The sequence below is a fragment of the Tubulanus polymorphus genome, chromosome 3 (genome assembly GCF_964204645.1).
Source record: "Tubulanus polymorphus chromosome 3, tnTubPoly1.2, whole genome shotgun sequence".
Taxonomy (NCBI): domain Eukaryota; kingdom Metazoa; phylum Nemertea; class Palaeonemertea; order Tubulaniformes; family Tubulanidae; genus Tubulanus; species Tubulanus polymorphus.
Genome location: NC_134027.1, coordinates 5,927,635 through 6,416,491, shown reverse-complemented (window position 1 = coordinate 6,416,491; position 488,857 = coordinate 5,927,635). Strand labels below are relative to the sequence as shown.

Genomic DNA, 488,857 nt, shown 5'->3' with positions numbered 1-488,857 from the left:
CACGATGATCATCTTCCTATTGGCTATGTCGCTCACTTGATCTACCCTGTGAAACGCGTTCAATTATTCAGGAGATTCAATTATCTGAAGATACACGAGATCAGTCAATATCCAATATACATACACCGATACATACTCAGGAATGTTTGTAGTATAATAAGATACGTAAATGAGCTAATAGAGAGGATATGCTTAAAATGTGAAGTATGGTGCTGATTAGTGCTTCCATAGTTTCTTATTGCTATAAAAAACATCGCTCCACGTTTTTTATTTTGACTTGAATTTAAGACAGTCAAAATTAATGCGCAAACTCAACAGGTAATTTGCCAGAACATCCTGATAAAGTCCGAGCAGATACCACGCCGGTGCATACTCCAAGCAAATCAATCCCATGAAGTTGAAGGTGTAGTGGCTGTAATCCCACGGACATGCGTCGAAAATTCTCAAAACCGAGCCAAAACTGAACTCCCAGCAATACGCGATTAAAACGTAAATGAATGCTCGTACGAAAGCTGGTATTCGATATCTAAACCACAAAAGTAGGTAGAGCTGTTCGGTAAAACAGCTACAACTGCCGTATATGAGAAACGAATACAAGGATGAGTGACCTTTCAGGCTCCAGTCGCCGTTTTGTACAAATTCGAAAATCGATGTAAAGATCACTTCGTCGAGAAATCCGTGCATGCCGTAGAAATAGAATCGAATCCACAACGGCAGCGGGGACAGTTTCGATTGCGTCATACTTGATTGGCCCATCGCGCATCTAGAAATACAGCCGTCCGTCTACCAGGCTTGTTACCACTGACAACTACGATCCAACAAATATGATAATTGTTGCACCCTCTGAAATATATGAAAGATCAATTGTGAAGATGTATATTAATAATAGATCATTTCATCGGAGCGACTGTATGTAATTATTACAGTCTAGATGTACCTGGAAATAAGTGTATTGATTTATTGTCAGTAACGGGCTACATGCTACTTCAATGCGACTGCCTGGTTTCTCATTATGTACAAAACATATTCAGAGTAGCTTCCTATATGACATACCGGATAGTATCTTTGAATGGGTTGTTTTAAAGGGAAGAATAAACGAATTCTCAATTTCACTATGAAGTCTAACTTCTTACAACACTACATTCTAACTGTATTCTTATAGGCCCTATAAAATATTCGGTTTTTTTTCTAAAAACTTATATCATCAAAAGCCAGCATAAATCCTCAGCTCTAGCAAGGTTTAATGCATGCACATATATGTTTTAACCATTTTTGATAAATCCAAGTGCGCAAATAAATTTTGATCATTTTCAATATCCAAATAACAGCAGTCACCATATGTCACACATTATTAAAAATCCTTCCATATAATTATTCCATCTAGGCCTATGTAAAATATCCTGATGGTCTCTGTTCATATCAGTAGAACCCAATTTATAATCATCACAGTCAGTGCAATGCCTTTTTCACTTACAGCAGAGATTTACCCATTAAAATGGCAATTAGAACTAAGACATGCGTGCTGACTAGGCTCATTTAGTGTAATTCCCAAAATACTGATCATAAAATCAATAGGCCATACCTTTTAAAAGAACGCTACCCTTTTGTTAGATTTAACTTACACATATAATTTCTATACAAAATATCACGATGAAGGCTTGTTGAGAGCCTGAGGCTGAAACTCTGATTGGATGAGCTTTCAGTAAAATAAGTTACTATATTCAAACATATGCCTGTGCCTATATGCTGTAGGCCTAAACTGTAAGCATTACCAGGTGAATTAGTCTGAATACCAGTCATTTTTACGGTTCCCTACAACCTGTTTGAGGAACCACGGCTAGGTACTAGACCACAGTTGAATAGGCCTGGCTTAATCAGTCATAAGGGCGAAAATTCAGTTTTTGTAAGTAGTTGACCAGTGGCTGAAACAAACATAGTCGAATGCATTATAGTTAGATCTTATGCATTTCAGTGTCGGTCATGGAGTCACTGACTATTATCACATGGTTCAGGATTTTCTGTCATCTACAGTTAGGACTATTAGCAGTAGTTTTCTAGATGACTAAACTAGGCTAACTTTGATTCATGAAAGGGCCACCTAGGCATATTTTGCCATTACGGCATTATTCTAAAATGCTATACAAATACTGTTATTAACAGTAATTGTAGTATAACTGTAATTGTACACTATCAACCTTAATCAAAACATGTATAACGGCCTAAAACAGTAAATTCAAACTATTACTGATCAGATTTTTACTATAGAATTTCAACTTATTAAAACTATGAACAATTTAATCTTTTAGTTAGATAAAAAAGTACCAATCATTCGTAATGCAATCAATATCAATCTGAGTGCGAGTAGAAACCCTGTCACCTAAACCGATATCAATCTTCAACAAATGAGCTGACCTCTACTAGCAGGCCTCCATACATCCGTGATATAAGTGATGATGATGATTTTGGATCTGAGAGTTAATTCATATGGCAAATCACGAGAATACGTTATCGCTGTTTCCTGGCCTCGCAGAGCAAGGGGAGGAGAGCGCTGGGTTACAAGTACAAGTGCTAATTGATCGCCTATGCTGAAACTGGATTGTCTGTTGTTCGTCCATGTGGTTCCAGTCGAAGATGTGAAATTTCCCACAAAGCCTGGCTGCTGCTGCTCTGTGAGTGTGAGACTGTTTTAGAGTGGTAGTAGTGTTCCTGACAGACCATAAATCATACATACGGTACTTCGGGTATTTTTTTCTTAAGTTTTGTAAATTAATTAACAACGCCAACAACAAAGGGCAGGTTCCAATGAATCAAACGATAAACGGATTAAATGCTACTTGCCTTTTACTATTCACAGATAGCCTATACTTTAGTAGTACTGGCCTTTTGCCGGACGGAGTGCTGTCAAAACCTCTGTCAGGACTCGGAATCTTTTTCAGATTGTGGAGCCTAGTTCTATGGTGGCGCCGCCTATAGGTTGATAAATAGTGGAGGATATTTCACATCGTGTAAAATCTCAATGTGACGTCGAGGTTTTTCGCGAATTATCGACCGGCGACGGAATGACGCACACACAATGACGTCATCGGTCTCCCTTTCTTTACGTAACTTGGGATAGCCGCCGTCGGAGCAGTTCGCGTAGTTGTCGCCCTCGTAACAACCGAATAACAGCGACTAGCGATGAAACTTTGGACGAGTGAACACATTTTTAGGTAAGTTGAAGATTGATCTTTTAGTATATTTCTGTTTTTTTTATCGATTGAGATTAGTTCGCAACTGTGATGTATTCATTCTACTGACATGTTTTTAATCGCATGGCCATGTAGTAGTATAGTCTTACTCTGTGTATCAACTGTTTAGTTTTGAAAAAAAAAACATGAAAACGAATGTCAATGAATCCGTATTTTCTACTAACTTTACAGCCATCCATGGGAAACTGTGGTACAAGCAGCATGGCGAAAGTATCCAAATCCCATGAATCCATCTGTAACTGGCGTAGATGTTTTGGAAAGAAAAATCGATAGTGATGGAACTCTGAAAACTCATCGTCTGATGACCACATTATGGGGCATGCCTGGTTGGGCAAAAGCGGTAAGTATTTGAAAATTTTCTTGTTGTTTTTTCTTCATAGAGCTTATTATCTGAACAAAAACCTATTTAAGGAGTACATAAGAAAGGCTGTATTAATTATTGATGTGACACATAATGATAATTGAATTGGGTAATTAAAACACTAGATAGAATAAAGTTAGTTGACTGTGTAAACCGTTACAATAATGTTTATATACATTGATACCTAGACCTAGTATGTGTTATTTAAAGGGTATTGGTTTCAAACTAACAATTACGATTGTAAATTTTGTTGTGTATTATATAATAATTAGATATATTAAATTATAACTCTTATTTTATTTTTGATAAATAGTAATGATTATTTGTGAGAGGATGTGCACTACAACGTCATCAATATATTGGGGCTCGACTGGTTGCCAGTCAATTCAATTTAATTATTTGTCCGAATCAAGTAGCTCTATTGATCCTTAATATTGTGTAACTTAAATTATATTATTTATCGTCGCCAATATTAAACGATGTGTTATTTTTCTAGGCATCAATTAACTTTTAAGTTTGTTTTCTTGATGAATTTAGATGGTGGTTAGCCATATAAATTTTGATGGCCTTTGAGGCTATGAACCCGGAAAACAGGTGTTATCAATATTTGAATCTTCATTTCTTATCTCTGTAGATAATTGGAGATAATCGAGCCTTTGTAAGTGAACATTCTTCAGTAGATCCCCAGCGAAAAATTTTCTCACTACACTCCAGGAATGTAAGTTTAACAGTTTAATTTCCAGGTCTTTCACATACTTTTTTACTTGGTTGAGACCACACTTGTAATTTAATGAGAATTTTTGGTGTATGAAATGCGTTTCTTTGGTTTGTTTTAGCTGACTGGTAGCAATGTAGTCACTGTACATGAAACATTAACTTACAGTCCTCATCCAGAAGACCGAACTAAGTAAGTTATCATTAATAGAGGAGATATTTCGAAAATCAAATCTGTGCTATAAAATATGATACATGTATTATCTCTGCTTTATAGAACAATACTAAAACAAGAGGCTGAAATCGTAGTAGCCAACATTCCCTTCACATCCTACATGGAAAATCTACTTGCCACTAACATCTCACAGAATGCTGGCAAGGTATGTACTACCACCAAACCTACCTCGCACATGGCTCGGCTGTTTGCTTGGCAGATTGCCCAAATTGCGAATTGCCTGTGTACTTTCACTGACCTCAACCTTATGAAAAATCCAGCACCCTCTGGCTGTTTGCCATGTAATTAGAATTCTAAACAGGTCTCTGTTTTGAGCTCTTAAAAAGACAAATCAGTTTTTTTGGGGAATTATTCAACCCAAAAGTGATTCATCAACACATAATAATGGCATGTGAATAGAGTATGAGTTGAATAATAGAACATTCACTGCTATAATCTGAAAACCACTGGCGTCCTGCGGTCCTTATTATACGTTCATCAGAATACTTACTGTCTGTCTATTCACCAGGGGCGCCAAGGAATGGAATGGGCGATTAGTAAAGTTAAAGAAGAGGCTGCAGATCTCACAAAAATTGCCATCAAAGGAATGGATGCGACTGTTCAAGATATAACGAGTGGCATGGATCAGATGTTCACATCAGCAAAAACGAGCTTATGACGAAACTCTGGATTAGACCAAATTTAAAGACATTTTACAAAATTTAGAAATCTTCGATGTTGTTCTTTTTGTGATCTCGAAAACAAACTTTCAGACTTTACTGGTTGTAAGGTTATATTTAAAAGAGTTTTGTTTTCACCATTTAGTTATGAACTTGCCATCTCACATGTTGGAAACTCTGAACTGTCACCCAACTTATCTGAAGACAAGTCTATGCCGTGGAAATTAGGTAGTGAGAAAAATGTTAGTTACACAAAAAATAAGAAAAGCCTTATAAAAAAAATGGTAAAATCTCATATAACAAAAAATGTAATATGGTCGTCAGTAAGATAGAGTTGTTCAGGGTATTTTACATACGAAATTTTATATGTGGATTATTATTTGGATAGTCTTAAATAGCATATAGATAGTTGCCAGGTTTTAGAATTAATTAATGATATTCCAATAATGCTTATGATTCACCTTTTAATTGAACATTTTTTAACGCATAATATATTAAAAGATTTCAAAAGGATTCAAAATCAATCGTTTGGTCGTTATTGGATTCAACCTTAAACTTAATTTGAAAATCAAATCTTTAGATTTATATGAATTGCACTCTATGCTACTTAATATGCATGCATCATCAAGGTTTTAGTGAATTTATTCCAGCAATTGCAAAAGAATAACATTTGACCTATGCAACTTATTTCTTAACATTATGTTGTTAACCGACCAAATAAAAACACTCTAGAAACTGAACCACTGTTTTGAGTCTATTTATTGTCCTAGGGCCAGGTTCACAAAAATAAAGTTACACATTTAGGAGGACTGACTTAATCGCTTTCATCAAGAATACATGGGGATTAATTTTGATACGTAAGTCATATCGAACTTCGTAGTTAAGTTATACCAGGGCCCTCCGCAGACCTCGGAAGGTTCATATAAATGACTGAACCGGCCCGTGGCGCCACCATCAATAAACAACATGGCGTCGGATTCCAAAAAAGAAGAGGTAAATATTCAACTTGTTACGTGAAAATCGCCGTGAATTCTTATGTTGGAGATTTTACAATGCCATTGCGTAAAGTATACTAATGAGTTTCATTAGAACCACGCTGATATTCATTAGTTTAACGTAGCGATTGAATTTGTAACTTGTTTTCGTTTGTCCACTGTCAGTGTCAGTGTCAGCCAACGACGTCGGTGGCAGTGCCAGTGGCAGTGTCTGAATAATACCAACCAGTCGTTGTTACACCGGTTCCCTACAACCGTTGTTTATGGAACGACGGCTAGGTACTAGACTATCCAGGTCCGTCCTACCAGTCGTTCGTCCTTACTCTACTTCATACGTCTCACGCACAGGGGCTCGCATCAGAGTTGTATTTGTAGATTAATGTAAAAACGACAATTTATCAATCCAGACCAAATGTCTATCATCAGTGTTGTAGATTAATGTAAAAACGATAATCTATCAATCTAATGTCTATACATACTAAGAGACATTGGATTGATAGATTATCGTTTTTACATTAATCTACAACTCTGATAGACATTGGATTGATAGATTATCGTTTTTACATTAATCTACAACTCTAATACGAGCAGGAGCCTATGATCTCACGTCACACACAGTTTGTTTTTCTTTCTGCCTTTTCATCTGTGATTGATGATTGGATTGAAGAATTGACTTAGGCCTTATTATTTTTTCATTATAGAAAATGGAGATGATTAAGGACGCTGAGAGCGTGGGATTACCTCCTCAGGCTGCCCCACTTATACCAGTTATTGCCCCACCAAAACCGAAGCGTGGAAAAGGTTTGTAGGTTTTCGTAAAGGGAAAGGCCCAACTTAATGTTGTATGCTTGAATGATATTTTTTGGTGTATTTCCTTCAGCTCCCGATATTCCAATCTTTGAACGCAGAAATTGGCTCATTCATCTTCACTTCATCCGAAAAGAATATGGCACTTGTAAAAATATAATTGAAGATCAGATTGCTGAAACTCACGGGATGTGTGAATATGCTGTATTTATCAAAGGTAGGCAGGAAAAATCATTATCTAGGAATAGGATACACTGGAGCCAGTTCAATAGAATGTTAAAATCTGTCTGTAAACGGGCCAATACTAAGATGTCTCAATAGAAACTCTCATTGATTTACAGCACTCATCTGTCGACAAGAAGGCAAAATCCAGGAATCTCTCGAGTTGTTCCAAACATGTGCGCTATTGAATCCGAACAGTGCTCAGAATCTAAAACAAGTTGCAAGATCATTGTAAGTGAAGCAGCAGTAGTATCAATGTCAGTGGTTACGTGTATCAATCGATAATTCTAATTGTGGTTATAATTTTACAGGTTTCTTTTAGCGCGACATAAAGCAGCAATAGATGTTTACAATGAGGCTAATAAAATGTCAGAAAAGGATTGGGTAAGTTTCACATACCTTCTGGTATGTGCCAGGTTCTATTATATCTTATTGTAAGTACGGGTAGGCTTTTGTTCGACTTTAGTGGATATATTTATACATTTTCAGGAGATCTCTCACAATCAAGGTGTATGTTTCATGTATTTGAATCAATTAGATAAGGTAACGTTATGAATATTTTTTCTAGATTCTGAGTGATTGCATGTTCTATTTTATGGCACTCAATTTATCACTTTCAGGCTAAAGAATGTCTGACACAAGCGATATCATTTCATCCGCACGATCTTTCTTATATGATGTTAGGGAAGATTTTGCTACATGAAGGTGATATAACCGGTGCGATTGATATCTATAGGCGGGCAGTTGAGTATGTATTCTTCATCGTAAATATATCATTACGCGATTGGATTTCATCCGAGCTGTAACTTATCAATATTTCTTTATTCATAGATATTCTCCCGAAAATCCAGATCTGTTATCAACATTAGGATTGCTCTACATGCAGGTACCAGTAGATATGTTCTTAGATCACTCTTCTATTCACAAACAGCCAACATCTGACATTTACGTTTTCATTTCAAGTATATTTAGGTTTTCGATATCAGTCCAATCATCGAGTGATTTCGTGACAAATCTTTCAGGTTGGTCAGTTTCAAAAAGCATTTGAGAACTTGGGAAACGCTCTCACCTTCGATCCGACTCACGTAAAGGCGATCCTCGCTGCTGGGAGTATGATGCAGAATCACGGAGATTTCGATGTCGCTTTGACTAAATACAGAATAGCTGCGCAGGCTACACCTGAAAGTCCTCCTCTGTGGAACAACATAGGAATGTGCTTCTTCGGTAAAAAGAAATATGTAGCCGTAAGTATTTAGCGGTAACATTGTTGTAGTTTGTTGTATCATGTACTGTGATATTCCTTTTCATTTGAAAATTTAGGCAATAAGCTGTTTAAAAAGGGCCAACTATTTAGCTCCTTTTGACTGGAAGATATTATACAACCTCGGACTATTACATCTCACCATGCAGCAGTACGCATCCGCTTTCCATTTTCTCAGTGCAGCAATCAATCTCCGTCCCAAAATGGCTCAACTTTTCATGTTATTAGCAGGTAATTTCTGACACAATCTCCTCTGTTTCTTACAACTTTATTCTTATTATGTTAATTATATTCGGAATAATATTATGTATCTATTTTTACAGTTGCTTTGACACATCTTGAAGATCCAGAAAATGCCAGACAAGCATATGAGCAAGCTTTAGTATTAGATGAGTAAGTTTACTTGCATATCCCAGTTGTTGCGCAATCTTTTCCTGTATGTTCAACTCTCATGTATAAAATCTTCTCCATGTTCTTTCAGTAAGAAGAACTCAGCTGCTATACATTTGAACTACAGTGTGTTTCTGTACAATCAAGGTGAACGATCTGCAGCTACGAAACAATACGCATTATTTGAACAGAAACTGAAGACTGAAAATAGTAAAGATGTTGATCCTGAGGTATATTCGGTGTCTTGATGATTTTAGAAATATCGCAATGAGATCAATTATTGTAAAAAAATTTTATTCGATATGTTGTTCAGATAATGGAATTGAGTTTTAAACTTGGTCCAGCATTACACGTTGGTGAAAGTTTAGTATGGAAACCTACAGAGGAAGCCTCGGGAAAGAATCTGCCTCCCATTCCTGATGTTCCATCTGACCATGTGATTCATCCACCTCCTGCTGTCCTGCCTCAGCCACCAGGTACCGGTATGTGTTTAAAACCGATGAATAATTTAGTGGATGCAAATGGAAAAAATAGTTGAGACTATTCACAGTCTTGATGAATATGATCATTTAGAGAAACCCACAATATCATTCAAACAACTGTTATTTCGGTTTCTCTTATGTACGGTCAAACCTTTTTACGAAATCTCTCGGGGGATATTTTTGTTAATCACATATTATTATGTTAATGTAGCTGATGTCCAAGAACATCCGAAGCCAGTGATCCCTCCTGAAATGGAACTCCCAGCGGACGAATTAAGTGAAACCCTTCCCACACCGCCGACCCATGATCCATTTGCCGATGGCATTCAACAAGATGAAGCGAGTTCTAGTCATTTGAAAAAGAAACCAAGGGAAATGTTACCCCCATTGTGATCAGACTAATTTCATTTTTGTTTCGATAGTAAACTTCGTCAATCCTGGACCCAGTTCCACAATCTAAGTCAAAGACTAAGTCTGAATTAAATTCGGTTCATTTTATTCTACTCCAAAGTCAAATGTGGAACTGGGTCTTGGCAGTGGAGTGAACACACTTGGTGATACTCCACTTTCGTGCCGACTAGACTGAATGTATTGACACCAACATACTGCTATGTATCTTATGAAGTTTGTTAAACTTTTGTTTGATGTTTTCGGTATCATACGATAAGTGTGTACGTGTGTGATTATATTAATTATTAGAATATTTATAAACTGTAATGAGCTTCTTGTCGATCACTTTATTGTTGGTACATGATTTGTGTATGCGCACGTTACTTTCTTATTCCGTCCCTTGATAGAAATAAAAAGAAATATATTCAATGTTCGTCTTAAGTTTGCTTTTTCTTATGAAAAGAATGGCTTTAAATGTAGGATTCGAACCCATTCATAGAGTAGCCTACTGCGGGATGCGTGATGCTGACCTACATTGTAGTATGACGCCGTTGCAATGGGGATTCCCCGTATTTCCTTCTCGGTTCTCTTACTTCAAGTCAGGCGCCAATTAAACAATGTTTTCGGTAATATCTAGTTAATCATCGCATACTCGGACCCATATCTACAGAAGTGCTTGGGCGAATGCATGCGCTGATTTGTTGGTTTGAGGTGTAGAGTAGTGCTAACCCTCTGAATTTTGACTTTCTTCCCTCCTCTTCCTTCCTTCCTACTCCTACCTACCACTTAGCCCGTGCCGTGGTGGCCTTTTGCCGGCTTTCAGCTACTCTCCAGACATAATCTGAATACGGTCCCCAGCAGCCGTTGTTTTTAGATACTATATTAGATTTAAAGTGAAACTTGATCCATAGAACTGACTTCAGCAGGCCTAGTTTCCGGGTATTGCGTTGCCCGAAATAAGACTTAAAATAAAGGTGACTGGTTTGCCCTAGAACTGCCCTTCAAAATGTCCCGCCTGTAAGTGTTAGGCTATGGCTTAAAGGAGCATTTGACAGCCAAGCTTGGCTGGTTGACACGCATGACCTGTTACAGGTCATAGGCCTAGCTAAAAGTTGGCAACAACACTGACCACTTTTAATGCCATAGAAGGCAAACTTAACCATACCTCGATGACGTGGGGTTAGCACACTGTATTTGAATTTTAAAGTACTGGATCTAATCTTGGAAAAACTAGATTTTTTGCCTGATCACTTTCCAATTATTTTGGATTGTAATGAAGCGCCCCCATTTATTTTGTTCTAGCTTCAATGCCTGCCCTATTTCTCTACAGCAGAAAAGTATTGTACAATTACCTAAGTGACCTGTTCACCATGGATACTAATTGATCATTTATTCATCAAAGATATTTATTTATCTAAAAAAACAGTAATTGAGGTGGTCTAGTCGTCCACGTCCACAGAATCTTCACAAAATGAAGTTTTGCTGCCTTAAAGAAATAAAGGCCATAGGCCTATGTACAGACAGTCTCTTACTTGAGATATTTAGTGTCCTTTGTTATGTAGGTACCGTACTTAAAGTATCTCTCTTAAATAGTTATATATGAGGGTGTCACTATAGAATAAGCCCTACTTTACCATAGGCCCAGCTGACCAACACTGATTTCTGAACCCTTTGCACAAATTGGAAATTCTACAATTGATACATAGGCTAGATACAACAGATGCCCTAGGCTGCTAATACTAGATAGGCTTATAATAGTTATATTTCTTATGTCTTATGAATCTGGCAAACTTAAAAAATGTTCATTGACCTTTTTCTCTTCAACTCATTGTCATAGGGAGATTTCAAGTGATAGCTGGTTATAAGTATTCCAATGATTTAGGAATTTGCTCTCAATATTTTTTTGTCGCAGAAGTGATTGTGCTTTTCTTCATTTGCACATTATGTATATAGCCGAAATAGATATAGAAAGCTCATTAATTAGGTCTACCAGGTAGATAAGATTGCTCAATACTGAGCAAATTGATTGCGAAATCTTCCATCAAAATATATAGCCAGCCTAGCTATCAATGGGAAAAAATGTTTGAACTGAATTATAGCTCATGATAATGATTCATTTATTTACGATGTACCATACTTATTTAACCTGGTATTGTCCACAATGAATGGGCCCTGGTACTGCGAGAAACCTAGTACTGGTTTTCAGGTATTTATTCGAGTGCATGACTTTTCTAATGTGTGCATATGTGTACTATATTCATGTATATGTCTAGACCATGCGAGAAAATATGCCGTACTATAGGCCTATTGTATCGATGAATGAATTGTGAAAACAGCTGATTTATCAGATAGATTTTTAAAAAGAATATATGTATTCATAGATTATCGAACTGCCTCAGTATCTGATCCGAGTTCACTGAAGTGAAGTGATAAGTAAGGAATTGGTAAGTTCATTTTTTTTCTAATGGTTGCAGGGTATCTATTAATCATGAATATAGAAATTTGAAAATAATGTAACCACATTTTACCCTGCCTCCCTGATTTGTTTGGATGCTTTTGAGTAGTTTTTGTTTTGGATTGCATTGTTATCTCACGATAAGGTGCTTTGAATGCAATTTGATGTATAACACAAATTTAATTCTATCTAAGGTTGATGTTGACAAAAATTAACTGATTTGTGCTTTGTAGATGCTCTATATAGAAGTGGACGATTATGTCTTCGTATGAGAAAACTGCGAGTAGCAAATTGAGTTCAGATGATGATAAAGATGATGTGAAACATTCAGTCGACCCTGAATACATTGATGATAAAGGTATTGTTAGATTTTATTTTTTTAAATGTTGATAATGGTTCTGAATGCTGTGGTAGGGAATGCCAATAAAGACAGGGATAATCAGGTTTAAATCCCTGCAGAGAGTAAGTCTGGATCTGGGTATAGTACGCCGACAGTAACCAATTCTGGTGTGTGGTCGGTCGGTAAGAGAGGGTTGCTGTACAGGGTTAGTAACAAAGGAGCCTCACTCGCGAGGCGAGTATGACAGTGTCTTCGAAGTTGTTCCAGTAGCAAAGAACGAGTTCTTATGTGTCTGTTTTTGATGATGGGACTTGGGAGCATTTTGAGTTGTCGCTAATACCGGTATGTACTACTGGCAATGGCATTAGGTAGGGTAAGACGCTGATGAGTATTCTGAAAAAAAAACCATTTATAAGCTGTGGTTTAATAAGAGTTAATCACTAGCTGTAAATCATGTTTTGTTTTTTTTTAGAATTTTAAACCACGATTTTATTGACTAGTCTGGTGTCAGACTGGGTTACTTGCCTGCACTGTATTAATGATAAAAATGGTTTAGTAGTAGTAAAGCTGCACTAATTCAGACTTAAACCTATCCTAGTCCACCTGTTGTGCATTTGCACAGGTGAATCAGCTATCCTACACTCATCGGGGTGTACTGACATTCTTACTGAATGAATGCATTAAAAATTTAGCAAAAATCCATTCGGAAATGAATTTTATTTGAAGTTATCTTTCGTATCGAATGAACTGAGCAGTAAATATTGCAGGCAGTTGATGGTTCCAAATGTGTATCGGGGTAATTTAGTGTAATTAACAGTACGCAGGTAGGAATAGTTTGATGATTGGTGATTGCTATCGGCTGTTTTGAGTGTATCTGCTGTATAATAGTGCTACGTATCGCTACGATACACCGGTTTATAGTACGGTGTCAGACCTCATTTATTCTGTGGATATATATACTACTGGTGCATCCCCAGTCGGATGGATTTTCCTCGGACAATTGCTTCCTTATTAAAAAAGAAAATGTTGAAGTGGACTTTATTTGATAATTTTGGGTTCGTATCTGTGTTATTGCTTCACTTTCAGTAACTTAACCATATTTAGTGTCATCCAGAAACTGCATGTTCTGACCTCTGATGATTGTTCATAATATTCTAAATATATTACATACTCTTTTGTATTATTTTCCTGTGAAATACCAATTTAGTTGGTTGAATTCACGAAGAAATGTGAAAGTTGTTACTGAGGGTCTTACTCTCAATTACTGACTGAACATTTTCTTTCATATTCCATTTAAGAATTTCAACTTATATGTGTGGATAGATCGGTCTATTCCAGAGATTTTGCATAAAATGAAACGAGAAATAATATATTTTGGTTCTTGAGCAAATGATTTGACTAGATGAGTCTACATGTCTTTTTAATCGTACACCGTACATCAGTTTTCTAGGTATTTGTTTTACAGTAGATTATCAAGGGCTATTAGAATCGAGGGTTATTGCACTCAGAATCTGCTGTTTCATTAAGCTGCGCGTATTGTGAAAAAAAACTATACCATTTAATTCAAGTATTTCATTCACGTGTGCGCCTGCCGATTATTTTCCAGGGTAAAAGATTGCGTTGCGTGCGTCGATCGATTTTCAATATTCTACCTAAAATGCTTGATGATTAGGTACGTGAACGTGAAGCGTGCTACGTACCCGATAGTTAGTCGTCTATCTCTCTCACCCACCACGTTTAAATCAGTTATTTCCTGGTTTCAATTCAAACGTCGTTTATCGCATCGTCGTCACTCGCGGAACTCTCGCATAAAAACTCAATCATGGCGACGATCATCTCTATTTTCTATTCGCATTTAGCTAAATGAATATTTGGCGCGCTTGCAGTTTGAGTGGATCAGGCGTCTCTCTTACACGTCAAATTACAATTAAAGCCCGAAAATAAAAACCTGAAACTTGATGATAAATTGGGAGGAAGCTTCTTTCAGTAATTTCACTGAGCATTTACCTTGCGACATTTCCTCTGATACGATCATGTGATTGAAAATTTTTTCTGGTTTGAAAATTCCAAGAAGATTTTTTGTACTAAAAATGTTGAAAATGAGAAAAACGTATCTAACCCCTGCTATTAGTTATGTAATGTAACAAACGGTAGCGCTACCGCTGACACGAGTGGTGAAATCAGGTTAAGCTCCCAGGTGTGTAAAATGCATTACAAATCTATACTCTGGTTGGAAATTACGTAGATTTTTACATACAAACCTCATACATCAACGGATATTATGGTACCCCATGCCTCACGTTTACTACCAAATACTCTATCACCCCTTGGAGCGTTTATAAATTACAATTAATCCACAAAATCTTCCCTCTATCACTAATGAATAAATGATGATGAATCTAAACTTTACTAGCGGTTTGTGGAAGAGTATAGTTAAATAATCTGGATGAATTGAGACCTGATGAAATTCATTCTTTTTTTATAAACCTAGATTTAAAGTCTACATACATACATATCGATTTCCAGATTAGGTTTAAATAGAATATGTGTCCGAAGTTCATTGCAAATATGTATTTTTGAACAATGAAAGAAAGATAAACTGGTAATATTAAAGGGTATTTTAATCGAAGTAAAACTGTGATTGGTTTTGTTGCATTTGCCAGCACGGGGTGATATACTTCTTTATGGGGTGAAGCACCTTTTCGTTTGATACCTGTGAAAAGAACTGCGCTTACCAACTTAGAAGGTGGTAAAGTAAACAGATGCTAGTCACAGGTGGCTAGGCTTTAGGCTATTAAAACCATCTTAGAAAAAATTTTTGAAAATAAGATATTCAGTAACTTCAAGACAAACCCAATATTTTACTAATGAGGAAATGGTTATTTTTAGATTAGGGAAATTGATTCGAAATTTAGCAACGTTATATTAAAATGAGTTAAATTTCGCAAGAATGAAGTTGGAAAGAGCATTGTTTCATATTATTTGAAATTCCCAGTTTATGTAGTTATTTTTGGTATCGGCAGCTTCTTGATGGGATTCTTTTTAATCCATCTCGTGGGTGTACCGTCATTGCCGTAAAATAATACGCCGCCTCGAGAGGTGTGGCCCAGAAACTACAATACAAAAGCTTTGAATCTTGATCGTTGCTTACTAGGCACAACATAGTCGCGGAATTAGTGTTTCTCTTAAAAGAAACGATGATAGAATCTCTCTTTCTTACCGTCGGAAATGATTGTTTTAACGCTGATAATCTGTTTAGTTGATGATCTCGCGTTGTTCCCACGTTTCTCGGCATACACTACTCGCGCGCCGTGCACACCCCACGACTACCTGTAAAATTCCTGAAGCCTGGGAAAATTTGTAAGGTTTTCATACGTAAACATTGTTTGCCCCTGTCGTGTTATTGCACGAATAATATTCATTCATTGCCGCAAGATTTTCCTTACAGTTGCCGTTTCAGTTTTCAGATGCGGATAACTTTACGCAGGTGTAAAATACAGATCGGTTTATTAGATTCTATTATTAAGTATTAATCACAAATTTGTATTCGTTCAAAACGACATCATTATCGTGAAGTATGTATCCTCTCAGAAATCTGCAAATTTATACGCAGGTATATCGAATTGAAAATCGATGTTTTAAATCTAAGAAAAAGTATTGCAATTTTTTGGCTCATAGATCACTTGCTAAAGGTTTGATCTTTTCAGTGATCATCAGTACTAACAATTCTTCATTCACATATAGAAAATACATAAGCTGAAATCATGCGAGTGTTTTTTGGCCTAAGCCAAATTAGGCCTGGAACAACCGTTCACACAGGTGCCAATGGGCCTGTTTGACCAGACCAAAAAAATGGAGCCAAATTTTAGCACTTTGCTTTGTTTGAGCATTGTTAAGTATCGAATGAGCAAGTTTTATTAGGCACGGGTCAAATTTGACTTGGGCCTGATCCGGGCCAAATCGCCTCCGTGTGATCGCGGATATAGTATTTTCGATATGATGTTTTAGAATTGACTCGTAGGTACAGGTGGTATAAACGGTTTGCTATGAGTCCGGGCTCTTATCCTTAGAATAAGCATATATAGACCTGAAGTTGATGAATATATGCTTGTGTTAGTGAGAGAGAGTTGAGGAATCGGGCAAAATATTTCCGCCTTCGATTCTACATGGTTCATTTGGTCAGTTTGATGAAAGAAGAAACTAAAATTAACCGTTACAACAAGTTTTACTTCACCCCATGACATTAGCCGGTTTAATATCCCACTAGGCAGATTCCCATTAGAGTCTAACGTTGAGCCCATTAATTCTTGCGGCTATGAATTATTTCAAGTTATTAGAGTTTTATTTCTCTAAAGAGGTCTCATAACTACTGAATTATTTACCGACGTATTTGCTTGGCTACTGTTTCTTCGAAACCGTTTCACTACAGCGGAGATATTTTGGTCAGTTTTATGAGTGTTATTTCTATTCAGTGTTTATCTGTTGGTTTTCTGCGGCGTTGGAGAGAAGAGAGAGAAATTTATGAGGTAGTAAGAGACTCGATGATTTATTAAAAGCAAATTATGCGATATACTTATGAAATATGACAGCGATGATACGAAATGAAGATATTATGGTTTGTTTCTTTTTGATGGAGTGGGAGGGTGGGTGAATGGGTGCTATGAGATCTTTTGAAGAGAACGTTTTTCTTCTCGGGCTATACCCCCCACATTGTTTCAGGAGTTTATAGATATCTGTCATATTTCTGAATAATCTACATTTTAGAATTCTTTGGCGTGGTAATTGCTAGCTAAATTGTAAATCTATGCCTAATGTCAATTACGCAACTTCAACTATGAACTACACTTTATAAAGTTGTCCCAAAATTTAATCGATTTGGGCTTGAATTATGATGGAATTTTGCTTTTCAAACTAAAACTACAATACAAAGAAGATTTCTTGGCACTAGGGTTCCGTTAAGCCCCTATTGGGCATGTGTCTTGTTGAACTATCGCTCTATGGCATTGGTTGACTGGAGTCAGGTACAGTCTAGAGCTTTGTTAGTATTATGGTACACGATGATATCTTGTTTCTAAATGTTTGATATGTACGTAGGTAAGTGAAGGTAAGTATCTATTATTATTGTAGCGAGAATACACATACTTGATACCAGTGGGGTCATGTGACCTCGGAACTGTTCAGACAGTCTCGGATAAATACGGGGGTTATGATGATGTGCGAGGAGGGGCAGTAAAAATCATCCATGTCGCTGTTTTACGGAAAAAAACTTCGCAAAAAAGAACATATTCATGAATAACTCATTTGGAAAAAGTTGCACAACAATTGCCTGGCAAATTAGGATTCATCGGGTATTAAGTTTTGCAAATTCTCGCATCTGATTGGTGGATATATTTGGAAATTATGTCATCACATTTGAATATGATTTTCATGATGGTGAGGCTGATGTAAATGTTACGCAATATTTTCATAATCTAATTACGTATTCGTAAAAACGATCTACACGAGAATATTTACAATTTGATTGGATACCACTTACTGATTATCATCGAAAACAATTGTAAGTACTGCTTTTTATGTTCTTTTTAACTATCAGTTTATTCATTTTCAATGATTGTTTGATTCAGACATGTATTTGGGTACATATATAGCGTTTTAGAATTTTGTCCGATATTTCGTATCAAAATTTGCAGTCTATAAGATCAGGCCTACAGGGGTTAGGTTCAGACGAAGATAGATTTTTCTTGAAAATAATCTTTGTTGTTCAACATTGTAATAAAAAGTATTACTCACGGCATTATTAGTGAATTTGGGTTTTCTTTTCCTCCATTTGCGCAAGAGAGAGGCCAAACGATATTTTTGCCTAGAATTATTGGAAAACTTCAGCATCCAAGTTCTTTTTTAATCGAAATATCACAATTTGACTCAAGTTTTTTCATATTTGTTCTTGGAAAATATAAAGGTTCTTTTCAATTTAAACTCTAGTCAAATTCGGTCTTGATATTTCGAAGAATTTTTGCTAAAAATTCATTTATCTTCTTTTAACCAAGTCATGATTTATTTCCAACTGAAGAAAGACGAAAATAAACATTTCCTGGAATGAGAGATAATCCCTGGATCATTGTTATTGACACTATCTTAATAAGCAATGCGTATATCACCACTACCGAGAGCTTTTTTATCACTGACAACAACTTGTAATCAAAAAGATGTTTGGCATCAGAAGAAGTATTTTTTATAATGATAGACATTTATCGATATAGTTAGAAATATCATTACACTTGTAACAGGTACTATCAGTGACTGCATTACTCAGTGACTATATCACTGGGCTCAAGAGCGAACTGGCGCGCACCACTTCAAACAGGTTTTACGTACATGTGGCGTCATATTACGTGCCTGCCGGGGCTCTCTTTTTGCTTGTGTATGAATGGCACAAAAATTATATCGTAAATCGTGAATATTTTTTGAAGCATACTTAATCTTGTTCAAAATAGTCGAACATGGGCACGGTACGCATGCGTGCGCTCAATGAACTGCTGAAATTACTAGATGATTGTTTTTATGGTTGATAGGTGGTTGATTTTATTTTTGCCCGTCGAGTTTTGCGAGGGAGTTGAGATCTTGTCTGCGAATGTACTATCAGCGCAGCATTCGTGTAAAACTCGACTTGACCTGTCTGTGCGTGGCTATAAATATGTACCTGGGAAAAGCAAGCAGGTTACTTTCTCACAGTCGAAAACGGTGTAGAACTAGAAATAATCGATAATTGAACGGTTTTTCTTTAATTGATCGGCTTGCACCGATGGACCGCTGCATCATTTATCAACTGCTTATTAGAATCGAGGCTTCTTAAGATGAATCTTCAGATTCGTTCAAAATTCGGATGATTCATTTGATGACTTTGCAACCGTTCATTATCATCGTGAACATGTTAATGACCTTGTTCAGTTAGAAAAGTTTCTAAATATCAACGAAAAAATTTTTATAGACGAGATCATATACTGCATACCGGCACAGAAGCTTATCAAATTTGGTTTGTTGCTTTTAGAAGGTACCAAAAATATTAGTCCTTCAGATCTTGATCGCTGGTCGACATTTTGCACTTAGGCCTCTATTAAACGTTGCAGAGACTGATTGGAACTTGTACTTGATGTTAAGCTCTTCCAATCTTCCGAAATCTGTACGTCGTTCAGCTTTGTCTTTTAGTAGCCTCATTAGTGTTGCAGTTAAGTCATCTTATCAGCTAGTCGTCTGTCTCGTATAATATCTCTCTGAGGACATTTTAAGCACTATCTGTATCAGCCATATTGTACTCGGAATTCACTGCAGAAGTTACCTATCTACTACTGAGTAATATTTCATGGACAAGTCTTCGTCTGTAGAAGGAGTGGTGGACGAAGATATATTTATTCGCTTGAACAACATTTACTTACTACAAACTTACGAATACAAATTACGTTACAAATATATGCATCATAGTAGTTCCAAGACATGCTTCAGACACAGAAAAAATATGAGAGAAAATACACGTTCGTTCATTCAGAAATGCGATTCTGTAGCTCGTATTATTGGCAGGGTCAGGTAGAGAGGTTTACAACAACGTTGTCCTCGATGCTGCAGGTTTTTTAGTCTCGTTTTCAGCGTTTTTAGCGTGGGAAACTGCCGAGATCGTTTCATCGGCAACTTGTTGCTTCACTACAGATCAAGGCAGCTGTGAGCTCTCGGCAATCTCGTTTTGCTATCAGGTGTCTACATTATCTCTTAATTCATGTAAAAACACATAGAAAAATGTTGCGCACTTTCAACCAATTGCGCATGGCTCATTGGGGGCAGACTTTGCCATTTTCTCACGCTGCGTACCCTCATAAATCTTAGCTAGCTTGTCTTTCGTAGGTGAGTTTAATGCGTAAAAAATGGCAGCTGAAGCTTCTCCAATGATATAAATGGTTGAAAACCTGACTTCAGTTTGGTATGCTGATTATTTGTGGTATGGGTTTTACCTCGGAGCCCTTTTTGTCATTGATCGGCAGCTCTGTACGAGGAAACAATGCGATCGTTACCACTTGCACCAATCATAGAAGTATGTTCGGAGTTCATCTCAAAAGTAGCGGAACGATGAGAATGACTTTGAATACTGAATACTGAAGTAAACAATAATTGAGGTTTTTCTTGCACCCTCGAGAGACCTGTACTGTATGTTCTGAGAAGTGAAATATTAATAAGAACATGTTTCCATCCTGCAATTAAGTTATGTTGCCTTCTGGCCTCAATAACATTTGGTCATTAATCTTCATCTCATTGAACTGATCTTTGAGTCGTTCAAAAAAATAGAACGATTGTTTACGTATTAACTGTTACCACTAGATAACGCTTGGTGTGGGAAGCATGGCGCGAATTTGGCAGAGGAAAATTGGATCCATGCCACCATCTTGCACCGCAGAAACAAATTCCATTGCAAGTTCTTCACTAGTGGATCCTTCAGTTTTTCTTGGAACAGTGTTTAGAAAACTCTTGTTGTCAAACAGTATTAAGAACAGAATATATCCTCTGCACCTCATGAACTATCATTGACATTGGATCTTAAATTTATTTTTCAAAATTCGCCAAAATCAATGACATCTTCAAAGTTGCTATCAATGGCACCTTCAAAGTTCGAGTTACAATTACTTTCTCTAGTTTCTCTACTGAAGAAATGAAGGTAGTCTGTATTGTTCATATCTGTAGTTTTTCAGTATTTGGACTTAGCTTAATGTAAAAAGATGTTAGACAGACATTAGAAAATGCAGTATAAATACTGAAGGCTCTTGAGTTTCATGTTTGTTTGTGTATACGTGTATATAGAAAAGACATCTATGAAAGGAAAGAACAACAAAGTAAACAAAGATGAATGTATGAAAGATACCTATACAAGTGAAAGATAATGTATACATGGGAAGAACATGTGAATTTTCTTAGATATTTCTTTAAGGGTGAGGGTACTGAACTACTGCCATATGCAACCCTGTATAGGTTCTAATGCCCAGTAGTTGATACAGTAAACAGTTGTAAGATCTAGGATATAATCTTACAGCTATTGGATGAGAAAATCGTTAGTTCAGATCAAGAAAAATATCTCCGATAACATCTAAGTCAGTAATGTTTACTATATCACTAGTTGTTTCGATGATAACATATTTTTACATTTCCCACGTGGAGATGCGCTTCAGTTTAATACTCATGAGCCGTTTTTCCCATGCCTTCTTCAATGAACTTCTCCGGCATCTTTCGAACACCTTTCTCCGCGAGTAGTTGATAATTTATCGCACAGCTAACCACCTGTTTTGGAGGGAATAAATATTTTTCTTATAAACGTACGGCGGCATCATTGGCATCGTATACCCTACCATATACCACTGCCGGTCATCACGTGAATGATGTGAAAACTGTTCAGTAGTCATGTTATCGCTACTTACGCAAATGGCCAGTGGCTATTCACAGAAACACTGCTATGAAAATTATCACCACGGCTTCCAAGAAGCAGGTAAGGTTTTTTTCGTACTGTTTGATAAAGGTCGAGTATTATCGTATGGCCAATCGATTTGAGTCATTGGACTTCTGTGTCAAGTGATATTTCTTACTCATGAGAAAAAACAAACGCAACCACAATCTCATTCGCGGTATTTGTTGGTTTTTTTTTTATTTATAGAACGACTGATGGTAAATTTACACCTCATACACAATATTCGCTTCTTTTTAAGTGTATTATTACTAGTTACATGAACTACTGTTTAGTTTGATGTTACAGGCTTGTTAGAATGGGTAACTCACGTCTGGTGTACCTGTCCGATGGAGTTACCTTAGTTTATTCAAACTACAAGTAATACTACTACAAATACTACATCCCAACGGCTTCTTACTTAGTTTACACCTTAATTCCCAGGTGTCTGTAAACTTTTGTTTGTACTTTTCTTCTTCATTCAATTCTTTAAACTCTACCCATTACAAGATACTTCTGTCATGTCTGGGTATGCATGTTGATGTAGTTTTTTCCAGCATTTGCTCCAAAGTCATGGAAATTGTTGAAAGAATGATTCATGCTCCCAAAACCAAAATTCTATTTTTTTCTGTAGCTTCAAATAAATGGGTTTTATATTTTCTGGATTTTCCATATAAAGTTTTTAATGGTTGCCGGAATGGCTTGATATACAAATAAATCAAATTTGTGTCCAAATTTTATATTGATTGATGGACTCATTTGATTAACCTTGGAAATTTACAAGAAAATTCCCTAAACATTAATGATAATCGTCCTCCTTTTGTAAACAATCATTGTTGAGATTGTAATTAGCAAACAGCGCTTTATGACATTGAAGGATCGCCATATACGACTCTAAACTAGACATAAAACAGAAGTAAACCTTTGTTAAAATTATGCAGCAAATGTTTCACCTAATTTCTATTCAATTTTTGAGACATCAATATGCAGATATACCGATAATGGTATTATACTGGTTTTTTAATTGCTTTCATTTCTTTTGTCTTATACCGTTGGTGGGTCATCAATTCATTACCTGTGACTGTCGGTGATCTGACCATTTCATGGGAATAAGTATTCTCCATGCCCATCCCAGAATTGATTATGATCATCCGCTTTGGCATGAATGTAGGGCTAGAAGGGTTTTGGTAATGACCAAATCTCCTAGACAGTCATCCATGTATGTGATTTTCCAGATTACAACACTCGACAAAAGATGAACGCATGAGCTAGAGGGGCATGTGAAAGACTGAAATTCATGGGGATCGTAGTATTTCACTGAAGTACTAAAACAGTTGACCTGTGAATTTCTAGATGAACGAACTGTGATGCGTTGCTGATTTGTAGCTGCTGGTGAACTCATGTGTAAAGGTTATGAATGAACTCAGCTAACAAGATTCATGCGTGAGTCTTACGACTAAAAGATGATTACTCACTCTTAATCTCGGGGTGTGAGTACTCTATTTACTATTCACGATCATTCAGAAATAGTTCATGTGTGTCGATGGGGGAGTGTTCTCTTATCTCCCAGGGCTAGGCTGCTCATCGGAACTGAGAAAAGTTTCTATTTTTTATGAAGATGTTATTCTCGGGTATAGATTTTTGGTGATATATCATATTTGTTTTCATGAGGTTATCCGACTCATAGGTACCGAACATCAGGCGTGGGTGGAGGTTATGTAAGTTGATAACCCCAATATTCAGTTTTTGAGACTGAACTGATGGAAATTGAACATGTTACTGAATTTTTGTGGTGTCGTCGTTACTCACGGGAGCCATTCTAGATGTGACTGAATGACTCAAGTGTGAGGCGTGGGTGGATGCTGCGTATAGATAGCTGACTCAAAACCAACAGATCTCAAGGTCTTTTCTTGAATCGTAATCGAGACTAAAACGTCGGTTTCTCTGTCAGTTGTTACTTCTTTCACTGACGAATAATGGTTTTATTAATGGAAATGAATGATATCTACATTCTGTACTGACATTTTCGTTATGTTTGTCATTCCCGTCACAGGTCGGCTTCGTTCTAGTAGCCTTTTCATCAGAATCAATTAGCAACTCAGACAGTGTATCAACACAATTTCTTTCTAATACGCTCCCTGGATTGCTGCTCCTGTCGTCATCAAATTTCTGACATTGACTCTTGAGACAATTTTATTACCGACATGAAATGACGATGATATGGGTTAATTGCCAAGTCTCAACCGGCCATCACGGGGGACACAACCAGCTGATTCTGAGAGTTCGTTTGTGATAACCTACGATGCTTGCTACTGGTTGCTCTGCGCGTCTGTATTTTACGAGGGTCACTGGCCTTGATCTACAAAACGCTATGGTCGTTCAGACAATTTATTGCCTCGTCTTTATATGTGTTTTATAGTGATCTGGATTAGATCAAAGCGATTCTCGCCAATAACTCCCGATCATTCAGCCAGATCGATGATAAAATCGACCATTAATTCTTTGCCAATCTAATAAACATTAAAACATCTCACGACTTGGCTCAATTTGAATTTACTATTTCTGCCTATTGCTAGCAATTGTTGATTCCAGTCTCCATCTCACAAAATGCAATTAAAAAAAGCAGCAACACGAATCAATTCAAAAAGATTTTCATGAATTGAAAATATCTCCTGATTTACCATTTCGTATGAAGGTGATATTGCTCGTGTAGAATGTGGTTTATCGTTCATAGTTTCTGTTCGGTTTGAAAGATGGCTCCCCAGCTTCAGCTGACTACTGTAAACTGGTTGCTTTGAGGATCGAGGATGCTTCTCCAGCATCGTTCTAAACAAAAGATCTCATGAGTCAGTCACATTACACATCATTGTTGTATATCTACTTCTGCAAATTGTATTTCAATTTCTTGCTGGAAGAAGAAAAGCAAATAATATTTCTTATAGGTTTTGATTGCAGAACAATTCATATTTGGCTTTGTGTCTGTTTTTCACAGACTCTTTGGCCTTGTTGTATAACACTGGTTTTAATTGGCTGATAGTTTAATTAATAACCACAGGGGTTGAAACTAGTATTTTAGCAACCACAGGGGTTGAAACTAGTATTTTAGCAGGCTTTTGTGGTAAAAAGGATTAGTTAGCTTTTATTCATGATTTCTGAAGACTAATGTTAACCCATCGATTTATGGAATGGGGTAATGATATAACCTGTGGTAGAGGGTGGCCCTGAGGCAAACCCTGACTGAAAATATCACACAGTTCAAGTAGAATAGAATTGTTTTATCTCTCCTCCATAATTGCATCATGAACTTTGTGCACTAATCAGTGTCATCTGAGATAGCCATTCAGCGATTCATTAAATTTAGTAAAGTGTCATGTGGTTTGTGTGGTGTATTGGCTGACGAATGGACGACTAGTGGCTATTCCTGACTGTCAAGTGTCAATTGTGAGTGCGTTATTGATCAAAAAATCCATAACGATTCAGCGGTCAAGGATTCGGTCAATCGTCACCTGATCTACTCATACTGTGGATGGGCAACCTGTGTTTCTAGCGTCGTGGATCCAGGTATAGTAATCGCAGCAATCGTACAAAATCCGGGAATTGGAACTTCTTATTTGAGAGACAACGGAATGGTCGAAGCTCATGGGATTCAATTTTTGGTAGAACTGATACATTATGGTCCAATATTATAAGACGATATTAGAGTGTTGGTAAAATCATTGCCATTAGCCGGAGTTATATGCCACTAGTTAACTTTAACCTCATATATTTGGATTGTTGCCTCGGTATTGATGAGCCAAGTTGATGTGTTGACCATTGTGCATGAGAATGATGGTTAGATCGGTTAGATAACCATGGCTACTTCAATGATTGAGCACTGTTAGCAGCAGTGGTGGTCAATTCTGGCGATAAAATGAAAACACTGTCCATGAACTTGAGACTCGCTAAAGAAGCTGATTACCTTGAGATCAATTGAAGAGTGGTCCATCAAAATCATAAAGTCATTGTTTTCTTACAATTACTGGTTGAAAGATTCGGGTCACATGGCACGCGATCCAGTATTTCCAACAGGTCTCGTGCGGAGCCCGTAGCGCGATTAACTGTTTCAGTCTGCTACGACCTGACAAGATTATCTCATGTCAGCTCATCTCGCCTTCACTGGATTATCCCATACATCCATCGACACCATTCAAGCCCCCATAAATATCCACATCACGTTGTTGCGAAATAAGACCGGCCTAAAACTCCTCGGCATTCATGTATCTATCTCTTCTCCCATGATATGCGTAGGTTAGGAATATTTTTTCCGACAGTTGGAGTAATGTGACGGTTCAACTTAGAAATGTGGCGATGAAAAATTGGATCCGAAATCATTTTGCTAGTGGCTCCCCTCTCAATTACTGAGCGTGAATCCACACGCGAGTGTCTTGATGTTGTTGATGAACATGTCATCTGAAGCACTTTCATGCATCCATTTTAAAGCCATTAGAATTTGAATCCTCTTAAGGCTTGTTGGACAATTTACAAATAAATTGATTTGAAATTTCACGGCATTTAACCACTTTGACTGACAGGAAGCTGCAGGCGACGCTGTTGATCCATGGATGATGTTCTACTGTAGAGGTGTGATGTGTGTGGACGCTTTCACCTCCAAAATACATGTTGTTGTATAAAGACATCATCGGGTGATTCCAACTGAAAGTTATTATCCAACTGGACTTTCACAGGAGCACGATCAACTAATAGTTCATGAAAAATATGTAATCAAACCATAACTGTTTTTTCTCTATATCTGTTTAAGCCACTTGCTGTCCGCTAGTGGATAATTGATGTTTCTCGATAATTGATATCCTCCAACAAAAATCTTCACAAAAGCCTTTTCCTTTACCAACTCAAATACGTACATGGACGTGTTCTTTGCCAGTAGTTCATATTTCCTGATACAAAATGGACCAACATTTCTTATACTTACCATACCATATTCTTTTACAAAACATGAATTTCTCTTATACGCAGCATTTTCCAATCTACATCTTCAGGTTCTTCGATTGCCCTCAACATTATATATTCTCAGAACACGAGTGTACTTCATTTCATTTTTTCCAAATGACCGGAAACATGAATATTTTGTGCGTTGCGAAGATCGTGATGTTTTAGGCGAATGGCCGCTGTGATTCTTCGACGGCAAACTTTGTCCACGTCGCGGCGTTTTTCTCGTATGTGATTGTCATGAGGTGCGGAATATGACAGAAATCGGAGCTAAGCCGTTTCATTTTGTATGTCGAGCGATAGTTTTTGCGCGGCGTCCGCACACGCGCGTGATCGAGAAAAAAGATGTGGTTTTAAGATATACGTATCATGAATTTATAAATGAGTGTCTTGACAAAAGCGAGTATCCTGTTCGTTTATTAAGTATGTTATGACAAGTGCCGCTATTCTTAGTAGATGTTGAAAGAGAGGAGAACGTATAGAGTAACAGGAATCCTTTATGTATGATGAAAAAAAACTTGTGAATTGTTTCGTCAATCCGCAGTTACATTTTGATATTATGATATATGTTATATTCGTATGTCTTGAATTTCATACTGTAATTTTTCGCTGCATGGGCATCAAAAAACCCAACCTTCAACGATTACAAGTAAGTAGCTGATATCGGAAACGCTGGATTCTTATTGCAGTCAGGGACTTCTAATAGAATCAGTGAGTTATTGGCAATTAGAAGGTACCCTTTATGTGGACCTCGTACAGATATTAGTCAGTGTTATATGAATAATATAGCATCCTTTTTTGCTGGTCTCTTGCACAAAAACGATATACACAGTTTTAAACCTGCTTAATCTGGATCAGTTGATTCCTGATATCTTTCTAATCTGGGGTCAATTGCTCAAAAAGTTGGTTAAAGATAACCAGCAGATAGATACCATAGTAAGCGATGAACTCTTAATCGTCACTATGTCAACTATCCTTTGGTTAACTGTAACTATCATTTGAGCAACTGTAGCCCCATTATTTACAGAATATCTTGACATTGCAGTTCACGAGGTATTGTTTGTAAGTTACCAATTTCTATTTTATTGTGATTCTGTATCATTTTTTCATTCATGGCAATTAATTGTGAGCTTCATTTGTTTTTTTACTCCCGCGTTATCGGTGCACGCACACACTTGCCAAGATTCTGGACGCTTATGAATTAAGAAATGGCATCATCATCGCCGCGATCTGGTGGGTGTCGAAATATGGTGCGTCCATTTCATGATTTCCCAGCTGGACGTCGCCGAGTGTCAACTATAAAACGCATCCATTGTTTTACTGGAATCTAATTAACACAGAGTGTGTTGATAATAGCGGCTGCTGCCTCATATATGAGTCATGTCAACAAAAAATCTCATAAAGATTTCGTGTAAAAATTACCCGACGCCGACTGCGGTCGGTTGAAATCCCCTCGCGGCGCGCGTCGTGATACGCCGAATTTTCTGCCGTTTGCTCAATTACGCGCCGATGGTAATATTTCAATTGTCTCAGGACAAAAGTTTGTTCTACCCTCGAAGAACTAAATAATGGCTGTGGCTCAACGAGTGTCAAATACTGTGCGGCGATGAAATATTTTTACTCGAATGAAATATATGTTTTTCTTTTATTAGCAATTTAGCAATGTGGCAAATAGAAATTGTGACAGATTGTAAATCGGAGTCTCTTCAGCGAGGCTTTTATCAATGATACGTGCTTAGTTCAAGCGATATACTGTCCTAATCGTCGTCCAAATTGTGCAAAGAGGCATTTTCGAAATGGTCATTTATTTGGATGAATAGAGTTGACAGATTGGTCTAGCAGTGGATGTCGACTATGGCTTAGTTTCACCAATTGACAGGATTGACCAGCGCCGCATGTTATTGATAGTTAATTCGTTGTCAACTAATCTGCTTGATCCCATTGTCTTATACGTAGTACTCAAATATTGATTAGTTATGGCCAATTTATCCACATTACCAGTCATTCGAGTATTTAAAAAATATCATAAAACGTTGGGTAATGAATTTTCGCGTACTATTCCAGGGCTCGATCGCGTTTTTTTTCGTAGCTCGAAAGGGTGTATTAAGTGTCGTGATAATGAAAGTGTCTGAGATGTCAATAGTAAATCCTTGTCGCTGACACAACGCATCAATTGAGGTTCGTAGTGACCACACGGGTCGGATTAAACCGGCTTCGTTTCAGACTTCGTTACGGCTCAATGTTGCCATTGTTCGGCGTGGGTAACGGGATCAAGAAGATAAACGACGGACTGGTAACCTAACTCAATTACTGTATGCAAAGTCTTCGTTATTTACTCCGGCTCTCCGCATGCACAATCGGAAGTACGAAAATGGAATTGTTTTCCCGTTAATAACACATCGAGGCCATTCCCGCTCAAGAGTGTTCGACAGCGCGCTATTTTGATACACTCGTGTACAAAGGCATCGGTGATATCTCTTCTAAGGAGATATTTAAAACGGGGGCCCACTTTACAGGTTGGTACAGAAATGAGAGGGAGTATCACGTTAGACGTAAAAAAATGATGAACAGAATATTTCTGCGGTGTTGTCCGTATAAAAAGCAGGTAGAATCAGAGATCTTTTGTGAAATAGAAGTTGATGTTCCGAAGAAGAACTTTGTAAAAACACCACAGGCAACATTTTTCACCTTGGGGGATTATGTGATACTCATTAAATGTTTCTGAAGTAATCAGTAAATGTAGGCGATGAAAAGTTTTCTTCGACCTAATTAAGCACTGAATTATAACGAGTTATCTTTGTTCTAATGAACAGTCCTTGAGCGAGCCTGTGGATAGTTATTATCATCTTCATTGTGAATTGTACTTATCGATGTAACACGCGGAGGCGAATTCATATCGTTGATTCATTTTTCACATACCTTCGAATGAGACATAACTTCGTGTTCATATATTTTTCTATGTTTTCTATCGCATCATTGGAATTTGGCTCGGCGAAGTTGTGAATATTCTTGCCGAGCTGCCGTCAAATTAACAATTTCGAACAAATGGTAGCATTAAAAAACTGCCTAGGCTTAGCCATATTTACTTTGTTTGTTTGGTAGTAAGCCAAACCAGTGATGCAGTTAATTGTAAAAAAATTGCGTAGAATTTTCCTGAAATTCACAAGTGACAAGTTACTAGGCATGAACTAAGTATATAAACTATAGTCTAAAGGGTGTAAGTAACATGTTGCACATATGGTGGAATATGTTTGGCTTCTTATGTTGTACCTTTTCTGTTTGGTGAACTGTAAGCAACTTTGCGTTTGCTAACTTAATGTCCCGAGAAATCACACATCCTGAAGGCAACTTTAGATAACTTGTAAAAACTTTTAAAAAGTTTTACAACAGGTAACGCCAAAAAGTGGAATATCAAACAGAAAGATTTTGACCTAGATTCCTGGGAGTTATGTCTGTCTGTGTACCCAGGCTCCCGATAACTGATGAGAGGCCAATTTGTCCAATAATCATCTTAAGTCTCTGATTGTGTATGAAAGACTGATCCCTGAAATTGAACGTTTTTCTCACGAGTGACACGTCTTTTCAACTGGTAGATTATCGAACAGGGGCCAATGGAGCAAATTGGTTTTTGATTGCTACTCCATAGTATAGAATGATGAATGATGAAAATGCTGTCACACATTTGGCGCTAGAATCTTGTGACTGCACGGAGCACGCTTCATTGCTGACATCCGGCTCGGTTGTTTGAGCCGTTAGTTGCACGTCTGGACAGTGGTGATTGTAAACGCTCATCTTGTTATTCCAACAATGGAACAAACTCGCCACAATGTCCGCGACATTCATCATTGTTGACAGCTACGCATTTTTTGTGCGGATTTGCGCGGCTGTAACTAACGGCGCGCATCTATCATTGCGCCACGCAGTTAGTTAGTCATAAAATCGGTCACTCATATTTGAAACGCTGCGTAGTGGTTTAACAATCGTTTGCGTCATGTCGGGCACGTTGATGTCAAAACCGATATTGATAAATAACGCCGATCGAAAGTGAAACTACGCGATCAATCACATGACTGATGGCCGAATTTTGACAGCGTTCGTTACCGATAGTAACTGCGATTTAACTTGATTGGGAATGACCGGCGTTGTGCACTGACCAGTACATGCCGTATGTGCAGACCCTTCACGACTGTTTGATTATGAATCTGACACTTTTATGTAATGCCGAAATTGTTCAGTAATTATTGTTTATGCATCTCCAGTTGATTGCTAAGAATTGATTGCTGACGTAAATTCAGACTAAGAAACATTCATTCTTATTCAGAAAACGATCTCGGCTCTGGTCCTTTAATTGAAAAGTGAGAAAAACTAGTGCAGATGCTACTCGTCAATAAGTATTGCTGGCATTTCTTCAGATACATTGATCTATTTACTGGTTACTTTGGTCTGGTAAGCCCCATATCAGTAAGTTTTCCAATTTGAAGCCAATTTTGTCGACATATTGGAAAAGCAATTTTATATGGTGTATAATGTTTCAGCAGCATATGATGCGTGAACATGTGAACATGTGGTCAGCGTGGACATTGAATCAATTCTGTCTGCCATCAAGAGAACTTTCCTAACTAATGGTTTTTCGGGTAACATTTGTGTACACACTTGTTGCAGATAATGATTAGTCCTAAGTTTGCCAAATGACGAAGATCCCACAATGTTTATTTCGTACATATAAGTTTTGTGGTGAGATGACCATTAATTTAACTTGGCTCTCATTTCGTCATCAATGCTACATAAGGCGATATGGAATGCATATTTGTTTTAAGAGTTAATACCCAAAAAGAAACAGACTCCATTTTGTATGTCTTAAATCTAGAATACTGATTTCTATTATACTGAACTTTTCCATAGATAGTGTCACATCATTAAAGGTCAACGCAACCACAAGCAGCTGGATTTTGAGCTACTAGTGCAATGGCCAATTAGATGCCCATTGTGATGACCTTAGCATTTCTACCAACCACCAACGACCGTCACTGGTGACCTACAGCTGGTCGCTTGGAGTCGACCTGAGTACCTCTGCAACTGATAATACCCTATAGGCGACTTGAGTGCTCCACGACTAGTCACTCATGGTGCGTTTGTGGTATAGGATGACACGAGTCCGCCCAAACTAAAAATCTAAAAAATGGCTCAACTGATCAAGTGGTTTGTATGTAGACCTATTCAGAACAAGGTTGAAGTCAGAGCTATTGGTAATGATCCACGCGCCAAACCATTCTATCATGATGGTTGTTATGATAGAGTTTAGGGAAGTTAGTCTCATGCGTATAGACGATGGCGTATGTCCATTTGTGGTCGATCATATTTGCGCATGCACAGGCCATTTTCTCCCAAACCCCGTTAAGCTTGACAGCTGGCCATATTTAATAGCCGAGTGGAGTAGCCACCGTTCTTTTTATTGGTCCATCTAGTAAGATAAATCAGAATATCTCGCATACCACCGGTAAATGGTTATTGTCCTGTTGCCATACGATTACCATGTATCGCACATTTTGGGCCGAAGTTCTGCCCAAAACGGATGACCAAAGTATAGAAATACATCAATTAGTGTCCACATGCCCTTCACACTTATAGAGCGAAGTGTCTATACTATGCTGATACCAGATCTCCAAACTCATCATCGTACGCGATGAATGTCTCTTTACGTGCATATTTTGGAACAAGATTGGGCAGTCTTGGAATATGTAACCAATTGATTGGAACTACGACTAGAGAGTTTTGTCATTGATAATGATGTTTTGGTATTAGTGCTGTTTACAATTGATATTGTATTCGTTGTATTAAACATGTATTTGTGTGACAGATATCTCAGTGATAGCGTGCGAGCATCGCCCGAGGTATTCATGACCGGAATACCTATTTCCCCATCCATTATCTTGGAAGAGAGAATTTTTGGTTGCAGTTTTTTACTCCGATGTCCTCATTATCTAAGCCAGTAAATTATGACGTGAGGTATGGTTTTGATGTATTCAATGCATGGTCAGTTGTAATATAGCGTAACGCCGGGTAGATATCTACGGGTCCGGTAATTATGTCCACTGTAACCCAATTTGTTGTCGCTGCAGGTAATCGGGGATAATGTGGATACGATTGTCTATTGTCATTCATCGGTGGCGATAATAAACAAGTACCTGTCATTCGCACGTATTGACTGGTATAGAATCATGACTAGTCTCACCAACTCCCGCCCCTATTCCTCTGTATCGAAACCTGACTACAACTACTATCTAAGAGTAGTCTATACTCTTTAAAAGCTCAACTACTCCAAAAAATATTGAGATATTCTCATAATCAGAATCATTTCTAGTTCATTTTCAATTAGACCACTACTCTCGAAGTCAAATTACTCTGATTTTTTGTGAAAACTACTACAATTTGTGATATGAGGTAGTCTGGTGCGTAATCCCTTGCAATAAATGTGATGAATTCATTACTTCAGAATATGAAATAACATATGTTTCAAGCCTAGATGTTCAAACGCAAATTATTTACCAGTTTGTAACTCATAAATCCGACAGCCCAGTGTCTTCACCAGTTTCACTGTCCCATTGCTGAGGGTACTGATATTGTTGTATACGCGCTATCAAAAATACATAAAGAGGTAATGCATTTTTGATGCATGCAAAGCAAATTCTGACTTCGGCCATGTACATGAACTAAAAGACAAACTCAAGTGAAGTTTAGAAAAGAATTTTTGGCCACAGCATCGTCGAGGAAGAGTATATAACTCCTCGAAGGTTTTGTCGGATTCTTGAAAATGTCGCTGTGTTTCGCAGCTATATTTCACTAGATCAAACGAAACTATGAAATACATTTCGCCTATGGACGTGTGAATCGAGTGCTTCGATGGCTGAAGCCGTGCTCCTGCGTCTACTTACATCTGACTTCCATCGATGTTTACGAGCCGTTAAGAGCATTGTGGGTAATAGATCATTTCGAGCGGGCAGGTTGACTTCTGATGTTCGTTGTTAGTAGCCCTCGTCCATTGAACGGTGCACGGTTGTAAGGGTTCTTCATGGCGTGGTGGCTCGTGGTGTATAGTTTTGTCCACTCGGCTGTCTAGTCAAGCGCACGGTTACAGCGCCGCTTCGAAGCCCGTCCCCGCGGTTTAATGAAGCTTACGAAAATCAGTTTGATGCCGGGCAAAAAAATGATCAAAAGGCTGAACTTGTATTGACAAGGTTTCTTTCGGGTGCGTAGTTTATACGACTGATGTAGCAACGTCAATGTTGTAATGCGTACAATTTTCACGTTGATTTTCGATGTTGATATGTTTGGCTCAGTGAATACTACATTGACTGTTTTAGCTTGAAATAATTGACTTCAAAAAGGGACATATACTCCGGATTTGTAAGGTGAATGGATGGAGAGAAAAAAAATGATTGTATATTTTGGTCAAGTTGTTCAAGCACCTGTATAGAAACTGTCAATTCTTGTTTTATGAAGTGCGATTGATAATGGCCTAGTTCTAGTACAGGAGTAGTTTTTACTCTTATCTGAGATCTCAATCATTTCTCAAAAATATGAAAAATACTTGAAAATTTAAAAAGACTGTTCTAGTTCTTTTTACATTGAACTGATTTTTTCATGTCGTAACATTCATGTTTGGCGTGTCTTTGAATGGAATGTGCCGTTATCAGGCTTTGTTCTTGTCATTTCTATATTTCCGCGATTTATTATTTCTAAGTCATAGTTCATTTTGTCAAATACATATCTGCTCTTTCTTAATTTACCAAGAATCACCAACTTGGTGCTTGTCATAGAATATTACGAAATGTCAGTTCGAGAAAAAGACCAACAAAATGAAATATCCGATGCTGGAAGTAACCAAGATCATCATATAAGTAGCCTTTTGGATTGATATTATTAAATCTCTAGTGAAAATTGTGTCCACGATAATGAAAAATATAGTTATATCGACTTTAAAACCTTTGCCACCAGTTGAATGCATTCTGAAATCGATACGATATTCTTCGTTATATTTCTGAAACAATGAGACTTTTTATGAACTATGGCGTGGATTGTAAACCGAACAATGGACATTTTCTTGGCCTTTGGTCGATGTGTGTATTGCTGCAAGGGATACTTTCCATCAGTTCTTTTGAGTGATTTTGGGAAATTTTGCTTCGTCGCATAATGACAACATACGCGATTCTTCGGACCTTTTGTAAAGTGGAAACGAGAAACATGAGAAACCTTTCTTACTACTGAGGACACTGCTTCGAAAAACAAAGGATTAAAGGATTTCGTCGTGAAAAATGTCAAATTCATCCATTACCGTTCGTTCGTCGTCGATCCCCCGACACGCCCCTAATGAACATCTTCAAAATTTCTCAGCGTAAAAATGCGCGTGGCGTGTTATTTCTGAATGATGGTGGAACATGTTTGAATATTCGATATAATCCTCTCAAACGCAGTTATGAACATGGTCACGGATAAGTCCGGGCACTTTGCCTCTTCGATCGTGCCATTTACTGACGGCAAATCATTAGATTTCCGATCGAAGCCGAAGATCTTACATGATTCGCGTATTACGCTTACGCAAAATACACCTGAAAAATTCATCAGATCTGGTTTTTTCATTATTTGAAAATGAACCCTACACAAGATCCTAATTTATTTCTCCGAAAGATAGCATGTCGACTCTGATAAGTTCATCAGAAATGTAACTCCGCTCCTATTCTGAGCAGTTTGAACTTGCTGTTACATCATAACCAGCAATTTTTGAATTTAAATGGTGTCTAATATGCTATGTAACAAAACGTTTAACACAAAGACATAGAACCGAGCAGCCATATGAGGAAATAGATATTTCATGGAAAAAATGCGTTTTCAAATGCATCTATTTCAATAGTGTCACTTGTCGCTATTCAAGTCTATTACCGCCTTGAGGAACCAGTCTACGTATGGATGCCACAATTACTGACCATAAATGACTGCGATACCGGAACCAGTCCGATTAGACTGAACTACACATTCGTTTAACACGATCTACCATTACTGACCAGAAATGACCATCTTAAACTGGTCAATTAACTACAGACGACCGCGTAGAGATTTCCGTAACTGTTGTAGTACCCAGTGATTTGTTCTTTCCTCGGCGACAGCTTAGTCTGGAAATGGTGACTTGTCTTCGATGATCCATTTGAGTTCGGAACTTTATAAACGATGACCTTCCGAGCATTTCCGATTTGAATAGTGAAATAAACAAAAGCTTCGTTTGACTCCTACCTTTATAAGGCGTCGAGATATAAAACCTATGTTGATGACCTTTTTTGTGTTAAAAAATCATCGCATGTTTTTTTTGCGGAAAGCTCTGGTTAGCTGTGGGGTTGCTACCATTGTAAGCTTCGTTATTAAGAAAAAAGCTACTTTTTACGCTACGTTTACCATGTATAGACTTAAAGGGGAATGATGTCCATTACTTGGGTCATATTTGCTTTACAAATGACGCTCATCATTGCTCGGTTGTATTTTCTTTTACATCAAACGACATCAAGTAATAAAATGAAAATTTCATTAACACAACACTGGGCTGATGTCCGTCGCCTTGCAGGGACGAAACCATCAACTACGTCGACTTAATTAGATTTGAATAAAAATATCCCCGCCGATGACGGAGATTACTTAATGAAATCTGGCCAAGTGGACGGAATAGCTGAGACGTTTATGCGTAGCTGAAGTAATGCCTTTTTTCAGTTTCGTCACCATGAAATACCCTCGTAGGATTGATACCATTGTACTGGAAATTCCGTATCTGGCAAACGCGCAAAATTAGACAGATCGAGAGATGGCCATTTCTGGCTAATTTTGGAAATGATTCTTTTCATTTCTTCTCCAGAGTTTAGATGAATTGTTGATTAGTTGAAGTTTAGATGAATTGCCAGTAATTTACATATCCACGTGGAAAGACATGTAGACAATCACCCAATGGCAGAGATTTTGAAGCCAGGCATTGATTGTCATCGATCTCACCTGGTGCATTCCTTTCATAAGAAATCATCGTACTTCAGTCTAGAGATGTGAGAAGAAGCTTTGAATTTGTTATGCATTGAAAGTTATGCGTTTGTATTTGAAAACTGTCAAGACTTATGAGAAAAGATGAACTCGGAGTAAAGAGTGTTTGTATGATTATTATACTTCGCCGTATGGGAATCTGAAGTGATAGTGCCGTTAATTTGAAAGTTTACGTAAGTTTTACTCGTCCCGGGAGTCCCGCGATCTACGCACATCATTATATCAGTCATGGTTCGGCCCGACGGGAATAATAAGTCGGATTTATGCTTTTGTCACAGTTATACGCGTCTCGTAGGGGACTGGTGACGATCGGTTGTACAAGCAGAATAATCGCGATACAGACACTTTATCTCGTCTCTAGACATTCATTCGAACAGATGTGTACGTACTGGATTTGAGCTCATTTGAGTCACTTTCAGGCGATTTGATTGAAGACCAAATAAGTTGTTGGTCGTTTTCACGGCAAAATAGAAAGTTAATGACCTGCAATAGTCATGTTGCTTATAGTGGAGCCTCTTTCACCATCTCTATTACAAGCCATGTTCATTTGGCAGACTTAGGCAACTGATACTTCAGGTCAGCCCAAAAACTGTCAAAATCATTGGGGAGCTGCCAATACTACTGTGGCAATTGAGTATTCCACTTATGGCAAGTGAGGATCCACCAGGTTCGCTAGTAGTTACTCGGTCTTCCGAGTTCAGTTTCTTCTACATCTCAGTGAAAATTGAACGAACTTTTCTCTTGATAAATCAGTTATAGATAAAAAAATATACCAATTACTAGGTAGAAAAATAAATTCAGTGTGTATTTGGAGTGTTCTGTGATATGGGAGCCTAAAAATTTAGTTCAAAGTTGATTGAAAATGAACTAATTTTGACAACATAAGGCTGAGTGCTGGTCACGCCATCTGGTGGGATAGCTGGTGTTGCAGCTCCCCATTTCTGCTACATTCTGAATCTTTCTTACTCTGCTAGCAGGTTTCTCTGATATGGATGACGCCATATTCAATTGACGGAATTGACAGTTCACTCGGGCATGACTGGGTTTACCTAGTTACCTAACAAGAGTGTTTCTCCCAAACGCACGCAGCTAGAATACACTGAGTTTTAAATGGTCACATTTCATGAAAAAACTAACGCTTAGAGAGTTTTCAGAACTAAATCGGGTTAATGGTATTTAAACCCATCTATAAAATTAAACTGCATCAGACAGCTATAAAAAAAGTCGAGTTATCTTGTAAGTTTTCTCTTTTCGTTTTTTTGAATAATATCAGTGCATCGAATTCAGCCGTGATCGAATATAAATGTGCCGATAATTAGATTGCGCGTCCATTTGCTGACATTCGGCGGGCGACTAAAATTCATCATAAAGCATGAATATTTTACCCATCGAATGCGTGGTGGATGTAGTGTAGATATGTCACATCTACCACGGTAAATTCATTATACATGTACGATATGATATTCAAAACAAAAAATACCATGAATAAAAACGTACATGCTTTATTTGATAATGCGTTTCATTTAGATCAGGCAAGAAGAATGATGAGCCTAAAAGGTTTTCTAACGACTCTAGAGGCTTCAGAAATGGCCATTTCATGTCATCGGCGTGTTTGAACCTTGTTTTTTATTGAAGCGCGTCGAGCGTCCATCAAAACAGATCTATAATACGGGTTGAGGAAGCCTTGCAGCCGGCAACAAGATCATTTCGATACAAATATAGCCTTAAATATGCCTCATCTTGTATTTGTACTTAAGTACGCACTCGTGTGTGTTTGATAGCGTTGTGTCCGGTGGTGTTGTACGTCTTCGGGCTGTGGATATCGCCACCTTAATGCCTCTTACGTTTTCAGCACATCAAAGTGACGGAACGTCACGAACGCTGCAAACTTTGACAGCTCGCGGGCTTGCAAATACACGTCAATTAGTTAAATTAAGTAAATTGTACTTTGCGTGTTGAAGATCTGGTTGGTTTTTTTCTGACGTGTATCACTTTGGCGTGTACGTTTCCCGGCGAAAGTTCAAAAACTAATATTCCTCAGTAGTGCCTCGGTGTTGGATATTAATTCTATTTAGTCGTTGAAGAATCTTACAGTCACAACTCTCATATTTTACGATTAATCCAATGAAACCATTCCTAATATTAGTTTTATAAACAGTAGATAGTGAAGTAATATGTCGAAGTGTTACTTACAGTTAAATGAATGCCTTTATAAATATAAAATGGATAAATTGGATGGTGTTTCCTGTGGACAAGAGTCATTGCAACATCGCCTTTTTGGCTTGAACACCGTTTGAATACATGCAGTAGTATATGGAAAAGCATTTTTCATGTGACACTTTTCATGAGCGTATGAAGAAAGTGCGAGACAGATGAAATTTATTGAAAGCCACGCTGCCGGCATTTCGTGCTAGAAAGCCGCTATCTCAGGCGCCGATAAAAAACACCGAATGTAATTTCACCTGCATAGCCTCCTGCGATAAATACTATCAGTAGCAAAGGACAAATATTTAATTTCTTCAACCCCTAATATGCTGTATAGCGCACGCTTTTAGTCATCTTACAAACCAAGTGTTGAGTTGAGGTAGGTTCATCTTGTTCTTATAACTTAGGTGACGAAATGATACTTCGGTTAGTTCAAGTTTTATAAATACACTGCGAATCGGGACCAACCGTGAAAGCGAAGTATTCTATTTCAAATTCAAGTTTATTAACAGTTTTACATTTAATATGTTACAAAGCTCGGCTTAGTTTTTTTGCGTCTAGTTAAATAGTGCCTAGTTTTTAAATCTCATTGATCTTATTGACAAATATACAATGTACATGGTTTGTTAGACAGACATTCACGGGACAAAACTTTAAAAAGATTATATTTATATAGTCTTTGATGGTGTTTTCCTATTTTAGAAAGACGAAAGTCTTACCTCAACGATATTCTATTGATATATTTGCACTGTCGCGATCTTATTCTAGTGCTGTACTGTGAATCCCATTTCTCAGGTTTTGATCGCCATTTGAAATTCTTCTCGCAGTGAGGCTGATTAAAGCGTTACTCAATTCTCTGGTGGGTTATTTTACCGCGGGGTTTCAATTTCTCAATGACAAATTTGATTAAGACATTTGACTGGTAAGTGGAACTGAGTTTAATGCGAAAATCTACGACGCGGTGAAAGGCATTTGATTTTAATTTGAAAATCATTCTCATTGAGATAATTATGAAACAAACTGCTTTTTAATCGCTGCTGTTGCCTTTAAATGGAAAATGATTTATTAGGAAGGTAACGAGATTGTTTATATCCCATTGGTCCATGCTTAGGATTTTTGTAATAGTGTTATCTCATGACTCCTGTGCGATTTGTAAACATCAAGTTGACGCCAAATGCGCTTTTGCCAAAAACTATTAGATCGGTTATCGAAACCGGGCCAGAGGTTAACTTAGACATAAACCTTTGGCTTAGGCTGATCTAAGCCTTCTCTGCACAATACTGCAGAATCGTAAATACCAATATTGAAACTTAGAAATTTAGTGTCCTTAACAATATGAACAGTACCTTATAAACCTGTGAAGTGTTTATTTGATAAATTATGAGTTTTCCGACTTAAATCTGGTTGAGAATACGCTATGCTGAAAATAAGACTTCCTTTTAAATAAGGTGTTGATTGTCTCGGGATTGTAGAATTATCCAATCTTCCTGTTTTTCGTACTAGTCATACGAAATAAGGAAATTCTCAAGATAAGGGGGATTTGAAATACTGCTATGGATTGTGTAAATTAGTTATTATTGGTCCATTTTATAGAATGGCCTAACATTTAATTTTTGTTAATGACTGACAAAACTGAGTCATTCAGTGAACCAAGCCCTAGGTCTTCTCTGATGTTATATATTCTGCAGTTTATATCTTCGATTCATTACCAGGTAATAAATACATCTCTAAGTCACTCAGAAACGGTAGTTCTGACTGTATGATCTTTTGAATCGCATTTAAGATTTTGCCATCTGTATATGACAGTAACTGTCTGTTAGGCAATAGTAAAGACAACAGGCGTTTTATGTACTGATGATAGTCGTGAAGTCGCACTTCAGCAAACTCTTTCTGTATACAGTGAGGTCATAAAGTCGATGAACAAAGAATAAAGTTTCTCTTTCTGGTCGCAATTCAAGCATCATTTTTCGCAATATTGCCTCTGCATTGTGTTGACAGTGCGTTGCGTCGAGTGTCATGATTCCTACGATTTGTGTTTACAGAAGTATGTGCAAGTGGTCAATTACGCCGGTCATCATCGGTCATCATCGTGTATATATGACGACTTCTTATTCCTTTGATCAATTAGACAAGCCGAGAGACGGAGAGAGAGTTGGCGGTCTTTGTAGTTTTTTGAGGCGTTTTCAGCGACGGTTTCTTTGTTTAGTGACGTCCGGCTGGGTGTTATGCCATCGGCGAATCTCCATTTTCAAGTGGTCAGTCGTGGATTCTCAGCTCGTCCACTTAGAATGTGTAATGACCGAGAATGTGGTTTGTAAACTGACCACTGCGTGTTAGGACTGCGTGATTTGACTTCATAAGCACATACTTAACATAGTTGTGCCACGACATGACATTTTGTCTACGTATATTGTCCACTCAGCATCACTTGTGCTACTCACTGGGTCGCGATTTTCGCTTTTTTCACGCTATTCAAGAATGCTGGAATATTTGCCAGGAAGGAAACCTTAAATTCAGATTTCCAAGGTGCCGAAGATCCTGTCCAAATAAATCATATTCAACTCGCGCTGAAGATGGCCCTCCAATTTGCCGACGTCTTTATCTGGTCTACTTCACCGATGAAGTTGAGAAATCAGATTTTTAGCGAACTAATAACTTTTCTTAGCAATACATGAAATGTTATGATATAATACGTGACATGATATATTAATGCGTTGTGTCAAGTTATCTTTTTTGTGTCTGCGTAGAGAAACCTTCAAGTGCGTACCTACTGCCGAGTTGTATAGTTTTACAGCACTTTCACTAGTTTCGAGTATGCGGTATTGAATATCATGATAGCCACATGAGATTTGTCACCAGCTACGTCTTCACAACTGTCACGGAATCGTATTTCAAATTCGACTTCACGTGATGCGTCGGAACAGGATTTGTTGGATAAACAGGCGATATCCGTTCATATATTGATGAATTTCGTTTGATGTTTCGATTGACGAAATTCTTATGAACTTTACGCACACATTTATTTTTCAGTTCTTGAAAAAATACAAGAAAGTGAAACTCTGTACGCCTGAACAGTAATGCCACGCGGGGAATATTGCGAATGTTTTTTTCATAAGATAAATACCTATTCATATTTTGTGTAGAAGTTAATTAGTGAAGACTTACCCGCGCGGACCTTTGTTATGAGAAGTTTGCTGTTTACAATTAAAGATGCTAAATTTAGAGGTTTTTTACAATAGGGGTATGGTCGATTCTTAGGTATGATGTTTATTACGAATCAGCTGTCAATTGCGTTGCTACGTTCTGCTGTGTTTATGCATATTTCGCTTTGTTTTCGACATTTATAACAAACCGTGCAATCATTTGTAAAGGTTTAGACCCTGCATGAATGAAGCGCAGCATTTGACTGCAGTTGTAGCTGCGGCGCAATTTCAGGCTCTATCTAAATAAATCAACGATTTATCCGTCTGTTGAGGCGAGTTTTTTTTATCCCTCTCATAGAGTTAAGCTACCCTGAAAAGGAGACTTTGTTTACAATAAAGAAACGGGCAAAAATTGCATTTGTTTTGAGTTGTATACAACTGGTAACAACTTATACATGTGTCAGATTTTCAAAAGCTGATCACATTTACTAGGTGAGATGTGAATCTACCATTTGTCTTTGACATCCTTGGCATCTTTGTTTTGTTAAACAAATTTGATGAGTTATGAACTTTTAAATAGTTTCAGTTTATATACGATACAATGTATATATGTAATATATACCTGGTATATGTATATAATCTGTATACGTGTGTATGCTGAACTTTTTAGGAATAATTTCATTAATGAAAATTCGAGAAAATGTCGCAGTCCATGACATTAGGATAACATCATCTGACCTAATAAGTCTGCAATTTTTTCTGTGTTTCAGACTGATGTTGATGAATGTTTGTCCATCCACTTTTCAGTTGTCCATCCACATTTTTGTTACTATTTCATGTATTGGTCCTTGGTTCGGTTTCTTCCTTTTCTATTCACGTCCATGCACGCGTACCATTTGGGAAGCGCTCCATATTTCAGCTCATGAAAGCACGGCTGCTGACATTACACTGATGCTGCATGATAGATTCATCACCGATGGCTCGATGCTGATGATGCTAAATGTTACGTCATTGGCTAGCACGACCGATGCCACCGATCTGCAACACGTGCAGCAATCAATTGATGCAATATAACGACTGATAGCGAAGAGGGAGGGAGGAACGCAGGCCGAGTTTATATGATTCATCATGATGTAATGATTGGGTAGTGGCTGGTAAGGGGCAAGTCACTATGCCAGTTAACTTTTACTAAGCGGGTAAATTATGAGCTGTTACTAGCTACTAATCGACTGAATGCATTATGTAAATGGAATGCCATTCAATCTGAAGCATCAAGTATACATATGATGAGGCTTCCAGTCGGCTACGTTAGCTGTCTTTTAAGATAACTCAGTCTAGTTGGTTGCGTGGAAGATCTTCGTTACAAATCTCTACATGCATGCGCTGAATTGTTGGCATTTAGGGGTGCACCAATATTCACCAGCTGTTTGGCGTTATCGAGCTTGGACATATCGTAAAGGTACGTGGCATTGATCATTACATCATTGTTCGTTAGCCTAAAGTTTTGTTTGTTTATGTGGTGTTAAGCTTGTGTTTGACAACAGGCCACTGTGGACGTTTGACAAGTGGCTCTGTGCTTTATTAAGTCAACTGTCTTATATACCAGAGGCTCGGTGGTCAAGCCCGGTGCATGCTAACTCAAACTTCGATAAAAAATCATGACAATGCTGTTTCATTTTGATACCCGGTATTAATTATCTGAGCCATAACAAATACTAGTACCTTGTGAATACTTTTCTAACTGTTCGTTGAAAGATTTGCAAATATTTCATCTTACAATGTTGCTTTTAGCAAAATTAATGCTCAAGCTGCAATGAGACAATAGTTGACTACACCATGTGCTGCACCATTGAATCCTTGTTGAGAAACATATGCATTTCATAGTCATACAAAATTCATTGGAAACTTGCAGGGCTTTTATTACAACCCCCTAACGCGACATAAGAAATACTTGCTTCCACCAGTAAAGCTTCTGTTTTTCGCTCTCTGTTTTTTAAATGAAATAACACTTTACTGCGCTTTTGAAAAAATCATTGAAATTCGATGCTGTTGTAGGAAACGGAAAAAAACGAGCTGTTCACTTAGATATTAGACACGAAAACTGGAATAAAGATTGAATCGAAAAAATACAAAAACTGTCACATAGTCGTTCCCGTTACTATAAGTGAGAGAAAGGTTTAGAAAAAATATCTTTTCATAGTTCGTACCTTGAGCTTCGGTGTAAGCTACCTGGAATGTAGGCTATACACTTTTTGAACTGCTGAGCTTTTCGTTAAAAACTGAAATGTTTGACAATGCTTGAAACTGAAATTTAAAACACTTTTTACAACCGACGCTTGTAGTTTACTACTGTTTAGTTAGAAAGTAAACAACGAAGTCTGACGTTGTTTGTGGCTACAGACTCATATCCTCAGGGTGACAAACCTTTTCTGTTATTATTTGTATACAACTCGCGAAGAATTTCAGGTATTTTCGAATCCATCTTTTTTTAGAATCCTCACCTCGTTTCTATTGCGATATTCTCGTTTATATCTAACCTAGCATCATTTCCTCCTAAGGGTTCTGGTTTTTTGGGTCCGAGAACCGGTTTCATGAAAAAAGTGTTTGCATAATACATGAGGTAACCAACAACGATTTAACTAACAATTTAAGTCTAACTTTTTCGTGAAACTGAACCCAGGACGCAGTTCCACAACTATAAATTAAATTTCATTAGAGTTATGAATAGAAAATAATCCAAATAGATTTAACTCTAATATTTAAATCAAATCAGTTTATATATGAATCTTAAAATTTTAATTCGTCTATAAAATCGCACCAGAAAATCTCTTTTATACAATGATATCTGGCCCATGGTGAGCTTTTTTTGGGGGGCGGTTTTATTTAAAGAAAAAGGGCACCGTCTAGAGGGGCACTTGACTACTGGAAAAGGATATACATCTTGAATATGTACCTAAATAATTCATTTGAGGATAGATAACTTATCATTTTCCAAAAAGAACATGAAAATTGAATATCACAATTTTTCGCAAAAATCTTTGATCGAATTTGAAAACATTTTGAAGACAGTTTGAAAATTTTAGACGGTTCGTTCACTACCCCCCGGACTCCTTCGGCACGGGCCTGGATATGTATTCACAAATAAAGTTTGGAGATCGAATAAAGAATATTTGTATACATGAATTATTAACAATCTATAAATATGAATGAAAAATACGGCACGGTTGAACGATACCCTGTGGTATTGCATCGTAAATTATACGTGATGAGTAAATTACAGCCGCGCGATCGGAAATGATGCGCCATAGTTTTTCCACTGACAAAAATGACCGAATGTTACGCTTGATGACTAAATGAAGTCATCTGTATGCGGCACGTTTGACCTGCACGTAACGCGAAATATATTTCATAACTGGACATCCGGCTACGAGAGATACAGATGGACATTTTCAGCGTGTAATTCTGATTTACAGCGATTCCGAAGTGACCGTTGTCACATATTTTTTTTCAGTCCAATTTGCTATTGATGTATTTCCGAGCGTAACGAACGATAATTTATTAGCTATCGGACAATTTGTTCGAAGACGATCTGATCTGATGAATTGGTATTACGATATTTCGGCCGTAAAGGAGTGAATAATTCGTTATTTTTACTGGGTAATCGCGGACAACCCAATCGTCAGTTTTAGAAAAATAGCTTAATTACGATTGAATTTTGTTGCTCAGAACTTTCTTACATTCGACAGTTTGAATAAAACATTTAAATCCAATTTATTCATTGAATTATCGCCCGAATCTACACAAATTTGTAATAGAACAATTTCACTTGTTATTATTGTATCAAGTTAAATTATTTTGCCAAACCAACAAAACTGTTTTGTATGTGGTACTTGATGGTATATTTTACTATAACTCAGTCCTATTTGACCGCGATCAAAAAATATATAAATGTACCATGTGTATGTGTGTTATACATTATATATACATGTAAGAAGGTCTGCGGAGGGCTTACACTGATGAAAGCAGTACACGATATTCTTCCTCTTTCTTGTCTCTCTTTTTTCTGTATTTATCGCGTCCATGAACGTTCCTTTGTATGTAGAACGCGACTAGATTACGAGTTTCTTCGCCATGACAGACGCTGACGCCCAAATGGACATGAAGCTTACGCATGTCTGCTTAGAGTTCTTTCTCCTTTCTTGCTCTTGCTTTTAAAACTGACTACTACTCAACCAACTTAGGGACAGTGTCAAAACATCAATGCTTCATTCTATGTGAAGAACCCGCTAGTAATTTATGACCCTCCACCTCGCCAAACAAACCGCATGACAAAAAGGTATTGATTTTGAGCTGTGGTAATATATACCCATGAACCAGTCGAATGTTCATCTGTGGAACAATATGAAATCACATAAACATCTGATTCCTGAAAACTAAAAGATATTTACATCTCATAAAATTGTCAATTTATAGTGGAACCTCGCTCAATGTAGGAACTAGGAAAGACCCTGTGGACCCTACTTCTAAGGAACCCTTTTCCAGTGAACTCTCAGTTATTACAACAGTTTTTATTATTGCTTGTTTGTTTGTTTAGAACGAGGTTCCACTGAATAAAGTTACATAAGTACACCAGGAGAAAGAGATATGTACTGGTTTCTTGTTACCGTCAATATACTAAAAATGTATTTTTGAAAAAGCTTCCATTTTACTATGTCATAATACTCATTCGCCAGCAAGCTTTCACTGCTACTTCACTTAAACCAATTGTAAGCCCAACACCTTAAAGAACGCAAACTTACTCCATTACAGCCGCTTAAATCTGACGCTTTTTCCCAGGTAACTTATTACCGTCATCATTTGACCTTGCTGTGGACAAAAATCTTGTTATGGAGTCTGTATCGGTTGTGTATCTTGGGAGTTTCCTCCACCTGAGCAGACTTACTAATTTACTCATAGTTTAAGCCTACACATCATGTCTGCGATCTCAATCATTCATTACGATGCTTCGTTTCAATCTATTACTAACAGGTTTCAGTTTTTGAAAGAGTTTTTTAACACATTTTAAAAATTTTGAAATCTACTAGGTACCTAAAACTTAAGACGTGATCACACAATCGTTTTTGGGCGAGACCAAAATTTGATTGCGTTCAAACTGGTTCTGTGACTCATTTCACTTTGTTTGAGCCTTATTTAGTTTCAAGTGGGTGATCTGCGTGTGAATGCACCCTCTTCCAGCACGGCCAAATTTGGGACCAAATTTGACCTGGGCCTGATCCGGGCAAAATCGTCTCCGTGTGATTGCAGCTTCAAGATGTTAGTAACAGCTTCAAGTTTCATTGTCCATCCAAACTTTTTTATTGTGAAATTAGACTTATATACAAATGGAATGAAAGTATGCTTTGTAATTCATATGTTACCTGATTTCCAATTACGTAACTATCTTAGTTTAGCATTGTCACTGCTGATCTGGAAAAAAAGTAAACGCATCGAAGTGTGTTCAATCGCTTTTTGAGCATTGATTGCGATCGAACGCACTTCGATGCACAAACGAAAAAATATCTATGAAACTATGATATTTTTCATGCAGTTACTATACTGGACTTGGCTCGAATTTAAAAAACGAATAAATCGCTTCATTTAATGCGTGCCTCGTAAGTTACGAGTCCCCGGGTATAACGGGGCCTGGGTTGTAATGTCTTCATTGGCTGCGTTATCGTTGTAATCGCTGTAACGATATCGCATGCATCGAGGGCACGGGCTCGCATAAAATAATTAATACAACGGCACAATTACGACCGTCTCGTCCCCGCTGACTTGTTGGAATGAATTCAGTGACTATCGTAGTTCCGATAAGAATTAGTCGATCATTAAGTACACGTTATAACCGAATCGGAGACATTCACGATGGCTCTGCACTCGCGTTCGCTTTTTATAATGGACGCATTCGAAAGAAACATGACCGTCTTGGGAATGAACGCCAGATTTCTATCTGACTATTTTCAGCTTTTATCGCTGTGTACAATTCTTGGAAGTGACTTGTATATAAAACTTACAAAAAATCGCACCGCTTACACAACCCGGCTCGGTTTTCTCTTTTCGCGTGCAAATGTAATTTAAATCATTGTTTTGTCAAAAATGAATGATTTAAAAACTTTACGATGACTGAAACATTTCACTCTCCTTGGCATTTTCATTATGTATACAAAAATATCTACTTGTATGGCTGTTATCGACTTCGAAAGACTTCGAAAATGAGAAATGGAGAAAATTGTGAAAAAGTTAGTCGCGATCCTTACATCATCTTTGTAGATGATTCTGTTTACCTCTGATGAATAACTTATACAAGATGTTATTTATTCTAAAAGTTCTGTTGTTTTTGTTTGCGCTTTTTACCACATCTCGATTCCGGTGTAGGCTATCACTCTCTGAGGTGTGAGCCGATTTAGTGACTCGCTAATGTCGATATCGTTGTTATTTGTACAGGACAAACGGGAAAACGTGTGGTAAATGAATCTAGTCCTAATATCTGTTTACATAATTGTGTTTTATGGTCATAGAACTAGAAACGCAAATGTGGCCCGTGCTGCTAGACACATAAAATCAGTGTCCAGCGCAATCATTACCTAGCTAGTGTCGTATAACTGAGTCGACCTGTTTTATTGGACGTCTGGGTATGGGTATGATACGCTAGCGTTTTAATAGCGTTTTAAGCCGTTATCGGCCTCTGGAACATAGTTGTAAAAATGAATGCGGATGAATGTAAGTTGATATATGGTGTTTTTATTCACATCAATTTCACGAATAATTTCAGAACTGTTTATGCGCTTTTGTTGTGTGAAATGGAAACCTTCGATCGGGATCTATAATTTGATGTTGCAAACTAAGCAAATTGATGATTTCTTAACTTGTAGACGATAACCGGACGTTGTACTAGACCTGCTTCATGTGTAAATGCGATGAAAAATATGTTTGACAGTTTGTTGAAGTCTTCATGATAATCAGCCATACTGTTAGTTAATGGTTGAAGTCTCGGTGTAAAACGTAAGTTCATGGTGTACTACCGACTAAGCTGAAGCTGCGGAATTGTCGGAATTGTCGTTGGCGCAATCTCATCTGCTCACGTTTCGCCGTGATTATCGCAAATCAGATAGAAACCACTGCCAGTATTGTCTGGCTCTAGTCCGTTGTCCGGCCTGATAAAGACATGCGAAAAAAACATGAATAGATATCACGCATGCGAGGTTTCATTAATGAAATAAGTTGGATTGTCGTCCGGCCGGGAAACATGGCTGATCCTTTGGACGATATTTGCGGCTTTGTCCACGACGATGTGTGAAGCCCCAGCGCGCTATTGACGGTCAGTATCTGATATAACATATAATGACGAATGTGACCAAGATCTTCTGCCAGTCACTACAACCATTACTCATTCTGGACATGTCTGAATCCCGGGGCAACAGTTCTACAGTTTTGATGCCTGTTTTCTGACTCAGTGCCCTGGATGATGGTACCGCAGTTGCTTGTCAATACAGCGCTGGTTCGTCGAGGTCTTTTCATGAATTTTTTCTCGGGGTCGATGCGTTTGGCAATAGCTCACCCGCTTTGTTTTCAAAAAGGTTGGAAAGTCTCCCGTCAACATCCGTCGAATAATGTAGTTATCAATAACAGTAGAATCACAGCCTCGCAGTAATAAACGAACTTAGACGAGTATTATATGAGTTCATTGAATACCTGATAGACGTCGCTAGTCTCATTGCCCGCAGTTGCTATCTCTCTAGATATTTTTACTGATGATCTCTGGCTTAAAGTATTCGTTTGTCTGAAAGGGGCATTTTAAGCCTCATTGTGCTAAAACATGTAAGTAATCAACATAATTTCTGATTAAGGTAACTTTTCTATGACGACAAATTTTTTCAATGACAACTTCAAGTTATTATTATTTCTGAAGACCACTTTTTTGCTAATCAATTATGTCATATTCACATCGCTTTGTATCTCGGATAATGTTCTATCGCTTTCAACCAAAAAAGTCTCTCTCAGCTTTGGTATCATTCGGTATTTCCTGAGGCAATCTTCGCCCCTATAATGTCTGGTTCACTGATATCTCTAAGTCTTATGTTTCTTAGAAGTTTATTTTTGCAGAAACTTTCGAGACATTTTTTTCCCGTACATACATATCGAAATATATATATATATATATATATATATATATATATATATATATATATGTATATATATATATATATATATATATATATATATATGAAGGTATATACGTAGCTTAGATTTTACACTTTGCAGCACAACTATACAGATAACCCAGACAAAATAAAAAAAGCAAAGCACATTTTTTAGGAGTACCTGTTATGTTTATATATTCATTGGTACATTCATCGTATGAAGCGCACGTATATATCCTGCAAAGTTTGTAAAAAGTTTTAAGAAAGTTTGCCAAAGACTAAACGTTGTTTCACGTTATATATATATATATATATATATATATATATGTATATATATATTTCCTAATGCCAAAAACCTCACCCCTAGATCCCGGGGTTCTAACTTATTTTTGCGAACCTGAATGGTGTGATGGAGATGTAATGTTATTCAAGACAGAGTTTAAAAAATGTTTACTAACTAAAAACGGCTGTTTTATTATACATGTTGGATAATTCCACATCAGATTGCAATGCACAGATTTGTAATTCTCCGTATAGAGATTGGCAGTTAAGTTGAGATTAGATACATATTAATATACAAATATATATTTTGTATGCATTCACTGATAATAACAGTAATGGTTTCAGGCTGTTTCATCATATTCGAAAATAATGCCCGCAATTTCAATATTCTGGAAAGCTCTAACTACCGTGTCAGGTTGACCCTATTGGGTGTGATATGATCTGATCGATAACGCTATTTCCTCCTCAAATACTGTTGGAAACAAACAGTCCTAGGTCCGCTTCTTTGTAATCATGTTATTGTTGTTTTCTTGGGGAGACTCCATCAATCTCATGCTTATAAGATTAGCTTTTGCAGTCAACTTCAGCTTACAATAGCCAAGATCTTTTCAGCCGAATATATATATGTATGAACGTTGTTGTGGTAATATTCAGTCGTGGGTCTCATTTCGTTAAAGACAGGCGAGTACCACCTCAGCCGGTACTATGTGCATATTTTATCATTCAAGAGCGGGCTTCGATTTTGCCATGTACATATTGGGGATAGAGAATAGTGCTTGATGTATAAATGGACAATTAGAGCGCGAGTAATAAGCTTCCCCACCCACGTAAATGTAACGACACCGTTTCATCTCCTCTCGCCGGTCACTCGAAACACCGGGTTTGAATCCGATGTGAACGTGATACTTAGGCCCGATAGACTAGACAGGTTCGAATCCCGTGCGTGGGAGGGTGCTTGAAATATGGAACCTGAAGTATATTCATTCATTCTTCGACAAAGTTATCAACTACTGCTGCAGTTGTTGCCTCGGCGCGACGACCTGATCCGATTTGGCAGAAAATTCTTCCTTTATCTTTTATCGGGGTTCATACTTAAACAATGCAGCTAATCCGTCTCGCTAGCGTTACGAGGTTTCCGTTGTAATCAATCGTTTCTCCTTTTAGTCGAGAATCGTGTAACTGAAATATTTTTGCGCCGTAATTCTCCCTTTCCTCTCTCTCTCTCCGGAGAAAAGAAGTTGGGTCGGAGCCATCACTTTTGCGTGATTATAAATAATGTGTATATATGTATTGAAATGGTATTGTAGTAAATAAGGTATGCTTCCGTAATATGCACAAACCCTGGATATAAGCCGGTATGTGGAGCAACTTTTGTCAGTAATAGATTTTTATATAATGACTATTATGGAGTTTTTGTTGTAGGGTTTTTTCTGCAAAGTATGCAGTTTTTGGTTCGACCTTTGAGATCTTGAAATTATCGCACGCCTATACATGGATGATAGTTGAACTACCATCCATGTATAAAGTGTGCAATTAGGATAAGGATACAGGTAAAGGTAAAGTAGAAGGGTTAGAATTAGGTAGCGTTAGGTATAGCGTAGGTGCAACCTTTTGATCGAGATTCAAGAAGTTTATCTAACCACGCGCATTTGTCTGTTGAGTGTATCCCGACAATTTATTCCATCGTTCGAATTAAATTTGGCTATAACTAAAAATATTAATTGCCAATCCAGCGAACTCTATTCAAATGTAGATAAAACTGTCTCGTCGGAGATTTGAAGGGTGTTTGAGCGGTTAATTCGTCGCCAGTGAACACAAGCTAGCCGGATTGTGTGTGACAGCATTAATGCGCGAGTCCTTCAGCAGCATGCCTCATTTCGGTCCTGTCAACTCGAGTCAGTCGAATTCATGATTGTGGAAAATTTTCAAAGAAGCGCTAATATACAATCTTAAAGGAATGAGGTAAGAATCGTTGTTAATTAACCGGCCATTCTGCGATGACGACGGAATTTCGCCTGCAGATATATATCAATAAGCGTAACTGGAGTTGTGGCAATAAGAAATAGTCGTATTGTTTCCTTTGACAACTATCGGAGTTTGTATGTTGAAGTGGTAGTGCTCATCCGGGTTTTCCTTCGCGACTCATTCACTATTTCTATTTGTCGTATCTCGAGTTTCACTCTCAACATTTATCAGTTAACATTAGTTTTTAACGGGCGACACATTCATTTCAAACATGACACTTTAAATTGAAATTTAAAAAGAAATTGGCAAATTCGCTCTGCTTTTGAGGGGGAGTTTTCCCCGAGTGTGGTAAAAACCTAGAAACCACAATTTCATTCAAGTATCGTTGATAATTGGAGAATTCTTTTATTCTTTTATCGCAAAAATTGAAATACTCTGTACTAGTAGCAAATAATTAGATCTATCAGTGCACAGGTGTGGTAGTCCAGATTTTGATTAATGCCTGACCTTTCGGAAATTAATATTTTTTGACTTTTGCCGGCACGAACTTCGTCGGTTTATCGCCGATTGATATTTGTTTTGTTCTTAATGAGTCTCGTTTTAGCTTCATTTCCTGCGACTTGTTTGCCGTATCATGTTCGACTCCCATAATGCATCGGCGTCACGAGGTGGTGGTGACGTACCGTGCCGGAGATCGTTTCCGGTAAATTCAAAACATTTGCCGAAAGTGCAATTTGTATAATGCACAACATCCGGAATAGTTATGGACTCGCCCTATTGTTGCGTTTATCTTTGCAGTTTCATCAGTTTTTCTGTGCCCGTCGCACATTTATTTCGAACGTGTTCAGAACACCTTTCCAGTTGGTTTGTCGCGTGCTGTGACACGCTGATAGCCCGCGCGGCCATTTATTACACGAAATTTACAAAATTTCCGATTGTAACGAGGATGAATTGTACTCCAGAGAGATACGTCTATGATTCAGACACACCGGACAGGAGAATCGACGAGGGAAATAACCACTTCCCTTACTTAAACTGCTATCATACGTCATTACGTAATAACATTCGTATGGTTACTACCCGTATTAGATCTAAGGTCATAAATGGTCATTTCCGTGGTCATTTATATCGTTTTGTATTCCATAATTTTACCCAATTTTACTCAATGAAAGAGCTGATTTTACAAGATTCATATATACGAATCATTTATCTCAATAGCCAAACGAGAAGAGCTAGACTGTCATAGAAACAGACAATGCTTCGTTTTTCATTGTTTGAATTGTGCAGTTGACTTTTTAAGGTAATCACGCTTTTAGTGTCAGAATTAATTAACCGTGAAGACGACAAGCAGCAACACGTCGCATTCTGAAATGATCTCGAGAATATTCAAATAGAACTCTTTAGATCAAATGTTACATACATAAATCGCGTTGAAATATTTGAGCGTTTTATGTAAAGCATTTCACAAACAACATCTTTCATTTACGAGACGACCGAGGCTGCAAGCAACTTACATATTCTGAAATTCTCAATTTTTTTCTGTCACTGAATATCTTCTAGTCCAGATTCATCAATAAATAGGACAAAGAGACGCGACTACTAATTAATTCCATATCAACTTGACCGATCCTCAAAGCAGTGAACTGGCATTTATAGGAAATTGCCCTTATTGATAGTATGAGACTCACAGAAATCAGAGAATTGATAATTATTTGAAATTACAACCGTAATTCGAGTCTCAAATCGTGATCCTGGGTTTAATGTGTAACAATTAACATCTTCGTCTGTATACTAATGCTCGAAGAGAAATATGTCATCTTAGTACAGATTACAAGTCGCATCAACAGAAATTCGAGTCACTTTGACCACAGATGCTGTCACTAGGTTATTAGTATTCTGTCAAGACTTCGAGACTTTAATCATGATTTGCCGATGTTTCAAAATGTAATATGAGATACAAGTCATGACGAGACGACACCCAAATAGGTATTGTAGGTAGACAGGTCAAAGCAGTTAGCTCAAAGAAATTAGATTTGTCGCAATTTGAATTATCAATGACTAAGAGATGGAAAATGTACACACTTTTGATTAGAATCTCAGAATGAAATCGATTTCTTATATATCTAGGTCGACAATGAGTTGTTTCAACGATTCCCCTCGATGCTGCTATACTTTTTCATATTTCTTCTTGGTTCTATGAGACACATCTGTCAATTTGGAATGATATCATCGACAAATCTACCCAATGGTTATTGTTTAACCTAAAGAATCTCTTAAATCCCACATGGCAGTTACAAGAGCCTTCATCACTGATCCAGAGTCAATCAATGAGAATATAGTTGTGGCAGTAGGAACAAATGGATGTCAAATATCTGTATCTGGCAGAAATCTGAAGTCTAGAATCTTACCTAAGTAACAGATGCGTATCAGCCCTAGTTTTTGCTAACAATATTGTTGATTTCAAATTCACTGACCCTCATTACTTAAATGGCTGTGGTTTTGATCTGCTAGATTTCAACTTATGGCAAGAGACTCTCGGTTATCAACTTAATGCACGGTTGTGTTGCACGGAAGTTTGTGCATTGTTGCTACGTTTCACGATGACTGATGGCTCGTTGAGACGATTTTGTAAATTTTCCGGGGTGAAACTGCCGAGAGTGTGGCAATAACCCGTCGGCCGTCACATCACTTGACGCCGTCATAACCTGAGCACTCTCGTTGACGCTCTTGGTCTCGTTGTCACCCAATCGCAGACGTCGCTTTCAACAGGTCGACGGATGTTGATGTCTTCTTAGGTGATAGTATTAAATTGCGTAGTGGTGACGATGATTAAACAGAGGCTTCGCTTCAACTCGACGTTGATGCTAGAGGTATCACCGTCAACCGGACTAAAACACTAAAACAATACATTAGTTGAGTCTATATAACAACTGTCTTTACCTCCATACAATAGTTCGGAAATGAAAGTATGCTGAAGTGGCGTTATTGTACACTAAAAACCGTGGTGTCATTAGTTCTAAGTAACAAGATTTGTGAAGAACAAAGTGAAGTTCCACACACATCCTTTTGTTTTCATCTTTATGATAACATTATATACGGTCATTTTTTAGATGGCTTGTATTACTACTAATGCGATATTTAAATACTATTGTCTTGTTGAATATTCTTCTGATGAATCTTTGTTCCGAGGTTCTTTGTCTCAATTCTTAGAAAAGCTGATGAGGGAAGGACTGCAAATTCTATTACAATTATACGCAGACCCAGGATATTCGATCCAAGGGCGCGCTTTCCCCAAACAGATTCATTCTTGTCACGGTATATCATTCGAAGACTGTATCTCATTCGAACACAAGTCGAGACGATACTCGATTCATTTAACTGTTATTCTAAAACAGATGGTTAACAAGAATAAGGTCAGGTATTTCATCAGGAATTTCATGTGAAAATATAATTTTTGTGTATATTGATATGATTTTGATTTTTTTGCATTTCGTCAGTTATCTTGTTCATATCTTTTGTTTGTGACACCATGTATATTGTATGATTAGTGAATGAGTTATCCATGGTTGGATGATCATGCACGGTAAGAGTGCAGTGTTAATTAATGGCCACTTGCTCTGGAATTCGGGCAAATACATATCCACTTATTCCAGGTGTATATATGCGATCCTAGGCATGTGCCTGTAAACCTTATAGGTGCTCAGTGCATCAACCGGGTGAAGGAAAAATTCCAGGAAATGGCAAATCTTTCAAGAAGTCTGGGCATGTACTCATATCCGTCCAGAAATTCTACAATTTTAGCCTTTTTCATGTCAATAAACTGTTCTTGGGGCGGTTTTTATTGTGACAGTCACTGTTCAGACTAGAAATGGTTGCTTATGAGCAAAATAGGCTGACCTTTACCATAACAGCAGCGTGTAAAGAGGTCTGGAAGGTCTGGGATGGTAAGACATATTGATCTATTGTCTTGATTGACTGTTGTAATTTGGTCCATTAAGACTGGCCGATTTAATTACATATCAGAATACTCTACTGGTTTAGAGACATAGGTACATCAATAATGCAGGTATGGTGTAGTGTCTTGTGCAGACAGACTCTTCAAAACTGTCATAGTAAGCATGTTTAAAAGTGGGATGAAAATGGGATTGGTTCACTTCTACTTAAAATTGAATGTTCCACATCCATGCCTCCCGGTGTTTCTTTTTTAGGTATATATATAGGTATTGCTTGTTCACAAAGTCTGTTTATCATTTTGAAACTGGCAACAAGGTTGGATTTGTCATTTGTTAGTACTTTTTACTGAACATAACTTTCAAGCAAGGAAACTCAGATTGGTAAATAGGGGTATGGTATTTCGTTATTTTTTTCTGGTTGTCAGATCTTGAGCTGAAAGAGTAGATAATTGTAACAGTAGTATGACAGCAGCTGTATCAAATGTGAGAAATATATATCAGATATATGCAAACAGTATCCTCCCCTGAGGACAACAGTATACCAATATTATACAATATACATATATGGAAATATACTCCGCTGAAACTCTCATCTTTGAAATATCTTTTTTCTCTTGAACTTGTACCAAAGGGCAAGAACTAGCCAACATCAAATAAGTTGGGAAGCTATCACAATGCTGCCACCTCAATTTGTCACTACCATAACTACACCTTCAATATCAGCGCATATACTAATTCGTACATTATTAACCATACACAACTAGTGCTTCACCTATAGTACCATCAGCATTATATATTGCTGATGCCATATCACCTATATACATAACTCTACAAATATACCGATACCCTGCCTATTTAACACTTACGGTAACAACCCTTCTAATTCTGTTGCCAATGCCATGCTTCAGCAGCAGCACCAACAGCGCTACTTGCCCCACAGCCACTTTGATCACCTATAGCATTATGCATTCACTTACTTCGGATGTTATTCATTTGTTTTTCAACTTGAACAGTAACTTAAAACATGGGTGAGTCCATGCTAAAACTGATACCACTCTTCATTCAAATGGCACAAATGCTATCACTATATTCACCTACAGTACCGACTCTACTTCTCATTTCTGATGCCATAATTATATTCATCGCCCTTATACCAAGATCTACCACCGAGCGTGCACAAAAAACTTGCCAACTATTCAGCCACAAACTGGTCAACTTAACTCAAGGTCCTTAATTTTGTGGCCAGTATTTAGTAGAATGATATAGGCTATTAAATGACCATATTGTTAATACTTATTCCTTATTGCTTATCGAGGGTCTAGAGAATGTCTATTTACTAACATCAGACCAATCCCAAAACTATTAACTGATATCACTATTCATACGAATATGACTTGTCTTCATCAACTGGTAGATGTATAAGTCCATATTTGTATATACATCATTACGTAATATGTAGGTGGTGAGAATTGCTTTAGCATTGTCATCTGAAATTTGTTACTTCTTGCACAGTAGCCAAAATCCCAGGTTCTACTATTCAGCCTACATTTTAGACCAAAGGTTCATAGTAAAGATATGATTATCCAATTTATTGCGGAAAATATACAATGAATAACTCACATCTTTCCTTCCATATTCTATCTTTGATTATTAATAAAGATATGAAACTTCAAAACAGTATCATAGATTTTTGAACATTTTCCCTTTAATGAAAAGTTTTTCATTTTAACTTCTATGTATCTCATCAAAATGTTGTTGTCAAATCACTTGGAACGAACTGAACTAAGTATTGATATGAATTCACTGGCATCAGTTCTTTTGATCATTACTTATATGGTAAAAGTGATTAAAACGTGTGCGCGAGTGTATATTTCAGTGTCATCTACGTAGGCGAGATGACCGTGATTAAATCAAGGCCTAATCTAAAGCGTAGGTGATAAAGAATTACATCAGTCATGGGAGACATGTCGTCGGCAGAAAACTGTTTATTACCGATACTAACCCATGCAATACAAAATATACTAAATATATAGAATGAAGTTAGAATATACTCGTCAATGTTTGTTTGTTTCATTTGAGTTAAAAAATTGGGGTTTTGAGATATATCTACTAAATCGCGTGTTAGTGCAGCACTCCTGTCGTTACATCATCGGTAGTGATGTCATTGATCATGGCGGATATTAAAATATTCGATTTTTCAATTGAATTTTCTCCGATACACGTAATGTACTGGAGGAAATTTACTTTTGTGGTCGGAGGATGACAATCATTCGATTCGTGCAGCACGTTTTTTCAGTATTTGACGGAAGTTTTCAATGGTTCATTAATGATTGCGATGCATGTAAAGCGTATTGCTCGTAAATTTAAATATCCGGAACATCCATTATTACCACACCTTTCATTCTACTCATATCCGGACAGCGCACAATCTTGTACCCCATTCATGAATTCATCAAATTATGTTAACATCAGCCTACAACCTCAGGCTTTATCCGGTCTACACATTTATAAGGTAAATTGTAGCCGAGATCTCTGTTGTAGTAGTGGATACGGATCACATCACGATCTCAACATCACCTCAGTTGATGTCTGAAGGTAAAAGAGTTTTTGTCAAAGTTATTGTGTTTTTTTCTCATAGAATTCGCTAAGATTTATTGTTACCGGTGTTATAGAGGTTAAATGCCACACTGATGTAACACGTTAAGAAAGGAATCACTTGAGATGTTGTATCACCATCATAAACCGCGATCACTCAAGTGTTTTTGGCCTGGGCCAAATTTGGCCCAGAACAACTGTTCACAACAGTGCCAATTGGGGCCATGCCTGTATGGAAGCCACATTTTAGCACAGGTCAAATTATTGTGTGTGAATTGTTACAGGTTCTGAAAGTGACTTCGTTTAAAGCATTGTTTAGTATCAAGTAAGTGAATGGTTTATGTGTGAACACGCTCTTGACTCAGGTCTGATCCGAGCCAATTTGGCCCGGGCCAAATCGTCACTTTGTGATCGCGGCTATTGTCTGCAAAAAATCGAAAAATATTTTGGAGTCTAAGTCACGAGTATTACCGATATTCAGTTAACCTGTAGATATAGTACGTTGACTATATGTTTTATGACACTGGGTAAAATGACTCATTAAGCACTAGGGAGACACCCTTTCCACACATAATCCAAAATTGGCTGATATTTTGACAGATAAGTGATTGATGAGTGATCTATGATTACTAGATTCAATTTTACAACATTTTTACATGCATAATTAGTAATGTATCATAGGACATCAGCGATAACCGGTTTTTTCAAATTAGCAGCGTTTACATTTGCTTGAGTGATCACTACCTTTGTCTGATCAGGTACCACCTCCTTGTAGTACTGATTATATTTATGTGTACTAATAATTCATATATGTTGAAAGGTACTTACGAAGTAGTACCCATTAAATGGACATGACCGACCCTTAGTGATATAGTGCTCATCCTTCATAAGGCTAAATACTAATCTATATTCATTTATTGGTAGATTTGTATATTTTGTGAATCTGTATCATGATAGATATCGAAATAAACATTATCATTATCTATATACCCCCTATAATTCATCATAGTTTAATTCATCATAGTTATTTTTTTTCATTATTTTCCCTATTCTTAATTTCATTAGAGATCTGCGTGTCACATAAAATGACTCATATACCTAATGGTGTTTCCTTCTTTATCAAGACTCACTGATTATAACAAATCAAAAAAGAAAATTGATAGGTTTTATGAGTATTTATATTATCAGCTGTGTTTATCGCTATATTATTTGCGTAATGCGTTCAAAACCTAGATTTATGCAGGAAAATAATGAGGAATTGTATTGCATTTAAGTTTTTCAAATAGTTGAAATTTGCATGCGTCTGACACTTCATATTTAAATATGTAGATGGCTCAATATTTGTTTTTCAGTCGTGAATACAATAACTAGTTGTTATTTTTTTCGCTCTATTGAGAATTTGAATCCGAAAAATAGTCTACTTTTTTTCTCAGCAGAAAATCTGCGTACGGTATCATATGTATAATCCGTGCTGTCATTTTATTGTCGACTTCGTTGTTTTCAGGAGACACGGTTATTTATAATGGATATTGCTAGAAAAACCAGCTTCAGGGCAATGTCGCTCGTGGCCATCGTATGACGTTGTTAATTCGTGTTTTCTCTTGAATGACATTTTTTCATCCGGTTGGCCGAGAGATTATTTGTTTGCTTTACGGGGGTAATCTGATCCTAGTCGGGTCCCTCAAGTTACGATGCAATAGGATATTGTAGTAAGATTAGCGAGTGACTGCGGTTTTGTTATTTGTAGAAAAAAGTATTGACCAGCTTCGCGAATATTTAATGAGTACGGCTTACATTTCTCGCCATCTGGAAGTTGAACTTCTTGAAACTGTACCAGTATGATCGGATAATCTTCAAGTCTCAGTTTGAAAGAAATGTTCATCCGATTTCAACGACATTTGATTCATGGCTGGATTTTATTACTGATTGGCAATTTTTTTTTTTACCGACACAATAGAATATCGCTAGCATAGTAATCGCATGATTGAGTTGGTGATTTGGGATCTGAAGTATTCAAAACTATGTTCAAATACAATAGCTCACAGAAACACTTTTTTTTCAACTGGAAAAAGAAAAGTGTTCTTACCACTAAAATATCTAGAGAAAAACTAGCATGTTTAGATGATATTCATTTCGATGGATTAAACTGATGTTAGAATATATGTGATAAAAGATTTGAGCAGTGGTCTTTGGTTGACACAAAGAACTATTTAACGATGGAAGAACTTGTCACTCGCATTAAAAACCCGGAGAAACTACCTTTTCCAGGGTAACTTTTTGACGGCATATTACTAATCCGATGCCTATGCAAGAGTATCAAGATTGTGAAAGAAAGAACTTTTTACCCGTGGCAGTGTTCTATTGTGTCTGTAATCTGCGTAAAGACTGATTTTCCATTGTCGCTTGTACGTATGTGTGTAAATGACATCTATTCATCGTCGTTTGTTGGGCCTCGTGGCATTTTTTGAGATAAAAAGATGTTATAGTTGATTTCACTATGTTATTGAAGAAGAGAATGCGTGGCCGCGAATCAAAGTAATCTCTTATAAAGTAAAGCGTAACTTTCTTCCCGTAGCGGGATTAATTTACTTCCTTTGGGCGTACACGGAGATCAAGTTAGTTCTTAAATAGATGTTTCAGGCGAAATTGTGGCTGTTTCTTTTCTAATGGACCAATAACCGATCGTCTTCTCAGATCAAAAGTTATCGTACAATTTGTCGGTTTTTCCAAAAATGTAATGCGCTGTCTTAGAGATGAAATGGGGATGTTACGATCAAGCATAAAAATTGTCAACTGAGTTTAAATTTATATTATATCACTCAGTGTTCAATTTGACTAATGACCGGGCAGTAGACCTATGGGTTAGATAGAGGTCAAGAGGACTCATGTCCGTGTTCTTTCCTGCCCGCGTAATTATTAGTGATTAGCCACTTCAACTATTTTTTACAATGTTCCATCATATTCGTAGATAATTACTGTCTCTTAGGCAATAAATGAGTCTATCAGGAGATGTTTCGTAGAACCTTTCATTCTGGGGGCCAAATAAGGTTTCTGCTAAACGGAGTTTTGCATGTACGAATTTTGCCTAATGATCTCATACGGACAAATTATTTAATGACTACCGCAGTGGTTTAATTAACACAGAACTGTCTGCATGATGTGTCTGGCCTACATCCCTGAATACCTAATTTGACCAAGGCAGTGCAAGTCCTAATCTGAATGGACATTTGCCTATAGTATAGAGGTCGCTACTAATCGTATCGCAAGACAAAATCCCCTACTGATTGTGGAAAACTGTTCTACATGTTAGGCATATTGATGAAAGGTTATCATTAATTTGATTAAAAAAACATTGGGGATATTAAAGATAGATTTGCCATACATAATTGTCACTTGGAAGCAAATAGAGATTCATAGCCATACAACTGCAAATGAGAAATACAATTTGATTGTCTTACACTTAAACAAGATTATTGCAGCTGGTGAAGTATAAATAAAAGATTATGACCTGATGCGTAAAGCTAAAATCAGCATGAAAAGAATGTGCTCTATAATCCACATACTGCTTAACAGATTTTTACATTCACTCCAGTGCAAATTTCAACGAATTTCATTTCCTTTACTAGGGTCAGAAATATTCAGATTTTCTTCAAATCCTATATAGCAAAAAAACTTAGATAATCCAGATGTAGAGCCGTGAACTCGCCCATTAGAGCACATGCTGACACCATGAAGTTGGGGTTGAATTGTAAAAACAGCCTTTAACCAACATTAGACCAGCATTTCCTATTTCATTGGTCATTCCATATATGCCTAGTAGTTTAGTTTTTAACTAATAAAAGATATCTTCTGTGACCGAAGTATAGTGAAAATTTCATGTTACAGTCACCGACCTACTTATGGAGTCTGTTCTTCAAGGTCAGATATTTATACTCGACCTAATCTTCAGCGTCTTGACTTCAAGGTCAGACATTGGTGCCAAGATAATTAATTAGGAACGTTGTATATCATCCTTACACAGTACATTACCAAAATTAGCTCGTTAATAAACCGAGTCACATAATCAATAGAAAGATCACTATCTGTTACAATTTAATTACGGATTGAGAATAGGTAAAATAACATTACAGAAATGACCACTAAAATGCTATCCTTGTCAGCTATCTCTGTACTTACTCCAATGGGGTCCAATGATTTCAATGATCAATAATCGAATGTTCTTTTTTTACATCTATTTTTAGGTGAGTACAGAAAAGTGATGCAGAATTAACGGTTTGGTAAGATTTTTAATAATAAGTTAGGCCCTATATGTGTTAGGTGTTTAGAAAATGATCTTTTGGAAAGATTTAACAAATATCAGATTGGTTTATTAGAAAGGGATCTGTGGCATGTGAGGCCAGTACTACTCTCCTGGTGTGAACTCGCGCCCTATGGATTGTTGAAGTGTTTTATGAATGTAAATGCTCAGAAACAAATCCATCCCTGCAAACTTTAGGAACTCTGGTAATCCGGCTTCACGCTTCAATATCTATTTTAAACAGATGAGAAGGTGTTCTCAAGGAGTAGCTGAAAATTATTCACTGGCTACTATGCAGAAATAATAAGATTTAACAACTATGACTTTGTAGCTTTGAGAATATGGTTTAGTAAAAATTCCAACTTCGACTTAGGTATCATACTAAATGGTTGCGATTCGATGCCTTTTTATTAGCGGCGTTTACACGATTGGCCCGGGCCAAATTGGCAGAGATCAGGCTCGGGCCAAATTTGGCCCATGCCTAATTAGAGAGCGCGTTCACGCGTAAACCATTCGCTCGATACGAAACAATGCTCAAACAAAGCGAAGTGGATCATTTCCAGTGCCAGTTGCAATTCAAACGCAATCATTTGTCTGGTGCTAAAATTTGGCTCGGGCCTGGTCAGACGTTTTTGGTCGGGCCAAATTTGGCCCAGGTCAAACAGGCTCGAGCCCATTTGGCACCCGTGTGAACAGTTGTTCCGGGCCAAATGCCCGGGCCAAAGATGTTCATGTGATCGCGGCTATTGTCGTGCATTTCATGGGAAAGTTTGTATTGATATTTGTTTGCGGTTTTATTTGTAACTGAGAGTCACTTGGGAATAGTAGCTTATTGTCAAATGATACGACTAATATACGAATACCCCCAACCCCTTTAAATATATGTAAGGCTGGCGACCTTAAATGATCTGGGAAACAATGCATGCGGAGAATGTCTGAAGATGATGGTCTTCGTATTGATTATGACATTCTACCTTTAACGTGAATGTGTAATGATCGGGGAGAAGTCTGCACGATGTGTATTTATTCCCGGCATATTTTCACCGGGTCCGGCGTACAAGACGATGGAAAAAATCCACGAGCGCGCTTCATTAAGTGGAGTAACATCACGTCTGTGACAGACGCATGGCCGCGTGACCTTGTAAATATATTACCTAATTGCCGAGACAAGGAAGGTGGCGGTGTTAGCCAGTCGGAATTCGGAAATAATGATTCGACAAATCTTTCGTTTCGACTTTTCGAACATTTGCTTTCGCTACAAACAATTCATAGATGTTGTTTACCATATCACCGGGTCAAACTGAATTTAATATCTGTCTTTTTTTTAAGGTCGTAGTGTATGAACATATTTTAATTGAAGTTCGTCCGTTTTTGTATATATATGAATTATATATAGCATCGGAAACTGGTAGTTGTAATGAAAAGTATTGGTTAATCGTTACCAAGAGGCCACTCGCGTTATGGACATACAAAACAATGTAGATATTTGATAATAGTTGTGGAAATAGGGATATAAATTAATTTATTGTATCCACATTTTGAATGATAAATGACTACAGTTTGTTTCGGACTTCATGGGTTGGCCGAAGCTGCGCTGGAGATAATCTCATCTTGCTAGCTTAGTTTGAATTGTTTTCTGATGGTATATTAATACGCCGTCGTATTAATGGCTTCGCGAGACAGACGTAGGGGCACGTTTTTATTGGCCCGACGGCGATATTCGGCGAAGCCGAAACGAAGATTTATATGAGCGCAGGGAAATGCGGATTTTTCGTCAATTATGAAATTATAACAGCTAAGCTTAATGATCAGCAATATCGTCAATCGATGCATTTATGTATACATATATATATATATGCATTAGAACGTTATTTATGGCCTTAAAATGAACCCAAACAATAGTCTCTGCTTTGTATTCTTGACAATGACTTTTGATATTTTGCGGCGCTGTCCGTCTGCTGATTTGAGAAACTTTTTTCAATCTCATTTAAAATGTTTCTCGCGAAGTGAATATTTTCCCTCATAAACTATTTAGCCAACTCGAATTTTAGTTTGAAATCCTGATAATGGAGAGGTTTTGCGTATGCGATGCCGATGCCGGGTGGGGAAGAGTTAAAAAAGCGCTTCGCTTCATGAATAATGACGGAATTGCGTAATCATCGATGATTCGTTTGAGATTTGATGTCCCGGATAAAATGCGTCTGTCATCGTGAATGGGCCAGCCTTTAACGTTGTGTAATAATGGAGACACATGATATATTGGGTGGAGCCACGTGGAGAATATGTCGATGATTGGCAGGTGGGAGATAGTGTTTTGTATATGCTCGCTACGAGGAGAGAGGAGCGTGGAGAGATCCACATATACAGCGAATTTTCATTGATCGCTCGCTGTCTCCAAGTGAGGAAGCGAGGAGCTTCTTGTATATAAAAGTTGCTTTCTCCAGACATCGCGCGGGTTGTAGACTTGATGAATAGGTATGAAGAATTCAGGCGGGAAGATTGTATCACTTCATCCGACTAATATATAAACGTTTTGACATTTTCATTTGAAAAGAAATCCGTCTGTCATAGGGCGTTTTTTTTTCATCGTCGCTGTTTCAGTCTTTTCAAATCATATTATTTTTCAATTTATTGTTGTAGTGGCGTGTATTGCCATGATTGTGGATATTGTCTAGTACATTCAGTATGGATCAGTAGATCGAGACTAGAATTTTTAAACAGATGCTACTTTCCGATCCACGCATGTGTAAAATTAACCGTACTTTAATGCTACTTCGTTTGACACGGCATCATTTGTACTTAATTTGACTTAATAGGTGGAAATATCAATTCTTTGTCTTTCGTGACTGCATTGACTAGTGATCATTGTAGGAGATATTGTCCCTATTGACCTCGCGACACTCTAGTGACACATAATAGATATAGGCATATGATTGATATATGTGAGTTACGCAATCATTTATAAACAGAAGGTGTTTGTGAGACAAGTGTAGATTGCCGGCGAAGATATTTCGATTGTGTCGGATAATGAGAAGGTGATTGAAGCTGATCGGATCGCTTGACGCAGCATACGCTGTACAGCGTAACAGTACCGGTACATTTCAAATGGAACAGAGACCCGGTGATACTCGGTGATACTCTCTCGCTGCCGTGTGGAAAAAATATAGCTGCCGGGGAATCGCTGATTGTTGACGCTCGCGTGAATGTGTTCTTAATCGACGTCTGGTTGAATGACAAAGATATATACGGCACACACACACGACAATATATACTTGTAATCTTCAAGAACTCGCATGGACTGGACAATTCGACGTTGGAGGTACAGAGTCAAAGGTAAACATATTGCGCATCGGATGAATATTTTTCGTAAAAGTTTTTATTTATACATGCGCTTTTGTTAGTGTGCACGGGCGGGCGGTAAGTTGAATCTGGATGCGCTTTTGTTGTCGTTATCGTAGACATGAATTTGAAATAGTATTTCATTTTCGATTACGTTTTATTGATAATTCTTCAGAAAACTATAGAGAAATTGTTGTGATGGTTTAAAAAAAATCATTTGCCTAATTTTGTCATTGTTTCGTATTCACAGTGCTGAGATTTTTTTTTTAGAATTATTGGTAGATTTTCTTTTAGTTTTAGATGTTTTTTGAATATTTAACTTTTTATCAAGTGGTATATTCATACTTGAAAAAAAGAAATTGTAGTGATATACAAGGACTTCATTCCGGATAATTGTAAAGTTTGGTTGATCAGTTTATTAAAGTATTTCTATTTATTCATGTTTAAAGTTGATCGATGTTACAAGCGATAAATTCATCTGATGATTATGAAATATATTTTAGCCCCATAAATCTGAATATTATTTATGTTACTATGGTTCTTTAAAAGGAAAGCCATGTTTCCGAAATTTCAAACTGTTTTTTCTTATTCCAAACTGAGACTAATAATTGCCTTATCTGTACTATTAAAGAAACAAACTCCGCTGTTTCTGGGCTAAAAACACCCATGGTTTTTTGCTAGCTATAGTTAACTTGAAAATGTTGGCTAGAATTTTTAATGTTGGAATATATGAAAGCAACCTGCATATCAAATTCATTGATGCCGTTTAATATGAAAAATATTTGGAACTTGAAATATTAAATGAAATATCAGGCATGCTATCTTCTGTAATTATCATCTAATATTTAAGATTTTTTGTCTCGTTTTTAATGAATTTTAAGTTTATTTTCATATCAAGTGAATTCCAATGAATTATTACTGAGACATTCTATTCTATATTTACAAGGTTTTATGTATCTTCTTAATTTTTAGTGAGTTTTAGATTTGAATCAAATTTTAACGAGTACTGTATTCAGAATTAGATAAATCAAATCTTTCTAATAAGAAATGCTTTCTTTTTAGATGTTCTTAATTTTTTAGTGTCTCTTAAATTCATTTTCATTTCCTCTTTTTTTATGAATTGAACTATCTATGCCAAGGCAAACGTTTCAAAAATACTTTGAAAACTTTTTTAGATTTTTAGATCGCCTCACGTCATCATATTCGCTCAATTTAGTCAATTCTTCGATACATGGTTTTTGAATTATCATCTGACAGATTTTGCATGTTTAGCCGTGTTGTCATATAACGGTGATACTAGCAAACGACGAAATAATTACTTGTATGACGAACACGTCGGTGTCTCTTTATTTCATGCCGGATCATTTTTCGCTTCAGCGTATCATCCGGTATACGTTAATCCTCGTTAGGTTCACGACCTGTTAAAATCAATATCCTCATGGCTAGTTTTAATTAATGAACTGAAAATGTCTTAAAATGACTTCTTGATATATCTGTCGATGATGATGATGATGATAATGATGTTAATGCTTACTGGATGTATTTATTATTATTTGGTTGAAAACTTTGAAAAATTAACTGATGAGTGAATTGTTCTGGATGTTATTTACCTGTTAATTTCAGTGCTGTTTATTTAAAATCTATTAAAGAAATACAAAAAGCGTCCGTATATAAGACATTGGAATTTTCGAAAAATTACCTTTTTTCCTTAAGCCGCGTTTAGTAGTATTCCTGATATCGTTTCAGAGAATATTAAAGTTTGTGCTGCTCATGTTTTCAAAATGTGCATCGAAATGAGCAACGTTCGTAGTTTGGCGGCAACTTCCTGTGTGCGACAATGCGATTTGATAGTTGGTGTCTATATAGTTTTTGAAGTATATAAGTGAACAAGGGTGCTAGATAAACATAAAAAAGTGAATGGGCAACTATGAAGGCATTTGCCAATTTTGCACGTGTGCGCTCGAAAGAAATAGAAAACAGAAAAATGCACGTGCAGTTTAAAAACGTGTTTACTTTTTTCACGAGTATCAACTGAATTGAATTCATTGACTGATTGTCATCTCGGGGTAGGAGGGGTAGAATTGAAGTGTTGGCAGGTGGTTTACGCACATTTCTGAACAACCCAGGTGTCCTGTCCAACATTGAAAGTAGAATGAAAGCTTTTTGGCATATTTAATTTTTGTTCTTGCAATCGCTATGATGAGTTTTCTTGTCAAAGCGACTGACACGTCGGTGCCTAGTTTGTCACCAAGTCTTGTATTGCTAGCTGCGAAATGATAGATTTTATACATATATGTAGAACCATCATGAATTGTATAATGTTTCCCTTGGTATGGCGAATAGAAATGTATGTGATGTGTTCATTTGGGCTCTTTAAAGAAAATTGTTAATAAATCAATAAAGCCATATTGTGTGATAAATCACAGCGATTAAGCTTTAAACCGACCACAATCTGCGTTTTTCCTCATTGGAAATCTATGGAAGCATAAGTTTGATATAAGATATTGGGATCTGAAGACATATCTCCCTGTTTGACCCCACTGCATTAACGCAAGCTACGCAGCAATGGATCCATTATTACAATTTAGCATGAGAAAAAGCCATACAATATGTAAATTTGGTCAACTCTCCCGTTATCTGATGAGGAGTTCTGATTCAGATCTTGTCTAAACTGTCTCATTATGTTCGTAATTACTTTTTGCTTGTTGATAACCTTTTTCTGTGATCGGAATTTTTAATTATTCATCCGCCATGAAACGATGAACTTGTCATCGAATTTTTTTTCCAGCAATTATCAAGTCGATGGGTGGACGATGATTTTATGTAATTTGTAACGTGATCTGAATTCTCAAATTACCGACGTTAATACGTTGCTGCTACGAGTTAAAATCAGTGAAATCGTAGTAGCATGTGACGGAAAACCTGGTTAATTTTGCGCCACTATTGACACAATTTGCCGCTAATGTATATCGCGCATCATCAAAAAATATGAATAATAAGCAGAACTTAATTATATATGCATACTTGAAAACTCGCCGATGATAATTGCGTGCTGGTACTTACGCTAGGTATCATTTGCTCGATTGGACCGAACGGTCTCCTCTTAATGAAGTGAATACAAAAAAAACGTACGAAATGAGCGCCGCGATGATTTTGTCTCCGTTTCATGAGGAAAGGCTTCATTGAACTGTTTAAATTGTCGACGTTGCAGCAATCAACGACTCACTAAGGTTGCATATCGGGCGGAAGTAAATTAAGTTTACATCTGAATTGAATTAAGTTCCCTCCATCCAGTAAAAATCAATCAGAATTAGCTTCTAAAGTGTTTTATGGTTTCTGTTTCTGTTAGGGCCGGAAAATATCCGTTACCGCGCTTCGCAGAAATAGTAGGCTTCATCATCGGTGGTCGAGTGGTCAACAGATTGAAATACGAAATATAGATGGTCCCTTCATCACATTTTCCTCTGATTCTCGTCTGTGTTTATTGTGCGCGATAACACCAAATAAATTAGCACGAAGTGTAGTTTGCCTCATTTGGCCATCAAACAGTGCTCAAGGTTGTAGTGCTATGCGTGCCGAAATGGCCCTAATGATGCATAAAACTGCCATGTTGTATAAAGTGATAGCTGTCCATCACACTGGCGTAGGACACTAAAAACAATTGGATAATAAGGATTAAAGATAATCATGTACTTGTATGTCTGGTCAGTCCATTACGTTACCTGTGATGCATTGGCCTCTGAGGGACGGTTTATAGCCTGGCATTCAGCGCTGGAAGCCACCAGTGGTCAGAATTCAATTATGATGGCCTTGTCAGCCAGTTGTACTAATCTAGATGGCACTACTGCATCCATATCTCTACGGGGACCATTTACGAATTCGATTCCAATTAAGGCAGTCGGCCCTGCGATCGTGCTGATGTAGATGGCAGCACTTTACAAACAAGTTGCAGTTGCGATGTTCTTTTGATCAGGTTTTTGCCTGCACCTTTCCACACCAGATCAGTCGATGTCACCCTTTCTTTCATGTGAATGAGCGAATGTATATCGATACTTTGTAAGAAATAACATGGCACTGCGGGCCTGAAGCTTTTCTTTTGTTTCTGTCGACCAGCTGATAATGTATAATGAGTATTGACACTAGTCAAAGTTTTTCATTGGTTCAGGCGGAGATGAGGTTCGTAACTTCTGTCCTTTTTCTGACATCTAGTGATGAATTGGACATTCGTTTAATGATCGATGAAAGACATTTTTACGTTAATTTCAGTTCAAATATTAAGAATCTATTTTTCAGTAGATTTGTTAACGCGGGTGATAAAAGGATTTGCCCATTTTTCAAAACATCGAATTGAACGTTGTGATGAAAGTGGCGTATTCAATGCATGACCTTTTGAGAATATGTGTCTTGTCTATGTAAATATATGGTGGTCCGTCATTACCGGTAATGGGAAAGGTATTAATACATAATTACGAAATATTCCTCATCAAGAAGCTTAGGTCATTTGCCTGCTTTGATGGAAAGATACTTTGAGTGTAGTTTAGAGAGTTGCAGTACGTAAATATTTTAGGTCAACTAAATTGACAAATTTCATGATTGTTCATCACAGATTCTTCATCATCAATGCATTTCTCATTGAAATTCAAAATCAAATCTACAGGTGTAAGAAAGGATTAGTGATATCTTACAGAGTGAGGTCAAAGATAAGGCTCTTTTACTTCATTTATGAAAAATATCCAAGAAATGATTGAAAAAGCCATAAAGCATTTTTCATGGAGAGGGATTTGCTGTGTTTTGGCATGGTGTCTTCCCAATGACTTGGAAAAGTTTCTGGATATCTGATTTTGTATGGATGGCAAGATGACAAGAACCATATTTTCATGCACATCACATATTTGACAGATATAGTAGTATGAGTGTCAACGCTTTGATGTTAGATCGAGTTTGGTAACGTACAACTGACATCATAATTTATGCATGAAACCAATATGTGGGAAGTTGTGTATCGCTTCAGTCTTGTGAGGAGGAGGTGAGTTTTGAGAAGTATTTTCGCTGTTTTCTGGTATAAGTAAGTGTAATGAGAAAATCGTGGAGGGTTTATTACCTAGAAAGCCAAACCGTAAATCTAATCTAATCTATTGTAAATAATATTCGATCTGGGATGAGGGTTTGGTATGCCCAGTATTTTGACTGTAGGTATTAGGAAGCTAACACGTGGATTGATCGCAGAAAGAAACCCATAAGAAAGCCAGGATGATTCTGATTACTTGTAATGGGAAGTGATTATTAAAGGATTTCCACTGTATTCATACATTGATGACGAACGTATTGTTTAACTGTGATAATTCATCGATCGGGTTTCATTGTCGCAAATGTGCTGTGTAAAACGCATACAATGAACTTGTTGCTCACACCCCACGCCACACGCAGTTGTCCAGTGACCGCGATCCCCGGTCAAAGTTCCATGTCTGAAAATTGATTTCGGTAGCGCGCAGAAATGGCGCGTTCGTTGACACTATTATCCAGCGAGGAGACCACGCGGAGATCTATTTCCTGTATATGACTGTTAACGATTAAAATGTCGCCTTCAATCGACTGCTGTGACAACTGTGAGATGTGGCATATAATGCAGTACGGTGGTGGTCAGTACAGGTGAACAGATAACTGCAGACGCTATTCAGCTATGTTGCTACTATTGGCGTAGTTATTATAAACGCCATTATTTTTCTGTCCAAGACGTCTGGCGTCAGTCGACTGGTAAATGTCGATGTTTTTTTCTAAAAATCTATTCGACCGTTCATTTTCTGAGCTAATGGTCAAACTTTATCGACACGTATATCGGTCAAGTAAACTTTCACCTACCGGAGCTTACGTGTAGGTGACATTGTGTCAATACGCGATAAAAACAACTCTTTTTCTACTCGGTTTCTGTCTTTTTAGATGTTATTTGAATCTAATGTAATGTGCCTAATGTTTACAATCACTTGGTGGAGATTTTCATTGAAATTGTTGCTAGTGTACACAGCGTTTCCCATCATGTATATGTGTGAATGACTGAAAAAATCCACTTTCACATTTGTATTTGTGGAGCCATTTGCCTTCTGTCTCCATCAAATCTACTTAACATTCAGACGCACGAGGACGTCTCCGGTCTTGTAAATCAAATCTTGCTGCAACCAGGTCACTGATCATGGATTTACTGTTGTGATGATCGTTACTCACAAAACAAATTCAATTCGCTTGAAACCGAATTAGTTAAATCATTCCACTACCTATGTTTATACCCATACACCTGTCCTGTGTGAAATCATCTTTGATTTTCGTGACATTTACGAAGTGTATTAGATAATATGAATTCTCTCCAAAATATGCTTCTTTTTTCTTTTCGTATTCAGATATATGTGCGTGCGTGCGTGCATCTATATATTCTGACTTGTCTGGAAATGTCATATCGTTTCGTTCTTCTTGTTACAAGTTTCATGTTTTGACATAAGATGGCTTTCGTCCATTTCAAGTTTCATTCTGTCGCTCTTACTATTACGGGTGGAAATACGATTCATGAAAAAGGCTCAAATTTAAGTTCATAATTCATCATACAGTCGATTTTTTGTTGCTTGTTAAAAATATTTCGTCCTTTGTGTCCGTGCTGTCACCGACTGACACCGACATCAAACAGTTTTGCTATAATTGAGGAAAAGGTTTCTTCGAGCTGTGGGCATTGTAGAAGTTCACTCTCAATGATCTCTGGTAGAAAAATGGCTGAAATATCGAAGCGGTACTTTGTATATGCGCCTAAACTGGTCTGTTCTCCAGCCCTTGGGACATGATGACTCACTTCGGATAACACGATTTTCAAACTCGGAGAAATTTCATTTTTATATTCTTCGTCAAAAGACCATAATTAGTGGAAGTTGATGTTACTTTATAAGTGGCCTTTGGTGACAACGCCTAGATAACCTTGTCGTGAGCTAGTCTTCACGCAGACTTCCTCAATGAAGTGAATTTATCAAGCTGTCTCGCTTGTAAACTTTTTCCGCGTGACACTTCAAAATGTGTCTACGACATCAATCGGGGAAAGTCGGTCTTTTGTTGAAGAGTAAATGCTGTATATGATTCGATTTTGACGGGGCACTAGTACACAAGATGAAGCCATTAGACTGAAGAAGTGAGGATTAATTTTTGAATTATTGTAAATCGACTTTTTTATGGCACTTCGTCGATTTCAATTCGCCTTTATTCAATAATCTCATTGATCACTGCATCTTTGTCTGCAGTACATATATGAACTCTTGTTCAGCTTCGTCTGTGAATCATCTCATGCAAATAAGACGTTCGCGTGAATTTAACTGTTCAGTTTTTGACCTCAGAATCATCTCATAACATTTCGTGGACAACTCATTGTGCACTCAATTAGAATGTGCCAATTAAGACTGACAAGTTTCTCATCTTGCAAATAGTTCAATGACCTGGCTTGCTTGAAATTGCTCCATGAATTCGAAAGTCAGCTTGAATTGTCACAAATTTCAGAAGAATCTTTCCTCTCCATTCTTTATGCATGACTTACAACACATATCTTCTAAATTGATGCTCGACTGTATGAACTGATTGTTAACCTAAAGTCAATTGAAAACCATATCATTCTTGGGTGAATCGATAACTCTGTCTAAGCAGCATGTGCAACCTTATCGTCACAACTGTGGTCAAACGTAAAAACATCATATTTCTAGCAGCACAGTTATTCAGTCAAGAGGTTCTCTACAATCCTGACGAGAAGCGAAGTTGGCGGGCTTGGTTTTCATGTTTTCGTTTTGTCGATCGTTTTACAACAAGTTCCTTTTTATTACATCTGGTGTCAATTTGATGTGGCAGGTGACGAACGCGATTCCACTCCATGATGCTTTTCACTGCCAGTGTTCTGTGAACTATGAATATGAAACCAATGATCAAAAGCCACATCAGCTGTGCCACTAGTCAACACATTGTGCGCACTGAATGGAAAAATGAGTTTCCAAATCGAGCGCTCGTTCCAGTTAACCCTCGATCCCGGAGTCGTATGCCGGGATTTCACGTTTTTTTTGTAGCCGCGACAACAGTCGTTATTGTGTACGATGTAAATAGCGATGAGTCGACAAATCGCCGGAAAATGCAAGAGAAAAAGATGCGAACGACCGGCTGAATAGGAAGTGACGGATCGCGCAATGGCATCTACTTTTACGGATCAATAAGCAAAGTAAAAAACAACGTACAGTTATCACGATATACTTTCCCCGATGTCTCGATTGCGAGTTGGACAAATAGTGAAAGTGAATGAGTATGATCATCGTTAACTTCATCCTTGAAGTTGAACTGTGGTATTCTTTCCGTCAAGATTGTACGAATGCCTCGTGTAAGGTGATAAAATGACGTTCCCAGAATAATTTCATTTATCATCTGCATCATCGTCATCATCATCATCATCGTCAAAATCAAAATCAAAATCTATTCGCTTATAGCATTAAACATGTGCAGGAATTCATGCATATTCTCTCTCACATTATGAAATTAGAGATTTTTAGCGAGGCTTATGTAAATGACTTATCATCAAAATGATGAAAGTCTAATTGTGACAAGCAAGCGATCTTGACTTACAAGGTATGGGGGTCATATTTCATATTATTCCATCTGCTCCTTACTGTTGTCAAGGTGATGAATGTTCAGATTAACTGTGGTACCAGACATGAGAATTGATTACCCCTGTTTAAATAGGGGATTATCTTGGGATTAATCTAATCCAACTAATCAATAATGCTTTCTATTCCCTTTTACCCACTTTTTGAAAAGTTAAAGCTTAGATATATATGCGTGCGTGTATGTGTGAAAACATGTAGACGGCTTTCGATGTCAACATCCGTGTCTTGAAACCCACAACACACCTAACTGACCCTCTGTATATCAAGGATGACCCTCTATATTTCTGCGCACGAACAAGTTGCTAATTCGATGAAACTGCTCATAAGTTTTAGTAAAGGAAATGTCGTGTATTGCAGTTTGAAGAAGTGTTAATATATGATAAATTGTCTTTATTTTGATTACTTGTATAATTATCTAAATGCTCAATAACAATTTAAAACCATAGCCCATACTTTTCTTTGTTCAAGTTGAAACATTTGAATCACGATTTGTTGACTTCCTTGAAGCGTTGATCAAAAACGTCAACTTATCTTAACTCAAAATGTGCCAGACCAGATACAGACATTATAGAATACATTCACATAATTTCTGTCGCATATAATCTATAATTCCGCAGGGTTAGAAATTCTCTTAGATGTGTTTTCATTGCTGTCTCTACTTGTACCGAGGTATATTGTTGCCTTCTCGCTCTCGCTCTCTCCCCTCTCTCTCTCTCTCTCTCTCTCTCTCTCTCTCTCCCCCCTCTTTCTCTCTATTTCTCTTTCTCTCTGGCTCAATTGATTCGCCGGTTCGTCCTTGCATCGTGAAATTACTCACAATCAGCCGCTGGGTCCTTCATACCACTCCGTATAGCTACTATACTACCACCTACACCATATGCGTACAGATGACTCTCTGACATAAATTTATCATGTATATCTCTTTAGCGTAGTGTCTGTTTAATAGTTTTGATACGAGACACATTCTTGTTAAATCCAATATATTCATCTGTAATGAATTTTCATCGCGGATATTTTCTCTCGGAGAGATTTGAATTTTTGCGTGTGTGATCGACATTTTTTGGAAGTTCTGATTTGTTTTTTTCTCTTCGTTGATCGGGATATGACTTTCACATTCTTAGACATGTGTCACGGTGGTTCATTCGTCGGAATTGGAATTATACACAATGTGTAAAATGATGAATGCACATTAGCTCAGAGTGTGGAAGTTGTAACACCTTGTTTATTTGATTGATTGGTTTTATTTTTTTAGTCCTATTGAAAACCACACATTTAAATAAGGCCTATTATTCAAACCAGAAGTTTTTAGCCTTTGATGTTTGATGTGAAATAATTACCAAAACCGCTCTTATGATTCAATCAATGAAAATTGAAATTTTTCTTACTCAGTTCCCTAGCTATGTTATTAATTTTGAACGCATTATTATTAGTCGGCATTAGTCATTTGTATTATTTCTTAGAGATTCTTCGCCATGAGAAAAAAGAAATGAAATATCATTGTATACTTATGAATTATTTGTATTTGGTTATTTGAACTATGCGAATCATTTGAAACGAACGAAAAACGCACAACGTTTTCACTACTAATGTTCCAGTTTGTTTGTTCCCGTTCCGATTCCTAGGAAAATGTACGTCGATCTCTATCTGCGCCAAATAAATATTTGATCAGTTTTGTCTTCGCCGATGGTATTACTCAGGAAGGCATTATTTTCCAGGTGTTTTTTCCAGAAGCCACGTTTTGCACGGCGTAATCCGTATTGCAATTTTGTGTCAGAGGATTCAATTCACCGAAGTTCCACGATGAATACCTCGTGTTCAGATAGAATTTGAAGACAGTATTTTTGATCGGTAAATGTAAAAGTGCAGTTTGGCCAGGAATCGTTTGATCTTCAAAAATGAGATACATTGAGAATTGTTAGTAATTATCTAGTACTAATTTGGCATTTTCAGAAATTATTCAGATTAGATGTTATGACATGTGTATTATTGCCATCAGAGACTAGAATTTCGATAGAAATGACAAACACAAACGCAGACAACATGATGAGAATGGTATTCATTTTAATGGGTCACATCAAACTACACTTTATCATATCATTTGGGACTGCTAGTTGGATATTGGGTGGGTTCCAACATTTTTAGATTCAATTTTAGGAATGCAGGCCTGATTCTGAAATTATAGCAAATAATTCCAACCCGATGCAGTGTGGATGCTAAAAAAATTCACATTTTTCGTCTGTCATCAATTCAACTTGAATACTTTTTAGATGGAGTTAAATTGAATCTAGATAAAAAGTCCAACTTTGATTGCCCAGTGCATGCCCGCTAGCGCACCTGGTGGATCCTCACTTGCCACAAGACTGAGTTGGTCTGATTCTGTTTGCGCTATTATTATTTAGGCATTTGAAATAAAGATTGACGAATCTAGCAAAACATGAATATCTTTTTGCCCGTTATTTGAACAGACCATTATTCGTGTTTCTTTTAAAACGGTAGCAAAGTATACAAAACTGAAATGATTCTATTGTCCGAGTATAAATTAATGGATGTCCTTAATATAAACAGATGGAATTTTCAGTTAAGGTTAGAGCGCAAATAATATTATGTATATCTGCAAGGTTCCATATTCGGGAATCATTAATTCTAATTATGAACAGATTATGATTCATGAGTTTCTAAGTAGAAAAATGGTTTTTTCTTGCTAATAATGGCCCGATGTCTCGGCTGCGAACCTTTTGGACCATCACATGAGGGAGTCATTTGTAAAAATGACTCGTTGCTGGCCGTACATCAAAAATTTGATTATTCAAAAATCGCAGGCGTCAACAGAAATTCATTATGAGATTAGATGAGTTATCAGATCAGTCACGGTATTATAATTGTATTTACTGAGGCTAACAGTACAGCCTCCAATCATACTTAATGCGCTGTCAATTGTTTAGAAGTTTTCACTTGTTTAACCCTTTGCTGTTGAATACAATAGAAAATTAAGGCCTATTTACGATGACTATCCCAACTTTGGAAGCCTTAGAAATTCTGCTGCTGTTGATGCGGATGCCATTTGTGTGTGTGGTTTGGCTGTGATTCAGGGTAACAATTGCCAGAAAATGAGAATCACTTGTATATAATTAACTAATAAATGTGAAACTGCTGTGGCATGGGAACATGCGCTTCATGTCAATTATCTATTGTACTATATGCAGACTATTACTATAGACACTATTATCATAGTCAGTGTGATTATTTTTTTTGGAGTATTTTTGTTTACCACAATTATTCGGGTAACCTTGCGGGCTGATCGCAGATTTTATTTGCATAAAAATCTCGAATTCTGATCTATTGCGCAATTGACGAAATGAATATGCAATAATTACGAGCTCACATCATATACATAGGCTATGTAGAATGTTCCAGGGTCGAAAGTATCCATGAAAGGACAGCTAATTTATTCCCATGTGTGTTATTGTTATTCAACCCCATTCTGGATTACGTGTTTCTCATTGGTAATCCCTAATGACATAAAAAAGTTTAAGTTTATATTTTCATTTTAACTCTCAATTGATAAGCTCTTAGTTGTCATCCCAGTGAAATTAAGATGTTAAGTTTCAGTCTCCGCTGACGCAATTATCCAGTCTAACCTTGTCAAAAGTTATTTTTAAATAGTGATAGGGCAATAAGTTCCCAGCGGTTTTTCGAGCAGTCCCGGATAATTAGGTATTTTACCTTCAATGTTGTATAATTGCGTTATGTATCTATCTGTCTGACCTGTGAATCAAAGCTAATTGGACGTTAGCGCTCAAATCGTGATCAAGCCGAGTTTGTTTTTTGATGCAGGTGGGTCAACAAACTAGCTATTTAAATTGGGTTACGGATCACAGAGGTCGTTAGTAATTGAAGGATTTGCTTCAGATATCGTTAATTATTGCTCAATACCTTTGGTAGTTGATTAACACCAGCCGTGTATGTAATTAATCAAAATGTTTGACAATTTGTCTCGCGCATATTTGGCAAATTAACTGTAGATATGTAAAGATTTTCACGGCTGATGGATGATGATTCGCTGAATTGGCGTAATTTGACGAGTTCGATATCTACACTTCGGTAACCTCGATTCGTTTGGATCTCTTGATACATTTATCCCGCGTATCAGAGGCTTCATTTGTATTGCCTAATCAATCGACATAAGGAAAAACCCGGTATAAAAAAGATCGTATTGACTTTTACTGTAATACTATCGACATAAGTTGACTGACTGCACTGCCCTCTTCGTCAGTTTTGTGAACTAAAATCCATTGATTTTTTGTAACTTGCAAGGTCTTCAATTAACTAATTGGAAATTTTTTTTGCATAGTTTCTGACACTTAAGCATACACTGTTTTAATGCGACGTATATGTTTTCGTTAGTTGAAACTTGATGCGTATCCTTTAAATGCTATCGTGTCGATACCTTTAACATGCGCGTGCTGATTTTCCTTTGATGCATTCCCTTCGGGGAAACGTTCAACTTAAATTGATTTAATTCTAATCTAATGTAATTGCAGTTTAAGACGTCGAAGCATCTCGAAATCTATGTGAAGTTGTTAGATTCAAATGCAATTTAAGTCATTCTCGAAGATCTAGGTTTTGATCGCCATAATTGTTTACGATACGGATTATATCATCGAGGAATCTTTGATTTCGGAAGAATCTCTTCGAGGCAGGCTCAGTCGCTCGTGAACCTGGTTTGAACTAGAATATGATTAATGTCACGTCATATTTTAAATAAAAGGAAAGATTTTAAGTAGTAGACATGTATATAATATATCCATCCTCTACGATCAGGGATAACTTGATTGACATGATCGTTAGTATAATGACTAATTAAGAATAATTCATCTTCCAGAGAAGTTAGCATGAAGCAAGCCCTATATACGAGTGCAGCTGCTTATTTCTTGTAGATTTATTTTTTTACTTTATTTTTCCTGGTTACATAAATGCAGTGTAATAGCTACCTTTCGTATATTATACAAATTTGATGGATTGTACTTAATTTGCACTTGTTTCCTCTTTTGACATCAACTGCTCACAGCATTATATACGAATGCATCATTTTCTTAAAAAAATGAAACATCTTCGTAGTATGGCTAGTTGCTATTTGCATATGTCAGGATATACCTATATCTGAGTATAAGAAGTTTGATTGTAAGTTTGAAACAGATCGGCTCGACCTCGCTCAATTAGAATTTTGAAAAACATTTCTTACAGCGAATCCTTTTTTCTCAGATTTTTTTTTCGAAATAAAATGCCCTGAATCGGGTTACTGTTGAACCCCTGAATCGGGTTACTGTTCAGCCTGAATCTTGTTACCGCTTAGCCCCGAATCATTATTATTGTTTAGCCCTGAATCATGTTACTTTTTGAACCCAGAATCATCTTTCTGGTAAACTGTATATCACAGGGATTTTGACAGTAGATAAATGATGATGCTGGTGGTACGCAGGTAGATACAGAGGTAAACCAAATATAAAGTGTGCTGCCCTTCGACCAACCAGGAAACTATGTTATTATTTGCGTTGATAATGCTATATTTGGCTGCATACTCCGGACCAGTTTTACGGTTTGATTCATAAATATTTCTCACAATAGAATGATTTCAGTGTGTAGGGTTTGGATCGGCTGTTGATACTAGATAACAACAATAAAATCAACGGGAAAAAATGATATTTCAATAGTAAAAAAATATAGATATCCTGTTACTTTGTATTTGGAAAATAGATATTTCCTGATAGGGTTCAATGTTCGTGATAATAAAACGTAAATACCATGAACTGATAAATCAACTTCGATTCATCCCTGTTTCGCTTATTTTTGGAAATGTTTTTCTCAGTAAGTAGACCACTGCGTGTTGCTTGAAAGTACGTTTGTGTCGTTCGATAAACCAGGAAAATGAATTCGAAGTATGGTTTTTTCTTTAAATATATCGATGCGTCGTATAATGATTTAAACCGAATTGCGCAGTAACGACAAACAGGAAAAATCACACCGCGAAATAGGATTGGTTCATTCAGCAATTTTTCAAAGTGAACAATTTTTTTTAGTTTTATGAATGAATGCTGACGCGAGAGGTATTGTGTTTTACATGACCAGATAAGGCAATCGTTTCATTCATAAACGAAAAATGCATCGTAAAAATTGATAAGTTGTAAACAAAGTTGAATGAATTGACGTCACGATTCATCGATCGGCGATCGTCTATTTTTACCTTTTCGCTCTTCAAGCGATGACTTTCGTTTTAAAAATCAATATCGATGCCATACTACCGGCGCGCTCGGTGACGTATGACTTTCATCTAGCGTCGAGTTCAGCCCTGAAGATATAACTTAGTACTATACTAGTATCGACTCCTACGCGTAGAAGCCTTCAATCGATTGACGGGCTGCACTAGATTTTTATCAGCAATTGTCTTATGTTTACCCCGAGCCCCACGGCTAGGGTGGAACATTATGGCGGTTGTCGAAGCCGGCGCCGTGTTATGTTTTCGATATTACCTAATAACAGCATCAGCCAATCAGGAACGAATGATTTACGCATGTGCGTTATAGTCGTTGCGTATATGCGGGTTTTTGAGGGTTGATTCGGTTTGAATGAATGTACCCATGCGTAGTAGTCCAATGTACATCATTCGATTTCCAACACTCAGCCGAGGCCTGGTGTCGTCTTGCGGTTGTGCAGTCGGTAAGTCAAATTTTCAGTTTCACTTATCGTTACTGTGTAAGGGTGATAAGGTGTGGTGGCGTGCGTGGTTGCAGACGATGTCATTCTATAGTAGACGGCGTCATCGATGAGGCGTAGGTGTCAGCTACTGAGACTGCTGCACATCTAACGATTAGTTTACTACGAAATTCATTCAGCCGCAATTCAATTTTCTCAGTAATCCTGGGTCTGTAACAGTGTATGTTTATAGTTCGTTATGAGAAAAAAGCCTTTTTATTCAATATTCTTAGTAATCCTGGGTCTGTATTGGTATATAAACTCTATAGTTCGTTTTTAGATATTAAAAAAGCCCTTTTCTGACTCAAAATCTATTCTAATCTATATTTGTGTTATTTCAAACACATTCATTATTTGTCTTAGCTCTTGGATAGAAATGTCTGTATTTTGAAGGAAGTGAATGATTTGAAAATGTTTTGATACGTGTCCAAAAATGTTTGTTAGCATATACAATTTTCATGATATTTATGATCATTCGAGATGTATAATTTATGCTTGATGAAAACTAGCTTGAAGGAGCCTATTTTTGGGTATTGGTTATTTGAACTTTGATTTAAATGCTTGGTTATCATTTGAGCGTGGGATGAAATGAACGAAAGGGCGTGTGATGTCTAAGTTTGATATGTCAAAAGGTTCACTTTCTTTTCGGTAAGTTAGTCTAGTTATTTGAAGTCGTCTAGTTTATAGGGTTCCCCATATTATATAGTGCTTTGATAAGTTTGAGATGTATTCCAAAAAATAAAAAATAAAAAATTCTTTCTTAACTTACCATATTAGATTAAATAAAAAGCTACATGTGGGGTGGGGTTTATATGCTGTAGACTTTTGTCTTTCGTTATTGCTGGAGTCATGGGACATCGGTGTCCCCAGGATTTCTAAAATGACCAAATTCACTAGATTCTTCCACACACTACTGTTAGGACTTATAGCAAAAAGAAAAAAAATCCTAGGGCTAGATTTTTTGGAGCAGACTAATTTATGAGGTAAAAAGATATCTCATTATTTCAAAAAGGGCATTATGGCCCAACTTTCGCACCTTTGAACCCCCCTAAGGGGACGTCTATGTTGGATGATTGAAGTGAAGTCTAAAATCCAAATCGATTTCAACATTGACCACAAATCAGTGTGTATTTCACATTATTGATGGATTATTGACATCGTCTTTGTTTGCTTACAATTCCGATTGGGCATTTACCTGGGGACGACATAGGATTGAACGAAATTCTTGCCTAGTTAGTCACTTTGAGGTTAGGCTTGAAATGTTGCGACTTATTGTGTCTGGACAGGAAGTTCATTAGAGATATCGATGACCAGGTTACATGCACTGTAACTATAGAAATCTTAGACAATCACGAATAATTCAAATCTTATCTCCGGATTTCATGTTCAACTGATGCGCATAACATCGTCATTACGTCCAGGACCGTTTCATGTATCAAACCTTTTAGACCGATATGAAGGCTATAATCGATGTCTTCATTTTATTGTCCTCTAGTGTGGTTTTCATTTTTTGGAATAATGTCATCTAAGGGTTTCTATTAGGAATATTACTAGTCTGAAGATTATATGTCATCTTAAAGTTACTATCATGTAATTATAAGAATATCAAATCAATCATACATCATTGTTGTTATTATCTTCATTGTCTCTTTGATATTTCTGTATTCTCCTCTCCGTGTATTTATATCAATTTTAGTGAATTTTTCTGTAATTGGAAGAGTAAATACGGTACAACTAACTACAAATTAATGGCAAGTTTGATATTAGAATATTCTAGGTGTTAACCGCCAGAGACTAATTTCATTGACAGAGTGGCGTTAAGTAACAAACTGATGATGAATTTTGAATGTTTCCTGGGGGTGAAGATAAGTTCTTATCTGCTGAGAAGATGAAACAAATTATCTATAGATTTCTTAAGAGATTTATTTGCTGACGCATCCGTAATGTTTTTGTACATTTCTAGTGCTAACCGGTCATTGAGAGGAGGTTAAGCCTTTACGTCGTTCATCATCGGGTAGATGAAATTGACAGTAAGTCGTCGGATCAATATGATCATTAATATCTATTGGAAACTAGACTACGGGTTTGATTAGTGTTCGTTCTTTCCACTAGAGACCCGTTGTCCCCTCGTGAACAGACATTCATACTTGAATAACAGGCTCTTCATCTTGGTGCTCATTTAGTTCAATTTACCAACTAGATATGTCCATGATTTTACCAATCATTAAATAGTACAATATTTTCATCTGATTCCAATAGTTTGAAGCTATTTTTGTAGGGTTTGGGAATGGTTTATCTGTCTATCTATAATGGGGGGAATACCCAAGAGACACCGGCTCTTCTAAACTTGATAGAAAAATTGTGACGAAAACGTATGCGCGCAATGATTTGAAAGACTTTTTTGGCAGCGAGACCTATGCAAATGCCTGGTTTGATGATCGAAAGATGTGACATATCATTATAATCATAGTGAATCAATAATAGATGTGTGAATTGGGGAACTGTGAGTACTACAGCATATCCACATATATCATATAGAGTAATTTTTAACCATCTGGCGCAGTCTCTTTACTATTATTATGAATGCATGCTATTCAAATTTTTTTTCATTTATGATTATGGTGTATATGTGTATCGTATGTTCGGTTTGAAATGATCTCTTTCACACGAGCTCACGTGCTGTATTTAGAATGAATCGGGATTTACACAGATTCCTAATGTTCAGGACGCCAGAATCATATCTACCTGTCTTACTTCATTAATCCTTGAGTGTTTCATTCTTGTTAGTGATATTTCCAGGCAGAATTGTGTGGGATATGGGATACTTAATGATATGTGGTGGTGACACCCGTTACCACCGAAGCCATGCCCATCAATAAAAGCTCTACAAACTCTTAACATAAAATACTGCGTTATTCAAATTGCAACTATAGCCATTTTGAATAATACAAGCTTGACAACAACTTTTGAATGATATTCAAATGTTTTCACGCGGTATCGATAATCGATATTAGTTTTAAGATGAGTAGACTGGGGGTTAGTTTACGAGTAGGTAACGAGGCCACTTGTATTCACCTATTTTCAATTTCGTTGGCAGTTTCTGAACATCCGGTTTTGCGAATGTGTATATTTCGCGTAGTACTCAATTTAAATAACCGCGACACTTTCATTGACTAATTTCCGATAAAACGTCGGTGAAAAAACGCGCAATCGATGACAGGATATGTGAATTATTCACCAAAATAAAGTCATTGACTGGATGCATGACATGCATGCTTTTACAACTTTGAATGACCACTTCTCAAAGATAGAGAGGGAGAGAGAGGGGGTATGAGAAATAGTTGAAAAATAGACACTCTGCCGTGTAGTGTTCTGAGGGAAGCTTGATGCACCTTTTAATGCATTTCCTTGCTAAAAATTCGAACTTTTAAATCGAATTTAAAAATGCTTTTAGTCACACCGAATGATTCCCCTCAAACAGTACATTATTCACTGAAATTTAAAATGGCGAGGAAAACCGCTGCTATCTGACCAGTTGTTTTGCCATTACTCAAAGATGGTATCGCATGTTTCCAGAAAGCAGTCTAATCAAATCCCAATCAAGTTTTAGCAAACCAATTTCATAGTAAAATGCAACTAATATGTACCATTTCAGATTTTAATACTTTTGACTTTCGACGAAAATCCATGTTATGAATACTTAACGTTTATCTACGCGTGGTTAATGTTTTTATAAACATCAGTGATCATCCGGGTGATTATTAGAACTTCAGTTTAATGTTTCGCATTGACCGCGCTCTACCCTAGAAGTTAGCATTCTTGTTGATGGATCACCTGACCAAGTCATAAGTTAGTAATAATTCGTATTGAAATGTAGATAATGAATTTATGAAAGCGAAGTACAAAAAATACGGTACACGCTTTTTCACCATCAACTTGTCAAATGTTTTACCTAATGAAATTATGGGAACAGCGATATTTTTAAACATTATTTCTTCGGACCACGTTATATGTTTTATGGTCAACAAACACGGATGAAGTAGACCTTGGCTTTTTTCGCTCATCGTTTCCGAGAATGTATCCGTATATTGAAGTGAAGTCGAATCATTTTTAACGTTCGTTTGAACTTCATGACGATGATTCTGCGAGTTTTTCATGACAAATGAACTTTTGTATTGAATTGATTTCTGATTTTTGGCTTTCACCCAATTATGAAAATGTAGATTTTAAAGTACCGAGACAAACTTCCCTTACGAAATGTCATTCATGTAGAGTGATGAAAAGGTATGCCATAGGGCATAACTGAATATACGCCGAGCATCAATGAATGACACGGATATTTGGAAGAAACTAAGGTCAAAGGGTATTTCCCATCGTTTAACATGACATTTTAAGTTCTTTTGGAGAAAGATCAGGGTTGATTTCGTTCATCTAGGTGTGGTACGCGTGCGTGGGGGCTTACACTTTCGGTGAAATGCCAGTAGAGGAACCTTTGTTTATTGCTTAAAAAATTCACACACCGAGAAAGAGACGACAGACTGTTGAAGGCTGTAATGACCATGTACTAGTGATAACTAACGATACGCGCTGATTCATGACAAAGATAAAGTAGCAGTTAATGGAAATTTCAAATAAATGACCTCTTACACAGAATAATCGAAAGACAACTGCGTAAAGCTGGCCGGCCATTTGAATTACAGCGGCTTAAGTAATGATCGGCGACCATACGAGATATTCGTCTTATAGTTTGGCAGCAGTTAATCTGGCGGCGTTTTGTTTCGTTGGAAAACTTCTCCTCCGTCTGAATCTGTTACATTTATCTTGATCATCGTATGGAAATAGTAGATTACGAGTGGAACTCTTTCTCGCAGCTGTCAGTTGAGTAAACATATGCGAATTCATTGTCAACGCGTTTCGGTCGATTTAGAAAATTCGCCCCGAAAACTGAAATATCATGAATTCGCCGTTTCACTACGTCTTAAGACGGTTTTTATGGATCGATACGCTTTCAAAAATTGTTTATGGGTCGCGCGACCGAGTAATGTCGCCGCTCGTGGAGTTAATCCGCGGAGACGCGGATCGTGCAATAAAATCTTACAAAACTAGGTCTGATTTATGAGCTATGTCGCAACGAGATATTCGTAGCTATCCCGATTTGTAGATACTCCGTTCCGATAAATAACGACATAGTATAGCGACATAATACAGTAACTGCGTCACGAAAAATTGACCGTCAAAGATGGCCGTCGTCGAGCCGTGTTTGCTCTCGGATGACTTCTGGTAGCCGCAAATGCAAATAATTATAGCTTTGTCGCGTGACGAATGCCTATATGAATAATTTTTTTCGAATCGCTCAGACGTTGATGACGTCGAAGCCTACGCGAGAGGAGCTCGTCTAGAAATGTCTCGAAAAACGGCGCAGAAGATTTATCGCTCGATAAAATTCTTGTAAGCGACGACAACACGATAAGTTTTCACATCGCTGTAAAAAGCATCTCGGAATTGAAATTAAGTCGATCTCTCGTGGAATGAAATTACTTTTATGCCATTCAGTCGTTTGATAGAATGTTTTAATGCGTCCAAGTTTTTCCATCCGTAGCTCAGACAATAGATAAGGTTCATACATTACTTTAATTGAAAAAGTCTAACTCGATTATCCCCGGACCCGAGGTAAACGTTAAACACTAACTATTACAATAATGGCCTGAGTATGGACATTTACGACGAGATATCCCTTATTACTACGCAAATACTCTTCAAATGGCTTTCACTATTTCCATTAAAAGACAAAATCCCCGGATTTATAACCTAATAGCTTTCGCCGGTATATATTAGTAATTTAGTACGTTTAATGGCCGCTCTATTCTGAAATGCCAATGGGTCAGTTTTTATTAGCGAACGTGCTTCGTATGATTAAATGTAAGTACGGCAATTGGCGGCTTAAAACGGCAGAATTTTACGGAACAAGTTTGCCCATTAAAAGAGTACATTTATGTCAATCAGTGATAACTTTAGACTCCGTTTGAAAAAACGGCAAAGTCCATTTGAGCAGTTTGGCTGATTATAGTAATTTACTGTATGAAAACTTATCAAATGGATATTTAAAAAAGATTAAAACCATCAAGAAAAAGTGCTTTTGGTTTCAACGAACTAAGTACATTTTCGTAGACCCATAAAATTTCCGCTACTGATTTGATATATGGGACATTTCAAAAACTGTCGCCGGAAAAATTCGCTTTTTAAAAGTGTTTTCAGTCTTGAATCGTTAAAAACAGCTGCCGAATTACAAACTGCCACAACAACTATCACTAACACGCTTGTATTGAAAATATATCGCCGTCAGTGTGCCACTTTCTTGGAAGCGGGCACGAATATTATTCGCACGCGCGACAGAAAAGGATAAATTTGTTAATGGCCTGGAAAAATTGACACCGCGCGCTAATGGAATATACTAGTGTGAATGTTACTCTGTGCCTGTTCATCGAAGTACTGAAAATATAAATTGTCGTCGGTCATGCGTTTAATTGCGTCCACCTTTATGTATGTATATTTTCTTGTTTTTTAAGATACCACAATCAATGAGTAGATATCCGTTTCTTTTCTTCTATCATTTACATTGAAACCATCATCAGCCGCAGTGTGCGCGATTTCAGACAGAATTGAATAGATGAGAATTAGATGAGGCGCTGTCTCCTCTCTCATATGATTATCGGGGGCCGCGTAAAGTACATGAAAATCATTAGTCTTAGGTTCAAAGTTGTCTTACATTTAACTAACCTTGGTCTAAGAATGGGAAGTGCTTATTTCCGTGACAGAGGTTGTTGTCATGTTCCCTATTTATGTCTATGGGATATATAGTATTGTTACCTAATGATGCTGGGTGTCGCCCTGTGCCATAGAAAGTCCATAATATTTAGATTAGCTTCAATCGTCTCAATTGCTCGTATTGTTGCTGAACTATAGCCACAATCACATGGAGATGATTTTGCCTGGGCTAAATTGGATCAGGCCCAAGTCAAATTTGGCCCGTCCCTTATTAGAGCGCTCTCTTGAGCGAAATTTTGAGCTGCGCTAAATTTGGTTCAGGCCTGGTCTGACATTTTTGGTTTCGTCGAAACTCAAAATTACAAGAATTTTTCATTCACACTCAAATATAGATATTTCACCATACCTATCACGTATGGACAGACACTAGTAGGATTACATGGTTGATAACAGGATAAGATTTACATGATTATGATGTTTTCGTTTGTTCGCACATGAAAATGATAACGATCATAATGATAAGAAATAGTCAAATTCAACATTTCTAAGTTATTAGTATGATCATTCCTGGTTCAGGACTTTTTGATGGATGGAATTTTGATGAAGTTGCATAACTGGAATGATATTATCAGTTTTTACAGTTGATGCCTTTATTCAGCGTTTGTGTATGGTAGAAATTCTGAGAACATCATCTTTATAGTTAGAATTCTTTGATGATGGAAGTAGTCTATCGATTTCTCCTGTTTCAAGCACATTTCTCTGGTAGCGATTTAGATTTCAAGCGTTTTTCGTGATTTAAGACTAGAGTACATTTAAAGAAGCGCTTAGGAACATTATACCAAACTATGCTAGTTTGTGTCTATTTCAACGAGGATTCCATGCTAAAGTTCTAACTAATAATAGCACTACATAAAAATAAGATGTATTATTGTGTAATTTTGGTGGTTAGATTAGCATCTGAATCAGCTCAGAAGTTGCTTAAGATTTCTGTCCCTAGTGCTATGTCAAAATTGACTCTAGGGTCAAGATGATGGAAAGGAACTAGCTTACACCAAAGCTCAGTTTACAACTGCAGGAATGGTTCCGGATTTTCAATTTCTTGTGTATAATATAGTGAATGTAGATTTCATAATCTGTCATCTCGTGGATCTTTCTTAAGATCGATATTTGTTTCTGATCGACTGATTCCGTGATAGAATACGTGTCGACCCTATCGAGGGATTCAGACTTGACCTAATTTTCTATAGCCGGTATTTATTCCGAACGTAGTCCCCGCCGTAATTAACGAGAGAGTGTGGCGATGTCTTCTTCCTGCATCTCTCTCGGCATTCATCCATATTAATCCTGCGTTCGGCTCGACGCCGCAGCCACCGCCACCGACTCAGGTTTGTTACGTCTGCTCCTTGTACTAATGAATACTGACGTAAGCCGTGCATAGAGAAGAGATCCTCGCCGCCGCCCGTCACTACACACTACAACCGGGGCCAGACATTCAATGGAATCAATGCGTACGATGATGTCGTTGCAGTACAACAACAACCACAACGATCGCCACTTGAAAGGGGTTAACCAGATATCAGCTGGCTTACTATAGTGTGTTGTGCGCGCGTTGTGTGTGCTATGCTGGCACTGGCAGTCGGAATTTGTCAGACGGCAATGTAGGTCTAGACACGGTGAGATCATGGACATTTTTGGACCTTCATCGAATGACTAAACATCTACTATGGAGGTATGTATGAATGACGTTTAGTATTAATATGACGTTCCACTATCGCTGCTTACTAGCACAATATAATATCTCCGGCGACAGTAGTAATAGTACTATGCTTGTTGCTGCATTGAGACTACGATGAGAGACGACTACGACAACGTACAACTCGCTTCTATTCACAGTAGTGATTCAATCAATTTCTCCTCGTATGACGATTTCCAGTAGACTTTTAATTATTTGAAGCCTTCGTGTTTCTTCATCGTCGAGCCCGATTTCAACTGTGCATTACCTGTATCTGATACCTTAAAAATGATTATAAGTGTATATATTATATAAAATATAAAGCTGTGTATATGTACATATGAATGAATATAAGCTTATATAGTTTAGATATATCCATGAGTCCGTGTCTGTCTCATGTGGCAAGGTGCCATAGGCATAGTTCATTTTGCCAGAAAACTGGCAGACATATTTGTCGCGTCACGGCGTAAGGTAGGTTAAGGTAATCTCGTTGGTAGTTGCTGATGGCGATACGTATAGTTGTGCTACACACAATTTTAGGCATTGATTCTCGGGTACTGATTAGATGAATTGTTCAATACGAGCTAAAGATCTCGATTACCGTTTCTTGAGTGACCGTGTTTTGACCGGTATTGAGCGGATGTACTAATATCTGTTTCGATGCCCTAGTCTGGGTTCACAGCAGCTGGTTTCACTGATGACACCGCTGAAATAATGCTCAACATTTCTTCAGGTTTTCATTATTGCACCATGTTTTGGCCATGACTTTATCGAAAGGGCAACATGATCATAGATCTAACGTAGTGGAGTTCAGATAATTTATCTCATCTTTACTAGCCCCATTTTGGAGATTGATTTTTATATGTAGTCGTCAGCTGTTTGGTTCGGTAAAATTTAGCCAGTTTAATGCATTTTCTGTAGGCCTATTCATTCCCAGCTAGCTAAGAAGACATACCATTTTGAGTATATAGTACAAATATTTCAATACCACCTGTCAAATCGCGGCTGACAGATGAACAGGTGATTCTAATAGAAACCCAGATAGGTAGTGCTGATGATGACATCTATATGGTTGTTCATTGACAATATACATTGTCAAACGACATCTGTGTTCCCGGGGACTTGGGGTAGGATGATTTGGTGATGAAATTTGCACCAGCACTGTTGACAGGGTCAAAGTATTACAGTTATCTTGTTACTCATGTGTAGAACCTATTTTAGTTTTATGCGTAGTTAGCCATAGTTAGCAAAGTTCAAATCACCACCAGGCAGAGGCATCCCTTGATTAAGTATGCTCAGACATAAATAATTGCCTTTAACACTATATGATATGTGTGAATAGGTTGTCACTCTTTTTATATCGTGTATATATATAAGTTCTGCGGCTCTAGTAGTCCTATTGGCTTGTGAATGGAACAGCATTGTTTGCCGAAATCACAACTCCATTGTCGGTGACCTAATCAGGACTACGCAAAGAGCGCAGTACTGGAATTTCTGAATACGTTCATACTGAAATATGTTTACTATAAGTTTTAGACACAATGACTTACGAACCTATCCGAGCGGTTCCATTCATTCTGTGAGAGTGGGTGTCTTCATTATTGTTGTCGCGGAGAAACATTCCATGCTTTAAGAGCTTTTGCAAAAACTGAACTATGCGTTTTAGAATGGTTTTTGTAATGTCTCGTCTTATATGCCCGCCAGATTTCATTGCCTCGCAAATAATACCGGCGTAGTAGTTCAATGAATAGCGCAGAATATAAAGAGGTACATTCGTTCCAGTTAAATTTATTTTGATCGATCCACGCGATCATCGAGAAAAGATATTCTACATTCGAAGCGAGGTGTGATTTATTTTGAAAAGCAATCTCTGAAAACATAACAAATTGATATACGTGCGACGGTTATTTGAACTGGGTGAAATATTCTATTTAGTCGGCAAATATCGGCGCATGTACGGGAAGCGAAGAAAGAACGAGTCCGTCTGCGAAGTATGAGCTACAAATTATGTTTAATACGGACTTAATGACATCAGTAGTCCTAGAAACTTCGTACGTTGCAGCAGACAGAATATGTCTGCTGTCACGAGATGAATGTAGTCGAGTATGACTTGTTTTGGTTATTGTTCTAGCCAACAGGTTGCCGCCGAGCGTGTATAGAATAATGCATCGCTGTATTCATTGAACGGTTTGTGTATAGTACGTTATGTGATAACGTCAGGCCGTAGTCGTCGGTGGCGGCGGCCGGCGTACTGCGCGATGACGACAACGACGATGATGGTGCCATACACGACGACGTCGTCGGTGTGTCGTCGAAATCCCGATATTCCCGCCGGGGGAAAAAGAGAACTTTGAAGTTTATGAATCGATGGATGAATTCGGTTTCAAAATTCGAAATGTAAATCAGTTTTCCGATGGGAAACGACATTCCGTAGTGATCATTAATGATTTAGAAGCGCTAACTGAAGTAAAAACCTATTTGCTTTTTATCGGCATAATAAAGGGGGTGTTGCGATACGCGCGACACGGCCAAATACATCAGTGATAAAAAAATATCGACAGATTTTCACTGCTAATAGCTTCTTAACTCGACACTCGCGCTAATTCAGCCTATAATGATCAGATCGTTAGGTTATTCTAAAATCAGTTCAAACATGTAAAATTTCAAGACCCATTTCCATAGTTATGAGTTGAATTTCAAATATTCCATAATGACTAGTTCATTACTCTCTTCACTCAGAGCTCGAGTTATCTCAGTTAAATCATTGATGATATGCAAGTCATCGTAAAACTAGTTGAATATGATTGTAAAATTTTTAGAATGTATGTATGTAGGCTACATATGTATTTGTTTGCACTGATATGAATTAATTTCCGGAATAATCAGAATATAGCGCTGTCCAGACACCAATCAATAATCATACGATGTTGAGGATACCGGCTATTTGTGCAGTAGTTAGTCTCTGTCTGATGTACTTACAATCAATTGATCTTATTGATTGCATTGATAGATTGATCGGAAATTAATGTGCAGATGGCGTTTTACGTAAAAATACGCGACGAAAACGCGTTTAGGCCGGCGATCTTAATGAATGACGCGTTAAAAACTGTGTCGGGCGACGCGCGAATGAAGGGTCCATCGACGATATGCTCCGGTGCATTGGTGCGATTGTTCTCGAGCTTATCCTGTCGAAAATTTAATAGGGCTCAAAATCGATGCCGGTTATCGGAATTGATGTCGGGTTGTCTTGTTACGAATAATTGAACGCGCGAAATTCTCGCGTCAATGGCGCGAAAGAGAGCGAGAGAGAGATGTATCATATACAGACACGAAGAGATCATTCCACAAAATATCGGCCACTTGATAAATAAAAGGAATTGGTTTTATCGGTGTTTTTCCTATTGACGATTGTCATGTGTAGTACGCATACTGATACGCAGTCTAATCGAATCATTCAGTTTCATAGTAAACAGTTTAAACTTTATGCCTAGATATTGTTGAATTTAAACAACGGGCGGGCGATGTGAAAAATGAATAAACCGTTGAACAGGGCGATTTTTGCTCGGCAATGTGTGCAACAGCGACAGCTTGTACTGGCTTGTGTGCGTAATTCATGAATTTTAGAGCAAATATCCTAAATTCCTGAATTTACCCTAATTCAACTAAATTAGTTACAATGTATTCGAAGTGATCGTACGATATTATGAAAAGTATGAAACGAGAGATTCGTAAAACCGGTCGACCGAGTCTTCGTCTTGTCAGACCGTTGACCCTGAGCTGCCGCTTAAGTGTCATCACTGAAAATGAGAGTTAAATTTGAACTCTTACTAAACGATCAGTGTTGAATTATTGAACGGCATTCGCCTCGTCTCTTGTTATCACACAGACGTCGTTAAAGAATATCTGCTGAGCCGTTTTCAGTAAAGTTTCCAGTTCGTGGCGATGTTGTCTTATTAAAATGCAGCCTATGCGCTTGAGCGCTGGAAATTTGCTGCGAGACATTAAATCGTTGCTGATACATAGTCTATTAAGAAGTATCTGCGGGACTCTCGGGAGAGTCGTTCAGGCAACTCTTACAGTCCCGTACGACCTGATAGCTGTTGATTTAGACAATTCGCGCTTTCATTTTGATTGAGCTGCATGAAAATCGACATGTGAAATTTAATTCACTTTCGCCGAACCCTACCAGAGAAACGTGGAACAGGAATTGATCGATTTCATTAGACACGCTGCGTTAATAGGGCTTCATTAATCTGGAAAAAGTTAGTGTACCTCAATTCTTTCACCGTCGGTTTTGATTACTTAATTATCTACATCAGACGTAGAAATCCACGTAGAGTTTCCTGCGCTCTTTCTTCTCGTCCAATTAAATCCAGTATTTACTGGAGCGGTGGATATGTGTAGCTGGCAAAATTGTTACAAACATTGGGAAAATGATGTAAAATAAATGAATGTCTTTGATGTTTTTTGGGGTTTTTTCCTCAGGACTTGGTCATTGGCAACTTTCTAAGATGGACTTTCGATTAACAGTCAATGAACCTTATTTGTCAATGAACCTTAACTTACCGGTGACTAGTTTTTTTCTGTTGCCGTAAACTCAAACTGTTTGTGACGTATAAGTTTTGTTTCTCTGGGCATTCTCTCATTTTTTTGTTCTTTTGTCACCGCTGATTTGTGGGTTGTAAATCAAATGACAAACGCTACAACTTTTTTCATGGAAAAAGCTGAAAATTGCATTTAATTAATCCAGTAAGGTCTGCATATATGAGGAAACCAGTTACTTCCGGCATAATACTTTTGCGACAGGATTTAAATCCATCCCTCCTGTATTCGGCCAGAAAAATGAGATAAACTTTCTGCTGACAGGTTTCAAAAAGTATGTAAAGTCTAGCCTTAAGGTCGAAACTTCATAAAAAGATCGTAGAAGCAAATTTAATCTGACAGGCTCGTGGGGCCAGTAAGTAGACATAGAAGCGGATTTTAAAGCACCAGTTGTAACTGCTTTTTGCCGTAATATTAGTAGACAGTTTGATTGGTGATAATGTGTAGTACTATTTGAATCAAATTTGATGGCTAGTGGCGTTTATATACCGTGTAAATTTGCCTGAAGTGGCGCAGTGGTGACGGTATTACTAATGTTCCTCAGGGGATCGCGTTCAAACTGTCTTTAATCTGGCACTTTTTTGTCTGGTGCAGAATTATTCCCGTTTCGCTAGCCCTTCATCCCCTTAAATCCACTCTCCATTGTTATAAGACCAGTATCGTTTGGGGTTTATCAATGTCAATCGATTTATATCAGACATCTAAATCTTGATTAGTTACCTGATAAGTAGGTCAATCAATGCCACTACGATGTGATATTAAACGCGATATTCAGCGTTCTTTTTTCAACCATTGAAAAATTATCTTATCGAAAAAAGCACATATGGGACGAAAATAATGTAATATAGGCCGTCGTCGTCATCATAGTAGAGTGGAATTGTTTACGAGCTAATCAATACATCTGTCAATTTATACTCAGACGTAATGGCAGATAAACCATGCCAGCGTTACACATCGGTGATACATTCTCTACCTGTGTTCACATAGAAATGGCGAAATTATAGCTGCGCTAAATTATTTCACTATAATATTGTCATGTTACGTGTGTATGGCTGCATCTACAATCGATAGGATAGGTATATATGGGAACGTAGACGTTGAATGAACTACGAATCAATAGCCTGTTGAATAAAAGAAAGTGAATAGTGATTGCGTGCGTGTGTGTGTGTGTGTGTTCTAGAGTGACCATCACCGGGTCACGGCGTCGTCGCCGTCCGTACTTTTATATCCGACCCGTCACCTGGTCTGTACGGCGTATCGAGTTGACCCGTGTGACCCAGCGCCGATGAATCGCCGCACGATTTAATCAACCCGGATGTATAATATCGGGCCATTGTGAATAGTGATTTTGGAGTATTAATTACGCGCAGTTTGTATCGAATTCTGATGTCATAGCAACTCGGGAGGGCTCGCTTCATTACTATGAACAATTGATATTCCGAACGGTTTCAGACGGAATCGTTCTCAAACACATAACTCACCGACGAAAACTATCGATTTCTCTCTCGGGCGGCAGTTTTGCTCGTCGTATTATTCAGTCCTCTCTCTCTCTCTCTCTCCCTCTCTCCCTCTCTCTCTCTCTCCCTCTCTCCCTCTCTCCCTCTCTCCCTCTCTCAAAAATCTTTAAGAAAATCGAATAAAGAATGGATTGAATTGAACTTCTTTTGCCTTGATTCTTATACGATAGTAGTGCGAAGAGCCCTCCAACGAGTCCAAGTGCATGCATATGTGCTCTTTTGTCGATAGTATGAATTCAGAAGACTAGTGTCAACATCTAAAATTCATGTTGATAGTGTCAGTGTAAATAGGCAAATTGTGCAATATATATATATATATATATATATATATATATATATATATATATATATATATTATATATATATATATATATATATATATATATATATATATATATATATATATATATATATCTATAGCTGTAACGACCAGTGTCGAAATCATACTTTTCCATAATATGATCAGTTGTACAGGAAATGTATGAATAGGAAGGAATGTATTATTTACGGTTGTTCAGTGACGATACACAAAGGTAAACTGTTGAGAAATGGAATATTAGAATAGTTCGTGCCAAATTGAATCGAAAGTCAAAGAAACAAAATTTGCTATTAATCAATCAAGTGCCGTTATATTCATGGTTCAGAATATTAGAATTCATGCGATGAAAGGATTTTATCCGTGTTACGATGATTCAATGTTGGATTGAATATTTTCATATAAGCGCTGTACCCTTTCCCATGGTTTTTGTCAATATTCTCTGAATTCGGATTGATCGGCAAGGATTTTGCTATACCAGCCCCCCGGAAGTGTATTGCACAATTCTTTGAAATGACTATCGCTATAGAACAAGAAAACTAACTCGAAAGTTTATTGACGCCTTGAAAAATAATGGACTGTTTAATACTGCCGATAGTAAATGATATGATACAAATTAAATATAATATTAATGTACAATAAAGTTATTTTAGATTTGAATATATTGATAATTGAATTGAATTGACTGGCAACCAGTCTAGCCCCAATATATTGATGACATAATGTATATCCTCTCAAAAATAATTATGAACATTTATCAAAAATAGAATAAGATTTATGAAATATATTTGATTACGAAATAAATGCTAATATTCACATTTGTGATTGCTATCTTGAAATGCCAATATTGATGATACACAGAACCGCTTAAATAACGCATACTAGGTTTCAATGTATATGAACAGTTTTGTAATCATTTTTATGCCGTCGCAAAAAATACCACTCTTCAGTTCACCTTACAAGACTTCTCACTGGCAAACCTCGCTCAAGTTTTTCAAAAAACTTTCTGTTTTGCTATCAACAATTCATGAAATCTTTGATTCAGATATGCAAGGTGGAACTGGGTCCATTGTAATTGTTTTAAATATAGAAATCGTGAAAGTAGTGTCTCTGCTATCCCACGAGCTCTGAACAAAAGAAAATCAGCTCCAAATCAGGGCTAAGATATTTACAAGTGTTTCAATTCAGTCAGTCATGTTCATAGTACAATCGTGGCCAACTATTTCCGGCTTTAAAAAGAAAATAAAACTTCACTCTAAATGATATTCCCCGAACTATTAATCGAAGTCTGAGTAATTCGTGATAAGACTCTATACTACTATATTACTCGTTCCGTTGAGACCGAAATGCTAAGTATTTGGGATTTACAATGAAAATGCTGATCATCAGTTGCAATGTTCTCTAACCAGTAACATAGAAGAGTAACGTTTTTAAGTATATGTAGTATATCTATTGTAGTCATTTCAATGTTGTAGCGTTCATGATTGTTTTAGAAAGATATGATTGGAATTTTATCAGAAATGCGCTTTTATCTGATGTCGACTGTGCACTTAGTTTTCGGGAAGGTATTCGAAAAGGGCATTCCCCTGAAATATTAATCCGAAAATGATTGTCGTTGTCTGCTGACTCGGTCGACTGAAAGACATCTCGGAGAAAGACGAAGCTGCTTCCGTTAAAATACGGGTCATCGGCGCGATATTTGATACGTGTCCTCCTCGTAATTTGGTACCGTTGAATTCTCGTGTGTATTTTTCGATGTCGTGACAACATATGACAATGATCGGAAGAAAGGATCATGAGGTGATTCTATACAAGAGAGATAGAGCTGAGTTACAAGCACCGTGATCCGGTGTTCGTTCGATAAAGTGAGATGACGATCAGGTTACCGGTTGATTAAAATACGTTATGAAAAGAAATGCTAAGATTTTTAGAAGATAATCAACCGTGCATCATAGCAGTCTTATGAAACATGACAACCAGATTTTTGCCAGGTAATCAAGAACATATAATCATAGTCTATTGGTCGTAACACGTATGGCAGGTATGATTTCCAACTGTCATGTTTATGCTAGGTTCCAGTTCTATTCGACGGAATGTAATTGAATTAGTTTCATTCCTCTGCACGAGATTTTCTATATATTCAGTAGTGGACAATTAGTAACAATTATCTTTCATTTATCCAAGTCGAATTTCATTGCTTCGTCAATTACGCTTGCGTATAAGATAGTTCGAATCACGAGACTGGTTGTCACCTGGGAATCGAAATCATCACCGATCATTAAGATCATCTACGAAAATATACGTGCGCGCGCGCGCGGAATTTTGCGAATTCAAATCTTGTTAAAATTTGAATATCGCCCTATCAAAAGCAAATTGAATACGTTTTTCGACTTCTGACGACGACACCGTTTAGAAAACGCGGGGCGCATTTTGATTCAGAAGTTTTCTAATTTGCGAATTCCGCGCTCGTGAATCAATCATAGCCTACAGCTAGGCGACGTCGCGTTTTCTGTGAAAAATATATTTGTAGGAATTTGATGCTTTTGACGTAAAAAATAGCCGACATATTTCCGATGAATTATCGCCGGTGATAAAAGCCCGGCGAGGAGAATGTAATGATTAAATTGATTAATTTGATTTTTAGTAATTAAGATATAGCGGAACGGCCGTAGATATTAAATTGTCATCTTTCCTGACTGAGGTAGGCAATGCGTTATTTCCCCTGTGGCTTTTACGGTAGGGCGGATATAAATTGCGTACATGACTCTTTGATATATATATGAATTTTGTAGTATTCTAGTATCGAGACCCTAGGGTTTATCACACGTTGGCAAATAACACATCTGAATGATTTTATCATAGCGTCATCGCCGCGCCAGTGGCAGCTCCACTTACCTGCACGTCACCAAATATCGTAGCATTTTTGTGCGGTAAATGATACTTTCGTGTAATTCAACCCCTGTATTCCGAGCTCGGGTAAAGAACTTGATACCGCGCTCTGCTATTTAACCAGGACTTAGAAAACTAACGATATGATAGAAGAAATTTGTTCATATATATTTATCTTTATATATGTATTATTCCATGGGACTTTCGTCAGCAGAATCATTGAAAATATTTCATAAGTGGGTGTCTTATTTTGATAACTTGATGTTTTTGTTACAAGAGACTTAACATGTTACATTTTTGTCATGTGATATATATATATATATATATATATATATATATATATATATATATATATATATATATATATATATATATATATATATATATATATATATATATATATATATATATATATATATATATATATATATATATTATATATATATAAATGTGTAGCGATTTATCTGTTTCAAGTGAACACGCAATTTTCCAAATTGTAAACATATCCGTATTTAAATTAGATTTTATACGAAATCGGAAATTTTTCTTATCCGAATGAAATCTGCAAGTCATCTGTCAAATTGGTGACGTTGGCTGGATTATAAACAGACAGACAGACAGACTTTATACAGATCTAAGATTCTCTCTTGTTTAAAAAGTGAAATCATCCACCACCGCATTTATAGTAGAGACGGCAATCATGAATTTTGGATAACTTATTAGACTCATTCATTTCATAGTAGTCTGGATGTGGTCATTATATTCCCTCTTGTAATTTGATATAACCTTTTCGTTGATTATGTATGAGATACTGTCTGTAACCTTTCTGTAGGGGACAATAACAGATATTATTAATAAGCAAGAGTTTTTTCCAGTTCGTACTCATCCACTCTCTTCATCATCATCGCCATTGCGGACTAAAGTTTGGATACAAGTTTACAGTTATTCAGCCGTGTCCCAATCAAGAATAATTTCTTTGCCTCGACATTAGAAAACATTTGAAAAAACTGAAAATGATAATGTTTTAATTCTGATATACTTTTTTGGTACCATTTGCAATGATATGAAATTTCCAAAACCATTTAATTCGATATTGCAGCAAATAGTTAGCTTGGCAGATACCTGCCGAAATGGTCATGTTGTTCAGCTGGCAAGAATGCTTCGAATCTAAGGCCCTTATTTCCCGTATGAATACAATAGTAACGAAGCTTCTGACAAGACAGCCAGAATCTTAACGTGACATGAATTCTGATCTACAAACGCCAGCTACACTATTAGTATATCATCAATAGGGAGTATGGCATTATGGCCTAGTGTCTGGACTGAAATTTACTGACTGTTTTTTTTAAATCAGATTCCAGTGTATCCGCTTATTAATTAACAGATGATGGGATCTGAAATTTTTAAGCACGTTAAGTTAAAGACCACTTTTGGATACACTACCAGTACATGTGAAAGATGGGCAATGGCTGAGAAGGATGAATAAATCTTGGTTCATGTTTAGGTGTTAATGCGTTCCTTTGTTAGAGAGTTTGAGAACTATGTCTTTATTAGCTTAGCTCAGCACAAATTTTGATATTAAAAAAAGTAACTTTAATTACATGATGTCGAATTATCCTAATTAAACAGAACCTTTGATGTCTAGGTTTAGTACTTGAGTGCTAAGAAACTGTTGGCAGCCACAAAAACTCTCATTTGAAATTGAAATACGAATAGATAAAAATACATGAATGTTTGATTAAAGTATTATAAGTTATGATTCGTAGAAAACAGTTTAACTGCACTAAAACTGCACGGGTTGCGATAAAAAACTTGTATCATAATTTGAGCCATAAGTTAAATCTGGCTTGATGCCAGTAACATCAATGCGTTTCATTCATAAAATATTTTTTGTATAGAACTAAAGATTATTGACATCAATATTGACCTCAGAATCAGCATATAGATTACGATATAGTTGTGACTTCACTATCTTTAATGACGTCATCTCTCTTACTCTGTATCAACTGACACACTTACTTTCCTATTCATATAAACGTTCATAGTGATGTCATAGTCATGTTATGACATCATTTAGTTTAGTAATCAATGCGCCGGAGGCTACCTACGATCAGGTTTCTTTCTATGTACGAATCTATGTCGCACAGACATTTTTCCCATAGCTATCGATCAGCAAGTGTGATGATACTATAGCAAACTGCCGCTCGAGGCGGAATTGTTTTCCATTCTTGGAAGAACATTTAGAAATTGTTTGCCTTCCGTCCCTAGGTGAACAAATATATACGGTTTGGATGTGTGAGTGTGTGCGTACTGCAGCATTTTGTGTAAACTAGCAGTAATTCCGGGGCTTTAATTTAAGGCCTCGTCTCATTGAAATGAATTAAGATCCATTAAGACGTGAGGTGAAATTCAATTCCGATTAAGTCGTCAAGAAAATATCTACTGTCCTTAATGTATCACATTCAGCGTAAATTGCGAATGGTTAAATTGACATCATTTTAATCCGACACGGTGTCGTCGTTCCGCATTGAATTTCGCTAATTAGAAATCGAGATTAAGGCGAAAGTTTACATGCATGTATCACATGTTTCGACGACTGTATGTTTCATATTGCGATAAGTAAGTCCCATTTTAGGTTCGGCCAGGAAATTTAAGATTAATAGAGACGGCAACTAATGAAACAGCTCGTGGGATTTTCAACCTGTATGTTTCGCGAGTCCCGCAGGATAAATGTTGTTAATTAAATTGAGTACTGTATAGATCAGTAAAGGAACGATCAGCAGCCAGTTCTGATGTATTTCAATACAATTTCCCATTATCTGAATGTAATCATGTGAATCAATCCTCGAGGTATAAGAAAGGTCACAAACAGGCTAACTGCTGCCACGCTTTATGTTTTTTGATGTCGCCCCGCCCCGAGGTCCGTTGAAGATTGACCTTCTATGTCGATACTTTGTGAAAAAGGTGACTCAGGTACATAATAGAAAATTTAGGTCAGGAGGTCTCGAAGAGTTATTTTCCAAATAAAGTCGCACAGTGTTCAACATGCTCCCGTAATGATCAAAACATCCAGGATGAATTGCGTTGGCACCAGTACTTTTAATTCAGGTCAGAAACTGTTTCTTTGTATAATTGATTTTGCGAGTCAGTCTTGCATCTTGGCTAAATTGAGAAAAATTGAAATTATTGAACTGTGTTTCCGAGACCTCAACTATAGGGGGTGCGGGTATTGACATCCCTGAACTTTATTTACGGAATCAATTATCTTACATACCAGTGTAGTTCAGAGATTATATTCTCCTTAGAATCATGCGAGTGTAATGTCTATACCAGGATTATTGCACCTACAAAATGAGCACTGAAATCATAGACACTCTATACAAAAATCGATATTATGAAAGTTAGTCAGACATAAGTTTAATTAGTGCACAAAAGTGCTGCGTCTTCATCTTCATGTACAGATTTGAAAAAAAAGATTGTCATTGTAAACTTGATGATGAATACCGTCAGATAGGTTAAGAGAACTTCTGGTGACTGTGAATGGCAAGCATAACACTTATACTATAGTGCGGTATTTCAAGTTTCACAGTGTCGGCCATCTTCGGTCTGAAATAAAGCGATCGTGCTCAGTTGCGCGTGTGGTTCACTTTTTCGGACTGTAGTTAACACTAACGACATTCATTTAGTTCACAAATTGTCTAATAACTCTGATAACTGCAGTTTCCCCAGTCGGCTGGCCAGTTACCCACCTAGTCACCCAGTATACCTTGTTGTATAGTCACCCAGTACATTGGTTAATCTTGGTATCATCCAGTTGCCCTGTCTACAGTCTTCAGATCATATCAAAATGAGGAAACACATCACAACCAATATATGAAAAATCTTCCTACATCAGAATACAATTCCACTTTTACACTTCTGGATCTGATGTTTAGACTCTGCATGTAATACAGCTATCATAGTTATGAATAAGTTATATACGATATCATTCTCAAAATAGTAAAAGCTCCTTCCTCATAATGTGATCAGAGCTGTATGTCTTGGAGTAAAAAAACACAATAGCAAACCTGCTTGGTTGTTGCTAGTTCTTTTCTAACTAAAAGCATTATAAAAAGTCGGTGTCTATGCAAGGAAATAGAAATGTTTTTTCTATGGATAGTGGATGTCAGTGATGTACTCTCTCCATCAATTGTCAGCTGTCTATCTAGATTAGTTTCTCATTGATTTAGTGCACTATCTCCATTGCCCTGACATCTGGTGGAATTAAGTAATCCATGTTCATTGCAAAACTGCCAACTTAACATATCGAAGGATATTCATAATCAGATTTTGTTTATTGTATATTTGCAGGTCCTGACGGGGAGTCATTACGATGTGATCCTATGCCCTCATCTACGTATCCTGATGATCCATGCTCGCCTGAGGACTATGCCTGGAAACGACACAAATCAACATTACTAAAGTTAAACAGTAACCGGGACGGCAGCGCGTTCAAAGACTCCGTACACATCAACAATAACAACACCATCAACAATAACAATAATAACAGCCTGTGTAACAAAACGTGTCTGGGGAAGCCGTGCGATGGACATGTTCCTAGTGTCGTGGCGCCTATGAATACAAATGGCATAGATAGAAAGAAAATGACTGGTAGTTCTCCGACTACTAGCGAGAATTTATCATGGCTTTCTGATGTAGTAGCAAGCCCGGCACAGTCTCAACGACCAGGGATTCTGGCTCATGAACAATCCCATGTACTCTCTGGTAGTTCCGGCAGTATATTTCGTACACCGTCGATAACCGACCCTCCTGCGCAACGCTTGTTTTCGCCGGGACACATCGCACCGGTTTATACATCTGCATCGTCGATTAACCCGTATACACCTAGTATGCACTCACAGTCATCACATTTGGCTACGTTGTCTCCGTACGGTGCCTTCTACCCGCAGTATAGTCACGCGTATGCACCGGGCTCGTTACTTTCCAGTCATTACCCACATATAGAGTCATATTCCCATGTGCTCGCTGCGATGGGAAGCCATGTTCAACATGCTCAAACACAACTACCTCGTACACCGTATTCTTCAGGGCCGTTACCTCAGTATCACGGAACAATGACCTCAACTAATTCCCCAGGTCCAAGTATGCATCGCCAGCTCGGCTCATCAGGGGGCAGGTCTCTGTCCTCGAGCCACATTTCCGAGCATCTCAGGAGAGACAGAGATATGAAATCGCCGAAAATCGAAAAAGAAAGTGAATCTGTACGCCGACATGGACGAACTCTATCGCCGTCAAGTGCTCAGTGTCTAAGTTCATCTCAGGTATCTGGTATAAAATCAGGGCACCATAAAGACTCGTCGTCGCGTGACGCAAGTTCTAAAGACAGTATGTGTATGAGACCGCCGGCATCTGTCGGTCGCGAAGGCAGTCTGAAACAAAGAATATTGGCGCGACCGCCTGATATCCATATAGAAGGCGAACATCGGCACACCGGAGTCAAATTCGAGGAGCCACCTCCAAAACGCCACAAAAGCCACAGTCATCCACCACCATTACAGTCCTCTTCGGCATCATCTTCATCTCACCCTTCATCTCTTCCTCCTCCACCTCCTCTAAATCCTGTCCCATATCCGAACACCCCTCATTACCCACCACATTTCATGAAAGGGTCGATTATCCAGCTGGCCAATGGTGAACTCAAACGAGTGGAAGATTTAAGAACGGACGATTTTGTTAATAGCGCCGATGTTAGTAGTGATCTCAAAATAGACTCTAGTACGGTGGTTCGCATCGAAGAATTGACTGACCGAAGCACAGCATTACTAAGTTTCTCTGTGGGTGAACACAGAGTACAGGTAAGCATTTTCACAAAGATTTACCGATATATGTAGTGTATTTGTATACTTTTCATTACCAATGAAACAGATCCAGCTATCCCGTCAGATAGCCTGGTGAGAGTAGGATATATTTTGATCAAATTATTTCTAGGTTTCCAATCGTTATTATTCTTTCGTCATCCTACTTTACGAATGTGTTTTACTTGAAATTTAGAAGAGGTCCAGTTGATATCCTACTGCACCTGTACTAGCGCACCTGGAGGATCCTCACTTGCCACAAGTGCTAAAGTTGAGGATTCCACTGCATTGCCAGGTCCTCATCATTCATCTCTTACTAAAGTCCATTCATTCATATATATTTCGATTTATACTGAGGCGATCCTGATAAAAAAGAATCCATTTTGTATCGGCACCTTATCAAACAGCTGTAGTGGCTAGCAAAGGTGTCGTGGTGGCTCTTTCTTGTACTACTAGCGATTAGAGGACTCGTACCGCTGGGAGTTTTTACCATCAGCCTAAGGCAAGACATAATTGCATTTCGCCGAGATCCAGGTACATATCGTCTAATTCCATCTGGTGAATTGAGTATGTATATTTCTCCTACCTCTAAATCCCTGACCACTTATGATTTTGCCAATTTTGCCTTGATCTGCATACAACATACGCTAGAAAACCCTTTGCATTAACCAGATTAGGCATCTGTAAAATTCATATGAACAGCTCCTGCAATATTCACGTTCACAACTTGTTGAATACATTTGAGGTACAAAGATGTAAGCCATTTGGTTGCGTAGATGAAAGTGATACTTATTCACTAAACTGATGTCTTGTTGTACACAACTCAACAGAGAAATTCATGGTCTTGTACCTCGTGGGTTAATGCCGCATATGTTTTTATTTCATACCTCAGTAATTTAGCGGAAATGGGAAATTCAATTCATCTCTGTTTTCATTCACTTCAGTGAAGATATTTACCAATGATGATAGATCATGAATGCAGCAACTCTACTAGATCCAGACTTCATGAAAATTCCATGGTCATTTTGGGTTCAGAAGTTTGAATTCAGCTAATTGTTATTCCATTCTTACTACTATGGGCTTATAGATTCATTTTTCACGCATTAAGCTCATTTTCTCCCTTGCAGTTTTCTACTATATCCAGCTCTCCGGAATAGCTGCTAATTTCCATTTGTGAAACTGGATGCAGGGAGGTGGTAAATTCCTGGTTTGACAAAAATGTTCATTTCTATCACATCTTGCTACATGCAGCATGGATCTACAAGTGGCTATAAAGTTTGTGGGTTCCTTGTTTTGTTGAAGTGCTGACTATCTGGAAGTCTTATCTATGAATAAGTTTGTTTATTTATCCCTTCCTAGACTAAGATTATGCTTACACTCGTTTCTTTGGAATCTTCTTTTGCAATATCTCTTTGTTGAAATACTAGACAACATTGGCTCGAATGCCAACGTCGCCGAAACAAATGTAATAAAAGTGGTCCCGTCACAAACTGGTATAATTGATAACGATGCGTTTTCTGCTATCAAATTTAAAACGTGTAATGTAACCAACGATCTTGTGAGGAAAAAGAATGTCAAAGGACCGAAATGTGATGCTGCTGTCAGGACCTATGCAAGGTGAACCTTTTGTGTCAATTTTAGTCGCCGCTGGCCGGGAGTAGGCTCATAGCAGCGCCGTTCTTTTCATTTCCATGCATTCGACACTGTAACAATAGAGTTGTTTTATGTTTCTGCCTAACAATCGGTCGGATTGTTCATAGAGTCCATGGATTGTTCGACTTTCCCAGAAGCCAAAGATAAAACAAACATCAGTACAATAGTTGCTTCAGTCGACCATTTACAGATTTCTTTTTTTACTATCTACAACTCGCTGAGCACCACTCTAAGCATTATAAGCTGGTCGCAGGTTTCTTTTTCCCTATTGATAGGGAAGCAGCCAGGAAGAACCATCGACCAAGAAACCGTTTCAGACCCATGACCTTGTAAAAATGAGACCAGCTCGCGAAAGACTGGCTGTGACTACTGTACCTATCAAGTTACATATGTCCATTGGTATCTATTGTTTGCTTTATCAGTGCAGTAACTCCTTGGAAGTGTTTATGCAGAATAAACCAGTGTGTTGGGTTTTTCATTATCTTGCTACAACCATTATACTTTTGGCACTTTTTTTATATTAACCATGCTGATGGTGGATTGACATTTTCTGCCAGCAAACTAAGTCACGAGAAGAAATGATTTCATGTTCTGCAAGAAATCATAAAGCGTAAGAAACTACGTGTGGCTAGAGGGATAGTACAAATTAATTTACAGAAAGATCAAGTGTGCCTCAAATAGACAGGGCATGCATCTTTTACTATCTTCAACATTTGCCATAGGCTTATCCATATATGTATCAGACACAACTGTATGTGCAATGTGTAATGCACTTAGAGTATTTTCACCGGGTGCTGTATCATAGCATACGAATCTGACGGTTTATCAGTCATCTCAGTAATGGCTAATTACCCACCCTCGCTGTATGTTTATGTCTCTTTTCAACGAATTTGATTCCATCGGAGATATACTTTCCAAAATCAATCCTCTGAATTAACAAGTTCTGGCAAATGTGTATTCGTCGCTCATGTTACACGCTACGATCAATGGACCCTTTCAGATGAATCGTAGCATCCGCACTTGATCTTTAGCCGTTCAGGTTCATATGTTTTGTTTCGATGTTGTCAATTATTCAGCCAGTTTTCCTTTCGTCAATGCACATTTTTGTCGTCGAGGTCATTTAGCGTGCTTCCATGTCATCGTAGCCCGGATCGATATTGTAGGAGATAAGACATATTTACCTGCTGACAATCAATGCGAGTCTTTCTACATGGCCCCACTGCGTGTAATTTCATCTGAATCATGTTCAATATCACTACAGCTCTTCGTAAAAAGAAAAGGTTCTCAAGTTCAAGTTGTTTGTTGTGCACCACGATTGTAAGTCGGAGTATTTTCTGTCCCTCTAGTAATATTCATTTTAATTCTGTATCAGTCATGTTGCCCTGTTTCCCTAGATCTCTGTAAGGATCGCGATTAAAGTTTCAAACATTTCACCCTTCTTGTATCAATGGCCCTTTAAAATCCCCGCAGGTAGGACGATGAGTTTGGTAGCCCCATTGAATTATTTCATGATATCGATATTTGCAATATTGATGTGGATCTGTAACGGCGATGCAGCCATTATCATCTCTGATAAGTCCATTCACCAGTCATCAGTACAATTTATTATAAATAGAACTGCCATCTAGCACTTTACGATTCCGATGAATAGAATATTGCACTGTCTCTATTGTCTAATATTGTCTAGCTAGTCCTGGGATAAATGACCATAATAACACCACGTCTATCATGGATGTAGATTTTGTCGTGTGGCAGAAACCTACTTCAGTAACCTTACACCAGAGATTCTGACAAGAGAACAGCATCAAATTCGCTGCCATATATATGATTCACGAATACTTGATTTGCTAGTCTTTTTCTTGCTTCACTCGTCTAATTGGAATTGTCTTATTGAAGTCTCACTTAAGATTCCTGCTTTGTTAATTGATGATTGTCTAAGGCAGCAAATGTAACATTTTCATATTTTATATCGCACTCGATGATATAAGCTAGGCTGTATCTGAATAGCTGTTTATTGCAGTCTTGATAAAAAATTGTTGGAAACTTTAAATTCTGAATTCAAATTGTGGGACTTCTTTAATTTCTTTTGAGAGCCACACTTTGAAATAACTGGCTGGGAACTTAGCGATAACTTGCCACGGCTAACCCCTTATATGGTTTCTTTGGTCAGGTTTGAAAATAACTCTTCTTTTCATTGAAACCTCCATAATACACTTATGACTCATTTTAAGGTGGTACGCCCAGTGGAAATTGCGTTCAGCCCAATGTACACATGCTATTTCTATCATCAGCAATGAATTATCAGCCAGTATGACAATTGGGCAGCAACCGAATGTAAGAATATATGTTGTTGACATACACCAGCGAGAAATTGAGGATTGACCAACACTTTATTACACATACAGAAGAGCCACCTGCAGGTTTCTGACATTACTGATGATATTGTTTTATTTTTGAGATGGGAGAAATCTTCACCAGCGTGTCGAGGGCTAGTTGTCCCCACTCAACCCTAAATAGGTTATGCCAACAAAAATCAGCCCATGAATGCGTTTTACGCTATGAATGAACTTACGATAGTACTTTAGATTACTGTCTACCATTACTTATTCTATGTTTGTTAATATGAAGACTAAAAATGTGTTTATCATTTGTGGTGGGAGGAGATAGTCGTTACTCTTTATTCGGTTAATTGAACCGCCTTATCCAGGCGCACCTACTCAAGAATTACCCTCGTGATCAGTTGGCGGGACGACTGCACTGATTACATTCCAGGCATGTTCGTCTCAGAGAAAATGTTCTCGTTAATTTCCATACCAATCACACAGGACTATCTAAAGCTAAATAAAATTCAACCAACGTTTATCTTTCGGTATTTGCATAAATGTTTATTTTCGCGGCAAATTCCACGATGGTACATGTGCGTAAGTCTCTCTCGTTAGCATCATTTATTCACAATTGAATTTTTTACCTCTAAAATTTTCCTGAAAGTATTTGACGAAGATAAACACGTTGCTAATTTCTAATTGAGCCGAATTTTGGCAAAGATGATGCTTTTTTCTTCATTTTTAACCTAGGACCCGATAGTCAAGGCCATTGCCCATTGGTTCTATTCCAACAACTTGTAGCCGCGATCACATGGAGACGATTTGACCTGGTCCAAAGTGGCCTGGATCAGGCCGAGTCAAATTTGGCCTGTACCTAATTAGCGAGCGCGTTTTACACGCAAACCACTCACTTGATACTTGCTTAAACAAAGCTAAGTTAGTCACTTCTGTAACCTCTTGACCTGTGCTAAAATTTGGCTTGGGCCTCGTCTGACGTTTTTGGGCAAGCCAAATTAGGCTTAAGATTTATATGGTAGTTTCTGCCCATTGGTTCAATAGGTAATCCAACAACGTATGATCTGAAGTGCAAACTGGGCCCAGCACTGTGACTGCGTGCTCGATGTGCCTGTTTTACATTTAAAATACAGTCAATAGAATAGGAATTAAAAATGAAATGTAGAAATGGATCCTGAATCATCTTATGTGTGCAATTCGGAATTCATTTACGGCAGAGTTTGAGTCATTTTCGTTGTCGTTACAGGAGACGATGTTTTCATCTCAAAGGTATATCGGGTTGACCACTGAACGCGACACTTGTACGCACTTATTGTAAAACTAGATCGTATTGAGAATGTATCTCCGTTACTACATTTTTAGGCGAAACGTCAATCTGATTACGTATTGAATTCATGACTGAATGGCAGTCGAGGGCAGATATTTGTATTGAATGTTGCGAACTCGTCTTCAAAAATGCGTTCTTGTTTGCGCAGTAGTATCATAGAGTGCCCCCTTCACCCAGTTATCGCAAACGTTTAGGGTTTCGGAACGTGTTCGGTAAAATCCTTAACCGCTGTTTATTAGTCACAAGAGGGCTCTTTTGTAGTGTTGCAATGATATACGGGGTTACGAGACGCATCAATATTACAGCGCAGCAATTTTTGATGTCGAAATTTCATACGCTTATGAATATTTCAACGAGCGCATTCGCAGAAATATGTAACACGTCCTGATTTATCGGGCAATTTGCCACTGTAGCTTAGAAAAATTAATTATCTCGCCGAAAATGCGCAGATTATCTCTGTTGTAATTCTTCACGTATTCTAGCCTCCGTGAAAGGGATTTGTTATCCTCGATTGCAATCAGATGGCTGATTTCTGATACGTTAGTCAAATACATATTTGACGCAATTGTCAGCGCTGCCCTGATCACTGTTTAGGTGTCGGTATAGTTTAGCGAAACATTTGAAGTATGAATTAGATATAGGACCGGTATTTTAAAAGGATTAACACTACTTCTGCATTAGAAATTGTTCGTATAGAACATCTAATGCTTCATGAGCCACATCATTTCTCTAACCTCAGAGAGAAAGAGCCTTACGTGTATGAATTTTCAGATATTTCGAAAAAGCAGTCGGAGTTAGAGAACGTGATTTATAGTAAGCAAACTTGATCATTATCCGTAAAATTGATTCTTGATATAATTTCCTCTTACACCGGCGTGCAATACATTAGTATTTCCCATTCTACGATGAAACGTATCATTCCATCGTTACACAAAACTTCAGTTAAAAACCAATAAATTTGCGACGTATTTCATTTCAAGCAGCGCCCGAGTGTAAACCATAGCAGTTTTTCATTGAATTGTCTCATTTGCACATTAATGGAATCTTCGTAATTAAGGGATCATTATGTGTTGGTATAATTCCGTTGTATATCGGGGTTAACCAGGTTAATCTAATAAACTGTCTGATAATGGTAGATCATCGGGTCTGCCAGGTTTATGAATGTCGCAAGCAACCATTACTTCGATAAAGTGAGCTACTTTCATTTAAAGAGTCTACTTGAATCAGTGGCTCCAATTCAAATGATATATTTAAAATATTTGCAAAAGATTCATCGAGTAAGTAATTCATGTAAGTAAGGGCTGGCTTCGGTTGACTATCTCTACAATGATCTTGGCCGGTGGTGTGGCCATGACAAGTCTGTCAGTTGCAAAGCGATCTTAGTGGGAATCTGTCGATAGTAATCAGGGATATAAGTATAACATGTAGCGAATTGACGGCACCATGATGACATGAATCGAACGGTCTTTACCGGTCTCATTATAGTGTAGCCATTTGAAAATCTGACCAATGACCATTTTATGGAATGCTCAATGGAAGGTGGCCATCATTCCGTCGTAAGTGGCTCGGAAACTGGTCTTTATACGAGCGAGGAGTCCGCGATTACCGCACCAGGACACAAACAGACAATTAACACTATATCAATGTCTGCACCGGTTTCTTGAACTTAAATGACTTTATTTAAGAAGCTAATCTCCTTTATTATCACATTTACAGTTATATCTGTATCGTCTCCTCGCACCCAAACTTGAAGCATAGCGCCATCACCGGTGATTGTGCGTCTTTTTATTAGCAAAGGGTGCAAACTAGCTAACCCTTCGTGTCTTATCCATAATTGACACTTTAGTTGATGAGAGTTATAAAGAGAAAATGCAGTGTGCGGTGCACAGAGTGAAAAAGCGTAAAGTCAATGACAAAGTGTTCTGGCAGTTTGCGTTTGTCTTCTCATTTATCTTGTTACGTTGAATGAAATGTCATGCGACTGTCTCGCTGTCTCGACGAAACCTCTCGCTAGGCTCCGCAAACGTTTTTGATTATTTCTACACGGATAAGAGACACACGAGAGAGAGAGAGAGAGAAGAGAAACAAAAATGCAGCGTCTGAAAGAAAAAAGTTTCGTTATAAATCAATTTCATCGCTCAGTGACGACAACTGTATCGGTATTTTGCGCATGGGTTGATAAACGCAAGGTTACAAGACTAATTGAGATATAGCTCGACTTCTGTTGTCGTCATTAAGTTGTGGAATATTTCATAATTCGAACTGTTCATTTCTTTTGTGCGTATGCATCTATGCTTTGGTACTGTTTGGTCAGATTATGATCAGAACTCGACCAAAAAATTAGAATGTAGAAAACCTAATACTGATGACTTGAGGGTGATTACTTGTGTATGGTGACAGCACACACTCACACACACTCACACATACACATACAAACAAAATGTCCCGTGTTCGTCCATTGTGAAGCTTACTTTTGTGCTGTTGCGTATTTACCGTTAAATTCCCATGAGCGTAATCGACGGAAAATTATGCGAATCGATTTTCATATCGACGAAAATTCCTCTTCGCAGAAATACTCCTCGTTTTTAGTCGGGAGCCTGCCTCATAAATCACTGAGATATCCCGATGTAGCACACACACACACACACACACACACACACACACACATATATATATATATATATATATATATATATATATATATATATATATATATATATATATATATATATATATATCCATATATAGGGTGGGTGTTGTGTGGCCTGTAATGACGATTTAATATACTTAAGTCATTGTTAATCTTACCGGAAATTAATGAGCAGACTGTTTTGTCCGTGCTCGATCAGCCAGTCTTGTACGTCATTCATCGGACCAGATGGAAAATAAATGGAAGATGCATATATAAAGATGGTATAGCTGCAGCATCCTGGTTCCATTGCCCATTGTTATCCACTCGTTTCCCAAGGGCAAGAGCTTGATTAGGGATGTATATATTATCAAATGGGACAGATTCATCTTGTATTTCTGACACTGTATTGCCACTTGCAGGGATAAGCGCATCTGCTTTTATTGTTAATTACGTTGGCACGTCGTAAATCATTCAGAGAACCAAATTCCACTAGTGGTTTTTATTTTGTGCGCAAAAATACATAATTTTAATCATTTAAATTAATCACAAATGATTTATCGAGAAATAAAATACAGAAACAGACAGTCTATCGAGATGAATATTTCATCGGTCGTACTAATCCCAACAAGAACTCGCGTCAATAATAGATTATTTTTTCATTCCCATTGAGATTGTCTTGGTTAAAGTTGTATGTCTGAAAGTTGACATATTATGCAGTCAGTCCGAGGCCAGCATTATTTCATCGCACTTTCCTTTTTAAATTGAACAATGGAAAATGCGCAATTGCTCAGCAGTTGTATGATGTGCCGACAATTGGAATGAAAATCGACTGAACACTTGTTGGAAAATTTATCTGATAGTTGAAAGTTGAGCTACGCCCCAACACATTTAAGACGTCACAGACGGTTTCTATAGTAGCAGATGTTGTTGTACTGATTCATGGTCTATGCCGAAGTGTGGTTGTGTTAAAACTTGGTTGCTTACTTTCTCAAATATCTCTACAATGAATTTTAAATTTCCATTCACCCATGCATTAATGTCGTGCTGCGAAACAACTCTTTCATGTCCTGTTATCTTGGAAATTCTCGAAGGTTTTTTGCTTTGTTGCCGATTAATAAAACCTAGAATGCTTCGATGTTTGATTATTAGGTGTTTATCTTATACCCAACAGAGTTTACAGTTTCTGATGTTTCTACAAAAACTTACTCGGACTAAGGAGTATGTGATGAAAAGTCAAGGCACTTCGATTGATATGAGAGCTGGTATAACTGGCGCACCGGTACTTCAAACTTGGCGCAGAGACAAATTTTGAAATGTTGAAAAGCTCTGAACATTTGATAAAAAGCTAACTACTGATAATTTGAACAAAAAACATTCGCTTTCATCCCATCAATGATAATATTCGGGGAAAATCTTGCCAATTATCGCGACAAATCTCACTTTATGTTTTGTGGTGTTGCCCATTTCAAACACCCATCGAATTCTCCATCAAAGTTTCAAAGATCTCTTTACAGACACTGGTAGAATCATTAGCAGATTAAGGGAAATGGGTTTAGCCTATCAAATGCCAAGGTTTCACTCTTTGATGATAAGTATAATTGGTCATACTTTTATGTCGTTTCTAATGCATATAAAAGAATCTTTTTGGCGCGAAGGAAGCTGATCTTTCTCGCGATCTACCAGTCGCCATTCAGCCACGACATGAAAGGCACGACCCCTGTCGCTTTTACCCACTTTAACCATTCAGACCAGATCCTTGTCACTTCAAAAACGAAACCGGTTTTTACAAATCTGTCAAAAATGACAGTACGCACATGAAACTGCTCAGCGAGTTGGGACTTCAAACGCAGTCGTATCTATCGGTCTGACGATGCCAAACGCAAAATTGTACGATCTAAGTCTTTGAAACGACCATCAAAGGATGCTCTTTCATGTTGCACCATCGTCACGGCACCAAATTAATTAAATATCTATTGCGGCAATGTATTTTATGTCATATTTTTACCAGGGCGAGAGAAGTCAAGTGCGAGGCATCAAAAGACGCATTATGCAATGTTAGAATAGGCGACAATAAACAACGGAAATCTAGCTCTACCGCTCAATTGAAGCTGTTGCGATTTAAGCTCGTCGTGTTTGTAAAGAGTTTTTTCTGGGGAAAAAAACGCATAGCGTGTAATGTAAAAAATGATTTCAGTGGAATAAAATGCGATGTGAGTTTTGCCAAAGTGTGCCGCATCCTCACGACATGTTCCGTCATTTTTAATTGAATTCGGCCAAGAATAATGCAACACACAATCATTTTCTGGCCATTATTTGAATTGATTTGGCGGCGCATTTAATGCGTGTTTGCACGCTATGTATTGTGCTGTCTGCAATACGTTTTCATTTGTTAATAATTATCACTATAACTAGAATAATAATACGAATTTATGATGGTGGCTAGGTAATTAGAAAACGTGCTGATGGACAATCCCTGAGAAGTGTGATATTTCAAACCGTTGGTCTTTTATGAGTTGAACTACATGAGTTTAATGTCATAGTTTAGTCACCTACTCGAAGAACGTGAGAAAAACCTTCAAAAACTTTCTAGCGCAGGTTGGCTGCAATTTTTTTGTGGGTCTGAGGTCGGTAATATAATGACAAATTTCCGTAATGCCTCTGCTCATATGAGACTTAAGTCCATGATGGCCATTCATATACTCGTACCCTGGATCAGGTCATTATTTTTCATAATGTACTTAGCTACACTGTGGCGACTTAAGCCAGTCCGGTTAAGAGAGATGATTAATGGCCCCGGTTGCAGCATTGGTTTGTTAGTATATATGTATATATATCGAATAAAAAGGCAAATGGAATATCGAAATGAAATGGTTTATGATGGGCCATTGGACAACACAAAAGCGAGAGTTAAGTAAGATATCAACGGTTAATTAATCTTAATATGTTCAATTATTAAGATGTGATCGGTTGCCAAATGACGATTAATAAAAAAGTAATTTAGAAATTCATGCTTTTGTACGTAGTTGGTTTGGTTGAAAAATGATTAATGGTCGTGTCAGGTCGTGTCAGACATATTTTTATCATTTATTGATTTCGGCTGTGAATCCGCTGGATATCTGCCAGAATAGGATCACCCAGTTTGCCGGTCGGTCGTCTCCGCTTAATGCTAAATTCTCATTACTTATTCGATCAGAAAGTATGTCTTCGCGAATTAACGCAATGTCCATAATGAATTATCATTTAAGACGCTATGTTCGTAGAACTGATGAATTTTGATAATCTTACACGGTGTTCTTCGCGCGCTTCCGCGAACGTTGCTTCCCGTTAGATTTTAAGCTCGGGCATTTATCATTCTGGAGTGTCATTAATTAAAGCGTTCTACCTGCTTTCAATGTTACGCGTTGGATGAAGAGGTCTCGTACTCAACCAGACATCGGCAGACACACAAATCACGAAATTCAGTCCGCTGCCCGTGACATGTCTGATGGTTGCGCTATCGATTATGCATTAATCCTCCCCCTCATAATCAAAAACTGGCATCATCCAACAAAAACTTGGCCGTATTTTGCAACTCACGGCACCATCCGAACTCTTAACTCACTAGTTATTTTACTACTCAGTGTAGATATAGTAAACCGCTTTAAAAATGTCACTGCCTGTATAACTGTATACATATATAAACCATCCATTGCACAAATGCAAACAAATAAATGTCATATTTTATTTATCAATCATGACAAATTATTTCCAATGATGATAATCATCGAAATACATGGATTCTATAGTTGATGAGGCTTTCGGTATGAGGCCATTTGTATGATTCTCCATTTTATTGTTTGAATTGAGTTTTATCACCAGCGACATTTTATGCGAAGTAATGTTATTGATAAAAGTGTATTAACGGAAAGTATATGCTGTCGGTCAATTGATGAGTAATTGCAAACAGAGAAATTTACCGCGATGGACATCGAAACTGAAATAATGGTTGAGAACTAATATTTGAAGTCTATGCTGTAAAGGAGAAAGGATAGGAACTGATCACGTGATACCTGATCAAACCTCCAGTTCATCCATCATCCGACAGAAATCAGTTTTTATATCTGGAAAATTCTCATGCAAATTTCTGCCAAGTTTTTTTTTATAGCCTATTTATGAGTTAACTGCGCAATACCTTATCTAACATTGAAATACATGTGTCTACCCGTCGCATGCATGAAACAACATAAGCCGCTTATGAAAAAGTCTGGACAAGTACATCCTCCGATCCCATGGGTTTCATAGTCGAATTAATTTTCAAATATATATATATATATATATATATGTACGTATATATGAATTTAAAGGGGTTTCGACGCATTATTCTTAATGCCTTATATGGCAATCGTTTCTGGTATCAAAGGTCACGTGTTGAAATGGACACATTTGCTACAGGCCCTAAATTGTTCACCAAAACTGTCATAGCATCTGAATCATGTGTCTCGACTTCAGTCAACGCAACAAGATTCCGAAACAAGATGAAAATTATGTCATTACAGAACCACCTGCGCATTTTTGTATATCCGTAGTAATAAAAAATGGAAGATAGCAGAATACGTAATGACTAAAATATCGGTGAAAAACTGTTCTGATGGTAAACCCGATGACCTTCAGTGTACGACTGTCATGTTGTTAGCACATATGTGTAAATGTTTTAATCATCTAAGGTGATCACGAGGTATTAGCATTTTCGAAAAATTATCTAAGGTGATCGCCGAGCTATTAACATTCGCTAAAACTGTTGTCGTCGTTGCGAATATCGACGGAATACGAATTTTAATCCGTTAAAATACACAGTGAAAAAAGAACGATTCGTGATCAATTTGTGTATCACGTAGCATTTCATCATCCATCAACCGGGAGTACTATTGAAAAAATCTTCTGCAACACTCTTTGATATTCGTCTGCCGGGAATGTCATCAATTTTTGCGAGCGTTTTATTTTGAATTTTCACCCCGCAGTTCGGGGTACAACGAGTAAGACGCTTATTTCCGATGCCGAACTTAATGCGTTATTCGTCTGTTGTTGTAGATAAACGACGTTGATCTATTCATTTCAGGGATCGCGCGCGAAACTATGAAAATATTTTCATTTGTTCCGTCGGCTACGCGTAAAATAATAATAAACTTCGTAAGTCATGTTTCTTAGATGAGACAAGAGTAGACACCAAAGAGAATAAATCGGCGAACATCAATGAGATCGATGCAAACCGTTCTCTTCGTGTATATACGTACCGAGATCTTGTAATGGAAAGTGTATACTATGTCATCATTAGGTTTATGAATCTTGTATTGAAAAAAAGTGTGAGATACGCTTTGTTCCGTATTCCACTGGTAGTACGAGCATCTGCGATTATCTTTTACCTATTTTTAATGGGTTTTTAGGTGGCTCTTTAGCCGCTATTGTTCACGGCTTAATGGCGGTGTATTGAACTGAAGCAGCAGTCCGCGTTATTGGAAAATATCACAATGAAATACTGAAAAGCTGTTTTCCTGATGGTTGTTTTGCAGCCTTCGAAATCTTTTGATGAGATTCATTTTCATTGACGACTCAGTCATGTCAACTTAATGGTTTCATTTGAAAGTATGGTTTTTGTTACAATTTTGGAAAATGATTTTCGAATCATTTTTCAGAAGCTGATATATCTTTATCCATTGAAATGCGCAGATTATGATATAGCGTTCATAGTTAGAAGCCCTTATATATTGTGTTTTGGTAGCTGTGGCTGCCCCCTTGAGCTAGACTTGGAAATCGATATGCATCTTTCACCGATGGAGCGAACGTAAAGGAATCGTGCTATTGATTTCGGGAACAAATATATTCCATAGAAACTTGGTCCATGTAACAATGATCACTTGTTACATGCCCTCTGGCTCTATATCGGTAATCATATAAGTGTCACATTAATGTACTAGTATCTACTTGTTGCTGTATGGTGATTGACCATGCAGGAATATCATCCATCAACGGTTACAGTTTTCAAGTCTCCAAGTTTTCGAACCCATGTGCCGTTATGACTTAGCCAATGTGCCTTGCTTAATCACAGCCATGATCACATAGGGACAATTTGACCTGAGTCATACAGGCCCCGGACACAGTCAAATTTGCCCTGTGCCTATCAAGAGAGCACATTTACAGGTAACTTATTCAATCAAAACAATGCAGTCATTTTCCAGAACCAATTAGCATTCGCGAGGAATAATTTGATCCATGCTAAAATTTGGCCCATGTCGAACAGGCACGAACCCAGTGCGAACAGTGTGTGACATAAGGTCCGGGTCAACACTTGTATGCCTATAGTTTATAGGTTTGCACAAGGTGACCCAGGGGTCTTCGGGATATCCAAATAGAGTGCCTTATGATTCACGTTTATAGTAGATGGAATTTCCATGTTGGCGTTTCGTAGAATTACCGATCTAAAAGTTACTATGCACGTAACAATGTTAAAATATCCTTGACCAAAGAATACGCAAGAGTGATGTCTATTCCTTTGATGATATTTTTATAGCTTATGCTGGGTTTTTGCAGCGTAGGCATCGATCTAGTTGAACATGGAAATCAAATTTGCAGTGCGTCCGTGTAATTTTTTTTATGGGAAGTTTCAACAATTCCTACATTTCCTCGTCCATTTACTTTCACCTGGACAACTAAAGTAACCAAATAAATCTGTTAATCGATAAATCGTGGATCATCTTTTGGCCGTTTCTACTTTTACGACCTTGAAAAAGTATCAATGTTGTTAATCAACGTCGATGATATTTATGTCCTATTTTGGTGCCACGGAATGGATACGAATCGCGCAATACTAATCACAACCGTATCTGAACCAGTCATGCAATACACTCAATTGGTGTGTACATAGCGTTATTTATGGCCGCTCCGACCGACAGTTGACTGTTGCCACCAACGAAAACCCCTTACCGAGAAGTCTCCTATCGGAAAGTTTACGGAGCATGGTCACATATGGCGCGTACATCTCGAGCGCGTGTCTAAATTTAGACGCTTATAAAAATTTAATCAAACTGAAATTTACTCATTGGTGGTCGTTAGAAGATGCTCAACAGTTCACTGCTAGGTGAACTTGTTTAATGTGAATATTGTATTTTCACTTGAGTAATTCAAACTTTTCCCTCATTTTTTCACATAAGAAATCATCTTTTTTTTGGATCCAACACTAATCATTATTCGATCAATTTCCTCATGATAGACTGAATTTGAGGAAAGAATATCCTTTTTAAAGGGTATTTTGGCCTAATTCATTTTCCATCTTCATCAATATATCCATCTTCATGTGTTTATTTATTTGGTCAAACAGCACTTCCATACTGCCAGGCGATGGACTTACTATTGGAGACATACCTCTATATAGCATTCAATTAGATTTTGGAGTATTGTAGTAGCACAGCTGTGGCCGGGAGAGATCGGATCGCATCTCGATTCCCTCGGCATTTTTTGATGGAATTAGTGTCTTTTTCATTCCCTGTCAATTTTTAGTTGTCAAGGAAACCTCAGTTGAACACACATTGAACATACTGCTTTTTTATCGTTTAATTAAGGCATGCAAGTCCTGGTTCGTTGAACGCCCACCTGAATACGAAATTAAAGAATTGAGTTACCTAGCTTAAGACATCAAATAGTGGCAAAATGCAAATCAGCGACTACAAATAGAGACGCATATCTTTCTCATTAAATCAAGCTTTTATGCATACTCCACCTTACAATTTGTCAGAAGTGCATATCGTGGGCCATGACATGATGTCAATGAAGTTTGAATATTAGTTTAACTCGTTGATATCAGATGGCAGCATCGGCAGTGATGTAGAATATTTATTGTCGGTCTATTCTAACTAGAGCGAAGATAGTCTATTCTAACTAGAGCGAAGATAATCTAAAAGCAAATTTCCATCTCTGTTTATTTACAGGTTACTGTCGAGGCAACCCTGGAACATCCATTCTTCGTGTTTGGTCAAGGATGGTCATCGTGTCAGCCACAGCGCACACAGCAACGTTACGGACTCACATGTCATAAACTTTCTGTTGGGGATGTTTGCATATCGCTGACGCATAAAGAAGCGAGCTCGAAAGCAGCCGAGTTGAGTCGCCAGCAACAGCTATCATCGGGTAAAGGGCGAAATGGCGCTTCGAAATCTCAGGTTCTTCGACAACAAAGTTCAGAGGCCGGCGTACGAACGGCGACAAGTCAACAACAACAACAGCAACAACTAGAACCGGGGCAAGTTCGTAAACGACGCTGGTCGGCTCCCGATCAGATCAGCTTGGACACGGCGAAACAGTCACCACCCCCGCAATCGGAGCCTTCACAACAACCGAGTCCTTCTACTTCGACTAAGTCAGATTCGCAAGCTGTGCTTCAGCTACCAACGTCGACGATGACAACATCGATGACGCTGTCACCGGGGTCGATGCGAACAACGCCACCTACCGAGTCAACATCGCCGCGTCCGAGCAGCCGAATGAGCACCGGTGCTTCAGCGTCTGGTGAAAAGACATGACAAAAAATTCAATAAATAACCAATTAAATGGACTTATTAATTTATTATTATTGAATTCTAGCGCATTATTTCAAGTAAATTTCTTGAAACGGTCCTGTAGAACTGTAGAAATATATGTAATATGGCACGGCGGCCATGCCTGCAGTACCAATTCAGATATATGAGGCAGACCAAGATCTGGATCTCATCGTGACTCTCTTGTAAACGAGTATATACAGAAAATATACCGGTATATGTGTACGTAGAAATAAATGGCGAAGTCTTTATTTCTTACATCTAACCCGGACAACGACGACGAAAGTGGATGATTAAGAAAATTAAGAAATCGTCGGCTACAGTTTTGAAAAAATCAACGTTTCCATACGAAAAAATCGCAAGAACTAAGACAGACATCTCAAAACGTATTGAGAAAACAGAGCAACTATATCACATAACAATGATAATGATAGTAAAAACAATATTGCATGGTGATTTATTCTACATTTTTGGTGCCTAGTAATAGTGTGATGTTTTCATGGGATCTTTAGTCATTCGAGCACAAGTGCGTATTATTACCTCATGTTACACTGTGATTCAAGATGGATGCCGCCCGGCCTGGTCGCACCAAGTATTAAAACTGGATGCCAAGGATATGAACACCTGCTGAACAGCGCTTTCTATTGTAACAACAAACAACACCAACATGCATGTATGCATTGAAGAAGTTTTCTTGTTTTTTTTCTGCTTAAACAAGATACCCGGGAGTTGGAAATGCGATAAGCGCATTGTTAATATCAATAATGATAATAATCATAATGATTAAATGATAATAATTGTAATATTTTGCAAAAGATTTTGTGTAAAAACGATTGGTGCGTGTTTATAACATCAAGAAAGGAATGTAACTAGCTAGCACTTAATTATCGTAATGATTTGAATTTTTCTATTGTATATTTTCATCATTGAATATCATTTGTACGTGGAGGTATGGAGAACAATGAATACGTCTTTCATCAAGATCATCTGAAATAATCATTTGTAGTACACCTATTGTTTGTGAATAGAGGGCAACAATTTCGCCAGGGAGTGCTAAGCTCTACCTCTTACCAGAAAATTCTGTGTAACTTAACTGAGAGAATAATTTAGGAACCGAAACAAAAATTTAGATGAACTTTTCAGTATTGGCATAACCTTTCTTTCAGAGATGGTAGAAATTTCACGTAGTTAAGCATACACGACATTGTAAAGAATGGCAAAGGAAATCCTATCTATTTCGCAATAATCATAAGTGACATTCAAGAGGTGTACTGCATCGGAAATTTGAAGTAGTTTGTGTCGACATAATTGGGATAGCTCTCGATCTGTGATAATCGTTAATTGTGGACCACGGTCTTATGGGACCCATAGGTCATAGTGTCTACCTCATTTAGCATGCATTACGTTCGTAAAAGAACAATTTGCAGATATATTGAAAACTTCCCAAACGTAATTCCAAAAATGAAACAATTCTTGAAGTTCTCGTGCATATTTCTCAATGTTTTTAGGCAAATGGAAATTGATTGTTTCACTTAAAATAAAAGATAGAGAAGCTGAGACCATACAACATGAATGTCCACTTCAAATATGACCCTTCAAGAGTATGAAACATGAATCTTCACTTTGAATCTCGGATCATTATTTGCTACTTCCATTTTCCAAATATGTATTTAATCAGAAAATGGGCTCTAAAATTAACTTAAAAGTCCATTTGTACAATACTGGCAATTCAGATATCGTTTCTAAACATGCACTTCTGAGTGGGCTGTTTTAATGTTATGGACAAACCATTTCGAGACTAGTTCATTGAATTGAACCGAGTCATTGCAAAAAAATCAAATATTGAAATGAAAACAAATTCAATCGTATTGGAAGTTTTGTTGAGCTCGATCTCAAGTCATCCCAATTTTGTCGACCAATGTTTATAGACGATTTTACATAAAACTGGGTGTGAAAACCAGAAGCACAAATATCAACTGTAGTGATCATTTTTTCAATGATACATACGCGTGTACATGTATTATTATTATATATTTCGAGTTGGCTTTGGGTATTTCGTGGAGTGAGCTTTTACCTCTCATACAATCGTCATTTTATGCACCTCCCCGCTAAGATGAAAGCTATAAGGATATCAAGGAAACAGTAAATTTCTGATCAGTGAATTTTGAGAAATCTAAGATCACATTTGTTTCTGATAGGACGGTCTACTTTGTGATGTTTTGAGCAAATCTATGTGGTTTGTTTTCCATGGTCATGTAATGTAAATGATGTTTTTTTTATAATCAAGATTCCTCTTTAATCGGACAGGGTGCATTTTAAATGTATGTGTGTGTTCTTATACTATAAAGGAGTCGGATACATATGTATAGTTTTTAATGCATATAGCATCTGTAATTTAGTGATATTTTCGAGAAATAACGTTTAAGGGAAAGGTAGTAAACCTACAGTGAATTCGCGTGTTTGTTTAAAGGTTTTTATTATGAGGGTCGTCAAATGTATGGTTGAATGTTTGAAATGTGGCAAAATCCTTTATCTTCAAAAGAAAAATGATGAAATGAACATCAGCTTTTCCGTCGGTGAAAATACAGACAGAAGTTACTTTTTCTGTTCATCTCGATTTATTTATTTCGTTATTATGTTTGTTTGATTTAAAAAATTCTTTGAATTTGTTTGAAATAGTACTGCATGATGATAAATAAAAACACTGAGTGTGTCCGTCCATGATCAGGCCAGTTGTATATGTATTTTCCAAATCATTTAAGAAGGCCGTTAATCTCAATAAGATATTTTTAAAGAAAAATTACTCCGTATTATGTACAGAGCCTACTGCAGTTACGGTAGTTTGTATCAACTTTTCCTCTCTCTCATAGCAATTTTCGGTCTAAATTCCGGTGTCAATCTACTACTGTCTGTATTTTTGCTGGAGGCAATAGCTTATGTTACTTTTACCTCATATATAGTGGATATGCACTTGGATCTTACCTCGGCTGTGGAGCTTTCTATTTGAGCTTATCGTCCGATCATCGTGTGACCTTAATACCTCATGAGACTGGGATTACCTCAAAGACCGTTTCAATGTGATAAATCAATACAGCTGGTGTCTTAAAGCCTCATCACATTCTCGAGTCGAAATCTATAACCAATTTTAATTTGAAATTGATGGTGTATTGATTTTTGTGCATGAGGCACCGGAACTTTTGTTTTCGTCCATTAGAGATCATTTGGAAGTTTTTCGAGCACAGTTAAGACACCAAGGTATTGACAAAAATGAATTTTGGAAATAAGTCTTGGCCCTTTTACTACAGGGCTGGTTAATAATGTTTCTGATAGTTTAGATATTTAGTGCGATGAATCTTCTTTCAAGGGAAAAGGTCCATACAACAATATCTTTTATAAAAAGACACCCCAGAATATATCAATTTGAAGTGGAATTTTGCGCTTATAAAGGAATTTAGTCGGAGTACTTGTTGATTTAATTTGGACATGATTTTGCTGAATGTTTTATGTCACTGAGCAATTAAAAGGCGTTTGCTCTTTGAATGAAACATTCTCTCAGTTTTAACAACTCAACTTTATCAATGTATCTAAAAAAAAGTCTTAATAAGAACATCTACTATTCTTAGAAGCATTTTGTTAGTCAATACATGGTTAGGCCCTATTTATAAATATACTAGTAAATGCCAGGGCCACTACTTTCGATAGATTATTGCAATACATTATACCGAAGGTGCCAAATTTTCTATTTCTTCTCAAAATAATATATATTGTAGTTTTTATACCATGTATTTTGGGAAGAAAAATTTTCAGTGAGTAGTGGCCTTGGTATTTAAAAATGCGAGTTGACCGCACCACCTGCGTCGATGTGGATCTTTGTGTATAGTATATTTTTGGAGTCTTTGGTCTGCGTCGATTGCAGATGGTTGCGCTGTCATGTACATGAAATCTTTTATACTGCATGTGCCATATTGCGACAAGTTGTGATCAGTAGTACGGGGAAAGAGGGAATCGTAGTTGAAATTGGTGTGCAAATGCAGTCTCAAAATACATTAAATGTGCTAAACAATGCTATGGTGATGAATATATGTCATAATTTTGAATCGTATTATATTATTCGTAAGACGATTTTTGAAGTGAAGTGTTTCTTCGTGTATTGCCGATGATGATATGCAATATTTTTATCGATGATAGTGATTATGATGATGGCTATGTGTGGAATATTGTGAAATTGAGTATATCCGTTCCGCAGTAGATTTTTTGCATGAATATTCTGTCCGAACTGTTTCAAGCACACAACAGAATGATGGCTGGTCGGTACACCTTTATAGTGAAGAATCTTGTAAGCTCTGAAACAGGAGTTGAATGCAGTTTTTGTATATCAATACTTTTTAATAATCTTACATTGAAAATTGTCTTTCAATCTTGTGAAGTATAATGGAGAATGCAAAAGTGATATGAAATAACATTCAAGTATCTTAATTTTTTGGCATCAATGGAATTTCCTAATCAGGTATAGAAAATTTACAGGTTAAAATTAAAGGTCGATGAAAAGCCTAAATCAACTGAAAGTCTTTGATGCATTGTTCCCGTTTATTTAAGTATGTGGAAATATGACGTTGGTAATTGCCCAATATACTGTTTTCCAACAACACGGCGTTCACTTTACCAAGAGGACGAATTGCTTCCTGAATGGGCCTAGTTGAATTATACATATATCACCTTGTGTGAAATTAATTAGTAAATAAATACATGTTCTACTTATAAACACATCATTTTCATCACCATCACCATTATCTCATATATAACGATAGTAATAATAATAATGATAATAAATATGATAAATAATAATGAAAGGTGATAATAATGATTATGATTTATTATTTTCCAAATATAGATTTATAACAACTAGTAATATGAAATACAAGTATGTTAGTTGAAATAAGATATTCGTTCATCAGTCAGTTCAGGTAGTCAAACAATAACATAAGAAAGTTTATCGAGAGATGTTACTGGTATAAGTGTCAGAAATTAGATATTTGAATTAAATTCATAGTTATTCAGTATACACATTTACATTTCTTGTAACTGATGTGATATGTTATGATTTTGAATGAAATTTCCTCAATCGAGCATACTCCCGTTGTAGGAGCCTTTAGGACAAGTAAGAATGAATTAAGCAAAAAGAAAAATTAAAAATCAGGAAAAGTGAATCAATGATTAGCGTTGCATGGCAAGACGTGGTATTTAACTTAAGTACGATTGCACATTAAATCCAGGTGTGAAGCCTAAATTTATATACTATTGTATGCATAGGGGTCTTAAGGTATAAAGTGAAAGACCTATATATTGGACTTAACATATCTCAAAAAAAGGTGTAACCAATATTTAACATAATTTATTCATAAAGATAGAGAGAATGATGATATGAACCAAAGTATTCAGATTCAGATATGATTGGTAAGAACTTCTATTGTTGTGCAGATTGCTGGGAGACTGCGGAGAAAAAGTATGGTTATTCGGTCTTATCAGTATTATTACTATTCCGTTGAATGTATATATATATAACTTGGTGTATTATATACATGTGTAAAGACAAGTTGTGCTGGGATATATATCTATATAAACCAAGAGAAAAAGAAAGTCAATTCATTGTGTAGATTGTTCAAGAAAGTGTCAAATAAACCACCAACCAATTCTTTAGTAAAAAGAATGATATACACGTTTGAATACGGTACTGTATTATTAACTAAAAAAGCTGGCTTCGTTTTGTCTTACTGGTTAAGACCACCCTCAAAAGGAGCTGGGTTTGGCGAGATGGGGAAGACCTTACTCTATAACTACTGCAGATTATCATGAAATGCTACGATTAACTATCAATTAATTTAGAGATGATGACTGTGTTACACCAGCATTCTACCACGTAAAGGTCTTACTGGTACGTAAAATCTTCACTACTGTGATGAAGTACATATTAGGCTGGTACCTGTTTTCTGGTGTGATCAACTGAACTATCAACGCATATTTAATAGAATACCGAATACCATGTATAAAATTGTATGATATAAATTTGTGTTGCTTTATAGTGTTTGTGCATAATTCTGGCCTGATCGTGTTATAATGTATGTACATATACATATATGTATATGTATGTATATATATATATTATATAATATATACTATTTCATATTGGAAGCCTTCATCTACCTCAGAGTCTCCCCATAATATTTTACATAGGATTTAATTAATGAAAGATATCATCAATGTAGATTTCCAATGTAAATTTTAAAAAGTCGTTTATTATAATAATTATAAACTTTGACGATGTTTTTCCCACGATGAAACGCTCTTAGTTGTATCCACGTACTAGAGGTTTGTCAATCGTGTAACCTTAGCGTAGCTACTATACTAAACAATTCCGTCTGTCGAAAAAAGATTTGAGGACTGAAGTTTAAAAAGTTTGTGAAACTTTCTCCTCAATGAAGACGTAAATCTTGTATTCAAGTGAAGTAAGAGCTTCTGTGATGGAAATAGTAGTCTTAGAGTAATTATATAAAAATGTAAAAATTCATTGATAACGATCATTTTCAAAATGACAATGTCAGTGTATCCAATGTAAAGAGCGTTGCATCCGCAGTTCAGTCAAATACCATGCAATAATGTATTATATCGAAAAGTGACTAGGAGAAAGTTTAAATGTATGAATTGACAGTAAATGAAGGGGTATGTAGTGGCTTAATTGGTGATTTTTTGTGTCATCTGAATGTTGTGTGACCAGTACTTGGTACGTCGAAACTGAGGGGGCACAGTGCAGTGTTGTGCTCTTTTTATTTGCGCTCACTGACCCCATCTTCTTAAAGGGCCTTGGAAACAGATTTCATTTAGTTAGCATATGTTTCACTTGAAATTATTAGATTTAATCGAGGAAAATTGCCTATGTTATAATCGGATGATTTCATTGCGCTCTCAGAACCTTCTGTTTCTATTTTTCTTGATGGTTGTAAATTATTATTTGTATTTCTGATACTTACATTTTCTTCAACAGTATTATCTATCTGATTCTAAACACAATTTTAAACTTACACAACTAAGAGTGATCTTGTGTTATTTTCATTTCACTAGGAAGCCAGCACTCTTAATAGATCATAGTAGATATTTGTAAATGAAAGATATTCACATTCAGATATCAGACTTATATTACCATTAGAATTGTGGAATTTAATTGCGGTGTTTTTTATTTCATTCAATTAAATGGTCACACTCCTAAAATACTTTAGAATTTAGACAAATTTCTTCTGCTGATATCTATGCTAACGTTGCTTCAAAAAATATCTAAATTCCCAGAATATCACATAGATTTGTGATCAAGAATAGAACTTAAGTATTTTTTTTAGACAAATTAGCTGTTTATAGTTTATAGATTCATTTCCACTGCATTTCAGAATACTTTTGACCCCTGTGACTACGTCTTTTTATTTATACTGACAATCCCTATGTTTGTAGGAGAGGCTAATCTGCCCGGACATTGGCAATCGGCCCTTACTATTTCATTTGCTTCTGAATATATACCTGTACATAATATTGATTATTCTCACATCTTGCATTAAACCTCTGAGCTTTCATGTGCTAATACAAATTGCTCTACATAGGTTTACAAAAACAAAAACAGATTTCCATTTAATAAGTACATGTATTACCATGACTTTGAAAGTGTTTACAGTGCACATAAACGGAAGTGAAATATTCATGATAGAATTCGATATTACAGGGTACATGGCATGGTATGGCTATCATAATTAGACTGTTAATGTATTTGTTAAATGCCAATCCTATGGCATCAGCGTTTTTATCATAACGCCAATGTTACGACATTTTAGCCTCGGCCAATATTGTCCATTACTGTGATCGTTTTATTTTTTTGTTATTTAGCTTTTATATATTTAGGTCTTGAGAGCTCAACTCCACAGTTTATTCAATGTGCGAATGATGATACTGTGCGAGTTTAAGTGTGCCAAATTTAAGTCTTGTCGAGTCAACCCAGATGCCAAATGCCACTAGTAAACTTCAGCTGGTTTTTAACAGGGGAAAACATGTCACGTTGCGTTGATATTGAAAATGAAGCATTGATCACCTGGCCAAGTGGTTACATCTGGGTTGAACACCAACACTTATGTTAAATATCTCCTACCTATAAAATGGCACAATAGCTCATCATTTACTTGGGACTCTTAAATCGACTGTGATGTAGTTTTAATTTTTTGTCTCTCTTTTTTGGTTCATGGTTCAATTTTATTGCATATCTTATTTAATGATATACAAGCTTTTGGTATGAAATAGCCAGAAGCTATCGATCTATACTTTACAGTCCTGATTTACGCTTGCTTCAGAAGCATTGTTCGGACTTGCTAGGTGTAATCCTTGTGCCCTTTCATTGTATATATTAATATATACATATTATATCATACCTCAGCTTAAGTCTGTGTAATTATCCATTGTTTGGCTTTTCAAAGCATTCCATTGATCTATATGAAACACTTATTTCGCAAGATTTTCTGAAGATTCTTTGCTCTTGAATGCCTCTGTAATGTACTGTAGTATAATACTCGAGTTGGCCTATGTGCTGTAACTTTGGAAAAAGTATGTTTATTACAACATTTTGTAATATATGTACAGCCATGGGTGATGGATGAAGTAAATCTCCGAGTGGATGCTTGGACATTACACAGACTACCCCTGCTTCAGCTTGTGCATTGACTGTGTCAGTCTCGGTCTCTTCCACCAGGTGACATGGCAGGCGCATACAATATTATGCAAATAGGTGGCCATATTTTCACTGAGTGAGCAAGGGACAAACAACTAACTGATGTGTTGTAATCCATTGGTTTTTCTCTATTGTCACCAAATATATTAATAAATATTGACTTGAATTGAAATTTCCTTCTTGTTCTTCATCCTTTTTGAGGATATTCTATTATCAAGCGTCTGAATGACAAAATGTTTGTGTTGCTGTTGGGGCGCCATCTGCTTGAACCGTTTCAAATAGAATTATGGGAGCAGCGAGATTAAAACATACCTCTAAGTACATGCAACTAAATGCAAAGACACCAATGATTCAAATAAAAACAATATCTATTAATTTCATGGCTAAAATTTCCAGAACTGAATGTACCAATACAATACATTTAATTTTGATGATTACACATGATTCAAATGCAATGCTTGAATAAATAAACAATATAGAAACAAACTATCGTTAAAAAAACCCACATTTGCCAATGAATTTCATCAATTCAGCTCATGGCATAAGTAGCTTATGCCAGCATGCACCCTTATTATATACTCAGTCTACATGGCAAGGAATACTAACAACACAGTACAGTGAAACTGATTCAGATTTTAGTCGAGAGAACAGCTCTGGTTCTGCTAGGGTGCTTTACTGGTTGTTATATCACATAAAGGCTATCAGTAAATAAAATCTATTCTATCAAATTATTAAAGGCAGAGAGTGCAACTTCTGTGGTTTTATATTAGGAAGCCCTGTACAGTTTGTGTATAGTAATGTACAGTATGAATATACATAAAGTAAAAGCACTAACAGACATCTAGGAATAAGGTAGGACATGGACGTAATTTATACTATAGGATAGGTATTGTAGATGAATTTTCTACATGCATAGAGAATAGAGAGACTGGCACAAAATCTTGTCGATACTAAGTAATATATCGTAAATGTAGAAAACATTCTCACTGATTGTCGGTTACAACGGTTTATTTATCTTTTTTATCGTTTTTGCTTTGCTTTGTATCATTTTCGACGAACGACTGACCATATTCGTTAACGCGCTTTTTATCGACTGGGTACAACCTGAAACAAGACAATGCCAGGTTGTTAATTCAAATTAAGAAATCTAACATCTATCGGCCTGTGCTCCATCCAACGATAAGAAGCAAATTCTTGGTCATATCAATAATTATTACTTACCAGCGTTGATAAAGATAAATAACAAAGATTATATCATCTCTAAAACAAGCCAGCCGGTGAGCAGTAGGCATGGTGATTATGAATGCAAAGATATCATCAATAAACGTGTTGAATGCCTGGAAATAAAATCATATTTTGATATCATTAATCGACAGGCAACAGAAAAGTCAATGTATCTAATGTAATGTATACAGAATATATTCATCGACTACTTATCAACTAACCTTGTACATGAATGCGCGCCACGGTAGATGGGCAACAGACTTCAACTGAAACATTAATTAGCAAATAGATAGAGGAAATCCGAGTGAAACTGTGGGTACAACTATTCAATTCAGAAATTAAACAAACAAATTACCTTGTAGTTGAGGAATAGCTGGGGCAACATGAACAAGAAACCGAATGCATAAACCCCTAAAATTATTGATTTGAAGATTTTTAGAAAAATGCATGTACTTTTCAAAGGGTTCTTGTTGAATGGAAAATCTGAATCTATTTGAATAGATATTCTTACCATTGACCATGCTATGAAGGCACCAAGAATACCAGCTAAAAACAAGAAAACTTAATTAGACAGATGTGTCCAGGGAAAATGCATAAACTAAATATCAAGACAATCCATTTAAGTGCCTTAAAAGCTATTGATTGTAAAAATTAGATGCTAAATGTAAAAATTAGATGCTAAATGTAAAAATCATCCTTAAATCTCTGAGAGTACCTTTTAAATGGATTATACAGCAGTGAATATATGGCACCACAGATCAGCAATGGATATAATACGTAAGAAAGATACTTCATAGCCTAAAAAATATCAGGAAAAAGAAGTTTATGCTTTAAATGACATAATCAAATACAACAAATCAAATTCAGAAATATGATGGCAGTTTACCTGAGAATCAATTTTTTCTGTTTCAGCCTCTCCTGCAGAAGTGCTTCCTATCTGGAATGATGGCATGAAACCACGGCGAATCACTTTGACTTTAAATGCCTTTGAAACTTTCCACATCTACAATGAAAACCAGGTCTTTTGTATAAGAACTATGGACATAAAATTCCAAAGCACACTCCAGCTCATAGTGAACCGAGGAAAAGAAGACCCAAAGACATTTTTACTGTGGGCTCTTCATAAATCATAAATACAAGAGAACACACCTCAATCAAGGCACCAATACCAGCAGGACCTAATACTAATAAACTTGTATCTTCATCTTTCAGATAGAAGAATATTATAATCATACTCATACATCGCCATATGACCACTCTTGTAGACAAACCAACCATCGAATCTCGATTTCGCCAGAAATTGATGTCGTTTTTGAATGCCAAAAAGTCAAACAGCAACTGAAATGCATATAAGATCATGTACAATCAACTGAAATTAAACGTGAAAATTTCTAGATAATGGATGTATTTTTGATAAGAGGCTAACTTACATGGCAAGCGGAAACAAGGAATGTTAGAAGCAAGAGGTAGATATTTGTGTCGGCAAAAATTCCTTTCACTTCATCGGTATCTTTCTGAGAGAAACCTATGAAGTTGAACATATACATGTGGCAGAAATCATGGATCAGAAAAGGGGCCTGAAGTTAGCATTTGGCATTGTCTACTACAAAAGAACTTAGCATACCGAAAGAATACAACATCTTCATAGATTCTTCCAAACTGCTCCACAACTGCAGGCGTCCCACAGAGGTTGGTGTATAGTGTATGGTGAGAGGCATCTCATAACATGTCTTATTCAACGCCTATAATAAGAACATCCATCCAGATATAGTTTTAAATTATCAATTGGTAAACCCATTAAGTCATCAAATGCATGTAACAATAAAGGTGTGGACTCGGCATGTAATGACGATGCGATTAAGAAACTGGAGAAAAGCTGTCTAGGATACCTGCAAATGTCGATCTCTTTCACTGACAGTGTCCAGATATAGTGGAGGTAAATATTCATTTTCAGGCGATAATCTGTGCGAAAATACCCAGATGTGTTACATTGAATTGTATTCCTCAAAAGGTTGCAAAAACAGTCACTCTTCAGAAATTACTACGCAAATATTGCTGAACTTACCTGACGAATTTATAGAGTAAAGGGGGGACTTGATATCTATCAAGGGATATTAATTCATCCATAACGTTGATGAATATCTCGGTCTTCCAATGTGAAACGGGACGTGAGTCGAATGGTTTACTTTCATTCTGAAATACAAACAATTCGAGAATGCTAAAAAATCATTCATTTTTGACAGAATCTTTTGATATGAGAGTTAGCAAATGAACTTTATTCATTTCAGTCAAAAATACCTTGACTTTTTGTTCTCCCATCAAGTTAAAGGTTTCAGCTTTCTTCACCGAGTAAGTTGTCAAAACACCGCTGGTATAAACTGTGTAACGATTTTTGAAAGACAACTGGTTCAAAGGGTGGAGGAAAATGTGAAGAAATAAAGTTCCGTTGTTCCTAGTTTTCTTCGGTACAGTTACATTCAATGTACTGTGAAAATAAAAGAAACTTCTTGGTATCTAAAGTTTATTAGTGACATTTTTCATGATACAAAAACAGATATTTTACATACTGATCAATGCTCTTAGAAGCAGTGAAGTCCATTATCCTCCATATTAATGTCAAATCATCAATTGAACGAACTTGTTCAGATTTTGATGAATAAATGCTAAGCTGCAATGATAACAATATTGTCATATATAGTTCATAAATATTCATGGTAACATATCTACCAGTAGGATTGTAGACTCATCGACCACCTAAATCTAAAGTCTTATTCCACACATTTTCTGGATGTAGTTATATTACAGAACCCTGACTGGGGACATAAAGTACAGCAACCTGATTTCTAAGTCTTACCTGTAATGGTTTATTTCTGCTGAGATATGGTTTGAGGCAGGTTGATTGAATCTGACACTGTGTTGGATGAAATAAACTATATATCGAGTACATCGAATGCGAGATATATAACAAAAATAGCGTAGATAGTATTGTAGTAAGGGATGGACGCCACATCTTTATATCTGAAAATAAGGAAAGTGATCGAAGCATTTGAAGGAAGCGATTGTGTCTCTTAAGTTATAACGTCAACCCCTTCAAGTCTGTGCTACTGGGAAAAAACCAAATGCACGAGTGCCTGGTGGAGCGACTGCAGTAGGTAGGTGTCCCGTCCCTTCGTTTTACCTAACCATGGTGACCTAGGCTAAACTGCAGTAAGGCCGAAGCTACATTATTGTACTATTGTTTTAAATAAATCAACTTAAATCACAAACGTCAAAACCGCTCCTTAAAATGACAATAATTGGGGTCCAGCGTCAAGGACTTGGCCAAAACTATACAAACCCGGAAGTATACAGGAAGTGGTGTGGAGCCGAGCTGTGTAGCGCCGCTCAATGCAAATTTAAATTCAAATCTTTATTTTGTAAAAAGTGCATCGCGACTGCAGCAGAGAAAAAAAAATGATTTAGATCAACACGATCGCCATCTTACAAACAAGATCAATTAAGAACCTTATTTTTGATTTAAAAAAAAAACAAGAGACATAATAAAATAAACAACATTTTTTAACAAGAAAATACCACGCACGTGGCGGTAAGGACAATAGATTCATATTACTCCCGGTATTAGTAAATTGCAGTATTTTTTGGATTTTCGAATTAACAGCAGTGTAGAATATTTCCATCAAGGCTGTGTTATGCAAACTATATCTACGATCTATGAGCATGTTTGGTCCGGGCCAAATTTGGCAACTGGTTCCGGAAGACTCGCTTCGCTTTGTTTAAGCATTGTTTTATCGAGTGAGTGATTTGCGTGGAACGCGTTCTCTGATAAGGCACGGCAAAATTCACCCTTGAGGGCCTGATCTGGGCTAATCGCCCCAGCTAACTTTCCCGAAGTTCATATAAATCAGAGGTAAAAGGAAGAAGGGTGATCCATCAAGAAATTATAAGGATACCCCCTTGTCTGCAAAATGTAACGTTTTTATGTGTGTCATGCTTTTGCAGTGGGATCATTCATTTATTACGTACGCATAAAATTTGAAATTTCCACCCCCCCCCCCCTCTGCGTACGTAATAAATGAATGACCCCCGTCCACGACACTAAATTAGAACTGTTCAGCAGTCCACGACACAATATAACTGGTTTGTGAATAGTTGAATGGTTAGGTAGCGCTGTACTGCAATATGCTGATATTTGTTGACCACCTGCTTGGCCCGAGCCTGTTATAAATTTTCTCCAATGACCGGAACGAAGCATATGTATATATGGTGTAAAGGGAAACGTGCACGCGGGTGCTGTGAAATTATTCGGAATTGAGTTCGCGTCATATCCTGGTGACAAGATTAATTAATGACTTTCAACGCTCTAAAACGATCGAAAAGATGAGGATAGCTACCGGCGGATTACTGAAATGGGTTTCAAGGCACCCGATGGTCAGATCAAAAACGGTGTTATATTTCATAGCTTTCATTACTGTGACTATTTTCATGCTGGAATTTCGCACTAGTTCTCTTCGTTCTCAATGTGATTTTGACGACCCGAATTTCGTGCGATCGATAAAATCGATCGAATCGGCTACGCAAATACAGAAATCGATGATAATGAAAATAATCATTGAAGCATTTGATATAGTTATCAACAAAGATGGAAATCATACAGACTTTTCGGATACGCGCGAGTTGATATTGGCTGCTAAAGAGAAAGTTCCACGAGAATATAGTCCAAGCAGTGGCAAAAATGTTCGTGAGTTAAAGAAAGGAGAATTTGTGAAGAGTGAGACTAGTAATGCAAATTCTATCAATCAGCTTGAGAATGATAGGGTTGACTGGAACGCTGTTGAACGCGGTACAAACGGGAATAGACGATTCAAAACTTCAAAAGATGAACCAAATACGAAGGATAACAACAGTTGCATTGTGACCACGTTTTATGAAATAGAGACAGAAAATAAAGTATGCGTTTCAATTGTCAAAGATGTGGAGATAGACAAAATATGTCCGCTCAATTTACATTTTATTGCTTACATTCACACGGCAGTTAAAAATTGGGAAAAGCGGCGATACATACGCAATACTTGGGCTCGGGTTGCCGAACAACGTAAATATAGATTTAGAATTGTCTTCTTCATCGGAATGGCTAGTTTGAGTGAGGACGAACAGACAGCATTAACACAGGAGATGACCGATCACGGAGATATCGTACAGGCATCATTTATTGATAATTACCGAAATATGACCGTCAAAGGATTAACGGCAATGAGCTGGATCGAAAAGAATTGTGCCCACATTAAGTACGTAATGAAACTTGACGATGACGTTTTCGCCAATATCCCTAGGATAACCCGAACGTTATCGCAACATTTCGGAAAGTATAGCAGTGAAAATCCGCCTTTCATATGTTACGTAACCGCTAAAAGTACTGTACTTCGTGATAAAAGCTATAAATGGTCTGTTTCCAAAGAGGAATATGAACCCGATTTGTACCCAGATTATTGCTTCGGATGGGCCTACTTATTACACATGAAGACTTTGTTTAAACTGAGGCGCGTTGCGCTAAGTGCAAAATATTTCTGGATTGACGACGCGCAATTTACTGGAATAGTCCGTGAAATTGCAGATATTGGCATCGTTGATATAGCGCCCGCGTATCAGTTCATGAAGCTTGCCACTAAAAAAGTAGCGTACGCAAATTTAGCTGATTTCGAAAAAGAGTTCATATACATTTTCCATTGGAAAACGGAAGTTCTGTATAATAATCACATGATATCATTTTGGAATTAATGGGAATAATGTTTATCGTTTGAAGTGCTTTCAATCGTAAATTGATGATCTGTATCAAATAAAATGGTTATAAAACAATGAATGGGTTATGGTCCTATGCATGCGTTGTCGATAAACTTCACCACCCACTCGTTTAATTGGGAGTCTCCCTAGGCTTTTAGTGATTTGATACATCGCCTCTGAGAGTCTCTATCTGGTAAAGTTGGTTTCCAAGAGTGATTTATCCATAACATTCGGGCTACAAAGACCCGTCGGAGGTAAATGTTAAGTGGTCCAGAACTGTGGCGGTCGAAAGATTATTATATATAATATAGATATATAGTGTTTCTTTTATGTAGGCTACAATACGAACCACTGTAGCGCCCATGATATGCGTGCGTTTTGAAGTTCTAAATGATATTTCTATATTTTTTAGGTAATTATATTCTATTTGTAGCAATCTATTAGTATTCATATACATGATTAATTATTCATTAAATTTTCTGAATCCATTCATACAAAACATTGACAAAACATCCACTTTTTCCTTTTCCATGATATATTTTTGCGAAAAAATCAATGTAGAATACAAACACCTGTCACCCTCTCCCTAAGTAAAATGAAATTAATTGGAAATTAACTCTTTTATAGAAAAATAGCCAGTTAAGCAGTTTCGTGCTGTTTTAAGATTCTGAGAATCTTCTTGGAATCTGGAACGCAAATCAGTAAACAGGTTTTCCAGTTCAACGACTAAGCGGGTATTATGTTGGCTCATGTTTTTCCCGCGATCTTGTAATATATAATAATACCGAATTGTCGTATGCTCCGTCGTTACTGGATGTATCGCCCTGAAAATTTGCCCGGCGGTAGATCTCGACGTCTTAAGAACTGAAATTTTATCGCTTAGGCATGGTTGTCGTTGGAAATGTATCCTGGAATTTATGTGGTTGGCGTTTAGCGTGTTAGCATTTTTGTTTTTAATCTGTTACCCGCCGCACCCATGGGTTCAGATCAGTCTTCAGTACCACATAAAATTCATGCCGGTACTTTTTGTTTCTATCAATAGTTCTGTTACCTTGGGTCTCCATGGTAAGAAGACATTTTCAGTATCCACGGGTACAGGTCAGGTCGGTCCCAAGATCCCATATGGTCTCTACGGGCACGGTTGATCACACCACATAATAGGCCACTTTAAAATACTCCTGAAACGGAAATCACCCTGAGCCCCCATACCCGATCATCAAATCTTTCAATTTTCCCACCTCTCCCGGACTGAATGAAACATTCTCTTGCCAGTGTATGAAGAAAAGTGCTTCGAAAAAAAAATTCCAATACATTTGATAAAAAAGACATCTATAACAAATGATTATTTTATGTATGAGAATTTTCATCGTATGAATCTCCAGTTCTCAAAACCATTTGTGTTGCAAAAGGCGTTTCACTATTTTCGTGACCAAATTCTCTCAACGGGAAAAGAAAATGTAGCAAGAGCATGATGATGTGCCCATCACCAATACCCGTAGATTTCTGCATACTTATTTCTACTTGAGAACATAAAACACCTAGCTTTACCCACATCCCACATCTGCAAAAAAACATAGAATAACCACACATATAATAATGATGATTATTTTGATCTCTGAATTGTTTTTTTCTTTCGAGTGCAATCATTAACGTTCGATTTAACGCTAACGATGTTGACAATATTCGAATTTACTAAAACTCAGTTACTAAATTAGATTGTGCTTTGAAATCGATTGGAATCAGTTCGTCGGCATATCTGGTTTCAGCAGCTGTCAACTTGATTATGATTTGGTTATGAACCGTGACAAGCCAGCATTGATAATAAAACAATCATCAACTGTTCGATCTGGGCATCCTCGGTAATCATGACTATACTAACGTCATCTTAAAATCCCCCTAGGCTATTTTTTCTTCTTTATTAAGTAAACCCACATAGATCGTTCTTAAAATACACACTTTTATATATACTGATTTCTCTTCATAGACATCTGTTATGAATTGATTATGACGCGCGTTGCTCTGCGACATTTGGTGTTCGTATTGTAGCCGGTAAATTAACTTGACACACAGCACTGCAGCGCTTATTATTTACGTATCCTAATCACCTCAACATGGAATTACGATGGATACATTTAAACTACGTGATTTTAATCTTTAATTTGTACGAAATAAGTCACAGTAAGTAAAATTTCAATTCGTGCAAGACATGGCATTCGCGGGTGCGTAGAGGCGAACATACAAGCATCAATGAAATATCTGTGCCATTATAGCTTTACGGTGTCTTGTTCGTCCGTATAATCTTTCTTCTGTTGAACTGAAAATCGGCTAGTCGTGTTTATTAGCGTACATTAAATGATACCTTGCGAGATGTAACATATATATGCACTACATATTTCTAGTAGCAGCTGTATCGATTTCACAGTGTCACATCTGGCATTTTTAAGCTTTTTACTGCTTTTCAGTTACGTCTAACTACCTATCAATGCCAGAACAAGTTCACATTTCATACGGTGACAGTCCTACCGAAATGGTAGTGATGTGGGCAACTCGAGCTGCGCCGGAGTCCGCGTCTATATTGTACTATCGCGAGGGTCAATTATCATCCGGGCAGCAAGCAGTGGGAAAATGGGTCGAGTTTGTAACTGGTAACGAGAACGGTACTCATTTTCACCACAGAGTAAAACTAACGGTAATTTGACTATCCTGTGCTACATTTCATTGAAATCCCCTCACACGAAATGGAAGAAAATGTTTTCCAAACGACGATACCAGCCTGCTGCATTTTCAAACGTCATTTCTAAGAATTGTCCCGAAACTCGCGTAGAATAGTTCAAATCATTCTAACTATTCATATATGTCATATTCTTCATATTTTTTATCGTTACATTGTCGATTTTGAGATTTTACTATTTTGCCATCTGCATTCAAGAATCTTGAACCTGGAGCGAAGTATTTCTATTCGATACAAGTCGACGATTACAGATCCGAAATATTCACATTCATATCAATGAATAACAGAACCGTAAGTCTATCATTTGGTAAATAAAATGGCGAAAATCTAGGTAACCTCAATTCCATGAAGGCAATGTGTCATATGACAGTGCTGAAAATTATCAAATTATTTTGGGGGTCCCTTGTTTATCTAAAACTGTCACTTGGTCTACTTTTGATCCCATGTGAATTCATAATAAAACAAACATCTTCCACCTTTATACATAATACATCTTTAAGGATTGGACACCGAACCTCTTGGTATATGGAGATTTAGGAGAGAAAGCATCCAGTTTTAGTGGACTGGAGAAACTGAAGGATACGCAGTTATTTTCAGCCGTGCTTCATGTAGGTGACTTTGCCTACGACATGGATGAGGAAGGTGGAAAGGTAAGAATCCCAAGGTATCATGTAAGATAAAAAATCTAACTTTTCTAAAATCAAAGGGCCATCTGGATATTTTTCGTTCGAAGTTCAACAAAAATAAACTCATCGTGTTTTCATTCAAGGTTGGTGACGCTTTCATGAGAAGGATCCAACCAATTGCAGCATATTTGCCTTATATGACGTGTCCTGGCAATCATGGTAAACAGAACGATCCGTCGTTAAACGCGTCTGTCAGAGTGAGGATATTCATCCATACGGTTTTATCTACTTTCAGAAAAAAAAGATGATTTCATCCAATACCGAACAAGATTCTCAACGCCATTCACCGATTGGCCGATCCCGCTTCGTAAGATGTGGTACAGTTTCGATATGGGACTCATTCATTTCATAGCGTGAGTATTTTCAGCCAACCATTGGTATCATTTCGTCAAGTTTAAAGCCCAAAGCACACGGCAAAACATTTGTTTCGCCGAAACAGAAAACACGTTTTTCAGAAAAAGTTTTTTGCTCGTGAAAAACGTTTTTCAGTTCGGCGTTTTGTGTTTTGCCTCCCCCGCACACGGCATAACAAAAAACATCGAAAACGTTTTTCGGTGCCATGTTCGTTGGGCTTAAACAACATGAATTTCAATTAATTTCGCTTACAGATTTTCTACAGGAGTTTACTTGAGAGTTGGAAAGTTTGCGGAGGAACAACGTCAATGGGTTATTTCCGATTTGAAGAAAGCAAACGCTTCTAGGGCAACCAGACCGTGGATTGTTGCGTTCGGTCATCGTCCAATGTACTGTTCTAATAAGGAACCGTGGAACTGCGAAGGGAATAACTTCGTGATCCGAAAGGGGTAGGTCCTCTTTTCTACATGGATATCGAAATCAAGCTTTTGATAGAATTGTACTACAATCTTTAGCTGTATCTTCAAATTGAATTTTTGTACAACTCATTAATTTCATTGCATTTACAGACTTGAAGATATATTCTACGAATACGCCGTGGATGTGGTCATCGCCGCACACGAGCACTCGTACGAAAGAACTAAACCCGTTTACAAGGATTATGTTGTGGGGAACCATACGAACCCAGGTGCCCCGATCTATCTGATTACTGGGGCCGCTGGGAATAAGGAGGGTTACTCGAAATTCATAAAAAACGAATGTAAGTTATCAGAAAAAGGGAATATTAGTGTTGTTACATGATTTCGTGATCTATACGGCGTCATTGATAATCGTTTTTGTTTCAGATCAATGGTCGGCTCACCATCTCGGCGAAAAAGCATATATTAGCTACGGAACTTTACAAGCCGTCAATAAGTCACATTTACACTGGACCCAGTTTTCGCTGGAAGATGGCGCATTATTAGACAACGTTTGGATAGTACAAGGCAGTCACGGGCGCTTTCCAGTTCATCTGATTCCCTGGCATATACTACATCGGTCTGACATGTTACTGTACTTCGCTGTCGCATTCGTTACCGTTGTAACTATGATAATGGTGGTGGTTATTTTCTATCGTATCAAACGATCAGGCTGGAGAAGATATGTCATGAATGTTGACGCGGCAGCCGGTCGGAAGGGTACGATTAAACCGTTACTGAATGAAGTAGATGACGACGCTGATGACATCTTCGATACTAATTTCACCTCGATGGAACTTGTTAAGCGTAAACCGAATGGCACAACTATTGATTCCGATGACGAGAACTGATTGGACGATTATAGCTATAATGATGGAACCCCAGTAGTTATTGCACTTATTCATGAATAGCCAAACATGAACAAATTGTGAGTACCCAAGGGCTTACATTGATCGTTTCCGAAACCTTGGTGAAATTATTTATGTACTTAATTCATTACGTCATTCCTTTCGTAGTTTTTTAGTGAAATCCGTGCACAATTAAAAGTATATTGCAACGCTTGATCTTTTCAACGAAAACCATGGTGGAATTTTCTTTGAACAAAAAATAAGTCTATGCCGTCCAGAATTGTTGAATTGATTTCGATAATAAGTTATGAAGATATTCGAATAATGAACAACTAACAAAACTATCAATTTTGTGCCAAATCTTCATACTTATGCAAAATAAGCGCCCGGTTTGCTTACGATCGTCTATACACCATGGGCCTAAACCGGATGACCGTCGTATGATATGAATGATATTGTGGTTTGAGGTAAAAATCTTAATTTTGATTCGCATTAGTGTTCTCAGTAGATTTACTATATAACATATTAGACGCAATCCACATCGATATCCAGTTACAAATATAATAAAATAACATTTCAACAAATATCTCTTCATAATTGAATTTCTATATTTTAGACCGTACGTCATTTCTTTTACAATTTAGTATCGGCGGCGTCACTAGCCATTGACGAATCAAGAGTTTTACACAATGTTTCTATCCGACTGGTAAGAGCGCTAATTTTCTCCCCTTGTTCGCGCATCTCTCTCTGAAATTTTTCCCTGAATGTAACAATCTCGTGATTCGATTCTGAAACGAAAATTATGAAGATTCTCAAACCGTTTCAGGCCCGATCAATCGTTTAATTGTTACAGAATCCCTCGTCTAGCGTGGACGTCATAGTTTACTTGTGCTATGCTATGACAAAAGATAATCAAGGGATGTTGACAAATATCGAGTATGTCCGGTAACTCATTTATTGTGTTTGACCACAGTTTGACCACCGTTAGTGCATAGTCCCGTGAAAAAAGTACAATGCTGCAAGTCCTCTATGTTAATGTATCTTATATCTGTATATACCTGATAAGATTCGGCCATCTTCCTGTACGAGTTGATGATAGTCACTGACAAGGCGATTGATTATTCTGCTTATCACATCCTATTACGATCAAATAATACCAAAAATACACAAAAATGAGGAATTTCACAATTCAAGTATTCAAAATCTTTTCGCCAATATATGAGTAGGCCTACCTGATATGTAATACCAATTGATTCCTCCTGCATCGTAGGACCCTCATCCACCGAATCGATATTCCTAACTCCAGACGATGACGATTCCTGTGACATATCGTCATTGACCTTATCGTTATTTTTTGACGTAGGGGCGTCAAGTCGTTCAGTCATTTCCTAGAAATAATGTTTTCGGCATCTAATTGAAATATGAGTTTAATTTCATCTGAGACCACCAGCAAATGTTTGAACAGTTATATCGTAACTTACGATGTGACGACCGAGACTTCTCTCATTGATGACAACCACAGACTCTTCTAAATGTTTTTGACCTTCACAAATACACCCGCGAAAGCAGTACAACAAGGATTTGATAGATGGAATCAAGTTAAAAGGTACGGACAAAGTTGAACCAGTTCTCATATAAGTCACGAACATTTTCATGCGAGCGAATTTCCACTCGGTATCCGCTTTCTCCTGCGAGTTAAGACAATATTTGATGCATTAGGTTAAACGATTTAGGCAGAAAACGATTCAATAACATTGTTACCTGATACCTACAGATACATTATCATAAGACTTGGCCATCATTGCAATCAACATGTTTAACAGAACAACAATAAGAACAACGTGAAATGCCCCGAATATTAAGTAACCGATCACATGCGTCCATTTGTTTGAGAAATACCCAAGATCGGGATAGTCAGATTCTCCGTAGCCGAATAGAGCGAAAAACAGCGTCTGGAATCCAGAGATGTACCTTTTAAAATAAAGCAAAAATATGGGATTGAGATAAATACTTCAGATGAACGCACGTGCATTACGGCATCGCTTTCTATTGTTCAGCTACTCTTTTTTATTTCTTAAAGAATTTCTTACCCGCTGGCAAAGGTTTTCGCGGGAAATTGTAGATTTTCCGCCTTTACAATAAACAATGACACCTTTTGTAACGTATCGTCGTTGTAAAAATGGTAAAGGTTGATCAACGATACCCAGAACGGAGTAAAAACGATCACAAATATACCGGCAAATTTCAGGATGTCCTGGAGAAGAAGATGCATGTAAACATTAAACATTTGAATTTCCTATTTCTCAAGTGATGAATATTCTGCTCAATTTGTACTAAGAATTCAATGACAACAGTGATGATAGCAAAAATTCGTATTTGATAATAGTAGTACATAAAATACCTACGAAAACAATTCTTCCGACGCTTATATTCAAAGGTCCAACGTACGGACTCAGATCGAGTAGGTAGGATGTCCGACAGAAACTTAATATGGTCGCTATAGCGTATAAACCGTCGAATATATTATCAGGATCATACCACCACATATAATGACGATCTGTAGAGAGAGAGATTTCTACCCTTCATTTACACAAACAAAAGAAGCCCGTCACGTACAAAGAGACCACGTACCAAACATGGACGGTACACAAACTAAATACCAACACACACGACGCGGAGAAACACGTAGACAGAAGTATGTTTGCGAGCGTTTCCCTGTGTCGTGTGCTTAGGGCTTGAGTTGATCTGGCACATAAGATCAAAGTCGAATATTGGAATTTTAAAAAAAGCAGCCGTTAATGATAGAATCCCAGTCGTCCAATGTTAACTAACCTCGTGGCATTTTTCTTACCTGCTACAAGCCAATAGAAATGTACACGAGCTGTCTCGTCATCAGCAGCGATATTTGACCAAGTTTCATTGAAACGACACGCCGTTCGAGCTGCAGTTATCTAAGAAAAACTCTTGTTTTACAGATCGAAGTAGAATAACGTCGACTATCGATTGATTTTACTCCAATTATTTACCTTAAAGGAAGACACTATTTCGATAGTCATTACTGTGATGTAAAGAAGTATCATTAAGAAGTCCATGACGTTGTACCAGTCAGCTGCGTACTGGTGGAAACTAGTCGTATACAATTGCTTTATCTCTTTCCACAATAGACCTATGTGAAAATCGCTATTCTTTAAAATCACTATCTTCTGTTGCTAACAAATAAATAACTATCAAAACTAAACTGCCGTTGGGTTGTTTGCAAATGATAGTCTTTCCACATGATACATTTTATTTTTTGAACAAACCTGCCGTAAAAACAGCCAACAGAATCAACAGCACACCACCCCGATCGCCACTTCTGAATTTCACGTCCGGATTGTAGTCCAGTTTGGTTTGAGCGATGTACTCGCGGTACAACTGGATGAGTGCGGCATCCTCTTCATCTTGATAGTGATGCCGAAGGTAACCGTATGCTAAAACTATCGCCAGGAATGTCAGAAATGACACAACATCAGATATGAAACTCAAAAATGGCGTGCGCATAAATTTCTGAAACTAAGATTTACATCCCTTTCCTATAGACATTTTTTTGTTTTTCAAAAATTATAGTACTGGCAGATGATGGTTAAGATATATTTATACCTGAGTTTTGCACGGGATGAGGATATACAGAATTGCTAGAAGTGGATAGAATAGTATGTACATAAACGTAATGAACCCGAACAATCCGATGTTAGACATTCTTGATGAATTCAACATGCCGTAAAAACGCACCTCCATATAATACTGACAGCCTGGGTGGGAAACAAACTGTAAAATCAAAACTTAAGAATGAATCATAAACATTATTTGGAAAATACTTAGATTCACATCACAAAAACAGTGCATTTTCACTGACCCCGTACTCTTTCTGGTCAACGGCCAGTTGAAGTCTGGCGAGATCGTTCTTCTGGTGTCTGTCCGTCACAGAATCGCCCGTCTCGTTCAGAATGATGTGTAATTCCGTATCATCATAGACACGATCCAATAATTTCACTAAATACCGACCGAGATTATCAGATAATTCTAAATAGGAACTCTGAAACGGGTTCAAATAATTAGATAAATGATTATAACTATTTCGAAACACCGATCTTAAGGTAACAAGAACGGCTTCTACCTTAAAGTGTGGTTCACGTGCAGACAAATCTTTCAGCAGTTTTGAAAATTCCATTGCTTTCAAGATCGGATCAACGCTTTCTAATGTAATATATGCCTCGCTCGAAAGCGCTCTATAAGTTTCGAGTTTTCTCCGCGCGGAGCTGTAAGCGTCTTTTTCAAAAAGTTGTTTGCAACCAGTGCATCGGCACGTGGACTCGTGCGGTGGTAGAATCCGTTCGCCCTTTTCTAATAGCGACTGGACGACTATGAACAAGTTTTCCTGGGCGGCAACTTCTAGCGGACTAAGTTCTAAATTCAAGTCGAACTGTACCGATGTTAAGTCATTGGTTTCTGGTTCGGTGTGCCATTTTAGTTGTTCGTATCTTTGGTGATGGATGATGAACAGTGCAATACCGGACAACATACCACGTAGGGCACATATTAATCCATCGTAGATTTCTCTAAGTGAAACTACATCGATGAGATATTCTACTACCTGTAAAATACCATGACAGTGAATCGCTCGATGTTGTATTGCTAAGTGTTCTCTGTATATTGAGAAACTTAAATTGAGTAGACATAACTTCCATGGACATTGCGTAATTACCTTATTTTGATTATTTACGATAGACAAAATAAACGCAGTTCGTCCAAGACTATCTTGGGCTGCAAGGTTGACGTTACAATTCGTAACGTAATTAGTAACCATCTCGACATCCCCGTATGCCGCCGCACTTAATAGACATTTTTCATCCTAGAGATTCATTGAATTCAGTACAGTACAATCAAAAACAGATGGCATTTTGAAATTCATCACGAACCCATTTGCATACCGGTATATTTGATTAGGCACCATTTATACATGTGTGTATGAAGAAAACATTCTTTGAAATACTTTATTTTACGACTGTTTTAAATGATCGCATTGTCTATACACGCGCAACGTGTCGAATTAACGAACAAAATGTGATATATGACGGTTCTCTCTTACCTGTGAAAGTCTTTGACGGTGATTCTTCCCATGTTGTTGAAATGCAATGGCGCCTATAGCAAATTAAAACGTTAAAACGATATCTTTCAAAAATCTAATACTGTCAAATCAGGATTAAATACCTACATATTTCGATAAATGTGTCATTTCATATAATACTATAAAACTACTATAGATATCGTGTATTCGTACCCTGAAACACAATTCCTAACGGTGGAATCCAATCCGTATCATCTCTTCTCGTTTTAGGGTTTTCTTCAGCCATTATCGTAACATCCAGGTTAACTACCAGTACATGTAAAATGAACTATCCACCTTATTATCCACTTAGACCCCGCATTATACTTGGAGTTTATTTGTCTTTGGTATCTTGATGAGTTAATTTTCAGTTCCTTTACTCCATACTCAACTCTTATGTAAAACGTATATCTCACTCAGTCATCCATACTCATAAGGTGAATACAAATATATGTAACATGAAAATACAAAATGATCGTTATACTAAAAGGCGTATTCCAGAACTACTTTTTTCAAGTACGTGTTGACGGTATAGTTTTTATGCATGATATGAGGTATATTCAGAACGGCTGACGTTTATTGCAAGGAGTAGATTCCATACAGTATTGAAGTGTGGAATTTATAATTGAAAACCAGTACACTTTAGTCGACGTATGTTAGTAAAGCGCAATTCAAATACAAAGTAATTTTGTTTTAATAAAGCGACAGTGTCCGAGACTATGGGGTACAATTGAGTGTTTGTTTTAGAAAAATACCGTAAAAACGAGCTTATAGTGTCTTGAAATTTTTCTCAGAAAAATGCAACCTCAAAACCAGAAATTGAATCTGAGAAAAAGATTATGTTACTTATATAGTTGTTATTGCTGTAATTGATTTTTCATCTCATGTATTTTAACTTGTCTCAGAAACGACTGCGTTTTTTCTTTTCATCACACAATTCACGTCGGGTGACGTCAATACTCCTGTCTACTACAGAACGTATGCATCAAGCTACAAATGAATATCAGGACAGAGATAACCCGTCATGAATTCACGAGAGAGAACACTGTGGACTTATGTATATGATATATACATCTAAATACAGAATATAAATATACATTTAACACGGACTACGTACATAAGATAAAGGTAACAGTAATCAGGTTGCAAGAGATAAGATTTATTTTACATGATGCTATCTGAGATAGTGTAACTACGTCTAACAACTGTTTTATGTGTTCTACGTCCACACGCCATCTTCTGCCACGCATAGTCATTCACTTCAGAGAAAATATCTCGCGTTTCTCTTAAATCGTCCCAACATTCTATTTCGCGCATAACTGCCCTCCTTACAAAAATTTCACAGCCCTGGCTCAATACGTCCGTGATTTCATCCCTAATATGTCGAGCTCGGAGGAGCACGTTCTCCCAGTTTGGCATGGTACCTTTCTGCACGGCAGCAGAAATATGCGTGACGTAAAGTGTTGAAGATACGGGCAGACGAACCGAGAACTCGAATAAACATGCTCGTTCGTTCTTAAAACGACCGAATAAAACGGGAAGTTTCGAACCAACTCCATCTGCTCGCGGTCGAGTGATTTGATCGCTGGGAGATGGAGACAAAGCCATACATCTTTTCCATTTGGACCAGAAAACTAAGGGTAATTTCGATTTTTCGTCTCTGGTGATAACTTTATTGTACGATATAGGTTGACTCCGTCGTCGCATTTGCGAAACAAGCACCTGAAGAAGAATACGGAATCATTGTTAGGAGGTATTAGATGAAATTATTCTAAATTTAAATCACTACCATAAAAGCATGATTTCTCACCTTCTTCGTTTCTAACCGATTCTTTTTCATGTACACCGGCTCTTTTTTGCACTGTCTAGATGAAGGTTTCTTGGTCGTTGTATTGGCCTTAGGAAGTGACGATAAGGGTAGGGGCGATTGATTCTCAGTGGAAGAAGCCGCTGTTCTCAAGTCAGAAAACATTTGGTCCATTTCGGGATGAATTGTACCCCGCCCACGAACCTCATGTTCGTATGCCTGAAAATATGATAAGATATTCTATGATCTCTTGATGAATTCAGTGAAAGTTGTTCGATAATTGATAGAATATGCTTGAAATATTGATACTTAAAATCTCAGATAATTTGAGCTACGAATTCGGATAAAAACGTTACCTACCGTAAACATATCGGGACCATTCTCTCTGTAGCAAATCGCCATAAGCATATCATATACGTTTGAGAAATCACTTAGTTGAATGTAAGCTCCGTCCGTACGTCTAGCCAGGTCGGTGTAGAAGAACTTAGATGTTGATTCCCCCCTGCAGTGGACACTATAAATGTGAACTCCCTGAAAAGTAAATGTATGAAAAAAAGTCAATAAACAAAAAAGTCATTGATATAATATAATGATCAACGAAGGAAAAGGCAAAATTCGATGGAATATATCAACCTAATATAGTGGTTACCTGGCCACTTAATGGCAAAATGATAAGCTACCAGCCTAGTAACGTTTAAGCGCTAAAAACGCGGACTAAAAGAGAGAAATTGATGAAAAGAAAAACATACCATATCATGAAGATTATCAGCCTGTTCGCGCCAGTCAATAGGTTGTGAAGGTACGGTACTTGGACTACGGTTTTTCCACAACTGGTAATACGATGGTTCGTGAGGATTCCGATCACCGATCATCACCAGCGACCGCTGTGATCCTGGTGACCACGACATTTCCGAGACCTCTTTCAAAACCAGTTCGTAACATTCGTCAGGATCTGCCGCCGCGCAAGTTGCACCTACATCTTTAACGAAAGTAACTAAGTCGTCGACGTTGGCCGAAAAATCGTGCATTTTCGTCACGTAACAACATCGATCTTCGTAGTCCCCATGCGCTATAACCGCAATGCGTAACATGGGCATATCTCTGAACAAGCGGCCAATTATTTGTTGAACCTTCGTACGAACTGCAGCCAAGCATCCGCTCATAGATCCTGTCGTATCGAACGAGAAGACAATTTCCATCGGTCCTCCGGGATACGGGGCTGGAGGCTTCGATGTCCGACTTCGTTTGTTAGGGGTGGGGAGAAAAGAATTTGTCGACGGTCGTTTTGGTGCCATTTCGACCTGTAATTAAGAAATCGACCCTAAAATCTCCCCCTAAAACTATAACATAAATGATGAATAATAATTCGATATTCTAATGAAATGCATTTTCTATTCATTTTTTAACATAGCTGTTTCGACATTGGAATTTTTCAACATCCAAAATAAAAGATGTCGTTTTCGGTTTCAAGTAAGACTGGATAGTTCGTTGCGAACCCAATCCTTTCTTACTTAAAATTTCGCCGCTTCACTGCTTCGTGTGTATGGGTGTGAAGTGTGTGTGGTTATGATCAATGTTCGCGTTACTGTACTGTAATTTCTCCAGCGCGCACCGTACTTATAGCCGTTTGCGACAGAGCGCAGCACTGAAACCTGCCTGAACCTGTTCGAGCAGTAATCCTGTCTGAACATGTTGTGGTTGTGCAATGGCCGTGAGTCATCTGGCGGGTAATTCAAAATGTAATTTCATTTGTAAATCCCAAAGTATTTTGATAATCTTTTAATTTTCTTTACCAAACAAAGATAGGTTATTCCGGACTGTTCGTTGGAGGATATCAATTTTTCTAGAGTGGCTTAAACTTTTCCTCTGATCTTTAAGATTATCAATGTTGGTTATTTCTCGGAAAAACTTAAATCACCACCTTTTTTAAAAAGGCAATTGAAATAAAACCGAATTGAAATTAAACCTCCACACAAAGGCTCGGTGTTTTGTTGTTTTATTGGATGAGAGGATATGGAGGCTGTTTTATGCAGGAATCACGAAAAAGGATTCTGTGACCAAAATTGTGAAAATGAACGTCGAAATTAAAAAGACCATAATTTTTTCGCTTTTGCAATGTCTATTTTCTAATGCTTTATTTTCATAATCAATGCATGGGTACTTCATATTACAATGAATGCCTTAGTAGCGATGCCGCACTGGTTGTTTCTGTTTCTGGCTATTTTCATGTAGCCTTCCAATCCCCAAAAGGTTCCATAACTGTAATGAGAAAAATCTCGCATTGAAAAGAAATGGAAATTGTCATTGAAACGCGTTGAGTGGTGCCATGAACGCCGAAGAGGGTTTTGTTCGTTAGGCTTTACGTCGCTTGGATCTTGGTTTCCCAAGACTAACCCTATTGGATTAGTGGTACACATGTTTCCTGAGAAGAATATCCGTGTTGAATTCTGCAGATATCGCAATATAAGCAGCAATATCAATACATGGATAACGCTATGGTATGCGCTGCCAATATATTATTACACAAACGTGATTGCCTCATAAAGTATACAAGTTACCTGTTCTTTATAAGCCAGTAGTCCGCTCCGCTTTCATTGCCGTAACCGACAATAAGTACTGACTGCGTAAGGTGTTTTAGCCCATTTCCACATCTCGATTCGTAGTAAATACCTTTACGGTAGGTAGAGAAAGACGGATGCGATGCATCGATCGATGCGGCTACTGGTCCTATCTTAACAGCGGCCTTCAGCGCATTTTCATCACCCGTTGGAATATAACTAATACCGCTGACTCCACTCGAAGCACCATTATATTCCCTTCTGTAATAGCAATAACCGAGTTCCTGGGAGGAAAAAATCCATAAGTTAGATCAGTGGCAAAACAATCGCTCAATCCTTTGCAAAGATAAACCTCCATTTACTACTTACCCTCTTATAGTACGGGTAGGAGCTTTCTGTGTCGATACCTGTGTTGCTTCGAACGTATTTGAGAGCGTTCCCTGGCCAGCCTCCTCTACATCCATTGTTACCTACATATTATTTATTAATTACCTTCATAGTTATTATCAAAGGGGTCAATTTGAATGGGTTCTATTTGCATTAAAATATAGATTTACATAAGTATGCATAAAGCGTGAACTATAATGGCCTGGCACCATAGCGTGATAGGTTTGTGCTGCTTATTTGCAAGGCATCCGTGGGAAAAACTGATGGTATGTTTGCCCGCATTCCTTACCAAAGCTCTTCGTACAGTCCACTACGTTTTGTTCGGAAAGTTTAACGAGTTTGCCTGTTTTACGAAAAAAGAAACCTTCGAGCGCTCCAGTTGCAGCAAATGCCCACGAAGATCCACATTGACCCTACCACAAATAAAGAAAAATATGGCCAAATAAGGCGAGAAACGAATGAGTGTAAATGAAAAAAGAAATGTCATCTTTTTAATTGTTCATTTTGAAGAACGTACAACACTTTAAAATATTGAGTGATAATGGAAAATCATAAAATCAGAACTAGAAATAGATTAGGACAATAGTTTAAAGTTTTATAGGATAGCGTTGAGTAACTAGCATCAACTTTTTTTCAAAATGAATATTTTGCGGTGGTTTATGACAAAACTGACAACTGAAAGATGATGGCGTATGTAACAGATTGGTAATATACCTGATTCATTACTTCAGTGACGGCGCCTTCGGCTCTCCAGTCGACTTGGGCAATTGATTCAACTGATGAAAACACTGCTAATGTTAGTATAGCCAACCTGATCATTTTTCAACTCAAATCGGACCTCTCTAAATGAAAATTGAGATATGTAAATCTTCATTTTTTGAAGATAGCTCAGCATGGTCAGTAAATATTGAGAAGTAAGTATTTAGCTTCCTGGTGCCTATCACTACGGACCTTAGTCTATGACCTGCAGATACGACATTAAACCAATGGGGTACGGTGGCCAGTAACTACTCGCTTTATTTAACATATAACAACAGGTGTCGTAAAAGTTACACGTGAATTAATTCACTATTAGCCGAATCACTCAAGTCACATATTTGAATTTTCATTCAGAGAATCGTCGTCGTACTGTGTCACTGGCAAAAGTAGTCTTGGTCAAAGCCCTATCCTGCTGTATGAAGTTTCAGGATTGTTCTATAAGAGTAACCAGCGGGGGCGCCGACTCCAGCGACCGGGCTGACCCGCCCGAGACGCGTCTAGGCCTTAGGGCCCGATACATACGATGAAGCTGACTCATGTTACGACGTCTCTTTCCTAGGCTTTAATCCCTGATCCCTGAATAATTTGAGTAGATTTATTTTGTATCATGTATTAAGTTCCATCTGCTAGCGTCAGTTCGGCCGAATAACACCCGCCTAAACTAACGGGCCGAGTACATGTCCGGGTTCCTGTCCGGATTGGGTGTCCGAGTCCTATAGCTAAGAATTAGTGAATACCATAACCCGGAAGAGAATTATTGTTTACAGTTTCCTGGTTACACGTTCATAAATGTTGATTTTTTGTTTCTTATAAAAGAAAGCAAAAGAAAAGCTAAGGAAATGGACCAAACAAAACGCCCGTTGAGAATTCCACCTCAATTTGCCACATATGCCGAGAGCCATGAAATATTTGATATGTGCAAGGTAAAATACCGTTTTGAATGATCACAACAACAATACAAAACAATTCAAATGCAGTCATTAGAATTTTATTGACTCTAAGATTTTACAAATAAAACATTTAAAAGCTTTCTCATAAAGTGTTAACATAATGTTGATCGAACATGAGAAAGAAAAGAAATAAAATTTAGATTTAAGAGTCACTCAACAAGACAAGACTTAGAGAAACCCGGGCTTAGCTAGTTTTTATTTAATTTAGGCCCTCCGCTCCGGCCTCGCCTCAATTTACACCCCGTCCCAGTTTGGGCGGCAGAACAACAAGAACAATCATCAAGACTAAATGAATATATCTATTAGCCTACTACAAACTAATATTAGGCCGGAATAGGCCTCCATGATTGTAAAACATGAACAAATTCTTTAAAAAAAGATTCTTTAATGATGATCATCATTCATTTTACAGCGATTGCTTGAGCAAGTAACAGTTAACAAACCAGAGGATCCGATTGATTTCATGATTGAATTATTGAAAAGAGAAAATGATGACAGTAAGTTTGATGAGTTCCCATAGAAATACGATTAAACTTCATTTCATCATGATATGTGTATTTAATGGTCTTATGTTGGCTTCGTTTCAGTTCCACAAATCATTTTACTTGGTCCACCAGCAGCTGGAAAGTATACTATGGCAAAGCAAATTTGCAGCAAACTGCGTACGGCTCATCTCAACTTGAAAACACTTGTTCAAGATGCGAGTCAAGACATGAAAAGACGTTTGGAAGAATTGGTCAAACAGAAACAGGTTATTCAATCTTTTAAAGCAATTTTCAACTAGCCTTTCTTACCTTACTTCTAATTCTATACAATCATTTTATATCTATAGTTGTAATTGATTCTTTGACCTCTTTGCCATCAATCGCTGTAAATGGTTGCTAGCCCTTCATGGGAAAGTTACATTTTGCAATGGTATGTCGTCTTTGAGAAACTTAGGAAGATTTGGCATAACATTTCAGTCTGTTCCTACATCGGTGTGGGTCGAAATCATAAAAGAACGAATACAACTTTTCGACTGCGTGAAAAAGGGTTGGGTTCTGGAAGGATTCCCACAGAACAGAGAACAAGCTTTGGCCTTAGTCACAGCAGGAATTTATCCAAAACATTGTGGTAGGTTAAGTATTATTGCTACATGTGTTTTGTTACTACATGTATTCTACTTTTGGCAAAAAGACTGCAATGAAACAACAAATTGCTCTTGCCATGTAGTTGACAAGAGTTGAGAGTTGGAACTCTAAAACATTGCACGGACTTTACCTACTTTCCGAGTTGATCAGTGAGATGAAATAGGTATTTCTATCTTTTATTCATCGCAGTTATTTTAGAGGCTCCAGACACAGTTCTTATTGAAAGGGCAGCAGGAAAAAGAGTTGATCCCAAAACTGGTGGTATGTTACAACCCTAAACTTATTTCTATCCTCTTCGGTTTAATTGTTTGCAGTGAGAATTTTAAGTGCTACCAACCAAATCATTATTTCAATATAACGGTAGCAGAAGAATAACTAGTTTGATTTTTCTATTTGCCGGTACTAATTAGATGTGTACCATGTAAGTTTTGATTGGCCAACCAGTGCTGAAGTCGTGGAACGTCTCGAAGAAGAAGTGGGAAACAACGAAGAAGAACTTGTTGAAAAATTGATGGTCTATCACAGACACATCGAGGGAATTGTCGACTGTTTTCAGAAATCAACTAAATTCATCAATGCTGATCAACCAAAATCAGACGTCTTCTCACAAGGTTGATAGAGAATCAGAGACTCCATTCATTACTCAATAAATACCTGGAAATCTCCAATTTTACATCTTATTTGTATTTTAAAGTAAACCTGTTTCTATAGATTTTTTGTTTGATTTTCAGTTATAACTTTCCTTCAAAGTCAACGCAGATCAGCTGCCCCTCATAATCCAAGAGTTGTACTGCTTGGACCGACTGGATGTGGAAAAGCAGGACAGGCAGCTTTACTTGCTAGTAAATATAATATCGTAAATGGTAAGCAAAAGTCTTTGAAATATCACTTGTCTTGGTACCTAGGTAATTTCAATGCTTGTATTTGGTTAAAGTCTATATCACCATTATGAATGATAAATATCCTATTTCAGTGTCTATGGGACAGTTGATAAAGCAGTGTATAGTTGATGAGACTAGTATGGGAACAGCTATTAAGCCTTACATTGAAAAAGAAATGTTGGGTATGTAAACTTACTGGAATTATAATCCAGACACTTTCAATATGATGATAACACTATCAACAGATTCAATATCATACTTATCATATTGTCATATTTATTATTGAAAACATTTTTGGGTGTTCTCCTTTCAGTTCCCGATGCTCTTGTCTTGAATATACTGAAGGATCGACTAAGTCAGTTGGACTGCGTTACACGTGGTTGGGTTCTCCATGGATATCCGCGTACTCGAGAGCAGGCTGAACAACTTACCACTGCTGGATTTATTCCTAACAGGTACCAGTAATATTATCAATGAATTGAATTCTAACTAGCAGTTTAAACAGTCAAATTGAAGCTACTGAATAACATTAATAAGTGTTTTCTTATTTGCCTCAAAAAAGTAGAATTATCACTTGACTTCCAGTAGTTAACTCTCTCTCTATGAGTGAGTGCATTTGAACTTGGCTGTAGTGCATGCTGTATGACGTGCTATGAAACCCATTCAATTAATTAAATCTTAGCATGATTCATGAAATATCATTTCTGTTCAGATTTCTTGATAATTTGGATTAAAAAGTATCCACTAAGAATGCAGACTACTTCTACTTTTTCATCAGCAGGATAGCATTTGTATATTGTAACAATTCTTTTTTTCTTGTTCTGCTCAATGAGCATTGTACTTTGCTGTACGATTAGGAATAAAAAATTTTTTAGAAAAAATAATTCAATCAATTGCACGTGTAGCTTTAATGTACCTATCATTTATTGTAAATTTCTTATCATTTTCAGGGTGTTTTTCATGGATGTACCGAACGATTCAATCATTGAGCGTTTGTCAATGTTAGCGACCGACCCGATCACCGGCGAGCGTTATCACTTATTGTACAACCCACCGCGAACTCAACAGATTAAAAACCGTCTTGTATACCACCCGAAAAACAGCGAAAAGGAGGTGAAAAAACGTCTTACGCAGTACCACGTCTACGTCGAAGAGATCGCCGATTTTTACACCGATGGCCAACATTTAAACGCCGACCAAGATCCGCACACCGTGTTTGAATGTATAGAGAGCATGCTCGTTGAGCCTCTACCGAAAAAACTTTAATCTCAACAAATATATATGATTTCAATATGTCTGTTCAAACGGTTTGTTTTTTGTGAATATCTTAATCCTGAAAACAGGTAGTTGCAACCAATTCAAAAATACAATTGTTCTTTTTTGTGAGGTTTAAAAGATTTTTTTGATATCTTACGTTATTGAGTTTCTAAAAAATAGTAATGAACCGTATTGTTCAATAAAATATATGAAATGATGTAATTGTCTTTTTAAAAAGTTCTGTGTTTATGCACAGTAAGAAATTCCGTCCATTTTAGTTTTCTAAATGTACGTTGAACTGATATGGGAAAAATTGAACTATTGAATAAAACATAACTATCAGTGATCACAGTATACATTGATATGTCGATGTCATTCAGGTAACAACGATATATATGGAAACAAATCTGCGTATTGCAAGTTCATCTGGAGTTAGTAAAATTTTATATCATTATTATTTATTTACAGTTCATGTTAATAAATGAAAATCATTTGAACTTAAGAAAATATACGTTTTATCATATTTTACTGGATTTTGAAGATAAATGATCGGATTCGCTGGAAGGAGTTATACGAGTTGTTTCCCTGCTCCCTTTGAAAAACAAGTATTGCTGGACGTTTCCTAATATTTCTACTTCATCATCACATGGACTCGACACATACAAATTATATTCATACAGACACAGTTCCACAGAGTTTGATTTTTTAATCAAGGTAAAAAATCGACCTCTTTTGACAATATAAGTTGAATCTTACGACTGTGGGGCTGGTTCTGAGTTCATCATTACAGAATTCATGAATGTGTACACGTGAATATCAACTGAAATCATCAATTCAAATACTTAAAAAACATGAATATATTTTGCCCTAGACTTTCGTACACGTCGTATCTTATCGCGCGAAGTACTGATCAGTGCTGAACACAATATCAATTTACTTTTCCTGAGTTATTTTCATATTCTGGATAAGAAGAAACAGGCTAGTACTAGTTCATTATTCGAGGCAACACTTAGCGCTGTAGTAGACTTGCTATCGTGTATTCGGTATACCCGTTTCTTGGCATCTAGGGGCCTCGACGTTCAAGGTAAATATCTAGAATTCTTTTTTGCAGGTTGCTGAAAGGAACATTGAGTTTTGGCATTGATCGATTCAAGTTGGTCGGAGTTTATTCCAATAGATTGATGAGCTGTTTTGAAAACTCTATCGGACGATAAGTGCCTTAGTATTTGTCTTAAAACTGGATGAGCAAAAAGTAACCATTTTAGTTTAATGGCTCTTTATTTTGAACCAAGATTTACATATAAAGACATCGAGAAAATTAGTCACTGAATACACACTTATTTTGACAGTATGAAATATTCTACATACAATGCGTTAAAAGAAGTTGGCAGGAGCATTTAAAGCATCTTCGCTAAGTTGCTTGGAATAATGTCCCTACCTTTTACGTAGAGTTTAACAGGGAAGAGAAGTGAAAAACACAATTCGAAGGAGTATAAAGGAACAAAACGAGATACGCACTACATATTATGAGACCAATTCGCGATATCAATTAATACGATAACGAAATGTATTTATTATCTATCTAACAGCATGGGTTACGTCTTGAACACAATTATCCTGGTACCTTCGGTTCTGGTAGTTTTACTTGCCTATCTGTACTACGAACCACTTCCACAAGATACAGAATCTCCGCATACGGTTCGGATGATGGGTTTAGGTTATAAAATCGCATTTCACTTAGTAAGTATTCTGTTCAAGTATTCAGTCGAGAAGGGTTTCGGTGCAGAAAAATCTATTATGTGAAATTTGTTGATCCGATTGCTGATTATGTTATGAGAAATATTTTGACAATTTTCAATTTCAGGCTGACTTTTCGAGTTTTCTTGGTATATCCACTTTTGGAACCACGTTTCGAATAGTTTTAGATAAATATTCACGGATATTAGCAAAGCTTGAGGCACCCATAGATGATGAAGATAAACTAGAGGTATATATTACAAATTGGTCAAGAGCTAAAATACCAAGCGATAATGATCAGAATGTCGAAATAACAATAACCGATGATTATCAAATGAATAAAGCTCGACTTGTGGAGAACATTTTGAACAATCTAGTTATCTCAAAATCTGCGCTGCGTAAAACAGTCTGATCAACTTTCTCATTAAGGTAACTGACACTGAATTCAATGACGTGAAAGTTCGTCTCTATGATCCAAGAACAACGGGGCAGAATCGTCCTGGCTTGATATTCATGCATGGTGGAGGTTGGTTATCTATGACCGTAGGTAAGTCTTTTGAAATGCAGTAATCGTTATGATTTGATCCCAAAACAGAATTTGAGACAGTTTTCCTCATCATGGCGATTTTTTCCCATAATTTCAGACGATTATGACCGTCCTATTCGGATGCTGTCAGCGAAAACAGGAATATTCATTGTATCTGTTAGGTGAGTACAAACTCGATATCACAGCTTCCAACGATATTCACAGTTCATTCCCTTCATAAGTATGTACTCATTGAATTCTGAAACTTGTCAAAATTGTCATTTTACGAACATATTTCCATAACGATAGAGTTTACTGGGTTCTATCACTTAGTTTTTTTTCCATTTTCAGTTACCGTCTTACCAGCACCGAAAATCCATTCCCAACATCGTTGGACGACTGTAAAGTGGCCAGTACATACTTCTTACAAAATTCTCAGAAATACAGAGTCGATCCAAAACGGATAGCAATTGGAGGTTAGCATATATCGATGTTTGAAGAAAGATCACAATATACCATGGGCATTTGTATTCCATAAACTACGTACCCTGTATACATTAAATTGAAAGGAACATTCATTATTTCAGGAGACAGTGCAGGCGGTAATCTGGCAGCAGCTGTGAATTTACAGTTACTAGAAGTATTAGGTTTAAACAAACCTAAACTGCAGGTGCTAATCTACCCAGCGCTTCAAGCCTTCGATTTAAATACCCCGTCTTACCAGCTTAATGCAAAAGGGACAATAACTAGCAAAAATGCAATGAAGATTTGGTCACATTACGCCGATCCATCGATGAAATATCTAAAACATTTTAATGCCAAAAACCATCACGTGTCCCTGGCTTCGAAAACATCACACAAATATGCCCAGTACGTCAGTCGTTCCCTCTTACCAGATCGACATAATAAGAACACGAAACCGTTTTCCACCGAACCAGGTGACCAGCTCACAGTCAACGCAATAGAGTCGACGATTTTAGATCCGAGCTTTTCTCCGTTATTAGCAGATAATTTGAAAGGATTACCAAATACGTTCATGCTCACGTGTGAACATGATCTATTGAGGGATGATGGATTTATGTACGCAGTGCGTTTGAAAAAAGCCGGTATTCCCGTTGAACACGTTCATATGATGAACGGCATCCATGGGTCTCTTTTCTTTGACCCAAAAGCAGAAGAGGAATTAATCAAGTACCTTAGGAAATATCTTTGAAGTATTGTTAAGATTGTGTCCAACCCCTTTTAGACGTTTATTTGTATAACGCATAGACAAGGTAATTAGGTACCGTACAACGCACGTTGATTGGCTATTTTTAATTCCTGCGTCGCATATACATACGTATATTGTTCTCATGCGAAATCTCTTTTTTTGGGTGATTTAAACAATTTTCATTATGGTACATTATTTGTTTCCTTTATCCCAACCCAACAATCGAATTCAGTTCAACATTTGAAGGCGAAGATTTCAATTCTTAAAAATGAACTAAATTTGATAGGATCGGTGGCTTTGATTTAATTTGTCTGGGTCCAATTTCAAATGAGCTCCTTTGTCGATTTGAGATTAACTGAATTAAATGAACTGAAGAGTTAATCCTTTTGTGAAATTGGGTCCGATATATATGCATGAAAATTTCCACGAATTTTTAACACTTTGATAAATAAAACTAACTGATAATCAATGTATATGTTTCTGATTCTTATTATCTAAGAGAAAACGTACATTGCGATCAGACGTGTCCACTATGACTTGTCGGATATCGGGAGCTGCCTCTCAGAAACAATTCACAGAATGAACTTATATATAACATTTACCTCCGTTGAAAGTCATCGAAATCTCCAAAAAATCTATAATTTCGGACTAGTCGCAAGGTCTAATGGAATTTGACTTTCCCAGTTATCCTTTTATCAGGTTCAAGCCTGGGATAAGCATGATCAACTCCTATTCAGTTTTAGGGCCTCAGAATCAATACCAGTAGGTGGGGCCGTTCTTCTTCTATTCATTGATGTAGTAGGCCTCCAGTCTGTGAATCAATATCAGTACTTCATCATACCGTATCACTCGCGTTAATCTTTATTGATATGAATCTCTAGATTTCCGATAGATGGCACTTGTGAAATATCGTTCATCCATTATCTTTGATATTGTCGATCGCGAAATTCGATAGTTCAGCGGAATTCTAATAGATGGCGAAAACATCGTTATAATTGAGATAAATAAATAAGATGGGAAGAAAAAATCGTTTAGAACCCACATTCAGTCTCCATTTTGGTGTTCGTGTCCTCTTTTCAAAACCTTCTTCCTTTCTTCCTTGCTAAACCAAATCAGCAACTAATACAAAATACACAAATTCTGGGAAAATACGTTTATTGAAACTATTCATTCGGCACAAAATATGTTTTTATCTGTAACGTTTGTTGTACAATCTTGACATATAGATTTATCTTCATCTTAGATTACACCATTTACACACTGTAACACTCCTGGGATTTAATTTAAAACTAAATTAAACAACAACGTTCAAATCAATCAATTTCTTTTGGTTATCTAAAATTCACATTCTTCAATCCACAATAGACTAGATCTGCGATATCACAATTCAATTTACTACACATTGATGAAATGCACATAAATACTAAGTAATATCGAGCTTGCACAGCAAGTTTTATCATACAATCATTATTACACTGTTACATCAATCACACCAATCAAGCAAAAATTGTTTGGATTCAAACCACAGAAAAGAGCCTCGAACTCAGACAGTTGTAAGGCAGAAGGCCTCTGGTGATGCTGTCGGTATCCTTTCTGTGAGTGAATAAAACCGGTGGTATAGAAAATAGGAAGAGTTCATTTTTGTTCAGATATTTAAAAAATATTTTCCAAAAAAGTTTGGAAAAATAAGACAAAGGTGAAAAACTCAAAATGAGGGTCGGTGGTAAATATATCATAAAAATCACTATTGTGAATATTGCTTTCAGGACAGATATCAAATTGAAAACAGAAGCAGCCACTGATTATCATTCAGATTTGAATAAGATAAAACCTACACAAACAAAAGATACACACGTTAAGATTATCCTATGCAGTTGAAAATTGCTTTTATAAGCTGCATATCAAACAACCAGTGTAATATAAATACTAATATTTCACTTAAAATACATTTTAATTATACAGAATTGATCCTGATTACATGTTATTGCTATGGTATTCAAGTAATATCTTAAGGAATGTGGAAAACATCTATAGCTCTGATTATGCTATGCATTATTCGATGTCCTTCTTAATAATTTCATCAAACTAAAAACAGCATTTTAAGCATACTATTTCAAACATAACATTTCTAGAAATAGCACAGAACAGATTAATCATGATACACTTTTCATCCAATACATATTCAGTATTCAAACTTCATTCCACATTCAACATTATTCTTCGAAAATATTGAATCATAATATTCCAAAAAAGCAATGCTGTTTTGAGATTTTATGTATTTCCCAGTCAGAAAACCCATTGAAATATGCAATACTTCCTCGTTCATCATCCAGCAGTACAAAAGGGAAGAGCTCGCAGGTATTTAACAATCAATTAAGTTCTATTATGGTCTCAATAGCTGAAAATAAAGTAAAAAGAACTAATTAATTTCTAATATCTATATGGGAAAAATATGAGATCGACCCAACACATTTTTACACTATCAAACCTACATAGATGTATGTTATGATAATATTATAATAATGATCATTAATAAATGAATATATACAATACATGTGCAGCCGATATAATTTAAAATACTACATGGGTAAATGCGGTATGCAATAATGGGCTACGATATATATCACATAAAGCAATGCAAAAGAGGGAAAAGAGAAGAAATTCTAAAACATCTATCACCTAGACATATATAAATGGTATTTTGCAAGTAACATAAAATGCCGTTATGGGTTAACATAAGGCAATGTTATATTTGTAAATTATCAGTTTTCCGGCATTTGGGGTTTGTAGCATCCAAAAAAATGGATATACCCATCGCTAGTTAAGTCCGGTATAAACATGGTTTCTGTAGGTAAATATATTCTAATACATAAGAAACATAATACAAAAAGTCGAAGGCATACGATTCGCAAAAACTAACGCAAACAAGAATCAAAGCTATTCGAAACATTGACAATTTTCTCCAGTTTTTCTCACTGATGAAAAAAACTGAAATTTCAATCAGAAGTGAAATTTGTGACTTGAAAGATTATCGTAAATGATTGGCATAATTTGAGAAATAGAGAATTAACTACCAGTCATGTAAAAATGCTTCATAATTTGCAATTAATGACTTAATGAATGTAAATAAATCAAATGGAATTGATGGTATAATTTGATTTGTGCTATGAAATAATCTTATTGCAATAAGTGTTTAAAATATCGTTAATCAAAAGAAATTAAACCTGAAAAAGTTCATTCCTGATTTATGTTCTGTTGCATTCTCAAAAAATATCCACATACAAACCTTTCAAAAGTGAGTAATTTCATCATCCTACATGTGATAAGAGGATATAAAAATCAAGGGTTCAAAATTCAAACCATAAAACCAAAACTAAAATCACAGCATTTGTGTAAAACATGGGGAAAATGTGAATTGTAAGCCATTAAAAAATTCAAAAGCACCGGTAAAGGATTAAAAGAGTAGCAATGAGTGTAGATGATATTAAAATGATCTACTGCATGAAGGAGTTAAACATAGGGAAAAACATTCATCACTATATAGGTACAAGAAATCAAGCAAAAAAATGGAATATCTAAGCATGCAATTAAGAAATCAAGAATTTCCCAAATAGTTTTTTTCATATTTGCCCACTTATCAGTGATTTATGGGCAAAAAAAGATGATTGTATAATAATCATTTTTATACCTCTGTGCGGTCTTCTACTTCTTGTTCAATGTTAATTTCGCAGTTTGGATTATTTTGACCGTCATCTTCCGAGGGCATTATTTCCTCTGTTTCCAACAGCGACGGAGAAGGGTGAGCGTCTAACAGAATCTGGAATAGAAATTTCGAAACCGGCACATTTAAAAAGAGCATGAATATCGCAGAGACAAAATATCTTTAAACTTCATAACACACAGCCTGGAAATATCTGTCACTGGTGTTGTAAGGTTCAAATTATTACGAAATGAAAGTTTCTTTGAGTGCTGAAATATTTCCTTGAGCAGAGCTATCTAATTCAGCATTTCCACGACATAATAAACATCATCAGGGGAATACTCCAACATTCAGTATTCTTGAAGATTAGGATGCCGTCAAAATTAGCTCGAGGAAACATTTCAGACTTGTTTTCAATTGTTCAAGAGAGATTTTACATGAATTCCATAGAACGCCGGCAACCGAGATACAGAAATAATTTATAATCAGTTTTCATAGAAACCAGCAGTGATTAATATTTGGTCATGCAAACAACATGCAGTAAAAAAATACATTTGTATTTCAAAGCAGATACTATGCACTATGTTGTAGGCTTCTTAGCCTTTTCATATGTCCTTATTGACTCATTACAGACCAATGTAGTATTTACGGCCTCTTGATGGACAACATTCTGTTTGAGCCATGACCAGTTGAGCCATGATACAGTTTCAAATTCTCTTTTCTACCATGAAAATGTTTAAGTGGTGAAAGGTATGTTAATTCATTTAAGCAGTGTCTATACTAGCATTTTATAGAAGGTGACACTAAAATGTTAACATCAGTTAGAGAAGGAAGTATGGTTAAACTGTATCTGATATGATAGATTTCAACTGAACTCTAAAACCTACTGTACATAGAGGAGACTAGCAAATAGAGAATGCATTTGGTAAGGGTCATCTTTTATGCAAAGGCTCTCCTATTTTAAGTTAAGAGTTTAATATTAGCTACATAAACAGTGGTTATTTGTGTTCAAGGTTGGAAAAATAGCTATTTGCACAGCACACAGCACTGATATAATTGCATAGTGAATGATTATATCAGCTTGAAAGACGATTGTTTTGAAGTTTGCCAGTACCCAGTTTCTGAATACATATATCCCATTCCAATCTAAATAATCAAATAAAAACAGTACACACAGATTGTGTAGTTATACAGCATTTGTGTGCATACAATCTTTTAATATACCTTAGAGAACGGGGAAGTCTTCAACCACTGTAAAATAATAATTGTATTATGTGAAAAACCTGGTTTTTTAGCATTAGAAATATCTATCCAAACATGGTATCAATCGAGCCAACTAAATCGCTAAATAGGTTCCATTCCCAGGGAATTTATGAGCCTCAACCCAAAGCTTACGTGAGAAAATGATGAGGTCTAAAAAGTAAAAGGAATCAATCATTGAACTCGTAGGTGCCAGTAAAATTGATATCATTGAATCTTGATGAGACCTCTTCTCGTGAAACAATTTCATGTAGGCCGCACTGAAATATGTGTTGTTGTTTAACCAGCTCAAAAGACAGAATCCAATGAGAAGGGTAAATCAAATTCCTGAAACAAGATCAACAACATCGAGAGTATGTAATCACAATACCTACCCCGTTCAGTATTTCTGGATCATTCTCGAGAGCTGCCACAACAGCATCATGGATGGACACGTATAAATGCTCCTGTTTATTCTTCTCAAAGAATCCCATTGCATGCAATGTCTCTCGTACGTTACCTGTAATAAAGGAAAAATTCTTCATTGAACAATCCAACATTTTGATAGATTTAGGCCACAATTATACACGGGTGGATGACAGAAACATAAGGATATCTTTTCACGCTTACCTTTGCAATTTGCTAAAAATATTGTAACATCAACATTCCTATATTCATCAATAACCTGCGAAAAATATTTGAAAGGAAATCACGCAACCTCCAAAAATGAAATATGAATCTATCTTTTTGATAATGCACACATACCTGAGTCAATGTTTTTACTCCCACCGCATCCATGAAACCCATCGTTGAGCAATCTAGGATTATATGATGAACATCAAAACAGGGCCAGCCTGGGTATTGCTTAATGTCGCAGTGGTCAGATTTCGGTGCCAGTTCTACCTCTGGTATGTGCATCTCTAATGGTATATTGTCATTGATGACATCAGGAGCCTGGTTGTCAACCATTACGTGTCCATTATTTTGTATCTACGATAGACACAATAAATAATCTTGGTAATCGAATTTACAGAATCCAATCAATCAGGGCGACATGGTTCAGCCCACAATAGAAATTTTCGCTCTGACTGTTTTTGTATTAGTACATGTAGTATAGTGCAGAATCTTATTTGGAATCCTAAACGTTTTTCACTTAAACTTACTGATGACGATGCTAGTTTCTTTTCTTTCTCAAGACAGACTTTTTCAGCTTCTTTGATTTCACGCTTGATGGCCGATTCCATCTTTTTTCGTTTGATGGCCAGTTTTCTGGGATTCATACTAGTTTTCTTGTAAATCTTATCGCGAAAGTTTTCAGCGTTTGCAAAATACAGCGATCCTTCAAATCTGAATATCTTCACATTCTTTACTTCTTCAGCCTGACAGGAAAACAAAAGCCCTCGTTGAAGAAATATCAGCAATGAAAAATCAAAATCTACTACTATTTATTTACTGAAGACTTATACTTACAGCTTTATATGAAGTGACATTGCGATAGATATCAGTACCGGGAATGCGACCAAGAATACAGGAATAGGGATTCTGAGTTCTCACTATAACCGTGAGCAATGAAAACCCCAGGGCAGTCGCAAGCCCCAGATCTACATCCAGAAAAGTAGTAGCCAGAAATGAGACAATCCAAATGGCCTAAAAATGAAAGTTTCAAAATGTGATAACCAGTTTCAAAAAGTATTGACAGACAGATTTGAGCACTTACAAAATCGAATTTCGATATTCGCCACAGTCGTTTAAGTTGATTGAACTGTAAAAACATTCCTTTCAGATTCACGATAATGATTGCTGCTAGGACACACTGGAAAAAATTTGATGACGATAGATGTGAATTCACAGGGTTTTCCTATCGTAGCTTTGATGCAATCAGGTTTAAAACCGTGAGAAGGCCTGTATTAAATGTAAAGGGTATCGTTCTTACATTTGGTAGAGAATAGAACAGCGGCCCGATGAGTAATAAAACGATGATCATTAAACCGGATGAAACGATGCCAGCGATCTGAGTTTTGCCACCCATCGAATCTTGAATGAGACTCCGCGACAGTGAAGCAGATGATACAAAACAGTTGAATAAACTGCCAAGAATATTCACACCTCCGTGAGCGAGTAATTCCTGTATAGATATCGAAATAGTTTCAAATATAATCAATTGATATATTCACACAAATGAAGTAAATGCCAGAATTTCTAAAGGACAGTTTAGTTGTACCCACCTGATTAGAATCTACTTCATATCCGTGCTTGGCCGCAAATATTTTTGACATTGACATTGAAACGGCGTATGAAACAATCGCTATAATCGCTGCATCGATCCACACATTCTTTATATAGTTTGATTTGGGTATCCGAGGTACAGGAATCCTGAAAAATCATCGACAATATGGATTAATGCTGAGGAACAGAGACTGCATTACGGCGAATTGCTTAAAAAATGTCAACTAACCCAGTTGGTATATCTCCTACGACATCCATTTCATATGTTGCTTCGAATTTTGCAAAATGTGAAATGATCGTCGCCACAACAACCTAAATATCAAAATCAACATCACAAACAAACATAATTGATTATGATTTTAGCTGTGTATAGCATTCATTGTTTATCAATGAAAAAGTATAAAGAATGAGTCTCCTTTCAATGCTGTTAAAACTCACCACAATAATCTCAGCTGGAACAGGCATTTTCATCTTATTTTGGAAACGTGCATTGATGCATTGTTTAACGAGGATGAGAATAATTATACACACACACGACATGACTAACGCCGCAAGATTTGTCTCCAATATCTTAGCAAATAAATCAATATATGTCTGAAAATAGCAAATGAACAATTCAAGTTTTTACAGTAACTATGGGGTCCAGGGACACCATGGCCAGTTGAATGAAAAGTGAACACAATAGCCAAAGACAAACCCAACAGAATAGGTATTACGGTAAGAACTGAGATAGGAAATGGAATTCTGAAATGTGCTTACATATATCAAGCGTAAAGCTCCACTGTATTTCTCAACTTTGATTCCAAAGATATGTGACACTTGACTTGTAAATACATGCATTGCAGCTCCTGTTGTGAAACCACTAACTAATGGATCTGATAGATAAATAGTGAGAAATCCCAACTGCAAGAAACCCATTGCTAACTGAAAAAGATTTTGAAAGTATTACATTTATATCAGATCAAACCTAAAATAGCTCAAGTAAATGAATTCAAATAATCGAGTATGGTAAGAACTTCAAGTTACCTGGACACATCCTGTTATCAAGGAAAGCTGCATCGCGATTGATGCTTTTTCTTCGATAAGTAACTGTTCATATTCAGCTTTTCTCGCAATATCTGTAACATTGTCATCACTATTTGTGGAGTTGAATAGAGGAGGCTGAAAGTCATGAGTTAACCGATCAACTGAACTACCAATCATCAAACATACTACAGCAAATGTACCTGAAAACACACATCATATTACTATACATTAAAACAACCTATTTTCCTTACTTCATCCCCATTAAATCTGAAAACATTTTCACAGTTGAATAAACAGATAAACTGACAAACTTACCAATTGAAATATGCCTAGATGTACCGAAGAAGAAGTAAAATATCACAGGAAAGAACGATACATATAAACCATACACTGGAGGTAATGAAGCCAACAATGAATACGCCATTCCTAAATGAAAGAAAAATACCGGTGCAAAAACTTCTGAATTTTAAGTTAATAATGTTCATCAATTTGTAGCCTACACATTCACACTATTTATTCCACTCTTTTATATTTTGAATCCTTATATCAAATGGCTTTAAAAAATCAAGCCTCAACAACCTGTTGACATGATTTTGCTCTAGGTATACTTCTTTTCATTTATCACTACCCTGTCACTATTAGATACAAGGAAAGGATATCATCACAATAAATTTCAGTACTGATGGAGTACTGAGGCTTTGCCATCTTTACTCTAGCCCAGAGTGTTCCAACTGACTCATAATTTGCTATCGATCTATATGAATATTGAAGGATTCTAATAAGTAGAAGAGAAGTATGAGGTGGCATTTTTGGTACCACCCTGTATATAGGACTGTAGTATGATAAACATAAATACATGTTCTTGATCATGTTTTGATTGATTTTTTACCTTCACAAAACATTGGTCTACCTACCTTGTGGTATATGCATGATAGCTACAGTTATTCCGGCTATAATGTCGCCGGCAATAAAGTCTTTGGAATACTTCTTTAAGATTCCGATAAATGGAAAACGTAGCAAGAAGAATCGTCGTAGCGCATCTTTCGAGCAGGTCAATTTATTACGAGCGCTCGAAAGTCTTTCTCGAAATGTTTTCTCTTGCCATATCGTGATTTCGTATCCTTCGTCAAATTTCGGTTGATTATAGACCGGTCTGTGAACTAATACTCGCTGATGCAGCGAACTCGAAGACGGCGCACGGCTTATATTCGTAGATGGAGCGTAACACTGATTTTCCATATTTCACTTTTCCAATGTTTAGTATTATACACAATTCGCACGTTCTGCTACGACGCGAGCATTTCAGACAAGTCTGAAAAATAAGGGCAGAACAATTGACACACAATAATAATATTGAAAACCTTTATCGAGGCTAGATAACACGAAGGTCAGTTGATAACCCATACAACAACCTGATCTGTTCATGCTAATGAATACTATTTGATTGTAGTCAAAACTTTCAATATTAAATAAAATGCTGAAGAAGATAATTTCATACACAGTGCTTCATACCGCGTGACAATGAATCATTGGAACATTCTAGAAAGCAGGCCTGTCAGCCACATTTTACACATGAAACTACAGTTCATCAGAAATACATTATTCATTTGTAATTTTACCTTCAGGCATTTACCAGTGAGTGTTTAATAACAGTCATATGACTAATTCAAGCGAATTATTACCCCCAATGCCGAAGTCATGAAAAAAGTTGACTTTTTAAATAGTGATTAATATAAGGTCTATAAGATTTCAAATTTGACTAGTACATGTAGGCTATGAACGGCCATCTGATCTTCTGTAGGAGGATGATTTATTTTTTCATGAAATTTCGGAAAAGACACATTTTAAATCAATCTCTATAAAAGTGAAGATTACGCTTGTTTTATTCTTGTGATAGTTCTTAGGGAATTTCTCCAATCAGTTCTCAGAGCCAAAAGTTAACTAAAAACTCGTAAGCTACATTCTGAAATAATGATGACATTGTACAAAAATAAAACATGTATACCAGCACAGATGAGGAATATTATTGTCAGCTATGTGACTGCAGTAATATGAATGTTATCTATAGCTAGCTAGACAATTGATATCTGTATGAAAATAAAAACATGTACTGTAGGCCTATAAAACAGCATATAGATGAGGAATATTATTGTCAGCTATGTGACTATGGTGATATGAATGCTACCTATAGTTAGCTATAGACAATTGATATCTCTGTTGGGATAGAACGCATTTCAGTACATTGAACAGCTGTTTAAAGAATAAATTCAGCGATCATGTTAAGCCTTTATTAATGACGTTTGGACTTTGGTTTGACATTAGGCCTATTTGATTTGTGGTTTTTAAAATTTACTATTTCACACTTATCGACAATCAAAATACGCTCCTACTAAAGACTACTTTCTTACATCGTTTACAAGTGAATACTCTGAAATGACATGTGATGTGAAATGGGGTAGGTTTGGGTCATCCTTCTTCACTGATTCACAAGAAGTTGGTTTCACTGCTTCTTTCTGCATTCACGAACGACAACTTAAAAATACCATATGGTGGCAATACATAACTTTTATGCAATAACATAGGTTCACATTAGATTACCTACCTGTTAATTCTCTGGAGTAAAGTAATTAATGACAAGTCACAAGGAAGTTGGATTCCTTAATTTATTCGCCGAACATCGATGGTTTTTCGGGAGTACCTCACTCAATCAATTTCCAATTTATTTGATTTCCGGGTGGGTATTAGATAAATCACGGAATAGGAATAGAAATAGTCCGTCTTCTATTCCGAGTCCGATTCCGTGATTTCTCTTTTGTAGTCTATGGCCAATTCAATACAATAAAACTTTATTGTATACACTTAAAATATTTGTTCTCATATAAAAATGAATGTAAGTATGATGCTGAGTGGTGATCAGTTATATCTATAGCTGGTCTAACTGCAGTTTGGGTCACCTTTCCATTGTGTGTTAGCCAGACCGGCGAACAGGCTCCAATTGGCCTCAACAAACGTAGTCAGTAACCTGTGTCTGTGGTTTAGTTTCACATGTTTCACGATCGGATATTTTCACAAACCACATAGTTGGTATAAGCCCATCCGATTATAAAAAGCTTACCACCAACGATTAGGTAACTAACTACCTCAAACGCTGAACAGTCATGAGTCAAGTCAAGTTAGTCATGTCAAGTCAAGTGTGGCGCTACAGTACAGTGTTATTTAAAGGATAGTGTTATGGTTAGGTTAGGTACATAACCATTAGTAGGGACACCTTAAAGTGTAGTCGCTCCTCATTATCAACCATCGACAGTCTCAACAAGTCAAGACTTACTCTGGTCTCTTACTGTCAAAATGCTTGTAGCCCAACAACAAAGTTTTCACTACACTACATGTCTACAGTATATAAAACATGACTAATAATAGTATGCAGGATGAAATATTTTGCCACTCAAAGTCGTTTCATAGCAAAGTAATTCTAAACAATTTTCGAATATTTTCAAAATTTTCAGCGATGAATGTTGTTGGCGATGTCTTCCATAAATGACCTACAAGTGTTGAAAGAGGAAGAAAAGAGTTTACTGGCAATTGCTACACAACTACAAGATCAACTTAACAGACTTAAGGTAGTTACACAATATTTATTCCTGTTCCTTCCAGGAAAATGCTTTATCAATGGTAAAAATATTTTAGGTAGAGGAGCTGGCACTGATTAACCAGATTCGCGAAGAACATGAACAAGGTGAAGAAGAATCATCTGTGATTTCAGATTACATCAGAGAAGAGGTACATTTGATATAAGATTAGAGTTGATTTTTCTCAAGAAACTTCTTCCAGCAGTTCATAAGTGCTTGTATGTTTCATCTTATAGCAAAATTATTCATGGCCACCCAGTGTAGCTAGCTTGACTGAGGAGAGTGTTGAAGAACTGGATCTCAGTGTTGGCAATATGAGGAGAGAAGAAGGTAAGAATATCGGATCAAAGATGAGGAGAGAATCCCACAATGATAATAAAAAGTCCGAAAATGAAACTTCGAGATAGTAGTTTATTTCAACGTTTCGACTATATCCTAATAGTCATCTTCAGGAATAATGAAGATGACTATTAGGATATAGTCGAAACGTTGAAATAAACTACTATCTCGAAGTTTCATTTTCAGACTTTTTATTATCATTGTGGGATTCTCTCCTCATCGCGTCAACACGGATATAGTGTTCTACGAATCGTGATCGGATCAAACTCTCAATATTGGCTTTGATATATATGGGTAAGCAGTCTTTAAATGAATTGCCTTTCATTTCAATTTCTATAGAAATGGATCCAGATATGGACGAAGAAGAGGAAGATGATGATGATGGAGAGGACAGGAATGATTTGACAGCCTTAATCCAACAATTGCATGAAAACAATCAAACTCTTGGACAATATTGACACAACTAGTGATAGGCTTGCATTTTGTACATATGTATTATACTCTGTATAGCTACCATGTTTTCAAAAACCTTAGAAAATAAAATCTAATGCAATACGATAAGAACCTTTGAAACTTCCTAATTCCTCTATTGTTCATTGTTTTCAATGGGAACCTTGTTACGAGGAGCTGCCACACCATGGTTCATTCAATCCCTATTCGATTGGGCAATATAGATGAAATTGTGAAAGTTCCAGTACTGAGTGTTCTCCGACCATTGAAAGGTACATTTTGGCCACTTGTCGACAAGGATAGTAAGTACACTAATGGTCAATAACTCGAGAAAAGAAAGATCTTCCAAAAAAGTAAAATTGTTTTATTTGAAACGTGTTATATCATGGTTTAAAACATAAGATATTGAATTATTTCAACGAATTCAAATGGAGACACAGTAAATATTTTCGAATACACAAAAACGATCAATTGAAGGAATGCATCATGGTTGGCTTATTATCAGATATTACACAAACCATACAATAATGCAATCGCACATTTTTTATCAATCGTCATTAATTACAATGAAAGCTAATATACATGAACTACAACATATCTCACGTTAAATGCCACTTGTACTTATACATTTACGAAAATATTTTTACAACAATACACAGCTATATATATATTGTTAAAATATACGAGGGCTTTCAGTGTGTGAATACATGTACATGCACATGTACTTTTTATATATATTCCATCTTTCTTCTTTTTATTTTTCTACAAAAACCCGAGCTGCTAGCTCATTCCCGAACACTCGGCATAAATCTATGAGTGACATATATCAATTTTCAGCACAAAAACATTCCCTTATTTGGTGAACACCAGACAGCTTGGCTGTAAAATCAATCTCTGCTTGAAAATTCAGATAAATGCTGCATGGCTTTGAAGAGCAATTACCGGTATACAACCAAGTAGCCTAATTATAACATACAAAATCTTTTTGAGAAGAACAATATACGATTTTCTGAAATAGAAATATTAACCGGGTAATATACCTAACTCGAAATTTATTTCTTGGTAAGGCTAGCCTTCTTTCAACACTGCCAATAGCATAATATTAAATGTTATATATATATATACTTAACAGGGTGCAAATAGAACTATCTATAATAACAATTATTGCTTCAATAGGAAGTAGTGTTCTTTTGAAATAGACCCTTTATATAAATATCTATGATTTATGTACAATAATACGTATCATATTTATATCATTCATGAAGTTCCGAAGGAAATATAATCCATTAGAGTGGCATACTACAAGTAAATGATTTATGTACAGATGAGAAATATGAAAGGATGTTGTTGCTACCATTACATAAAACATACACAAATAATAAATATTACAGAGGAATTCTATTTGTGTCCACTTAAACAAATTTAAATGGCTGCCAAAATGTATTCATTACCAGTATGCAATGTAGAACATGCAAATTAGATGCATCAAGAACATTACAAACTTAATTTTGATTATTTCAAAGAAAACAAATTTTCAAAATACAGTTACAACAATTCTGGAAATCATTACCTTAGGCAGTTTGTTGGGTTAGTGGCTCGGTATTTCAAGCCAGCAATTTTGTTTGTTCCTATATACACACATTATCAACATTAAGTCTCACCAAAAAACTGTTGATAATTCCACTGTAAACTCAAAATATCATATATGAAGTATGGCACATTTTCAGCATTCATTAAAAATCTACCCTAATATGTTGACAAAATGTTCGTGAACTATTTTTCATGGAACTCATTGAATTTTTCTTGTTTCTCTTAAGATGTCGCGATTGATTACATACAATATGTATCTGCGACACCCGTCACACCACATGTCAGTACCATTAAGTCTAAAGTTTGAAATTCATAACAATCGTTATTGAGTATCGAGGAACCATCGGGCATTCAGTGGCAGGTATTAATCTATGCAATAAAATCTTGTGATTTTCTTCTCATCAAACATTCGAGCACAAAATACAACTGGCAGGAACATTGCACATTTAAATGATATCAGGTCAGGTGCACTCATCTTCATGAATCTTCATCAGGTTTGATTCTCTTTGCAATTGATGGACTTCCAACCAGCACTGGTTTTCTAAAACAAATTATATTCCTCAATTTATTTCTAGTTCTATTTGTATATGATGTTCACAGACAACATCAATGAGAAGTAAATAGAACTATTGAACTGATGGCAGTGAATAATTCCTTACCCATCGGCATTTATAGGTCTTTTTATGGCAACTTTAGCAGCTGGACTTGCAGCATCTACAATGAATTACAAATAAGGCCAAATTTAAAGAATTATATTTAATGAATTTTAGAATTATAAGTAAGAATATTTTCAATTTTGTCTTTTGATAGAAAGCCCAAAAAAGTTTTCTTACCTTGCAACCACCTGACTTGTGTAGCAGGACCATAGCCTTTCTCATTCCGGGCGGCAATACGGAATATTATGGCTGGTTTAGTTGTATAATCCAAGTGAGCTGAAGCCAAACTGCTATTACTGACAATACAAGAGGGACTCGGTCCACAATAAACACGTACAAATGCCAGCTGTGCCGGTGTTCCTGGCATTTGTTCAACTGCTGCAGAGTTTCGAACAGCCAGATACACTGAATACTCTGTTATACGACCAGCTGTGTTCTGTGGTGGTTCCCAAGACAGACAGGCACCTTCAGGACTCTAAAACAACAGATCAAAATGAAACTTTTTGAATTACCGAGTAATTTTACGCACAAATTTATCACAGAACCATACATACCTTGCTAATTTTGATAGCAGATGGAGCTCCAGGGAATCCTGGAAGGCAAGTCTTAAAGGCAGACACCTCACTGAAGGCGCCACGACCACAAGCATTAATTCCTGCAACTCTAAACTTATAGGCTGTTCCCGGAAGCAGTTCTTGGCGTTTCAATATGTTGTGGTCTGGTACACTGACCACATCGATATCCTAAAACAAATAAATATGGAAAACAAATAGAAATTTACCAGTAAAGTGATTCAGCGAATACTTCACTCCTAATGCAACTTACATCTCCATTTCCCTGGCTGGCTTCTGATGGAAGATGATACTGCGAGACAATACATGAGGTTCCCTTAATAATACCGACATCATACCACTGATTACCAGTTTCCTTCTTGACAGTTACCATCTTAGCTGGTGACTCCCCTTCAGGCTTGATTTCCTGAAAAACATACAAAGGTTTGCTTAGATACACCTTAAATTCGAATCATTCAAATTTGTCAGCTATCGAAATAATATACAGTATTTAAGAACCATAATGTGGTCCACGACCAGCTATGTCTAGAACTGGCCTCATAAGATGCTTACCGTTTTTATTCCATTCTCTGACTTAAATTTATTCTCTGACATTATTGGAATATTCATAGTTGTAGTCATATTAGTGGCAGCTGCTGCAGCTGTTGCTAGGGTCGAAAGAGGATCTAAAAATGAGGATATAAAAGCTGTTTAATGGAATATACCAATTCCGCAAAACACACACAAGGCATTTGCCCCACAGGTGATAGTCCTCGAACATTCTTCTACATACCAGAAGCCTCAGAAGAAGAAGCTGTTGTTAATGAAGTATCCATTGCTTCCTCTTTTGGCTCTTCTTTAGGCTCAACAGTAGGTTCTGCTAGTTTCATTTCAGCTGATTCAGCATTCACATCGAATACGGCGGACGTGTCCATTGCTTCCGGTTCATCCAACTTCGTCTGAGATTCATCCATTTTTGAAGTGCTGGCCACAGCTGCATCAGGGTTTACTGTTTGAGATTCATCAGGCTTCTCCACTGAAACACCAGTGTCTGCCTGTTTATTTTCTTTTTCATCTTTTCCTTCATTATTTTCGCCAGCAGATTTTTCAGCAGATGTTTCTTCTCCTTCACCACAATGTTTTCCATCGGTGCATTCTTTTTTATCTTCTTCACCACAATGAACACCATCAGTGCATTCCTTTTCCTCACCACAATGGAGGCCATCGGTGCAATCTTTGCCCTCACCACAATGTTTCCCATCTGTACAATTATTCTTCTCTTCCCCACAATGCTTTCCATCAGTGCATTCTTGTTTGTCTTCACCACAATGCTTTCCATCAGTGCATTCTTTTTCTTCACCACAATGAATGCCATCAGTGCACTCGGCCTTCTCTTCCCCGCAATGCTTACCATCAGTGCATTCTTTTTTGTCTTCCCCACAATGCTTTCCATCAGTGCATTCTTTTTCTTCACCACAATGAATGCCATCCGTGCACTCAGCCTTCTCTTCCCCACAATGCTTTCCATCAGTACATTCTTGTTTATCTTCCCCACAATGTTTTCCATCAGTGCACTCTTTTTCTTCACCACAATGGATGCCATCAGTGCACTCAGTCTTCTCTTCCCCACAATGAATGCCATCAGTACATTCACCCTTTTCTTCCCCACAATGAATGCCATCAGTACACTCGGCCTTTTCTTCCCCACAATGGATGCCATCAGAGCACTCACCAGACACAAGCGGCTGTGCTTGTGTTGCTGAAATGACGGATGTTACAGCCGGAGTAACTTTAGTCGCAGCAGCCAGCACATCAGCCCTTTGTGTCAGAGCCGTAGGCAATGCAGTTGTAGACACTACAATGGGAGTAATAGTCGGTTGACTAACAGTGACAATATTCGGAGATGAAGCTGTACTAACTAACGATGACAGTGGTTTTGTTATCATAACAGTCTTCTGACCGACTGAAAATAGAAAAAACACATTTCATATATAAAATCGTGAATGAAGAAAATAGCTCAAAGAAAAAAGATTGAACGGTTACTTTAACTTACTTTGACCTTTTCCATTTCCAGATATAATGCTTACAACTGGTTTAGTTCCAGTTTGTGATCCGACTAGCTGACTTAATGTCCCAGCAGTACCAGCTCCAGATAATGATGTACCAGCTAATGCTAAAAAGAGAACATATGCATGATAATGCCAAAATACACAAGCCACTTCATGACTATATATATTTATATGAGTTATGCGTCAGTTCTTACATGAAGCGGAAACAGTTTTAACAGTAACACCACCGGGAGTTCCACCAGCCTGCGTATTGACGACGATGAACTGAGTTTGTCCAGTTGATGAACCGCCGAGTTTAGGCATTGTCGTAATAATCTTCGCCGGAGTGATTCCGTGACCAGTCGATCCTTTTGGCGCAGCGATGACAATCGTCTGTTTACCGCCGATATTAGCAGTCGTTGTAGTTCCCGACGCGAGGCCAGCTTTAGCCATTGCGATCATTGATGTCGGGATAGTTTTAATCATTGCTTTTCCAGCTTGCGTATTCTGTAAAAATCCCAAGAATTCAACAACAGATGCATATAACGCAAACAAAGAATCCGACAAAAACCAATGTTTCATACTTTCATACTTTTTGTACCTTTATATGAGGCTGAACACTACTGATGCCTAGAATAGTAGATGGTGTTGAACCACCTCCCTGATTAGATAAAATCGCTGTGGGTTTAGCTCCGGCTTGCGATGTAACCAGTTTGACAATTGTAGCGCCCTGGGGAATGCCAGACTTTGTCTGAAAAATAACAATTTCAAAGGTGCTATGACGAATCCAATTTGTACCATTGGTTAATCTCAATCATAATCATGCAAATAGTTTGATGACTCACTGTAGCTACAGTCATTCCCTGTGTCGTCTTTACGAGAGTTACAATCTGAGGCTGAGACGTTACCGCTCCAGTCTTATGTACGGTTATGATCTGTTTGCCTTGCCCGGAAGGATGCGCTTTCAGAATTGTCGCGCCTGGTGTGTTCAAGCGGACAGCTTGTCCGGTCTGCGAACCTTGCACCGGTGCTACTTTGATACCGGATGGTGTAACAATCGTAGGCGTGACGACTTTAATACCGCTTGACAGACTCGTTAAAGTAGATGTTGGAGTTGTGCTGGCGTTAGTTGTAATTTTCTGCGTAGCCGCTGCCGCTGCAGCAAGTGCTGCTATTCCACTCATTCCACTTCCAGATGACTGAAATTATAGTTCAACGTCGTGACTTGCAGAAATACATCATTCTGAATATCATCGCTAATAGGAATACTACACAAGTAAGTGAATGATATCTAGGCTCACCGGTGTTCCTGAACCAAATGAGATTGGTTTCGCAAGACTGATCAGTTGCGATCCACCACTCTGCGATGCGCTGAGTACTTTCACCGCAGTGCCTGTAGATGGCGTAACTGTAATGGGTGATTTTCGTGGTGCACGTATCGAATGAGGTGGAGTTCCAGCAAGTTGTGCAAGTGTCGAGGAGGGTCGCACACCAGCCACACCTAAATCAATCACCAAATAATAACGTCAATAGGTAGGTACCTTAATAATATTTTAATTGAAAAATTGTGTAAAAATCCAATTAAATATTTTAAAGAATGGGTTTTATTTACGAACCTGGTAATCTGATAGTAGCAGATGTCGGGGTTGTTGGGTGAAGGTTTGCCTTCGCGAGCGGATTACCAGCATTTTGTGGTATACCAGGAGGTGTAGCCGCCTGTGAAGGTGGCATGTCATATTTTTGAAGTTGTAGTAAGTAAGCATCGGCTGTTGGCACAGCACCCCAGGTTACTTCTAACGTTGTGGTGCTCGCTCGTACCAGTTGTACCTTTGATGGAGGTGGAGGCTTCTCTGAAATCAAATAAACTATAATGTTGAATAGTTCCAACTTCAAGCAATTCATCTGTACATGAACATCAATGCGAAACAAATCTCTCCAATCTCTTAAATTCACTCAAAAATTTTAAAATCAATGAAATATAGTTTTAAAATCGCTTACCTGTCTCCAAAAACCACAAGTCTTTGAAACAAACCTACACAAAAGAAAGGGCTTCACATGATGAAATTATAAAATCAATAGGAACAGATTGTCCCATTCCCTCTAGTACATCAATATGAGGAGTTGCAATGAAAACTTAGTCAAATGCAATAAATGATTCAAGGGCTGATAGAAAAAATACCTGATTATTCCAGGCTTTTCGGTAACCATCTCGACCACTCCATATATACAAACGAGAATGAATAGCTACAGCACAGTGTCCAGCACGAGCACGGGGCAATGCGTCTTCAAATACTTCCATCGCTAGTGGCTCCCATGTCATTGTTTCTGAAAAAATATCAATGTGATTGAATACAAACATAACTCTCTCAAATGCAAAGAGAGCTTCGTATAGTTTATTATGTTCAAGTCAGGCAGATCTTTATGCCAAATGAGAACTCTTACCGAGATTAAGTGATGCTAGTGTATTGGTACATTTCCATTCTTTTTCATGAGTTGCAACTTTGACATCATCCATAACCAGCGGAACCCAACCACCGAACACGAACATTCGACAGCCAATTACAGTCGCTGAATGTAAACTACGCGGAAGAGGTGCGATCCCCTGCACAACAGGTTTAGTCCACTGATATGTCTCTGAAAAAACAGGCAGATATTCGACATAGTAGTTTAACACTGCAGGGCTGATAGCGATACTCATTTATCATAAAATAGACAGAGAACATTGAACCATACCTCCATCCAATATCCACAGATCCCCGAGACGACATCCACTCATTCCGCCATAAATGATAAGTTGGGATTTCTTCCCATCTTTGCCCGAGTAAGCAGCAGCAGAATGAGATTCTCGTGGAGGAGGCGCTGTACCGATACACTGTGGGAAATCCCATGACATCACGCTCGAATTTGGTCTCAATTCAAGAGTGTACACATCATTTAGATATCTCGGTATGTTGTTTTTTGGATCTTCTGAATCATTGGCCAGACCGCCAAATAAATAACACTTCTGTCCCAGTAGTGTGAAACTATGTCCTATTAAGAATCATAAATGAAATAGTACTGTAAATATGAGGAAGGTCTCTAGGCTTGCAGGCCTTATTTATATCAACATTACTTGCCGGTTACCTACCAAGGCGAGGGCAAGGTGGTGGTGATTGACTCTTTGGAGGCTTTGCCTTCACTTTTTTCCATTCCCAACGACTAGCTTGTAGTTCATAAAGGTCACTTGAGTATTTACCGTACTCTATCATGCCACCAAATACTAAAATTCGCGTGCCATCACAAACAAAGCCATACGCTGCACAACCAGGAGGTATATCTCCTCTGACAGCTGGGACAAACCACTGACCAGTAGCTGCAATTAATAGAACTATATCTTACTCCATTCAATGTTTCTATTAGATATGCCAGAAGTTCAGAAAATCATTTGGATATTACTCTCCAAAAAGTTCAGCTGCTGACATAATTCATATAAGATAGACCAGAGTTTTATATGCCGATCAAATCAATGAATACAAAATGATTGCTGGCTAAATAAATTATAATTTTCATTAAATGCAAGATCCCACAATTGTTGAAACTTGTTGAAATCTTACAATACTAGAAATAATTCAACCATCCTCCTTCCTTCTAATATAACTAGCATTTTAAATAGACCTTTGAAAGTCTTTGAACAATATTGTGGGATGAATCAGTGGATCAGAATATCTGTGAAAATCCCACAATAATCGAATGACAAGACAATAGAAATAGAAATATTTAGATAATAGGTGGCAACGACCCGAAAAACTACTATATCCTAAAATTAATAAACTTAATAATTAGTTGTCATTCAATTATTGCAGGAATCTACTGATCTATCATTTCAATTTCTGTTCTATTTGTGTTTGTTAAATCATTCTAAATATTTCTATTTCTATTATCTTGAACTTGATTTCATTGATTGCTTTAAATAGTTTTACAGGAGATACATGCAATAAAATATTAACATCAATACAGGACAAAACATACAGATCAAATATCCTTTTTCTATATTTAAATATTATCATCTATATAAATCATCTATTTCTATATCCAGGTTTCGAAACTACTGACTATTATCAAAACAAACAATCATCGGACTGAATACAAAACATAACAGAAGCACGTGGGTTTGTTTACATTTGATGGAGGATTGTGGGAGAAAATTTATGTTAATTATGTGTAGATATTGTTCATTCCTTTTTTCGAGCAGTGGTGTAGAGCATACAAGCAAACATGTAATATAAGTTAATTCGAATGCGATCACGTTTCACGTTAATTTAAAATCAGATAACATCTAAATGTCGTTCAATGCGACCAAACATGACAGCAATATGTAAATAAAAACACGGGTTACAGGCTCGCGGCGGCGATTGATGATGGGCGCCGCCATTTTGAAATTTTGAAAGTTGACGAAAAAAACTGATCGCTAGACAATGAACCTATCAAAAACGCTTGCTAAATCATTGATAGATCAACAACATTCGGCGACTAACAAAATTTACTATTTTTTTCTGTTTTCATCTTTATTTAAAGCGCAATTCTGAGCGCCAGTCCGAAACAACGACAATTAACAACAAAGCCGCCATCTTGGATTTTTAAACGCTAGAAAAAATGACTATTTTCTTACCTGTATTGAAAACATGCAACTCATCGACTATCCCTTCGTTGCCACCACCAAAAACTACCATCAAATCTCTAATTGCCACCGCCCGATGTCCATGCCGAGGCCTAGGACACGGCCCAGCGGTATTTGTAACCCGCTTCCACTTCAGGATGGGTGCCGCCATGTTGTTTATTACCCAGAAAGCGTCAAGAGAGTCCCGGATGATGATTACTCCTCGACTGCCAGTGTTGGCTTCGTACCTTTGCGGTTGGCTCCATTTGCGCGGGTAGAGGTACATTCGACCCCGAGAAATTCTATGGAACTCCAAAATGAGAAAATAATTTTGTTAACTCTCTGCAGCAGTGGTTGTTTCTGCGTGATCTCGATCTTGAGTGTACCGAAACACCCAGTCTGTGGTACATGAGACACTAAGGTTCTTGGTGAACCCAATGCATGATATGATTGTGATGTCCCATAAATTTAGATTGAAGATAAAACGAAGACAGCCTTAAAGTTTTATAAGATTCTTTTATTGAAGATAAAAAATGATGTGCACTAATACAAAATAGGAGTGTTTATCTATATACATAAAGATAATTACAGTAAAAACTATTTATAATTTCAAATAGTTTTACAATATCTATCACAAAATACATATCTTTTACTTCATACAAGTTGATTGAACAAATGATGGATGGACCATTGAAATATTTTCAGCCAGCTGAATCATGATTTTCTAAAACATACACCATGCTTACATATATATACACAATCTAGAATTGAGAATGATTTCTAAATAGCAATTTCCTATCAAACTGGAATGTTTCTAGAAATTGGAATGCTAGGGGTACAAAGATATGCACATTTGAAACTTTAATTATCATAGTAACCTAATGATCTCATATTCATCTAATAAAATCAATCACTAATCAATGAATAAAATATGATTATCTAATAATTAATTTGCAAATACTGAAGCTGTTCATGATCTAACGTTTTCATCAAATCATTACAATCTATTCGTTATTACACATAATTTCTAAAATAACTAGGTACTGAAAATCAATTGTCATAATCAATTATAGGCCGTCACTTCATAACTGATAAAACCATATTAACCCATTCAGTGTATCTACACCATAGTGAAGTGTATAAATCTGTAATGGACTTAGCTACCACAGCGAATTGCGGTGCATTGATGCTATTTGTTATTGGTATTCATCTAATGAAACATGACTGCACCTGTCAAACATAGTGAAATATCAATAGCCAACGATACACCGCACCACGGTGTAGATGCACTAACGCAGTATGCCTGTTTTTCAAAACACTGGGGTGGTATTTCTTAAAATTTTCAAATTGTCTCCAGCACTCTGGGTATTAATTAGTCAGCACTGCAAGGGTAAAACTTTCTGGTACTGTCTTTATAGAGACATGACCTAGCAATTGTATGATTTGTCATCTCCCGACCTCTGTGATTAGGTAGTTATATACATTAGATTATAGATATGCATAATCAACTTAGTATTGAATTAAATCCACCAAAATTGTTCCTAAAAGAATAAACAGAACAGACATAAGGATTTCCTCCTTGTAAAACAGTTCTTTTACAGTTTTCCGTCGTTTTTGCATCATACGGTAGAACTCGAACATTACGACCATCACCGAAATCAAATCGGGAATCATTAACCCCCAGTTGCGATAGATCTGGAAATTTGCGCCCTTTTTCAAAATGACATGTTCGATGAACTGATCGAAGCCACTCGCGAGAACATGTACGGTGTTAATGTTGAAAATAACGAGCAATTTCAGCGTAGTTTTTTCAACCTTACGATCGAGCAAGTGCAGTGCCATGACGGACGTAACAACCTCGGTCAACGAGAAGAACATATCGTGATACCAGTGCCAGTAGTATTCCTCGTTCAAATAGCTGAAATACGACCACCAGCTGTAATAATGAGGATAAATCGATGCCAGGACGATTATGAGCATCGAATATGACATTCGACTGTAACGATAGATGAGGAAGATGTGACGCACGCACTCATACGCCAGGATTATGAATACGACAGATAATGCAAAGATTTTCAACGTTATATTTGTAGCGTTGAAATACACATGTTTGTAACCACTGATAGGGTATTCATAGGCACCTGAAATATCAAAGAAATAATTAATTCCAAAATTGCCTTTGATTGAAATTTCTTTAATTGAGACTTCCAAAGTTACAACGTAGCACTCACCACGAAATACTGTATCAAAACAGGAACACGAACAATTGTTGCGGTCTATGTGTCCCTTATCTGGTGTCCACATTCTATATACAACACCTGCAATTAAATCAATCAGATTAATGCAATCCCTCATCATAATGATAAACAACATTTCTCCAATGTTTCCTTGAGTTAGCATTTCGACTTATTCTATAGTCGGAGATTAGGAGTATAGGAATATAGTCAAAGCTTTCAATAAACTGGTGCTAGCTCAAGGAAATTGTTATGTCACAACCAGTTATTCTCAACGGTTATCTGTCATCATACCAGAGGAAATTTGAAAACTTACCAATATGAAGGTATGGCACAAGGACTAGAAATCCGAGTGCTATCCCGACGGGTAGCATCGTATCTGTCCATTTCAACCCGCGAGCTGATCTATCAAGTCGATTTAACTTGTCTTCCATATAACCTTGAAACATTGCTTTAGATGTGCAGTTTTGACTTGTTCGTAAGATCTCCCTTTATTCACGTGTATTCTTATTTCACCTCTATGAGCACCTGTAAAAAGATAGATGTTAGATAAGTCAAGGGACAGGTTTCTTTTGGTAATTAGCGCAACTCTAACAGTCTTTCAACAACTCAAGTTTATATTTCACCACCTCCTCATTGATTCACCTACAACTTCTAGAATAGAAAGTAGGGAGCGACTGTACAACCTTTCCACGATCTTAAGAATCATATTCATGAAAGATTAAGTACTGACAAAATAAATCAAATTACCTTTTAGCCCTCAGCCTAATATACAAAAATCACCGTACACTAGCGCCACCATTATAGTGAAAAAAAGGTAAAAAGGTTGGCTCCGAGTAATATGCTCGGCGTCGACTTCCGCGTTTTCCTTTTTCTCGAATTGTTGAATAAAGGCAAATAAAATATATTCGTTAGATATACCATCTAAATTATAGGCACTAAAATCACTAAATGTATGTTGGTGTTGTGTTGTCCCAAAATGATGAATATTTATGTCTATGACTGACGAGATGATATTCATTTGTCTTTGATAATGGCTCTTTTCAACTAATATTCGTCGTAAGTTTGAAATATCGTTTTATTTATTATTATTGTCAGTCATTAACAATGACTTTCTGCCAGAGTGCAGGTCTAAGATTCAGTACCTACAGGTCGAAATTCCTCGGGTCTGATTTCTTCAGGCACCATTATTATTTATATCTCGTTTGGTATGTTTCAGATTTTAGCAGAAATAAGTCGAATGATTGGCTGTTGTTGATCTCGAATAGCATTTGTTGTCGGTGTTAGATCTCGTGGTAGTCCTCACTTTCCGAAAATAATGACGTCTAAAGAGGCTAACTACGCAGCATCTCGTCGTCATGTCCTCAAAAGTTGTGTCGCTGCACTATGCAGCGAAATCGGATTCAATTCAATTGAGCCTGCCGCGTGTGAAACATTGGTCGAAATCATGCAAAGCTTCATGATCCAGCTCGCAACGAGCGGACATAACTTCTGCGAACACGCTGGTCGAACTAAGCCATTATTGGGGGATGTTGTATTGTCTTTAATCGAAATGGGATTTTCTGTGGAATCGCTACCGGCTTACGCGAAACGAACGAATAAAATGATGCTGTTGCCACCGGCAATGAAATCCGACACGGGGCAGCACCGCATTTTACAAACCGGTCAACGTAAATCGCACCCGTCGCATATACCGGATTATTTACCGGAATTCCCCGATCCGCATACTTACATCAAAACTCCGACGCATAAACAGCCGCTAAACGAATATCAGGTGATTCGTGAGAAGATCGCCTCGCAAAAACGCGACGTCGAAAAAGGATTGACGCGTTTCATCGCGAAAACTGGAGAGACGCATTGTCTGTTCGACGAGGATAATTCGTTTCCGTTGATCGCTAATAAACCGCTGGCGATACCGTATTTACACGCGCTGTTACCAAGGGATCAGAATCAGAACGAAACCGATTCCACGGACGAATCCGCCGCGGACAGGGATGAAAAAGAGCAGCAGCAAAAACAATCGACAGCAGCTGCAGCTTCCGAGATGCGTTCGGATGCGGACACTAGTAAATCATTCATTGACGCTGAAAATGCTGATGCCGATTTGATGGATAATCCTTACCTGCGTCCGGTGCAATTACCACGCACTAGAGCAACTGTTAAACGAAAATATCCAATGACATCTATCATCTGAATAGTTAACTCTTCTCAGTTAGGCCTAATAACTTTAACTATCTATCTCACAGAATACATGTGATTCAAATCTATGTATACCAAGAGCTCAGGGGCCAGTTCCATAGTCATGACTTAAGACTTAAGACTCTTTTAGTTATATAGCTAATCTAACAGCTTAAGACCAGTCTAAAGATTTAATTAAGACCTCTTTTGGACTTAAGTCTCAACTATGAAACCGGCCCCAGGGGCTGGTTTTATAGACTGGCGGGGGCTAACTCTATTCATTTTCTCATGGTTTATTGTTGATATCTGTCTATAAAACCGGCCCCAGGATTTTATGGCAATTGAGAAGGTGATCTTTATCCTCAACAGTGCTCAGTTTCATAGATGTGGGGACATAAAAGAATTATGAAATCAAAAAAATATCAACTTCAATTCTGATATTTGTTCATTTATTGCTGTGTATGTTATGAGGAAGGTTTCAGTGGTTCCTCCAATCTCACTGTCTTTTGTCTCATCAGAAGAATTGTCGCGGCTCGGAATCCACTTTAAGATACATACATGTACTACACTAACAAAAACATGTACATCAATAATCCTCTATCTCTTGTCACACCGAGGAAGGGATAAGTCGCACCTTTTATCCGGTGTTATATCAAGCCAGCCATGATAGGAAGGAGAGTAAATCACCAATGGGCAAAGTAGTTTACCTTCAAAGTGGAGCTTGTTTGGCAAGGCATTGCCTATGAAAAATCTTTTTAATTCTTTAGTTGAAAGTTCTATTTCATATTGTATTTTATCTTTTTCAAAGAATAATTTTGTGGCCAAAAATATACATTTCAAAATTTGGTAGGTATTGGGGAAACTATTTTACATTTTGAAAAAATATTTTTCATATAGTGAAAATATTTTATTTGTTAGATTAAAAATTCATATGATATCACCAATCAGAGGGTGGGGCTGAATATTGAATCTTGGCAACTTCTTCCGATGTAGGGCCGTTACCGGAACTGTTGAATATCGGCTTATGTAAGTGGATTTTACCACTAAAATATTTACCTCAACTTATACGCTGAGCAAAACAATAGTTTGCTGCTTAGTATTTTTAAACCAACAAAAATTAAGCCTTAAAAACGCACCACACAATATGAAGCCGTAGAAATACAGCAAACCAAAGAAGAACATATCTTAAGGGATCACTTCACATTATTCTTTAATTGTCAACAAGTCGATAATAACAACTGCTTATTGTTATAATTATGTTCTTCACTCACAACAAACAATAAATATACTGGTATTGATAATAATGAATTATAAATTTCATAGTATGTATGTGGTAACATTACACGTGTATAACCAGAATAGAATTACAAAATAATGTAATATGTACATATCATTAATACCAGGTAGGTATATAACCGGTACGTAATTGATTTGATTTGTTTTACTGACATGGTTATAATGACATAAAAATACATATGTAAAATAAATAATTAACAATTAGATTAAATATATCATTTATGTATAAAGATCTATTTCTATCTCGATGAATCTTCAATATTTACGTAACTTTCTCATTTCCATAAGAATGACATGAAGTTTACAAAACTGCTGCTCTATGGGCTCTTAATGATGGGCTCATGAAAATATCTCCTTCTTACACAGTTTTTGTTCATGTAATTGTACATGACATTTTCATCATCAAAAAATAAATTTTGCATTAAAACATTTCTTCAGGCCCCTGTGTTGGTCCATACATAGACATTCAGATACCTAATCCTACATATTATATAGATATATGTACTTAAATCCCAGATGGCAAATTCCAGTTTTAATATTTTTCAAGTTATACACATTCCATTTATTGTTATGATTGAAAAAGTAGAGACTTTCTGAATCGCCAGTTTGAAAACTGGCCTTTAAGATATCCTAATTACAGTATAATAGCGATTATACGAGAAAGGATTATAACACATTCAATTACATTTTTTAACAGAAACCAGAGAATCAAGAGATATATTTCAATAAAATATCAATTCATTTAAGCAGAAGCTTAGTCTCGTTCTTTATGTATTAATTGGAAGCATATATCTCCTGATATTGCTGAGCTTTCACAACATCACATAGAACTTTTAAATCACTAAAACGTGATACAAAGCATAACACAACTATTTTACTATAGTGAAACTAATTATGGTATACAGCTCAACAAGTACAACATGCATTTAGATAATATTCCTACCACATATAGTACTACGGCAGACTATGAAGGGTTTGCAAAAGCACCATGAAAATTAATGGGAAAATTTCGTAGTATCACAGTACAGCCCAGAACTTAAACAAGTTTACTAGTAAATTGATAGATACTGGTAATAGACACTTGCAATCCAATTTTCACTAGATGACGACTTAAAAAACAAGTTGGGAACAAGCCATGAAAAATGGATAAATAAATCCGTTTCAGTGATTAGGAAAATATATAAACATACATACAGACATTTAAATATATAAGATAATGTGAGGTATTTTAGCAAATTACAAATGCATCAAAGATCACCATGATATCTACCTTCGATGGATATGCATTGGCAAGAAATTGATGACATGGTTGAGTTGACACATTTGTCTTAAGCAGAGTCTAAAGTACAATTTCATTAGATCGTTAAAATTTTAGCTTTGAAAAATTATAGAACAGCAGATATCATATTCATGGGAAAACACATGTACAAATATGTAGGAAACACATTGCAGGGAACTTATTCTAATCAGTCGAATTTCTGTATCAATGAAGAAGTTTATCATAAATTTTGTTCTCATTTCTTAATCTATTTGACTTGGTTGCCACATTGCAAGTTTTTCAAATTTTTAGAAAATATTGGCTATTATTTGACTATCATGTTACTAATGGAAATCTAATTTCTTACCCAAATTCTTTTATTTATACTGATACACCGGAGCACCTTGCATATGTGACTCCAACAATTTTAGATTTGATTAAGCTTCCACTTCAGGATTCGTGAAACTGAATCCTTTGAAAATCATTTGATTCATTGTTTTCATAAGTTCCCTATCAGGTGGGGTTAAATTGGCGCGTTCCATCGTGAAATCTGAATCAAAATTACTGACGTCAGCTGCAGATTTCTGAAAAATAACAAGAAATAAGACTTAACATCAAAAATCTATCAAATCAGTTACTTAGTGTGAAATCATTTTAGAAATCTACTTACGACGACTGGGATGAATGGAGGTCGTACTTCACGTTTCTCTAGTTTATCCCAATTAATCGTACAGAAATAGACCTGGTCCTGAATGGCACCGGCTGGACTATCAGGCATGCCTAAACGATCTGCTGGATCACGTTCAAATAACTGAAAACGATCATAACCAAAACTTGAAGAGTGAAAATTCTCAATTTGTAGTGAACATGACTAAGTATGGAAGTGATCTCGCCACATGGTACCTGATTCAACATGAATGTGGCATCGGAACTGATCCAGCGAGGAAAGTGAGGTACATCGTGACAGATTGAAAAGAACAGATCATCTTCATCCTCTCCGTGGAACGGCGACTGACCGATTAACATTTCATACAGTAGCACTCCAAATGACCACCAATCCACTGAGCAATTATATTTACGGCCTTGCAAAATCTACAAATGAAAATTAAGGATATATTGTTTAGACAAGAGTTGTTTCATGAATATGATTAATGCTTCTTTATTGTTTATATGGGTCACAAGGTTCATTGCTTACTTCTGGAGCTATATAATCAGGAGTTCCACAGAAAGTCGATGCTTTATTGTCGCCAGTTATATTTTCTTTACACATGCCAAAGTCGGCTATTTTGATATGTCCTTCATGATCTAATAGAATGTTGTCCAGTTTGAGATCCCTAAAAAGATTGAAAAAAAGTATAAACTTGAAAAATCCTATACTCCAAGCCTAAGGTTAAGTACTTTCTTATGCTGGTTTCTTATACTTATTGCATCATTTATCCACTTTTCGTATTCAATTCAAACTCTACCTGTATATTATGCCTTTACGATGAAGAAATTGCAATCCTAACACAATTTCTGCTGCGTAGAAACGAGCTCGCTCAGAGTCAAAACGACCCGTTGCTCCTTTTTGTATATGAAACATGAGATCCCCGCCATTCAAATATTCCATTACAAAAAATAGATGGCTCTGAAAAAGAGAATAGATGAATTTTAGATTACACGTTAGCTTATTATTTATAGATCAGAAAATGTTTAGCCATCTAAAAAGGTACCTTATTTTGAAATGTACATAATAAATGTGTGAGATATGGGTGATAGTATCCTAGTGCTAGAACTCGTCGTTCAATCATAGTACATTCTACGTCATCATCCTCTAGAACTACATCCTTCCGCAACGCTTTCACAGCATAATATTTACCAGTACCATTTAACTCGGCTAGCATAACCTACCGTGTAAAAAGAATTATGTAAAACATAGTTAGCCTATGCAGCATATTTAGTAAGAGTGTAGCATTTTGGCGCTCCTTCTCTTTCCCAAACTTAAAACCTAAAAACTTACCTTGCCAAAACTGCCTTTTCCTAAAACTTTGATCATCGTAAAATCATTGATGTTATATTTACGTCCGGAGCTGACTTCGCTGACCAGAGGTTCCTCTTTTCCTCCACTGCCTTTCATTTCCCACAATGCCTCATAAGCATCGCTGTCAGAGTCACTCTCACTTTTCGATGGTTGTACAGTCTACGAAAAAATAGCTTTGAATAAATGGTCGAATTTCGAAAGGCTGGCATTATTCAATAGGCTTGGGAAAAGGTAAACTACGCACTGAGTCTTCAGATTTCTGAGTTTTGACTTTTGTTCCAGTTGCAGCTGATGGTTTCTTAATCTGTTTCAATATTTCAGACATCATTTTCTGGTTAACGCCACACAAATTCGGCATGTTAGCCGCGCATTTTTTGTGACAGTTGATATTGCACTCTGTAATTGAAGCATACATGCACAAATTTATTTCGCATTATGTGCTAAGTTTAATCATACCCGCGAGATTTTCTTCCGTGAAGAAAAACTTTGACCCTCATGTTAGAATTCAATTAACAATGGATCGCTAGAGGTTGAAAATTCCATCACCGGGAATTAGCAACAACGCTTGAACGATTCTGTAATTGCATCGAAACGATGCGTCTATGCGTGATGAATGAAGATGAAACAGGGTTCAAATTCCCCGCACACGATGAAATTAAGACAAAATGATTTTATAATCAAGTTCTTGATGAATGTCATCACCGATAGCTTTAACAGAATCTGGTATTTGTTGTTCGTTAGGTAATATCCCATGAGGTGGAAGAAAATTCTAAATCATATTACTCAAACCAAACTATTGGTTAATATAATCTCAATTTGGTGATGCGTCTTTGGTACAGAAGGCCTGAAAATTCAGGGACTATTTTGATTTACTTACGTTGACATTTCAAACCTTGTTTGAACAGTCCATACAGAAGAGAACCGCAATGATCACAGAATGTTGGTGTTAGATAGTTGTTTATCCGGAATCTATGTGGCACATTGATATTAAATCTTTCGGTGAGAGCCTAAAGTATGGATAGAAATGATAGACTCCACCAGTGTAACTGCACGTAACAAGTTATGACACAACACAATTTCAAGCCAGTCAACAAATGAATATCTTACCTTTGTTTCTCGGCTTTCATGTGGACTACCAGGACACCTTGCAAGGATCTGGTCATGGCATCTCTTATGGACGGCACACTCGCACGCTGCAAAAAAGCACGTCTTATTTCATTTCTTCGCTTCTCGATGATAAATTTGTAGACATTGCACAACTTACCTTTACATTGGTAGCCCTGTTTGTTTAAACCCCTGAAATGAAAGATGAATAACTTTCATGTAGCTCTAAAATCACAGCTGAATTATCTGCCAGTTCATGCAACAACCTGGCGTATCCTACTCTTAAAATACGTAAATTAAAAGACAAGTTAATCAAAATTAACAAAGATTAGAAATTACAGGCATGCAAAATCTAACCTCTACAGCTTATTTAACCTATGGCAGCATAAATCTGCTTGAAAACAAACTACCCAAAAGAAAATATTGATTTAAACTGAGAAGTGATAATCTCTGCAACATAATACTGTTGAACACTGGATGCCAGTAAAGACCTTTTGACTTTTGATCATTTTCTTCCTTTGACATTGTTTTTCAATTAAGTGTTTCCGGGGAAACTCGTCACACAGGTTCGCTCAAGGCAATGTTAATATATCTACTGAATAGGATTCGCATTAGCCGGAGTAAAATTCATTACTAAGAATTAGATTGTAGCAATCCGAAACTGAATAACAGTCAATCCTAATACAATCACAATGTAATACAAGGCAATCAGACTTCCGCAATATCCTACAATCAGCTAACAACATAACATAGTGCTAATTGTGTGCGCAACAACCTCATTCGAAGTAATAATGGATAAACTAACAAAGGAAATTAATCCATAAACATAGGTACATAATCACTTAACATTTAAAATTTCACATTGTATTTTCCAATCTGGAATTTTATATTATTAGAATTTATTATCAATATACCTACCATAAGAATTCTCCACAGAAAGAACAGTACGTCGGTTGTCGGAAAAACTTTGCGATGAACTTGTGCCCTTTGACTTCATGTATTTTCAGTTGTTTGATAGCTCCACGGCGCCTTGTGATACCTCCAGTCTGTGGTTTCTCAGGATCCAGAGCTGGTACCCGTTGTTCTGAGGAAAATCAAATGACATCAGTCAATCAATTTGCAATGCAATGAGATTAGAAAATGCTATTATGATATTAGATTTTGGTCCAATATGAAATTGAAAATCATCCATTTCAACTAAAGTAATCTCTCTCAGTATCAAGATTACATCTAAATAGAAATATATCAGATGATATTTCATAAAATAAACGCATACTTAACTATAAATGAAAATCATCAATCAATTTTATTTTTTGAAAGTACTTCTGTTTAAAATTCTATATGGATATGTTTTTATCGAGTTCAAGGCTCCTTAAAAGGACACAAAGTCATGCAAAGTCATCCATCGAACCGTGTTTACTTCACAAGAAAAACAAGGCACTTACTCATCAGTTCTTGTCTGACGAGATCTTGTAAATTCATTTTTTCAACGCAAGATCAATCTTACAATGAAACCATAACAAACAAACAATGACATTCAGTTTTTCCGATAAAGACCAAGGGGAATATATTCAAATTTGAGAAATTATGATCAAGTTTTGAGATCCAATCTGACGATCAAAGACAAAGATGCAGAAGATCCATTGACAGTTTATCAAATGAAAGACACCGGAAGAATCAACGGTTTTCAATTTAACGATTCTATACATTTCAGTTCAGAATTCTGTTGGGCTCAGTTATATTCCTTCATGTATATTCCGAGTACCAATGACTAGAATAGATAACGAACAATTTTGCGGCGGTAACGACTTAATAGTAATGTACGAAATGAATAGATTCGTCGGAGAGGCCCCATCAATCATATGTCGCAGGTAGGATCTTCGTTAGTTGTCCATTTCCTGCCGTTACTGGCGAAACAAAGTAGTATTTCGAATGCAGCCCTCGTAGCGTTTCAGCAGGTCCATAATCATAATCCTTAGACAATATAATCCATCATAGCGTGATAATAGCGCATTGCTTTTTTTTACAGTGTCTTACGTCTTACTATCACGATATCGAAGTCAACAAGAATCCTGTCAATGTTTTAAAAATAACAATCCATACTGTTGTAAAGGAAATTCAAATAAATGAATTGTGAAGAGAATTTAGTACATCTGCCTTTCTCGTGGTCGAAACGAAGAGAATCAGGAGATCATCGACCACCGATTACAACCATGCTAGAACTATTTACAATTGTTTCTCATGTGTGTTTGCAAATATATGATTTATATTTGTGGATATTACACCGGTCTTATTTACATCGCATACATGTACGAAGACATAAGTCATAAGTAATATAAAACACCATCATGAACGCGACATTTTCACGATATCATCGAAGAGTCAATTGGTTTATAGCAGCGTTTTATTTCATCAATTATCCATTGATCCAATTGAATCCTATGTAGAATGAGCGTTGTGATAGGGTTTCTAAAACTTCACGTCCTCAGTTCAACTACGTCGTAAGTTGGAGAGGAAATGACCATGAGATTCATCGCACTTCCGCATTCATTTCCGGATGAATCAACAATGCGCTATTTGCGATGCATATTCCTTCTTATTCATACTTGGTAAGCTACTTTCCTAGACTCCTGACAAGGAAATTTCAAAAGTATCAGAATATGTGTTTTGATACAAAGCTTGTCTGAAGTTGCGGGAAAGAAATTTGAAAGATTCTATTAGCAATCGTAACATCATAACATATCTATATTGCATGCAACTTTAATGAAAAGAGCATCAAACATTGCATGTACTGCTTTTTTTATTATTAACTGTCATATCAATCATAACTAAAAGCTGCAATCTGAAAATCATGCTCCTAATCAGCAGGTAGTTAGTTAAACACAGTCCATTGACTCACTCAATAATTATTTTGTTAATAAAGAACTGAAGAAATCGACCAAAATATGATTACAACCCCATATGTCACATTTTACCAAATATGGAGACAAACCATTAATAATGTCGATTTATTATACCAGGGAGGTGATTCTACTGTAGCTAACATGCCAATTAGTTGAATGGAAACTCTGTGTAACTTAAATGATGCAGAAATTTAATTGTCGTTATACTAGTACCGCTAGAACTGCTTTTGACATTTGCGTCCCAACCACGCGGCTCGGCAAAATGGTGGTAATTGCGATCGACGAGGCTTTCCGCCAGTAAGTCATCATCTGCGACAGAAGTCAGAGGTAAAAGATTAACGCAGTTACGTTCCAGACATACAACGCCTGTCATTAACACATGTCAGTAAACTGGGGTATGGATTACCATTTGCCGATGACTTCGTAAATCAAGCAACTGTTCATTATTTGAAAATGGCGAGAAGTGCCTATGTCACAAGCGGCTGTGTCTTGAACTAGCAGGTAGTTTTGAAATACGTTAGATCAGAGCCACCATCTTCTATGTTAGTACCTCTAAAGCTGTTTCTTTTTACAGAAATCTCGAGCTTCAATGAAAGTATATCATCCTGTTACGGTCAGGGGTATATATCCTTAAGTCAGGTGTTTTTGACTAAGAATCTTTGGTGGGAGAACTGCCTAGACCGAGCATAGATATCTCTATGGTCCATTGAATTATCCCCGACATGAGAACATACACTCGCGCATATATCTAAAAACTAAAAACCCGGCAGCGTCAATATGAAATATAGTTATTGAAGATGGTCAGTGAAAACTGACTCTTCTACCATGATTAAATGATAATAGTAGCCACACCCTTGCATCAACAATATCCACGAGAATACACATTGAATTCAGCGACATTTTCAACATTATTCAGACACAGGTTAAGGGAGGGGTATATTTTCTAACCATACAACTTCTGAGAGTAATTCCCGACTCGATGGTGCATCAGGTTCGAATCCATACAAGAATTAGGGAGGATGTGTTGATGCAGTAATCAATTAGCAACATTTCTTCCATCGATTCTAACTCCACACAATGGTCATAACGGATGCTAATTCCGAAATCTGAATGAGCGAGATATTTTTTTTAAATAGACTTAAAAGCATTGTCCGCCTGACAATTGGCGGAAAAGTAAGACTGCCCTAGCAATGCCCCTAGGATCGTGCAAATAAGTAAGACTGAAATAATTATGTCATCTGAACCGGAAACCAGCGTCGAGGAACACTGATTCACAGGTCAGTTCCGGAACGTGTAATATTTCAGTATACGATCAGATAGGAGCAGAAAGATACACTGCACTTCTTGTAAATGGCTGATTGGCAATCTCCAGGGCTCCATACACTATTTGACGAACAAGACCACAACATAAAATGGAGAACAGCGATCTATCTATTCAATCAGAAGTAATTCGTTCAACTGCACAAAGTCCACTCATGTGCAGCACAAATCAGCAGGCTCCAAGAAAATAAAACCTATTCCCAAAATTATACACGTAGTCTTTATTCCTTAAAAACACCAATCAATGATTTGACTGAAATACGAAATAAACATAAAAAACTGGTTTGCTCATTAGTTGTCAGTAATATTCCAAAACACAGGAATCCATTGCACGGAATAAGGGTTTTCGCAAATCATATTCAAAGGCATTCTTTATCGAAGCGGGGTTAGCTTATCAATCCTGGTCTGCATATTTGATTAGTATGTGAATTGGAGTTGAGTTTGCACGGGTAGTAAAAGTTTAAACTTTGACTCCATCATTTTCCGGTAAATGAAGAGACTGCTTGTTTTGATTTAGATATAAAGCGAACTCATAATCATTTTTGATGGTATTTGATGTATATTTAACTATGTGGGTTTTGATTAAGTTTGTGATCAAATTACATTTTATTTGAGATCAAAAACATTTCATTGGAGATAGAAAATCTTCACGTACTCAACATAAGCGTATAAAGTATTCATTTATGAAGGTTTGATCTTTAAATGCCATTGCTTCAGCAGGTTTGGTGCTTGGGGTTTTTTCAGGGTAAGGATATATACTTACTCCATGATACAGCTACCCCACTAGAACCTAAATGATGAAAAATATTTGTAACACATTGCAAACTGTAAATAAAAAATGACAATGAAATCTAAGACTAAAAACAAATCATTCTCTAGATGAAATCATATTTCTTTAGATATTTCAATTGTCTCCATCGACTCAAGTGAATATGATCAGTTCAGAGTCTTAAACTATAATGAAAATGAAACACGAGAGAGACACGAGTGTTCATGAATATTTAATATTTTCGATTAATTGTCGTGTGGGCTTTATATATGGAAGTAATCAGGAAATGAAAGCGGATATAATGAGTCCTCTAAGTATAAGTAAGTCATGCTGATACTGAAGATGATGATTCCGAGAAATACTAGGTGGATCATGGCTAAGCCATTTCTTTCTATGTAGCTATGATGAAAAGCATTAAGACAAAGGTCTGTTGTGAAAATGGACTTTCTCGTGGGCAGTGCTTATAATCATATTCATTCAAGTACAGAACTTTAGGCTTGCACTGTTGCCCTCATCTTAATCTCATATTAATGAAATTCCTATGTAAATATTGACAATGAAAATAATGATTTTTGTAAGACTCAAGATGAAAATAAGTATCATACATCATATATAATATAATGTATAACTGCGTATATATGAATAGCAATATAACATTTATAAAATGCAGTTAATGTATTCTAACTATAGTAGTCATAAGTAAAAATCGATCTCAAATTGGAATGTTTTGAATACATGCACTCTTTGTTTGAATCAGATCAATTAGATCAAACAGATGAGAATTATTGAAAGTCAGCGAAACACAATTATATGCCGAGGACTTAAGTCATATCCGACGAAATAAATCTATCAGGAAAAAGTAAGCTGGTTATAGCTTACTGAGAAAGACATGTGTGACGCAGAATGAGGCAACGAGACTGCCACGGCAGATCCGATCAAGCTTAACATAGTTTATACCCCGCCACGCACATGTGACTTAAACAGATTTAATTTACTAATTGAAAACTTCAAGCTGTACCATCACTCGGGACTCATAATCTCACTAGCAACAACCCCTACCTACATCACAACACTATCCATGTATGACACACTGCCCTATACCTAAAGAACCTTAATGACATATTCTAGATCCCCTTAAAATGTGCAGTTGATTCTACAATAAAACTCTAGTAATTATAGTTTCAGTTATGAACAGGTTTTTCAGTCACACAACGTTATGCGGTCACAACAGAAAACAAATGATGTTCGATTTCCAATATTGATCGTGTAAGCAGCAGCAGCAGCAGCAGCAGACGACTCATCATTTGCATGAAAGTGTTATTTCGTGTTTACCCATTCAATAAAAACTGATTGATTGACAAGAAATGTATCACTGTTTTCACAGGCAAGGGATGCAACAACGCAGCATCATTTTAATTGTGTAGCTTCATTTGTTTGCTAAAAAGTACTACAATCATGGCACCAGTTATTAATTTCAAGGTCATATTAATGAGTTTCAACGTCATTTAAAAACAAATTCATCATTGATAAGACACTATATCCATGTTAATACGAAAATCCTACAATAATAACAAAAAATTATGTCTGAAAATGTTTCCTTAAGCTAGTAGTTTATTCACAAATAGTCGAAACGTTGAATAAACTGCTATCTCAAGGAAACATTTTCGGACTTTATTTTTGTTACTATTGTACGATTCTCTTTATATCAAATCAATAAAAGCTTTTCAAATCAGTTTAAGTTACAATTCTGTAGTGTCCTGATTAAATTACATCCAGCAAGATACAATACTCTGCCGATACTGAATTTAATAACTACTAATTGACAGGATAACAAATACCTCTAGAATGATACTGAGATTGACTGCGTCCTCGGCTCTCATTATCTAAATGGAGCCAATGAAATGGTTTTCAGAGGACATTTCATTTCATTAATTCCGGTTACATGTCTCAGACTGACTTTATCAGAAACTCCCTGGAGACAGAATAAATGGAATGGTACTGATCATTCAGAAGAGTAGCGATCATTAGATAATAGGCAGATACGGAGGAAAATAGAGATACGAAAATACCACCACTATCGCACACAACAGAAAATTAAAAATAAACACTGACACGCAGTTCATGAAATGAGAATCAAAATAAAGCACAATTTGGTCTCGTAGCTCGCTTGCACTAACATCAGACCAGATTCCACACGTACTGTGAGCTAAAAATGTTGAAACATAAATCTATTGATCTGACGCTGATATCATTAATTACTTACCTTCAGTTTCGGAGAAGAATCGCACTTGAACGAGCAATCGACCGGTCGGCTTCAAGTCCAACTGAAAGTACAATTTCATCAAATTTATGAGTATGGATTAATTCTATCTAAGTAGGTGGAAAATAACTAGCAATTCAGTCATGTAGGGTAATTATCGGGAATGTGACAGTTCTTTATGGAACCTAGCTGGTGACAAGCTTTCTACTTTCAACACAAATATGAAGAAAATCTTTATTTCATTGAATATGCAAACTATCTTCTAGATTCTTCAAATATCTATGTCATTGATGAAAAATTACTACTACGTGACTAACAAACTAAACAGAATAACTTAGCAAAAGGAAAATAACAAACATATTCCTCGAATGGTATGATGAGATTGCGAATTATCAATAGATTTGATCGTGAAAGACTCCAATTGCATCGACGATGATGACAGCTTCTTTGTGTTAATGAATAATTGATGCGCAATCTAAAATCGGCGCTAATCCATGATGATTAAAAAAAAGGAAGACTAGGTAATTCACATCGTTCCCTTCGGCGCGCGGTGGAGCTTTGAAAGAAAACGGTTTCATTGTTTAAAATTGTGTAGCATTCACAAGCAGCTATATTGCGTTTTAAACATCGTCCGGTGGAACGTCTGAACGTAGAAAGTTTGCGCCTTCGTCGGTGTTCCTCGCCATTAAACATTCAATGAAAATCGATTTCGTTGCGATGAAATGAATATTCTATAGAAATACCATCCCCCATCCCTAACCATACATCAGAGATGAGAATGTAAGTCAAATGCAGAAAGTCAGCTTCAAAGTAATCAGGTTTGTATACAAAGACGTTAATTAATGCTTGCTTAACTATGTCATCATCAACATCACGTTTAGAGCTGGTCAGACATAGGTCAACCCATCAACATAGTGGAATTGTCATTTCATACTCACCCACACATTTGCCACCTGACACGTTTTGCATTTATCGGCGAGGACTCGCGCGTCCATGGTTATTTCAGCGACGAGTTTATCCGGTTTTTCCAGAACTTCGAACGTCAAAACGCGGCCGTCATAAATGTGGGCGTCGAAGCTCTTGCTCCAATCCGGATAGAGTGTCTGCTTTTTCTGAACATACTGCGTTCGATTTCCTGAAAAATGAAAAAAATACCGTATAAGCATGGAAAAAACATATATTGACCATTTGCATTAGTTCAGTCTAACTGATAGGATATGACGCTGATTTTTAAAGGCTCTTTCTACAACTATCCATGTACACTTAGTAATGATTTCCAGTGACAACAGTGCAGAGTGGGCTTATACGCGGACATTGTAGTGACACATTGATTTGCGAATCGGAAAGCTAGAATTCGTAGCTGGATTTTTCAGAAGCTGCGGACATCTAACATGACATGGCAATGGACAATTTCACAACAGCATATGACTATTGCTGGATTAGCCCCAACAAATTCTCCCCCAAAAAGGATTGATAACGCAAGAGGTGACCAAACTGAACTGGCAGATAACACACGAGCAGTTCTTCTCAACAGCACATCAGTTTTTTGCCAGCAGTGGCACTCACCAACTCAAAAAATAGTGACTGGTGGCTTCAGTAAATCTGACTGTCATGAAAACTAACGCTTTTTATGTTATCTTTTAGTTCTTGAAGCATCCATGTTCTATACTCCAGGTGGTGATTAATTCACTCAGGATCAATAACAACCAATTGAAAAAGTAGACAGGAGCATTTCTGATGTTCATCATCAATCACAGCACACACGCTTCATCAAATGAACCATCGGAGACAGTGACCACATTCCATCTGTGATCACTTTGTCGAGTACAGGAAAACAAGGACAACATCATTTGTTTGACCAAGGAAAACCCGGACTTGACTACAATTTCCGAAAAACTGATTTGATAAACTAATACCATGATGAAAAACAGGTAATATCAAAGTGAGAAGATAAACTACCATGTCATCAGTCAAATCACGAAGGTGTGATATATGGACTCTGAATACATATCCAAGATAGCGAAAAAGAAATGTCTATTTCTTAAATTCAATACAGTCTGCTATGACACATCTGTCAGAACCACAACATCCTCCACAGTCAATCCACAGCATCCCTCATTGATGGGATTTGAACCTGCTGGCATCACGACGAAAACAATGAAGTCCCATATGTATTCCAATACGGCTTTATATGCAGTAAATATGGTCATGAAACTGATGGATTAAAACTGTATTAGGGCTTTTATATATTTGATATACTTTTTTATATAAAAAATGGCGGAGAGACATTAATATCGGTGCCGATGGATGATCAAGTCATCATGGATTACAACATTGTCATTGATGATAACAGGGAACCGTTCTATTGCGAGCCTTGTGATTATAGCAATAATGTTTGCAGCCTGATAACAGACTTAAGCATGATCCACAATATGAAAATAACATACGAAAGTTATCCATGGACTCAACTCATCTTCATAATACACGAACCATTTTCATCATTCATCATTTATAAATGCCTCATCAATACAGAACTGCTTACAACTATACATGTACAACGAAACTGCGATTGCATTTAAAAAAAACTTTTCTCCAATTATACCAATTCGGTATCATCGAAACTGAACCAACACGAAATGGCAAAACATATCGAAAGAATCCCATGAGTCGCGACCTTTACAAAATCTATTGATTTATACACATTTTGCCGAAAAGATACCGATATGCATACACACATTCCTCCTAGTCCTTTTGATTTTCCATTTGATTAATCTGATTTACAATACGTGATACATGTACGATATACATACAGAAACGGCTACCCCAATATCATAACATGTAATGAGGATATCCTTCAGCTAATAAAGACTGACCATGTATTGTTCGCTTACTTATTGCATTTTATTTGCATCAATATCGATTAGTTCACTTTCTCCCTACAGCACTAACGTGGCAGTAACAAGCTACTGAACTTTCTCTAGTCTTGGGGTGGTCACATGGTTATCTGATTGAATGGCTCATGATTGTTGCGATGAACACTAAATTTCAGATTCAAAAAGCAAAAAATCAAATCCTCTTCCAACTGATATTTGGAAATAATCTTTTTCTCCATTTATGACACATATGCAAAATTTTGAATCAAAAATGTTCAAATGACATACGTCATGAATATCGCCAGGCCAGTGAGTGAGAATGATGTAGAGAACGCAAAATTGTTATGGGGTACATATTCCTGAGTTTTCTCAACATACCAAGTATTATGAAAATCAGTAGAAAAACTAGAGTGAAGTACAAGAACAAGGTCCAAAATGCCTATTTCACACAGAAATGTGGTTGCTGCAGCCATCTTGGATGGCCTAGATGTCAAAAACAATAGGGCTCATCCTCTCCCCACCTACACCAAACATACCAAGTGATAAGATTAAAGAAAACCAATCAAAAACTGAAGACTGTGGAATGGGAAAAATATCTGCATGCCCGCCAGGATGTACACAGGCGATGACAATACCCCTCCATCCTATGGCTGAGGTAAAAAGTGAAGTGACTGTATCCTTCCAAGAAGGTCATCTCTATTCATACCAGATAATCACATAGAATCAGAGACAGTCTCAATTGTCATGATGTGTTCAAAATAACAAATAGATCAGCTGGCAGGTAATCCAGACCACCATCGATTGCTTTTTTAACTCATGAGCTCCGGGAAAATCATCCACACCGGGAAAGACTGTAGCAACTTAGTAACGCAATCATCTCAGAGAACCAATTAATCGTATTTCATCGCATTTATTCAGTATATATGCGACGATGATCTGGTTGAAGTAATAATTCACTCAATATCGAAACGACATAATAATCTCGTCCAAATCAGATGATGGCTTGCGAAAAATTAAGAAAGCAGCGATAAAAGACCATGGAAAATGCAACATTTCCCCCATCTTTCATACGTCATCCTGTCATAAAATATACACTGGGAAATTTCGTAACTCTCCATAATCCATGTGCGATATGAAATTGCCAGCAGGGATGCTTAAAAATTTCCTTTTCAGATATCTATTACAGTCCACCCTAAAACTTTACTCTCCAGTTTCCAAATATGGAATTTGAGCAACTGCGTAGTAGTTATTCAGCGGTATAAGATTAAAAATAGGTGTCATTATGTACAGGTGTCATTATGTAATAGGTGTCATTATAGGTGTCGCATTGTATACAAATATAGAACGGATAGCACCAAGTGAGATATTCTCATCGTTTGTTTCACCGGTACGTAGCGTGAATCAGTTTGATGTAAATGTCAAATGACTAACTTTGCCAATTAGTGGCAGTCTCTCTCTGCTAGATTAACTTCGTTTTAATCAATTAGGTATCCACGTTTCGGAAAACAAAAAGCAAACAAGCTAAGTTATGAATGATCTGAAGATGAAACCTGACAAAAACACACATCCTCAATTTAAGGAAACTTCTATAAAAGCAATTAGAATAGCAGTTTGTGCGCTAGAACAGTAATTACAGAGCAATACCGAAGTTGTAGCTTTGAGCAGCGTTCAGAGAGATAACTTCAATTTGAGACAAATTCGTTTTTGACATTAGAAGGGCCACTAAAATATTCAGGCAGTTTCATCAATTTTTATGTTACCAATGTATTTCTTTCTGACATTTGCAAGGTTTCAGTACAGTAAACCGAATACGCAATTCAAACTACCCTTCCAAAGGACAGGAGAGTAGGTTAAAGATAAATTGAGAATACATGTACAAGAAAACAAATATAGCCCTGAAATAACATCTAGAAAACACTGCCTACATCGGCATAACTAAATTTGGCTTGTTACACAGGGCCAAATCAAGTGTAAGTATAAGCACGGTTTTCTGGCAAATTCAGCATCACGTACAGTATTTCCTAAGACCAGAATCTTGTAGTCATCTGCACAAAAATAATTGGCCTCCCGTTTAGCTTCGGCATGACATTAGAGCAGGAAATATGCTACCTCACAGGAGTTAATAACCCCAGGTCCAGATCTTCAGGCAATTCTCTGCTTTAAGCTGATTCAATGAGCTGTGTAATGGGCAGCCTGATATACTCCGTTCCAAATAATTACAATCATATTCGATGCACAAACAGCCAGTATGCATCTATTTCATTGGCTTAGGAATTCATCACCACAAACAAAAATAATGATGCCGCTTTCTTGCAATTCAAAAAATGTCAAGGCAATTGATTAGCATGATGTAGAGTCGACTTTTCATTTTCAAAGATTTTCTACTGATATAAACACGTGTATGAATAGGAAAAATATTTGAGATAATTTCTGTTGGAAATGTCGCGTTATTTAAAGCCAGACATACGAATATATCCCTCGGCCAGTGAATGTCATGTAGAGAATGCAAAATTGTAATAGGCCATCTTGGATGACCTTAATATATCCAAAACAATAGGGCTCATTCTCCTTCCACTAAGGGATCATTCATTTTTTACGTACGAATTAGGGGAGGGGGAAGGGTAAGTGCAATTGCGTACTATAATGCTTAATACATATGAAAAATATGGCCGATTTTGCGTACAGGGGGGAGATTGAAAAAGTCAAGCAAAATGGCTATTTCACACAACAAAATCACTGTGGCGGCCATTTCGGATAACCTACATCAGTCAATTGAGTTTTTACCTGAACTGTTGACTTTTTCTTTCACTTTTACAGCTATGAAAGGATCGAAGAAATCATCGCCGTTGTGATTCGTTGAGACCGGTTTCACCTGCTCAACCTGTAACAGTTTTATCCGTATGAAACCTACGCCGGGCATGCTTCCGATTACATCAGATTCTCAAAAGAAATCTACAAAACAAAAACCATAAAAAAATCAGTACAGGTTACAAGTTTGTCAACATTTCATGCAAAATAAATGGAAGTTCATTTTGAGAATCAACTGTGACTTGAGCCCAACGTGCAGAACACAGTGAAACAGGAGACAGAAACATGTTTCCAAGAGTATCCTTGCATCACGCACATTTACAAGAAACGAGAAACATGGTTCATGGACCCCTCCATGATCAAACATATTCATTTCTGTGTTTCCCTGTGTTGTGTGCGTTGGGCTTTAAAGAAAATATTCCTTTCTGATAGGCACAATCTTACTCCATGAATATGATATGAATGGCAAAAAATGTTAGACCAAATGATATAGAGAATTTATAAACCGTCCTACACAGCAAAGCTTCTCGAACAAGACAGTTCCAGTTAGGCGTATAGAATCTACATCGTATTGAATGAGAGTTACCTACCATGCAAGCTTAACAGAGAGTTCAACTAAGATCCATCGCGCAAGAGAATGAGATGAAAGTTAATCGAGTTAAGCCAATATGGGCCGGTGACAGTATTACGGGTGATGATATTATTCATATTGCTAAGCTGGCTACATGAAGGTGGACAATCGACGATATGATTAGCATGGACTTAAAGAGCAAGGACATGACACAATGATAGCGCTAACATTTCATTTTCAAACGTTTGCCTGCAAGCGCACGGTCTAATATTACTCCTGAATGCTGATATACTGACATTCATGTACATAATAATGCACCAAATACCATATACACATATATGATACTATCTATGTAAGAATCATGAAATATGAATAAAAACTAGTGTTGTGCAAACACATGAATATCCCCAAACCCAGGTTTGGCATGAGCATTGGTTGTTGTTAAAAATTGCTAGGCGGTTACTTAGTTTCTCATCAGGTAATCCTTGAAAATCAACTATTTTATAAACTATCATTGCTCAGGAAATAGAAGTACATTTTTGGAATCAAAGATGGCCACCAGTCAACCATCTTGGATGGTTTAATGACCTGCATTATGACCTAGCTCCATATACTGATATACAATGTGATTTAACATTCTCATGTGAAATATCAATACTCATGCATGAAAAAACACAGTTATAGGCCAAAATGTACATTTTTGGATTCCAAGATGGCTGCCAGTCAGCCATCTTGACAATGTGATTCCTTCCAAATTAAAAAGGGTTCGTTTTCATGCCACCACACACCAAAAATGAAGATTTAAGGATTTTTATTTGCACCAGTCTTTGAGTTATTGCCGTAATGCTTACTTCATGCCAACACAGTACGATGGTACAGCTTAAACCATAATATTCCCCCACATCATGCGGGGATATAATTATACAATTACAAGTTTTAATAGCAGAGTCTAATATGCATCTTTTATAGAATGAAATTCTTCCGAGTCAAAAACTTATTTCGAATCAGGATCTAGTTTTGCTTTTGGTGGAAAGAACTGTTTGTGATAATGAGGGCCTGGGCCTGGGGTTAGCTTACACACATTAGTTCTCAGATGTAGGTTTGTAGTAATAGCGTAATTTGCTATTGATGGAGCAAACTCAAGCAAGTTTATGCAGATAAAGTTGGAAAAACTAATCGGTAGAAGATCTTAGCACCACTACATTCACACCTGCAAACCCGCGAGGGATAGCAGTTCTCATTAAACAGTCACGGATATCATTCTACCAAGAGAATCAGTCAGAATGACACACACTTAACTGACAGGTTTCTTAACAAAGAACACTTTATGTCCTAGCAAAGAAACGACCATTAGCAGCTGACAAATAACTGGGATATTTTGTATTCCGGGAAAACAAAGTACAGAAAGCTTCACTGCAATACAGGTTTTACCTATTTCTCAAAAGCAAAAACCAAGTAATAGCATAATTTTGACAGAATTAATTAAGACATGTTACAATTTCCTGGGATAATTACGCCTTTAGGGGTGATACAATTACTATCTATGCTAATTTAAACATATATCCTGAAATGTCGAAAAACTTGAAGAGCAAGCTGTGATGGCAATTACCAGCAAAGTCGTTTCACCTCAAATGATGCAAAGTTCATTCAAGTCAGCAGCTGGTTTTTTCCAGGCAGAGATAGTGGATAAACGTTCCAACGATAAGGGGAATAGAGTGCTGGGGTTAGCTTTGATGATGGGGTGACTAATAACCATGCCACATCTTAGGCACGGTGAAGTAACTTTGATCGCTCAATAGAAAATTGATGGCTCAATTAGTAAGTAATAGAGTTCAAACGTAATCATCCATCAAGTGGCTCATTGTGATATCCAAGAAATGACCATTATATAGACACTCCGAGCCCTTCTGATTTTTTACAGAAGCTTTCTACGATACGTGACCTAAGAGTGAGTCCCATCCATAAATATTCATTTCTCTAGAGAATAGTATGAACACCCATCAGAGGTATCGAAAAACACAAGACTCTGTCAATCAATAATTGATGTACGAAGGCTCTATTCATTTTTCGTCAGTTCATGGTCAGAAATACTAAATACAGCAGGCATTTAAAGAATACTTCAGATTTTAATCATAGTAAACTTCAGCGGTTGAAAGAAATCTTTGCATTCTTTGCCACATTAGAATTGATCACTAAGTAAGCACATCAAGTACCACATTATATTATTCAAACTTAAGGTTCCTGTCTTACCTAATAAAACCACCAAAGTAGGCCTACTTGAATAGCACAGTCTTGCCAAGAATATCCTTGATTCCACAGCGAAGTCAGATTAAGCGAATGTTAAATGCGGAAGTTGCCAACGCGGCTTAGAGCTGCATGAAAAGTTATGAGAGAGTCTATACCTGTCAGACAACACAATAACAAGAATACATTTTTACTGCTTCTCAACGATGCTGCAGAGAATTTTCGACTTTCTTGAGTTTTAACGTTATCCCTAAAACGTGGTCATGTCTAAGATCAGAAGATATTTGAGCCAATTTTGTATAGAGTTAAGCCATTAATTACAGCACACGTTTTGAAGATGTGGGCAAAATGCATTATACACAGAGAGAGTATTCACAATTTCCATGTTATATATCTTCTTAAGGTGACAGTATCAGAGATCGGCATCGCATAAATGGGATCTGATGTCCCAATATCCTATACATCAAACTAATGTACACACACTTACGTCGGACTGATTGACATAAGCTGAGGCCACTTGAGCCACGTTACCAGACGAATATAGACGATAAATTTCTTATCAGGCTCCAACTCTCCGAATATGTTCATGTAAATCATTTAACTTCAATCTCGAAATCTTTTCGGTATCATACGACCAGATTCAAGATTCAGCGTTCACTGTGTTTGACGGAAATGATATTTTTGTCTCGTTAATGTGCATTTGTAGGACTCGTGGAAGAGTACCACTATAGAACCATCGAGTATGCGTCTTACTAATGCGTCTTGTATAACTAATGATCACGCGAATTAGCCGACGTTATCCAAATGTCATACATGAACGAGTCGCACAACCGGTTTCTACTACAACTTTTCATTTCACTTTCAATATATACTGTTCGGAGGTGGTTTAAATAACCTCACGCAGATGACGCTCAGCGAAAAAAGTTCTAAGGGAAATGTTCGGTAATGCGCGTTGAGCTTTACGTGCGACAACAGCTTTATTATTGCGGAGCTACTACCAGTGGCACAAAGTTTATCAATATTGAAATAAATTCCATCGAGAGGGAATCAAGTCACGGATTGGATTTATGTGTAGTGGAAGTTTCCACGTACTGCTTGTTAATGCCGCGTCACAGATAATGCGCCCATCAAAATTGCCATCTCGGCGAATATTAAGCCACCGTATTCTGATAGTGAATTCCTGCGCGGTCAAATGGCACCGATAGGCATTAATTTCAAATGCGCCAGACAATGATGATGTAAATCCCCGCATACGTCGTTTTCCATGCGTGAAGATGTCAGAAAGTCAACATAAGATTTTTTAGAAGCTGAATCAGTTCTAAAAAAAGTTCAGCATTTAGATCAAACATGACGAACCATTTTTCAACAAGGGAAACTTGATACGGGAAGGAAGTTTAATGCCTTTTCTCTCTAAATCAGCGACATTTCCTTCTCAAGATTAAATTGATACGGGGAAATTCAGTCACGTAGATTAGACTCACAAGAGCCTACACTTGTTCGTCAAACTTGTCACATAACGCCGGAGCGCTCGAGTAACTTATTCTTTTCCAATAGCAGTTCTGAGATTTTTCCATGTAATTGCCAATAATCTGTATGGCAAAATGTGCAGGTCTGTAAGTTCCGATCTCAGTAGTGGCAATTTCAGAATCATCAGAATCACCGATATGATGCATTCTAACTATGAAGTGGTTCCATAGTCCAGGATTGCTGTAATAATCAACTCTCTCAAGCGTGTGCTTGTTGAACAAGAATACATGATAATCGATCTATATTTTTCCCCACAGTCGTCAGTAGTCGAGACAAACTATGCTATTCGTTATAGAGACCTCGGTGCTATGTGTTTCAATTTTCAATTGCACAGGTTTCCATTTTCCTCCCCCCCCCCCCCCGAGTTTAAAGGTTTTGTTTTATCTTAAGCCGCATTCACACAACCTTATTTACACTGGTCTAAATTTGGCCCGTTCCAATTTAGTATGGACCAAGCATTCATACTTGCAAAGTCCATTCCATATAAGTCGGTTCAAATTTGGACCGACCTAAAAGACTGATCCAGGTCCATTCTAAATTTTGGAATGGACTAAATCTGTGTGTGGACAGAAACTGGTTCCAGGTCCGTTCTAAATCATACTCTGCGGTATGAATTCAATTTTAATAAACTGATCACCCATTGATCATCAAGCTGATTTACAAGATTTATAGAGTTTTCAGATTTTATACAATTTCTTTATTGCCTTAAACTTTAATGTAGGCTATTTAGGATTATCATTTATCATAAAATCTGTCAATTGCATGTGTTGCTTGCGGAATATCCGTTTTAATTGTTTTGAAAATGTCCTAGAATTTACCATAGAATTTACCATGCGTCCAGATAGGATGATAAACTGCAGTCAGCAAAATTTTTAGAATAAATAACAGCCACATAGGCCTAAGATAAATCTATCATCTGGATATTCATTTCAGGGTAAAATACACATGGCGACATTTTGCGGGGCCTGTGATAACTCTCTGTAGCCAATTCAGCTGGGTGTGTATTAATGCACACTCTGATTTGGCCTGTTCTAAATTTGGAACGTACCTGGTACAGTAGGGACCCATCTAGTGATAGTGTGAATGTGGCTTTAATGCGAACATGCAGGATTATCTCTTATCAAACATTGACAAGTGCTAGTGAAATATGTCTACGCTAATGCGTCCTTCTACATCTTATTAATATTCAATCATCTTATCATGGATTTATAGATTCAAGGTACTATAGAAACAAGAACTGTCAAGGCAACGATTTCTTAAACCATTTGAGGGTCGGTCTGTATTGCATAATTCATACCAATTCACTGTAAATGGCAATGATATGCAAATTTCAATATACAAGTAAAAATTCATTAAAAGGACGGACTGGATAAAAATGTTCACAATATCATCCATCACAGATATCAGTGTATAGATGCTGTGTGTGGCTGGAGTTCCAAACTAATTGAAATGCCTTGAATAAAGTCCGCATTGATAAAGGTTAGGTTCGTACGTCCCCGATATGATCATGACTTTGGAAATGATAGACCAATAGATTCCAAACGACTGCACAGATTGGCTGAACGTGAATACCATTAAACCTATATTAATCACTCCCGGCTAAGAAATTAAACCTCTCAGGCTACACTGAGACTAGAAGGTCCTAGAGCAGGGATCATTGACTTGATCCCTGCTCTAGGTAGCAAAGTCATACAAGATCAAGACTTGCCATCCTAAAATGTCAGAAAACAAGGATTTGAACAATGCCCATATTTTGTCAAGCTAAATCTCGATGTGGATTGCACAGACTTGAATCGTGATTTTTATCGCAGTGTTTGCAACCATGTTGTTCTCAAAGATACCAGGCCCTCGATAGACAGCATATCCGATATCAAAACAGAATACCTGACAAGGATGTTAAGATCGCTAATGGATGATAATCATTTGTAGCTAGGCTTATTGTAGAACAAACAATTTGTCAATTTCCATTTTTAGTTTAAAGTATCCATCATTTATCTAATGCCTGACACCATAAACTATCGCGGTTGCTGCTTGATGGATTTAGTATTGATTCAGTACATTATTTGAGCTCAGGTGGCATGGTAAAATTAGCCTTGAATGTGCACCTCACCGGGTCGAAGGAGCTTTCAGTTAACAGAACCCAAGTAAGGTTTCCTAATATCCTGACATTAACTTAACATTTCTGCTACCTTACAAGGTGTATAGGTTCCATCTTCTAGTTCCCTAGTCAATTAACTTTGCAAACCACCTTAAAACACATCTTTGTTGCTGGTAGTATCCCTCGATGATTGCGACCTGCGTCTTATCCTAACTATATTCTCTAACACTTCTGATACACTGAGCGCCGTACTAGCAATTTGTGAAGCACTTTAGAAAAATGGATGCGACACTTGAGAGTCGATGCAGTAAATCAAATCAGTTGGGAACATTCAATCTATGAAGAACCTGCCTTATATACATAGATACATTCTATATTACATTACGAGACGAGTCGATTAGTAACAACGTTTTGCTTTTTAAGAAGTTCTCGAATCATGACGCTCGCTTTTTCAGGATTTTCTACCAATCTCGACGATACTTCACAGCTTTATAGCGCAATTCGTTTCGCATCAATCACATTCAGGTCCATTGCGTCGCCAGAAAATCTGCGAAGAACTCGGAGATGAAACTACTCGAGCCTAGCACGAACACAAGGTTCAGTGTGAATGCGTATGGTAAAATGTAGTTATCTTTACTGATACTCAGCTGTACTACGTACATATACGGATAATGTCCAGTGGCTGATGTTGTCATCGGTCCCCATTTCCACCTCATTCGATGAAATACAAACAAGGATCAAAAAGATTTTCATTCCCGTCACATCCGTCAGATGATACGTCAACGAAGGGTTGAATTCTTCATCCTGACGCCGCTACGGGCGAATTCAGAACGCGCTTAATTCAATCATTCTTTATTTCCCGTTGCGTGTCGGAATAGTTTAAATACAAAGAACGTAGTAGTAGTCTATATTGACTGAATGACTTCTACGATCTGAAATCAAATTAATAAAGCTCTCGGTATCAGGGGATTATTAAACTCGACTGAAACGCGGGAAACAGATGCAGGAAATTCAATCCCAAATTCAATGAATTTACATCGACAACCAGACGATCATCCAGTCGCCTTAGATCTTCGCATTTATTAATATTTTGAAAAAGACGAGTCGCTTCGAATCGATATTTCTAAACCCGTCGTTTGTTATTCATAAGGGGAGAAACTTATTGAAAAGCACAAACTGTGCATGGAATAAAGTTACAGCCTCAGACATATTCTTGATACTTATCATCAGCTGAAGAAGTGAAAGATCTGACAATGTGCTATTTTTTGGCGTCAAGTTAGTTTTCTTTATACGCGCATCGGTTAGAACATCCAAAATCTGGCTACATTACGATCACCTTGAGAGACAGGTGATGACGAAATTTTCATAAATTGACACCGCACAACGAGTTATTTGTTCATATCATTATTCATAACCAGAGGCGATTACCTACAGAAAAAATGGCTTGGCGTGCATTCATAATTCATGCGCACACCTCAAATGATAAACCACCTTTCCATCCCACAAAACCCTTAGTAAATTGTGGCCTCCCCTCGAGGGATAATCATCCGAGCATTATTCGCGAGATATATGGTGGATAAGACGACAACATTGTCATAAAGCCTCATCAAGCTTTCCCCCCTGAAGTGTCACAATAAAACTTGGCAATTAATTAGCGACATCAGCACACCACAAATCACCGATGTTTAGATGCTAGAACAGTCAACAAGGTCTCAATCAGCTCGGTTACCCCAAGGCGAGGAGGGAATTCAAACGTTGAATCATGCAGTAGGATCCTTTATGATGATAAAAATAACTCATCCTGTCAGCTGTGGCAGGATATTGTAGCTTTTCTATTTTTTTTCTGTGAACAGTAGCAGAACTACAATCTAGCCTAAGGCAACCACCTTTCTGCATGTCAGAAAAACGAAATCGCGAAGTCAAAATCTGGAAGAAGCGATTAATCCGTAATATGCACGATGAAACCCGAACTCGTGCGCTCAAGTAAGAAAGTCAATTAAAGAAGTTCTAGACGCGAATAATGATATAAAAGTCTTCAGATGCTGGTCTCTGACAATTTACAGCCACTGTCATGTCGCTCACTTCGAAGAGAATCAAGTGGCTCGATGAAATTCACAGTAAATCTTCATAAAAGCTGAATTCAATTGACTACCTGTAACTACTAAAGCATAGGAACTTCCTTTATGCACTGCCGGTTATCAACTCGGAGAAATTGATCATTTTGTCAGTCGTATAAAATAGAAATTATTCCTTAGAAAATATCATCAAAGAAGCGAATGAATTACGATATCAATCCAATCATTTTGCACGAGAATCCTGGGGGTAATCTAAATTGCAGAATTCACATCGATGATAAAGGACTTTTGCTGGCAAATCGTGGTGAATAATTAAGTCTTTTCCTTAACATTAGAAAAGGTCAAATCTAATATGTGAGTTATCACATTCGAAGAAGGTACGAACGCATAAATCATAAAATGAGGCTGCTTGTGGTATGTGAAGGATGAAGATAACGATGTCTAACTATAAGTGTGGTATAGCTCTTGATATTTGCTAGAAAAATGTCAGTATTTTTGGCATTTTTATCGACATTTCTTTTCGCATTAATCTCAAACAGCTGCAGGTTTATGTGCGGCAACGTAAGATAATACTAAGTAATATTTAGGTACAATCGAGATTACGGCATAACTACCAACAGGGATTTTCACATCAGAATCGAACAAAAATTATGACAGAGAGGCTTCAAAAGCCAGGCAATCAATCTATGTAGAAACAGAATAAAGAATGCCTATATGATATTTCAGTAGTAAATTTCTACCTGGAATGAACAGTAATATTGCACAGGTTATTCCTGTAACTTGTTTACATAGGTATACCAGTTCATATGAAGCAGATTGATGAATTTAGTACATATACAACTCAAACATCAGACAACTACTACAGTCAGAGGTGCATTTAGAAAACGGGTGCACTAGTATATAGGGTAGTACTTGTAGTACTTTTAAGTGGATTACTGTTTTCCGTAATGATTACTGTGAAAAATGGGAAACCAACATAGACAGCAGAATATTATTGAAAATTGCAAGGCCACTGAGCCAAAAAGGGTACATAAAAAGCACCAACCCTATATATCGACCTGATTTGCTGATCATCTTGATCATCTAAATATCAAGAATAATTCTTTCAAAAGCACAAACCTTTAGAATTCTAATGTACTGTGGCTGATTCAGGCCACATTTACAAAAGGTTTTAACACTCAATCTCAACCATTTTATTCTATATCACATGAAAACTCCGCATTGAAACCAATGTTTCGTGTGGTCTTTTTAACATTAATTACTACATTATGAAAAGTTGGTGTTAATGTGGCGTTAAAACAAAAAAGACCATGTTAAAATGAAAAGTTGGTTTCAATGTGGCTTTATTACTAAAATTGGGTTTACATGGAGTTTTCATGGCATGCAGTAAGAAAAATGAATCTGTGGAGACTAAGCGTCATTCTCTTTTTGGCCAGAATCAGCCACCATACCTATGCTATATTCAATATATATCAGTCTTACTAGCTTAGACGGAAAGCTGATTTAGGTAACAGTGAATATATCTAGCAAATTGTTTTTCTTATGAATAAATACACTCTTATTCAGAGATATTTACCTTTAGCGTAACAGCGTGGAGACGTGGAGACGAGCTCTCTAATTCCTGTGAGAAGCAGCAATGAAACGGCCTCCACTGCTACGTGTGAGATAGCGATGGCAATTATAGTCTGCTACAAGTTCACAAGACTTTTCCTACCAGATCTGACTTTATCTCGTCTGATGGATATTTCATAAAAAATCTTTTCAAGCAAGAGAATCCCTAGGCAGAACGATAGCGCAATCACTTTGAAGTAAAAGAGAAAAAGTGAAACCTAATTACTCCCCGTTGAAATGAAAGTTATTGATAGCGAAAACTCGACAAGCTCTAAGTTGTCGTTAAAACCTTTCAAAAGGTTGCAGAATATTCTCATCAGCACTGTCATATTCTACAAAGATAAGTACACTGTATAGACTGAAAAGCGCAACCATGTATACTTCGTAAATTAAAAACTTTAAAATTACCCGTGAAATTTGCTTCCGAAAAAAATTCAGTGGGTCGAATCTAAAATCAAACTTTTTCCTATTTTTAAAGTATTTCTATGCACTAAAAATATTTCAAAACAGTGTACCTTCAAAAAGAAGCCACAGTCGCGTGCGCTATGTATACGTTTCTTAATATACCTTCAGTGAGGCAACGATCCCTACCGGAAATAAACTATTATTCAGACAATAATAGCACTGTGGTAATAAGTTATAAGTCCATGGTTATATAGTGAAAGCAATTTGCTCATTACGGCGCCCGTAGATCAAGTGAAGGGATAATGACTTCAGGTGACAAGTTCACTGTACGGAGCGCAATACCTATTCAAAATTCCCTGTACATTTCGGTTTAATGAGCTTGATTTTTTAAATGTGTAGTTTTCATCATCAATGACCCGAGAGAGGATGATTGCCAGTCTCTTCAGACTCCGATGCAATTACGATTTCATCCATGTGGCAGGTACTTGTAAAAACTACTATCAGTCGGAATTAGTTTTCGACATGGAGGTATAAGACAGGATAAATCAATGATAAGCTCATGTTGGAGACATCCATTTTACAAATCACTGTTAACATACAAATATATATGTTCCAGATGGGGAATTGTAACTGAGGCTTAACTACTGGAATATAAGAATTACCTAATATTGACCAACCAATTTCTAAGAGAAACCCGTGTGTTTGTTTGGTTTCTTTTTCTTTCCCGGTACGCTGTTCTCTGCAAATGGGAGTTGTTTGTTTGTTTGAGGGGCTGTTCAAACTTAACCCCAAGAAATTGCTGTGAAAGTGTGTAAAAAGTAAATCCGCTATACAAATACTCGGCAAAGATTAGTTTTATTCACGGCTGGCTGCTAAAGGATTTCACGTGTAAATAAAGAACAGTTGAGGTTTATCATGTAATCTTGTAATCATAATGTTTTATACTCACTATAATTTCCCTTGAGTTAAATTAGGAAAACATACGGTAGACTAGCTTATTCATGATATAATCATACATAAAATATTAACTTCGGAATATTTTCATCTGAAAAGTGGTCCATCTGTCTCCATGTATGATAGTCAAATGAAAAAAAACTGCTATCACGTGTAAGTTGTTTCTTTTTATGTGACGGAGTTCATATTTCTGCCAAATATAAAAGCAAAATGTCTTTGAACATCTCATGTTTCATACCATTCTTTCTAACAGATCGTGTTAATCATGATATGTTGAAAGGTTATACTTTCTCTGGTTTTCATTTAACCACACCTCTATGATTAGCCCAGAGATGCATGATACATGAATAATAATGTACAATATCTTTAAACCACCAACCTTGAGCACAAACGAATATTTCAGGGACATTTGAAACAATTGGGGAAGTGACAGTGAAATTACGCGCACTCCAGGGATCGAACCTGGGTCTCGTACGTAGAAGGCAAGCAAGCTAACCACTAGACCAATAGTCTTGGCCAGTGATTATGCAGCTTGTCTTATGCCCACTTGGGAACTGGTAATGCCACAGTCAGACAATATCAATATACAACACCCCCTAGTGAATTTACCCAGAAGACGATGACCTAGAAACTTGCCACACTCCTAGAACATCATCAACTTTGCAATACAGCTTGCATATATTTGAATACTCAACTCCCCCTGGTGGAGAGAACAATGTACAAGGGTTAATCCCAATCCTACGAGAGATCATGTCCTGCAACCAGTGATACATAAAATGCCAAATTCTATCAATGCTTATCAGGCATATCTCATATTATGATGGGATTAGCAATATCTATGAGGGGCTTCATAGAATATCTGCCGAAACACCTCCGTCAAATTGGATCCATAGTCTTAACATCATCTCAGGCAAAGTGTGTAACATTTATATGACTGCTTCCATATATAAGAAAGAACCTTTGATATCTTTTGAAGACTCAGTTGATATCGTGATATTAATTCTACTCAGGACCCCCGTGAGGTAACAATATCTTATACCCAGGCATCCAGGCCAATGAACAAAAATCTTTCAAAATATACCTTTGAGACAAATATACCCATAAAGCAGAAAATATGATGAATTATGTTAGCATCCTCAGGGGAGAATGAATGAAAAATACATCTAACTTTGGAGGTATAATATTCACAGAAATCCTAACAACCCTATGTTTTATTTAATACTGGTAAGTCTCACTGTTCAACTGGGAATAATAACATTATTAGTCTTTTTTAGCTAATGGAGTATGAGGAAATTCTCTAAACTAGAACAGCCAGTCCTACACTCATGAGTATTTCACAATGTACACAGTACAATGGTCGAGCACCAATTGAAAAAATACGGATCATGATTTATGTAGAATGAGCGCAGGAAAAAATATTGCGTCGTTTTAATTCAATTGACACAACTAAAAGCGCAATTCCAATTAAAGATTCAGTCTATAATCGGTCTCCAGGCACTGTCCAGAGTAATTCAAGCTCAGAGTATATCATTCATAAAACCACTTACTGTTTTAGAGTTAATCATAAAACCTAGGACTACTTAGGCCCGCGCAGGATCCTGCATTGCACCCTGTGATGGTAAATAGATTAAATTTCGAAGACAAGATATTTGGAAAAAAAAATTTACTAACAGGATTGAGTTCCACATTTAGATTTAAGTGTTTAAATCCTGGTTCATTCCAACTCATGGTATAAACATTCACTGTAGATTTACTTTTATCTGAACAGAGCAAGGTTAGTCTGAATAAAGCATTGGCGATCAATATACAAGCTAAGGTGCCTATATTTCAAGGAGTTGGCAATGTTTGCTCAGAAGTGACATAGTTGTTTAAACAAAGTGATGTTGATTTCAAGCATTTCGATCACCAGTTTGCTGTTTATATAGCAACAACAATATTTCTAACTATGAATAACATACCAATCAAAAACCTGCGAGATGGCCTCGAAAAATACGTACGATTATCAAAAAGTTAGAATCAGCTAAGATCTAACTCCTAAGATGGAGAAGATTTTAGCTCAGCTAAGATGTAAGCTTATCTTGGCTAAATGTGAGATCATTTTTTGGCATAACCTTTCTTCTATTGTCAGAAATATATATACATGCTTATTCCGACACTAATTTCCACACGATCAATTCACGTCAGGCTCATGTGAAATGTTCATCAAATTACATAATTTGCATTTCATCGAGAAACAAATGAAAAAACGAGTGATCAAAATTACTTTTGATTTCGATTTTTTTTTCATTTGCTTTCAACGTTCAATGGCACCGCGGTGCTTTCCTGATATAATACGATACCTGACTAACTTTGAATAATAGATTTCACGATAATATCTCGTGCGAGCAGAAATTTGCTTCATCGCGGTTAAGAATCTTACACGACGCCATTGATCACCGCGCGCGAAACGACGACTTTCTTACCCTACAAACATTTTTGATTGATTGCATCCAACGCGCGATGAACATCCATCGAATTGACACGGACTTATTCCATTCCATCATCGCAAAATAATGTGACACAAACCCTGTTCAATGTTTCAGTTTAACCATCGAAAAGCGTCGCGTACAATTCCAACAAGCTCCCAGTCCTTAACAATGAGAATTTAATGCGCTTTGATAATGTATAAGGAAGATCATAGGCGCAAGTTTAAAATAATGGGCCGTCGTTCCGAGATAGTAAGTTATTAAAGGACACAAATCATTTTTTGATAAAAGCAGGATTTGTGAGGATAAATAATGTAGAGATTGATGTTGAATCTATGACGAGACTGTGTGGCTTGTTGTAGCGAATACGTGCGATGATGAGTTATCTTATTACTGATGTGTAAATGGCAATTTTGGATTCATCAAGAAATTGCTAAATAATATCGATAACTGACTTTACCGTTGACAAACTCATATCAATGTAAATTGAATAATCACATTGTAATAAACTGCTAGGGAGGACTCATTCCAGAAATACTGTATTTGAAGTCGACGTGAATTATGAACTGTAAATTGCGCATGCATGAGACATATTGAATGCAGAAATAGCAGTTTCCTTGAAGGTGAAAAATCTTTTTTCTCGCATCAAGCAACAATTATTTCTAAAGAGTAGACCCGAGGGAGATAACAATAAGATACAATAACTTGCAGTTAGTTTGTGCCAATTGCGATTCAATGCAGGTTGCTATCAACAATAAAAAAAAAAACCTTAATTCTGATGGGAACGCGAACATGTGTTTACATTGATTCAGTAAAAGAGAGATCATCCAAAAACAAATTGTGAAATGATTTTTACTGTTGCTGCATCAATCTGACAACACTGGTTGAGTGGCATAAGATGCAGATTAGGTAAAAATGCCAAATCATGAGTTGTCATATTTGATGGTAGGCAAAATTAAGTTGCTGCAGAGACATACAGTAGGCAAAAGGCATATGGACAATTCCCAAATAGGTAACACAACCAAATACCGCATGTACCCAGGACAAAATGCCATTGATTCTATCTTATGTGTTTAAAACAGATGTCTAATACATTGAACTTGAACACAATTTGATATTATTTGGCCAATACCCAACATGAATGAAAAATCAATACATCTGATTCCCAAAATGTTTATTCCATTCTCACCTTTTAATGGTTGAATATAGAAGCAAGAAGCGGTACACAGTAATTCAGTCACAGGTTAACACAGGAACTGAAAATATAAATGATTATAAATTATTAACAATGAAATAGAAAGAGAAGGGGCACATTAACAAGAAATGTATTAGTTGTATATATTGAGATTGATTTCTCTGATAAAATCTTTCAATTTCTCGTCGCAAATCGTCGAAGTTTCACTGATCCATAGTTTGTAATGGATTTTAGTAATGGACTGATACAATGCGTGACTGGAGGGTGTGCAAACGCGCAGACGTTTCTCTATTAAATCTCGAAACTCAGATAATGGACGAAGGCACTAATTTCAAACGAGTCCGTGCCGAAAAACGAAATTAATTCTAATCGATTTGGATGTACTTCAGTAACAAATAATTCATATTTTACCAGAAACATGCACTGCAGGCTAGGATCTTGAATTTGTAATATTATCATGTAAATATACATTAACGACTCCCAAATGATCATAGAATTTCAGAGAGAATTTCGCTGCCCATAGTTTTTATGTTTGAGAGAATTTTTTCTGATTTACGTGACATATCTCATATCCCAACAGGATTTTATTTCCTGTTGCTGGCTCGTTCTCTCTATCTGTCTCTAATGACCGATTGAAGCTCTCGGAAAACCGATATCTCGATTGCGCGATGAGTCTCTATCCACGGAAAGTGCACAAAAACAATCACATTTTCGTTACTATATCAAACAAGAATACCTCAGAGGTAATACATGTGATTCGCAAAAATTGATTGATAACGTTCATTTCACTTGGTGCTGGGGACAGAGGTTTAAACAAATAAACAAATCTAGCTTTATGGTGTCAATAATAACATAATTCCTGTGGATAATTAGAGAGATTTCTGGCAGCCCAAAAATCATCCCCAAGAACAATGTTTCATAAACGTCATCTTATTATGCTGGTACTATGATATAGGCCTGTAATTGTATGCTGTTAAATGCAAGCAATATACAGGAATATATTAATGCATGTTATAAATTCACTATTTATCCTCATGAAACATGCAACACAGGTGTATATGCATCATTCTACATGAATAAGTAAAAAAGCTAGATTCAATATAATATTAAATATCATTTATGAATATCACCTGTACATACACATATATACAGTTCATAGAATATTATACCAAAATCCTCTTATCTTTCGCAGTCAAAACCAAGTAAATATCACAGGAAAGATGTTATTACGTTAAATAGATAGATGAAGTATGTACATTTAATTTTAAGCTCAATTTTCTTTTTGAAAACAATGAATTCGATTAGAATCCGAATTCGATTGAAGCTCTGATAATAGACTGTATTCACTATGAAATCTTGATTACAATTAGAAGATATTATAGACCTAGCTAATGAAATAGACACTGGCAGCAATTTATCACCATGATGAAAATACCCAGTGATCCAAGAAGCACCTACCTTACTGCAAGTGTAATTTCCACATTTAGCTCAGCCACACTAATATACGCGCATAAAGGCAGTAGTGGCACAGTGATGATGACAATGATGCAACAACGACGGAACTGCTACTAATGGCTCGTAATTGACACCAATAAGTTAAACAAAGTAGGAAAGGTTCAGTCAAGCTGGTGTACACCTCTCCAGTTAAACTAATACAGTAGGCCTACCTCGTATCAAAATAACAGATCTCATCTAGACCTATCATTAGCTACTGATATATGCTATGGTATATACCAGTACTTACTGATACAAGTACATGTTGAGTTGTATGAAAGTATTCAATCTACTGAATATGTACCTTCATAATTCTAACCACATTCATACAGTTTCAGTTTCAATAGAGAAAGTTATAAATTTCCATTAAAAAAGTGAAATAATGTGACTATTATATCTTATTTTTCTATTTAAGAAAATCAGTCACATGATGAACTTGTTTGAATTACTGAATGAATTCAAGCGACATTACTTCCTTTTTGAAATTTATAGCTAAGAAAAAATTCGGCAAGTTATTCTTAGTAACATGTGACTCATATAGATCTACAAAGGTTCATAATAAAAAACTTCTCGACGTTAAAAGAACATAGATCAATACTTTAAAGACTTCTTGCTAAAAAAGCCAAAAAGCTGTGCCATCAATTTTGTTTAGGTCCACAGACCCTTATTTAAAGATTTCTGAATGAAAAACAGCCAGAAAACTGCAGACACACTCATCTCATCCAAAGTTTAAGATAATGTAATCTATTTAAATGACAAGCAGAACTCTCAGTAACTCACTGAAACCCTATGTTCTCAAACAATCTGGTTATATGTGCCGGGGATTCATTGGCAATATTCATTTAAGATACAGCCTAATAACTCTGCCTCTCTGAAGTTAGGCACTGACCAGGGGATGCAGGCACTCTTTTGAAGTTTGACTCTCTTGTCAAGTCCATCAAATACTAAGGAGTCCTATAGAAAATGTAAGATAATATATTAACTAATATTAGTAAGTGTAAGGGTTTCTGGCAGAATGAAGACAACATTTTCAACTTCAGGTTAACCACCTTTCTTCTCTGACAGCCTGTTTGTTTTATGTTGGCACTTCTGCTGCTCTACTAGACCTATCACAAACATAGGGTTAGTCAGCTGTGGTGATTCTAGGTGTGGCCTGTCTTTGTTTTCCTACATACTTCGGTCAAACATTAGGAGTGCTGCACACACTCTTGCTTCTGAGTAGTAGTTAGGGTGACCAGTGCCAGCAGTCAGTCAGGAACACTTTCCAAAAACGGCTTATTCTGCCAATTTCGGCGTTTTCCGCCAATAACGGCAGAATCAGCCGTTTATGGATCACTCAGTTTTGAAACTTTTACAGTCGTTTATGGCTTAATCAGCCACTTTCAGCTCACTAAGTTTCGAGTTTTGCTTTAAAGTTTTTTGCGCACTTCCGGTCAAATTAGCGCATGTTGCCGATTACGTCATAATCTCGAGCAGACGATAAGCTTTAATATGACGCTAGGATGGAAATTTTTGAGCTAGGTAAAGTGGTCAAATTCACGTTTTTCTAAATGATTACGTCATATGCAGCCCAAAAACTCTGGGAAAACTCTCAAAACTACTACAGCATGAAACAAGTTTATTAATCATGATTTTTGTTAAAAATAAATTTGGGAACTAGTTTTAAAAACTACTATAAAGTTTTCAATTAAATGTTGCCATGGGTACACATAAAAACATTCGCCATTTCTGGCGTATTCCGCCGTTTTTGGCGTAGCTAGTTTTATAATCATAAACTATTAAGCCATTATTGGCAGTCCACTTGTTATTTATGAGGATTCCCCCACCCGCTTAGACTTTTTCCCTAGTGTCTACAGGGTACTTTTTTTCGGAATAAAATAATTAATTTGCTGAGGTGAACGGATGTGTAAATATTATATGTTGAAAATAAAAATAAAATTATTATTATAATTATCGTTCTCATAAGACAAATCAATCATGGATGTATAAACTAGTGTATCAAAAATCTAGTTTTAAGTTTTGCCCATGGTCTTATCTTGCCTAATAAAGCATAGAATGGTTGAGGGATATATTGGACTGCATATGATGTTGGTTAATTGAAGGTAATTAAGATCTTCGATGCCTCCCAGCTAATTGGACTTGTGATGGGTAGTGATTGAATGAATTGGTGGCCGATGACGTTACAACACTCAAAATCAATACAGCTTTATCTAGATTCATTACAAAATAAAGCAGACATTTTCGAAACAATTTGGGATACATGTATGTATATATTTATTACATAGAATACAGGTATAAAGAAAGAACAGAATTCAAATACATTTGCCATCGGAAACCCGTACATTTATATTTAATTCTTTCTTGAAGCCTGGAATGGATCAATGAGATTCATTTTTCGGCGCAAATATACAAATGTATGCCAGCAGAAAAGCGATGATGTCATAATAAGGACTCCCATCGAACTAAGCACTATAAATAGCACATGTAAAACTATCTAAGCTAAAACGCCGTTTCTGGCGATGTAGTTTTAAAAACTGTAACAGCTGAAAACAGCGGAAATGGCGTTTTTTAAGAACAAGCCAAAAATGGCAGAAAACGCCGATTTCGGCTAAATTGGCAGAAGCAGTTTAAAACTGAGTAATCCATAAATGGCTGATTCCGCCGTTATTGGCGGAAAACGCCGAAATTGGCAGAATAAGCCGTTTTTGGAAAGTGTTCCTGACTGGCAGTGGTGACACTATTTTTTTTTGGAGTCTGCTTGTAAACTTTTTTCAAACTTTTGTAGTGACTATTTGCACCCCAGCAGCAGGTTGTCCCCTTTTATTAGATATGAGTGTTAATGGTTACTACTATGACTCGTGATAAGGAAATTACTCACTTACTTACTAAAGACGAACGTAGTTAAAAACTTTCGAAGTTTTTGTAGTGCGGTAAATAGCCAGTAGGGTTTCCCAGGGAAATCCTCAAATATGACGTCATGATCACATGATAGTACAAAATGGCCGCCATCATGAAATTACTATTTGCAAATTTTTGTTTGTTTTATCTGGCAATTTCGGTGGTTTCGCACGAAATTCCAGTGTTAATTTGGTCATCACACAAGTAAGATAATGTCAAGCTACGATTCTCACTTTTTTGTTGTATCATATTTGGTCTATACTTCGTGTTATCTGATAAAACGTCTAAAATCCAATACAAATGTGCTTTATTGCCTGCCTACTGCTGATCTTGCCACCGAATTCTAAATCTAAGTTATTTTACCTTTTCCAACCTATTTCAAGGCGTAGAATTTGATGCTTTCTCTACTTCTTTTCAGATTAGCCGATGTGTTACCACCGTTAGCCGGCCATACAATCAATGAGGAGGTTTTTAGGAATGACTATCTGCGTAAATTAGTCTGTAAAGATTGCCAGAAACATACTTTAGTCGTTTTTCTCCAGGATAAGGTAACACATCCTATGATGTCTTATTCTTTTGTGAAAATTACCCAAAAGAGACCTAAGTTGGGTAATGATTTTTACATGCTTTTTTAAATCTTTTAGCTATCCCTTGATGACATAACGAAATATGGAAATGTGTTCAGTGATAAGTCTAATGGTGGAGCATTCCCTCATATTAAGGTATTCAATAATGATCAACAGTGTCATCACATCTCCCTTGTTACCTTTATGCTTGATATATGAATCTTTGTTGTTTCACGTTCAGGAGTATATGGAAAGCTTGCCATCCTTGACTCTTTCTTCAGTGAAAGGTCCAGCAGATGCCTTGAAGAAACTAAAGGATATGTTCCAGGGACGGGTCCACCATTTGAAATCAGGACAGTCTTTGAAAGATGTCAAACTTACCGGCAGAAATCTAATCGTGTATAATCTTGCTGTAACTAATAACGAAATCACAGCTGAACAAATAGCTAAAAATGGTAAGTTACTTGGCATTGTTTGATGTTTATTGAGCAATTAAATGTTTACTCACTATTGTTTTAATGGTTTTTCAGATGCGCAGATTTCAAAAACAGTTGAAGAGCTGAAAGAGTTAGGTATTCCATATACTGCTATGTACACTGCTAATGAACCTTCAGTGGTGAGTAGGCAAAACTCTTTTTCTATTTTTTCTGAGTATAATGAAAAAAAAGCCAATATTCCTTTTGCTGCCCCAGGTATATGGCAGAGATGAGAATTCCCCGCGGATCCGCGGTTTCCCGCGGATTTCAGTATTGAAAAATATCAATTTTCCAAATAGTCCAAAAATGATGTAAAAGTATGGGGGGGGGGGGTGATGATCTCACTCAATTGGTCCGGCGCGATCGGTAATCAGGTGAACTGTAAAAGCGTTCAGTGCCTGTTTTACTTATCGTCACGTAAAAGTATCGCATTTCAATGCATATTCATTGCAACACAGTGATTTTGTATGTACATTTGTACTACGATGAGTTTGTATGTATTTTATCGATCGGTTGCAGACACGCACGCACAGCAACAGTAGTAACGTATATAGGTCTACTTACTGTTGCTGCGTGTGTGTGGCGAACGCTTTCGGATATTATACACTACTTGGTGATGATTTTTAGTGAGCATTCATCGGCGCATTTTTACTGCAATAATTCAGGGCTCGACCCGTAATGCATGAGATGCTGAATGTCATCAAATGAGGATGTACCACATTGGAACTAGCCATTACCTTCCAAAATATAATAGTCGTTCATGGGTTCGAGATCGCTCTAAGTGCTCGGAAAACGTATTTAATTTCTAAAATTTTCTTGGGGGAGGACCCCCAAACCCCCCCGAAATAGCTTCGCGCCTTCGGCGCTCGCTAGTGCTGACGGCTACGCCGTCAGCTGGTTCGCGTATGTCACTCAAGACAAATAACCCGCGGATTTTACAGGTCGGCGTTCTCATCCCTGATATGGACTGCAGGGGACAAGAATATGTAAATGAATATATGATTGGCCTATACCTGATAATGAAGATTTGACCAGAACAGGGGTTTTACTACTAATTACAGGTGAAAAGTGACTGGTACCACGGTAACATGGGACGTCATTTGCTTGCTACAGCAGATGATAAATCTAATGGCACTCTAGTTGAAGTTTCTGGTTGTATGTTATATGCTCAGGAAATACGCCTTAAACCGTCGAAGAACTCATCCGATGAATTGCTGTCCAATAAACCAAAAACCGATGGTTCGAAATGTAACAATGCAACTGGTGGAACGTAAGTATCAGATAGGCCTAACATTAAAATTTGAATTATGCTACATTCAGTTCATTTCTGGAGCTTCACTGAGCATGTACTGGGAAATGGGAGCTTATTAATTATGCATCTATAAGCATATTTCATTCCAGAAATTAAGTGTTGTCCTAATTTCGGTTTCTAATTTTTGGTTTCCAGGTTGAAACTCTCGTGGACCAAGCAAGGCGAATTAAATAGTGTTGTTATTGAGTAAGTAAAATGTCCAAAAGTGTTTATCGAATTAGGTCGGTGAACGGCTTCAAAGAACACATATGTAAATATCCTCAGATTTATCTCAATCAACTTAAGCTTTACACATTTATGTGTGTTATCTTACAGAATAGAATTTGCTGTATCCAAGAAAGGTGGTCTATGGAAAATTGGTAACATGAGCTTAACTGCAAAGGGCAAAATCAATGGCACTGAAGTAAATGCAGACAATATGCCATTAGAAGCCTCTTTTGTTTATGCGCCATTGGGTGCTTCTTACCATTGTTATCCGCGTACACAAATTCTAGCTAAAGGTAATGCGACAGCTGATTCCGCCTCCTTGGTCTTCAAAGGCTTACAGGTATGTCATATCTTACATAGTTCGTTTTTCATATCCGTAAAATGAACGGGACCTCAATTATCTGCATTTTCATGATGAGAGATTTTGAAAGATCTAAAAAACTTTTTTGCAGATTCAACCAGCAGCGAAGAAAGGCAGATTTGGCCCGGCAAATGATTGTGTTGGTTTTTTCACGATACCAATATTTTCAGGGCTGATTGTAGCATTGATATTGATTGCTATTCTCGGTTATGGAATTGGTATGATAGCTAATATTACAACTCAAGATCGATTTGACGATCCAAAAGGAAAACCACTCAATGTGCATGTGCCTGAACAGGATAAGTGATCAATAGGTAGAATAGGGATGATAATTATGTCAGATATAACTTAACAATGCAGCGAAAATGTGCTGTGACTTTGCAGTGTCTGTAAAATTTAATTTCATTGATCGATAGCAATAGGCAATTGTTCTAAAATACTGGTAGTTCATTATCCAATCATGGAAAGGGATATACATGTATCAGGATTGGATTTTGAACCTAAGAATATAATCTAACTCGAAATGAACATAAACGCTATAATACAAGATACATATTTATTGTTTTCTTCTAGTCAGGTGTACATCTTCGTTTGAACGGATGTACGTTAGAATTTATTGATTGTAAAATACATATAGAAATGACTTCAATTGGATGTGCATGTATGAATGCATAGAGAAGGAATTCATTATTAGAATGTTATTTACTAATAAAAATGTGTTTTGTTAAAATTGTCTATAAACAACACATGTACATATGGTACTGTTACAATTGGTGTCTGTTTTTTTGGCGTTATAGATAAACTAACATGCGCTTATGATAATATTATATATAGAACAAACCATGAATGTAGGATGCAAAGCACAACTGTAATCAAAGCTACATTAATAACCATGTGAATATATACTAATCTTCCATCGTTTAACTGACTAAAAACTGAATCCTATTTTACAGAGAAAAAAGTAAATGTGTCATAATGTAAAATACGATGTAGAAAATTGTTTCAGTTGTATACTGGTATGTCCTCGTATTGTCGAGATACTTTAATAAGTGTTGAAACATTCCATTTCTTTAAATTCATTCATAGAGACTGATTAGATATTTCATGGTTTCTTTACGAGTCCACTATGGCTGCATGTATGTTATCGATATATGACTGGTTTCATTAAGTAATCAAAGAACAAAAAGCATTGTAGAATATTTCTGGGGGCTTCATCATATGTTGTAAAATAGAAAATATATTATAAAAATATAGAAAGTGTATTTGATGTAATCTTGGTTTTCTCTTTTTGTATTTAGACTGTTACACAGTCTTTTCTTTCCCAAGATTTAAGTCTGTAATGAAAGAGATGAGACCTCCAAGAGATAAGACCTCCATGGTTTTGTAGCAAGTCTACGAAGTGCTACTTTTGGAAATCTTTGTTAATGCCCTGCTTGCACTTACTTTTCACAAACGGCTGAAAAGTGCTACCTTTTTGACGTCATTGCTCACTGGCTGCTTTACCAACTACTAATACATTCGCTGAGGAAAGAGTTCTATTTAAAGTGGTTTGAAAATCGTTTTTCAAAGCTTTTACGTTGGAGCAATTATCACTTCAAACAAATACGCTTTAAATGATGAATGAAATGATACTTATTCCTCGCCTTTGATCTACTCGAAGTTTGGTGTACCTAGTAGTCCTTGCTAAACCAAGTCCTTAATGATGATCCAATAGCAAATACCAGATTGATTATCCATAGGTTAATCAATGCTGGACAAAAGACTTAAAAATCATTCTAAAGCAATTACATATATGGAGATAAAACAACAAATTATTTATTTATCGACTTACAGCTCATCAGCATTGTTTGGTGTACATCATACTTATCACAGAAACTGATCCATGTTTGGGATATGTCGTTGTATGCATTTAATGGATCATTTAATACTCTAGCATTCATCTTAATACAAATTCGACAATTCTCTCAAAAAGGCATCATGCACTCAATATAATCTTACATTTTCAACAGTTATTGTGAATCGGCCTTCACTCGTCAGTCTTCTGAATTACGGCTAAAATCTAGTAAAAGTGAATACATAAGTGGTCATACTGACACTGCTCTTAAAAGTATTCAAAGTTTAAAATGATTTATGGGTTTAAATCAAGTGGAATATCATTACCACTTTGAAATTCACAAGAACTTGCATTGTACATTCTAAAATGTAAGTCATTCAATATTTACGGATTACTTTTTAAGGACGTGTATATGTAATATAAAACTCTCATTACCTCCTCTCGTTTTTGAACACTGGCCATTATGAATACTGCACACATACATAAAGCATTTGTTTAGCCCATTAAATAATGAAAAGATAATTCTATCTAGCCTTATATGATGATATTGATTCTCATTATATGACATAAATCAGCCGATCAGCACACAAAAACAACATTTAAGATACATCCAATCACTATACATCCATATTCATGAACACAAATAAATATTCTACTTTGTACCTACCATACACCATACACCACATGAGTTCAAGTCAACTGCTAAATCTACCCTATCATGATAAATTCTAAGCTTAATCATAGCACATACATTTTCAGCAGAGGCATTTTACATACAGTTTATCTCATTTGCCTACAATGACATCAATTCATCCATATCTAAACCAGTTTTTGATTGTCGGTTATACATCCTATGTCTTTATTAGCAGAAATGCTTATTTTTAGATTACAGTAAAAATTTGCTTAGTCTGGATCAGTTAAATCCCGATATCAGGTCTGATTAAGCAGTGATCATGCTATAAACTACACGATAACAGACAAGTTTATATAGGATGTAGGTAAAAACTGTCACTGCATTCCTATCATCTATAAAAGCATTCAAAAACCCTACGAACTCAGGGTAATAACAGGAGTATATTATTTATATGACAAAATAGAAGAAAATATATATGTTTATATATGGAAGTTTAGAGGGAACTTGTGTAAATGTGGCTACGAAAAGATCTAGAGTAGACATTAAGAGTTCTAAATTTCAAATACATTTTCTGTTAGCATTTAAGAAATTTTAACAAGTGTACCACTACAGAGTAAAAGTGGCGGTACAATACAGTACAAGACAGTATCAACAAGTTATCATTGTCATTGCAGTGCCACGCTCCACCAGTACTGCGACTGAATCTAGGATATTCTGAATTTGATTCAAAAAGACTACTGTAGGCCTATTAGAAATAAGCAGCTTTTGGAATAATTGTAAGAAGATAGTTAAAATGTTTGTACGTTACATGTATATTGCTTTTTGAAAATCTCCCAAGTCTAGCCTCTAATCCTAAACGATATGCTGCTATGATCTATTATATACATATCAATGAAATTAGGTTGTATAAATGCAGATACAAAGTGTATCAAACCGTCATGTAAGAGAAAAATTTCACCGGATTTAATTATGAATGAATTGTAACACACACATGTGCGCATCATTCCATATAGATTTCCAAAAGTTGTAGAGACCCAGAATATGTGAGTTCCAATGCACTGGAATTTAGTTCACATTCAATACACATGAGAATCATGTACACATGCAAATACATCTGGATTAAAAGTTCAAAATTAGTTCCAGAGCGAAATTATGAATAAACAACTGTCTCCAGTTGTTCACTTAGTCAGAAAATGAAACACCGCTAGTTTACGGTATGAATAAATGCGTTATTATACGTGGCTACAGTGCCCCACAGAGATTTCTCTATTTTGACTGGATACATACTAGTTATTGCCAGGACTTCTATCCTGATTAAATAATCAACTACCGCACACACACTTAGTCTTTCTTTACTTCAATACGAATGGGAATACTGCATTTCATTAAGAGCATGAACTATGTATGCACAAAGGCAAGACACCAATATCACTTATGTTTTTTTTCATAGTTTTAGCTACAATGACTGAATTATCACTCAGTATTAGTGACAATATCAACAATCAAAGTACCATAAATACTCTGAGTCAGAGTGACACTAAAAACTACTAAAAATTGTGTTTACCAGTACTTTGGGATAAGACAATTAAGTTAAAATCGAATTAGGTCGCTGCAATACATACATGGTATCACAACCGCGGTATATTCCTTTTTTGAATCGGTCATACAGAGTATGACGCTTGAACCCACAAAGTACAAAAGCATTGTGCATAAAATCCAATATACACTCAGAGACCAAAGGATATCTTGAATATGCATCTAGATGTGAGAACTAGGTGTTTTTAAATCACATTTCTGTAAAGTCATCGGCAGCCCAATAGGGCATCTTCGTCTCATATTCCCAATCAGGACCCTGCAATTAATATTCACATTATATACATTTTCTAATAATTCTTTTTTCATGATATCAAAGATCGAAGGATCAACTAAAAAAATCCCTCCCTACCTTGTAGTGATATGCGTGTAGAAACATAACTAGATCGGAAACCTTTGGATCTTTATACGTCAGTCGACAATCACGGCATTCATCATCGTGGTAACATTTCGAAAGATCAAACGGTTCCAGACACTCGGAGATAGATGCCTCCTGACCAGTTTCATTATCGAGTCGTGGTCGTTTCTCCTTTGGTTCACCGGTTGGTTCACTGGTTGGTCCAGCGGTGTGGTCACGGTGATCACCGTTGTTGTTCATAGCCGAGGCATTGTCACAGGTAAGTTCATTATCACAGACTTCACTTGGTTCTGACTTGACGACGACTGAACTCGCAGACGTCGTCTCTTGATGACTAGAAGTGCTCGGTGATGGTTGCTCGATTTTCACATTATCAACTCCCGGTTCGGTCTTGATGTTTCCGTTACTGTCACCGACGAAAGGTAGCCGCAAATTCATATCAGCCCAATTTTCAGCACTATGCAGCTTCAAAATATCGGCTATCAACTAAAATACATACCAAACATCAGGGCTGGGTTTCATAGATATGGAAGAAAAATAGTCCCTGGGAACATTTTGAAATTTGTCAGTTATATCCATGGCTTCTCATTGTTACTATTGTACAATGGTGGTTGTCACCCAGATTGAGGATTTATCCCTGGGGATAACTTTGATACTCAGTCTATGAAACCGGCCCAGGATTTTATAAGAGAGCAATTACCATATGAACGCAATTCTAACAAAAATTCATAGAGACTAGTCTTTATGAACTATGGATTTTACTCATAGGTTCGATTTTACCTGCTCTTCTGATTTATTGTAATCACCATTCTTGCCTTTATTTGGTCCATATACAGGACTGTTATACAATGGATCATTAACAATTGGATAACCTGGTAAAATCAAACATTCAAAACCGGAAATTATAATTTTTGGGATACAATCATTTTCAGACATTGTTTTGATGGATATAATTACCTAAATACTGTAAATGCACTCGAATTTGATGGGTTCTTCCAGTGAAAGGTTTACCTTAAGGAAATCAAATGTAGCAAATGCATGGAAATGAGCCAAAATGAAATAGTTATGTGCTGAAAAAAGTTATAGACTCACTTACATCGGACAACACTACTTTTTCCATTATAACTCAAGCGTTCAAACATAGTACTACTCTCTTTGCCATCCGGTGAAACTTTATGTAAGCCAATTTTGGGTGACATCGTAGCTAATGGTTCGTTACAAATAATTTGTCCACTGTAAGAGATCAAAAACAGCATCAATAGATATATTAGCATATTTTCAGCATTTTATCATCTACCAGTACCTATACTATAGGTCGCTTAATGACGAATTCTATTACCCTCAGAAAACGTACCTAGGAAATTCACCTTCAACCCGACACACATAATCTTTTTCAACTTTACGTTCGATGACATGTTTTTCCATCTCTAGGGAACGCTTATGACTTCTTCCAAACACTAACACGCCAGAAGTGAGTCGATCCAAGCGATAAATTGCTACAATCACATAATTTCTTGATTCAGATAAATCGTAATTAGGATATGTTCAATAATATTGTTGATGGAGGTTGAGAGCACTAATAAAATCAACTTTCTTCTCAAACAATTGAATCAAGAAGACTGAAAGGTTACAGAATACTAATAGTTCTGGGATACAGGGACACCATCAGAATGGTTACCCACTATTTTGTTCTCCCAGGATGGCATGGTGTGAGAACAAAAACTGGATAATCCCAATTCCATGTCTTGTGATAGTAGTGTTAATATCAACAATTATCAAATATCAAGACCGTATGACCAGAGAAGGCACTATATCGCAGGGGCTTCACACCTAGTGGGTTTAAAATGGGTCTAAAGCGGGAGTCCATCATTATCATCTATGGAGCACTGAGCTAATATGAATGAATTACTGGGCATATAAGTAAGGTAAGAATATCTACATCACATACTTCTTAAGTTTTTGTAACCGTATTCTTTGCCGAGAATAAATACGATTGAATTGTGTCGATATCTGCCACACGGATGAACTGGAATCGATGAGGGTTTATTGATTATGACAACGTCGTCATCCGCGTGGATGATTTTAATTGGTTCAGCCGTTACCGGAACTTCATGTCTAAAATCAAACGAATGAACAAATGAAGTTCAGTAAGCTAGAACAGGGTGACCACAATCCCTGTTTTCCAGATAGAAACAGAACTTTCCCCGTTTTATAATGTACGGTAGTAGGAAACAATGGAGTGTTGTTATCTTGACATGTAGTAAGCTAGCCCAGTAAATATTGCAACTTTCAGTTAAGATGATTCAATAAGAATCCTAAATTACGATAAGAAACAAAGATTGTCAAGTAGTTGTTAAGTTTTGATGACAGGCATAGAGACCATCAAACATAATACACAGGGAAAACACAATTTCCCATACCCGTGTTTTCCCCCCAGAGAAATTAGTTCCCTGTGTCTTTTCTGTTTTCCAGAATCATGGTCACCCTGTTGAATTCAGGAGAAGGACTAAGATGGATGTCCATCGCAGTCATATCGTACCTATGTAATGTATGCTGAATGAAATCACCATTACGTAAAGTATATTCCGGTGATACAGCCGAACCATTCACAGTCATTGATCCTCGGTCTAAGATTCGTTTCTGAATGGAAAATACAATATTTTAAACTACTGATGTTGCGTCTCATGACAAATTTACATAAAAAAGGCATATATTACGTATTCTTCAGGAGTTTCATGGCGAAATTCATTTGAAAATACATCCAATATCTGTCGGCCATACCATCGTTCCTTACAGTACGTACTAAATGTATAATAGTATGGATAGACTTTCCTCAAACCTGTAAAATTGCATTATAAGCATTATAAATAAAATAGGCCCTACAATGTACTAATATAAATGAGTAATAAAGGATCATTTGAAGAGGAATCCCAGGTATTGGCTTTAAAAGAGGTTTTAGACTACGGTTTATGACATCACAGGTGTTATTACCATTTTCTAGATAGTATTCTGTTTCATCGAAGAATTCAGAGCCGTAGCCAGGATTTTCGTTTTTCAGATGCTCTTTCATTTCGGCTTTGCGTTTTTCTTTTCTTTTAAGCTAGAAAAAAAAATATATTTCACTATAATTTGAAAATACCTGCTGTCAGTCACATGCCATCCACATCACTATCAGCACGTATTTCTTCAAGCCAACCTAACTAACCCTGTCCCTGTCGCATCCATGGCTTTTATTTACATTTGGGCACTAGCCACGCACATATTCTTGCTGTGTATGATAAGGTCATTATGATTGATACCAGCTTTTGTTCTATCATAATACTATCACCAAGTAGGTCTAACATGTAATTGTTAGCCAGAATTATTTTAAGCCGGTACATTCTTTTCTGAAATCGAGTCTCTGTGGTGATGATCAAGGGTGAATTTTGAAATCAATTTCTTACCCGTTTTTGAGCACGTCTTGACAAACCGTGTTCATTTTGCGGATTTTGCTTTGTGTTCATTTTGAGATGAAGCTTAGAAACAAGAAAATACCCAGTCAATCTTTGGGGGAAGCAAGATTTGCTGATTTTGTGGAAAACTTTGATCGCGGACATTAATTTGCACATGAAAATACTACTGACGCCATCTATCGAGAAGTCTGGTTTCGACTGCCACAGGCAGTGTAGACTGGTTGCCGGTCTCATAACCTTCATTATTTTTGATATTTTGGGATCTTTGGGCATCAATTAGACCCCCAAGGAGCCCTTGCACCGGGTAACAACTATATACTGGACTGTAGCTCTTGAAAAGTTCTATCTGAAAGTTTCAGAGACTTTGACCGTTTTGTATTTTACTTATGAATTTATTTATTTTTTTAATAATATTTTTGTTATTTTGGGGTTTTGGGGTCAATTAGACCCCCAAGGAGCCCTAACACCGGGCGAAAATTATAAACACCGGGCACAAAATATCATAAATAAATTGTATATTCACAATTTTATTTTAACGTAAAACATCTTTTTATTCAATAACAGTGCAAAAAATTACACATTAAAAACCACTAAAAAATTTATAATAAATTTGAATCGAGTGATGAAATAAATTTGAATCGAGTGATACCGAATCCAGTACTTACTTCACGACGGTAAAAAGGGCTCAGCTGTGATAGTCATTCTGAAGGAACTTGGCCGAAGGGGGACACGCTTTCTTTATCAACCGTATGTGGAATATATTCAGTGAATTGTTGTGTTTATGATGATGTGAAAATGACTAAAGTCTGAATAAAGTTTACAATAGTTGAACTCCTTGTCAGTGTTTTGTGAGATCAGATATTTGGATCCACCGAAGCATCTCTACTTATATATTCTCGAAACAGACAGTGAGTTGGGACAGCCTTGGGAAAGACCAGTAATTCAGATCATCTGGATATTCGCAATATTTTCCTCTCCTCATGGACCAAACATGATTTTTGCTAGAAATTGAGTATAAAATCCATCACGACAAACTCTTTTCACTGCTATTCTATATTTATTGTCCACTTCTAGTACAAAATCTTATTCAATATACAGACAGCCTGACAAGACGGTGACATACGTATTTTGTGACATTGCAAATTGTGTGACAACAGAATGATACTGATATATCTAACTTAACTCGAATCACAAAGACCAAGTCTTGACCAGACAGTAGGCCTAAATCCGATCTCAATTCTAATTGCATGCTCGCTCGTGTAGTTATTCATAGATTCCAGCTCTTTAAACCTCATCACTGTATCAGAATCTAGGAGTTTCATCGTTATTTGGAATCTCATTTCATGACGATTAGTGCTGGATTCGTTAATCCCTTTGATTCGTGATTGACGATACTTTCTGAAATTAAATCAATATAGATATACTAACAATTAGGATTGACTTTTCAATTCATGTTTCATCCGTTTTTCAAACTGACCATGATACAACAACAATTCATTCTCTGCATGTTGAGCTCAATTCAATAATACGTATAACTTCTGAAGAAATCCTGAGTTGTATCTCAGAGAATCTTCATCAGACAACAATCAATGACCTACAATTAGACAATCAACAGAATATTTGTAAATAAGTATTCATTTACTGTTCACAAGTTTTAAAAGACTGAAGTGAAGTTACCTGTCGTATAATATTTTCACAACAATGAAATTGACTGCTAATGTCCAGTGTCACGTTCAGAATAATAAATTAATCATCTTAAGTGAACAAACAAATTGCCAGTGTCGTGGCCTCGGCTGCATGGCTGGTTCAGTTCAGTATGTCAGTGACAGTAGAGATTGGTTTATCCATCTCAAGTTCGTTGTTGACTATTGACGACCGTTCCTTCGAGCAGGGTAGATTTAGACGGTGCTGTAACGGAGACATCCTGAATTGTATATCGATATTTTCGAAGCCACACGTAGTACAGGTGCCCGCAGAAGCGTTACCTGATAGTTTTGGTCGAGTTTCATTCTTCATTTGTGTAAAAATCGACTTTAAAGCGGTCCATGGAACGAAAATCGAGACACTTCGAGGCCAAATTCGGTTTTCGTATCTAGTCGACTAGTGGTCGGAATTAATAACCGAATGCGCTTGATTTTCGAACTATTTCCGGAGACTAACGGACATTCGGTTTCGTTTAGTTCGACTATAGTCGACTAACTCAGATAACTGAAGGTGGCCCTGGGTTCGTGAAAATGATTCACGGGCCGGCCGTGAAAAGCAGTTAATTTTATAGCAGGGCATTGAAATGGGGGCGTTACTAAAAACTATGCGCTACTAAAACGAAGACCTATGCACATTGGGGTATGAGAACTATGCATGACTAAAAAGAAGTCCGAAGATACTCGAAATCATCACTTGGGGCCACTTGGGGCGCTCTGTACCACCTCTGCCGGAAACGTAAATTGCCTGGTCGGGTTTCTCGGGTGCATATAGTCTTCGTTTTTAGTAGTGCTTCGTTTTAGTAACACTTGTTGCTTAACTCAACGAATGACAAATTTCAAAATCATATTTATTCTCATACAACAATTATACAAAATGCCAGGTTTGTGTGCTCGAGGAATTACAATGTAAGCTCCTCAAATACGGACTTTCAAAAACAACTAGTCCAACCACCATAGGCGTATGAACTATAAACGAGAGTTTATACGCCTATGGTCCAACCATAGACTCTAAAACAGAAACGTCTATGGCCCACAACCATGGACTCTTAAACCGTGAGTCCATGGCTCCCCGCACTAAAATCAGAGATAAACCTGGCCAAATACTCTGGAAAGCGTAGGATTAAGTAATCAATCTGATTTACATTCTTATATCATTTTTTATTTTCACATATCATTTTAACTTTTAGCTTATTTTCTCAAATTTTAATAGTAATTTCATTTCTATTACTATGTATGAAATTGTACTAACTTAAAACAAAGTTACATGTAAGGTATTTAGAAGTTTTTATCTACGATACATTTCCACTACAGCTGATTGATACAATTTGCATCAATAGGAAAATAACAAAAATACACAAAGAATTATAAACTTTGATCCATAAAAAAACGAAAATTGGACTTGTCTAAGATTATGAATTTGACAATTCATGAGGTAACCGACACTTTGTTATATTTCATGAAATATGAATCTATCATGTCAACTTTCACATGACATCGATTGAGGACATCTCATTTATCAAGAAAAAGCTCAACTTTATTCGATAGGACCTTAATAAATCAATGTTTTATGAACAACTGACATGAACATTTTATCTCCACAACAAAAATTATACCTTAATTACCATATTCATGTACTGGAGGAAGTGCCTCAGTCATTTACAAAAACGTGACCTGTATTTCAAAAAAGTCTCCAACATAAAAACATAATAACCCGAGATAAAACCACAAATTCAATCTGGAAAGCTAAAGATTAGATTAAATAAACAGTCTTTGATTTAATTTTCATTAACATTATTTTACAAGATAGCTAGTTTTGCCTTGTCTTTAAGAGGTTTCAAGACATTATCAAATTGGTTATTTTCTCAAATGTTACATTTAATGCAAAGTATTTTGGAGGTATTCTCTTCTATGCATTCAGCAAGAGTACATAAATATTGTTCAACTGTCAATTTGAACACAGCTAGGTCAATTACTAATAACTTTTTGCTTAGATATCTACAATTAAGTTAGATTCAATAATTTTTTGAGGTGCTTCTCGTGCAGATATTTCAGGACCCATATAGACATTGTCTTAGAGCCCATATATAGCTAGCACAATTTACTGATTAATACTGTTCATATATCCTCATTAATCAAGAGAATGCTCCTCTATTTTGCTCCTCCATTTTCCATAAGGACCTTAATAAAAATAGTATTTTATGAACCACTGAAAAGCACCACACTGAAAAAGTTGCAATACACGTAACTGAACAATTGAAAAGTTTTAACATGAATGACGAACATGTATGTCGTTTTTTTTTAAATGAGTTATTTAAAAACAGTTCAGAATAAAAACATGAATACATTACACCTACAAATTCACTCACACTCTGGAGAGCGTAAGGTTAACTAATTTATCTTATTTATTACAAGAAAACTAAAAACATTGCCAAATTTTCCTCATCTTTAAGAGATTTCTTCAAACATTATCAACTAGCTTATTTCACAAATGTTACATTTGAAATAAAGCAGGGTCTGATCTAAGCACTAGTTCAATTGCCCGGGACAAGTATATTTTCATTAGGGCATGTAGGTTATCATTATCGCTCATCCACCGGGCTTGTGTAATTCTATATCTCAAAGCTTTTATCCCACTCGATGCAAGGGATGATTGTGTCACAATCGGACTGCTATATAAAGGAAACTATAAATGAAATTCTTCTTGTCCAGACATTACAGGCCCCACACAGACGCGGTTAAACCGATAATCAAAACAAAGCTAGGACGATTGACCAATAAGCATTGCATCCACAAGTTATCCTCTATTTTCGACAGGGCCTCAATAAAATCAGTATTTTATGAACGACTGATAAGCACCAAAGTGAAATTGTTGCTATAAAACTTAACAACTGAAAAGTTTCAACATGAATGATGAAAATGTACATTGTTTTATTCACACAACAATAATATCTTAATCGAGGAATAATCATGTAAGTTCCTAATTTACAAACACGTGAACTGTATTACAATAACAGTCTCTAACATAAAGCGTTAAAACTAGAGATGAAACATACCGATTCACTCCAGAAATCTTGGAGTATCAATTTATCATTCTTAATTTCTTTTTTTCGTAAACATTACTTTCACTTGAAAACTAGAATTTTGCCAACTTTGCCCCGATTAAAAGATTTTCAAGCACCTTGGCATTAATAACTATTCTGACGTTTTTTCTTCCAGTTTCGAAAACGTCAACATAATTATACAATCGGTAACTAATCAATAACATCAATAACTTATGTTAATAGCTGTTTTAAATTCTTTCTAAAAAGTAAAATGTACGTACATAATTTAGATAGTAAGTCTGCCCCGTAAGTCTACCCCAGTATAACAATAAACAGTCACAGCAGTGATTGAGCGCAGCTAGTTCTAAGGACGGGTCGATCACAGTTATTCAAAGCATTCTATCATATCAGTTATTTTTTTAAGTGTATTCGTTTTAGTTAAGGTTTATAGTTATTTGTTTTGTTTATTACAATAACTGAGTTGATAGAATGCTAAAAACAACAACAGAAAAGATCTCGGGTTTTCGCTATACTTAGGGAAGGTTGTTCGATAAATGAGAAAACCTTATTGATAAATATTTGAAAAAATGCCTTTTCATGTAAATAGAGTATTAATTTGTTGTTTGTTTGTATTGTTGCTTATTATTATATCTATTTTTTTTAAATATTATTCATTTATTTATGAACTTGTATTTTGTATTATTTACTATCTATTATTTATAATTTTTTATTTATTGGTTTTTCTTATTTATTCATGTACTTGTATCATGTATTATTTATACTCCTCTATTTACAACTGCAGGCATTTTTTCACAGTAAAGTTCTGGGCCCATTTTAAAAAAGCACTACTAATTCACTGCCGCTTCTTAATAATCATTATACACCCGATTTGAATCTAAGTGATTATTCACGAAAGCCATCTCGTGATATGGATTTACCCATTACAATAAAAGAAGTTCAAACAGCTATAAGCAATGTTAAAACGTTCAAAATTAGTCCTAGCTATAACTTTAGCTTTACCTCTCAAATGTAAATAATGGTCTCCTTTTAGATAAAGCTTTTGCTTTCAAATACGTAGCATCGAACAGATTGATGGAGGCTCAAAGTTAAAACTCCATGTGAAAATCGACATATATGATTCATTTCTCAAATTGGTTACACGGGCCTTCGAAAATATCAATGCCATCAAATTAGTACATCTACAATTCTGCAAATACTTATTATTTGTACATAGAACGTTATGTTCTATGTTTCCTAACCATGTGATATCTACAGGGCAAAGCCACTGTGTTGACTGTTTAACTATGGTAAGCACAATAAAACTTACAATATCATGTTGAAACTATATCTCAGTTTAGGCGTTAACTCAACAGACCTACCACTCAAAACTAGGCGCTCGACGCGACCATTTACTCCTAGTGATTAACCAACTCGACTTATGTATAAACCTAAGATCGAAGACCAACATCGTGAATTAATGGAGCTGAGCTTTTATTAGACTCTAAGAACGATATTTCTGTTACATTGCAAAACACATGACACATCTTTTTACAAACTCATTATAAAATTGTTTTCTCTATATTGAAATAATCAAACGTAGAGTTCCTTTCTCAGGCCAAAGGAACCTAATTATCTAATTAATTATCTAACTATTTTCAATATTCGACTCAACAACTATTTTCATACTCCATTCCACGCAATCAGGTAAATTTTTTAAACTATGTTACCTATCAGACTGGTCTGAAAAGGGTGATATTAGTAAAAAAATCAATACTTTACTACAGAGGTCTTTGTCGCTGCTAGATCTCAGTGTTCATGAGTTAAACCATTGTCTTTGCTGCTTCGGTGTTTATCCTGAATCAGATTTTATAAGATAATCCATTGTCTTTGCTGCGCGAATCAGTGTTTATAAGATACACTTTATCATCTCTGCTGCTCCTGATAAAATGTTTTATAGAAATCAACCACCGATTGTAGAAGATTCCATCGTTGAGTGATTAATCCGTCGCTGGCTCCTAAACTTCTCATCTGGGCTTCTGCAGTTTTCATCAGCAAATGGGTCAATGGGTATTTGTCTACTTGTGTCTTCTTCAGGCCATTATTTCCGGGATGTAGTTTGACTGAAACAAAGTGAAGAAAGCAAAACATTTTAGACAGATTTATCATAACTTACATGTCATTTCAAATTACAAGCCACCGTGTTTTTCACTTAGTTAATAAAGTTATTTCCAAAATCAGAATTATGTTCATTGACGTCAATTGCCGATTTAAACCCCAATAAATAATTGCAGTAGTAGGACTAGTTCATCAATGTTTAAGCTTGGAGTAATCATTTGAAAAATTTATTACTCCAAGGTGTAAGACTAGTAAAGATAAAAGTTCTAAGATCAGCCATGTGGACAGGTAAATTGATTTCGATGATAATCACTTATCAAATGATATTCATACGAGGCCTGAAATTTCTATATACCGGTAATTTCCATCTAATGAGTTTGATTCTTCTGTGGGTTGTTCAAATCCGTAGATTTCAGATGAGTAGTTGATTTTAAGCTGGTCTCTTTCTTATAGTTGAAACTTAGCTGCAATGAGTAAACAAATATATCCTGTAATCATGACATTTAGAAATCATCGTAATAACTCCATGTATATAAAGTTACCTTTTATGATTGCTGGTTTCATCATCGACGAGGATCTCCTAAGTCGGTTGGTTTCTGTGCACTGTTTTCTCTAATTGGCAGATTTTTGATGAGTTGTTGACCTCAAGCTCTCGTTTGACTTTTCGAGTTGGTGTCCCTTACAAACCTACCACACCTGCCGGGAGCGATACGGCGGTTTTTTTTCAAAATCGGAAATCGAAGTACATATATCGTTGCGTGATCGGCGGTCGTTTTTACAGATCTTCTTTTTTTTAAGTCCAAGAACATAATTGGTAATTCGGTTCCGGTTCATTCAAACAATCTTTTATTCTGCCTAATTCTGATTTTGGAAATAACTATATTGTTGAAGATAATTTCACAATATTTGGTCTTTTTTTAATGTAATTAGTCCGAAAGTTTACAATGTTTAACAATTTTGTCTAACTTCAATTTTTTTGGTCATTTTCACCGTTTAAATAGTCGAAGCACATATTAAGTGACTGATTGGGGTTAACTTTTTTTCTGCCTTATTTAATACATCGAGATTTTGGAAATAACTATATTTTACAATATTTGGTCTTGTTTTCATGTAACTAGTCCGAAAGTTTACAAGGTTGAATAATTTTATCTATTTTTTTTTCTGCCTAATTTAATACAATGAGATTTTGGAAATAACTATATTTTACAACATTTGGTCTTTTTTTCATGTAACTAGTCCGAAAGTTTACAAGGTTGAATAATTTTATCTATTTTTTTCTGCCTAATTTAATACATTGAGATTTTGGAAATAACTATATTTTACAACATTTGGTCTTTTTTTCATGTAACTAGTCCGAAAGTTTACAAGGTTGAATAATTTTATCTATTTTTTTTCTGCCTAATTCAATACATCGAGATTTTGGAAATAACTATATTTTACAATATTTGGTCTTTTTTTCATGTAACTAGTCCGAAACTTTACAAGGTTGAATAATTTTATCTATTTTTTTTCTGCCTAATTCAATACATCGAGATTTTGGAAATAACTATATTTTACAATATTTGGTCTTTTTTTCATGTAACTAGTCCGAAACTTTACAAGGTTGAATAATTTTATCTATTTTTTTTCTGCCTAATTCAATACATCGAGATTTTGGAAATAACTATATTTTACAATATTTTGTCTTTTTTTTCATGTAACTAGTCCGAAAGTTTACAAGGTGGGAGAATTTTGTCTAACTTTAATCTTTTTGTCATTTTCACCGTTTAAATTTGTCTAATTCTTAAAGTTTATTGTAGTTTTTCTCGAGTATGTCTGAAATCGAAGTACATAATTGGGAAATTCGATTCCGGTTCATTCAAACTATCTTCCAATCCGTCTGAAACGGCAAGCTGAAGAAAAGAGCAGAACCTTTTGAGCAGAAAATCCTTTCGAATATCACTGATCATAATTATCATGTCAATTCATATATAAGATCAGCAATGTGGATCGATACGTAGATTTTAATAATAGTCTTAAATGATATTCATGAAATTCAACTCATATAGTAATTCATCTATATTCTAAATATCTAAGCAATGGTTGATTATTATAGTTTAACAACAATTCAACTAAAGAATCTATAGTCATCTCTAGGAATACCAGAGTTACAACAAATTTAATAATGCATAATCAATCTTATCAAATCGTTTTTGAACTGTCTTCTCTTCTATCTTCTTGAAATTCTTGATGTGTCTTTTATTGAAACCCAGGCCCATCATACAGTGCAAACCTGCTAGTAATATTGGCCTATATATATTTCGATTGTCAGCTAAACCATGTTCGTATTATCAAATTTACTTCATCGTCAGTTAATAAACTTAAGAGATGTTTTCTACCCACAGATGGCGACATCTGTACCCAGTGAATGGTATTCTAATCCATTTCATTAAATCTAAATATTGCTCCTAATATATACAATGATTTTGTAATTATGATAATATAACTAACTGAAGAGTGAGTGCGCTGCCAGCATTGAGCACACTGATCCTATAAGTAACATGGTTCTACAGATTTAAGAAACCTCGAATCATTCCCACAACTTGACAAATCCAGAATTCTGCAAGGCCTTAAAGATTCAATAAACCCTACGCACAAGAGACAGAGTTAAAACATACCCAGTATTCTTTATATATCAATCAATATTAAATTATACAGTTGTCTTATCAACCCCTATGGTTTAGATTTGAGCACTTTTACCTTATATGAAGATGCTGAATTAGATACCTAATCAATAAGTTAATTGATAATGTCCTAGCTATAGGCCTAATTGAAATTGTCTCGGACAATATTTTATATGGGGCTTGAAATTTCTACACAAGAAGAATTTCAGATCCGGTACGAATTTGAATTAATCACTATTAGAACTGCTAATTTCGCATCAGAGCTTTTGATACCTAGCTTAACTTACCCAGAATCCCCCAAAACCTAACTGATTCAACAGATCCCACACACACATGTGGCCCAGTTAGACGCAGATGACATTGCGCGATACAGTCGTCTCATCCACTGTGCAATTTTGAATACGTTTCACTTATATTCATTACATTGAATTAATTTTAATTAAATTCTAGGTATCTAAGCGAACATTAATTAGTAATCATACTAGCTATATTTTAATTGTCAGTTGAACAATATTTATATGGAGCCTAAAAATCTACATGACTAGAATTTCAGATGTGGTGAATTCGTCACTATTTGAATTCATCAGAAATTAAAGATAAAAAAGCATATTTTTAGTGGTAAATTAGAAATTTCCTTAGCCGAATGGCTATATAATCTTTATTTCCCTTATATAGTACACTGTGTATAAGGACCAAAAGACCTTGTTATGACCGGACCTCCCTGGTGCGGTGCGAGTCATGATGCTAGAAAATAGTTTGAAGGAGAGGGGTTAGTAAAAGAGAGCTATTAGCAAGAGGAATAAGACCTAAGTTTAGGATATCCTGTCAGAATAAGGCATACACAGTGAAATTGAAATATTCCCCCTTCCAAATCCAAGAATGTATTTGTGCACAGATTCGATCGGAATTAAATCTGCGTTAAATGATTTTGACAAAATGTATCAAAACTAATACAGCTGTATGAAGACACCATAGGTTCACTTAGATACAGATAAATAAATGTGCTCAGATACACATGTATCAGCTACATTTTAAATGTCCATGGAATTAGAAATAATTTCACATAACAATTGAATTAACCTTAATCGATCTAAGTAATTCGTTAATGAGTAATTCATCTTAGATTCTAATTTTCAGTTAAACTATATCTAATATGCGTCACTTGACACACAGTATGGCTTTTAGATATTAATTGAATCAGTTTGGTTTGAGTAAATTTTGCCAATAATGAAAAGCATGGCTAGTCGTCGTAAGCGCGGCAGTTGGCGATACAGAACTGATACCTAGCGAGAGCAATGAGACTGATTCACTTATAGATGTGCTCAAATATATTATATATTTCAGCTATATTTCAATAAATATTTATGATATATAAAAAGTTTTTGATCTAACATCAAATATTGAATTCATCTTAATTGTGAATATCTAAGCCATTTTTCCTGGATGTATGCTAATTGTCAGTCAAACAACAATTATCATGCATCGCCCAAAACAAGACGCAGTGTTTCAGGAATGAATTAAATCAATCAAAGCTTTGGTTTATTCTGGATTTATCAAAGTGTTTTGACCAAATCACTGTTTCATAAAGACCCGTAGTCCATAGTTTTCCCCATATAACACCAGACCTCGATAGAGCCCAAGACACTATCTTATGAAATTCATTACTGTTATGTGTGAGGCAGCACACAGTATATATTGTAAAGTATGGCCTCAATCTTGATAAATTTATCAATATATTATTTGTAAACAAAAATCTTTTAACCAACGATAAAGTTTAATTGATATATCTTTAAGTAAAGCCAGCCTAAATGTATATGGGGCCTTGAAATATCTACACCAAAAGAATGTCTCATCAAACATTACAAGATATTGAATGATTGCTAATTAGTAAATTGTCCTATCTATATCTTGATTGTCAGTTAAACAATAGTCATATGAGGCCTGAAATATCTACGGTACATTCGAATAATTTCAAATGTCACATAAGATATTGAATTTACCTTAATTGTACCTACTTACAAAATCTTTTAATCAATAACTGACCAATCTACATTTTAATTATCAGACCAAAGAATATTTAAGGGACCTCACTCAATCATTTCGTCTAATATTGTAAATATTCAAGCAATCATTGCCTAGCTATATTTCAATTTACTACCGGCCACAGAGCTTCAATAAAGTAGTGCAGAGATGGTGAGCTTGACCAGCGCCTATGCATTCTACCCCAGATATGAAAAATCAACCGAGCTTTATGTATGTATGTATTCCTGTTGCCATGCAGGATGAGGTCAAGACTGCCAGGTTCGGTTGCGGCAGGTCTTTCAGTGTTTGGTGGTACTTCAAGGTGGAGTCTTTTGTGGGCGCTTCTGGTGGGCAGATTTTAGATGGGCCTTTCCGGATTAACCTGAAATGAGTAAAAGAACCATATTCTGTAGTTACACAATCCTTTCCGTATCACGCATCGTAATTTACATGTGTATCAACTTAACTTTCAATATTGCCGAGTTCAGTGTTCTTTTTTGGCATCGTCTTCGTTGTAGTCGCCTTCAGCACCTTTTTCTTCATCTTGGGAGTCCTGAAATGAAAAAAAAAGAGAAGAGCGATGAAAACCTGGTACAGAACAAAATTAATGTCTGAAAGCTTTTCAGCTCTTCGTCGCCGGTCACATGCCGAGAACACCAGACAAAGAGCCAGCCAGGAATATACCGCCCTCTACACGCCCTCACACAGAACGCGAAAAAAAAGATGACCACGCCTTACTTTCACCATTTACCGACAGGGTGTGCCGGGTGACGTCAGTAACTGACAAACCTATCAAATTGCCCAAGCCAAAAATAGGGCAGCGCAACTGGATTGCCCGCACTAGCACCCAAAGGAAGACAAGACTTAGCCCTGCCCGAAGCAACCCAGGCGGAATCAATGAATACTAACACTCAAGGGAAGACAGGGAAATTAATCCCTGCCCGAAGCAATCCCTTAAAAGGAATCAATGAATGCTAGCACGGTAGCGATCCCGCAGTGAATTAATGAATCCTAGCACGCAAAGGAAGACAGGGAAATTAATCCCTGCCCGAAGCAATCCCTTAAAAGGAATCAATGAATGCTAGAACGCAAAGAAAGAAAAGACTAAATCTTTGTCCGAAGCAATTCCTGAAAAGGAATCAATGAATACTAGTAGACAGTCCAGCTTTACCACTCCACTTTTAACCCGTGCAATCCGACTGACTTGCCCGTCATTGACGTCACCAAGCACACTCTGTTGATACGTGGGGAGAGTGAGGCCTCGTCATCCTGGTTTTCGTGTTCCGTATGAGGGCGTGTAGAGGGCAGCCATTTCCTGACCGACTCTTTGTCTGACATCCTCGACACGTGACCGGCGAAGGAGAGCACGCTTTCGGACATTAGTTTTGTTCCAGCAAACGTTGAAATTCGACGGAGAAATCGGCCCTGAAAAATAGAAGGGGTTAAATCCTGAAAAAAAGAACCGATTAATTAAAACGGAACAGTACAGGACAGCACGGAGACGAACAGTAACACATAAAACATAAAGACGTCGTTCCTCAGGAAGCAGGAACAGGAACAGGAGCGGGAGCGGGAGCGGGAGCGGGAGCGGGAGCGGGAGCGGGAGCGGGAGCGCAGCGAAGATCGCCAGGAGGAGAATCCACGGTAGCATGTTCACAGTGTGAGTAAGCTGAGGTGAATGGCCTATGCTTATGTACACCGTCGTCAGCCGGTGACGTATTCGATAGCGCGTATAAATGATATCAACAACTCTGAAAAACCGCAATTGTGTCTCTATTGTTGAATGGATTTACATTATGAAAGGTTCCACCGCCGGGTTGAATACGCGAAAAACTGCCACCTGCCACTTTTTTCCGCATTAAGTGTTAAATTTTGCTTAAGCCTACAAAAATCATGTAATCATTGATGCCGGTCCTCTGATAGAAGAAAAATAAACTCAAGAAAAACCATTCAGTAAATGATAATAATAATATTGAGTGCAATGCAATAAAAGTGGTAATTTTCAATTTGCCTGGTGCAAATTCATACGCTTGCTGTTGTAATGTGTCTCTGGTGAAATTAATCCCTTAAGTTCCTAATCTTCGTTTCTTGGTGAAATCATGTAGCCTACATTCGATATTGACCCTCGCCTCGCCTTTCTTTCCCACCACCTGAAATAATAAAAAGAAAGTATTTCTTAGTGGTTAATTATTGATGTAGAAAAGTCTGTAAAATATTCTTTGAATTTAGAAAATTATACAGCGGAACCTCGTTGCAACGAACTTCAGGGCACCAGAAAATCTGTTAGTTATAATTCGTTATATCAAGTATGAAAATAATTGATATTGTCTTATCTGGAATGAAATTCTAGTTTTGCAATAACTGATAAATTGTTAAAACGAGGTTCCACTGTAAACAGAGTTCTACAGATGGTGAAAATATCTCAGAATTAATTGTCTCAATTCAGGTTGAAATTCCAAATAAATCCGTGACTGAAATATCTAAACATACGTGAAATAAACAATCACCAAATTTTACAAAACGTAAGTGTCCATTAGAAAAATGTAAATTTCAAAAATATCTAATCTGAATGGAGAATGAAGGGGGAGCCTAACATCCACCAAATATCCTCATAAATCAACCCTTTTGGAAATTTGTTTATAAACTCTACTAGGGCAGGGAGAAATAATGACCTAAGAAACTCAGTTGTCTAAATTCAATATTAAACCTCATTAAAATCATTTGAAAACGCGTTTTAATAAATTCAGGTTCTTCCTCCTCGGTTAAATAATAATAATCATCATCATCATTGTTATCATCCTTTTTTATGCCGCAGCAACCGCATCCACCGTCGGCATCGTCAGCGTCATTTTTCTAAATTACGCGAAAATAAACATCTGACGAAATCATCTTGAAAATAACATCTTAAAATTGATCTACCTATTCTGACTGCGAATGCAGGTGGCGCAGAATTGGACAGGCGACCAGTCTACAGGCAGTGTTGTAGCCTATACTCCGTTAGCTCTTTAGCGGGTGGTTGCAGTGGTTTGGAAACGAATCGTTCAACCCTATTAATCCTTCAAAAATTTCGATTAAAAAGAATTTCAATCCGAACTAGAGGACAAAGACAAAGAAATTTTATGGAAATAACAGTTTTATTGAAAAATAACTTTGATAGGGTTAACATTATTTCTGGTTTAAAATTGATATGTAAAGTGAGCACAAAAACATCGACAATATGAACATTACGCTAAGTGTTGTAAAATTTCTAGCATATCAGCCCCAGAATACATAGTTCACTACAGTCAAAAAAACACCTCAGCATTTGATGGAATGTCGTCATAATCTGAGAAATGCTCAAATGCAAAATTAAAACATAACATGAATTTTTTAGGAATTCCATTAACAACATAATGATATATTTAGTAAAAGAACAAATGATGTTATTATTTTTTTCATATGATTGATTGCTAAGCTCTTCAGAATAACCAGCTGCTCCTACATAGTCCACTCCATCTACAATATAACACCTTGGGAGTAATCATTTGACAAATGATTACTCCAAGATATGACTAACTTCATGTCTACATTTTTAACTCTATGGTATCAACAATAGTAGAGATTTTGTACTGTACAAAAATATCATACTGGTTCATTTCTAATGACAACATAAAGACAAAGGTACATGTGTGTAAGTATATATCAATATCATTGACTAAATAGGTTATAATCTAGAATGAAACACTCAGCATTCAAAATTTGTTGTATATATTCAATACTCCACAGTTCACGCACACTAAACAATAACTATCAGGATGACTATGGAAATGCTTCTCATCTATGGTTACATTTTGATAATCTGGCAGTATATGGACATGCTAAAGTTTACATCTTTTTCATTTTATGGTAATGTACGAAATGGTCAATTTATAATTTCACCTTGGATGTCTCTAAGAAATTCTCATCAGCCAAAAACAGATTCTCTTCAAATTTGATAACTCTTCTCTTAAAAAAGTAAACCTAGCATACCAATCTTTGGAAATCATCACGATCCGCTGGCTTTTTCAGCATCCACAGCCTCGAAATACGTGGCTAAACTAGCCGTTGCCTTCTGCCTCTGTGAGTGCTCGATCTTGTGTGCATGAATGGGAATAACGAATACAGAGATGTCATCCCCAGAGGCTGGTCTTTCTTGATCAGGATTGATTCGCCATCCTTTGCCTCTATAAAGCCCTCTTGCATTCATCACTAGGTTCTGCGCAGTCAACATGTATCTGTAATCATACAAAATAAACATTCAAGTTTAATAGTTATGGTGCTTACTTATCTCTTGACATTATCATACAATGTACCTGTTTAAAGAATTATTCACAACCACAGCAGCTAAATAGTAAAGTCTACTTGTATAACAATTAAACGCTAATTTCACCACTACTTGATGTTTACTTACTTATTTTCAGTGTTGGAGCATTGTTTGAAAGAGTACTGTACAACTTGCATGCATTCTTCATGCGTCGTCACATCCCACAATCCATCACATCCCATTACAAGTACATCATCCTGCGTGACATCTTCATTCATCAAGTCAAACACCATAACCTGACAGAAATAACATACATACCGGTACATGAAGTCAAATAAATACAGAACTACAAGTATTTGAAAAGCAGGTCTATTGTATTTTGTATCTACCTCAGGCATTGGTGATAGAAATGGTTTTATGTAAATATCAGAATCATGAACAGTTAATGAATGGTCTCCGAAGCCTCGGGTTACACCAATAGTTGCTAGAACTCTAGTCTGAAGAAAAAATATTATGTTTGTGATAAACACACGATGTAAACTCATAGCATATGCATCTCGATGTATACATGGTGTAATGAAGATACTGATATAAATCAAGATTTGCATACCCTTTTTCCTTCACCATGAATGAGTGGAAATTTCAGATCATCTTCAGTTACCGTTTTAAAAGCCCTGAAAAATATTGTTTTATATGCTCTTGATTTCTGCTATCAGGGGCTCAGGAAGGACTGAAAACAAAATAAATCACTACTAGATCTTACCATCCGGACATATGAGCGTCTCTATGAAGCATTTTTTTACCGAGATCACGTTTGTTGAGTCGCCGCATGAATTCCAGATGAGTGAACTCATCATGAAGCAGATCAGGTTGAAGCATTGCCTAGAAAATACATATACAAACTATAACATACTCGATAGTGAAGGAATGCAGAAAGTAATAGGGAAAATTAATGTGACAGGTATGCGTTAGATCTTCAACTATAAAAAAAACATGTACATCGAAATTGCTTAGAATAAATGTGTCTAAATGAAAAACACAATCTCACAATGGAAATCAATGTGAACCACAGAGAAGGATTAGTGTGTGCGCATGTGAAGGTAAAGGTGTAACATACATATTCACCTACTATATTCTGAAGTCTTTGACGTTCAGTTCCTGGAGTGTGATCATGGGACATTTCTACTACTTGATTAGAACTTGCCCGACAAATGACAGCCCTATAGAAATTTTGGAAGAATGCAAACATCAATGAATCTTCAAATGTCCTATAATGTATATATTTGAAGAGGAGCAGCCCTGTCTTACCTGCTATCACCAGCATTAGCTACATAGAGTTTGCCTAGAATGAACACAGCAACTAAAGCTGTGCAACCTCCAGTTATACGAAACGTTGTCCGTTCTCGTAAAATTTGAGCATCCTAGAAATGAGAAGGCTCAAATTTGGAAATTCTAAGTACATGTATAGAAATTTATCATTCTCAGAAAATCTATGATGGACGATAGATAGTGTTTTATTTACCATTGCATTGAAAGCAGCTTCCAGCGCACCTATCACCAAGCTATCAACAGTAACTTCTTTTTGAGGAAGAGCAAATTTCATCATTTCATTTTGTTCAACGTGGTCATCCAAACCGGCATGTTTTGCCAGCAAAAGCAATTTCACAGCAGATAATCTTTCCTGCAATAAGGTAAAATGTAATTAACCAAAATCATTCCAATTCCCAGAACAGCCTGTTTTGTCTGAAAGAGAAAGACGATTGAAGACTAGGCCTACCTCTATATGATGATGTAGAGTATGAGCAGCCATCAAAGCAGCACCAGTGCCAGCATGTCCATCAAAAATGCCAAAATATGTAAATGGCATAAATTCATCCGCCTTAAAAACAAAGATTGAGATTGAATGTAAGATGCCGCAAACTGTCTTTTCATATTAACAGATAAAGTTGCATTTAACCGCTCACCACATGAGCTGATGTAAAATCTGTTAACTCTTTAGGTTTATTTCGAAATGGACTAGCAAATATATAGTCTCTCGGATCAGCTGGATTATCATGTTTGAGTTCATATGTCCCCGATGCTGCTTGGTCCTCATTTACTTTACTTTTGCCAGCATTTATCACTCTGGAAGACATGGTGAATTACATGATCAATCAAATGATTGCGATGGTTCAACAAAAAAGATAACACAGCCTAGAAGTATTAGGATTGCAATTTCATGATTAGGCAAACAACTTACTCGGCATAACCGGAATTCCAGCAAAGTGATTTGTTATCTTTTGGCGTTACAATTAGACGGGCTTCGTGATCGGAAGATGCAGCTACCTCATCGTGCGAGAGATGTAAAAATTCTGGTCGAGAGTACGCCTGTTTCACTTCCAAGTTCACGCTAGGAATGTTGTTTCCCAGCGTTGTTTCTGTGGCCAGTGTCAATCCCGATGTTCCAATGACATTGGTAAAAACGTTTTTTATGCGATTAAACATCGCCAAATACTGTTATTTATACAACCTTCATCGTCTCTAAAAGATCCCCTAGTTTGACATAAACCCGGAAGCCATTTTCAGGTCATGTGACCTTATTCAAGATGGCGGCGCCCATTCAATTACAGTTTGCTCCTTTTTCGTCGGTTTTAGACGGCGGATTTTGGCATACGTTATCGCAGAAAAAGTTAGACGTGTTCGGATTAGCCGAAGAAGAACAAGAACTTCATGGATTTTACTCTAATGGTGGTCTCCTTGGTTCATCTTGTCGAACAAACTTAGATTTTTCGGCGTTTGACAGGTAACGAACATAATGACTTCCGGGTTATGGTTTAGTCTGTGTGTACTCCTTTTAGTCCATACAGGTTTTATCCATTCGCCATTGAATGTGACAAGTCCCTGAGATTTTAGTAGGTTTCCCGCCTCTACGGTACTTCAGTTTGAACATTATATTGTACCATTTCCATTTCATCTATTGCAGCAAAGCAAAAACTCCAGCCCGACTGTTTAGAACAAATGGATCAATTCTGAATACAAATACTCTCGACTCATTCAAAAGTCTGGATAAAAAACTCTATCTTGATAAACACGGAAAAGAAGTACGCAATAGTTATCTTTACCAAGTCAAATGACTTCTTTTGATGATATCATCTATTTCGAGATGATTTAATATTGTAAATTCTTTCAGTTATGGAATGATATATGTTCAGGAGATGCTGAAAAAAATCCTTCTTTATTAGTAAAATTCCACCTGATCACATTTGCAGTAAGTTCTCTATCGATTTATCAGTGAAAATATTTTACAGGTTGAAAACCAGAGTTGAAAAAAATTCATAAAACTATTGGTTTTTCAGAATTTGAAGAAATATGTATTCCATTATTGGTTTACATTTCCTACTTTTGTGACTGAACCAGTGAAACATGTTTCACCCACCAAAACATTTTCAGAAAAATACAGTAATTCACAGGTATGACAGTGTATGCTGGTTCATTGACTATAATCTTACTGTTCATTTTTGTGTAGTAGAAAGAGACTCATTCATTATCCCATCATCTTTATACAGTTGGAAAGTTTTTTGATCAGTTATGATGAGTTTCGTCAGACGAATACTGATGGATTCTTCTTACTGAAAAATGTAGAGGGGAAAAGTGAACTGTTTAGTCTCACCGCGTATTCGACTTTAACATCTCAAGGCATGAAAGTAAGTTTTAATTGCCTCCAACAAATTCTTCATACGTACGGTTGTGTCATTCATAGGCTTTATGAATTTTTTGTTATATAGATGATTTGTATCATGTGTACTTACAGCCAATTCTTGTTTTCTGTGATCCCTGTTGTTTGGAGAAACATCCTGGATGGCCTTTGAGGAATTTCTTGGCTCTGGCTGGAAAACTTTGGTGAGCTTTATATATTGTCATATTATTCAATTTTCCAATATATGAATCTGTCAACTAAAACTGGATAGCGGTATATATTTTTGATAAAGGTTCCAGGAGGACACTGAAGTCGAGGTGATTTGTTTCCGTGATCGGATATCTGATGGTAAAAGAGATGTCTCGCATAGTTTGGTTCTACATATTCTTGTTCCAACACTGCACAAAACTGAACAATGTCCAAGTTGTGTTGGTTGGGAGAAAAATCAATATCAAAAACTGGGCCCACGTACTGTTGACCTGAGCGCATCCATGGATCCTACTAAGTAAGTGATTGAATCCAATAGTGTTAAGATTCTTAAGACAGATCAGATTGTTGACGAGTTGTGTAAAATTATAGATTGGCCGAATCATCAGTGGATTTAAACCTCAAATTGATGAGATGGCGCCTGTTACCAGATCTTAATCTGGATAAAATAGCTAACACTCGTTGTCTGCTGCTTGGTGCTGGAACTCTGGGTTGCAATGTTGCTCGGAATTTAATGGTGAGTCTAGCCTTAAAGAAATCTATTTAAACTCCATGCATTTTTTCTGCATCTCAATGCTCTCTATTTTGCAGGGTTGGGGAGTGCGGACCATTACGTTTGTAGATAATGCTAAGATATCGTATTCGAATCCAGTACGACAGTCATTGTTCGTTTTCGAGGATTGTGTAAATGGTGGTAAACCAAAAGCGCAGGCTGCAGCAGAGGCTTTACGTAGAATTTTCCCTGGAGTTGTAAGTAGCCGGCTGCTTCATACCCTGGCAGCAGCTAGTAGGATCATAACTTCTGTTTCGCTAATATTTTGCAGAAATCTTCAGGTGTTACCTTGAGCATTCCTATGCCTGGACATGCCATTTCAGGTAATTTGTCATGCTGATATAACTTAAAACTCTTGTAACTGGAGGGAAGTAGATTTAGATCTTTATATTTTTACCGTGGTATAGATAATTCTATTGAACAAACAAAGGCAGATGTGGCTCACTTAGAACGACTTATTGATGAACATGATGTAGTATTTCTATTGATGGATACTCGAGAAGCAAGATGGTTACCTACTGTTATGGGAGCATCTAAACAAAAACTAGTCATGAATGCAGCTTTAGGGTTCGATACGTTCCTAGTCATTCGACACGGACTGAAATCGGATAAACTAAAACCAAAAGATTATTCATTGTTGGATACAATTACTGGTGATCAATTGGGCTGTTACTTCTGTAACGATGTTGTGGCACCTGGAGATGTGAGTGTGAGCATTGGATCATTCATATCATTCCTATCATTCAGTTTAGCAAACTTTTCACTTTAAAGTTCCATGATGTCTGCTTCATATTTTTAGTCTACGAAAGATCGCACTTTGGACCAACAGTGTACAGTCTCGCGTCCTGGTATCTCAATGATGGTTAGCGCTCTAGCTGTGGAACTACTTGTTTCTGTATTACAACATCCACTAGGGTATGTTTTCATGTTTATGTCACAACATATACTAGCACACTTAGATTTTTATTCATAATTCTATAAAGTTCTATCTAACTGTTACTTTTGGCAAAGATTGCTGCTCAACAGTATACCGGGGTAATTTCTGGTTTTCAGAGGGGAAGCGCCTGCCGATACCGGATGTTGTAATGAGCACCTGCCCAGTGAACAAGCTTCATCATTAGGCATAGTTCCTCATCAAGTAAGTAAACACTAGGCCATAACGCAAATATCATGAAGTTGTTAATTGAGTGCTACCAATCACAATGAGTTATGCTGTACGTTTCAGATGAGGGGATTTTTGTCTCGTTTCCATACTGTGCTACCAGCAAGTCGTGCATTTGAATGTTGTACAGCTTGCAGTGAAATCGTTCTTAATGCTTACCAAACTGATGGTTTTGACTTCCTAATAAAAGCATTCAACGATCCGAATTATCTTGAAGAACTAACTGGTTTGAAAAAGCTACAAGAGGAATCGGATAATATTGAAGTATGTTATAGGGCTATGATTATTTCGGAGTTTTATTGTAAATTCAAATTTTGCAGAGAACTTACTGGTGCATATTTCTTGAATTTACATCTGCTGCTTTCATTAAAAGTTGAGGAAGGAGGTGAATTTGTATTGCATGAGGCAGTAGTTATAATATACATATGTATACATGTATAGATGAAATATATGTTTATTTACACAAGAAAACATATGAAATTCTATGTTTGCTCAATAAAGAACTGAAAAGCATCTATAACACTGGGGGTGACTTGAAGAACCTAAACGGTGTTTTCCAGATATTTTTCGTTTCTCTTTGTTTGGTTACATAAACTGTGATTTAGTTTTATGTGATTGTTTCATGTTATTTGGGGCATTTGTAATCCAGACTATTTTCTTCAATTGATTTATCTTTTTTCATTCCAGGTTTGGGATTTCAGTGACGATGAACCAATTGAAGCTCCTGGTGAATCTTAAGATTTCTCTGCTCTGAATAAAACTTCAGATTTTTCAGTTTCATAGATTAAGATTCAAATTATAGCTTTCACATTCAAATGGACTGAATAGAGCTTTTGCAAATCATAGATGGTCAGTGAAATTCATGCAAGTGCAGTTGTAATGAGTGTAATAATTTGTAAATGCGACTTTAAATTATTGTTAATCTTTAGTTTTGATTAAAAAGAATAATTGTTTATGATTCGTAACCTTTATTAGTCTATCATTTATCTGATTATCAGGTAGTGTCTAATGGTTTTTAGGGCCACAAAAGCAGACGCTTTTCAGCTTGCTGAGCCAACTGTCCAATCCTTTGCAATTTAGTTTCATATCGTGTTGTTCTTAAATCCAAAGGAAGCTTTTTGAAGCCTATGACCAGTTTGCCTCGGTGTTTCACTTGGCCTAGTTGACTTGAAATGATGGTCGTTTTTAATGTCCAACTTGGTTACGTTTTGAAACTGATAAAACTTACATAATATCAGTGGAAAATTCATTCATTACTCAATATTATTCAAAGACAAAATGTTCATATGTGACATATTCATAATTTATTCAAACAATTCGTAGACAATTCATATCAATGAGTATTAAAAATATCTAACACACTTCTACAAATAGATTTGTATCTGGAACAACACACTTTCAAAACGTTGCTAGCGAAACCAAGGTTAAAAGCAGAATTGACATAAATTATCATTACTGTTATATCGCATTCTATTCACAGTATTTTCTATTGACTGTATTTTTTCTCGGAATCTCAATCATTGTTTATGACCAGGAAACGTTAGCACTGGTTTGAAATGCCCTAATGAATATTAAGATTAATGCATCCTAAATATAGACGGTATGTAACACATTGCATCACAGATATTGGATGTGTATATTCTATCACAGATTGTATTCTTATATACATAGCAATAATTGACAATAATACATATAATAGAGATTTTAATACACTATACATTTACATGAACTAGAAGCAATAATCATCTTAAAAAATAGTTAATAAACATCTCAAGAGTAATTTCAATTGGTATTGATAACAAAACACAGCTCTCTTTATCTAATTTCAGCAGAGAAGGCTATTCTAATCTCATTACTCATTACAGTATATCCCTCCTTATATGGTACAAGTGAAAACAACCAGTTGATATTTCACAAGACTCAATTTCAATGATCAGAGTGAAATATTTACTGTCCTAATTGTACCAAGGAAGGCAGGATTCTACTGTATCTTAGATAAATAGTAATAAAAACATTATAGATACATTATAATAATGATCAATTGAGTGGTTTGGTAAAACATCGGACTGTATACACACAGTATCCAGTGTATAATAAATAATGTACAGGTAAGTCGAGGATAATGGAAGACATACTTTCTATTCTATCTATAAGGCATACAGCAGACAAAAAAGGCAAAAATTTTTTTAAAAGATAAAACAGCAGATTCATAGGTTCTTCGGAGGACGGAAGGCAATTTTTTAAAATGTGATTGTCAAAACGGACAAAACGTTTAACACGTAAATGTGAAAAGTTTTAATTTTTTTTCAAGTTTTTACAATTTTTAAATCAAAAGAAAATTATGAAACAAAGTAACCTAACATGCCTTCAAGGATTAGATAATTCTATATGCATAAAACAAAGGCACAGAGGGGGAAAACAATTTGGCAAAAATAGAGTTATACGTTCATAGGCTAGAAAGGCACCGTAGAACAGTTTTGGCTAATTTGCATGTTAGGTATGTCATACTCAGCAGTAATATAACACAAATACATGTACAGACAAAATATACAAACAATTATTCTGCACAGCCTATTGATTGTTTTTCTATATGGCTGCTCACAGCTAGAGTTGGATCAAGTGTATATTCACCAGTGGCTGCATCGCTCGAGCCAAATCCTGAATCAATACCGTGACCAGACACCAATTCCGGACAGGTGTTACTCGTTGATTGATTGTACAACCAGAATAGATGATTGTCACGTTCTTCTTCATTCAGAGGGATTATTGGTCGCCATGATAACACATCTCGTTCTTTGTGATAAACGCTGGAAATAAGATTTTTTCATATCATATTTTGATATTCTATCTGCATCATTACACAAAAGACCAAAGAATTTACAGGGATATAAGATGATTTACTTACTTGAAATCATGTCCTTTTGAAGCAGCGTATTTTGAATGATCATAATATCGTATCGGTATCTTATTACTTTCATTAACCCAGCTTTTATGCGCAAACGGTCCAGGAGCGAAGCCCTTCGTCTTCTCTATATTGGCATTGAATGCCGGTGGCAGGCGTAATCCGAGATTTCGAGATGCCGTATCAACACTCGGATTTGAAACGACGCTCAATGGTGGCACTTCTCGTAATCTCATTCCTGGCCGACGTAACGCCACTTTTTGCGGTTCATTTTTAAGAAGCCCCTGTAAACGATCCAACTGATTGCTCGATTTAAATCCTTTATGAGTAAGTTCAGTTGCCGGCAGACATCGATGAGACTTTGTACCCATACTGTCCACAATTATCTTAGATAACCATTCCTTAAATATAAACACATGCGTTAAGAGTCAGGTACTCTACCTTTTATGAGAAAATTTGAAATTATGATATCTGTAGTAGCATGTGATGGATCGTATCTAATCCTACAATTACCTGATAGGACTTTTCGACAGCTGATATTTTTTCTTGTTCTAATTTATCTCCAGCTTCGTGGATTGTGATGGGAATTTGGTTTCCGAAATTTTCCATCGGTCGTCGCCACAAATTCATATCGTTGTGACGATAATTCCACGAGAAACGACCACGATCCAACGGAGCTTGCATTATCGATGTATGAAGTGAGTTTTCAATCCATGGCTGAAATATGAAGATTAACCAATTCCTAATTCATAAATTGTGTCATAAGTTAAGATTCACCAGTAAGGGTAAATTAAGGTATTGTAGCTCACCATCTTAAGTTCATCAGTCCGAGGTTCGACAGGTTTTTTGGCATGTATATTACTGTCAATTGTTGACTTGACGCCTGGGTACACAAAACCATTTTGTGTTTGCCATCTCGCTCGAGAATGATTCTCTTGATCTTTACGTAATTTGTCGATATTGACAGGCAAAACTGTCATTGAATGATGGTATTTCTGACAGTATGTATATCTACGATCTGGATCCTGATGAATGAATACAATGACATAAACTCTTCCCATTTAATTACTTTTTAACTATCAATCATAAATGATATAAACACAACGAACCTCTGACAGTAGTTGACGAAGTTTATCTTTAGCCAGCTCAGTTGAATTGAGAGACTGAACGCTGTAATTATGAGCTGGTTGTTGATCTGCATGCAGCGTCACAGGACATTTCTTATTCCGTCTATTTTCATCACTCTTCTTCCGAATCTCTTCCTGTCATATACAAAATATGAAGTCCAACATACCATGAGTGGAAACTACTTCTTTGATTCAAAGAAAATTAGAATTATATGCAAATCAATTATTACCATATTTTCTTGCTTGAAATCTTTGACATCTTCAGTTAGCCGTTTCTCAAGTGCAGTGACGTACAGATCATTAAAATTATCTATCGGTGTATGGACATGACTCGGACCAATATTATTCATCCAGCCATTTGGATCATCCATTGCATCTTTACCATCGTGAGAAACTGGTTGTAAATCTGAAATAACAAAAATTTCAGTGTTTCAAATTGACAAGGAAATGTAGGCTTTAAATAGGATATAATTGCTCTTCAGTACCTTCAAAATCTTCACTGGTTAATGGGACACCAAATTCTTTGCTCATAGAAACTACCATTTCAGCAGATGGGAATAATTCATTTCGAACAGCATTCCTCAGTAGATCCATTGACAGCAACTAAAATTCATTAACAGAACAGAATTCACTATCTCCTCCCTTAAACAAATTGAAACTTAAAGATCACTGCATAGCAGACACTCCATATATCCACCATGATAGGCTGGCACTTACATCGTGTAATTTGATGAGAGCTTGGAAGCAAGGTCTCGGCACCATATCTCTGATGTATAGTAATGGTTGTTGCACAATTATATCTAACGGTTCATGTAGTTTTACTCGACACAAATCCACATCTAACGCTGTATAGAGCCGGTCACTGAAGCACATATCAGTGTGATATAAAACTGTTACATCTATAAATTTCAATTACAAAAAATCTGTTCATCATTAATGAAACATGTCAGTACACTCAGGTTTTTACAAAGTAAATGAGCTGCACCTGAATTTTCAAGTTTAGGAAGAGACTCCCAGAGTAACTTGATGGCCGAATCACGGAGCCCTTCTAGCACAAACACATGTCGCTTGCCATCCATCACGTGGAATCCAGTTACTATGTCCAAATCTCTACTTTGCTGCTGCTGCCTACAAGATTTAGAATTTCTTTTTAAGACAGCTCAAAGGATGGATAATTCTAAATCAGGACATTTGTTTAAGTTACCTGGATAACTTGTATGTAGACAAAGCTACACTTACTACAGTGTCTGGCAGATCATCAAGCTGCAATGCTTTTGCATTGATTTCAGTTATGAGATTCTGTATTTTATGAAGGAATGTTGCGTTCTTGTAGTCAAATTTGAAAATAATTCGAGCAAATGGACACTGGAATGATGACAGAAATTTTTTTACAATTTATCATCGCCAAAATATGTGCGACATGAATACAAATATTTGCTTTTCTATTCTACCTCAGTCGTAGTTTCCAAATCAACGTTTTCAGCAACTTCTGCTGCATTCGTCAGGGTATGAGCTATTTCCACGAGTATTTTCAGAGAAGCACCACCCTGCAGATAATGACCAGATTGTAGAGGAGTTTCAACTGAAAAAGAATAACGAATAAACCAATAACCACATCCAGTTAGATAGACCAATCAGGATTAAATTACCATATTTTCAAATTGACATACCTGGTCCATCAACTGCACCAGTTACACCTAATAATTTGCCATCCATCTTCCCTTCTTTGATACCCAATGGATCGGGCATTGCGCATGGCTGTATTGGAGATGCAAGTTCCAATACTTTTTGACCCAATAGTAAACCAGATAGATCAAATTTCGCCAAACCATATGGATCCCAAGGTTTTTCTCTGTCTAGATATGGATTATATATCGTTCTGCGAGCTGGAAGTGACATAAAATCATTAGATCTACTTTACTCATAACCGAGGAGCTGGGTTTGTTGACATGTATTAAAACAGCACTCACATCCAACCGTTCCAACGTTGCTGATTTTTTCATCCTCCAAATCGTCACCAAATAGCGTAGGTTTTAACTTCTCTTCGACATATTTTCTGTCACGATCATGCACCTCAATTGTCAATGGAGGCCCTGTTAAATATTGTCTTAACTCAGATTTATCCATTGTTCCTGGTGAAAAAAAGTAAAAAGTGAAATAAAAGATATAAATTAACAAAAATTGCTTGAATTCAAGCTTGTGGAATGATAGAACAGATTTGATCTATGCAACTATAACAAGCACTGTTTATTGACTTTTCATCCTCACCAGTGAAAAATACAGTAACATCATCCCAGTATATATTGTGTCTATGATCACGACCAATACTTGTATGTTCATCTTCAGTGAAAAACTTGTATTTGCAAAAAACTGGATGGCACCTGGAAAAAATCAAATGAGAATGCTCTTGAAGGATAGATCCAGATGCTTGAAGGGACTATGTGGTTTGAAGTGATGGCATATTGGAATCAGGATCATCAAAAAAGGTAACCTTTGGTTCAAATCCATATGTGATATTGGAGTTTCAGGCATGTTTGTAGCTGAATGCACTTTGACAACAATTGGATTGAATTTTAGCCTCTGTTCGTCGGACATTATCTGTTTATCGATAGTGACAGTTACAAACATATCGTCAATTGTCGTCACTGATTTTTCTAGTCGACTGGTGATCGTCAATTTATCTGTAAAACAAAGGAGATTAGATTCAATATTCATTTTATGCATTTTACAATCGCAACAGGCACTAGGAGTATGAGCAATTTTCGGAATGATTGTGATTCCAAATATTACATGATCAAGTGGATAATTGTCTCTTGAGTGTAGGTTAACATACCTGCAAACAGTTCCGCAAGTCGGACTTTTATTGTGGCAATGCCATGTTTCTTCACATATTCAGCTTGAGCTTGTGCAAGAGGATCTTTCTTTCTGCGGCGAAATCCAACTGTCGAACCAGTACCCGGAGGAGCAGAGCCTGGAGTATCTTCTGCGTCATGGCCCTCAAGATTATTACCCGAAGAATACACATTATTTTTTCCATGTTTAGGCACTGCGGCCGATTTTGTATACATTTCATCATCGGAGCTATCATTTTGGGTTCGTCGCGAACGTTTTGTTGGCCCAGCTTTTTCTTTCTTTGGTTCTTTAGGAGGTTTGATTCCAGCAAGCTCTCCAAGTCTACTGTACGTCCTGAGACATGAATAAACATTAGCAAAGAGCTTAAAGTCATAATCATTTTCTAAGGATATTGAGCTCCATTGAAGTAACGCTATTACCTTGTACCCTCCTCACTAACTTTTCCTCCAGGACGATCTCGAGTTTGAATTGATATTAACTCACTGGGAGCTGTATTCAGCTGTTCATCTGCTGATTTTCCCTTAGCTTTATCGTCACGTGGTGCAGGAGTTCCAACATCTGTGCAGAGATTAGCCATAGCCAATGATGACAAAATTGTAAAACATTTAGACTTCAACAAGAGTTCATAGATAAACACTAATAGCTTACAAATTTCAATTAATGCATACCTGACATATCAGTTGTTATGAGCATACCATTTTCATCGAAGGCAATTTTTGACATTGAAGGTAATGGTCTTTCAATTACTAATTTTTTCGGCTGTGATTTGAGAAAGTTTTTAGCTTGTTTCAAAACCATTGATTTCACACCTCCAATATCATCAGTATCTTCTCCTTGAATCGAAATAAACACCAATTATCAAATTTGAATAAACTTAATCTGCAGTTCTGAAGAGACTCCAAAAAATAAGAGTGATTACCTTTGGCCGATGGGAGTTTGAAAGCTTTAGGGCGATCAAATTTGGCTCTCGAAGAACATTTTTCTTTCATATCCCAGATTCGCAGATCAAGATCATGTTTACATAATTTCAACAAAACCTCTTCGGTCATGATAATTGTATGGCTGAAAACAAAAATTAAACTAGGGATATTCAGAGCTGTGCCATGGTCAGATCAGATAATTGCTTCATCGATATCTGCTCATTCTAGAATATTCTTCAAATTCATGACTGTCGATTGTATTCCCAGCAAACATACTTACCTATGCGACCAGACCACCCAGGTTTGGTCACCATCTTGCCAAGTTTTAAGCACTTTTGGTTCTTGTTTATCTGGGTAGATTTTAGCTGCCATTCCAAACGTAACGACATCTGTTCGAACTGGTTCATCGTCATCCGGTAACAGGAAATATTCACAGTGATAGTAATTCTGTGCGCGTGGTGCTTCAACTATACGTTTCTTTCGTTTCACAAGAGCTGTGACGTCCGGCTGGTCATCTGCTTTCACTAAATTTTCAATCAAAAATAGACTTACAGTTGATTTATGAAAATAAAATGCTAAGACATGAAAATGAGAAAGTACCTAATTCTTAGTTAAGAAAATTTCATTCAATTCATCGAAGTATTGACTATAATTTTGAAATAAGTAGAAACAAGAATTAAGTGAATGCATTAAAGGATCATGATTTTTATAAAAACCACACAATCTTTCGGGAATTGAACATACCAGGTGTAATTATAGCACACAGCTATTACATTCAAAATACCACCAATTAGACGTAAGTCATATTGATTATATATTATTGAATAGCTAAACACGCTGTAGTTAAACAGAATAAGCGTGTATTAATGGTGATAAATGGATTGATAAATGCATTAATCGATACGAAACAAGTTTCTATTGATGGCTGAATAAATGCATGTTTTGTGCCGCTGCAAGAAAATAAGCCTTTAACCTGAAAAAGGAAACGTTGAGTTAGATTTTAGGTGAATTCAATTATAATAACATTTTCAAACTATTCAATTGTTACAAAAGCAAACATCTTTAAATCGTAAGCAATACGTTCTGATAACCTCCATATTCACTGTATATCATTTGAAAGAACAGATATTTGGAAGCCAATTTGGTTTGCAAATAGTGGATGGTGAATACAGTACATGAATTAAACATCACATCGCATGCATGTGTTCAGTGGCTTTTGCTCATAAAATATGCATTAAATATTCAGGGTACAAATCAATGAGACGAGACACATGCAAAGATCATGCAACAATTACAAATAACTGTTTTGTAATGTAAACAAAAACTTGTTTTCGAGTCACCATTGCAGTAAAAACTGGTTTGGATCAAGTTACACAGGTTTACAGTGCAAAAAATACTGTAGGGACAAAAAAACTGTTAAATAAATTTCGTGAGGGCCAGAAAACAAAATGTACCGTTTAGAATTGTTTACTTTAATGTTAGTGAATACACTAGCTTATGCAACAAATTATTGTGACTTTTGATTAGAAAAATATACCACTTGAAGTAAATAAGAATGTGAGAGGCGTGCTTGATTAAATATTTATACATGTACTACCTGCAGAATTTCGACTCGGATTTTCTGTATCCCTAGATATTTCTCTACCCTCGAACACAGCTGAAGGAATCAATGATTGCTATTCAATATTTGAAACAAATTGGGGCTGGGACATTTTTTGGGAGCACATAGGCCATAGGCCTATACAAGCAAGATTTACCGGTAATCACATTCTCGATTTCCACTTTCAAAAAAGCAACCGCAATAATATACCGTAGAGAAATTGAATTACTCTTAATCATGCTCATTTTTCATTTCTTTTATTGCGCTTGCCAACACCAAACGATATGAATGTTACCCGGGCAACTTATAAACACTCTATCATCAGCGGAATGCTTGACTGGAGCCTTATGTCAACAGAAATAGTGCAGCAACTAATTGATGAAATCGATTATAGTGCTCGATGATAAAAATTATAAATTAACTCTATAAATACCTGTAAAAAATACACCAACGCTATGACGAATTACCTATGATCAAAACTGACCATTTTAAGGAAAATCTAATAACAGTTTGATAGTACAACTGTTGACAGAATAAATAACATATCAATACAGCACAGATAAAAGCACAATCTAATCAATTAAAACTGAAATCTACTGAGCAATGAAGAGAGAGAAAAGTAAATTGTTTTCTCAACCAGTCTATTGCATAATAGCCTTATGTACGGTACTAGGCTAAACATTTTTATTTCTCTTGAATATTTCCTGAAAATTGCGTGCATTGCTTACCAGTAGGAATAGCTTGTGCGACAGTTACAGTAAAAATCACTCTGTGTTCGTCATCAGTTTTGCCTTTCTTTCGCCTGCGACGTGGTTTCGGAAGACTATCCTGAGTGTTACTGCCATGAGGTGATTTAGCATTGCTCGATGTGCGACTGGGAGACTTTGAAGCGCTTCTTTGCGAGGGAGATTTGCTGGCGACATTTTTCATCCTTGGCGAATTCGGCATCGATGTCAAACTTGTTCCAGAAGTGTCCGCTGTTGAAATAGATGAAAAAATACTGAATATTTTCAATGAAAGCAAAATTTTCAATATGTTGGCAGTTAATTTCGGCATAAATACTGACCTAGAAGACTTTTGCCACTTGACCTAGCTGATGACTGTTTACCTCCCGAAGTTTTCCTTTCACCTGTTGAAGAATTCCTTCCTCTGCTGCTGCTTTGACTAGTCATACTCGTCACTGATGCCTGCTGTGTCAGATCCCCTCCACTAACTCGGTGGTTGGACATGATTAATTGAACCACTCTACAAAACAGATAACAAATAATTTAAGCCAAAATTGATTCGTTTGAGGAAAAAAACTTAAATGTTTTTTCAAAAAGCCCAACTATTACAGAAAAAGGAGCCATCATGGAAACGAAATGACAATTGATGAATTTAATCTCTAAAAAGGGGAGTTTTAAAATCAGAACATGTTGTCTATTCTGTGTGCGTGTTCGATCAAGAGTCAACTAATTAACGCAAATGTTTACTTTTACAATTTTTACTAACTGCCCTATTAGTTTTGGCAATACAATACTGATTAGGTACTAGGAGTGATTGGCCGTAATAATTGTGGAGTCTGGACTGAGTGTCCAGATCTTTTTAGTTAAACTTACTTTTTAAACTTAAAAAAAAGATTTGACTGATTTGGATCAACAAAAAGTGATGAGTACTTACCTATTACTCAAAAATCAAAGAACACTCATAACACGTTCCGACTGGCTACATTTCATTCTCTTATGTGGACATGGCGTGTTAGATACAGTATCGAAATAAGTAGACCTGCAATAGATTTCATCACGCGAACTCGAACTGTCAAGAGGGACCGGACAACACCCGGAAATAAAACAGATCAGACGTGCACTTAGAAAAAATAATCACTCATTTGAACTTAGTTTTCTTGCTCAATACGTTGTTTCAGTTAAATACGAATGAAACCGACCTAGAATATCTATTATATTTAGAAAATAGTGCATAACAAATAGTTGTAGCTATACGAAATAAGGATAATTTGAGTTATTTTGAATATTTTCATTCGCCTTGTTGCTACAACATTGTTGATAGTGAACTACTTGTTTGTTGAGGTGTCCCTAATTCCCGGTTTCGGCCTTAAATGTGGTTGGAGAGCCGATTCCGATGATTAGGATTCAGTGAAATTCCGACAATAGATGGCGATGTACCACAAACCAGGAAATGGGTACTTAACATACTTAACCATTTATTAACATCAAAACATTAAACAGAACAATAAAATGGACATCTTAAAAGCAGAAATCGAGCGCAAAAGAAAGCAAATACAGTCAACTAATGTTTTGGTAAATTTATAAATCTTGATTTCTACCGCTCGTTTCAGTGTGTTAGCTTAAAATGGACATTGTTTGTATCATGTATGAGATAAATACAAATACAAATTTTTAGACTATATTCTTAATCTTGCTAACCGATGGATAGTTGGTATAGTGACAATTAAAATTTCATTGTTACTATGGTATCTATCCAGCGGTAACCATGTTTTGAGCAACTGGCCCCTGCCTGTACTGTAATCTGTATCGAGTAGTAGCTTGGAGTGAGGTATAAGTAAACCAAATGACCATTGACAATTGTCGTTGATTTGTATATCATTCAATGAAGCCAAATGAATGATTTTCATTACAAAACTCTAATAATAAGTTATTTGTGCTTATATTTCGCTTTGATTAAAATTGGGAATCATTTTTTTTGTAAGGCTCCAGAAAAGAAATATTTCAAACGTGGTGATCTTGCAGCTAAACAAACAGAGGAATATTTGAAAAAACATAGACTTCTACAACAACAACATGAAAAGAAAGAGCAGGTATTTCTTTGATTTCCAATATTTGTCACTGATTGTAAGTAAGAACTCTAAAAAATGATAATCTAAAGATAATTTAATGTTTGGTGTGCTTTTTACAGGAAGAAGTTGAAGAGAAAGTCGATGATGATAAAAAGGAGACTGCAAACACGAAAAAATACATGCTTCCAAGAAAAGAAGTAAGGAAATAGGAATAGAATTTCAATTTCATTTATTCATCAGTCACAGGTGCCAGCAGAATATCTCAGACGTACAATATTTTATTAGATATGATTTTTATTCTTTGATATTGTAGGTTATCAGAAGATTAAGGGAACGTGGCGAACCTATACGATTTTTTGCCGAGTCAGATCATGAAGCTTTTCAGCGTTTGAAAAAACTAGAAATCTTAGAACCTGAAGTCAATAAGGTAGAGTCGAGAACATGACTTCAGTTGATTCTAACTTCAATGCTTCATTTTAATCCAATTGTTAGTGATGTTTTTGATTGCAGGGGTTTAAAAATGATTTTAAAGCAGCTATGGACAGAGTGGATCAGGAATATCTGAATGAAATTGTACAGTATAATACGAATGACGATACTGATTCAACAGATGTTAAAATCAAAGAATCTGCATTTACAGAAGAAGACATTGAGGTATTAGTTAAGCAGCATTCTCATACTGTTACTACCAGTACTATAAATTCTCAGTATTGAACATTAGATATTCTATTTCATAGAAATGGAAAAATGAGCTCGGTCGGGGTGCCAGTGATAAAGATCAAGAGATAATCCTCAATTTTATCAAAGTAAGTTCATTGGCTATTTTTATGTTCTCAATCTACATTTTTGCATTTTCGTTATAAATCCGTAAGTATATTAAAAGCTTTTGTCTTGCGATTTTTAGCTCATTCTGGAACATTGGGGTAAACAATTGAACAGCCGACCAAATGAAGAGAAGACCAGCAACCGTGGAAAGCTAGTGAGCGCGACACACTCTCAAACTGTGTCATATCTGAGACCACTGATGAGGAAACTAAAAAAGCGAGTAAGTTCATTACTTAGACATTAGCATGGTTTTTTAGGTGCACTGGATGCATGGAATATTTATTTAAACTGATTATATGTACACTTTCAGAAATTATCGGAGGATATTTTGGTGTGTCTGGTTGATATTGTGAAGCATCTTCTTGTGAGAAATTACATAAAAGTAAATATTATCTACATTGACCTATGAAACTACTCTTGTTTCAAATCGTTGCACCTAAATGTCTAATTGCGATCAGATGATTCAGGGAATAACCTATTTTAAAATTTTCAGGCAAATGATGCTTATTTAGAGATGGCTATAGGTAATGCGCCATGGCCAATAGGTGTAACTATGGTTGGTATTCACGCACGTACTGGTCGTGAGAAGATTTTTGACAAGAACGTTGCACATGTACTCAATGATGAAACGCAACGCAAATATATACAGGTATGATTCATCTACTATATTTCATTGTCTCGTCCAATGCCAAACATTATCATCATCTGTTGTGAGCATCAGTTCAGAAGTTCTTTTTTCTTTTCTATTGCAGGGTTTGAAGCGTCTTATGACAAAATGTCAGAAGTTCTATCCAACTGATCCTTCAAGAATGGTTGATTATGAAAAAGATGTTACATAAGCTACATAAAAATCCATCTGATTTTGCTATTTTGTATATATTCGATTTTAATAATCTTTGTATAAATCCAATTGTTTTATTTATGTGCATACGACTATGTTGTAAATACTGTCATTAATGCATGGATTTTAATAAACATCGATGTACAATATTATACGTTTATTTTGAATACCTTTTCTGTAGTGAGGAATCTGTATACCACAGCTGAAGATTTGAGATATCAACACTACTGTTAATCCTCAATGGACGTTGTACAAGTGTTACAGGGTTTGCTTGAACAGTGCCCAGTTACTGCGTGGTCACCCATAATCTACTGTTGCATCATAATCTTGCCCAATCTCCTGTCACCTATTTTAAATTAACACCCATTTGATAACTTTTATGTCTTGAGGGATTTTAGCAGTCTCCACTTGAATTACAACGACAGTAAATTGTAGCTTGTCCTATGCAATCCCACAAACAGCTTAAAATCCACAAAATGACTAGAAAATGCAAAATATTGAGTGTCGCGGATAAAACACAAGTTTTTTTATTCCTATAAAATAGTAAGATACAAAATGACAACACTGAACACATACATTATGCAGGAATAAATGCTACAAGAGAATGACTGAAAATTGGACAACCAACGCAAAATCTTATGAAATTCTTTGCAGCAATCATAAGATAGACAGGTGGTTACTTTATATTCCAAGAAGGGCAGGTTATATGTTAGGTTCACAAAACCTTCGAGAACCAGTTCCAATATATTCTAAGTATTTCACTGCATTAACAACTTAGTGTAAAGTAAAGAAAGAACCAATAACAGAGGAACTGGATCGTAAAAGAAATCAGCAGTGTAAAACTGAAAAGTGCCACTGAACCTGCCATCGTTTGAATACAAAAGCCAGAATTACGCAGAAGCTAACATAACAGAATACTTGAAACAAAGTCAGCATTTTTCCTGTCACAATGGCTATTACATTATTATACATGTTCTTAAAATTACACTTTCCAATTACAGATGGTAAAACCCCAGACACCTGAACCAATATTCTGCAATTACTTCAGATAGTGACATATTCAAACTATCAAGAAGCAGACATCAAAATACTCTATGACACTCAAATATTTTCAACTAATGACTCAATACTGGAATTTCTTAATTTTCAATGTAGCTCCAAATGTTTTGAGCTGTTTACAGATAATAAATCAATGCCTGCTACTCGTCAGGGTCAAATTATCAGACTCGTACTTTACTAAGAAACTTTCTAAGCGATGGGAATAATAAGTACGACTGATAGCCGTACATCGATCCGTTATATTTAAAGTAATTCGATCAACAATAGAGAGCGCGTTGTCAACATATTATATCCTCACACATTTACAATTACAAAGAATCGCTTCTTGAACAATCCTTCCAATAACTATAGAAAACGTTGTTATTATCATAAACACATAATTTACACAACTAACAACTTAAACACCGAGTTAATTAAGCTACTTTTTACACAATTATAACTAGAGACAGAGATTGATTAATACACAAGTGTTATTCATTAATATTTGATGAATTATTTCCTTAACTTCTTCCTAATGAATGATCACTAGTAATGCTTTATTTCTACAGCACGAACACTCCAGTACCAGAGTGTCGACTCCGCTTACAGCTGTTATCGAGTTATAGTGCAACGATTAAGTAGACCACGATGAGCTGGAGAGCGAGGAAATGTTCAAAAGCTCGTCCCAGGAAGGTCCTCGCACTGAATGATATACGTCGTTCCTGCCGATCCGTTTCTACACTGTTGAAATGCTTCGTCATTTTTTTGCAAACAGACGACAATCTTATCGATAACGCAACGCTTGCCAGCAACATGAAATGGCTGATCAAATGTTTCAAAATAACTTAAATATTTAAATATTAACAACTGGAATGACGATAGATAAGTTTTTGAACCTGATAACAATGTTTATTCAGGTAAGTAAGGGCAAGCGCAATATCTACCAATGGTGGCTGCTGTAAATTAGTGTTACATTGCTTCCATGACGAGCCGCATTCATTTTTTGCAATTTACTGATATAGGAAAGAACACCGATGATGTTGAACCACATCGTTCACGAACAGAATATCTAATATACTGTTATCATTTTATAATACAAGTACATGAAGTAATTACGAAATTACAATATACCGCAACAAGTCACAGAAACCCGAGAATTGCGTTCCGGCAAAAATCATTTGTTCACGTTATTTTTTTTTTACAAACGACCGGTGGGAAACTTTAAGAGATGCCCGAATGAAACATTCTCATGTCATCTAATCGCTTTCTTCTGCACTTTCATCCTCCGACTCATCACTATCATCAGCACCATTCGCGGGCTCTACTTTCTTCACTTTCTTAGCTGGACTTGCTCCGCTTTGTTTCTGCAATCAAACGAACAGTTTAAGTATGTCCAATGATCGAATGTAGACTTATCTCACAGAGCATAATTTCGAGAAATTACCGAATTATATCGTTCCATATCTTCAAGGTATTTTTGCTTCGCTACTTTAGCTTGATCCTCAAATGGCTCCTTCTCTGTCTCATCTAATCCTCTCCATAATTCACCAGCTAAAAATAAAGCGAAGAAACGTGGGGATAGAACCAACTTCTTAACTCATTAATGAACTCTTAATTATTTCATTCTATTGACAATTATTTCATTTACCTTTGACTAATATGTCTTTGTTGGGTAGGCCTTGCTCCTTAAGTTTAGGTCTCATACTGGCCACGAAGAGTAAGAAAGCTGTCTGAGATTTCTTTGGCTTGCCTGGGTCCTTGACTGGCTTGAAAATAGCCATCTAAAAATAGAAACAATATTGTACATATAACTATTCTAAGAACTGCGATAGGAAAGAAATGAAAGCAATATTAATTTCTTTAACATACCTCTTCATCATATCTGGCTCTGTCTTTCTTGGCCGCATTGTCATAATTAACACGATCATCATCATTCATTTTCTTCCATTTTTCAGCACAAGCCTTCGTAAATTCAGATACCTGAATGAAAGAAAAAAAACGCTACACATGAAACATTCAAAAATTTCTAGAAACAACATCTAAAACATCGGGGAATGAGCTTTACAAGAAATATAAATTAAATTGATCACATTATTCACATACCCGATCGGCTTTAATCAAGTTCTCATCTCTGCAATGTTTTACAAAGTAGAAGAAGGCAGTTGTAGGCCTCTTCGGTGCACCTGGATCCTTCTTCTTTCGCTTCTGTCCCTGATCAGCAGTCTTACGCCCTAATACATAAGAAAAAAATAAATCGTTGAATTATGTTTTTAAAAGAATAATCTATTCCAATAAATTACCATAATATTCCAAATAAAAGCAAATCTTAATTTTAGAATGAGGCTTTTCTAATATTATTTTAAGTTTACCCAATTTCATTAAATTTGGAATCAAAAATAAAACAAAAACATTCTCCATTACGTGTTTCAAAATGCTCCAAGACAACTTTAAAAGCTCTCTTAATTAATTTCTTTTCAAAATCATGATCCATGACTAGCAAATTATTATCAGCATCACACAAATATATCAAAAAACATTTAAAATATGAAACGATTCCTGGAAAAAATGAAGGAAAATAATGTCAATTAAATTAAGTAGGCCTAGATGATTTTTTTCCATAAATAGTCATGATCATAAATTCTGAAATATCATTTTCATCAAAATAAGTATCACCATATTCCATACAGCGATGAGCGAGTACTGCATTACACTAACAGGCACCCGCGCAGTTTACCCTACACTACTGAAAAACAACCGACTGAACGCGGCAGACCCGCCACACTGATGAATTCACACCACATCATCATCATTTTTTATGTTAAAAACCTCGCAAAACGCACAAGCCAGTTAATCAAATCCATCAACAGTCGTCGATCAACCGATTCGCTAACTTTCCATCGCTTGCCACGATCGAAAACGCGCGAGAAAATCATCTTAACTTCGCGTCGACGAGGCGCGCCGAAACCAATATGAAACAACGAAGAAGAAAGCGCCGGAGACTTCACAGGACAAAACAAAATTTTTAAGAAATCAGGTCAAATTTACGCCATCAATAAAACGGCCAAATCTGCCTTTTGAAATGTTCTAAATATGCTTACCCATTGCTCGAAGTTATGAAGATTTGGTTAGGAGTAATTTGATTTGAAATTTTGATGTTCTATAAGCTATAATAGCGCGCTTTCTACGAGCCCTTTCAGTCAGATCTAACGTTCTTTCTGTTGTAAATGGATGACGCGGGTAGAGAGAGGTCACGTGACGCCGGCACAAAGGCAAAGCGTATAGTGTTTCGCCTGGCCAAGAGATGGCAGCACCTCCTTGAAGGTAATGCACGTTCAAGTATGCTGACGTCACATAATACGTCATAAATTCTCTACAAGTTTCATGAAAACCGAATTCGAGAGTGCCTGGGGATGGTAAAACAATTCTCTTATGGCGCACGCATCCTGCCGACCTTTTCTGTAGCTCTCAGAAGCATTATGATTATCTTACGATTGATAATCACTACATAACCCGGTATCACATTTATCAAAAGAAATGGAAAAAAACTAAACAGGGGGAGCATTTTTCTCTACAAATCATTTACAGAGAAAAAATAATTTCTATTTCATGTTATTATTTTTCTCGTTTACAGGCAGAAAAGAGAAAAATGTTACATATAAATAATTTTTTTTCACGCAGAAAAATGACCAGCATTAAGAAAAAAATTGATCATCACGAATAAAAATTTTAAATTTCTATATAAATAATTCGGCATGTTTCATGTCACCCAAAAAAGGATCAATCGAAAAAAAACTTGAAAAATAAACATTCTTTAAAAGATTATTATTTTTCTCTATCCCGAGGTTGCTACTTACTGTTTTTAGGCCTTGATTTAACCGGCTTAAAGATTTGATAACGTTTTTGTGACTCCACTATTAAATAGATGGCCGGGTTTTAGGGCATAGCAATTTAACGTTTTTCAAGGCGCGAGAAACATGGAACGGTTTGTAAAAGTAATCATTATTCAAGGTACTGTCTGTAGAGAGAACAAAAAACAGAAATAAAGTAACAAAATAAAAAGATTAGAATGCTCATGCCGTGTCAGGTTTTTGAACTAATTCATTGGTTAATACGTACCATTCGCGATTTCTCGACGCGACGAGTTCGTTCGACTGACGCACGTACCCCACTAACGCGCAGGGATCAATGTTGGTGCCATTCGTGGAATTAAATCCTGCGTGATGGGTTCCAAGTTATACCTCGTTGCGTGTATTTTACTTTTTACCAATGATATTCATACTATCATGGTCGAATCTTTCAAGCTAACGCTTTTTCACACTAATGACGTGCACTCTAGATTTGAAGAAGCAAACAAATTTGGAGGTTCTTGCAACCCAGATAAACCACCGTGTTTCGGTGGGGCTGCCCGCAGGATGACAAAACTCAAAGAACTAAGACGCAAATATCCCAATAATTTGTTTCTAGACGGTGGAGACCAGTATCAGGGAACATTTTGGTTTTACGTCTACAAGGGTAGAGCAGCCGTTCATTTTATGAATCTTCTGCAGTATGACGCGATGGTAAGTTACACAGAGGATGTCGATTTATTTCCATATTTCAAATTACCTGTGAAATGTTAAAGATGTTTATACGATCGATCACCATAATTAGCTTGATGCACAACTATAATCATCGAAATTTCGTTTGGTTATGAGAGAACCGTAAAAATCTCCCTTAGCCTAAATTCTGATTATTTCCCTGATGATGAAATGATTTGATCTCGGTATCCGCTGCCGTGCTGTCAATCATGCAGATGTTTCATTTTTGCGTACATGCATGTATACCTACATATTGAAAAGAGGAGCGGATCCTTATCCATAAATAGCTATCTCGAGCTTACAATATTGTTGCAAACTTTATGAATCTTTACATGTGCCCAAACCCGAGATTCCCAAAAACTAGTATATATCAAACTGGAGTATGTAAATCCATCTAAATAACGGCGGAATAGTAAAACACAATAACAGATTTAAAAAAGAGAAAAACAATCATGCAACGAGACTGTATATAGTGCATATGAAAACATACCCTCAAAACAGCGGCTTGGCAACCGTAAAATAGTTTATTCAGACACGGTTTGGTCAACGGTACTTTACAAATGATTTATTCGATAATTTTTTAAGGCATTTGGTAATCATGAATTTGATAATGGTGTTGATGGGCTTTTACCACTTATAAAGAACGCTTCGTTTCCACTGCTCAACTGTAACATCGATGCATCGAATGAACCGAAATTGAACGGGAAATTTAAGAAATCGACAATACTTAAAGTTGGGGGCGAAAGAATTGGCGTCATAGGTTACACTACGAGGGATACGCCGGAACTCGCAAAACCAGGTACAATCAATTACAATTCGTCTAACAAAAGTCTGCATACGCATCGGCACGATTCTCATGTACACTCATTGATCTAAGTGATTGGTGATCCCTTCAAGAATCTATGATTATCACTCTCATGTAGGAAAGACATTGCTATTTGGAAATGAAATCGAAGCCATCAAAGGAGAGGTGATCAAACTGAAAAAAGCAGGTGTGAACAAAATCGTAGCTGTCGGTCATGCTGGGTTTAATTTCGATAAGGAAATTGCTAGGAATGTCAATGGTATCGACGTGATCATTGGTGGGCACACAAACACGTTTCTATACTCAGGTATTGCGGTCACCTTTGAAAATGTTACTAAGATCTTTTTCTCAGTAAGAAGTCTCCTACCGTATCGTCGTGTTTTTAGGTCCCGTACCGTCAAATGACAAGGCAGTCGACACTTATCCATACGTGGTTCGCCAAAGTGATGGAAACCAAGTCCTGATCGTTCAGGACTTTGCTTACGGAAAATATTTGGGCTGCTTACATGTTGAATTCGATAAAATGGGAAAGATAATAAATTGGACAGGGAATCCGTTCTTACTTGACTCGACTGTTCCCAAAGGTAAATTATAAGATTTAACGAAGGTGCTCAAAGTGCTTCGACAATTTTTCCGAGAAGTCAGTATTGCAAGTCGTTGCATGTCGTTTTCCTTTTAGACCCCGACGTTCTGCGAGAAATTCAAACTTGGGCAAAACCGTTGATTAAATTGGGTAAGGAGGTTGTTGGTAAATCCCACGTGCTTTTGGACGGACAAAGATCCCAGTGCCGGATGGTCGAATGTAATATGGGTAGGTTTTAACAAATATCATCGTGATTCTCCAATTCATTTACCTCTGGGAATTTCGGTGTTGTTTTGATAATCTGTAGAATTCATTCTTGATTTTAGGCAATATGATAACGGACGCAATGGTTTATCGGAATCTTCGACCCTCTGACTCTCAGTGGACTAATGCCTCCATAGCTATGTGGAATGGTGGGAGCATCAGGGCTTCAATACACCAAGGTACAAATAGTAATAGTGATATCTTATGTAGACTTTATCATGATTATGTCAATCATTCATTAAATGCATTGTAAATTTTTTTCAGGTCCAATAGAAGTTGAAATGGTTCGTATGTTGGTACCGTATGCTAATACCATAGATATGGTAGAGTTACAGGGCAAGTATTTACAAGAGGTTTTGGAACATTCTGTATCGAAGTACAACTATGAAGATCCTGACGGCCGCTTTATGCAGTATTCCGGTGAGTTGCGTTGATCAGCGACTATAACTTTGCTGGATTGTTTCGGAAATAATTCAAAATCTATATTGAAATTCACAGTTAAGTGAAAAATGTTGATGTAATTTTGCATGTATCAAATTATGCATCATGGCACACATCACTAATGAAAACAGATACGCTAGGCATTTTCGTTGGAGGATAGTCTACACCTGCACCGTTTTGAAATCTGAAAAGCAATGTCCCCATACACTTGGTTACAGGTATTTGGGTTACATACAATTTGACGGCACCGATCGGTCAAAGGTTTGTGAAGGCAAAAGTAAGATGCGCAAAATGCCTGATACCTAAATTTGAACCGCTGGACCAGAACGAAATTTACTCAATACTGCTTCCTAGCTATATCGTGAAAGGAGGAGACGGTTACACAATGATTCCCGAAAAAGCGAAGAAAATCCATCTTTTTGGTGAGATAGATTTTAATTACTGTAAAAATAAGTATTCGCCGTTGATTTATTTACAATTACCAGCTAACAATCATTTCATTTTAGGCGATCTTGATTCAGATGTTCTTTTGAAATACATCAAAGAGAGGAGTCCTATCTATACTGGTTTAGAGCATCGCATAACTATGATCAAATAGTTTTCGTATTTCGAACGTTTGGTCGATTAAAACTTCTGAAATTGATAAAACCAATATAAATTGATAAAATATATACGTCAAATGATCAGTTAAAATAAAATAAATGGTCGTCGTATTTCCGCATGCTTTTTTCTTGCTACATAATTTGTATTTGGAAAAGCCGCTGCTTCTGAATTCGTGGCAAGCTCCAATAAATCCATCTCAAAATTATTAACCGATCTAATTTACTGACGACACATGACGATAATCTTCATTGTACGTACACGACATGCCGCAGTCAATACGAGTCGTGCCAATAGATCGTTATGGTCGGTCAGGGTTCGAATCGATAGACTAATCTTTCCATTCAGCAACCATTAAAAAACAATACAACAAGTTTATGACACTAATACATAACAAAAGAAATAAATTTCCAAAATATTTTTGATCTTTATTATCAAAATTTCAATCAAAAGAATAGATATACATGTACATGGAATTCTTATGGGAAAGTTATTAAAATGGACGGTAAACGACTGATAAAAGGACGTTGTGTTAACTAGTGACTGGGGTCTGTTCACTAATCTCTATTTTCTTCATTGCATCCACAAGTAAATTACATGCTTTCTTATGTTTTGACCAGTGCTGAACTTGACATTCCCTAAAAAATATAATCATATTCGTGTACATTTTTAATTACAGTTTGATACAGTCTTCATACATTATTCATAATCACATAAACGCATTTTAATGATAAAGTAAACGAATTAACCCAAAATGATGCACATTTTACGACCAGATGTTTCGTAAAAATATCTAACAAAATACATGTAATGAAATGAGTTTACCTTCTGCAGTACCATTCATTCTGACATCGAGAACATCGTTTCGTAGCTTGTTCTCCGCATGTAGCACATTTAGGTGGTTCAGTAATTAAACTTTCTAACATATCCAAGTTATAAGTGTCCGCCCACCTAATATAAGAAACATCTGTGTCATTCAACTCAATCAACTGCTTCATTTTTCTTCGTTTAATCACACTTATTATATCGTCCAATAATGTAACATCTTAATGAAAATAAATTTCAATTTCAATATGACTTTCTGGAAATTGCCATGCATGATACGTATACCGTACCTTTTAGCCTGTTCTTGCATTTTTGATTTTGACTGATTGAAATACGTTTTACATTGTTTCTTTGCAATCGATTTCCATTTTCCTTCATACATCCGCAATATAGTCTCCTGAATTTCGGGGACCTAAAAAAATATTAAACAGCACAAAATAAATTCGCTACTCTAGTGGTGTACAAATGAAGAAAAGTTTGCAATGCGATATCAGTTTGTGAAATTATGAATAATATTTAATTCCTTTTTAAAGCGAAAAATGTGAACGATTAAATTTGGAATATATTATTCAAGCTTTATTGCTTTGTAATGTAGTTTTATGAAGGTTTGTCTGGAATATTAAACTGCAAATCACCTGTTCTAAAACAAAGTTTTTTTGCGCAACCGGTGGTTCCATCATCGACAGCTGTTCAAGATATCTCTGTAATTCAACTAACACTGGCAGCTGGTCTAGCATCACTTCTGTCAAATGAGACCTCAACTGAAAATGACAATTAGAAATTTAAGAATTTTAATTCATGTAATTGAGGTGAAGAAGTTCATATTCTGGCAGTAAACATTTTTACCTTCAATATAGTGTTTTTTCTAGCCGAATTTAGTTCATACTTCTTCTGACAATCATCCATCATCAAAAGTTGATAGAATGTCAACCATACCTAGAATAGATATAACATATGGTACCCCAGTAAGTTTTATGAAAAAATAGGTAGAAATGGTGTTGCCTATTTGGTACCTTACCTGGCCTTCAACTTTAGTTAGTTTAAAGCTATCCTGGAATGGAATGGTTTCCCATTTTCCTTCGACGAATTTCAGCAATTTTCCTACAATAAATTATGGCAGTTGTTTGAAGATATGTAAGTAAGCTCCAGTGTTTCATTTCAAATCATTTCCTTTTCAATTGAATTCGATTTATTTTGACTTAATACTTTACCATTATTCTGCCGAGTCCAAGGAGGATTTTCCATCAGTTCAACCAGAAGGACTGGCACGTCGTGAGTATTCAATATTCTGGTCATCGTACTCAGCGGTAAACTGTAAAACAAGATTATGGATCAATGCACATAGCAAATTGTAAAATTTAGCCACCGGCATATTAAATCTGGGATCGAATTATTCTTTCGGAACAGTACCTACCAAGACAGATGATCTGTAATATATCTAAGGATGGACACAGCTTTAATCGCGATATCAAACTGAAGCTTTTTCGCTTGTATTTCTAATTCCTGAATCAAAAAATCAAACAAATATCTAAATTGGAAATTGCCGACACTTATAAATGTATAAGAAATTGGTTCCTTTTTGTAAAATGCATTGTTTTGCAGAATTTTTATGTCACAACCGAATGTACATGTAGGCCTAATATACTCTACCTCCATATTGGTTTTTGATCGGATATCGGAGACTTTTTCCTCATTTTCATCACCCTCTTCATCATCTTCACATCTAATAATTATTGAAATGTATTCAATGCAAGATTATTCGAAAAATGCACATATTTCAGAAAATACAAAAAGACAAAATTTGAAAAGTGCTGCCGCAGAGATAGAGCGAAGACGAAGATGAAATCATATTGACATACTGCTAAAAATATTTTGTGGCAAGATTTCATAAGGAATGTTAGCTTTACCTTGAGATGAAATAGAGCAGTTTTCTGTAACAATAGTCTGTGAGATCGAGAATTGTGTCCTCGGCCGCCTCACATGCGTCGCTATGGTACAATATTGTTTCTAGAAGATTGGCCAGTGTAGCTTCATGATATAACTAGCAAGAAAATAATTAATCATTCTTTCCTGAACATCAACTATTTATTGGGATTAATTTGTTTTATTCATTTCAGCTGGCCTCCCACTCTACTATACCTACAATCATCAGTGCAAAATACATACCACCATGTAAATTGAAAAAGTTGTTTTTGGTTCAAATTTCATTTCTTGCATCGCCGGAAATATTCTATTCTTCCAGGTCTCAGTTGTTATTAATTGATGTATCAAAGTAGGTACCTGATCAAAATACAATGAATTAGAAAAATGAACATAAACACACTCGCTCTCCGAGACATCATCTTCAACCGTCAAGGGATTCGAACCCACTACGCTAAAGCTGTTCCCCGAACCCCTTGACCTCACGAGTCGTTGGAGTCGTTACTAGCCGACCAGAATCCGGTCGTACCAATCACAGCGCTTGTAACAAACCGTCAGTAGACTTCTGTTGGTTTTCCCGTTAAATTGACCAATCAGCGAACGTTTTACCGAACAAGGAAGTATTTCGCAAATCGATATATGACGTCACGCGCAACAGCGCCAGTAATGAAATCACGCTTCGTGAGGCCAGGGGGCTGGTGGAAGCGAGTTCGGGAGTGATACCTGACCCCTGGCAAGCGAGGATGCGAGACATAGACTATGACAGAAAATGGCAAGTCACCTTATCAGATGAAATGAAATATTCTTTGATGAATTCATTTTCTTGAGCTGCTGCACTTATGATAGCCTGCATATTCAACTTCTCAACATGTTCATGTTGACGGCACCATCTAAAATTAATTGCAATATTCATTGGGAAAGACCTAAATAAAGTTAATTGGTAATTGAATTTGTTTGTTTATGTTAGTTACTAACTTTTCGCTGCCAATATTCGTGATATCGAATTTCTCAAGAGCATCTATATAAGCCTCTGCTTCAACAGAAAGCAATATTTGAGATTGATTATCACCAACAGACATCACATATGTTTATTTAGCCCAATATCATCAAAAAAGCCGACAAGTAATGGGAATGACGATTACTTCTTCTTGTCACCGAAATACGGTATTTCCTATTTCCCGGTTGCCGGACTAAATTCGAATTTCTAAACAACGAATCCGGACTCAGTGGCTCCGACCGATCTTGTCTAATGTAACAAACAGTAAATTGTTCCAGTTAGTATATGCATTCACTACAAAACATATAGCAAACTCGGAAGATTAATTTCAAAGATTTGTTCAAAACTTTCGCCGAATCAAGTGTCTCCTCATACCGGTATATATTTCATAAACATACTACTTGTCGACCACCGGCCCGCCACCGGCCCAGCACTAAGCCGCAATCCACAAAAGTCGACACTCTTGAAATCTTTCCGAATACTTGGCGATTAACAGTATCAAAGATTTCATTCAAATTGAATTAAATTGACGCAAAGGTGAGGAGAAAACGGATGTTATAATATACTGCCATACAAACTATTTCCAGAACTAGACCTTCGTCACGGAACAATTCGGCAATCAGTAGAATTGCTAAATTCTTTCACTACTGGTACATTTGGAACCTAGATCAGTAAATGTCTTGGTGAACTGAAATGTATATCTATTTATCCCAGGATAATCACAGTCCCCTGTCACGAAATGACACCAGCATAATATGGAACCCGCATTTCCCATTGAAGGGGAACCACACATGTTGCCATTACACGTCAATTTATCAGTTCACTTCGGTAGTAGCTCTGATTCTGCTGATTGTTAAGTGGCAGTTATGAAAGCTAAATACATTGAGAATACAGCTGATCTATAAGAGGATTCTTAAAAAGGAAAATGAGTGGAAATAGTTCAGGATCCGCTGTGACCAAAAGGACGGCTCCACGACCACCGCAAGCAGGCAATTCAACGAGAGTGTCGCCTGAAATTAATGAAGATAGACGGGAAGTTGCCTCCAACGAAGGCGGAAAAACCTCCCGTGGTGCTTCCTCTAGTAAAAGTGGCGTCGCTTCAAGCGGGGGTGGAAATTCATCCAGTGAGAGCGGCGGAGGTGGAATCTTTGCGTCGATACAAAAGTGGTTTTCAAACATGTTCTCAGGCTGCGTCCGTGGAGCGAGCTCGACAGCGTAAGTAGTCAAGCTATCGTTATCATCCTGGAGAGCTGTAATTTATTGTTCTGATCATCTGAAGATCTGTATATTTGAGAGCAATATCCAAAAATCAACGTATTCTACATACTTGAATGCATGAAAAACTATTTGAATAAATGTCGCAATAACAATAGAACTGTTGCACTGAGTTGCTTATTCAATCCTTTTTCCTAACCTGATTACCCGTTATTTTCGTAATCAAAAATAATCAAAACGATTATATATCTTTTTATGTTTTAGGAATCAGACCAAGGTAAATATATAGGATTCTCCATTCACCATGAAAACCTTTTCAAAAGTTACTAATACCTGAAAATTTGTCAACTCTTATATTTTGGAAAATATTCTAGAAATATATAAATGTGAACTAAGATTTAGTCAACTTAATTTCAATCAAATTAAAGCCAAACCATTTGATTTACAGACACGTGCGAAAGAAGCTTGGAATGACTGTGCCAGGTATATATCTCGAATTCGAATCAAAATATATGTATTTCAAATTGGCATCAGTAGATTGTTATTCCCTGTAATTTTGGTAAAACACGTTTTTCTATCTTCTGCCTATTTTCAGTAAAATTGAAAATACTACCCGTGGCTTATCGAGAAGTATGACCGATTTGTTCAACCGATAAAACAAATTTACAGAAACACCATAAAGTATATTACGCAAGAAATAGGATTATCTGGTATAGAAAAGATTCATCCTATCATTAGTTTATAGATACGGGTACTTTAGATGAATATATTCACTGAGTGATATCTGACTGATATGATAGTACTGGTTCCGCAAGGAAAACGAACTGTTTCATTTTGGCATTCCCCGCATGACCTCAGGGACAACAAATGATTTCTTTTTGTGCAAGAATTGTTTAAAAGAAGTGATTATCTAAATTAACAATTTTCATACATTAAATATGTAAATGAACTTTATCGACAGCCGTTACTTTGTTTATGTGTGTTCACATGCTGGTGGTATCATAATGTTTTAGGTATATACTAATCACGTAAAGGGATCGTTACACAGGCTTAGTATAGGAAGGTTTGTTATTTTATTATGTAGATAGTGTAAATGAATTTCTGCTGTTCGATGGAGAAAGTTCGGCACAATTTATCTTAAAATATTGTATAAAACGTGTTCATATCATAGATTAATGGAGAGTAACGCACGCACTCGTAAAATTTCTAACAGAAAAAATAATTTTGTGTGTTTTTGTTAAAAAAATTTGCGGAAAGAAAAAACATGTTTTATATTTGCATAATTTTTCTTTTGTTTTTCGCGTGCTTACGTACATCGGTGTGCGTCCAGCTTAAGCAGAAATGAGCGGCCGAATCATGATCAAATTGGGTTTGAATAAAATGTAAAATCTTTTTCCTTGCCGTGTGCGTTGGGCTATAGTTATTGCGTGAATCTTTGTTATATATGTATATGAAATGGAATTAAAGATGATTGTAATAAAGTGTATGAAAATAGGGAAAGTTCCAGATGGTCTATGAACTATTTTCGAAGGTTTTCCAGCGCATACATTGAAATTGGTTTCATAGAAATAAACGTATGTATATAAGATATATTGTGCAGTTCAACGACTTGACTTTTAGCAGATTTTCACCTGGATGAAGGTTGAATTGTTTGAAAGCCATTCTGTTATCATCAGATTGCATATTTTGAAGCGAAAGAACCATCACCAGGACTACACTAGCGCACCACGGTAGCACATATATTGAATTATTAATTACAAACTATCGTGTACAATAGGTTAATTAAATCCAGGAGACAGCAGCATGTGAATGTGTGACTATGTACATCATGATATTTGCCAAAATATGATTTGTGTTTGATAAATCTGTTGGACATTTTCAAAACATCGATAAGAAGCTTCTTTGGTGTCAATCCCGGTTTGTTAATTTACTACTACCGATATCAAATGACTGAAATATACGAATAGAAATCTCCAAACAGAACCGTTAACTGTGTTTAACCTTTCGTCTAATGGATTTTAGCGCATTTTCAATGCTTAACACTACATTGCCGATTGTGTTTATATATTCATTAAATGGTACTGGTTCACAGGACTTGTCGTATTAAAACTGGTCGACAGATTATCGGTTGGCATATACATGTGCCCTTGTTAACAACAGACCAGCGAAACCACTTGACGGCAATATCTTATCCAGAGAATAAGCAAGAATCCAACATCAAATTATGCCACAACAATCTAGGTAAGTCTTAATCATTATATATCATCTCAGTTCGTAAGAAACTTTGAGGCAATTGGTATGGTTGCTTATAGATAAACGTTAAATAAAATTCGTCTTGTAAATCTACACTTGCTGTTAGATATTCTAAGGAAGAGAGTATGAATGCTATCGAATTACTAAATTGACTTGACTCGTGGGGACTCATTGTGAGTGTTTCTTACACAGAAGCCAATGTTTAGAAAAACAGCTAGGTATATTTAAAAGGCTGTTTGAAAAAGCCGTCTATTCATTTTTGTGTTCATACAATATAGCCGCTCACAAGCCCTTCGAAGCATATTCATGGGTAACTTTTATCGTCCGTAATTACCTTATAGACTCAGTCATGATTAGCATAACATGGACTTTCAGTTGTCATGAGTATATACATTATTTTCTTACGACCTAATATTTTTATAGCATCTCTCGATGGGCGAGTAACGAATTAGCACTTCAGCCGATACAATGTACTGATCATTGGGCTAAATTAAGAGTTAAGGTTAGTTAGCTCGATGATTAAAGCGACCAACAGTCTGATTGTATGATTTCATTCAAAAGTTTTATACTGTTTTGATTTTAGTCCGGAAATGTCTCTGCTCGAACACCACATGAACGTTAGTAACATTTATTCTAGAATTGTGTAATATAGAAAAGAACGTATACATAAAGATTCTGTATATCGTCATTGTTGTTGATAAACCATTTCAGTAACGATCCCTCATCAATCTACGAACAAAGAAAGCGTTCAAAATAAAACTGATGCAAATGAGGAAGGTCGCCATCCAGTGTTTCAAAGTGTACCCGTTAGAACCGACCTTGATGGTTTAATGTCATCCGTCCGCCATCTGCCGGGAAACAGCCATCTAGATCGGGCCAAAACTTCTCACGGTCATCTACGGACATCGTACAACGAAAGGGCTAGACAAGGCTTCAAGTACTGGCCAATGGAAAGGCCGAAACCGACTAAGTGTGGGTAGACAAAATATGAATCGATAAAGATCAATTTTCATCCTTTGCTAATATGTCAATTTGTATTATTTTGTAGTCGCTCGGTATGGAATTGGCTCATACAAGACCGTGCTAGGACTGGGAAATGCACCGAGAACGTAAATTGAATTTGAAATACTCGTTTCTACACATTAAAGCCGTCATGACACATCGGTGGATAATGTTGATTGCATTAACATTGGGCAGTAAATTAGGGCAGTATATTATAGTAGAATTTGCAGTAAAATTTTGATTAGACGATAAAAAATCCCGTTGTGAATTGTAGTGATTTATCTTGTTGTTGTGGTGAATAAATGTGATAGTTGATTGTTTCTAGTGCGCGTAGTCATTTGACTATAATTTGAAGGATATGTTAGTCCTTGTTCGGTAATTTCGCACCCGAAGGATCGGGGTTTTTACCTGAGACCTCATTCTGTTTTGAAAGAATTCAATGATACAGGCCTGATCATTGTCCATTGATCTTCAGACCCGAAATATCAATTTTTCTTTTTCAAATAGCAATTTGTGAGACGAAAATTTATTTGAAATAGTCTAGAATTTTGTTAGGAAACACAGATGAATCGAATCAACGAATACCTTTTCAGAATAACTTTTATTAACAAAGATTTGAATTACATATATACACATCGAATACAATTCGCTAAACAGCAATAATAATAATTTCCATTATTCTTTTCACATTTCATATATATATATTTCATATGATATAATTCTCGATAGCACAGTATTTTTCAGATATAATTCGTAGTATTTGTTCGAAGGCCTTTGAGATGATGACGTAGCATATATTCATATATATATATATATATATTTACATTTAAATACATATCGTCGAGGTATATCTAAATATGTTGAAAAAAATAATACGACATAATAGTCATACTTATATGTTACATCTTTGTTTATCATCTACGCTAGTGACTCATATAAGTGAGGCGACGAAACACACGAAATTCCTTTTTAAAACTCAGGCAACCCGAAAAATACGCTATATATACAATAAACTATTTAAAGCAGTCAACAGTACGCTCAATATGCGCTTATTCCGGATCTATGACCAATTTCGATCCATGCCCGACAAGCTCCGAACTATCACAGGGCGCTAAGAAACATCTCTATACAGGCGCTATTTCCTTTGAAATCTCTAACAGAAAACAAGAAATTCATGCAGGAAAACTGGAGAATAATGAGATCAAGCTTGAAATGATCATTTGTTCATTTTGTTACGCATTTCTTACTATTTAGTACTAATAGAAATGATATCTAGAATTCTTTTCATGATTACCCTCTCGTTCTGTACGAGGAAAGCCCTCGTATTCATCAATATTGTTCATTGAAATTCAACGTAAATTTATCGTTCAAGTTGACATTAGCTTATACCAGTTTGTTACATCAATTATATCTACATCATTTATTGGCCTTTCTTCCATATTTCTGATGTTGTTTACGTCTATTATACACTGGCCGATGTTATGGTCACCGTTGAATATGTTCCCTTCTGTCCAAAGCGAAATCTGAAAAGGAGTCTAACCTTAAAACCACGTAAATAATTCTAGCTATATGATTTCATATTTGTTGCACTCCTACCTGAAGGAAATTTCCTTCGTTGATATTTGTGTACGAAAAGCTTTCTTGAAACAACGGTTCCAGACAGAACTTCTTACTTTGCGTTCGACGCTTCTTGAATTTACCGTACTGTCCATTTCCGATTAGATATACCTTCGCATATACTCCTGAAATATTCAATTCAGGTTTTGGAAAATGTATAATTTCAGCAATAAATAAAAGTCTGATAGTTTAGTTCAGTTTAGTTTGATGATGTATGTATATTACCTTGACTATTTTCCTTGAGTTTCATCGGTAGCTTAATTTTGCGGCACTGCACGATGGTCAAGGACATGGTGTGAATGGCTAAATCTTTGCGGATGTGAATGAGAATCTCTCCTGCTATAGATTCCCTTATGGACTCGTGGTCTGTTAAACGATAAGAGTAACAAATTAATAAATTAGATTCGATAAAATTGACGATGAAAATAACGAGATTCTTACCGGAAGATGTCGTCGAACGATCAGATACCGTGGTTTCCGAAACATCCGTCAATCCCGGTTTCAAATGAGCGGGACTGTGTGACGAATCTACTGAGAATTGGGATGAAAACTCAGCGTTATAGACTTGAAGAGAAAATGGACCACTATCGTATGATCTGTAAAAGATGATGCCAACAAATGTAAATATATGTAGTGAATTAACTTCATATCGGTTTTAAAGGGTGGTGTTAACTTACGAACCTGCTCAACCTTGCATAGTTCGGGTTTTGAAATGTGTGATTATTACTCGAGAGTGTCTCGAAGGAATTTGCTGAAGTAGAAGTACTGACATCTGAAAGGGTAAAACTCGCGTTTTCATTTCTTTTATCGAAATATCATTACGCTCCATGGCCTTTTTCTTCATTTACCTGATCTATCTTGTATATTCACTGTTGGGCTGTGTACAGCACTGAGATGACTAGTAATTGACGACCTGTGGTCACTATCGGACGGAAGGAAAGGCATGGCGCTATTGTTGTTGGTTTCTAGAATGCTGTTGACTGCTTGGTCACTAGTTTGTTTTTGGCGATTACAAGAGAAAAACTCGGATGATGAGGATGAAGATTGGTCTGTCATAAAGAAAGTAAACTATCATAAAATCAGGAAATCCGAGCGAATATGATCGACGTTTAACCTAATCGTATGTCTTTATTTAATGCGTTTGACCGATTCATCGGAAAATGTTCTCAGCCAAGGGACAGCATATTCCAAGTTCACACTAGTCAGTAAAACTGACTAAAACCGGGAAATGAAACTATAGATGCGTTCTATTAATCTATAAGTGGTATATTTCAGATAAACATTTCTTGTTGGTTGAATGAGATGGGAGCTGCTATGGGATGGTTCAAACACACGTAAGGAATTTACAACAAATACAACTAAAGCTATAGATAGACATCGATATATAGATACACTGAAAGAGTAAGACCGGATGAAATTATCAAAAGCTCCGAAAATTGAACTCAAGAGGAGGTTCGACATCGTGTTTCTAAGAACTTCAAAATCATGACTCAATCGTCCTTCAATGTACATGAACCGAAAACAGCAGGCGAATAAGCATAGATAGTTTTGAACAGGTTTGGATGACTGAAACCTCTTTTTTATTCTCATCCTTATTAAAAACATGAAAAAACTGATATTCTTAATCATTAAATTTCATCTATCATATGCACGTGCTTGCTAAAGTTTTTATACTAGAATATGATGGTGTAATAATAATCATTCAAATCCCTTACCATATGATCACGGTCCTTATCTAAATGCTGCTACCGAGAAAATCATACGACAATTTCAGTTAGAAAATTTGTAATCAAAGTTACCGACCGAAGATGTTTTTGTACGGAATGTTTTCCTAAACAGACAACCTATCTATTTATCATGAAAAGCGAGAATTTAGAAATGCATTTTCCCAGGAGAATATACGTAGAAAAAGAAATGTCCAAGGTTTAAGCAATTCTTGAAAATGTTCGGAAAGTAAGGGTACTTCGCTTTATTAGCGAACGCTATTTGGGATAGTTATGCAGGCCGCTGCAAAATTAGTGAGCTCATAGCTTGGATCGTCGGACATCCTGTTTGGGAGGCATGCATTTTTTAAGCCGAACAACACCGAATAGATTCGAGACAAAACAAAGATAAACAATGGGTAAAACATGTTTCTAAAACTGGGTGATACAGAGTCCACGAAATCAATATCACAATGAATAGAATCATGATACCAAAATATGTCAATGATATGTTTTTCAAACAGATGCATAGGGAAAGTGAGAATGGTGAATACAATTTAGTCGTAACGACAACTAAAAATATTGCAGTTTGTGGACGAGAGGTAAGGAGAGGTAAGAGCAGTGCTTCAAGTTTCTGTAAGCTGGAACTGAGATGAAAAAGCGTGTGTGGGTTGATGATTTTAAGTAACAACAAATTCATGATATTCATTTGATCAGTGGCGTGACAGAAATTCTGATCTATTCTTATGAAATCTAAGGCCGTATGAACAGTAGGTTATTTATACGAATGATATTACATCCGGCGATAATGGCGTAAAATAGCCTTTTGATTCGTTCAAAATAATCGACTTTATGATGAATTGAATCATCTTGTTTTGATTTTTAGTATATGTAACGTACCTTCCACTTCTTTGCGTCGTGGCCTCGGACTTAGCCGTTCCATTTTTCCCATGCCCTGAAAATAGAGGGGAGTATAGTCGGAGGGGTAAGATAGCAATATTAAGTGAATATCTATAGGATGATATCCCCAAGTTGTCGGCGCCTTTTGCACGTTATTTCAAGATTTATGATTTTGAATATTGTACGATACTATTTCTATGTCGTCGTGGAATAATATTTCTGATAAAAGCAAAATTTGACGGTCTTGAAAATGGTTATGATAACAGTACAAACGTTTAAAGGTGCAGAGTACGCTAAACTTAACAAGGCAAATTCAGGGGAACTTTTTCTATAAGAAAAACATCTGCAAGTACATTAAAATATGCAACAGAAATAAGTACACTTTGATATGGTTTTCGCCACGAAGATAACGTGTTTAAAGTGCCGTATCAATACAAAGTGTCGTTTCATCTTTCCTTGTTCCCACACTAGATATATCGAAGTTTGAGTGACAGGCCGTAAACGTGTCGTGTGTCACGTACGTCACGTGAATTTATCACAATGGTATACACGCCTTCGTATGGTCCTAAAATTTGACAGATTAGGAACGAAAAATAAAATAAAATTAGCAATTGTGCCAAAAAATCAAAATACACCAGACGTTGCAGTGATCTATGTCGCCTCAGATATCACGCTCGAAATATCCGCGAATTCGTGTGTATATTCGACTCGAAGCAATTCACTGTTTTACATGCAAATTCGGACGACCTTATAAAACGGAAATAAATTAACAGTAACCATGCAACCAAGCGAAATGAACTTTGTATGTCAGTATCTTTTTACATGAGAGTTTATCCACTATCGAATACTGTAGAACAATTCGTGTCAAATAAGAAGAAAATATTTCGGCGATTTCTCAACGGAATTCGGTATGTAAAGAAGCGAATAAACACGTCCAGCAAAAGCATGCACATAGCGCGTACGTGTCGCGATTTTCTTACAGCTCGGTTGGCCCTGCCACAGCATCCCCCAGAGAAAACCAGAGTTAGGATGTTCAACATTTCGTGATCTTGCGAAAAGCCCAAGTACTGCCGCCAGGAAACTGCTTTCTGAAATATCACACAAAGACATGGTCTTTTCTATTTTTCTACATCCGGATTTTCCTACGTATCCCAAGCTATATATATATATATATATATATGTATATATCAGGTTACATACATATAACAAATGAAAAAAAAAACCCGATATGATTCTCATGATTTCCAATTTCAAACCACACACAATACGTGTTTGAAAATTCAAAATAACCAATAATATGTCCCTATATGAGGTCCAAAACAAACGTACAAGCAAAAACAAAAAGAAATTTCAAATTCAGAAATAGCCGTTTTGTGCATAAAGGAAAGCGACGAGAACTTCAGTTTGCGTGCGCCTCTCCCAAAATCAGAAGTAGATACGGGGTTACCCACGAGAGGAAAAGTAATTGGTTTTCAGTCTTAAGTCTTACTAAATTAAACCACGTCAGTGCAGAGTTAAATTAAAACACTGGATTTTACAGACAGCGCGCGTGAAGCAGTACATGTCGCAGGAGGTTTCTCTCATTTCCGCTACGACCTATCTTTTCTTATTTTTTTCTAAGTTCAAAATGTTCCATTTTCGATGATGATTAATTGATATTCTGCGTCGATTAAATGTATTCAAGAATAATGGGGAGGACGAGTTTAACGACGAGTTTACAGTGATTTTGATCGTTATGAAAAATCAAACTACATGCACAAATCGAGAAATGAATGTATACACGGTACCGCACAGAAAATACATACATGCCCGACTCGGTGATTTGGCGTTCGCGGTGAAGCATCTCTCCGACTTGCACTCGGTGACCTTGACCTTGATCGGTTATGCTTGTCATTGTTGTTGCCTTTGTGTTTTCGTCCTGTTGAATGTTTACTGGGCGAATTGGAAACGTTCGTCGACCGGTCCGAGGCCGTGTCGTCGATGTTCGACAGACGCAATTTGTACCAGTGAGGTTTATTGTCGATGATGGAAGAATCTGATTTCAATAACAGAAATAGTTAAAAAATGGAAATCACTGTGATTGTCTTATATTTTCATACTGTTATTTATCATATTGTTATCACATATCTGTGTCTCAATCTTTCAAGCAAATTAAACTATAACTTTTATGACTGTCAGAATACATCATCTACGTCACTACTGCACTAACCGGCGAATTCGATATCCACTTCGCCGAGATTATCATGAGGAGAACGGCCTTTTTCGTAATTCCAAACGGTGATTTCCAGTGTTCTTTTCTTCAATTCGCTTCGGGGAGTCGTCATGAATACGAGTGTATGGTGCCACTCGGGATCGGTCGTGTCCGGAATGAATTTTGTCTTCCGACGGTTGTCCGGTCTGCAAAAAACCAAATTGAAATACGAATGTTAAGATCGTGGAATGTGAAGTGAGATTATGGCCGCTTAAGAACACTCTGTATACAACTTGCTTTCCAAAACAATCTACGTACCCACGCCCTGGCAATAGGAACATTTTCACGTATGGATTCAGAACCGTTGCACCGCCACTTTTTGGGACCAGATCCTTGGCTTTAACCACGTGAACACTGAGCGATTCGTCGTAGTCATCAAAATCAAATTGTAGCTAGAAATGTAATTTTTCAAGAGAATACTCCTACATATTTATGAATATTTCTTCGCTGAGAACCAGTATGGCTGTTTTCGCCGAAGATTATGCTTACCTGAATTTCTCCTATGTACTTTTCCTCTTGCATGTTTGGTTTGGGACTTCGCGCCTAATGAAATGTATTGTTTAATGCGAATATGAATCAGAGACAAAATTTCCGACGATTCGAATTTATTGCATTAGCTATATTCAGTTTTTATTATGATTATTTGTCTGCTTGTCAAATAATCAAGGAAATATGAAGATTCTTCGCGAACTTGCAAAACATTCACGCATCAACGAAAAGCTTTATATTTACCTTTTCTTTATGAGATGAACTGGATTTCGGAGAATCGGAGTGTGATAGTAATTCAGCGGATTTGGAATGTCCCGAAATTGGTTTAGTCTCATTTGCCTCCTTTTTATGATGATGTTTTTGTTGCCTGGATTCCTTGTGATGTCGGTGTGGTTTAGTTTGACGCAGCTCCGGTTGTGACTGGGCCGACTCTATTTGCGGTTGTGAAGACGACTGCGGAAGTTTTCGATTTTGCCTTACTTGTTTTTCTTGTCGGGGCTTTTCGTGCGATTGTTTTGGCGTTGATTGCTGTTGGTTCATTTCGTGTTGGGAAGAAGTCGGGGAGATTCCGGGCGACATTCGATTTTTAATGCCTTCCAAATGAGCGGCTAACAACGATGGATCCACCCCGTGTTGGTGCTCTTTGAAATACGAATCTAATACGGAATGAAAATTACGTATGTAAATATGGAGACTTAAATAAACACGAAAATTAGCCTTTTACCAGTTATTCTCAATCGTACCGTAATCATCGTGGTCACTGGCACTTGTGAAGTCAATATTGTCGTAAAGGGAGTGGCAGCTATCGGACTTCAAAGTCGACACTATTGAGTTAGATGATGTCTTACTAGTACTGTGCGTCAGAGAAGCCGGCTGCTCATTGCTGCTCAAGATACAATTATTACTAAATATATACATGACATTTAAATATGATATTAGAATAGATTTAATAAAATCAGCCGATCTATTTTAGTCTCTGTGTAGATAGACAGAATGATGACATACGCTTTAACGACTAAATCAATTTCACCATTCGGTTGCGTGGTTATCTGTTGAACCTCTTCATATGATTTGCCACTGAGTTCAATGCCATTCCACTCGAGAATCTGATCACCTGGAATTGCCGGAGTTCAGTGAATAACAACAGCAAGACAAAATACGAAATGTATCGTAATAGATACGGATAGGAAGCAATGCACATGCTGGTCGCCTGAATATGCATGCCTTAAGCGAATTGAATTCACTCCAAAATCAATGCCACCCTCATACTCCTACACCACAGGTTTTAAATTTCTCTCTCCTCTGATAAATATTGTTCAAAATTAACGACATTAAATACACGTACTCTGGTAATAAAAAATTCAATACGATATAATACGATACATGTATAATATTTGGAATGGAATTGTTTTGAAGTACCGTTATGATATTTTTGTTAATTTGTATTTCATGTTTATTTACCTTCTTGTAATTCTCCGTGAAGCTGTTCACCGACGCCGCCCGGATAGATGGTCTGCACAAACGCTCCCGTGGTATTTCCCATCGTTCCCGGAATTATTTTACCTCCGATAATCTTCATACCGAGACCGTTACCTAAAATAATCCACCAGATATTTATCACGTGGTATTCATATGGTAAACAATCCTCGCGGAAAAATAATCATTTTCAGGAATTATGGCTTCAAAATTATAAATACCGGCGGTAAATTCCGAATCTACTTTGATAGACGTATAAGAAATACCTTTTAATGATCGATTGGGATCTCTGGTCAGGAGAATTCGCTTCGTTTGATATGGATACTTTTTCGGGCGCTGTGGACACGGTGGCTGAAAACGACGTTATGGTACGGTTATGGTACGTTATGGTAAAACGTAACATGTACAAATATATGATTACAATTCTTAGAAATCATCCTTTCATTAAAGACCTATCTCTCACTCTCTAGAGTCGTCACGCGATCTTTTATTATCATTTATGACATATGTAATATACTTTTATATGATCACCTTTTCTTTGACTTTTCTTCTCAGTATGGTGACCCCACCCTCAGTCATGTGCTCCATAATAGGCTCATCGGAATCTCCACCAAAACTGATATCACTTTCCGTGCGATGGAGATCGTTAAAACCTTCTGAAATGCAAAAATGCAACTTACGTACGAATTCACTTGAAAAAAAAGAACGAGCGGTTCTGTTTAATATTCTATTGATAACTATGTACCATGTATACGTTAATTTGTATGTTACTTATATACATGTAATTGTAATACCACATGATGTATGTTTTTTAAAAGTTAGGCGATATATTGAAACCGAGAAAGGTATCTAATTCGGTAGGGAGTCGGGTGGGGTAGTGTTGTTAAGTACAAACCCTCTAGTTCGAAGTAGGCATCGAATTCCCCTGATGTCGGTCGGCTGCTGCTGATGTGGTGTAGGCGTTTGCGTGATTTCCCGGTAAGATCACCAAGAAGAGGCATAGCAGGAGTCTTATCATTGATACTTGCTTCACTGTTCGTATCCGTAGCAACCGGTGAGAAGTCATCAATTCGACCGCTCGACATTCCTGAATCTTTACTAATGTTGTAACCTGTCGTTCTCTGAGGGTTGAGATTGCGCGGATCCGAGTAGAACTGATCGAATCCCGATACCGGATAATACTGATGCGTTGTTTCGACTCTATCACCGCCTCGATGTGAGAGATACTCGCTTGAACTATACGTTCGCGCTTTCGATGGAGCACTTTTCACGGGCACGAACGCGCTGGATTGTAGATACCGATCACGACGACTCTGACGACCCTCTGGTTTTGGTATCGGCGAATCGGCAATCGGTTTGATGATACCTTTAGGAAGTGAATCGCTCGGAAACAGAGCGGCGTTCGCATCTCGGTAACGTTTTCTGATCACCTCATCCTCGTAACGCCAAATATCGTAACGTAACAGCTCATCGTCCGAAACGCGTAAATCGCGGGGTAACGACATTTCTGGAACCCTTCCGTGACTTTGTGACCTGTAACGGATTCCAGTAATGTCAGATATACGCCCTGGTGACTTATCCCTGGTATATCGTCTCTGGTTGTTAGTATATCCGTAATAACTAATCGGGTCGTCGTCGAAAGCGGTCAACAACGACCGTTCGGATCGACTTCCCGCGAGCGGTGTTGGAGCCGCGTACACGCCGTATGTCTCATAACCGCTGTCCCGAGTTAAGTATTCCGACGATCGTGATAGGCGATTGTTACTTCTTGCATATTTATTTTCACGATCGCGACTTCTACCGCGCAAAGTGTTCATCAGCTGATCGTACGAATTAAGGCCCGTTCGGTGAATAGGTCTGTTGTCCAATGCGACTGTATCGGGAGACCTATATTTCGTCCTGGAGAGGTGTTTCCTGAAGTACTCCTTTTCAATGTCTTTATATTCCTCGATGGGTGAGAATTTTGCTAAAAGCGGGTCGGAATTTTGTCGAGTCGTATAGAATCGACTGGGTGATACATGTGGAGAAATGCGACCGCTTAGTAAAGGTGAATGCGAGGCGGATTTCATTAGCCTCATCGTTTCTATCTGTTTAATTTGATCTGCTTGAGCCTGATCGGCCAATTTCATCTGTAGCTCTTCTCGCTGTTGCCTTTCCAATTCCCGTATATCATCTAATTGCTTTTCAAGAGTGCGTATTTCTTCTAATTCTTCAATTTGCCTTTTTCTCGAGTATGTCACTAACTTTAGTTCATCTTTCACCAAATCTTTCATAACCTTTACCTTTTTCGGGACATGTATCCCTCGAATACTGATAGTTTCCTCTCTTGCACTTTCCTTCATTGTTTTTTGTTGTCGTGTTTCACCTATCTTCTTCGACGGTTGGAGTTTGGCAGTAGACGAAGCTGGTTGAGATTTATCATGAATGGGTTGAGGTTTAGGTGTTGGCTGGATGTCTGAAGGCACTTGATTTTCGTCCGTTTTCTGTTGGCGTTTTTCCTGAGCTTTCGATCTTTTCGGCGAATCTCGGCGGATGATTGGTGGTGGTGGCGGGCTTTCGGCGGCTGCTGCTTGCTCAAAACGATCACGCATCGCAGATACGCGCTCTTTGGAAACTTCCACGACGGCTTTTGGCGCCGGTTTTTGTTCGGTTCGGTTGTATTCGACTTCATTTCGAGGAGCAGAGTTTTTCCTCGCGACACCTCGAACTGGTTTTGGTGGCACCGCAGGCTTGTCGCGATCTTCACTAGCCGTCCTTTCCGAAGCATTTCTCGACGGAACGGGGCTTTCGACAACGCCCGGTGGCAGTGGTGGCAGTTTTCGTCGAATTTTTTTCTGTACACCTTCACCAGGCTGACCTGGTGACTCGTTCTGTAAAAAGACAATCCAGCAATGCAATAGAAATTAGCAATTAATCAATATCTCCACAGATGAAGGTTTATCCAGTACGTTATTATAACAAGTCTCTGATCTCTGGAGTTTCACGTATAATCAGTATTCAACTATACGATTTTTAATTACTATTTTATTCAAACCGATCTAAATCACACATCAAACGCACAATAACATTGATGTATACTTTCAACAAACATTAACAGGACTGGCGAGTGACAGGTTTCGGCTTATCAAGTGACACGACTTATTCTAATGCAATATTGGAAAAAGGTTTTTCAATATCGCATCAAAATCGAAAACGGATACTATGCCGAGATATTTGACGAATATGTGTATATGTATCAGTGCGGGAATTTATGCAGAAATTGTTTCTATTAGGCAAATGAAATATATATTCCATAAGATGAAGAAAGGGCTTTTATCGAACAAAAAACCAATCTTAAACAGACTTAAACCCGATTCTTAGATTATATACCCATATATTTACATATTTTGATGAATTCAAATCTGCGTCTATCAGAATTGTATGATGGGTATTGGGCAAACTAATTATCTAAAAATGAAAATATAGATGAACTTGATTCAAGTGAAAGAAACGGTGTCGATCGGGCGCTCATATTATGGTAGTGGATCAAATCCATCGTAAACTGCTACGTGCAGAATGCTCTAATTTAGTATGCATAATAGAAAATGTCCGCATATTGTAAATTTCCCTTTACTGCAGAGAATGCACTAAATCCCAATGTAGGATCCGTGTACTCGTAAATAAATAAATCATTATCGCATTAGATCACGTAATAATCTTTTAACCCGTAGCCATCATTCATAGGAGAATATGATGAAACCGTACCAGGGACTCAACTCCAATTATGCGGAATGTTTAGAACTCGTTTCTGGGTCCAATTTCACAGAAATAATCACTTTTATCGTTATTGAAATTGAGAAGTCATCAATAATCAGAATTTATTTTTGTGAAACTGGACAAGATATAAGCATGTGTGTACAATTCCAAATCAAAGATATATGGTTTTGTAACCAGTTCGTAGTCTCAATACGTCGGTCTCAAATTTGCATGTCTTCGAAAGCATTTTGCATAGCCAGACTTCAAAGGCCCTATGATATTCATATATATTTGTATACTATATTGTCCCCGCAAGATCGATGTTGGCAATATATTTGCATCTTTCGATAAGTGATTCGTGCAGGATTGTATCAATCAATATATATTATCGTCCAATGACGTCCTGTGTATGTTTGACTATTGTGCCGATGATGAGATAGATCTAAGCGCGGCGAATGATAATAATACACACGTCTAAGTTTGTGCTTATAAAAACCGAAAAAGCTTTTCACCAACTACGAATACAATTTGGTTTCAGCGGTAATCGACATTATGGTATTCGCATCAGGGTAACAGATAACGTTACATACGTACTTCGCGAATTAAATTTGCATTGTAATTTTTTTTCAATTTTGTATTCTATAATTTGAATAAGAGACACTGATATTGGATTAGCTTTCTTCGCTTACGTTGTATCTTAGTTATCTATTCATGTTGATTAGAATATATTTTCCATCGACCTAACGTTTGGCATACGCGCCGACCTGTAGCCTACGAATCTGCATTGAGATGACGCGATTCTGGTTGAAGACAGAATAGGAGAAGAGTGAGTCAACCCGCTGAGTAAATTGAATTAATTCTAGACGGAATTAACATTTGACGTATACCAGACATGACGCTAAAAGAATTGATTATGAAGGCGAATACGTCTTTATGAGAATAGAAGTAAAGAATGTACGAGCATACCTTTGATGAAGCAACACTTGTTGAGGCAGTGGTCACTGAAGATGTTCGTTTCCAATCGACGTTCGAGGTAGCCAGGTTGGTTTCTATCGGCAGCGATGGGGATTGAGGTTTCGGTGGTGACGCGTTTGAATCTGGTGGCGTTACAGGTGACGGGTAGATGAATGCTGGGTTATCCTCGTCGGAAGACTTGGTCACTCCTCGCTCGCCGTCGTCGTATTGGTCGTACGATTTCGCCTCCTTTTTCTTTGCAGCTTCGGGTGTCACAGGTGATTTCAGTACCTACGCGTATGCAGCAGAAATAAAACAGATGCAGATACACGGACACTCGCTACAGTATCAACTGATTGATTCATCAATTTTACAGCATCACACACACACGACACGCCAGCAACATGCAGCTATTTATGGATTCATGGTCTGTTACTGATTCGCAGTGGTACAACTCATCTTTCTTCGAAAATTGAGCAACTGTCATTGTATTCTATTTGAGCACAAGTTATGGGAACTTCTTCCAATAGATACACACAGTCAAAAGAGGCAATTTTGTTAATAGCCCAAGAAAGTTGTGGGCTGTGCAAAACGGACCGGAATTGCTGATTTATATCAAGTGATGCTATATATGTATTTGTTACTAACTACAAACGGAATTTTTGACATACATATTCGAACTATTAATCTAAATATTTAAAAAAGATTTGTACATGTTTATCGCCCCTTTATTTCTATACAATCTATTTATGCTAATTGAAAACACATTTAAAATGGTATTTTGGGTTATATTGATGACTAAAGATCTCCGAGAAGTCCCAGTAATCTCATATCTTGCAAAAATTTCCGAAAGACCTATATAATATACGACAATTATGAAATTATGATCAAACTATTGGCTCAATTGGTGGCAACTTTTGTGAGAGAAATAGACGATTAGTGAATTTTCATTTTGAAGCAACTGTATTTGAGAGCTTAGCAAATAAAAGCGTGCACAACCAGCGGAAGTGGGATATTGTTCCGAGACGCCATATTTGCATATTTGCATGTTGGCAATATTGTTTGAATTAACTGGGCTAAAGATATCAATCATGACCACTTGAATTGGTCGATGGTACTGTCGCGTTGGCGTGGCATTGACATACATTTAGCAGTCGGATTTACAATATGTGGTCGCCTTGTTGAAGATGTCGGCGCTCTCGTAAATACACCAACCGTAGTACATTCAGAATACGGAGGCAGTTACCATGGAAACAACATCTCGAACAGGGAATATAGTTTGCTGCCGATGATGATAATACATCGGCAAATGTTTCCTCTTGGGCATAAAGCGTATTTTAAAGCGCTTAACACAAGTCTTACAAGTTTTACAAGCGCTTCATCGTTTATTGTCAACATAAAACATGATTAAACGGTTTAAGGGTTTAATTTTTTAAGTAATGACACGAATTCCGTCTTTACGTAACATGCAAAACTTGGCCATGTTTCATGTCATGCAACGACGAAATCGATGCGAAAAATTTGCATTCTGTGTTAACTGAAATGGAACACGTTAATTTTTCTAATTGATATGTTATTATATAGTATAGTATGGTTGTCGTTTTAACAGTACACCAGCAACTGACTGCGCGGGTCTCATATGCAATGGTTATCATGGAATTGAATTAACTTACACTTGAGGCTTTATGGATAGACTAATAATACTTTAATACATTTAAGGCTCAACGCATTAAATTTGATCAATGAGGATCTTCTATCTCGAAGCAATAAATCAGTCTAATTACTGCAGCATTTCACTTATATAAATTGCTGCATGATATCTATATACGGGATTTGCATAATTAACTGGGTTTTCGAGCATCTGTTACAATGGTTTAAACCGCTAATTATTCGTCTACATTTCGGTCAGTATTCAGTTGCCGGGCCTCAAGGCTAAATAAAGTCTCCGACTAGAAGGTGTATTGGATTTTAGATGCCCTTTTTTTGACGTTTGATGTAAAGCGTTTCTTTTTTCTTTTAAACCATTTTATCCGAGATCGAAATGGAAATTCCTACTCACCCAATATTGCGGCGAAGCATTTTCTTCATCTCCTTCAGCGTGTATTAGCTTAAGAGGATGTGGTTTGGATTTCATTTCTTTTAAGCTTGCGTTCGCAGGCTCCTCGTATTTGCTTAATCCACTACTTTGAGGCTCTTGGACCCTGTTACTTGTATTCACGACGATTTTTGGAGGCACTATGTGTTCCCTGTCTACATTAGCAGTATCAACTATCTCAGATTTTCGGAATGTATCTTCTTTTCGATTTAGTTTCTTATTCTTTTCATTTTCAGCTCTTTCGCGTGAGTCATCTGCATAATCTATATGTTGGGCTTGTTTTGCGGACACGGGGATGTACGATTCCGAATGGGTTTGTTTGGAAGATGTTAAGCCGACATCTGAGGGATAAACATTGGAAGAAGTTTCAACATTGATGACGTGCGTTTCCGACTTTTGCTCTATAATTTCTGTTTGCAATTTACTGTCACTAATTGACGTCGTGGAAAATGAAGATGCCTGTGAAGTAGTAGTTTTCTCAGAAATGTCAATTATATCGCTTCTTTTCACACTACTGCTAGCTTCGTTTTCTGCGTCTTTATTCAGATATTGTTGAAATTGTCTGAAGAACGCTGTACCCGAAGACTTTGCAGTATTTATGGCGTTACTCAACATTTCTTGAGTTGGCTGCGGTAGTTTACGATGTATACGCTTAGCTACGGATATTTCGGACGAGGTATCGGTACTTTCCGATTCACTGCTTCCTCCTGAAGCTTGTACATTATTGTTATTGCTAGTTACAATAGCGGGTACTGGTTCACTTTCGTATATATCACTTTCACTCATTTTCTCTTCGTCATTACCAGCATAATCGGACATATCCTCCATTTGACAAATATTTATATTGTCGCATGCATTTTGCAGTTGGGAAATATCGTCGAAATTCTGATATCGTTTCAATCCTGGTAAAGGAGTATAATCTTCACTTTGGACAACGTACATTTCTTCCTCTTCAGCTTCCTCGATTGAAGGTGATACGTCTTCAATGGGTGAAAGATCAATGACAGGCGACCAGTCGGATGTAGGTGGACGACTTTTCTGTCTTTGCGCGCCTTGCTCGACATCTTTTTGCGACGGATCTGCAAACTCGATCAACTCCTCCTCTGCAAATTGCGATAAGTCTTCCTGTGATGATGTCGGCGACAAGTCGACTGGTTCCACGATAGTACCGCTATCTCTATAGGCCATTAAATCCGTCGGTGACACGCTTAGATTCGTAAGTTGTGCCGTGTTGCTCGAAATGGCGGCTGCATATGCCGCTATATTCAGACTATTGGTATCGTGTTGCGTGGAGAGAACGTCCAGAGAACCTCTTGTAATGTCATCAACGACGATACTTTCAATATTATCACTATTAAACAACGACCCATCCATGGGCTGACCATAGACCATATTATCCATATTCATTTGGGCGTGGTCTAAATTCACTTCCGGTAACCGCATATCGTCAGGTCCAACGCCGTACGTATCTATCACACTGATCATATCCGGAATATCTTTGTAGTCGAGATTTTGATGATCGATATTATCAAAATAACAAGGTCCATAATTCAAAGTGTCCTCATCACTACAATATACCGAGGACCCATCTCCATTTAAATCAGTAGGTGAATGAGGCATTGGCGCTGTTACCTCACACGGTCTTTCATTTTCCATATTCATCGAGCTGATCTGAATGTCAGGAATAACATCGGTTTCATAATTATCCCATCCTGATGAAGTGATTTGCTGGAAATTATTTTGGTTATTAGTTTTTGGGGTAGGATCTGTAATAACATGTTCTTCTTGTAGAAATGTGGATTGCTGAAGAGCGAAAGACGAATCAATAATCACATCTTGATTTTCATAGCTTGGTGACTGGGAAAGTGTTTCGATTTGACATTGCGGAGGTAATTGCTGATCATCTTCCGTTATTTGTGCTGGCAGACGTGGTTCAGGGTGGGCGGGCTCTATAGCAATATGATTATTAGTAGTTCTAGGTTCTGGATGGACTGGGAAAAATCCGAATTCAGTATTTGAGGCACTCGTGATTTCACATCTCTCTTCGTCAATAATTCGTGATTTCATTGACACAGCATCTGTTGCTTCCACTACCATAGCTTCGTGTCTAACTTGCTCTGATATTTGATTGTCTATTGGTGGTTGGCTTATTTCAACCTGCGATGTTCCAAACCTTTCTAACTCCCTGTCAAAACTATCCGCCTGACTTTGGCCGTGTTGTGCGTTCTCGTCGGTGAGTTTCTTATCATTCTGTTTCACGTTACCGCTGCGACTATTGTCACCTCTGTGTCTCTCTCTTTCCGAATCCCTAGCTCTCCTTTGTCTATCTTTGTCTTTTGCTGTTGATCTGTCTAGATCTTGTTCTCGGTCACATTTCGATGTCTCACGGTCTGCTTTATCTTTGCTTCGTTCCCTTCCACTTCCACTCCCACTTGACCTTGACCCTTCTTTATCGGCGTCTCTTCCCCTTTCTCCATCTCGATCTCGATCTCGATCACGGTCACGATTCCTCGACTTCTTATGTTCTCTATCTCTGTCTCTATCGCGGGCTTTGGTTCTCGTTCTGTCCGATCTTTCTGACCTACTGCGCTCATGATCTCGGTCTCTGTCACGTCGGTCATATGATTTAGAACTGCGATCAATCTCCTCAATGTCCACATCATCATCGTCACGTATAATTCGCTGAGATTTTTCTCCATGTCTTCCTTTCTCCCGTGATGTCTGATCTTTACCTTCGGATGATTCTTCGTGTCTGTTATTTCCTCCTCTATTGAAATCTTTCCCCCTCTCCCTGTCATTTGTATCTTTTCCTCTAGAGCCCTTGGTTGAACGCTGAGGAGCTTGTTTAGTTTTATCATCCGTAGGTTTTTGGCGTTTACAGTCAGATTTATCTACGCCTCTTGTACTGTCTGCCAGCAAAGCTTCCGACTGAACTTCCGCATGTCTTTCTTTCTGATTTGCATCGATAAGTGGACTTTCCGAATCTTGGGACTTCTCCTGTCTGGTGAAATTGAGTGTCCTTGGTCTGTCTGAGCGATTGAAATCGCCCTCTTGGCCATCAGGCGTTCTACTAGGTAAATCAGAAACCACTTCGTCTTTTTTCATTGATGATATATCATATCCGTATCCTGCGATATCTGCAAGCATTTGTGGCGCTACGTCTGGTGGAAAAGAGGGTTCCAATTGCGAGTAAACATTTTGTTGTTCCATATTCAGTTCCTCTGAAAAAAAAAACAGCACCAATTTATTCACAATGATAAGGGTTAGATACAATCGTAAAATGGCAAACATTATGAGAAACATTTCTATAAATTTTCGTGTCTTTCGAATGATTATGGACTTCCGTGGAATGATAAAGCATTTATCGGGTAATCAGTTAGATTTCTATCGATATTATGTGAGGAAATGTGAGAATGAAACATAGAAACCGTTCGCAACGCCGATAAAAATTGTAAAATAAAAAGTTCTTTCCAACAGAAATCGACGCCTTGCGTTTTCTCTTTTTCCATTGTATGATTTGTACATTAGAAATTGATTCTACCGTGTTTGTTCAGTAACTTTGTTGGTTTTCGATATATTTTAACCCTTTAGCGCCAACATAATCAATATCTAGTAGATAATACGTAAGGCAATGTAGCAGTTAAAATGAAACTACAATGGAAAAGAAACCAGGACTATTCCACAAAAATTGATTTCTAGAGTGAAATATCAGGTAGGAATGAAATCAAGGTTTCAGGCCAAAAGAGGCTAATATCAATCAATAGATATCTGTATGGATTTAAAGCCACATGTAGCAGCTAACACTGAGCCGAGCTGACTTTGATAAATGAAGCTGTTCGACCATGAACTCCTGTGGGAATTTTTTCAACTGACATGAACTCTCGTTGGTGGCGCAGAGGAAGAAGGCAGGACAACATAATATACCTTTTATGGAGTTTTTGCTGGCGCTAACGTGTTCCCGCAGCAGTTGCAATGATTGCCTATCGACGAACGTTGCTTCTGGGTCATCTAGTGATGACGGCAGTGACCCTTGGCGACTAAGAGTATTTCTAACATCCTTCGTGTCTTCGTGCTCTTTATAATCGTCATACTGCGTCATGGATGTCGTTCGTTCCAGGCGACCGCGCTGAAAATACATAGAATTTAAGTCACAGATTGATTATTAGGATTATTAGATATTTATGACCGAAATTGAAGCAAGAGCAGACGGCTCCGTCACAACAACATTGATATAACCGCGTCTCTGCCACCTGATTCTTCAGCAAACGTGGTTTCGTGAAAAAACAAACTCATACAGAAAAGCTCCACGCAAATAATCATAATGCCGATGTAGTGAAAACTGATGGTTTCGTGTTTAAATTATCGAGTTAAATGGTATCTCAAAGCATTTTCCACATAGATACGCAGCCGTCCAACGTAGCTACTGCAGTCATGTCCCGGGGGCTAAACGAGACACAGCTCATCCTTTCGCTATATTTTGTGAATGCGCTAGAACTATTCGTCATGAACGTATTGATAAAAAGACGACTATTTCTTTACGAATACAACATAATCGAAAAATCAACAGACAAATTTAGATTTATTTTCATACAATATATTTTTAATTCATATTGACTTATATTCTTGTATAAAGTGGATCTATTTTGTATCATAACCATTGTTACGTTTTGGAATTCGACAACACAGCAATCCAACATAATGTATATACATACATATTGAACAAATCTTAAAAGATTTCTAAGAAAAATCAATCGCATTACATCGCAGAAGCTACTGATAGAGTACCACTTGAGATGCAAATCTGCTCCTTATCTCAAGTGAAAAATGCGATGGAATAAAGGAAAACATTGTTAATTCAAAACATGAAGAATATTAGCGCGATATATCACTGCTAGAAAGGTTAAGGGAAAATGATACACGTGACTTGATGAATTAAGTAGTATACAGAAGAAATTATGGCTTGTTGATTTTTAAGGTTTCTGTAGGAACTTCATAACGAATGTATTTGTTCATCATTCATTTACCAGATTTGTGGTCGTGTGATCTTTAGAGCGGTGTACCTGGAGTAATCATCTGAATTCAGATAATTACTCCAAGCGTGTGCGAACCGCCGGATATCATCGTTTACACGAATGATAAAATGATTCATATGAGGCTATTTTATTTCGTGTATAGTACACCGGAAGGGTCTCTCATTTACCATTTCGTGGAACCCAAACCAAATTGACGACTAGGTGCTATAACTCAGGTGAAAGGAAATTGCATTTCCAGAAACGACCAGTCCATCGTGACAAACAGCAACGTGTTAAAGGTTATCGTCGTGCAACCTCTTGCCTAGCTTGCTATAAGAAATCCAAATAATCCACATGAATTATAAATATCCGATATTCACGAAAAGTTTGAATAATTGATTGACTTCATCATACGTTAGAATATACACTCCATAGATTGGCCGTTGCGCTTTTAAAGTTTCAAATAAACAGATTTTCTGTGCTATATGCGGGAGCAATTCCAGCTTATATTGATAATGAATCAAAACAAGATCTCACAACACAACTTCCGAGAAGGATAAAACGCCCTCAAGGGCATTTTCAAGAAGAGAATTAATATACGGGGCTTTATAGTGAACAAATAAAATTATATCATATTAAAAAAATTATGTTATAAGTTGCTTGCATATCATTTTGAAAGCGAATACGTAGGTTTTGTGAAAATAGATCCAGTATTCTGAAAATATTCTATATTATGAAAATAAAAGGCTGCCTTGTTTGGTGTAAGTAGGAGGCAGGTCCTCGATATTCGCTGCACAGAGCCGTCGGCGAGCGTTGTTGATTGTTCGGCGCAAAGCCGGGAAATTCTGGCGTACAATGTTATTGCATAAGACATGGTTCAAGGGACAAGTGAATAAAATGGTTCTTTTGCTTTGAAGCTACGAATTAGAACAATGTTCGCCTCGATGCGCAATTTACGAGAAAAGAACTAGTTACAGCGTCGCGCGTTTTAAATTGCGTATAGCTTGCAGCTGATTTTAAGCAGTCAGGAGCAAAGAAAGTGCTTCACTTGTCTTTCCAAACAAATGTTTTATGCCCTTTAAGCGGCTAATTTTCCTACAAATTATGCGTTGACTTCTGGAAAACGTCAGAAATATGTAAACCCAATGAAATAAGATGCGTTGAATTCTTTAACTTACATTTCATAGAGTGGCTGCTGCTGGATAACGTCAGAAAATTCAAACCGATGAAAATTAGTGTCTGCTCTTCAACCATTGCAGAATATGAGGGAATTCTTCATCAAATTCCCTGGCAAATGTTTGCAGTTGGTTTGATCTTTATCTTAGCAGGTACATTGTGATTTATTTTTTTTGTAAAACAATATCAATTCAGTTATCAAATCATCCCGATTGGGTATAGCAGAAAATAAAAATTCCTTTTTATTCACACATAATTCACTAACATAAAATGACACTACGAGAGAAGCCGCGACCGACCTGTATTCATTCTAGTTATTTTTTTCGTCTAAATAATTTTTTTTGGTGAAAAATTCCATGAGAAACGAATAAAAATGAAGCATATAGGAATGGTTTGAGAGATAATGCACATAGATATGGATAGATAACTAAAATACGACAAGAATGGAATAATAATTTTTTCAAAAATTGAAAATTCAAGTATGAAAAGAAAGATGCCGTGAAAAGGAAAAAAATCATCCATGCATTAACATGTTTAGAAGACGAATAAAGATATATGAAAGAAAATGAAAAAAAAAATTTAGAACGTGGCTGAAGGTATGGGCCGCGGCTTACCTTGCAATATTTCACGGGGAGAGTATCAAGTTGCTTAAAATTTGGGCGTTGTCTAAAGCCGTGAAACCAAAGGCCCGAACTCTGTACAAGGTGCCTACGTTTGTGGCACATGATGCATAGCCAATCTTGAAGCTGTGGAAATAAACGGGAAACATGTCTAAAAATAAATACAAAGAAAGCAATAGCTTCTACTCTATGTGGTAATAATAATGATAATAATGATAATAATGATGATAATGAACATATATGTATGAATATCAAATTTTTCCATAGCAGTGAATGTAAATGAAAATGATGTTTCTTGATGTAGCCTATGCACGTTCGTGTGTGATTCATGAGCATGAATGATTTCAAGCGAAAACCGATCGAGGGCGGAGATTTTTGAGTTGTCTTACAGATGTAGCCATATGGTGGGAAAATCGAAGGATTTATTTCATTGTTCCCAAATTTCCGAAGCGTTTTAGTCTATTCCTCAACAAAATACAAAGATAATACATTTTGTAAGGTACGTAAAAACAATAATACATCGGCAAAACTTCACCTCCTCGGGATTCCAGTTTAGAATCTAAGTACATTAATAGTGATTAAGTAAGCTAACTACTATATATATGTTGTAAATGATTTAATATTTTCATGCTTCATATTTCCCTGGTTTGTATATGAGTACTTTACTTAGAATCGTTTTTTCCTTGGATAGGAGGTGTGGCTGGTTATTACGTAAACGTGACGGCTCAGAATTCGAAATTAACATTATTTATTAATGGAAGCCGAGTCAGTATAGAGAAAGGCTGTTGACACGAAACATTTTCCGCTTTTCCGTAGATCCCCGGCACTTATCTCAATATTTTAACGGGAGCTAATAATGTCTTCTGTACTGAAGTTTCAGTATTGTTTGATGTATGGCGTCGCACCAAGAATATATGATTAATCTAGAATAGAAACCTCACTTAATAACACATTATAGTCGAAAAAATAATTCAGTTACCTAAGTATATATCAAATATGATTCAATTCAAATAAAGTATATTTTCGAGCAATTTTCGAGGTTAGGGATATAAGATTGATTGTTATTAAAAAGCAAGAGCATTACGCTATACTACTACGATAACGGCTGCATGATAATCTGCAATCATAGAGGGATTCTCAATGAAAATATAGGAGATATTACTCCTTCGTCAAGGGAGAGTGGTTACGTGATTCAACACGATGGCCGTGTTCTGAATGAAAGAAAGTGATTTATCATGTCGGGTTAAACCTGTCAAATCGACTTTCACTTTCGAGCCGGCGGCCGGGCAAGACGCAAAATTAGCAAACATGAGACGAAAAACACAAACACACAATAATTATATATAAGAACACATTTCGACAACCCCCATCCATATCGTCGAAAAGTTCGAAAAAATGTAGTACTTACCGATGACGTCATCGAACCTTCCAGTTCGGCACAATGTTCGCAGACGATTCGTTCACAGTCGCTACATTGGATCTGACCTGTTATATCAGTCACTGAATCCAAATTCACAGCATTTACGTGGCACACCGGACATAGCTGTATCGTGTTGATATTCTTTTCTTCTTGCTGATGTTCTATCGACGTTTTTCTCTCGAATCGCTGTTCTATTTGTGAAATATCCGATTCCAAACCACTGTAAAGCATAAGTGAGTATTTGAGAGAAATAACGTCTTTTAGAAATAGTGTGCAAATGATCGTAGCGTAAATTCAAGAATCATTGTCAGCTGCAGCAATTGGTTCTTATATGGAACTATGTGTATCTTATAGTCATCTTATTTGTTTGCCTATTTCTATTTTCGCCTGTTACATGTTCCGGGATAACTCGGCGATATATGTGCTCCGCGGGCTAAGGATCGAATATAGATTGATATATAAATTACAACAAAACACATCGTCTATACTATACATGTGCATAGCTTTCATAATTGACTGAAAATAAAACAAAACTAGTACTTTATATACACGTCAGAATCGCAGATTACCGTATAACAAAAGGGCAGACAAATGTTAGAAATATAATGAATAATCATCATATTTTTAAAGCAAATTTTCGCTTTCGATTTGAAGTATATTATAAGCATAGAGACAATTTGTGAAAACGATCGTAGGCTAATATGTATACATTTCCATGTGAAATACCACTTTATATCTGTCATTTGTTTCGTATAGATAATTTTCTCATCATCATCTGTAACCTACAGCGTTGTTATGGCGATGTTCTAGATAATAAACAGGGTGTCAAATTAAGTGATCATTGTATTGTGACTTTAGATGAGCCAAACGGATGATCGAATCTACAATTTTTACGCACACTTTAAAAAAAACTATATTCATCAGTTCCTCGTAATTAGCCAATTGAACTTATTGTAAATATATTGTATATATGTTTGAACCTTGGCGGATTTTTTTCTATCCAATTCTTTTGTGGATTAATTTTCGCTCAGTTCTATAGAATTCCTTTTCTTCTTTTCTATCCAGGTTAGTAAAATGTTAAGTAAGGTCGTTATATTTAGTACTGGGAGTCGATATGTGCTACCGTTCTTCCCACTGATAGCGTCTATTCGTTTGACGAACGAGAATTCATGGTAGTTTAATGCAGGACAGTTTGAATAGCGAGGCGTCGTAACCACCAGATTGATGGTAATGTTAACTGCGCTGCTATCAATTCAATCCTGAGAGGAGATGGAGGGAGAGAGTGATGTATAATTAATGAAAGGACCCGTGGAGTGGTTTCAATTTGATTTAAACCGACCGTGGTCGTTTGGCCGTTGAAACTTCGACATTATTGGTCATATATATCGAATATCCAATCGGACTTTATCTGATGTAACTAGCCGTAATGGTCATATGAATTAGGTTATTCATCTAAATGCAGATTTGGTCGCATGAACACAATGAACTTTTCGTGATTTTTGTGTCCAAAAGCTTCAATTTGGTATAAATCAAGTGTCGGTTTGATGCCTAGGGTAAACTTGATCAATATTAACCTATTACCGAAAGCGACATAATGTGTTCTTTAAGTCAAAAGTAATCCACGAAGGATGAAACTGAATCCAGACTTTTGTAACAAGATATTCGAGCCGTCTGTTGGTATTACCCTGGTAACGCAGCAACTGCGGATTGCGGCAAAATCTATAGCATTTATCAACGCATTTGTATGTGCTGACTGATGTCTAATTGTGTGATAACAATTCTCAATAGACCTTGCATCTTGCATGTACAAAATACCTATACATTATGTTTAAAAAATGACAACATTTTGCTCCCTAGAATTGTATTGAATTTATGCTTATAAGATACATTTCTTTGCTAGTGCGTTAACAAAAACGTAAGACATGAAGAATCATCGCTTTTTATCAACGTTTATAAAAATCACTATCATTGCCGAATTCTCTTCTGCCTTCTCAAGGTGCAAAAATTTTGTTCTTACAGTTGTGACGTTTTCGAATTGTAGAAAACGTTTTCCAAATGAGATATGCTGGTCTTCTATTTTTATACTTAGAAGCTTTTCATTTTAGAGACTTATCATTTTTGTTCTTTTACTGAATTTATTCTTAAATGAAGGAAATTGCTTGTCCAATTTTCTTATTATACATGTGTGCTTCTAGAGCTTACCCAATTCTTTCGTCTTCTACTTGTTCTAAGGCCTTGGCCCTGGCTATGACCGATGCGATTTGCATGCGTTCCTCTTCGGTCAAATGACTGAGGTCCGGTTCTGGTGGCGTTACCGGAGAATTTTGTATACTAGATGCGTTCGACCATCTTCGAGATGGGATCGACTGGTTTGACATATAATCCACGTATTCCGATGTCGGGGTTAAATCCAACGAATTCGGCTGCGAGGAATTCTCATTTCCCATGATGACGGTCTCAACGGAGTCCTTTGAAAGATTTACAAACCCTCACCCGCCAAACTGTATCTACGATAGCGATAATGCATGAATCAAGTCCTCCAGTCAAGCTCCGTCGAAGTTACATTTGGCTCGGTTGACGACGCTGGTTTGTTAAATAAACGCCGGCCTAAAACAAACGCGTTGAATTATGCTAATGGCGAACGACTCCGGTGAAGCACCATCAGAATGGCGGCTTGTTGCAGCGACATGAATCACATCAGCAGCGGGGAGAGATGGATTCATGCGGATGCTGGAATCGATAATGATACCCTGGCAAATGCTGCGCGACAATACGAAATGGAATGCCTCAGTTACATAGATTCACCAGCAATTACCAATAATAATAAATACTGTCGCACACAGAATATTTTGGTATGGAGTGTACGTACATATGAATGCGTAAAACTACAACAACGAATTATCAACATCAGAAATAATTCGTGATAACGACGTCCATTCATTGTGACTATAAGTTAATAAATACTGTACGTAAAATAAACAAATAAAAAATGTGTGGACTAGAGGTACATAGCGCAGAACTTCGTCTTCAAATAATTGGATACTTTTTTGGCTATACATCAAATTGAACTTTAGTATATACGTCTATTAAAAAGTTTTTTAAAAACATTTATTGCGTTTTAATTGTTTTGGTAACGCCGAAAGATGTCTATTCTTAACGACAATATTGTTTTCAAACCGTTCGTTTCCTGCGTAGTTGAATAAGAAAAATTACGAAACACGATATGATATAATTAGCAACCCTACTTATGCAGGCCGCATCGCGTTTTTCAATTTAGGCTAATGGAAAATGTGCGATGCTGTCTATTCGCGAAAGCAACGGACCATCTCCTGTATCGGACAACACCCGAAAACATCTAATAAGATTTATCGTAGTCGGCAGTCTGCACGCGCTGTTCACAAATCTTACTCGAGGGATATCGCATATAGTAGCATTAATAATTCAGAATGACTAGTTTGGACCAGACATCTACTGGGGACGATGTTTAGTACCATCTTCCGCGAAGGTCTGCCTCCAGCAAATAATTCTTCACGATGGTTGAGCGATCTTCGCGTTCAACAGATGATTTAAACGAATCCTGTACTGAACAGCGTTACACCAGTCGTTATTCTCTGGCGCGTGACGTCACGGTGCGTCATATTGGCCGTGGACCACGTGCGGCTAACTGAAATAATAAGTTGAAACCGACTGCTATTTGGCGGCTGGACGACCAATTGACGTGTGACGTTGGCGCCTAACCTTGCAGTAATCATTTGTTTAACGATTACTCACAGATATCTAACCGAGATCCGTTTATCCAATAAGGATGTTCCAGAAGGAAGAAAAGACAACATAACAAAATGAACAGAAAACAACATTTGCTAGAAGATTCAGTTGATTTATTTCTCAGATAAAAGTTTTTCAATTTTTCATTGAATTATTCATTACTACACGTCATAAAACATGACCGGAAGACAAATTCTATATATGATAAGAGTAACGTCACTTATTCATAAAACAATTCATTAATCTTATTGCCGAAAATCGCGCTATTAAATTCAAATCTTGTAAAAATATTCGGTTCGCCTCGTGATATGGAGGTTCGAATCGAATGATACTGTAACATCGCGGGAAGAACTGCAGTGAGCAATATATGGTTCTCAAAGCCTAGCAGATGCACATTCAAGATATGGATATCTCATCAGATATGGTTGATTGAAAATTATTGTTTTAATCAAATTATTGCCTCGTTAACAACCTTCGAAAAGTAACATCTGTTTATAAAACTGTTTGAAAGCTTTGGACGGAACCGGCTTTGTACAGCAGTTTGTTGGTTCATTATATAAGATCATCCTGAAAGACTTGCGTACGAATGCTACGTCGTAACAAAATTGTTCTTGATAGGAAAGCCGTTTTTCTAGCGATGGACTTGCAACCAGGTCCAACTTCTAGCTAGTAAATCTTCAAGATACAAAGCTTCGAAATTCCATAGCCATAAGAACAGAACGGGTTCGTAAAAACCTCGCCCACAGACATTAGGTCCGTGCAATGTGGATACAATGATAAGAATCTTCTGTTATTTATATGTATCATAATCATGTCTCAAGATCATTAACCCTTCTATTTCAACGCGCACAGGGATAATATGTACAAAAATATCGATCACTGGTAAATGTGGAGATTCTTTTATGACAGTCAACTACTGGTTGATAAGACACAACGATTTTCTATCACTATTTATGAAAGTTTAATCCTAAGGGTAAATTCTGATGTGAAAAAATCATTCATTGCTAAGAGATTGCTTCTGCGAAAACTGGCCGATGACGAGATCTTTGATGAAATCTAAAAAAAAAACAATGACTTATATGATACCGATATGATAAAAAAAATCACATGAGAAATGATAATTTAAGGGAACTGGCAGAGGACTAGCTAAGCACATATAAATAATCTTTTTTAAATAATACAGAACATAATTTACATAATCAAATATATCAATATCAAATCAACAGCATATATTATCAATATATTCATGTTATACACATTTATAGTCGCATCAATTTACATTTAAAATGTACTCAGGGACAAAGTTGCGTTTCGATGATCTGGAGCAGATTCAGAAATCAAATTTCTATTTCATAATTCTGAACAAATTTCAAACGTTTGAGTTGATTTTTAAATCTTTTCTAACAATAAACAGATTAAGATTACAATCGGTTTTTTTTCGAATCATGTACACTAATATTTCTAGTCACCATATCTGTTTACAACAATTCGGTAGAATAAAATACAATGTGGGAGTCAGGTTTCTAAAATAGGGCAATTGAATCCATGAATAATGAAATTTAACAACAAATTTTAAATGTACATATGTTCAGACAATGCACAAAATCTTTCTTGTCGAATTCAACTTAATTCACACATACTGGTAAAACCTTTACACAAAGAATAAAAACTTAGGGTTTTTATGTAAGTTTTATTGCATATTTTCTTATCATTAATAATGTCTTCTGTAGCAATGGTGAAGGCTTATGAACAAGGCCGAGTATGCATAGTAAAGTTGATATTCTTATGGCCCCTGTTAAATGACAATTTTGTGATATTTGCAGAAGAAATTCAGTGAAGGTTTCAAATGACTGTCCCCATCTTTCATTTTTCCTTGATTAATCCACTTAACAATCAATGCCAAAACTATCATTATCTGACGTTCTCATATTTGTTTTATAAACGAGAGAATTCTGCAAAAATAACCAACGAATGTTAGACCACATAACATTCATGAAATAACATTCTTGACTCTTAGTTTTAAGGCGAGACGGATGGAAACAATATCTGGACCGAAAATGCAAACTCTAGAGCCTACGCATAACTTTCACATGCACAGTGACAGCTACCCTAGTTACCATTACAATAAATGAACTTTTTAATACATATAAGAGTTCACTTTGATTGTTTGGTTTGGAGCATTTGGTTCGAAAATGCCAGCTCTAGAATGAAGCTCAAGATGGCAGCCTAGATGTTATATCTTCATTAGGAGCGGGTCTAAAAATCATACAGAGGTTAAAAATGGCTCAATCACATCTATACACTTCCGATAAGGTTTTAATAATACAGCAAAAAAGATTTAGAATAGAGGGAACGCGTACTGAATCAAAATATGCATGTACTCATACTTGGAATAAAATACTCTAATAAAAACTCAACAATAATGAATTCTAAACTAAAAACATACTGAACTTTTTACAGATAAAATGAGGTAAAAATAATGATATAGAATGATTGAGTTATGGTAAAAACTGGTTTCATAATGTATTCGTGTATTCAAGAATTGCACTATTCTCTTCTTCCGTTAGTCCGCCTTTCAATGTTCGTCGTACTAAAAACAAAATTATAATTAACAATGAAAACATATGTTCATTCAAGGATACCCATTCAGCAAGGACATGAATCAAATTACTCACGAGATTTGCGGTGTGTATTTCGAGCGCGTTTTCTTTCTCGCGGTGTGCGATGAGTCGGAGCCGTCGCTGTCTTCACACACGCTTCAAGAATTTCATCATCGCCCGTATCGTAGACCTCGGAGTCAGTCACCTGGCTACTGCTGCCATAACCATTTCCCGGCCGGCTGCTACGATCTGTAACAGTTAACATTTTACCTGTGTTGCACATAGGTGAAACACAAGAACGTAGATTAGTTACAACGAAAAGCACATCGAGCATCGGCGCAATAACCATCCAAACGGGTACAAGTATTCATAATCATTAATATAACAGATAGTTCTACATGCTTCCATCAAATGCTCAGGGGTGAATCCAGGCTGGAAATTTTATGCCATTTTAGTGCATATTACAGCTCTAAGAAGTACTGTGGACTTTAGTCAGAGATCAATGTCGGGTGAAATTTTTCACCTGTGATTTTCAAAAGGGCACTTGATCAGAAAATGAGTGAATCTGCCCCTGATGCTAGTGACTCATAATTAATTTGGTAGGGCTTTTTCAGTTTAGATGTCTTGCATCCAATAGGAATTCAATTAATATCATACAGAATAACATAAAGAGTTTACTTAGATTTTGCCATTAGAATAATAAGAAACAGAGGCAAAGCTGAAGCGATTGAATGCATATACAGACAGTGCACGATGCTCTGTACATTACAAGAACATGTAAATAACATACTATGCTGATGAATGTGAAGAGCAGAAATACATACATTGTAAATCAACAGATACTTATATGTAATTGAAACAAGACTGTATGATGCAAAGCTTTAAATGACATAGTTTTTCTCAGACAAGCTGTTAACAAGGAGTTCATAACAGCAACAGTCACTTACGAACCAATAACAGAAATATCCGCAGTTATTAAAAAACCTCAACTTGGATATATTATTCACATTGAGATAAAACTCATCTTATTCACTTATTAAAACTGAATGGAAATGATCACGGTATTCATATCTCTCTTGATAACCCATAGAGTCGAAGATATGAACATTGTGAGCATTAAAGTAAAATGTTTTTGAGACAGATTCAGTATCAGAGGCCAATAATTCAGTAATTCAGTATTATTGTATATTTCTACTGTTGCTAATGATTTTTACCTAATGAAATTCTGCGTCGTTGTTGTGACCCAGTCAGACTTTGAATAGAGGTGGATGATTCTTTGTCCGAATCATTAGCTTTAGACAATAACTGTTTCAGGGCATCATCTTCCTTTGATCGGGCGAACTTCTCCGTCTAAAAATTGATTGATCATAGAGATAGCAAGATAGGTTCCAGAGAAAATTGAAAAGGCTTCACAAATCATGGGTATGTGTCCATGTAAAAACATGGCCATTATACGGCATAGTTCATATAAAGCACGTAAGTCTCAAAGGTAAAACTCACATCAACAATCAATTTTCCCCGCGTCTTTTTACGTTCGCGATTATTCTGTTTTTTCTGTATCTGTAGTAGAACTTTTTCCCTGGTCGTGCGATACTCGAGAGCGAATTCGCTGATTGTTTTACAGAATGTGTTCACTTTGATGTCCTTTGCAGCTGTAGCATTCAAACCGAGGAACAATATGAATTTACGAAATCTGCATAAAACAAGAAAATCACTGATGAGAAACAGTCCTTTGTGCTAAAAAGCTGTCTATTGTGCCAGTATGATGTTCCATGGTTCACATTGAGTTACTCTTAGTTAGACCCAGGGGTTGGTTCTATAGAATATGGCTCCTGGTCTAATAAACTGGCCCCAGTTGTTGATCTATTTTCAGATTTTGTACAAACCTGTTCATCACTCTTTTGTGAATGATTTTCAACACCATAATACGTTCAGCGCTATCGGCCAAAAACTCTGACATCCTGCAACATTGAAACCAATGTCAATTCAAAAATCTTAAGACACAAGCTTTCTGGCACCAACCACTGAAAATAACTTACTTCGTCTTCAGATTTGAGCTACTCTCATGTTTAGCAATTGCTCGCATATAGTCCCATGATCCCTTGCAATCATCTTCTAGCTTGTCAAGTTTCTCTTTGAGCTCTTCCCAATCGACCTTAAAATCAATCAATTCCATACATAGATGTAACGACTACATGACAGATGATAAGCTAATCACATTTTTCGTACATACCTTTGAGCATCTTGTGATAGCACCGATATCTGAATATAGATCCGTTGATTTTGGGAACTGTTCAATGACAATTGTACAAAGATGATGTAATAATGAGTGTTTATGTACGGTGTCCTTCACTTCTGGTACTTTTGTTAGATATTCAAAACTAAATGCACGAGCCTAAAAGAAAAAATAACGAGTTCTCTAGGTTAGTATACGTCTATCAAATCTGTACAAGTATCGCATGGATTCTCAGTCATTTGCAAGTACCTTCGCTCCATTGAGAAAATTTCCTAATGATAAGATTGTTGACAGAATGTACTTAAACGTTTCATTCTCTTCTAAATGAGCCATGCCTTTCTTCAGATCCATGAGCGGATCAGCTATTTCCTTAAATTCAATGACGATACACGAGTGAGAAATAAATGTTTCATATAAGGGGTAGATTATTCGTTAAAGGCTAACGATGAATTTAAGCGCATACCTGCTCTAAAACCTCATAATCTAGTTTAAATGCCCATAAATGAAGTCTGGCTGAGAGTTCACTAATAGAAGACAAGGTTAAAAGAAACTGTTCAGCGCTGCCTAGTGGTGTTTCAGGTGAAAACTTCTGCGCTTCAACGATCTTGTTCGTTTCCTCAGCAGTCGGCAACATTGCAAGAATTTTCTAGAATCAAACGATCAGATTTCACTTAGCGCTAGACATCATATGCGTAAAAATCACAATATCTGCGTTGTCTTGAAAATTAGGCACTTACCTCTATACCTTCGCGGTTCATGATAGCGTTGTCCATTTTCAATATGGCAGCCTTGATGGTTCGAGATGGAGGTAACTTCGTCATACCAATGTTAACCGCATTGCTTCTCTTCGGATCTAAAACTGTAATCTCCTTTTTATTCTGATCTCCAGTTTTCTGTCAAACAAAGTCATAAAAATAGTGATTTTTACTGATTTTTTTTTATTTTGGCAGTCTTGTTTCACATATTCGATGATGAAAAAAATTTAAAATACAAATTCAGGAATTTTGCGAAATAACTTATAGGTATTACTGACACTGGGTGTAGGTAAGATTATATACCGTAACCAGTACATGCAAAATCCATAACATATCATGTAACCTACAAATCTAAACTATTGAATAATACTCTACTATAAACATGCTTCATAAAAAGTTAACAATTAGATTTAAAAGGAGAAGTTATAGGAATCAGATTCGAATAATATTCAAAATTCAAACTCATTCTATATGTAGTGTGGACAAGGATGATGGTAAGTATATGAATGACTGAAAAATCATTATATAATGGGGTAGAATAGAGGAATAGAATCTTTTCAGCAGTATTAACCTATCCCCATGATTACTATAAATACCGTACATCAGACATGGGTTATTGAAATACAGCAACAATATGAGTTACTGGTAACCAAATTTCACAAATAACTGGAAGTAGATTAATACTGCAGTGAACAACATAGTATATATTTATATATATATATATGACCAAATTTCAAAAATAACTGGAAATGAATGAACAAATTAAAAAACTGCGCTGACAAATTCTAGCGCAGTTGCTGGCATTATTTCTTATCAATGATTCATTGATCAGAAATGATGCAGTACACTCAAAGGTCAACAATCTCCAATTTTTAATGAAAATAAGGCCAGTGTTAACATGTTGAAGAAATGATGTACAAAAGCAAGCTCTTACCAACTCCTGAAAATATCAGTGAATGCGACGACCAGTGACAGCATGCACGAAATATTGAATGAGATGAAGAAAAAAAGAAAAAAGAACAGATAATGTCATTAGTTTCCTGTAATATAACGCTAGTATTCATCCTGAAAACCCTCCCAAACAAAAGCAGATTGAATTAATACATTTCTGATTACCAAATTATGAATGAAATTGATATATTGGACGCATTAATCAATAAAGATTTTGACACTTTAAAAAATAATTTTGATGGTGGTTCAATGTGAAGTTTGGTATCTGCTGCTATTTGGGTTTTATCAAAATCGCTTTTAGAATAAGCATAAAAAAGCAAAGTATCTCATGACTGTTAATAAATGCATGATTATTTTTTGTTTGGTCAGATCAAGTTGTCTTGATGCCAAGCTGACAGCAAGCAATGATGAATAAAAGAATGAACAAATTCGTAAGAGGGCAACAACACTGTATGGGGGACCATTATACTGTGATGATTTGATCATTCCATTGTTAAACTCAAATTTTACAATATATGGAGCCTACTCTAAACACTGAAGCTAACCATTTTTATTCATTAAGCATACAAATATTTAGTTAGAATGCCATGATTCAATTAATGCAAAAAGCATTGGCATATCCATAGCACTCCTGTTTATATCAGTTAGCTCAGGGAATATATGCCTAAGCATCTCACAGAGCAATGAAATTTGTGTAGCCACTATGACACGATAGCGATTAAAATTTGTATGAAAATCTCTCATTAATGGACTGATAGAAATGCTTACCTTCGATTTCAATTCATTAGCTCTGATTTCGAATAAATGCTCAATCTTTTCCGGATCAACACGAATAGGTACAAGTTTATTCCAGATTGTTTCAGCTGGTCCCTGCTGCACAAATGACGGCTGATTGGTATGTATTTCTTTCCAATGTAGGCGCACAGTTTTCTTATTCTTTTTAAGAGATGAACCGGGAGGTGGAGGCAAATTCGATAACACGCTACCTAATGGCGGTGGGGGTGGTGGTGCTCCAGGTAACAAAGGAGGGGGAGGGGGAATTCCGGGTGGGGGTGGTGGGGGAGGTGGACCTCCCATAAGAGGCGGCGGTGGGGGAGGGATTCCTGTATCTGACACAATCACTGGTTTTGGGACTAAACAGTCTACATCATCTGTATCACCCAAATCGGTAAAGTCAAGATCTTTTATCTTAAGTGGTCGGTTGAGTCGTTTTTCTAGTGCCTCCCATTGCATTTCACTTTCATTCTTTTTCGCCTCTTCCACTTTCGGTCGCAATGATTCGCGTCGAGATTGCTGTAGTGGTTTTTGTCCGCTGGACATCAAACCCTCTTTTGCCCGTTGAATCAAACCGCTCGCGTCGCCTTGTGGTGTCGAATTGTCTGTCTGGCGATCAGTATCCTGTGATGATGATTTCAACAAAGCCTGCACTGATTGCACTGCTCCTAAATTTTCCAAATCAATATCAGTCTTTTGAACTTCTGTTTGTCCCAGTTGTTTCATACTATCCAATCGACTTTGAATACTTTCAACATTCTGCATACTTTCCCGCCGATTCGTCCCATTAGATTCCGAATTGGATTCAGTCTCATCTGGCAATTTTTCCGAGGTACGATACACTAACCACTGATTATCATCGATACCTGATAAAACCTCAGGTTTATTCGTTTCATTCTGATCGGATGCAGCAAGTTCTTTAATGCGTTGATCGTTGTTACTGAGGTAACCAGATTCCGCCGAACCTTGGTAATTATGTGATGGAGGCAGTTGATTTTCATTAGTTGCGCCATGTCGTTTCTCATCTGAAATAAATATCGGATGGAAAAATCTCAAATCGCTTAGAATAAATCAGCTCTAAGCGCATTTCAACTGTATTTTTTATGGATTAGAACTGAATGATAAAATGTTAAAGGTTCATCAAGAATCAAGCAAAAAATTCATGCTTCGCCTTTCATGCATAAAAATCATATCATTCTCATCAGTAATCAATGAATGTTGTTTTCATATATACTCACCTAAACTCTCCAGTGAATTCAATGAACTAATAGACATATTTATAGAACTATCATTCGTACTTAATTTTGAGAGACTGCTTGGGAGTTGTGCGAGCACTCGTGAAAAATTATTCTGCAACTGATTATTGTCTCTGTGATTATCAGTTTTATCTGACCGCGATTTCAGTTCACGCGTCGTAAATTCAAGATTTGATAGCGGCTCTCCTGCCAATTCTTGTTCCTCATTGTCCATTGTTTTAACCGTTACAATCCCTTCTCCTTGCATTGATTCATCGTCGAGATTAGTTTGTGGTGTATCTTGACTACTGCCGGTGAATTCTCCCATTACTTTATCCGGTGGTATTTCTAAATGCGAGCGTATCGCATCTAGATCTGTTTCTTCCACTGAAACGCGTCGCAATGCCTGATCAATATCAGTCTCTTTCAGAGAACGAGCGATACGAGCTTGTCGTCGTCGTTCGCGCCGTTCTTCAGGAGTTAAGACTTCACGAACGCGAGGTTTGTCATTTGTTGCATCGACGTTTGATGCCTCAACAGTTGTAGAGATTGTAACAGGAGACTGCGACGGGCTTTCACTGTCTCCTCCTTTATCATCAGTGGATTCCCAGCGTGGTATGCGTCTATCCCGTCGACGATGGGCAGCAAGCGATGGAGTATCTAAAAACATCGTGCAGACATTTTCAACATGCGATTATACATGAAAACATTATGTATTTGGCGAAACAAAAAAACATTCTATTGATTAGACTGACAAAAAGATCTTCTAAATCAAACCATGCAAATGAAAGCATCTTCAACATACATGCTAACGAAATCTGTATCTCTTTTGAAGTAAACTGCATTAACAATGTTCCTAAAGTTTTGGTGTACATTCCATGCATTAGTATGCATTTTGAATTAAGAAACTTACATGCCGCAGCTGGTGTTTTAATTATGTCCGAGTCATCTGTGCCATTAATTTGTGGGGACTGCTCCTCCTGAAGACTCATTGACCTTGTTGCTGCTGGTAAAGAAGCCATCAACTCACTCTCCGTTTTTGACCTGAACAAAAAGCAAAATTTCAAATCATTTCTGTACGTAGTTACACCTACCATGCAACAACCTAAAAACCTCTGTAAAAACTTACCCTCTTCGAGCCAATTCATCTTCACTGAGTTCGGATGTTTCATCAACATTCGCTGTCAAACCTTGCTGTCGGAAAAATGCTGCTGCTGATCGGCGACTTTTCCTGGGATCCTCACTTTTCTGGCGAGGTACTTTCCTGTATTGAATATTGAAAAGGAAATATCATTTACATAAAAAAGCAATCAGGCCAAATCTAGAAACAATCACCAATAACCAAAATATTCTTCAAATGGCAGTGAAAATTTTACCTTATTGCCTCTTTTTGTACTGGGACCTCTTCATCCCCATCTTCATGTTTTAATGCACTCTGTATAACAATAATTGTTGTGCTGAAGTGCATGCATTTAAAATGTAAAATCAAATGGAACATAGAAACCTTTGTACCTCATATATTTGAAGTTGCTGCAGGAGGTCTAAATCAGCGCCTTTTTTATTCATATGCCAATGAATAACTTTTTCCATACCCTGTTCCTCGAGACAATCTGATACATCATAAAATGCATCCTGATCAGGAATTGCTCCCAACGTCTAAAAATAAATTCAATATCTATCTTGATCAAAATTCTCCATTCATTAATTCTTAAATGTTTTTTTCTATAAAACTGGTCTTGGATACCAATCACAACTAAGATTAGTTTGCTTATTCGAATCTGATTCAGTTAAAATTAAACTTCATAGATATTACACAAAAATCTTACTTTATTGATAAGTGTCATAGTATAGATCTGTAGCTCTGTATCCCCACCATCCCAATCAGATAAAATACCAAATATAGTCGTCCATAATTTATATCCTGAAAAACGAATTAAATGGAATCAAAATATAGATATAAGGATATTACATATACCGGTAATCAAAATTCCAACTATTCTTCTATGGTAATCAATCATACCATAATTAATCATACTATAATCAATTACTGTAGGAGAACAGATTTGAATTTGTAATAATATTTCTATGATGAGCACACATTCGGGAAAACCCTTTGTTAAATGCTCCCTTTTTTTAACATAAATCATTTAAGTGGTTTTTCCTATAGAACCATGTAGAGCAATAAAGAACATCCGTGGCTTAACTGCCGTGTGCCTTCAGACGTAATTCATTGAAACATGAAAACCTGTGCAATACATTCAATTACGAAATCCGACAGTTTGATTGCCAGTAGTTCATTTTGGTAGTTTTGCTATGGATTCTAAAACAAAGAAATCATTTTAGAGTCCAAGTATCTTAATTTGACTAAATTCCCAGAGATTTTTAAGTAAGAAAGAGAGAAAGAGCAATTATGGTGCTTAAAGAGTTAAGTTAAAAAACAAGAATGACAACTGCAATTAAGGTCAGGGCAGAAATTTTATCTCATTTCAAGGAAAAGTATGATCAAAGAATGAATGCTTGAAATTGATTCATAGAAAGGTTTGCAAGGACGTTTGAATATCAAATTTCAGTTGACATGGGGTTAAACTCATGATTCTCACAACGAGTAGAGCAGAGGAGAAATAATTTGGCATGTTTATACAAGTTTGAGATCGAACAATTTGTCATGCGGATGTGAAGACAAATACATTAACATCCCATTTCAATAACGCATACAACTTAATAGTATTTACAATGTAGCTATAAACCTAGAAATTTCTATCACAAATACGCATTCAATTAGTAAGTGGTATTATGCAATAGACCTGGTGGCAGTACAAAGTACATTCTCAGGAGAATGCTGATACCCCGGTATGCTAAAACAGAGTGATTCAGACGACTACACGTTTAGTTATCGTGGTTATTTTTAAAATGTGATTAGTTGTTATTCTTTAAAGGACTAAGAGCTAATATTATATCTATTTGGCCAAGGAATCACTTTCATATCTATTTCCAAACATGTTTTCATTTATCTAGGCCTACATGTATTCACATACATGCACATACATGTTTTACTCATGTTTCTTAACTTTTAACGAACAAGTACTGACACCTGCTGGTAAATATATCAATGCTAACTGGGATACGCAGGTTTTCAGCATACCTTGACTCCTATCGACTGCTTCTATCGCTTGAAGAACTAACATCGCATTACTTTCAGCATATTCCACAAACACTAATAGCAATTTAGTAGCCGTTTTAGCCACAAGACGAAACTGAAATTAATATCCGAAATAAACCGATTACTTTCAGAGCATGCACAGGATAAATTTCATTCTAATCAGGTATTGAATACTGAATACATACTTTAGATGCCATTAAAGTGTAAAGCCATTGAATAGTTTCATTGTGAGCAATAACACCATTCATACCATCTACATATAGCATCACTTGTCCCAATGCTGGAAAGAGAACATTCGAAAAATACACTCTTGATGATCATTTGAAGCCTTATCTCAATAAGTGTTTTTTTAATTCAGTGGGTTAAGTTTTAATTGTTCGTAATGACTACCCAGAAATAATTTTTCATAAGTATCACATTTCTTAATTCGGGTCAATTTTCGATGCGAAGTAACAAAAAACACCCCTCATCTCGCGTGCTATTTTATTCGATACATAGACTGAGACTCTGTAATGCGAACATTGTTTATATAGGCATAACAGCTGTGGATATCAGCCATAACAATTAATAACTAGGCACACAACGATAGCCATGGACAGTCATAATATACATAAGAGTCATGTGCGAGGTATTCAACGACGTTATAGATTTTTTAAACAAAAATATCTGGAAGCGCACAGCAGGGCTATAACAATATACTACTGGTACCAATCTAATGATCAAATAATTGGTTTCTATAAAAGTTACCGCATTCTAAAAGCTGGAAATTATACACTTCAATAAATCATTAGGTTTTTTTTTCAGCGTTAACCAAAAACAAAACTGACCTCTAAGAATGTAATTTTGATGATTTTGATCGGCTTCTGTACCGACTTTTATCAGACACATGAGACCATCATTGTTGACAAATGCATGAACAACATCTTTATCATCCTTAGAAAATAGAAAAGTTTTCTCATAAGACATCAATGCAACAGTTGCATGCATCCTATGTTGATAAACATATCGTGTGTTTGTATTATACCTGAAATATCTGCTTCAAAGAAAATAATGCCCGGCGTAAATCTCTACCACTTGATGAAAGTAACTTTTCTAAGATATAAAATTCAAAGAATTATAATTCATACTAACAAACTAGGAGTGGTGCAGAATATAAACTTGAAAGGTAACTGACATTAGATCAGCCTGGCTGAGCGGATACTCACCTATACATGCATGTACACGTACAGAAAGTTGAGTTCGAAGGATAATTGTGTTTTTACGCCTGAAAAGAGAAAGGAAATCATTTTTCAATTCAAAAATAGAATTCAATTCCCTTACAATGGGCCTACAGATTTAAGTCTACAGATTAAACCATGGAATTGAAAAAATTCTTATCTGATATTTTTGGGGACCAGTTGATATAAGCTCTATGGTGGAAGTAGGAGCAATGATTAATGTCAAAGAAGATTACATTTTTCAGGAAACGTGACATACCAGTCATGAAAGCAATAAAAACGGTGGCTTAATAGATTTAGCAAATAATGTATTTCAATGCCTCTAATGGGATGACCAGACATACAGGTTACAGGTAAAATAAACAAAACTTTGGGCCCACTGTCCACTATTACAGTCTTGAAAGGATATGAATATAAGCATAAGTACTTCACAGACCACTTGACATACCATGAACATCAAATAAGTTGTGTAAATACAAGGCCACGCATAGCACTGATCAGAAAAGTTGGCCAACAAGAACAATTATTTGAATTCGAAGAACTCTGATCATCTACGCCATGTTTTAACACTATATAGCAGTGTACTCAACTTCAGTGAAGTTGTAAACATAATGACAAGCATGGCGAATATATAATGATAAAAATAACAACAGGATATTTGCGATTAAGAAATTGAACATTTCAGAGTTTCTCTGATAAGGATGATTCATTTCTTAGCATAGATTGTTTCTTCCTCCCCATGAAAAATGTCTCAATGAATTGGTCCAATTTAAAAGTAATCATTTTCTAATGCTTTAAAAAATGATTGAGTTGAACTAATTTTTCAAGACAAACTTATGGAATATAATCATTCTAACCACAATGTTATTGGTCAAAAGTGGGAAAATTGCCACTTACTGTTCAGTGAAGCCTTCTAATTCTTCCCATTGTTCATCTAATGATAATTCCAGATCTAAATAGCTTCCATAATCTCCTTGATTGCCGGTATATCTATATAACTGCAGCACACAATCTTCAAGCTGCAAATAATCAAATAAAGTGGCAATCACTTTCTGCAAGCTTAGGGGCCTAAATAAAATCAACAATAATAGACTAGAGCGATAATAATACAATAAAATGCTGCCTTTAAATAAAAGTTAAAACTCAAGAAATAAGAAATAATTCGAACGGAAATTAAGATCCATTTTTCCACACATTACCGATTAACTTCAGTTGAGCGATTGTTTCTTACCCGATGAGGCGCGTCAAGAAGTCGGTGTACTCCGGTGATTTGATTGCAAAGGGGAACGTTAGTAAGGAATGTGAACTGAGGCGGACGGGTCGGTTCAGGAAAATTAGTACTCGTAAACGGATCCGTATCGTCGAGATACTGAATGCGACACTGTAGCGTTGACATGTCTCTTCGTGAAAAAACAACTACATTGAGCAAAAAACCCAATAAAAACACTTGAAACACATCTTATTTCCAATCATTTGAATCATTTCCGCATTCTGACAGCTCACGACGGTGGTCAATGTTACAAATGTCAAAATTGGGTACTGAACCCTCGCATGCCATAGACCGTCCCATCGACAAATCATTGCAAATTTGTTTAAGAAGGTCTTTCGTAGTCCGGGTTATCAATTATCAGATTCAATATTTTTACTATTCTTATCATATATATGATAACTATATGTGTCTCATAGAGATATACGTTTGAAGTGTTTATATGATGAATAAATATATTTGGATTTGTTATGCTATGTAACACAATGGGCACAGTTTAAAACTGATACACTGCACAGGTATTTAGTCTTGAATACGGTCGGCTTTAAAACATTCGCTCCATTAATTGGGATATTTCGCTTACTAATTTAAATTAGTGATTGATTTTTATAGGGTAAGGTCCTGAAGTGTGGAAAGGAGCAATGCATTTTTGACAAAGCAGTGGCCGCCGGCGGGCCGCACGCGGGAAGTGAGGTGTCGATTTAACGGCGGGATCAAAGGATAGCAGCAAAAGGAAGGAAAAAACTGTTAGCAATTGAAACTAAACTTCGCACCTGTTGATGGTGATTAAAGAATAACTTAAGAATAAGAAGATTCGAAATATATCGAAATACCGGGGCCTTTTGGGCCTTTATCGCCCGGAGTCAGTTTTTGGGTAAAACCAAGTTCACGTACGTAAAAAGTAATTATTTCTAATGCCCTCTTATCAGAATGCAAATTTCATCAAATCTGGTAAGACTAAGACGTTAAATCTCTGACCAATATCTACGAAATTTAATAAAATGATAACATGCTGATAGAAATAGTCACATCTCACCTTTTTAACATTAACGCCCATATTCTCGAGAAGTTCATTTAAATCCGCATAACCCCGGAACTTTTTGTTGTTATCTTCTTTATCTACCGGTTTGGGTCTTTTGCAAATGTCCAACAAATCTTTTACTTTCACCCTGCCGCCGCCTTTCTTTAGGAGTAGCATCTGTAGTTCTTTTGACAATACTTTCATCGGCTTTTTCATTCGTTCAGTTTCAAAATCGCTGTTCGATTCATCGGATTCATCCGTTGCTAGAAGATCGTCAATGTCCCGGCATTGTGAAATGAATTGCTTATTCGTCGCTGAAATAGTTTTATCCTGTGACGATACTCGTCTATTCTGTGGTTGTTTTTCTTGTTGATGGTGTTGTAGTTGGTGGTTGTTCTGTTGTTGCTGTTGATTAAAAAGGTGCGGTGGGATTTGTCGACCGTCGGGGTAGTAACCTGGTGGTACTAAGTCAGGTAACGTGGCCGCGCTCGTAGTAGTTTCGAAAGACTCAATAGAATTAGAGCGCGGCAGTCGTTGCTGTGAGTGGTGCTCCTCGTGAAAACGTTCTCCGGAAGACTTGCGCGACTTGCGGGATCCTCCTGATCGAGGTCGGCCGTCTTCTTTTGAACTTTGTCGACTTGGAGGACGCGGGGGTTTGCCCGAACGTGAGGATATATTAGGAGAATCGTCCCTCGCGAATACCTGACTCTCCGTCTCACTGGGGGCATCGTCTTCATATTTTTCTTGTCTTTTGTTTTGAGTTCGATGGTGACGTTTGTCAAACGAACTTTGTTTTGCTATTTGTCGGGTCGCCACGTTCCGACTGTTAGGCGACATTTCTCGCGAAAATGCGTCGGAAGAACTACCAGAATCGATACTAGAACACCTGACCCTCTGCTGGTGATTTTGATGAGTTCGAAAGCCATCGTTTGGCGATTGTTCACGTTCAAAAGGCCGAGGCGATTCACTGGGATGTATAGAAGGTACCATGTTTAAAACGGACTTTCTGAAATCTTTATTCGGAAGGTGATCAGATGTTATCTCTTCCGGTATGAACACGCTATCGTTTGAATCATGTCGATGTGAACGCGTTAATCTATGGCGTTTAGATGACGCGGAAACCGGTGATGATTCTCGAGATACGAGTTCTTCTCTACTGTGGCCTCGGTGAATACTCCTCGCTGGTGCTCGGGGCATTTCGTCTGTTATTACCTTTTCGGTGTGTCTAGAAGACCCACTCGACACTCTAGACGAAGGCCGTGCAAACCTTTCTGGAGATACGTCACGACCTGACCCAGCGTAATCCGTCCTTCGGTCTTCTTGTGACGATGGTACGGGTGATGTCGTTTCTTCAGGAAGATTCTGCTTCCAGTTCTTAACCTTTTCAATACTTTCTTTGAAGTTTAAGGCTTCGGGAGTTAACGGTAACGCTGGCAGTTCAGGGGTTGTTGGCGGTGCGATCTCAGCGTAAGTATTTTCTTGAGCCATCCGCTGCTGTTGCCGCCTAAGTCTACGCGCTCTGGCAGCTGATATTTCTTCGGGTTGTTGCTCCTCATCGGCTGCTCTTTGCATTTCGGCACGCTCTCTTCGTCTGCGAGCCCGATCCCGTTTGACATCATCGTCTCCTACAACTTCAGATGGTGGTTTCTCAACTGATGTTTTCGGAGACTTAGGAATGTTACCATCGCCGTACACTGAATCCCTCCACGAATGTTCGGCAGCCCTTTGACTTTCTGGTGCGACCTGGGTAGATGTCGAACTATATCGACTGCCGTTATGGTTGCTTCGTGAATCTCGTTCAGTTTCACGAGATTTAGTCTTTTCAGTTGGTGACGATTTCGATGGAGAACTCGGGGAGTTCGGTGTCAGGTTAGAAGAATACCGAGACCCCGCAGATGATACGCTATATGATGGGCCACTCCTGTATTTATAATAGGTACTACTAGGTCCTGATGTTTTATTGTTATAGGTAAATCGACTGCTAGATGTTGATGATCGTGTTGGGGATGGTGGTTCTGCGGTTTGTGTACAGGCGTCTTTAATTTCGATATTTGGTTCAACTTTTTCAAGGCGACCTTCGATTTCTAACGTGATCGTCTTTTTTGGATAGATATGCCTGCGCTTTTTTGAGACTGGTTTTGATTTTGATGTACGGGTGTATCGACTCGCACTAGCGTTGATTGGATCCGTTCCACGGCTTGTGAGATACCGCATCTGACCGTCGACCATATCTACATCGGGCATACTATATTCGGCGCCTGATTCTGATTCGCTGTACGACCATCCTCCTTGTTCAGATTCGTGAATTTCTTTCGGTGGTCGGGATTCACGGGATGATTGGCGCGAGTAGCTCGGCGTCGCGCTAACCTGAGAATCCTGTGACGGTCGTCGCTCGAACTTGTTGATATTCTGTAAAACGCCACCGGAATTTCTAATTCGATTATACCCAGGGTCGTACGACACCGATCGTCCACCGGTCGCAGTGTTTTCTTTACTGTTGTGGCGACGAGAAGCGTAGGACGAATAGTCATTGCTACCGCCATATCGTGAAGATGAACGGCTTCCATAGGCCGGAGATGGATCACGACTACTGGCAAAGGACCTGCCTGACCGAGCCGATGTCCGATCCCACGAATTGTAAGGAGAATAGTTACTGCTGCCGTAATCCGAAATATAACCAGAACGCGTCGAACCGTAGTCGCTTCTGTTTGAGTAACGGTCTAACGAAGAATACCGATCTCGGGTGCCACTTCCGCCCGCGGAATATCCCCGATCCAGCGAGGAGTTTCTGTAAGAGGGTGCCCCGTAGTCTTTATTGCCATAACCGCTTCCGTACCCAACACCGGCACTACCGTACGATGACTTTCCATAACCCCCACCGGCCCCAGCACCATAACCACCGTAACTGCCTGAGCTCGTTCCATAACTACGGTTACTGGACCCATACCCTCTAGAACTGGCGTCAGAATACTATAAGAAAAAAAGAGCAAATTCAATCTTATAAAGAATACCAATTTCTATACACCCATTCTAAATACAAATCGGAAAATCTAAATACGTACGTAAGTACGTAGAATATGTACCAAAACCTTAGCTCCCTGAATAAGCAATTCATCGATGGCTTTCCCAAATGGCTTCTCACGATAAACAATTTATAGCATTTCTCTCGGGAAGGAAATTATCGCATTATTTTAGAGATGCAACATCAGTAAAACCCCACTGGTTCAATTAACCATTAATTGAAGCGTCTTTAGATTCAGCAAAGATGCAAGAAAGTATAACCTTGGCATTTATCTATTTCATAGAGTGGATTAAATAACCATGGCCAAATGCCAACAAGGTTTGCCGAGTTTTATTTGCAGGAATTAAGGTTCCTGGCATACGCAAACTATACTTACAGCACTATAGCCTTTAGCAGCACTAGGCATCTGGAAGATGAAGAATGAAATTATTGGACATTCATAATTTTTCATGATTATTTTGCTGTGATACTTCCTCCATAGTTTGAAGAAACCCAAGTCATTTTACCATGTTTACCGTGTAGTTTTTCTTTCTTTTCTTTCTATTTTGTAATTTGGTCCAATATACTACAGCATGTTGGTTTTCTCGTACCGAATCAATTGATAACTTTATTCATAGAACAGTTCAAAAAGTGTTCTTGGAACGTAGGTGTACGGGTTATTAGCTTCACTTGAGGTAGCTCTATGTAAACTGGCTATTCGTTATGGATTTCCGCAATTAAGAATGCATCAACTCAGGGGTATATAGATGCAATATCCTACAACACAGTACGCGGAGGTAGGAACTGTGTTGAAGATGCGAAGAAGCAAGATGCAATGGGATACGTTTACCAAGGTATGCCCAGAATAGATCCTCTATGAGTATAACTCTGTATATACATGCCTACACGCTAACGCTAAAGTCAGTTTAGTGTTTTCTAGACTTTCAAAACATTCAATTCTCTCGGAAAAGATCTGACGAATAATGTATAAAATATTTCCACCCTCTTAAATCCCACACAGCGCGGAATTGGGTGAATCATTTCGGTTTTTGTGAATATGTTTTTGTTTTTGGTATAGTCACAATGAACTATTCTCGTACTTCAAAGGAAACACGCGGTGGAGAAATTGTTTTACTTAGTTTTGTTGCCATTAAACATTGGAATGAGATTTGCATCTGCGCGTTAAAATCATATAAACCAGCTCACATCTCGATTCTAGTTCGTTGCATCGTTACCTAATCATTATTTCGATCCCATGCCCCGGAATCATCACAAATGATATAAGACTAAACCTAGGATTTGTTGATTAGCGGCAGGGTTATAGTTAATGTATTTTTAGCAATTTTAAAGTGACTTTAGTTTGAATTTTGAAGTGTCATTTTAAAGCCAATACATATAAATATTCTATTTTATATATGAGAATAACTATCTAAATGCAGGACGAACAAAGGATTTTGGGTTACGAGACACGGCAAGTTGTTTATAGACAATAGTTTGAGCAGGTTTGAACAATATTGGACAATCAGAAAAATACGAGTCGTGACAGATTGAGAGATTGATCCCATCTTCTAATTAATACATAAACAATTGAAAAACAGTACGATGCAGTACAACTATGAACAAAGCAATAATGTTGGATGGGTATATTGATACTGTTCATACAATGCGCGCAAATTATAATTCTTAAATGATTGTTTCTTCAAATAACAAAGAAACAAAGATTCAAAGAAAACAAGTATAAACATGTTAGTTTTTATCATCAAAACTTATTTCACATCTTGTAATTTTTTTTATCTATACCCTCCTTTCTGTGTAACCGAAAAGCCGACTTACCATGGTTTGGGATCGTTCACAAATTTAGAGCAACTCCTGTGCTGTCACTTTCTCGATAGTAAGAAAACGAATTTTAAGCGAAAGGGCATTCATCGACACATCAAAACGAAAAGTTTTCAGGGGTTGCCGACAAAGCATCAAATATTACATAAGGATAGAAAACGTCTCATCGGATGCGGAACTGAACACTTGAATAATACCTATCCGCGAACCCTCGAAGATAAGACCCGAGCTTATCTGCAAGTATTTGTTCAGTTGTGTGGGGAGAGGTATATTGAAGATCTTCCGTATAAATTAAAGACGTCGAAACGTGTGGATGATGTATATCTGTAACTTGTTAAGTTTAAACCAAATGATTCAAATTTCAAGGTTCGCGCCGGTTCTGTATTTGTTTTCTAAACTCAGTGGTTGCGTGAAGTGAAGGAGAATATGTTGAGATCAAGCCATGCTGTTTGCCAAGATACTATTCTTCATTGGCCTGTTTTATTTTTATCTGTTCGCCAAAATAACCGGTCATCAAAAATGTCCCTTCAGTGATATCCTATTTTAAAAAAAAATTGATGGGGAACCTAATGGTCATGAAAAGTTTCGATCACTGTTTCATTTACTTGCAGCGAATTGATGAAATAAGATTTATTTCTCACGGGGCACCGCCATGACTCTGCACTCTGCCTTTCGCTTCCGTACTTGTTTTTATTCAGAGCGAGAACATACACACGCGTAGGCGTTGCATAAATATTCCGCTGCATCCGATGAAATCGTAACGATAACGGAATAAACGATGCACATATTTTCTCAAAACAATTGCTACATTGTGTATCAAAAGTTCCCTTGTTATTTCACACGAAACGAGGAACAAATGCTACTCATCTTTATCCCAACCGAGCGCTTGTCTCTCCACTTATCAAAAAATATTTTTAATGTACCGGTAACCTAACTGATGTAGACTTATATCAATAATATCTTAATTTAATTGCCAAACGAAATCAGAGAATATCTGGTCAACAATATCGACAGGAATTTGACGCGGCAAACGTTGTTTTATCATTGAATACGAGTAACAAGTGGTTTAGAAAATGAAGAAATTTGTTTGCTGACGTAATAATGGTTATAAATAAAACAGCTCACACGTGTTTGCATCATGTTGAATTAATTTAGTTGGTGAAATTGAGTTACGCCAATAACAGCGATTATTACGCTCTATCAAATTACTGTGAATTAATCATTGCGTGTAATTACGATCGTTTGAAACCAGATTTTCATGCAGACCAAAAAACAATGACAAGACACTAATTACAAACATTGAAAATACTTTTTTCGCCTAGATTTTTTTAATCATTTCAGAATATGAAAGCATTTCAATAACTAGCTTCATTTTCCGGAAAACTTAAAAAGACTTTTATACATATTTCAACTAATTCGAGATAGATTGAAATAATACTCACATAATTGTAATCCCGGGAATATTTTCGGTAGGCCATTATTCCTTGCTAGTTCATTGCAGATTTGCTACCGCTCTTCGTAACTCGGCTCCTTCTATTATGTGGTAGTTTTCCTTGGCATTTTCTTGTTTGTTCTGCTAGTAGAAACCTTACCGATTGGTAATATTGTGTATATGAATCATACGCCACTAGCAGCAGCAGCACCACCACGTCTCACGGAGCGAGGAGATGATTGCGTCGGAAACGTTTTGGTTGCACTAGCCGGCCGGTGAACTCATGTGAGAGAAAAATGTGGCTTGCATATGCCATAATAAACTTCCTTGCCAATGGGTATATATATTCTTTTTTTAGATATGTATGTATATAACACAATATAATGATAATATGAAACTTGCAAAAAATGACCCGAGATTCCCCTTGATTAACGGTAAGAAGTTTGATTCGACTTAGGGTGTGACTGAGGTTCATTGCAGGCGATGCTCGCATCTTGAATCGTCAATGGGCTATCAGTTGATAGATCTATCAACTGTTATCTATTGCTATCACCTATTGATAGATTTTACAATAGGCTTTCACCCAATCATCATTGTTGGGGAAGTGAGTTTGTCCCGAGACTTGAGCCGGGAGGGAAATTCCCGCGATAAGCTAACTTTAAGAACTTCACTATAACTGAAGATACAACATCGTTCTCCTCGTTCTCCCCTGTTATGCATATTTGTATTTCGACATTTATTTTCTTAATTACGTCGATGAAGAACAATCCTTGTATTAATTACAGTAACCAGGGATAATGCAGATATTCCTGATTTAGGATCTAGATGAAATATATTCCTGTGCAGCGATAAAACATTAACGAGTAATCTAATCTGTTGAAATTCTTGAGCAGGAATCTGTGTATTCTAATTATGTGTTATATATAATCCTCATGCTCAAATTTCTCAATTAAGTTTTCAGTCTTCCCATAGAAACTGCGTGCTTTGTTTTTTGATGAATTAACTTTTTTTCAAGAATTAAATTGAATATTTCGGGCAAAGACATAATTATTTTGAATAGTTTTTTTTAATCTCTCTATAGTGTGCTCTGTGCTATATCTTTATTGCAATTTTTGTCTTAATCCGATGTGTTAGGCCTCTCACGTAAGGAGCAATAAATTTAAATTGAATTGTGCAGGTGCGGCCTCGGATACAACACGCTCGAGCGCGCAGTCTACAGTGTGACTGTAAACATTCACCATTTCCAGAGCTGTCAACGTTTACTCGTCCCAGTACTCGACCGTGCGTAAAATATTCATGTTTTAACGTGTTCGATTCCCTTTTTACAGTTCTACTCGTCGTCGTTCATCTTCAGTCGAGTCTGCTCTGAGATACCGATCAACATCATCATGAATATCTTCATTGCGGCGTTCTGGATTCTACTCGTAGTGTGTGTCGGGTTGTTTTTCTACACGAAGTCGACGGTAAAATCGAGCAATGATCCAGCTTTCAGGAAATTTCAGATGACCTATCTCGTAGTGTACCTGCTCGCTATGGGTAAGTAATTCGCCAACATTTTAACCGGGAAAAAGTTTATTTTGTGACCCCATTTTAAGCCACAAATACTTTTCGCTGGTGTCACAGGGACTTGACACAAAAGGATTTTGATCCCAGCATCCTAGGTACTATATATAAAAACGTTGTGGCTACTCGTACGGACCCGTACGGATTTCTCTTAAGGCTATTCGTACGGAACTAGGATCTGTACGCTAATAACTGTCGCTGATTGGCTGATTAACACCGTGCATGCGTACAGAGGTGCGCGACTTAGAAAATTCAAGGAAAGTGTGGAGAATAGAGTTAGAGAAAAATGGAGTGGATCGAGCGAGACCCGAACCCGGGCCAGTAAATTACTAGCGCATCATCATACCACTAGACCACCGAGCTCGCTGACAGTCGACCGAATGTTTTAACTACATATAGCCTCACCTTACCCTAACCCTATCCCTTCCCATACGAACATTCCAGAGTAATCCGTACGAATAGCCTACGGAATTATTCGTACGGGTCCGTACGAGTAGCCACTTCGATATAAAAAATATGTCTTTTTTTATATATAGTACCTAGGATACTGGGGTCAAAATCCTTTTGTGTCAAGTCCCTGTGGCTGGTGTCAAAAATCTGAATAACTTTAACTAATTAATGTTGACGCTATATTTCATACCAACTTGTTCAACCGTGTTATTAGGTTAATGCCCTTATCATTCTTAATGTTTGTATAGACCTGTCTGATTTTAAAAGCTTACCACCAATGTTTTGGTATTTTACTACAGTATTGTAGAACACTCACTTAATTCAAATGAATAGGGACTGCCCCAGATTTCTCTGAAGTAAAATCCGAATTATGAATAAAAGTTTACATGGTTCCAGGTTAAGGCGACCATATATTTCATCTGAATCAAGTGAAAATCTGAATTAAGCGAACTCTGCTGGATTTGGTTTATTGATATAAAAATGATACAGCGTCTGCATAACGTCCACTTCCCCATATTGTTGAATAAGTCTTAAACAATCTGAAGATTGAACTTTGTTATGTTTTTCTTCTATCAACTCTTATAGCCGGAGATTGGTTGCAAGGTCCTTACGTCTATGCGCTATATGAGCACTATGGAATGACGGTCCATAACATTGAAGTGTTGTTCGTAGCTGGATTTGGTTCCAGTATGTTGTTTGGAACATTCGTTGGTTCAATCGCTGACAAATAGTAAGTACATCATTTGTAGATATGAAGCAATCGAGTAAGAATAATTTTAAACGTAAATGCCTATATATATGGCTTGAATATCATTTCATCAAGAAACTAAACTTGCCGTTATACTGACTTGATAGATGGGGTCTTTTTAAATGAATGCAACTGCAGTGATTATTTGACATCAGTTCAAGGCCCAGTACCAGAGTACAGACAAAAAATAGGTATCCTAAATCCTGGTATCCTTGATACTGGGCTTGAGCCTATTTTTTTAGGTCTCGACTCTGGAACTGTTCCTTGTCAGGTAGGCTACCCAGTATGTATTTTAGTCTGGTGACTGATGATCTTCTCATTCAACAAATTTCTCCACTCCTGTTTGACCAACTCCATTGTTTAGGCTACCGGTACATCAGTTTTTCTCCTGAACTTCATTACACGTGCACAAACAAAACTGTCGGAGAAGGGCTCTACAATGAACCAGTGATGAGAATGATTTTTTTACACAGATTGTAGCCTACCATTTTCAACTCTCCCATTCAACCACCTAAGTTTCTGTTGTTTTATGTGTTTTTTTTTTTATTTCTAATTCGACGGGCTTCTTTCCGTTAGGAATTGGATCCATGTACATCTGTGCTACCATCCACATGTGTGCTGTGTGTCAATCTACTGTAACCTCTAATTACCTTGAACTATTTTAGTGGAAGACGGGCTAATTGTTTCTTGTACGGAGTGTTGTATGGTCTATCATGTACTACAAAGGTAAGAACATTGTATCGAGGGATCAATAGTTTTAAGTTTGATTTAGGTAAAGCTCTCTTTTTGTCATTACAATTTTCCTTTGTCAACTTTATTATCTTGTCTCTGACTGGTCATGTTTTCAACCTGGCTTAAGATCAAGTAAACATATTAACAAATAATCTTTAAACCTTTTTGAAACCTTTTTAAAGTTTTAGAATTTTTAATTATTGAAGTTTATTTGTAAGATTTTCAATTATTGAAGTTTATTTGTAAGATCTCATTTTGATATTTTTCAGCATTTCAACAATTTCTATATATTGCTGCTTGGAAGATTTTTAGGGGGTACAGCGACTTCCATTCTCTACAGCGCATTTGAATCATGGCTTATCTTCGAACATAACAAGGTATGTTGATCAACTTGGCTTTATTATAGTGAAAGTACTGGAAGTATTTGTAGTGAAAATTGATGCATATTTTCATCACCGCTAATAATTAATGATAATAATATTTGTGTGCAAATTTCGATAATTGAAGCAGTTTAATAAATTGTTGTCGGTGTATTTTTTCAGCGTGGATATGATTCGGACTTGTTGGGAACTGTTTTCTCACATGCCGTTCTTGGTAATTCACTAGTCGCTGTGACTGCAGGAGTAGTCGCTCAGAACTTTGCCGATCACTTTGGTTTCGTGTAAGTCAGTTAATCAATTCCATTTGTGGTGTTCAAACCATAGAACCTTATCTGTTTCACCGCCAATTTTAAATCTGGTCATTTATCTTTTTCTTTTATTTTCAGTGCTCCATTTGATGTCGCTTTGTGTATTCTGACCATATTGTGCATAGTAGTTTTATTCACTTGGTCAGAAAATTACGGAGACACTAAGAGTAACGTGCTAGATAGTTTCAAAACTGCCGCACAATCAATCAGAACAGGTAATGAATTCAACAATTACCAATAGATACTACAACAAAATTATTCTCCGTCATTGTCTAAATGCGATTTCTTTTGACTTCAGATCCTAAGATTTTGTGTCTCGGACTAATTCAATCATTATTTGAGGGTTCGATGTACACATTCGTGCTTGAGTGGACACCCGCTTTGACTCCACATACAGATAAAGTCAAAACAACGAGAGCTTTGTTATCGAAAGAGGATGGCCATATTGGCACCATACCTCATGGATATGTATTCGCTGGATTTATGGTTAGTTGATTGCCCAGTTTTGTAAACCATTGGCCATAACTATAGCTAATAACAATCGGTAATATCGATATGATTCAAAATTTTGAAATTATTTCTTGTGCAGGTCGCAATTATGATTGGATCATCGCTGTTTAAGCTATTTTCAAGATGCACCAGTGTCGAGTCTTTCATGAGGTGGGTCAAAATATTACTTTTCTATTGCCACATTGGTAGTAAAAACTGAAAAAGAATCATTCTGTTTAACGGCATTGAATTATTGTTGAGTTTATATTGTAATTTCAGGCCAGTTTTGCTTCTGTCGTCAGTGTCGTTATTGATGCCGATCATATTTCCAGGGGTAAGATTCATTTTCATCATAAAACACTGTAGAATTCCACTTGGGGGCTTCAAGATTCCAACGCTCAGAAACTGTGAAAGTGAAAATATTAATATCAATCCTGACTTCATTATTTGTCAGTTCGAATATAGGGCAATTGCCCCAAAGAAAACTGCCCCGATGCCCCAACAACAATGACAACCAAGGACAATTTTACTGCGAAATTCTTATACAGTGTTAAAGTAATGCCCCTAAATACTAACTACCAATTCCAATGAAATAATTGGTTAGTGCAGCTAATTACTCTAGTACTGATTTTATGTTTTAAGATATTTGGATTACTTTGATATCTGCTAGTACCGGTAACACTTAAACTAATTCCAATGAATAAGTCAAAGTAAACTAGCACGCTAACATTAGCTAATTATTCTGTTGATGAGTGAGAAATTATATAAGGTCATTTCTTGTAGCAAAAATATTATATTGTATGAGATGGAGTTCTATGTTTTATAGATCTATATCGATCTATGTTATCGGCATCTGTATAAAAGAAATAATATATTGGTACTCAGCATATGAATTTCTGCTCAGTAAAACTCCTTTGTTGTCATTAAAAGTGCTTGGCTGTCACTGTTGTGGTTTTTCATTGGATGATGGGAGCGATTGTCCTAATACCATAGTGGGTTCATAATAGAACCGATGATTCTTATGAATGGGAGTTTGGTAATTTTGTTCATAGCAGTCGTCTTACGCATATGCATTCAGTATTTTTTCGTTAGTTGCAGCTGCTACAATTTGAGATTGTACCACTATGTACATTGATATCTGTGCCCATATAACAACAAATTTGTTGCAAGCTAAACAAAGTTTTAGTTTGATGCAAACATCGCAGTCTGTATCCTGTGTAGAAATGACTAACCCACTATATGTATATCAAGAAATAACAGCGTAAATTAAGCTATCATCTTAATTCTGCCCGAAACTTTTGTGGATTTGTATTTTTTGATGTTGTTGGTTTGTTTTTCATTCGAACACTGTACACAGTATATTGTGAATACATGTATTTTGAAAATGAGAAATTTTGAGGTACCTGTTACTCTAGGCTAGTAGTCCTGTTTTGATTGCCAATCAGTTTGTGTTAAGTGGTTAAGAAGTCTTAGAAATTTGTTTCAGATTTTTAGTTATATAACTGGTATTTGTATTATTTTTTTAGAATCAGCTCGTTATCTTTATCGGATTCCTGGTATTTGAGGTGTGCGTTGGTTTATTCTGGCCGTCACTGAGCACTATGAGAGGCAAATACGTCCCTGAAGCTAGTAAGTTTTCTTGATGATCGAAATTTCATACCAAAAGTCCATAAAGACAACTTCATTTCATCTCTTGTCCAAAACTACTCTTCTCTAATCGATTAACTTTGGGCATTGTTAAACATGAAATTGATTTCTAAATAGTGACTATTTTACTTCATTTGAATTTCAGCAAGGGCAACTATTATGAACTTCTTCAGAATTCCCTTGAATCTAATTGTAGTAATTATACTTACTCAGGTATGTTCAAGCAAATTATTACCGCCATATGTCTATTTCGACTAATGTTCAATTTACGTGCAAGTATCCAAAAATATTATCCTGGACATTTAGTGTAATATGAGATGTTTTTGTTGCAGAATTTGAAAATGACTGTGATATTCGAGTGTTGTGTAGCTTTTCTCTTCGTCGCATTTGTGGCACAGCACTGGCTGTACAGGTTAGCCTCTAGAGATTTAAGATTCTACATGTATTTCATTGAACTGTTACCCCGGTATTCAACAAATGAACCATTTCTTTACTCAGGCTGAGTTTATCCAACACAAAAACCACATCTCTGAATGGAAAAACTGACAGACCAACATCAAGCACTGAAGATAAAAAGCCTCTGATGGACGAGGAAGCATCTGTTTAAACAAATCAGAAGATCTGAGTAAACATCGCAAATAATTTGAACACCGATCGCTCATTCATTTCATAAAATGATGAAATTTTATGGACCTGGTATTTTATGTACCTGTATCCTTGTAAATGACATATGGTTTTAATTTTCAGAAATTCATCATACAGCTCTCAGATTTCATGAATTATGGTCAATGTGATGATTCTTGCTTTTAGGGATTCATTTCTTTTGAATAAAGATAAACTATGTCAACCACTGAACATGTCAAAGATTTGTTGCTTGACTACCATAATATTGGCTTGTGAAATTTGTTTTAGAATATGCATGTCTTGTTTTGGAGAGGCTACGGATCTTATCTAGGTCTGCCTTATTTTTGTCATTCGCAGATCTCTGTCAGATAATTCACACATTTCTGTAGTTTTCAAGTCCGTCCAAACTTCTTTCGATTTCACAGGATATTACTTATCTAAGGGTTTTTGGTTTTGTTCCTATACTTTAGCTGTTCTGATCTCATTTAAACAGTTCAAATTGAGATGTAATTCTGATTTTGAATGCGGGCTTGGGGGTTGGAACATTGCCTGAAATGAAACATTGTACAGTAGACTTCACTCAAGTTGGATCTATTGAGACTGTAAAGATGTGTCCAACTTGAGCGATATCTGAGTTGGATATTATATATAGTTTCACAAAAATTATATAAAAAAACATACAAGTTGATCAGATCCGACTTGTGGGTCTACTGTACTTACAAAATGTATAGGTCTTAGAATTAGAAGTATGTTCATGATATTTACAATCAAAATGATATAATATTGCTTATACTATGTGTTAACTATGGTATATCAGCATAGAATAATATTATTATTTTTTGTGACTATATGATATTATAAGTTGTGTGATGAAAATGTGCTTTATTAGAAGGTATGCGCCTAAATATTTTACCTATACATTTCTTGAATTCATTCAAATGACTTAGAGCTGACTGAACATATGAGCTTCGCTTTGCAATAAACATAGCAATATGCCATGACGCGTTATTGCAAGCCGTCCAAGTTTGCATACTGGGTAATTCATTTCCCTCTTAAAGATCAGTAAATACCTGTTTAAAACGAAAAATCCATGGAAGTTTTGCTGTTCAGTTGTTAGGTCTATTCTTTCGTAACAAAAATTCATAATGGACAATCCATTAGTCTGATAGAATTTTTGGTATTATTCTTTATATTTTAAGTATGGATTTTTGATGTATACATCTCTTAAGATGTTCTATATATTGTATGTATATCATATTGCTATTTTTACGTTACTGGTACTATATTATGCTGTTCTTTTTCTAAGTTTGATAATTGAAGCATGAACCACCACTCATTGTCAGTCATTTTTTGAGAATGCAAAAGCGGATCTAGGATTCTTTGAAGGGGTAGAACTGAAAATTGGAATGATTTGGCTATGTGAGGGCTGCAAGCATGAACATCCGTGGAGGTTTTGGTGGCCCTTCAACAGAAAATTACCTCCAGCAGAAAATTAGGACATGAGGGCACTTGTCCTTATCATGGCCCATTTAGGTTTATTTTTCGTCATTTAAATATTTTCTTTGCAAAAAAAGTTCCAGACTTTGGGAGGTACATTTGAAAGGGTTGACCATTCCACCCCCTAAGTCTGCGATGAATGAAATGGGACATATGTAACTGCAAGTCCATAAGATCCCAATCATAAAATGATTCATCATTTGAACTACTGTTTTGGATCTGAACAGATTGATAAGTCGGTTCATAGAATATCGAATACTCGGAACATCGACGTAATCTTTGCTCGAATTGTTTTGATACTTAAGACGTGGTTCTATCGCATTGCACTGTTGGTTCTCTTCAATTATTGATGTTTTCTAGTTTGTGCATTTTTTGTTGTCTGGCTTGCAACCAGCATACTTACATTTTCCATGCACATATGTATTATTATGAATAAAAATATATTGATATTTAATTATCAAACCAGTTGTTACTTTATTTTGTGAGCATGACCAGTTGATGAGTGGAGGATTGGTTTTAAGACATGAGACATTTGTCCTAGAATCCATAAGGATTGCACTGATGGCAGAATATGAAGCATGTAGCACTTTTTGTGGACTGCTGTTTGCAATAAGTGCACAGCATAAATCAGGGCCTTGCATTATTTTCAAAGGTCAGGATTTCCTACCTGTCCTGCACTCTAGTAGTCAGATGTATGGACACTTAAGGCCGGGCCGAGATGTTTACTTAACTCCTTAGACGACCACGCTTAATCAGACCCTAAGCTACTTGAGACGGATACTAAGGGTCTGCTGGTCATATGGCTTGATTTTCTGTGAGCTCCGGGGACCCCGCCATTAGATTCCGTCTGCTTAGGATACTGCTGGATGTTTGTGATCACAGGCTTCATGGCTTGTGCAGGACTAAAGCGTGAGCTGTGGGGCTGAAAGATGATCTGTTATGAGGCAGATGGTAAGGTCGGCAGGGTGCGCAGACCAGGCATGCAGTGCATAATTGTTGGATGTTGAATATTTTTCTATCAGACAGCAGCCATCGACTGATTGTATAGATTCACAGCCAACAACAAATAACTCGACATGAAATGTTTCAATTGTTTATTGAAAAAAAAAACGTATTAAGCTTAGTACTACATGTACAAGTACTGGTACATACACACTGTTAAATTTGATTCTTATACTAACTGTATAGTATTCTTCACACAATTATTATAACTATTAGAATATATTTTATGTATATTATCTATTGTCGATATATTTAGATATGAGATTGAAAAAAATCTTATTCATGAAGACTACCGTACTTACCTCATTGACAGGACTTGTCATGGATACGAGTTTAAGGATATGGATTCATTCAGTTGCAATCTACTTTTGTCTATCAAATCCAAGTATTAATAGTAACATTTCGTATAAAGGATACATTAATTTACAATCTGTTATTGCCTATCTATTATTCAAGAACTTTTACTTAAGGTTAAGTAACTAATTTCTTAGTAAATCTCTTAATAAGTTTTGTATAACGTATAACATTTCATGCCAATATACTCAATGCACTTTTATTTACAGTAAATAGAAAACATGTTTTAACTACGGTAGTTCGGGTACGATAGATAATCATTAACCGTTGAAGTGAAATCATTCGCCACAGAGCCTATGGTAAAAAACCAAATCATCAAATCTCGAGGTAATAGAAAAATGGCACACTGAGCTTGGACAATGCAATAATAATACATGTAGTAGTGTCAAATACAGAAACAAAATACTAGTACACAGATTTCGTGTAATGAACAGTCAAACTTACAAAGAGCAACAATCATAGAGATTTCACCTCATATATGCATGGTTTAGTAAAAACTGGCCGATTAGAAAAATCAAAACTGGCTTCTTAATTTAGAAATAAAGTAATTTAGATACTGATTTATTTGAAGAACTCTATACAACAATGTAAATAAACCTACTACATAAAACATGAAATAGCTAGATACTGGGTTTTCATTAAGGGATATCTTTGTAATAGGCTAAGTTTCATACAGATTTCTTCATTTACTGTTTTACCACTGGTTTTAGCTAGATTTGACCATGGTTGATAGTACCACTAGAACAGTAAAAGACAGTGAGATTGGCCACAAAACACGTGAATTACTAAACGTCATTCACAATCAAATGTTTAATAATGACCTTGATCACTGCACTGTATCACTTGTATGATTATCATGTATACAGTATACTACTAGACATATTCCAGTTTACAACACAGAACAGTCGTGGTTTTATTTACAGGAAGAACGATATTACACATTTTTACATAAGCACCCAGTTCCCTAGTTAATACACGAATAAGCTTGGCTCAATCTTAAAGAACTTGGGCCGATCTGGTATTAATTAGACAGAAAAGCTGATGAATTAAGGCATTTACATTTTTAGATTCTAGAAAATATCTGATACATAAAATATTTCTTTCAATAGGAATTTTCAATGAATATTCTGAATAAGACACATGCATGAGCTTAGATTAGAGACTAATATTTTTTTCAAGATTTGAACCTCGAGGAATATGTTGATGCTGTAATAATACAATTTTGCGTGATAATTAATCGAAAAGTTAATTATGTTGAACTCTGATCATTTATAAGTACTCTCAACAATTGACTTGTTTATAACTAAATGATTATCAAAACAGGAAGCAACATATGCCTCCACTAATACTGCACTTCAAAGAATAACTTTTGCACCTCTGTATAAAAGTCAACGAGGTGATACGATCTATTATGCTAAATATCTTATCGCCACTCCAGGCTGCATAATTGAAAATCATGATTTTGAACCAATTTGAACTTTTATTTGAATGAACTTCGATCAATCCACCCACTGTAAGTAGTTACAAATGGATACGTAATTCAAATTGTATATATCATACTTATTAATTAAACTCAAATTTGATTTTCAAATTGTCGATTAATTTTGGCAAAACTTGTTACTAAATAATACAAAATAAGATAGGCTACAACTATAACCTAGATGAATTTAAAAAACGGCAAAATAATCATATATCGAAGATGAAAAATCTATTATTTGCACAATCCATTATTTCATCTTAAGATCACAAGTGTAATGCTATCAAACACTTATAAACAAATATAGTTACTAAAAATATGCCATGTTGTAATAGGTTTATGTACGTATGTAATGACTGACTTGTTTTATTGCTGATTAGATACCAATTACTCACATGATTATTATTAGTAACTAGCAATGATAATGCCAAATGAAAACCTTTGATGATGAAGAAATGTTTCACATGAGTTTATACAGTTCGAAGTATACAGATTCATATCGATAAGACACAACAGGTTACAAAGAACTTTCAACTGATCCTAGATGCGTATTAAACCTTTTAGAGCTCCCCGACACAAATCTTAAATCCAAATTCAACTTTCTCTCTTGTATTCCTGCATGCACCTCCAAAAAACAAATTCTACAGCACCATAATAACTATTACGATTGTAAAAGTATAACAAGCATGTGCCAAGGTTTTTGTTGATAGGCAGTCCTTATATAAGAAAAAGGCCTATATGCTTTGATAAAAAAATCTTCAACCCTCAGATCAACTCAGTATATGCATGCATTATTATGATATTCACTTTTGATAAGACAATAATCCGATAAGAATTCTTTGTAAATTTTAGATTTTGATAACTGTCCCACTGTCGCCTTTCAGCACCCACTAAATGCAGATATTTTTCTGTTCACTAATGACCCACAAGGCTAGCACCAATGTTTTGGCTTTCCCAGATAGCTTGCAATCAGTCAATTCTATAATGACTCTCCTCACCATGAATAAACAATGAATACGAAACTCAATACAAGCAGCGAGATGATATGAATATTTTGTGTACGAAGGTCAGAACATGAAATATGGCTTACTTCAAACTTTCTCCATTTGTATCCTGTTAAAATATGTAAATCATACATCAAGTCCTTACCTCACTTCATACATTATACACTATATACTATGAAATAATTTGTAAGTTTTATTAGGATTTGGCTGCTCTCAAGAGTTTTATCACCTCACAATCAGCAGTAATATTTGACAAGCCAGTTTACGGTGGGACATAAAACGGCTTTTGCTTGTGTGCATTAGAGCGAGGTTTAGCATTACGACTGCCGTTAGGAGCGGTGATAGGTGGTGGTGGCTGATATGGCGGCGAGTTATCGCGCTGTTGTTCGTCGTGGTCTACCAGTCGACGCATCTCGACTGAATTATACATCGGCGGCGGAAGGTGTTTGCGCGGCGTCGATCGTGGCATGCTGTGATACTGCGGAGGTGGCTGCGGCGGCCGTTCTTCTTGCAGGATCAACGGCTTCGTCGGTGGGTCGGGTTTGTCGTCGATTTCATCAGCAAAAATCACTGGAATTCCTTTATTCGCGTAAGTTTGTTTATCATTGGTGGAAAGTTTGCCTTTCCGTCGAGTATGGTACAATACACAAGCTACAATCGTCGCGACGATGATAAAGAAGCCCATCACCGCGATCGGAATTACAACATTTATCATAAACTTCTGATTCAAGTTAGCGATTTCCTCCATACCATTTCCACGTGACGGTTTTTCTACAGGTTTCTCCGTCGGCTTTCCCGGCACAAAAGCGACATCGGAACACGAGCCCAGCGATCTTGCAAGCGCCGATTTGATTTTAAACGGTTTCATTATTTCAACGAGTTGCGGATTTAAAGTATCGTTGTCACGTATGATATAGTTCATCAGCCCCATAATCGCTTTTGCCGGACACGGATTCTTCCGCAATGTTGTATTCGTCCAAGCGAAATGGACCGAGCCCGATTTGATGCTGCGCACCAGGATGCTGCTCGCATTCTTATCGCCGTAGACCTGCGCGATTTTCTGCACGATTGATATGCTGTTATCGACGTCGGCGATGAACTTGTCGTAACTCTCGGCGAGCACGAGAACGAACTCGTGTGATGGCGGTCGTTTGTAATATTTTCGCGCTCGTTTGACGACGATCTCGAATTGCATACGTCTGATTTTTCCTCCGCTGTCGACAGCCGCCAGCGAATACCCGTACACTCGTCGGTCCTCATCTTTGAGCATCGGTAGACCGTAGAGCAGTTGCTCTTTCTGATTGAATCTCACCCACGACGAACGCGGTAAATTAGTGCCGCGTTCCAAAACGAGCAGTCGCAAATTTCGAGTATCGCCGTCTTCCGCGTCATAGAATACATTATGCGGGATTTTATAATGTAAAACTCGGCCGATATGAGCCGTAATACGCCCGATCTCTTTGTCGACAGTCGGTGCCGAATTCAAATCGACGTCCGGGAAAATCTGGGGTATATCATCCGTATTCTTTACATCAATATCAGTTTTTGTGGGGTGAATTTCCTTCTCATCTGTTGGATTGATATCGATAACTCGAGGTGTACTCGGTAGCGGTTTAGTAGGGGTCGCCGGTGTCGGTTGGACTTTCATAATAGTAGGGTTTACCGATACTTGCTCGGTCGGAATTTCGACCATAGGAGTCATCAACGTTTGCTTCGACGGAGTCGGAATGATTTCAGTAACCAACATGATCGGTTTACTGGGTGTAATCATTAATGTCTGTACCGGTGAATACAACCGTCTGGTTGGTTTCACGCGATGAGTTTTCATGTAATCGTGTCCCGGGGTCGCTTGCGACGGTACGACTCGATTCATATCCCGCGCCTCATCGGTCGGAGGCGTCTTCTCCAAGGCGGCCGTTGCGTAAACCTGTCGTTTACGCCTTCGTTTTAGAACCTGCACCTGCGGCCGGTTATTCGTTACATGCCAACCGACGATCGGGAACCCGATCGCCGACGATAATTTACCGGTGATGGATGACGATTCGACGATCTCCAGTATAGACATACTATCCGCATCAACCGTCCCGCATCCGATCTGCCACGATACCAAAATACCCGGGTATTTCTGGGACCGACTGTTTCCGGGACCGGCGACGAGAGCGGTTGCATCATAGGCTGGCCGGCCTCCTAACGCAACCAAACGCACACTGCTAACCGTCAGGTTCAAATGCGCCGCAAATTTATTCGCTAAACTGACTTTGTCTGACTGCGACAGAGTTTCTGGGTCTGCGTCTATAATCACTGAAGCCATTGTGAGAGGATCGTCTTTACGACAGTGATATTTAAGAGTTTGAACCTGGCTCAGCGGCGACGGCATTTCCAGCGATGAACTTTCTTTGACGGTGATGATGAAATAATGTTTCGATGTCGGATTTTTTTCAGAACTGATGGAAATATGGTAACGTCCAAGATCACCGGCCGATGGGATCCCTTCAAGAGAGTCTGTTTCAGCGTTGTAGGTTAACCATTTTGGAAGCTCAGGCTTGTCTATTTCGGTAATCTGAAAGATTAAGTACTGCATTACATGAAAAAAGTCAAATGAAAAATTCTTTTCAATTATATCTATTAACAAGAAATATCAAGAAACTTATCAAAATTCTTCGCGACTTTTATATGTATGTGTTTTTTCAACAGCTGCAAAAACTAAATCATCTAGGCAGAGATTCATTTTTTGAAGCCATTTATTTGATTACACGGACTGGGCGAGAATCTAAATAAGCCAGGAGAACAAAATTGAAATTCTAAACATCAAACAGATATTGCTCAGCGAACAGCTATCTCTTTCTTTGAGCTCATCTTGTGTCGAATAAACATGTGTGTTCATCAAAGCAGCATTAGGGACACATACAGAGACAACGCTCAGATAAGAACCAATCCTTGCCAGAAGATTCTAACGTCATCAATATCAGAGGCTGTCAGAGGCGAAGGGTGCAGGTGCATTTATCTGTATTTAGTTCGACATTGCATCTGCTGTATATCAGCGAGGATCCAATAGGATTTTCTATCCAGCTGCCATGAGCTGAAGAACTTTTCATATGTAATCATTCTATGGCATTATATCTGAGAGGCTATTGATAAAATTTCATACAGGTCAACAGCTTGTTTACCCCGGCATGCCTGTATATCGCAGTCAAGGAAAATATTCCTTAATATTTATTCATCTGGTTCAATATCTCTCCAGACTACCAGGGTACGATATTCTGGGACCGCGATCTGTTTTAAGTTCCTTAGTATCTTCTAGGGGGATAGAAAATACAAAAGACCATCTATCACAATAATCATCAACTACATTAATAAGCAGTGATATAACGAAATATGGTAGACATCAATTACCGATAAATATAGGTAATTGAGGTACGCAAATGCTTTGCTGATAGCTAAGTCTATGCTTGAAGCAGATCTACGGGGGTAATCTGAAATCCTATAAATATCAGAGCCTATAAATACTGACAAAACATTATAAAACAAACCTGATATTTTCCTATATGTTTTTGTAATCCTAATTTATACTGAACGACTCGATCGATATCGGTGACGATGTCCGGTAACTGCCAGGCCGGCTCCAACTGGCGCCCCACGCCCTCGCCGCGACCTTGCGAAATGTACGAATTGATATCCCTCGAGAATGAATCGATAATCTGTACGCTCAATCCGAAATGGATTAAGACGAACAAGACGAGTAATTGCTGAATGATTTTCGTCATTATTGGCTCCATAGTCGGTGTTGATTCTCTGCGATTATTTCTGAAGATCTGCCGATGTTTTTGCGTGACCAATCATAAAAATTCCATGACCGTCGTTTGCGCTATATTTCTGAAATGAATTTCAAATCTAAAATCAGAATACCGGTTTTACGGGTTACGGATACTTGATTCAAAGAGCATAATGTGGAGTTGACCCATATGGACTTAATGGTTTAAAGGGGTTATAGGTCTGATAACGATAATGTTTAATCTAGTGAATATTGATAAGAGAACTGTTTACGTAAGATCAATATTGGCTTCTCTTGTTCAGTGGTTCCCACTACCATTCTGTCAACACGCCATACGACTGACCATGGGCGAGACTGCCACATAAAACGAACCATGATATTTTCGCAAAAGCGACTACAGAACAAACAAACCTACTCAACTTTTGCGAGAGAATAAATCAATCATTCTGGAATCCATCAAGTCATGTCGACTATACGCAGATATTGAAAAATGAAAGATAACCATAAATCCACTGAAATAGGCTACTAAAAATTTTACATTATGAATGGATCGTATCTCAAAGCTCCACTTAAAAACCGCAACAAGTATCTTTTATTCAGCTAAGCAACTGACATCCACATAATAGGGTAAAAACACGATAGATCCAATTCAAAATAAGTAAGTGCCTATTCAAATGAATGTTCAAGAATCTCAGAACACTTCAGGCAAGATTGCATTAAAATTCCTGGGAAAAAAATTGGAAAGGCACTTCGATAAAAAGAGTAAAGAATTATCATATGCTGTTGCTTGATAAGAATTAGATCCAGCCATTGCAGCTATGCGAGCTTACAGGCCCAGAACCTACTGTCAAATTTGCATCTTTCAAGACAAAATATAAAGCATAATACAGGCCAATTTTATCCTTGATTTCCTGCTTTATAACGAAGCTTAATCCCCATCCACATAATTAATCTCAAACTATGGATTTTCTCATCGATTTTCGGCATAAATGGAGCTTAATCCCGTCGGCGTAATTAATCTCAAAATATGGCTGAAGATATAATTCACATCCCGAGTAAGTGCCATCGACGGTGTAAGTATATGCGCTTCAGTTCAGCTCAGCTACTGACAAATCAACGCAATGATAGAAACAGCAAAGAATGGACGACACGATGATTATCTAAACATATCTTCGTAATCAATTGGATATCGGAATGTTCACGAATATCTACTGGCAAAATCACTGAAACTATCCATTAATCATTAACTTATGATATATTTTATACCTACAGCATCCTTACGCTCACGTCAGCAGGTCGGATCTGTTGCACAGACTGCCGCAAGCTGATGAAGATGATGATTCGATAATAACAGTAGCTAGGAAAACATCGTTCCAACTCTCAAACAGTCGACATGAATAGAGAACAGCGCCCGGCCACGAAGCGATAAACACTCATATCATTCGCTGCGTTCCATCCGACAAATGCCATCATATGAAAATCGGGTGAGCTTTTATCAAATTAGTCAACATTCCCGCTAATTTAGTCGCTGATATTTGTGCAACGCTTGTCGACCTAAATAGCCGTGAATACAAGTGACAGCTTCTGACATATCGGTAATGGATTGTTGTTGTTACGAACAACCGTTGTATACGTTATTGTTTGAAACAATCAATTAGACGAAGTGCCGGTAATGGTGGTTAGGGCGGTAAGATAACTCAACTGTGACAAAAGTCCCTGACAATCAATTCGAATTTTAAGATTACGCGTTTTGAATCGATGAATTATTGATGATATTAAACTATATATTCAAATATATTTCATCGTGATATTCATAAACTACCAACGACACAAAATGCATTTTCACTATTTGATTTTGACTGAATACCCAGGCAACTAAACCGAGCTCAGTGACACATTCTGAGAAATATTGGAAATCTCTGTAATTCGAGCAGCAATAAATTGAATTACAGATTTAAGTGTATAATAGGCGTGGAAGTGGATCAACAGAATATGTGAATTCTAAACACCAACATTCCAATAAATCATACCCCGTAAATCTATAATCTACCATTTCGTTTGGAGTCCCACGATTAGATCTACCTATCCGTAAAATCCGGACGGACTAACAAATCCATAAAAGGAACCACTTTAACCATTTATGACTTTAAGACATTGAAATAATCCTATTGGTATTAATAGCTAGAGGTGAAATAGTAGTCAAATCATGAATTAAAATCCATAATAAGAATGAGACGACAAACAAATCCATAAAATGAACCTTGTCAGACAATAACATAATCCCACTGATATTTAGAGGCGAAATAGTAGTCGAAGTCATGAAGATTTTCTTTCTCGCCTACTTTTACAACCTTGACAAAAAGAAGAATGAACATCTGAAGAATGAACAATCCAGGCAAACAAATCCATAACATAAACTACGTTATAAAATAATCCTGTTGGTATTTACAGATTGTGAGGTCAAATTTTAGTCAAATCATGATGGTTTTCTTTCTCACAGCTAATGAGAATGTTGCATGAACAATCATGCGAGAATGAAGAATTCGATTAAATCATGTATTGCAATCACGAATTTTGTTATAAACGGTTACCAGATCAGTCTTCAATCCAGCGATCCAGAACCTCACTGTACAAAAAGCACACATTGCGAGTAACAAACATTTGTCCAACATATTTTTAAAGAGATTTGCACTCATCTGGGTGATGAATAAGTTTAGACAAATTGGGATTTGAATAGAACTAACCCAGATGAGGAAGTTTAGACAAATAGAAGTTCTAGTACTGGAAAAACACAAACTGGATTTTTTCCTGATGTTCTTTTTATCTAAATGCATACACAGTGAATCACAAACCAAATAACACAATCAGCATAGACAAGTCAGCTTCATAATCTCAAGCACCCGTATGTATGAAATGATTAGACTAAACCCACAACCAGTCAAAATTATTGAAAAGTATAGGCCTATCATCCATTTTGCATGAAAATCCTAAAACATATATCAGCCATAAGAAAACTAATTAGAATATAGCCGAATTCATAAAAATCCGGATAGAATCCAAGATTGATTTCATCACAAACTTAAAATTGTTAACTTAGTCTCATAAGATTGAAAATTCAGCAGAAATCTATATCCACGCCACTAACCTGTTTTATTCCACAATAACTTTATGCGTCGCTAGATCATTCCAAAGTGACCCTTTAGATCGGTAACTGAACTTTTATATCAACAGAAAAGTCCAGTTGTCATTTCTCAACTAATATGACAAGTATCTCATTGACAGCTGAAACACAGACGCAAACACCGAACAATTAGCAGTAATTACAGTCAGGTGAATAGTCAGTATCTTGAGCCTTGCAACGAAAAGTTCAATCAATCATTCAGACTGTATCGTTGACAGCAACAAACAATCTGACTAATGACACGTAGACCAAACAACAAAACAAACAGTTCTTCCAATTTTCCATTTTTATCTTCGTAGTTTATCCGACAAAGTACGTGTAACTGACATTCAACTAGGCTAACAACGTAACATTAAAAAAGCATCCATTTTTTCAAAACTTTCACGTGAATGCTCAAGTATTGTTTTGACTGGATTTCAGAATATGTGTGTCAAAGATGTGGAGTTTCATCTGTATGGGAGACTGAGATGCCTGGAAATTGGAAGGTTAGATAAAAATCTATAGACACATTTTTTTACTTTTCGCATCAATAGAGTCAAAATTTGAACAAGTCGTCTTAATCAGAAAACTGGATCTATCTGCCAAGGAAGAAAATAGTGGGAAATCAACATCTTGCAAAATTCCAGATAATTCTGCTGAAGATTTTAATGATTTCTGTAAAGAAAGGCCAAGGCCTAACAACATGACATTGGAAATGACATCCAGAAAGTTGAACATCAATACATCAGACAGTGTCAACAGCTTATATTCAATTCAGTAATGAGACATCGCATCTAGAGAAGACCTGCTGGATACAAGCCTCGAACATTTTATAGCCCAATTTGAATTTCAATTCTGACAGTTAAAACAAGTGAAGTAACCAATAGCAACTAAATCTCATAGGGAACGGATTTGTCTGTAGCACTCACTTTAGGGCAAAATAAACATTCTCTACAACTGCTACATGGGATATTTCACAACATATCAAGTGTAAAAACGTATGTTATACTCCATTCTAAATTCTTATGGCAATTTTTGTCATATCTTAGGCCTATGTGTAGGCTAACCCTTGTTGGCCTCTTTTTGGCCTATTGTAAAAATTTCATTGTATGTCATTTCCTACGTAATTTCACATAGCATAGACAGTCTCTCGTAAAAACATTAAGTAGTGCTAAGGATAAATCTCTTTTTCAAATTTTTTGTCTTCAGACATAAAATTCTCTCAATTTGGAAAATTTATATCCTTAAGTCGATATATATTTTACTTCGATATCCTTCAAGCTCAACAGAAAAATCGCTTGCTAGTACGTAATCACAAATTTCTTCTGGTCTATAAAATTGCATCCCGATTACCGATAGCAGCAAATGGCGATCGACAGTCACCAGTCTGCGCCTGGCTTTACAGTGAAAGCAACGCTCCCCTGGCCATTGAATCATACATAAAACAAGACAGAAAACCGTGACCAATATCGACACAAAACTTAACCAAAAGTTTCCCCTCGGAATGCGATAATCATGACCATCATCGACATTCGTTCGACAAATTCATCTCCGATAATCTGTTACCATGGAAACTAATCATGCCAAGCTCAAAAACGGTCCAGACTTGAACAATGATATTATGACTGGCGAGGATTTCACCGTGTTATTATTAATATAGTATATAGCCCGAGGCTTCGTACAATCGACCGTGTTCAGGTTATAATCAAGATGGATTTTACGGTGAGTAACAACGGGGCTTATCACGCGCCACATCGGCTTTAACGAGATTAGCTGAATTTTTCGATTACATGAATAAATAATTGTTTAACTCGCCGCATAATTGTTTGACTCGTATCACGTTTCTGACCTGTTGACTTAAAAATATTATTTCATTTTCTCGATGAAGCGCAATATCCACAATGCGATCATCGCCCTTCACATAAGATGAGAAGGTTTAAAAGCGAGCAACGGAGGAATACTATCGTAGAAATTTTCAATTTGATTACTGGTTTCAAACTAGGATATCTTTTATGTCCGACAGATTTTCACAGTCCAAAAAGATCTGCATTGAGCAGAGACTACTTGTAATCAAACTAAATAGTTTGGAAGTGGATATTTTTCAAATGGGCAGCAAAAAGGGGCATGGTTTACAGTCATCTTGTACCCCGGCATTTTTAAGTTTTACTATGCTCAACTTATAATATCCTATTTAAGTTTCACAACATTTCATATCATATCAGAAAAAGGGCTTTATCACGACACAGAAGCCAAAAATATCTTCTATTGCGTGTAGTCTATCTGTCCTGATGGCGTGAAAGGATAATTAATGTTTTTTGCTTTTTGATATGAAACAGAAATCATAGCCTCAATTCAAAAATTATATAGGAAATATATCTTTTAACCAGCGAATGTGAAAAGTTTATCAAAATGCAGGATGGGTGGGACAAGTCTGCATGTAAAAAATACAAATAACATAATAACGAGTTGGGGTCGATTCTTGACCCTGGGCCTGGCGGGCTTAAAAAGGGCCTATAATCGCAGTGGTCAGTAGTAAGTTTAGTTTTTGCTGTAAAAAAGACATAGTAGTGAGACTTTCAGTGTTGCTGTTGTTATGCCTATGGCATGACGTGATGATGGGTGCCCTTTTTCTGTGGAGTGTGTTAGGTCGAGGAGCCAACGTCGACGAGCCCGAGACGAGCGAGGAAGAAATTAATTTGAAATGAATCCCTCACGGTGTTCTAATCGGACACTCGTAAACCGAAAGTCATAAAACATTGAACGGAGACATACCTAAATATTTAGATTAACTTCCAAAAATATTCGTTATCCGCAAGGAGTAGGTTGTAGAGAGTAAAAACCAGTCGATCCGCTGAGTGATCAAAATATGTCAAACGGCGGCCATTAATAATCCACAATATTATCAAGGTCGTTCAGTAAGCATCATGATGTACCAAAAACTTAAAAGACAAATCTAGTATATTGAACGCCGATCTCAGGTACATCATGATATCGAACACGGGCGTTTTATGTCATTCTTCAATGTTTTGTTCTGTCGATTCATTGCATGTCTTAACAACCTACGTATAAATGTTATATACGGTGCAATAAATAATAAGTTCAATAAATAATAAGTTCAATTTCATATTCATCTCAAACAATATATACGGGTGGCTCCGAAAATTTCACAACTATCGAGGAATTGAATTGAATTGAATCGAATGGTTTGACGAGACGTAATTAGAGCTTGATTAGTCAGTGTAAAGTTCTGACTTTTTAACAGTAGTAAAACCTGGACAAACATTGTTACGGTACTGACAGTGGATCCATCCGAACATAGCGTAAATACTTTGATTTCTACACACTAACAACAGGTCCAAAATCATTAAAATACAGAATGTTACACACACTGACTAACTAACTGATCACTTGTTTTGACTATACCAATCACAGGCAACCCCGGCCTGATACTGAAAATAACAGTACAATTTGTTTTACCATTGTAGGCTTGGAGAAAACATGCTTGATTGGTGTGGTTTTTGATTGTTAGGTTTCAACGAAATTGATTTACCATCATGGCGATGAGTGGTGGTTCATCGACAAGTACAGGAACCGAAAATTCTTCCAACTGTATATCGTGTTCACTGAACAACATTGAACTTTCACCAGTAAAACGCAAGAATTCTCTATTACATGCTGGTCGATTGATGGCTTCCTCAGTGCCGAAAACTCTAGGATTGAACTTGGTGGAATTGTTACGAAAAGAGACTAATGTTGGATATAGCAAGTGTCAACACACAATTAGTATATTATTGACCGAAATTAGAAATGAAATTCCAACAATCGGACCTGTTATTGATGAGATTTTGGAGTCTGCGCAAAGCAAAATGGTAGGTAGGCCTAACGATATTGAATTGATTTCTGACATTTTCCATTGCAGTTTTATCTTGATCAGGATGAAAGAAGTTGAAATAAATGGCCATTTCATCAATTGAAAACAACAGCAAATTGCTATTTTGATGATGTATCTTGTATTCTAGGATGACACTAGTGTTGAAAATAGTCATGATGCTAAACGACTTTCGGTGATATTTTCTGAAATGGCAGCGTGTAAAGACGATTCGCAGCAAAGAAGTTGGGCATTGTACGAAGATGAAGAAATAATTCTAGAGTATCTAGAGGAACTATTTTCTATTCTAGTAAGATAGTCATTGTATATATTCAATAGAAGATTTGTTTTAGTGACCCAATATCATCTTACCGGTTATTGTTGCATTGCAGTTCCTTCCTCTGGTTTCATAGGCCTATATACCCCCGGTAATAAGCTATTTGGATAAAGAACTCTAAGTCGTAGATTATTTCATAATTAGAATAAACCATCCTCCGGAACTCCTTTCCACAATATCCTGGAATGTCACAACATATATTTTACTTTTCATCATCTTTTGAATAACCCATCCTCTGAAACTGTCATAATATCAAATATGATGCAATGTCACCACTTAGATTTTACATTTCATCATCCTAGAAATTAGAAGATAAAAAGATTGTTTGTTACGCAATTGATGGATGGTGAACTAAATAATGCATCAACCATCTTAATAAACCTGGCATAGTAATGCGGAGAATCTTGTATGCTGATTTATTACAGAGCAAGGCCAATGCATCAGTCAGTAGGCATTTAATCCGTAGAGAAAATTATGAGTGCGTGGACACATTGGTGCTTTATTACCAGATGGTAAGTTTCATAGGCCGAGAAATTTCTGTGCTGTGTTCAATTCATTCGTAGCTAATTTGTATTTGCACTTTCCAGGAGACTCGTTCAACTATACGTAATGTGTTATTGAATGTGTTCGCTGCTTTATGTGGTCTTGATGTTCTAGTCATTGATATTTTATTGAATTCAATACTTCCATTAGAGTTAGCCAGAGATATACAGACTGATACATCCGGTAAGCTTATTATAGCCTCAATTATTGTTCCTTTAGTTAATTTTTTTCTCGAATAACCTACAAGTATAACATTGTATGGCGTAATTCTATATATTACAGATTTGCAGAAATTCTGTTATTCATGTGTTGTCTTAACTGTGATATTTTCAACAGGACAAGAGTTACCTATTCAACACTATGGTGAGTAATATATTCAACTTTTTACTTCCATATAGTGGTGCAAATGGATTTCTCTTCATCCATTTGTCATTGGACTTTGGTAGTCCTTACATCATCTTTTATTTCAAATCATTGTCGAGTGATCAGGGTTCTATGGAGAAAGCTGCCACCGGCTGCCATAATTTCATTATAACTTTTTCAGATTTTCTGAATTCCGCTTTCATCGTATTTCTCTTGTCATATATGGAGAATCCACCCTGGTCCGGAGTGGATGAAGACATCGTAGATGCTGTTCTACCTATGATACTCTCGTATAATCTACATTTTTACCAACCTAGTGATAATATTGTCATGCAAGTACTTGCGGAACATGGAGCTCCAAATGAACTAACAGGAAAAGTCATCTCATTGGCAAACAGAGGAGGTAAATGAGGAAAGTTGATAATTGAAATAATTAATGGTATTCTAAAGTTCCATCTTCTGAGGATATAATTTTGCCATTATTTGAAAAATGAAAATTTATTCAGATGATCCAGTAAAAATGTATCCACACCAAGAGAATAATCCGAATTCCGTGCTGAAATTTCTGTCCGACATTTTCTCTGGACAAGCAACATCCGAGCTGATTTACACTAATGATGCCAAAGTACTGATAGACATCATCGCTAGAGAAATATCAAACCAGTCACCAGGAAAACTGGTAGGTACCTACTTTTTGATGCTCTCATTTTGCCATCTATCCTCAACTGTTTGTTGAATTGCAATTTGATCATTAATGTTAATCATACATTATTGTTCTCTATATCGTTAGATTCGTACAGAATTCCTATCATTGATGCATCTAATAATGAAAACGCCATCATACGCCGAGCACCAACATCAAATAACTGAACTACGCAAAGGATTCTTACAGGTGTTTAATGAGGACATAATTGAAATTTCTATGGATAAAGATATCGTCAAACAAATCTGGAAAGATGTTCCACAATTCTTTTGAATGATAGTAAACTTGATACTTGATAAAAGTGATACTAACTTGTCTTGATGTGTAGGTTGAATACATGTATGTTTTTTGAGTTAGTCATGAAGATCTGTCTCCCTAGCATCAATGATGGTACCAGTGCTTCAAGTGTATATTAATTCCAATCCAAAATATGAGATTCTTCCATTTAGTGTGGGCTTCCAAATGTAAGATATATGTCCCGTTTACACATATGATTATCTCTAGTCTCTACACTGGAAATGAAGGTTGTTTCGCAGTTGCTGCAAGCTATCTCTGACAAGATATCTAAATATTTTAGAATTATTTGATGTAGTAAGTTTCCTGCTCATGTTTTGTGGTGTTATGAAGTATATTGCGTAGGTTTTCCATTAATCGTATGCCAGTCTTAGTATCTGTAATGTGCTCGTTATTTATATCTAGATTAATTAGAATATTTCATTATACATAAATTTTACATACTCGCATGTATACTGTTCAGTGATAATTTTATTAATAAATTTCGCTGTTAAATACTACGTAAAAAACTTAATTGTCGTTTTAATGGTTTTTTATGGAAATTTGTTGAATACTGCTTAGTCGGGCACGATCTACAGAAAACCAACTCTAGTACCAAAATCGAGGATAACTTCTAGGGCCACAATACCACTAATCAACAGAGCTCTCGGAGAAAAAAGAATTCATCAACGAGAAATTTTACTGTGTAATTCGTAATCATTTTATTTCTAAAAAAACATGAGGTTAACTACAAGATGAAAACGCAAAAACCAGTATATATTTGAAAATATGTTTGCTAATTACGGTATAAATGCATTATATTTGAATTCACTATTTTCACTAGACACCAACAAAGTAATAATCATTTAGTGTTGTAAATTGACGAGACTTAATGTGTCGGACATATTCGAAACATTGAATGATAAATAAGAATTATAAAATTTACGAGGCATTAACATTTAGTATAATATATCACGTTTATATAACTGTGTTAGACTTACGAAATAGAGGATAACTGTCAAACTACATGTACAAGTCATTGAATCTTGGATTCGAAACCCTCGGAAAACGGTAATAGATAATATTTCAAACAGAATGAGAGATTCCGCGAAAACCTGAATGTAAGGATGGATAAACCTCCACTTACAGTAAATATTGAATTCTCTATTATATAGTTTCTATACTTCAATACAGGCAAATACCCGGTATTCAGTAATCGCTCTGCAAATTCGGGATTTTGAATCCTAATTTTTAAGTCAAATAGATAAATATAAGTCTATTCTACATAACTAGGTTGTAAAAACATTATCTTTAAATGCATACATCGTATTATAACAATGATTTGATATATAAATTGCTAAAGTTATTCTCAAATTTTTTACTATAAATTGTGAATCACCATCACTTTTGAGACATCCTCCCACTGAAATTGGCTTCTTAGCCGAATGAAACTCCTTTCTCACAAGTGTACTCAGAGTAGACAACAGAATATATATATAATTTTGTTGGGTAGGCATTTTACCATTACGGTATACATGAACATAGTATAGTTTCTTACAGCAGGGTTTGAGGAAGAGCGGTTTTCAATCGGGAAGAGTCAGGATACTGTACATAATCACAATTCAACAAATACAATGAATACACAAATGTACATACAGTGTACACACAAGACAGCCGGATCGATGGAACTTGTGAATGTACGGAACAAATAACAAAGTGGTAAAATTGTTGTAGTAAAACTGATTCTATAATGTGTCTGAATCCATGGAAAACAGAGGAAAAACTTTCTTTACAATGATGGATCTTTGACAAGTGCAAATTTTTTTAGCCTAGCTGGCAACAAATATTTGAATATTTTCAACAGCCCTTTTTGAGACACTGATTCTGTCTATTTGTACTCAGTGATTGCCCATATGAATGAAATGTCTTCTCTCAATGATTTACTGATAAAACATTTTCGAAGGTGTTCAGTTTTTTTATACAACACACATCAAATCATATGTGCACACGCAACAAGTTCCACGTACATAGTTGTTAATGAGTTGTTAAGAATTTCATGCATAGCTACAACATGTCATGTACTGCACCCATCCATGGTGTTTCAGGTTTTTAGAGTAATTGATGACATCAACAGCATGCTGATGATTAGAATCATGAGTGGTTTCACTGAACCGTTGACACCGCAGTCTAATGTATACTCCTGTAATGATACAATACAACAATTAGAAATATCGTCAGATGTATTGACAGGTTACAAATCAGTTCAAGCTGGAAATGCAAGAAGTTTTTTTTGACATACCCTAGGATGTCTGTCATGGCATTTGCCAATCCTACGTCTATACCTGGGAACACGCGTACATAAATCTGGTCCATCAAGTAAATTTCAGTCAAGGATCTTATTAATATGAAATTTTCATTACATAAGGTTAAGTCCATACAAAGTGACTAATCACTTGAAATTTAGACATTATAGCAATTAAATGGAATGATAATGATTTGTACTCATATCTCTGAAGGTGTTAAATGAAAAGGATATCTGGTGCCGATTCTTGTGGTAGATAAGGTGTCTGACAGGACTCTTCGTCATCAAAATTGCACAATGGATCAGCCACAACTATCATCAAATTACTCTTTTCCAATGTTTTCATGTAATAATTTCTGGAAGGCGAGAAAAATATAGTTTTATTGACTTGTGTTTTCAGTGAACTACTGCTTGTTACTCAGTACTCAAGTAAGGGACTACATATGTAGATTAACTAATACAAGTATATTTCAAGTAAAAATCTTAATAATGATCATACCTAGTACAGTTATTGCATTGTAATGTGCCAGACACAACTTTTGCCATTCTAGTTGGGAAGTAGTAAGCGGACCTTTTAATACAACTAATGTTTTTCGGAATTTCTTCTGGCGGAGGTGGTGCTTTTGCAGCTGAAAGTTGATATTAACTTCAATAATAATGGTACAGAATACTAGTCAACTGAGAATCGACAATTCTGCTGCAGTGAACTTGACATCAAAGCAGTATCTATTGTTCAATACTTACCATATACGTTAGTAAATAAATCAGTGAAAGAGCTGAAAATAGTGAAGAGCCTATATCAGAATATTGTATAGCAGAAAAGTAATAGTTAACATACATGAGCTTGATTATGAAATACACATCTGAATGAATAAACTAACCTGAAGATGTTATAAACAATATATGTCCATGCAGACTTCACTGACCACCACTTCATCGAGTCTAATAAATCTGATATTGTCGGCTGAAATTTCAAAGAAAAAATTGCACAGATGCATAAAGCTGTTTAGAAATTCTGGCTTCTGACCTTCGATACTTACAATATAAAATGACCTCGGTCCCGCACTTGTTTTTTCAACAGGTTTCGGACACGTTGCTTGGTAATCAAAAAATTCAATCCTACTCAGCTGCGAATAGTTATACATCCAATACGCAAGTTGAGGATCTAGGTTCTTATGACCAATAAATCGGCCGATCTATACAAAATATAGAGAATGAAATTCTTTAAGAGACACTAATACATGTACTATTGCTATTTCCAATCTAAATACTGGTACACATTCATCTACCCGCGTATCACTTTCATGATTTCCTATCAATGGCAAAAACTGTATGTTTATCTTAATCTGAGCCACAACTGGAATAGTACCTCGAGGTCTGGTTGGTTGCTAGCTAGAAGAAATCCTGATCGATCCAGAAGGTAACACACAGCTGATGTCTCGTCTTTGCATTCAGTGACACTTCGCACCATCTTATTACTCAGTTTTTTCACTGTCACAAACGCCCCAATGACTGCAACTTTCGCCGATGAATAATTGCTCAATTTCACCGCTTTTGCCACCATCACATTAGGATTGGTATAGTTTGGTTCAGCAGCTACGAGTGAATTACATTTACTTTTCATTTCACTTTCCATACAGATTGTATTTTTACAAAAATCTATGGAGGCCTGAGGAGATTCAGTTCATTATCATAGGAATAAACTGGTTGATTCCTTACAACAACGTGAAGCAGTTGCTTTTTGAAAAATCTAAAGAGTGCACTTAACTATGTAACTTACTTTTATTAAATGATTCTGGTAATGGTTGAATGGCAAACAAGAAGCCATCTGGGTTCTCATCTGCATATGAAAATGCTCGCTGGAAATATGAAGCCTTCCAAGGGTCAGCGTACTGTTCAAAATCTATCCCTTCACTAGAATTAGAAGATACAGGAAATAAGCGATGCTGTTCAGTTGTCCTGACGAAAAACAAATCTTCGCTGATGTGTCATCTAATGTGAGGAGGTTAAGAGGAGTTACCTTTGAGGAAATACCCTAGTTAATCCACCATTTGTGGCAATGAATCGAGAGATAATTCCAGCACTAAAACGTCAAAATCAATCAAAATGTATAAAATCAGAGCAAAATACGAGTTTTTTTGTAAGAAGCAAATCAATTACATTTGAATGTTGCATAATTTACATACAATATAAGTGTATTACCCCTTTTGTTTTGATTGATCATCTTTCCAAGATGTTTGAAGTAATCTTGTTATTCTGATATCGAGAAGTAGGTTATTCAACATCTCCGACTCTTGTCCTTTGCCTAAACATTAACCAAACCATAACAATATTAACCACAGAGATATGAATCATAATGCGTAGACCTCAGACTTGTTACTTATCTTTAAAAAGCATCAATAATTTTAAAACTTACATCTGGTCCTGTATTTATTTTGCAAAATGTCCTTCAAGATAGATGCCGACTCATTAGCCTTATTCATCAGCAAGGCAGCCATTCCTGGGCAATAGTCCCTAATTAGAGAATTATGTCTATAGAATTCTGCATTTACAAAGTTGAGAAAAAGTTAGCTCAACATTTGAATTCGACTACTTACCATGGTGCAATCATCAGAAATGATTTATCAGTGTCCAATTCAGAAAATACTGAAAAGTAAATCATACATTGCTATTGGTTCTATTGCATGGACAATGTAGACATTAGGATAGATCTGATGGATGAAACTGATAAATTTGAGTTGAAAAATTGATTCAAACTAACTGGCTCTTTTAGAACTTGTATCTCTCATAGAATTTTTCCTAACGTTCATGAATTTCTTTCGAGATTTCGGTACAACAAGGGCTAGACTGAAATGGTAGACAAATCATATATAATGTTCTAAAACCGCTTCAAGCCATTTTTACGGTGAAACCTCAGTTACTCATACCTGAATGATGTGTTAGTTATTTTAGTGTACGAATATGTAAGGTTCATTTTTATTGCATAAATCTCATCCAGTGTCAGCCTGTATCCAAGAAAATCAGTTGTACCACCTTTCTGATCAATCATCTTTTTTCTGATCTGTAAGACACAATTGATAAAAGATATAATTAACATAATCATTAATTCACAAAATAATGACTCAAAAGGGTGTATTTCTACATTTCTAATATTCATCAAGGTTAAATATCTTCCACAACATCAACCAACACAATCAACTTACATTTGATTTAACTTCTGCTTCATTGTCAAATTCAATATCGAGGAGGTCAACATTTGGCGGGTCTTCTATCCCAGCGCTTTCTGCTTTGAGGTGTGGATGAAAAACTATGTAACCATTATTGGTGACTGCAAATGAGTAACCATTTGGTCCGAGCTACAATATAAACACAAGAGGCGTGTGGGCCTTGAAAATTCAGTTCTGACGCAACCCAATTATAGCGGAATTATTGGGTGCGCTTTTAGATTGGTTTAATAGACAGGAATCATATTCAAGAGAGGGATTGCAACAAACAATTATTTTTCACACTATCAAAACACAGTAGGACAATTTCCTGATCTTAAGAAGGTGAATAATGGTCTTTAGTTTAACATACAGAAGTAGCAAGTTCATAAGTTATGATCTTTTGAAAATGGTATGAATAGCGGTGTATTGAGTGAATCAAGGAGATTGTCATTTTGAATATCTCTTACCTTCCGCCATGGAATATATCTTTCCATGTCTTTAGTTCGAATATCAATGCCCATGACGCCTAAAATCGTTTGGTTGCTCGACTGAAATTATCGAAAGTTTTCCAATTAGATAAGTTAACTTTCCAAGGTTTCATAGCTAGATAATGATAATTCAAAGACTTACACAGATTGCACGACAAGCCTTATCAACCACATACTCATCTAACTTATCTGGCACTGTACATTTGCCTACACACTGCAATATGATAAGAGAAAGGTTTTCAATTAGAAAATTCAACATCATATACGAAACGGTAGAAAAACATACATACACTTCGTAGAATGGTTGTATTGTATACAGGCAGTGTTACTGTTGTCATCATTCCCAAACCCTGTACACAAAAAGTCAATGTATTAGATACAGCATGGTGTGTAACGTCGAAACATCTTGAACAGTCATCGTGGGATTTAAGAAGTCTTAGGAAGCATTAGAAAATTAAGAAAAGACAAATGACGAAAGATTTAATTACCGAAGCATCAACATAAACATTCGTCCATCCGATGTCTTTTGCGCGTTTTAGCACCATTGGTCTCCCGAGTACAGTGAGATATTGCTGTATATCCATGCAAAGATAAATGAAACAAACAAATACATGTTCATAATCAGCCAAACCTGTGGCCATGCTGAAGAATACAAAAAATATCTACAAGTCGTAAGCCCTGTTGTGTTCAGCACATTATGATGTGCTGTGAAATCGCATGAAAATCTTTTTAAAAATCAAGCAGGGAAAGTGCAACATTAAATCTTTTCTAAATTACCATAGTAGTTTTCCTGTTTTGATGACAATGATTTGATGCGTCAGGAAGGGATCAGAAATAATTTAGATTTGAATAGAGACAATAGATCTCATTAACAGTGCATGTAGTAACTTCAGAGTTCACATTAAACACATCGAAGTGAAGAATTGAACTAACCTTTTAAATCAGAATCTACTGTTAGAGGTACAGTAGCCTCCTCAATCATCATTCTTGTAAATGAAGAATATCAACAAAAACGATACAAACGCAAAAATACGACACATGCCGGGGCTGTTATGGAATATAAGAAACATCGTCGATGACAATAAAGGAAATAAAGGAAATTATACATTTACTGAACTGAATACAGAAAAAATATTTCGAAAAAAAAACTTTGAATGAATGTCAATAAGGGAAGGAATAACTTCAATGCAACAATTATAAACATACAATCCTATTAGCAGATTAGTGAGGTGTTAGGGAAATTGAATACTTTTGTGAGTTGAAATATCTTCAAAATTCATAATCTCAAAACGAGGTTTAGAGAGTTGAACATCAATTCATAGAGTAAGGCTGGTTTGCGAACACAGAGGTGGGCACGGGCATTGTGTCTCCACGAAACAGGCTCAGATGTGGGAGATTTTGTGCGGTTTTGGTCTTCACTGCAGTGGGGCCTGTTTTCAAGAGGAATTCATAGAAAATCATGTTGCAATATTGCGTTGGTAGCAAGTGCGCAGAGACAAAATGGCTGCATGACTGATTGAAAATAACCATGACCCCCTCTGTCTGGAAAACCAGCCTCTAGAGTAACAGTTGTAAATAACACCTAGAGTTATCATATAAAGCAATACACCCTTACATCTTTTGAACGTAAGTCTGTCAACAAAATACCTTGCTGTCAGGCAAAATTTGACATCAAAATTAATGGGCCAAGTGGACTAGTTCTATAGGTCTAGTGGTTAGCACACTTTCTGCATGTACGAGACACTGGTCCGATCCATGGCGTGTGCACGTGATTGTACTGTCACTTCTTAATCGTTACGCTGCTAGGGAATGTGGTCAGAATTTATGTCCTAGCAGAAAGTTCAAACTGCACACAAATGTTGAGTGTGTGAAATATTTAAGTATGTGAAATCATAACACAGAATTTTTAAGTATATATCTAATGTGCATGCATTTTTCATAGGACACCAACATCTGATTACCGGTACTTGAAACAATATTAAGCAGCACGCACGCACATTAACAAATTAAAGTTATCTTTTCACATAATTACAGGCCCAATTTTCAACAATCACTTTATCAATGATTCTGAATGTTGCTGACCGAGTAATACTCATGCTTTATTAATTGTTTTCTGAGAACTAAAAGGTTATTTGAGTTAGTGAACATTGGCTAGTCACCTTGTCACTGCCCCAATGCATGTGTTTTAAAATTTTCCATGGACTGCAACCTAAATGTAGAATTGTTTCATCGATAACGATATTGCGAGTTGGCATCGGCAACCTATATAACAACCCATGAAGTAAAATTAGAAATGCACAAACTGTGTGTGCTTTGATTTTCAATATTATAGGTATTCATTAATTATTCAATTTTATATATTGTAATTTGATTGTTATTGATGTAACATGTTATTCAATGTGTGAAGGAGAATCTGTACACATACAACGATTTGGACAGGAAAGTCACATTCATTTAGTTCAAAATGATCAAGCTGTTCGATTTCTAGCAATCACTTGTAAAATATAACTTATTGAAAGGCACATTTTTGCACATTTAGACCCTCAACAGAAATCACATTTCTCCAATTTATGAATATTTGAGATGGAAAATCGGCAAGAGGCAACCCAATTATTACCCTCATTTTTTCTTAAAAAACTAAAAGGAATTCCCATAGCTTTTCAATGCATGACAGCTATACTGATGTGATTAGAAATGTGATATCTGAATAGGGCTTGAAAACACTGACAATAAATACACAGTAATAAATACACTTATCATCTAGAAATACTGCATATAAATAAAAGGCATAACATTGAGATTTACATTTTGTCGACCCAATCACAAACGAAATTTTCCATGATATAATATAGACTTACTTGGACTTTAGTTCTGATCGCGCTCATCGAGGGAATCTGTGAAAAATACCCTGTGAAAATAAAGCAATGACTGAATGAGAGAACTGGGCAGAAAAACTCGATCAACTATAACATCACAATGGTCTATTCTATATGCCATATCACATGAACAGAATGTCAAGAATGACGAGAACCCAATGCATTCTAGAAATAGAAAATTACCTCTATTGGAGCAAGCCATCCATCGTATAGCCGATACAGGATTTGTGGTTGGCCCAACAGCATAAGAGAAGACACGCACCTACAAAAACCGTACAGAAACAAATACTGAATTTCTTAATCTAGTCGACATATATGAATCACATCCTTGATGAGGTAACAATAGGTGGAATCAAAGCTTCAGTATCAAAATTGCTGGGTATACCTTTTTCTCATCCCAGTTCCATTTTTTGAAAACTGCTTGGGGCATTTCAGTGCCACTATCAGTCAACATCATAATAACTTGGTTACAACGTGCTCCTTGACCATTCCTCCTTTCATTTTCAAACTGCAAAATGAAAATAATGTAATCAACTAGACTGTGACTTATTGAAATTTTTAAGTCAAAATCACTGAAAATATACTGACATTTTCAAACTCAGTGAAGGCAAACTCGAATGCCTTTTCATAACTGGCCATCTTAGAAGCTTTCATCTTGTCAATTTCAGCATACAAAAGCTGGAAATAAGAACAGTCAGAAAAATATTGTGTTCACGTCCGTAAGTACTTTCTTAAAGTTCTTACGTGATTATACCTGTTTATTGTGATAATTTGCTTGAACGAATGTCGTCAGACATGAGATATAACTAGCTTTTTCTGAAAACTGAATTAGAATGAAATGTCTCAAAAGCCTACCAGCACGGGTACTATTCTTAATTCATAGTAAGTACAGTTTAATTCAAATAAATTAAATGGCATATCAAAATATTTTCAAACTTACTTTGGCCACACTAACAAAGTCATTTTCACCTAACGTATCTATAAGGGATTTTACAGCAACTTTCATTAACTGCAATGCCTGACCATGTACACTGCCACTACTATGAAATTCAAAACATTTTGTGAATTTTAGATGATTTGATTGATTTAGATCTTTTAATGGTTTCAAAAAAGGTAACAAATTTATGACCAATGAAGTGATATTGAGAGAACCAACGTGTAAGTGCCGGAGATATTAAAATGAATAATATCTTTAGATGTCTTAAAATGGGACTTAAATGGGTCTTAAAATTCGATACTACTGGAATTAAAATGAAATATACCATATAAACCATATACCATGTAAACCATATATTCACTATCTCTAACTTACTTATCAATTAGAATAAACATGTCCTTAGGTGAACTTGATCCTTGCGTATACCTGAAGTGGAAATCTACTGTCATGCACTTGAAATGAAACAATATAACATAACAAATCAGGAATCGGTTCAAATATCATTTACCAAGGTCTTCTTCGGACATCATATAAATCAACAGCCTTGCCAAGCCATTTGCTAGCTGTTAAAAGAAAAAGCAGAGGCCTGAACAGTGAATGACATCAATCTTTAATTTTTGAGGATTGAAATTTTCAACACAAGCCAATTCAAAACAAATAAAAGCCAATCTCAAAAATCCCAAACGGAATAACTGGGTGAACTTACCCGGCAGAGTTCGCATAAATCCAGCCTGACTACCAAAATTTTGCCACATTATTTCAGGGTCTCGTCTGCGATTTTCAGCGAATATTTCATCAAGTCTCGCCGACCATTTTAGTCCTTGTAGAATGTCGTAATCTTGACAAAAATAGAATTGGCAAAATAATTGAAATTGATTGAATTGGAATAGGACCATTTCAACCTAGAGAATGTTTTTAAATCGGTTCAGTAATATAAAAGAATTCTTTGAAATCAATAAAAAATTCGCCAAGATCAATAGATCATAGGTCTATCTCATCATAAATATTTTGAAGGGAGCCTTATAAAATGAGATAATACGGGCTTTAAGATATCGATTATTATTCAATTGGACCTTATTCTGATATTCATTGACATTTTTACTAAAATACCCCGTACTTTAAATTGATCTTTGTATTTTACAGGGTATAATATTGATCCAGGCCGACATCCCAGACATTCAATGAGTGTGCAAAGATAATCTAATCAAAGTCCAAAAGATTGGGACAGTATAAATTGATGGGAAAACTTTCAAGCAGCTCAGTTTGAAATTATCATCTGAGACTGCATTACAGTTATTCTCTGTTACAAATTTCTCATAAAAAATCATGTCACGAACTGGTAAAGAAACCGTGGAATATTTCCATGAAAAAGTCTTCACTTGTAAAGATCCCGAAAAGATGAAGTCAATCTATGATGAATGGAACTTCGGATACAGCAAGGTAATCAAGCATTTTTTTTTAGATTATGACTTTGATATATTTAAACAGAAATTATTTAGAAATTCAATTTTGAATTAATGGCTAAAAAACTAGACAGGCCAGCAAACAATTAGAAAGTTCAATTAATTTCAGGATTTGAAAAGTGCCTCATACAAAGGTCCAGTTCATACTGCACACATGGTACATAGATTTGTCAATGATAAGAACTGTACAATATGTGATGTTGGAGCAGGCACAGGTCTGGTCGCGGAGGAGGTAGGCTAAAAGTATTCATATCTAGATCCACAAATATGAAACCTTTTATTTAAACCGTTATGCATTCCTATTCTTATTAAACAATAAATATTCACCCAAAACGGAATATCTTTAATCAATAAAGTCAGGATGCTGTTCACAGTTGTCACGGGATACTTCATCAATTATTCATACATTTATACAGTTGAAATGTTTGCTTAGTTAATTGGCTAATGAATATTGTATAGGCCTATCGAAAAATTAACTACACCGGTTACTGTGGCACATTTGAAGAAATTTCTGCGCACCTAGAAATTAAGTTTATCGACAGAAGTAGCTTAAGAGATTTTACTTCGCCCGGAGAGTGATGACTGATTAGTGATTCATATTGAATATTGGCACTTAAAATGATAGAAATAAAAATTAAATTCTCTATCATTTTAGCTGAGAAAGTTAGGTTTCACCGGTCGAATGGATGCAATTGATCCGTCAACTGGGATGGCAAAGGAAGCAATCGAGAAAAAGCTATACAATAAATTCTACCATGAATATCTCATACCCGGACAACAATGCTCTGTTGAAACAGGTAAATACGATAAAAAGTCCGTTTATTCGATAACAATGAGAAAACCTTGATGCGATTTAGACGCGCGGTATTCTTATCAATTCGACATCAGATTTAGAATAAACTACATTTCACTTCAGAGTCGTATGATAACGTAACCTGCTGCGGTAGCATCATTCCTGGACACGTCAGATATCAATGCATCGCAGAACTACTAAGAATATGCAAACCGGGTAAGTAAGCGTTGATTAATGCCAATTCTACAGTAGATAATTCAATTGCACGAGACTCGTTCATACTACTGGTAATATAATTATTTGAAGATGATAATCAAAAGTGCCCAACTTTCTGAGAATCTATTTCTTCTTGCATACCTACTTTGGCAATACATTCATTGTTTATAAATATAAAGCTTGTTTCATTTGGAATATTTTCAAAAGTTCTTGATCGAATAATTTAATACGAAATCATCAAATTGAAACAAACCCATTAGCAATTTTTTTTTGTTCTTCAGGAGGGCATGTAGTCGTTACTTTGCGCAAAGATTACCTCGACATGGAGGAATTTGTTGGAATGGATCAATTCCTAAAAAATTTGGAGAAGAACGGAACAACGAGCATGACTGTAGTACACGAATTCCCACAATACTACCTGCATTACCCAGCTTTAGTGTTCGTCTTGAAGAAAAAAGCTTCCTTCAAACAGAGAATGTAAAGAATTGAACCGACATTCAAACAACCAAATAAACATATTATTTTTCGTTATGAATAATTCTCGAATTGGTTCATCAATTTTCTATATCACTAGTATTCCAAAATCTGATCTTGTTCGTATATCAGCTATTCCCACAGGGAAATTGCTCAACCTACAATCATTAACCGTATCATTCCTGATCATATTCCTCCATATTTTCCTCATGAATACAAAGAATTTAAAGAGCAGGCATATTACTTGATAGAATAAGATTTTTCATATTTCATTTTACCAAATTATGAGGTCCTCAGAGGACATTAATGGATTGTGTAAGCTAAGTTCATTTACTAGGCGTTGCTTACCTCCTTCATAGATTTCCACAGGAATGTGTACACTAGATAAAGCAGCGTCTACTTTTTGTTTGAACTGTGTATTGTAGACGAAATTCGTTTCACTGCCCGAGATGTTTTTGGCATGAACATATGTGACATTTGACTTCTGCAAATAAAAACATTACGATCAACGTGAATAATTCGCTACGCAGTCATCAGCTCAAAAGGTTCAGGGTTTGAACTCCAGGCCCGTCCAGAATTGATAAAGAAATTAGGCCCAAACTGATTCAACAATTATATCGGAGAAATAGATCCATCTTTACTTACATCAATTTTTTCCGTCCAGTTAAAGTTTGCTGCAAGCTTTTCAGCTTCTTTCACATTTCTCTGAAAAGTCAAAATTTCAAAAGCTGAAATAATTCTTAAAGCGGAATAGATATTCAAAATGGATGATAACTCAGAGAGAAATTATCAATCAATACTGCTCTTTAATAAGGAAAAAGGTGTTACCTTCAAAGCTTTCATCTTTTTGGCTAGATTTTTTTGCAAAGAACTCTCCATTGTTCGCACCAAGCGTTTAATGTTTAAATCTATGAAATTAATTTCACCCGCGTTCGCGCGTTTCTGATATTCCTAGAAAATGACATGAAGATAAATTTCATTTCCATCCTGATTTTTTCAACCCATTTGTAATCAATCTTAACATTTTTTGTGTTTTTCTTTTTTTTGCTTCTTGACTCTATTTTTCGAAACCGTAAAAACTGTAACCATAATGTCCATAGTCGACAATATTGAGCAATATATGTGTTATTTTTTCAGGCATCAATAAACTTTCAAGTTCCATCTTTACTCGTAACAATGTTATGAATAAAGGTATATAGGAATTTCAGGATTTCAATGCTGTGGCTGGGCCTATCATAATTCACCAGGAAAATCAACAGCAACTTACCGCACTTGCAATGTGTGGTCGGATATATCGGCCGAGCCATTTCGCTAAATCCCTGTCGAACTTGTCTGCAAAATTATCACTAATTCTGAAACAGCAATTAACAGAATACAACGAAAATCTAATTTTCTCTCACAAATGATTAACTACATTTCGAGAAGATCGTTTCTTGAAATAGAATCTGCACCACTCAAATCTAAGCCTTCAGCACGGGCCTGCAGAAGAGAGAGACTGAGAGTAATTCATCTCATGCATCATCCACCATCAATGAACAATGAATGAATAAGACAAGCCGACAGCAGCACAGGATCTTCTTCGAGATGTCATCATCATCATCGAATATGGTTGCATAGCCTTTGCATTAAAATTGATTAAGACTATAAAGTTTGCTGGCTGCGCGGTTTACAGGTGGTAGACTTGACATATATACTCCGGTATTTGTTGAGACTCAACTTGAATGACTCCATTCATCAGTCATTCCCACATGACTGGGGAGACTGATACAGGGTTCAATAACTGTGTGGGTGAAAATATTTTGTCCGATATGAAATTGATAGATACGGACTGTGTAGGGCCTATGTATTATTGTAATCACCACACACACACACACAGCAGCATTGATTGTCACCGGTAAATTAAAAACAACTTACGTTTGTAAGGAGCTGGCACTATGAACACAGAGCACCGTCAAAACAATTGATATCAATCCTGTGAAAATAAGACATTCTGTTCTCACTGTCCGGATGCTGGACGCCATTTTCAAAGCATCTTTATCGATTTTACGAACTGTCAAACGTTCTATCTAACCTGACCCGCCACCGCTGCCACCTGTCGGTCGGGCATCCCTCGATGTTTTCAGAATACCGTGTAAGGGACGCTCCGAGAATAGTGCATCATGCGTATCACCAAAAATCCATTAAAGACTAGAGTAGGCCTAAAGTCATTTTCATAATTCATATTCAGTGTTTTGACGGTTTTCTGGATCAGAGTACCTTGACATTGAACTTGAACTTATATTTATTGCGCAAAGTATTGAAACCACATGAGAGCTGACCTCGCATCAAAACTGAGCCTTCGCCGCGGCCAAATTCGGGTTTTTGGTTCGGCGTACACTGAGTTCATGGCGACTTGTCGGGTCGGCTAATAACCGAATGCGCTTAATTTCCGAATAATTCCGGACTATAGTTCCGACTACTGACATTCGGTTTAGAAATAACATCAAGTACCTGGTATCCTTGTGGCATTTTAGAAGTTGGTATAAATGTTCGAAAATATGCAGATGAATCTGCGACAATTACGTTATTACGCCAGGAATTCGTTTTCATGCAAATTGCAAGATGAGGTTCGTAGGGCAAGTATTGTCTAACTGTCTAGATCTAAAGTCTCAAGAGATTGGTCATAATATTTGGCGGAGGGAAAATACTTTTTTCTAAATATTCCAGAGTTTGAAAACCACAGTTAATAGATCCATTTTCCTCTTTAAAGTTTAATTGACTCGTGTTAACGTAAAAAGAATGAACAAAAATAATGTATGGGTATCAGGACTACTTAGAATCAGTATCAGTAATTAAACGGGTTCGAACCAGGGACTAATCGGTCTTAGTAATACAGTGGTTCCATATTTGCCTGATCATACCGAACGACAGCCCCAGCAGGTTTAAAAATATTCACAGAAAAAGCTTTTAGCATTATCTGTCCTGACTTTATAAAAAATAATTAATGGCAGTGTCGATGTAAGTATGATAGAGAAAAAGGTGTACAATTAATGTCCTGTCATATCAAAATGGCTTTGAAATATCGACTGATAGGACTTGGAAACAGTTGGTATCTCCTGAATCCTAATTTTATTTGATAAGTATTAAATTGATAACGACGTGGATAAAACCGAACGAACGCTGTGAACATGACACATTGCTATTTCATATTTACATCCAAACGAAAAGGTAAGCTTCTCTCATAAATTACATTCCCATGTGTATATCATAGTTCTGTCGCGTTTTATGATGAAATATCTCTTTGAAATCATTTTGTTTTTTCACTGATACTAGATATATGACTCTAGACCTCTTTGAAACTCTAAATACGTATAAATGGTGCACGTTGAAACATACCTATCAAAGAAACCATTAGACACGTATTTCGATATGCCTATATGGATTAGGCTTATACTATTTGATGTTTTCTCCTGGTCCTCTCGTGATCGTTGGGCATATGGGTGAAAAGGATAATAACAACGGATTTTCTCCAACTCGACAGCTCCAAATGAGGTTTAGCTCGTTTATTTGATTTTTGGGATATTTTTTTTCGATTTCTTACATGGCTCACAGATGAACTGGGCTGGTCGCATCGTTATTGTCTTGGCATTATCCACGGTTATTCCTATCGATGCCAGTCTTACGAAAGAAGATTTGAAAAAATTCGGAGAGCTGGTGCTGGAAAAAATCAAAGAATACGGACCGACGGTAGCTAAATTTGTGGTGCCGATTATTGTGAATGCCGTAGTCAGTAAAATCGTATCGAGCATAGCTAATGGCAAGCGGTCGATTGAAGCAATACCACGAGATGTTATGTAAGCAAGTACACTCATTATATCAAAATCTAAATGAAAAGTTCGATTGGTATTAAGTTCTGTATTGTAAGTGTTGAGTATTGAGTCAATTGAGTAACACACAGTGTGTTACTCTTTATTTGAAAGTAAGATGGAGTTTACTATTTTTACCACGTATATCTTCAGTGAATCACAAGCCGAACAAGAGCTAATTAACGGTATTAACGTTGAAATGGACCGACTGCAAGGCGAGTTTGATGAGCTTGTAGAGAAAGAAGGCACAGATAAACCACTCGAAAAACTAGGCACATTAGTTCAAAGTATGTAAAGAATATAGATTAAAACAATTCGATGATGATAATTCCGCCGCACCAGGTGCTTGTTTTGTCTGCAAATGATTCTTTCAAATCTCGCCGTACCAAATACTAGTTCCAGTAAATGACTCTATGCGAATGTAACTAAACCGACGAGCATCTCTGTGATCGTCATATGAACGTATATGATCGCATACGATGAGCCCGCACACTTTTACGATTTCCTGGTTCATAAACTTACTGGATTCTGTCACTGGGATTTTCATCCGCACAATAAAACCGCATGCGATCTTACGATGGTACGCGTGATGAGATCGGCTTCAAATACCACCTCACACTTTTAAGTCGATACGAAAAAAAATCACGCAAAAAACGATGATACGATAAATCGTAAAGGTGTACGTGCGCTGGGCTTTTTCTACATAAATCGTGCTGATCTTTATGTAAACCGTTAATAATAACATCTATATTATCTGGATTGTATCAATCCATATCAACAAATTATGGGCGTCAAATTAGATAACGTAACATATACGGCTTGTAATGTATTGGGAATTTGAATGCGATACTTACTCAATACTAATTCAAACTTCTTTTAGAGGCTGTTGGTAAATTGAAAGAATTCGTCGAAAAATTCAAGGACATATTTGCGGAGGTTCGTATCATTATAGATGAGTCCTGCCATTTTTAAACGTCACGATTCACCAATCAAGCTCGTATCTCATCTCGATTCATTCTGTTATTTATATATTTTCAGATGACTGGATATTCCTTGGACAAGGTAAGTATTTTTTCCTGGTAGCGTTAATGATAGCATGGTGGCTAATTCGGGACACAGAAAAACGTGTAGTGCGTAAAGTCTGTTGTGTGATGTGAGAGATTGCATTATTTTAGGTCGGATCGTCAAAAGGTTTGTTCGCTGATCTGGATGAGAAAATCATTGTTATTGAAAAGGAAATCAAAGAATATATTGTCAGAGTCACACAGAGTGAAAAACAATAGTTCTATCGTCCCACAAACGACAACAACATTTTCTTCTGTCCATTAATGATCTTCTGATATGTTTTGAAATTTCCATCTCTAAAAATGTTGTTTTCACGGAATAAACTAAGTATTGCTTAGTGAAAAGTTTAAGATAAATGGATCACCGGTGTATTCTCTAAATTGCAGACGGAAGTACGGGGATAATCACCATACTGTGTGTTAGAGTATTCTTTACAGGCAACTGAATTTGTCGTAACTTTGTAGGTGCAAACGAAGCGCGCAATGGATGGGGAAGAAATAAAAGGAAAATTGCAGGCAGTAATTGACGAGCTCGAGGCTCTTTTAGAGGTACATAAATATCCGGACAAAAAGACCAAGGGAGAACCCTCTTTTTTGTTAGTTCACCGATGGGGTTTATATATTAGCCATAGAAAATTTTGTACGTATCACTCTAACCTGGTTTGTCGTATTTCTCGAAGACAGTTAGTCAGATGTTACGTTTTTAGTTTGTTTTTCCACGGACTCTTAAAACCCATACTGATTTATTTTATTAATTGACAGAGCAAGTGCTACAAAGCGGTTTCTCCCTGCGCTACGCGTAATCAATGTTGCGAACGGGTTGCTTATGAGCTGTCTCTTTCTGATCGGTTGTGGTTCCCCCTGCTATGCTTTTGCACACGCACACCCTTCGACAGACGTTCTTTTGAAAAATTTCAATCCTAGCACATTTCTCTCACGTAACAAAATGATATTTCCATAATTTCTTGAGTGTGAATATATTTCTGACGTCTCATTGCATAATAGAAATGCAAGACTATGACGTTAAGAATATACCCAACTTAGAGTGTTCAGATCCAATGATGCCCTGCGTCAGTGATCCTATAAGAGACGTTAGTTTCCCTTGATCTTACAGCTACAAAACATGAATCCCGCAGAGATCAGTAAAATCTTTGTCGATAAGATAATCAGCATCACTACAAATGTAATTGGATGAATTCATCGACGCCGATTGGTTCTCATGCAGAATAAAAGCACAACGTGGTTTATTTTTTTACCGATAAACGTTTTCGATTTTCGATCGTTTGGTGGCTGCACAACAATGATTAGATGGAAAGTACAAAATGCACTACACAGAAAACCTGATGAATATCTTGAGATCTCTATCAAATCAGCACAACGCACTATGATTCTACATAACACATTTATCTCGGGCATTTAAGTCGAATATGTTTTCCAAAATAAATCAAAAGGTGCACGAAAACGTTCACTTGACATTATGGCCGTTTTTTTTGCAGTTTAAGTTTCCAGCAAACGAAGCCATTTATATGCTGCTATCGCATGTAAACAAGAATATGAGTCACTTACTTGATCAAGTCTTGGTCGTACCTACAGTGATTGGTTAGGAAACAAACAGATACAATTTGACAAAAAGCTAATTAGATTATCATATATATGTATACATTATTACTTAATCATCATTATATACATTTTTATATAATCTAAATCTACGGGTTCCTTCCAGCACAGTTTAGCTATTTTTTTGTCTCCGGTTTTGGTTTCTGCGAACGGGATTTGAAATGGATCTTACGCCGAAAACCTCACAACGAAATAACCCGTCGTCGAATGTGCCCCGAATGAATAAGAAACTGCATCAAATAACAGATTACAGAAAATCAACTAGATTTAGATTCATAGGGGCCAATACCGCAGGCCGAGATGATATTTGATGATATCCTTGATTTTCCAGGAGCTTGGTTGCAGAATACGATATTTGCCTTCAAAAATATCTGTCCATTGTCCGACAAACAGCACCGGCGGGCAACAATCATTAAACATGAGAAGTTGGTTGTTGGGTATTCTTAATCAATTATTGAACGTTACTAATGGAATAATTGGATAACATTCGATCACCAATTGATATATGAAAAAATAAAAATGTTTTTCAGAATAAGCTGTTTCTTCAGTGAATAAAGCCGGCTTAAGGTCGTCATAATCCACACATATTGCATATATTATCATAATTATACACACAGAATGCTTGAATCATTGGTGATGTTTCCCCGCTTACTTCAGCATTCGCACGCTTTCGCTATAGACGACAAGACGTCGTAATTTGTGTTCTTTTTCAAATTAATTCTTTTGGGTGAAAAGAGAACAGGGGAACAATTCACTCGAAATCATGGTTAATCGAGCCTTCGGTTCAAGCCACCGGAACAGCTTTTTCTAAAGTCACAAAATTGATTTTCATTCAACATATTATCGTCAATGCTGTAACCATAGTCATAGATGAACATCGTCTTCTTTTCTCAGCTATCGGTTGAGGTCGAGTCAGTGGACCCATTCGAGTATTCCATCAAAGATTTGGTGCGCGCAACTTTAGGTATTACGCTGACGAACATCGGCTGAACCCCGCAGTTAAATTTACTACTTCAATTTTAGTAATAAACATCGTTTAGCTGATTACATGAGGAATAGTTTTATCATTGTATTTGGTTTATTTGCCAGTAATATTACAAACAGAATTATGATTAATACATAAATTCAATGAACAATCAAATCAGACTATTAACATATAAAATCCCAAAATTGCATACATTTCATCTTTGATTGGATGTCATCGGAAATATATTCTCATTAGAATCTCGATTTCCCAGCAGTTTTGAATGCTTTGATTTAATTCAAAACGTGCTGTGCATCTAAAACGCCAATGAATGGCGTTTCGTGGTGACCGAGGTATACTTTGCCATTGTATAAAAACGCCTCAGTCATTCCGCCTTTAATCACGAGTCCGGATGGATCGTGGAAACTGTTTATTATATTTCCGTTGGAATCAACTTCGATGAAGTAACTGTGCGCCGGAAGAAATACGTTATACACGAACATCGGGGTAACCTGCGAGAAGAAACTGAGATTTTGGAATCCGTTGAGAAAGCAGCAAGGAATACGTTGAGTTGAGGTTCTGATACCTTAGCTATAAATCTTTTGATCGCTGGATATGGGGCGATTAGATCGAGGAAAGGTCTCGTATATTTTTTCAATCCGGTTGTACTTGAGAATCGAGTGACCAGTAAACCTATATAGTACGTGCCGTGAGGTGTAAGTTTAATGTTATCAGGATAGCCAGGAACATTGTCCAAGAAGATTTCTCGCATACCAGTTTTTGGCCCTTTCAGATAAAGCCTGAAAAAAAAATTCTCACAATGATTTCGTACTGGTGAATCGTAAGTCAAATTAATAGATTATGTATAATTTATACCTAGTGATCCTATTTCTATTCATTTCGTTGATTAGAAGGAACGAGTTGTCTGGAGATAGGGCGATACCGTTGGCCATGTACAGTTCATCGGCTACTGTCCAACTACTATTTTTCACCGGGTCGTACGCGAGAATTCTCCCGAAGTTGTTCGTTTCGATCACCTCAAGTTTCGCATCGCGACGCGTCCATTTACTGGACGATTCGGAGAAATATACGATACCATCGTCTGATATATCCAAACTGTTTAGGAACGTAAAGGATTTGCCATCTACTCCTGAAGATAGAACAATCTTTATTTGCGGATAAGATATAAATATTACATCAGTAAGAGTAACTTCAAAATAAACATTCATAATCTCAATCTAACGGGTTTACGAATAAAAACCCACAGTAGATTTGTAGAAACAGTTTATTTCCTAACGGTTTCGAGGTTAAAACTAAACCTCATCTTCAGAGGAACAGAAAAATACAATCAATATATTTTTTGTTCCTCTGGAGATGGGGTTTAGTTTTAACCTCGAAACCGTTAGGAAATAAACTGTTTCTACAAATCTACTGTGGGTTTTCATTCGTTAACTATACTGAGATTTATATCAGTTCACTACAGTCAATCTAACAGATGTATTCGTAATATAAAGACGATGGTCACGAGAGAACTCTCGGAGACGATTCGCGATAAATAGATAGATATGAGCTTCAGCCATTACCTTCAGCTAAAATATTCTCAATTTCTCCGGATGGAAGGTGGATTTTGAACAAGCCCTTGTAACAATCGACAGCAAACAGATCCCCATTTTTGTCTACTTTCATTCCTTTAACCCTTCCGCATAGTGGCTCCAGGTCGTAAGATCGTCCTTTGTGGAATAAAAACACATATGATCATTATCGTTAGAATTGTACATGTTAATCGTTTTGCGATTTTAGAAATTCTGTTCTGAATCGATTCAACATCTTTAAATTCTCATCATTGTTGGAGATTACATACCACAATCGGGATGGTCAATTCCGGTTCTCGCCAAAACCGATGCAAAGCCATCGGTGCTTATCTTCCAGATTTTTCCATCCCAAGTCCCTGTGTACAAGTTTCCTGAAGTAGAAGTATAAGTTCATTCTTATATTTCAGGCGTATACTTGGATAAAGGTATATTAATGTAGTGTCTCCTTGCCACATGTCGTTGATACCAATTATACGTCATGACCACTCTCGTACTCCTGATTCCTTATTAGAAACAGCATCAGGATATGACGTCCATAAACCTGGGTGATACCGACCTTCATTGTCACCAGCGAACGACTCCGGACCGATTATCTTCCCTTCGAATGCTTTAACGACATTTTCCAAAACTGTATTTGCCTCTAGCGCACCAACAAGTGTTGGTGGTTTTTCGAACCTACGCGCAATCAAAAAAGACGATACTCAAAAAAGCGGCGGAGGAGTAATAGCACTAAATGTAATACGAAATTGGCTTACACGTGTGGTCTTGGATCTAATGGACTGGGTATAAGATATATCCAAATCGAAAGCACAGCGACAACCACCGATGATATTATCAACCCGTACCTGCAATGCGAAGTAAGTTAGACATGCTTTTGCTTTTAACGCCATTAATTTGTGAACTATGCAATCTACTTACTTCATTTCTGATTATTAGTAAACAAATATAAATACACACCGTATACCAATGAGCGATATTACCGATTCGACCAGACGCGTCTATTATGGTCGAAAGTTGAAGGCCGGGTTAACCAGACACCGTTATGAAATAATGTTCTCAGACTGAACCAGGTACGTAGACTTTTCCACGCACCGGCTTTGAAAGGAATTTCATGAATGGAGGTGGGCGCAAGGGACAGCCTCCTGGTCTTCAAGGACTATTCACTTGGCTGAGTGCGGCCCGGAGCCGGTAACAAAGTAAAACTTAAAGGACAGTGTCCCGCGGACATCCCTTGGCATTGCTTTGAATCGTTGGTAGCAAAGTTTATTAGATACGTGCATCTGAACATGACTAATATAAAAAAATGTACTTTTGGTAATATGCCACAGCTCGCACGATACGACGGCGGTGCCTGTCTCTTGGTGTTTAAATTGTTTTAAATTGATACTTAGTACAGTTAGCTTCGGTGAAGGATAATACTGATAATCGTCGGTGCGCGATAATTGTTTACAAGTGGATGCGGAAATGTCAAATTGTGCGATAAGATAAATGATTTTTCATTTGTTTTTCGCGTCTTTTCCTAAAAGCAGAGTTGCGGTAGGTTTTGATGTGGCGAGAAAACACTTGTAAACTGTTATACTTTATTTTCTTAGATACCATTTGATAAATTCCATTTAGCAGTTTAGTATTTTGATATACATCATGGCCTTTTAAGCTATACACACACTTGACTTTTTTCAAATCAAAGACAAAAAGAAAGTGGATATTTTGCCAATAATAGTCCATATATTTAGCCAATTAGATACAGAGCAATATCTACCGATGTAACAGAAATCGACAGGGAATTGGTATTTTCCAACTCGTAGTTCCAAATAGTATAATTGAAATAGTACATGTGAGTTATTAACCATAAATAAAGAGACACGTTAGTAGGATTGTCTCTGAACAATTGTCTAGAAGTATTAATTACCAAGTGTCATATGAGTGTATATTTGAATAGGCCGGCCTTAATTAATTTGTTTCTATCGGATGCAGACTTCGAGATTATGTGAACACAGTTTTCACTGGCTGGAAGATTCCTCGCATGCCACACAGTGAATGATAGCCTGTAATAGACCATTGAAGTAGAATGCGATGTGGTGAGGGTCTGTGGTTGGCGTGAGGCAATCAAACGCTGTTCAACCAAGGATGAATGGATGTTACATTCTTTTTTGTTGATTCAGGAAAACCCAATCGTGTGATTACAAGCTATTCATGATTATGATGTTTGCAACAGGAAGTGATTTTTCTATTAATGATTAATGCTCTTCATTTCAGGTGAATATTTGAATTGTATGTCACAATCATTCAGAAGTGACACAACATGTCGACATTCAAACAAGAATTTCGGTGCCATAATTTTTGTCTTGGATATTTTCGAGATGACCTTTTCTATCTTTCCCAGGTAAGCATTTTTAAAGTGGTGAACTACATGTATTTAAGAAATGACACCTTGTTTCTCTTAAATGGCCGCGTCTTTTTGTGAGCTGCTGTGAAATTTGAAATCAGTTCATTTGTATAGCTACCTGGTCTGTTATGGTCAGCTTGATCACGATTTTAAAGTATTGTACAGGGCAGATAGGCAGCCAGCCGGGTCAACTTCTAAGCTCAGCAGAAATGAGAAACAAGCTATCAATTTGTAGTCTGTATATCTTTACTCATTGTCACGTATTAAACGTATGCTTGTTCTTTCTTTCAGTGGAATTTGCCTCCAATCGTTTTCCTGATATATCGTTTCATTGTGAGCGCATATGTGGTTGGTTGCTTTGTGTACTCTATAGTCGACTATGAACATTCTGATTTAGCCAAAATGCACAACCCTATGGCATTTTTGACGATGTGGTCGTATCTGATGTTAGCGCTACATCTTCTTTTGGCATTCATCAACTCCAGTACTCGTGTTATATGCGAAAAACGAAGCTGTCTGCGGCGTCCGAATGATGAGCCAAATTTTCCATCGTACGATGAATACCATAATCTGGACACAGCCGAATCAAGTAGTTCAGCCGGGGAAAATGAAGTGCACATCCTCTCGCCACATACCATTCCATGGAATTTCAAATTAGATTGGGTGCTGTTTTCGGTATGTTCAGTTGCGGCAATTATGGTCACAACAGTCTATTTTGCATTCCTCTATCCTGACATAGCTAAACAATCTAAATCTAAAGCCCCGAGCGTTAAGGATATCAATGTACATGCTATGAATTCCGTAATAGTTCTTCTAGAAATTCTACTAGCTGCATACCCTGTTAGATTACTTCATTTCATATATCCAATTAGTTATGGGCTGATCTATGTCATATTTAGTGCAATCTATTGGAGCTTCGATCATAAGAACAATGTATTGTATCCGGGGGTTCTAGATTGGAATAACCCTGGAATCACGTGTGGGATGGTCGTGGGTATTGGCGTTTCTATGATGATTTTGCACCTTATTTTCTATGGTATTTTCAGGTTGAAAATATTTTTATACAAGAAGTGTTTTGATATAAATTGATTTTTGTGATTTGTATTATGATGGCTTGGATTAGCATCGAGTTTTGGTGTCATCGTCATCAGCATCACAAGACTTCATTTCGATGACATGTTTCTAGATTAATGTATTTCAGTGTGATATTTGTCTGAATCTCTAATGGAGTTTAATTCATTCTTTAATCCTGCCATTCAATGAATTTGTTTGAATCATTATCTTCAATACTACCGGTAATTGTTATCAATGATGAGGTTCCGCTGTAATTCAGTATCACCATTAATTTCCCTATGCGATAATATACTTAATCAACTGAATGCATTGTTGTTGATTTAACAGTCTTTTAGTTTGAAATTATGCTGTTGGTTTTGTCTAATGTTTGTATACATTGACTTCCTCATATTAATATTTTCCTTTTTAGAAATGGTCACAATCCCATTACACTTTATACTTGTATTGAATGTGAGTTTATTCGTTATTTTGTTGCGATGTATGAACTGTATTGGTATTCTGACCATGTTTTGTTTTTCAAAGATACCAAAAACCATATGATTATTATGCACAGGCTCATATCATAATGAATTAGGTATGTTATTCTTGAAAGATAGAGAGATAGCTAGACCAGAATATTGTATTCCTATAAATGTAATTCCAATGTTGTTATAATGATCTAAACTAATTATGATGTACACTTATTTATATTGAATTATTGTTTAGATTGATATTTTAGATCTAAATCATATAGACCTACATATATAATCTTGTTACATATTTATATCTGATATGATGAAGAGAAATTTGTGTACTACTTAAACATAAACGTCCAAATGAAAGTGATTTTTTGACAGAAATTATATTAATAAATCATATACACTGTAATTATTTATTTGAAAATGAAATGTGTTTTCACTTTGACGTACGGGTATGAATTCAACGTTGAGAAATAGTGGAGCGATTGCTCGATGTCCTTGTTCTGACCGGGGCTTGTAGAAAACGAGTGAAACGATTTCATCCGGAATTATCCGAAAATGTACTTTTCCAAATAAATTCCTGCTATTCTATCATAATGTCTTTATTCGACCAATGAAATCTATTTTCGTATGATGGCTATAGTTACACGAAGTATGTGCAGCTGAAAATGATACCTATCGACTGGTTCACTTTTGTAAAATCATTTCATTTCTATAGCTGCCGGGTCTCTTGTTGTTATGCCTAATCATAATTTGAAAAAAGTAATGTACAAGGTAGACAGACAGCCGGTCGGGTCAATTTTTAAGTTCAGCGGAAATGAAAATCAAGGTATCAGTTTTTTTAGCCTAACTAACTTATCATAATGCTAATGAGGTATGAGATGCTATCCACACACGACTGCTGGCTGATTGGATATTGTCGTTTGATGATTTCTGATTCAGTAATTGACGGATATGTTTTATCCAGAACGGTATCAGTATGAGGACACTAACAGCAACTAACGATGCTGTCAATTCAATGGAATAAATGAAGTTCTCTGTATTATCGTATACCCAACCTAGAAATCAAAATGATACCACATTAGATTATATATTAGAATTTATCTATTTATTAATTAAAGATCTAAGAATTGTAGATTAGCTTATATTACATCACCCAGCAGCAGGGCGTTCATTCGCTCATTAACAAAGTTCCGCCTAGATGCCGGCCTTAAGATTTGAGTATCGATTTCAAAAGATTCACTCATTCAACACTTTTTCATTCGTTTTCGTTCAAAATATGTACATGTTTCCTAAAGATGATTTAAGGCCAAATTATAGGAAAAAGCACAATTTTCACCACAAATATGGTCATTTTCAAAAATTTTCTGCGCGAGTGCCATTTGCGTGGGTACCTCACAAAAAAGTTCCACTTTCATGACAATCGACTGTTCAAAATCTTCTTCTGAAATGCATAGTATTTATCTTACCAGCTAATGGACCACCGGTCATATAAGCAATTCCTGCAGGTAGGAACATATACTGCACAGCCATTAGAATATATTTCTCCTCGAGGATGTCGACAATAATAAGATGAGTGAGTCCTCCATAGCCTCCCAAAGCTAATCCTATTATGACTACTAAAGTAACGGCGGCTGCAAAACCTTCAAATAAAGGAACTATTGCCAGAGTGGCAGTTAATAGAATATTAGCCAAAAGAAACAAAGTGAATGTATCAACGCGGGGATGGTGGCATATTACAGACACGACAAATCTAGCTATCATATTACTTATGCCTAAACAGGGTACCAAATATCTAGCGTGTTCTATTTCTAATTTACACAAATCCATGAATCCTGAAACTATATGAATATATATAACAGATACACCTAAATACAAGAAAAACACCGACAGAGTTACACATATGAAAGCCGATTGTCGTAATATTTCAAGATTTAAGATATTACTACACCCAGAAGTGTCTCTAATACCGGTTTGCTCTTCATGAGCGAATTGCATCGGTGCGGATTGAGTAACTGACCCGCGAACATCTTTTGGCTTCGTTAAAAGCGTGTCCTTTGGACGACACGTTTTACTCCATTTTCTCAGTATTAGGCTACATGGGACAGCGTTTAGTGCTAAAGCGCCCAAAATGACAACTGTTCCTCGCCATGTGTAAGCTTCTATGGTAGCATTTATTAAAGAACCATAGACGATAGTTCCCGACGCAGCCGCAGACACGACGAAAGCGTTGGCTATCATCCTGTGGCGACGGAATCTGATCATAATGTAAGCTAGAATAGGTCCAACGTGAAACGAATGAGCCATTCCTGAAATACAATGAAGCAGAGAAAACGAGGAAAAGGGCAAATATAGTATTTCAAGTTGATTTTCTTATGATTCGATTTTGTGATCGAATTTACCAGTTATTATCCATAGAATAAAGATCACCCAGAGGTTTGTGGAAAATGCTGAACAGCAAATAGTTATGGCATTGACAATGGCAGAAATGATCAAACACCGCCTGAGACCAAATCTCTTTATTATCACACCAGCGACAGGAGCTGTAGAAAAAATCAGTATATATTTTAACATATTTATTTGGAATTTGGTGCATCATCATTTTTACCCATTCTTTGATTGATGTATCCAGAGTAGGAGCAAAACTACTTTACGCATGAATCTTTTAATCTAAGACGTAGAAATGTCTTTCTTAACGAAAAATGTTCAGTGGCACACTTTGGTTCAACGGTCAATCCACAATTAGTGGAATGAATATATATTTAGATTTTGACTAGGTAACAACTTACCAAATACCATAGCCGCTGCTAGTGTTCCTGTTCCAAGCCATGATGCTATCCTGTATCCTGTATCAAAATATTCTGCCCATTCAACGACAAGAATCCCTAGAGTTGTATGTGTTCCACCTAAAATCTGATGAATTCCAGCAGCAGCTAGAATAAGAAAACATCCTTCAGTTCTGCTCGGTTCATCGTCCTCTGATGCATCAGTACTTTCGGCAGTGACGTCCATATTGTTTCTGTAATATCTGATTCATGCGCCACTCCTACAGGTTTACCAACATAGGACCCTGTTTTACGTTCCATATATATATCTATGACCGTATGACGAGATCATTGTTAAATGATCTCTTATCAAATGATATCGTCATAATGACGGTCAGAGTCGAAACTTTTCGCTATCAAAATCTGAGATTCAAATCGACGAGGGAAATAGCTTTTCTCAAAAACTTTACACAGATTTTTACAACCCACTACGTAATTAGCTCACGAATCAAAATTTGTTTTGAGTATCATCGAAAAAGAAAACAATCACATTCGAGATTTGAAAGTTTCTGAAAATCAATGGAATAACACAAAATAAGAACTAGGCCTATTTTGTATGAATATGATAACAAGGAAGTGTATATGCCACATGCAAAGTGCCTTGATAAAACGCATGAGACAAAAACACTCGGTACAGATGATATCGAAAACGGCAAGAGTCAAACAAACGTGTATTTTTCGCGTCATTTTGTAGCATTTATAAACTAAAAGCAAAAAGGCGTTAAATAGTAAACCATATAACTACATAGCTCATGATTAATCATAAGATATGTTCAACGTGTAGACTTTCGTCGCAGGACCGCGAAAATTCTAACCGTTATCTGCACTAATAAGTTTATTTTGATTGTAGCAATTTGGTTAAAGGAAAAAGCTTACAATGAATGATACATTCCTAAGACAACTTCTCAAATTTAGCGAATAGCTGGGCAGAATACGCTACCACTCGGAGCAGTTTTGGCGATTCGAAGTTCCAGCAATTTGAACATACGTACATTCGTACAAAATCTATTCCTGAATCTATAATCTGGATGTGGTCCGGAAATCTTTTTAACGAACGGGGTTCTTAACAAGAAAGAGGTCAGAACGCTAGTGAGGTATGAGATGCTATCCACTCACAACTGCTGGCTGATCGGATATTGTCGATATCTGATGATTTCTGGCTCAATAATTGGCGGATATGTTTTATCCAGAACGGTATCAGTATCAGCACATTGACCGCAACTAACGATGCTGCCAATTCAAACGAATAAACATAGTTCCCAGTTACATCATATGTCCACCCTAAAAGATATATACAAGAAGAGAAGAATTTTATTGAATGAGATACTTTTGAATATTCATGCAAATTTAAAAAAAATGAAAATAGTTGCATCAATAACTTCCGTAATTTTTTCAGTAAGGAAGAAATTCTTTTTACAGTCACTGCGATATGATGACGATTGTAGCAGTACAAAAACAGCTCGATAGGACTACCGAATACTTACCGGCTAATGGAGCACCAACCATATAAGCAATGCCCCCTGCCAGGTACATATACTGCACAGCCATATGAATATATCTTTCCTGGATCGTATCAGCAAGAACTATATGAGTAAGTCCTCCAAATCCGGACACAAATACTCCAATCATCGCTGCTAAAATAGCGGCGGCTGTGAAGCCTTCAAATAAAGGAACTATTGCCACAGTGACACTTAATAAAATGTTTGATATAAGATACACCGAGAATGTGTCAACGCGGGGATGGTGACATATTATACACACGACAAATCTAGCTATCATATTACTTATGCCTAAACAGGGTACCAAATATCTAGCGTTTTCTATGTCTAATTTAAACAAATTCATGAATCCCGAAACTATATGAATATATATAACAGACGCACCTAAATACAAGAAAAACACCGATAGAGTTACAAATATGAAACCTGGTTGTCGTAATATTTCAACGTCAAAGACGTTCCTCCATCCTAAAATGCCGTCGGTAGTTTTTGTTGTAATCTCATCGATATGGATCGGCGTGGCTTCGTTGTGAAAAATGACCTCTTTATACTTAGGTAAAAGTATTTCTTTTTTACGACATGGCTTATTCCATCTACGGAGGATTATACTAAAGGGGGCCATATTAAGTGCTATGGCACCTATAATGAGAATCGTTCCTCGCCAGGTATAAATATCAATTGTAGCACTCATAATGACACCGAATACGATAGTTCCTAATGGAACAGAAGATACGACGAAAGCGTTCGCAATCGACCTGTGACGACGGAATCTGATCATAACGTAAGCTATAATAGGTCCGACGAGAAATGAAATCACTATTCCTGAAAAAAAATTAAAAATCTTTGAAATAGGCATAATCGATATTGAATCTCTGAAGCTTTCGGAGATCTCATACTCAGAATGTTAACTTACCATAAATCATCCATAGAAAATAGATCACCCACAAATTCGTAGAAAACGTCGTACAACAAATAGCGATACCACCTACAATCGAAGCACTTATCAGACATCGTCTTATACCGAATCTCTTTATCATCGCACCAGCGACAGGAGCTGCAAACGGATAGAATTTCAACTAACATATCCCTTCACATTATGATAAACCATCAAACTTCGTGTTTTACACTAGATATTTACAGCAAAACTCACCAAATATCATTGACGCTGCCACAGGCGCCGTCCCCAACCATGATGCTATCCTGTATCCCGTGTCAAAATATTCTGCCCATTCTACTACAAGAATCCCAGTGCTTAGATTGATACCTCCCACAATCAGGTAGATTCCAGCAGCAGCTAGTATTAAAAAGCATCCTTCGATTCTACCTGGCTCTCTAAAATCATCCTCAGAATTATCGTTGGTGTTCATCATTTGATTCAATATTGCAATGTCGATGTATGCGTGATTTCTGGAACATGTTGCGCGAATGAATTCTGTTTCTATTCATATGCACATGTATTTATGTCGACAGATTTTTTTCAATCAATCGAGGCATTTAATTCAGGTAGTTATCTTCTGATCTAGATATGCACGTAATTCTGAGCTCAGACCCGTTTTATATTCATTGTGCAGACGAGGAATTCTCATTCAGGTTAGACTGGAGTGATATAATTGAAATTGACCGAGGGGTCCTTTCACCGAACGATTTGAACGAATTCATTACGTATATGAACATGTATATGTATTTTTTGTAAAAGGATCTTTATCTTGGAATGGGTCTGATTTTCCCTCTATTCAAATGTATAGTATTGCGTTTATAGGATAATGAATGAGAAACCTTAATCATTTCTGAGAATGGATCGGCGGGTTTCGCAGCCATCTAAACTATATGGTATGGGTCATTTGAACTTCCTATAAGAACCATCATTGTTGATGACATTTTGCAATGTCCATTACACAAGGCCAAAATGAATGCTAGGCAACGTTCTGGTTTATGGAACTGAGAAATCCACTCGCAGATCAAGATTTTAGAAAAGGTTTTGAATGAACACTTTATTTTTTCGATTCTTTTGCAAATTCGTACTGTACATATTTATCTTATCGATTAGCTGTACATAATCATTATCATCGAACAAGTCGGTATGTACAAGAATTTATCTGCTAGCCTGACATACACATATACAATAGGAACTTCGCCGGGTGGCAGCTTAGCGAATAGTAAGCCTTGATGAACACACATATTGCACAGTATTTCAGCAAATACTCTTTCATATCTTCATATAGAAACATCCATAAGGGCTTTAGCAAATCTTTGATATCATTTACGAGTGGATATAAACATATTTTGAGGAAAATCGTTTACTTAAATCAATTTTCATTCGATGTGGTGTCAAAAATAACATGAATAAAGAGTTAATTCAAGCTTGAGAATGATAAAGACTTGGAAATCACTTAAGCACAATAGAGTTGTTTGACCAATGACAATGACATGACATAATCTAACAATTAGCGGTAATTTTCTATCAACTTATTCAATCAGAGTCCATAATCATAACAAAATATAACTGGGTACCAAAATGATTAAATTCAAATGATTACATATACAACTGTGAATATAACTACATGTACTATGGAATGGTGGCTATAATCGTAAAATATTTTGATGAATTTGGGCTGTACAGTAATTTAACTAGATGGAATGAACAATAACAAATATAAATCAATCTTCATCACTCCCACTCCAGATATCATCTTCATTTGATGCATTACTATCAGCTGGTGGTCGAGTAACCGGTATCATATCCATTATACTCTGTAGAGCGCCACTCGCGGCAGCTTGTTTATCTTCAGTCGACGGTTTTGCACCCGAACCCGATATGCCTTGACGACGTAACCGCAATTTGTTCGATAAATCATCTAACATATTCATGGGAGAAGGCGCGGCTGGTTTGTCATCCCTTGGTTTTCGTTCTGGTCTCTTATTCTTCTTCAGAGCGTTAATGCCACCTGATTTTCTGATTGATGCCAGTAGATCACTGCGACCACCATCGGAAGGAGAAGTAACAGATTCAGTCGGAGTTTCTGGAATAGGGGTTGTATCTGGAGCTGATGTTGGAGGGGGTGGGGCGGGAACGTCAGCTGGAGGAGGAGGTGGTGGTGGTGGGGGAGGTGGTGGTGGAGCAGCTGTCGGAGGTGGGGGTGGAGGAGCATTAGGTGCAGGAGGAGGTGCACCTCCTCCAATATCAGTAGGACCATCTGGTAACGCTATGTCGGGTTCAATTCCCGGAAGATCTGGCACATTTACAGGAACTGACGGAGCAATGGAAGCTCCTCCTTCTCCGATGAAGGACATATCATCTGCTATACCTGAAAGACAATAAAAACAATGAAAACCCATTAAATTAATCCAAATTTAACTACAATATCTACGATACAGGTTATCAGTAACAAACCTGGTAACTCGAGGAATTCGGGAACCAACAACTCGGGTACATCACCGGCAATTGGAATGTACAAATAATTCTCATTGGGAGCTTTCTGAAATTGATCGCCGTGTATTATTGTACTGGGAGCTCCTGCTAAACCATCATCCTGCAGATCATCATCTGTTTTACGTGTCTTAGTAACCACTCCGAGAGGGTCAAGCATTACATACTTCTTATACCTAAAAGATAGAAGAAATCAATGTGATGCTGCTCATGTTAGGTGAGTTGTGACCACACTCTTTATCCCAAGCGAGGTAAATAATGGTATTCATTCCTATCAGATACTATATCCTTAAAGATATAAAAGAATGTAAAAAAAAGAACACGATGGCACATAATTTCTCACATAAAATGCTGGCTTCTTTTACTTACGGATTTTCACTTGTATTGAAGAGCAAAAGAGAACTGACTGAGCTGATGTTTTTCGGCAAGCGCCCTAATCCCTCCTTCTGCTGGTCTGCTACAGTTGATTTCGAATGTATATGAACGTTGTAAAACTGTAACTTTTCTTTCAAGATTGCTTCATTGACTTCCACATGTTTTGCAGTAATATGCCGGTGACTGTGCTTGACCTCTTGCAAACCTCTTTCAGCTAAAAAGGAAATACGCTAAAGAATACTGAACTGAAATAAGAAGTAATTCATGCAATTTTTGCAATTTCAATAATTCAGTACAAATTGTAATTGGTCATCATAAAGGAGCATTAATTATTGAGCATCTCATTCAGATTTCATCTGATTCAGTGATTTCTTACCTTGAAATAATGTTTTGTAATTTTCAGCCTCTTCAGGAGCGGGATATTTTGCGCTTGAAAATATTTTGGTTGCCTTATTTGTACCCTTAATGCTATCGATCTTCGCCTGAGCATCATTTATCCGACCAGTAATGCCTGAAAGGCGCTTTCTATTTTCGGCAACGCGATCACAAATTCGTGTAAAAACATCATTGGCAACTTTGTCCAGATATTCCAGAGCATCCGCTATTTGAAAAATTGTTTCATCTTGGCGCAAATCAGTAGGAATCAATGGAACATTGTAAGGCCGATTCTGCATTACTTCGCACGGAGTTGCCTTCATTTTTTTCTGGAATAAGAAATTAACATTATTGACAATTCTGGTCTGATTAAAGGTTTAAGAATTGTAAGATACGGGGCAAGGAGGGACTTGTATCCATCCTGGTACCTCCTGTGTGTCAACGGCACGCCCATGTGTAGATTGTGGGTCTGGCTTCTTTAAATAAATCTTACTAACTAAAAATTACTATATACTTACTTTTTCGGGTCTTGTACACTATTGATCGGTTTGATCGTGGACTTGTTAATGATAGAGAGTCTTTGCACAAGTGTTAAATTCGATATGACTAAAGGCATCGCATCATAACAAAATTTATCAATATCTATTTTCGTGTTTGACGTCTACCATATTGAAATCATGTGACCCCTTCTTTAGAGTGTATTTTTGTGTCTTCTCCGTTGGCGTAGATTCATACTATACAAATCAACTTATTTGACAATTTAGAAAACATCATAAATTAATAGTTAACTAATGACTTTTATCTCGATTAAAAAGAAAGTAATTATTTCTATGATTCCATAAATTTCATATAGCAAGCCATATGGGTTACTAACAGAATACACTTCAATTCATATATACTTCAATTCATAGGTGACGCCACCATACGGCGAAGAATCGTTAGACTAAAAAACTAAAACAGTGTCTTTAACTTATATCATCCACGATAAAATTATCAAAAAACTACCTTTCAGTCAGACTGCAGACTTTGCTGTCAGGTGAAATGTACTTCTGATTTTACTATAAACTCCAAAGCGACTGTTGATACTCTAGAATCGCTAAGAATAAGATTTACTAATGTCATTTTATTTCATCTTCATGCACTTTCCAAAAAGGCCTTCCACATGTTCCAAAAATGATTATTGAACTATTAACAATGTATTGGCTTTTGTAGGTAAATGGATTTTATGCGATGGCATGGCTGGAGGAGGCTCTTTCCAATAGTGCGTGCTGATGATGCTTTAGCTGTAAATACTAATAACTCGAATCTACCACCAGCTACAACAGTCCCGATTGAGGCTGCTACTGCTTTGTTTCCGGAAAAACCAAAACCGTCGCTGAGACCGGTTACTGATGCGGATGTCTTGGAATACTTAAAAACAGAAACTGGAAGAGATCGCGTGAGAGATTTATTTGGGAAAACGTAAGTCGGATACTTCAGCTAAACTGAACAAAATAGGCCTAATCTTCTCAGTTTCTTAATACATTTTGTCACGGTATTTCTTGCAGAGATAAAGGTGAATATTCAACAGGTTTACAACTGATAATGGCATGTGGAAGTCAGACTGCATTATTAGCCGGCTGTATATCCTCAATATTTGGCTCTCGAGAGGGAGCTGATAATTTTGCCCGATTACATCAAGCAACAAAATTTCGAACAAAATTTTTAGGAATGGTAAGGATTGAGGTTATCATAGATATCAGAGTTTTCCTCCTGAAATTCACGTTGTTTTGTTGAATTTTTTCCTGCCCTGCTGCTATAGACTATGTTTACATTCCAGAGAACATATTACAACATGGTATTATATCATAGTCTAAAATCTGGTCTTAGGTGGAGCTTCAAAATTGGAATTTTCTGTACGTCTTTTTTGTAAGTTAAAACTATTTTGCAACATGAATATAATGACTTATCGGTTATAACAAAACCTTGGATTTAATCCCAAACTGGACCATAGTAGTTTCATACTGTGAATAACGAACTATTGGTTATAATGAACATTTTTACTGGTCCTCTGAAGTTCATTGCAATGAGGTTACACTGTACTTTAGGATAGAGGGGATAACGGACTACAATGTTCCATTGTTCTCTTCAGCATTACTGTATATTGTTATCATTTTTGTAGAATGGTCTCTCAAACGATAGCTGAATATAGAAATAAAACTACTCCATTAGAGTATGGAATTGCTGGAGGTATGTACAGTTAACGTCAAAATATTCAGCAAGTTACTTCCTTAGGAACTCTATTCGGTCAGGTGAAGATTGCGATAAGCTGTTACCCCAAAATTTCTTCAGGCTTATTATCTGGGCAAGAGTACTTGTTTATAATCAGTATTTAATTGCTTCTATTTACAGCTTTTACTGGTAGTATTGTGAAACTGAATATGGGCCTCCGTGGGGCATTCGTTGCCGGTCTAACTGGTGGTGTTCTTGGGTATGTATGAAACATTGAAATATTTGTGCATTTTGAAGTAAACTCGTCCTAACAAGTCAATCATTTACTTTAAGGTTCGGTTTTGGAGGTATATTTTGGGCTGCGATGTACTCGGCGGGATTATTACAGTCAGACAGACATTCTGAGGAAATTAAACAAAAATTAACTTACAGGAGGTTTGTGTGTTTTAGTAATAGTACAACAAGCTATCCTCCTAAAACATATTGAGTATAGAATGCTATCTAGTCTTTGTAATATTTGACTAGATCATGGGCTGTCCATTAGGTGACCCATTCAAACGTTAGCATGTTGAAACTGGTCAGCTTACATGTATATTGCTGTATATATGATGTTCTACACCTTGATTTTTTTCAGGAGAATGATGTTTATCCAAGAAACAGGTCAGCTACCACAAAAACAAAGCGGTGCTATGTAAAAGATGTTTTTAGAAATTTAATAAGCATTACGAAGATGCTCAGAACTGCAATGTACTTGTCTGAACTTTTGAATCGTACTGAATAAAACATAGGTTTATAATAATCACTCACTATCTTATTCTTGGTTCATATCGGAGAATTTCATTCACTGACGATTATATTTCTGTTATAAAGTTTTCTGAAATATATTTGTGACGTATTCGTATCGGGATTTTGACCTGTTACAGACATCTTCTGGAACCAGAAACATTGGTTCATCCTATTTGGGACGAAATTCTAGGCTTGTGAAAACTGACAAATCTTTATATCCAAAGTTCCACTGTGATACATGTAGTCTGAAAGAGAAATACTACAGCCACTTCTGCTGGCGAGATCATAGTGAGCACAAAGGCGTGAAGCACTTGTGGGGGTCTTCCTCAGAGTTTTGACGTATTCTAAGCCAGATGGATTACCGGTAATAAAGAAGTCTGGGATAAGATCCTTGCAGATTCGGAAAAGGTGTACATCAATAAAGTGAAACATGATCGACTAACTTTTTGGTCCAGCCAAGGCTGCCCTGGTACGTGGGAACTTCTCAGGTTATATATACATAAGAACTGGCAATATCTATCCAAATGAGCCTTTAGACACCTTAGATTGGTTTTACTTGAGATTCAAAAAGAAGGAAAATAAAATTCATATTTGGTAAAATCGTTCCTTTTTTATCAATAGATTTACATATACATCAATCTCATTTGGATCGTCACTAATAGACGGTTTTTGTGTACAATATTTCTGTAAAGGCAGTTTCTTGATCTTAAAAGTTCAATGTCTAGATCTGCGAGAAATCATCCTTCAAGATGTATGGACGGAATGATCAAAACCTTCACTCAGTTCCAGCTGTGAGTTTGATTTATCGCCGAGTCAATTAATTACCAGTAGTTCACATGTTAAGAACAGGCCTATTTCACTTTTATGTTCTACAATTTCAACAGCATGTACGTATGTGCCAGGTAAAAGTATGGTGAGTTAAACACATTCACTTACCAGGGTATAATGGGAATAAAGTAAATTCTGACTCATTAGAATAACGCTATACTTTGAACATTTATCTGACATTTTAACAAACTATCTTCGGTAGATTTGAACTTGAAATGTGACATAAGAAAAGATATCAGTTACACCTTTAAGTAGAATCAACGGAAAGAAAAATAACAAGCAACCAGCGTTCAACTTCGAGTTTTTGATTCATCATGATTGTGGGCCACCAGGAGGAAACAGATCAATGGTATGCGCATTAAGTCCAAATGTAGGTTCTCCCATTGCAAGGGATGTCACAGTTAATCCACTGCTTAAGTCAGTAGTCAAACCTTCTTTCTCCTGAAATTCACAATTCACAACAGGGAAATTCACAATTTGGAAAACCACCTACAATTACATTGCACTAAAATACAAGACTCTTATTCGATGACAATTACCCGTCTGAAATCTAGCATCATTTCTTTAAATGCCATAAAATCCGTGAATGTGAATAGCATCTCAAATATTTCTCCTTCAAGCATATCTTTTTGAGACCTACAACATTTGATGAAATATTCTGTCGAGTATTACCAATTCCAAAAGTAAAATTGGGGTTGTTAACGCAATTCACTGAAACTTACAACAATTGAGTAAAAAACTCCTCCAAGTTGAATCCTGGCATTCGTCTGTTGAGCTCAGTGTCCAGGTGATGTTCGAGTATAGTTATCTGGAATGAGATTTAATCAGACATTGATAAGGATTTGTTAAATTTGGGTATAACAAGATTTCAATCAAAGAAACATAATAGTAGCAGATAAGCTTCGGTTAAAATGGTAGTTAAAACTAAATAGCAGGCCTAGTATGGCACAATAGCTTACATATTCCTCATGAATCTCTGTATAGCACAATTTATTTTCATCCGTATCTAAATCAAACTGAAGGTAGTATTTTTCTAAGAACGATTGTTGAAGCTGATGAAATTGCTCTTCTGTATTACGATAGATGAAAAAAAAGTGAATTAACAAGGGTTCATTTTCACGATAAAAAAATACTCTGATCCATGAATAAGCAAGATGGAAACATACCCATTATAATGTCTTCTATATGTCCAATAGTAGTATCAAACTTTTTATCACAAGGAGTTGAATCGCTAAAAACAAGTAAACTAAAGGTTCATAACACAGAATACGGCAAAAATACGGTGGTTGGTAGCAATTTTCATAGGGAATATCTGCCAGATATCATCAGTGCAGAAAAATGAGGCCTTTCTGTTAATCAATAGTGGAGCCGGTTTTTAAATGCTAGCACTTTAACTGTCGTAATCACCTACCATGACATGGAAAGGTCCTCGGCTTCTCCTTCATCGAAGCTTCCAAGTTCCATATCTCTAGAAGTTGATTGTTCCATCGATACACATTCACGTTCATCCTTAGCAGCAGCAGCAGCACTATTCGCTGCAACAGATGGTTCGGAGGATGACCAAGTCGGACCAGCTGCAGGTAGTGCTATCTTATTCGGCGATTGACCTGTCACTGTCGTTGGAGGTCCACCGCCATTCTGATCACACGCGTTATGGCCGCTAGTACTGGTAGTGAAAGGTGCATCAGTTTGCTGTAACTTTTCTGAATCTGGAAATCAAATTCGCAAAACATCAGAACATACAGCTTTGGAACAGAACACCCTACTTCACTAACCCATATCCTTCAGACTTTAAAGAATATTATGCCACAGGAAGTAACTTCTCTCGACTCTTTTCTGACTGACAGATCCATCCCGTCTTATTGCATAGTTAGTCACCTCCGTAGTCTGAATACCAGTCGTTGTTACGGGTTCAACCGTTACAACCGTTGTCTGGGGAACGACGGCTAGGTACTAATAGACGACTATAACCTCCGCGGATCGTCGTGAAGAAACAAAACCCGGCACAGCAGTTTGAGTTAGTTAGCCTAACTAAATTTAGTAGCATGATGGTTAGACAGGTTACTGACTTAATTGAAGGGTAACCAAGTCTGATATGGTATATGCTGTACTTAAATTACTTTGTTCTCCTACTCCGGATTAATTTTTCGTGAAGTGTAAATTGAAAATGAATATGTGACGACGAATAAATAATGGTTTACTACGCGATTTCTATACTAACCCGTCATGTTCGTAGCCATCTTGTTTCCGGATGCAGTCATGCTAAGTCACGCATAAAACCCGTCCGAAACTATTCATATTTTCAAATTAAATACAATCTTTTATTGAGACTTTACGTCAAACACGGCTGGCTCCGGTCACGGCTGATGGACGAGGCATGTAGGCCTATTTCACGGGTCTATTAAGATATATCGCCCCAAATGTAATCACCATCTTTAGCTACCCCTCCATTCCATTTGAATCTCGCGATATCTTTCTTTTGCCGGGTTTTCCATTGTGACGCCGCGCCCCTTGGGCACTCCCGGCATATAGGTTTACCCTTGTTTAACCGGCCTAGCATTATGTATGTTTTTTATACGTTTACTTTTAAGCTTCAATGAAGAATAGAATACACGAAGCTTTATAGTGCTTTGCATTACCTAGCAAACTTTATAATAGCATGAATAAAGAGGATTTTCCCTGCACTCCCAGTACGCCGTGCGTGGGCCGGTACTAGAATTTCCTCAGTATCGGACAACACAACAGAACGATAGGCCTAGAGTCAATTCCACTTTATTCAGATCGGATTTATCCGGATTTTCGGTTAATTTGCCTCAATTTTCAGTCGGAATTCTATGGATTGAAATATCGCTTGTCAAAGAACCTCACTGTCGGGTACCACAGTAAGGTGCACTAGATCGTAGAGCGACGGAGATCACTGTGGAAGAAACCACTTCCAGGGGTGAACGTTTTACCCAATATTGTTAATCCAAAATCCGGTCTAGTCCAAAAGTGCCGTATGTATACTTACACCCCCTCCCCCGAACCGCGCCCTTTGTCTAGTACAAGAATAAAACATATCATAAAGGCTCATAACTTTTTGAAAGCCGAGGCGAAAAACACGCCGCTGGGCCATCAGTTATCATTACATATTTCATGCACCTAGTTTCAATAAAGCGATCGTCGTCTTGTGTAGGCATGTATGTACAGTGTAGTTTGTTTTCGACAATCAAACTGACTAATGAAAAAGTAATCATTTAAATAATCCAGATTTCGTGTTCAGCAAGAAATCGACAGTCCAAGGATACGAATAAAGCGGAATTGCCTGTATGAAATAGCTGGCTCGTTATGTCTTATTGCCTAGCGACATCAAAAACAAAGTGCAGCTAGCTCTATCGTGATTCGATCGAGAGTGAAGGCCTATACGCGCAGCTGTGACACTTTTTGTATCATGTGCATGAATCCTCTCCCAGCAAAACGTCACACCGCTACACCGTCACACCGCAACACACTTCGCCTCTCAGACAGGTTTAACGGGGATCATTCTATCACGATTTAGGCGAGGCCCAAGCTAGGTCGATTGCGGTGAATTTGCACTGTTCCATCGCAGGCATCATATGTCGTACGTTTAATCATCTGCGTTCTGGGTGAGTATAATACTGACATTAGAAAATCATTCATAATTAATTCATTTTGCAATCGAAAATTATTATCAAACCGCGTACGGACTATTCTGAAATACTCTCACTTCGTATCAAAACTTGTGGGGAACCAACTTACCCCTGAAAACAGACCGTAGCCTAATCTGCAATTCTGGCAACGTGGAATTTGAATTCCACTAAAGTAATCAGTGTGTGTTTTAAAAACAAAATTTACATTCAAACTGCTTTAAAACGATTCAAACCTTTCTTAAATGTTTCGGATGAAGACAAATTCAAATATTTTATACAATAAGGGTGAGATCAAAGTTCCCCTCATGATGATTAAATTCATATACAACATTTTCCTTCGATGCAATTCTCTCTCAACTGATTCATGAATACTTGTACTTGTTGAATATTAGTAGGGAAGTCTGATTATGTTTCGTAACAATTCCTTAACTGTACATTCTATAATCCATGTTAACAAGTTTTTTTTTTTTAAATTTTTTCTTTCTTTCTTGTACTTTCGTTTCGATTGTGTGAATATATCTATCGCTTTCAGAGAAATTCGACCCACCTTATTCTGTCAATGGATTCTTCGTTCATCGATTGTTCGAAATTGTAACGCAAACGCAAACATACATATAACGCAAACTCTGTCGATGGTACTTATGACTAAAACATATAGGCCATTGAATTGAATTCGTAAACGAAATATCCTATCATATTAATACATACATTATACGATATATGCATATTGGAAAAAGATGAGACATTTATGAACAATCATTCGAGTACTTTCGACATAAAAACGTGGAAAGACTGCGGAGAAAATTCAAAATGAGTCTTGTGTTGAATTTGAATTAAAATGATGAGAGAAACAAAAGAAATGAACTTATTATCTTAAGTTAATAAAACAAAATTAAAGACAGAAATATCAATAAAACAGGTCTGTCTGGGGGAAATTACGATTAAAACCGAACGAAGGACAGGAAATAAAAACCTTTGTATATACGTATTTCGGCATAAATCCAGGCGGTATCCGTATAACAAGTAATCAAAAAGGCTTATCTTGTTTAGAATGATTGGTGTTTTGGCCAAATCTTGGTTGATCCAGGAGTACCAAATGTCTGAACGCCCAGAGCCTTGTCCAAAAGTGATCTTAAATCTTGTAAATCGTAAGACGACTTTGCAGCTGGCCTCAGCGGGAATAGTGATAATGAGTCTGTTATCCAATAGATGCATATACGTATTATTACATTATGTATTTTTTTCAGGTGTCGGCCATAAGTACCGATATGTATTCGGGAAAGCAGCTGCTCTTTTCAAATGTTGCCGTCATCGCATTGTTTATAATGTTAACTGTCTTATTTAATCCGTATTGCGCGATGTATGAAAATATCATGTTCATCAAGCAGTTGAATCCAAGCACGACCGTGGCACAATCCTCGAAAATAGACAACCAATATGTGGGCATAACAAAAATGAATTCCGCGCGTCTGTCAAATGATTCCGTTGTTTCTGTATTAAATGTGTTTGCGACTAGTGCAGAAGAGGAAAAATACGAGTGTGTTCCGTTCATAACGATAAAAGGTAATACCCCCATTTGTATCTACGATCCGGTGAAAAGCGATCGTTTTATATCCGGTTCGTTAAAGAGAACTGGTACATGGGAGCCTCACATAACAAAACTATTCGAATCCATTTTGGAAAATGACCGGAGTTTGAATTTCATAGACATAGGCGCTAACATAGGAGTTTACAGTTTAACGGCCTTGAAGCACAACCGTCGTGTGGTTGCTGTAGATGCGAATCCAAACAATGTAAAGCACGTCCGGCATTCCGTGAAACTCGGAGAATTCGAAAATATGATAACTCTCGTAATTAATGCGATATCTGATAGTTACGGTTACATGAAAGTCAAGTTAGATGGTATAATAAGCCGCGAAAAGAACATAGGCGGCGCCCACGTTTATAAGGCGAATAAAACCGACGAATTAGCCGTAAAATCGATTTATATGGACGATTTACTCGAAGTTATAAATTTCAATCGAGCCGTGATGAAAATCGACATCGAAGCATCTGAAGATAAAGCCTTATCGCATAGTGCGAAGTACTTTTCGACCATTGATATTCCGTATGTGTTTATGGAATGGCAGTACATCAAATCAACCCCTGGTGGTCTTTGGATTAAGCAATTTCTCGAAAGTAGGGGATATACAGCATATGGTGGGGGAAGAGCGCTCTCCGGGGATCACACGGCATGGACGTATGATATAATGTGGATGAGAACAAAACCGCACATTTTTCCGGCGGTATAACCGCATGCTACCATAATACACAATAATCATACCACTCTTATAAAATATTATGCCATATGTTTTTGCAAAACATCGATTCAAAATGAATCATCATAATCGCCATTGACACATCGGCTCAAGTCCATTATAGCATTAAATAGTTCCAGCAGAAACTTATCACATTGGACTGGTATTTGGAATTAATCCGCCAATATTGGACTGATTGAATCTTACGACATTATGCCATAGGGACGTGCGGCTCAACTCCAGAACAGGTAAAAGTAGAGATCTATCAATCCTAAATGTCGGCCGATTCTACTCGTCGACAATGTCTACAACCCCGATTGTCGACCGATTTTACTCGTCGACAATGTCTACAACCCCGATTGTCGTCCGATTCTACTCGTCGACAATGTCTACAACCCCGATTGTCGACCGATTCTACTCGTCGACAATGTCTACAACCCCGATTGTCGTCCGAATCTACTCGTCGACAATGTCTACAACCCCGATTGTCGACCAATTTTGCTCGTCGACAATGTCTACAACCCCGATTGTCGACCGATTCTACTCGTCGACAATGTCTACAACCCCGATTGTCGTCCGATTCTACTCGTCGACAATGTCTACAACCCCGATTGTCGACCGATTCTACTCGTCGACAATGTCTACAACCCCAATTGTCGACCGATTTTACTCGTCGACAATGTATACAATCATGTTCATACAATCTTATATAGAGTGGCTGGGATCGAGGGGCTGCGTGTGTGCGTGGATTACCCTTATATAGAGTGGCTGGGATCGAGGGGCCGCGTTTGTGAGTGGATCACCCTTATATAGAGTGGCTGGGATCGAGGGGCCGCGTGTGTGCGTGGATCACCCTTATTTAAAGTGGCTGGGATCGAGGGGTGGTGTGTGCGTGGATTACCCTTATATAGAGTGGCTGCTATCGAGGGGCTGCGTGTGTGCATGGATTACCCTTATAATGAGTGGCCGGGATCGAGGGGCTGCGTGTGTGCGTGGATTACCCTTATATAGAGTGGCTGGGATCGAGGGGCCGCGTGTGTGCGTGGATTGTGTGCGTGGATTACCCTTATATAAAGTGGCTGGGATCGAGGGGTGGTGTGTGCGTGGATTACCCTTATTTAAAGTGGCTGGGATCGAGGGGTGGTGTGTGCGTGGATTACCCTTATATAGAGTGGCTGCTATCGAGGGGCTGCGTGTGTGCATGGATTACCCTTATAATGAGTGGCCGGGATCGAGGGGCTGCGTGTGTGCGTGGATTACCCTTATATAGAGTGGCTGGGATCGAGGGGCCGCGTGTGTGCGTGGATTGTGTGCGTGGATTACCCTTATATAAAGTGGCTGGGATCGAGGGGTGGTGTGTGCGTGGATTACCCTTATATAGAGTGGCCGGGATCGAGGGGCTGCGTGTGTGCGTGGATTACCCTTATATAAAGTGGCTGGGATCGAGAAGCTGCGTGCTTCCATCAGTTGATTTTCACAATCAGGATTGTAGACATTGTCGACGAGTAGAATCGGTCGACAATCGGGGTTGTAGACATTGTCGATGAGTAGAATCGGTCGACAATCAGGATTGTAGACATTGTCGACGAGTAGAATCGGTCGACAATCGGGGTTGTAGACATTGTCGACGAGTAGACTCGGTCGACAATCGGGTTGTAGACATCGTCGACGAGTAGAATCGGTCGACAATCGGGGTTGTAGACATTGTCGACGAGTAGAATCGGTCGCAGCCGAATTACTCCTTTTCTATAAATGTATCTTTGAGCGGGGAACTATTCCACGCTATACTGGACTTGAACCGAAACGTCCATGGGAACATTTATACAGTCGGTAGTGTTGGAACTGTAAAATGTTCCATCGAACCATGAACGTTTTATAGGCCTCGACCGAACTGGCAGGATACAAAATTGAGAATCAGAAAGGCCCTTTGTATAAGCTTCAAGTTTTTTTTTGTAATTTCATTCTTCAATTATTTGGTCTATCGAGTAAGGTGGGATCTGCTGCTGTATTATCTCAGCGAAATATTTTCTCGCTGCAACTCTAAAAAGATGTACTTTAATATAACATAGATCATTTTTGAATGATGATTTCTTTAATCGAATCTTCAGCGAGTTATGTCTTAAAACAGTGAGTGACGAATCTCATAGAAAAATACTTACTGCGTGTTTGATAGATAATTATGCCTAACGTTACAATGCGTTTCAATACAAAACGCGAATATTGAATATTCTACTAATAAGTGCATATAAGTATTTCTACTGTAATGAACGTATCGGGAGCATTGACTCTTCGTTCAATGGTGATACATATTGGCAATGAATTTTTTGTGGTGCAAAATCTTTGTACAAAATGGCCGCGATGCTTCTAAATTATTCTACTTATTATATTTTCTCCAAACGTTTTTAGCTAGATTCCCCTAAAAGCCCGAACGATCCTTGCTTTATTATCCTAAAGACCTGATCATATGTCATCAATATAGACCGTCTACGATTGCGTTCTATTGTGCTCCAAAGAAGGTTTTCCGGATAAGAAGTTGAATGCTCCAAAACTAGCATCGTCTGGCTTTCTCTGATAACGCCGAATTTGAGATTACCTTGAATGACTAGCTGCGAGAGTGAAGTCAACTCGGCTCCTCGGCTACTATCACTTGCAGACCAAACGAAAAATAGCAGCTAGTGACCGGGACTATTTGCAGCAACAGATGGTTCAGAGGATGACCAAGTCGGACCAGCTGCAGGTAGTGCTATCGGTGATTGACGGTCACTGTCGTTAGAAGTCCACCGCCATACTGATCACACGCGTTATGGCCGCTAATAGTGAAACGTAAACCAGTTTGCTGTTACTTTTTTGAATCTGGAAATCAAATTCAGAATTCTAGAATATACAGCTTTGGAAGTATCCGGCTTATTTTGCGATAATCTGGTGTTTTCATGTCTCCATCATATTTCTAGACGTATCGGCCCCACTCCGCGCGGTTGCGCCACTGCGCGGGATTTACGCGAAGCAGCGGAACACGAACATGGCCACTCTCTCAATTTTCAATGATAGAAATCGTGTGTGCATTTCAATTATTTCGGCTGTTAGGGATTTAAGGCACAATATAAGTTGATGATGTGATATGGCGATGTTAATTAATGATAATTCCGCGCAGTGAAGCTAGTCACGAACGGTGCCGATTGAGTGTACAGCTGCCAAAAACACTGAAATGTGCGTAGTTGCGTAACTATTTGCAGTGAATTGCAGACGAAACATGAAGCCTTAACGGCCGTTTGAAAAAAAATTATACCAATCGCAGTTGTAAAATAAAAATGAGATAGAACCTAAGTTAAAATTCTGGCCATTTCTAAAATGTTATTACTAAGTTTTAGTCAGTGCGGAACGTTTAGTTTTCCAACAATAATGAGGGGTGGTAGGTAGTCATGCAATTCAAGTCATCATTTACTACACGTTACTTCCGTGTTGTTGAAAATCTCGCGAGTCCTGGACCAAACCCCAATGAACAATGTGTGATCTGTGTGCTGGCCACAAATGCACACAGATCACACTACACTTCCCATTACACACTCCAGTACCCACAGCTTTCATATATCCATCCAAATATTTAGTGTCTTTCTTCCTGGTTCTATAATGGAAAATAACGGACAAAACCCAGAATTGTCGGAAATGATTATGAACTTTTGATTACTATCGCGCGATCATCATTGTATCCATTATATACAAAACGTCACACCGCTACACTGTCACACCGCAGCACACTTCGCCTCTCTGACAAATTTTTCGTGGATCATTCAATAAAGATTTAGGCGACGTCCAAGCTAGGTCGATTGCGGAGCATTTTCCACCGCGGGCATCATTTGTCGTACGTTTTTGCGCTAAATCATCTGCATTCTAGGTGAGTATGACATTAGAAGATCATTCATAATCATAATCATAATCATTCATAATTTGTTAATTGACGTTGGCATCGAAAATCATTATCAAACTGTAAGGACTTTGCTGAATTACTCCCACTTTGTATCAAAATGATATGAACCAACATATCCCTGAAAACAGTGCAAAGCCTAATCTGCAATTCATGTTAACAATTACTCATCCATGTTAACAATTTTTCCTTTTTTCTTGTACCTTCGTTTTATAATATATACATATTTGTTTTGATTATTATCATTAATTGATTATGTAAAAAGTACGTTTTTATGATACCTAAACACAAATACCTAATTAGGTAATACTGTATGGTGGATGCAAAACTCGAAGGAAGTCATCCAAGGCTGAATATTTTGCGAACGCCCCTCGGCCTCCATTTTTGGCCATAAATGCCATTTTTGAAATAATGAAAGATATTCTTGCCCCATAGATTACGTAATCTGCTTCAAACTTCGTGCACCACCAACATCTAGCCCCGAGATTTAGCAGTCATTTTTTCCATTTAAAATACTCTAACGGCGGTGTGTGGGAGGTTACTAGTCGATTTGCCTTTTTCAAATGACTCTCAAAGTCGAGCCAGGCCTCATTTTGTCTGTTTTCGATTGTTCGAAATTGTAACGCAAACATGGACTCTGCCGATGGTAATAATGGTACTTAGGGAATATATAGGTTATTAAATTAAATTCATTAACGAAATATTCGATCGGATGAATACGTACATTATACGGAAGACATGAGTCGTCCGCGAACAGGAAAAATAATAAATTCCTATCATTCAAGTACTTTCAACATTAAATCGGGGAAAGACTGCGGAAATAAATTCGAAAGGAGTCTTGTGTTGAATTGAATTCAAATGATAAGAGAAAAAAAGATATGAACTTTTGCAAATCATTGGATCGAAATTCAAGACAATAAAACATGTCTGAGAAATTAAAACCCAGCGAAGGACAAGAAATGAAAACATTTGTATACATGTATTTCGGTAGAAATTTGGGCGGTATCCGCATAACAAGTAATCAAAGAGGCTTTTCTTGCTTAGGTGATAAGGTGTTTTGGCCAAATAATTTTGATTAATCCCGGAGTATTTTTCAGGTGTCGGCCACAAGTACCGGTATGTATTCAGGAAAGCAGCTGCTCGTTTCAAATATTGCCGTCATCGCATTATCTATGATGTTCACTGTCTTATTTCATCCTTATTGCCCGATGTATGATAAAATCATGTTCATCAAGCGGAATCAGGCGAATCCAAGCACAACCATGGCACAATCCCCGAAAAAAGGAAACCAATATATGGGCATAACAAAAATGAATTCTGCGCGTCTGTCAAATGATTCCGTTGTTTCTGTATTGAATGTGTTTGCGACTAGTGCAGAAGAGGAAAAATACGAGTGTGTTCCGTTCATAACGATAAAAGGTAATACCCCCATTTGTATCTACGATCCGGTGAAAAGCGATCGTTTTATATCCGGTTCGTTGAAGAGAACTGGTACATGGGAGCCTCACATAACAAAGCTATTCGAATCCATTTTGGAAAATGACCGGAGTTTGAATTTCATAGACATAGGCGCTAACATAGGAGTTTACAGCTTAACGGCCTTGAAGCACAACCGTCGTGTGGTTGCTGTAGATGCGAATCCAAACAATGCAAAGCACGTCCGGCATTCCGTGAAACTCGGAGAATTCGAAAATATGATAACCCTCGTAATTAATGCGATATCTGATAGTTACGGTTACATGAAAGTCAAGTTAGATGGTATAATAAGCCGCGAAAAGAACATAGGCGGCGCCCACGTTTATGAGGCGAATAAATCCGACGAATTAGCCGTAAAATCGATTTATATGGACGATTTACTCGAAGTTATAAATTTCAATCGAGCCGTGATGAAAATCGACGTCGAAGCATCTGAAGACAAAGCCTTATCGCATAGTGCGAAGTACTTTTCGACCATTGATATTCCGTATGTGTTTATGGAATGGCAGTACATTGATCTCCGACACCCGAGACCTAAACAAAATGATTGCTGAGGTTTTCTTATCATTACAAATTAACTAGATGATATTTTGGAAATAATTTAGCCTAACAAGATAGCTGCGTGGTTTGACCTCTGGTTGACCTCTTTAGAAGGGTCCCTGATACGACCCCTGGATCTAAATTTTTAGAATTCAATTTTGAGTAGCTCTGTTTATCATCTCTCAGAAATCATTTAGTTTTACTGAGTTCCTATCGTATCTGATGCAGTGAATTATTCAAATAAAAAACCAAAAAACCATCAATTGACTGAAATAAATCATATTAAAAATTCACAGTACCCGTAAGCCATTAAAGTGGAAGGGAAAGAGATCCGACAAACTGACAGGATACCGAATTGAGAATCAGAGAAGCCCTACGTAGGCTCAAGTTATGTTATTTCATTCACCGATTTTAGTGGTCTACAGAGTCTGTAATATTACTCTACTATAATATAACATAAATCATTTTTGAATGATGATTTCTTTAATCAAATCTTCTGCGAGTTATCTCTTAAAACTGTGAGTGACGAAACTCATAGAAAAATACATATTGCGTGTCTTGATAAATAATTCTGCCTAACGATACAATGCGTGTCAATATGAAATGCAAATACTACACAGTCTATTAGATTCTCTATTCTAATGCGTTTAGCGATCTTTCAAATCTTTTCAAATTCCTTCAAAAAGTCTATTAACTGAGGCAACCGATATATATATATCAATGTTTGTTCTATTTTTTCCCGCCACTTATGCTTATATATCGATTTTTGTCATAAAACTTTGTAACTTTTGGCAATAAATACATATATCATTATCATAATTAGATATTCTACTTGCACAAGTATTTTTACTGTAATGAACGTAACGGTAGCATTGACTCTTCGTTCAATGGTGATACAGAAGGAATGAATTTTTTGAGGTTTCAAAATCTTTGTACAAAATGGCCGCGTTATGCTTCCAAGTTATTCTACTTTTTGTATTTTCTCCAAGCTCTATCGCGATTAAACCTCACTATTATACAAGCGAACATAGAGCTTATAAACGATATAACTATCGCCAGTAAAAATATACAAAATATCGGCAACATTTGTTCAGGATGAAGTTCGTGGCCATCTCTTGACGTTGTTGCATCGAGTGAAACGCATTCATTTTTAGTATACCTGAAAATGTTCACAAGATTATTAGCATTTTAAAGAACCACTAAGTTAACAAAACACTGATCGGATATAATGTGGATATCAATTGCACCCAGTTCGCTCAGATATGTGTCATAAATTTTAGCACCACCTCCCAATTTTCCATCGTCCTTCTCACAGGTTTATGACCAGTCAGACATTACTCATCACACTTTCCTGAAAACACAAGAACATTACTTACTTCGATATGATGACGGCACTTGTACCATTGGAATTAGTTGCTGATATTGCCTTATTGAAGGCTCTGGTATAGGGTAGCCCAGTCCCAAATCCTATTCTGTAACGTATCTTTAAGCCAATAGGCGTCATTGTTTGCAGCTCACAATCGTCTTTAGCTAGATTCTGTAGAATAATTGATTCCCCTAAAAGCACGAACGATCCTTGCTTTATTTCTCTAATGGCCTGGTCATACGTCATCAATATAGACCGTCTACGATCGCGTTCTATTGTGCTCCAAAGAAGGTTTTCCGGATAAGAAGTTGAATGCTCCAAAACTAGCATCGTCTGGCTTTCTCTGATAACGCCGAATTTGAGATTACCTTGAGTGACTAGCTGCGAGAGTGAAGTCAACTCGGCTCCTCGGCCACTATCACTTGCAGACCAAACGAAAAATCGCGTAAGATTGGCTAGATATGCGGCCACAATAGTGAATGCGAAGAATAAGAAAAATGCAACGAGCACGCGCGATGGAATGGTAGAGGCAACTTTGTCGGCATTTCCTAGCGTTATTACAGCTATTACTACGTAAATTGTTTCGGTTGGGTAAAGCATTTTCGTAGTCTGATCAACGCCGGTGATAAGAACAAGTAACAACCCGATTATCAAACAAGTTACGAGCAGGACAATCCACGAATACATAGTGAATGGCTTAAAGATTAGAATATGTAATGGTTGCGATTTGCCGAAAACCTGGACATCCGCTCTCCTCATTAGTATGGACATTTCGTTGGTAATAATTGGGTCCGTCATTTCTATGGAAAGAGTATCCACCTGATCAGATTCAAGGATGCCATCCACGACCTGTATAATCAATTAAGACGAGGTGATTAGCTAATAACCAATGACAAATGTAGACGATTGTTTCTTGTTCAAAACTTTGCGACAACAAAATATGTTTTCAATTTCCTTTTGTCGTCAAACTTCGGAACTCTGTCTTAGAAAGATACAAGAACGTGAAATCAATTTGATAGTACATTGTTACTTAAACTTACACCTGATTTAAGGACCCGACTCATCTCTTCGTGAATATGTGGGCCACTGATCGGTACAAGTGTAAATCTCACATCAAGTTCCTTCGAGTACATGTCAAGCAAATCGCTAATAACGCCCCCTGTTGTTCCCGTATCATTCATGAACATCGGTTTCACCTGCAAAATTGAATGAAGCGATCTCAACTATACGCATTTAACTATTAGTCAATCACAATCCGATAACCCGACAAATCGATGATAAGCTATTATAGGCCCCTACGTACATTTGGTACACCAATTCTAAACATCTTTTTTGATAGTAGAGGCATATTTTTCGGGGGACTTTCATATCCAAGTTCGGATGTGGTGAAATAGGTCGTATTGCCAATCAGTGCCGAAGAAACCTGCAATATGCGCACATTCCGATGATATTAAATACGTTGTTGCAGCTAAAATCATTAATGATTGCTTTGATTATTTCTGACGACAGAAATATCCTCACCATCTTAATCGGCTGAGAATGCTGAACAACGTAAACCTCCATTGGAATTCGGGTTCGGCATCCATCGATGTAAGTAGACAGGTCACCGGTAGCACCATTGACCCCTGACAATGCGATCTAAAAAAATGTTGAACGAAAAAATATACACATTTCAAATCACTTTTCACATATCATGGAAAATAGGAATTTGGGAATGAAAACCATTCTGCCATCTGCGTGCCAGGTGTTCATAGTTTTTACGTACGTGATAACCAGAAACGGCGAACGCTTTTTGGTAAAAAGCGAAACATTTTTTTCTTATTTTAATGTTATCAATTTTGTAAATTACCTGATTAGACAGATCACTTGTAGACATATTGCCCTGTACCAGTCTATGAATAACTATGAGGCTATCAAGGATGTTAGCATAGCGTAGAACGTCAGTAGGTACTGGCTCCGCAATGTTGTACTCGGCGAAAACGTTGCTGTCTATGATGGTATTTAGAATGTTGACAGTCGATGCGTCTTGTTTAAAGTTTTGTAATAATTCTTTCGGCAATGCACCCTTCACCTACAAAAGGGTCCAGAATTTAAGTTTCCAGGAGTGTTTTACTACGCCGCATCTCATTTCTCTATGGTATCGTTTTAGCATTATATATACAGGTTCATTTACCATGTAAGTAAGGAACCATTTATTATATCGATTCATCATATCAAGTTCTCTTCCAGCCTGAAAGAAAGAATAAATTACGTACATTAAAGCAATGTGCCGATCTACATCATTTCTTTTCGAAAATAATTGGAATATCGGAATAATGTTCATGTTTGCACGACGTAAAATGGTATAGTTTACCAATTTAATGATTTCAGTAATGAAGTCGATGTTGTAACTATGTAAGACAGTCATTGGGATTCCCGTAGTTCTTATGTCAGCCAGCAACCTTCTAGCCGTCGAGTGTAACGAGCCGTTAGACATAGGGATTACAACGGGGAATTCTACGACACAGGGTAGTGCTAGGTTCGACACCAGCTTTCGCCACGATATGAGAAACGACCGCAAATCATCTGAAATATAATAATTCGATATTGATAATGTTTAATTCATAATTCAACATCCTGTAATATATTCATAAAATAGTAAAGCTTTTAATTTCTATTACTATGTTCCCAACCAATCGCTTGTATATTGATAGATTAATATTTTTCAAATAATTGAAGAAATACATGCTGATAAACATATGGATGGTCCGAAACCTTACCCGAACTTTGTACTATTATGACGAACTCCTTACAGTAGGATTTTGGATATTCAATAAATCCCGCCAGCGCCATGATTCCAACGTCTAACGATGGAATTAGTGACGTCACTAGACTACTATTGGAGTTACATGTCGTATCAGCGGCTACCATTCCATCAGAAACTAAATAGAACGGCACTGGCGTCACTTCTGCCACTGCCTCGTCATATCGTCCTATTAGAAAGCTCACATTTGAAGTGATTAATTGATGTTCAACTGGAATAAAACATACAAACAAACCTTTCAAACCATATATCATATAAAATCATCATTGAAAATGAATTTTGGTATCTACTACTCATCGCATCTTATACTCTACTATGATTAAACTTGTGCAGCTTACGCCATGGGTAAAGCCCCTGTGCATTTACAATCTGCTGCCTGGCGTCAATTAGTATATATTCGTAGCTTATATGTGAATACTTCACCAGTGTCGAGTTGGAAAAAGTATTGAGAATTGTCGAGAACTCGGTCGCTTCGACGAGCTGATTCTCCTTCGTTATTACATATCCTGCGGAATACGTAATACTGTGTAAAAATAATTTTGATAATGATTATTGGTTTACCTAAAAGTTTATTCTCAACGTCACAAAACCTTACCGATGTAAATAGGGGTTGAGTGAATGGAAGACAGCAATACAATCCCAATACATAATGAGACACTTGTCCAGCAACACATTTCTTTGTAAGTTCCGACAAAAACCGATACACAAAATAATGAGGCAAACTGTATAGAAGAAATACAGCTACTTGTAACATCCTATCGCATATAACATATATTTCACAGCAGATATAGATACTAACCTCTTTGACAAACAGAAAAGCAAACGAAGCGACAGTAATCGTTTAGAAATAGTACACAATATGCATGTATGTGTATTTTCCAAACGCCGATCTTCAACGTCACACAGCCATGCTACATAGGCTTCTGATAGTAAAACCAGTTCCAAATGAAAGTAGGTTGGTGTAATTGCGCGATACGACAATTATACTCCACAAACCCTGCTAAAATGTCTCGCCTTAAAAGCTATGATGCTATAAATACATGCACATTGTAGTATATACATTTAATTGTTCAGATATAGGCGTATGCGTTGAAAAGATATTTTTTGGCAATATTTTTGATGTACGAAATTTACAAAGGTTGCTTCACTCGTTACATTGAAAGCTGAAGTGTGATTTTTATATCCTGTGTCCCTAACTGCATCCTGCGTTGTTGGAGGTAAAGCTATTTCTGATGCATCAGTTTTTGCTGTAGAGTCTGTTGTACAGGTGTTACTCGTAATAGCATGAAAAAACTGAATGACATGGATTATAAGTCACGACATAATGCTTTTATTCTGAAGTAAATGTACAAAGCTGTATGTTTCTTTAGACACATGCAGAATAGAAATAATGGTTATCATCGATATTTGCGTTATAGAATTGTCCTATCTGAAGTTCAATGTCAAATTATATATCGTCTTCGTCAAGCGTTTATTCTTCCCGCGGCCTCATCATAAAGCGAGAATATTCGATAATGGTTTAAACTCGATGAACACTATGAAATATCCGATCTGATTGGGCTAATTTTATCATTGACGTTATTTTTTTGTAGATTCAGCCATTGATTCAATATTTGCTGAAGCATAGACACCAGTTTGCCAGGTAGCCGGAATAGTTGGGTTAATCGATGGAGCGGCTTCTGTAGTAACGTAAACTGGATTATTGTGAGTTACAGGTGCGAGCCAGCTAGCTGGCGCAGTTGGATACATGGGTCTTTCCATCGCGGTCGATGTTGGTCTGTTGCTAACAGCCCCTACGCGGCTCCAGCTTGGATCGCGCTGAAAATGATTTATCAATATAGAATATATAAAATACATTGATCTAAATAAACACAAAATATGTGATAAAGAGAAAATTCAACGATGACATTTCCTACGTCAGATGAACCGCAAAAAGCAACAAACCCAAACCCCACAACACCTGCCACGAGAGGAACGGGGTTTGATCGTGATCGGTAATCGAAGCATAGCTATAGATATCGGTCGAATTTACAGAATTTTTGTTCTAATTGAAGCACAGAGGCCAGTTGCTCAAAAGTTGGTTAAAGGGTGGATAAATACCATAGTAACGATGAAATTTCAATTGTAACTATGTCAACTATCCACTGCTTAACTCTAACCAACTTTTGAGCAACTGGCCCTAGAATTGTAAATTTCTGTTCCGGTCTGTACTATTAAGCTATTTTCAGACGAAGCGTGAGTAAAATATACGTACCAGGCACCAGTTACAATTTGTCCTTATCAAAGAAACGACCACCATAACAGGAACTGGAAGCATCGTTAACATGACTATGCACCAACCAACAACCGTTGTCCACCAAGGTGAAATAAAAAATTGACCACCACTTCCCAGGACAGACAATACAAAAAACAACTGAAAAAAGTTAAGAATCCTGATAACATTCAAATAGTTCTCGATTATTCAATAACTCCAAAATCGTATACAAATGAAAACAATAATAACTTACAGCTATCAAAAGAGGACATGTGGCATACCAGGATATTTTCCAAACAACACTAGGCATTCGTTTCATCATAAATTTCATATCCGTGTACAACCTTCCTAATCCTTGAAATAAATGAAATTACATTAAAAGCTTTTCCATCGCCAAGCACTATGTCAACATGACAGGACGCATAAATGAGAATTGTCTTTTAGGATCTGGAAGAAGTGCAGCCATCAGAAATAAATGAGCGAGAGGAGAGTGACCGTCTTAGAAAGAAAACGAGAAATATTCGATTGAAATAAATGTACCGTAGAAGTAGGATACAACGATTATCTGTAAAAATCCAATACATAGATATGCCAGACCAAGCGCCTGGTCCACTAAATAAAACCAACTTAATGCACCCTGAAAATACATACAACAGAAGACGAACTAATAAAGATTGAATTGGGTTATATTGAATCCCTTTTTATGAATGGCCAACCAATACTCACGTATCCAGTGAAGACTATACCTATCAGGAAACAAACTAACGTCATCGCTGCCGAAATAACAATTCGAGCTAAGATCCTCCGTGTTTTCATAAAACCAGGAAATGTATCCAGAATACTGCTTACAAGTAACTCAAACATTGGCATCTATAGTAGTGAGAAGATAAACCATACCATTTAAGATTACTCGAAACCTTGGGTAATCATGAACGAAAATTCAGGTTACATCACTGCTGAATATTGGTTTTTGTTTGTTTGTTTTTTTACCTGAGTATTGAAAACATTCATGAAGACAATGATAAGTGTAATTACACACCAAACATTTGGGGCAGGTAAACGAGAAACAAAAGACGCTAATTCGAAAATGAAATAGACACCTTAAAACAAAACAAAAAAAAGCGGATTGTTACACAAGTCTCTTACTTAACACCAAAACAGAAATGTCTTTTTTAGATTGAACGGGTATATTTCTTTTATTTATATCATCGATACAGCTTACCACTTCCTATCTCTATGTTGGTGTTCTTTTCATAGGCGAAGAAAGCGGATAATGCAAACACAACGAATCCAATGAATATACGCGCAATGGTGTGTAAAATCGGAATCACGATGGCGTTCCTAGAAAAAATGGGGTCGGTCAACACTCATAATGAACTAAAAGAAATATTCATTGTTCATTTATAATTCTATTCTTGATTCGTGATTCTGTTTTCGATTTTACCTGATTGGTGTGCGTCTATCATCGTATCGGTTATAACTAGCGATTGTGATATATCCACCGAGGCAAAAACCAAACGAATAGAAAGCCTCGCTGAAAGCATTTTGCCATGTCTTAAAACGAAAAAAAATTCTTTACTTCGATTTTCAATTTCACTGTATAGTGAAGCCAAAATGTCAATATAGTCATGGATAGGATACGTAAAGTAATACTTTTTTTTCGTTATTTTTTATTATTTTCTATTCTCATTTTTCCATTTTCGTTTTACATTTTTCGCTTACTCGCAAATTTAGAAGTTTCGAGAAATCTGGTATGAAAAAGTATTGAACTCCGCCATAAAATCCTGGTAAAGTGAACCCTCGTACGGCTAGAACTATCAAAAGTATAAATGGCAGAGCAGTTGTCACGTAGAGAACCTGTAATAACGACGGAATGAAAAACCTATATATAGTTGCTGCTTGTCAATACACAAGAATAATGGAAGATTACTTAAAATAACATCTAATGACCTCAAGTGAGATTTTTACCTTCCCGATAGATCTTGGACCCAGAATAGTGCATAGAAATAAGAAAATCCAAGCAACAACCAAACAGCCAAGAACTGAATAGTTGATTCCATGCAGATTTCCGACTACTAAACCTTCGGATTGAATGACTACATTTCTGAAATGAGAGCAGAAATTAGAAAATCCAGAAATTATTTTGAGCAACAAAGAACTAATATTAGTGCAGCAGAAAAGAAATTTCATTGTAAGTTCATTTTGATATTTGTCCTTATTATTCTACGGTGAACTTTGGAAGTTTGATGGCATTTAGTCTTACGTCCAGTATTCCTCGGCCGGTGATGTGGATATACTAGAATACGACGGGTTGGACGTATCGTTGTATAGCATACGACATTTCTCAGTATTCCAATGGTTATCACAAGTGAGCCAAGGCAGTGATCGGAAAGACACCGTCATATAGTACAGAATCCAAGATATCATGATTTGGTATACCGACAAGCCTATCATACACAGTGTGAAGATACTGGTGCCAATGCCTATCGGAAAAAAAATCCCAAAATATTAGATCAGGTATTTACGTATTCATTACAAAATTGCAAAAGATCTTATTTGATGCAGTAATACTATCAATTTTGACATAAACTGTATAGGCATACCTTTAAACATTGGGCACATCTTCCAAATGGTCGCTGCACTCAATCCTGATATTTGACCAAGAACCAACTCCAAATACAGCATCGGCATGGCGAATACGATCATAAAGAATAGATACGGTATGAGAAACACGACTGTAAGAAAGATTCCATTGAAGAATAGTATTCAGCGATGTTGTTAGGATTTAAGCCCGCCGCACATAGCACCAAAAAAAAAACGTTTCTTCTTCTTCCAACGTTTTCGATGTGTTTTGTTATGCCGTGTGCGTTGAACGTTTTTTTTAAAAACATTCACTCAAAAAATTTTATGAAAAACGTGTTTTCTGTTTTGGTGAAACAAATGTTATGCCATGTGCGGCGGGCTTAAACTTGTTATGCCATGTGCGGCGGGCTTAATCTACGTGAGATTTCCTTTTTTCTCATATAGACACTTACGCAATCCACCGTTTACGTAGACCATATGCGGAAATCTCGTAAAACAACTGACGTCTGTGCTGTAAGCAAGTAACGCGAGGAAGGCTTCCACCTGGTTGCTCCAAACACCGCGGTCATTTTCGCGCTGTTTCGCCGCTGTCAGCATTTCACTCTCTTCCGCTGTCCCATCGTGGCCGGTTCTTATTCCGTAACGTTTCTAAAGATTTCATGGTGGATTGAGTAGAATATTCGTTGTAATCAACAAGAATTGATTTCAAGATGTTCACGAACCCGAGAATGTTGTAATATGAGCACTTTGAGTGATAAATGAATCGCTCGGGTACATGCCACGAATAAATTAATTCATGGGACGATCATTATTTCGACGATGATTGATATGATAATTGTGAATTCGCAATCATCGTATCAATTATAACCACTGTTTCCAACATCAATTAACGTAAAGCTATGCGGGAAACCTCATCGTCGCCGTATATGTATATTGTATGTAAAATAACTCGTGGTCCTTTCGATCACTAAATATGTAGTCTGTATTCCACTTCAACAAATGTTCCAAAATCCACTTATGATCTAACAGAGATTTTTTTTCGGGAAAAGTTATCCGCAAAAAATTTCAGTCTGCCGTAGTACAAAATGCGTGCTCAATTTCTAATACCACCATTTCAATTATGAGAGAACATTTCACCAAATTCTGACCAAACAAGGGCAACAAATTTGTTGAGCTGCTTTATTGAAAGGTTTACCGTTACATAATGAAATTTAGCTATAATTTTTACCTGGTGTTGTAAAAATATATACATAATGCGTATCATAACTAAAAACAACATGCAATTAGAGTGTTGAATGTTTAGGTGATTACTGCGGCGTTTTTTTTTCATTTGTTCTTAACATAGATTATATGAATACCGGTAGTTGTTCTTATCGTTTTTAAAACTATTGAAAAATCCGTAGTGCTACCCAAAATCGAATATGAACATTCACAAAAAAGAGTTATAGGTACCCGAGATTTGCTCGCACAGCAGCACGAAGCCTCAGTTTCCGCGTTCGCCGTTCTGCTCATCTCCATCACTACTGTTTAAACAACTGCGTATATTTGCCCTTTTACTACAAACATGATTAGATGGGTGGCAATTTGCTATATATAGAATTTGCACAAACAAAATGAGTTGTGACATACTTGGAAAATATCAAAACCTGTTCTATTATCTTAATCAAGGGCCTCATTTGGCTTCTATCCCAGTTGATCTTCCACACTGGTTTAGATTGATCGAGTAAAACGTTTCTACCTCGGAAATCCTAAAAAGCGCACCCGATCGAATTGACCGAAAAAATTAAAGATACGGTTTGATTCTGTTTTTGATCTTTAATATTTTCATTTATCAAATCTTTACAGCCCATTCAATGTAATATAGGAGGGCCTACATATAATGTAAGTATTTAAGAAAACAATTTCAGCAAGTAGCGCCGGCTGTCATGGATCGTTAAGTAGGTCGGATTTGGAGCCGAATTGGCGGTCAGTGCAGTTATTGATGCTCATCTGCTGCGAAAATTCGCTTGTAGATATATCGTCATCGCTTGATAAAAATTCGAAAAAGTTCAGCACCATGTTACTCTGACTGATCTAAAACAACAAATAACATAACTAAACGTGAGTAAGAGCAAAAATGTGTATTGTTGATAAAAGTAACGATGCAGATTATTTGTCGAGGAAAAGCTTCGTAAATTCGAATAAAGGCGAATCTGTTCTCTACCGAATGGTCCTGGTGTATGAGTTGTTCTAGGTAGGCGTTCAATTGCTTCACTCTGGACTCGGCCACTTTCCTCGTGTTGAAAGTAAACATTTTCCGGCCTAAAAGCGAATGAATGAAATATAAAAGGCAAAGATAAGGGAAAAGGGGCACACGAGCGTATTTTTTCGCTCGATCGCGGCGAACTTATAAATCGCCCGAAAAATTCGCTCGCGTGGCCACTCACGGCGACGACGATTTCGTCGACGCCAACTCGATCGCCCGGCGAATCGCCCGTATCAAACATGTTCAATATTTTCGGCCGATTATTTACGCCGGCGATCGGATCGCCCGCAAATTCGCTCGTCTGCCCGCACTCAGCGAATTTCGCCGAGCGATCCATTTTTCTCAACCTAGGATGCATTATTGATATCATGTGATTCGTTAACTCTCTCCCTCTAAGTGCCAGTCGCTGAGCGAATTTCGGTCTGGTTTTATCGCTACGCGTGCCCGCTCGTATCGGGCGTATAATTTCGTCTGCGAATTTGCTGGCGAATTTAATCGTCGCGATCGGGCGAAAAAATACGCTCGTATTTATAAGTGCGAATCGTAAGTGTCTACATATTTAGAACAGTTCAACAAATCCATGGTATTCCAAAAATACAAATATTTACACAATTACCGGGTAGCTGTTTTTTCGAGAGATGAAGCAAACTTCACTGATGACCTACCGGGTAAATACGGTAACGTTCTGGTGACTGGATTGTTCTGCTCTGGAAACCTATCAAGTATGGCACATTGCATATAAAAGAAGTCTAAATATCTTCTTCGTATTCGATCCGTTCTACCATAGTTCCACGTCACTTCGATGATAAAGTAATATTCGCTATGAAAATAAGAAGTTTTCTCCTCGAATCCGAGAACGTGAGCTGACGTCACATAAGTGTTCGAGCAACTGGATCCTTCGTAAATCTGCGAAGCCATATTTCCTTTTTAAACTCGATTCAGGGATCCATGGATTATAGACTGAGAACAGGAATGATACGAAATATATGCATTGATACTATAGTTTGATAATATATACATGACTAACAGTAAGAAATATCGGTCAATAAATCGACGTCTGATCAGATCTAACCCAAATACTGCATGTAAATATCTAGAGCCAACCGGGTACGTCGAACCAGGGACTCAACTTTGCCGAGAAAATAAAATATGGACCCACAACATCAATGTCATCACACCTAATAGCCTTGGTACGGTATTGATAATGATAATCAAATAACTCTGTGCCCGCCCGATTAGAGAAATTGCGTCACCAAATTTATGCATACGAAATGGACTACTGATAGCGGGCACTAACATAAGGGGTCAATCAACTAAGCAAACCGGGCCTCAAATTAGGCAATCCATTAAAAATGAAAGCCATATATGCGATTTATGTACAGACCTGTGAATTCGACTCGACGATATATTCATGGACTAGTTTCAAACCTAAATAACATTGTATTTAAAAACACAAGTACTGCTGACATATAAATCATATATACGTATATTGGGAGCGGAATGCATTTAGGGAAGCAACTTTTTACTTTGATGATACTACGTAGCCATCCTTATTAATGCCTCAGTACATTTTGTTTTTCTGTAATATATCCTCTCGTCCATTCATGAGCAAGCATTAATCGAAGATAATAAAAGATTGGCAACAAAAAATTGAAGGCCCCAAAATCAATTTTCAAGGTCAAAGTGCTGAATTTAAGGCTTTTTCAAGCCTTTGAATTTCTTTTTGACAATTCAAGCATTCCAAGGTCCGCTTTTATCCTCATGCAGTCAGTTAAGTATCGGCGAAGTGTCCTTAATCAAAATCCAAGGCACAACAAGACAACAAACTCGTATTCAATATGACAAGAAATCCATCCATTTATTACACATTTCTACCTTTCTTTTAAAATGCGATGTATTTTACATTAACTGCAAGACTTATGTACAAAGATTCTTATGCCACACATGAATAAGATAACTTAAAATTCCTAATGATAAAATGTCTCATTCAGACATAAGAAATAATTCGTGATAAAGCGTTAAATTTCAGTATCGTAGAAACGTTATTTCTAATGACCGCTCTATACATATTCGCTGTACAAAGTTGTGGTAAAATTCATTCTTACTGCCCATCGGACAATTCATAAATAACCTTCATAATAAAACATATTTGTTTGTACATACATATACTGGTATGATGTTCTATTGCCATATAGACTGGACATAAGAACGCAATTAAAGTTGTTTTCTCACTAATATGATCTAACATGAACTCATTTTAAGTTTCAACGTTTTTTACGACTGCCACTGTGAGATCGAGTGCGTTCTCGTTTCGTCGGCTTCTCTCGACTTTCTGAACGTTTCTTTTTCTCCTGGAAAATACATGAAATTATTAGAAGAGTTGAGCCAATGAATCATGAAGTTCTGTCAGTATACCGGCAGGGAGCCTACAGAGATTGGTTATTCCTAGATGTAAGGAGTTTTCAAGGAGATTTTAAGGAGAAAATTTCAAGGAAGTGTCTGCATCACATTCATATCCCAATTACTAAGCCAATTTTATCCTATACACTATCTAAACTTTGTGTCTATTCTGAGCATTTTTCTCAAATTTAAGTGTTGTCAAGCACCTTTAAAAGAATTTTCTGTATAAGAGTTTTCAAGGAATCGAAGTCGTAGGGACCCTGTAGTGAAATCTCAATTATTTACCGGCTGGGTTCGTCGACTTCTGTCCCGACTAGTTCGTCGATCTCTCTCCTCCAGGTGGCGTCTGCGTGCATTCTCTGCCTCCTCTTCTTGCTGGCGACGCAACATTATTCTTTTATTTCGTTCCTCTTCATATTTTTCCCTCTTAGCATCTCGCTCAGCCGCCTACAAATACAACAATAGCGATGACTAAAAAATTTAGAAAACATTAAATCAATTGTGGTAGCTTTTTTTCTGAAATCAAGGTTATATTCACCTGCTGATCTGTAAGTGGTAACCAGTATATACTCGGAACTGCTTTCGTTTTCCTAAATAGATCATCCAACAACTTCGCGGGCTGTTCTTCCGTTTTCTTTACAGCTGAAACAAATGACAAACAGAACTGAATATGATTTTTTTTTTGGACAATTTGTTAAGGAAAATCAGAACTCCACAGATATGATGGCAAACATACGTTTTTTCAGTTTACGTTCGCGACTTCTCTCTCTACGCCTTTCACGATCATCGGATCGCGATCTGTCGGCACCAGTTCGCCTGGGACTGCTGCGATTTCGCGACCGGCGGGAATCGTTTTCACCTGCACTGCGGTCGCCTTTTGAAGTAGCTTCCCTTTCACCGCGAGCCCTTTCACTGCCACCGAATTCAGCTCTCTCGTGCAATTGTGAATTCTCCGGTTTGCTGGGTTTCGGTAGTTGACCATCTGATTTGTGAAATTTCAACTGTAACAACAAAACACGCAAATGATATTGTTATTCATGCTTTCAATATAGATCCGACAAAGACAGGGTGACCACTTTCCACCCATTTACAAATCCCCCCTCGGGTTTTCCCTGACATTTCCATGTGATTATGCAAAATTCCCTGAGTAAAAGTAGAGAAATTTCACATTGAATCATGCACGCACTGATTAAGAAACATGTGGTGAATAGCATTATCCAAATTCATCAAGTTTCCCAGGTTTTTGGTTACATTTGTTGAATTCCCTGATTTTTTCTAGATTTTTCTGATTCCCCAAGTTTTCAAGGTCAGTGGCCAGCCTGAAGGAACTGGAAAAGGACTGTATGTTACAGTGCTTAACCCTGATTTAATCAAATCCTACCTCTTCCTCAGTAGCGAAGTCGACTTTCAGTTGTTTTGGGTTCGATAATGGCCACGTAGCACCGTGTAACGCTTCCCGACATTTCTTCGCATCCTCTTCACTTTCAAACTGTCAAATCACGATACAAATAATGTGAATTATATTCACAATCTAGGCATATTCCTTTACGGAATTTAAGATGAGCGTTGTAGGATAGAAGGTAGTAATCAACGTAATTGAAACGTACCGTAGCAAAACAATGAGATTTGATCTTATCAATCCAGAAACCGTCATCGACTAGTTGCCCGTATGTACCGAGTAATTCTTTCAGTTGATTCAATGTAAAAGGACGAACGAGATTCATCACGTGAACGAACGCTGTTACGTCGTGATGAGCGGGTGACGGCGATCTCGGTGCTGGTTTCGGTGCATCGAAGTAAGGTCGCGATCCTTGCGTGCTGATTGTTCGGTACACTTTCGGTTTGACGTTCTGCTCATTGTCATCAACGATTAACTTTTTGATTCCTACTTTCTCTAAAACACCTGCAAAGAATTAGATTTGTAATATTTTTATATTTTTTACATTTACCTGTTATCTAAAATCTTTTTCTTGGTAAAATAGCCCTCCGATCTTTTACCTCCTGATTTTTCCTCCTCAGCTGCCTCTTCTTCCTTTGTATCCATTGCTTCATTCTCTTTATTATTTTCATTTTCACCACTCTCATCACCTTCGCATAGAACCTTTAAGTACAGTAATCAGTATACCAGTAAAGAGCCAAAATACTCAATTGATAATCAATATACCTGCTAGGAACAGTGCAGCGACTCCAAATCTTACCGTTCGCCTAATTTTAACAATTTTTCGGCCCTCTTCTTCCTCCTCTGATTCTGCTAGTTTTGATTGTTCAGCATTCGATTCTGTGGTAAGCACTGCTTTGATGTCTGGTATTAGAGTCTAATGAACACAAATATAAAATATAACACCAGAAGGTTAATTCCTTACACATTGAACAGATTGTGAAGCCACATATCAAATTAATTCAAGTGTTAAAACTATTTGAATCCCTAAACACCTTCAAAGAATCTGAAGAAATGGCTATTGGCTGTTTTCGTAGAGTTGTCTGTTTCGTTGAACCCCATCTTCTTTTTCTCACTGGTTTAGGTGTCTCCTTTTCTTCTTTCATAGCTACGTTAATAAAGCATTACCATAAAACTAAATATGTATTTGTCTTAAGTATAGTATATACATTAATTCAGAATAAAAAGTTACACTGCTCAAACCAGAGCTTCCAACTTGTGAAAAGTGCTTTTTAGTAACAATTTGAAACTTTTCAAGAGCATTATGATCGAAAGTTAAATGAGTAAGTATTCTGAGTTCTGTTTAAAATCCGTTTATTTCAGGAAGAGTAGGCAGATCTGTCAAAGAATAGATCAGCGCTGGAGCCAAGAAAAGAGCAATACAAACAATGAAGACTTCTTTTTGTTGGATGAAGATAAACTGTGAGGGCGAGATATACATACCAATTCCAGTGACAACCGATACAGCTGGGCTCAGGATTTCCTAAAATATTCGCAGAAGTAAAGTTAAATCACAAATCAAGGTCATATATTAGATGAAATTATTACAAAAGTTACAAATCAAGTTTCTGAATGAAGACTAAATTTCAAAGAATGGTTAACTGATAATATTTTCCAGAATCATCAATAGCTTAAATATACAAACGAAATTCCCAAACCAAAATGTTAAAGCATGTAGAGCAAAACCAAAGATTCTAGAAACTAGAACATTTCAAGTGCAGTTGAATGAACCAAGTTTCACGGAAAGTTGTGGCAAATTCTTTCTTAAGCTTGAAATCCATGATGTTCATAAAGGGAAAATATGTCTTAATTATATAAATAAACAATCCATAGGAAATTTAATATATATCAGTACCAGTACTTCAACATTAATGAATCATTGAGATTAGTAATTCATTTTCAAGCTACTTTTCTTCAGATGCTGTTGCGTGTGCGTTCCGTTCAAGCCACCATACTCTCGATAGAGTAACTTCATCTCCTAATAGACAATGCAAGTGGTAGTCGTCAGTGAAAGGGCAAGGGGACCGAAACACAATTGCCTGGGATAACGAACGGTTGTCGTCTTCTTTCATTTCCACAATGATTATCACTCTCTTGTACAGACAAACCAACATTTCAGAATTGGTCGGAAAAGCTTAACAATTCACCGAACGGAGTACATACATCAGTGTCAATTAATAGCGAGTTGGTCCTTTTATATGCATTAGCGCGCAATAACACCATCAACGCCCAATTAAAATGTCATAAACAAACGTGACGAAATGCGGGAATTCGAAATCCAATCTACGAAAACTGTTCATTTCAGAATACTTCGCACTTTCTCATGTCCAATAGCGATTAATCGATCCTCATTGCATAAACAACAGAGTTCTTTACATTCATTAACGCAGGAATCAAACGCTAGAAAATATCCACATACGCAAAATGGCTTCTCTCGTACAGTATTGAGGTTTTAGCACGATATTCTGCATCTTGATGAAGTGTATTGATTAACATTGTCTTTATAACTTCACTAAACGAGTTCTCAAATATCTGCTTCTCGGTCATTTAAAACAACTTACGGATACGAAACGATATCGACACCACTGAAGTCAAATGAACAAAATAACTGGCATAACAATTAAGTTTTTTCCCAGACGATTCACTTATAAACTAGTCACAAAACAGATCGACGCAATTCACAGTTCTTATTGATGCGCGATGGATGTATCATCTGAATCCTGAACCACAGTATGACGTTGTAAGTTAACGATGCGCAATTTATTCTGAGGCAGCTTACTGTCCTTGCTTAACAAGTCACTTATAACACAATCAGAAAACCAACTGAATTCGCAAACAGTTAACAAGACACGTATCCAACATTTTCCAGATCTTTTAAGTTCACAACTTCGGTTGATCAGCGACAATATCTTCTGTTCTGGTCTAACGCAATAAATCAACCAACGGCAACTTTCTTGATGAAAATAGTTCGTACGACTGGCAATGATGCATTCTCTCAAATAGTCCTCGTCGTGACTTCAAAACATGCGCAGTGAAGTACGAGCGTTGTACATCTACTGCGATCATCGGATTGATGATGGCATCGGCGAGACGGCTGACGAAAGATCAGGCGGACACTACTAAACAGGCGTCGGGAGGGGACAAGGGCAGACTGGCGTGTCATCCACAATATATGTAGCTCGAACGATTGCTTGGTATGAATCAACCCCCAGTGCTTGCAGTCAACTATACAATACCGGAAATAGTGAATTGAGTACAATGTTTGAGGGAAGGAGTTTTCTTTCATAAATGAACTATTTAATTACATTAGCGATCAAAAATGTTCACTTCGTTATAAATTAAGATTTTCATACGCGAATAAAATGGAAATCTAGATAGACACAAATCTAAATTAAATACATTCCCATGAAAATACCCTCATCATTATCTAAATGGACCACTAGAATAGATAATAAGATACCAGTTTAATACAAATGAATAACAACCTATTGATAAATGGCTTTCTAAATCGTAATTGAAGTTCTTTTGACTCCTTCCCTCATGATTAATGAAAACGGAAAACGAGCCTGCAATGATATTTACCTGTTTAATCTTCAGTAAATTACTAGATGACTGACTATCTTTTATCTCCCCTTCTTCCATATCATCCTCAGTTTTGATCTTTGCTATCTCATTTTCGCCGCTCTCTTCCGGATTCGTTGTCGGCGTTTCTTCTTCATTTATATCACCATCTTCTTTCTCTTCCGCTGCTGCCTCTACATTCGCCTCCTCTTGATTCTTATCCACTTTTTCAACCGGTGTTTCTTCATCTATTTCAATATCCAGATGTCTAAGAAAGAAATGATGATATGCGTAAAATAATGATGATCATAAAAACTTTTCTCTGGCTCAATTTAGAATATTACAGGGATGAGATACAAGATTCTGAAATGTTTACATTGCCATTTTCAAAAAAAGATTTTCTGGCAAGAATTTTCAAAAAAATTAACATGATTTCCTGTAGAAGTTTTCACATTTTTTTCACATCCTTCTCACAAAATAATACTTTTCAGAAATTTTCACATTTCTCACATGTATATCATCCCTGATATTCACAACACTTTCAATGTGGGATATTTTCTTTTACCTTGGTTTTTCTGTGCTTTCATTTAGAGCTGAATGGAAGCTGTCTTCAGCTGCATCATCGAGCTATACAAGAAATGAAATTTCAATTATCATCTATAAATGGCCACACATTTCTTTTCAGAGGAAATCAAATTTTCAAAACAATATTTGTGAATGTAAAAATGAAATTTCTCAGCAGTTTCGTATTTTATTTGTTGTTGGTTTATACCTCATCTTTTTTCATTTGTAAAGTAGGCTTCTTGACACTACTGACAACTGATCGTTTCGGGGAGGGAGAACGCGATGATCCTGAATCTGATTCCGATCCGGACGACCCATCAGAGCTCGGTGATCTTGACCTAGATACAAGATAAAATCGATAACACAGAAGGGAAATTTTTTCTGTTGATTATCATTATTTTGCCGATTCCTACCTGGACTTCTCTTTAGTCATCTTCGGTTGTATACTCGTAATTTGTTTTGGAGAAGGAGATCTTGAGGCAGATCGAGATTTCCCTGATGATCTATGAATGAATACAACAAAAAAATCAATCAGACTTTTGTAAGGAAATAGATCATGAAATATCATCAGCAATATATTTCTTAGAATCTTGTTGATCTTAGATGAATAACGTGATAAATTTTTGCATAACTTAAATTTTATTTTATGCCAAACCGTATAGGTTTCCAGGAAAAACAATTACTTCTGACCAACACAATGTCATCGTATTCAATCCTCGAAACACACTCAGAAGTGACCCTTGATTATAGACATATACCTTGAATGAGAGGAAGATGATTTCGAAGATGATCTAGATGATGAACTACCAGGTCTCTTTACTTCTTCAGTTTTATCATCATCTCCATTATCATCACCATTTTCTGCATCTTCCTCAATATCTGTGTCTTCATCATCAGCTTGAGTTTTCAGAAACTGCAAAAAAGAAGATTACCACTTCTGAGTAAAGTATTAAAATTAGGAAGTCGAAAGAGTTTGAGTTGAGTTTGCTATGCCCAAGGAAATTAGCTGTAGCATGTAGGATGTAGCGTAACCAATGTCTCATAAACCTGTCCGAACCCAGCGTTTGAATTGACTAGATAATTAGTGAATAGGGGATTGAGGGGTCTAGCCCATACTCAAACTGCGTATTTGAGGTCACCTTTTGCCATTTCTGCTTCAGTGTAATTATGGACAGTTTATTGTTCGGGTTCAAACTAGCTATGAACAAGGGACACTAAATTGCAGAAGATCCAAAAACTAATTTTGCAAATTATGTATAAGCCAAAATACAGCGTTAACTAGAGCCAAATTATTGGCAAATCCACTTCCGAATCCGAGATTTAGCCTCGCTCGGTTTCCAGTCCACACAATTGTCTGACTTTGTACAAGCGAATATCGACTATTTTTAGCAGTACCTGTGTAAGTCGTTCTAACAGGTCTTTCTTGGTACCACTTTTATTCAAACCCCGTTTTTCGAGTTCTTTTTTGAGATCAACCACTCGAAGTTCGCTTATAGGCCGGCCATCGATTAACAAGGCATCGTTCTGCCAGTCCGCCATCTTGAATTTAGTGCTCGTAGCGTGCCCACCGGTACCAGTCTAATATTCAACTGCCAGAGCATACTACAGTATATAAATTCAATTCAATCTCTAACAATTTACGACATCCACCGCTAGTGGCACGCTGTATTTTCTTGGATATTTTTGGCAAAAAATGTTCATTGGACTGCGTAGTATTCAACCGTTATACAGAGTACAGGTGTGGTCCGAGCTTTCTTTGCAATCGTACCTCAAAGTCTCCTCGACCACCGCACTTCGAGATGCTCATTCTTCCCCGCGCGAGGAGGCGGATCGGTGCATGGCCAAAAGGCGGCAGGGCGCCAACTTCAGACTTTCAGACGGAGCGGAGGGTAGGTGCAAGGAATGAGTATCGACGACTGCTTTGTGACTGTCAATAAGCTTTATGATTGTAAGAAGCAATTTACTAAAGCCTTTCGAGTACGTCTTTCACTAGGATTTATTAAGGAGCTGAGTAATAATTACTCTTCAACTGTGATTACACGTTGAGACAAATTTAATGATACATGTATATACAATAATTTGGAGTTTTTCTCAGTTTCCATGTCTATTACTTACTAAATTACTACATGAAAGACTGTCCCAACAGAGTAGCAGCCGTAAACCCTATTAGTTACCTAATCGTTGGTGGTGAGCTTTTTTACAATCGGATGGGCTTTGTGAAAATATCCGAAGTCGTGAAACTAAACCACAGACAAGTTACTGAATAACATAAACCCTAGATAAGTTTCGATATTAAAGCACCCAAGACACCCATGTAGGGTTCGAATTTGATATATCGAATACGAATGGGTTCTCCGAAGTATGCACTTATCATCGGTAAACGTTCGAGATACTTCTTGGCTAATTCATTATTCTTTAGGAAACTCCCAGCCAGATAAATAGTATTGGTTCTGAATTCACGCGCAATTACGGTACTCCACGTGACTATCTCTTCACACGTCGCGTGCAGCAGAGCTCGAGCAAGGTCTTCTTTTTTCGGATTGGAAACTTTCTTACGGATGATATTGCCAAACGGCACCGCTTCGAAAACAAACGGCATCGAATCGGTCATCTTGCTGATGTTGTGTTCGCCGTAATCTTCGACGTTCTGGAAATCAAGTATGGTTGTGTTGATTACCGTAGCATCTCCTTTTTCTGCTAATTCGTATAACTCGTCGTAAGATTTTACACCAGTTAACTGACACCCCATTGCCAGGTAAAACAAACCCGCTTTCATGCTGCCACCACATATTTCAAATTCACCATTTTCATCAACAGCCAAGAAACCAAGTCCAGAGCCACAAAATCCAAGAAGCGCCGGGTAAATACTCTTTCGACTTTTGATTTCCTCCGAAATTCTAAGAAGTCTCTGGGATAAAGGCGGGTATCCCATTGCATCTCTCGGTGGTAGCTGAACATCAGTATACGGGTGAAGATAATCTTCCTCTTTCATGTTTTTCAGCATGTACGAAAATGCGGTCGAAAATGCTTGAAACTCATCTGAAAGCTCCGCTTCAACTTTGACAACCTCGCGAAACGTTTGCTTATCTGTGCGACTACCTATGCCCAAGCCGATTGCTTGAATTTCAGTGTCTTTTCTTCCCTTTTCGATAATTTCAGCCTTCATGAATTCCGCGGCTTCTCGGAAATCGTGGTTCTCAAAAGTCAGCATACATATCTTCGTCCGCTTGTTATCTTCCTCCGAAGGCACAGCATATGCAATTTTACACAATGAGCCTCCCATGTCGAAAGAAAATATTGTCTTTTTATCGGACATTTGAATTGGAAGAATTAGTTCATCAACATTGAAGAATTTCTGGTTACAGTCTGCCATATTCAAATATCGATAAGTAATCCGAAAGAGTTGACGAGTGTCATGTGCGAAACAGAAACCAGAACAGTTGGTAGTATAGAGTTAATCGTTGTATATCAATAGACGAGGTCGCATACGTTTAACATAGCATCGTGGAATTAATTTTGTCGACCTGTTTGTTTTATCTGTACCGGTTCTATATGACGCGAGGACAAAATCATGTGCTCTATATATACAAATGAAAACAAAAAATCAGATAAATGTCATTCAGATCGTTAATGATAAATCTCAAGAACTACCCGTATTTTTATGAAAACCTAAACCGTTTCGAAAATGCCGGAATACATGCGTCTAATGGTACTCTGCTGCAGGAAATCCTCGAAAAAAAATATTCAGCGTTGATGTAACAGAACGCATTAAATGTAAATTCCAAGAGACATACAAAACAAAGATAATTATTTTTCAAAGTTTATTTTCAGTTCGTAAAACATTGTCTCAAAGATTTAGGAAATATACGACAAAAATACAACATGCCCGAGTGGAACGGGCACTGGACATATATAACAAGGCTAATACTTAAACCATACATTCGAACCTATGAACCTGGATTGAAAAAGTGCCATTCGTTTTAATACAACCCTATTGGAACATAGCGGAGCTGAAGCCAGTTTAAAAACATCCACAAATCACAATAAATCATCTATGTACATTATTAGTTTCTATTTTATAACATTTCATTAGAATACCGTTATAAACAATTATGTACATTTCAGTTAACTTTTTATGAGCAATATTGAAGATGGAAAGTAAATAAAATATTGGTAAATAAAAGATGATTTTTACAGATGTTAAAACATGATTATCGTCAATTATTAACAAATTAAAATCGTTATTCGTTATGAATAGTCGTTGACAATATATACATGTACATATATCTAAGCATTTGTATTTTCGATGTATGGTGGTGGAATTCTGTACGGAGGTGGAAGATCACTAAAACTACCAGGAGGGACAGCTGATGTTCTACCGCCATCTAAATCATCCAAGGGTATATTATACGACGGAGGGTCTGGTCGCGAAGGAGGCTGAGTTTGTGATGTAATACGCGGAGCCATTTCAGCTTCGAATACTTCGTTGTCAAAAGTAAGCGGTCGTCGTGGTTTGTACGGGGCGCCGCCGACACTAGCGGGGTCACAATCGTACGGCATTAACACCGGTTTACGATCAGGATTGTACGTACGACGCTCTTCATACCCGAACAATAACCGACCTTTCTGTTCACGACGACGGTGCAAGCATATCATTAGAATAACGATCATTACTATGACAAGTATTACAATTATAATGGGCACGATTATGGCAACAGTTGGGTTATCACTGTCTTCCGGATTAATTATAGGAGAGGCGGTACTAGCGACACAATTCCCAAGTTTTATCACTTTTACACCCATCACGGGATATTCAGGTGCCATTTCTGAAATGAACTTTTTGTTAACAGTCCCATTTTTATATATTAACAATGAAATCAAGTTATCGAGCGCCACTTGATCGCAGGTATTTGTCGAAACTGAACCATTACTAAAGTTCAACTCCACAGAACCGCGTTTCAATGAGTTAACTACCAGTGCTGATGGATCACTGTCGCCGAAGTACAACGCTAATCGAGAGATCAGACGCAGTAAATTCACTTGCCTTCGTACAAATAAATCATATGTGGTGTTGAATTTCACTGAAAACTTGTGATTAAAATCACGAAAATTGGAAGCATTGATTGATATAACGAAAGCATCTGCGACGGTTAATCGTTGACTATTTGTAGCGATCAAGATGAATTGTTGCACTTCGTTTATGAGCACAGAGTCTAAAGGAAGTCCAATCATTGTTTGAGATGATTCGTTGAACTGTATCCACGACTGTTTTGTTAAATTTCGATAATTTCCATCTTTCAACAGCAAGGTTAAACGTCTTGTACCACCATCTGTTGTGTCACTGAACGTATTTTCAGGGACAATATAATGAAAATAATGCCCGATCCTGGCGTGTAGCTTCTTCAGAGGATTATCAAGAGAAGGTCTCCGTATATTTGAAGGTGCTGAAAATTCAGAAATATTAAAGAATATTCTATTTTTGTATTGTGAAAAAGTAGCTGCTGCTCTAAAGAATGAGTTAATACTTACATATAATTTCATTAGTAATGCTGCTGGAGGTAGGAACCATGCTTTGGAAAGTAATCAAGCTTGTAGAGTAACTGTTACTTAATAATGATCCCTTTTCCAGAGACGGGCTGATAGAGTGGCTAGAAGTAGTGGGTGATGAAGAAATTGTACCTCTACTAGTAAATAAAGGCTGGCTAGATTTAGCAATTGGCAATGAAGACATTTCAATAGCGCTAACATTATGAAAGATTTTAGTCGTTGAATGAGACATGACCGATTCGTTGAATATAGGGGAAGAAACCACTGATGAAAATGTAGATGAAACAGATGAAAACGTAGAAGAATCTTTCATTGAGAATGATGTTAATTCTTCTGGTATATATGGTGTTGATTGTAATGGCGTTGAAAACGATGGGCGAGAAAAGTGTGACGCATCCAACTGCGATGTTGAATAACTTGATACTAAAATTGAAGGTTTCACGTAATATGAGGTGGATTCAGTAAAGACCGACTCTGATGGCTTTACCAATGTTGGGGAAAATGTTGATTTCAATGAATTATTCACAGATGTAGCAGTGAAAATCTCAGAAAATGTAGGGTTGAAAGTATGAGATGAATTAGATTGATGTTTTTCCTGAGTTGTTAGCATTCTACTGCTATCTGAGAAAGAGAAACTTCTCCACTGTTCAGATGAAAAAGCAGTAAATATTGAGGTTGACAGATTCATTGAATAAGACCTTGAATATTTTGTGGATGTCGCTGATGTATAACTAACATTTGATTCATGAGTTGTCAACATTTCCTTGCTTGCAGTGGATGATAGAATAAATTCATTAGAACTTATGATGGACGGATAACTAAATGACAATGATGGAACCGATGAACTTGACGTCGAATTCATATCGAATGAATATGCACTTGATTCAATCGACAGGGTGGATATCGAAGCCTGGATAATACTGTGCAATGAACTTTCAAGTAAAGTGAAAGTTTCCATAAATGATATCGAATTAGGGGAAACTTTGGAGGTACCAGTCCTCGAATTACTGACACCTGATTCCATAGGTGATGTCTGGAAGACATTTGAGATTAGGGATATACCACTACTATCCCAATCGGAGATGATAGAATTTGACTGAGTTACAGCTGATGTATATTTAGAAGAAACTGCGATAATGGATTCTGTTTCTTTAAATGAAGTCATCATTGACAATAAATCTGTAATGGCGGATGGTGTTGTAGAGGATGGCGTCGTGGAGGACGGTATCGTGAAGGACGGCGTCGTGGAGGACTGGCTTACAGCAGAAGGTACAGATACCCTATTTACACTTGACATTGCAACTGATCTTATCAGCAGAGAACTTGATTCAAAGAGAGCTATTGATGATAAAGGGGAAACTGATACAGAATGGGAGACTGGTGTAGTCATTTGTAAGGAATCTGACAATGAATATGTTCTTATTCTATTACTCAAGGTTTCAAGTTGATTTGATTTACTGGTATCAGAACTTGCTTCCATTGCACTATTCATCATTGCAGTTAAATTGCTCGAGTATAGTAATGAAGTTGTTTTGGTATATTGAATGGATGTATCAACCATACTACTAGACAGTGAACTAATCCCTTGAAAAGCAAGAGTTGAAGGATGAATTTGGCCCACCACCGAGGATGTATTTAGACTACTGAGTATCGTTTCAGTTAGGGTAATACTTGTTGGAATTTTTGAAGGATAAACTTGTGTTGGAAAAATTGTATGCTTACATGTTGCTGAAATTGTGACAGACGCAGTTTTCAAAACTGTTGAGGAGTTTGATGCGAATATTGTGGTCTTTTCTTGTGGAAGTGGTGGAGTAATACGCATACTGTTACTTGGCAGGTTCACATTGTTTGTAGTGCTTGACACTGAATTTGTGATATTAAGTGAAGACGTAGGTATTATTCCAGCCATTGAGCTCGATGCATGCACACCAGTTGATGTCTGACTCATCGTAACATTGGATGTAAATCTGGTTGGTGTTGATGATGACATGGTTTGTGTTACTGCTCTCCGATAGCGCCTAACTTTCTTTTGGAAGGATACATGCTCTCTTCTGATCGATATAACGAACCATTTTGAAATATCATGTCCAATTATGGATGGAATCCTGCCTTCAATTACATTATGCTGCAATATTTTTGTAAAGCTATTCATTTCACTGATGACACCACACGGCAGGTACCACAAAAGTTCAACTCCTTGTGTACTCGAGTATCTCAAAGAGTTTCCAGGACCCATTGCAAGCACTGTATATTCTATATTCGTTTTAATTTTGTAATGTTTCACAGGCCTTATTGACATACGATTCACGGGTATCTGGAGAAATTGAGCCATTCGCTTCAAAACACGGATCCAATGAGAGACATCGACTTCATAGTATGAAGCAACCAGAATCAATTCTGCCATGAGTAAAGGTGTATGTTGAAAACAGTTTTCAGATTCATCATTCTTCTCGCTTGATTTTTCTGCCACAATGGACACAGTAAGTTTTACTGACATTTGACAGATCTCTGCACTCTGATTGAAGCATGTCCGAAAGTGTAATATGGTAGCACCGAGATCAATTGTAGATGGAATACCAGTCAGAATGCAGTTAGTCGAGTTCATCAACAACCAAGCTGATAATGGATTATTCATCGGTTCTGTTACCTGGAAAAATAAAACTTACTTTATTATTACTTTTATTTATTATAGAAAAGCAAGGCCCAGACCCTGAGACATAAATACTAGAAACAGTAGAATGTTAAAAATCCCACAATTATTTCAGCTGATAGACGGAAAGTTCTTGGATAAATGAAAGAATATTTAGTTCTGATGAACAAATCCTGCCCACAGTTTCACAGTTGTGAGTTAACTCAGAGCTAAAATCAGTTCATTTTCATTGAGTTTACTCATGAGTTAAATCTTCACTCACAACTGTGAGCTGGCCCCTGGTCTTTAAATCATGGTCCTGAATTTTCATGCCATGAAACTCACTGAAATTTGCTTAAGGCCATTTACCCTAGGTAACTTCCTAGGAAAATCTTGTTGGGAAAACGTTCAGATGACTGAAACTGAGAAGTCTCAGATGGAAGAGAAAAATAGATGGAATCTTAGATGCAATCTTAGATGGAAGAGAAAAATATGAATACAAGTTTTCATTACAGCTTTATTCTGGTTTTGATTTTTTTTGGAATATATAAAGTGCACACTCACATCAATAATAGAACATATTCCGTCAAAATACAGATAAGTACGTGATACCGGAATTAAACCTAGGAGACATGAATTTGGCATCCTGTTATATGGGCAATTGCTATTGGTAGACAGGCTGATTAAGGGGACCTCCTATGTATACATTGGATTTTATTCATTTAAACATACACATATGAAATAAATATTATCAAAAATTCCTTGTCCTTTAAAAAATCACACATATACTTCTGAAAATATATCTATATCCCATATAGGCTAGCTAGGGCATACAGGTAGCATTGTCTTCATCGGTTGATATCATAGTTGGTTTCTTGTGAGAGTCCGAAACATCATTTTAACAATTTTTGAAACTTAATAAATCTCGTTTTAAACTTTCAAATTGCTCCATCTATCATCACATCTGAATGTAATGTATGTTACCGTGGCTACCATACAGTGTTGTATATCACTGAGTCCAGAGTTGAAATAATACATTGCTTCATTATGCATGAAAGCATGGACGTATAAACTAGATACGTCCATGATGAAAGTAAGCTGTAGTATTGCCTGATTAATGATTCATATATTGACCAGTGGAGACAATGCTAATACCCTGCTGTACTATCAAACAGTGAATCCGAACATGCTAACATCATATACACCTGGCTATAGAATAATTTCATTGATGTCTCCCTACAATGGATCACGGCTGTATAAACTATAGCTCTAGTTTATACATCCATGATTATCCTATTGGGTTAATATTAAAGACATAACCAGAAATTGTTTGAAAATGTTGCCTCATTCAAATTCCCTTAGAAAATACAAATAAGATTTCCCTTAAACAAAAACATAACTGCTAATAATCGAATGACGGATTATAGGAATACTTTGGAATAGGAATACATATACTAATGTTGTTTCCACAATTTCAATTCATTCAGTGAAAGGTTCACATCCCCAATGACGCCCTGGTAAAATCCTATACAATAATAATCTATAAATCACGTGCCTTGAGATTCACTATCTTATGTGTAACATTTGTCAACAAATTACCAACAATGTTTTTTAGTGGAATCTTTTTCTTAACCTTACTGATGTGTACATGGGCAAACATGTGCGTCGTGTACGCTGAAGGCGGAATTGGTTTCGGTATAAACTTCCGCTGTTTTAGAATAACACACTGTTCCCGGTGCTTCGGGGTATGAATACGTTTACATTTATTTCTGAAGAATTTTATATCGGGTGGATTTTTGGAATGCTGCGGAATGAATTGTTGCCAATCGGCCAAATATATGGAATCACACAGTGAAACATTAGTTCTACTCGCCAGAGTTTTCTCGTATTTCGTTAACACATTTTCGAACATCATCGGCCCAGCCACCCACAGTACGTTTTTCTGTTTCGCAAATTCTGCCAAATGAAGTATAACTGATTTGATTATCGGGTGTTTTGGAACCGACATCATTAGAGCATTCAGAGGAATTCGATTCAGATGAAAAACGACGTTTGTGTGAACGGGATGGTCTTCGGGAATAAGAAATGTGTGAAAATCTAGAAGTTCGTCCAAGGGACGCAGCGACTGCATATCTATATCGGCGTAGACTCCGCCGAACTCGTACAAGATAAAATAGCGAATTGCATCGGCGCGATTAATCGCTTTCGGGTAATTTTTGTACATGTGAAGATAATTCGGAAATCGTTTTCGCACAAATTCTTCGGCAAGAGCATCCGACCAGAACCAGTATTCCCAGTCAGGATGGTTGGCAACCATAGAACTTATCGTTTTGTTAAATTGTATCGGAATCATTTCATCCTTCCATGTTTGGTGAATGATCTTTGGAATCTGCCACGGACATTTACGCCGATGCGGATGGTGGTTCACGCGCTTTAATTGCTCGATGATGGCTGCTACGTCGTAGCGGTATACAGGATAATTCAGGGTATAGGTACCGCTGAATCGTGTCTCAACAACGGGAACGGGATTCGATGATGGACAGATCGCTAACTGATGCATCGTATATGTATGATATATGTATCCAAGAGCCAACATAATCCATAAAGCGACCAGAATCAGGAACCCAGATTTAATTGCACTGGTGGGAATCCATATAATCCTATTATTCACCATATCCTCTTGTCTGAAAAAAAAGAAGATTATAAATGTTTGGAAAATTGTATGAAGTGAATTTGTTTGATGTTTATGGCATCAGATTTTACAAAGACCTACCTATAGGCCAACTGGTGTTACACAGCATTTATTACAGTAGACAATAATTTAGTTTATAAGTCCACGGTTTAGGCCAATTTGAACGTGGCAGGACATGAATTAGGAATAATACAAAAACAAAGTCTGACAAATAGGCTTGTACTTAATGCACACATAGTAAAGGCATTTCACGCCCTGAGATAGTCAACTGGATTTGAACAATTTTCATGTCAATCAATTATGAATAAAGCTTTTTAGTATAAACATATCAAAAATTAGATAGTATGCTGAAGGCATGATTATTACATTCGATCAAAGGCAAGGATTTAAAGGATTTTGAAAGTATAAAACCATAATCTTTAGGCCTACCTTATCTTAGTTGCCATAATGTCCATCAGGAAAGATTGATAATCATTTTTATTCCATAAACATAATGATTTCCATGCATAATCAGAAATATGCGCATTCTTAGTCTAAATCATAATCTTGGAATGCCGCTTAATCCGTAAACGCCAGAAATATTTCTCACACTACTATCAGCAATAGCTCGGACCACATGACAGTGTCAGGTCATACACTAGAATGGCTAGTCGAGGCTATTCAAAACCAATGTCTTTCAGCATTGACAATGCATTGCATCTGAATGCACAATGGCAAGTGTCACGCACTCCAACTTTGTAAATAAATTACTGGATTTTATATAGGCTTAAGTAAAGTATCATATGTTGTATCTTTAATTACTTGTCATGGAGGGTATCCTTGCATGAACAAGGCAGCAATGTGATAATTATAATCTTAATAATATTATTATGTAATTATACAAATTTAGAATTTCATTAAAGTTTCATTCATACTGTGTACAGTTATGTTATATAATAATGAAGGTTTAAAAACCTTTCTCTCTACATCAAAATTTCACGAGTTTAGCAATTTGCCAAGACTAACTCAGTTCTCAGGCTAAATCATACCCAGTATGATCGCAAAATTGACGTAGCCTTCCTGGAAGAAAAGTTTGTTGTAACGTTTTAATTTCAAAATCCATTTTCAATACAAGAGGCGCACTCACATGTCGTTATTGAGACCGGTTTAAATTTGACCCGTTCCAATTAGAACCGGACAGTGTTCACACATTTTCTTAAATAGATTCTCTTAATAATCTTAGGTAGAGAGTCTAGATAATTCAAGATCCATAGAAGCAAAAACAGTACAAATATCATCTTCTAATGAGTAATATATATTTATTAAGCGAACGTTTTCGGGAGTTACAGGTCCTGAAAACGTTTGCTTAATAAATATATATTACTCATTAGAAAATGAGATTTGCACTGTTTTTGCTTCTATGGATCTTGAATTATCTAGACTCTCTACCTAAGATTCTCTTAATTAACACGAGCAAAATTTGAAATTTTGTACCAGTTTGACCCAGGACAAATAATCTCTGTGTGATTACAGCTTTTAGCCAAAGTTAGTGTAACAGTAGCCTGTATAGTCATTAGATTAAAAATTTAGCTTCCCGATCAAATAAATAACAGGGTCAATCCCTATTTCAGGAATAAGAAAAGAAACAAATTATCTTTACCTTCACAAGTATATGTTGACTGTCTCTACATATCGGCAAATGAAATTCAAATAGCTTTCCGACTTCAGCTGTCACACGCATATAAATCGGTTTCCTGTTGATGAAATCTTGGTGATTTTCATCACGTCCTCGCCTCAATAATTCAAATATATCCTTTTCGGCAAACACGGCTGAATTACGTATCAGGAATGAGCAGTAAATTGACATAATTACAGCAGTTAATAGTCCACGTACGGGATGCATCACACAGACTTTTTGCATTGATCATTGTAGCACAAAACCAGAAAAAGAAATGGCACCAACTGGCGAAAATGGATTTTCCATGACAACGAAAAATGTCTATTGAATTTTCATCGACTCAATCAGCATGCAATCTGTAAAATCAATAAAATTATAGCATATAATATCATTCGTTCATTGCATTAAGAGGAGCACGTTTTGAATCAGTGGTTTTCAGTTTCAGGACATCATTCACATTGGCAAAAATTAATCAGCTCCTAACTTTTATCAAAGGAGATAAATAAAGAAATACTACGTTTATCATTATCATTATTATTATTATTATTATAATCATTGAAACAGAAAGAATAACAGTTAGCCTTGCAAAAGTCAGATCTTATGGGACCAAGATGAGCCTCCGACTTTGAATAAGTCGGATTTCAAGCCTTTTTTTAAAACTACAACTTTAGAATTAATTCCTGTAAACAGAAAAATTAAATCAACAAGTGATTATCAGACTTTCGCCCAGCTGAATTACACAAGGTTAACTGTAATAATACCTAATGTGGCCCTTATGATGTTCAGTCTGCAACCCTTGGCCTCAATTTTGAATCTCTTTAATCTTGAAAATACAAATTCAGATTTCGCTGTTCAATAGAAGCTTGAAAACGTTCAATTCCGAGGCAGGTGTGGGGTTCAAGACAATCTTAATATCATGCAAACCAATAACCAGTGCCGATATCTGTAGTGATAAGTATTTACGCTAATCCAGAATAGGTAGGAATAGTAGGTTAATTAGTCTGAATACTGTTGCTTGGGAACGATGGCTACAGTTATTAAACTATAGGCAAATCAGTTCAGTATCGAGTTGTGCGTGATGATATTGCGTGATACAGTGAAACCTTATAACAACGGATATAACAGATATCTATTGTTATTACAAACCTAGATTTCACCCCAAATAAAAGATAGGACAACTTACAGGTTTTGTATAGGCCTAATAATGAACGATGAAATATCTATCGGTTATAAAAGGCATATTTCAGCCCCCTACTGAAGTTCGATGTAGCGAAATCAATCAGTAGCAGCAGCAGCTTCGACATTATTGTTTCCGATCCCACCCACCGCCACGGGCCAACATCTTTTTCAACAACTGATTGATGCCCCAATTATAGACCTGGTTCCTTGGTGTCGTTTTTGTGGTAATAGTAGGCCAATTATCAGCACAGACGACAGGGTTTTACATCAGGAATTAGAAGTAACGAGGGCCCGTTTTTGGTAATGTCAAAAAACGAGAAGTCGATATTGATTGACGTTTTTTTTTGGTTGGAGTGGAGAAATCATTCTGAACTGATGTTATTTATTATGTTGTGGGTATTCTGATTAGTAATCTAGCCGTTAAAAAGAGTGGTAGGCCTAACTAAACTACTCAAAATAGCAATAATTTTGTAGATAACGAGATATACGGCGATAAACTGATTTACCAGCAGAGAGAAAATAACGATAAACATCTTGAATTCGGAGCCAATACCGAAGGTCGTGTGGAGAAGTTTTGACCTGCTAATTACCGAAAGGACCCAACTCTGAGATAATCATATTTCTGTTGATTTTTCACGATTACCTAATTTGCTCATAGAGTCCTTTCGGCGAAAAGTGACCATCTTAAGATTATTATAATATCACTTTTTTATAGAGAAATAAAGTTTAACCCAAATCTAATCACGCATTTGTCCTCATTTGTGGCGTGTTTGTGATTCTATCGAACAGAGGACAGGTCTGAGAGCTTTTTAGAGATTTAATCTGTATAAAAAAGTTTTACTAGTCCTAAGCCACGAGTATTGAAACTCTGCATCATCGATAGTATCTTGACCATGCCAAAGGTTTAGTTAATCCTTATACGAGTTGACTACATTTCTTGTCAAAGGCCAGCAAGAGCGCCACCAATCAACCATCAACTAAGAGCCAGCAGAGCCTTGCCCTTGCCCTTCCAGGAATCCAGAGCTAGATACATCCCGGAGCGTTATTGGAGATTCCCCAATAACGTAAAGTTGTATGATTTGTTCAACTCAAATTGCTAAACCCTTAAAAAACTGGCGTTGTATATACACAAATGTTTAATGCATTTCTAATGTTAAATGTTGCAATGTCTATTGTAAATTAATTTTGTGCTCTGTGCAATTGTATAATTGTGGAGTAAATAAACTAATTGTAATTGTAATTGTGAAATCGAATCAACAAACAAGTTTGGTTAAAGATGTAACATAAACTTCGTTTTCAATTTATTGACAAATTTACTGTTTAAGTTTGGTTACACATCAATGCATATCACATACAATGGGATTGACCGTTAGGAAAATCATTCAGTCACTAGACAGGTAGTTGTTACCGTTGTGGTAGTAAAGAATATGTCAAACTTCAAATAAATCTTCTTATATCACCACCAAAAACCTATCTTATCATTTTAAGATTAATGTTAACTAGATGTGGTTTGAAACCTTGGTGCCATCAGTATAGAGTGAAGGGATGTTTTTACCCTGGTGCTGAATTGAGTAAATCTCTGCCATCAAACCAGATACTAAGTAATCGAAAGAGTTTGCAACTGTAAATCTAAGTCAACACTGCGAGCTAATCCCAGTTAAGTAAGGTCAGTCCAATTGACTATGGTCAAAACCAGAAGATGTTCTAAGATACCGGTAATCATTTTTTGTATGGATAATTTAATTCTGAACTTTTATTTTACAGTATGGTCGATATAAATGAGGGACAACGTCATCTGTGGTCAGCAGAGCAAGATACATAGGTTTAAAAAAGATTGGGTTTGAATGATATAAACCGAAGGCTAGTTGTTACTGTTCTGATTGATGTGAGATAATTTTTGTTGTACAAGAAGTGGTCAGAGTTGGCTGAGCAGCTGCAACCTAATACTGCACAATGGCATCGTGCATTGAATGCACTATTACTTTATTCGAGGACAGCCCAGAATGGATGACAATAGGAAATACATATTTCACAAACTTGATAATTATATAAGGAATACAATGTACTTGTCAAAACCATGGAAATTGCTTGAAGAATTGAAATCTAAAATCCAAAACTTATGGCTAGAAAAACAATAAGTTGCTCTATTTATAATTCAAGCTTCAAGCAACAAATTACATGTAAATTTTTGCAATAATAATCTTACATTTTCATGGAACAACTTAAATGTACATGAAGGCAACATTATCTGAAGAATGACTTAAGCGTTTACATTATCCTGTTGAAAACATGAACATGATTTAACATACTGAACTTTTAACATACAGCAAGAAACAAAATGACAATTTTCAAGGAAATTATAGGATATCCAACCCCTTACTGACAAGTACAGGGTTTACTTTTACATGTGTACACACAATGATATACAAGGATGAGGTTGATATAAACCAAAGGCTAGTTGTTAGTGTTCTGATTGTAGAACAATTGCGGCAATAACAAGACTTAGTGCACCAGGGGAAGAGTATGCATAATGATATGCTTCGAAGCATACCATTTACATTAAGAATGAATCCACATTTATGCAGCTCAACCACTTGTGAACTCCAACTTCGGCATTTGTAACCGGTAGTCTTTATTTCGAATTTAAACCTGTGGGGCCCATTGGATATCAAACCCCTAAGTATTTAAGTACAGAGTCTCTATTTTCTTAGTTTACTATTACATGTGTATACACAATGATGCAAGGATGTGGTTGATATCAACAGAAGGCTAGTTGTTAGTGTTCTGATTGTAGTTTAGAACAATTGCAGCAATAATAAGGACTTAGTGCACCAGGGTAAGAGCATGCATAATGGTATGCGTACCATTCATCCTTAAGAGTGAAGCCACCTTTATGCAGCTCAGTGACTTGGAACAATTCCAACTTCATTATTTGTAGGCCTGTTTGCCTTGCTTTTAAATCAAACTGGAGGCTTATGGAAATGTCAGGAATGACTTTATTACCGGGGTGGGAGCAAATACCCATACTAAGAGAGAAGAGATTCAAGTCCAACTTCATGTGAACTCCAAAATGAAATGGCATCTCATGGCCATACATTGTGCATGAATTATTAATTTTGAACAATTAAAATCAATAAGTTATGGCTATTTTGCAATAGCTTTTCTTTTTTCAAAGTACATAGTACAATTCCTGGAACTGCACTAAATTACCAGTGAGAAAGTGCTTGTGTATGGAAACTAGAATTCAATATTGTCGGTATTGATAGGATAGTGAAAACTGAAATGGTTCAGGGCTTCATTTACAGTTACCATCAATAGCCAGTTGTTACCTTATCACAAGAAAATGAAAATAACAAAAGGGTCTTATATCAAAAATTTGACCATGCAAAAGCAAAGGGTATGAACGAATTTCATATACCGTACGTTTTCACTTACTTAGGGCCAGGTTTCACAAAAAATAATGACATCATACTCATTTTCTATAATCTCAACTATGAATTATAATCAGCTGTGAAACTGGGCCCATATCAGTATAATAAATGCAAATAACACATGAATAGGGCAAAATAACTTTGGGTTTAGTCTCCCACAAAATCAAATGAATCTTTTAAATCTATATTCATATAACACGTAACTTAATTAACATATGAATTTTTGTGCTCCTAGAGCATAGATAGTATTTCAAAACACAAGACATGATATTTCTATATCAAAAATAATGCGTGGTGCATTCAAATTACAAAAGAGCATCATGATAAATGTATGAACTAAGTATAATTGTCCTTAACTGGACTTAACAAAAGCAATTAACTAATAACTAAATGGTTTATTCATAATCCAAGACAGATCTAAGTGCTTTGGCAATTATATTACATTAGCAACCAATCATCCATCATGCACAGGGGCGGATCTAGAGCAAAATTTAGGGGGGGGGGACACCTAATTAATGTAGCTATGATGATACTGTATTGACACCGAGTGGCGTAGGCGCGAGACGTTCCTACGCTTCACACCGCCCCAAAATTTTGGAAATTTAACTGTTTTGGGGCCATTTCCTGCATTCTGAGGCAAGAATTCATGACAAATACTTTCCCCTTTCCCAGCGCAGCGTGAATATTAAGCAAGTGGCGGAAAATTTTGGAAATTTAACTGTTTTGGGGCCATTTCCTGCATTCTGAGGCAAGAATTCATGACAAATACTTTCCCCTTTCCCAGCGCAGCGTGAATATTAAGCAAGTGGCGGGAGGTCGGTCGAAAAAAAAACGATCTTCACTTAAAGGAGGGAGGCCCCCTCCCTAGATCCGCGCCTGATGCAGGTCTCCTCAAAAGTATATATATATAAGGTGAAAAATGATCAAATACAGCAGTTTCATGTGCTAATGGAATAACTGCTCTATGTATTACTAATTGCCTGCTACATTCAAAGTGGAATTGTATGTATATAGATGTGCATGAACTTATGCGCACATACTAGGTAAACTAATTCACATAAAACTAAAAACATCGGAAACATTGGTACATGTATTTACATATTGCAATAAGTGTAGACTAATAATGGTTGTGTATTTCAGTTTGCCAGTTTTCTCAATTTGCGCTGCTTGAGTTCCTCCAATTGCGCCATACGAACAGCAATTTGTCTATCAATATCATCTTCCTCATCAGACAGAACAGAAGGTGTAGCTAAATCTTTCTGTACCAATAAGTCACCTTTTCACAAGAAAGAAAAAACAATAATATTGACTCAGTAGTATCTAAAATCATTAAATATTCTGATAACATATCATGGTGTAGAATTCCCTGGAAAAACTCATCTACTACATTGAACGATCAAATTTCCAAAGATAACCACTTTTGCATAGACAAATAAAGAGACAAAAACTGATTGCAACAGTTCAAATGTTGGATTTCTAAATTGTGTCATTTGTATTTTTACTTTATTTCCATACGTACTAAGTGACTGGCCATTGACTGTCATGGTAACATCGAGTGAATTGGCTGCCTCTGTCTCCACAATACAAGTCACTTTGAGTGATGCTTCTTGACTGTGTTTAAGAATTAACAAGACTGCATCTGAATTCCAGCCTCCTGTCGGTGCTTCTATTCCTACGAAAAAAAAAGAAACAAAAAAAAAACAAACTTTAACTTTATAATATCATTATGTTTATAAATATATCTAGAAAGTCGAGGTAAATTCAGGATTTTAAATAGAAAATAGAATCCTAATACCAATGTGAAATGAATTAAAGAGGAAAAAGACAATTGTAAAGGACTTCATAGATTACCCTACATTTCACTCACCTGAGAGTTTTACTTGGTAATAACCAAGTGGTTGTTTGAGAAACTCATTTGGTAATGGCTTAAGGTGAGTTAATGGTAATTTCTCTTGATAAGCGTAATCAATATAGAACACGGTGTACTCTCCATCGGGTGAAATGTCCTGTAATTCAGCACGATTCCATAATGTCTCGGCACCTGAACAGAACAGCCAACTTAAAATTTATGGAGCTATCAAGAGTATTTCAGAATAAAGACATTATTGAGTGAAGGCTCACCAGTGTTTAACGCAGCACACATATCACCCACCATGGGTTTATATGATCTTGTGGATGGCATCTTGGTAATCCTTTCAGTCAAATGTTCAACAATCTGATTACTGTTTGATACCAAAGCTAAAATATGACATTTCATAATGTAGACTATGATACTGCAGTAGACTCAGCCTAAACTGGTACAGTTGGGAGCTTAACTTTTCTACCGAATTAGGCAGTTATTGGTTTAAAAAAGTGCGAAAATCAATGAACAAAGATAGGAAACTATTGAGCCACTCAGTGATTCTTGAGGCTCATTATTGAGCCTCGTAAGATCAGACTGTAGCCAACCACCGATGGTTTGCTTCCTTATTTAATATACCGGACACAAACTTGACATTTCATGATTCTCTGCAACACTTTCCTCAGTACTTGTTCACACATGATGAACTTGCATAAAGAGAACTATTGCCAATTTAAATCATGAGCGTGCAGTAGTACTTAACATAGGACTTAATATGAATTACCAACAGAGATGGAAGATCAATAGTATTGTAGTATGATTCAATATTGTAGGAAAAAAGCTGTTACGTCTAGCGGTTTAGACGCAGAATGAACAGAAACGAAGTCCAAATTCTACCAAATAGAGCGATACCGGACTAGGCGATATCAATAGTTCATGGAGACTTGTCTTTATGAATATTTGGCGACATTTATGTACCAGGCATTGAAAAACAGTAGATAACCGAAATCTTTTTACTGGATTGAATGGATTACCGGATAGACTGGTTCCGGTTTAGGCGGAGTCTTCTGTATAAACAATGCTAGGAGGTAACAAGAAGCATCAAGCTGTTGTTCCATAAGCTATGGACAATTATTCATTGTTCACATTGAACTTACCCTCAGTTGTGACATAAATTGTAGCTGGGGATTCAATATTAATGATTCTCACTTCGAAAGGCATTACTGTCGGCACTGGTGGTTTCGCGATATCTTTCAGGGTTACTCTACTCGGAATAAGTGCCGGTGCATTTTCGACACCAAGTGCAAGTTGTAACTTCAAGTTAACCGAATCATTTCCATGATAAACAGTTACATTGTTTCCGGTCACTGACTCAACAGTAATTTTCTCGTTTAAATTGCCCAAAAGCATTTCACGGAACGAATCAATGATCTCCTTTGGCCAAGGTTGTGCCTGTTCATGTATACCAGCTAGACTACACCTGATTCCAAAATATGGTTCATCTAAAAACGCTCTACTCGCAGGACGAATATTTTTCTCAGATACAATGCTCTCATTTCCAAAATCTAAGTATTTCACATTAAAATATCCCGGTTCCGGAGCACCAGCAAGAACAATGGCACGACACCAATCTTCCATAAACATTGCACCCACTAGTTCGCCGATGACAGGAGTATAAGGACCAGCAGTTGATGTGCAGTGTTCAAAAATACTAGTATTAATACCTCTGAATCTATCTATCAGAGTCTGATTGTTTAACTGAATATAGAATTCATCTGGATTTTTACAATCGATCACCACAACTTCATTCAGGCCTGGTGGGAGTTTCATTTCTTGGCCTTGGTTGGCTTTCAATCGGTCTGTTTCTTTCAGATTTTCAAGTGAACCATCTACTGAAGCGGCAACAATACCTTCGTCGATCAACTTCTGACGAAGCGATTTATTGCCGTCATATATGAAATCTACCCAGCACACGTCTGGCTCCTGAGAGGCTCGTTCAATAGTGAATGTCTCACATGTACCTGCCAGAATCTCAACAAGTCGACCATGCATTTCAGCCGTCCACTGCGAGACAGGTTTTGTATCCCGAATCCCTAATCTAGCTGAACGCATTGGCAGTTTGTAAAATGATGGCGCCAGAGGATGTAACATACTAACGTCCACTTCCTTATAATTTCCAAAATCGATGAAATGTACATTCATTGTATTTTCAGTGATTTCTTTCACGACCCCGCGATTCCAAGTGATTTCGGATAGCTGTCCATACTGAACTGCCACATAGTCACCGATATTTGGACTGAAATTTATAAACAGTAATCATAAGTAAGATGGTCGTTGAGAGTACATTTTTTCCAAATCCTGGATTTATTGCCAGGCATGAAACTAGTTAGCTAGAGTAAACTATACAGACTTCATGACTAATTAGAAAAAAATACAAATTACTCACTGATATTCAGTATTTTGTGGCAGGTTGCCATACATCTCTGACAATTTTCTCTGTTGTTCCACAAATTCGGTATTCAGCTGACTGTTTTCAGGTTGAATGACAATATAATGCGGACCAAATAAAGGTGGATATTCAACCCATATAACAGCTGCTAACGTATGAGCTCCAGATACTGCATAAACTTCTGTATACTGTTGTATCCTGAAAAAATCATTAATAATGATTATCATCTAATAATCACCCTGCATCATATAAAAATAACGTCTGAAAAACCAAATATCCTGCTCAGCATCATCAGGTGAAGTGTTGTGGTAGATTACCGAATGCACACATACCCAGTATGTTGTCCTTCCGACTCATTATTTCCCTCCTGACACCGAACATAAGGGGGTGCCTTCAGTTCATTGCCTCGATCACACGAAATCGCCAACTTTTGATCGAGTATCAACTTTTTCATCCCAGGACAATCAACTAGTAATCGCCCATCAGGTTGCCTAGCGGCTACTGTAACATCAAGTCCATTTTCGGCTGCTATGTTTACATCGAGAAAGTTGACACCATCCCAACTTTCAGCATTATTCGGTTTAACACCTACTAACTGACAAGGAATCGCGAAACACCTCGAATCGTGCAACTTATCTGAAAGCGGGCGTATATCAGCTAACAGAACCGGTTTCTTCCAGCAGAAATCTATGAAAAACACCACAAATCCGTCTCTCGTGATCTCCTGAACAACCACTCTGTACCAGTCATCAGTATTTGATCCCACGTCACGAGCTGCTACAAGTGTCCCTACACTAGGTCTAGATATAATGATAATAATAATATTACCTATTTACCCCTTTCTTAATCAACTGAAGTCTATATGTGGTACTTCAGATGTCAAAGTTATTGTATTGTGTTTTGTTTATGACCATCATGATGCAACTTTTGACGTATTTGGATATCTACGTGATTAAGAATTAACTATTTGGATATCTATCAAGAATTAACTATGGCTTTGTAGAATGAAGTGTATGTTACCTGAATTGAGGGTCAGTTTTTAATTGGTTACAGTATTGAGTGAGTTCCTCAGTATATTCTCCCATTTCCTTTAAAAACTGTGCGTTGACATTGAACACGTAGAAGTCATCAGGATTTACAAATGACAAAAGCACACCTTCGATTTTATCACCTATTTCAAGTTCATCACAATAATACTTCAATTTTGACCTACGGTAAATGATGTATTGGATGTTAGTGTTACTCAGCGAGTAGATTAGCATTTGGGGGATCAAGCTGCGAGTACATTCATCTAAAATGGATTTTTGAGTGGATATTTAACACTATACTGGAAAAATAGATACATTGCTTACACAACACAACACCTGATGGAATGAAAAATGTCAACTGCATGTCAAAATGAACAAAACAGTAAATGATAAATTACCTCTTATTAGTCGATGATTCCGCTACTGGTGGACTTTCAACCACAGGAATGTTTTCAACTAACTGTTTGACAGTGAGCTCTTGTTGTGAAATGGCCAAATCATCAAATATAACACAATTGTCTCGTTTTTCAAGTAATGTTCCGATGAGTACTTGTTCGTTAAGACATTCTAAATGAACTCCATCTTTCAGACCTTTTACTTCAACAAGTACAGCCATTTTGGGGAGACTTGCGTCTTCATCATCCAAAGGTCTGATCAGTTCACAAGAAACCTGTTCAGAATTTCCAAAATCAACAAACTCCACAACAAACTGATTGTTACCGATTTCTTTTACTTGTCCTCGACACCAAGCACCATCTGATGATTTAGCAGCCACTAAATCTCCAACAGTAAACCTAAAAATTCAAAAGAAACCATCATGGTTAGTGTACCATATCATTATAATTAGAAAAATACTTAATGAAGACTTACATATCATCCAGTGCAAACCACAGCGAAAGGAGAGTGTAAGAGTCAAGAGAAAGAATGCAATGAGAATATACCTGATGTGATTAGCTGGTGGAGGGGTAGTTTCAAACTGCGCAAGAGATTCCCGAAGCTTTATATATTGAGTAACAATGTTGTTCTCATAGTACTGAGCAAAAATCTTTTGTCCTTCAATATACGCAACAACTACGGTTAATTCTGATCCAAGTTCCATATCGTCAACAAAACTCTTGAATTCTTTCTTGACAACTGTCAGTGGTAGAGGAGGGTACGATTTCACAGATGCTGGCGCTGCTCCAAATTGCTGTTTGACCGTTCTATTTGACTCGGCGATTGTCAAATCATCAAATATAACACAATTGTCTCGCTTTTCAAGTAATTTCCCGACCAGTGTTTGATCTTTAAGACAATCTAAATTAGCTCCACCTGTCAAACCTTTCACTTCAATGAGTACAGCCATTTTAGGGAGACTTGCATCTTCATCATCCAAAGGTCTGATCAGGTCACGAGAAATCTGTTCAGAATTTCCAAAATCAACAAATTCTATGACAAACTGATTGTTATCAACGGCTTTTACTTGTCCTCGATACCAACCACCATCTGATGATTTAGCAGCAACCAAATCTCCAACAGTAAACCTTAAAATTCAAATAAAATCAGTTATGGTACATGTACTTGGTAAAAAAGTAAAGTATATCATGTCATGATAACAATGAGCGTATTATTACCTTACTCAGGTGTTATCCTGTTAAAATATTCTTATTTGAAATTATTGCATGATTGGGGGTTCCTGGTCCACTAAGAGCAAAGCAATGAATTACTCAGTGAGCGACTGCATAACCATGCTATACTCGAACCTTGTTTATACAATTGATTTGGCATTATTTGATATTCATCATAATGAGATGATTTCACTGTTGCCACAAGATTTGTAATAACAGGGTTTGATTCTTTATTAAGTGTACTAGGTTGCATAGGGAATTTTCATGGGATAATCCCCAAGGAAAATCTGTACTATCAAGAAACAAACTGCCAGCTAAGTGCCCGGCACTTCAAATATTCCTAACATTTGAAATATGCTGCAGTATTCTACAACACCTCAGCTTATGAATATGAAATATACACATAACAGGAGCTTTGAAGAATGCCATTAATTTCCTATTCATAGATTGGAATTATATGACTTTCCCATGCAATGAAAAATGTACCTGATGTGATTAGCCGACGGAGGAGTAGACTCAAACTGATATAGAGATTCTTGAAGCTTCATATATTGATGAACAACGTTTTCCTGAATCCACTGAGCAAAAATCTTCTGTCCTTCGACATAGACTACAACTACGTTTAATTCTGATCCAGGTTCCATATCATCGACCAAACTCTTGAATTCTTTTTTGACAACTGTCACTGGTATAGGGGAGGACGGTTTCAGCGCTACTCCAAATTGCTGTTTGACCGTTCTATTTGACTCGGCAATTGTCAAATCATCAAATATAACACAATTGTCTCGCTTTTCAAGTAATTTCCCGACCAGCGTTTGATCTTTAAGACAATCTAAATTAGCTCCAGCTTTCAGACCTTTCACTTCAACAAGTACAGCCAGTTTTGGGAAACTTGCATCTTCATCATCCAAAGGTCTGATCAGTTCACGAGAAATCAGTTCAGAATTTCCAAAATCAATAAATTCCACAACAAATTGATTATTATCAACTGCCTTTACTTGGCCGCGATACCAAACACCATCTGATGATTTAGCAGCTACCAAATCTCCAACAGTAAACCTTAAAATTCAGAAGAAGTCAGTTACGGTACATGTACATATCTTTTTGAGGATTAGGAAAATATTTCACAAAAATATTCAAGGATGAGAACCAGGGAGCATAATGCAGGACTTTCGAAAAAGCTGGAACTGCCACAAAGCAGAAAATCCACATCCCCGATATTATGAACGTAGTGTATGATACACAAAGAATTGAATGCTCAACTTCGGGCTTATCCTGTAAAAATATCTTTATTCTAATAAATTAATCTGATTATATATATATATGGCATGATTTATGATTGCTGGTCCACTTAGAGCAAACTGTGCACCCTGCAGCAAGGAACTGCATAATCAATCATCTATAATCGAACCTTGCTAATGCAACTCAGCAATATTTGAAATCCATTTTGTAATGTGATTTCACTGTTGCCCACAAGATTCGTTGTTCAAGTTTGAATCTACCGTATATACCGCACAGGAGATTCTACACAAGTCTCAGTTTGAGGACTCTATGTGTCCACCTTTATGGACTGTTCTAAGTACACTACGTTCAATAAAGATATTTTTTGTAAGATAACCCCAGGAAAAAAAATGCGAAGATAAACCATGCAATAGAGAATATACCTGATATGAGTAGCTGGGGGAGGGGTAGTTTCAAACTGAATAAGAGATTCTTGAAGCATCATATACTGATAAACAACATTTTCCTCAAAATACTGAGCAAACATCTTCTGTCCTTCAACATAGACTACAACTACGGTTAATTCTGATCCAAGTTCCATATCATCAACAAAACTCATGAATTCTTTCTTGACAACTGTCAGTGGTATAGGAGGGGACGATTTCACTGCTGGCAGTGCTGCTGCTCCAAATTGCTGTTTGACTGTTCTATTTGAGTCTTCAATCATCAAATCATCAAATATCATACAATTATCACGCTTTTCAAGTAATTTCCCGAACAGTTTTTGATTGTTTAGAGACGCTAAATTAGCTCCATCTTTCAAACCTTTCACTTCAACAAGTACTGCCATTTTAGGGACACTTGCATCTTCAGCATCCAAAGGTCTGACCAGTTCACAAGAAACCTGTTCAGAATTTCCAAAATCAACAAATTCCACGATAAGCGCATTCTTATTGACCGCTTTTACTTGTCCTCGATACCAAGACCCGTCTGACGATTTAGCGGCCACCAAATCTCCAACAGTATACCTATAAGGCATTGGTTACAAAGGGAAAATTCAGGCACATGAAAAGCTTTACATAGCATTAACAAAATAGATACAAACTATGAACCAAGCAAGCACATTTAGTGTAAAGAAATGAACACAACAAATAAGATATTACCTGTCCTGATTCGATGAGGGGAGGTCATTTAGTTTATTCAAGTTTTCTTGAATTATTGAATATCGTGCAATATTGTCACTAGTTGGCAATTGTGCATAAATCTTTTGATCTTCAATATGAGCTACGACTAATGTTATTTCAGATCCAAGCATCAAATCAGCAACGCAAGTCTTGAATTCTTTCACAGCCGCTGGTGCTACTCCAAATTGCTGTTTGACTGTTCGTTTTGACTCGACAATCATCAAATCATCAAATATAACACAATCGTTTCGCTTTTCATGCAATTTTCCAACAAGCGTTTGATCATTAAGAGATTCTAAATTAGCTCCATCTTTCAATCCTTTCACTTCAACAAGTACAGCCATTATGGGGAGACTTGTGTCTTCATCATCCAATGGTCTGATTTGTTCACCGGAAATCAGTTCAGAATTTCCAAAATCAATAAATTCCACAACAAACTGATTGTTATTGATTGCTTTTACTTGTCCTCGATACCAAGTACCATCAGATGATTTAGCAGCCACCAAATCACTAACAGCAAACCTTAAAACCCAACAACACAGTCAATTAACTACCTAAATCCACAAAATATATACAAAGAAATGTAAGCTTATCCGCGACAATTAGCGTGCAGTGCATCCGACCATATGGCACACACATATACATGTACAGAGACAACATCTATGTCCATAATTGACACTTGGAAAGTCAGCCCCAACCAAAGTTGGTCAGTGCTTAATCAGCGTGTGTCCTCACACACTCGTAACCAAAGAGCACATAAAACGATGCTGTGGTAGGTTGAGTCGAGTGAGTCACTTCAAGAAAGAATTTAGCTTTCACATTTTAAAATTAGGTCCAGCGTTCGCTTTTGGTTGCGCTTAATTTGGCCCGTGCCAAACAGGCACGGATTAATTTGTCTGAAACCTGAGTCAGAAATCTTAAAAGTAAAATTCTAGCGTATTCTGCAAAACTCTGATCAGAAATTCTTTAAAAGATGTCAATTTGGAACATAATATCCACTTAGAAAAGTATAGATTACCTTGCTCCAGGTGCTTGATGGGACATTATATACTTCTGCTGCATATTTCCGATAACTTTAGGTACCAGTTCTGTTTTCACATACTCACAATCCCAATGTGCATATATCTGTTTGCCTTTTATGTAAACAACAAGCAACACGACATCCTCTCCTCTTTGCATACGTTCCGTTAGGTATTTCATAGTTTTTTTCTCCCCTAGAGTTCCATTATTACCTACATCTCTACGCTCGAATATTGCCATTTCAACTCGATCATTCACAGCCCTTTGTTTGATGGAAGAACCAACCGAAAAATGCTCATTTTGATTTGAACTATCTGCCACTGCGCTCCTACGATTTTCTCTTAGGTTCGTCGTGTGTTGGTTCTGACCGGTCTGTCTTCTGTCGTACTGGTGGGAACTCGCAACACCACTTTTTCTATAGAAAATTTTCATTGTAAGTATCGACATCGTAAGTATCGAATGACACTTTCAAGTCTGGTCACAGGTCAAAGAGCATCGAATCTGAGAGAAAAAGCTTACCTATTTTCTTCCCGATTGCTCGAATGAGATACCATGCCATTTTTTTCCAAATGTAAACGCACATCAGTCCCATCCCGTCCTGATAACTTAACGACGTAAATTTCGGATAGTTCACTCAACAAATTACACATGAATTCTTGATTAAAGAGGAATTTCTCAACTTGAGAATTCATTTCCAGGACAGGACGTACATCCGATAAACCACATGTAAATGTCTGAAATGGAATAAATCATTTCAATCATTTTCCGAAACAATTTAATTCAAATAGAATAAGACCATTAAAACTTACAAGAATCGGCAGATGTGTAAATTGAGGCTGCATACGCATGATATCTTTAGCAGCTAACTCGTGTTTTCTTCCAGTATCAATAAACCGAACAGAGAAAGTGCCATTTAGATTTACACGGATAACCTCTGCACGCAACCAAACGTTGCAGTAAGATGCAGCAACCAATTCTTTACTCTCAGGAACATAGATGCCAGCTCCGACTAATTTTTTTGAACCACGATAAGCCTATGAATTGAAGATGACTGTAATTTATCATTCAAGGAGATGTCAGATGGTCAAACAGGACATGAAATGTTGCATATTGCAGTACAGATTATGCTTCTCAAGAATATTCCCATGTTTGTTATATGGCTCGTGTCAAACCTTGACATCAACATCGCCAAGAGCCATACATTACAGGGTACATATTTTCCACGAACAATTTCAATGACTTTCAAGGACCACAATGATTGAACCTTGACCAAATACCCAATTATTTTCATTCAAGTAGAAATAAATCTCACCTCATTCATTTCTCGAGTTAATCTATCTAATTTCTCACACTGCTCTGGAGTACTCAGATAAAACCGTCTCACATTATCAAAGCCGACCACTCGAGATTGAAAATCATTCAGCATTGTTGATTTCGTTAATTTTGATGCCATTATTCGACCCTAAAAAACAAATACCGAATCTTATTGTTTACCTATCTAAGATAACAATGAAATCAATGACAAGTGACAGCCCCCAAAATTCTGATGGTCACACCTTATTAGTTGCTGTTGATTGCTCACACCGATTACCCGAGATCTTTGGGCCCGGTGATTCAACCGGAAGCCCGAAACTCTACAACAAAGATTTGCACAAAATGATGTTGATAATATGATATGAAAGCATGAATCGAATATCACAATAGATTAGGCTAAAAAGTCCAGCTTACAGATAGTATACTTTCATCCGCTGTTATGTCAAATCGTTGCGCAAAGTTCTCAGCAAACTCATTATTATTTCTGTTAAATTTAAGGAAGTAATAAGTAATATAAATTAATAACATACACTAAAAATATGTCACCAATAAATATTGAAATAAGAACCTACTTGATGAGTTGACATTCTGATTTGTGACTAGGCCAATCAGCAGTTTGACATACGGGACTACAGTATGGAGTCTTACAACGTTTACATTTCTTCGTGCCTACAACCAATATACGGACATAGAAAGCTATGAGAAATTTTTTGAACCTCGGAAAACAGGTGAATGTTGAAAATTGCCTCTCAATTTCCTATCGCAAGAAAAACAGCAGGAAGATTTTACCTATCTCTCCACACTTATGACACAGTGAGCCTGTACTATTGCCATCGACTGATATTTGACTTGAACTAGCAGGCCCTGAAATAAATAGAAATAAAATGTCATAACAAGTCACCATGAAAATAATGATTTCCATAAATCCTTTGAACAGTTGAGTTGAAGAAATATCAAGATGCGATCGAAACATTAGCTTGAACGATAATCGTAACATGTGACATCAGGAGACTTGGCCTTAACCGGCTATTTCTATCCAGTAATCTGTTCAATACTGTTGCTACAGTTTCTTAATACATTTAATAATAATTTATTTTCGTAAACCGGTTCAAGGTGTCCAGTGCAAGCCAACAGGCTGTACATAAAATTAAGGCGCTGGAACCTTGTGCAGAGTGCAGGGGAATGTGCAGTGATACTTATAAATAATGCTATTAATAATCTTAATGCTAACAATAATAATTATGCTAATCAATAATAATAATAATAATAATAATAATAATAATGCTAACAATAATAATACATGTAATGCTAATCAATAATAATAATAATACTAATACTAATAATAATAATAACAATTCTAATAATGATGACAACAATAACTTATACAAATACAAATACAATGATAATCATAATTACGACAATTTACTATAACCATTAATATTTCAGTAATTTAGGTAAAGATACTCATAATGATAATAATAATAATAGTAACAAGAGCCCCAAGGGGCACAATGGCCAGCCTGTCAGATTTGCTTTTTATAAATGATGTAATCTGTTGGTTATATTTATCAATATACACTCCCTGCTCAATATCATTTACATAGTAAAATCGTGTGTTAACACAGACAGCAGGAACGAATGTAATATAGAAATACGAAGTTATTGTATTGTTCAACGCCCCCTGGTGGCCATATACAAAAACCAATGAGCTTGAAACTCACCATAACTCACCACTTGAAACTCATCATAGACCATGTCATGAGCTACAACTTTCCAATTGATTGTGGTAGCAAAATATGCATAGGTACGAATGTAATATAGAAATACTAAGTTATTGTATTGTTCAACGCCCCCTGGTGGCCATAAACAAAAACCAATGAGCTTGAAACTCACCTCGATCATAGAACGTCATGAGCTACAACTTTCCAATTGATTATAGTAGCAAAATATGCTTAAGTATCAAATATGCTGTGGAAAAACTTTTTTCCACCTACGAATGAGTACTGATGACTCCAAGATGGCCGCCAAGTGCGTCGTAATTGCCTGGTCAAAAATACCCTCTCGGATATAAAGATCCCTTTCCAAAGAATACCCATTACAAATTGCAATGAAACATGGCACACCATTAGAAAGCTACAGTACTCAGAATTCAGGCCAAAATTGACATTTTTGGGAACAAAAAAGGTCACAGTACAGCCATCTTGAGTCCGATCGACCCAATTTTTCTCATGCCGATGGGCCCACGGGGGAAACAAATATATACGAATTATCAAGGTTATTGATAAAAGTGTCTTCAAAATTTCCCTCGAAAACTTCAAAAATGTGTAAAAAGTGCTGATTTTGGCGAACAACAATGGCTGCCAGTCGGCCATCTTGAATCTGACAGGGCCAGTTTTTGGCCTGAAGATGTGTCTAGGGTAGATACACGTATAAACCAAATATCAAGACATTACCTTGAAGCCTCTTCAAAACTTTGGAACTCTCACGAACTATCTAGATGGTTATCTCTCGACCTCAATAGCTTCAAGACCCATCTCAAAACAACTTTGCTCCATGCAGCATACCATTAACTCTCGGAAAGCGAATTGTATTTAACATTTTTTTGGCAGAATAAAATTTGATTGAATTTGCAATATGGGCACATGGCTAATTAGCATATCAAGGTCATACACCCGATTTGGTAAAACCATTTTTTTCGCGAACCTTGCGCAATTGTCAAGGATGAATTTTCTGTAGAGCAAATAAAAATTCCTCCCAAACACCAAATCAACTAAAGATTTCATAGAAATCGATCTTGAAATACAATTTTAAATCTTAAAATAAAACCCGGAAGTAAAACAGTAGACGATACCGCGGGTTCACGTGAAAACCTGATTTCTGTAAACGAAATGTTGGTTGTGACAAAATTGTTCAGACGGTTTTAGGTGGTAATAAGTACGGAAACGTAACGACCATGGTCGACTTATTCGATGAAATCAGGCCTATGTGATATCCAAATTTTGACTTTTTTATTCTCCAGACCTCCCTGATATAGAAATAAAAAATTTTGGTGGTACGAAAGTGCAATCACAGCGCCGACGGGGACAGAGCCGTGTCAGAGATCGGCGGAATGAAAATTGAGGTGGACGAACACGAAGAAGTAGGCTATTGCGCTACTTGAATCACGAAAACTCCTGGCGCGGCCCCGACGCTTTTTGTGGATTAAGTAATACAAATATCATGCAATGGGTTTTCACAATCTACCGCTGGTATTTACCGGATTTCAATATCACTCCAAAATTCAAAGAAACCTCGAAATATCGAACCGGAACACTTCCGGTAGATATCCGCGGCTGCCCAACCGGGAAACTTATTTGTTTCAATAGATATTGATAGGATCCATCATCTTCACGCGTCAAGGGATTCGAACCCACTAAGCTAAAGCCATGCCAGAATCGGGTCGGGCCAATCACAGCGCTTGTTACAAACCACATTAGGCTTCTGTGGAATTTCCCAGTAAATGGGCCAATCAGCGAACACGTAGCGAACGCGGAAGTATTGTCGCGTGTTGATACATGACGTCATGCGCAAAAGCGCCAGTAATGAAATCGCGATAATTCACGTGAACAGCTGCTGATATTTTCAGATAAACCAATCACAGGGAAGACACAACTTCCTGATTGGCTGATAAAAATTGAAATTTTCCCGATTTAACTTTCGTGAAAAATGCAGAAAACATTTTTATGAGACCCTATTTCAAAATTCTGCTCGCTACGATTCCGAGGATGGATTACGCTTAAATACGTGATTTGTTCGAATATGCCCTCACTTGGCAAGCAAAAGAGCCTTTTGTGTGGAAACCATGTCATTTAAATTCGCTCCATTTGTATAGTAATAGGCTCAGCCTACGGCTGGCCTAATAATAATAATAATAATAATAATGATAATAATAATTTTGCCTAGTCCGGTATCGCTCTGGTCTACTCGGTAATTCTTTTCACTTCATTTCCGTTCATTCCACGCCTAAACCAGTAAGCGGTTACGTTTTTTCGCCTACAGTCATGTATCATACAATATATATCATATGATTTTCTATCTCTGTAGGTGACAAGTATCAGGTCCTATGTGAAATGCTACTGCACACTCATGACCTAAATTGCTTAGTTTTCATTACGCATCATGTGTGAACTGAAACTGAGGACAGTGTCGTGGAGACAATAAGTAATGTCATTTGACCGTCGGTAGGTTAATAAGATATAAAATCTACTATTTTTATGCATTAGGCGTCTACTAATATAACACATACGGTCTCTTGACACCATCCTTAATTAATCAAGCTCCATCAACCATTAAAAACTCACTTTTATTTTGCATCGAACGATCCAGTAGCCTTCTGTTAATACATGGTCCAGGTTGTTGGAATGGCGAGATACCTCGTCCGATAGCTACATTTCCGAATCCTTGTCCTATGCCGACTTGACGCGGTGAGGTAGTTTCTGGTTTTGGCTTGGTGTTAAGGGTTACTGTCAGGTTAGAATTTGAAGAACCGTACCTTGAAAATTAAATTAAGAGCCTTTGATTATTAAGTTGAATAGGTGCCATTGAAAACCTAACTGGATCAGAAGTAATATTTGTCACTTCAAGAATTCAATATTGGACAAATCTCTTTTTAAATACATTGTTCACTGGATTCTTAGCTACTTTTTAAACAAGGCCTGCCAAAAATATCTGGGAAAATTGATCTCTACAAATCGAAATATAATTATAAATACTGTAGTACCTGTTTCTTGGAACAGAGTTAGAATAATTTGTGTTTGTTCGAATACCAGAATTCTAAAAATAAAAAGAATTGAAAGTTCAACGGATGAATAATCAAGAATCAATTATTGAGCTCTCAATAATTGCCAACTTACAAATGGAATCAAATTTTCTTTAGCACTGCCTGCGTCATCCGAAAGGTCGGCTTTCAAATCATTCATATTATCCACACCTGATTTTGTGCAATACAACCCTTCCCTGAACCTTTTCTCGTCCTGTGTACAAAATAGAGTGAAAAATGTTCATGATGAGGTAGGTACTAGGGCGATTTAAATCATCAGTCACAAGGCACGGGGGATCAGAAGGCTGCAGGGCCACAATTGATCAAACATTCATAATTCAATATCCCCTAGTAAACATACAGAAACCTAAATACCAAGTGAATGTGAACGCAATGGCTTTGCTCCAAATATAAGCGATGGCCAGTAAATGATAAATTAGTTCCTGACCTCGGCCTTCTTACGGCGTCTTTCACGTTCTTCAGGACTGTAGGCAACTTTCACAGATAATTTGAAGTCTCTGATCACTTTACCGTTTAATCCGACGATCGCTTTTTCTGCTTCCACTAACGTTCCATAAGTCAGAAACCTACACATTAAATAATGTCAGACACTGTAGAATTTTCTGCCAGGCAATAGAGCTATAATTTGTCATGAGTAAAAGGGGAACTGCCAAGCAATACACATTTAATCAATACCAACTAGTGGTTCTCAAAATTTGATTCAGTCTTACCCAATCTTTCTCGAGTCTTTGCCTTTTGTAATAAAACAGCTTGTCACTCTTCCAAATTTACCAAATAAATTTCGCATACCATCTTCAGCAAGTTCATCGGGTACATTGCCAATAAACAGCTTAATCTCACCATTTCGTAATGTTGGATTTTCTTGACCAACTCTAAAGAATTAAGAATATGGATTAACGTACTATTGCTGTCCCTGTTTAAGACAAGACAAGAATCAAATAACTTCTACACTTTAAAATGCAAAAGGCCTAGTATCCCCTGTAGCTACGGCATAAATATAGGGATATCCAGGGACACGATGTCCACTTTGTGATGCTTGACAATTTCAATCTTCAATGCCCCCAATGAAAATATGCAGAAACCGATGACCTTGAAACTCGTAGGTACCAATATGAATAGATGACAAATTGTTTATCAATTCAATAAAATGAATTCCCCATCCTCCCTCGACAGGGATTCGAACCGGATGGCATGGCTACACTCAGACATGGCACGAACCCCTGCCACAGTAGACCGAGTGCGCAGGTACATGTGCAGCTTTGTCGCATGAAAACTTGCAGCGCCAATCAGATTGCTCGTTGTATAATCGCTGAGGTAAATTTCACGGAAGAACTATAAATGGAAAAACCTCGGCTAAAATGAAACAGGATATCTGATTGGCTAATAATGACATCAAAGCTGCGCATGTAGCTGCGCACTCGGTCTCGTGTGGCAGGGTATCGTACCGTGGCAGTCTCGATGCCATCAGGTTCGAATCCCTGCCAGGGGAGGATGGATTTCCCCTGGCGGGATGGAAAAACCAGGGTAACCCCAATTCCATCTAAGAGTGTGTCGTAAAAACGCAATGGAAGGATGGATGGAATCCCCTTTCACTCTGCGGAGCATCAGTGACAATAATAGTTAACTTACGAATGAATCTGACGTGGCAGATCACGACCGGGACCTCTGTCATACGAATTGAATTCTCTCGATTCATAATCTTCAGCCATTGGATCCCATGCAGCCAAACTACAAACACAAAAACTAACATCTAGATACGAAAATCACTTTTCTACTAGTGTATGGTTTAATCATGGAAAAAATTGGATATACAAAAATCATAACACATTTTAGTGTCGACACAATAAAATACCTGGAATTACGAGGATCCATGATCCACACGTTTCATCAGTTATTCAAAACTTAATCAACACTTGACCTAAAATAAAATAATTTCTGGAATAAAATTGTCCTGTTTCGAAAAGGCATTCTATAAATCAGAGTTATGTTTTTGAAAAAATTAAATAAATGACGTTTTTCGGTCTTTTTCCCGCAATGGACCATTTGTTATGAAACAGGTTTAAAGGGCAGAAATTATATTGGTTGAAGATGAGACTTGCTTTCTGACACTTATAAAAACTAATCTTTATAGGACTAGGAAACTATGCGGAGCATGAGACGAGAAGATACACAATATCCGTGTAAGATGATAACTAGAGAAATCCCACAATAAATTCAGCCAGAACGAATATTCAGTCACTCAGTTTCTATTGTTTTGGTCTTGTATAAATATTTTGTAATATTCTCCTGTTGTCAGTACGCCTGATGATGGCTAATAGTCTTTAGCCGAAACGTTGCGCAATATATATATATACTCATCTATTCAAGTTTCTCGTTTTGGCTGAATTTATTGTGGGATTTCTCTCGTTATGTGGAGCATACTCCCACCCACTAACACTCAGTACAGACATTTCATAATGGTTCACTTTTTTTTACCAAAATTCACCTTATATCTTAGCGGATATTGAATTAATAACACACGTCAAAAGTAAGTGACCACCATTTCTATTACAGACTACAGAAGGCTAGACGAAGCTTTCTAGTCAGTTAGGGACAGGGTAGTGACGCCACCTATCGTCCACAACAACTACGACGAGGAGTGAGTGGGGTGAATACGAATGATTGTTGTCCAACTGAATAAAGGAATATTCCCTTCTACTGACTTAATAAAATCATGACATCAGCTACCAGTAACTCCAAATACTTTTGGATGTAAAGTGCATACATAAATCACGTGACATAAATTCGTCAAAAGGCTATAAGCAGTTTACCTTCAAGGTTTTCTGAAGTCCTGCAAGGGCCACGTGCTTAGCGGTCACTAAATTCTACCCGCGAAATGTTGGGATGAGAGTGGCGCCACGAGACGGCATCAATTCAATTGAATTCAAAATTTATTGCATCCTTTTAATGACAAAAGGACATAGACAGACACGGCAATAAAATATTAATACAAAGAAAGAGACACCGACAAATGATAACATAACATAATAGGATAGAGCAAAATTAGAGCTATTTACAAAGAACACCGCTCCCCTGCCGGTTACTTTTTAAATGACTTGCCGGTTGGAATCTACATAATCTATATATACAGGTCAACATAGCGGTTATTTCAAATGACGATGTCTACTTCAACCCAGACTCAGGAGGATATCGAGAGGCAGCCAAACAGATCGGGAAAGGCCACTGAGTCACGGTGAAATCAATCGATCGAGGCATCGATCGAGCGAGCCAATACTCGCGGGCTGAGAACAACGCGAGAAAAATGTTTTGTTGCCAAAGATAAATGTCATCTTAGCTATCTATAAGGACAATGTCTTTGAATCTATAGATTCGAGTTTGTCTGCATATTATATTCAAAATAGCACCTAATATTAGAATAGCTGATATAATATTGTGGGATTCGAACTCGATCGATGACATTTTGATGATCAGTCGCTGCTGAGTTGAAAACAGTCGGTAGTTTTACCTGACCGACGTAGAGGAAGGTGACCTGAACTCCAAAAATGGCTCTCCAAAAATCTTCCAGACAAATGATCTGTGCTGTGACAGCATTAGCTCGCCGGTCACTGCCCATCAGTGGAACTGTGCAAACAAGAAATTGGTGAGAATTACATATTTACTCCATACGTATTCCGAAATTGATACGAAAAAAGTTTAACCTAACCTAATATTAAGATATTCTAATCTGTGTGTGTGTGTGTGTCTGTCATTCAATCATTCATTAATCTCATTGTCGATGAATTTGATTTTTAGACAGGGATATCGAATTGTAGGCTTAAGACAAATATTTTGTATCTTTTTATCTGAAGTTGTGGATGGGACAATGTTGAGATGGGTCCTCCTGACCCTATTTTGGGTGTAACGGAAGCGTTCAAGAAAGACACAAATCCGAAAAAGATCAATCTCGGTGTTGGCGCATACAGAGATGATGCTGGAAAACCATTCGTTCTCCCCAGTGTTAGAGCAGTATGTAGTTTTTTCATGTTCCATTAATGTTTCAATTCAAATCTTGATAAGCAATTCAACGGTTTCATTTGATCCATTGTAATCCGATACAGGCAGAAAAGGTCGTTATGGATAAGAAGCTTGACCACGAGTACTTGGGTATCACTGGAATGCCAGAACTCTGCAAATATTCAGCTGAACTAGCGTTTGGTGAGGATAGCGCTCCCTTAAAAGAAGGAAGAGTAAGTGATATTTACACATGTAAAAACTATGTGTAAATTACATGTAAATACCTTAATGCCGTGTTGGTGTAAACGCATTTAATGCGCCTGATTACTTTTTTCCAGAATGTAACTACCCAAACACTTTCTGGAACTGGTGCTCTGAGAGTTGGAGCCGCTTTCTTTGTAAGTACTGGACTTCACATCATCAATTTAGTGGGGACTGCTCCGACGGTCTTTCACTTGTAGATATTCCTGACGTTAACTGCAAGTAGTGGCATTCGTTTTTTCACAGCAAAAGTTTTGTACAGATTCAAAAGACTTCTACATACCAAATCCATCATGGGGAAATCACAGGGCTGTATTCACGTGAGTTTAAAATTTAAGTTTAAAACTTAAAATCATCATTTAAGATGATTTCATTTGATTGGCTGCTGATGTTTTCCAGGCACGCTGGTCTTGGCGTCAAGCAGTATAGATACTATGATCCCAAGACAATTGGATTCGATTTCAACGGAGCCATGGAGGACTTCAAGGTATGTGCCGGATGATTTTAGTAACCATACATTTTGAATACTTTTTGAAAACTGATGAACATTTGTTGATGAATTTGTGTATTTGTTTATTGTAATATATTTGTAGAATATGCCAGAAGGATCAGTTGTCTGTCTTCATGCTTGTGCCCACAATCCAACTGGTGTTGACCCAAAGGTTTGTTGATGCCTCTTGATTTTGTTGCTCTTATCAAAAATATGGGATGATTACCAATACAATCTTTGTGATGTGAAGTATCATTTGAATGGACAATGTTTATTTATTACTCTTTAGGCTGAACAATGGAAAGAAATGGCTGCGTTGTTCAAAAAGAAGAATCTCTACCCATTCTTTGATATGGCATATCAAGGCTTTGCCAGTGGGGACACTGTTAAAGATGCTTTTGCAGTAAGGCATTTCGTCAAAGAAGGCTTGAATGTTTCTCTTTGCCAATCATATGCAAAGAACATGGGACTTTATGGTATGTGTCCGCATGATTGATGAAGGTAGTTTATCTGAGAAGTCTATTTTTTTGGCAAATATTTCTCATTCTATTCTCCTAGGTGAGAGAGTTGGTGCTTTCACTGTCATATGTAAAGATAAAGATGAAGCTGCTCGGGTTTTATCTCAATTGAAGATTCTTATCCGACCAATGTATTCGAACCCGCCGATGTATGGAGCGCGTCTTGTCACAACAATTCTTGGTAGCCCGGATCTGAAACAGCAATGGTATGTAAGCGAACACTAGATCTCTGTGATTGAGATCACCTGCCATTCTGAAACAAAATGCTACACTCACCTGTGTAGTAATAGAATATACTATACCTCTATTCTAAAATCTCGGATCTACCCCTGAAAAGTGTATAAACAAGATATTTCAAGAAGCCGAAAGAAAATTTTTTTTTCATGTTGAGATTCTTCTGTTTATTATCTGTAATCGGAGTGGCATCATTCAAAATTACACGAAAATGGACCGCTAAAGTTTTGAAAAAATTCTAACTTGCCGGATTCGTTGGAACCCTGTATCGGCTCAACTGAGAATTTAACTGGATAATTTGTGTATTTAGGTTAAAAGATGTTAAAGGTATGGCAGATCGTATCATCTCAATGAGACAACAACTCGTCGATAACTTGAAGAAAGAAGGATCGAGTCACAACTGGCAACACATCACCGATCAGATCGGCATGTTTTGCTTTACTGGATTGAAACCGGAGCAGGTTCGTAGTTCATCCTTTCGTTATTCACGATCCATTTTAATGTTGGGTTTCGAAGTTTTATACGACGTCGCATGGTTTATCATTTCAGGTCGAACGTATGATCAATGATTTTTCGGTCTATTTGACGAAAGATGGTCGCATATCGGTTGCTGGTGTCGCCTCGACCAATGTTGAATACCTGGCACATGCCATGCATCAAGTTTCCAAATAGAGACAATCGCTCATAGAATACCGCAGTGTTATTTGTTTCACACGTCAAGTTGAGAATTGTTTCACCGCTTTTGATATGTCTAGTAAATTTCAACTTTCGAAGGTGTAGATTTAGTTCATGTAGTTTATATTTGTACCAACGACAATATTCATTATATCAGAAAATATTTAAACGTGTATATCTCATCTTGGAGTAATCATTTGTCAAATGATTACTCCAAGAAGATCTCATTAACACGCGCTCACGTTTGCATAACAAAAAAAAATCTTTCATTTTAATTATCTTTATATATTTAGAGTATAATAATCACTGAATTATCTGTATTCAGAGAATGTAAGACGCTTTCTGTTACCGGTAAAGAGCAATAAATGCTTTGCAAATACTTAGAAAATTACACATGCGATACTACCTTCCTAGTAGTGGTTTTGGATTTGGTGAAGATCAGCCTAGTTTAAACTGGTGCTTTCAGTGTGAAACAACTACATTCAAGGTCTGTTCAATTGCATCTTGCCCTATTGGAGTCATTCCAGATCATGGTACTTCTCTTGATAAGAAAAGTAAATGCTGGTTCATTAATATTGTGCTTCATATATAAAAAAGATATGTGCTATGTATTCATTAAATTTTCTTAAATGTTTTATTACTTTTTTGAAAAACAGCCAATATTGTATTTTTTGAAGGCATTATAATTTTCGTCCGAAAACATGAATTACTATAAAATGTATGTAATTAATTACCTTTATAAAAGGAAAAATAATGCTAAATTTTATTTGAGGCAAATTCATCACCAACATATACAAGAAAAACTTCGGAAAACGAGGCTTTATAAGCTTTTGAATACACGTATATCCCTGATTTACAGGTTATTTCTCTGGTGTAATAGAGAAATGAATGCTTTTCGTGTTTTTCTGTTATTCCTACGTAAACTAGTTTAATTTATAAGTTAAGTTTTTCGTAGTAGCTTCTATAAGCAATACCTATTATAAGATAAAGAGTAGGACAAATAAAACGATTAAAGACCCAATATATTTTGTTTTTTCTTCATAGCCGTTTCTATCCATTTTTGGCATATAGTTGTTATATGTCGATCTGCAATTCTACCGCGAAAGTGAATTCTTGGCTGGTGAGTGAGAAAATGTCATGTATTTGTTAGTAAGTCATCTATTAGGTAATATTATGCTTGATGTGAGATCCTGAACACGTGAAGCCCGATCGATCAAAAACTGGAAGACTGGTGATAAGTTAAAATTTTGTTGATTTTGAGCTAAAACGATCATCAAGCAGGGACAAATCTAAGGTCATATCAGCAAAGTCAATGTATATCCATGTATACAAAATAGATCCTTTTTGGCTTTTACAAACGAGTTTATTTCTTTCACAATTGCATTTTTGGCCTAGAAATATCGTTCGGAATAATAGACTAGCAGCGTAGAATGAGTATACCCTCGAATATTAAAAATAACCTATATCGACTAGAATACAGGCTCTGCCGTGACAATTGTCAGGAACAAGTAGCTTTTGATCAGTATTTTAAAAAAGGGCAAAATTTTACAAATAGAGTGTACATGTAATTCCATTCAAAATAGGTCTTTGGTTGTCAAGTTTTAGGGGAGCTGGTATTATATTATAACTTTGTCTTACACTGAAGGAAAAATTGCATTAACGTGGAAATCTGCTGCACATTTCTTATGAAAGAAATGTTTGTACCGGTACCGCAAAATAACAGTCTCCCTGAATATCGGGCCAGCTCCGTATAACCTCGCACAGTTCGTTTGTACTTATCTTTTATATATAGTGAATGGTTCTAAGGTTCCATATTGAACATAACCGTTGGCACCAACTGGCCATGTATTCAAGTCATTATCATACCCATAATTCGAGCGTACCCCACTAGTTATAGGCTGGAACGCTGCAGCCACCCGCGATGCACTATCCACTGGGCCATCTATAACAAGTTTGATTTTGTTTTCTAAATGACCCGGCCAGAACGCATTTTCGTTTTGCGAACCGTACTTGTCTTTGTAATGTGTAGTTAACGTTTCTGTTAACTTGCAGTATTCCTCGAAAGTCATCCAACAGTCTACTTGCCGTTTGATTACTGCTTTACCCGTCGGTAGTTGCACTCGGCGCCCGACTGGTTTAACTTGTTTATACGGCGGGTACAAGTACCGACCATCGATCAACAGTTTTCCAGTTTTGGACCGTTTACATTGCTGGGGTGTCGGTGGGCGCTTAGGTGGCATGAGAAATGTTGACGAAAAAAGTCCCGTGCCAGGCTGCCGTAATTTCTTACGGAGCACAGCTCGCGGTTTTTCAGGGGGATAAAGCAATACTTTTCCGAGAAGTTTTTCGTTTAACTTAACATTGCGTTCTTTGCATAAAGCGATGACATTATGGTACTCCAGTAGACGCGCCTGCCGAAACTTATCAATTTGTATACCAACTTCACCGTCTAGCGTCGATGGTCTACAGTGATCATCTATACCTTTGTGTCCAATTTTGATCATACTGCGGTCGTGTAGGAAATCGGTTTTCATTGCACCAGTTGACGACGGTGCAGGTTTTGTTTTACTCAGCACCGTTCTTGTTTGTTTCCTTATATCCACCATTTCCTCTTCGGTTTTCATAACGAACCGCTCTTTCATTGTCGTGTCTTTCGGAGGTGTTGATAGAACATTTGCCTTTTCAACTTTTCGCTTCTCTTCGATTAGATCGATGCCCTGTTGAACGTCGCTCCGTTTCTCCATTTCCGGATATGTGTTGCTTTTATGAATGAAATCTGTTTCGAGAGGAACCGGAGCTGATCTTTCCATGTGTGAGCGCGATCTCTTGCCTTGCATTTTTTCCAAGGCGGCCTGCTTTCTGCGGGTTTGTCTTTGCTCTTGTTTGAACTGACTGATGCCCTTTGCTAGTTCTCGATAATCCAACTCATTATTCATGTCCGAATCCAGAGACATGATTAGATCTTCGAGCAATTGACCGCTGAGTGGGATTTCTGCTTTTTTGATCGCATCTCTGAATTCATCCATCGTAATTGTCCACGATTTGTCTTTATCAGCAAAAGCAAACAAGTCCAACAAGCGTAGCTTCTTTTCTTTTAGATATTTTTCTAGTATTATCAATGACTCCGGACACGGTCTACGTATCTGAGCCTCACCGACTCTGGTAACTATTGGCTTTTCCGGCTCAGGTTCTGGAGTTGGGACTTTCGGCTGCCTCTCTTCAATCATACGTGATAGAAGTCTTTGCTCCATTGGGGTACGATCCTTCTTCTTCTGCAGTAATTCCTCCGTCAGACCGAGACTATCTATTTTACTTCGCAATTCCTTACGGCCATCTAACCAATTTTTGAACTCCGCGCGTTTATCGGCCTCCACCCGGGCGATCAGTTCTTCTTTTGTCGGTGGCACTGGTTTCGGTACTTGTTTTCTGATGTCAGCTGTCCATGGTGTTTTATCATTCAGATTAGGATCACCTCTGAGCTGTTCTTTACTTGTGGCGGTAATGACTCGTTTTCGACTGCGCGGTTCCCAAAATATTTTTGTCGCGAATTTAAATATCTTAGTTTTAGTTAGATCGCGTTGTTTATACAGTTTAAGCTGCTCTTCGACAGTAAGGTGGTCGTAATTATCCGGGCTAAACAGCCATTCTAAACCTAAGTCGGACATCTCCGATTCGCACCTCGGGTATACCTCCCGACATTGTCGGGCATCTTCAGGAGCTGCAGGGATGTTGTGAAGAAGTTGTATTTCCACGTCCGCCGCTGCCATCATATATGTAGCATCGGAACCAGTACAAAACGTTTACCTGAAAAACCAACAATAAGTACATTTTGAGTAATGCTTGATATCTCAGTTCGCCCAAATCGTTGCCGAGCAGCAGTGATCCTGCTCTAGAATAAAACCCACTTCCCAATGGATAGGTTAAACACACCGCCATATAATTACGAATATTTGTATCTGCTGCTTTTGAGAGATCTTGATAAGATTGAAAAGAGGACTCACGTACGTACAATACAACCGACCTATGTTATAATCCCGATATGACGATACAATTATGGCGTTATATGAACCGTTTGTCTCGACATTTTAGATAAATCGTTCTAACTCAGTTATCGATTCTACATTAGCGGTATGTTATACGGATGTTGATAAAGCGTGATGCTATGACAACGATAGAAATGGTTACACGGATTCAAACGTGACGTTTTCATTTAGTCACTTGTCCCATTCTCCAACCTCATTCAACAACAATTCATGCTGAATATTTCTTTCAAATGATGTTTGGAAAAAATTTTCAATGTTGCTTGAAAAAATAAAGGTACAAAGATTATATATCTTTGGTGGAAATATAAATGAAATATTACAAAACTCACCTAAATTTCATAATTAATCTTTCCATTTGACAGAATGATAGAAAATAAGACTTACTGTCCTATGTAGTATATAGTGTCAACGCAGGTAATGTTTGTGACACGTAAGTTGCTTAGTGACTGACCAGTGCTGTACATTCAAGCGGTCAATTAGACAACAAGCCATTTATAACTGACTGGTAATCCTGGAGCTTATACTGATTAATTGTTTAGCAGGAATGCTTAAATCCAGACGAATAGGTATACAAATATGTAAAAACGAATTCTAACTGCAATTTTGAAATCACTTGAAGTCCTTTTGTTTAAATGTTTCATAAATTTGATCGATTATTCCTCTGGTTTGTCCCAGAAATTACGAACTTAAACGAATGGATAGAAGATTTCACTACTTGGAAGTTAAAACATAACTGAACGGTCCCACACAACTTCTTGCTCGAATTTTCATTTTCCATATGAAGAACTAAATATATATGGAGGTACAAGTAGGCAAACATATATTTTATTGGATCGACGTCTTTATCAGGTAACTTTCCAATAACCGGTATGGTTGGACTATTAAGAAAATACCCTAGTCACTTTCTATTTACTTAGCCAATATTATAGGTCATTCCAATAATTAAATCAGAGCATAAGTCTTATTTGATTATTCGCTATCTATTAGAATAATCATAAAACAAATAAACTCTTCGAATTTTTTCTAAATATCTCTGTCGTCAATTTGACGAAAGATTTCGTTGACCTTAGATAGAATCAATCATTTTTCTCATATCAAAAGACGAATGACTAATGAACGCCGAAACAAATAGATTTGTTTCCAAGATGTATAGCTTACTTACCGTAGATATTCCAGCGCACGACTGTGCAACTGCTGCCTTCACCAGATCTGTCGCTTTTACGCCTTTTCCCTCTCACTTCAAGTCGTATAGACAGTGCTGAGTTGTCAGCGTCTGCGAATCGTGTGAATCAAAAAGTGATTTTACCCACGCTTTCACTTAGATGAATTACAAATCCTGCATAAATACGTCGGTGTATAATTCACGTATTACAAAAATCCAGATCGTCTTTATGTATTCGGATGAATCGGGGTCGGTAAAACACCTTGTTTAAGTGGTATGCGTGTTTACAAACAATCTTGATTAGTCCTATATAAACTTTATTGTTAAAGTATTTAAACTTTTACGACAAAATGAACATAACATAATGTCATAATTATTTGAAGACAGACAGACAGTTCGGGGTCTCCATATGCAAGTTGAAATCAGATGATAAGAAAAAGAATTAAATGATATGGAGAACCTCCAATAACAAAACGGAAAAGGGAGTAAATTACTACTAGAACCATGGACCGTAAAACGTTCGTTTTAGAGTCCATGCTAGCGTGAAAATTCCCAAAATTTCATTCCGTCTTTCCCGAATTTAAATTGACTGGCTCATCTTACAAAATACATACCGAGGCTGATTTTCCTTTTGCTATATTCAACGGAATATCTATTCGGCAATGTATTATCCATACGTATCTTCACCACACTATCTACATTAATATAGGAAAGCAACTTCTCCAGTTTCGTTAGGTGGCAGGCAGTATGACGTACGTATATGTAGGCCTATAACAGAAGGACTTTGAAAAAAATGTGAACGAAATGATATATATATATATATATGGCAGAACGCATCATGCTGTAGATTTAATACAAATCAGACACGATGCGAGCGTCCAACTATATTCTCAGATTCCCTATCTGGCAACTAAACTGTTTGGTATTTGCTAACAAAATTGGCTCAGCTGTACTATTTGGGCATAAGATAAAATGGCAATGTGCACTAAATGCGCGTTAAGCTAATCCGTCTACCAACGACTGACTAAACACAGAATCAAATAAAGATGGATTTTATGACTTAATGCGGTCGTTGTGAGGCATTTTCAATTAGACTTCGGAAGATCGTTTACGCATATTAATTCTCATCCTGATGCAATTCGCCTATTTAGTAAGCATAAAAGCTTGTGATTTCTGGGATTTATGGGCAGGAAACTGCACTGCGCTGTTTTGATTGGTGTTCGGAATTAATTTACAGTTCTTTCACTTAAGTTTACGGACTTAAGTAAATGTTGGTCAACACCTACACAGTCTGCTTCGATTACCAAAAGCCCTTTAGTTCTGGGTCATTTGGTAGATTCTTGTCACGCGTCCAGCGTTACTTCGTTGACTAACGAAATGATGTCATTTTCATGGTCAGAAAAGCGCTTGCTTAGTTTCCCGGATCATTGAGATCATCTCAGTAATGTTGTTGAGTACGTGTAAATCCACAGTCCCAAGTGGATACACAGCTCATAGAATGTATCATTTCTAAAATATTTTGTGGAGTTTTGCATGTAAATCAACCAATGCTATCAATAATCTTTCCCATTATAGCTATTCCATTATGAGAAGAGCAGCTCTAATAGACTCTGGTCTACGTAAATTATTTCAAAAAAAGTCATAAGGCCCTCATATAGGATCTCTGTTTTTATCGCAGTTAAATTTGCACAACAGTTCTCCATTAATCAACTACAGTTCATTGGGTTTCAGTTCATACAAGCCTTGTTTTTTCTGAAACCACAGTTTTATATTACCTTATGTATTGGTTGTCACATTGTACACATTGCGTAAATAGATAATACTTGGCTGTCCTTTGAACTTTTTTCTTTTCTTGAATTTGTAACTGGTCATGGTCCAAGGCCCAAAATGACTTCGATTTGATTCTGAACTTCAAATTTGTGTTTTGTAAAGTAAATTTATGAAGCAAAAATAGTTCGGTAGACAACGAACTGCAAGTAAATTCATATCTTCATATCATTTCATTAATCTCTGATTGCCGATAAAATATAGTTATTATTCGGTAGAAATGATCGAGCCCAAAAACCAATATATTCATATATACGATATTTGTCGGATAAGATGAATCAATATATGTTCATTAAATACATCGAACCACAGGGCCTAGCAATAAAGCCCTGTCAATGGTAGTTACATAGATACGTGACACTTTTTGCGATAACCAAATCGACAGCAGACAAGAGAACAGATTTATTTCCATCCGTCAGGCAATCTCTTTTATTAGCTGATTCGCCGTCATAAAATCTCGACAACCGAACATCTCTTGTCTACAGTATACTATTAGACATTGTCCTAATTCAGAAATTACTGTCGCGAAGTGCACTACACGTCGCGTATCCTTCGAGCGCAAGTCCAAGTCTTCAGAGAATAAATATTGGAGGGTAACGCTTTATTGTGTTTAGAATAAGAACTCACTTCGTCTCGATAGCCTGAAATTAGTCACAAGTTTACGTACGTTACTTTTTTCTTCGTGAAAACACTATTTCCATCGTGATTGCATTACAATTATTGGGATATGTTGGTATCCATAGACAAGCGACTACCGAATCTAATTGAAGAAAAACCCACAATATGAAGAAAAACTAAGGGGGAATTTGACTTTTCAACTCAATTTTTAATATGAGCCACCATTTCCACTGAAAACTCAGAATTGAGTCAAAACGCCAAATGGGAGAGATCTTCTAGGCCTCGCTACGTAACAGTGACCGATTTCTTTCTTCCTCGTCGACGTCATGGTGATTATCAATAACGCCAAATACTACAATGCTATCAATGCACGACACGCGAAATCATAGTAATGAAAAACGAAACGTCATCTTCTCACTGTTGATACCGGTAAGTAGGACCATTTATTTTGTCACGCTAACGAAAAAAGGCGATGAATGCTTTTGTGTTGATCGGGTTCTGGTAGATTTCATAAGGTGACATCAAATATCGCTTATCGGCGATAATATTCTGAGACCACATTTCTCCTATTTATTGCATGCCTTTCTGCGCCGTGGCATGATTTGGATCAATTGACGGGATTTGAAATTGCTCGTTATTACGTATGAGAAAAGCCAAATTCAGGTTTTTCATGTAATATAGGCAATGAAATCGGAATTTGAATTCTAAATGAAATAATCAAAGATCTCTAATTTTCAACAAATTATTCCTGTAATATCGACTCTTGTCTTCTATTATCAATCGCAAAAATTCCCAAATGAAGTGCATTTTATACATACTTTTGCTTAAGGTTGTAGACAATAAATGGTTTGAAGAAAGTAAAACATCAAAATGACTGATAGGTGAGTCTTAATTATAGAGAATCATGATGTTTAATGATAATTCAAACATCTAACACGATTTCATCTAAAAAAAACACCATAAATCTCAATAGAAAACGAATAATCCTAATCATTCCTTAGAAAACGGTTTCATTAATAAAATTCATTTTGTGAATCATATATTCCCATTACACGAGAAATAATATTTGTTTTTGCGTGGGTCTATCTGGCAGAATATTCCAGATAAATTTGTTTTCAAGATATTTGATCGTGTTGATCTTAGATTATATCGTATGAAATATTGACAGGCCTGAGATAACCGATGTTGGTTCATTGTTAATGTGAAATCTATCGACGCACAACACCCCTTACTGTAAATAACCGACTTAATTGGAAACCGAACACCGCGTATAGAAATATCACGGTGTGCGAGGAAGTCAGGAAACCTTTCATACCGAAACGTATCAACCTGGATAGAACACTATAGCGATTTTACCGTCTCTGTGATCTTTATATCTCAAGAATGTTTTCCAATTCTATATATAAATGTATTTACATTTCATTAATCAAGTTTGATGTATTATATGTATCCGAAATATTCAATATTTTCTACTCTTTGAATGTCGATCAGCACGATCTTAATCAAGTAGGTTATGTAATATCTGTCAGAATTCTGCCGGTTGTGATAAGTCTGAAAATATCCCATGTTGGAATTCAAGTCACGCGCTATTGTGCTGTCTCTTGTTGGTTATTTCTCACTCACTCCACACTAAAACAGTACTTTAATATGATGGCCAGACTTCTCTTCATCATGTGCAAGGCACCATTTCTTCTTATCATTCTTATTATCAACTTACCGCGAAAATGGCTACTTATTTCCAAGAATATTGTAACGAATAAATCATTAATAAATGGATGAACGCATGTGAACTCAGTTACGGGATAAATGCCCTTGGTCGTCTGTCAGAATTAGATATTTTTTCTTTTTTCTTTAATGCATTTTATCGACGGGCTTATACGCACGCCGTAACGCCTTTCGATCAGATACGAAATATTCAACAAAACATTAATTCATTCAATCTTCAATATGAACTTGAACACTGTTACAAGTATGAATTTTAAGTCATGATACGTCTCCATTTTTGCCCAAGGAATTACCGACTTCATTTTTTATCACAGTCTAAACTACCGATTCATCCCTCGAAGTTAAACGCCGATTCCACCTTGTGAGATAATCGCCAGAACAAGTCTCGGCTTTTAAAAATATTAACGGCGGATCGTGAAGTGCATAATTTCAATTTCGCGTAGAAATTCAATTTACTGATAGAATATCGATGATTGATTTATCGAGGCAGACACAGAAAATTGGTTCCTCAATGCCCAAAGTCCTAGACATACGAAGAAAATACGGTCGCTTTGTTATTTTTTGATTAAGTCAGTACCACTTTCCTTGATATCCATTTTCACAGGTTCTTCGCGACCTGTTCATCGAAATACAATTTTCACGGACGATCCCTAAAGGCTAGACACTATAAAACGACGGCAGTTCTATCGAAACTCGTATGCCCCGCGAGGCTGACATCAATAATTTGGCGGGGGAACATTATCATAAAATACTTAATCTGTTATGGTTTAGCTCGGTCCCGACATGCAGGGCCCTTTTTGATGTGTTTTCTAAGAGTCTGTTATCGTCAGTTCTATAAATTGATATCCGACAGAATATTAGCAACTACTAATTTTTCTCTCAATGAAAAATCTCCTCCAAGCCTACAAGATGTTTTGCTTGTTAACGGTTATTTATGTTTTCGTAGCTGCTAATAGAACAACCACATCATACACGGGCAAGGGGAGAGAATATTCAATTGTGTTTCGTATCGACTGCTCTCTGTTTGTTCGTTGAGAAAAATGGAGCTGTCAAAGGAATACAAGAGGAGATTAAAACAATGATATCTGCTGCTGGGACATGTTGGATAAACGCATCAAAATGATCAACTTTTTCGGCGAATCTATTTAGCGTTAATACTAAATATACACGCATTCGTGAAACGACATGTTGGAATTTTGCACATGATATTAAAAAAGTCGAAAACTGCGGCTGTTCTAAATGTCACAGATGCACTTGCCTAATTCCAGCACGCAAAAGAAGCGTCTGTTATCGAATAAATCCGGTGGGCTTTGTATCGAAAAGCTCACGACTGATACAAATTAAAAAGATTTTTCAGCCGTATCGACGAACAGCTTTGAATTGCTTCAAACCTTTGACTAGGTTTTTGTTCGTTTCAACCGATACGAGGTAATATTTTCTTGTCACACGGAACTGTCATCACATTCATTTCAGCTGTGATAGAATTCACCATTATCTTTTACCGTGCATTTTCTGTTCATTGATCTTCGACATCATTTCAAACCACGAACATTTCGTCCATAGTACGTATTCTAGAATGGACATTTCGACCCATGTAGGCCAAGAGTTGTGCATTCGAGAAAAGGGGCACATATGAAATAATAATTTCAGTAATTTGTCGGTAGTTCTAGTTCTAGTTAGTGAATTGTAGCGAGTGTAGAAATGAATACACGTACTCTCGATACGATCAAAATGTGTTATTATTTAGTGTGCGGCGGACTTCTTTCTGCATCCCTGTCATTGAAAGCGATGACATTGATGCAGAAGACGTTGAATAAAGCATCTCTTAAATACCCCCGAACTGCTGAGCTAAGCGTCAACCAGGGACAGTTAGAATATCCTTTTTATGTTTCCATCGTTAAGACAGCAGAAGTCTCCCACCTTCTGATACTTTAACGCGGAAACGTGCGATTATAACCAACCACGTTCTTTTCCCGTCGAGACGCATAAGTTTCGAGGAAAATGTTTTATTAATGGTTTTGAGATGTAATCGGACACGCTACGGCAAAACACTTTTCTACTTAAGCTCCCTCGTGATAGTAATTAATGCGCTTTGAGAGATAAATACCCGGATATGATAAGTCATTTTACCGAAGTATCATCACCCACCATTCCTTCCTTTAGACCAATCGATTCTCATTATTCTTACTATTCTTAAAATCAGAAACCGATGGCACGACGTTTCGAACACTCACTAGAGATCTACACACTTGACAATGATCTCTAGTGAGAATTCGAAACGTCGTGGCCTCAGTTTTTTTTTGCTTTTCCAATAATAAATCTTGATTTTGAAACTTTTGCAATTTTGCAAATTTCAAACTTTGATTTTTCATTTACATTCTATTCTCCACTTTTGAGTGTGGCTATGCTACTACTCTAGCTTACAGATTTCAGTACAAAATGTTCAAAGAATCAACCACCTGTTCCACACAGCTGTGGTCCTGTATACAGCCAAGTTTCAAATCGAAAATCAAGATTTTTTTAACCATATTCTAATTTCTGTGTGTATTATATTTGTTTATTTATTCTTATTGTACTTAAAAAACTCTCGTTTATAAATATCGCATCGCCGCCAGTCGAGATACCTTCCGGTCATACACTGCACGGGTTCCGGTGACCTGAGCGCAATTGCTGGCATTTTCGAACGGTAAACAGCAATAAAAGTGATGGAATAGATGGTATGCTTTGAATACGGGATGATGTTATGAATGACATCGAGAAGGAAATGTTTGTACAACCGATGGTGGTAATAATCGATCGAGCGGACAATTTGTGGCGGATCATGCTGACATTTTTGGTCGAATTGATTATGATATTTTCTAACATAACTATCGGTCTAACTTCTGCTAATCCTATTCTATTTAACGGTTATGTGGTTGGCTCTTACCATGTCTTCGATGGTTTTCCATATATTGTTCCAGGTAAGTACAATGTCGTAGAGAAAAAAGGATCATTGTTACCGAATCTGTACACGTTCGTCGTTCCACGATCATTTCTTCCGATTAAGAATACGGAGTTTTCCGTAGTCATCGACGCTCGTCGACTTTCGATAATCACCCGAGGGAGATGCATGTGCGAGGAATGTTGTTGAACGCGCGAGCATCATCATCTATATGCGCTGGCACAGATATCGTCATTTATCGGCCCGCTAATCTTACTTTACATAATCCAAGCATCGCACTCACGCGACAATCACTTACCCGTAAATCACTGTAACATGCATCCGGCGGGAAGGATGTTTATTGACGACCCGTAACTCATCAACACGATAGTCATTAGACGGATTCATATCTCTACGTAATCACTCTACATCGACGGGTTTATTACGGTAAATAAAACTGACATTTTAACCATGTTCACTCGTGGTCGATGACTTCATCTTCTCATCGTGCATCAGCAATAACCATCAATGTCCGCACAAACTTTATAATTCGCTAAATACGGACGCATGATTTGTCGAATTGTTTTGTTTGAAAGAAGATTCTTTGACTTTCGACTTTGTGACCACCTTTGACATCGTGACGATTGTTTGTATCCGACGCGGGCTTACCACATGGCTGGTTTGAAGATCAACTTACTGCGGATGTAATTTCTTGTACTTTGTTCGTGACCAAGATCTATCATCCAAACGGTTTGAAAGAAGATACTAAATTAAACCTTTGACTGTCGTGTCTACTGGATCTAATGTCGTTTCACCGAACAGCACTATTATTTGATGTCTCATCTAGTTGGTTTTTGGAATGACCCATCAGAGAAAATCTTTCAGGAAAACAAAAATTGATTTTCCTATCTAGTCTTATTGCTATATAGAGATTCTGCCGCCACGAATGGCTCTTCCTCCACGTGTACTTCCACATGGAGATTTGTCACTATTTCGACCGTTTATTGTAGGTAATATCAGTAATGCTTGCAGTAACAAAGAAAATGCGTCGGGAAATGTGTTTTTGCACGATGACGATCGAGGGACTATTCGGTCCATTACTGTGGAGAGAAGTGCATATTGCCACTGTTTCTCATTCACTGCGCATCACTTGACGCCCAACTGGGATATACCGAGAACTAAGCGTAATTAGACAAGATTGCCAATTTGGCCCTAACGCTCACTGTGCTTACAATAGCAAGGACATCGAAAGTGGCCTCGTCTACTCACGAAAATATTGACCACTGCTTACTGGGAACTCGACGGTCGCAAATCGTTTTGATCCACGTGTCAAGCTAAATTACTTTCTGATCCTCGGTGACAAGTTTGCAGCATTAAGCCCGAACGAATTGTCCATGTTGTCCATGTTACGGATATGTAACATGGACAATTCATGTCAGAAATATGACAAACCCAAATAAACTTATAGTACAATAATCTTAAATGCAAGTCTCCCCAAATATTGTTTTGCTGTACGTAAAAAGAACAGGATTTGCAGAAATGCATTTTTAGTTTTTATAATTCTCATGTAGTGAATCCATTGCTAGCGTCGAAAGCGTGAAATCTTTTTTTGTAGATCCAAGACACATAATCATTTTGATAGAAAATGATTTTCTGTGCAAAAAAAATCACACAGAGAATAATTTCTGTTTAAATTGATAATTTTTCTCGACAGCGCCCATTTTTCTGCACGATAAAAAAATGATTTTCTGTAAGTAACTTTGTTTGAGGGAGGCACAAAAAAAGATTAATTTAATTTTCGTCAGGATGCTGCCGTGTAGAAATATCTTTAATAATTGATGTTTCAATTTCTGCGTTGATTTCAGCTTGTATAGCATTAGACTCGTGTCAACAATCCGATAACAGAATGATTCAATTCGGGTCGAGTGTGCACCATCTCAATTACTGGAGTAACTATCTTCGGTGATGGTTAATTGACATATTCACGACGTTTCAATGATACTCCGAACCGTGATCAAATTCCCAAATAAGGGCCTGGGTTAGGAGTCGAACTTTAATGGTAAGAGCACAGTTAATGGCTTTATTGTTCACGGAACGATAACTGTGGACTTATAAAAAAAGTCTACAAGACTAAATGCTTGGTTCCCTAAGGATTCTGCAGATAGATTAATAACATATCCATGGTACAATGGTTCGGCCCATGTCAATACAAGGACACTGCATCCCTCCGAATGTCTTGCTACACAATGTACCGAACAGCTTTTAGCTCCTTCACCCGTAAAAAGCTGTTCGTCGGGCTATGTCCAGTGCATTCATTCCGCCGATGATTGATCTGTTTATTAATCTATTCCATCTAAGATATGTTATAGACACGCGCTGTCGTTTGGACTTACGTCAATCGCGGATCATTCTATCCATACAAAATATTGCGCTCTCAAAAAACGTGTGCAAAACAATGATTCGAAGAGAGATTTGAAGTGAATTTTCGATGGAAAATCCGATGTTTCGTGTGATCTTATTACATGACTAGAATATCTAATGAATCATTGAACAATATCTTCCTATTCTCATCGATTTTCCGATATTTAATCTAGAAATACGAATTATAAATTACAATTATAATTTTGTAAAATATGATATCATATACATTGTTTTTCCTTAGAATTCGCCCAGTTGTGCGCGCACTTAGATCATCCAATAGTATCAGATAGTGATTATTCAGACAATGATAATCCAACACTGCTAAGACGTTACTTATGGTGTAGAGGTGTTGATTTTTAAATGCAGATGGAAATGATGAATCCAGGGCTGTAACACTGAGATGGCAACAAACGGTTCCTTAATTAAACACTTACGTATCCTACAAAAAAAAATCGGCCAAGAAAGACCAGTTAGCTGAGATGTCCTGATTGTCATTATTGCGGTGTAAAAATCTATTACGCGAATGTTAAAACATAATAGGCCGCGGTAGATACACAGATGTTCACCCTGTTAAACTGGTGCCGGGTTAGAATTGAACGTTGTCACAATCTCAGCGAAGTTGCATCTTATCGTCATAATCTGTTTCCCGTCGTATTACGTAAAATGTTCTTTCACCGCCTTCGCTATTTGGGTGACTTATTGGTGACATTTGACTAGACAGATAATCATACCAATTATAAGTTTCGTCCGTATCATATTATTAGCCTATACAAGACTATATATAGAAACGTTTATGAGCGTGGAAGGATGGCAAACGTGTGGAGAGATGTATCACATGATGCGCTTCATTGAGGCGACTTTGAGGGTCGAATTAGAATTTTTGTCGGATAGCCATTATGAGTTTGGTGTTTAAAACTCCTAGACGTTTATTGTAGAACAAATAAAACTAACTTGAATGTTAATTACGCCTACAAAAATTCATACATTGCATTGTCGACAATGTATAACATGATATAAATGATATAAATTAAGGATCAATGAAATTATTTTGATATTTAATACATCGACAATACTGAATATATAATCGCCGATATTGATGACGTAGTGAACATCGACTCACACACTACCACTTGAATAACGCAGTAGTTATCAATATGTAAAAGCATTTTTGTAGCAGTTTTTACCGCTTCATAAACAAGTTGTACTTAAAAAAAGATATTATGTAAAAATTGCGCCGGAAGAAAGTACGAGCTTTGTTTTGAGCATAAATTCATATTCGATTAAGTTCAACTTTATTGCGCATTGTATGTCATTTGACAGCTGTTGGGACGAAGATAAATTCGTTCCATTCAATTGACATCGGTTTTCGCTGAAACTATGCGGTCTACTCAATCATGAATTTCCGAAACATCTGTACCGTGTTAATTGTCGATTATGACAAATACACGACAGCGGGTGACAACATCACCAGTTGATTTTACTGTTACATATTTTGAAATGTCAGACTAGGGAGTCAATGCGTATGCCACGAACAAGCCTGAATTGTAAACGGCACATGACATAGGTTCTAAGCACGAAGCTTTGTTCGATTAGATGAAAGTAAGTGTACATATATTGATCCTATCGGATATAAAATACTATTCCTTTAGGGATGAAGTTTCCTACCATTTCTACACTACAGACCGTTTTAGATTATTAGATGCCCTTTCAACTGTTTTGTATCAAATGAATTCGGCGACTGTTACGAACGATGATTAACGCAGAAAAAAATAATCGATTATCGTCTAATTGAAGATTTCAGCGGCGAGAGTTTATCATACAAAATCTGATTTGATTAGAATCGTTCAGTGGCAAATCAAAAATAGAAGCACAGAGTAATGGTATATAACCCAGTCGTTTAAATCTTTACGGAACTAACCCATGCTTTCTTTTTGCAAATAAACCAAGGCGATTGACTGTGGCGTACTAGCGTCGCGGCAGATGATTTTACGTAGTAGACATGACGTCACGGGGACACTACAACTACAAACAGCGCGCCAAGTTTCAGTCGATGCGAATGTCATAGCGGCGGCGGATGCGCTAAAGGCTGCGAA

At 36.9% G+C, this 488,857-nt stretch overlaps 54 protein-coding genes across 84 annotated transcripts; 23 read left to right on the top strand and 31 right to left on the bottom strand.

Moving 5' to 3' along the window:
* The first annotated feature begins 3,090 nt into the window (after nt 1–3,090).
* Nucleotides 3,091–5,957, top strand: LOC141901847 (PRELI domain containing protein 3A-like). Its single transcript, XM_074789356.1, has 6 exons — nt 3,091–3,209; nt 3,420–3,588; nt 4,244–4,327; nt 4,446–4,516; nt 4,601–4,703; nt 5,067–5,957. Exons 1-6 carry the CDS (start codon nt 3,178–3,180, stop codon nt 5,214–5,216), a joined length of 609 nt encoding a protein of 202 aa, XP_074645457.1. The 5' UTR covers nt 3,091–3,177; the 3' UTR covers nt 5,217–5,957.
* Nucleotides 5,958–5,984: 27 nt separating this feature from the next.
* On the top strand, nt 5,985–10,160 carry LOC141901846 (BBSome complex member BBS4-like). 3 transcript variants are annotated; one of them, XM_074789355.1, is made up of 14 exons: nt 5,985–6,074; nt 6,914–7,013; nt 7,093–7,236; nt 7,361–7,472; nt 7,553–7,625; nt 7,731–7,784; nt 7,862–7,989; nt 8,073–8,127; nt 8,264–8,485; nt 8,562–8,733; nt 8,826–8,895; nt 8,984–9,122; nt 9,206–9,374; nt 9,586–10,160. In XM_074789355.1, the coding sequence occupies exons 2-14, from the start codon at nt 6,917–6,919 to the stop codon at nt 9,765–9,767; spliced, it is 1,617 nt and encodes a 538-aa protein (XP_074645456.1). In that variant the 5' UTR covers nt 5,985–6,074; nt 6,914–6,916; the 3' UTR covers nt 9,768–10,160. The 3 variants fall into 3 exon arrangements, with proteins under 3 accessions (XP_074645456.1, XP_074645455.1, XP_074645454.1); XM_074789354.1 differs by lacking the exon at nt 5,985–6,074 and adding an exon at nt 6,172–6,210 and having other exon boundaries at nt 9,206–9,368; XM_074789353.1 differs by lacking the exon at nt 5,985–6,074 and adding an exon at nt 6,172–6,210.
* A 1,668-nt stretch (nt 10,161–11,828) lies between these two features.
* LOC141901473 (uncharacterized) lies at nt 11,829–128,760 on the top strand. 3 transcript variants are annotated; one of them, XM_074788733.1, is made up of 5 exons: nt 11,829–11,970; nt 12,146–12,208; nt 12,453–12,577; nt 104,638–106,142; nt 122,052–128,760. In XM_074788733.1, the coding sequence occupies exons 3-5, from the start codon at nt 12,478–12,480 to the stop codon at nt 122,640–122,642; spliced, it is 2,196 nt and encodes a 731-aa protein (XP_074644834.1). In that variant the 5' UTR covers nt 11,829–11,970; nt 12,146–12,208; nt 12,453–12,477; the 3' UTR covers nt 122,643–128,760. The 3 variants fall into 3 exon arrangements, with proteins under 3 accessions (XP_074644834.1, XP_074644836.1, XP_074644835.1); XM_074788735.1 differs by lacking the exons at nt 11,829–11,970; nt 12,146–12,208; nt 12,453–12,577 and adding an exon at nt 90,890–90,960; XM_074788734.1 differs by lacking the exons at nt 11,829–11,970; nt 12,146–12,208; nt 12,453–12,577 and adding an exon at nt 99,297–99,389.
* Nucleotides 128,761–131,573: 2,813 nt separating this feature from the next.
* LOC141901425 (lipid scramblase CLPTM1L-like) lies at nt 131,574–135,980 on the bottom strand. The gene is made up of 15 exons (XM_074788645.1): nt 135,491–135,980; nt 135,204–135,304; nt 134,935–135,121; nt 134,702–134,829; nt 134,526–134,598; nt 134,261–134,378; nt 134,067–134,161; nt 133,786–133,974; nt 133,523–133,639; nt 133,352–133,434; nt 133,148–133,182; nt 132,992–133,047; nt 132,858–132,902; nt 132,634–132,749; nt 131,574–132,516 (listed from the first exon to the last, which is right to left on the bottom strand). The coding sequence occupies exons 1-15, from the start codon at nt 135,680–135,682 to the stop codon at nt 132,420–132,422; spliced, it is 1,632 nt and encodes a 543-aa protein (XP_074644746.1). The 5' UTR covers nt 135,683–135,980; the 3' UTR covers nt 131,574–132,419.
* Nucleotides 135,981–136,520: 540 nt separating this feature from the next.
* Nucleotides 136,521–143,919, top strand: LOC141901263 (acid phosphatase type 7-like). Its single transcript, XM_074788406.1, has 9 exons — nt 136,521–136,543; nt 140,877–141,103; nt 141,344–141,436; nt 141,646–141,795; nt 141,879–141,990; nt 142,067–142,184; nt 142,440–142,634; nt 142,755–142,945; nt 143,031–143,919. The coding sequence occupies exons 2-9, from the start codon at nt 140,897–140,899 to the stop codon at nt 143,492–143,494; spliced, it is 1,530 nt and encodes a 509-aa protein (XP_074644507.1). The 5' UTR covers nt 136,521–136,543; nt 140,877–140,896; the 3' UTR covers nt 143,495–143,919.
* Nucleotides 137,014–138,411, top strand: LOC141901264 (beta-1,3-galactosyltransferase 5-like). Its single transcript, XM_074788407.1, has one exon. It carries the CDS (start codon nt 137,014–137,016, stop codon nt 138,409–138,411), a length of 1,398 nt encoding a protein of 465 aa, XP_074644508.1.
* Nucleotides 143,920–144,112: 193 nt separating the features above from the next.
* LOC141902408 (short transient receptor potential channel 7-like) lies at nt 144,113–147,739 on the bottom strand. The gene is made up of 13 exons (XM_074790118.1): nt 147,648–147,739; nt 147,387–147,566; nt 147,131–147,298; nt 146,794–147,043; nt 146,518–146,657; nt 146,343–146,442; nt 145,897–146,048; nt 145,582–145,745; nt 145,264–145,462; nt 144,973–145,179; nt 144,724–144,879; nt 144,550–144,628; nt 144,113–144,279 (listed from the first exon to the last, which is right to left on the bottom strand). Exons 1-13 carry the CDS (start codon nt 147,699–147,701, stop codon nt 144,125–144,127), a joined length of 2,004 nt encoding a protein of 667 aa, XP_074646219.1. The 5' UTR covers nt 147,702–147,739; the 3' UTR covers nt 144,113–144,124.
* Nucleotides 147,718–149,123, bottom strand: LOC141901260 (short transient receptor potential channel 6-like). Its single transcript, XM_074788401.1, has 5 exons — nt 148,812–149,123; nt 148,620–148,672; nt 148,236–148,382; nt 147,838–148,124; nt 147,718–147,727 (listed from the first exon to the last, which is right to left on the bottom strand). The coding sequence occupies exons 1-5, from the start codon at nt 148,882–148,884 to the stop codon at nt 147,718–147,720; spliced, it is 570 nt and encodes a 189-aa protein (XP_074644502.1). The 5' UTR covers nt 148,885–149,123.
* A 365-nt stretch (nt 149,124–149,488) lies between these two features.
* Nucleotides 149,489–152,026, bottom strand: LOC141902509 (uncharacterized). Its single transcript, XM_074790274.1, has 5 exons — nt 151,956–152,026; nt 151,194–151,745; nt 150,805–150,975; nt 150,448–150,663; nt 149,489–150,359 (listed from the first exon to the last, which is right to left on the bottom strand). The coding sequence occupies exons 2-5, from the start codon at nt 151,737–151,739 to the stop codon at nt 149,802–149,804; spliced, it is 1,491 nt and encodes a 496-aa protein (XP_074646375.1). The 5' UTR covers nt 151,740–151,745; nt 151,956–152,026; the 3' UTR covers nt 149,489–149,801.
* A 550-nt stretch (nt 152,027–152,576) lies between these two features.
* On the bottom strand, nt 152,577–154,399 carry LOC141902565 (procathepsin L-like). The gene is made up of 6 exons (XM_074790357.1): nt 154,341–154,399; nt 154,104–154,231; nt 153,679–153,802; nt 153,372–153,472; nt 153,003–153,286; nt 152,577–152,703 (listed from the first exon to the last, which is right to left on the bottom strand). Exons 2-6 carry the CDS (start codon nt 154,206–154,208, stop codon nt 152,607–152,609), a joined length of 711 nt encoding a protein of 236 aa, XP_074646458.1. The 5' UTR covers nt 154,209–154,231; nt 154,341–154,399; the 3' UTR covers nt 152,577–152,606.
* Nucleotides 154,400–154,913: 514 nt separating this feature from the next.
* On the top strand, nt 154,914–158,820 carry LOC141902724 (adenylate kinase 8-like). 2 transcript variants are annotated; one of them, XM_074790572.1, is made up of 10 exons: nt 154,914–155,071; nt 155,511–155,595; nt 155,686–155,849; nt 156,061–156,211; nt 156,427–156,489; nt 156,639–156,839; nt 156,960–157,091; nt 157,202–157,291; nt 157,423–157,564; nt 158,060–158,820. In XM_074790572.1, exons 1-10 carry the CDS (start codon nt 154,988–154,990, stop codon nt 158,373–158,375), a joined length of 1,428 nt encoding a protein of 475 aa, XP_074646673.1. In that variant the 5' UTR covers nt 154,914–154,987; the 3' UTR covers nt 158,376–158,820. The 2 variants fall into 2 exon arrangements, with proteins under 2 accessions (XP_074646673.1, XP_074646672.1); XM_074790571.1 differs by having other exon boundaries at nt 156,418–156,489.
* Nucleotides 158,821–159,333: 513 nt separating this feature from the next.
* On the top strand, nt 159,334–162,751 carry LOC141902725 (arylacetamide deacetylase-like). Its single transcript, XM_074790573.1, has 7 exons — nt 159,334–159,450; nt 159,956–160,106; nt 160,231–160,353; nt 160,533–160,650; nt 160,748–160,811; nt 160,981–161,105; nt 161,217–162,751. Exons 2-7 carry the CDS (start codon nt 159,957–159,959, stop codon nt 161,840–161,842), a joined length of 1,206 nt encoding a protein of 401 aa, XP_074646674.1. The 5' UTR covers nt 159,334–159,450; nt 159,956; the 3' UTR covers nt 161,843–162,751.
* Nucleotides 162,752–162,985: 234 nt separating this feature from the next.
* LOC141902723 (prestin-like) lies at nt 162,986–172,763 on the bottom strand. 4 transcript variants are annotated; one of them, XM_074790567.1, is made up of 19 exons: nt 172,633–172,763; nt 170,945–171,342; nt 170,346–170,456; nt 170,031–170,230; nt 169,764–169,928; nt 169,443–169,598; nt 169,234–169,316; nt 169,004–169,151; nt 168,712–168,903; nt 168,496–168,591; nt 168,249–168,425; nt 167,942–168,157; nt 167,544–167,768; nt 167,409–167,463; nt 167,174–167,298; nt 166,764–166,790; nt 165,528–165,656; nt 165,126–165,152; nt 162,986–164,237 (listed from the first exon to the last, which is right to left on the bottom strand). In XM_074790567.1, the coding sequence occupies exons 2-18, from the start codon at nt 171,267–171,269 to the stop codon at nt 165,129–165,131; spliced, it is 2,454 nt and encodes an 817-aa protein (XP_074646668.1). In that variant the 5' UTR covers nt 171,270–171,342; nt 172,633–172,763; the 3' UTR covers nt 162,986–164,237; nt 165,126–165,128. The 4 variants fall into 4 exon arrangements, with proteins under 4 accessions (XP_074646668.1, XP_074646669.1, XP_074646670.1 ...); XM_074790568.1 differs by lacking the exon at nt 165,126–165,152; XM_074790569.1 differs by lacking the exon at nt 166,764–166,790.
* An 87-nt stretch (nt 172,764–172,850) lies between these two features.
* LOC141902670 (uncharacterized) lies at nt 172,851–174,579 on the top strand. Its single transcript, XM_074790499.1, has 5 exons — nt 172,851–172,920; nt 173,537–173,650; nt 173,718–173,810; nt 173,896–173,989; nt 174,338–174,579. Exons 2-5 carry the CDS (start codon nt 173,543–173,545, stop codon nt 174,454–174,456), a joined length of 414 nt encoding a protein of 137 aa, XP_074646600.1. The 5' UTR covers nt 172,851–172,920; nt 173,537–173,542; the 3' UTR covers nt 174,457–174,579.
* Nucleotides 174,580–174,824: 245 nt separating this feature from the next.
* On the bottom strand, nt 174,825–184,111 carry LOC141901589 (host cell factor 1-like). The gene is made up of 19 exons (XM_074788920.1): nt 183,942–184,111; nt 182,421–182,645; nt 182,027–182,323; nt 181,736–181,927; nt 181,473–181,618; nt 181,292–181,325; nt 180,910–181,143; nt 180,595–180,794; nt 180,139–180,492; nt 179,895–180,044; nt 179,509–179,800; nt 179,299–179,418; nt 178,039–179,208; nt 177,819–177,931; nt 177,520–177,672; nt 177,249–177,437; nt 176,872–177,169; nt 176,698–176,752; nt 174,825–176,579 (listed from the first exon to the last, which is right to left on the bottom strand). The coding sequence occupies exons 1-19, from the start codon at nt 184,099–184,101 to the stop codon at nt 176,516–176,518; spliced, it is 4,446 nt and encodes a 1,481-aa protein (XP_074645021.1). The 5' UTR covers nt 184,102–184,111; the 3' UTR covers nt 174,825–176,515.
* Nucleotides 184,112–184,475: 364 nt separating this feature from the next.
* On the bottom strand, nt 184,476–186,964 carry LOC141902627 (uncharacterized). Its single transcript, XM_074790450.1, has 4 exons — nt 186,914–186,964; nt 186,480–186,691; nt 186,161–186,247; nt 184,476–186,070 (listed from the first exon to the last, which is right to left on the bottom strand). Exons 2-4 carry the CDS (start codon nt 186,610–186,612, stop codon nt 185,439–185,441), a joined length of 852 nt encoding a protein of 283 aa, XP_074646551.1. The 5' UTR covers nt 186,613–186,691; nt 186,914–186,964; the 3' UTR covers nt 184,476–185,438.
* LOC141902626 (transcription initiation factor TFIID subunit 8-like) lies at nt 186,964–188,754 on the top strand. Of its 2 annotated transcripts, XM_074790448.1 has the most exons (3): nt 186,964–186,980; nt 187,099–187,222; nt 187,383–188,754. In XM_074790448.1, exon 3 carries the CDS (start codon nt 187,482–187,484, stop codon nt 188,355–188,357), a length of 876 nt encoding a protein of 291 aa, XP_074646549.1. In that variant the 5' UTR covers nt 186,964–186,980; nt 187,099–187,222; nt 187,383–187,481; the 3' UTR covers nt 188,358–188,754. The 2 variants fall into 2 exon arrangements, with proteins under 2 accessions (XP_074646549.1, XP_074646548.1); XM_074790447.1 differs by lacking the exon at nt 186,964–186,980 and having other exon boundaries at nt 187,051–187,222.
* Nucleotides 188,755–188,802: 48 nt separating this feature from the next.
* LOC141902934 (protein kinase C delta type-like) lies at nt 188,803–226,496 on the bottom strand. Of its 6 annotated transcripts, XM_074790901.1 has the most exons (19): nt 226,478–226,496; nt 224,481–224,545; nt 222,092–222,158; nt 206,929–207,096; nt 202,210–202,406; nt 201,275–201,335; nt 199,006–199,032; nt 194,938–195,103; nt 194,180–194,211; nt 194,023–194,108; nt 193,793–193,922; nt 193,160–193,311; nt 192,895–193,074; nt 192,608–192,781; nt 192,362–192,522; nt 192,091–192,229; nt 191,799–191,987; nt 191,566–191,706; nt 188,803–191,479 (listed from the first exon to the last, which is right to left on the bottom strand). In XM_074790901.1, exons 4-19 carry the CDS (start codon nt 207,062–207,064, stop codon nt 191,333–191,335), a joined length of 2,118 nt encoding a protein of 705 aa, XP_074647002.1. In that variant the 5' UTR covers nt 207,065–207,096; nt 222,092–222,158; nt 224,481–224,545; nt 226,478–226,496; the 3' UTR covers nt 188,803–191,332. The 6 variants fall into 6 exon arrangements, with proteins under 6 accessions (XP_074647002.1, XP_074647001.1, XP_074647004.1 ...); XM_074790900.1 differs by lacking the exons at nt 224,481–224,545; nt 226,478–226,496 and adding an exon at nt 223,556–223,759; XM_074790903.1 differs by lacking the exons at nt 199,006–199,032; nt 224,481–224,545; nt 226,478–226,496 and adding an exon at nt 223,556–223,759.
* A 94-nt stretch (nt 226,497–226,590) lies between these two features.
* LOC141901477 (V-type proton ATPase subunit S1-like) lies at nt 226,591–230,666 on the top strand. Its single transcript, XM_074788740.1, has 9 exons — nt 226,591–226,693; nt 226,908–227,037; nt 227,134–227,211; nt 227,297–227,510; nt 227,586–227,671; nt 228,593–228,801; nt 228,979–229,029; nt 229,159–229,390; nt 229,503–230,666. The coding sequence occupies exons 1-9, from the start codon at nt 226,602–226,604 to the stop codon at nt 229,716–229,718; spliced, it is 1,308 nt and encodes a 435-aa protein (XP_074644841.1). The 5' UTR covers nt 226,591–226,601; the 3' UTR covers nt 229,719–230,666.
* A 552-nt stretch (nt 230,667–231,218) lies between these two features.
* LOC141902498 (uncharacterized) lies at nt 231,219–237,421 on the bottom strand. The gene is made up of 11 exons (XM_074790255.1): nt 237,274–237,421; nt 236,822–236,930; nt 236,548–236,669; nt 236,370–236,470; nt 235,779–235,945; nt 235,185–235,326; nt 234,927–235,063; nt 234,788–234,841; nt 234,611–234,702; nt 233,825–234,316; nt 231,219–233,731 (listed from the first exon to the last, which is right to left on the bottom strand). Exons 1-11 carry the CDS (start codon nt 237,331–237,333, stop codon nt 233,666–233,668), a joined length of 1,542 nt encoding a protein of 513 aa, XP_074646356.1. The 5' UTR covers nt 237,334–237,421; the 3' UTR covers nt 231,219–233,665.
* Nucleotides 237,422–251,953: 14,532 nt separating this feature from the next.
* On the bottom strand, nt 251,954–255,661 carry LOC141901405 (protein phosphatase 1H-like). 2 transcript variants are annotated; one of them, XM_074788613.1, is made up of 11 exons: nt 255,348–255,661; nt 255,073–255,232; nt 254,886–254,987; nt 254,631–254,789; nt 254,417–254,529; nt 254,226–254,328; nt 253,872–253,990; nt 253,719–253,782; nt 253,498–253,605; nt 253,256–253,404; nt 251,954–253,079 (listed from the first exon to the last, which is right to left on the bottom strand). In XM_074788613.1, the coding sequence occupies exons 1-11, from the start codon at nt 255,590–255,592 to the stop codon at nt 252,851–252,853; spliced, it is 1,551 nt and encodes a 516-aa protein (XP_074644714.1). In that variant the 5' UTR covers nt 255,593–255,661; the 3' UTR covers nt 251,954–252,850. The 2 variants fall into 2 exon arrangements, with proteins under 2 accessions (XP_074644714.1, XP_074644715.1); XM_074788614.1 differs by having other exon boundaries at nt 254,238–254,328.
* A 32-nt stretch (nt 255,662–255,693) lies between these two features.
* LOC141901404 (ubiquitin-like modifier-activating enzyme ATG7) lies at nt 255,694–259,656 on the top strand. Of its 2 annotated transcripts, none has more exons than XM_074788612.1 (15): nt 255,694–255,890; nt 256,071–256,188; nt 256,278–256,355; nt 256,444–256,557; nt 256,654–256,791; nt 256,899–256,987; nt 257,077–257,289; nt 257,364–257,508; nt 257,583–257,741; nt 257,816–257,867; nt 257,952–258,247; nt 258,344–258,459; nt 258,598–258,682; nt 258,770–258,970; nt 259,394–259,656. In XM_074788612.1, exons 1-15 carry the CDS (start codon nt 255,694–255,696, stop codon nt 259,442–259,444), a joined length of 2,052 nt encoding a protein of 683 aa, XP_074644713.1. In that variant the 3' UTR covers nt 259,445–259,656. The 2 variants fall into 2 exon arrangements, with proteins under 2 accessions (XP_074644713.1, XP_074644712.1); XM_074788611.1 differs by having other exon boundaries at nt 257,952–258,253.
* A 386-nt stretch (nt 259,657–260,042) lies between these two features.
* Nucleotides 260,043–269,899, bottom strand: LOC141902581 (uncharacterized). The gene is made up of 23 exons (XM_074790384.1): nt 269,768–269,899; nt 269,175–269,353; nt 268,837–269,085; nt 266,789–267,032; nt 266,508–266,650; nt 266,257–266,421; nt 266,008–266,146; nt 265,569–265,921; nt 265,227–265,416; nt 265,004–265,116; nt 264,706–264,867; nt 264,406–264,621; nt 264,187–264,317; nt 263,940–264,100; nt 263,721–263,863; nt 263,453–263,634; nt 263,221–263,338; nt 262,966–263,141; nt 262,718–262,870; nt 262,418–262,633; nt 262,122–262,325; nt 261,612–262,009; nt 260,043–261,513 (listed from the first exon to the last, which is right to left on the bottom strand). The coding sequence occupies exons 2-23, from the start codon at nt 269,335–269,337 to the stop codon at nt 261,264–261,266; spliced, it is 4,269 nt and encodes a 1,422-aa protein (XP_074646485.1). The 5' UTR covers nt 269,338–269,353; nt 269,768–269,899; the 3' UTR covers nt 260,043–261,263.
* Nucleotides 269,900–270,265: 366 nt separating this feature from the next.
* Nucleotides 270,266–272,673, top strand: LOC141901550 (pre-mRNA-splicing factor 18-like). Its single transcript, XM_074788862.1, has 10 exons — nt 270,266–270,405; nt 270,816–270,923; nt 271,022–271,099; nt 271,216–271,329; nt 271,413–271,556; nt 271,640–271,708; nt 271,807–271,947; nt 272,038–272,109; nt 272,221–272,376; nt 272,480–272,673. The coding sequence occupies exons 1-10, from the start codon at nt 270,343–270,345 to the stop codon at nt 272,564–272,566; spliced, it is 1,032 nt and encodes a 343-aa protein (XP_074644963.1). The 5' UTR covers nt 270,266–270,342; the 3' UTR covers nt 272,567–272,673.
* Nucleotides 272,674–273,065: 392 nt separating this feature from the next.
* LOC141901864 (high mobility group protein B3-like) lies at nt 273,066–276,843 on the bottom strand. The gene is made up of 6 exons (XM_074789394.1): nt 276,705–276,843; nt 275,710–275,837; nt 275,476–275,586; nt 275,255–275,387; nt 275,051–275,157; nt 273,066–274,970 (listed from the first exon to the last, which is right to left on the bottom strand). Exons 1-6 carry the CDS (start codon nt 276,706–276,708, stop codon nt 274,863–274,865), a joined length of 591 nt encoding a protein of 196 aa, XP_074645495.1. The 5' UTR covers nt 276,709–276,843; the 3' UTR covers nt 273,066–274,862.
* A 1,046-nt stretch (nt 276,844–277,889) lies between these two features.
* On the top strand, nt 277,890–280,897 carry LOC141901257 (5'-nucleotidase-like). The gene is made up of 9 exons (XM_074788384.1): nt 277,890–278,165; nt 278,769–278,982; nt 279,107–279,295; nt 279,375–279,572; nt 279,668–279,799; nt 279,898–280,014; nt 280,100–280,255; nt 280,495–280,698; nt 280,783–280,897. Exons 1-9 carry the CDS (start codon nt 277,890–277,892, stop codon nt 280,872–280,874), a joined length of 1,578 nt encoding a protein of 525 aa, XP_074644485.1. The 3' UTR covers nt 280,875–280,897.
* Nucleotides 280,898–281,345: 448 nt separating this feature from the next.
* Nucleotides 281,346–284,753, bottom strand: LOC141902002 (zinc finger MYND domain-containing protein 10-like). Its single transcript, XM_074789626.1, has 13 exons — nt 284,597–284,753; nt 284,403–284,511; nt 283,868–283,981; nt 283,609–283,742; nt 283,352–283,424; nt 283,116–283,204; nt 282,913–283,013; nt 282,720–282,802; nt 282,548–282,637; nt 282,337–282,462; nt 281,992–282,113; nt 281,702–281,827; nt 281,346–281,514 (listed from the first exon to the last, which is right to left on the bottom strand). The coding sequence occupies exons 1-13, from the start codon at nt 284,698–284,700 to the stop codon at nt 281,409–281,411; spliced, it is 1,377 nt and encodes a 458-aa protein (XP_074645727.1). The 5' UTR covers nt 284,701–284,753; the 3' UTR covers nt 281,346–281,408.
* A 3,156-nt stretch (nt 284,754–287,909) lies between these two features.
* Nucleotides 287,910–289,338, top strand: LOC141902652 (uncharacterized). Its single transcript, XM_074790485.1, has 5 exons — nt 287,910–288,074; nt 288,510–288,588; nt 288,670–288,703; nt 288,798–289,058; nt 289,135–289,338. The coding sequence occupies exons 1-5, from the start codon at nt 288,058–288,060 to the stop codon at nt 289,197–289,199; spliced, it is 456 nt and encodes a 151-aa protein (XP_074646586.1). The 5' UTR covers nt 287,910–288,057; the 3' UTR covers nt 289,200–289,338.
* A 590-nt stretch (nt 289,339–289,928) lies between these two features.
* Nucleotides 289,929–315,091, bottom strand: LOC141901256 (uncharacterized). The gene is made up of 25 exons (XM_074788383.1): nt 314,739–315,091; nt 312,525–312,756; nt 311,111–311,242; nt 308,233–308,434; nt 304,273–307,529; nt 302,226–302,504; nt 298,399–300,394; nt 298,068–298,183; nt 297,791–297,875; nt 297,510–297,641; nt 297,050–297,162; nt 296,792–296,921; nt 296,292–296,704; nt 296,049–296,102; nt 295,818–295,951; nt 295,518–295,705; nt 295,114–295,343; nt 294,289–294,396; nt 293,309–293,363; nt 291,554–291,754; nt 291,387–291,477; nt 291,147–291,301; nt 290,931–291,071; nt 290,685–290,830; nt 289,929–290,611 (listed from the first exon to the last, which is right to left on the bottom strand). Exons 1-25 carry the CDS (start codon nt 314,981–314,983, stop codon nt 290,456–290,458), a joined length of 8,991 nt encoding a protein of 2,996 aa, XP_074644484.1. The 5' UTR covers nt 314,984–315,091; the 3' UTR covers nt 289,929–290,455.
* A 1,310-nt stretch (nt 315,092–316,401) lies between these two features.
* LOC141902839 (FH1/FH2 domain-containing protein 3-like) lies at nt 316,402–330,720 on the bottom strand. The gene is made up of 24 exons (XM_074790751.1): nt 330,461–330,720; nt 330,127–330,248; nt 329,218–329,276; nt 329,037–329,104; nt 328,840–328,945; nt 328,198–328,292; nt 327,995–328,106; nt 326,679–326,773; nt 326,365–326,508; nt 326,229–326,287; nt 325,982–326,116; nt 325,766–325,896; nt 324,856–325,512; nt 323,612–324,642; nt 321,875–322,030; nt 321,601–321,783; nt 321,387–321,506; nt 321,135–321,296; nt 320,941–321,056; nt 320,788–320,862; nt 320,402–320,594; nt 320,116–320,251; nt 318,977–319,171; nt 316,402–318,891 (listed from the first exon to the last, which is right to left on the bottom strand). The coding sequence occupies exons 1-24, from the start codon at nt 330,623–330,625 to the stop codon at nt 318,818–318,820; spliced, it is 4,389 nt and encodes a 1,462-aa protein (XP_074646852.1). The 5' UTR covers nt 330,626–330,720; the 3' UTR covers nt 316,402–318,817.
* Nucleotides 330,721–339,030: 8,310 nt separating this feature from the next.
* On the top strand, nt 339,031–346,633 carry LOC141902558 (molybdate-anion transporter-like). Of its 2 annotated transcripts, XM_074790343.1 has the most exons (14): nt 339,031–339,322; nt 340,385–340,529; nt 341,213–341,273; nt 341,549–341,656; nt 341,822–341,940; nt 342,046–342,182; nt 342,266–342,453; nt 342,557–342,627; nt 342,736–342,790; nt 343,983–344,085; nt 344,249–344,316; nt 344,436–344,515; nt 344,602–344,728; nt 344,851–346,633. In XM_074790343.1, the coding sequence occupies exons 1-13, from the start codon at nt 339,175–339,177 to the stop codon at nt 344,708–344,710; spliced, it is 1,392 nt and encodes a 463-aa protein (XP_074646444.1). In that variant the 5' UTR covers nt 339,031–339,174; the 3' UTR covers nt 344,711–344,728; nt 344,851–346,633. The 2 variants fall into 2 exon arrangements, with proteins under 2 accessions (XP_074646444.1, XP_074646442.1); XM_074790341.1 differs by having other exon boundaries at nt 344,602–346,633.
* A 670-nt stretch (nt 346,634–347,303) lies between these two features.
* Nucleotides 347,304–359,883, bottom strand: LOC141902762 (dystroglycan 1-like). Of its 2 annotated transcripts, none has more exons than XM_074790636.1 (3): nt 359,766–359,883; nt 353,592–353,934; nt 347,304–352,621 (listed from the first exon to the last, which is right to left on the bottom strand). In XM_074790636.1, exons 2-3 carry the CDS (start codon nt 353,835–353,837, stop codon nt 350,324–350,326), a joined length of 2,544 nt encoding a protein of 847 aa, XP_074646737.1. In that variant the 5' UTR covers nt 353,838–353,934; nt 359,766–359,883; the 3' UTR covers nt 347,304–350,323. The 2 variants fall into 2 exon arrangements, with proteins under 2 accessions (XP_074646737.1, XP_074646738.1); XM_074790637.1 differs by lacking the exon at nt 359,766–359,883 and adding an exon at nt 356,979–357,188.
* Nucleotides 359,884–360,183: 300 nt separating this feature from the next.
* Nucleotides 360,184–363,558, top strand: LOC141902768 (NCK-interacting protein with SH3 domain-like). Of its 3 annotated transcripts, XM_074790647.1 has the most exons (10): nt 360,190–360,313; nt 360,479–360,576; nt 360,669–360,862; nt 361,013–361,171; nt 361,624–361,710; nt 361,786–361,924; nt 362,024–362,104; nt 362,286–362,507; nt 362,611–362,783; nt 362,895–363,558. In XM_074790647.1, the coding sequence occupies exons 3-10, from the start codon at nt 360,680–360,682 to the stop codon at nt 363,078–363,080; spliced, it is 1,230 nt and encodes a 409-aa protein (XP_074646748.1). In that variant the 5' UTR covers nt 360,190–360,313; nt 360,479–360,576; nt 360,669–360,679; the 3' UTR covers nt 363,081–363,558. The 3 variants fall into 3 exon arrangements, with proteins under 3 accessions (XP_074646746.1, XP_074646748.1, XP_074646747.1); XM_074790645.1 differs by having other exon boundaries at nt 360,184–360,313; nt 360,479–360,862; XM_074790646.1 differs by having other exon boundaries at nt 360,190–360,346; nt 360,479–360,862.
* A 319-nt stretch (nt 363,559–363,877) lies between these two features.
* On the bottom strand, nt 363,878–377,906 carry LOC141902761 (voltage-dependent calcium channel subunit alpha-2/delta-2-like). Its single transcript, XM_074790635.1, has 34 exons — nt 377,750–377,906; nt 377,103–377,187; nt 376,664–376,786; nt 376,481–376,540; nt 376,184–376,319; nt 373,596–373,727; nt 373,398–373,452; nt 373,265–373,315; nt 372,893–372,992; nt 372,707–372,775; nt 372,541–372,630; nt 372,338–372,460; nt 372,136–372,214; nt 371,935–371,984; nt 369,565–369,648; nt 369,367–369,426; nt 369,219–369,290; nt 369,056–369,136; nt 368,586–368,738; nt 368,310–368,443; nt 368,144–368,229; nt 367,980–368,028; nt 367,799–367,896; nt 367,585–367,687; nt 367,403–367,465; nt 367,163–367,296; nt 366,752–366,978; nt 366,423–366,578; nt 366,264–366,346; nt 366,127–366,158; nt 365,882–366,011; nt 365,617–365,738; nt 365,380–365,456; nt 363,878–365,280 (listed from the first exon to the last, which is right to left on the bottom strand). The coding sequence occupies exons 1-34, from the start codon at nt 377,854–377,856 to the stop codon at nt 365,182–365,184; spliced, it is 3,303 nt and encodes a 1,100-aa protein (XP_074646736.1). The 5' UTR covers nt 377,857–377,906; the 3' UTR covers nt 363,878–365,181.
* On the top strand, nt 374,169–375,899 carry LOC141902776 (methyltransferase-like protein 27). The gene is made up of 5 exons (XM_074790662.1): nt 374,169–374,329; nt 374,462–374,584; nt 375,008–375,149; nt 375,269–375,361; nt 375,643–375,899. The coding sequence occupies exons 1-5, from the start codon at nt 374,216–374,218 to the stop codon at nt 375,840–375,842; spliced, it is 672 nt and encodes a 223-aa protein (XP_074646763.1). The 5' UTR covers nt 374,169–374,215; the 3' UTR covers nt 375,843–375,899.
* A 1,003-nt stretch (nt 377,907–378,909) lies between the features above and the next one.
* Nucleotides 378,910–383,409, top strand: LOC141902775 (uncharacterized). 5 transcript variants are annotated; one of them, XM_074790658.1, is made up of 7 exons: nt 378,910–379,042; nt 379,427–379,668; nt 379,834–379,967; nt 380,561–380,616; nt 380,719–380,742; nt 381,210–381,293; nt 383,256–383,409. In XM_074790658.1, exons 2-7 carry the CDS (start codon nt 379,427–379,429, stop codon nt 383,349–383,351), a joined length of 636 nt encoding a protein of 211 aa, XP_074646759.1. In that variant the 5' UTR covers nt 378,910–379,042; the 3' UTR covers nt 383,352–383,409. The 5 variants fall into 5 exon arrangements, with proteins under 5 accessions (XP_074646759.1, XP_074646757.1, XP_074646758.1 ...); XM_074790656.1 differs by lacking the exon at nt 383,256–383,409 and adding an exon at nt 382,693–382,849; XM_074790657.1 differs by lacking the exon at nt 383,256–383,409 and adding an exon at nt 382,241–382,377.
* A 209-nt stretch (nt 383,410–383,618) lies between these two features.
* Nucleotides 383,619–385,840, bottom strand: LOC141901253 (adipocyte plasma membrane-associated protein-like). Its single transcript, XM_074788372.1, has 8 exons — nt 385,836–385,840; nt 385,673–385,762; nt 385,474–385,592; nt 385,187–385,288; nt 384,903–385,055; nt 384,202–384,475; nt 383,912–384,125; nt 383,619–383,837 (listed from the first exon to the last, which is right to left on the bottom strand). Exons 1-8 carry the CDS (start codon nt 385,838–385,840, stop codon nt 383,619–383,621), a joined length of 1,176 nt encoding a protein of 391 aa, XP_074644473.1.
* Nucleotides 385,841–386,352: 512 nt separating this feature from the next.
* Nucleotides 386,353–389,205, top strand: LOC141902771 (protein rolling stone-like). 2 transcript variants are annotated; one of them, XM_074790652.1, is made up of 4 exons: nt 386,353–386,453; nt 387,174–387,300; nt 387,595–387,978; nt 388,350–389,205. In XM_074790652.1, exons 2-4 carry the CDS (start codon nt 387,220–387,222, stop codon nt 388,380–388,382), a joined length of 498 nt encoding a protein of 165 aa, XP_074646753.1. In that variant the 5' UTR covers nt 386,353–386,453; nt 387,174–387,219; the 3' UTR covers nt 388,383–389,205. The 2 variants fall into 2 exon arrangements, with proteins under 2 accessions (XP_074646753.1, XP_074646752.1); XM_074790651.1 differs by having other exon boundaries at nt 387,595–389,205.
* Nucleotides 389,206–389,390: 185 nt separating this feature from the next.
* Nucleotides 389,391–392,045, bottom strand: LOC141902766 (monocarboxylate transporter 14-like). Its single transcript, XM_074790643.1, has 4 exons — nt 391,625–392,045; nt 391,238–391,378; nt 390,305–391,144; nt 389,391–389,893 (listed from the first exon to the last, which is right to left on the bottom strand). Exons 1-4 carry the CDS (start codon nt 391,845–391,847, stop codon nt 389,694–389,696), a joined length of 1,404 nt encoding a protein of 467 aa, XP_074646744.1. The 5' UTR covers nt 391,848–392,045; the 3' UTR covers nt 389,391–389,693.
* A 3,078-nt stretch (nt 392,046–395,123) lies between these two features.
* Nucleotides 395,124–398,036, bottom strand: LOC141902767 (WASH complex subunit 1-like). Its single transcript, XM_074790644.1, has 5 exons — nt 397,855–398,036; nt 397,338–397,665; nt 396,956–397,175; nt 396,551–396,762; nt 395,124–396,464 (listed from the first exon to the last, which is right to left on the bottom strand). Exons 2-5 carry the CDS (start codon nt 397,657–397,659, stop codon nt 395,818–395,820), a joined length of 1,401 nt encoding a protein of 466 aa, XP_074646745.1. The 5' UTR covers nt 397,660–397,665; nt 397,855–398,036; the 3' UTR covers nt 395,124–395,817.
* A 215-nt stretch (nt 398,037–398,251) lies between these two features.
* On the top strand, nt 398,252–400,327 carry LOC141902772 (complex I assembly factor TIMMDC1, mitochondrial-like). 2 transcript variants are annotated; one of them, XM_074790653.1, is made up of 8 exons: nt 398,252–398,372; nt 398,549–398,797; nt 398,884–399,049; nt 399,156–399,244; nt 399,498–399,565; nt 399,728–399,806; nt 399,881–399,982; nt 400,182–400,327. In XM_074790653.1, the coding sequence occupies exons 2-8, from the start codon at nt 398,553–398,555 to the stop codon at nt 400,240–400,242; spliced, it is 810 nt and encodes a 269-aa protein (XP_074646754.1). In that variant the 5' UTR covers nt 398,252–398,372; nt 398,549–398,552; the 3' UTR covers nt 400,243–400,327. The 2 variants fall into 2 exon arrangements, with proteins under 2 accessions (XP_074646754.1, XP_074646755.1); XM_074790654.1 differs by having other exon boundaries at nt 398,266–398,379.
* Nucleotides 400,328–400,941: 614 nt separating this feature from the next.
* On the bottom strand, nt 400,942–403,400 carry LOC141902773 (ADP-ribosylation factor-like protein 2-binding protein). Its single transcript, XM_074790655.1, has 7 exons — nt 403,383–403,400; nt 402,573–402,870; nt 402,328–402,392; nt 402,121–402,230; nt 401,884–401,969; nt 401,701–401,797; nt 400,942–401,602 (listed from the first exon to the last, which is right to left on the bottom strand). Exons 1-7 carry the CDS (start codon nt 403,387–403,389, stop codon nt 401,474–401,476), a joined length of 792 nt encoding a protein of 263 aa, XP_074646756.1. The 5' UTR covers nt 403,390–403,400; the 3' UTR covers nt 400,942–401,473.
* A 2,769-nt stretch (nt 403,401–406,169) lies between these two features.
* On the top strand, nt 406,170–407,102 carry LOC141901250 (uncharacterized). The gene has a single exon (XM_074788368.1). The coding sequence runs from the start codon at nt 406,170–406,172 to the stop codon at nt 407,100–407,102; it is 933 nt and encodes a 310-aa protein (XP_074644469.1).
* Nucleotides 407,103–410,740: 3,638 nt separating this feature from the next.
* LOC141902770 (uncharacterized) lies at nt 410,741–418,945 on the top strand. 2 transcript variants are annotated; one of them, XR_012618941.1, is made up of 2 exons: nt 410,741–411,000; nt 418,808–418,945. XR_012618941.1 is itself a non-coding variant. In XM_074790650.1 (2 exons), exon 2 carries the CDS (start codon nt 412,149–412,151, stop codon nt 413,058–413,060), a length of 912 nt encoding a protein of 303 aa, XP_074646751.1. In that variant the 5' UTR covers nt 410,741–411,000; nt 412,128–412,148. The 2 variants fall into 2 exon arrangements, 1 of the variants encoding a protein (XP_074646751.1); XM_074790650.1 differs by lacking the exon at nt 418,808–418,945 and adding an exon at nt 412,128–413,060.
* On the bottom strand, nt 413,372–418,141 carry LOC141902763 (uncharacterized). Of its 2 annotated transcripts, none has more exons than XM_074790638.1 (12): nt 418,015–418,141; nt 417,811–417,937; nt 417,554–417,721; nt 417,172–417,426; nt 416,766–416,977; nt 416,586–416,642; nt 416,262–416,483; nt 415,934–416,050; nt 415,716–415,835; nt 415,453–415,608; nt 414,423–415,261; nt 413,372–414,205 (listed from the first exon to the last, which is right to left on the bottom strand). In XM_074790638.1, exons 2-12 carry the CDS (start codon nt 417,887–417,889, stop codon nt 414,013–414,015), a joined length of 2,418 nt encoding a protein of 805 aa, XP_074646739.1. In that variant the 5' UTR covers nt 417,890–417,937; nt 418,015–418,141; the 3' UTR covers nt 413,372–414,012. The 2 variants fall into 2 exon arrangements, with proteins under 2 accessions (XP_074646739.1, XP_074646741.1); XM_074790640.1 differs by having other exon boundaries at nt 417,639–417,721.
* On the bottom strand, nt 418,535–423,592 carry LOC141902765 (sodium- and chloride-dependent betaine transporter-like). Its single transcript, XM_074790642.1, has 14 exons — nt 423,505–423,592; nt 422,505–422,700; nt 422,073–422,204; nt 421,733–421,952; nt 421,438–421,573; nt 421,192–421,326; nt 420,914–421,023; nt 420,692–420,810; nt 420,460–420,569; nt 420,196–420,339; nt 420,010–420,106; nt 419,723–419,823; nt 419,470–419,628; nt 418,535–419,033 (listed from the first exon to the last, which is right to left on the bottom strand). Exons 1-14 carry the CDS (start codon nt 423,568–423,570, stop codon nt 418,794–418,796), a joined length of 1,965 nt encoding a protein of 654 aa, XP_074646743.1. The 5' UTR covers nt 423,571–423,592; the 3' UTR covers nt 418,535–418,793.
* Nucleotides 423,593–423,867: 275 nt separating this feature from the next.
* Nucleotides 423,868–425,699, bottom strand: LOC141902777 (SH3 and PX domain-containing protein 2B-like). Of its 3 annotated transcripts, XM_074790663.1 has the most exons (4): nt 425,682–425,699; nt 424,963–425,257; nt 424,256–424,353; nt 423,868–424,125 (listed from the first exon to the last, which is right to left on the bottom strand). In XM_074790663.1, exons 2-4 carry the CDS (start codon nt 425,213–425,215, stop codon nt 423,976–423,978), a joined length of 501 nt encoding a protein of 166 aa, XP_074646764.1. In that variant the 5' UTR covers nt 425,216–425,257; nt 425,682–425,699; the 3' UTR covers nt 423,868–423,975. The 3 variants fall into 3 exon arrangements, with proteins under 3 accessions (XP_074646764.1, XP_074646765.1, XP_074646766.1); XM_074790664.1 differs by lacking the exon at nt 425,682–425,699 and having other exon boundaries at nt 423,956–424,120; nt 424,914–425,292; XM_074790665.1 differs by lacking the exon at nt 425,682–425,699 and having other exon boundaries at nt 423,983–424,125; nt 424,914–425,292.
* Nucleotides 425,700–426,136: 437 nt separating this feature from the next.
* LOC141902764 (apoptotic chromatin condensation inducer in the nucleus-like) lies at nt 426,137–433,814 on the bottom strand. Its single transcript, XM_074790641.1, has 16 exons — nt 433,656–433,814; nt 433,019–433,173; nt 432,674–432,763; nt 432,469–432,598; nt 432,262–432,323; nt 431,718–431,964; nt 429,579–429,618; nt 429,131–429,243; nt 428,896–429,012; nt 428,696–428,798; nt 428,305–428,600; nt 428,079–428,186; nt 427,434–427,698; nt 427,236–427,339; nt 426,983–427,144; nt 426,137–426,648 (listed from the first exon to the last, which is right to left on the bottom strand). Exons 1-16 carry the CDS (start codon nt 433,797–433,799, stop codon nt 426,562–426,564), a joined length of 2,223 nt encoding a protein of 740 aa, XP_074646742.1. The 5' UTR covers nt 433,800–433,814; the 3' UTR covers nt 426,137–426,561.
* A 499-nt stretch (nt 433,815–434,313) lies between these two features.
* On the bottom strand, nt 434,314–435,718 carry LOC141902769 (uncharacterized). Its single transcript, XM_074790649.1, has one exon. It carries the CDS (start codon nt 435,631–435,633, stop codon nt 434,536–434,538), a length of 1,098 nt encoding a protein of 365 aa, XP_074646750.1. The 5' UTR covers nt 435,634–435,718; the 3' UTR covers nt 434,314–434,535.
* A 792-nt stretch (nt 435,719–436,510) lies between these two features.
* Nucleotides 436,511–440,211, bottom strand: LOC141901246 (uncharacterized). Its single transcript, XM_074788360.1, has 3 exons — nt 439,877–440,211; nt 438,980–439,087; nt 436,511–437,766 (listed from the first exon to the last, which is right to left on the bottom strand). Exons 1-3 carry the CDS (start codon nt 440,209–440,211, stop codon nt 436,548–436,550), a joined length of 1,662 nt encoding a protein of 553 aa, XP_074644461.1. The 3' UTR covers nt 436,511–436,547.
* Nucleotides 440,212–441,518: 1,307 nt separating this feature from the next.
* LOC141902591 (uncharacterized) lies at nt 441,519–442,839 on the bottom strand. The gene has a single exon (XM_074790396.1). It carries the CDS (start codon nt 442,787–442,789, stop codon nt 441,977–441,979), a length of 813 nt encoding a protein of 270 aa, XP_074646497.1. The 5' UTR covers nt 442,790–442,839; the 3' UTR covers nt 441,519–441,976.
* Nucleotides 442,840–447,262: 4,423 nt separating this feature from the next.
* LOC141901245 (uncharacterized) lies at nt 447,263–468,702 on the bottom strand. The gene is made up of 29 exons (XM_074788359.1): nt 468,688–468,702; nt 467,730–467,795; nt 467,507–467,605; nt 466,588–466,749; nt 466,305–466,443; nt 465,951–466,070; nt 465,818–465,870; nt 465,399–465,589; nt 461,848–461,922; nt 461,631–461,727; nt 461,473–461,542; nt 461,301–461,378; nt 461,057–461,206; nt 460,554–460,778; nt 460,264–460,478; nt 459,743–460,159; nt 458,704–459,246; nt 457,984–458,568; nt 456,806–457,378; nt 455,654–456,235; nt 455,111–455,506; nt 454,705–454,893; nt 454,017–454,484; nt 453,682–453,882; nt 452,393–453,531; nt 451,517–451,633; nt 451,263–451,436; nt 450,915–451,067; nt 447,263–450,671 (listed from the first exon to the last, which is right to left on the bottom strand). Exons 2-29 carry the CDS (start codon nt 467,747–467,749, stop codon nt 450,532–450,534), a joined length of 7,371 nt encoding a protein of 2,456 aa, XP_074644460.1. The 5' UTR covers nt 467,750–467,795; nt 468,688–468,702; the 3' UTR covers nt 447,263–450,531.
* A 678-nt stretch (nt 468,703–469,380) lies between these two features.
* Nucleotides 469,381–473,047, top strand: LOC141901342 (aspartate aminotransferase, mitochondrial-like). The gene is made up of 11 exons (XM_074788528.1): nt 469,381–469,517; nt 469,726–469,882; nt 469,975–470,103; nt 470,209–470,268; nt 470,378–470,451; nt 470,531–470,618; nt 470,725–470,793; nt 470,911–471,097; nt 471,180–471,345; nt 471,684–471,834; nt 471,923–473,047. The coding sequence occupies exons 1-11, from the start codon at nt 469,420–469,422 to the stop codon at nt 472,043–472,045; spliced, it is 1,302 nt and encodes a 433-aa protein (XP_074644629.1). The 5' UTR covers nt 469,381–469,419; the 3' UTR covers nt 472,046–473,047.
* A 15-nt stretch (nt 473,048–473,062) lies between these two features.
* Nucleotides 473,063–476,934, bottom strand: LOC141901341 (EF-hand calcium-binding domain-containing protein 12-like). The gene is made up of 2 exons (XM_074788527.1): nt 476,476–476,934; nt 473,063–475,852 (listed from the first exon to the last, which is right to left on the bottom strand). The coding sequence occupies exon 2, from the start codon at nt 475,816–475,818 to the stop codon at nt 473,824–473,826; it is 1,995 nt and encodes a 664-aa protein (XP_074644628.1). The 5' UTR covers nt 475,819–475,852; nt 476,476–476,934; the 3' UTR covers nt 473,063–473,823.
* Nucleotides 476,935–488,857: the final 11,923 nt, after the last annotated feature.

Excerpts from the sequence above, each read along its gene's own strand:
- LOC141901847 (XM_074789356.1), top strand. The coding sequence starts at position 3,178 with ATGAAACTTTGGACGAGTGAACACATTTTTAG. Across the intron at positions 4,328-4,445 it reads TCTCACTACACTCCAGGAAT|CTGACTGGTAGCAATGTAGT; the intron begins GTAAGTTTAACA and ends GGTTTGTTTTAG. Across the intron at positions 4,704-5,066 it reads TCTCACAGAATGCTGGCAAG|GGGCGCCAAGGAATGGAATG; the intron begins GTATGTACTACC and ends TCTATTCACCAG.
- LOC141901846 (XM_074789353.1), top strand. The coding sequence starts at position 6,184 with ATGGCGTCGGATTCCAAAAAAGAAGAG. Across the intron at positions 7,014-7,092 it reads AAAACCGAAGCGTGGAAAAG|CTCCCGATATTCCAATCTTT; the intron begins GTTTGTAGGTTT and ends TATTTCCTTCAG. Across the intron at positions 7,473-7,552 it reads AAACAAGTTGCAAGATCATT|GTTTCTTTTAGCGCGACATA; the intron begins GTAAGTGAAGCA and ends ATAATTTTACAG.
- LOC141901473 (XM_074788733.1), top strand. The coding sequence starts at position 12,478 with ATGTCTTCGTATGAGAAAACTGCGAGTAGCAAATTGAGTTCAGATGAT. Across the intron at positions 12,578-104,637 it reads TGAATACATTGATGATAAAG|GTCCTGACGGGGAGTCATTA; the intron begins GTATTGTTAGAT and ends GTATATTTGCAG. Across the intron at positions 106,143-122,051 it reads TGGGTGAACACAGAGTACAG|GTTACTGTCGAGGCAACCCT; the intron begins GTAAGCATTTTC and ends GTTTATTTACAG.
- LOC141901425 (XM_074788645.1), bottom strand. The coding sequence starts at position 135,682 with ATGCTTCGATCACTTTCCTTATTTTCAGATATAAAGATGTGGCGTCCA. Across the intron at positions 133,975-134,066 it reads TCCTTGTTTCCGCTTGCCAT|TTGCTGTTTGACTTTTTGGC; the intron begins GTAAGTTAGCCT and ends TATGCATTTCAG. Across the intron at positions 133,048-133,147 it reads CCTTCATAGCATGGTCAATG|GGGTTTATGCATTCGGTTTC; the intron begins GTAAGAATATCT and ends CAATAATTTTAG.
- LOC141901264 (XM_074788407.1), top strand. The coding sequence starts at position 137,014 with ATGAGGATAGCTACCGGCGGATTACTGAAATGGGTTTCAAGGCACCCG.
- LOC141901263 (XM_074788406.1), top strand. The coding sequence starts at position 140,897 with ATGCCAGAACAAGTTCACATTTCATACGGTGACAGTCCTACCGAAATG. Across the intron at positions 142,635-142,754 it reads AACTTCGTGATCCGAAAGGG|ACTTGAAGATATATTCTACG; the intron begins GTAGGTCCTCTT and ends TTGCATTTACAG. Across the intron at positions 142,946-143,030 it reads GAAATTCATAAAAAACGAAT|ATCAATGGTCGGCTCACCAT; the intron begins GTAAGTTATCAG and ends TTTTTGTTTCAG.
- LOC141902408 (XM_074790118.1), bottom strand. The coding sequence starts at position 147,701 with ATGGAATTTTCAAAACTGCTGAAAGATTTGTCTGCACGTGAACCACAC. Across the intron at positions 146,443-146,517 it reads AAATAGTGTCTTCCTTTAAG|ATAACTGCAGCTCGAACGGC; the intron begins GTAAATAATTGG and ends AGTTTTTCTTAG. Across the intron at positions 144,280-144,549 it reads AGATGGCCGAATCTTATCAG|AATCGAATCACGAGATTGTT; the intron begins GTATATACAGAT and ends TTTTCGTTTCAG.
- LOC141901260 (XM_074788401.1), bottom strand. The coding sequence starts at position 148,884 with ATGGCTGAAGAAAACCCTAAAACGAGAAGAGATGATACGGATTGGATT. Across the intron at positions 148,673-148,811 it reads GTTAGGAATTGTGTTTCAGG|GCGCCATTGCATTTCAACAA; the intron begins GTACGAATACAC and ends AATTTGCTATAG. Across the intron at positions 148,125-148,235 it reads TCGTAAATAATCAAAATAAG|GTAGTAGAATATCTCATCGA; the intron begins GTAATTACGCAA and ends GGTATTTTACAG.
- LOC141902509 (XM_074790274.1), bottom strand. The coding sequence starts at position 151,739 with ATGGCACCAAAACGACCGTCGACAAATTCTTTTCTCCCCACCCCTAAC. Across the intron at positions 150,976-151,193 it reads CTGATAATCTTCATGATATG|GGAGTTCACATTTATAGTGT; the intron begins GTATGTTTTTCT and ends TTTACTTTTCAG. Across the intron at positions 150,360-150,447 it reads ATCGGTTAGAAACGAAGAAG|GTGCTTGTTTCGCAAATGCG; the intron begins GTGAGAAATCAT and ends ATTCTTCTTCAG.
- LOC141902565 (XM_074790357.1), bottom strand. The coding sequence starts at position 154,208 with ATGATCAGGTTGGCTATACTAACATTAGCAGTGTTTTCATCAGTTGAA. Across the intron at positions 153,473-153,678 it reads GGACTGTACGAAGAGCTTTG|GTAACAATGGATGTAGAGGA; the intron begins GTAAGGAATGCG and ends AATAATATGTAG. Across the intron at positions 153,287-153,371 it reads CCTACCCGTACTATAAGAGG|GAACTCGGTTATTGCTATTA; the intron begins GTAAGTAGTAAA and ends TTTTCCTCCCAG.
- LOC141902724 (XM_074790571.1), top strand. The coding sequence starts at position 154,988 with ATGGACCAAACAAAACGCCCGTTGAGAATTCCACCTCAATTTGCCACA. Across the intron at positions 155,072-155,510 it reads AAATATTTGATATGTGCAAG|CGATTGCTTGAGCAAGTAAC; the intron begins GTAAAATACCGT and ends TTCATTTTACAG. Across the intron at positions 156,840-156,959 it reads ATCAGACGTCTTCTCACAAG|TTATAACTTTCCTTCAAAGT; the intron begins GTTGATAGAGAA and ends TTTGATTTTCAG.
- LOC141902725 (XM_074790573.1), top strand. The coding sequence starts at position 159,957 with ATGGGTTACGTCTTGAACACAATTATCCTGGTACCTTCGGTTCTGGTA. Across the intron at positions 160,107-160,230 it reads ATAAAATCGCATTTCACTTA|GCTGACTTTTCGAGTTTTCT; the intron begins GTAAGTATTCTG and ends TTTCAATTTCAG. Across the intron at positions 160,651-160,747 it reads TTGGTTATCTATGACCGTAG|ACGATTATGACCGTCCTATT; the intron begins GTAAGTCTTTTG and ends CCATAATTTCAG.
- LOC141902723 (XM_074790567.1), bottom strand. The coding sequence starts at position 171,269 with ATGGAAAATCAGTGTTACGCTCCATCTACGAATATAAGCCGTGCGCCG. Across the intron at positions 167,299-167,408 it reads ATTTTTAGCAAATTGCAAAG|GTAACGTACGAGAGACATTG; the intron begins GTAAGCGTGAAA and ends CCTTTATTACAG. Across the intron at positions 165,657-166,763 it reads AGACTTCCCCGTTCTCTAAG|ATTCTGTTAGACGCTCACCC; the intron begins GTATATTAAAAG and ends TTTCTATTCCAG.
- LOC141902670 (XM_074790499.1), top strand. The coding sequence starts at position 173,543 with ATGTTGTTGGCGATGTCTTCCATAAATGACCTACAAGTGTTGAAAGAG. Across the intron at positions 173,811-173,895 it reads CAGATTACATCAGAGAAGAG|CAAAATTATTCATGGCCACC; the intron begins GTACATTTGATA and ends TTCATCTTATAG. Across the intron at positions 173,990-174,337 it reads CAATATGAGGAGAGAAGAAG|AAATGGATCCAGATATGGAC; the intron begins GTAAGAATATCG and ends CAATTTCTATAG.
- LOC141901589 (XM_074788920.1), bottom strand. The coding sequence starts at position 184,101 with ATGGCGGCACCCATCCTGAAGTGGAAGCGGGTTACAAATACCGCTGGG. Across the intron at positions 179,419-179,508 it reads TAAAACTGTTTCCGCTTCAT|CATTAGCTGGTACATCATTA; the intron begins GTAAGAACTGAC and ends TTCTCTTTTTAG. Across the intron at positions 176,753-176,871 it reads ACAAGTCAGGTGGTTGCAAG|ATGCTGCAAGTCCAGCTGCT; the intron begins GTAAGAAAACTT and ends AATTCATTGTAG.
- LOC141902627 (XM_074790450.1), bottom strand. The coding sequence starts at position 186,612 with ATGTTTCAAGGTTATATGGAAGACAAGTTAAATCGACTTGATAGATCA. Across the intron at positions 186,248-186,479 it reads TGTGCCATACCTTCATATTG|GTGTTGTATATAGAATGTGG; the intron begins GTAAGTTTTCAA and ends ATTTAATTGCAG. Across the intron at positions 186,071-186,160 it reads TTTTGATACAGTATTTCGTG|GTGCCTATGAATACCCTATC; the intron begins GTGAGTGCTACG and ends TTGATATTTCAG.
- LOC141902626 (XM_074790448.1), top strand. The coding sequence starts at position 187,482 with ATGACGTCTAAAGAGGCTAACTACGCAGCATCTCGTCGTCATGTCCTC.
- LOC141902934 (XM_074790901.1), bottom strand. The coding sequence starts at position 207,064 with ATGCCCGGCGTAGGTTTCATACGGATAAAACTGTTACAGGTTGAGCAG. Across the intron at positions 199,033-201,274 it reads ATTCTTCTCCGAAACTGAAG|GTTCTAGTGGGGTAGCTGTA; the intron begins GTAAGTAATTAA and ends TTCATCATTTAG. Across the intron at positions 194,212-194,937 it reads TTCTGTGGAGAATTCTTATG|GGGTTTAAACAAACAGGGCT; the intron begins GTAGGTATATTG and ends CTTTCATTTCAG.
- LOC141901477 (XM_074788740.1), top strand. The coding sequence starts at position 226,602 with ATGAAATTACTATTTGCAAATTTTTGTTTGTTTTATCTGGCAATTTCG. Across the intron at positions 226,694-226,907 it reads TTAATTTGGTCATCACACAA|ATTAGCCGATGTGTTACCAC; the intron begins GTAAGATAATGT and ends ACTTCTTTTCAG. Across the intron at positions 227,038-227,133 it reads TCGTTTTTCTCCAGGATAAG|CTATCCCTTGATGACATAAC; the intron begins GTAACACATCCT and ends TAAATCTTTTAG.
- LOC141902498 (XM_074790255.1), bottom strand. The coding sequence starts at position 237,333 with ATGAACACAAAGCAAAATCCGCAAAATGAACACGGTTTGTCAAGACGT. Across the intron at positions 236,471-236,547 it reads ATGAAACTCCTGAAGAATAC|AAACGAATCTTAGACCGAGG; the intron begins GTAATATATGCC and ends TTTTCCATTCAG. Across the intron at positions 235,946-236,369 it reads ATTCAGCATACATTACATAG|ACATGAAGTTCCGGTAACGG; the intron begins GTACGATATGAC and ends GTTTGATTTTAG.
- LOC141901405 (XM_074788613.1), bottom strand. The coding sequence starts at position 255,592 with ATGTTTAATCGCATAAAAAACGTTTTTACCAATGTCATTGGAACATCG. Across the intron at positions 254,790-254,885 it reads CTCTACATCATCATATAGAG|GAAAGATTATCTGCTGTGAA; the intron begins GTAGGCCTAGTC and ends ACCTTATTGCAG. Across the intron at positions 254,329-254,416 it reads GCTAATGCTGGTGATAGCAG|GGCTGTCATTTGTCGGGCAA; the intron begins GTAAGACAGGGC and ends AAATTTCTATAG.
- LOC141901404 (XM_074788611.1), top strand. The coding sequence starts at position 255,694 with ATGGCGGCGCCCATTCAATTACAGTTTGCTCCTTTTTCGTCGGTTTTA. Across the intron at positions 258,254-258,343 it reads TGGCACCTGGAGATGTGAGT|TCTACGAAAGATCGCACTTT; the intron begins GTGAGCATTGGA and ends TCATATTTTTAG. Across the intron at positions 258,971-259,393 it reads AGGAATCGGATAATATTGAA|GTTTGGGATTTCAGTGACGA; the intron begins GTATGTTATAGG and ends TTTTCATTCCAG.
- LOC141902581 (XM_074790384.1), bottom strand. The coding sequence starts at position 269,337 with ATGTCCAACCACCGAGTTAGTGGAGGGGATCTGACACAGCAGGCATCA. Across the intron at positions 266,422-266,507 it reads CAAACTCCCATCGGCCAAAG|GAGAAGATACTGATGATATT; the intron begins GTAATCACTCTT and ends TTTCGATTCAAG. Across the intron at positions 265,117-265,226 it reads CATATGGATTTGAACCAAAG|GTGCCATCCAGTTTTTTGCA; the intron begins GTTACCTTTTTT and ends GATTTTTTCCAG.
- LOC141901550 (XM_074788862.1), top strand. The coding sequence starts at position 270,343 with ATGGACATCTTAAAAGCAGAAATCGAGCGCAAAAGAAAGCAAATACAG. Across the intron at positions 271,557-271,639 it reads TTACAGAAGAAGACATTGAG|AAATGGAAAAATGAGCTCGG; the intron begins GTATTAGTTAAG and ends TCTATTTCATAG. Across the intron at positions 272,110-272,220 it reads TTGTGAGAAATTACATAAAA|GCAAATGATGCTTATTTAGA; the intron begins GTAAATATTATC and ends TAAAATTTTCAG.
- LOC141901864 (XM_074789394.1), bottom strand. Across the intron at positions 275,587-275,709 it reads ACTTGATTAAAGCCGATCGG|GTATCTGAATTTACGAAGGC; the intron begins GTATGTGAATAA and ends TCTTTCATTCAG. Across the intron at positions 275,388-275,475 it reads GAGCCAGATATGATGAAGAG|ATGGCTATTTTCAAGCCAGT; the intron begins GTATGTTAAAGA and ends TTCTATTTTTAG.
- LOC141901257 (XM_074788384.1), top strand. The coding sequence starts at position 277,890 with ATGGTCGAATCTTTCAAGCTAACGCTTTTTCACACTAATGACGTGCAC. Across the intron at positions 279,296-279,374 it reads AAACACGTTTCTATACTCAG|GTCCCGTACCGTCAAATGAC; the intron begins GTATTGCGGTCA and ends TCGTGTTTTTAG. Across the intron at positions 279,573-279,667 it reads TGACTCGACTGTTCCCAAAG|ACCCCGACGTTCTGCGAGAA; the intron begins GTAAATTATAAG and ends TTTTCCTTTTAG.
- LOC141902002 (XM_074789626.1), bottom strand. The coding sequence starts at position 284,700 with ATGTCTGTTGGTGATAATCAATCTCAAATATTGCTTTCTGTTGAAGCA. Across the intron at positions 284,512-284,596 it reads ACGAATATTGGCAGCGAAAA|ATGGTGCCGTCAACATGAAC; the intron begins GTTAGTAACTAA and ends AATTAATTTTAG. Across the intron at positions 281,828-281,991 it reads ATGCAAGAACAGGCTAAAAG|GTGGGCGGACACTTATAACT; the intron begins GTACGGTATACG and ends TTCTTATATTAG.
- LOC141902652 (XM_074790485.1), top strand. Across the intron at positions 288,589-288,669 it reads GGGCTAAATTAAGAGTTAAG|TCCGGAAATGTCTCTGCTCG; the intron begins GTTAGTTAGCTC and ends TTTTGATTTTAG. Across the intron at positions 289,059-289,134 it reads AAGGCCGAAACCGACTAAGT|TCGCTCGGTATGGAATTGGC; the intron begins GTGGGTAGACAA and ends ATTATTTTGTAG.
- LOC141901256 (XM_074788383.1), bottom strand. The coding sequence starts at position 314,983 with ATGGGAAATGAGAATTCCTCGCAGCCGAATTCGTTGGATTTAACCCCG. Across the intron at positions 297,163-297,509 it reads TCACGGAGAATTACAAGAAG|GTGATCAGATTCTCGAGTGG; the intron begins GTAAATAAACAT and ends CGGCAATTCCAG. Across the intron at positions 291,302-291,386 it reads AACTATGCAAGGTTGAGCAG|ATCATACGATAGTGGTCCAT; the intron begins GTTCGTAAGTTA and ends CATCTTTTACAG.
- LOC141902839 (XM_074790751.1), bottom strand. The coding sequence starts at position 330,625 with ATGTCAACGCTACAGTGTCGCATTCAGTATCTCGACGATACGGATCCG. Across the intron at positions 321,507-321,600 it reads ATTATGAGGTTTTAGAGCAG|GAAATAGCTGATCCGCTCAT; the intron begins GTATGCGCTTAA and ends ATTGAATTTAAG. Across the intron at positions 320,863-320,940 it reads AGCTCAAATCTGAAGACGAA|GATGTCAGAGTTTTTGGCCG; the intron begins GTAAGTTATTTT and ends TCAATGTTGCAG.
- LOC141902558 (XM_074790343.1), top strand. The coding sequence starts at position 339,175 with ATGAATATCTTCATTGCGGCGTTCTGGATTCTACTCGTAGTGTGTGTC. Across the intron at positions 341,657-341,821 it reads TTATCTTCGAACATAACAAG|CGTGGATATGATTCGGACTT; the intron begins GTATGTTGATCA and ends GTATTTTTTCAG. Across the intron at positions 344,086-344,248 it reads CAAATACGTCCCTGAAGCTA|CAAGGGCAACTATTATGAAC; the intron begins GTAAGTTTTCTT and ends TTTGAATTTCAG.
- LOC141902762 (XM_074790636.1), bottom strand. The coding sequence starts at position 353,837 with ATGGAGCCAATAATGACGAAAATCATTCAGCAATTACTCGTCTTGTTC. Across the intron at positions 352,622-353,591 it reads AACATATAGGAAAATATCAG|ATTACCGAAATAGACAAGCC; the intron begins GTTTGTTTTATA and ends TTAATCTTTCAG.
- LOC141902768 (XM_074790645.1), top strand. The coding sequence starts at position 360,548 with ATGGCGATGAGTGGTGGTTCATCGACAAGTACAGGAACCGAAAATTCT. Across the intron at positions 360,863-361,012 it reads AGTCTGCGCAAAGCAAAATG|GATGACACTAGTGTTGAAAA; the intron begins GTAGGTAGGCCT and ends CTTGTATTCTAG. Across the intron at positions 361,925-362,023 it reads TATACAGACTGATACATCCG|ATTTGCAGAAATTCTGTTAT; the intron begins GTAAGCTTATTA and ends TATATATTACAG.
- LOC141902776 (XM_074790662.1), top strand. The coding sequence starts at position 374,216 with ATGTCACGAACTGGTAAAGAAACCGTGGAATATTTCCATGAAAAAGTC. Across the intron at positions 374,330-374,461 it reads GGAACTTCGGATACAGCAAG|GATTTGAAAAGTGCCTCATA; the intron begins GTAATCAAGCAT and ends AATTAATTTCAG. Across the intron at positions 375,150-375,268 it reads ACAATGCTCTGTTGAAACAG|AGTCGTATGATAACGTAACC; the intron begins GTAAATACGATA and ends ATTTCACTTCAG.
- LOC141902761 (XM_074790635.1), bottom strand. The coding sequence starts at position 377,856 with ATGGCGTCCAGCATCCGGACAGTGAGAACAGAATGTCTTATTTTCACA. Across the intron at positions 372,631-372,706 it reads CAAATTATCACAATAAACAG|CTTTTGTATGCTGAAATTGA; the intron begins GTATAATCACGT and ends TCTTATTTCCAG. Across the intron at positions 366,347-366,422 it reads GACCGAGGTCATTTTATATT|CCGACAATATCAGATTTATT; the intron begins GTAAGTATCGAA and ends TTGAAATTTCAG.
- LOC141902775 (XM_074790656.1), top strand. The coding sequence starts at position 379,427 with ATGAACTGGGCTGGTCGCATCGTTATTGTCTTGGCATTATCCACGGTT. Across the intron at positions 380,617-380,718 it reads TCAAGGACATATTTGCGGAG|ATGACTGGATATTCCTTGGA; the intron begins GTTCGTATCATT and ends ATATATTTTCAG. Across the intron at positions 381,294-382,692 it reads AGCTCGAGGCTCTTTTAGAG|GAGCTTGGTTGCAGAATACG; the intron begins GTACATAAATAT and ends TTGATTTTCCAG.
- LOC141901253 (XM_074788372.1), bottom strand. Across the intron at positions 385,593-385,672 it reads TTAGATCCAAGACCACACGT|GTTCGAAAAACCACCAACAC; the intron begins GTAAGCCAATTT and ends GATTGCGCGTAG. Across the intron at positions 384,476-384,902 it reads TATTTTAGCTGAAGGTAATG|GAGTAGATGGCAAATCCTTT; the intron begins GCTGAAGCTCAT and ends TTCTATCTTCAG.
- LOC141902771 (XM_074790651.1), top strand. The coding sequence starts at position 387,220 with ATGTCGACATTCAAACAAGAATTTCGGTGCCATAATTTTTGTCTTGGA. Across the intron at positions 387,301-387,594 it reads ACCTTTTCTATCTTTCCCAG|TGGAATTTGCCTCCAATCGT; the intron begins GTAAGCATTTTT and ends TCTTTCTTTCAG.
- LOC141902766 (XM_074790643.1), bottom strand. The coding sequence starts at position 391,847 with ATGGACGTCACTGCCGAAAGTACTGATGCATCAGAGGACGATGAACCG. Across the intron at positions 391,379-391,624 it reads AGCAGCGGCTATGGTATTTG|CTCCTGTCGCTGGTGTGATA; the intron begins GTAAGTTGTTAC and ends TTTTTTCTACAG. Across the intron at positions 389,894-390,304 it reads GACCGGTGGTCCATTAGCTG|GTTGGGTATACGATAATACA; the intron begins GTAAGATAAATA and ends TTTGATTTCTAG.
- LOC141902767 (XM_074790644.1), bottom strand. The coding sequence starts at position 397,659 with ATGAAGGCAACTCCGTGCGAAGTAATGCAGAATCGGCCTTACAATGTT. Across the intron at positions 397,176-397,337 it reads TTACAAAACATTATTTCAAG|CTGAAAGAGGTTTGCAAGAG; the intron begins GTAAGAAATCAC and ends TTTCCTTTTTAG. Across the intron at positions 396,763-396,955 it reads TTCAATACAAGTGAAAATCC|GTATAAGAAGTATGTAATGC; the intron begins GTAAGTAAAAGA and ends TCTATCTTTTAG.
- LOC141902772 (XM_074790653.1), top strand. The coding sequence starts at position 398,553 with ATGGATTTTATGCGATGGCATGGCTGGAGGAGGCTCTTTCCAATAGTG. Across the intron at positions 399,566-399,727 it reads AGAGTATGGAATTGCTGGAG|CTTTTACTGGTAGTATTGTG; the intron begins GTATGTACAGTT and ends TTCTATTTACAG. Across the intron at positions 399,807-399,880 it reads CTAACTGGTGGTGTTCTTGG|GTTCGGTTTTGGAGGTATAT; the intron begins GTATGTATGAAA and ends ATTTACTTTAAG.
- LOC141902773 (XM_074790655.1), bottom strand. Across the intron at positions 402,393-402,572 it reads GAGGACCTTTCCATGTCATG|CGATTCAACTCCTTGTGATA; the intron begins GTAGGTGATTAC and ends ACTTGTTTTTAG. Across the intron at positions 401,798-401,883 it reads GAGTTTTTTACTCAATTGTT|GTCTCAAAAAGATATGCTTG; the intron begins GTAAGTTTCAGT and ends CAAATGTTGTAG.
- LOC141901250 (XM_074788368.1), top strand. The coding sequence starts at position 406,170 with ATGTATGAAAATATCATGTTCATCAAGCAGTTGAATCCAAGCACGACC.
- LOC141902770 (XM_074790650.1), top strand. The coding sequence starts at position 412,149 with ATGTATTCAGGAAAGCAGCTGCTCGTTTCAAATATTGCCGTCATCGCA.
- LOC141902763 (XM_074790638.1), bottom strand. The coding sequence starts at position 417,889 with ATGTGTTGCTGGACAAGTGTCTCATTATGTATTGGGATTGTATTGCTG. Across the intron at positions 416,051-416,261 it reads CAAGTGATCTGTCTAATCAG|ATCGCATTGTCAGGGGTCAA; the intron begins GTAATTTACAAA and ends ACATTTTTTTAG. Across the intron at positions 415,836-415,933 it reads ATTCTCAGCCGATTAAGATG|GTTTCTTCGGCACTGATTGG; the intron begins GTGAGGATATTT and ends CGCATATTGCAG.
- LOC141902765 (XM_074790642.1), bottom strand. The coding sequence starts at position 423,570 with ATGGAGATGAGCAGAACGGCGAACGCGGAAACTGAGGCTTCGTGCTGC. Across the intron at positions 422,701-423,504 it reads GCTGTGCGAGCAAATCTCGG|AAACGTTACGGAATAAGAAC; the intron begins GTACCTATAACT and ends TGAAATCTTTAG. Across the intron at positions 419,629-419,722 it reads CATGTCCTCTTTTGATAGCT|TTGTTTTTTGTATTGTCTGT; the intron begins GTAAGTTATTAT and ends AACTTTTTTCAG.
- LOC141902777 (XM_074790663.1), bottom strand. The coding sequence starts at position 425,215 with ATGGCTTCGCAGATTTACGAAGGATCCAGTTGCTCGAACACTTATGTG. Across the intron at positions 424,354-424,962 it reads AACGTTACCGTATTTACCCG|GCCGGAAAATGTTTACTTTC; the intron begins GTAGGTCATCAG and ends ATTCGCTTTTAG. Across the intron at positions 424,126-424,255 it reads TCATACACCAGGACCATTCG|ATCAGTCAGAGTAACATGGT; the intron begins GTAGAGAACAGA and ends TTGTTGTTTTAG.
- LOC141902764 (XM_074790641.1), bottom strand. The coding sequence starts at position 433,799 with ATGGCGGACTGGCAGAACGATGCCTTGTTAATCGATGGCCGGCCTATA. Across the intron at positions 429,619-431,717 it reads ATTTACTGAAGATTAAACAG|GAAATCCTGAGCCCAGCTGT; the intron begins GTAAATATCATT and ends CGAATATTTTAG. Across the intron at positions 427,699-428,078 it reads ACTTCGCTACTGAGGAAGAG|TTGAAATTTCACAAATCAGA; the intron begins GTAGGATTTGAT and ends TTGTTGTTACAG.
- LOC141902769 (XM_074790649.1), bottom strand. The coding sequence starts at position 435,633 with ATGGCAGACTGTAACCAGAAATTCTTCAATGTTGATGAACTAATTCTT.
- LOC141901246 (XM_074788360.1), bottom strand. The coding sequence starts at position 440,211 with ATGGCAGAATTGATTCTGGTTGCTTCATACTATGAAGTCGATGTCTCT. Across the intron at positions 439,088-439,876 it reads GGACATGATATTTCAAAATG|GGTATCTGTACCTTCTGCTG; the intron begins GTTCGTTATATC and ends AAGTGTAAATAG. Across the intron at positions 437,767-438,979 it reads TCCGCCATTACAGATTTATT|AGCAGCAGCTACTTTTTCAC; the intron begins GTCAATGATGAC and ends CTCATTCTTTAG.
- LOC141902591 (XM_074790396.1), bottom strand. The coding sequence starts at position 442,789 with ATGATTCCGATACAATTTAACAAAACGATAAGTTCTATGGTTGCCAAC.
- LOC141901245 (XM_074788359.1), bottom strand. The coding sequence starts at position 467,749 with ATGGATCCTCGTAATTCCAG. Across the intron at positions 453,532-453,681 it reads CCACAAAATACTGAATATCA|TCCAAATATCGGTGACTATG; the intron begins GTGAGTAATTTG and ends TATAAATTTCAG. Across the intron at positions 450,672-450,914 it reads AGTCAATGGCCAGTCACTTA|GTGACTTATTGGTACAGAAA; the intron begins GTACGTATGGAA and ends TCTTGTGAAAAG.
- LOC141901342 (XM_074788528.1), top strand. The coding sequence starts at position 469,420 with ATGGCTCTCCAAAAATCTTCCAGACAAATGATCTGTGCTGTGACAGCA. Across the intron at positions 469,518-469,725 it reads ACTGTGCAAACAAGAAATTG|TTGTGGATGGGACAATGTTG; the intron begins GTGAGAATTACA and ends TTTTATCTGAAG. Across the intron at positions 469,883-469,974 it reads TTCTCCCCAGTGTTAGAGCA|GCAGAAAAGGTCGTTATGGA; the intron begins GTATGTAGTTTT and ends AATCCGATACAG.
- LOC141901341 (XM_074788527.1), bottom strand. The coding sequence starts at position 475,818 with ATGATGGCAGCGGCGGACGTGGAAATACAACTTCTTCACAACATCCCT.